The 492024-nt window shown below is 49.0% G+C and overlaps 146 protein-coding genes and 7 non-coding genes across 153 annotated transcripts; 69 read left to right on the forward strand and 84 right to left on the reverse strand.

The window, feature by feature from the left end:
• Positions 1-2169: 2169 nt before the first annotated feature.
• On the reverse strand, positions 2170-2904 carry B0T23DRAFT_388323 (uncharacterized protein). Its single transcript, XM_062837744.1, has 4 exons — positions 2805-2904; positions 2673-2759; positions 2411-2640; positions 2170-2351 (listed from the first exon to the last, which is right to left on the reverse strand). Exons 1-4 carry the CDS (start codon positions 2848-2850, stop codon positions 2280-2282), a joined length of 435 nt encoding a protein of 144 aa, XP_062689293.1. The 5' UTR covers positions 2851-2904; the 3' UTR covers positions 2170-2279.
• On the reverse strand, positions 2891-4919 carry B0T23DRAFT_388327 (uncharacterized protein). Its single transcript, XM_062837745.1, has 2 exons — positions 4289-4919; positions 2891-4224 (listed from the first exon to the last, which is right to left on the reverse strand). Exons 1-2 carry the CDS (start codon positions 4716-4718, stop codon positions 3017-3019), a joined length of 1638 nt encoding a protein of 545 aa, XP_062689294.1. The 5' UTR covers positions 4719-4919; the 3' UTR covers positions 2891-3016.
• Positions 4920-7767: 2848 nt separating this feature from the next.
• On the forward strand, positions 7768-8831 carry B0T23DRAFT_388330 (uncharacterized protein). The gene has a single exon (XM_062837746.1). It carries the CDS (start codon positions 8185-8187, stop codon positions 8650-8652), a length of 468 nt encoding a protein of 155 aa, XP_062689295.1. The 5' UTR covers positions 7768-8184; the 3' UTR covers positions 8653-8831.
• A 467-nt stretch (positions 8832-9298) lies between these two features.
• On the reverse strand, positions 9299-9896 carry B0T23DRAFT_388331 (uncharacterized protein). The gene has a single exon (XM_062837747.1). The coding sequence runs from the start codon at positions 9839-9841 to the stop codon at positions 9569-9571; it is 273 nt and encodes a 90-aa protein (XP_062689296.1). The 5' UTR covers positions 9842-9896; the 3' UTR covers positions 9299-9568.
• Positions 9897-9963: 67 nt separating this feature from the next.
• On the reverse strand, positions 9964-11438 carry B0T23DRAFT_399134 (uncharacterized protein; the record flags this gene model as incomplete). The annotated part of the gene is made up of 8 exons (XM_062838398.1): positions 9964-10099; positions 10405-10408; positions 10588-10608; positions 10726-10873; positions 10963-10969; positions 11003-11225; positions 11269-11332; positions 11415-11438. The coding sequence occupies 8 exons, from the start codon at positions 11436-11438 to the stop codon at positions 9964-9966; spliced, it is 627 nt and encodes a 208-aa protein (XP_062689297.1).
• A 997-nt stretch (positions 11439-12435) lies between these two features.
• B0T23DRAFT_324144 (major facilitator superfamily domain-containing protein) lies at positions 12436-15182 on the reverse strand (the record flags this gene model as incomplete). The annotated part of the gene is made up of 5 exons (XM_062835395.1): positions 12436-13397; positions 13722-13983; positions 14494-14521; positions 14581-14882; positions 14952-15182. 5 exons carry the CDS (start codon positions 15180-15182, stop codon positions 12436-12438), a joined length of 1785 nt encoding a protein of 594 aa, XP_062689298.1.
• A 769-nt stretch (positions 15183-15951) lies between these two features.
• On the forward strand, positions 15952-18018 carry B0T23DRAFT_232908 (uncharacterized protein). The gene is made up of 3 exons (XM_062833916.1): positions 15952-16338; positions 16411-17314; positions 17373-18018. Exons 1-3 carry the CDS (start codon positions 16041-16043, stop codon positions 17845-17847), a joined length of 1677 nt encoding a protein of 558 aa, XP_062689299.1. The 5' UTR covers positions 15952-16040; the 3' UTR covers positions 17848-18018.
• On the forward strand, positions 17985-18070 carry B0T23DRAFT_t333. The gene has a single exon. It is a non-coding gene; the product is annotated as a tRNA-His (tRNA).
• A 473-nt stretch (positions 18071-18543) lies between these two features.
• Positions 18544-20160, forward strand: B0T23DRAFT_388338 (uncharacterized protein). The gene is made up of 3 exons (XM_062837748.1): positions 18544-18981; positions 19088-19504; positions 19561-20160. The coding sequence occupies exons 1-3, from the start codon at positions 18823-18825 to the stop codon at positions 19933-19935; spliced, it is 951 nt and encodes a 316-aa protein (XP_062689300.1). The 5' UTR covers positions 18544-18822; the 3' UTR covers positions 19936-20160.
• A 29-nt stretch (positions 20161-20189) lies between these two features.
• On the reverse strand, positions 20190-23893 carry B0T23DRAFT_447891 (Na or K P-type ATPase; the record flags this gene model as incomplete). The annotated part of the gene is made up of 4 exons (XM_062841016.1): positions 20190-21172; positions 21236-23252; positions 23333-23554; positions 23616-23893. The coding sequence occupies 4 exons, from the start codon at positions 23891-23893 to the stop codon at positions 20417-20419; spliced, it is 3273 nt and encodes a 1090-aa protein (XP_062689301.1). The 3' UTR covers positions 20190-20416.
• A 3579-nt stretch (positions 23894-27472) lies between these two features.
• B0T23DRAFT_232941 (Na+ dependent nucleoside transporter C-terminus-domain-containing protein) lies at positions 27473-29964 on the reverse strand. The gene is made up of 3 exons (XM_062833917.1): positions 29436-29964; positions 27997-29353; positions 27473-27932 (listed from the first exon to the last, which is right to left on the reverse strand). The coding sequence occupies exons 1-3, from the start codon at positions 29777-29779 to the stop codon at positions 27765-27767; spliced, it is 1869 nt and encodes a 622-aa protein (XP_062689302.1). The 5' UTR covers positions 29780-29964; the 3' UTR covers positions 27473-27764.
• Positions 29965-31113: 1149 nt separating this feature from the next.
• Positions 31114-31416, reverse strand: B0T23DRAFT_432130 (uncharacterized protein; the record flags this gene model as incomplete). The annotated part of the gene is made up of 1 exon (XM_062840356.1): positions 31114-31416. The coding sequence occupies one exon, from the start codon at positions 31414-31416 to the stop codon at positions 31114-31116; it is 303 nt and encodes a 100-aa protein (XP_062689303.1).
• A 4703-nt stretch (positions 31417-36119) lies between these two features.
• Positions 36120-37389, forward strand: B0T23DRAFT_233140 (uncharacterized protein). The gene has a single exon (XM_062833918.1). It carries the CDS (start codon positions 36243-36245, stop codon positions 37143-37145), a length of 903 nt encoding a protein of 300 aa, XP_062689304.1. The 5' UTR covers positions 36120-36242; the 3' UTR covers positions 37146-37389.
• A 434-nt stretch (positions 37390-37823) lies between these two features.
• On the reverse strand, positions 37824-39686 carry B0T23DRAFT_447899 (PNK3P-domain-containing protein; the record flags this gene model as incomplete). The annotated part of the gene is made up of 5 exons (XM_062841017.1): positions 37824-38111; positions 38215-39088; positions 39171-39271; positions 39332-39525; positions 39599-39686. 5 exons carry the CDS (start codon positions 39684-39686, stop codon positions 37944-37946), a joined length of 1425 nt encoding a protein of 474 aa, XP_062689305.1. The 3' UTR covers positions 37824-37943.
• Positions 39687-43263: 3577 nt separating this feature from the next.
• Positions 43264-45408, forward strand: B0T23DRAFT_447905 (general substrate transporter; the record flags this gene model as incomplete). Its single annotated transcript, XM_062841018.1, has 5 exons — positions 43264-43312; positions 43397-43640; positions 43700-44264; positions 44322-44934; positions 45007-45408. The coding sequence occupies 5 exons, from the start codon at positions 43264-43266 to the stop codon at positions 45147-45149; spliced, it is 1614 nt and encodes a 537-aa protein (XP_062689306.1). The 3' UTR covers positions 45150-45408.
• Positions 45409-45578: 170 nt separating this feature from the next.
• On the forward strand, positions 45579-48678 carry B0T23DRAFT_447908 (PhoD-like phosphatase-domain-containing protein; the record flags this gene model as incomplete). Its single annotated transcript, XM_062841019.1, has 8 exons — positions 45579-45632; positions 45819-45848; positions 46133-46558; positions 46617-46779; positions 46830-46986; positions 47040-47142; positions 47206-47460; positions 47530-48678. The coding sequence occupies 8 exons, from the start codon at positions 45579-45581 to the stop codon at positions 48307-48309; spliced, it is 1968 nt and encodes a 655-aa protein (XP_062689307.1). The 3' UTR covers positions 48310-48678.
• Positions 48679-49017: 339 nt separating this feature from the next.
• On the forward strand, positions 49018-50886 carry B0T23DRAFT_388358 (uncharacterized protein). The gene has a single exon (XM_062837749.1). It carries the CDS (start codon positions 49186-49188, stop codon positions 50560-50562), a length of 1377 nt encoding a protein of 458 aa, XP_062689308.1. The 5' UTR covers positions 49018-49185; the 3' UTR covers positions 50563-50886.
• A 718-nt stretch (positions 50887-51604) lies between these two features.
• Positions 51605-52453, reverse strand: B0T23DRAFT_233184 (uncharacterized protein). Its single transcript, XM_062833919.1, has 2 exons — positions 52006-52453; positions 51605-51943 (listed from the first exon to the last, which is right to left on the reverse strand). The coding sequence occupies exons 1-2, from the start codon at positions 52370-52372 to the stop codon at positions 51783-51785; spliced, it is 528 nt and encodes a 175-aa protein (XP_062689309.1). The 5' UTR covers positions 52373-52453; the 3' UTR covers positions 51605-51782.
• Positions 52454-54987: 2534 nt separating this feature from the next.
• On the reverse strand, positions 54988-56273 carry B0T23DRAFT_324139 (Alpha/Beta hydrolase protein; the record flags this gene model as incomplete). The annotated part of the gene is made up of 3 exons (XM_062835393.1): positions 54988-55116; positions 55177-55954; positions 56116-56273. The coding sequence occupies 3 exons, from the start codon at positions 56271-56273 to the stop codon at positions 54988-54990; spliced, it is 1065 nt and encodes a 354-aa protein (XP_062689310.1).
• Positions 56274-83207: 26934 nt separating this feature from the next.
• Positions 83208-86125, reverse strand: B0T23DRAFT_388366 (uncharacterized protein). Its single transcript, XM_062837750.1, has one exon. It carries the CDS (start codon positions 85899-85901, stop codon positions 83538-83540), a length of 2364 nt encoding a protein of 787 aa, XP_062689311.1. The 5' UTR covers positions 85902-86125; the 3' UTR covers positions 83208-83537.
• A 683-nt stretch (positions 86126-86808) lies between these two features.
• B0T23DRAFT_399148 (uncharacterized protein) lies at positions 86809-87977 on the reverse strand (the record flags this gene model as incomplete). The annotated part of the gene is made up of 4 exons (XM_062838399.1): positions 86809-86883; positions 86914-87006; positions 87048-87224; positions 87564-87977. The coding sequence occupies 4 exons, from the start codon at positions 87975-87977 to the stop codon at positions 86809-86811; spliced, it is 759 nt and encodes a 252-aa protein (XP_062689312.1).
• A 310-nt stretch (positions 87978-88287) lies between these two features.
• B0T23DRAFT_233240 (VPS4-associated protein 1) lies at positions 88288-89561 on the reverse strand. Its single transcript, XM_062833921.1, has 4 exons — positions 88986-89561; positions 88840-88907; positions 88630-88777; positions 88288-88572 (listed from the first exon to the last, which is right to left on the reverse strand). The coding sequence occupies exons 1-3, from the start codon at positions 89379-89381 to the stop codon at positions 88663-88665; spliced, it is 579 nt and encodes a 192-aa protein (XP_062689313.1). The 5' UTR covers positions 89382-89561; the 3' UTR covers positions 88288-88572; positions 88630-88662.
• A 177-nt stretch (positions 89562-89738) lies between these two features.
• Positions 89739-91847, forward strand: B0T23DRAFT_415343 (argininosuccinate lyase). Its single transcript, XM_062839588.1, has 2 exons — positions 89739-90169; positions 90276-91847. The coding sequence occupies exons 1-2, from the start codon at positions 90115-90117 to the stop codon at positions 91619-91621; spliced, it is 1401 nt and encodes a 466-aa protein (XP_062689314.1). The 5' UTR covers positions 89739-90114; the 3' UTR covers positions 91622-91847.
• Positions 91848-91903: 56 nt separating this feature from the next.
• On the forward strand, positions 91904-93955 carry B0T23DRAFT_345516 (uncharacterized protein). The gene is made up of 3 exons (XM_062835957.1): positions 91904-92241; positions 92362-92703; positions 92774-93955. The coding sequence occupies exons 1-3, from the start codon at positions 92157-92159 to the stop codon at positions 93748-93750; spliced, it is 1404 nt and encodes a 467-aa protein (XP_062689315.1). The 5' UTR covers positions 91904-92156; the 3' UTR covers positions 93751-93955.
• Positions 93956-105461: 11506 nt separating this feature from the next.
• Positions 105462-105803, reverse strand: B0T23DRAFT_233342 (uncharacterized protein). The gene has a single exon (XM_062833922.1). It carries the CDS (start codon positions 105676-105678, stop codon positions 105493-105495), a length of 186 nt encoding a protein of 61 aa, XP_062689316.1. The 5' UTR covers positions 105679-105803; the 3' UTR covers positions 105462-105492.
• Positions 105804-105928: 125 nt separating this feature from the next.
• B0T23DRAFT_324982 (uncharacterized protein) lies at positions 105929-108087 on the forward strand (the record flags this gene model as incomplete). Its single annotated transcript, XM_062835474.1, has 3 exons — positions 105929-106353; positions 106431-107579; positions 107643-108087. The coding sequence occupies 3 exons, from the start codon at positions 105929-105931 to the stop codon at positions 108085-108087; spliced, it is 2019 nt and encodes a 672-aa protein (XP_062689317.1).
• A 1123-nt stretch (positions 108088-109210) lies between these two features.
• Positions 109211-111040, forward strand: B0T23DRAFT_233369 (protein-tyrosine phosphatase-like protein). Its single transcript, XM_062833923.1, has 2 exons — positions 109211-109466; positions 109612-111040. The coding sequence occupies exons 1-2, from the start codon at positions 109420-109422 to the stop codon at positions 110888-110890; spliced, it is 1326 nt and encodes a 441-aa protein (XP_062689318.1). The 5' UTR covers positions 109211-109419; the 3' UTR covers positions 110891-111040.
• A 1846-nt stretch (positions 111041-112886) lies between these two features.
• On the reverse strand, positions 112887-114796 carry B0T23DRAFT_324788 (uncharacterized protein; the record flags this gene model as incomplete). Its single annotated transcript, XM_062835459.1, has 3 exons — positions 112887-114440; positions 114515-114569; positions 114657-114796. The coding sequence occupies 3 exons, from the start codon at positions 114794-114796 to the stop codon at positions 112887-112889; spliced, it is 1749 nt and encodes a 582-aa protein (XP_062689319.1).
• A 2168-nt stretch (positions 114797-116964) lies between these two features.
• B0T23DRAFT_324847 (uncharacterized protein) lies at positions 116965-119710 on the forward strand (the record flags this gene model as incomplete). The annotated part of the gene is made up of 3 exons (XM_062835463.1): positions 116965-117699; positions 117770-118426; positions 118541-119710. The coding sequence occupies 3 exons, from the start codon at positions 116965-116967 to the stop codon at positions 119708-119710; spliced, it is 2562 nt and encodes an 853-aa protein (XP_062689320.1).
• A 774-nt stretch (positions 119711-120484) lies between these two features.
• B0T23DRAFT_447921 (uncharacterized protein) lies at positions 120485-122432 on the forward strand (the record flags this gene model as incomplete). The annotated part of the gene is made up of 6 exons (XM_062841020.1): positions 120485-120639; positions 120743-120868; positions 120926-121074; positions 121155-121528; positions 121604-121688; positions 121796-122432. 6 exons carry the CDS (start codon positions 120485-120487, stop codon positions 122065-122067), a joined length of 1161 nt encoding a protein of 386 aa, XP_062689321.1. The 3' UTR covers positions 122068-122432.
• Positions 122433-122936: 504 nt separating this feature from the next.
• On the forward strand, positions 122937-125318 carry B0T23DRAFT_233423 (uncharacterized protein). Its single transcript, XM_062833924.1, has 2 exons — positions 122937-123573; positions 123657-125318. Exons 1-2 carry the CDS (start codon positions 123062-123064, stop codon positions 125269-125271), a joined length of 2127 nt encoding a protein of 708 aa, XP_062689322.1. The 5' UTR covers positions 122937-123061; the 3' UTR covers positions 125272-125318.
• Positions 125319-125441: 123 nt separating this feature from the next.
• B0T23DRAFT_423227 (uncharacterized protein) lies at positions 125442-127562 on the reverse strand (the record flags this gene model as incomplete). The annotated part of the gene is made up of 7 exons (XM_062839822.1): positions 125442-126067; positions 126129-126370; positions 126435-126702; positions 127028-127079; positions 127121-127138; positions 127202-127235; positions 127545-127562. The coding sequence occupies 7 exons, from the start codon at positions 127560-127562 to the stop codon at positions 125608-125610; spliced, it is 1092 nt and encodes a 363-aa protein (XP_062689323.1). The 3' UTR covers positions 125442-125607.
• B0T23DRAFT_233565 (uncharacterized protein) lies at positions 127540-129460 on the reverse strand. Its single transcript, XM_062833925.1, has one exon. It carries the CDS (start codon positions 129325-129327, stop codon positions 127759-127761), a length of 1569 nt encoding a protein of 522 aa, XP_062689324.1. The 5' UTR covers positions 129328-129460; the 3' UTR covers positions 127540-127758.
• A 593-nt stretch (positions 129461-130053) lies between these two features.
• B0T23DRAFT_233578 (uncharacterized protein) lies at positions 130054-131071 on the reverse strand. The gene is made up of 2 exons (XM_062833927.1): positions 130808-131071; positions 130054-130727 (listed from the first exon to the last, which is right to left on the reverse strand). Exons 1-2 carry the CDS (start codon positions 130859-130861, stop codon positions 130155-130157), a joined length of 627 nt encoding a protein of 208 aa, XP_062689325.1. The 5' UTR covers positions 130862-131071; the 3' UTR covers positions 130054-130154.
• Positions 131072-132127: 1056 nt separating this feature from the next.
• B0T23DRAFT_233575 (OPT-domain-containing protein) lies at positions 132128-135521 on the reverse strand. The gene is made up of 5 exons (XM_062833926.1): positions 135263-135521; positions 134607-135190; positions 134340-134533; positions 133564-134288; positions 132128-133505 (listed from the first exon to the last, which is right to left on the reverse strand). Exons 2-5 carry the CDS (start codon positions 135133-135135, stop codon positions 132299-132301), a joined length of 2655 nt encoding a protein of 884 aa, XP_062689326.1. The 5' UTR covers positions 135136-135190; positions 135263-135521; the 3' UTR covers positions 132128-132298.
• Positions 135522-135581: 60 nt separating this feature from the next.
• On the reverse strand, positions 135582-136760 carry B0T23DRAFT_388407 (uncharacterized protein). The gene is made up of 2 exons (XM_062837751.1): positions 136462-136760; positions 135582-136388 (listed from the first exon to the last, which is right to left on the reverse strand). The coding sequence occupies exons 1-2, from the start codon at positions 136585-136587 to the stop codon at positions 136032-136034; spliced, it is 483 nt and encodes a 160-aa protein (XP_062689327.1). The 5' UTR covers positions 136588-136760; the 3' UTR covers positions 135582-136031.
• A 573-nt stretch (positions 136761-137333) lies between these two features.
• Positions 137334-139938, reverse strand: B0T23DRAFT_324175 (uncharacterized protein; the record flags this gene model as incomplete). The annotated part of the gene is made up of 2 exons (XM_062835400.1): positions 137334-138693; positions 139679-139938. 2 exons carry the CDS (start codon positions 139936-139938, stop codon positions 137334-137336), a joined length of 1620 nt encoding a protein of 539 aa, XP_062689328.1.
• Positions 139939-141341: 1403 nt separating this feature from the next.
• On the reverse strand, positions 141342-142956 carry B0T23DRAFT_399163 (acyl-CoA N-acyltransferase; the record flags this gene model as incomplete). The annotated part of the gene is made up of 2 exons (XM_062838400.1): positions 141342-141459; positions 141530-142956. 2 exons carry the CDS (start codon positions 142954-142956, stop codon positions 141342-141344), a joined length of 1545 nt encoding a protein of 514 aa, XP_062689329.1.
• Positions 142957-143813: 857 nt separating this feature from the next.
• On the reverse strand, positions 143814-145867 carry B0T23DRAFT_388413 (uncharacterized protein). Its single transcript, XM_062837752.1, has 2 exons — positions 145170-145867; positions 143814-145101 (listed from the first exon to the last, which is right to left on the reverse strand). Exons 1-2 carry the CDS (start codon positions 145492-145494, stop codon positions 143945-143947), a joined length of 1482 nt encoding a protein of 493 aa, XP_062689330.1. The 5' UTR covers positions 145495-145867; the 3' UTR covers positions 143814-143944.
• A 736-nt stretch (positions 145868-146603) lies between these two features.
• Positions 146604-148727, forward strand: B0T23DRAFT_233766 (uncharacterized protein). The gene is made up of 5 exons (XM_062833928.1): positions 146604-147068; positions 147180-147549; positions 147621-147738; positions 147808-147872; positions 147982-148727. The coding sequence occupies exons 1-5, from the start codon at positions 146709-146711 to the stop codon at positions 148539-148541; spliced, it is 1473 nt and encodes a 490-aa protein (XP_062689331.1). The 5' UTR covers positions 146604-146708; the 3' UTR covers positions 148542-148727.
• Positions 148728-148976: 249 nt separating this feature from the next.
• B0T23DRAFT_324968 (uncharacterized protein) lies at positions 148977-150398 on the reverse strand (the record flags this gene model as incomplete). Its single annotated transcript, XM_062835472.1, has 4 exons — positions 148977-149110; positions 149224-149358; positions 149521-150234; positions 150314-150398. The coding sequence occupies 4 exons, from the start codon at positions 150396-150398 to the stop codon at positions 148977-148979; spliced, it is 1068 nt and encodes a 355-aa protein (XP_062689332.1).
• A 905-nt stretch (positions 150399-151303) lies between these two features.
• On the reverse strand, positions 151304-152716 carry B0T23DRAFT_365636 (kinase-like domain-containing protein; the record flags this gene model as incomplete). Its single annotated transcript, XM_062836371.1, has 2 exons — positions 151304-151708; positions 151775-152716. The coding sequence occupies 2 exons, from the start codon at positions 152714-152716 to the stop codon at positions 151304-151306; spliced, it is 1347 nt and encodes a 448-aa protein (XP_062689333.1).
• Positions 152717-153250: 534 nt separating this feature from the next.
• On the reverse strand, positions 153251-153332 carry B0T23DRAFT_t340. The gene has a single exon. It is a non-coding gene; the product is annotated as a tRNA-Ser (tRNA).
• A 3428-nt stretch (positions 153333-156760) lies between these two features.
• B0T23DRAFT_399168 (uncharacterized protein) lies at positions 156761-158936 on the reverse strand (the record flags this gene model as incomplete). Its single annotated transcript, XM_062838401.1, has 14 exons — positions 156761-156768; positions 156873-156888; positions 156949-156960; positions 157101-157124; positions 157231-157260; positions 157521-157557; positions 157787-157795; positions 157912-157975; positions 158168-158174; positions 158232-158246; positions 158397-158431; positions 158655-158710; positions 158857-158863; positions 158924-158936. The coding sequence occupies 14 exons, from the start codon at positions 158934-158936 to the stop codon at positions 156761-156763; spliced, it is 333 nt and encodes a 110-aa protein (XP_062689334.1).
• Positions 158937-161399: 2463 nt separating this feature from the next.
• Positions 161400-162658, forward strand: B0T23DRAFT_233841 (pectate lyase). The gene is made up of 2 exons (XM_062833930.1): positions 161400-161904; positions 161992-162658. Exons 1-2 carry the CDS (start codon positions 161576-161578, stop codon positions 162419-162421), a joined length of 759 nt encoding a protein of 252 aa, XP_062689335.1. The 5' UTR covers positions 161400-161575; the 3' UTR covers positions 162422-162658.
• Positions 162659-162758: 100 nt separating this feature from the next.
• On the reverse strand, positions 162759-165414 carry B0T23DRAFT_233814 (kinase-like domain-containing protein). Its single transcript, XM_062833929.1, has 3 exons — positions 165241-165414; positions 163714-165161; positions 162759-163653 (listed from the first exon to the last, which is right to left on the reverse strand). Exons 1-3 carry the CDS (start codon positions 165285-165287, stop codon positions 162896-162898), a joined length of 2253 nt encoding a protein of 750 aa, XP_062689336.1. The 5' UTR covers positions 165288-165414; the 3' UTR covers positions 162759-162895.
• Positions 165415-166239: 825 nt separating this feature from the next.
• B0T23DRAFT_399171 (purine nucleoside permease-domain-containing protein) lies at positions 166240-167554 on the reverse strand (the record flags this gene model as incomplete). Its single annotated transcript, XM_062838402.1, has 2 exons — positions 166240-167352; positions 167420-167554. 2 exons carry the CDS (start codon positions 167552-167554, stop codon positions 166240-166242), a joined length of 1248 nt encoding a protein of 415 aa, XP_062689337.1.
• A 940-nt stretch (positions 167555-168494) lies between these two features.
• B0T23DRAFT_233851 (uncharacterized protein) lies at positions 168495-170458 on the reverse strand. The gene is made up of 3 exons (XM_062833931.1): positions 169594-170458; positions 169161-169520; positions 168495-169099 (listed from the first exon to the last, which is right to left on the reverse strand). The coding sequence occupies exons 1-3, from the start codon at positions 170111-170113 to the stop codon at positions 168519-168521; spliced, it is 1461 nt and encodes a 486-aa protein (XP_062689338.1). The 5' UTR covers positions 170114-170458; the 3' UTR covers positions 168495-168518.
• On the reverse strand, positions 170459-171833 carry B0T23DRAFT_447950 (uncharacterized protein; the record flags this gene model as incomplete). The annotated part of the gene is made up of 1 exon (XM_062841021.1): positions 170459-171833. The coding sequence occupies one exon, from the start codon at positions 171831-171833 to the stop codon at positions 170805-170807; it is 1029 nt and encodes a 342-aa protein (XP_062689339.1). The 3' UTR covers positions 170459-170804.
• Positions 171834-174123: 2290 nt separating this feature from the next.
• B0T23DRAFT_447953 (uncharacterized protein) lies at positions 174124-176875 on the reverse strand (the record flags this gene model as incomplete). Its single annotated transcript, XM_062841022.1, has 5 exons — positions 176250-176875; positions 175733-176179; positions 175253-175659; positions 175073-175129; positions 174124-174774 (listed from the first exon to the last, which is right to left on the reverse strand). The coding sequence occupies exons 1-5, from the start codon at positions 176668-176670 to the stop codon at positions 174124-174126; spliced, it is 1983 nt and encodes a 660-aa protein (XP_062689340.1). The 5' UTR covers positions 176671-176875.
• A 1042-nt stretch (positions 176876-177917) lies between these two features.
• Positions 177918-179942, forward strand: B0T23DRAFT_388429 (uncharacterized protein). The gene is made up of 2 exons (XM_062837753.1): positions 177918-178583; positions 178647-179942. Exons 1-2 carry the CDS (start codon positions 178381-178383, stop codon positions 179650-179652), a joined length of 1209 nt encoding a protein of 402 aa, XP_062689341.1. The 5' UTR covers positions 177918-178380; the 3' UTR covers positions 179653-179942.
• Positions 179943-180385: 443 nt separating this feature from the next.
• B0T23DRAFT_325307 (uncharacterized protein) lies at positions 180386-182158 on the forward strand (the record flags this gene model as incomplete). Its single annotated transcript, XM_062835498.1, has 1 exon — positions 180386-182158. The coding sequence occupies one exon, from the start codon at positions 180386-180388 to the stop codon at positions 182156-182158; it is 1773 nt and encodes a 590-aa protein (XP_062689342.1).
• Positions 182159-183576: 1418 nt separating this feature from the next.
• B0T23DRAFT_325119 (uncharacterized protein) lies at positions 183577-185735 on the forward strand (the record flags this gene model as incomplete). Its single annotated transcript, XM_062835482.1, has 4 exons — positions 183577-183772; positions 183851-183929; positions 184036-184114; positions 184998-185735. The coding sequence occupies 4 exons, from the start codon at positions 183577-183579 to the stop codon at positions 185733-185735; spliced, it is 1092 nt and encodes a 363-aa protein (XP_062689343.1).
• A 336-nt stretch (positions 185736-186071) lies between these two features.
• On the forward strand, positions 186072-187517 carry B0T23DRAFT_233984 (S-adenosyl-L-methionine-dependent methyltransferase). Its single transcript, XM_062833933.1, has 4 exons — positions 186072-186537; positions 186603-186709; positions 186774-186951; positions 187039-187517. The coding sequence occupies exons 1-4, from the start codon at positions 186166-186168 to the stop codon at positions 187231-187233; spliced, it is 852 nt and encodes a 283-aa protein (XP_062689344.1). The 5' UTR covers positions 186072-186165; the 3' UTR covers positions 187234-187517.
• On the forward strand, positions 187345-188579 carry B0T23DRAFT_233980 (uncharacterized protein). The gene has a single exon (XM_062833932.1). The coding sequence runs from the start codon at positions 187802-187804 to the stop codon at positions 188465-188467; it is 666 nt and encodes a 221-aa protein (XP_062689345.1). The 5' UTR covers positions 187345-187801; the 3' UTR covers positions 188468-188579.
• B0T23DRAFT_423246 (uncharacterized protein) lies at positions 188462-189752 on the reverse strand (the record flags this gene model as incomplete). Its single annotated transcript, XM_062839823.1, has 1 exon — positions 188462-189752. One exon carries the CDS (start codon positions 189750-189752, stop codon positions 188691-188693), a length of 1062 nt encoding a protein of 353 aa, XP_062689346.1. The 3' UTR covers positions 188462-188690.
• Positions 189753-191257: 1505 nt separating this feature from the next.
• On the reverse strand, positions 191258-192571 carry B0T23DRAFT_388439 (uncharacterized protein). The gene has a single exon (XM_062837754.1). It carries the CDS (start codon positions 192110-192112, stop codon positions 191435-191437), a length of 678 nt encoding a protein of 225 aa, XP_062689347.1. The 5' UTR covers positions 192113-192571; the 3' UTR covers positions 191258-191434.
• A 990-nt stretch (positions 192572-193561) lies between these two features.
• Positions 193562-194334, forward strand: B0T23DRAFT_399181 (uncharacterized protein; the record flags this gene model as incomplete). Its single annotated transcript, XM_062838403.1, has 2 exons — positions 193562-193655; positions 193733-194334. 2 exons carry the CDS (start codon positions 193562-193564, stop codon positions 194332-194334), a joined length of 696 nt encoding a protein of 231 aa, XP_062689348.1.
• Positions 194335-195886: 1552 nt separating this feature from the next.
• Positions 195887-197481, forward strand: B0T23DRAFT_234044 (uncharacterized protein). The gene is made up of 2 exons (XM_062833934.1): positions 195887-196722; positions 196824-197481. The coding sequence occupies exons 1-2, from the start codon at positions 195963-195965 to the stop codon at positions 197405-197407; spliced, it is 1344 nt and encodes a 447-aa protein (XP_062689349.1). The 5' UTR covers positions 195887-195962; the 3' UTR covers positions 197408-197481.
• Positions 197482-197892: 411 nt separating this feature from the next.
• B0T23DRAFT_t334 lies at positions 197893-197964 on the forward strand. The gene has a single exon. It is a non-coding gene; the product is annotated as a tRNA-Glu (tRNA).
• A 550-nt stretch (positions 197965-198514) lies between these two features.
• Positions 198515-199620, reverse strand: B0T23DRAFT_423250 (uncharacterized protein). The gene is made up of 2 exons (XM_062839824.1): positions 199027-199620; positions 198515-198834 (listed from the first exon to the last, which is right to left on the reverse strand). The coding sequence occupies exons 1-2, from the start codon at positions 199509-199511 to the stop codon at positions 198642-198644; spliced, it is 678 nt and encodes a 225-aa protein (XP_062689350.1). The 5' UTR covers positions 199512-199620; the 3' UTR covers positions 198515-198641.
• Positions 199621-200351: 731 nt separating this feature from the next.
• B0T23DRAFT_407698 (ribonuclease H-like domain-containing protein) lies at positions 200352-201404 on the reverse strand (the record flags this gene model as incomplete). The annotated part of the gene is made up of 2 exons (XM_062839211.1): positions 200352-200712; positions 200782-201404. 2 exons carry the CDS (start codon positions 201402-201404, stop codon positions 200352-200354), a joined length of 984 nt encoding a protein of 327 aa, XP_062689351.1.
• Positions 201405-203011: 1607 nt separating this feature from the next.
• Positions 203012-203910, reverse strand: B0T23DRAFT_324786 (SGNH hydrolase-type esterase domain-containing protein; the record flags this gene model as incomplete). The annotated part of the gene is made up of 3 exons (XM_062835458.1): positions 203012-203264; positions 203355-203724; positions 203802-203910. 3 exons carry the CDS (start codon positions 203908-203910, stop codon positions 203012-203014), a joined length of 732 nt encoding a protein of 243 aa, XP_062689352.1.
• A 1019-nt stretch (positions 203911-204929) lies between these two features.
• B0T23DRAFT_234076 (Indoleamine 2,3-dioxygenase) lies at positions 204930-206640 on the reverse strand. Its single transcript, XM_062833935.1, has one exon. It carries the CDS (start codon positions 206547-206549, stop codon positions 205032-205034), a length of 1518 nt encoding a protein of 505 aa, XP_062689353.1. The 5' UTR covers positions 206550-206640; the 3' UTR covers positions 204930-205031.
• A 1354-nt stretch (positions 206641-207994) lies between these two features.
• B0T23DRAFT_234088 (UEV domain-containing protein) lies at positions 207995-210280 on the forward strand. Its single transcript, XM_062833936.1, has 3 exons — positions 207995-208337; positions 208434-208521; positions 208586-210280. The coding sequence occupies exons 1-3, from the start codon at positions 208287-208289 to the stop codon at positions 210184-210186; spliced, it is 1740 nt and encodes a 579-aa protein (XP_062689354.1). The 5' UTR covers positions 207995-208286; the 3' UTR covers positions 210187-210280.
• Positions 210281-210809: 529 nt separating this feature from the next.
• B0T23DRAFT_324732 (uncharacterized protein) lies at positions 210810-214326 on the reverse strand (the record flags this gene model as incomplete). Its single annotated transcript, XM_062835453.1, has 2 exons — positions 210810-213637; positions 213702-214326. 2 exons carry the CDS (start codon positions 214324-214326, stop codon positions 210810-210812), a joined length of 3453 nt encoding a protein of 1150 aa, XP_062689355.1.
• A 760-nt stretch (positions 214327-215086) lies between these two features.
• Positions 215087-215847, reverse strand: B0T23DRAFT_432180 (PPPDE putative peptidase domain-containing protein; the record flags this gene model as incomplete). The annotated part of the gene is made up of 2 exons (XM_062840358.1): positions 215087-215436; positions 215496-215847. 2 exons carry the CDS (start codon positions 215845-215847, stop codon positions 215087-215089), a joined length of 702 nt encoding a protein of 233 aa, XP_062689356.1.
• Positions 215848-216627: 780 nt separating this feature from the next.
• B0T23DRAFT_234094 (uncharacterized protein) lies at positions 216628-218167 on the forward strand. The gene is made up of 2 exons (XM_062833937.1): positions 216628-217018; positions 217078-218167. The coding sequence occupies exons 1-2, from the start codon at positions 216725-216727 to the stop codon at positions 218128-218130; spliced, it is 1347 nt and encodes a 448-aa protein (XP_062689357.1). The 5' UTR covers positions 216628-216724; the 3' UTR covers positions 218131-218167.
• Positions 218168-218205: 38 nt separating this feature from the next.
• On the forward strand, positions 218206-218277 carry B0T23DRAFT_t335. Its single transcript has one exon. It is a non-coding gene; the product is annotated as a tRNA-Arg (tRNA).
• Positions 218278-218714: 437 nt separating this feature from the next.
• B0T23DRAFT_325079 (carbon-nitrogen hydrolase) lies at positions 218715-219743 on the forward strand (the record flags this gene model as incomplete). The annotated part of the gene is made up of 3 exons (XM_062835479.1): positions 218715-218822; positions 218911-219282; positions 219405-219743. 3 exons carry the CDS (start codon positions 218715-218717, stop codon positions 219741-219743), a joined length of 819 nt encoding a protein of 272 aa, XP_062689358.1.
• A 1667-nt stretch (positions 219744-221410) lies between these two features.
• On the forward strand, positions 221411-223369 carry B0T23DRAFT_234156 (pheromone receptor 2). Its single transcript, XM_062833938.1, has 2 exons — positions 221411-221454; positions 221513-223369. Exon 2 carries the CDS (start codon positions 221583-221585, stop codon positions 223299-223301), a length of 1719 nt encoding a protein of 572 aa, XP_062689359.1. The 5' UTR covers positions 221411-221454; positions 221513-221582; the 3' UTR covers positions 223302-223369.
• Positions 223370-224684: 1315 nt separating this feature from the next.
• On the forward strand, positions 224685-225569 carry B0T23DRAFT_447997 (uncharacterized protein; the record flags this gene model as incomplete). The annotated part of the gene is made up of 2 exons (XM_062841024.1): positions 224685-224757; positions 224818-225569. The coding sequence occupies 2 exons, from the start codon at positions 224685-224687 to the stop codon at positions 225489-225491; spliced, it is 747 nt and encodes a 248-aa protein (XP_062689360.1). The 3' UTR covers positions 225492-225569.
• Positions 225570-226262: 693 nt separating this feature from the next.
• B0T23DRAFT_399193 (uncharacterized protein) lies at positions 226263-226982 on the reverse strand (the record flags this gene model as incomplete). The annotated part of the gene is made up of 1 exon (XM_062838404.1): positions 226263-226982. The coding sequence occupies one exon, from the start codon at positions 226980-226982 to the stop codon at positions 226263-226265; it is 720 nt and encodes a 239-aa protein (XP_062689361.1).
• A 1506-nt stretch (positions 226983-228488) lies between these two features.
• On the reverse strand, positions 228489-229496 carry B0T23DRAFT_324506 (uncharacterized protein; the record flags this gene model as incomplete). The annotated part of the gene is made up of 4 exons (XM_062835433.1): positions 228489-228882; positions 228961-229057; positions 229122-229295; positions 229397-229496. 4 exons carry the CDS (start codon positions 229494-229496, stop codon positions 228489-228491), a joined length of 765 nt encoding a protein of 254 aa, XP_062689362.1.
• Positions 229497-230173: 677 nt separating this feature from the next.
• Positions 230174-231637, reverse strand: B0T23DRAFT_432185 (uncharacterized protein; the record flags this gene model as incomplete). Its single annotated transcript, XM_062840359.1, has 5 exons — positions 230174-230403; positions 230485-230870; positions 230960-231062; positions 231122-231456; positions 231543-231637. The coding sequence occupies 5 exons, from the start codon at positions 231635-231637 to the stop codon at positions 230174-230176; spliced, it is 1149 nt and encodes a 382-aa protein (XP_062689363.1).
• Positions 231638-233007: 1370 nt separating this feature from the next.
• On the reverse strand, positions 233008-234169 carry B0T23DRAFT_448009 (uncharacterized protein; the record flags this gene model as incomplete). The annotated part of the gene is made up of 4 exons (XM_062841025.1): positions 233008-233337; positions 233431-233546; positions 233641-233748; positions 233812-234169. 4 exons carry the CDS (start codon positions 234167-234169, stop codon positions 233008-233010), a joined length of 912 nt encoding a protein of 303 aa, XP_062689364.1.
• Positions 234170-234667: 498 nt separating this feature from the next.
• B0T23DRAFT_365690 (uncharacterized protein) lies at positions 234668-235832 on the reverse strand (the record flags this gene model as incomplete). The annotated part of the gene is made up of 2 exons (XM_062836372.1): positions 234894-235832; positions 234668-234848 (listed from the first exon to the last, which is right to left on the reverse strand). Exons 1-2 carry the CDS (start codon positions 235694-235696, stop codon positions 234668-234670), a joined length of 984 nt encoding a protein of 327 aa, XP_062689365.1. The 5' UTR covers positions 235697-235832.
• A 545-nt stretch (positions 235833-236377) lies between these two features.
• B0T23DRAFT_448013 (uncharacterized protein) lies at positions 236378-237314 on the forward strand (the record flags this gene model as incomplete). Its single annotated transcript, XM_062841026.1, has 2 exons — positions 236378-237107; positions 237184-237314. 2 exons carry the CDS (start codon positions 236378-236380, stop codon positions 237312-237314), a joined length of 861 nt encoding a protein of 286 aa, XP_062689366.1.
• Positions 237315-237480: 166 nt separating this feature from the next.
• B0T23DRAFT_415382 (OPT oligopeptide transporter protein-domain-containing protein) lies at positions 237481-244207 on the reverse strand (the record flags this gene model as incomplete). The annotated part of the gene is made up of 11 exons (XM_062839589.1): positions 237481-239602; positions 239665-239965; positions 240227-240314; positions 240821-240909; positions 241063-241143; positions 241828-242377; positions 242448-242549; positions 242603-242724; positions 242758-243828; positions 243883-244026; positions 244087-244207. 11 exons carry the CDS (start codon positions 244205-244207, stop codon positions 237481-237483), a joined length of 4791 nt encoding a protein of 1596 aa, XP_062689367.1.
• Positions 244208-244471: 264 nt separating this feature from the next.
• B0T23DRAFT_388463 (uncharacterized protein) lies at positions 244472-246137 on the forward strand. The gene is made up of 3 exons (XM_062837755.1): positions 244472-245328; positions 245427-245551; positions 245604-246137. Exons 1-3 carry the CDS (start codon positions 244902-244904, stop codon positions 245856-245858), a joined length of 807 nt encoding a protein of 268 aa, XP_062689368.1. The 5' UTR covers positions 244472-244901; the 3' UTR covers positions 245859-246137.
• Positions 246138-249466: 3329 nt separating this feature from the next.
• Positions 249467-251880, forward strand: B0T23DRAFT_365699 (fungal-specific transcription factor domain-containing protein). The gene is made up of 2 exons (XM_062836373.1): positions 249467-250735; positions 250808-251880. Exons 1-2 carry the CDS (start codon positions 249737-249739, stop codon positions 251789-251791), a joined length of 1983 nt encoding a protein of 660 aa, XP_062689369.1. The 5' UTR covers positions 249467-249736; the 3' UTR covers positions 251792-251880.
• A 1326-nt stretch (positions 251881-253206) lies between these two features.
• On the forward strand, positions 253207-254071 carry B0T23DRAFT_325300 (uncharacterized protein; the record flags this gene model as incomplete). Its single annotated transcript, XM_062835495.1, has 3 exons — positions 253207-253275; positions 253343-253762; positions 253838-254071. The coding sequence occupies 3 exons, from the start codon at positions 253207-253209 to the stop codon at positions 254069-254071; spliced, it is 723 nt and encodes a 240-aa protein (XP_062689370.1).
• Positions 254072-255155: 1084 nt separating this feature from the next.
• On the reverse strand, positions 255156-256106 carry B0T23DRAFT_325231 (uncharacterized protein; the record flags this gene model as incomplete). Its single annotated transcript, XM_062835490.1, has 1 exon — positions 255156-256106. A coding segment is annotated over one exon (951 nt), but the record flags the coding sequence as incomplete, so codon positions are not given.
• Positions 256107-256148: 42 nt separating this feature from the next.
• Positions 256149-256922, reverse strand: B0T23DRAFT_432196 (uncharacterized protein; the record flags this gene model as incomplete). Its single annotated transcript, XM_062840360.1, has 1 exon — positions 256149-256922. The coding sequence occupies one exon, from the start codon at positions 256920-256922 to the stop codon at positions 256149-256151; it is 774 nt and encodes a 257-aa protein (XP_062689372.1).
• A 1717-nt stretch (positions 256923-258639) lies between these two features.
• B0T23DRAFT_388466 (peroxidase/catalase 2) lies at positions 258640-261516 on the reverse strand. Its single transcript, XM_062837756.1, has one exon. It carries the CDS (start codon positions 261254-261256, stop codon positions 258995-258997), a length of 2262 nt encoding a protein of 753 aa, XP_062689373.1. The 5' UTR covers positions 261257-261516; the 3' UTR covers positions 258640-258994.
• Positions 261517-263804: 2288 nt separating this feature from the next.
• B0T23DRAFT_407719 (uncharacterized protein) lies at positions 263805-264739 on the reverse strand (the record flags this gene model as incomplete). The annotated part of the gene is made up of 2 exons (XM_062839212.1): positions 263805-264334; positions 264394-264739. The coding sequence occupies 2 exons, from the start codon at positions 264737-264739 to the stop codon at positions 263805-263807; spliced, it is 876 nt and encodes a 291-aa protein (XP_062689374.1).
• Positions 264740-265221: 482 nt separating this feature from the next.
• B0T23DRAFT_432199 (uncharacterized protein) lies at positions 265222-265743 on the forward strand (the record flags this gene model as incomplete). Its single annotated transcript, XM_062840361.1, has 3 exons — positions 265222-265350; positions 265471-265521; positions 265597-265743. The coding sequence occupies 3 exons, from the start codon at positions 265222-265224 to the stop codon at positions 265741-265743; spliced, it is 327 nt and encodes a 108-aa protein (XP_062689375.1).
• A 249-nt stretch (positions 265744-265992) lies between these two features.
• Positions 265993-267970, forward strand: B0T23DRAFT_448037 (uncharacterized protein). The gene has a single exon (XM_062841027.1). The coding sequence runs from the start codon at positions 266422-266424 to the stop codon at positions 267535-267537; it is 1116 nt and encodes a 371-aa protein (XP_062689376.1). The 5' UTR covers positions 265993-266421; the 3' UTR covers positions 267538-267970.
• A 912-nt stretch (positions 267971-268882) lies between these two features.
• On the forward strand, positions 268883-271373 carry B0T23DRAFT_388471 (uncharacterized protein). The gene is made up of 2 exons (XM_062837757.1): positions 268883-271061; positions 271167-271373. Exon 1 carries the CDS (start codon positions 270741-270743, stop codon positions 271002-271004), a length of 264 nt encoding a protein of 87 aa, XP_062689377.1. The 5' UTR covers positions 268883-270740; the 3' UTR covers positions 271005-271061; positions 271167-271373.
• Positions 271374-271401: 28 nt separating this feature from the next.
• B0T23DRAFT_388472 (S-adenosyl-L-methionine-dependent methyltransferase) lies at positions 271402-273759 on the forward strand. Its single transcript, XM_062837758.1, has 6 exons — positions 271402-271995; positions 272077-272219; positions 272294-272430; positions 272575-272587; positions 272649-273081; positions 273250-273759. The coding sequence occupies exons 1-6, from the start codon at positions 271780-271782 to the stop codon at positions 273487-273489; spliced, it is 1182 nt and encodes a 393-aa protein (XP_062689378.1). The 5' UTR covers positions 271402-271779; the 3' UTR covers positions 273490-273759.
• A 575-nt stretch (positions 273760-274334) lies between these two features.
• Positions 274335-276041, forward strand: B0T23DRAFT_234364 (S-adenosyl-L-methionine-dependent methyltransferase). Its single transcript, XM_062833940.1, has 4 exons — positions 274335-274692; positions 274792-274937; positions 275008-275144; positions 275266-276041. Exons 1-4 carry the CDS (start codon positions 274540-274542, stop codon positions 275949-275951), a joined length of 1122 nt encoding a protein of 373 aa, XP_062689379.1. The 5' UTR covers positions 274335-274539; the 3' UTR covers positions 275952-276041.
• Positions 276042-278548: 2507 nt separating this feature from the next.
• B0T23DRAFT_234378 (general amino-acid permease GAP1) lies at positions 278549-281155 on the reverse strand. The gene is made up of 3 exons (XM_062833941.1): positions 280294-281155; positions 280005-280214; positions 278549-279909 (listed from the first exon to the last, which is right to left on the reverse strand). The coding sequence occupies exons 1-3, from the start codon at positions 280989-280991 to the stop codon at positions 278838-278840; spliced, it is 1980 nt and encodes a 659-aa protein (XP_062689380.1). The 5' UTR covers positions 280992-281155; the 3' UTR covers positions 278549-278837.
• A 3480-nt stretch (positions 281156-284635) lies between these two features.
• Positions 284636-287003, reverse strand: B0T23DRAFT_345639 (uncharacterized protein). The gene is made up of 2 exons (XM_062835958.1): positions 286217-287003; positions 284636-286132 (listed from the first exon to the last, which is right to left on the reverse strand). The coding sequence occupies exons 1-2, from the start codon at positions 286558-286560 to the stop codon at positions 284815-284817; spliced, it is 1662 nt and encodes a 553-aa protein (XP_062689381.1). The 5' UTR covers positions 286561-287003; the 3' UTR covers positions 284636-284814.
• A 2605-nt stretch (positions 287004-289608) lies between these two features.
• B0T23DRAFT_t339 lies at positions 289609-289682 on the reverse strand. The gene has a single exon. It is a non-coding gene; the product is annotated as a tRNA-Val (tRNA).
• A 46-nt stretch (positions 289683-289728) lies between these two features.
• Positions 289729-293210, reverse strand: B0T23DRAFT_388485 (uncharacterized protein; the record flags this gene model as incomplete). Its single annotated transcript, XM_062837759.1, has 2 exons — positions 291748-293210; positions 289729-291687 (listed from the first exon to the last, which is right to left on the reverse strand). Coding segments are annotated over exons 1-2 (2870 nt in total), but the record flags the coding sequence as incomplete, so codon positions are not given.
• Positions 293211-294387: 1177 nt separating this feature from the next.
• B0T23DRAFT_234417 (uncharacterized protein) lies at positions 294388-295236 on the forward strand. Its single transcript, XM_062833942.1, has 2 exons — positions 294388-294787; positions 294856-295236. The coding sequence occupies exons 1-2, from the start codon at positions 294501-294503 to the stop codon at positions 295040-295042; spliced, it is 474 nt and encodes a 157-aa protein (XP_062689383.1). The 5' UTR covers positions 294388-294500; the 3' UTR covers positions 295043-295236.
• A 605-nt stretch (positions 295237-295841) lies between these two features.
• Positions 295842-296738, reverse strand: B0T23DRAFT_234432 (uncharacterized protein). The gene has a single exon (XM_062833943.1). The coding sequence runs from the start codon at positions 296587-296589 to the stop codon at positions 296164-296166; it is 426 nt and encodes a 141-aa protein (XP_062689384.1). The 5' UTR covers positions 296590-296738; the 3' UTR covers positions 295842-296163.
• Positions 296739-296942: 204 nt separating this feature from the next.
• B0T23DRAFT_325304 (uncharacterized protein) lies at positions 296943-298785 on the forward strand (the record flags this gene model as incomplete). The annotated part of the gene is made up of 2 exons (XM_062835497.1): positions 296943-298008; positions 298070-298785. The coding sequence occupies 2 exons, from the start codon at positions 296943-296945 to the stop codon at positions 298783-298785; spliced, it is 1782 nt and encodes a 593-aa protein (XP_062689385.1).
• A 148-nt stretch (positions 298786-298933) lies between these two features.
• B0T23DRAFT_399216 (uncharacterized protein) lies at positions 298934-300516 on the reverse strand (the record flags this gene model as incomplete). The annotated part of the gene is made up of 6 exons (XM_062838405.1): positions 298934-299001; positions 299095-299154; position 299332; positions 299460-299655; positions 299690-299815; positions 300107-300516. 6 exons carry the CDS (start codon positions 300514-300516, stop codon positions 298934-298936), a joined length of 861 nt encoding a protein of 286 aa, XP_062689386.1.
• A 2129-nt stretch (positions 300517-302645) lies between these two features.
• Positions 302646-305411, forward strand: B0T23DRAFT_234470 (HET-domain-containing protein). The gene is made up of 2 exons (XM_062833944.1): positions 302646-303289; positions 303361-305411. Exons 1-2 carry the CDS (start codon positions 302743-302745, stop codon positions 305220-305222), a joined length of 2409 nt encoding a protein of 802 aa, XP_062689387.1. The 5' UTR covers positions 302646-302742; the 3' UTR covers positions 305223-305411.
• Positions 305270-306757, forward strand: B0T23DRAFT_234479 (uncharacterized protein). Its single transcript, XM_062833945.1, has 5 exons — positions 305270-305741; positions 305816-305878; positions 305946-306002; positions 306070-306102; positions 306183-306757. Exons 1-5 carry the CDS (start codon positions 305600-305602, stop codon positions 306662-306664), a joined length of 777 nt encoding a protein of 258 aa, XP_062689388.1. The 5' UTR covers positions 305270-305599; the 3' UTR covers positions 306665-306757.
• A 2194-nt stretch (positions 306758-308951) lies between these two features.
• On the forward strand, positions 308952-310082 carry B0T23DRAFT_432209 (uncharacterized protein; the record flags this gene model as incomplete). Its single annotated transcript, XM_062840362.1, has 1 exon — positions 308952-310082. The coding sequence occupies one exon, from the start codon at positions 308952-308954 to the stop codon at positions 310080-310082; it is 1131 nt and encodes a 376-aa protein (XP_062689389.1).
• A 609-nt stretch (positions 310083-310691) lies between these two features.
• On the reverse strand, positions 310692-312230 carry B0T23DRAFT_324454 (Alpha/Beta hydrolase protein; the record flags this gene model as incomplete). Its single annotated transcript, XM_062835426.1, has 3 exons — positions 310692-311688; positions 311817-312022; positions 312102-312230. 3 exons carry the CDS (start codon positions 312228-312230, stop codon positions 310692-310694), a joined length of 1332 nt encoding a protein of 443 aa, XP_062689390.1.
• Positions 312231-314447: 2217 nt separating this feature from the next.
• Positions 314448-316156, forward strand: B0T23DRAFT_234498 (uncharacterized protein). The gene is made up of 2 exons (XM_062833946.1): positions 314448-315179; positions 315244-316156. Exons 1-2 carry the CDS (start codon positions 314546-314548, stop codon positions 316047-316049), a joined length of 1440 nt encoding a protein of 479 aa, XP_062689391.1. The 5' UTR covers positions 314448-314545; the 3' UTR covers positions 316050-316156.
• Positions 316157-316320: 164 nt separating this feature from the next.
• On the reverse strand, positions 316321-318276 carry B0T23DRAFT_234506 (uncharacterized protein). Its single transcript, XM_062833947.1, has one exon. The coding sequence runs from the start codon at positions 318135-318137 to the stop codon at positions 316452-316454; it is 1686 nt and encodes a 561-aa protein (XP_062689392.1). The 5' UTR covers positions 318138-318276; the 3' UTR covers positions 316321-316451.
• Positions 318277-318933: 657 nt separating this feature from the next.
• On the reverse strand, positions 318934-320862 carry B0T23DRAFT_448055 (HAD-like domain-containing protein; the record flags this gene model as incomplete). The annotated part of the gene is made up of 2 exons (XM_062841028.1): positions 320082-320862; positions 318934-320011 (listed from the first exon to the last, which is right to left on the reverse strand). Exons 1-2 carry the CDS (start codon positions 320489-320491, stop codon positions 318934-318936), a joined length of 1488 nt encoding a protein of 495 aa, XP_062689393.1. The 5' UTR covers positions 320492-320862.
• A 1971-nt stretch (positions 320863-322833) lies between these two features.
• On the reverse strand, positions 322834-324398 carry B0T23DRAFT_448061 (uncharacterized protein). The gene is made up of 2 exons (XM_062841029.1): positions 324121-324398; positions 322834-323790 (listed from the first exon to the last, which is right to left on the reverse strand). The coding sequence occupies exons 1-2, from the start codon at positions 324193-324195 to the stop codon at positions 322960-322962; spliced, it is 906 nt and encodes a 301-aa protein (XP_062689394.1). The 5' UTR covers positions 324196-324398; the 3' UTR covers positions 322834-322959.
• B0T23DRAFT_234561 (uncharacterized protein) lies at positions 324110-324964 on the forward strand. The gene is made up of 2 exons (XM_062833948.1): positions 324110-324524; positions 324632-324964. The coding sequence occupies exons 1-2, from the start codon at positions 324301-324303 to the stop codon at positions 324855-324857; spliced, it is 450 nt and encodes a 149-aa protein (XP_062689395.1). The 5' UTR covers positions 324110-324300; the 3' UTR covers positions 324858-324964.
• Positions 324965-325244: 280 nt separating this feature from the next.
• Positions 325245-325987, reverse strand: B0T23DRAFT_432215 (uncharacterized protein; the record flags this gene model as incomplete). Its single annotated transcript, XM_062840363.1, has 4 exons — positions 325245-325332; positions 325456-325486; positions 325767-325809; positions 325910-325987. 4 exons carry the CDS (start codon positions 325985-325987, stop codon positions 325245-325247), a joined length of 240 nt encoding a protein of 79 aa, XP_062689396.1.
• A 3850-nt stretch (positions 325988-329837) lies between these two features.
• On the forward strand, positions 329838-331426 carry B0T23DRAFT_234645 (uncharacterized protein). Its single transcript, XM_062833950.1, has 4 exons — positions 329838-330186; positions 330322-330523; positions 330594-330778; positions 330833-331426. The coding sequence occupies exons 1-4, from the start codon at positions 330103-330105 to the stop codon at positions 331283-331285; spliced, it is 924 nt and encodes a 307-aa protein (XP_062689397.1). The 5' UTR covers positions 329838-330102; the 3' UTR covers positions 331286-331426.
• Positions 331427-332399: 973 nt separating this feature from the next.
• On the reverse strand, positions 332400-333742 carry B0T23DRAFT_324986 (ribosomal protein L22/L17; the record flags this gene model as incomplete). The annotated part of the gene is made up of 3 exons (XM_062835475.1): positions 332400-332539; positions 332632-333546; positions 333703-333742. The coding sequence occupies 3 exons, from the start codon at positions 333740-333742 to the stop codon at positions 332400-332402; spliced, it is 1095 nt and encodes a 364-aa protein (XP_062689398.1).
• Positions 333743-335368: 1626 nt separating this feature from the next.
• B0T23DRAFT_234723 (uncharacterized protein) lies at positions 335369-336771 on the forward strand. The gene is made up of 3 exons (XM_062833951.1): positions 335369-336439; positions 336503-336581; positions 336770-336771. Exons 1-2 carry the CDS (start codon positions 335560-335562, stop codon positions 336505-336507), a joined length of 885 nt encoding a protein of 294 aa, XP_062689399.1. The 5' UTR covers positions 335369-335559; the 3' UTR covers positions 336508-336581; positions 336770-336771.
• A 1284-nt stretch (positions 336772-338055) lies between these two features.
• Positions 338056-338639, forward strand: B0T23DRAFT_448080 (uncharacterized protein; the record flags this gene model as incomplete). Its single annotated transcript, XM_062841030.1, has 2 exons — positions 338056-338061; positions 338220-338639. The coding sequence occupies 2 exons, from the start codon at positions 338056-338058 to the stop codon at positions 338637-338639; spliced, it is 426 nt and encodes a 141-aa protein (XP_062689400.1).
• A 429-nt stretch (positions 338640-339068) lies between these two features.
• Positions 339069-341234, reverse strand: B0T23DRAFT_365738 (WD40 repeat-like protein). Its single transcript, XM_062836374.1, has 5 exons — positions 341084-341234; positions 340746-340783; positions 340547-340673; positions 340152-340469; positions 339069-339940 (listed from the first exon to the last, which is right to left on the reverse strand). The coding sequence occupies exons 1-5, from the start codon at positions 341123-341125 to the stop codon at positions 339515-339517; spliced, it is 951 nt and encodes a 316-aa protein (XP_062689401.1). The 5' UTR covers positions 341126-341234; the 3' UTR covers positions 339069-339514.
• Positions 341235-341626: 392 nt separating this feature from the next.
• On the reverse strand, positions 341627-343458 carry B0T23DRAFT_423284 (Bromodomain associated-domain-containing protein). The gene is made up of 2 exons (XM_062839825.1): positions 342975-343458; positions 341627-342909 (listed from the first exon to the last, which is right to left on the reverse strand). Exons 1-2 carry the CDS (start codon positions 343237-343239, stop codon positions 342041-342043), a joined length of 1134 nt encoding a protein of 377 aa, XP_062689402.1. The 5' UTR covers positions 343240-343458; the 3' UTR covers positions 341627-342040.
• A 401-nt stretch (positions 343459-343859) lies between these two features.
• B0T23DRAFT_234782 (outer arm dynein light chain 1) lies at positions 343860-345790 on the forward strand. Its single transcript, XM_062833952.1, has 2 exons — positions 343860-345626; positions 345726-345790. Exon 1 carries the CDS (start codon positions 344014-344016, stop codon positions 345553-345555), a length of 1542 nt encoding a protein of 513 aa, XP_062689403.1. The 5' UTR covers positions 343860-344013; the 3' UTR covers positions 345556-345626; positions 345726-345790.
• On the forward strand, positions 345604-346637 carry B0T23DRAFT_388515 (uncharacterized protein). Its single transcript, XM_062837760.1, has 2 exons — positions 345604-345626; positions 345890-346637. Exon 2 carries the CDS (start codon positions 345926-345928, stop codon positions 346178-346180), a length of 255 nt encoding a protein of 84 aa, XP_062689404.1. The 5' UTR covers positions 345604-345626; positions 345890-345925; the 3' UTR covers positions 346181-346637.
• Positions 346638-347847: 1210 nt separating this feature from the next.
• B0T23DRAFT_324483 (uncharacterized protein) lies at positions 347848-351390 on the forward strand (the record flags this gene model as incomplete). The annotated part of the gene is made up of 1 exon (XM_062835430.1): positions 347848-351390. The coding sequence occupies one exon, from the start codon at positions 347848-347850 to the stop codon at positions 351388-351390; it is 3543 nt and encodes a 1180-aa protein (XP_062689405.1).
• A 1412-nt stretch (positions 351391-352802) lies between these two features.
• On the reverse strand, positions 352803-355299 carry B0T23DRAFT_234846 (serine hydroxymethyltransferase-domain-containing protein). Its single transcript, XM_062833954.1, has 5 exons — positions 354838-355299; positions 354707-354763; positions 354545-354638; positions 354350-354487; positions 352803-354284 (listed from the first exon to the last, which is right to left on the reverse strand). Exons 1-5 carry the CDS (start codon positions 355039-355041, stop codon positions 353137-353139), a joined length of 1641 nt encoding a protein of 546 aa, XP_062689406.1. The 5' UTR covers positions 355042-355299; the 3' UTR covers positions 352803-353136.
• A 2095-nt stretch (positions 355300-357394) lies between these two features.
• On the reverse strand, positions 357395-358337 carry B0T23DRAFT_432224 (60S ribosomal protein L19; the record flags this gene model as incomplete). The annotated part of the gene is made up of 4 exons (XM_062840364.1): positions 357395-357550; positions 357622-357772; positions 358006-358256; positions 358320-358337. The coding sequence occupies 4 exons, from the start codon at positions 358335-358337 to the stop codon at positions 357395-357397; spliced, it is 576 nt and encodes a 191-aa protein (XP_062689407.1).
• Positions 358338-360733: 2396 nt separating this feature from the next.
• B0T23DRAFT_456603 (armadillo-type protein) lies at positions 360734-369792 on the reverse strand. The gene is made up of 3 exons (XM_062841265.1): positions 369215-369792; positions 361747-369110; positions 360734-361653 (listed from the first exon to the last, which is right to left on the reverse strand). Exons 1-3 carry the CDS (start codon positions 369369-369371, stop codon positions 361099-361101), a joined length of 8076 nt encoding a protein of 2691 aa, XP_062689408.1. The 5' UTR covers positions 369372-369792; the 3' UTR covers positions 360734-361098.
• A 1111-nt stretch (positions 369793-370903) lies between these two features.
• Positions 370904-375500, forward strand: B0T23DRAFT_324440 (P-loop containing nucleoside triphosphate hydrolase protein; the record flags this gene model as incomplete). The annotated part of the gene is made up of 3 exons (XM_062835423.1): positions 370904-371648; positions 371715-375102; positions 375167-375500. The coding sequence occupies 3 exons, from the start codon at positions 370904-370906 to the stop codon at positions 375498-375500; spliced, it is 4467 nt and encodes a 1488-aa protein (XP_062689409.1).
• Positions 375501-378285: 2785 nt separating this feature from the next.
• B0T23DRAFT_407743 (uncharacterized protein) lies at positions 378286-380787 on the forward strand (the record flags this gene model as incomplete). The annotated part of the gene is made up of 2 exons (XM_062839213.1): positions 378286-380389; positions 380774-380787. 2 exons carry the CDS (start codon positions 378286-378288, stop codon positions 380785-380787), a joined length of 2118 nt encoding a protein of 705 aa, XP_062689410.1.
• A 1473-nt stretch (positions 380788-382260) lies between these two features.
• Positions 382261-382347, forward strand: B0T23DRAFT_t336. Its single transcript has one exon. It is a non-coding gene; the product is annotated as a tRNA-Thr (tRNA).
• Positions 382348-383433: 1086 nt separating this feature from the next.
• Positions 383434-384423, forward strand: B0T23DRAFT_235243 (uncharacterized protein). Its single transcript, XM_062833957.1, has one exon. The coding sequence runs from the start codon at positions 383569-383571 to the stop codon at positions 384208-384210; it is 642 nt and encodes a 213-aa protein (XP_062689411.1). The 5' UTR covers positions 383434-383568; the 3' UTR covers positions 384211-384423.
• A 482-nt stretch (positions 384424-384905) lies between these two features.
• On the forward strand, positions 384906-385427 carry B0T23DRAFT_399239 (uncharacterized protein; the record flags this gene model as incomplete). Its single annotated transcript, XM_062838406.1, has 3 exons — positions 384906-384959; positions 385113-385134; positions 385177-385427. 3 exons carry the CDS (start codon positions 384906-384908, stop codon positions 385425-385427), a joined length of 327 nt encoding a protein of 108 aa, XP_062689412.1.
• A 2820-nt stretch (positions 385428-388247) lies between these two features.
• B0T23DRAFT_324761 (uncharacterized protein) lies at positions 388248-390373 on the reverse strand (the record flags this gene model as incomplete). The annotated part of the gene is made up of 3 exons (XM_062835456.1): positions 388248-388505; positions 388574-388899; positions 388966-390373. The coding sequence occupies 3 exons, from the start codon at positions 390371-390373 to the stop codon at positions 388248-388250; spliced, it is 1992 nt and encodes a 663-aa protein (XP_062689413.1).
• Positions 390374-393082: 2709 nt separating this feature from the next.
• On the reverse strand, positions 393083-394269 carry B0T23DRAFT_432230 (WD40-repeat-containing domain protein; the record flags this gene model as incomplete). Its single annotated transcript, XM_062840365.1, has 3 exons — positions 393083-393132; positions 393184-393939; positions 394011-394269. 3 exons carry the CDS (start codon positions 394267-394269, stop codon positions 393083-393085), a joined length of 1065 nt encoding a protein of 354 aa, XP_062689414.1.
• A 355-nt stretch (positions 394270-394624) lies between these two features.
• B0T23DRAFT_235348 (NO signaling/Golgi transport ligand-binding domain-containing protein) lies at positions 394625-395861 on the forward strand. Its single transcript, XM_062833959.1, has 4 exons — positions 394625-394956; positions 395026-395034; positions 395095-395317; positions 395375-395861. The coding sequence occupies exons 1-4, from the start codon at positions 394919-394921 to the stop codon at positions 395684-395686; spliced, it is 582 nt and encodes a 193-aa protein (XP_062689415.1). The 5' UTR covers positions 394625-394918; the 3' UTR covers positions 395687-395861.
• A 1281-nt stretch (positions 395862-397142) lies between these two features.
• On the forward strand, positions 397143-398289 carry B0T23DRAFT_324169 (uncharacterized protein; the record flags this gene model as incomplete). Its single annotated transcript, XM_062835399.1, has 3 exons — positions 397143-397187; positions 397254-397712; positions 398200-398289. 3 exons carry the CDS (start codon positions 397143-397145, stop codon positions 398287-398289), a joined length of 594 nt encoding a protein of 197 aa, XP_062689416.1.
• A 470-nt stretch (positions 398290-398759) lies between these two features.
• Positions 398760-399257, forward strand: B0T23DRAFT_456610 (uncharacterized protein; the record flags this gene model as incomplete). Its single annotated transcript, XM_062841266.1, has 2 exons — positions 398760-398810; positions 398889-399257. The coding sequence occupies 2 exons, from the start codon at positions 398760-398762 to the stop codon at positions 399255-399257; spliced, it is 420 nt and encodes a 139-aa protein (XP_062689417.1).
• Positions 399258-400225: 968 nt separating this feature from the next.
• B0T23DRAFT_388545 (uncharacterized protein) lies at positions 400226-401814 on the forward strand. The gene is made up of 2 exons (XM_062837761.1): positions 400226-401052; positions 401283-401814. The coding sequence occupies exons 1-2, from the start codon at positions 400691-400693 to the stop codon at positions 401392-401394; spliced, it is 474 nt and encodes a 157-aa protein (XP_062689418.1). The 5' UTR covers positions 400226-400690; the 3' UTR covers positions 401395-401814.
• Positions 401815-402534: 720 nt separating this feature from the next.
• B0T23DRAFT_399244 (uncharacterized protein) lies at positions 402535-403130 on the reverse strand (the record flags this gene model as incomplete). Its single annotated transcript, XM_062838407.1, has 3 exons — positions 402535-402741; positions 402808-402832; positions 402940-403130. 3 exons carry the CDS (start codon positions 403128-403130, stop codon positions 402535-402537), a joined length of 423 nt encoding a protein of 140 aa, XP_062689419.1.
• Positions 403131-405546: 2416 nt separating this feature from the next.
• B0T23DRAFT_448121 (uncharacterized protein) lies at positions 405547-408729 on the forward strand (the record flags this gene model as incomplete). The annotated part of the gene is made up of 5 exons (XM_062841031.1): positions 405547-406500; positions 406557-406720; positions 406783-408181; positions 408250-408513; positions 408544-408729. Exons 1-5 carry the CDS (start codon positions 405967-405969, stop codon positions 408727-408729), a joined length of 2547 nt encoding a protein of 848 aa, XP_062689420.1. The 5' UTR covers positions 405547-405966.
• Positions 408730-411281: 2552 nt separating this feature from the next.
• B0T23DRAFT_235441 (phytochrome-2) lies at positions 411282-415657 on the forward strand. The gene is made up of 6 exons (XM_062833960.1): positions 411282-411691; positions 411765-412451; positions 412512-413750; positions 413807-413929; positions 413987-415053; positions 415118-415657. The coding sequence occupies exons 1-6, from the start codon at positions 411604-411606 to the stop codon at positions 415418-415420; spliced, it is 3507 nt and encodes a 1168-aa protein (XP_062689421.1). The 5' UTR covers positions 411282-411603; the 3' UTR covers positions 415421-415657.
• A 110-nt stretch (positions 415658-415767) lies between these two features.
• On the forward strand, positions 415768-415849 carry B0T23DRAFT_t337. The gene has a single exon. It is a non-coding gene; the product is annotated as a tRNA-Ser (tRNA).
• Positions 415850-416956: 1107 nt separating this feature from the next.
• B0T23DRAFT_388567 (concanavalin A-like lectin/glucanase domain-containing protein) lies at positions 416957-418564 on the reverse strand. The gene is made up of 2 exons (XM_062837762.1): positions 418030-418564; positions 416957-417965 (listed from the first exon to the last, which is right to left on the reverse strand). The coding sequence occupies exons 1-2, from the start codon at positions 418194-418196 to the stop codon at positions 417263-417265; spliced, it is 870 nt and encodes a 289-aa protein (XP_062689422.1). The 5' UTR covers positions 418197-418564; the 3' UTR covers positions 416957-417262.
• A 1106-nt stretch (positions 418565-419670) lies between these two features.
• On the reverse strand, positions 419671-420924 carry B0T23DRAFT_388569 (uncharacterized protein). Its single transcript, XM_062837763.1, has 3 exons — positions 420477-420924; positions 420210-420341; positions 419671-420043 (listed from the first exon to the last, which is right to left on the reverse strand). The coding sequence occupies exons 1-3, from the start codon at positions 420592-420594 to the stop codon at positions 419955-419957; spliced, it is 339 nt and encodes a 112-aa protein (XP_062689423.1). The 5' UTR covers positions 420595-420924; the 3' UTR covers positions 419671-419954.
• A 220-nt stretch (positions 420925-421144) lies between these two features.
• On the reverse strand, positions 421145-421934 carry B0T23DRAFT_407752 (uncharacterized protein; the record flags this gene model as incomplete). Its single annotated transcript, XM_062839214.1, has 3 exons — positions 421145-421215; positions 421256-421376; positions 421704-421934. The coding sequence occupies 3 exons, from the start codon at positions 421932-421934 to the stop codon at positions 421145-421147; spliced, it is 423 nt and encodes a 140-aa protein (XP_062689424.1).
• Positions 421935-422578: 644 nt separating this feature from the next.
• On the reverse strand, positions 422579-424036 carry B0T23DRAFT_399249 (uncharacterized protein; the record flags this gene model as incomplete). The annotated part of the gene is made up of 5 exons (XM_062838408.1): positions 422579-423048; positions 423091-423186; positions 423549-423621; positions 423838-423956; positions 424009-424036. 5 exons carry the CDS (start codon positions 424034-424036, stop codon positions 422579-422581), a joined length of 786 nt encoding a protein of 261 aa, XP_062689425.1.
• Positions 424037-428332: 4296 nt separating this feature from the next.
• B0T23DRAFT_235739 (uncharacterized protein) lies at positions 428333-429186 on the reverse strand. Its single transcript, XM_062833961.1, has 2 exons — positions 428851-429186; positions 428333-428625 (listed from the first exon to the last, which is right to left on the reverse strand). The coding sequence occupies exons 1-2, from the start codon at positions 428938-428940 to the stop codon at positions 428431-428433; spliced, it is 285 nt and encodes a 94-aa protein (XP_062689426.1). The 5' UTR covers positions 428941-429186; the 3' UTR covers positions 428333-428430.
• A 1323-nt stretch (positions 429187-430509) lies between these two features.
• Positions 430510-433405, reverse strand: B0T23DRAFT_235759 (uncharacterized protein). The gene is made up of 4 exons (XM_062833962.1): positions 432573-433405; positions 431814-432512; positions 430701-431757; positions 430510-430643 (listed from the first exon to the last, which is right to left on the reverse strand). Exons 1-4 carry the CDS (start codon positions 433078-433080, stop codon positions 430601-430603), a joined length of 2307 nt encoding a protein of 768 aa, XP_062689427.1. The 5' UTR covers positions 433081-433405; the 3' UTR covers positions 430510-430600.
• Positions 433406-433744: 339 nt separating this feature from the next.
• B0T23DRAFT_407754 (uncharacterized protein) lies at positions 433745-434582 on the forward strand (the record flags this gene model as incomplete). Its single annotated transcript, XM_062839215.1, has 4 exons — positions 433745-433782; positions 433820-433894; positions 434174-434481; positions 434518-434582. The coding sequence occupies 4 exons, from the start codon at positions 433745-433747 to the stop codon at positions 434580-434582; spliced, it is 486 nt and encodes a 161-aa protein (XP_062689428.1).
• A 1330-nt stretch (positions 434583-435912) lies between these two features.
• Positions 435913-436618, reverse strand: B0T23DRAFT_235775 (uncharacterized protein). Its single transcript, XM_062833963.1, has one exon. It carries the CDS (start codon positions 436449-436451, stop codon positions 436074-436076), a length of 378 nt encoding a protein of 125 aa, XP_062689429.1. The 5' UTR covers positions 436452-436618; the 3' UTR covers positions 435913-436073.
• A 2227-nt stretch (positions 436619-438845) lies between these two features.
• On the forward strand, positions 438846-441321 carry B0T23DRAFT_235786 (Rft protein-domain-containing protein). Its single transcript, XM_062833964.1, has 2 exons — positions 438846-440937; positions 441066-441321. Exons 1-2 carry the CDS (start codon positions 438992-438994, stop codon positions 441139-441141), a joined length of 2022 nt encoding a protein of 673 aa, XP_062689430.1. The 5' UTR covers positions 438846-438991; the 3' UTR covers positions 441142-441321.
• B0T23DRAFT_388589 (P-loop containing nucleoside triphosphate hydrolase protein) lies at positions 441008-443591 on the reverse strand. The gene is made up of 3 exons (XM_062837764.1): positions 441687-443591; positions 441514-441626; positions 441008-441446 (listed from the first exon to the last, which is right to left on the reverse strand). Exons 1-3 carry the CDS (start codon positions 443259-443261, stop codon positions 441293-441295), a joined length of 1842 nt encoding a protein of 613 aa, XP_062689431.1. The 5' UTR covers positions 443262-443591; the 3' UTR covers positions 441008-441292.
• An 828-nt stretch (positions 443592-444419) lies between these two features.
• B0T23DRAFT_324404 (mitotic spindle checkpoint component MAD2) lies at positions 444420-445349 on the reverse strand (the record flags this gene model as incomplete). The annotated part of the gene is made up of 4 exons (XM_062835421.1): positions 444420-444818; positions 444879-445092; positions 445157-445182; positions 445254-445349. 4 exons carry the CDS (start codon positions 445347-445349, stop codon positions 444420-444422), a joined length of 735 nt encoding a protein of 244 aa, XP_062689432.1.
• A 490-nt stretch (positions 445350-445839) lies between these two features.
• B0T23DRAFT_235797 (glutathione S-transferase) lies at positions 445840-447139 on the reverse strand. The gene has a single exon (XM_062833965.1). The coding sequence runs from the start codon at positions 446819-446821 to the stop codon at positions 446111-446113; it is 711 nt and encodes a 236-aa protein (XP_062689433.1). The 5' UTR covers positions 446822-447139; the 3' UTR covers positions 445840-446110.
• Positions 447140-447726: 587 nt separating this feature from the next.
• On the reverse strand, positions 447727-449715 carry B0T23DRAFT_448141 (uncharacterized protein). The gene has a single exon (XM_062841032.1). The coding sequence runs from the start codon at positions 449389-449391 to the stop codon at positions 448192-448194; it is 1200 nt and encodes a 399-aa protein (XP_062689434.1). The 5' UTR covers positions 449392-449715; the 3' UTR covers positions 447727-448191.
• Positions 449716-451423, reverse strand: B0T23DRAFT_235858 (iron sulfur cluster assembly protein 1, mitochondrial precursor). The gene is made up of 4 exons (XM_062833966.1): positions 451098-451423; positions 450825-450999; positions 450281-450371; positions 449716-450199 (listed from the first exon to the last, which is right to left on the reverse strand). Exons 1-4 carry the CDS (start codon positions 451237-451239, stop codon positions 450050-450052), a joined length of 558 nt encoding a protein of 185 aa, XP_062689435.1. The 5' UTR covers positions 451240-451423; the 3' UTR covers positions 449716-450049.
• Positions 451424-452292: 869 nt separating this feature from the next.
• B0T23DRAFT_388596 (uncharacterized protein) lies at positions 452293-455244 on the forward strand. The gene is made up of 4 exons (XM_062837765.1): positions 452293-452504; positions 452621-452688; positions 452776-454904; positions 454961-455244. The coding sequence occupies exons 1-4, from the start codon at positions 452477-452479 to the stop codon at positions 455100-455102; spliced, it is 2367 nt and encodes a 788-aa protein (XP_062689436.1). The 5' UTR covers positions 452293-452476; the 3' UTR covers positions 455103-455244.
• Positions 455245-457377: 2133 nt separating this feature from the next.
• On the forward strand, positions 457378-460037 carry B0T23DRAFT_365798 (amino acid/polyamine transporter I). The gene is made up of 3 exons (XM_062836375.1): positions 457378-458423; positions 458480-459257; positions 459325-460037. Exons 1-3 carry the CDS (start codon positions 457788-457790, stop codon positions 459594-459596), a joined length of 1686 nt encoding a protein of 561 aa, XP_062689437.1. The 5' UTR covers positions 457378-457787; the 3' UTR covers positions 459597-460037.
• A 2507-nt stretch (positions 460038-462544) lies between these two features.
• On the reverse strand, positions 462545-464418 carry B0T23DRAFT_407762 (transmembrane amino acid transporter protein-domain-containing protein; the record flags this gene model as incomplete). Its single annotated transcript, XM_062839216.1, has 2 exons — positions 462545-462562; positions 462604-464418. 2 exons carry the CDS (start codon positions 464416-464418, stop codon positions 462545-462547), a joined length of 1833 nt encoding a protein of 610 aa, XP_062689438.1.
• Between the last annotated feature and the right edge of the window lie 27606 nt (positions 464419-492024).

Consider the following 492024-nt stretch of genomic DNA (forward strand, 5'->3'; position numbering starts at 1 on the left):
TCGCCAGCAAGCTCAAGTGTCATGCCAATGACCTTATACAAGTCCGCAATAAGATATTTTGAGTAGCTTGAAGCTACCAACATGCGCTTAGTCCGTAGCACCACCTCTATATCTACCTACCTTTCTCTCCTTATCGTTTCTAGCATCTGATGCCGTCCAATGTGCACCAAACCTACTCGTGTATCATGTGTCAGTAGAAGCACTGCAGGCTAAGCTCGAACATCTCTACCAGTCACCTCACTTGGTAGAAGATAGTTGGAGTAGCTATAGTGACATGTAGGGTAGCCAAGGATAAGTAACACCAGACCAACCCTGATCGACACTGTCAAGTTATTATCGTGATGTGCCCGCTTTCATGCCTGGGACATTCGTACATTCCACCTACCTACTCTATTCTCTCAAGTCCCCTACCTACCTACTTACTTAGTTTCCTTTCATCCTACCGTACGTAAGCTTCCGGGTTACTCCCACACCTACCTACCGAATAGAATATATTTGTGTAATGACTGCGACAAACCACAACAGACACACAGTTTCTTGCTTTTTCTTCTTTTATCTTTCTTTGACACACATGAGAGATGACTCGACTCGACTCGACTCAAGGTGCCATCGATACCACCTTATACCGTACACATCCACCTACCCACCTACCCACCTCTTGGAGGACTGGACCCGTATTACACAATTTTGATGATGATGATGATGATGGTGATGATCATGCCTTACACGGAACACGATTCCCACTCTACACTAATTGATCTCGATTGAGCATGGGGTAGTAGTCTAGTTCTCTGATCCATATGTAGAGGTAGTCTCAATTTATCACATGGGTAGGTAGTCGTAGACTCCATTGCGTCCAGTCAATGAACCCAAGTTACTTGTGCCTGCCTGCCTGCCTGCCTAGCTGCCCATCCATCCATCCGTCCATCCGTCCATCCAGACAACCTACCACTACCTGCTACCCTTGTGAACCTACCTGTCTCCGGCTGTACCCCCTCTGCCCCTCCCCCCTCCCCTCCAGAAGCATCGATGGGTTGTGTTCCCTCATGTCTGTGCCCCACGGGAACGTGCCTCAATGGTGCTTGCCGTTCCCGCATCGGTACTACACTACCGCTGGTGTTACTCTGCTAGGGGTATGTAGGTAGGTATGTAGGTAGGTAGTACTACCTTACCTGTACCTACCTTACTTCAGTTACTACTGACCACAACCAAAACCACAACCACAACTCCCGACCGGGTGAGGATAACATCCATTCCGTTGACAGTGCTTTGAAGCCTAGGCTAGGCTACCTGTACAATATAGATATCCTACCGGTTCCTAGGTTAGTAGAAAGTATGAAAGCTTGAATGCCGAGGACTACGCCAAAATACTCAAAAAAAAAATGAATAAAGAAAAAAAACTGCGAGAATCCCAAGCATGTACCATACGTAAAGTAAGGTAGTTGCCCCAAACGAAACCATGATCCAATCCCAATCCAATCCCAATCCCAATCCCGATCCCGTCCCCCGATCCCGATTCCGATGCCGCCAACCCATCCCGATTCCGACAGCCCCGATCCCGATCCTGACCCTTAAGGGAGGGTCGGCATTGGACTTGACCTGTTCACTATGTAGCACCCTTCAAGGTTCATGACCCATCCTCCAGCTCTCCACTCATAATGTTTTTAAAATAGTAGTTCTAGTACTGCGTGGACGAATTGATAAGCAGGATAGGATAAAATAGGATAGGACGGATTAGGTGCAAGCTTATCGACTTCTCTCGTGATGACCAAAGTACTCTTCTCTTTCTACTTACATTCAGCTTAGATATATCCTTCTAAACAACAACCATCGTGGCCTACCTACACTACCTTAGGTACGTATGATCCGTTGTGGACTGACCACCTACCTAACTTGAGTGTCCGTCCATCCAGCACTGTAGCAACACACATAGGTAACGAACCCCGCTTCCTCCCTTCCCTCGAGGTCACTTCCCACACCCTTGTGTCTGTCTGTCTGTCTTTAGTGTACTTGGTGCGAGTGTTGAACGACCAATGATCTAACCATAGGGCAGGCAGGCAGGTAGAGAGACATGGTTTTCGCTTTGAACTAACTAGACTAGACTTCGACTGCTCTCTCCCCGCGTTCGTGCGATTGTACATAGTAACATGTACCACGACATTTTCACATCGGACGGACCGTTCCGAGCAGTCGATTAACTCACAGTATCTTTTCTCAAAGTCCCCACCACCATCACCACCACCACCACCACCACCTGATGCATCAAGTCACGTTCGTATTTAGAATGGTTTGTGGCAATCAAGAAGCAAGTGGAGAAGAGCAAGTTGAGGGTATATGTACAGTATTGTCATCTTTTTTGTCTTTCCTCTAACTATCTCTAGACTAATAGCCTGTTATCCAGAAAGAAGACAAAGTAGTTGTCTAGATACAACATTTTCTTTGGCTTAAAGGTGTGTGTGTGTAGTACCTGAGACGAGAGTGTAGAGATGTGTAACCGTGATACACATGTGTATGCGTGTGTGTGGCCTGGTGTATGTGAAACCTGCCACTTCATAGCATTGAGAGATGCGATGGGGGAGAGACAGTAGGAAAAAGCGAGGGACGGACAGGCAGGTTGAAAGAGTGTATGTATTACCCGGCCTGATAGGAAAAAAAAAAAAAAAAGGAATTACAAGGGTAATGTAGATCCCGGATATGTGTGTATGAACAACTCTTGGTTGAAAAAAAAAAGACAAAACGTCGTAAAGCTAATGGGGTATCTTTTTGACAGCAGATTAGAAGAAAACAGACAAAAATATGGGGACTGGCTGGTATGCAAGAAATGAGACCAGCCCCAAAGAGATCTAGCATGGTGTCGTGGCACGTATCATCAAGTCGTCAACAGCGTTAGAAAAAAAAAAAAAAAAAAAAAAAAAACAACGAGGGGGTAGTATCCAACGACTTTCTTAAAAAGTGATTCGGTACTCTGCCTCCCTATTCAGCGTGGGCGGCACATGATGCTTTTCTTTCCTTCGCTTCACTTCCGGCGCCCCACTTTGTCCACAATGTTTTTGAGCCAAAGGGAGGCGCTGTTCTTCTTATCATCGTGTCCGGCCATGACCGCATCGCGGACCATTGGCCCAACAATGTCCACATCGCCGCGGTCCGGAAACTTGCCCTCGTCCGTCAACATTTCGGGAACGGCAGCTGGGAGCACGTCTTCAGTAGCTCGACGGAGCAGTGTTGTAGTCGCCCTGGTTAACTGCGGTTCCAGTCGTTGAATAAGATCCTCCTCAGCCCGGCTCCATTCCTGCTCCAACTCTGCCCATTTTTCTTGGGTATAACCGTACGTGATTGACGTCAGGCCGTAGTGTTCTCCAGTCCGGACAAGGTGTTTGGTAAAGTTGATCCTGGCTTGGTTCCAATCAGCACGGAAGGCTTCGTAAGTCGCCAAATCCGCCGTGTCTGGTACATAAGGCCTGGGCTCAATCGTAAAGTTGGCGTGCCCTAGACGATCTGACCAAGCATCCTGGTCCTCAAGAAAGGGAAGCGGCGAAGGTAGTTCACTGATGGTACTCGCAGTTGCGCGGCGGAATGATGCTACTGATGCCTTGGAACTCAGCGGTGGCGTAGGGTAGTATTGGGGGTTAGGTGATGTTTGAAGCGACTGCGCGTTTCCTTGGGTTGCTGGACTTTCGGTGAATAGAGGAGGCAGGAGAGGAGTGGCAGCCAAGGCACGCTCCCGTTCCAGGCTTTTTCCAGCGGCTACCTGCGCATCCTGAAGCGGGGAAGCAGGAGAAACAGTTTCGTCGGCGCTGCCATAGAAAGAGAGCGCAGGGGTGGTGGGAAGAGGTGATTCGGTGAAATGCGGTGGTTGTTGTTGCTGTGGCTGTTGCAGTTGCTCAGAAGGGCGTCGCATCGAAGGGGATATCGACGATGACCTGCTCGAGGCAGCACGGGAAAAGGTTCGGGAAATGCTGGGACGCTGGACAAGCGACGAGACGGAGGCGGGTGCAGAAGCAAACTGGTTTCGCCTCGACGTGGATCCCCACCCTGGAAAGCTCGGGAGCTTTGACCCTATTCTCGAACTCCAAGACGACATTCCGGCATCTGATCCATGCCTCGTCTTTTTTGACCCTAAACTATCGCTGAAATCCACTTCGCTCAAAAAGCTGAGGTCGCAGTCGAACTCTGAAGTCATGGAAGGACGGGCCACATCGTTGTGGTGGTCGCATGCTTCGTCGCCTAGTCATGGTCGTGTTAGCTACGCTAAGTTTAGGACGGACAATATCTTGTTGTTGGGACCTACACAGGCAATCGTAAAGACCCCCCAGGCTGGCCTCGTCTGCACCGGAGTAAAGGTCGTACTCGTCCTCGCCCTCACAGATGTCGACCGAATTTCTCTCCAATGGGGACTCTTGCACGTCGGGGAGCTGGGTCTTGTTGGTATGCGTTTGTTGTTGTAATGGCGAGATGGGGCACTCGGAGGAGGCATTCGGAGACATGATGTTCTCGAGCGAAGAGGTCGAACCAGAGCAACGCGAGTGCGAAAAGGTTGGCGTGATGGGCAGTGGTGAGGCGATGTCGGACGAGGAAGAGCTGGAGGTGTGGGTGTAGTAGATGGAAGAGTGATCGGCGTCATTGTTGTAGTAGTAGTTTTGCTGTAGGAGCTCCAGCATCCGAGCCTTTTCTCTTTCCACCTTTTGAGGGAGTTGCAATGGTAGAAGTCGGGTTGGCATGGTGAGTGACGGACGGTGTTTGTGATGGGTGAGAGGTGGCCGGGTGCAGGCTATCGAAGCTTGACCTATTTTACAGAAGTTGTGGAGGTAGGTAGAGGTAGGTGACGATGGTGGCAGTTCGCTTGTGTGTAGAATATAAATTGCCCAGCTTTACCGACTCGGAGGACGGGACGGGACTGGACTGGGCTCTTTTTGCAAGCCTTCAAGTTCCAGTTTGACGGGACGGGAGGGAGCGCGGGGTAGGTAGTTGACTTATGTGTTGCTTTGGGTTCACTTCAGGTCTCTACCTAGGTACATACATGCCCGTCGTCGGATAGAGGTCGGTCGGTCACAAGAGCTGGGGGGCCAGTTGACGACAGTCACGACACTTTGCCCGTCGCTGCCACTACATACACTAGACCATGGCCGCGGGCGGAGAGACACAAGCCGGGCATGGAGACACACGGGCCACATTCAGCCAGCGCCTGCCAGTGACGGGACTGCATTTGGAGTGGGGGGGGGGGGGGGATGAAATTTGGGTCCCAGCCTCTCCGCCGCCAGTTGGTAAAACTCTGTTTTTTTTCTCGTTTTTTTGTTAGTGCATTTCCCCGAGAAAAAAAAAAAAAAAAAAAAAAAAAAAAAAAAAAAAAAAAAAAAAAAAACGGTGTCATGGTTCAACTCCAGCTTCGTTTTTTTGCTGCTACCTACTCACACCGCACCCCCCTTGCTGCGTCCATAGAGTGTAACTGATACTTGCAGGGATCTGATCATTTTTTTGTGTTTCCGCGATCGCATCCCATGTGTGTGTCCACTTTGGTCTCCAGCCAGACTAGGCCCACCCGTTGGTCTGGACAACCAAAGATGGAGCCCGAAGTTGACGAGAGACGAACGGTGGAGGAGGATTCAAAAAAGTGCATTTCGGAAACACAAACGGACAAATTGCTAGTGCAGAGCCCCGGAGATCGCTTTGCGCCAAAAGTCAAGGTTCTGACTGTTCTTCAAGACTGGACGGCGGCTCCGGGGCGGTTAGCACATTCATCAGTGGGTACACTGAAGAGTGACGGCGATGACGTGACGTGCGAGAGACGAGACGCTGGCGTTGTGGTCTTGCTCGTTTCTCACGACCGACGACGGGCAGCTCTGGGGTTTGAAAGCTTGGCGGCGGGAAACGTTGCTGCCGATCCTTTCATCCATCATCTACGCAATCAAAACACCACCATTCGTTTCATTCATTCTTTCTATCGTGGGCAGCCAACAAGATGTTTGCGAGAATCACCCGCCATCTCTTTAGCAACTTGTCTTATGGTTCCAAGTTCTTGCCGTCCCTTTACCAGCCTTCTTTGTATAGTCCTCTTTGACGTCGATATTCCCCCGCGGCAGCTCCAGTATCAAGGAAACACCACCCCCGGTCCTGTTCCCCTCTTCCCCTCCTCCTCCTTCCGTCAATTCGGTCGTGTAACGCACCATCAAAAGCACAGTTGCTTCCGTGTGTCTTGGGTACTTTGGTGTTGCAGGCAAGGGCCTCTGCTCGAGTCCTCCCAATGCCGTGATCACAAGCCACAACCGATTTCTCCAAGGCTTCTGGCGACTGGCGCGCGCCTGGATGGTTTCGTTGAATGGCAACACTCACCTTTTCCACGATCCATCTATCTAGTCCCTAGTGGGAGCGAAAGTGGTACCAGGGTTTATCAATGGAGGATCAATGTGACTTGGTGCAGGACTGGTACCACGTGTAATCAGGTGCTCCAGACCGAGTGCTTGTTAGGCCCTGGCTGACTGGGCTTCCAGACTTCCTCCCCAGACGGGTGGGCTGTATCTTTTGGCCCGTTGAGCTTGAATCACACCCTGGTCAACAAGAGACAGATTCCGGATTACCAATTGATGGGTTAGGACTTGTCCATGTTGGCCCGACCATGAGGGGTGAAGCAAGAAAAGAAAGAAAGAAGAATGACAAGGCTCACGACGACGGACGGCTTGATCCTTTGAAGCTGCCACGGTGACCAACGACGCCGGCAATCACAATCAGGCGCCAAACGAACTATAGTCCGTCTCTTGCAGCCAACCAAACGGATCACAAGTTAACAGACTAACGCAGAGAGGGCAGGGCAATGACAACGGCCAAAAGAGGGCAATTTGGGCGACCGATAAAGAAAGTGGAGGGGATTATGGTAGTCCAAGTTATGCAAGTTATGTATCAGAAAACGCGACGAGGATTCTCACCAGAGGTTGATCTTGAGGTTGATTCAGTCCCCGGCGTGGGACGATTGACAGCCGCGAGGCGTTCTTGCGCCATGTTTCCCTTGGTGGATGAGGGCATCCCAACTGAAATTCAACCTCACAGAAATTTCACCCCACACACCCCAACAACCAAAGCAGCATTCTGATCAACGGTCATTGTCAAGGACTGGGGCGTACGGCGGTGATGGCGGGGAAGAATAGCGTCCGCCCGCGGTGCAACGCTAATGTTACGTTGTCACTTCAGACGGAATTCGTCCAGACTCTCTTCACATTGCATATGTAGATGGTCGCATTGGAGTATTCTCATTGCAACCCATCCCAACTCGCACCTCATCCTCGGCTGTGACTCGACTCAATTCCGATCTGTTTCTGGTCGGCCATTGTCAGTGGTTGGATCTAGAACTCGGGCCCACAAACGAAGGTCAAGGTCTTATTAGACTTTGATATAAGTATCGGCCGGCCTGGAAATGGTGGATTGCAAAACTCCGACACCGAGAGAGAGAGAGACTACAACATGGAAATTTGAAAGTGTTATAGAGAAGCATCCGAGGCATCGTGGGTCATGTCGTCCACCCCATGCTCGTCATTGCGGTGAAGCCTGAGCTAGCTGGGATTTTGCGGTGGTATGCAGTGGTGCGCATTGCTTAGCAGGTCAGCTGCGCATAGTGCGTATTTGCTGCTAGTGTACATGACTGAGCAGGCTAGAAAGTCTTAGCAGAGGGAACGAATCGCTTACACGACGGTGATAATGGGGTCAACAGGGTCTGCAAGCATCCAATGATGCAACTGCATCACAACGCTAACAAAAGGAGAAAAAAAAAAAAAAAAAAAAAAAAAAAAAAAAAAAAAAAAAAAGAGGACGAGAAAAAGAAACGAGAATTAACATAGCGGGCTTATTCCCGATAGTATCGATTAGAGGTATGAAAGCGTGCCCTGAAAACTCAGATTTAGTCACGACTCAGAGGGTCGGGGGAACGGGTCACACCTTGCCTGACCCGCGGACAGCTTCGTTTCCTACCACTCAGCCGCCGGTGCTTCCAAGAAACCAAACTTCCTACACTACTCCTGGAGGTATCTTAGCTTCAGCTCACTCATGCTCAAAGACTCCGGATACGGGCTCTCCCTAATTCCGAACTATTGCCGTAGTACCTAGTGAGCGGCAGGCAAACCTCTCTTGACGTTGGCGTGGTTAGGTAATCTTGAGCCATCGCTTCTACTCTCGCGTCTACAACATTAACGCGTCCACTATATGTATCCGATGGCGGAGGACGAGGAGCGAAAAGACTCGGGCATTTCCAAACTTGATTCCGCATGTATTCGGAGCATTGGCGGATTGCAGTGCGGAAACCACCTTGAGTCCATCCGTGATTCGTCCATTCAGCCGTTTAAGTACGTTTGTACATCAAGCCTCTCCACCAAGGATCAACTACCCGATGAGGAGATGAGCTCCGACGATGCCGCTCTCGCGATCGTCAATCGAAGCATCTTCAGCAGAACCAGAATGTTCCTGGAAGCATGTACCTGGTCGTCTACACTGCACTATGCTAGTGACAAGAGTCTGGCCTTTCCTCGCTTGCGCCCAAGCTCTCGCTCGAGGGCCAAGGCCCAAGGGTCCCTCTGCTCTGCCTCTCCTCTCCCTCGCTCGATCGGTCCTTCCTGCTCCGTCACCGTTACATACCTTGATGGTGTACACTACATTGCGGCAGTACCTGCATGAAAGGTGCATGGGCTCCAGGGCCGGAGAGATGACTTTGAAGAATCGAAAAGACAACACCAACCACCATACATACTTTGCTATGACACCATCCCAACTCTGTGAATTATAATTAGCTTCACGAGTTTGTCTGATGCTTGGGGAGTCGATCTCAAGTAAAAGAATTTTGCCTTCGACGTAGAAAGCAAAGAAAGAAAGAAAAAAAATCCGATAAATGACCCGAAAAAAAATTATTCCCCAAGAATGGTGGTTGTTCCGTCCCTGCTCGCCATCAGATAATATGGCTGACCAAGATAGGTAATCCGACTGTGTGGGGTCAGCTACCTGCTGAACTGCCAGATCGCCAATATCTAAGACACCAAGCTTGGCATATGCTGTCTTTAATCTCTGCTACAATCATCAAGTACCTGGTACCACATACCATTGCCCAAATCCGCATTCAAACATTGAAATAACAACAACCACATAAACACTTCTTCGTAACGCAAAAGAACCATTCTTGCGGGGGGGGGGGAGGGGACCTCTCACCAGCCCCCAGCCCCCTGCATCCCATGAAACTGACCCTAACACCCGTCACCTCAGTGATGCCAATTAGCGCTATTTAACCCTAACCCTCAGTATCCGGGCGGCCCGGTACAGACAAAAGAAACTCCGTCATTGGCTAAAAGGCTCCCCACACAGTTGAATTGGGATTGAGGAACACAGTCGGAATATCTGAATCGGTCATGTCATAACTGCTGCGCGCAGATCTGATTAATCCAGCTCGGTACCTGTTTTTGCATCGATCGATGGGATGATCCAGCCGACGATCTTCTTCTTCTTCTTCTTCCAAGTCCCTCATTACTCAACACCATGATGGAACTGAAGTCGAGGGGACTCAGAGACGGGGACAGAAAGGACGCCGGGGCAATCTACACTACTACCATACATGTATCGTAACCTTGCTTTCATCCTGCGTCGTGCCTCGTATCTTATAAATACCTTTCCGAAGCTCGGCCGGCATCGGTGCAGGTCCATGCTCGGTCATCACGACGCCTCCTCGGCTTCCTTGCCGGCAATTGTTGCTTGGGCTTTTACATTTCACACCATCAGATTCGGGCGGACATGTGAATACCGAACCCATAGTAGCCAGCCAAACACCAAACTGGCACTCCCAACTCAATTTAGTGTAGTGTAATAGCCATCTCGCCATCTTGCCAGCCACCGAACCACACCACACCACACCACACCACACCTCGTCAATCTCTCAATGACGGACTATGTCTAATTTGCCATGTGGGAAATTCCCCCCTGCTTGTCTCTCGGAATCCCTTTTCATTGGCAGTGGGCAATTGGGGTTGGGGTGAAGATTTTCCGGAAGATCTCGCCGAGGGCGATCTCACTTCCGTCGTCCGCTGCTTCTTGCTTCTTGCTGAGTGCTTGCTGCTGCTGCTCACCATGCTGCCCGTACCTAGTGTACCTAGTGTAGTGTACCTGCTGCCCCTTGCATTAGCACCATGGCTCAACCCGTATGTATGTACTTAGGTAGTGTATGGGGGGGCTGAACCAGAACCGGGCAGAACCAGAACCAGACTCAACGGCGCACGCCGATTCGTTGAGTGAGGCCCGCCGCGCCCAGTTCCTGTTCCTGTTCCTGTTCCTGGCTGCTTTTGAACTACAACTACACTACATACACTAAAACTTGCACGTGAAACTCTTTCCCCCCTCCAGGAGGTCCTCATTAACCTATGTCTTCTCCCCAAAACTGGACCTTACCTTGCTAGGTTATTACGTCTAGGTTTTAGGTTTTAGCGTAGGTAGGTGTTGGTGGCGCGAGTTTTGTCAGCCTCACTCTGGCAACTCAAACTCAACTCAATTCAAGCTTTACAAGGTTCATTCGAACGACGTCTCTTGTCTGAGTCGTCTTTTCAGCTGTAATGGGGATTGCTCTACACTTACCTATGACATAATTCCATCTATCTAGAGGTAGGTAGTGTATTCATCGACATTATCTGCCATGTGCTGCTTTTGCATCCTGACTTAGCTGGGATGGGGAAGGAAATAGGCAGAGCCCGTGCGGATCATCCATTTGCTTACCCTCTATAGCAGAGGTATGTAGTGTAGGAGGATTTGGGTCGCAGGTATATTGCTTCCTCAAGATTGGCAGAGGCTTTTTGCGACTGTGACCCCGCGTTGTAACTTGCAGCTGTGAGAGTAGGTTTGTTCTCTTGTCTGCTGGACTGGACTGGTCAGTCAGTCAAGGTTAGCATATGTTAGCTTCTGTTCTTCCCAACGCGGTGTCTAGGTGCTGTGTTTCGAGACATGAGAAAGTACCTTCGTCCTTCAACACGTTCACAGGTACTCAAGCACATACCTACCTATAATAGACCCCGAGATCAACAAAGGGCCCCGTACCGCAATCAATAACGGTGATATCGACGTAGTTGAAGGAAACCACAAGGGATCAGGACCTCTCGGTTCTGAAGCAGAAGGATAGGAGAGCCGCCCAAGGGATTGGACAAACACCAAGTAATAGGTATTCACAAACATCGAGTATACCAATTGCTCGTATCTTCGTCTTGCCAACAAAACATTGACTAAACCAAAAAAAGTTTTAGCAAAAGGTGACTGCCGTCATACCAGCTCTCCTCAGTCGTGACATAACTGCCTGTGCTAGAAGACCGAACCGGTCACGGCCAACTCCCTAGAAGTAGGTACCTCTACCGACATGGAAAGAGCCCGCAACGCATAACACCAAGTCGACCTTCCGAATTACCTCACTTTACCCCCTTTTCCCTCCCCCTCGTCATTGCGAACCAGCAGCCGTTAGAAACTCCAGTCAAAAAAAAAAAAAAAAAAAAAAAAAACCGCCCCTTACCTACTCCGCCTGATTCACCTCCCGCATATATAACCCTCTACAACCCCCCTTTTCCCTCTCTCTTCTGCCTGTTCCCTTCCCCACCTTCCCCCCTTTTTTTTTTCTTCTATTTGTTTTCCCCTTGTATCTGCATCCCTCCCTTCCTCCCGGATCCTCTCCCTCTTCCGCCTCTTCATCTGGACGTGAGCTTTTGGCGAAGGCCGACCCCGCTGTTAGGGACTTAGGGTCGATGGGGGGTTGAGAGGTCGTACCTACGTACTCTAGTCTTTCTTGTTCGAGTTGACTGCTGGTGAGGTTCGGGGTATGTTGGGAATGGCTTTCTGTTATTGTAGTTGGTGATGCTGCTGCTGCTGCTGAGGCCTCGGAGGGTTCGGTCACGATGGAATTCGCGGTCATTCTGAGAAGTGAAGACCGTGCCGCAATGGGAAAAACTCTGTATGACGAAGAAGGGAAAGACATGTTCAAGATTTGAGGAATTGACTCGAAGAATGACTTTAGGATAGATTCCTTTGCTCGGGGATGAACAATGTGGTGTTTAGTTCGGTAGTATGCGGGACATCGTAGCGTCTCTCGTCAATCAGTAAGGCATTGTGGTAGCTTCAATGGTCAGGTCACTCTCCTGAAGCTTCCACCGGATATATGTTAGGTACCTTTTGCTCTATTAGTTTGGCTTTCCAGATTCCGACCGAAGTGATAGCACGGTAGTTATCACGAGGGAGAAACCGAGGATCACTCAAGGGTGATGATATCCGTAGAGAATGAAGAGGGGATTTCGATGCGGTATCTTCAAGGTGAGGAGTAATCATTGTTGATGTTAGCTTTCTATTTGTTTTCGACGTGTGACTTCTTTCAAGTGAATGTCCAATATTAACAAGTTTGATCCAAAACGTATACAGCAATGAAAAGTTCAAGGTATACTACAATACCTACTACTTCTCACACGGACTGATAGCATACGCACTCCTCTTCCTCAACTTTGGCCCCATCTTCCAAAACACAAACGGCGCCGGAGCAAGAACAACTGCCACACATCCCAGAATCGTCATGGTCCATTTCACCCCAAAACCCAGCACCGTAAACAACGGTCTCGTCCCCAAAGCCATGCCACCAGCAATGATATACCTCAGCATCGTGATAGCAGAAAGAGCGCTTCCAGCATGCACTCCATAACTATCCACAATGTACCCGTAACTGCTGGTATAGAGGGCCATCAAGACCAGACCGAAAAGGAAGCATGCCCCCAGTACAGACCACATGGGTATCATCTCCACGTCCGTCCAGCCCAGCCAAAACAAGGCGGCCGGAAGCAGCGGGCCGGCCACAAAGCCGGGAAACAGCCGGAACTCGGGCTCGAGCGTGGCATTCGCATCCTGCGTACTACTTGCGAGACGCGCTTCGCGGCGGCAGGCCCAGAGATAGAGACCCGGTACTGTGAGCATGAAGGAGGTGGCACCGGCTGCAAGGGCGCCGAAACAAGCGCCGGTCTGGCCCTCGTCGAGGTCATGAGCTTGGCGGAAGATTTGGTCGAAGCCTGACAGGAAGGTGAAGAGGAGGGTGTAGAGCAGGATGAGATAGACCCCCAGGACTGTGATGACGGACTCGGTGTGAATGAACTTGAGCGGAAGCGAGAGGCGAGTTCTCAAGCGTTGGGCAAAGGATTTCTGTCGCAGGTTTTGAGCATGCGCGGACACATAACGCTGGTCATTGGTAAGGCGGCGGAGGTGTTCGGCTTTCCAGTCGAGAAGTTTGGGCAGATAAGTCTCGGGTAGGAAGAGAAAGGAGACCAAAAAAGCGGTGCCGGAGATGACGAGCGTTACCCATTCTGTCCAGTGCCAGCCTAGGTATGGGTCCGCGATGATAAATCCGCCTGCAATTGGTGCAATGACCGGAGCTGTTGTTATGTTAGCCAAGTGAGTTACAATTGGATAGCGGACAAAGAGAGGCTTGCCTGCAACGTTTGCCCAAGCGATCACAGGAAAAGCAAATGTCCTCCCAACAAAACGGAACTGATCCTGTACACTCGATCCGTTGCTGCCCAGAGTTCCGCTCGCAAACAAGCCAACAAAGTACCGACATGCAACATGTCCACCAAATGTCGGCCTCAGGGCGGAACCAAGGACAAAAAAGATGTAACAGAGAGTAGAGGTCAGGTAGACCGGGCTTCGACCAAAGGTTTCGGATAGCGGTCCTGCAAAGAGAGCACCGGACCCCATACCGAACAAGTACATGGCCGTGGAGAGCGCTTCGAGGGCCGAGTCCACGCCGTATTCTTTGGCAATGTCGGCGTTAGCCATTGATTCGGCGCCGGCTGAGTATCCCTGGGCGAAGATGAGGAAGAACAGGATGGCGATGTTCTTGCATCGGGCTGCGAGTGGCCAGTTTCTGGGGTCGATGGGATCATTATCGCCGATTGTCGAAACAATAATAAGTTCTTCTTTGTTGTTGCGCGGTTGAGTGTCTTCAGTATTCGTGTCTTCCTAGTCTCCGGGTGCTTCGACGTCATGTGCTCCAGATTTCAGGTACAAGCCTGGTAGACGGCCTGATTCGACTTCAGCCTCTACTTGTTTTGCGATACGTCGGTATTGGACTACCGACCACATTGTCGGAAGAGGAATTGGATATTTCGCTAATAGATTGATTGTATGCGGGCAGTTGATAATGGTAAGAATGGTTACTGTAGCTAAGCTGTCGTGAACCTGTGAAAAAGTTTGTGCTGTGGTTTATTCAAAGACATGGCCAGTTTTCTCGTCTGGCCCATGGATGGGAAACTGACGCGAAGCAATCAGGAGGCAGGGCGCCATCGAAGTTTCCAGTTATCCTTGTACTTTGTTTGAGCGGGCAGTAGTAGTCTATGACAAATCCTTCTGGTGTAGTACAAGTCAGGAATTCTGTCATTATCGAGTTCGGAGATGGGAAAGAATAAACAAGACCAAAGAAGGCGAGGTTGGAGTGGCATCGTGATTGCCAAGAACACCAATTACTTACACATGAAGAGAAAATGCATCACTGAGAAGTCTAGACACAAAGCTTACGCTTGCCGCAAACGAAAATCAGGACCCTTTGATACCCATCACTCTGTCAACCCAAGCTTAACAATCAGGTCCTGTCTGGGCATCTCCAGAATGGCTGTCAAGATCCTCGAATCCGGTGCTCCGTCCTTGCCGTATGGCTTCTGCAACATGTCCTTGATCCTGTTGTACTTGTTGCTGAGCTCGGTCGATTCGGTCTCTGATATGTTGTCCTCCAGCCGATGGAGATCACTGCGCTCCTCTTCGAGGACATGTGGTTGTAGGTCCACCCAGATGGCGTGTAGGGACGAATTGAAGCTTTCTTGGGCGGGATCGAAGCGTTGCATGTGTCGTAGCTTGGAGTTTATCTGTATTGTCAGAGATAGCAGTCAGAATCTCCAGTCAAGCAATTTGGACTTCTCTTTCGATAGACTCACACTCTCAAAATCATCAGACAGTCTTTGACGTCGTTGGTGGCCGTGACTTGCCAGATGCTGCTCCAATGCCGGAGTTAAGACGAGGTCTTCAACGCGCAGGTAGCGATCAAGTGCCCAGATGAACTTGTTTCTCAGCGAGTGACGATCCTGTGGTTCGGCACTGCTGATGGCGTGGTACGCCTCGGTGATGAGCGCATGGTCGGCTTTGACGGCGTCTGAGATTCTGGACATTTTTTCGTTTCTTCTTTCTTTCTTTTCTTTCTGAAGTGATGATATGTCACTAGAGAAGGTTCAGTTTTCTTTGGGAAATGGGTTCGGTAGTGGTAGTCACCCAATGTGTTGACGACCGAGTTGGAGATCATTTGTGTTGTATGTCGGATGTCGACAACGACGGACGGAGCTTTGGTTATGACGTCACTCCATTGTAAGGTAAGATAGGGATCACTGCGTACTGAACCTCAACGGCAGTATGGGTCTTTGTTACTTTACAGCATCTCGTCAATCGAAGGCATTTGGACCTTGTATTGGATGATACACCTTTACAAGAATAAGACAAGGCGATAAGGTACCGTATGCCGATAAGCCACATTGAAGTCCCCCGTCCGTTTCCCCCCACCCAAGCGTCTTCCTCGTTGTCTTTATTCTCGTTTTCCTTTTCGCAGCAAATGTATGCTTCATCTGTCAACAGACCACCCCCAGAACACCTTTGCCTCCAATTGACTCCCTCGATTCGACAATGGAATGGGAATCGATAGCATACATATGAATCTGTCACCCTCGGCCCCGCTACGTGACGTCTCGTCTTGGCGCCATGTCGCCAAATACGGTGTTGATTTCGTTGATCGACAATCGCCCGCCATTGGAGGTTCCCCCTCGCGGAGTCCAAATCAATTACCGAGCGCAATCGCATGCAACACCCAACACATCAAGATGGCCGCTCGTGTCTCAGAAATCGGGACGAATCGCCGGCCGTGTTAGCCGTTGATTCTTGGTTTACTTGTGCATTGTTTCTGCTTTCGGAGAGCTGCTGACACGCCTCCAACACACTATCCGTATCGTACTATTTCAATACCAACAAAAACGGCGATAATGGCTAGCCTTCCGCTGGCATCGCGACACACAGCGCCGGCACTTCTTGTTGCTCGCCAATGGGCTGTATCAACCTCTATCGCCACCAGACCTTCGTCAAGGCTCTCGCTGCGGATTAGGATCCAAACAGGACATGGCGTCCGGAGTCTGTCCTACTCAAAACATTGGCGCTCTCAATCTCTCCCGACAGTAACCCGTGGCGATTCCAAGTTGTATGCCAGCGCCGACGATGCTGTGGCGGATATCAGGAGCGCATCTGTTGTCTTGAGTTCTGGCTTTGGCTTGTGTGGTGTGCCAGGTGAGTAAACGGCCATGTGTCAGTGCACTCAAACTCCATGACTAGAAATACTAATTTAGGTTGCGATCACAGAAACCCTCATCGAGGCAATTCGAAAAAGAGGCCCAGAATCTCTCCACTCCCTAACGGCAGTATCCAACAATGCGGGCGCCGAAGGTCGCGGAGGCCTGGCTCTCCTTATCGAGTCAGGCCAGATCGATCGCATGATCATGTCCCACCTAGGATCCAACAAGATTCTCGAAAAGAAGTATCTCACTGGCAAAATCGCCGTCGAGCTTTGCCCGCAGGGAACAATAGCCGAGAGGATACGAGCTGCTGGCAGTGGCATTCCGGCCTTCTTTACACCTACTGGCGGGCGTACGTTCATCCAACAAGGCGAGATTCCCGTTCGCCATGACGCCGACGGAAATGTGGTCGAGTACGGCAAGCCCAGAGAAACGAGGATCTTCAACGGTCGACCGTTCCTGATGGAAACCGCTCTACCGGGCGACGTAGCTATCCTGCGCGCATGGAAGGTTGATAAAGCTGGAAACTGCGTCTTCCGCTACACGGCCAAGGGCTTTGCGCCGTTGATGGCCAAGGCCGCAAAGGTGGCCATCGTCGAGGCGGAGAACATTGTTGAGGTTGGTGAGATTGACCCCAACGATGTGGACCTTCCTGGAATTTTCATCGACCGCATTGTGCCGGCTACGAAACCATCCCAGGTCGAGGTTCTCAAGACGCGGTCGCGAGACGATGGCAGTGATGGAAACCAGGCGAAGGCGGCCAAGCCAGGGGGCTCGGATGCGCAACAACGGAGGAACAGGATTGCCAGGCGTGCGGCGAAGGAGCTAAAACATGGATTTTATGTCAATCTCGGGGTCGGTATCCCAACCTTGGCTCCGGAGTTCTTGCCGCCTGGACATCAAGTTTGGATCCAGTCTGAGAACGGTATTCTGGGAATGGGTCCGTACCCCTTGCCCGACGAAGTTGATCCGTGAGTACTCATCCCCCCTCATCAGATTATTATATAGCGTACTAACCGTCATTCCCAGCGATATCGTCAACGCCGGCAAAGAAAGCGTCACCCTCGTCCCCGGCGCCGCCACCTTTGACAGTTCTGAATCCTTCTCCATGATCCGAGGCGGCCACGTCGACGTTTCCATCCTCGGAGCGCTACAGGTCAGCGCGGCCGGCGACCTTGCAAACTACATGATCCCCGGAAAGATGTTCAAGGGAATGGGCGGTGCTATGGACCTGGTGTCTAATCCGGACAACACCAAGATCGTGGTGGTTACCGAGCATGTTGCCAAGGACGGGTCATCCAAGGTGGTGCAGAGCTGCAGCTTGCCGCTGACGGGTGCAAGGGTTGTCAGCACCATCATCACTGATCTGTGCGTTTTTGAGGTTGACCGGAAGAAGGGTACGCTTACCTTGACGGAGATTGCGCCGGGGGTAGATGTTGAGGAAGTGAGGAGCAAGACGGATGCAGTGTTTTCAGTGGCAGATGACTTGAAGACGATGGAATAGAGCATTCAAAGCAGTCTATGCATAGACCCAGATATAGGTTCATTCAGCATGCAGAGCGCCATCTTCAAGTTCGCATGTTTTGTGTACCCTAAATGTCAAGGGTTTCCGCAAACACCAAACATACCATCTCGATATCGGGGATTGTAGTATAGTGGTCAGTACTTCTCGTTGTGGTTTCTCACAGCGATCCGAGAGGACCCAGGTTCGATTCCTGGCAATCCCACATTTTTGCCGCACTTCATGCCCTTGGGGAGGTAGAAGTAGACGTTAGATGCATCATCAACAATAATAACCATCTTCATTACGTCACCGATAATGTTGACTAGCGAGAGGAGCTTAGAATGGGACGATTTTGTCAAATTGATTTCCTGAGTCGATGTCAAATCATGATCATGATAGCACTTGAGAACCAGGCAGGCCTGAATAAACTCAACTGTCGCTCAATGTCAAACGATGCTCTAATCAAGCGTTTGCATTATTTCAAGAAAATAACCCATCGCAACAAAAGAGATCTTCCGATTCTAGTAGGGGAGCTTTGTGGTGGTGTATTTATCTGCAGGGATCATGTTGGTGTCTTTCAGGGGCATTGTAGATAACACCCACAGCTTCGGCATCTTTTCTAGGTGCCGAAACGGAGGGGATGAAACTCCACTGCCTCGGTCACCTATCAACCTACTGTGAACATTTCCGATTTCCGGGGTAACTATCCCCGTTTCAACACATCAAAACAAACGAACGATATAAACGCGGGGGAGGTGCCAAGAAGTAGCCTTCCTTCATCACCTCATCTGCCTTAGTTCTCACGTAACAAAAGTTGGAAAACCTACCTACCTACCTTGTACCTCCCTGCCTTACCTCAACTTCCACTTGCCGCCACGTCGACGTCCAGCTCTTCCGGGCATCGCATCTTGAAAAGATACTATAAGACTAAAACCGCCTGCCTGAGAAATAGTGACATTCGCAGCAAGAAGGAAGATGTCCAAGCTTTCCCCCTCTCTCAAGGGCCTCATCAACGCGCCCTTTGCCCGTCCTGGTCCGACGCCGGCGCCGCGCAACATTGAGGCCGTCTACACCAAGATCGCAGATGAGGCTCGCGAGAGGAAATATGGCGAAAAGCCATGGCTTGCGCTTTCTGTATGTTCTTTTTTTTTTATTTCCTTTTCTCAAGACCATCCCTATACCCTTTTTTTTTGTTTTACTCATGAATTTACTGAAATCCAAAAAAAAAAAAAAAAAACAGGCAGCAGCAACTTTCACCCTCAACTCGCCCTCCTCCTTAGGACCCCTCCTCACACTCGCCTCCTCCCGATGGCCTTCTTCTTCCTCATCTTCCTCCTCCCCTTCCCCTTCCTCTTCCTCTTCCCCTCCCTCTTCAGCACTCCTTGAACCCGCCGAATTCATCCGCGAAATCGGCCTCAAATGCATCTCCTTCAACGGCATCCCCCGCACAATCAACACCCTCAACTTCTTCCGCGCCCACCTCTCCTCCGCCCACCCCCAGCTTTCATCCCACCTATCCACCACCCCGACCCGCCAAACCACGCCCTCAAACATTTCCTCCGTGCACGCCCGCGGTCGTCAACTCTGGGAATCCATCTACACCCCCCTAGACGCCAAACTGGAAGCCAAGCTCGCCGAAGCCCACCCCGATTTACCTGTGCATATCCTCGGTAGCCATTACGGACCGCTACTCAGTGATCCCCCTCCGAAAAGAATGGGTTGGACAGTAAAGTGGGCAGGAGTCTGACGAGCGTGGTGGCCATTGCGTGTTTACGTGCGCAAACGGGCGTGGGGCCGCAGGTGTTGTCGCATGTGTTTGGACTTCGGAAGGCGGTCGAGCAGGGGGCGCATTTGCACGAGTTTGCTGCTGCTGGTCAGTCTGGTGAGGGGAGTGAAAAAGGGGAAAAGGAAAGGATAAGTGAGGAGGCGGAGGGGATTGAAAGATTGGCTAGTGATGAGGGGTGTGAGTGGATCTTGAGGAGCGTGGATGCGATTAGTGAGGCGATGGCGGCGGCGGCGGCGCAGGATGGGAACATGTACGAGGGAGGGTTTGCTACGCCGATGAGGAAGAGGGAGAGTAAGCTGTGAGATATCCATGCTGACTTGATGTTATTTCGACTGATGATTTGATTCTGAACTTCCGTCCGGTATATAAACCCTTTCCCAAGTCCTAACCCTCAACACCGAGATACGCAGCACTGGCGGTCCAATGGATGAGTGCTGTAACGGGAGCACACTACAAACTCCAGGCGCCAACCCTTGGCCGGGTGGCAGTGACAACCTGAAGGGCAAGATCCTCACAATTAGTTGCCGCCGGAAACAAGCTGTTGTCATGGCATAGCTTACTTTATTTCAATTTAGAGGTAGCTACACGGCTTTAGAAAACGAAACCCCGACAAGGACTCATAATGACAATCTGTTGTCCTCTCTCTCGACCCTGCGCGACACACATCATTCATAACCGTTACACATAACCATCGCTGACGTGCCACACCTAGGAGACTTCTTCACCAAGCCCCCGACAGCATGCCAAACGTCTTTCCTGTTCACCATCAATCACTCAAGGGCCTTACACCCCCTCCATACCAACCCCAGTCACCATCTTCGCCTTCAAAGTTCGCCTCTTGAGAGCCTTCCAACCCTCGATGATGGCCACATAAACAACCACACAAGCCATGACAACACCCCACTCCCACGTAATGGCATTATGTTTGAACACCACGTGGTTAATAACAGGGATGTAGATGACAGGAAAGCAGATCACGAATCCAGCCGACACCGCGCCAAACAGAAACTTGTTCTGCCACACCGTCTTTAAGACGGATAGTGGGCCCGAGTACTTTTCGGGATGCATGTTGAACAGCGACCGGGTGAAGTGCTTCGCCTCCCATGCCGTGACCAGCAACAGAAAAGTCAGCGTAGCGAAAGTCGTCGCTCGCGCCCTGAATGCCACGCCACACTCAGACGTCCAGTCCTCATTGCAACCCTCGCCGAGTCCGTCGGCACCCGACATGCCGTATGCCACGCTGGTGAAGGCCGCCAGACAGAGACCGCCCATGGCTGTGCCGTAGACGAATTTGTCGACAATCAGCTCGCGCGTGAAAATGCCAACTTGCAGGTCGTGCGGAGGGCGTTGCATCACGTCCGGTTGCGCATCTTCAAGACCGAGGCCGAGGGCGAGGAAGGAAGAGGTGACGAGATTGGCCCAGAGGATTTCGAGGGGCGAAAGGGGGAAGACGGACATACCATCATTGTCCTTGAAGGAGAGACCGATGAGGAGGAGGATGACCTGGGCGATGTTGGAGATCAGGAGGTGGAGCAGGAACTAGGGTTACTCTTGTTAGCCATGGCGTTTTCATGCCGTCCGCTTGCTCGATCAGGTACGTACCTTCTGAATGTTATCAAACAGCCTTCTTCCCTCTTCAATGGCGGTAACGATGGAAGCAAAGTTGTCGTCAGTGAGAACCATATCTGCCGCCTCTTTGGCAACATCACTGCCGCTCAGTCCCATGGCGATGCCCACGTCCGATTTCTTCAGGGCGGGCGAGTCGTTGACGCCGTCGCCAGTCATGACGCAAAAGGCCTTTCTCCTATGCATGGCTTCCACCATTCGGACCTTGGTCGTTGGGCTGCATCTCGCAAGCACCAAGGGCAGACTTTCCAAGGCATCAATTTCGGCATCCGAGAGACTGTCGAAAGCGCTGGCCACCATCACCTCGGTCCCATTCTGTAATCTGTCTGAGCGGAGAATGCCAATCTCGCAGGCAATGGCGGTTGCAGTCTTGACGTGGTCACCTGTTACCATATGAACCGTGATGCCAGCTGCTTGACACTTCTGAACCGCTGCAGCGGATTCGAGACGGGGAGGGTCATAGATACCAGCCAAACCAAGGAAGGTCAAATGCATTTCAATGCTTGATCTTTCGGGAAAAATCGACGCCGAAGCTTTCTCCTTTTCGGGAGTAGCAGAGACGTCATTCCCAGCCTGGAAGAGGGCTCCATTGACGGATCGCTTAGCAACACAAAGCACACGCAGACCTTGGGCAGCTAGGGCTTCCGCCTTTGCTACGATCTCAACCTTCTGCTCGTTGGAAGCGTCAAGTAAAGGCAACAGAGCTTCGAGCGCGCCTTTTGTGTACGCACAAGCAATACCAGCGCCGCCGCTTTCTGTGCTTGTGTAAACGACCGTCATTCTCTTGCAGGATGAATCGAAAGGGTACTCGGCGAGCAGCTGCTGTTGTGACTGTCCATCAACAACAGCCAACACACTCGACTTTCCCATACCAAACCGCATTGCAAAGGTCTGCAACGCAATCTCGGTTGGCTCACCGATAGCCGAATAAGTGCCTGCTTCCTCGGCCTTGGTGACAACCGCGTTGTTGCAAAGAGCAATGCTCTCCAGAAACTCCTTGAGATTCTCCCCCTTTGCGCCAATGGCCTCTTCAGGATCTTTCATGCCATGATCAGCGAGGCTAAAGACTTCCCCCCCAATACTGACCGACCCGCTGGTAGGATCAAAAGGATGCGTCGTCCCTAGGACTTCGACCTCAGTGCCATTCGCAAGCCAGACCTTCTTGGTCACCATCTTGCCCTGCGTCAGCGTCCCCGTTTTGTCTGAGCAAATATTTGTCACCCCGCCGACCGCCTCGAGTGCGGCCAGCTTGCGGATTACAACGTTTCCACGGGCCATGGCGCGGGTGCCAAGCGCAGTAGCGATAGTCAACACGGCGATAAGTGACTCTGGGATGACGGCCACGGCGACGCAGATGCCATAGATGAGCACCTCATCAGTGACGTCGAACTTGCTAACAGAGAAGACAATAATGGCCAACAAGATGGCCAGAGCAAACAATAGCAAAGCAAACTTGCTCAGCGTGACCTGCAACGGCGTACCGTCGAGGCCTAGGAGGACGCGCATGCCATTTCGGGCGCGGACGACCAGCGAGCGGAGGGTTCCCATTTCCTCTTTATTGACGCGCGTCTTGTTGCGCCCGCCGTTGCTGTCGCGCAGCAGGCCCGCAATCTTACCTACCTCGGTACCCATGCCCGTCGAGACGACGATGCCCGTGGCGCGTCCGCGAGTGATGGTGCTGGCTGAGTAAACCATGTTGGAACGGTCGCCGAGAGGGACATCACGGTCCCGGGCCATGACTACCTCAGCATGCTTGCTGACGGGAAGGGATTCGCCAGTTAGCAGGGCCTCATCGGTGGAGAGGTTGATGCTGGTGGCGAGACGGAGGTCTGCGGGGACCACATCGCCGACGCCGAGGCGGACGATGTCGCCGGGCACGAGTGTCTCGGCTTTGATGGTAGAAGTGACGCCTGACCGGATGACTTTGCAAGTGGGCGCCGAGAGGGCGTACAAAGCCTGGATGGTTTGCTCGGCGCGATAGTCCTGGAGGAAGCTAACGGGTGAGGCTGTGGTTAGCATCTCGACTAACAAGGGGGCAACAAGGATATAAAGTGAAGCTTGGTCCAGTCTTACCCGACTATGATGTTGAGAAGAATGACCGCAGCAATGACACCGCCTTCGATGTGATCACTGATGGCAAAGGACAGTACCATGGTAATAACGAGGACAAGAGTCAAGCTGTTGGAGACCTGTCTTAGGAGAATCGTCCAAAGGGATAAACCCTTGGCACCCTCAACCTTGTTGGGGCCATGGTGCTGCAGACGACGGGCAGCTTCATCGTCGTCGATTCCATTTCTACAAGACTAAATAAGTGACCAAACTTTTGAGTGTAGTGCAGGCATCAAAGGGGAATTACTCAGGGTCGGTTCTGAGAAAAGCACAGACGTCCGGCACCGAAAGGGTGTGGGCCGCTTCAGGAGTGAAAGACGGGAGACCGCCGGGTCCGGTTCCGGTAGTAGTAGTGGTGGCGTCGTCGTCGGCCCGGTATTCACATTCTTCTCCGATGATGGTCCCGGTGTTGAGCGTAGTCAAGGTCGGGGACCGTGTGGTTGCTTTAGACGTTGTTGGACTCTTGAAGCCACATATAGGAGGCTCCGTCTGGCCCTCGACGTCAAGTTCGATCTCTGTCCCCATTCAATATCCTGTCACGGTGTATGTACTCGCCGGTTGAACTTCAGCGAAGTTTAATGATGTCCGTAGTGGAAAGCAAAAAGGGAGGGGGGAAAGATGAGGAAGAGGGAAACCGAGAACCGCCGCCTCTTGTGTGACGGGTTATGCGGGGGGCTTTTATCAACAATGAGGAAGTGACCGCCCACCCAAAGAAGCAAACAGAGGAAGGTACCTCACAACGCCGAGAAGGAGCTTCACTCGCTGCAGTGTTGATCAGCCTATCCGCGTCCATACACGGAAGGTAGGTATAGCGGGAGGTATCAAACGGTATCATCCACATCTGATCTCCTCTCCTCTCTCTGTCACTTCCCTTGTTTGGCTGAACGGCCTCCTTAGTCTCTCTCCGCGCCATATGCGGCCCGCCACGCTGCTTCAACACAACACAACATGGCTGCTGTTGTGGTCTGAACATATCAAGCGCGCCACAGCCCGACAACGAAAGAGTACCATACCATCTCAACACATTCCCCTCTCTTGTCTTCCATGGTATATCAGCCAAGAGTCCACCAAGCTATCCAAGCCCTTGGAAATACGCATGCAGTTCCTGGCCAGTATGGTCAGTTGAGGGGGCGGGTTGAAATATTGTGACCTATCATGGCCTATCGGGGTTGCGTGGCCAGTAAAGTGCCATTGTCGACTACGCCGAGCTTCCTGCCCAGAGAAGCTGGCATGCGGGCAAGGGCGGGGGCGCTGTGGCTATGCCTCTTCCAGAATCCTTGGCAGCATACGTTAGCAGAATGTCCCCGGGGAAAGAGCTATCCCTGCTACCACTGACAAAGTCATGTCACCTGGTCTTTTCTCTCGACACTGATACGTACAATTCGCTGATGGATGGAGGTCCAGATGGCTTACCGGTCGGTGTCGGACTCGGATCTCGGACCTCCGACTTTAGGTCGTGATCGGTCCCTCAGACTCCACAGATCAGTTCCGGTCCGGTACTGTCAACGGAAGCTGGACGCCATGCCCGGCCGGCCGGTGTGAGTGATCAGGAGTACATCAGTGTGGTAACTCCGGAATAGCACGGCCGCTCCGCTCGGAACTTTCGTATCTTCGTTCGGGTCGAAGCAGTTATATCCCCCTCCATCATACAACACAATCTGCTTTCCACATGCTGTCGGTTCACTGAAACGCAGACAGCTGACAGACATCCAGTTATCAATCTTCCCAAAACCCCCCCTTCCCCCCATTCCTCTCTCCGACCGATGCAACCATCGATGCAGACGAGTTCCCAGTCAAAGAGGAAACATCCCCGCATTGCGATAACGTCCCTAACCCTCCCACCAATCTCTCACTCTGGCATCAAGGTCGGTATAACGATGCCGAGATCCTCAGAAAAACACCAAACACGACGCGGTTGGTTGCGAAAGAGAAACCAGCCCCTCGTTCCCCAACGCATGAAGCCGATGTAGGTGCCCGTTGACATTTGCAAATGTTGAGTGTTTGGACATGGCCAGCATTTCTCAACGACCGGAAGAAACGGGCAAGAAACAAAACAAAAAAGTGTCTAGAAGACTTTTCGACAACAGAAGACGGTTGAGATCGATTTACTTTCACTCAGTGTGCCGTGTAGTGTAACTTTTCCACGTTCGGCCCACGCCAAAACGGTGGAGTCATCTCATCTCTAGCTCGGTCGTCCCGCCCTCGTTCAGGGGTAGAGAAACACAAAACCAAACAACAACACCTTCGAGTGGAACCGCTATATGATACGAGGTTACCACGACAACCACAATTGCGCGAGTCACCGTCGGTATGAGTCAAGACCTCAAGAAGACAGTCTCCAGATTCTTTTGAATTCCATGTCTCTTCTGGCGTCTAAAACCATTAGCAATTGTAAAATACCAAACCTCCTACCCTCGCTCACTTGTACCTGTCCTTTACTCTCTATCCTCTCAATCTGCGTCTCCGCCCCATCAAGTTCCCAGTGATTGTTATGATCCGTCGGAAGCTCTTCCGGGGCGACCGACGCAGACCTCCACTGGCTTCTCAACGGCAACGGGTTCCTTATTTTCTGGAGAGAACACAGTACGCTCTACTTTTTCCACGCCAATCTCATAATGAGTTCTGAGGTCTTGTATTTCCTCGATTTTCCCCAAGAAACGAAATAGCAATACCCCGAGCATCACTAGGCCGACGACGCCGGCAGTTGCACCGATGTTGTTAGATCTCTGGCCACCGATCTGTGTGTCCCCAGACCCAGAAGATGGCGAACAAATGCTGCTTCTCGATGTGGTTGGGTTGTTTGAATTATCGGTGGGAGAAGGGTTGAGGAACATGCATGGTCCTGACTGTTGGAGGACCAAGAGATGACCCCCATGTTTCTGTCGGTCTTGATCTTTTTTTTCTTCTTCTATATCCTCTATATCTTCTTCTTTTTTGTCTTTTTCCTTCTTTCTTCTTGCGAGTAAGAACCAAAATAAGAACTGACGCTGCACATAGACTAGAAAAGACAGCTCTCAACCTGCCTTGCCTTGCTGTATCAGTCCTTTGCCCTACGATACCAGGCGACCCGTAATCGTTCTGATCCGCAGCATAGCTGCCATTCTTTGGCCACTCATGTCAAAGCAGTCATGGCCAAGATTCCGAGAGAAAAAAAATTTCCGCACTCGCCCAGTTCGCACTCTTGTCTCCTTCTCATCGATACTCAACATCTGCCGTTTTCCTTTGCCCACCACAAAACAGGCGGGATGGACCCAACACTCTTGGAACTGAAGTAAGCGATCGTCGGCTCGTTAAAACCTGACGAAGCCGGGAAGGCTCACGACATGTTCCTCTGTTTTTTTTTTTGTTTTTTTGACACGGGAATCGGCCCCGCCGTACATGGATAAAACTGTCCACCAGACGTTAGCTAACAATACCCCAACCCCCCACGGGCTTGCTTGCTGCATGCTGCGACATCTTGGCGTGCCGCGATTCTAACGAGTATCTACCTAGTACCAGAGAGGCGTTCCAGAATATGGAGAGGTTAACTGACAAGGTGTCGTTGTTGCCGCTTGAACGGTAGACAAGGAGCAACCGACGTACGATTACCACCTACTTCTTCGAATGGAGTCACGGTACTAGGATCTTGTGATTATCACCAAGATTTGAGATTGACTAATTCAGTCCGAGCCCCCCCCCCCCCCCCCCCCCCCGAGCCTCGCCCAGGAATCCAACAGTACGGCGATTTCAGAGCACAGTTCCAGTTGCTGTTTAAAGTCATACAAACAGTTGGAGTGGTTACCCTCAGGATTTACTGCATCCTATATCAATGAGGTATTCCCTGTGCCGCGCTTCGCTTAGTGCGCCTAACCATCGACAATTCAGTTTCAAGAGTCCAAGAGGACAAGAGCTGAACTGGAGGGCTGATGGTGAAACGCTACAATAGAGCTTCGAAGGAACGGAATGCGGTTGGATTTCCACTCCATGATAAGGACAGTTGTACGACGGTTGTTAAACAAGTAGCTGATTGTTAGCCAGACAGAATTTCCAGCACCATGCAAGGCGTCGGGAAGGTCGGTCACCAGTCCCGATATCTTGATCAGATAGTATCAGCAAGTCCGATATCCTCGCGCACAGAATCCAAGGGACGAGATGACACAATTATCTCGTCATAATGAGAACAACGAGGCGCGGAAAATGTAGAGTCTTTCGACATTTTGTTCATTAGATTTGAGTCGAAGACGCGTCGCACCAGTTTTTCTAGCCGACGTTCATTCACGACCTCAGGCATTATTAATCTTTTAATCTGCATCAAGGGTATCATGGTCCCAAACTCGCACAACTGGCTTTCTCGTCTCTTCTTACACATTACTCATGTACATCAACCTTCCCTCATAAGCACATCAAGACCAGCTCTTTATCGTTCGGTGTAAAGCATACCAGCGACGCTGGCAGAGGTCAAGGTGGATAGGACACCGGAGAAAAGAGCCGACATTGCGACCTTGGAGACATCACCGGCACGCCCAGGAGCGAGCTGAGAAAGCACACCAATCTGGGTGCCAAGGGATCCAATGTTGCCGAAGCCCTAATATATATTCAACGTTAGTACTGCACCGAAACCAAGCAAAGATCTGCAGAGAAAAACTTACGCAAACGGCATAGGTGGCAATAAGCTTGGAACGAGGGCTCATGCTCTTGTAGGGCTCATCGTTCGTGAGCGAGGAGAAGGCGACGAACTCGTTGATGATGACCTTGATGCCAATCAACTCGCCAACAGGACGAAGATCCTGCTTAGGGACGCCGAGCAGCCAAGCGACAGGATACATAATATATCCGAGAATAAGCTCTAGTGAGAGCATAGGATGTTTGGCGTCCTGACCCATTAAGCCCCAGTACTTGCCCCACCAGCCGAGCAGGCCGTTGATAAAAGCAACAATGGCAATGATACAGAGGAGAGTGGCAACGATCATGCCAGCAATCTTGATACCGAGCCAGGCACCGTTGGCAAAAGCGTGAAGAGCATTGGAGGCCTTGTGCTCTTCATCCTCAGGGATAACAACATTGCCAGAGGTGAGAGTTTCATCCGTCTCGGGGAAACGCATCTTGGAAACGGCCAAAGAAGCTGGGATGGACATAATGCAGCTAGACACAAGGGCCTGCGCATCAAGACCAAGACCGATATAGGCAACCAGGACGGAGCCGGCAATGGTGGCAAAGCCGCAAGTCATAATCTGGTGAATTTCGGCAAGCGTCAAGTGCGGGACGAAAGGACGAATCAGCATAGCCGACTCGCCCTGGCCGATGAAGGGGGTGGCAGCAGCAACGACGGCTTCGGCGCCCGAGACGCGTAGAGTCCAGAAGAAGAAGACAGCGAACTTGCCAATGAACCACTGGATAAATCCCAAGTAGTAGCAGAGCTGGACAAGGGCGACGAAGAAGATGATGGGAGGAACAACACCCGTCAAGAACCAGCCTTTGGCGGTGACCGTGTCGTCAGTCAAGAACTCAACACCATCATTGGCGAAACCGAGCAAAGTGCGGGCCATTTCGGAAATGAAGCTGAAGATGTCGTAACCAGCCTTGGTCTTGAGGACAAAAACGGCAATGACGAATTGGGTAAGCATGCCACCAATGACTGTGTGCCAGGGAATCTTCCTCCAGTCGCGAGAGGTGACAGTGAGAAGGAAGATCATGACGATGAGTCCAAAAATGGAGATGGCGCGGTTCGCGCGAGTGTTGTCGCCGGTCTCTTCCGGAATCATACTGCCGAGGAGGAAAACACCGAGGGTACCAAGGGCAGCAAGAGGCTGATGAAGCTTCTGGGGAATCATAGAATAACCCCTGTGAACCGTGTGCATCCAGATGATCCTGGCAGGACGCATGACGATGCTGGTAGGGACATAGCAGAAGATGATGCGCGCGCAGATGGCGAGATAGACGAGGGTGGGTTTCAGCCATCCAAGATGGTCATGACGGTGATGGATCAGAGCGCCGTAAATCCACCATCTAGAGAGAACCGAAACACCTCGTCAGTGATCATTTCCAGGCATCCCCAGGGGAACACACTCGAAAAGCAGGAAATACGAACGCAGTGAAAAGCGCCCAAATGGCAGCGTGGATATAAGGCCTGAAGTTGAAGTAAAACCAGGCCCAAGTGTAGCGCTTAGCGGGTTGCTGCTCCGCGTGATCAACAGAACCGACCTGGTGCTGGCTCTCGGCGTCGACATATTGACCGGCCGGGATGGTGGTTTTGAGATCGGAGTCGGTGCTCGAGATCACGGGCTTCTCGTGGGCGTGGGAGCCCAGGATCTCCGTGTTGTTGGCGTCGCCGTGGGCAGACATGGCGTCGATTGTGGGACTGCGCGTAACGTCGTGGTACTGAGGCTGAATCGTGTCCAGGTCGGCGTGCCCTCTGTTATCGGCCGATGACATGTGGGAATGTCGGGGGTCGATGGAGTGGTGGAGATCCGGCTAGGGCTCCAAGACGACCTCTAGAGACCCAAAGGGAGGAGCTCAGCTTGTCGAGACGTTGAGTCTGGCTTTTGGTCTAAGGAAGAGAGGTAGAAGAAGGTGGGTGCAAAGAGGGGGGCAGTCTGGGGTGGTGCAAACTTTAATACCCTCTCCTCGAGCTTCGGGTATCTGTGGTATCAGGCCAGGGTCTCGATCCTAGCTCTAAGAGAGAGATAGTAGCCGGAGGAGGGTATCTCAGTGCGGTGAAGGTACCGGCTGAGGTGGTTATCAAAAGAGTAGTGCGTCCCAAAAAAAACTGGATGGAGGGGTGGGGTTAGCCCAGGGGCGCACGATGGAGGGGGACGAGGGGTGGCAGCCAGGGTTCATGAGAGGTACACTCGTTAGGTCTGGTAGGTGTGGTGTAGAGAGGTGCCAGTGTGTACTTCGCTTAAGCTTGGATCATGCTGGGATGGAGGCAGGGGGGAAAAAGGCACAATTGCCCACAAGACCGATAAAAACAAAATTGGACAAATGATAGAAAAAAAACCGACGAACCGTTCTGAGCGTTGCGTTGTCCCAGATCTGTTACGACAACAAAGGTCGAGATGGAAGTCACCAACGGAAGAGGAAGCTCGGCGTCGCCGCTAGACAGCCACCTGTGTAATCCACCTCCCTACTACGTAAGGAGTGTAGTGTCTGGCTTGGGTACGACCTGTGTGAGACTTTGTTGGCGAATGGATCTGGATAGCAGGTCGTGCTGACTTGCCGCCGCCGTTATCTTTCTTGCTCGTGTGTGTCTTTGCCCAAACCGGGCAGAAGATGATCCTCTTTGCAGAAGAATGCAAAAAAGAAAGTTCTTTTTCGTCTGGGCCCACCCAAGCCTCCTCTCGGCTTCAATTATTTCTTTGCCATGAGCGTCCACTCCCGTTGGTGGCCACTCCACCTGCCATGTCCCGACCTCCGAGCCAGTCCACCAGCGAGTGGGAAGTTAGGCCTTGGCTAGTTTATCGGGCCAATTGTTGGCCAATTGACCAATCACAGGCCGCAAATCCGCTCCAAGAGGCAAAAAGAAGCTGGGACCAGCCTGTCGACGTCTTGAGGAAGGAGCCCGAGGGAGCACACCAAAAGTCAACCAAAAGCCGTACAAGTCGCAATTGAAGGCTCTTCGTTTCTCGCATACTCGGAACCTTGGCGGATCTGCCCCTCCACTTCCTCTTCTCGACACTCGCCCCCATTCGAAAAATGCGGATAGCAAAGGCCGGGACGGAGACTGAGTGGTTGGATGCCGGCTGCACTATTGGGGCTCCGTCGCAACGCTATTCCACTCTCATGTCCACCCTCCGGCGACGGGCCAAGACCTTGCGCACCGTGGCACCCTGCTGGCCTGCTTTCATTTCACCTTCTTCTTTGGGATTTTTGTCCACGCTCATGCGAGCATATCTGAGGTTCTGGCCCGGAAGAGGGGGAGCAGGCGAAGGCTCGCAGGTCATCAGGTTCGAGGCCAACAAGCAAAAGGGAATCTTCCCCGAAACCCGATGATTGCGATCCAAGCTCATTCTAATTTCGATGACCTGCTTTCCCCGGGTTGGAGTGACATATCGCTGTGGAGGTGGCGGCATCGTGGTTTTGGCGACCCCAGAGTGTAGAAATTAGAATGGAAACCGTCAAAATGCGGGGTTGGTGAACGGTTGGTGATTGTTTTACACTAGTGTTGAGGCACTTGACCAGAGGGCGGCCAAAAACCCAAACATTCATCGACATCACTGCGGCTTGCCTTATTCGCCTCTACACTACCTGCATGGCATGCACCTCGCCAGACCTCCCGTCCCTCGCCCACGCAGTTTGGTATCAACGACGTCTTATCTCCCGCGCCATGAAGCCTATCATGGATGTCTCGCATGCTCACCAACGAGGTAGTCGTACCGCGTCCCCGGGTATCTATGTATAGCAGGCATCTTATCAGATAGGTACCTTCTCGGGGCGGCGCAGAATGCTTGCCATCCACGGGCATGCCACCTCTCACACCGTCAGCAACGCCCAATCTTTTAGATTGATGAAAGGTGACGGCGGGAGTGATGATCGATGCATACGAGAGGAGGGCCGCGTAATTTGATTCCCTTCAGGGCTGCATCCTGATAACGTTGCAGTACATGACGTCTGTCTGGCTCCCAACAGCTTGGATAAGGATCGTCTAATTTTTTTTTCTCCAGCTGAGCTGTCGCTGTCGCTGTTGCTGTGATTGTCACCGTCGCCATCATTCTGGAAAATAAGGAGGATCTGGATCATTGGTGTTACCGACAACAGCGTACGTCTCCAAAAAGAGCTTGATAGTACATAAACATCGGAAAACTTCATCATGCACGTGTCACGCTCCATGATGGGAATGGCATGCACAGCGCTTGGCCGCGGCAGAAAGATACCCAGCAAGGCAAGGGTTTTCTCGACAATTGGCTCATTCCCCACTGCTTTTACCTTCCTGATTTGTCATTTGGCGATGTGTAGATATCCGAGACGGAGGCGATTTTACTGGTCCAGCAGCTAAATACCCCAGAATCAAAGCTGTGATCCACTCAGTTTTAGAGCCGTCCGAACTCCCGTATCAACACAGGCGCGTGGACCCCGAACCTAATGATTATCCACACGGCGGTTTTCGACGACCAGGACGGCCGCGGCATTACAATACCCGATGAATGCTGCAACCTTGTCCTTTGGTTGCTTGTATGTAGTGTAGAAGAAGGTGATCAACCCAAACCAAATCACACATTCCCTGATCTTTCTTCTCCTGACCCTCCATCTGTGAGCGCATACCGCGGCGACCCTCAGACATGTGGTGGACAACCTGCATGCCGCATCAACCCGACACGTGTTGCCGTCCGGGGAGTTCCATTCTAGACCGGCTGCCAAGACCGGGGACCCATCCTGCTGGGAGGTGGGGTCGGAGAGGGTCTTTTCAGGAGACCATTCAGTTAGATTGCTATGATTAGCAGTAAGAAAGAGTAGAGGTATGCCCTTCATCTACACCACATATGGGACCAATACGCATATGATGTAGTGTAGCAGAGGAAGAAAGGGGGGAGAAGTTGTGTGCTGGACTCTCGCACATGCCTGAACTGCGGTGTGGGATATACCCGCGGTTCCTACAATGTCTTACCTGCCCCTGTGTACCAACCTCTCGTCACATCCATCAAAAGCAACTCCAACAGATGCTAAGAGTTGGGTTGAGCGCCAGAGTTGGCCAATCAGATGCTCTCAGCACCTTGCATCTCGCAAATCTGATTCCAAACTTGTGGGACTGTCGCGACGAGAGATGTGTAGACACTGACCAAGTTGGGATGTGGAAGAGCACCAAAACAACGCATGGGGGGGCCCAGGGCACGGCACCCTTTTTTGGCATCTTACTTTTGCTACCATCACCAGTGGTACCTCGCCGGCGAGATGTCAGCCGCCCATCGTGTACTTCTTTTCATTGGGAGCTTCCGTCTGTCGACGAAGCGTCCGTAAACTGATTGTGATGTCACCTCAGATTGATGTCCTGATTTTGGTCACATGAAGCGAAGCATGGCGCCAGGACCGGCGATGGGGGCAGTAGGCTTGTGCTGGCGTTTTGGACGGGATCCGTTGTACACTCATTCACATGGAGTCCAAGCTCGATGTGAGACGGTTTGGCAAGTACTGTTCTGGTTCAATTCGTTAGCCGAAGTCGGTTCAGAATAGTCTCGCGGCGACCCTTCTCACCTCCCCGCACGGCATCAGGCGGTAATGGTGCGCGCGGGTGTCTCGCAGGCTGCACGATCCTTCCTTACGAGCCTGGACTGGCACGTCTAGCGTAAACGAGCTGCTTCATTCACATCGCAGATGCTCATGATGAAAGAGAATGAAGGTTCGAAGACAATCTGGAAAGGAGTGGGATAGCCGCCGTGGGAAGGGGCTTGTGGGGAGGTGGTCGGATGACGAACAAAAAAAATCGAGATGCGATTGCCGTGGAATGGAACGCCGTGCGGGACTCGATGCCCCTGTTTAGCTGGTTAGGTACCTTTCTTAGTGCTCCAGTCACTCAGGCCTCAAGCCGTGACGTTAACACAGTACAAGTAGGGTGGATCTCGACTCGGTAGCTCCTGGCGTGCCTGCGCTGGCTCTCCTGGGAGCAGCCGCACTGCAGTGCTAGCATCGCAGGATCCGCTGGCTCCTGCTGCTGCGATACATTACTACACAGTATGGGCTATACGTCGCGCATTGCGCACCTCAAAAGACGGACTGCTCGATTTTGCTGATTTCGGCATTGTAGAGGAGGATAACTCGACTGCGTCTTATTGATATTCCACCTGTCTAGCCTCTACGGGCTTCCCCAAAGGTTAGGGTCAGTGAGTGTTGGGATTAGGTCCGGAGTGCAAGGGGGCGGTGAGAGGTCCCCGCGTGTGGAGGGAAAACAATAGCTTTCGAAACGATATGAATCCGAGTTCTCGTTGTCGTGGTTTGAGATGATGACTTTGGGAGATAGTCGCTGCGCGCGAAAGACATGCCCAGCTCGTCGGGTGGGGTTAAAGCCAGCGATTTTGTAGTGTAAACCCCACACAGTCAGTTTATCCTAGTCCGAGTCGTCGGCATTGCACCTCGATCTCGCCTCGCATCTTCATCTTTACAACTCAACTTGAACAACATGTTGTACTGTGTATTTCGCAACCACAGACGAAGAAAGCTTTCAAGATATCCCTGACAGAGACAAATATATACCCTGGCATCTCTGACTACACATTTCCACAGTTCAATTCACTTTCCTCTTAGTATCCCTGGGTTACTCCCCGAACTCGACTTCGGTTGTGTGGACGACAGGAGCTGAACACAAAACGCGAGTCAAGCGAGCCTTTGGCTAGGCGAATCCAAAATCCATTTCCACCCGTTTCCACCATTCCGCCGTGTATTCAATCCTTCATTTCACTGGCGGCAATCCGTCGCCCCGCACGTAACAGGTCTGCCGGAGAAAGCACCGATGAGCTGATAACTGAGCCCGCCGATGCGACGCCAAGTGCCATTGTCTTCCATCTGTCATCCATCCCAAGTCCCATTTGGTATGGAGTGGGAAATCCTGCCACGCCTTTACCGCCTGCTGGGCACAAGTTGAGAGAATCAAACTTCAACGTCGCATGGTCACACAGCAGCACACGCGACGGACGAGCCGGAACAGAGCCAGAGCATCACCTTGGGCTGAGGGAATAGTTGGGCGCTCACACCGTCGCTCCGGGTCGCGTGCTACTGGCGCTTTTAGGTGTCGGTTTGGCTGGCTGAAGGCTGGAGTTTACGACCTGGGAATGCGAGTGCATACATACCTACATACCTAGGGGTCACGGCGTTGCCCTGGCTGAAACGGCGCAGGAGCCCGCCCAGGGACGGCGTTTAAGGCAATTTTCAGGTATGATATTCAGGAGGGGGGGGACGGGATGCCACCGACGCACGCTACAGGCCAAGCAACCAAGTGGTAAGAAAAGTTGACCAGGGCACGGCCGGACAAACTTGGACGAGTCGCGGATAGGAGCACGACATGGCATCTGATTCCATGGCTTTCCCACTGGCTGGGTTTGATCATCTTCCTGTCACCTCCCTCCATTGCACTATTGATGTTGGATGCGTGGCTGCGTTGTGACTGTGTCACTCCGACAAATGCACCCGTGCTGTTTGGTAAATGTTAGCCATATGCACTTACTTACGCCAGTGGCACAGCACTACAAGTGAAGCGTACTAACTGCCACTAACAAGCATGTTCCATGTCCGTTGAGCTGCGCTGGACCGTCCATCGTCCCGCCGACTCCAGTCGAGCTGGCGCGAGCTGGCGCTTCACAAACACAGCTGCCGTCATCCTGCACTTCAGCTCGCAACAGGAATTTTCCTCCCTTGCACCCAGTTTCAGAATAATCTCATCGTTCATTCATCCTCAAAAGCCATTCCAGAACTCAAGACCACCTCAGCCTAGTAACAATACACTACGTCTGCAGGACTCACAGAGCAATATTCATCATACTTTTCCTTTGGCGCTGGCGCAACGATCCCTTACTTTCTACAATTCACAGCGAGTAGCACTCACCACTCACTGCTCATCAGGCCGCTGGTTCTGGTTCTCAACCTTCCAACATCTCCACGTCATTCAATCGCCCATCAATTCCCGTAACCAATCGATATTGCACCGCACCAGCACCCGCTGGCTGTGAAGATCCAGTCTTGGCTTAACACGATTCCATTTGCAACAACATTTTAAACGTCGCAGCCTGGTCCTTTTCTTCGACGAAAACCGACGACGTCCAGGCAACAATCCACTTTCCCCTCATTTATCCGGCGCCAAATCAAGTATCGTCTCGGCACCTTATCAAATTTGACAAACTTGACGACAACAACCATCTCGCACGCGACTTCTAGGCCAAATCATCAATCACCTACCTTCCGAGAAACCTTCAAAATGTCCAAACTTCTCAACGGTCTGCTTAGGGAGCAACACCACCAGAACCAGCATGGCCTCGGGCCCGGCTTCGGCCATGGTCATGGTCATCCGCACTCTTCCGAATTCCACGGTCCCAACCGGGACCACATGATAAGCGCGAAGGCAGCGACTCTGATTCTCCGTGGTGTGATTGCGACCGGACCCGACCCATCTTCGGCTTTCCGGACTTCTTCACCTACATCTGGCCCCAGCCCCACATCCCGGCCCAACACTAGTTCCGGCCACAACCCGACCAGCTCACAGCTATTCACCCTTTCTTCCCAACAGCAGCGTCAAGACCAATACCGAGTCCATACCCAGGGCCAACAACACGGTGCGGCCGAGTACGAGTACGACGACGACGACGATCATTATGAAGATGATCAATATGACGACGACGAAGCGCCCACTTCTGCTGCTAGCAGCTTCAGCAGCACTCACGGCAGCGTCGTAGTCGGCGGCGGCAGTTTCTGTAGCAGGGATTGGTTCGATGCTCGGCAACCTTCTGCTGCTGCGGTGGCGGCGGCGACTGCCTCGTTTGGGTCTTCGACCACGAGACCGGCGTCGTCGTCGTTATCGTTGCCGCACAACCAGTCTGTTCCGAGCGGGGTCCCCAGATCGATGGTTGCTGCAGGCGTCGGAGGCATCGGCATTGGCGCCGGCAGAGAAAGTGTTTGCGGAGTCATGCAGCACCCCCACCACCAACACTCCAAGTCTGTACCGGTTCTAATGTCAATGAAGGATCAGTACAGTCGGATGGCCATGATGCAGAACGCTCGCAATGGGAGCCGAGGGTATTTGGATGTGGATGATGAGGAGGAGGGAGGTGAAGATGAACGGGGATTCGTAATGCCAAACAGCAAGAGGGCTCGGCGAGGCTGAATTTGCAGCTTGAAAAAACAAACTGGGGAGGAAAGGAGGGGGGGGAAGTTCGCAGCTAAAGAGGGATTCGAAATGAAAAGCAGGCAGATTTGCTGCAGGTGGATGCGGGTGCGCTGCGCCTGATGCCACCAAGCCAAGGGCTGCGAACCAGGACACGGGGCAAGGAAATGAACGAATGTGCAAACGACCGAACGACTTTTACGACTCAAAAGCATTTAATGTAACACGAAAGGGAGAAAGAGGGAACAAAGGGACATGACAAGCGGGGTATGACATGATATCAAAAAAAAAGAGGAAAGACATCCGGGCGTGGACGCATGCATTATATGATGGGACGAGGGAAACAAGAAGAAGGGGGGCCAAAGCGAGGTGTCTGGGGCAAGGAAGCGGTGGTACATGGTATTCCGTCAAGGGGGTCAGGTTTGGCTTTTATTTTCTTCTCACACAGACATGGCGGCAAGAGACGTGCAGACTTTTCCTTTTCCTTCTTACCACGACGGCAGATAAAGCAAGGAATATATGAACGATAAGGAAAGACGAATAAAAAAAAAAAAATCATGATAAACTAGGCTAGGCCAAGGGTAGGTAGGTAGCCACGTCACCACTTCAAATTCCAGAGACGTGTCTTGGCATGATGAGAAAGAAGAGACTTTGCTTAGCAGACCGAAGCTCAAGAGGTTGTCTACATGGTGGGTTATCAAGCAATAACAAGGCTGAGATTGAAACTGGAAGGGCAAAGACTTGCAACATCGGGTATTTGCTAACATGCGCAACATCAAGACCTATCATGACTAAGCCCTAAATCCAGTATTTCCCCCATATTTCATATTCCTCTTTGGTTCCTCTGAACTTGAAGTCCACCTCGGTAACGTCCTGGAAGCCTTCTTTGACCTTGGGCTCCTTGAACCGGGCGTTGAAGCTGTTGAAGGCAAGCTTCGGGAGTGATGTTCGGGATTCGGGATTAAGCTGTTGGTCAAGGGAAAGAGAGAGAGAGAGAAAGAGAGGTTAGCGACTACCAGCTAGCTAAAGGAAGGGAGAGGGAAAAGAAAGAGCAAAAAACATAACTCACTGGTTTATTCAACGCTCTCACGGCATCATTGTGCTCACAAACAACCAACGGCGTCCGAAACCACACACACCGAACCGGCACCCCCTGTTTCTTCGCGAGCTCAACCCACTGCTTGCGGGTATCCGGATCGGGATTGGTGTTGTCCACCACCACCGAGTCGCCTTCCTTCAAATACTCGGTCGCTGCCTTGAGGCACTTGTCTTTGGATTTCAGCACGTCCTGGTTGACCCGCTCGTAACCAAGCGGTTTCAGGTGCCGCCAGTAAAAGGTCGACTTGCCGGCGCCAGGGGGGCCGACGAAGAGGACTAGTTCCTGGGGGGAGATTTTGGTGAAGAGGATTTCTTTTTTCGAGGAGTCTGTATCGGTAGTGGTAGGTGAGGAGGGATAAGGGTATTTGACAAGGTCGAAATCCCTGGTGAAATTCCTCGGCTCCTCCCCCAAAAAGAACTCCTCGGGCGTTTGGTACTTGATGCCCACGTTGTGCGCTAGGTTGCGGTCTGAGCAGCTAAAGTCTTTGGGAGTTGCGGTCGCTTTACGCCCATTACTATTTGGTGGAAGCTCCGACTGGCGACCGCCGGCGTCGCCGACGAAGATGCTGTTCTCGAGGTCGATGTCGTCGTCGTTGACCAAGTTGTAGTCGGCCTTCATCTCTAGCCACATCCCGGGGCGTGGCTTGCGGTAGATGTCCTTGCTTGTCGCGGCGTAGAGCGTCGTGGGGATGTCGAGCTGGGAGAGCACGGCGGAGCATTTTTGCTTGAATTGGGGGACGCGGTCGAGTTGGGCTTTGGGGGTCTTGGGTTTGGAGGAGGTGGTGGAGGATGGAGAGGCGTGGAGGGTTAGGCCGCCTTGGTTGGTGAAGATTATGACTTGGTATCTGATAGTTTCCGCAAAGGTTAGCTATCTGATCTAGATGTTGGGTTGGGGTTATTATGAGGACGCGCCCTTCTTCATTGTACAGCTTTCGCAAGCGACCAGGGACCGAGTGGTGCCACCATTTCCAGTCGGCTGCGTCGTGGGAGTGTTTCTTGCCAGAGGCCGATGTAATCAGGGTCGAGTCCTGTTAACACGAATTAGAATGATTGAAGGCCGGGTTGCTGGGCACAATCTAGGCTCCTACAAGATCGAAGGCTGCAATCTTCCTCCTCTTGACTGTTGTATTCACTGATTCATCGTTCGTCGGCGATCCTTCCGGGACGTACTTGGCTACAAGAAGGGTGGCAGGCGAGTCGGCATCGGGGCTTTTCTCTGTCCAGGTGGTTCGGTCCTTTGGTTTCTGGGATACGGGGGTAAAGAAGCTTGCGACCGCACTCTCTGTATGTTGCGCAGGAAGTGTTAGCGCATGCGCTCACTGCATAACAGAGGAATGACGGGCAATGGAGCGAACTTGAGATGGCGGTTTGGGCTTTGCGCTTCAAGGGCGGAGGAGAAATCGAGCGATCGCCTTCAGCTGCAGGACGTTTTGTAGGTGCCATGACTTTTCGGGTTATAGAGAATGATCGTCCAAAACGATGTGGTGTGGGTAAACGAGGGGAAGTGGTCGGACATAGGCAGACGCGTCGAATTATCGTGAGTTGTCCCATGGGTGATGCAGAGACGCGCCTGTCGAAGCTCGAGCAGGGGATCCCTAGGAGCGAAACCATGTGACGAGCTGCGGTAGCGCGTACATAGAAGGGTCTACAAGAAACACAGACATGGCTCGCTTGGGTGCGCAATAAATGTGGACTATTATGTAGGAGTCCACCAGTTAAAACACCACCTCCTGCCCTTGTAGAGGCCCGTATACAATTTGGACATCAACACCACACTGCACTCAGATTTCCGCATCCCAGTCACTGACATTACAGTCCAGTACTGGTTTGTTTGTTAGCTCGAGACCTCGTGTCAACTTTCCTATGCGTTTTCATGGCTAACTAATGTATAATCTTACCTTGGGTACGCCATCTCTAACATTCAAAATGCTAGATTAAATACAACTAATACCTTTTGATTTATCTATATAACCTTTAGGACTATTCGAGATAGAACTTGTCTAGTATACTATGTTTATTGTGCAGTAGGAGTGCCTGGTGTACCAAGCTAACAATCAAACCAGCATTGGACTGTAATCGCCATCACCAGGCACCTTGCCAGCTCCTGCAAATTCTGGCCACCGGCTTTTGTTACACACAGCTATTCTAGCTTTTAGAATTGGTTGAGATTATGTCTCCCATAACAGCGCGCGGTCGCAGTCAGATCAACGCTGGAAACCCAGAGAGATGAAGCGTGCTGAACACTTCAAGTTGTTACGGTAGAAGGATTATGGAAGAACAACCTTCTACAGATTCATATGCTCACCAGTGCGACTGAGCACCATCCTCACCTTGTCCGCCGTCGGTTGTAGGGCCCTATGCACCGCCTGATTCCCGTAAGCTAACCCCCCATCCTGAGCCTCAAGACTTGATCCCCCAAGAGTGCTTTGTTGAACAAACGTGTTCGAAACGAGTCGCACTTCGTAAGGCAGCAAATCGGTGCCGTTTCGAAGAAAACACGCGCGCGGGTACAAGCATAAACTTTTATATGCAGAGATCATGGGGTACAACGGTGCACAGTGTTCGGGCTAGAAGAGAGGATGAACAGGACCAACCAATCCGAGTAATAAACGTCGTGAAACTTGTCTCGGTGCAAGCCCAGACGAGTGAGAAGGGGATAGCAGCGCACCGCCTCCTCGTCAGCCATGTTACCTTTGGGCGACATGGAATATCGACAGTCTTCTCTGGTTTGGATCACAGCTCGACGTGCCGGAAACCCGGGGTTGGTGGATCGCTCATTGTCTTGACGTTACCTCTACCGAGCCTGCGAATCAACGAAACTCGAGCCCACCGTCCTCGCATCTCTTCCTCAAAGGATCGAGGACTGTAACGTGTCCTGTGCCATACCAGTCTTTCGGTTTGGATGGTTTAGCTATGCTACCGATCTCATCAGCAGAGCAGCAAGCCTTGTTCAAGCGCTCAAGTTGTGTGCCATTGGGATCACTAACTACAGTGCCGTCAGAATTCACCATGCACAACACCCAGAAACGGCCATATGCTGTGCTTGTTTACGCAACAGCTTTGTGGTGGCGCAAACTGTTGGTTGTCTGATTCGGCCCTTTCGTTTTCAGCTCACTCATTCAGACGGCGAGTCTCGGTTCATGGTCTCTCTCGCTGATGGATGTGCAACCCGCGATAACTAGACTAAAAGAAGTTCGGAGAGGACGAGACAGCATCTTCTTGGCGAGGCTATGACGTCACAAATAGGACCCCTACTCTTTGTTAAGCTTTCTCGGCATCTACATTGTTTCGCGCACAACGGTTGAGCACTTGCTTCCGTCAAGAACCATGGCCAAGAATGTGGTACCTCTATTTTGACCGGAATCCCCAAGGCAGACATCAGAATCAAGAACCCTCGGGCACCGAAGGGCCAGAACTGAGGAGCTTGCCATCACTGATTGTCTGTCCTGACCTCCAGCGTATAACCCCCCAAAGATACTGCCTCAACGCAAGAACATCAGGGATCTGATCAGGTGGTCCAAGTGAAATAAGCCATATCCGGCCACTAGGAAAAGGTGCTTTTGTCTCCTGCATCAGTTCAACCGACCAAAGCTTGAGTCAGCACAAATATTCGATCTGGTGGGTGAGAAACCCCATGGGGATGACAGGGGACGGCTCGGATGGCTTGAGCCGCTCTGGGGAACCTAGTAGCCTCCATACCAGCATGACGAATGTAAGGTCACGAATAGTTGCGCCGCAGAGTTTCAAAACAACCTTCCCCTTGCAAGAAGAGCTGCCTTTTCCAATGTGGAAGACTACCAGGCACAGGCGTGAGCTGTCGAGGTTTCACTTGTTCCTGGAATAGGTATGGAACGAAAGAGGAATGAGGGAAAGGTGGACAGTCAGCAACATAGGGTTTGAGACAAGTTCATCCCAAGTGGAAGATTGCCGCCAGACTCGAAGCCGGTCTGCTGGGCAACCCGAGGCTGGAGAGTAGTCGGTAGGATCCAGTGATTTTCCTGGACATCGATGTCCCTTCCCATCCGAGGTCATGGGGTTATTGCATGTACGATCCCTACTACTTTTAATTTATGTGAACGGTTGTGCCTCCCCCAACTTCCTTCTTCGGTCACGATCGGCTGCAGTGCAGCACCCGGCAGCGAGGTGGTCAAAGCCGTCACGTTGGTTCGATGTCCGAGACTGGCTACCATGAGCTGCTGCAGAATGGCAGAGCTCCGAATGTCGAGGAAGTCCTTACCATCCAACTCACCAAATAGAAATGAGCAGGGCAGCCGTGGTCTTGGGTACTTATGGGAGAGAGCAACCGGTGTTGTTGAACAATTGCACATGCACCGCTTTTATTCTTCCCTACCTCTACCTTCATGCCCGTTGTACAGCTGCATCGAGTCCGAGTCTCCGGGTTGCTGTACCTCTGCTGGACACTGTCGGCCTTGTCATTATCAGCCCGGCTGACATCTCAGCTCGCAGCCTCGCTCCTTCCCTATTGCAGTGCCGCTTCCTCCCAGGAGACCTTGAGCAACACGTACACCAAACCCACCAGATGAGTGCAGTGATTGCCCGAGAGAGCAGATTCAATCTGCCTGATTTCTTCCAGGTTTGAAGCAAGTGAAATCCGCTCTCACGCTTCCTCCTGCCCGGGCCTTCACTTGGTTGCCCCTTCACTTTGTCCGAACTCCGTACGTACAGAGCCCCAGGGTCCAGGCTTCACTTGCTGCCGTACTTCGTCTGCTTTAAAGCTCCTTTGCTTTTCCCCCTCTTCCTCTTCCACCTTTTTCTTCTTCTTTTTCCTACCGCAAGTCAATCCTTGGCTTTCACTTCCTACCTTCACCTCTGTTTTTGAGACACTCCTCTTTTGGTTGCCGAAACACCTCCTACAAAATCGCCCACAAAGTATCGCTACTATCAGCTTTCCTCCGACCTTGATAACCGCCTACCTCCTCGACCCTCGTGGTATATGCCTCCATAGCACCCGAATCCTATATACGATTTTGGACCTTGCCTTGGGCAAACCCACGACACGATGTACAAAATCGGCAACATCTACTTCATCGCCGCCGTCGCCGTCATCGGTGAGTCCATCTCCGTCACCACTGCTATGAGTCCATCTCTGCTCTAGCCCGCTGCTTTTCAAGCTAACCACTAGGGGACAAAAGGCGGCGCGCTATTTGGCTTCGATATTTCTTCCATGTCAGCTATTATCTCGACTCAGCCGTACCTCTGCCAGTTCAACCAGCTCGGCCACAACGAAAAGGGCTTGTGCCTCGGTCCTACCAACGATGTTCAGGGTGGTATCACAGCCGCCATGCCTGGTGGTTCGTGGCTCGGCGCTCTCTGCTCTGGTTTTGTCTCCGATACTTTCGGCCGCAAACGCTCCATTCAGATAGGTTCTGTGATTTGGTACGTGGTCTCCGCCTCAACTACCTCTCGAGAACCAAGGACCTAACCATTTCTTGCAGGATTATTGGTTCCATCATCGTCTGCGCGTCTGTCAACATTCCCATGTTGGTTGTCGGCCGCATCATCAACGGATTTTCGGTCGGAATATGCTCTGCCCAAGTCCCTGTCTACATTTCCGAGATCGCCCTTCCTTCAAAGCGCGGTCGCCTTGTTGGTTTCCAGCAATGGGCTATCACCTGGGGCATTCTGATCATGTTCTTTATCTGCTATGGCTGCTCGTTTATGAAGGGAACGGCCGCCTTCAGAGTTCCTTGGGGTCTTCAGGCCATCCCTGCCGCCCTCCTCTTTCTCGGCCTTGTCTTCCTCCCCGAGTCGCCCCGCTGGCTTTGCAAGAAGGACAGATGGGACGAGGCAAAGGATGTGCTTACCTTGGTTCACGGAAAAGGAAACCCCAACTCCCCGTGGGTGCACCGTGAGATGCAAGAGATTCGCGAGATGGTCGAGTTCGAGCGCGCCAATGCTGATGTCAGCTACTTCGAACTGTTCAAGCCCAACATGATCAACCGGACCTCGATTGGCGTTTTTACTCAGATATGGTCTCAGTTGACCGGTATGAATGTGATGGTATGTCTTCCTATCCTTGCTCCATGTTTCACCAAAGTCATCGCTGACCGCCAACAGATGTACTACATAACCTACGTCTTCACAATGGCCGGTCTTGCCGATGGAAGCGAGAATGCCGTCCTTCTCCCTAGCGGTATCCAGTTCGTCATTAACGTCGTCATGACGATACCGGCTCTTCTTTGGATGGATCGCTGGGGCCGTCGTCCGACCCTGCTGGTTGGTGCATTCTTCATGTGCCTCTGGCTCTGTGTCAATGCCGGCTTGTTTGCTGTCTATTCACGACCTGCCCGCCCTGGCGAGTTCACTTCCCCGGCCGAATCCATGGCTATTACTGGCGCTCCAGCCAAAGCCGTCATTGCTTCAACTTATCTCTTCGTCGCATCTTTCGCGCCCACTTGGGGTCCTGTTTCGTGGACCTATCCCCCGGAGCTTTACCCGCTTCGTCTCCGCGGAAAAGCCGTTGCCCTCTGCACTTCCGCCAACTGGGCTTTCAACTTTGCCCTTGCTTACTTTGTTCCTCCTGCTTTTGCTAACATTACCTGGAGAACCTACGTCATCTTCGCTACGTTCTGCGCGGCCATGTTCATCCACGTCTTTTTCATGTTCCCCGAGACCGCCAACAAGCCCCTTGAGGAAGTCGAGGAGATCTTTGACGATACCAAGCCTGGAGGTAAGTTATCACTCCATCATATGAGACGCCCTGTTCTTTTGGTCAAACGTTAATCTGAAACCATTTGTACAGCCATCAAGTACATCGGCACCCCCGCTTGGAAGACAAGAAACACTCGCAATCTTACGCTCAAGCAGGAGCACAACGATACTCTCTCGTCGGAGGAGAAGATTGGCTTTGAGGAGCACGCTCACAAGGAAACCACCGGCAGATGAAACACGATAACAATGCTCACTGCAAGCCTTCAAGGAGCAACCGATAACTGCTCCGAAATATCCGCCTTTGTGGTACGAAAGATGGGGGGCAATCTAGCTCGTGTATTGGTCTTCGAAGTATAAGACATCATCTGAAAGGTATGCTGGATGAAGGAGAAGATTCACAAATAACGCCGTCATTGCGGTGGTTCGACGGATGTATGCTTAGGGAATATCAACTACGGGAAGTAGTTTTTTCCATTAGCCCTCAATATATGCATCATCTCAAAAAAAAAAAGAAAAAAAAAAAAAAAAAAAGGGGGTCAAGGCTCGCTTACTCTTGCCAATGAATTGGAAAACATTTGACGGGATTATTGCTCTTGTGGTTTCCCCGCAAGGTTATCTGCTGCTCACTCAATCCCCGGACTGTGCATAGCCGCACCCGTCAAAATGGCCCTGTCAACGACTTTCGAGATGCCTTTAATTCGTTACCAATGCAGGCAGGTAAGCGACTCTTTCTGTTTTGTGACGAGGCTCGTCCCTATGCGATGTACCCTTGGCCAAGGAATATAACCCCAATTGATCAATATGGTACGTAATCCAGCCACTCGAGTTGCCTGCAACAGTACCGATTTTACTTGCTCAAACCGGTTTTTCCTAAAGCGGAAGCTGAACTTTGCGCGATCCCAGTTCTACCTGCATGCCATCTCGCAAACTATGGTAAGTAGTGGTTGAGCCCTATGACAAAGCCTCTCCTGGGCCTAGAAATAACGGGTTTGGATGAGTAAAAGTGGTAAATCATGCATAGAAGCTTGCTAATCTGTTGCGAGTCTTTGCCGAGGCATTAGCACCAACACGATCGAAGCTCGTGAGAGAAGATGGAGAAGAATATGTATAAACAGGATGCTCCATGCTGTCATCATGGGATGTAACTGTTCTACTTCCGAGCCAGCCAAGTGGGAACGTCGCTTCAAACTCTTTCTCTAGCAATGACGATGAAGCAGAAAACAGGCTTTCTTTTGTTCGCTGCGGGAGCTTCGGCTTTCTACGCGGGCAATATCAACTACTTCTCGCCATCCCTCCGTCACCCATCCCTGGGTATTTCGATTCCCAAGGTTGCGGCAAGGACGTATGAAAGCTTACCATGGAAGCCTGAGCAGCTCAACTTTACACACGGAGTTGCTTCAGGAGACCCGTACGATGACAGCGTCATTCTTTGGACACGTGCGGCACCAACTATGGACAATGACCACTCCAATACCACGGTCAGCGAAACCACTGGGCTGTTCAGCCATGAAACTGAAGAATTTGTGTTCTTCAGCAAGTCCAAAGTGTGTGTTGACTGGAAGATTGCCACGGATGAAAAGTTTGAGAAAGTAGCCGATGAAGGGCGTGTGTGGACAAGTTCGGACATTGACTTTACTGTCAAGGTGAGAAGAGCAGCGTTGAGATGGTACGCCATAGTCGAGAGGCTAACTATTTCAACAGGTCGAGGCGAAGAGGCTCTTCCCGTTCACTACGTACTACTATCAGTTCAACATTTGTGATTCCTACAACAACTCGCCGGTCGGTCGGACCAAGACACTCCCGGCAAAGGGCAATAAAGTTCCTTCTGATATCAAACTTGCCGTGTACTCGTGCAGCAACTATCGTAGGTCTATTGGCTGGCGCATCTGGTAATTCATCTAACCGTTTGGTCAGCCCAGGGCTTCTTCAACATGTTTGGAAACACGGTGAGGAAGGATTCGGTGGACTTTATTGTCTTTTTGGGTGACTACATCTACGAATTCCAGAACGGACAGTATGGTTGGGGTGATGCTCTTGGTCGCATCCCGCAGCCAGACCGGGTAACATATACGTATGTTGGCGCTTTGTCTATTAGTTATTTTTCCGTTATTGACATGTGTCTAGCTTGTATGACTACCGAAGGAGAATTGCGACGTACCGTACCGACTTGGACCTGGTTGCCAACCACATGAAGTTTCCTTGGATTCAGGTGTGGGATGATCACGAGGTATGTAAAAGTTATTGTTGTCCTCGGAGCACACAGCCTGCTAACCACAACTGTGAATCGCAGGTGGCGGACAATACGTGGCGTGATGGAAGCTCTTTTCTGCAGAACAACGAGGACTCTTTTATCAGTGACGGCGGTGTGTCGACAGATAGCCGCAAGGCAAACGCCGTTCGAGCTTATTTCGAATGGATGCCCATCCGTCAGGTAGACATGGATGATGGCCTGCGCATTTGGAGAAATTTCGAATTCGGCGACCTTTTCGACCTCATCATGTTGGACACGCGGCAATATGACCGGTCCATCACCAACATATACACTGTAAGCCACTATTGTCCGCCCCGAGTCCGCATTATCAACTGTACTGACATCCTTCATTTTGCGCTCTAGAACACAGGATACATCAAAGACATCTCCAACGACACCTCCCGCTCTCTCATGGGTCCCCGGCAAGAAGCCTGGTTCTACCGCACGCTCAAGGAATCCTCCAAGCGCGGCACCAAGTGGCGGCTCATCGGCAACCAGATCATCTTCAGCCAGCTGATCGTCAGCAAGGACATGAACCTGCCGTACGACTACGACGCCTGGGACGGCTACGTGGCCAACCGCAACCGCACCTTTGCTACGCTCTACGAGAACAGCATCACCAACAACATCATGCTAGCAGGCGACTCGCACGCGTCGTGGGCGTCTGACCTCGTCTGGCTCGACAAGCCAATCGAACTAGGGGAATACGACCCCATCACGGGCCGCGGGGCAATCGGCGTCGAGTTCGCCGTCAGCGCGGTCTCGAGCCCTAGTCCGCTGGGACAGAATGTCACGATGGAGGAGACGGAGACGGACACGACTCTGTTGACGGGCTTTAATAAGGAGCTGCAGTGGACGGATCTGTATTATAGGGGGTACACTGAGTTGTGTATTGGGTATGAAGGGGTGACCGCTCGGTTTTACGGGTCGCCGGATATTAGGACGAGGAACGGGTTTGAGGTGTCTTTGGCGAACTTTACGGTCAAGGATGGGGAGAATAGACTGCAGAGATATGGAGAGGAGATGGTGGCGAGCGTGGATGGGAAGGTGGAGTTTGGAAGTTTGCAGAGGGGGAAGACGGTGACGACTAATTTGACGTATGATACGGAGGAGAAGAGGTGGTTTGTGTTTGGGGAGCAGTGAGGAGGTTGGTAGGGATGTTTACGAGCGGAGGGGATGAACGGACAGATGGTGAGTGGGCAAGGAGGGGGGTTTGATCGAGAGCTTTCCCCCTTAGCTTTCTTGTCCTCGTTTTTACACAATCGTGAATTCGAATAATGCCGGAGTTCTGATGTCTGAAGAGACATGTCTCGGGTTCGGACCGGGACTCTGGCATGAGAATACCGGCGAATCAACGGACCTTTGGCTACCAGTTGCTGCCCTCGCTTGCGGCGAGCATGACTGAAGCTTGAACGAAAAAGAATATGGAGGATTGAACCACAGTCACATTACCGATGGCGGAGTCTTCTCCTCTTGCCCCATTGTATATGGAAGTCTGTGCGTGGCAGAGAGCCGGTGACGTTATGAGAGGAGTTGTAGTCCATGCGTCATCTTCTAGTCACCGCGCGTTCATCACCAAGCTTATAAAACACGGAATACTCTTATGGTCGACGTTGGTCTCTAACTCGATTGTTTTGAGAGCACTACGAATACAACAGCTCATAATCGATATTCGTCAACTTGCCGAACTCTGGTTAGTTTGATCAACCACCCGATTACTCTGGTGATCAAACTTGGAAACCGAAATCCCAAACGGCCGAGCGTTTTCCGTGAGACACACACGTCCGCCGCATCACGAAGCTACCATTCGTATTGACTCCAGGACTCATCTGTATTGCTGCTTGCCAGTAAATCTATTTCTCGTCGAAAATCAGAACTTGGAGGCCAGGGCCTCATCACATGACAGCAAGGAATCGTCAGCGTATTCCATGAATACCATTGCCCGAACGTGTATACCGAGCTGAAACTCGATCATCAAAGAACCGCCGAACGGAAGCGTATCCTACACACACACACACCATGGCCAGTCACCAAAAGGCCAAAGGCATCTCCGCCACCCTCTCTCCTCCATCAACAAAACCCGCCGATCCAGGTGCCGGTGTGGTTCCCGACAACCTCTACCACACGACCCTGACTGTAATCGACCACCACGCCACCACCTGCGGCGCCACCACCTGCCTGCAGGTCCTCGGCACGCACACCACTCTCAAGGACGCCAAGGCTTTTGCCTACCACGACGCTCTCCGATCGCTTAACTACCAACCCTACGACTTTGCCATCTACGCCACCCGCGAGAACTTTGGCGTGCCTCCTCCTCCTCAGAAAAAAGGGCAAGTACCAACAGCAGAAGCAGTAGCCGCAGCGGTAGCAGCAGCAACAAAGACACCCAAACCCACCACAGCCGCAGCGAAACTGGCGGCGGAGGAGTTGGAAAACGAAAGTGGTTACTCGACAAGCACAGGCACCTCGGACACGGAGAACGATGGGGAGCCTCCCGAGGTCTGGCCCTACGGCGACGAAGTGCTCGTGTACGCCAAGGCGCGTGCCGGCGGTCAGGAATTCCTCATTGGCGTCGTCGAGAAGCCCAACACGGAGCATCTGGCTTCGGCGGGTTCCATGTACGGGAACGTTCCCTTACTGCCGTCGCACAAGACTCCCTACTCCAAGTTCAAATCTAAAGCAAGGCAGCCACTTGGTGCTGGCTTAGAAGCCGAAGCCGAAGCCGAATCAGACGAGACAGAAGAACTCTCATACGTAATCCAAACCAAAACCGACTACAACCAAGCCCTAGCACCAGGCCAACCCGACGAGCCCGAGTCCGAGCCCGAGGAGCCCGAGCCCACCACCACCACCGGCGCCGCCCACCGCCGGCATCATCATCATCCACCCCCCCGCCGCCGTCGCTCCTCATCCATCACCCGTCTCTTCCAAGCCTGTGAAATCGAAGGTTGTTTCCCTTGCAAGCGCGACGCAGTCGATTTTGCTCGACGGTGGCTCGACGCCCAAAAGGAATCAGGCATGTTTGTCCAGTATGATGAGCGCGAACAGTTGCCAAGGTCTTTTCTCCTCCCGACAAAAGAAAAAGAAAAAGAAGAAGAAGAGGAAGATAAACAGCAATGGCCATTTGGAGAAGACGTGCTTGTGCATGCGGTTGCGTCAACGGGGGAGAATTATTGTGTGGCTGTTAGGACGACAAAAGGGGCGAAGGAAAGGTTTGGGAATAAGAAGGTGCCGAGACGGGGCGGGAGGGAGATGGATGCTATGGAAATGGAGATGGATATGGAGGTGCCGAGGGTGTTGGTTAGGGAGGAAGGGATGGAGGAGACGATGAAGGGGCGGGAGGAAAAGTGGAGGATGAGTTATTATGAGGATATTCCCACCAAGATTGGAACTTGAGTGGGTTGCTTGAGTTGGGTTGAGGACTGGAATTGGGGGTGGTGGGTTGTGTTCGGGGATAAATAGTTGTAATGGGGTTGTGAATGGTGGTTTGGTGATTCACGGTGAGAAGAGGGGGAAAATATGGCCAAAGGATAAAATGGCAAAGGTAAACGGGAGGAATGAATGGGGGCTGAGAAGGGTGGTTGGAGGTGTTAAGTTCGGAGACTGACTGCCCTGGGGTGGAAGGGGGAAAAATAATGGAAATGGAGCATAACAAACAAAGGAGGTTCTTCAGATGGGTTGTTTACTGTGCATGCTATCTGATCGATCCTGGGGTTTGAACTATGGGTCTTGTTTTTCTTTTTTCAGGGGGGGGTTTTACTGCCGGGGTCGGGTAAGGCAGGGGCCAGGGGGGGTCATGGATCGGTTCATTACGAATCGGGGAGAGCCGAGAATGGCACAAACACACGACCGTTGGGTTTGACGACAATGCGAAACAGACTTTTGTTTTAGTTGGTTGCATTATAGGACGTTTTCCACAAGTCGTTGTTTATGCTGGAGCTCGGAATCAAATCGAGGTGTTGGGAGATTGGAGACGAAAGGCTCCATGACTCGAGTTGGTCGAAAAGAAAGAACAATACGACGTACATTGCGGGAAAGACGTCTGTTTGGCTTGGCTTCACCAACACTGTCGATCGCTTTTACGAATTGCTGCTTCTGGGATTATTGGGTGCCCAAATACCTCGTGTTCAGGCAATTGTTATCGTCGCTGTCAGAGCTATCAAACGCCACAAGAATTGAGATAACAGCTGTAAACCTGATATCAACCACAATTCGCCGGGTGCCTCATTCGTGGTTTGCTTCTTTTGGAGATTGGAAATAGTGAAATAAAAACACCCATTCAACAAAAGTGGGTGCAACTTTGGTGTTGTACTTGTCGATCCTCCAACCAAATTCCTCATCTAATGCTTCTGTAAACTATCTTTGACAAACCTTCCCGTAAACTTCCGGACCAACGTGCCAATCTCGAACATGACGCGTCCGAGGAAAAGAAAGCCACCGTTTTGCGCCATTCCCGTGCATCCCGCGTATCTCTAAAAGGGGTATATATCATGAAAGGAGGAAAAAGAAAAGCCCGACCGAGCAACCAAGCGACCCAGTCATTCTCAACAAAGGGATGAACAACAGACCCCAAAACAATCTTGGGTCCAGCCCTAGTTGGTTCCACCGAATGATAATCAAGCATGCAAAAGATGCCTCCAACTCCACTTCCTCCTGCTGCAAGATGACGATGACCTAGAGACGTCTTCGCATGCGAGGAAGTCTTCGATTCGCTGCTTGATATCGTTGGGAAGTGTATCAATGCTATCATTCAGCAAATCCAGACATACTCGTGACGCTAAAAAAACAGTGTTAGACCATCATTTCATGAACTAGGGCTTTTCACCAGTGTATACGTACGGACAGAAGCGTTCTGCTCGCCAATCTCAATGGCAATGTTCATGCGTGTCGAGTTGTAGCAGCCAAAGGTGCGTTGAATGGCAAGCATGCGCCGCCAGAGGAGCTGGGTGTCGATGTCGTTGTAGTCCCTCATGTCTTCGATGCTGGAGCGCAGGGATCTCGTGCTTCGCAGTGAGCTGGAGGAGGATGATCTGGAAAGCGACGTGTGCTCCTCGTCGTCGTGAGATGATTCGACCGGGCACGGAGTTATGGCGTCCTCGTTGTAATTTTGTGGTGAGGATGCACGGCTGTAGAAACTTGGTCGAGCGCAGATGGTTCGGAGGAAAGACCTTTGGCGAGTTCCAAGGGAGCTGGGTAGGTTTGACATGACTTGAGATGATGGAACCTCGTGTGTTCGAGGTGAAGCTGATGATAAGGTGTGTTGAGATTGTGGACAATAATCCCTGATGGATGTAGAACCTGGATCGGTCTATGTCGACGATACAGTTGGTTTATTCGTGCGGCTAGAGCCGTGTGTTGGTGGGTGAGATTATTTTTGGAAGGTGATCTGTTTTGGCGAGTGCGTATATGGCTTGGGTGCAGAAAACTGGTGACAAAGAGAGAAAATGGCAAGACGAAATAACAGGGCCGAAGAGGAGGGTCGTAGAGCTTTTTTATGGACCAGACACGGAGATAAAGAAACTGAGAAAAAGAAAAAGTTTGTCATGAGAGTTTGCATGAAGTCCGAGACTGCCTGACATGGGGGTTGCCTACTCGAACTGAGCTGTCACCCTGTTCACTGGGACCGGATCGGCAGCAGGGGTCTTGAAAAGAAAAGGCGAACGAGAGCTTAATCTCCAATGGGGGGCCCTAAGGCGGCGTTTGCTAGCTACATAGCTTTGCTCATGCCGCCTCGGTGATTCCATCACCCTCGAGCAAGGAGCGGAGGGGGGTGGGTGGGTTGGTCCGGATGGTCCAGCCGTCAAGGTGAAGCTGCATGAATGTTTGTGTGGAGCACCTTATTGCTTAGTTCGTCTGTGACTGTGCCATGTAAATGGAATGAATACCTAATCATGGACCCAACCCAACTGTGCCGAGCACAGCCGGCGCGTTTTGCTGACTGACACTGACAGTGACAGAGTGTTGACGAAGATGTATGGAAAAGGCCATCATCCTCTGATGGCGTAGATCTTTTCTCATCGATTTGCTCTTCTTGAAGGTTAAGCTGACAGTAATCAAACCGCAAAGCATATGCTTGCTTAGGTCACAAAGAGGGAGGGGGCAATCAAACAATCATTCAATAGCTGCCATTGGTTGCGGCATTCATCGATCAATCACCACCACCACACACCTCGACAACAACTTCCTCGCTCTATTCGCTTTCACTCGCCTTATCATCACTTGCTAACAGCAGCAGGGGTGTAGAGCACATCACGCCGTCTTGGGCTGCCGTTATCACATTTTCACCATTGCAAAAGCCGATCATCTGCCCGGACGAGTGCCGACCCGCGAGCGGTAAATGGCGACGGTGACGTTGACTTGTGCAACTCTGATGGCGTGTTGCTCCCATGACGCGGTTTAGTGTCATGACACCGCCCATCCTCTTCATCCTGAAGGGAAAAAAAGAGGGTATCGCATGATGATATCTGGTCTGGTACATGCATCATCACCTTGGTCTGGATGCGCTGATGGATGCGTCGACGTTGACGACCAGAAACGACCAGTCTGAACCACGGCAGGGATGGCGGAGCGGGGCATTCATCCATGTCTACGTTCGGACCAAGGACCAAGGACCATGGCATTGATGGCGGCATCGATCCATCTCTGTCGTTCGGTTTCGTTTCCGGCCGGGGTGGTTTCTCTGGTTTTTTTTTCTGTGTGTGTCAGGGTGCGCAGATCTCGACCTGAAAGAGTTCAAGCTTTGCAATTCTTGCATTCCGGGAAGCTGCGGAACTTTCATCGGTGAAGACTCACAACCGCCCCTCCCGGGAAGGAAAAAAAAAAAAAAAAAAAAAAAAAAAAAAAAAAAAAAAAAAAAAAAAAAAAAAAGAAAAAAAGGAATTTTCATTTAGTCGCTTGCGTCCTTGAGCAGGAAGTGGCGGGACTCTCCGCTGAAAGTCCTCCACAAACATCCAAACACTCAAAGGGTTTGCTCAAAGAAAGATCGACGGGAGTCAACAACCATACTACAAAGAGTCATCACGGAGAAGCGAGAGAGGTTTGTGAATCTTGTCTCACTCAGATCGCTCGGCACTTGGGGCGGGTCAGGGCAGATTTAGGGCTGCAACAGTACACTGTATTTCACGGCATCATGTGCCCCCTCCATTATGGTAGGTACCTGAACCTGGAAGCCGTCGATCAATCACTGCAATCGATGACTCCAATTCAGAGCTCGGTATGTAGTGTAGTGTACAAAAATTGTTAAACACCAAACACCAGAGCCAGAAAACACTTGCTCAATATCCAAGCGTAGGTCGTCGGGCTTTGCGCCATCATCAGAAGCGACAAGTCAAATCATACGTATTTTAGTTTACACATGTAGCCTATCTAGACCCAGTCATACCGGGAAAAGCGGTTTTTACCGGGCCAGAGCTGTCGTGTATTTTTCTGTAGCCCACTTAGACATCCAATCTCCTCCTCCACATCAAGCATGTGGATAATCTGAGAGCGGGGGGCATTCAACCCATCATGCCGGATTCCGGAACCATGATTTGCAGGGCGGATCAAAAAGTGGCGGAGTATTTCAAACTCCGTTTCAAGGCAACCGTGAGTGGACATTTCATCGACTACATCAAGCTCCAATAGTCGAATGCTCGCCTCGCTCAAAACTGGGAATGCCCTCACGTACACACGCGCGCGCCTTAGAAGCTAGTGAGTGTGATTTGATGAATTTCCACTTTCCCGCCTGTCTCGCACCACCACCATCACCACCTCTCTCATCAACGCTCGCCCAATTTCCCCCATCTTCAAATCTCTTTCAACCTGACCTCATCAACCTCCAAATCACAACCCAAACCTCTCCAAAAACCTCACCACCCTCTCCCCAACCACATCATACGCCTCCTCCGGCAGGAAATGTCCCCTCCCGTCTTCAACACCCACCACCTCCAATTCCACCCCATCCCCCACCCACTGATCCCCCTTCTTCTTCTTCTTTTCTTCCCCCTCACCACTCTCCCTACAATTAACAACCCCCCTCCAAACCCCCTCAACATCCACCCCCCCACCCCTCCCCAATTTCTCCCAACTGTACATCACCAACGTATCCACCTCCACCCTCCTCCCCTTTCTCAAATCCTCCACCTGCTCATCCACCTCTTTTTGTGCACCAGCCTTATAATCCTCGCACGTCCACCTCACCGTCTCCCCACTCTCAAACAACTTTACATGCACTTCCACCGCATCATCACGCATAATCCGCTCCTTACTATCGCTTGCCGACCCAACTAGTCGTAAATGCCCGCCGCGCACCCACTCATCTACCCCAAACGCTGTGATCATCGGCACGGCGAGCTCGACGTTGGCTAGTAGCGGCCAGTGGAAGTAGTTCTGGGAGAGAGAAGGACAAGAGAAAAAGTCCCATTGGGATTTGGTGGGGAGGATGTCGAGCATGATTAGGCCGGTTATGGTCAAGTTGTGGTGGGAGAAGAAGGACTTAGTTTCGTCGGGAAGGGAAGGAGAGGAAGTGGCGTCGACGGCGAGGCGGTGGCAGATGCGGGCGCCGCGGTCGTGCCCTGCGAGGATTACTTGTCGGGGTGATGATGATGATGATGGTGATGAAGAAGAAGAAGAAGAGGAAGAGTTGTTGGTACTGAAGACCTGGGCGAGAGCATCGAGCAGGGCGTGGCCGACGGCGCGCTTCGTGTGGTCGCCTGTACTAGCGGAGATGGGGGTGCTAATGCCGTACCCGGGCAGTTCGGGGATAAAGAGGGAGACTTTAGGGAGGAGGAGGGGGACGAGGTAGCGCCAACTGTAAGTAAAGAGAATTGTTTAATTAAGTTACCTGGGGAAATGGGCGGTGTGGACCAGGACCAGGACCCAAGGAAAGTGTTGTAAAGTGAATTGGTGAGGTAGGTCATGGCATGTCATGTCAGGACAGGACAGGTGATCAAGAGCTAAGTATTTACATACATGAATGCAGATTGAGGATATCCGTGAATGAGAGTCAGGATGGGACCGCCGTCGCCCAGGTCAGAGGTGTAGCTCACGACTTCTGAGCCGGAAGCAGTGGGCGTTACGTTCCGTTGCAGAGCGGGATAAAAATTGTAGGTTTCGACAGGCTCGGTCATTATGGGCGGTTGAATACTAGTTGGTGATGATGCTATGATTCAAGTTGATGGTTCTTGTATGGGGGTGGTGAAACGGCTTCTTATATGGGAGTAACCTAGCGTGAGCCGTCAACGTGGTGGGAAGTCGAGAGTGGAACCTCGGCTCACCGTGATCTCACCACCAAACTGGTAGTCTACTGTGTCGATCCTGAATAACAAGTAGCTAAGAATTGGTGTGATAGCAACTTCCATACCCCCCTGAATAGTTGTTTATTATTATTTTGGGGGATGGTAATAATGCTTCGTTAAGTGTAATTCTCTTATATTCCTACTATATGTTAACGATTTGCCCAAATCACTTCAGTCAACTTAATTTGCCCCTGTCAAGTTCGTTAGTTTGGTACTTGTGGAGGGCCATTAACTATCTTAGGTGTCGATTATTACGCTTAGAACCCACTCACACCTGCAGGGGCAAATACCCTTACTAGTTAGCTTTTCTGTCTTTATCTTTGTGGCGGACTGTGGCTTGTGCTGTGTATATATAATTTGAAATGGTTAAGGTTTATACGTTTATTCTTTCCTTTTCTTAGTAGTATTTTAGACGCGAAGTTCGTATTCGTATTGTAAAAAAAAATTGGGGTAGGTAAGATAAGATATAGATAAGGATATTAATAAGATAAGAGTGGTAATAAATAATAAGGATAAAATTCTAAGAAGATAAGAGGTGGAGAGAGTTTGGTGAAGATAGTGAAAGAAGGGAGGTATATAGATAAAATAAGTGATGAAACTTTTTAATAGTTGTAGTATAGTGGTTAATATGCTGGTTATTTGGTGTTGAGGTTATGGGTTCGATTTACGTTATGGTTTTGTTTTTTATTCTTTTTTTTAAAATATATTTAGATTTTTATTATTTTAGAGTTATATATAAGTATATTATAATTATATTCCTTTTTTATATACTTTATCTTTTACTAAATTATATAAAATACTAAAAAAAAAGTTATATAAGTTTGTAATGTGAATTCTTTTAATAATAATAAAAAATAATTTAAAAAGTTTTAATAAATAAACTTTCTTTCTTATTTTTATATACTTCTAATTTATATTACTTACTTTTATATAAAAGTACTTAAGGAAGTTTATAATATTTTATATATTTATATAGCTATAAAAAAGCTCGCTAACTTAGTTGAGAGAAAGTGCCTTACCTACCCTATATTCAAATTAACTACTATACTACTTATATATATAAAAAAGCTCGCCAACTTAGTTGAGAGAAAGTGCCTTACCTACCCTATATTTAAATTAACTACTATACTACTTATATATATAAAGAAAGCTGGCCAACTTGGCCGAGAGAAAGTGCCTTACCTACCCTATATTTAAATTAACTACTATACTACTTATATATATAAAAAAAGCTAGCTAACTTAGCCGAGAGAAAGTACCTTACTTACCCTATATTCCCTACCCTATATTCCCTATCCTATATTCCCTACCCTATATTCCCTACCTTATATTTAAATAAACTACTATACTACTTATATATATAAGAAAAGCTAGCCAACTTAGTTAAGAGAAAGTGCCTTACCTACCCTATATTCCCTACCCTATATTTAAATAAACTACTATACTACTTATATATATAAAAAAAGCTAGCCAACTTAGCCGAGAGAAAGTGCCTTACCTACCCTGCATTCCCTACCCTGCATTCAAATTAACTACTATACTATTTATATATATAAAAAAAGCTAGCCAACTTGGCTAAGAGAAAGTACTTTACCTACCCTATATTTGAAATTAGTACTTTATTTATTAGTAAAAGTAGTTAATATAGTTAAAGAAATAGTTTTTTACTTACCCGGCACTTATTTTAAGAAGGTTCTATAGTAGGGTTAAGTTTGGTAGTTGTAAATCGATTTTTAAAATTTCCTATATTAAATAATTTTATAGGAATTAAAAAGTCGTAATTTAGCTCGTCTACCTATACCTTCCTTAAACCCGAGGTTACAAAGTATATAAGAGAAGGTAAGAGCGACCGGCTAAAGTAAGAGCGACTAATTAAGGTAAGAATAATTAGTTAAAGTAGGCGCGACCGTATATAGGGTCGCTTAGTAGGATTCTTATAGAGGGTTATATGCCTGTAGTTGGGTCTACGACCGTATATAGGGTTGCTTAGTAGGATTCTTATAGAGGGTTATACGCTTGTAGCCGTTTATAACCGTATATAGGGGGGTTCTTATAAAGGGTTATATACCTATAGCTAAGTATATAGTTATATATAGAGCTAAAGTACTATTATAAAAGAGCTATTTAGGTTTTCTTAGGTACTTTTTTATAGAGTTTAAGTTGAATTTAAATAATATTAGGCTTATATACTAATAAATTTAAATTAATTCTATATTCTACTAGGGGGCTACTAAGGCTTTTAGGCTTAGGCACCCCTAAGTAAAATATTATCTTCGGTTTTAAATTTTAGGTATAGTAATATATAAATTATTAAAACTTTAATTAGTACCCTATAATATACTAAACGTAGGAGGAACGTTTATTTTAATATAAAAATTAATTTATACCGTTGAATAGTAATAATACTACGACTTCCTCTATTATTTTTAAATAATAGAGCGTTCCTATTAAATATTCTAATTTAATAGTAGTAGGTTAGTTTATATAAGAGTGCTATAATTTAATTTATTAATTAACCTATATAGGAATTTTTGGGGTTGGCTTGTTTAATACTATTCTTAATTGTAATTTAAGGATATTTGGGGGTATAAATATTTAATAAGTAAAGGTGAAAATCTAATTTATTAGAAACTAACTATTATAAAAGTATCTGCTAAAAATATTTTTATTAATTAAAAATAGTAAACTATTATAAAAATATTTATTTAAAATATATTTATTAATGATTAGAGTAACGGGAAATAGTCCAATAGGGAATATAAAGAGTATCCTGTAAAGGAAACTTAGTCTCATTTTTTAGAGTAATTTAATGCGTAGTTACCCTACGGTCTACTAGGGTATTAACGCTTTATATACTCAAACCCCCTTAATTTTAATTAGATTTTATTTAATTAATAATTTAAAAAGAATCGTTTTATACTAAGGAATACCCTATAAATATTAATAGTTAACTTATCGATTTAGAGTATAATTAATAATTAAATTAGACCGCTATTAGAGACCGTCGTAGTTGGCCTATTAATTTAGAATATAATTAATAACTATATTAAACCGTTATTAGATTTTTTAGGTAGGATAAAAACCATTATTAGATAAAATAAATAGTTATTTTAGAGTTTATAGTTCTAGTCTTATTAACGAATAGACTAGAATTGTAAAATTTAATTTAATTAGGGATTAACTTTTTAAAATTTAAATCTATCGATAGGTAGTAAAGGGTTTAAAAAAATTAATCCCTTAATTTAACCTATTTCTACTTTATTACTTTGGGGGTACTTATATCCCTAGAATAAATTTCTAACTATTATTTTTATATATTTTACGCTATTAGGTTTTTATCCTACTAGGGGTTTTCTCTAGTAAGGTTTTTTCCTAAATATAATTAACCTATTTTTACCTTATTACTTTAGGAGTACTTATATCCCTAAAATGAACTTCTAACTATTATTTTTATATATTTTATACTATTAGGCTTTTATTCTATTAGGGGTTCTTTCTAGTAGGGTTTTTTTTTAAATATAGGTAGTTTTTTAATAAAAAGCGTATCATAATTACTACATTAGTATATTAAGAAATTTCGAACCTAGAAGGAACAGGAGGGTAGTTCCTTTATACTATTAAAATATCAATTTACAAATTGTTATTTAACAGCGCGGGGGGTTACTAATACCCTTGTAAAAAGTTAAATATTTATATTTATATAAGTTATTTTATCTTTATCTTATTATTATTTCTTTATAATTATACTTTTTATTTAAATTTTTTTTATTATTATATTTTCTTACTATAATTATTTCTTTTTATTATCGCTTCTTTATTATTATTTATTTTTATTTATAAATCTTTATTATTTCTTTATTATTATTTTCTTAATACTCTTTTATATTAAAATTTTTTTTAAATTGTATTTTCTTTTCTTTATTATTATTATTCTTACTTTCTTTTATTTAAAAGATTTCAATACTAACGTTTAATATCTATAAATAATAAAAATACTACGTAAGATTTTACTTTAAATTGGGTAGGCGGGACTGGAAGTTTGGAGTTAGGGTCGGCCGGGTAGTAAATAACGGAGCTATAGTTAGCCGGATAGTAGGTCGCTGGTTCGAATTTAGTACGGGTCTTTCTTTTCTATATTTTTTTTATTACTATCTTCTAATAATAGTTTTATACCTTTTGGAAACGGCTTAATATCTTCTAAAAATAGTAAAGAAGACGAGATTAAAAAATTTAAAAAAAAACTCAATAAATTTAAAAACTAAAAAGCGAAAGTATTGTAGCAGATTACGGAGAAATTATAAATAGTATAATAATAATTTTATTAATAGTAATAGTAATAACGATAGTAACGAATATAATTCGGATTCTAAAATGTCCGACTTAATGATGGGGTAATACCACGATGCTTATTGCAATCTGTAATATTAAAAAAAAAGATAATAGAAAAAGAAAGGCGTAGCCGAAGGCTGCCCTACGCGGGAATCCCTTTATAGGAATTCCCTTATCTTATCGCTAAGTCGCAAGCCGACCTGCAAATCCAGCGACTAGGCAAGCCGGGCACGTGCTAAAGCACGTGCCTAGGCACGCCAATACCTAAACACGCTAATACCTCCATCGGGGTAGGTATGGCTGTAAACTATACCTAATCCACTCAAATCAATCAAATCTACATACATAGATACATCCCGCATTAAGTCCCAACGCCACAAAGAGAGCACTATTATCCTCAATAAGAATAACCTTATTATTTACCCCGTTTAAATAATCTCCTCCTTTAATCTCCTACATCCTTACAATCCTTCTCATTAATAAACCGTACTCTATATTAACTATTAACATAGGAATATAAAACTCCCGGCTTACGCTCATTGGGATAATACTTCCAATAATCCTCTACTACCTCTCTAATGTATTTTAATTACTCTATAATTATCTAATCATTAAATTAATAACTATACCCCTTCCATTTAATATAATACTCAATTTCGTTATTTACCTACTTATAATTAATTATTTTCTCGATTTCGTACTAAGGGCTATTGTCTAAATCCGAATTTAAATTACTTTAGGAATCCTCTACCGGTCTAAAAGGTAGCGTAGAATAATCGAAAGGGTCCTTATTATTCGGAGCGGGCGTAAATTGAATAACGGAAATCACTAAATATATCTTTATACGTAGGGGGAATTTTAATTTATAAACTAATTTTCTAATCTTTTAAATTATTTTAAAGGGTCTAATATATTATTAAAAGGTTTTACGTAAAGGTCGTCCTAATAAATAATAACTATAATAAAGTTTTAGAAAGACTTTATTATTAATTTAGAATTTGAATTGTTAGTAGCTAGTATTATATCGAAGTTTAGTGTTAGTAATTGCGAAATCTATAGTGAATTATACTTTCTAATAAATATATTCTCTAATAGCTAGGTTATTAATAAATAAATAAGATAATTATTAGGTATTAATAGTAATATCTAAAAGTCCTAAAAATTTATAATTAAAAAGATATTCGTACGGGGAGACTTTAATTAATTTAATAAATATACTATTTAAACTCTATTAGAAGGATAGGAAAATTAAAATCCAATTATATTCCAATTCGTAATAAAAGGTATAAAATTTAATAGCAATCTTAATAATTTAATTTTTACATTTAGTTACTCTATTCCCTAAAGGGTAATACATAGTAATTATTAAGAGTTTAATACCTATTATTATTTATATTCCTTATTAATAAACTAATATAAATTTATAATTTCGATCGGATATAATACTAATAGGGAATTCTTAATTAATTATTAATAATATACGTACAATAATAGTCCCCTATTCTATAATAATATAAATCTCGTAACCAGGAATAAGGAATATCCTTTTAGAAATTTTATTAATAATAGGTATAAGGGCGTTATACGTACTATAACCAGGCATTTATTAAGGGGTATTTATAAATAATACTTTAAGAAGTCCTATAATAAAATTAATAGAAATAATATATATAAATAAAGTTTCGTTTAATTTAATTAAATAATAATTACTAATAGGTAGTTATTAATTGGTTTAATTAAATTAATAAACCGGGCAATATTCGATATATTGCTTTACTAAGCGAACTTTATTAATAAAAAACAATCCTTTCAAATCGTACATCATTCGATTACGCTCGAAGTAGTATTTTTCATCGTAAACAGTTTTTAGGACTTCCTTTATATATTTATAAAAAATATACAAATTATTTATAGAAATTCCTCCCGGTTCGATTTACTAATTATAAATAAGACTATTTTTTATAAAAAAGGGGTAACCCGCTTTAGAAAAAATAATAGTTCCATCTTTAGAAGTCTTTTTAAATTCTTTTAAATATTTTATAATCTTCGTAAATTTTTTATCGGCGGCGTACGTAGCTATATAGGCTTTATAGGTCTTCTAATCCATTTATACTTTAGAGAAGGCATATTATATTTTATTATTAATATATTATACTAAATTTTCCTATACGTTATTTAAAACAATAGTCCTATCCGGGTTGCTATTGTCCCTAATAGTTTTTAGGCGGCTAAGCACATCTAAGACAAAGTTTAATTTGCCGGGGATATAGAAAATCCTCAATTTATACCTAAATAAGTAAATTAATATATTAATTAATCGGTAATTAACTCGGTCCGTAGAGGTAGTATAAAGGGAGGTCTACTTAATAATACCTTTTATTATTAAATAATCTATAAATACGAATATAAGTAAATTATATAAGTATAACTAGGTTCATAATTTCTTCACAGCCTATACTAAATATACTACTTCAAACTCTAATAACCTATAACAAATTTCTACTTTAGTTAATACCTTACTTAAAAATATAATTAGTAGGACTTAAACTATAGGGATACGAGAAGTATCAATATCTTTCTAAACGTAGCCTAATTTTAAATAAAAGAATATAACGTTAAAACTACGTTCGAGGGAACCGTTAACCTATAAGAAAATTTAAAATTTAGGATCTAAATAGTATAAAATAGAGGGGTCGTTGTATATCGCGTATTGTAAGGCATTAAAAAATGCCTTCTCTATTAGGGTTGGTATATAGAAAGCTTTTGCGTAGTATATTATACGTTTAGCCGGTTTTCCTAATTCTACTTTTTTTAATTTCCGTCCCTCAATTAAAAGTACTACTTTACAATTTTATAATAACTCTACTAATTAGGCGTAGTAGGGTATTAAATACCGTAAAAAGCCGGTACTTCTAATATATTACTCTAAGGCTTTTAAAATATTTAGAAAAACGAACTTTCTAAAGGCCTTAATACGTTCCTTTATTATAGATATACTAAATCTATTTATATAGAAACCGAGGAGTTCGACGTTTAAGTAGCCGAAATACGACTTTTTAGACGAAAGGATAATATTCTTTAATATAAATAGAGTAAAGATTGTATCTAAATACTTTAAATAATTATCTACCGAATTGGATATAATAATTATATTGTTAATATATACCTAGTAATAGTCCTAATACTCTCTTAATAGTATATTTATAAAATACTAAATATAAATTAGAATATTTTTAAAACTTATTTATATAATTATCGGTTATTCGAATCCTTAATAAATTATTAGGGTAAATTAATTCTAATAATGTTACTAAACGTTAAATTAATAAAAAAGAATATTATATTAATAATTATAATAATAATTTTACTTCGTATAAATACAATAATCTCGCTTTATAGGGGAAGTAAGTAATTATCTAATATCGTTAGGCTATTTAAAATACGGAAATTAATTACTGGACGGCCTTTGGGGCCTATCTTCATTTCGTACTAAACTATAAAGACAGGGTAAACGAAGGGTATCGTATACTTTACCCAATCTATCTTTCTCTAGTAATATAAAATATCGAAAACTTTATTAATAACTATTTAATTTTTTTTACTTACCGGATATATCCGTACTGCAATTTTATAATTTTATTAACCTTCTACTAACAATACTTTCATTATATCCTCTTCTAATATATCTACCAATCCTCCCTCCTTTTAAAGCTTCGGAAAACGGAAAACTAATTTCTTTAAAATAGTAACTACCCGCCTACTCCCTACGAATATATATACACTTTCGTCCATTACTACCTCCGAGGCTTTCTCATTTATATAAATACTAAGGGTTAATTACTTTTTAAGGATATAAGGAGTCTTATAACTAGCCGGAGAGGGTAAATTAGGTTCTTTATTTTATATTTTAAGTACTTCTTTAGCCGTAGTACGTACAATATCGATATCGAAGTCGACATTCGCTAGCACAGTATATACTTCACAGGCGGTCTCGACAATTTAGTCCATCGGGAAATTATTATTATTTATAAAGTTCAATACTTATCTAATTATAGTAATTGTACAGACTTTAGATTAAGAACTAGCGAAGTAGCTTTTAGTACAATACTCAATTATCTAACCAATCTTCTATTTATATAGAATAACTATTTCCCTATTAGAAGTGTTCTTTATAATTGCGACTATAGAGGAACGTATATCAAGAATTATATTTATAATAACGGAGTAGGAGGAGTCGAATAAGAAGCTTCTATCTTTAAGGAAGGCTACGTAATAAATAAGAACTATACGTTCTTTTCTAGGTCGTAGTACCACCTTTCTTATAATAACGACCTTCTTTATATATTAATTAGAAGGCTTTAATATTTCAAATACTATACTAAAATTATTTTATAAAAAGCGAACTTTAGTTAATTAATAATCGATATACGTATAGTAAAGGTAGAAGAAAAAATTAGCAAAAAGTAAATTAGGGTTTAAATTATCTATTACCCATCCGACGACGGTTATTTTTAGTAGGGTAAATTTACTATTATTATTATACCCTAGTAGGTATATAATAAAGGTTACCTACTCTATTAACCGGGTCGGTTATCCGTCTACTCTTTTAATTCTTATCGAATACTCCTTCGAAATAAAATAATTTAGAATTTAAAGGAAGGATCGCCCAATAATTATTTTAGAAACGCCCAAATCTATATAAATTTTAATATTATTAATATCTAGCAATACTCTAACTAGGACTTAGAAATAAGTAAAGCTTAATAAAGGGCCTAGCACCGACTATTCGTTTATTTAAAATACCACTTCCTTAATTCTAAAAGGGATATGTATAAAAGTATTACTTTATTTAGGTACCTCCCTTAGTACGCTATAATATTTATAACGGTTTAAATATTTAAATAGGTTATTTCGAAAGGTAAAGATTTATTTATAGTCCCTATATTTATAAAAGTCGGCATCCGATCTAATAGCCGAAATTTTATTTATTAAAGTAGGTTTACTAATATATTTCTAAATATAATTTAATTTCCTCTTTATATTATTGAATTCTATTAAGTACTTAAAATAAATCAATTTACTACTATATACGTAATAAACTAAATTATCTAAAACATATCCATCCGAATCATTACCTACAAAATTAATATAATTATTTCCCTTCTCCTCCGTACCCTCCTTAATATAATAGGCGCAATCTACGCTGTAAATATAATCGCGGTTTTAATTGCAATCGGGGGTTCTATTTCGGTTATAATTATAATTATAATTAGGGGTACAATTCTAATCGCAATTATAATCGGGGGTATAATTATAATTACAGTCGGGGGTTCGATTACAGTCGCGGTTATTAGGACGGCTAGACTTAGAACTACAATTACAATTTCGGTCGCAATTATTATAATAGCGGCCGGTATTAGGGTTATAATTATAATATTTATCCCTATTGTAATTAGAATTATAACCGTAGGAATAAAATTAATTGCCGGTAAATAAATATTTATCTCTAACTATAGTAAAGAATATAGTATAAATCTTTTTAATTTCCTTAAAATAAACTTCGGCATTACTATATAAAAGCGGCGGGCAAATAATAATCTTTATATTTATATTAAAACTATTCTAAATTTAAATTATAATGCTATATTAATTTATACTATCTTTAATTAAAATACCTATAGTTCGCGCTAAATATAATTATTTAAAAATATAAATAATAATAGTATTCTCATCCTTATATATATTATATAGGGAAATCCTTCTAATATTGAACTTTCGGGTAGCTATAGCCGTATTGGGGGTAAATTTCTTTATTAAGGCGGAAGTAAATTCTTCTACTGTAATAAGAACGTAACGTTTATCTAGAATCATTTAATTATACTACTATATATAAACGGCGCCTTATAAGAAGAGAAACTACATACGGACAAACTATTTATAAATAGAATTATTAAGGTTATCCTTAAGGAGGGCGACTAATTAATCTTTAAATATAGTAATATCCGTATAAATAAAGTCGCTACTTAACTCTATTATTCCTATATTCTTAGGGTCGTTGGTAAAAGGATTGAAAATACTAATATCGTCTCGTTTAAATTTAGTTTTATCTTTATTAAAATTAATTACTTTAAAGAAAGTAGGCTTATAATTAGTAAAACGACCGGTATTCCTAATAGAACGAAGGTTATTATTATCCTTATTATTATCCGTATTATCGCTATTATTGGAATTTCTAAGGGCGGCTACGATTAAGTAAATATTAAGAGGAATAGGAGGGGCACCTCCTCTAACCTTACTAGTAATTTCGGCACTTAATTTAAATAAAGGAAAAGCATTTTTAGCTTTACTAGTAATATTAGTATAAATAAGATAAATAAGGGTAGCGGGGACTCCCTTAACGCGAATAGTACGTTCAACGGCTACCTTACTAAATTCATTATAAAATAAATTAAAATATACAATTAAATAGATTCGCTTAGCGTATAAATCCTTAATCTATTAAAGATATCTCTTATATATATCGGCCTATTTCTTTAATAATTTATAAAATTCTAAATTGCAATTCTTTATTCTATTAATAAATTCTATAAAATTATCCTTAATAAGATTGGCGTTATTATAAAATATTTCAGTAAAATAAGGATTATAATAAATTTAATTAATAGGGGTAGTACCGGTTAGAGTAACCTATATATAGGCGTAGGTGCGGGGTAACGGACTTCTATCGCGGACGGTTAGTATAACGGACCGGAGGGGAACTAGATTATTAAAAGCGGGTATAATTTTACGAATATAAGTATTATATCGCAAATTATATAGAATATCAATATAAGTATCTCTATTAAAATCTTCGACAGTAGGTTACTAATAAGTAGAAGGACCCTTACTATTATTAAAATTAAGGTCGATTAAGTCCGGCTTACTATAATAAATAGTAATAACGTTAAATTTATTAAATAAATTATTAAAGAAACCTCCAAACATTTCTTTATTAATTACCTTCTCTTTACTTTTAAAAGATTTTAATTGTAAAGCGAGGGCGGCTAGTAATTCTTAATAATTAGTTAATATATTAATTTCGAAATTATTAATTTAGGTAACGAAATTATTAATACAAACTTCCCTAGTATCGACTGCGGCGGAATTCTTTTAAAATTATTTATAAATCTCGTTCTTCATCTAGTACAAATTTACATCCAAATATTTAATTATAGCGTTTATATAGTTTAAATATTTCTAAACCTTCCGGTTATTAATTCGCTTAGAGACTTCGTTATTATTATCTAAATCTAAATCGTTACTATAACTAATAATAGTAATATCCCAATTATTATAGGGCGAAGGACGCTTTTATAATAAGGTTTTAGGGGGTACAAAATTCTTAGATAAATTAGTAATAAAGAGTTAATGAAATTTTAAAAGTAATAAAATATTAGCGACCGAAGAAATAAAATTACTTATAATACCGGTTTTATTCTACGTTTAAACTTAGCTAGCAATATATTACTAATTATAAATTTGGGTAATATTATAGATCGGAGGATTATTAGGGCGGTATTAAAATAGAATAAACTAATTATTTAAATATTCGAAATTATAGGTCGAAGGTATTAATAATTTACGAGGCAATCTTCGTATAGTCAATTAGTCGGGGGGGTCTTCGCCAATTATAATAAATAATAATAGGAAAATATTATTACCGACCGAACTATTAATATAAATTTATTTTGCCTACAATTAAGGTATAATTAAATAATAAAATTAGGGTAATAGTAAGGAAAATAAATAAAGATTAGGGTCTATTACTAAGGGTATTCTATATAAATAATTGATAATTCTAAAGAAGGGAGGAAGCGATGGTTATTTAAAAGATAAACGAATCGTAGGTAACCTATCGTATTGAAGTTTAATAAAGAAGCTCGGATTGGGGTAGTACGGAGGATTTAATATACTCGTTCGATACGAATTGATGTAAATACAATAATATAAAGTAATAAAATAGGGGGTAATTGTTATAATATTATTTATATAATACGCGATTAATAAACTATGTAATTATAGAATTAACGTTACTATCCGCAATAGAGGATCTTTTAATTAGATTGGTTAGGATTGCGAAATAGATAATCGGTAACTTATTGTAGAATATAAAGGTAATTATAGGATTAACGTACTATATACGATAGAAGATCGTTCGATCGGACTAGTAAGTTCGTAAAATAAATAATTAACGAACTTACTAAAAAAAGAGTACAAAGAGTATACTATTCGCAATAGTCACTACAACCTTTTAATTATAACTACTATTTAATAAAGTAATATTATAATACTTATTACAATTTATAATATTAAAGAAAAAAATAATAAAGGAAGAAAAACGTAGTCGAAGGTTACCTTATATGGGAATCCCTTTATAGGAATTCCCTTATTTTATCATTAAGTCGCAAGCTAACTTGCAAGTCTAGCGATTGGGCAAGCCGGGCACGTGCTAAGGCACGTGCCTGGGCACGCTAATGCTTAGGCACGCTAGTACCTCTATTGGAGTGGGTATGGTTGTAAGTTATGCCTAGTCTACTTAAATTAATCAAATCTACATATATGGATGCGTCCCGCATCACTTAAGTAATAAGGAAAATTTTGACCCTAAAGCTAATAAAGAGAAAAAGCTATTAATAGTACTAACTATCGATAGAAAGGTATATTTTTTAATACTTCGGATCTTCGAAATTTTAATATAGAACTTATTAAACTTATTCATACGCTATTAAGTACTATTTGGGAGCGAACCTTCTAACGCTATCTTCCTACGGTAATATTCTAATAAATTTCGTTAAATCTATTAAACTATTATTCGAAACCTTCTATAGAGAGGTAATAATTCGAATTTAATAACGTATAAATAATTACTATAGGATTAATATATTATATTAGTAATTCTAAACCTATTATTAAAAAGTCTTTAAATTATTCAATATATTAAATACTATTATTTAAGAATAATAAAATACTAATAATAATATAATTAATTTAACTAAAACTTAAATTTAAATTTTATTAGGGTTTAACCCCCTTAAATTCTAATAGTAATTAGGGGAGAATTTAATTAGAAATACACTAAACCTATTAGCACGGGTTTATATACTAATAATACTAATATATAAAAGAAATTCGTTAGAGAATGTTTATAAATTCTTAAAGCTATTAGTGCGTTAAAAATAAATAGGAAGGATATTTAAATCCTAGTTAATGAATTTCTATAGAAAAGGGAATTTATTTTTACTATTTAGATAATTAAGGTTTAGTAAGATATTTACCGAGAATATTTAGAAATTATATAATAGAATAAGGGAAATAACCTTTATTATACCGTTTGTACTTGGGTTCGGCGTATTTTTAATTAAACTCTCTTATACTATTTACATTATATAGAGCTTTTACGGACTAAAAAGTTCTAGTTTATAATAGAGTAATATTGAGAACTAAATAAGTAAATAGTTTAAATTTTAATTTAATTAAATTTAGAAAGTTTTAAACGGATTACCTTACTTATAATTAAAACCCTCCCTTATTAACTTAAGGTACTAAATATTAACCTTCTTTATACGTATTAAATTAGTATTATATAATTGAATAACCTATTATTAAAATTCGTAGAAGCGGTTCAATTCTATTTCTATAATTTTATAAGTTATTTATTTAATATTTCGTATAAATTGTAATTCTTCGGGAATAATTAATATCCTTTACCTCTCCCTTATTTCGTATATTTCGAAATTAGCTAATTACTATTTATTTAATTATTATACTAACCGGCCTATTAATAAGGTTCGACTATTATTAAAAAAATAGTAGTACTAGAGGTATTTATAAGGTAGCTACTACCGATGGTAGAACTTATACTTATATTCGGCTTCCTCTTAATTATATATTTATATATTATTTAGTAGTTGGATAATAATAATTTTAAATAGATTAAGAAGGCTATAAATTAAATACTCCCCTATAACGTATAACCGTTTACTATTACGAACTTCAAATAATAATAGTTTTTATACCGGCTTAGGGAAGCGGTTAAGGTTTAGAAAATTAGTAATAGTACGGATAGAACAATAAAAATCATTCTTTATTTTAATTATTTTATTAAAATACCGGCTATTAATTATTATTATATATTTAATAATACTAAATAGTAAAAATCATTGTAAAATAGGTTTATTTTAGTACTTTAAAGTAGAATAGTAGCTTTTAAGAGGGTTGGTTATTATTATTTATTATTTGAAAGAAGTTAGTAAAAATATATATTAAAAGAGGTATTTAAAAGTTAATATTACCTATAATAAGAAAGGTGAATGTTTATAAGCGTAGTTCGCCTATTACTTCTTATATAATACTTAATACTTATTAATATACCTTTGTATAGTATTAATTGTAAGTAAATTAGTAAGAGTGGTATTTATCGATTTATTATAAATGTTAGGAGGCTAAGAGCCCGTACATAGAAGCACCTTAGCGGCTGCTACTCCCCTTCGTTAATTGAAGTGTAGGATCATTTATAATAATGCCTATATTAGGTCGGGTTCGTAGGAAGGATAATCCGGTACCGCGCCGAGGCGCTAGACTAGTATGAGGCTCTATAATGTTCGTTAGCGGATGAATAAAGTTTGTACAAGTATAAAAGAGATTCAATAGAGTATATCTTATTATAGTCGGTAACTATTAATATATTTTTAAATTGATTCCTAATTTACTATCCCTTACGTATAACTACGACCGTAGTTACCTCAGCCTACCTTTCGCCTATATTCCTAATAAATTAATAGTTCTTCCTCTAGGAATTAAATCGATACTATTAAGATATATATACGTAGTAGCCGGTCTATCTCTTATACCGCCGAAGTTATTCCTTATTCCTTTCGTACTACTACCTCCGTAATTATTATAATTAAAACGACCTAACCTCCTCCGCCCTTATTATAATAATATTAATTTACTATAGAATTTATTGAAAAAAATAGTAATAAAGACTATTCTTTTATACCGCCCTGGGCTCTTTATTCGTATTCCTAAGCTTTGGAAGCCGATAAATTCGTATATAAATAATAATTATTCGAATTTCGGTTCGTTATAATTAAATTCCTCCTTAATTACTTCCCTTCGTATATATTTTAATAAAAATAATTTATATTCGTAGGTTTTACCGAATAAAATTTAGTAGGAAATTACCCCTCTATCCCTACTAGGTTCTATTATTAGGACTACCTTTTTTATAATTAAATTCATATTTTTATTATATTTCCCCTTACTACCCCTTCGTCGGTAATTATCGTTATAACTACTCCTTTATTAACCGCGGTTATATTAATCCGTATTAAATATTATCCTAAATATAATATTATTAAATTTATTAGCGAAAGTTTCTTATAATTATAGAATTATTTCTACGACGTCGATATATATTTTTAAGAATACTCTTATATTTCCCTCTCGTTCGCTATTAATTATATTAAAGGTAATCCTAAGAATATATAAATTAAATATATATTAGTTCTTTATAGTAAGCCCGGGTATAATACTATTTGTAATACGTTTACGTAGAACGACCTCCGTACTTTTTTGGAAATTAAATATAATAGTAATATTTAGGTTATTAAACGATTTATTTTTAATAAATTCGAATATATATAATAAAGTACTTCGGAAATTGTTTGTAATTTTTATAATTACTATTATATTGAAGAATTCAATTTATTGTATAATTAATTAAAATATATTCGGATTATTACTTAAATTAATTGGTTATACCCCCTTTTTAAATAAAGTGTCCTCTTAACGGTTAGTATTAATATAATAAATAAAATAATAATATATATGGAATGGTTGGAAGGTTTGGAGAATATTGAACTATTTGTATTGTATTATTAATATTAGGTATTTTTAAAGTATAATCCATTATTTTTTTCGTTTTTATACCTTCTTACCTCCTTTTTAAATATTCCTTTTTAATTATTTTATAGTAATAACCCCTCCGATTTTCCCTATTACCCCTTATTGTTTTTTAAATAAATTCTAATCTTATTTATTCTTTTTATTATTAAAAAGGCTATACGTATAGCCAATATACCTAATTGAAGTTACTGAATATTTACTATAAGTATAGTATAACGGGCTATTTTATAGTAGTATACCTGAATTAAACCTATTATAATTATAATTAAATCGGTTATTTAATATAGAATTACTTTATCCCTATAAGTACCCCTTTATATAAAGCGAACGTTGAATTAATTGCGGTTAGAATAATAGTTGTAATTATTTAGGATAATATAGGTAAATTGTAAATATATTTAGAAATAAAGTTGTTAATAAGGATTTATAGAGATTAATGGAGTATATAAGGATTAATAAATTTAAGTATGGAGTTAAATTTAATTAGTAGGTATTTATTTTTATTGAATGTGAAAATTAATTTAGTATTCTATTGTTTTATTAATTTCTCCCTTTAATTTATTCCTATATATAGTATAATTATTTATTTTATTAGAATAAATAATTCCTATAGTATTAAGCGGACGAAGTAAATTACTTTTATTATAGTTAAATCCCTGGTTGTAGAAATTATCCTTAATTACTCTTAGTTTTATAAATAAAATTCTAATATTAATTAATAGCGATGGTCGTTTCGATTTTGTATTGAAATTAGTAATTTCGTATTAAATATAGTATTAGTAAAGGAAATATATAACGTTGCAACCGTTTTAGCGGGGTTATAGTAAAATTTAATTCTATTATTAGACTTTTGGGAAATAGTAAGAATAGAGGAGGGTTTCTGCCCTCCCGTATATATGAATATTTTGTTCGAAATCCCCTTTTCTTTAGTGTCGGAGTTTGTAACCCTATCCGGTGTAGTAGAATTGGCCGAATCGCCTCTAATCCTTACCCCCCCGGTAAAAGTTTTTCGAGTAGTATTTAATAGTATTTACTTTATTTTAGTACTCCCTATGGAATTAACGCTATTATAATCCTTAAAATTACTAGAGGAAATAGAAAGCGAATTTGTTATCCTTAAACCGATTATTTTATTAGAGTACGAAGAATTCCGGTTAGTATTTAAAATTTTAGCTATACCCCTATTCTAATATAATTAGTTAGAGTATTATATTAATTTAATTGAAAGGGAATTAGCGCTTTAAAGATTGATTTATATATTAAATATTAAGGAATTAAAAGTATTATGCGAATAATTAGCGGAAGTACTCTAAAAGGGGTGGATTCGTCCATCTATTAATTTAACGGATATTCCTATTATTTTTGTTCTAAAGAAGGGTAGAAAGTTAAAGTTCTACGTTAATTTTAGGGTATTAAATAAAGTTATAAAGAAAAATCGGATAGTATTACCCTTTATTTAAAAAATTTTAAATTGGTTATTATCGGTTAAGGTTTTTATAAAATTAGATTTAAAGGACGTATATTATAGGATTCGGATTTGAAAGGGAAATAAAGAGAAGATGGTGTTTCGTACGAAGTACGGGTATTATAAATTTTTAATTATATTAATAGGATTAGTAAATATATTAGTAATATTTTAAGTATATATTAATAATATATTAGCGGGGCTAATAAATATTATATATATTATTTATTTTAATAATATTCTAATTTATAATAAAAATAAAAAAGATTATATTAATTATATTAAAGAAATCCTTTAATAGTTATAAAATTGTAATTTTTATATAAATTTAAGTAAGTACGAATTTTATATAAAGTGAGTATTATTCTTAGGATATATTATTTCTCCGGAAAGTATAATAATAGATTTAAAGAGGGTAGTAGTAATAGTGGAATAGGAGGTTTTAGTAAATATTTATAATATTTAAATTTTTTTAGGGTTTATAGGATTTTATTAATATTTTATAATATTATATTCTAAAGTAATTATATTCCTAATAAAATTATTAAAGGGGGATAAATAGAGGTTATTCGAATTTATAAAGGAAGTGGAAGAAATATTCGTAGAATTTAAAAAATAGTTTTAAAAAGTTCCTATATTGTATTACTTTAACCTAATATTATAAATCCGAATAGAAATAAATATATTGGATTTTATAATTAGGGTGGTTTTTATATAATTATATAGTAATAAATAGTATTTAATAGTTTTCTTTTCGAAGAAAAAATCGTTGGAGGAAATTAAATATAAAATTAGGGATAGAAAGTTATTAGTAGTTGTAGGAGTGTTAAAGGCGTAGAGGTAATATTTATTATATACGGATAAACTATTCTTAGTAATTATAGATTATTTGAATTTATAATATTTTTGAAAAAAAAAGCGGACTAGTATAAAGTAAAATCGGTAGGTATTAGAATTAGCGGTATATAACTTTAAAATTAAATATTATTTAAAAAAATCAAATTTAGTAGATAGGTTATTAAGGAAGTTGTAATTATAAAGAGAAAAATAGAAGGTAGGGGGTGATTATTTATTAATAAAGATTATTAAAGGGGGTAAAGAGAAAGGTTGGGTAATAAAAGAAAATTGAATAGTAAGGGTGCTAGTAAAATGGGTAATTTTAATTAGAAAGGAGATTTAGAGGATAGCGGTAGAAGAGAGGGAATAGTAATAGAATATAAGTGAAATAGAAGAAAGTTAGGTATTAGAGGACGAAGGGGTTGAATTGTAAGAAGAAAAGTAAAGTTCGTAGGGGGAGGGTGAATTAGGTAGGGAGGAAAGGAAGTGAAAGAGAATTGAAAATAATAATAAAAAGGATAAAATAGTAAGGAAAAAGGTGAAGTTTGCGGATAAAGCCGTTATTAAATTAGGGAGGGAAGATGAAAGTATTATTATAGGAAATATAGGCGGGTATATAGTAGTAGCGAGGGTATAGAAGGATAAAGAGTAATTACTATTATTAGAATAATAATTATTAGAGGTATAGAAGGAGGATTTATTTATTATTAAGAAAATATAGAAGAATAGCGAAGGGAGGAGACGGGCGAAGAATTAAAAGATAGGGGAAAATAGAATTCTATAGTATTGATACTAAATTTACGTTCTAGAACGGATATAGGCCGAATTACTCTATACTTACTATAATATAATAATAATAGGATACCCGGGTTAGAAGAAAATATTAAAGCGTATTAATTAATTCTATTATTAACCTACTATTATAATTAATATTGAATTATATATCCGTAAATATCTAGTATATTAGAAGGCTAAACTTTGTAATTACCGATTATATAGGTTATTAGGGTTGTTATTTATCCCTACTATCCCTTAGTAAAATATTTTATATAATTTTATTATTAAAATACTAAAATTATTCGACTCTATATCTAATCGGACCTATAATATAATTTTTATTATTATCGACCACTTTATTAAATACGTTTTATATATCCTTATATAGAAAATAATTAATATTTAATAATTTATATTCCTTTTTTAGCGAAATGTTTTCTAATAATTTAGCCTCCTAAATTTAATTATATTGGATAGAGGTAGTCTTTTTATAAGCTAATTTTAGAAGATTTACTATAAATTCCTAAATATTCGTAAACGCCTCAATATAATTTAATACCCCTAAACGGACGGATAAATAGAAAAGTAAAATTAGAATTTAGAATTATACTTCCGAATCTTCTATAATATAAAATAGGTCGACTAGGCTGAAAAAATTATATTAGTATAATAAACATATAATAATTATTTTTATACTATTATTAGAAAATCCCCTTTAAAATTACTCTTTAGGTATTATTTTTAAGGATTAATAAACCTGGAGCGAGGGCGGAGGATAGTCCTTTTAATAGTAATTACTAATCGGATTAATAAATTATTTTGTAGACGGTTAAAAATTGTAGTAATTTTGGAGGTTATTAATTAAGGGTATATGAAATAGTATAATAAAGTTCGGAAGCTAAAGGAATTTAATATTGGAAATTAGGTTTTATTTAATACGAAGTATATTAAATAATATTATTTAAACGTTAAATTAATAAATAAATTTTTAGGACCCTTCTAAATTATTAAGGTTGTCGGGGAAAAGAAAATAGTATATTAATTTATATTCCCTATATATTACTAGATCTACCTAATATTCCCTATTATTTTATTAGAACTATACTATAGGGATCCTACTATAGTGGCGCTACGAGGGGAAATTGTAAATATTAAGGAGAATAATATTTAGTATAAAGTTAAGGCGATTATAAAGTATTATAAATCCGGTTATTAATATTAATTCTAGGTTAAATAGAAGGGGTATTCGGATAATAAGAATTCGTAGGTTTTATAAGAGGATATAAATTGCCCGGACCTTCTTAAGGAATATAAGGTTAGGGAGATGTAATAATAGTGTACTAGCGGCGGGCCGATTATTAAGTTAATAAGGGTTAGTTAAATAGTGGGAGGAAAATGGTAATTGTTTGGAGATCTAGAGTAGAAATGTAAGATGTAAATATAAAATATAAAATATAAATGTAAAACGTAAGATGTAAATGTAAAATATAAATGTAAAATATAAATATAAAATATAAGATGTAAATGTAAGATGTAAGACGTAGATGTAAGACGTAGATGTAAAACGTAAGATGTAAATGTAAAATACAAATATAAAATATAAATGTAAAATGTAAGACGTAAATATAAAATATAAATATAAGATGTAAATGTAAAATGTAAGATATAAATGTAAAACGCAGATATAAGACGTAAAATGTAGATGTAAGACGTAGATATAAAACGTAGATGTAAAATGTAAGACGTAAATATAAGACGTAGATGTAAGACGTAAAATGTAAATATAAGACGTAAATATAAGACGTAGATGTGAAATGTAAGACGTAGACGTAAGATGTAGATGTAAGATGTAAAATGTAAATGTAAAACGCAGACGTGAGATATAGATGTAAGGCGCAAAGTAGGGATGTGAAAATAGAGATATAAGGCAGAGATATAAAATAGAAATATTAAAGGGAATAAGAAATAGGAAGGGAAGGTAATTTAATTTAATATAGGATATTAATAAAGTATTAAATAGAGTATAATTTATATTTTCTATTATTGTCCTAAATGAAAAAATCTTTAATAGTATCCGCTATTATTAATATAGAATTAGAATTTATAATTTTAAAAGGAATATTCCCGCGTACTATTACACCTATTAATAATATTTATAAATACTATTTTATACTATTTACTTATAATCTTCCCTTACGAATTTTAATAATTTATTTAATTTCCTATTTATAAATATTAACTTCCTATTAATTATTTAATATTAGGGACCTTAATTGTAATTAAGGGAGGGGGTAATATAAGTAGGAGAGTTTAGTACAGAAATATTTATAAGAGAATTATTATTATTAATAATAGGACTATTAATAGGGGCTACCGGATTAATATTAATATTAATATCGTTAATATTATAGTAATTAAATTTTAAATAACCCTTACAATCGAAATTCCTAGTTTGGAGTATATTAAGTAATATTGTAGGGAGATTATTATTAATAAAATATATTTATATTATAATTTAAAACGCTATTATAAACTAATATAATTACTATAGGAGGGGGGTAAGTAGGGGGCTATTAATATTAATAAGGCGTACAATTTCGGCCGCTATATTCTATATATTGTTCCGGAGGTTATAAATATTATAAGGGACTTTAAGTATGTAGCGGCGCAGCGACAGCGAATACTGCGATCTCTCGTTGAATTCTGGAAGGAGAAGACGTTAGTAAAAAAAAAAAAAAAAAAAAAAAAAAAAAAAAAAAAAAAAAAAAAAAAAAAAAAAAAAAAAATAGGGGAGATAATGAGGGGAAGATAGCGTACCTTTGGTCTGGCAGGTGTGCGTACTAATTAGATAGAATGCTTTGCGTAGGTTTAGAATTAGGGCGTTAATAAATGCCTAGGTTAAAGTAACGCTATATCTTAAATAAATAAAGGGGTGGATATTATTAAAAGATAAAAAAGGAATAGTTAATTAGAGGTTAGTTATAAGTACGAGGCGAAAGGAAGGAGAGAATAGGGTCAAAAGGAAGAAAATAGGGAAGAAAAGTAAATATATTAATTAGGTTTATAAAGGAAATAGGGATTAGTATATAGGTATATAATAGAAATATATATATTTATAGTAGGGGGTAATTTAAGCGAAGGGGTAAGTGAAGTAGCTACGGAATTAGGGGAAGGGGTAATAAATATAATTATAAAAGTAAGGATAGGAGGAAGAAGAGAGGAGAAGTAAAAAGGGTAAGTAAAAGGGATATTATATAAATAAGGGAGGAGGTTCCTATACGAATATAAATTGAAGTAAATAAATATAATTTAAAGTGGGCGAATATAAAATAATATAAGGTAAATAGAATATTAAATAATTATATAAATAGTAGGAGAGGGTAAATAGAAAGATAAAATAAAGGTAATAATTAGAAGGGGAAGGATAGAATAAATAAATAATAACGGCGGTTATAAGAAGGTAGGAAGGAAAAGCGGAAAATAGGAAAATATATATTTTAAATTATAATAGAGAAAACGGGGAAAATAGTTAGAAATTATATTATTAGAAAAGAGGGAATAATATAAAGAATAAAGCGAGGGTAATAGGAAGGTAATAAAGAAGGAATAATATAGGTAAAAGAAATTTATAAAAGAAATAATATATAAAATTATAGAAGGTAGGGAATAGAAATAAAAGTCCTAAGGATAGAACCTATAGAAAGGGGAATTGTATTTAGGTATTGCAATAGGTTATAGTAAATACGAATAATAAAAAATAATTTACGAAAGGAGCTTCGGGTTTTAATTATATAAGTATTTTAAAATAAGTATAGATAACGGAAGGTACCCTACGAGAATATTAAACTACGTTATGAATACGGATAATAGAAAGTGTCCGGAGAGAGGAATTACGGAGTATAATTATATTAATATCCTAAGGTATTTATTAATATTTTTAAATTCGGAATAGCACTCCTCATTAGGTAAAACGAAGTTTATTACCTTGTACGCCTACGGAATAACAGTCTTAGTAATAGTTAGGAATTCTATTAGTATTTTAAATTTAATACTAGTTTCGTATCTGTATTAGAATTTATAAGAATAAATATTACAATACTAATATTCTAGCAGGTAATATACTAACGCTTTAAATCTAATACCGGTTTTATATCCGTATTAGAATTTATAAAAATAAATATTATAATATTAATATTCTAGCGGGCAGTATACTAATACTTTAAATCTAATACCAGTTTCGTATTCGTATTAGGGTTTATAAGAATAAATATTATAATACCAATATTCTAGCGGACGGCACACTAACGCTTTAAATCTAATGCCGGTTTCGTATCCGTATTAGAATTTATAAGAATAGATATTATAATACTGATATTCTAACGGGCGGAACGCCAACTCTTTAGATCTAATGCCGGCTTCGGGGCTATATTAGAATTTATAAGAATAGATATTATAATACCGATATTCTAGTAGGCGGCTCGCCGGTAGCGGAGCAGCTATAATCCGGAATACAGTATCGATAATTATAATAAGTAACGTCCGATAATACTACGGTACCCAGTGTTTATTATAGAAGTTCTAAAGACGGAACCTATAAGGGGGGGGTTATATTAAGAGGCTAAGAGCCCGTATATAGAAGTACCTTAACGGCTACTACTCCCCTTTATTAATTAAAGCGTAGGATTATTTATAATAACGCTTATATCGGGTCGGGCTCGTAGGAAGGATAATCCAGCACTACGTTAAAGCGCTAGACTAGTATAAGGTTCTATAATATTCGTTAGCGGATAAATAGAATTTGTATAGGTATAAAAGAGGTTCAATAGAGCGTATTTTATTATAGTCGGTAATTATTAATACATTTTTAAATTGACCCCTAACTTACCGTCCCCTACGTATAGCCACGACCGTAGTTACCTCAGCCTACCTTTCGCCTACGTTCCTGATAATAAATCGCTTTAGATTACCGATATTTGATAGTTTTAAATATATATTATAAATAGGTTTTATACTTATTACTAGCTAATTTACACCTTAATATCCGTTCTATATAAATATAATATAAAAGGTAATCGATTTCTAAATTAAGAAAGGCTATTTTAATAGCCTTTTATTTAATAGTAGAATTATTAGTAAGAAAATAATAAAGTAGTTATAGGCGATCCTTTCCGTAGTATTTAATTATTTATTTACGTAGTATAGATAATATAATAACTATAATATTACTATTAGACTTCGTTATTAAAAAGTGGCTATAAGGAAGCTAATAATCGTATTCGTTTCTTATAAGGATTGTATATAAAAACTACCTAAATTAGTTGGTATAGTGTGTAGTATTTATAAATATAAAGTAGCAGCGCTAATAAAGCGTTTTAAATTAGCCTAAGGAGGTAAAAACGAAACTACGGGATGTAATTTAATTAACCTTATAATTAACTTTAATTGCCCTATAGAATTAAAAGACGTTTTATTCCTTATTTACTATAGTTATAATCCTTTAAATTAAATATTTTAAAATTTTATTAATTTAATAGTTAAGTAAAAAAACAGTACCAACTCTCTGCGGATTAGGGTACTACTACTAGTATATTTTACCGGCGTTAATTATATTTTATCGAATAAATTAATAACCGCTAGTAATACGTACGTTTCTCCTTATATTAATATTATAGTTATTATTACTATAAAAGAATTATAGAATTATTACTAGAGGGTAACCTCGTATAGTTTTGTTAATAATTAATTATATTAGTACTTTAGGCTTCTTTATTTGGTTATAAATATTAAGACTATAAGAATAACGACGTTTAGGGTTTATAAATTTAAAAATAATAGTACTATTAGGGTATTAAATATGTTTTACTATAACCGGGTAATTATAATACTTATATATTAATTTTATATGTATATTCTTAGATTTGTACTTTTATTTCTATAATTTTAAAGGTTATAACCGATAGTGTAAATATTAATAAGAACCCCTATTTAATTGCTTAGTAAAAGGGTTGTAATAGTGATATATAATGCTATTGGAAGTATAAATATTACTAAAGAAGTTGTTATAGCGAGACTATAGATAAGTCTCGTTGAATATTATAATAATAGTAGTATTGAAAAAGAGGCGACGTTTTTTAATTAAATTTATTAGTATTAAAAAGAGGGTAAGCGCTAGTTTTTATATATAGGGCTTAATAGTAATAGGTTTAATAATAACGGGCTTAGTAGTAATAAGTTCAATAGTAATAGATTTAATAGTATTAGGTTTAACGGTACTGGGCTTAGTAGTAATAGGTTTAGTAATAATGGGCTTAGCGGTACCGGACTTAGTAGTACTGGGTTTAGCGGTACTGGGTTTAATAGTAACGGGTTCGGCGGCAACGAGCTTTATAGTAATAAAAATCTATTAAAATTAGTAAATTCGGAAAATAAGAGTCTATACTATATTTAAATCTTAAAGCTTTTATAAATTCCTAAATATCTTTAATAATTATATTAAATATATTTTTATTATTAATTTGTACTTCGCTAAGAAACGTATTACCTCTTCCTAATTTATATTCGAATAGGAATTTGTTGAAAAAATTGTTATCGAAGCTATCCTTCTAATTTAGTAGTACGAATTCAAGAAGCCGGTTATAGTTATTATTAGTAATATTATTAGTAATATCGATAGCGAAATAACTATTATTAATAAGAATGTTATTAATGTAATTAATAATAAAATTTTAATCTTCTTATATAGGATCTATTGTAAATTAAAACGATACTAATACTAATAAGGATTGTTATAGTTTGTATTAGTATAATAGAACGCGTTTTTGTATTATAGTTAATAAATTAGAGATAAAGTTAAATATATTTCTTATATTATAGTAGAAATTGGTTGAATATATAGTATCCGTATTTATTAATTTAAATAATTGTTTTTTTAATATAAGTACGCTATTACTATTATTAGATTGACTTGTATAGTATATATTTAATAAAAATAAACGTTAGAATTTATAATATTTATAATTATACTAAACCTAAAGTAATTTAATTGTATTCAATGTTAATTATATAGTTTAAGTATCTTCTATTCGCAATTAAATTTATATTAATTTCTATAGTAGAATGGTAGTGCTATTATATTATATTTCTGGTAGCCGCAATGTTCTGGTAGTACATTGCATTTTGGTGCGCGTCGCTAACACAGCGCATATTATTTAATATTTTTTCGATTTTTTTCTTTCCCCTAGTCTAAGAGCCCCCTTGTCGGAACCTATGCGAGTGTGAGTGGGTTCTAAGCGTAATAAGCGATTCCCTATCTTAGGCTGGTTAGTTGGCATTCCTGGCCTGAAAAGCACCGGCTTCGTTGTTGATCGCTGTGAATGGAGTCAAGTTTTGGTACATGAGGGTGGGACACCTGGTGGGACATAATCAACAGTTGTTCTTAGTCTAGTTTTGGCGTGGTGTGGACTAATAGTAGCGTTCCGAATTTTTTCCCTTGTCTAAAGACGTTGCAAGTCTCGCGTTAACAAACCGTTAAGTATTGATATGTAGATCTTCTGTCCTCCTCTTGACGGCCGAAACCAATGAAATGATGCCTGGGCGGGACAATATACCCTGCGTCTTTCCAACCCCTACAACGCTTTAAAGGATATCCAGTGTAAAGATCCATGCTCCCTATGAGCCAAACGTGGAGATGACGAATATCAGCATAGCGCCCATCTCGCGGTAAACCCTGTATCAAATAAGAACTAATACTCATCCTCTTCGTCCTCCTCATCCGCCATATCTATGATAAGCCCGCCTTCGTCATCTTCATCCTCGTCATCATCCTCACCCGATATCTCATTCCCCTCTTCGTCATCCTGGAAATCCGCATAGTTGCGCCCATCGTAATCATCCCCGCTAACACTGCCGTCGTCGTCGTCGTCGTCATTGTCGTTATCATCGTCTGAGTCCGGGATAGGGTTATTTCGGCGATGGAGTTCCAGCTTTTCTGCGAGAGTCAAAGGCCTGGCGGGGGGGTCTTCTTCGTCCGAGGAGTCGTCCGAGTCCGAGTCATCACTATCGCTCATGGATGATTTGTTTTCTTCGTCCTCGTCATCTGTATCGGAAACCGGGGGCCGTAATTGGCGACGGGACCTATTTTTCTTAGGCATCGTTACCTCCTCCTCATCTTCCTCCTCGTCGTCCTCCTCGTCTGACACGACTTTGTATCGATGCCTAGCTTTCCGCTTGCGTCGCCGCCTCACCATCTCTTCTTCTTCGTCTTCATCGTCATCCGAGATGACCACGTGGTCTTTGGGTCTTTCACCAGCCTTACTGCCCTCAGGACTTTGCTTTTTCTCCGTGGTCGACTCGTAGCCCATCTGCTCATCCTCATCCTCATCATCCGAAAGCACAACCGTGGCGCGGGCACGGCGTCGAGTCTCATTGCTGATACGCGCTGCTTTCCTGGGTGGTCCATCGTGTTTCTCTTCCTGTTCCGATTCCGATTCCAGAACCCGTTTCCTGCCGGAGCCCTTGGAGCAAGAGGGTCCAGCTCGGGGTGGTGGAGATGACTCATGATCCATCGTCGAGGAATCTGACGGCTCCATGCTGGAGAAGCGAGCACTGTCGCTTGGACCGAGATAAGCATGTTGATGGGCGTTGTGTCCAGAATGTGACGCATCGTCGGAGTCATCAATAATTTCAATCGGGCCATTGTCAAAACCAGCTAAACGTGCTGCATGGAATGGCCCCTGTTCTTCTTCATCGCTCGAAGCTTCCTCCTCCTCTTGGTCGCTATCATCTGTCACGACGACAAGATCATCTCCACTTTCGGACCCCGTGCCCCCGTCCTCGCTGATTTCTGAATCATCGATCCCTGAGCTCTCATATTCATCGGGCTCCTCATTCACAGACTCGTCGTCCAAATCATTGTCAGAGAAACTCCAGTCGGTGTTATCGTTTTGTTTCTTGACGATCTTCTCAAAGCGCCGGAGGCCGGTTTCATAAGAGAAGCGTATGAGAGGTTGAAATATATTTTCCTTGTCGTTCCCTTCAGTCTGTGTGTAATCCAGTGATCGAAAAACGAAATCGCCTAGACTTCCAGGAATGCTGTCGTCGACAGCGAACTCGCGGGTCTTGGAGGGGTTGCGCCAGCAATACATGTACTCAGCATCCTCTCCAACGCCTGGCTCCTCTTCTTGGGTCCGCACAAAATAATGGCGATTCTCTCTGTTTGCGCACCAGCGCAAAAGCCTTGCCGGGCAATCGGCATCGTCAATAACGCAGAACACCCTGCTCAACTGAGGGCAAAATTCCTTGAAGTATTGTTCGTATTCAGGCCGCTCCGACTCCGGTATCAGATGGATATCAAGGAAGCGGCCAAGCTCGACGTCGAGCGCCAGGTTCCGAATTTGATCTGAAAAGCCTGGTATTGGCCAAAAGGGAGGGGGGGCTTTGCCGCCTAAAATCACGACGTCATTCTTGCAATCCCAACGGATCGTGTTTCGGCCATTGCGGAGGGTGAGGACGTCGGGAAATTTCTTGAGCACATGCTCGCGGCTTTCTCGGTGAACAGCCGACATGACACGGGCGGGGGCCGTTTGCTGCTCAAGTATATGACTCTCCCAAACCTCCAACGGATTGTTGGGCAGGTTAGCTAGTTGGAAGACCATGCGGAACTCATAAACGCGTGACTTTGCCGTCAGGTCGGGGCAGAACATCTCCCAGATGCGCTGGCGGAGTTCATAAGGCAAGAGGGCAAACTTTGGGAAAGACTGGTGATGGTTGCGCCTGGCTTGGCGAGAGTTGGGGTATTCGTAGGTGTGTTCGGCAAGGTCGTCGTCGTCGTCGTCGTCGTCGTCGTCTTCATCCTCGCTTGGGTGGGACTCACTTGCTTCGAGGTCGAGCATCGACGCCAGAAGCTGGATACCCCTACTGTTACGTGTCAAGACTTCTGAGGAAGAGACCTCATCGCTGGAGTCGTCCGAGTCCGCAGAGGCTTCCGAATTGGATGCCGAGTCAGAGCCAGAGTCGGACCCGGACTCGCTGTCATTGCTCGCGTCCGAATTGTGGTCCAGGTGATGATCTTGATGGTCGGACTCATCTGACGAGGAGTCGGTGGCCATTTTGAATAGCCCAGCCGGTTACACGTATTGTGTGTTGTCTTTGTTCTTCGCGTGGATGTCCTGGATGTTCTGGATGTTGTTGTTGTGGAATGTGAAGACTGAAGCTGAGGAGTGTGTGCTTCCATGTGAATATGTAGAGGTAACCTCAAGGTATGGAAACGCGTGCAGCAGGTACTCGTAAAGGTGGGGCTCCCTTCACATCTGCCGGAAAGCTTAAAATCCCAGGGAACGGAGCCGGGCTGCCGAGCCCGAGATTGGTGTAGGGGTCACTACAGTAAAATACAGTGAATGTATGGACGGGAGTTCTGCCGGGAGGTGCACGGTTACACTCGGCCGCCGAGGACAGTGCGTCTACACGACTGCGACTGCCCTGGAGAAGGTGCTACAGTACTGGAGCTCCAGCAATGTCAGCAACGACCCGAGTTCATGGGAACCTTGATGGCAGGCACTTCAAGTTCCCAAGGTATTCTTGCCTGCCAAACCGCCAAAGTCGAAACCAATCGATACAAGACGACCAAGAAACGATCACATTATCCTGGGAGTAAGTCTACCATAGCGCGCGGAGGGGGTTCCAAGAAGTGATCAGCAGGATAGGTAGTTTTCCTCGTACGAAATGGTCCAGAAAATGATGTTCATTACAAAATCATCGTGGGACCATTTTCCACAGATTTTACACTTACCAGGATGATCTTAGGTACGGTCTCGGGTTGAAATAATCTTGAGAGCTACAAATCTACTTGTTTTAAGATAATTGTAGATACGACCTCTTTCATAAGTCAACTCGTGAAAATTTATCATCTTCAGGATTATTTTCCAAGAAGTACTCATCCTTAGGTAGCCATATATCGGTTGCAATATCATCCTACAATTATTTTGTAGACGAATTGTAAAATCTGTACTGGATCTTTTACAGTTGCAACTTGAAAGTAGCCTGGAGATCATTTCCTGGAACCCCCTCCGCGCGCCATGGTAGTAGTACTTCCTACAGTATGTAGTAGGTCGTTAGACTCACCCCTCGTCTTTTCCTGAGAAACGGCTTCCGTCCGTTTTCCACCTCGACTCCAGCTTCCATCCCGGCTTCCAGTGCGGCCACTTCGGTGATGACCTGAGCACTTTGTGGTCGCAAGTGAGTGCAATTTTACATACATCAGTCCGCTCTCCATGAATACACAATGTTCTGAGAACACAAGTTGCACCGTAGAGTTTGCCCTCGACAGGAATACACCAACATGTCAATAAGCAAGGGACCCCTTGATACACCCGTTGTTGGTTGTACATATGACTGTCCGCCTTGTTTGTATGTACCCGGGACCATGTGTTATCCTATCCATCAGCCAGCCTTATAACGAGAATGTAAGCACTAGTTCTGCAACCATGAAGACGGCCGTGAAACTATGCGATTTGAAGCTGCCGCTGGCCGAAACTAGACGCCTAAGCGACTGTATCAATGGTTGACGGATGTGGTGGCGCTCCCAGCTTACCATCCTCTTGCTTCCTGATGATCTCATTGTTTATCGGCCGTCAAAATGGTGGTCTTCGAGAAAAGTTTGAGTGGTCGTCTGTCCACATCTTCGAATGGCGTAGTACGGTGCGAGAAGGGGCCTACATACACGAATCAGTGGCAGACAGTCAGAACGTTTAGTATGCAGAATATCGCCCAACCTCTGGATCTTTTGGCTTCCAATATTCCTGCCACTGCTCTCGTACTGGAAATGGTTGGCTCACTGGCTTATCGGCTCCCTCGCTTCCCCTTCCCAGTCGAAGTTCCAGCTTGCTCCTGAACTGTACCCAAACATAAGCTGACGGACTCGACACCTTGCTTCCCGACTCGGTGCCGGTCCAATACCACCCGTGACCCTCCAGCCGATGTTCGGACGGGAAAGGATCTTCCCATTCCGTATATAAGGACACTTCATGTCTGTCAGCAACTGCAACAGAGTGGCGCAGTGGAATCCCGAACGAACCATAGACATGTTGAACGGCAATGAGATGAGAGCCAAGGGTTGCTTCCATGCCTGACAGAGGCACAGCGAAGCACAGTCCACCGGAGAACAACAAATCATGGGCATAGGGCATGTAGACGAAAAGTGTTCTTTATCTGTACCCGTCTGTCCTGTTACTGCAAGCGGGGGATCGGTAGCTCGAGGAGGGAGACCATGGTTGCAAGGCACAGTGGTGAGAATGGAGTCGAAACTGACTGGTTGTATTGAACCGTGGTTGTTTTCTTTGGCCTTTGGTAGGTGCGCCAGGGTTGTCGTGCGTTGGGGAGAAAAGATTTCCGAGTATGGGGTTTTTGAATCGTCCTACCACCCATTACAAACACCGCTGGGTCACTGACTATAATATGCCGTCATCCATCGCAGGGCTGATTCCACTAGCTTTAGCGAGGTCACCCTTGAGAGACAGTCTGGTGTAATGGAATGGGCGTGGTGAACTTGAATTTCACTGTGCGTTGAACGGCGGTGCAAGATGCAGATTGACTTTGTTGCTCATCGTCCTCAAAACGGACTGTTTCGGCTCGTTGTAACGTATTGTAATCTCTCTGTATGATTCATTGTGTTGCGACACCCAGGTTCGTAAGTTTGGTGTTTATGCAGCTTTATTGACGCTTCACATAGAGAGTAATTCAATGACAAAGGCTAAAGGGTATCAACAAAGGATGTCTGTCCGTCTGAGCAGCCAATGTCAACAGGATGGTCCTCGATTAAGTGATTTAGAGGCTAAATACCTAATGTATATCTGGTAGCGCGAGAGGAAGTGATCATGGAAGATTCTTGGGAACCGAGGGAAAGAAGGTTGGATCTTGCAGTCTTTCACGGTTGCGCTTTGCAATCTCGGCCTGCCTCTTCTTTAACAGGCGTTGTTGATAGAAAGTACTGTGATAAACGGATTAGTCAGATATACTGAGCATTTTCGGACGAAGGAGAAGACAACGAACGGCTTGAGTTCAAATATCCTTGGCTCTTCTTCCACGGGAGGCGATTTGGTCCCTTCTCTACTTGTGCTCTGCGTTCATGTCACCCAGTAAGTATGAGACGGTGAAAACACATTGGCTGCCGATAGGAGGCTGTATGGTGCACAAACCCTAGAGCCCTTGGAATTTTCCTGATCTTTCTCATCCTTCTTCTCGTCTTTATCTTTGCTCTTGGCATCGTCTTTCTTATCCTTTTCCTTCTCCTTGTCCGCTTCCTTCCCCTTCTCCTCTTCCTTCTTCTTCTTTTTCTCCTCGTACTCCTTCTTCACTCTCTCAATCTCTTCTTCTAGCTCCTTCTTCTTCCGGGCCTCAATAGCTTCGGTGTCAATTTTTGGGGTGCAGAACGACGGCTCCTTAAGATGGCTTGGGCAGATGTAAAAGAAATCCTTGTTGTCTGGGGTGATGAGGACGCTGGTGCTGAGCCGGTAGCAGATGTCGCATGACTTTGCCTTTGTCTCGGCCACCTTGCGGTGTGTATAAAGGTTTGGAAATGACATGCTCGACATGCTCGCTTGCTACTAACAGATAATGATGAGGGCGGTTGTCTCTTTTGTTGGATGGACTTGGGAGGCAGTTGACATGGACGGCTGACAGGGACGCGGGGTTCAGCTGCCAGCCAAGGAATCATCTCAAGCCGAGCCGTTGTCACTTGCCAACAACATTCACAGACCTTGGGCTTGTCGGGGGTTAGGGTTAAACACGTACTCATCGGAGTCATAATATGGAGCTCCCAACCTAATCCCCGCGCCTCCACTGTGACTGTACCTGAGTGGAGTCGTCCACAGCTCTCCCGCTCAGGTCCATAGGTCGCGGGGAAGCTTGTTGTTATCAGTTTTCAATTGCGCTAAGCCGTTGCCGTGGTCCCTGAGCCTCCCGTCGTAGGGCTGATACTGGGAGCTTCAGTGAGCGTTATCGCTGTCGGAAGGTGCCGGTCCAGTAAAAGAGCTCCCCTCCACCTTGGAGTGCCGACGCAATTGAGTCATCCAGCGATGATCGGCGGGTACAAACCCGACGTACCTCACCTTGCGTCCGCTGTTGACTAACTTTTTTTGATTATTTATTTCTTGTTGTGTTTGTTGCTCTGCCTTTTCTCTCCAGTCTTCTTCTGCATCTATCTAAATCACATCTCCTTTTTCAATTGCATACCGTTCCGCAGCTCGAACTTCAAGCGACGGCAAGCTCGTACCCACCGACCTCATCCCAATTGACAGCCACAATTCGGTCCAAAGTCACGCAATCATGAGTGGACAGGCCAAGCCCACCGAGAACATGCTCTGGGGAGGTCGCTTTACCGGTATGCTTTGAGCGCTCTCTTCTCTTCTCTATTACTTCTAGGATGCTGTATAGCAGTGCTTCATAACACAATGGGGGAGTTCATAAGCTAACATGGACGCTCGCAGGCGGCCTCGACCCCCTCATGGTCCAGTACAACGAGTCCATCCACTTCGACCGTGCCCTCTTCGCCCAGGACATCACCGGCAGCATTGCCTTTGCGCGCGCCAACGCCAAGGCCGGCATCATCACCCAGGACGAGTTCAACAAGCTAGAGCAGGGTCTCCTGGCTGTCAAGAAGGAGTGGGAGGACGGTACCTTCAAGATTGTCCCCGGTGTCGACGAGGATATCCACACTGCCAATGAGCGTCGTCTCGGCGAGATCATCGGAAAGGATGTTGCTGGCAAGCTTCACACCGGTCGCTCTCGTAACGAGCAAGTTGCTACCGATATGCGCATGTGGCTCCGCGACGAGCTTCGCAAGATCGAGAAGCACCTTCAGGACTTCCTCAATGTCACTGCTGCCCGCGCCGAGCAGGAGATCAATGTCATCATGCCCGGATACACCCACTTGCAGCGCGCTCAGCCCGTCCGCTGGAGTCACTGGATGCTCTCCTACGGCTTCGCTTTTGCTAGCGACCTCGAGCGTCTGCGCGAGGTTATCAAGCGCGTCAACCGCAGTGCTCTTGGTTGCGGTGCGCTCGCCGGTAACCCCTTCGGCATTGATCGTGAGATGATGTCCAAGGAGCTTGGCTTCGATGGCCTCCTTTGGAACTCCATGGGCGCTGTCGCCGACCGTGACTTTGTTGCCGAAACCCTCCAGTGGGGCTCCATGTTGATGCAGCACATCTCTCGCTGGTCCGAGGATCTCATCATCTACTCTACTAGCGAATTCGGCTTCGTCAGGCTGGCGGATGCCTACTCCACCGGCAGCTCACTCATGCCCCAGAAGAAGAACCCCGACAGTCTCGAGCTGCTCAGGGGTAAGGCCGGAAGGGCTTTCGGTCACATGGCTGGCTTCATGATGACCCAGAAGGGCATTCCCAGCACTTACAACAAGGATCTCCAGGAGAGCTGGGAGCCCATGCTCGACCACGTCAAGACGGTTTCTGACAGCATCCAGATTGCCAACGGTGTCCTGGCTACCCTCAGCATCCAGCCCGAGAAGATGAAGGAGTCCCTTGACCCCTTCATGCTCGCCACCGACCTTGCCGACTACCTGGTCCGCAAGGGTGTTCCTTTCCGCGAGACTCACCACATCTCTGGCCGCTGCGTTGCCCTCTCGGAGCAGACCGGTATTCCCATGGACAAGCTTTCATATGAGCAGCTCAAGGGTATCGATGCCCGCTTCGAGGAGGATATCTCCAAGGTGTTCGACTATGAGAAGAGCGTTGAGATGCGCTCTGCCAAGGGTGGCACCAGCAAGGCTTGCGTCCAGGAGCAAATCCAGGTTCTCAAGTCCATGATTGCCTAGATGATGAGTCTGGACAGTCCGTGTTTCTTATGTATGAGGGATCTAATGGAGTTTTGCACGGAGCCGGACAAAATGCTGCGATTTTACGATGTACAATAGCTATGAACTGGGACATGATGAAGCGTTATGGGTGTAAAAGGATCTTGACATACTTGTAGCATGGGATTTATGATGCGCTATAGTGTTGGACATGGAGCTTTGTTTATATAATTCAAAACCATGACTTACTTTGGCTTTCCAAACCCCTGATTGCTCCCAAATCTGTCCGATTGAGGCCTGTACCCTAACCCTTGTAGCTGCCAAAGTAACACTCGCCCGAATACAGGGAACAGAGCAAGTCATTTACGCGTCAAAAGCTGACGTAACGAACGCCAATTCAAACTCCAGAACACGCATACATCTTTCACGTAGACATCGCCATCGCATCGCCAATTCTACAGATCTTCGCCTAGTCAAGTCATTGAACGTCACCATTGCCTTTTGCGATACCCTCAATCAGCTGTTCCACAGTCAAGCTACTTCCATAATCGCTGCCATGGCAGCCAAGCTCGATTCCCAGCTGCTGGGACTCGTGTTCCAAAGCCGACCCGACATTTTGAAGGGCATTCAAGAAGCTGCTGGTGTGTTTCTTTTTCTTAGGACAGACCAATTTTAACTTGTAGCCGGCAGTCCGCGACCCGTCTCACAATCGCTTTGTCTGTACCTGTTGGCTAATTTGGATGGCACCTTGTCTGATGTAGACTCTCCCGCGCGCATCGATCTTTTCAACAATATCGCATCTTTTGTGTACGAGAGGATAGCAGACAACACATCCGAAGAACCAGCCACCAAGAGGAGGCGTGTCGAAGCACCAACAAGCGGTTCCAATGGCGCTGCTCACCCGATTGCGGGCTCACAAGCAGCAGTGCTCGGTGCAGACGCCGCCGCCGCCGAGCCAGTACTCCTAGAGATCAAGGACATTTCCGTTTCTGTGCCCCAGCGCAAGAAGTACGACTTGTGCTTTACCAAGAACTTTCTCTATGCTCGCGCTTCAGGCTCTCCGGTGCCTGTTCAAGGCATTGTGTACCCATGGAAAGACATTGGTTCGTATTTCCATCTTTCTCAACATGAAAGATGACGGTTTTGCTGAAAGATTTCTTATAAACAAAACAGAACACGCCTTCTACCTTCCCGTACCCGACAAATCTCAAGTCCAACACAACTACGTGCTCCTCCCGCGCAACAGCTACCTACCGACAACCAAGTCCCAACAATCCACCGACCAGCAGACTCAACAACAAACCACTGCGCCGCTCGAGCCACTCGTGTTTACCATCCCCTCCACTGCGCCCAAGCCAGGCACCATCACTGGTCCGTCCGCCGCCGCCGCTGCCCCCGTCTCCGACAGCTACGCGACACTCTTCCACTGGGCTCTGACAACGTCTTTGCACGCGGCGGGCAACCACGCGTGCGAGCTCGTGTCGTCCGACCCCAAGGTGTTCCACTCGGTGGCGCGCCAGGCGTACCGCCCACAGGAGAAGGCGGTGCACGTCAAGGCGTTCCGCGGCAGCAAGGACGGGTTTCTGTTCTTTTTGCCGACGGGCATCCTGTGGGGGTTCAAGAAGCCGTTGCTCTTTTTGCCGCTGGACAAGATTGTGGCGGTTAGTTATACGAGCGTGTTGCAAAGGACGTTTAACATAGTGGTGGAGCTGGAAGGAGGAGAAGGGAGTGAAGAAGGGGGGCAGGAGATTGAGTTTAGCATGCTCGACCAGGAGGATTATGCAGGGATTGATCAGAGTTATGTGAGGAGACACGGGCTGGCGGATCGTAGCATGGCGGAACAGAGGAAGGCGAAGAAGCAGCTGGCGGAGAATGCGAAGAAGGCTGCGGCCAATGGCGAAGAAGGCGAGGGTGTTGAGGGCGGTGAGGCTGATGATGGACTGACGGAGCTGGAGAGGGCGCAGAAGGAAGAGGAGCAGAGGTTACAGGATGAGGAAGATGAGGAGGAGGAGGATTATGATCCGGGTAGTGAAGGGGAGAGTGAAGGCTCAGGGTCGAGTTCCGAGGAGGAGGAGGAGGAGGATGGCGAAGGAGAGGGTGATGAGGATGACGATGAGGATATGGGTGAGGGACTGGAGGGTGAAGAATAACCACCTTGAAGTGTCGAGCGTTTTCAGTCATGTTTCCTGGGAAGGTCCATCAAGATGTTATACCATTATGAGGCCAATATATTATTTTTCCCATTTCAAATGCTACCCAATTGGCCTTTCCTTGGAAACAGAAAGTCTGGTATTTTTTCAGAATCCGAAAACATACATGACTTTCAACAAGCAAATGATTGGCTTGTAGAACTTCGGCGCGTGAATCGGTATCATCCAGACAAATCTCGTTAGAAAAGAATGAGACCAAAAACAAAAAAAAAAAAAAAAAAGAAAGTGACATCGCAACATCTCCCCCAATCTGGCAACCCGTTCGCCGATGCAGTCAGTATGTACCTACCTATCTTAATAAGCGAGTCTTACAACCGTTTGCAGTACTACTTCAACGTCTTCACCGTTACTGTTCCGGAGAGTACTTCAATACTGTAGACACCTAGCACCGTTTGACTGAGGAAGGATATTAGTATCACGCCATCCCCTGGGTCCTCCTAACCCTCCGACTCTCCTTTTGCCTGAGCTGCGGAGGCCGCCGACATGGAACATTCCGCTTTCTTTCTTTTTTCCTTTCTTCGTTCCGAATGTCGCATTGCCTCTACCATAGAAGCCTACCTCTACATACTTACATTGGATGCTGCCTTGGCCCGAACAGTCATTTAGTCTACATTCTAATTTACATACCCCCGTCAGCCAGATGGTAGTTACCTAGGTATCTTTGCTAAACCTATCAAGACGTGTGTGTCTATGTACATATGGGCGTCCATATCGTTCGTTTGTATGTATGGGGGGTCACGATCTCGGATGAGTACGTAGACTAGAACGAAAGGGATACGAAGGAATTGGGTTTCTTTTTTTCTGGTCTTACATTATCTTCATGCATGGTCATGCAGTGTGTCAAGCGAGCGTCGATCTGGATTGCGGGGAAGGGAAAGGGGAAGGGCAGAAAGGGGAAGGTAGGTAAGTTAGTAGTGTATGTGGTGCAGTCCCTGATTTTTGCTATCTATCGTTGTGGGAATCAAAATCTGAACAAGGTATGGAGATCGTTCACCGTCGTTGTCGTCGTTTGGTTGACGTTTCGCGCGCCGATTGCTGCTTCTTTCCCTCTATTTGTCATTGATTGTCTCTATCTCATCCGTTTTATAGACACGTTTCTGTGTTGGTTGCCCATGTAACCCGGGCATAGATACCTAGTAGTGTAGACTAGAGAGAAAGAGGATGGATACCTAAGTAGAACTAGAACTAGTCACAAAGTTGCTGCCTTCAACAGATATCTAGGCGGATGTGGAAGACTGGAAGATACTTATCTGATCAATAGACGATAGAAGAAGGGTTATTGACCTTCGCTTGCAGGATCAACCAACCGCTTGGCTGCCGATGGAAAGTTCTGTCCTTTCCTTGTAAGGCTGACCCAACAATGACAAAGATGACGGCGCTGACATAAGTTTTGCATCGGATATCGGGTATCATGTTTCTTGCCCTTACCCATCCATGCTTCTATCCAGTCTCCAGTCTATCCAGTCTGGTCAACCAAAACGGTCTGGATGCTAATCATCCCGGCCTTTCCTCAGAGATACTTATCTTGGAAGGAATCCTTTCGGTCTGCTGACCGTTTTGTTTCTTCGACCGTGATGGATGCCAATACGGTGCTGTTAGTTCATGCTTACTGTCAAGTCCTCTTCCCCCCTCTGGTAACTTCAAAGTCATGACTGGACTACTGCCAATATGCCCATGTTCACGCTTGCAACCTTGGCATCAAGTCCGGGTCCGGAATCGGTGTGTTAAGTTGTTGTTCTTCATCACCGCCGGCGTCGTCGTCGTGGCAATCGGTGGAGCAGATATGTAGCCATCTTGAACTAGCGCCTGGTCCAAGGCGTCGATGTAACAACATGGACCACGATGCCTTGTTCCGGGTTTGGGTGGTGGTGCTGAGTAAGGGGGGGTCCGTCGGAGCACTTCCGCACCGTCCAAGTAGTACTGTCGGTACTTTACGCGTAATACACACCGCTGAAAATTTCACCATCTTCTTCCTGCCAACACTCAGTCATCCGGGTTCCATGTACTTACAGCGTGGTGCAGTATCAATGCAAGAATGCTGATTTATGGGAGCATGGGGTTCCTCCAATCGAAAAAAATCTCCACAACCGCTCACCGCCAACACCACTCCCGTCAGGGCAGATAACGGAACAGAACCTTCATGTGAACCAGCCCTACGAGGGAGGCAGGTATAAGGCCAGCCAATGGAAAGAAAGCAATAGCCCTGAAGTGGATTCGGTGCTTGCGACAGTCCAATCGCGAGGTACCGTGGTCTGCGTGGATTTCAACGGGTATCCGAGGGTCGGCCGAAAAACACGCAGTTTGTACCGTATCAATGCTGCGTGGAACGTTTCGTGAGTCTTTTACGATACCAAACGGACAGCCTATGTACCGTTATTACACGAAAACGTACAGCGACTTCGTGTGTAACTTTCACCGTTACCCCCCCCCCCCCCCCCTGCCAGCCGAAATACATGTAGTAGAAGAAGCAATAAATTTCGACTTCCATGGAAAGGAAGCTGTCCAGACGACACACTACTTTTAGGGACAACAAGGCAGTGCGTGGAAAAACTTACGACACCATCTCCTCCTACGGAAGAACACTTAACACTTGGCTTTCGTTAGAGTGAGAGGGTAGGTAGGTGCCCTGGAAGATATTTCTACCCGTTGTTCCCCTATCACGGGCTTGCCTAGGCTTGAAACCTCGATCTTCATCAGAGTGGACTGGTCCGGTGTTTCACCTCAGTCCCTCGTCCATTGTCATCGGCATCATCATCATCACAAACCGGGCAGGATGTTGAAGCCATACAGATACTGGTGCTATTTGGGCCGAGGAGGACGGAATTGATGTTCTGTGATCACTTTACCCAAATGACGAACATGCGAGTATCTCTGGTTATGGTATCATTAAGCTTTCTTCAGCTCCCTCAGAGCTTCCCCTTTTCTCTCACGATGCCAAGGCAGATATGGGATTGCCGATGCGTCCGTACCGCTGGAGGGAAAAGAAGGAAGGGGGCACTAGAGACCGGTGAAACAGGAATCAGGAAGATGAGATGAGACGAAGCCGACGGATGGTGTGGGAGAAGATGGCCAGATGGATGGATGGATGGCATGGCTCCCTCGTGGGCTGCCCGGCTGTTCCATGAATCCATCTCGATACAACTAAAGTGAAATAACCGTTGGGACCTTAACGCCCCCCCAACCCCCCGGCTTCACAACCTACCCGCGGAAGGAACTCCCGACCGAGGGGCTAACCCAAGTGGAGCTGGTGCTTGCGGCTCTATCCATAGTGTACACGTGTAGGCTCGGGAGTCAGCAGAAAGAAAGAAAGAAACATGGCGTTTCTTCGGTCTCTCTTTCAACCTCCTTTTCTACACTACAGCGCAAAAGAAGAGCTAACGAACGAATCATTCCGGGGGTCCATCCACGTGCACGACACGAGGGGATTTTCCATGTTCGCTGCTTGTGAGCAGCACATGAACTGCAACTGGGCTGATTTTGGGGGAGTCGTCGCCAGTCAGGGGTACTGTAGTATAGAATGATGGATGGCGCTGGGGTGTTGAAAGGCTAACGGACCATACAATTTCCCAGTTCCAACCTAAGCAGGCACTCAAGACATGGTTTTGTAACACCAACTGTTTGCACCAACTAACTAACCACCATGCAACCGTCTCCTACATCCATCCACATACCCAGGTATGTAGGTATGTTATCCCGCCGGTAACATCTGCATCACGGCCGGGCAGCCGCCTTGTTAGGCACTTTGTTTGAAGCACCATCCTCATCATCCAACCACCAACCAGCTCATTCACAGCCTACCAAGGTCTGATACCACTACACTACACTACCGGTCCGATTGCCACCCTGCCTGCCTACCTACCTACCTACCACTCTATATCTCGGCTTTCTGCTGCCTTGGCCTGACGACGGCGAGAGCCGCCCTCCCCTGCCCTGCCCTGCCATGCTGAACACAGCCACACTTGACGACCTGAACGTTCTGACGACGACAATGATGATCTTCTCGGCTATCAGTTTGCAGGCAGACCAAAACGGTACTGTAGCATTGCAGCAAGATGGTGGGGGGGGGGGGGGCTATGTATGAAGCTTACGAAGCGCATACGAGATTTTTCCCTGGATACCTACCTACCTATCTTTTCCCACTCGTATCAAGAATTTATTACTGAGTGGTAACGAATAATTTGCGGCCTCCGCAGTACAGTAAAGGTAGGTAGGTAGCATTTCTTTCTGACTTGGTGGACTTGCCCGGCCGGTTGTTGGCGCAGAAGAGAGAGAGAGACCAACAAGAGAGAGTTAGTTAGGTAGTTACATGGGGAGGGAGGGCTCCCATGCATGGGAGGGAGTTGTTGCATGGTGATGTTACAATGCTGAATTAGACATGATAGGCTAAGCAAAAGAAGGTGCTGACAGAGGCGGCTGGCAGCGTGCGATCGGCAGTCGGATCGTGCGAGCAAGTGATCTCTCTTTTCTATGAGGATCCTTGTTTGGCTGGAAAGTGCTTCGGGGTCTGTTTCCATGTTCTTATCCTGGAGGGCTCGAGGGGGTTTTTACACTACACTCATACCTAGGTAGGTAATTTTCAACATGTGGTCTATTCATTGGCTTCAGGTGGTTGGGGTTCCTTGGGTCGCAGCGATGGCGAGCAGCTAATGAGCCAAGCAATTACACAACTCGCTGGCGAGTGCATGGGAAATGGACAGCTCGGACGAGATGAATCTTGTGTGTGTGGAAGACGAGGTCAACGCAAAGTAAAGAATTGCCCTCACAGTTCTTTTGAATAGATGGGCACCGGGAAGGGTTGCACCGGGTTCTTGAGCAATGCAGTGGTAAGGAGGAGATGAAAGACACGATCCTGCTTTTCAGCCTCATCTTCCAAGTTGATTGATGCACGGCATCGTTCCCGCCATCACAAGCAATCCCAAATTCGCACATCTCGCCCTGGAAGGAAGATATTTGTCAGGGCTGAAAAAGACGAAAAGGGTTTCATGCATCGACTGCTGTTGCTGCCACTGCCGCTGGATGGGAAGGAACGAAGGGAAGCGTCGAGATGTTTCTCGGCTCATGGGGAAATGAATCAATCCCCTCTCGGGGGAAGGGGGCCGAAGAGGCGGTCTGTAAGAAATTACCTAGAGCTGGTACGCCACCATCTTTCTTTCGGCTTTTGAACCAAGGTCAATCAAGTCACGCGACGCACCCCTATAGGGTCACCAAGAGTTGCTAATGCCCATTGAGAGCCCCGGGCCAATTCCCGAGAGATAAGATCGTCCTTGTCGATCTAGCTTTTGTCGAACGCGAGATCCAGCCGACGCACGATAGTGTCCTGTAGGCGACCTCCTAGGGCGCTCGCTCGGTGACCTGTTCCTTTTTGACGGGACCCCGAATGATGCCCGGCTTTGCTTTGGGACCCCGTGGCAGTTCGTAGTGTTCCGAGTTCCGATGGCGCGGACGGTGCTCCGCTGGCTGACAACCACCAATGAGCATGGCACTTCTAGTGTAGATTATGTATGCGTCGCAACAACCAATGCTGTAATCCGCATATGTATACACAGTATCGTGTAGAGATATAGGTACCTAGGTACGTAGTATTTACAAGTTCATCTCATCTTGCGACGAACACGTCGGTGTACATAACACTGGGATGAGAGCCGCATTCAGTTCCGCTCTCATTCCGCAGCAGGACATCATTTCCCGGGATTGAACCTTCCGTTCCCTGTCCATAGCCCTATGATCCTTATCAAATTCCTTACGTACCGCTAACTGTAAGGCTGATGTCTGGTGGGTGACTGGAAATGAGAGTGACGCTTACTTAGCGGGTATTACACCGTTTGTTCGAAGCGTACGGCCCCCTGTACTCGCCAACGATACGCTTGTATGTATCAGCCTGTATGGATTAACGGTCTGTTAGCTTCGTGCGAATACCTCTATTCAATTACGACCCACAGGGGCGGGCTGGTATTTCCCGCTTGTCTGGAATGCATGCTCTCTCCCACTGGTCATATTGTATGTATCCCTCTGTAATCGTCCAGTAAGGCAAAGGGGAAATGCAAGAGGTAGGAACCACTCTTCACAGAGCCATGTTTTGGCCCTTTTCATTTCCATCAAGACAAAGGAGGACAGCATCGGATAGCGGGACGGGGTTGGGAGTTCCGTCAAGCCGTCTCTCTCACAGTGCAGCATCCATTGTTTCTGTCTCTGTGGATTCCCCGTCGTATGGTAGAAGTGCCCGGGCCCGACGGCGGCGGCGGCGGCGGTCAGAGACACGGAGCTACGTCCGAAGTCGCCTGGAACCTTATTGCTAGTGTATAACCTTGACGGTCCACGCTAGGCAAGAATCTGTAATATATTATCAATAGATTCATCAAGCTCATGTTAGCACTACCCAGTCTTAGCCGAAGGGTACCTAGCTGTTCTTTTTTGCGCAGACTATATTTCCCACCCCACACTGCTAGCGCAACAGCGCTGACGAACACAACATCAAGGTCGCCGACTTAAACCAGGAACATCCCGGTGTGCAATGCACCTTGGAGATGGCGGCATATCATATCGTGGAGAAAGGAAAGGATCATGGAATCACATACCCCCTCTCTCACAAGTCACTGCACTACCTCCTCGCGTGACTGTAGGGAGCAATGGAGATCCATGTAAACAATAAGAGGAAGGGCGTATTCAATATCCTTCAAGCTGCTAGACGCCGTGAGGAAAAAGTGTGAAAAGATGGGAACGAATGTCATACACGACCTCCATGTTGATTGGTTGGCCACACATACTGTAGTTCGGCATTTCATGCGCCACATACCGCAAGAGCCGGTACCTGAGTGAGAACTTCGGGGTATGATCCCAGCGAGGGGTGACAACAAGGCAAGGAAGAAATGCTTCGACGCTTACCGACTACACACTATTCCATCTCGCATGACCACCTCTACATAGGAAGGTGACACAGCATTCAACTGCCACCGCCTTGATGGCAACCGCTCGGGGTGTTTCATTTTGTGTCAGACGAAATCAAAGCAGCGCATATCGAGGTGGTTATTAACAGCGGTTAACTAGCGTCATTGGCTCAGCAGGTTAGCGGCGGTACGTAGAGCGCGCTTGTTGGGCTGGAATGATTTGACACGGCGGCGACAACATACATGAAGAACTTTATGGTAAGGGACACAACGCTCCAGAGGCTGATGATAGTCGGGGTTCTAAGGTCCGATGTCGAGATTGCGTGCATGGCACATACCATATGCACAAATTGTCAAGCAAGTGGGCACTGCATTCTGGCCCATGTCAAAAATTGGTCGTGTCGAGAGTGTCGAGGTTGGCCAGAACTGCAGCAACCTTGAAGAAAAAGAAAAATGTAAAGTGCCTGGCGATGGATTGAATAGGTACCGCCGCCATCCGCTGCGAGTCACCCGCATGTTGGAACTTGCTACCCAGTCGTCTTAAAGTGGTCTCTCGCTAAAAAAGTCTGTCATAGTGGCGCTTCAGCATGCAGGTCCTTTCCCCGATCTACTAGACCGTACATGATAGATCCAGTTTGGAAATGAGATTCAACGGCGCCATACGCCCTATACACAGTAAATGATGACAAGATATAGTAATGAGCGAAAGTAGAAACAAAGAGAGTGGTTCAAAAAAAAAAAAAACACATCTCAACTCTAGTAGCAAGGACGTCTGCCAACATGTAACATCATGCGCTGGAGGTGACACATTGGGTCTCATCCATCAGTGTCTCTGCAGAGGACTTTGCTGCCGTTTCCGGCAACTTCGAAGTACGTTGTTTTGTGCTCATCGCGGACTTTTGGACGTTACCAGACATCTTGATCACTTCCATGCTTTCTTCGCCTTGTGGTCGCATCAAGTCCTTGAATAATGTCCAAGGCATGCAACAATGACAACTTCTTGAAAGTAGCATGCCCATGGTGACTAGGTTATTTGTTGCATGACATTGACCACCTCATATAGAGGGTGTGAACTGTGAAGTGTTCCTGGTTGGACATATGCGAATGGAACTTTGTGTGGTACCACAGCCGCTGGAAAAGGTCAAGTAGCGGATTTTCCAACGGCGAACCCCGCGTTCCTCGGAGAAAGCCTTCGCTTCAGTGTCCATGTGTGCCCAGGCCTGACAGGGCCCGCCTTACGCCTTTTCAGGCTCTCGGGAATAAGTATGGAAATGGGACCACGGAACAAGTTGTTGGACATCCAGGCTTCCAGTGTAAGCGGTAAGTATCTACCTAGAATAGTTTATGCCGTGACCAGCAGCACCAACGGCCGAGGTTGAGATGGATGGCACACCTTATAGGGCTGAGACTCGAAAGTCAGCATATGTAATCTATAGCTGGGATCCGAGTACAGAAAGCGTCATGGACTAATCACACAAGAACTAGGCTCAGAAACTTGTTAGGTAGGTATTGTGTGCATCATGCCTTGAAGATGCACACACGATCGACGTTCATTAACGTCAAGGAAACGTGTTGATTCAAGAGGCCTCCCATCCCACATCAGAGTGTTCCTGGTGGTTAGGTAGGGCGGACGAAAACAGTTATAAGTGTACGGTTATAAGATCGGCTGGTAGTGGGGAGAAGCCATCGGCCTTTATGCAATTTGCTTGGTTGGCGAACCCTCCGAAGTCTTGGAAAGATTTTCTTTTTTTCTCTTTTCTTTTCTTTTCTTTTCTTGTTTAGGAACCGCATTGCAACACAAGCCCTGCAAAACCTGCAACTGGCCGACCGTCATCTGCCTTACAGGGGCATAATTTCGACCGTGACGTTGACGGGAAAGGCTGCGCCCCAAAACGCCTGAAAAGGGGTCCAACGGCAACCTAAGCCAAACAGGTAGCCAGCCCGGTAAGGCTGGACGTTGTGGTATCAAACTTGACTCCCGTCATTTCCACCTTTGACCATGTCGGGATTCTTCATGCAAAGCGCCTCCAGTGCCGATCTACATGCCTTTACCGTGTAGTGTATAAATCTTGATTTCAATGATACCATCGTGTTTAGTGTGTAAACACCGGGAATAAGGACACGCCATAACTGCGCGTTGGCGGGTACCGACGATCCCGAGTGATCCGCTTTACGCCCGAGAGCCGGTCGAGTCGGGCCACCGGTTACATACGGACACGGAGAAGGACGGTACGATGAAGCGTTGGTCAGCATGTCATGTACACAGGCAGACAGGCCGTTGCTTCCGTATATGAACGGGGAGCCATCAAGCGTCCACGGCTCATTGCGGAGGCGCGGGAGCCTTTTTAAGGTGTCCAATTTCAGTCTGCCAAGGCCAGCCCTGCCAGTACCGGCCCTCCTCAAGATCGGCCGGCTATGTCGGTGAACCGAACGAGGACCAGACAGCTGTGAAACCCTTTGCCCTTTGGCATCCAGCGAGCGACTGAATTGCGCTGTTGGCGTTTCATTTCTCCGGCGCTTGTATGTCGATCAGCTTTAGTCTCGTCCTCATGTGACTGTAGACCATGAGACACAGAATGTGGGTTGTGGACTCGATGCTTGGCTTTCGACCGGCGAGGCTGGAGTCGATGGCGGTGGCAGAAGCGATCTTGACCAAGATCTGGGGGTTAGAAAATTCAATTGGGAAAGCTGTTCGTCGGCCATACTCCAGTTGCAAGTTGCAGAGGGTAAGTAATGCACATTAATCAGCAGATATTAAGAGACAGCAGCGGAGAACTCCGTGGATAAAACGGTTGAGGCTGCCATCGAGATAGGCCGCCCGGTTCTCTTACGTTACCACAGACGTAGTGTAAAAAAAGTATTCCCTTACACGTACAGTACGCATATACCGTTCCAGTGGAAGGAAATCAAACCATAAGTAACCGTAGTACTGCCAACTCTCGGCCAAGCGACAACGCTGAATCAACAAGACAAAGATGATTGGATCAACGACAGCCCTAACAGCAACAATCATTCCATCTTTTCTCTTCAGACCGCCGATCGCTGAGGCTGTACACTATGTAGTGCAAAAAGATGGACATGAAAAAGGGACCGGAAACTTTTCCGTTCGCCCAAGTTTCTGTTCCCCTACCAGATCAGATAACAGAATAAATGGTTTTACAGAATAGTACGGCTAATGGTAAACGTATCAGGGGGTAAAGAGAACCACCCAGTAGGGCAAGCGGTACTTTGCACGTAAAATGTGTATTCCGTACACTTGGCGGGGGTAAGTATCACTGTGCGAGCCTCTTAGGGCGTGCGGGATCCATTTTCCTGTGGAACCAATGCCGTAGCGAGTGCAAAGTGGAGCAGGTGCGACCAGCGAACCGAAGGAAAATGGCGCGGAAAAGGGAGTGCTTGGATGTTACGCTGGGAAAGCGCTAACAGCTGAGATGGAAACCCTGTAATGTTACGTTGGACACTCCTGTCCAGGGCTGAAAGCTGCAGACAGAGCCAACCGGGGTTTGGACTTCAGTTTGCGGCAGAAACCAAAGCGTGGGAATGCCCGCGTCAAGGGTGCGCAGATACGCCTCTGCACTCATCAGTCTGCATCTCTCTCTCCGTGCGGGGGGGATGGATACATGAATGGTGAGGATGATTCAAGGTTCAGAGACAGTAGTCCCCTCCTACCTACTACCTACCCCCTTCCTTTCCCCTCGTTTCGGCCTCTGATTCTGGCCAAGGTATCATGTCCATGCTTGACTACGACAAAGGAATCCTGACCTTGAATTGAGTCCTTGACATATCTACCTATTCGATCGTTATTGTACAGATATATGTACAACTTGGCAATTGCTTCACCGTCCCAAGCAGTCGGGTAACGCGGCCATATCGTCAGACAACTAACTACACTAGAGGTAAGTAAACGAACAGGTCATTGTCCTTTTGGCTCTACGTACCATGCCATGTCCCCAGAATCCACACCTGAACTTGCCGATTCCGCTACCATCTCTGTCCAAAGGCATTACACGTGAATACCTGCCTTACGCTAATGCATTCCGGATAATACCGCGTAATACACGCTGTATCGACCCTTAGCTCCCCTGGCAGGCCAGCTGGAACGGTCCCAGGGGCAAGGACGACTAGCCAACCAGAAGCAGCTGCCCGCAACGGCGACTGGAGCCGTCCCCAGAGGTATCCACAGCCTCTCCGTAATCCGACTTCCTTCCTCTTTATGGCCTCGGGCCTCTTCCACCGGAAACTCGTCTCCGCCAAATCTTTTTCTATGGCCCAAGTCCCCCCCTCCAGCCCAATTGAATCCTCCCGTCGCCAGTCGTCCTCCCGCTCCAGTAGCCAGCAGTCCAGAATTCAGTCGTCCATCGCTTCAGCCAGACCACCACCACGGCACCGCTTTCGTTGTGTCTCCAGCCGCCTGAGGTGCAGAATAAGTCAAGCGCGCAATAAACCTGCAGTGTCAACTATAACTGCCTGTACCGACCGTACCTTGCGCAGTCTGTTGCTGAGTGCTGTCTTGGCCGCCGCCGCCAACCTGGAACCCTACAGTCACGCTCTACCGACATATTCATACAAGGTCCAGGACCTCAGGGCGTCCACCATTCAGAGGCACGCAACCCCAAACGAGGTACCTGTCGTGCTTGGCATTACGGAGCCGACGACGACGGTCCCCAGGGCCTGCCAGGCCGCCCACCACCCGGACTATAACCACCTATATATGTATCACCAAGCACCCTGTTAGCTACACCCACCGGCTGTCTCGACGAGGTGGAGTTGGTTTTTCTGGTCTGTTTTGTCATCATCCTCAATCCAGTCCTGTCTTCCACACCAAAAGGCGATCCGATTCTTCTTGCTTTCTACCGCACCAACTGAAGGGTATTTGTCGGGAAAGCCAATCGCCCGCTACATCACGCATTCCGTTCACCACCAGCTGCATCGGCAACACCGATCCAATTCCAACAACGCCTCTTTCTTGGCCAACACTTGTCATTGTACCGCGCGCCTGTCTGGTCCAGGGCTGAGACCTTCGATTCGCGAAACGTCACATTGGATTTATACGGCTTGTTTTCCGCATTACAGCCGCATCTGCAGTTGCCTTGCATTCTCTTGCCTTGCCTTGGCTCGAGCTGGTTCGTATTTAACGGTGGCAACCACGCGGCTACATCGCCTCGTACTTCAGCTTCCCGGTTGTGGCATTAGCACTCCCTGTGCATAGTTGTGCCTATCCTCTGCCATTTGCCATGGCAGCACGGGCAGTACCAATGCAGACGCAGCCCCGTTATACCAGCGCCGCGAGGGATTTTGACGATGGGCCCCTTCCCTCTATATCAAGCCGCGATGGTGGCTTTCGGGAGCACTTTGCGAGTCGTCCCTTTGGCATCCCACTAAACGATAATCTCTCACCTTCGACCGCTTCGACCCCTATGGCGATTCACGGCTCAGAAGGGAACGGGATCAATGCGCCTCCTCCGCTACCTCCTCCACGACTTGCCCCTGTCGATGGCCCCGTCGATCCGAATGTACAACACTACAGAGACTCCGAATTCATGCGCAATGACGGTCCCAATAGCCTTGAGAGCGAATCATTCAAATTTGAACGGCGAGCGCTTCCGAGCAAACACGAAAACCCCCATGACGAGGGCTATCAGAGTTTTGATAGTGTCAGGTACTGCGATTCCTTTGCTTTTCCATGATCGTCGTTTGCCATTGCCTCGAAACTAACTTGTCTGTGACTCTTCCTAGATCATCGCAGTTATCGTCGCCCTTCGGCCTCCACGCCATGAAAGGGTTTCGTCCCAGTACCGCAGCGATCGACCAGACAATGTTGAACAGGTTAAACAAAAGCGGCGGACTCAGTAATTCCCTGAACGACGCACATAGCTCTCGTCCAAGCCACGCCAGTCTGCCACAACTTTCCCTCCCACACCGGTCAAAGCCAGGGCTTTTCACAGCGGGGTTTGCCTCGTCGCCCACTACGGCATCTTCGCTTCCCAGCCCGTTTCCCCAAACAGGTCAACCAAGCCCAGCTATTGTCGGGTTTCGCCCTACTGACGGGTTTGACAACAGCGGTTTCAACCGTGCTCCGCCACTGAGAGCGCGCAGGACAAAGAGCTCGTTGATGCTGGATGACGGCTTTCTGAATGCCGAAGACGACGAGGACAATGACTTTCCAATGGAGGAGACAACACGCATGCGGACTCTGAAGATCGAAGATTCGTGGAGGGAAAGGCACCGGGAAAACGAGAGAGAAACGGAAAGCGGGTCTTGGCAGCGAGGACACAAGACTGGGTCATCACACTATTCGCCATCGCAGCTGTACCATGCGGGGAGAGACATGGGCGGAGAAAGAAGCTACTATCAATCCGGTCAAAAGCGGCCGGCCTCGCCCACGCCGATTGATAGATGTAGTGATACGTCAGGCCTGAACAGGGGATCGCCTACCCCAAGGCTGACTGTCGTTTCACAAGGGTCTGTCTCTAGCTTGTCGGCTGCTAGTCGCAGCGGAAGTTATATTGGCAATCTGACTGCTAGCAGCATAGCAAGTAACAGTTCGCTTGGCCGTTTGTCTCCCAACGGTGTATCCCCTGGCGGGGTGTCGCCGACAGACGTGATGGGTAATGGGAGCCCGTATGCCACACCCATCAGCCTCACCGCTTCACCAAGATCGTCGATCAGCCGGACAGGTGCGGCACAGTCGCCGCATCCTAGGATTTCGGGTGACTATACGCAAAGATCGGTTGAGCAGTCCAATAGGACGCTGGGGATTTCCAGGAAACTTGCCGAGATTCCGAAAAATGCTAGCAATATCGTAGCGGCTAAGCTCAAGGGCCCATACATGTGCGAATGCTGCCCGAAAAAACCCAAGAAGTTCGACACGGAAGAGGACTTGAAGTAGGTTTTGCATCATTTCCGTCCAGCGACGCACGTTACTAACCCAGACACTTTTCCCACCAGGCTACACGAAGCAGAGAAACAGTACGGATGCTCGTTTTGCGGGAACCGGTTCAAGAACAAGAACGAGGCGGAACGCCATCAGAATTCCCTGCACGTCCGTCGTCATAGCTGGTCATGCTCAGCGCTTCAGACATACGATCGTGCCTTCCACGACAGTAGCACGAGGCCAGGCGAGGCTGATACGTGTGGTTATTGTGGTGAGGAATTCGCCCGTACCGGACGCAATGCTGCAGGCATCTTTGCTAGTGAGCAAGATTGGGAGGACCGCATCCGGCATCTACAGGACGTGCACAAGTTCCGCGAGTGCAATGCCAGCAAGAAGTTCTTCCGAGCAGACCACTTCCGGCAACACCTCAAACACAGTCATGCCGGTACGAGTGGGAAATGGACCAATATGCTTGAAAACGCTTGCATGATGGACGAAGGACCAGCAGTCCCTCGTTGAAGAAGCGGAAAAGCAATATGTTGTGATTTTGGATACAAGCAACTGGGCCTTGCTATTTGGAGGGGCAACGGTTGGGGGTGATGGATGGTATCATTTATGGCTGTGACATGTTGGTCAGGTCAGATATCGCCATGCAGAGCGGTATTAGTTTTCAGATCATGCGGCACAAGGGGCCGTGGAGGGAAAGGACGTCATCTAATTGGAGCATTTACGGGATTGAGGATTCTTATCGGAGTTTGGGTGTGAAGTTTTCAGCTGTAGGGTTGCGGCGTTGCGTGCGGGACATATCTCTGAAGGCGCAGGCAAAAGTTGACACATCGTCTTTGGTGTGGTCATGGTCAGGAGCAGCAATCGATGTACTTTTATGGGAGACTTGACAGCGGCAGCGGCTGAAGAGTAGCGGATGAATAGTAGCAGTCAGAGAGCAGACTTGTAGTGGCGAAATGTGATTATGTCAACATGACTGATTTGAAGGAAGAATGGACTATGGTACAGTCTGGAATGACTATTTTGCTATGGATGCTCTTTCAGGCGGCGGTTGGGTACCTCTACATTGTCTGTTTGTTGTGGGCGGAATGTGAGACAACTTGCATGTCTCTTCAGCCCTACAAGGAAGCGGGCGCCGTCAGGTTACCCCACTGCCACAGCCCTACCAAAAATGTCTGTGATGGATTTTGAAAATTGGGGGGTTGGTTGGTTGCTTGATTCGTGCAGGGCAGTCGGTCGCTTTTGTTTGTCCTTTGCCCTGGGCCATCCTCTCTGTTATCCGTCGTCCTCTGACACCCAGGGTTTCTGTTTGTCACATTTTGTGTCAGCACACAGAATCCAACGTACCCGCATGATGGAACTGGGGGGTACAACTGCCCATGAGGCCTGTATCGGACGTGGATTGAACGACCAAGGTTCGCGATAGGTAAACAATCGTACGGTACTGGATGCATGAAACGGTCATAGTGTGTTTGCCCGTTCATGCCGAGTCAAGGGTAGTGGTGTACAATACCGTGTGATGGTAAGATACGCACAGCCAATACATACTTTCGCCCAGCAGGAATCATGTATTTCAATACGGTCACTGTACGGTACACTGTTCTAGCTCTCCATGTAATGGTACATGGTTCGTATCCACGGTAACCAACCCATATCGGGAATCCCGCAGCGATGAGGGGCAACAAATGATCGAGAAATTTACTGATACGCGACAGAAGCTGGACGAGCAACTCGCCTTGCGATTGCTTCACAAACTTGACATCTGGATTCTTTGGTAGCGCCAAATCGAACAGAACCCCAAAGTCAGTCGGAAAATACCAAAAGTGACCCGAAAGACCGGTCGCAATGGCGCTCAATCGCATCAATGGGCGCGAAGATCTCTTCGTAGGAGGGTAAGTAAGTCGCACGCGACAATCTCCGTCCGGACTCTCTGTCCAGCCATCCCATCCTCCTGTCGCAAGAAAGCTTACCTTGCTTCTTTGTTTTACTCGCGAGAAGGGAAACGAACTAACATGGCCTTTTTGTCTTCCGCAACAGCATCTTCGGTGTCAACCGCGCCCGCTTAATCGAAGAAAACAAGATCACGCACATCCTATCCGTCATCAACTACACCCTCCCCGCCGATCCCGCGTTTCGCAATGTCCAACATCTTAGCATCGACATCGACGACGTGGAGGAGGCCGATATTTTGGTTCATTTCCCCAAGATGGTCCGCTTCATCGAGCGCGGGTTGTACGGTGACGAAGCAGCTTCAATAGCACTCGGGGGGGATAATGCGCCACTGGCTACTACGCCCGCGAGCGCGAGCGCAAAGATCGATGGCGACGACGAGGCAGCGCAGGACGCCGAGGCCATAACCGCCGCGCCACCCACCAGCGCCACCGTAACATCACAACAACAACAACAACAAACAAAACCCGGCGCTGTCCTAGTCCACTGCGCCATGGGCAAATCCCGCTCCGTCTCCGCCATCGTCGCCTACCTCCTTTGGAAACACCCGCACCGCTTCGGCCGGTCCGACCCGTCCACGCCCGCGCGCCGCGCCGTCACGCAGGCCATCAACTGGGTGCGACAGACACGACCTATCGCTGAGCCCAACGACGGGTTCATGGAGCAGCTAGAGCTATGGTGGACCATGGGCTGTCCTCTCGAATCAGGCGACGACGCGGTCGAGAACCACCCTGCCTACCAGCGGTGGTTGTACAAGCGCGAGGTGGAGGACGCAACGAGGATTGGCCGGGTGCCAGATTGGATCCGGTTCGAAGACGAGGAGGCTGCTAAGCTTGCTTCTGAGAACAACAGCTCCAAAGAGGCGGAGGCGGATGGTGGTGGCGCGGCGTCGCTTAGTCTGCGATGCAAAAAGTGTCGACGAACACTGGCGACGAAGCCGTTTATTGTCTCGCACCACCAGGGGAAAGGAAATAAAGAAAGGGACTGCGGACATTACTTTGTCGAAGCCCTGTCGTGGATGCGCCCGACGCTGGAGCAGGGTGAGCTGGAGGGCAGATTAACGTGTCCGAACCCAAAATGTTTGGCGTCCGTGGGGAGGTACACGTGGCAGGGGTTTAGATGTAGCTGTGGCGACTGGATCGCGCCGGCGTTCTCGCTGCAGAAGAGCAAAGTGGACGAGGCGACGTCGGCGCCGCATCCAGGTGGTGCCGGTATAGGGCCTGGCGGCGGCGGCGGCGGTGGGGCAGCTGCCGTGGCGGCGAGGATGGCGGCGTTGGGGATTAGGATGCCGCCTGGTGGTCTGGCTGGACAACGAGCAGCTGGGGAGGGCGCGGGGACGGCGGGTGGACCTAAGGAGAACCTATGAACGGGTTTTGTTCTTTGGGTGGGTAGAAGTCCATGGCTATCTTGCCGTAGACTGATCATCCCATCGATTCTTGCCTCCCAAGCAGAACGGCGGTAGGACCCAGAAGGACGTCCAAGAGGAGTTATTATACCTTGCCTGACGGCCTCGCAGGTCGTCAACCAACATTCGGAGCATTTCCCACGTCAAGGTGTAAACACCCATGAGTATACCCTAGTGCGGTCCACAGCAAGTTCTGTCGTGAAGGGGAAAAAAAAAAAAAAAAAAGATATCTCCCCGGGACATCTAGAATAAGTGGTGGATCATGAGCACTGCGTTACGCCTACATAAGCATAGTGATTATGTTGTGCGTATAGCTCTGTACTAGGCCTCCGGATTGCTTCAGAAGACGTGTGACCTCGGGTGCGGCAACACGACACAAGCCCTCGGCCGGGCAAGGAAAGTGAAGTGATATAGAAGATTCTGAGGATGGAGGACTCTCCCATGGAAGGCTGGCTTATGGTGACAGAAAGATCAGCAAAAGGAGCATCGGATCGGATGCCACCTTGTGCTGAGTACCTAGGCGCTTTGATGCTACACGGCAGTTTCTCCCCAAGGATAAATACACTTGTATCTGGGAATACAAGTAGCCCATACATACATATCCCTTGCTTGGGTTGGCGGAGGGGTGTAGATTTCCAGTCCTTCTAACACGGGAACTGTCCAAAGATGGCTTGCCGCTTAGATATGTAGTAACCTGAAGTCCGTATTCGTACAACAGGCATGTCTGTTTCCAGATCTGACACCCGGGTCATGAAGGCAAGAAAGACACTGTATAAATACGTCCATATATGCCAGCATGTATAGGTTATCCTTAAAAATAGCGATACCGGTTCTTAGGTCAGCGATGTGGACTAATGCCGCCGGCACGCCGCCACCTGCACACACACACACACACATCAACATTCCACTCGCCTCTACCGCATTGTTGAATCAGGGATGACGGTCCCTATGCTCGAATGTCCCTGCCGAATACTAGTTATAAAGAATAAATTGAATACGTTTTAGTTAGTATATTTAACACCTTGGGTACACCCTTATACCATACATCCAAGCGTAGGTATTTGGAATACTTTTGAGTTTGATTTTCAAGGCCAACTTGGAACGGAAGAAAAAAACCCACCCACCCAAAAGGCCTCTACCCAAGGGTGTATTCGAAAGGTAGGTACGTAGTTATCTCTACTACCTGTCTCCTAATGGTGTTTCCTAACGAACCGACGCGCGCTGTTTTGGACTGTCTATCTACTTCATGGATATTCGGTTTACTATTTTCACAATCACTGCGTCTGCTTGACTGCCCGTGGTTGGAATGGTAGGACCGTGCCGGCACCTCCACTGTTACTGACAACGAATCTGCAGCGCTAGGGCATTTTAGGGCAGGTGCTGTGTGTACTGTACCTGGACTGGTGGACCTGGGGTGGTTTTCCCGTCATCTCGGGCTGTTTTCTGTATTGGTAACGTTTCGGCGACGACGTTCCGGGTCTCTCCCTTGATTGATTCTTCACTCCTAGATAAGGTACGTGGTAAAAAGCTCTATGGATCATATGAACAAAGGTACTCAGGCGGTGCCCATCAAGGTACTTACCCTCGCGTCCATCTTCGAGGTGTACACCACTGCACTAACCGTCACTCCTGCAACATTATTGCGCCCGTTACGTAAGCCTGAAGCCGTCCCCACCCTTCCCGATCCTTACAGAAGTTTGGTGCAGGATCGACCTTCTCCGACTCTCCGACAAACCACCGAACAACAACATCAGCAACGACATATAAATAGGTAGGTCCAAGGTAACCATGTCTTCATTACAACCTAAGCCAAGTCCCAACTCCTCAAAACTCCTCCGCTCTTTCCATAAAAAAAGGAAAACACAACACAAAGAACAAAGAAAGAAATTATTTCTGCTCCAGAGCCACCCATCAACCAGCCAAAGGACGGAGCGGGGGAGGAACATGAAAGAAGCCGTCAGCAAGGGACCAGGTAAGGCACCATCCTATCCTGCGTCCTAACCGACCTCTTCGCAAACGCCAGGTGTTTTTCCGCCGACACCAACGCCCACCAGCCAGTCTGCAACGGGCTACTCTCCCTCGCCAACCTCAGCTGCTCCTCCAGCACATCGATCGCTTTGGGGTCTCCCTGCTGTCTCAACAGCTCGCCCTTGGCCCTCAAATAGCACATCCGCACCCGCCAATCGGTCGCGCCCGGCAGACCGTCGATCGTGCGCTCAACAATCTTGAGGTTCTCCAGCGCCGATGTAATGTCGTTCATGCCCAGCTCGCAATGAATGACTTTGAACAACAAGTCCAGCCGGCCGTGAATGTCTTGCGGGTGAAACTTCTCCTCCAGCTCGACGGCCGCAACCATGTACCGCTTCGCCGAAACCATGTCTCCCTGCGCGTAATAGGCCGAGTACAGTCCGCGCGCCGCCGCCAGCGTCTGCGGGTGTTCTTCGCCTAGCCGTTCCGCCAGCCCGTTGACCGCCCAACGCAGGCCGGTGACGACCAGGTCCGAGAGCACCTCGGGGCTGCGCAACAGGGAGCCGCAGATGACGTACAGCGGATGGGACTTGCCGTGGATCTGGCCGACCTCATGCCGGATGTAGCTCAGGAGGTAGTGCAGCGCCTGCGCCTTGCCGTCCTGCCAGAAGCGGCAGCAGATTTGGAAGATGCACGTCAGCAGCAACGGGTTCGGGTCGGGCGTGATGATGGGCCGGATCTGGTCGAGCGTGTCGTTGTAGAGCGTCACGATGCTGTCGCGCTGGTCGTTCCATTGAGGCAGGGAGAGCTGCGCAGACACGGAAAGGGCGAGTTCGTAGAACCGCCGCAGGTTCCAGTGCGGCGGCTGCTTGACCACGTCCGATGCGTCTACCTGCGAGTGCACGAAACGGACGTAAAAGTTCCGCGTGCCTGTTACCACCGTCTGAACCGAGAGGAGGTGTCCTGGTGGTGTGAGTGGGTGTAAATCGGTGAGTTTGCGCTTACGGCGCCAGTTGTCGGGACTGCTCTCGGGCGACTCCTCCTCCGTCTTCACATTTGGTGGTTTCCGCCGCTGTTGCTGTCGTAGAAGGAGAATTTCGGGAGGTGATTCAGGTCGTGATTTGATTGGTTTGACACTCGCAGGGCTGACCAGCTCTGTTCTGGGTGGTGATATCAGCGCTGCTGGGGGTGTCGCGATATAGACAGGCGTGTCAATAGGTGTCCCGGCAGACTGGTTAGGCACAACGGCGGGATCCCGGTAGATCGCCTCGGGCGGCTGTGGGGGGTCCAGACTGGGCGGAGTTGGAGAGCTTGGACGACTGCTCACAGGCGTGTAGCACTCGATTTCTTCCGGCATGGAGGACAGGTCAATGTCTTCTCCGATCCCTGCAGAGGAACCTTTTTGATGGCCATGATGCTTGCGATGCCAGTATCGGTCGAGCTCAGCTTGTGATATGTCTCTGCCCCTGACGCGAAAGGCCGACTTTTTGCCCTGAGCAGCTCTCTCAGCGGCCTTGGCCGACATGTATCTCATGTCACTCTCCTAGGAAACGAAACGTCCGCGTGAGCAAAGCTGGGCCATGATTACCCGTACCAGCCGGAACTTGCTTGTCTTACCTTGTTGTTCTTCTCGAGGCCCCATTGCTGGAGTCTGATCTTGTACTGGTGTATGCTACATTGGTAACTGCAAGTCAGACTCCGCCAGCCATTGCATACCGTGGTGGTTCGGGTGTGTGTAAAACTTGGGATCTCCACTCACGTCGCGCGAAACCCATGTTTCTGTACCATGATCTCCCTCACATCTCGGAGCTTTCTCTTCTCGGACAGGTACAGATGTGTAATTGTTTTCTTCCACGTCTCCCATTCCTCCTTGGAATGGATGGCTCCCGAGCTAACCATGGCGCAGGCCGGATCCGGTAACCGACGGGCCAGGTCTGACGAACTTGAAGCGGGCCAGGGCATGAATCAGCAGTCGAAGGGCACCAATCTCTAGGTTGAAACAAAAGTTGTCTGCTTCCCGCGGGCTTCCAGAAAGTCGGAGGCGTGCAATAGTACGGTTTGCGAGTACTTGGTAAGAGGATTGAAGGCTCCTTTGAGACGTTTGGCAAAAGCCACTTGCTTGATTCGGAATGGGGCCCGGGGCGGAACGAATGGAAGATGAGTTGTACCAGCCTTTAAGCCTTCTCTAGGCCACCGGATGCTGACTCGTACGTATGTAGCGCCGGATCCGTAGGTGACGAAAAGGGCTGGCCGTGGTGTGTAGACGATACAGAAAACGAGAAGACTGGTGGAGGTGGGGTTTGAGGATTCGACGCGCCTTATGTCTAATGCAGACCACTTTTGTCTAACCAATAAGACAGAGCGGCGATATTCCCTGAATGTCCATGTGCGGCACAAGGCCTGTACCGGGGGGTGATGTACCTACAATACTGATCACCAAGGTGTAGTGTACGTGTAGTGTAACTGCTCTGTCGATAGGAGAGACTACTGTATGTACATCGTGGATCGATGTGGGGATGGTGGTGTATCTAGCTGTGTTTGGTAATTGCCATCCACGCCTCGGAGTTCCTGGATATGTATTCCTGTATTTCCAATGTTTATGAGTTCAAGAACTTGACCTCCCTCGGTCTGGTACTATCGTCGAGCTGTTGGTTTTTCGGTGGGGGTAGGACATGGAGGTATGTAGTGGGGGTCCACCCCCACGGATGCTTGCCCAGGAAGACTAGTGTGGGTAGGCTACCGTAATCGGCGAGACGAAGAAGCAAGAATCTGCGATGGAATTGGACTGTTGACTTTGAGATCGTCGGTCGGTCTACCCGTTGGTTTGCGGCTGATTGCCATGACTCAAAGGTCGCAATGAGATTGACGAGTCATTGGTGGTCGACAGCCTAGCGCCGGCTGAGAAGTGGAAGCCATCACAGGTCGACATTCGATGGGGTGTGAGCATGGGATGGGGGAGGGGCATCAGGGCGCCATCAGGGGTCCAGGGACTGCTTCCGGGGCATTTGAATGGATAGCTGAGTGACTCAAACGAACCCTAACCCTCATTCGGTAACTGCCGGCAGACCGAGTACGACCTCGTGAGATCGGGATTCGCTTCCATCATGAGGACGACGGTCGGCGGCATGTTACAACGTGGTGCAAATTTGCCAGGTCCGGTCTGTTCATCCGCGGACGGAACAGAAAGGGTCGGCTTCTCACGGTCTTTTCAAAGAGCGGAAAGGCGGGATCGTAACCGTGAACAGCCCGGGGTTCGTTCCGTCGATCCCACCAGTGGATGAAGACAATTGGCTGCCCTGGTTCAATGCTTAGTTGCCTCGGGGGGTCAAGTCCGCCAGTGCATCGCTCAGTTTGTTGGGACCCTTGTATTGGTCTTGAAGACGGCCGATAACGGCGACGTGGGGTTAAATGGACTGCCATTACTATCACCAACTGTTATTTGAAGGCAATTGAGAGTTGATATTGCAACCGCAACGACGAGAGGAAGTGACATTGGAAGGAACAGTTCAGTTGGAATGAGCAGGAATTGACCAATGCAAGAGGCTGGCTGTTATGTGGAGAACTGCAATGAATGGTCGGCTTGTTCCGGTCAAGTCACGTGGCATTCACTCCTGATTGAATTGCTGACCTAATTGGTTGGCTAAATGCCTCTACAGGATAGTGGTGATAATTCACAGAGTACGTCATCACTAATACATGGATTCGAGGTACATCGTTTTGATATTTTTACTTCTCTTTTCCTGAAAACAGATAGGTTTATAGCAGCCTTGTGTACTTTGGATATGAGAAGTAGCACCACTCTGTCGATATCCAGTCCAAGGTAGTCCTGTGACCGTTCGCTTGGCGCGCCCGCCAAGACCACGGTCAAATGCCCGTCTCTTCAATTTTGGCATGGACGACCTAGCAGGGCCTATCATCCGCTGTTCTTATGAGTGAGAGCTCTTGTGGAGCCCTTTCACCTTTCCACACATCGACGCAATTCATTCACGACGCATTTTAGTGTATCGAATGTACCAGTCCGTCACAAGCCAGGTCTCCGTTGGCAGGTCCCGTTCCCCTCGTCCAGAATGTCGATAACACAACCTCCACTCTCCCCATTGACAACATCTCCATCCGCTACCACGGACATAAATGCCACGACTGCTACCACCGCTGGCAATGCGACAGCAGCAAGGCTATCAAACATAGTAACTGGCCACTCGACTGGTCACTATTCTGATCACCAGCAGGCAACAGAATCAAGACCACCCAACTCGACATCCACCTCGACGGCTGCCGGTAGTGCTACAGCTACAAGCGCTGTCTCCACAGAGCACCACGGCGGGCACTTGCACCCCCCAACCCATCAACAACACCAATCGACTGACCATCAACTACCTCCTCCTCCTCCTCCTCCTCCAACACAACCACAACCACAATCACAACCACAACAAGAATCCTCGACAATATCTTTGCCGCCATTCAATGTCGATGCTCACCCCACCGTCCTTGCAGCAGCTGCCACTGCCGCTGCCGCCCATCATCATGCCTCTGCCAACCATGATGACCACCACGCCCTTCAATCTGCCGTTGTAGTTGCTCCCGACGCCATTGGTCAAGCACCACCACAACCATCCATAGAGCCAGGCAACGTTGCAAACCCTCAACCATATCCGCCTGAACCGGTGGCCAGCATGTATACACAGGCACTTCCAATGGCCTCTCAGACACCTTCTCCAGCCTCCGCTACCACGCCAAAACCCCAGTCCAAGACCACCCGCCTGCGGAGGGCCTGTGACCTGTGCAGTTCAAGGAAAGTCAAGGTAAAGCCGGGCTATCTAGGGCTCTTACGTGCCTATATCATAGAGCTGACCTTTTGCTCTCATGTTGTAGTGTGATGAGACTCATCCTTGTCGACCATGTCGCGATCTTCAGGTCGACTGTACCTTTAACCGGGAAATGAGGCGTCGAGGCCCTCCCAATAGGCACGCAGAGGCTGCCAGAGCAGCGAAGCGTCCGCGACTCGAACCTGCCCTGCCGAACAACATGGGCCATCATGCGCAGCCTCACAACGCCGCCCAGACTTTGATTTCCATCGCTGGCAACCCGCGAGGCGGCCACCACGCAGAGGCGCATGGGCAAACTCAGACTATGCTGGATGCCGAATCGATAGCCCCATGGTCCGTCTTGGTTCTCCTCGTTGACGACTTCTTCACCTACATCCACCCCTTGACGCCCTTCCCCCACGAGCCTACCTTCCGTCAGCAACTGGCCAACCGCGAGGACCAAAAGAGCCGCGAGTTTCTGGCCCTACTCGCAAGCATGGTTGGCTGCCTGGTTGCCTCCTTTCCCAGGACCGCGAGGTTGCATTTCAAGTCACAGCATGGCCTGGATCTGTTCCCCAAGGCCATTTATCTCGTCGACCGATGCCGCCAGGTGGCCATGGAAGCCCGTGGTTCTCACTTTTATAACCGAGAAGACATGACGGTTTACGACGCTGTCACCAGCTATCTCCTCGGCTTGGCTGCTGCTTACACTCTGCAATGGAAGGTGTGTCGCCGCTTCATGTCAGAAACTTGCAACATCATTAGAGAACTGGGGTATCATAAACAGCGTGACTTTTTCGCAGTCACCTACCGGGGCCCTGCCTTCGATCATGTCCAGGACCAGATCGGCAAGCGTGTCTTCTGGGTCCTGTTTCTGGGCGTCCGCTCAATGATGCAGCTCGGCGGGCCCAGTGGCGATGTAGTGTTCCCCCCACCGACACCTGCCGAGCCGTATCCCGATTTCCCCGTTGAGGTGGACGACGAGTTCATTCTGCCCTCCCAAATCCTGGTGCAGCCCCCTTCTATCGTGTCACGTCTGACTGGCTTCGTTCAGGCCATAAAGATTTATATGACCATGAACCCGTTGGTCAGCATCGAGTTATCATACGGCCTGTCGACACTACCCTTCCAGGATCAAAAGGTCATGTTACAAGATTGCGTACAAGCTGTGAAGCAGGTCATGGAAGGCATGCCCCCAGAACTCACTCTAGACTTGGACAGCAATCCCGCCGACGGTGTGCCAACAAGCCTCAGTGAGCTATCTCGAATTCCGGCGTCGCGTAGCGCTCTTAGCGACAGTGGATTCCAGTACTGCGCACCGGCCTATCCTGCACATCAGCCGGCCTCAGACATCCGGCATATTGTCAATAACGATCATGGTCGTCGTCTACTTCAGTATGAGATCCAAAAGGCAAATATCTATGCGTCGCAGGTTGCGACACGCTCATACTTTGTCGAACGCTACTTGAACCTTCGCGATGCCCATCGCGAACATACCCGTAATCAAGCAGCACAAGCATATGATGCCGTCACGGCCGTGGAAAATGGCGTCAACGGCAGCAATGGAGTTTCCCATGATAGTAATAAGAGCGTTGCGGCTGCTGCCCTACACGCTGCTGCAGAGGAGTTATCTGATCCTATTGACGAAAACATGACGGCTGAGCGTGAGCTGATCGTCCAGAATCTCCTTGTCGTGCTTGCTTCCATCTCTCAACGCAACATGGAGCCCAATGGCGCATCCTTCATCAATAAGGTTCGTCAGGTGGCTTCCACTCTCGTCCACGATGCTCCTGGACGAAAGGGACCCATGGCCACCAAGGCCCAAGAACCTCTCACCCGCTTTCTAGACATTCTCATGAGGCTGGAGAAGACTGGACCAGGGAACACGGACCGGGGTGACGGGACTATGACTCCGCAGGATGAAGAGATGGAACTCAGGAGCTGGGCGGACCTGCGAGAGCACCAGATGCGATTCTACCAAAGTGGGGGATTCATGGGTCAACTCTAGCCTGAAGATGTTATCTACAAGGCGGGCGGTCGTTACACGAAGCGATGATATCAGTGCCTTATGCCGAGTTCTTATAGCTCGTCCCTTCCCTTGTTTTTCATCATGGGTGTTCCTGTTCAATCGACGGCAATTAGACGGTGTTGGGGAAACCAAAAAATGTCAAGGTTTCTTGTTTTCTTTTTTTCTTTCCAAATATGCGTGAGCATAATGCCGGTCAAAACAACCTTGATCGGACGCTGTTCGGATGACTTCCTACTGGGGGATCTTCCCGCCGCTCATGTTATGTTTACCACTTTGTTCCTTTTTTCCTTTTTTTTTTTCCCCCTTCTTTGGTAAAATATCAAATCTGGTACTACCTTTCGGTCTTGTATGGGTAGCGACGTGGCTATTTCAGTACAGGTAAACTATGGTAAGGAGTTTGGACAGCAAGGGTATCCATCGGTGTTAAATGGTTACACCGTCGGTGAGGGGCAGTTCGGATACAGGCACACACGGTTACAAGCGATATGATGCTACTGCAGCAAGCCAACGATCCCAACAAATGTTGCACGATCCTACTGGAGGGCGCTGTGCGTATGGATCGCCGGTGGATTCGAAGGAGGGGTAGGTATCCGGGAAGCCGAGGTGGATCGATATGAGTTCGGAGCTGGATTCCATACATAGAAAGCGCCGGGCTGGGCCAGACACGGATTCTCATCACGCTCAGCATCACCCTTTCTCAACCCGTGTTCTCATTCTCACCGTTCTTTGCAAGCACAAACAGTTCCTTACACCATGAACAACGAGTTGCACGTCTTGATCATCGGTGCCGGCCTTGGTGGTTTAACACTTGCCCAAGGTCTTCGCAAGCAGGGCATCAGCTTCCAGATTTTTGAGCGTGACGCCAGCGCTGAATCAAGAGGCCAAGGATACGCCGTTGGACTTCACGAGTAATACATGCCCCCCCTGCGCCAACTTCCAATGGTCATGCTATACCTTTTTTCTTTTCTTTAAGTAACCACTGACATGCATATACCTACGGTACACCGGCAGTCCAGAAAAGCTCTTTGGTGGTTCACTTCCTGACGAAGTCTTCTCATCCGTCCGATCCTCATGCCACCTCCTTCCTCTCCAGCTGCCATCATGTCTAGCCATGTTCTTTCCGGATGGGCGGGCAGGGTACGTGACAGATAGCCCGGAGACGCCTTGCTTGCGAGCCCACAGGTTACGTCTGAGGCAGGCTTTGGCTCGCGATTTGGATATCCAGTGGGGGAAACGGGCGCAGAGGATCGAGGAGGGGGAGGATAAGGTGACGGTTTGGTTTGAGGATGGGACTCACGCGGAGGGGACTATTCTCGTGGGAGCTGATGGGACTTTTAGCGCTGGTTTGTGCCTACCTGCCATCTTCCCATGACTATGGTGATGAAATGGATGTGGATGATGAAATGGCTGACTATCAACATAGTCCGCCCACACGTCCTCCAGAAACCAAACTCGGAGGTCCTGGAGGTCTCGACCTCTTCGACACTTACCATGGGCGAGTGTCGGCTTAATCGTGCTGATATGGAAAGTCAGCTCCAACTGGCTTATTCGTGCTACGTCGCCTATGGCCCGGACTTTGTCCTCTTCAGCGGTCTCAACCGCGTCAGCGACGATGGAACCTATGGAGATTACTACTGGATGATGGTGGAAAGTCGAGAAGTAGGCGATGATCACTGGGTCAAGACGGGCACGGCGGAAGAGAGGCTGCGGAAGTCGAAGGAGAGGATACAGGCGCTGGATCCCAAGTTCAGAGTCACGGTGGAAAAAACGGAGGTGGAGGGCTTGAAGAAGGTGGTGGTATGTCGAACTGTGATGGACCATTTTGCAAACCGAGGGAATTTTTTCAGGTTCACTGACACTGGTGTCCTCCAGGCTTGGTATGATGCCCTGATTGAGGATATACCGCCAGTCAATAGGGTGATTTTGATTGGGGATGCTGCTCATCCGATGACGCCGGGTAAGTCCCCTCTCTGCTCAAATCTTCTACTACAACCACTTGCAAGTTCATACCACCGAGAGGGAGAGCTAACCACGTTTTCTTGTCTTCTTCTTTGTTGTGGACAGCTCGCGGGGAAGGTGCAAATCACGCAATCAAAGACGCCGTCGGCCTATCCAAGCTTCTTGCCGAAAACAAAGATCAGCCGATCGATATCCTCCGGCAAAAGATGGATGAGCTCCAGCGAAGCCTGGTAAGCGAAGGCAATCAGGCGATTTTGCTGGCGCGCCAGGTGATGGCCAAGGCCCGTCAGAGAGAAAGGGTAGAAAAGCCCATGGTTTGGGGCCATGAGGTGAAGATTGTGGATGAGGCGGTGCCGTTGCCTCTTGAGCTTAAGTAGGGGGTTCGGGGGAGTCATCCTCTAGCACGTTTAGCGATCGTGTCATTCGTGCTTGAGAAACAAATAGCCAAGCTTCCGATCCTTTCTACCATCGTCAAATCAAGCAGGAACTCAGCCTTTGGTATCCGCGATATTCAGTGAGTGGAGGGCGATGAGTCGGATGGGCGCTAGGTTGACAATGACCCCATTTCTTCTTGATATGTTCTTTCATTTTCTTGACAACTTTAGTTGCCTCACTCCTGTCAGTTTCCAGCATACAACTTGCAAGTCGCGGGGTCATCAAGAAAGGAAACAGCAATCATGAGTGGTACCGTGGGTGCCTCTCTTGAAACAGAAGACGGCGCTGCAAGTTCATTGCAGTCCATGTAGAGGTGAGTATCCAATTTTCCTTCCACCACCATTCTGTCACCATTTTCATTCGAATCTCATATCGGCCACATCCAAATGCTGATGAAACCTTCAAGCCGAGTACGCCATTATATCCATCAAGACTACAATATCAAGGGAACGTCAGTAGGACCCGCGTTGCCATCTTCTTTCCATCATATATCGGTGTCGTGGCCTATCATTGCTGACATCTGGATCTTGCCAAAATACAAACCATATTGGACCTCGCGAGTCCTTGGAATTGTCCAACACCCCCGACATTTGGTGTGTGATACAAGGCGATCAATACTCTCAGCCAGCAAGCCCATCACATTCCTTCCTCGTGGAACACGAATAGTGTGGCGATGCAAGTCCATTTCAAGGCTCGTTCACTTGTAACACAACAATTGCCAATCTCATTCGCTGTGGCTGGAATTGTGGTTACAATTTGGGCGATTGCGGCTTCCGACGTTGCACAAGGGTTCATATCAAGCAGGGTGCGCATAGCCTGCTGGGCATGTTCAATTTAACGTGTCTTCGTCAGTGAATTTGTATTTGAACGCTCCCGCCCATCCGCACTTTCCATCCCAAGTCGCTTCCAAATTCTCTTGCAAATACCACCAGAGGCATGAATTCACACACTTCGACGACATACGAACCATCTGACTCAACTCCGCTGTCCCCAGAATCCTCTACCCAGGACTGTCTCCCACTTGGCCAATATGAAGCGCACCAGGACTGCATCATACCGCAAAAAGTCATTCCTCGGAGAATCCTGCCAAGTAACACGCAGCTGTCCCAGTACAGCCCGTGGCAACGATGGGGATCCTCCTGGTTCTGGGAGATAGCAGCAATGACACTCAGCTGTTTCTCCCTGGCCTTGACACTGGGTATTCTTTACTTCTTCGACGGCAAGCCCTTGAAATCGTGGCCCCTCTACCTGTCACTGGGCACAATTATATCGACCCTGGCACAGGTTTCTCGCACCTCTCTTGCCTTCGCCATCACGCCCTGTCTGGGGCAGGCAAAGTGGAATTGGTTTTCTCAAAGAGAAGACGACGTTCTGGTCTTCAGAACCTTCGATGAAGCAAGTCGAGGGCCTTTGGGAAGCTTACAGCTGCTCTGGAAGCTCAAGTACCGGTAGGTTTCTGTCACTTGCGAGGGTTGAGGGCCATCCAGTCGAATCACCTGTCCTCCAGCAGCTAACAAAAATGATCTGATAGACATCTTGCCTCGCTCGGCGCTCTAGTAACGGTTGTGATGTTCGGATACGACCCCTTCGTCCAAGCCATAGTTGACACCTCTGGAAATGAGGTTTTACTCACAGGAAGCTCAAGGGCCAAGATCAGGGCATCAAACAGGATCTGTGTAGGTGAAGAACAAACAACAGGTGCACAGATTACTTTGACGAACAAAAATGGCTCAATGGGACCCGACACAGTGGTCCTTCAGGAAAGTGCGCTGATAGCGGACTTTGGCTTGACGCTTGCCGTCTACGATGGATTCGTCAACAAGTCCTCGGCCTTAACAGATCCTTACCAGTCATCCTTCTCTTGCGAGACCGGCAACTGCACCTTCCAAGTTTTCGACTCATTGGCAGTTTGCAGCCGTTGCTTCAATGTGTCAGATCATATTCGAAGAGAGCGAGTTCCCAAGGGAGGAACTACATATACACAATACATACTACCATATGGCTTGGAAATTCTCAATTGGGACGGCGCAAAGCCACCGGAGAATGCATATCCAGTTCCCACAGAAAGTCCAATACACAGGCGGCTATATGGAGATACTAATCAACCATCGGCCGCTACAAGCTTATCACCAAACCAGACCGTAGTCAAGGTCATAGCCAACCGGTCCGAGTCCATATCCTTTGCCAACTTCACTACCACCTTTGTTGTTTTCAGAATCATTCAATCTACCCCAGAATTTGTCAACAACCTTTCGCCTTGGAATACGACGTTTCCACTCGCCATGGAATGCGGATTATCCTTCTGCGTCAACCGATATAATTCCAGCGTCAGTAAGGGCACACTCCATGAATCCGTTCTTGACTCGTGGGACAAGTGGTTACATCCGTCGCTGCTGCCTCAAGAAAATCTGGAAAGCAACATCACCACAAAAAAACAGCGTGAAGAATGGATGCATCCCTTCAACCACACACTAGGCAGTCCAGCCGGCTCAGATCTACATGGAAAGCTATGGGATTTTCCGCGATCTGATTTACTCCTGGCTACATCCCCGAGTCTCGACCCCGGGCACCATGACGACCCTGGTGCTACCACGGTTTCCAACCGCCTCCCCTACTTCAACATCACCCAAGTTACCCTAGCCTCCACAATCGACTGGTTCACCCACTTTCTTGCCCCCAAGCCACTGATTTATCCAGCCACAGCCGATATCGGTTACGGTAACCCCGTCGCCGGAGCCATTGCCAAATCTACCAATCTCGACATGACTTTCAACAACGTCGCCCGTAGCATGACAGCCTGGATCCGCGAGAACCAAGGGATATGGCTAATGGAGAGCTCCACGAAGAAATGGGAGTTCCGTTTCTGCATCCGTTGGCCATTCGTCACCGTTCCTGTGGCGGTCATGGTGGCGAGCGCGCTCTACCTTGGGCTTACAATTTGGCAGACCCGCATGTACGGCGTGGACCCTTGGAAAGAGGACGCTTTGGCAGCGATAGCACATGGGCTTGATCAGGAGAGCAAGGCGAAGATTTGTCAGGCAGAAAGGGTAGGGTTGAGGAACGAAGCTGCGATGGGGATGAAGGTTACGCTGCGGCAGGGGATGTATGGGGAGGTCGAGTTGAGGGATGTGGGTAAGGAGGGATAATGCGCTTAATATATGTGACTTTGATAGGCAAGCAAAGAAGAGATGACGGAAGATGACGACTTATCTCAAACACATACACATGAGCAATATGCTTTTATGAACACGGATTTAGAGGTATGTATCAATGTCCCATGGAAGCAAAAAAAAAAAAAAAAAAAAAAAAAAAAAAAAAAAAAAAAAAAAAAAACGCTCAACTCTCCCTCCTCGTTTTCTTAACGCAACCGCCAGCCGACCTCCCACATCCATCTCCAGCTATGCCTCACAGGGCGGCCGACTACTGTCTCTTAACTCCTTATCGGACCCTGTCCAACTGTTCTCGGACGCCTGCGGACCCAACTAAAAGCTGACACTGTTGACAGGCGAGTTGATGATATACCTCACGCCCTCGGCCTCCGTCACGGTATACAGACGCCTGCCATTCCTCTTGTCGTAGCTCAGATCTTCGGGACTTCTGGGGTAAAAGCCGGCATTCTTCTTCGCCGCGGCGCCGGGAACCCAGACCCAGAGATCGCCCTTGGATGCTCCGTTGCTTCGCAAGAGGTAGAACTTGCCGTTCGCCGACACGGCGCCCTGCATGCGCTCAATGTTGACGCAGTAGGCCCAGACGGCCTTGGAAACGCCGCTGCTGTCGGTCTTGAGCCGGCGAGTGGTGTAGTCGAGCTCATACCGCACCAGACGGATAGGGTCCGAGGTCGAGGTCTGGTACTCGCCGACGATGAGACTGTCGGGGGTGGTGGTGCGGTCCAGGGCCATGTAGGAGTGGCGGAACTTGAAGGAGGAGGACCACTTGTACCATCTGCATAATTTGATATCAGTGCGGGAGCGATATATATAGAAAACGCCACGGGATGACTGACCTAATCTGTGGAATCACATATTTGTAACCAGCGGCCGAGTAAACACCGCTGAAGACCTTGCCAACATCATCGCCAGATCCAACTTGCCAGATATTGGTCAAGTCAAAGACCCTGATACCGTTGTACGTGTCCAAAACCCACAAGGTGTTTCCATACCACATGATTCCGCCTGCATGCACCGGCACCTCTCTAAAGTTGTCGGACGCATGCGGGTACACGAGCAGTGCATGGCGGTAAGTATCCTGGTGGGCTCGATTCACAAAAAGTGACGCGAACGCTTTTGTTATCATCGCGGTGCCAGCTCACGATCCAGCCGTTGATGGCCTCGTATGTGCCCGCGTCAAGCGCATCGGCCGTCGAGGTAATTCCCTGCGGCACCCACTTGGTCGTGTCCTCGTCGTTGAAGTCCGCGGTGTGCTCCCAGAGCTTGCGCCCGGGGGAGGAGTCGGAGTCGGTGGTCATCTGGCGGTGGTTGCCATCGTTGAAGACGTCGGCGACCGAAACAACTTTCTTGCCGGCCGCGAAAAAGATCTTGGAGAGAGAGAGAGAGGCGACGTTGGTACGCACTCTTTTCCTTGGAGGTGGTGGTTGAGCAGTCGTTGGGGTCGTTAACGGAAGCAAGTGAAAGAGTGGCTGCTGCTGCTGCTGCCAGGGATAGGGCTAGGGCTAGGATTGATGATGTGAACCACCTCATCATGCTTTATGTTGTCGTGGTTTGTCAGCTTAGAGGGGTAAAGGAAGTTGAAGCATCGAGACATGAAAAGCGGGATCTGGATGGTTTATTTGGCATGGTGACTGCTCGTCTTTATAGGTATTATGTTCTGAAAGGAAGTTCATCAAGGGTTGTCTCACACATTGTTTACTGGCCTTGCACTTCAGACCTGTACCACCTCACCCACCGTTCAAGACCTTGCCACTCAGGGTGATTAATCCGCACGCAATAGAGCTTGGCTGTGGGGTTGGTATGTAGCAACTTATGACGAGATACTTACTCTTTTTCAGCTTCCTATCTATTGTTTTGATTTAGTAAAAGCTCAAGCTGGGCTAAAACGTCGTCGTCCAAGCCGACTTACAAAGGTGGGATGCATCTCGGGCCTCCACATGGTGCTGTTGTGACACGATAGTTAAGGTAGCATCAGATGGTTGGTCTATAGCATCTGTTCCTGTGTCTCATTCAGTTGCGCCTTTTTCTGCCGTAAGAAGGGTGGTATTTTTTTTTTTTTTTTGGCGAGGTGACACCAGGGAAGAGTTGATCTTCAGATGGGTGGTCCGTAAGAGCGGGAGGTCAAATTCCCCGAACCCATCCTTGTCACAATAAATACCATAGCGGGTTCGGTCAGTCTGGAACGGTGGCAGGGGATTTGTTGTAACTAAATTGACCAGAGAAAAGACAAGGCTTAATTGGTTATCAGGTACCTTGATTGGGCAGGCCATGGAGAGATAAATGTTTGCCCTGCGTTCCTCTTACTTTTTATTCTAGTGTAGTCGGTGGTTCCTTGCCTTTTCCGTTCTGAGATCTTTCTTATTCTTGGTTCTGGCTCTAACCGCAGTCTCTCCTTTCCCAAACCCCCATGTTGTTAAGCTCAATCCATTACCTCATTCCGTCCTCTCTTAAATTCCTCTTCTCTCATTATCTCCTTTCCTTCCACCGACTCAATCTTTGCGTAACGCTGAAAGCGCTCCTCGCTGTCAAGTGGTGTTCAGCATCTTCTTCAGAACCTTCTGCTGTGTATGTATCTCCTCCTGCAAAGCCACCAATTGGCTCTTCCATCTTGCAGGCTTCACCTTTTCCCTCTACCCTTCCGCTCTTTACTCCTGCGGCTGGTCCCGAATCCCATGTCCCACCTCCTTCGTCCTCCTCTTCAAATAAAAACTCGAAGCCCTCAATGTCCGTGTCCGTGAACATCAACGACTCGACCGGTGATAACTGGCCTTGCTCCCCCTCCATCACCTTCTCCAAACCTTCCTCCCCTCCTGCATTTTCCCCAGTCCCGTCGTCAACAGTCGGTGTATGCCCCCCAGCTCCCGCAAGACTGATTCTCAGCCGACGTAAACTGCTCAAGTCCACGGGGATCTTCATCTCCAGAAACCTCTTGATTGGCTTCTCCAAGTCCTCGTCATCATTGTCTCCATGCTCGTCCTCGCCCTGATCTGCTTCTTCCTCTTTCTCATCCCCTCCCTGGTATTCCTGGTCTTCTTCCTGCTCGACCAACTCTCTCCATGCGCTGTCGCCGTCACCAATAGCAGCAGCAGTATCAGCCCACATACTAGACGTAGTCCTCTGCGCAACAACAACAACCCCCGTGGTGCAAGCCGGATACCTAGGTAAAGGCTTCCACTTTCTCCACACGGACATTCTTCTTTTTGTCTTTGTTTTCTTCTTTCCTCTTTCCCTTTCCCTTTCCCTTTCCCTTCCTTCTATCGCCTTTTGTGGTCTTCCACTCTTTAGCCCCACCTTCTTCTTCCATTCTTCGTTCACTCCATCATATTCTCCTTTTTCCTTCCCTTTTTCTTTTTCATTTTTGTTTGTTGACTCCCACACCCTCCACACCCTCCTCTTCTCCTCTGCTGCTATCGGGCCACCACCAACCATAAAAAAGCTATCCCCCTTATATCCCAAAAAGTGTCCCTCCACAAGCGGGTGCCCAAACACACGTCTGGCCCTGAAGGGACGGGAAACTTCGAGAACGGAGCCGTAGCCAGACAGGGAAGTGTCCCAAGGCGGCGGGGTGTGCGGTCTTTCTGTTTCTGGTGAAAAGTCTGAGTCTGAGACATCCTCATTATCGTCCTCTTGGTTGGTGTTTTCGGAAGGGGCATTGACGGCTTGGATGGCTTCAGTGGCTGGAAGTTCGCTAGAGGAATTGGGTTGCGCCTGTTGATTAGGTGGTAATTGAGCCGCACGGGCAATCGCCTGAAGAGGTAACTTTGGTAACGGTTTTTCGGTGGTAAACGAGATAGGGAGGCGATCTGAGAAGGGAGACTTGTCTTCGCCCTCGGCGCTACTATCGTAGAGCTTCGACTCGCGGGATTCTTGATGGTCATGGCGGCCTGGGTTGGGCAAGGGAGCGTGGATTTCTGGAAAGGTTCTTTTCTTTTTCCATCGGATTGGAAGGCGAAACAGGTATCTGGGGCGTTTGGACTTGCTTTTGATGCTCCTTGGGAGCATAGGGGTGTATGGCTGTGAGAGTGCGGCGCCCATTGTTATGAGCCGTCGGGAGTTGCTGCTTAGGATGTATATATTGTGTTCTACGAACGCTGTCGCTGATATCAGTTATTGAATTGTTTCTGTCCTTCGTTGTATTCGGTGAGATTATTGAGTGTGAAAGGCAAGGTTGGTGGTACAGTACATAGTAGCGAAGGGTTCCAGTCTTCTCCTTTTATAAAGAACCGAGGTTGATGATGGCCTACTTCTATTACCGTGGGCGTGCATCAGCCAAAACTTACAGTGGCACTCGGGTGTGATCCGTGACTCGGCTTAGGTTCTCACTCTCTATCTTGACAAGAACCAAAGTCAACACTGAACGTAAACACCAACCCCGGAAAAAGAATCAGATCTTTCGATCTTACCTTTTGAATAAGAAAGCCCTTTTTCCTGACGCGCGAGTGTGTCACGCCACCCAACCCAAGGGGTCAGTGGGTGCAAAAAGCGTTGGCCATTGGCCGTTTATTCTATATAAGGAGAAGCTTATCTGCCTGCCGTACGTGATTCCTCTTCTCATCAGCATCATCGTCATCAAGTTATGTACATGGCAATCATTACAGTCATAAAAATCCAGGTTCGCAGAGGAGCGCAGCTCTCTTTGACCTTCCTTCCGTATCTCCATCCATCATCATCATCATCTTTTTCCTGAAGAAACATGTGCATTATCCAACCCTTCAACAATGTCATTGGCCACCGCCGGTAACTTGTCGTAAGTTTCCCGCAGGTGGTAATCGTCGTTCTCGCTGTCCTCCTTCCTCCAACGGCACCTGCCAATACTCCTCCCGTACATACTCCCAAACCTCACAAACAATGTCCCATCTCTCCTAAACATACGACCTCGAATGCGACCTTGACCTCCTGCTCCGACTATGGCTCCCACTATGACTCCTCCTCCCATGTCCACCGTGATGATGATGGTGATGAGTCGTCGTCTTCCTCGTGTAAACCCTCTCGCCCCGTGCCGTATGTCCACCATGAATCCACGCCAACAGACTGGTAATGAAAAAGAAAATGCAATTCATGATACCAAAAGCGAAGCACGCTTTCAACATGGCGCACGTCTTGTTGATATTGATGCGGAACGTGTTAAAGTTGGCGGACCCCACGGCGCCCAAGTCGAGGAAGTAAGGGTTGCCCCGGTCGACCGAGGTGCAGTTCACGTTGCCGATCCAGCGCAGGTAAAAGACGGCGGCGATGAAGGCGCCGACGAAAGCGAGGTCGACAAAGGAGACGAATTGCGCGTTGGTGGAGGAGCGGTGGTAAGAGAATAACGTGGCGATGCACCAGGCCAGCGCGAGGACGGAGACAATGAAGAGGATGAGGATGTAGGTGGGCGTGAGCTGGTTGGCTTTGACGTAGCCGTCGACGAAGTAGGCGAGCATGCCCATTGTTGGTATCTGATAGAGAAACAAGGGTTAGTAGACTAGATCGTTGTTGGGGTTTGTGATTTTGGGGGACGGGAATGAAAGATGCTTACCAGGGTGATTATTTCGAGGAATCGCCAAAAGGCGAACATCATTGCGAAGAGCATCTTTTGGTTTTGAGCAGTGGATTTGGTCGAAGACGGGCGTAGAGAGAGTTGGCGATTCAGTCGTTACGAGGAGATGCGACGGGGTTTATATTTGGTTCCTTGTGAACGGCGCGAATAGAAAGTCGAAAGTCGCAAACAGTCAGTCGCAAGAGGGTTGGCCGGGAATTCAGAAGTGGTTTGGGGCGCGTAAAAGGTTATAAGCCCGTATGTGTCTGGTCTGGTGACTGACGGCGGTCGCTCTGCCAATCGGGACTGACAAACTGCTTGAGCCTTGTTGGCTGTCTGTCGCTCACGTTGCTGCTGGGTGGCTTCGCGTTTGTGTCGCCCTTCTTTTTTTTCTTTTGCTTATTTTTTAGAGGTTGCCTCGTCTGGGTCTGGCGGTCAACAACAGGTCCCTCGCGTCAGCTCTCAAGGACCCTGATGACTGCTATGACGTCGATGCGCAGATGGTTCCTGGTTTCGAAGCTCTGTCGCTGCAACCCAACCACGAGATGGGCGAGAGAAGACCGATCCAAGTCTTTTCCAACACCGATGCTTCTCGTTGCCTCGTGTTCCTCGATTCGTCGAAACAAAAAGAAACTTGAAAAAGGTGAAGGCTGAACAGTACGCGCTGGGGAGGATGCGCAAAAGGTGGGTGGGGTCGACTGGTTCGTCCGAAGTGAAATGTGGATACGCAGATCCAACCAACGTTCAGCAACCTAAGCTGCGGTGCCTGGGCCGGGTTTCAGTTACCTTTCCGCGAGTGTTGCGTCAGGTCTCTTCTTCTCTTATAATACCTAGATCAATAAAGGATTCAAAATGGTCTTCTCTACAAAGTCGGGCAAACCAAAGGGAACCAAACAAGATATAGAAAACTTCTCTGCGTCTTTTCTTCACCGTACTTATGTAAGGCACGCCTCGAAGCATCGACTTACATGCACCTTCAGCCCCAAAATCCAGGGGGTTGGCCCAATCACAGCACCGCAAAGCTGTAGAGAACAGACTGTGCCCCACTGGCGAACAGCTCAGCCCAGAGACGGGGGCCGGATGACGGGCCTCGTAACCAACCTCGTCAGGATCTCTTTTCTTTCGAGGAGATTCCAGTTTTGCCAGTAGTCAACAAGTCGGTCCCTGCAGAAAACCGATCCAGAGAAAACCAAAGCCATCCGAAGAAGGGGCCATGTCCTGGAAATCCGGCTCACCGCCCGAAATCTTCAACTCCAATATGGGCCCAGCTGACGTACATTGTGCAGCCATGAAACAGGCCGAATACACGCCTAGAACTGTCGATCTGTTTCTTCTTTAAATAAGGTCAAAACTTGAAACTGGACCCTTTCCCAGCACCATTCCGGTCGCCGTGGTTCGCCACTGTGGACCGTAACCCTTGATCAAAGATACTAACCACGCCCAACCCCCCATAATGACTGACTTTCACTCGCATCATGAAAGTTCTTTCGTCTAAGGAAACGTCCCCTTCTCCGGCCCAAAATACCCTCTATCCTTCGGAATCTCCAAGATGCCCGTCCCTCTCCCATCCACCCCCGCCCCACTCACCGTGTTCCCCCACCACTCCAGCTTCTTCGGATTATACCCGACTGCAAAGAAGATGATCAGCCCGCTGACGGCTACCCCAGCCGTCAAGGCCGCCGACAAGACGTAATTGTACTTTTCCCACCACGCCAACCGGTGCTTCGGCATCCAGTACATAAACACATACGACAGAATGAACCCGGGCGTCTTGTAACTCATGTTACTCGGCGCCCAGTGCTGCACGCCCTGGATGACGAGGATAGGGTTCAGCCAGAGAAGAGACGCCACAAAAGGGAACAATGTGCGGTCCAGCAGGGAAAACATCCGCCGAGAAAGACGCTGGCGGAGCCGGTCTTTGACGCCGGGGAGATAGCGGGGGCCGTATGTTTGTCCAAGAAGGAAAACTAGGGCGATGCAAGTCCCGATGAGAAAGCACCACTTGAACAGCGGGTAGAGCGAGTTGAACATGCGGTCCGACCCGAGAAGGCCCCACATCAGAGAGCTGGCGTAGAGGGGATTCCCGTCGTTGGCGCAGGTAAAGCGGGAAGGCTGGTTGGGGGTGCAAAGCCCCTTGACGTTGGTCATGATAAAGTCTTGGGTCCCGACGGCAACAAAGACGGTAATGATGATGGTCCCGATTTGACTTCGAAACACGGCTCGGGGCGGAATTCGCACATAATGACCCATCTTTAGGTCTTGGACCATGTTGTCGCCGTACCCCGCGAGAGCCCAGGACCCTAGTGTCTGCGCAAACAGAAAGGCGTTGGTATTCCCAGGTAGCAGAAATCCTGTAATCACCTGGATCAAGGCGCCCAGCCCGAGGTTGGTGCCGGTGGTTGCCGAGAGGAACGACAACGGCACGGCAAAGACAAGGTTGATCCCAATTACAAGGAACACAAGCCAGATCGGGGTATCCAGTGGATAGATCTTGAGAAAGATGACGGATACGACAATGGCGCCCACCAGGATGATGAGGAACCACCAATCCGGAACCTCGGGGTACTGAGCCATCAGTCTGCTGTGAATATCCATTGCGTTCTCATAGTTGCCCTTTCCGTAACGCAACCCATGGTAAAAATCAACATAGGCTTGGCCAATAGTCTTCCATTGGTTGACCATGATGTAGAAAAAGTAGCTAGAGTGAACCATAATCAGATCAAGACAATGGGCTATCTGAAAAAGGATTGACTTACACTGGGTAGAAGCAAAAGTTTGCCCCTACAGTCAGGATATATCCAGCCGAGTAAAACGGTGGTGAATAGTTCTGGTACTTGGTTTGATCCAGTCGGTTGTTGACCACCACCTTCTGAACCTGATATGGCGTCCCATCGTTGGCAAAGGCTGAGCTGGAGTTGATGGGTAGAAAGGCTGTATAGTTCATGTTCTTATAGTATATGCCCAGAATAATGAGACCGCCGAGAATGCCGCCAAAGTACATGGTACAAGTGGCGAAGAAAGGCTGGGATAGTGCGGCGTAGGAGCTTGTGGCAACGTTCCAGTCAAACGTAGTGATGGGGTTGAACAATCCCAAACCTGTGATTGAGCCGGTCAAAAGGGAGAGGACAACGGAATCTGGGGCTATCCAAGTCATCCAGTTGAATGTTGAAAGAGCAGTGAAGAGATAGCCTGGAAACCAGTAATATATAGCCATGGTCAGAGTACATGTATAGAAGAAGCGGTAACGGGAAATGGTCCATCCGTAGATGTTTTCTTTCGGTTCGGGTCTTGTCAGAGCTCGGTTCATGGCGATTGTGGGAAGAATTGTCGGCCATAGCGCCTTGACCGGGTAAACACTGAATCTCCGTAGATATCCGGCAAATCCCATGCCCATGAGCTGGACAAAAAGCGTTAACATGAGTTGGTATCCGAAGTTGACAAATTTTAGCCCGTAGTAGACGTCCAGCCTTTGCACCAAAATCTGTCCAACAAGTCAGCCTACATCATCCCAATCACCATACCGAAAACGTACCATTCCATATGAGTTGGTGGTGTAGATGGCAATATTGTAGCAAATTGTGGAAAACATCTGCTCCTTGAACGTCCACGGCCCTGGGTTGAGCGAGTGACGAACACCCCAGACCGTTATGCCCCAATCGGGGAGCACCCATTCGAGGAACTTGGCACATGGAAACAACAAAATCTGGATAACCGACCCACTAAGCCCTGCCAAAAACAATCAGTCCCAGTATCCAAATGTTGGAGGAAGAGTGAGTCCTCGGTACAGCATCCAACATACCGATAGACGGAAATCTGCTGTTAAAAAAGGTCGACATAAAAGTTCCAATGACGGCCCACGCCACGCCCAAAAAGTATGCCCTGATCGTCTCAATCGGCACAGTCGGATCATCTTTCAACTCTTGGACCGCGCGAACCCCGGGATAAGGTGACGAATAGCGCATCAGAGTGGCATCGATTCGCAGGTCCCGGTCGTAAAACTCTCCATAAGCTTTGGGGCCTTGGAGCAGGCGCTTCATACGCTCTCGCATTTCCGAGGGGAAGTTCCAGTCGTCGGCATGGAACCTGACGGATTCCTGAACGATGGCGACGGCCTCCTCCTCGGTCATGTTGTCGACCTTTTCGCAGATGTAGTCGCCCTCCCCGTTGGGAGCCAGTTCTTCGAGCATCTCATGTGGGATCTGTTCGCTGAACTTGTGGGTTGTGCCGGCGCTCGACTGGATCTTTTCTGGGTCATGACTCGACACGCGTCGCTTGGTGCCGCCGTCGACATCCTCGGCGATCTCAACGGTTGGGCTTGGGGGTTGCATGGTGTTTGCAGCAGCAGCTCATTAGAGTTCGCCGACTTTGTTGACCCCAACTTGACTGTCGCAGGCAAAGGCATTAGTCGAATCAAAAGTTGGGATGAGGGGATCGTCGAGTGACGATTGAACTCACATTTGTCTGCTGGGCCTGTATGTTGGATGGGCAAGCCACATGAGCAGCGTGATGTGCACACGGATACTTGAGAAGTGCGCAAGGGATAAGAATGCGGGGGTGCCAAAGAGAGACATCCTCAATCTTGATGAAAATGGAGGGAAGCTCCGAATCTCGAACACAGTCTAGAATGTGTCCTACGTTACATGCATTCGAATTAGGGTCTGGAACGGAGAGATACCAAGTGATCAGAAACTGCCTGGATGTGGTGGTGGAAGGCATATCTGGTAAAGTGCGGGGAAGCAACGGCGGGATTGGGAAGGAGCTGAACACCACCTATGGTACCTTATCGTGATTTCATTTCCATGATACTAGTGTACATGCTGGTCATCAAGCATTCCCAGAATTTGAGAACCTTACCACCGCTGTGGTCATTGAAGGCGTTTGCCGACGAAACCTGAGTGTTGGCCTTCACATGTGATGCACATAAAGAGCCAGTGCTTCCATGGTACTGTACCCGAAATCCTCAACCTCGAGTGCAATGATGCCAATCAAGAAACGCTCATGTTGGCAAGAGAGGGGCGGGATTCGTACACTCACACAAATGTGAGGAAGGAGCTAGAGACCTAATCTCTTGCGTAAAGTTTCATCATCATCAACTCTCCTCCTCCTCTTAACACTCGCCACGGCCACACTTCCCGTCAGCTCTTTAAGTACCTTATCTTGGTATTTTCCCAACACATCACACTGTAGATGGTTGTTCACTTCATTTCCACTCCCCCTCCCCCACTCACTTCCCAGCAGGCCCAACAGACCCAACACCCTTCAGCGGCTTCGTAAAAACCACATCCTCCACCGTCTCAATATACTTGTCCTCATCCAACAACTTCCTAATAATCGGCTGCCGATTATGCGCCTCAAACGCTTCCCTTCCCGTGTACTGCTCAAAAAAGTAAAAGACCCTTGACCTCTTCTTCTCCCCTCCTCCTCCTCCTTCTCCTCTTCCCGCGTCGTCAGTGGTGGTGTCTTCTGCTTCTGGTTCCTGAGAAATAGAGTAATAAATCATGCCTGGCTCGGAAGCAGCGAGACGGGTGGTTTCTTCGTAGACGCGGGCAAGGGCGGAGGCGTGTTGGGGGCGGGCGTAGACCTGTGTGCATGGGATCAATTAGGGTTAGAGTTAGCCGATGGAAGAAGGAAACTAAGGGACTGAATTTACTTACTTTTCCGAAAACGCAAAACTCGCCCTCTGGGATAGCGTAAGACGGTGATGGTGATGACTTGGCTGTTTGTGTTTCTGGCTCTGGGGGAGCTTGGTCGTTGTCGGGAATGGGAATCTCGTCGGGCATTGTTCTTGGGTTGGTTGGTTGGCTGGCTGTAAGAGCCGACCTGGGATAAAGCTGAATGAGGAGCGTGGAGAGTGTGTGTGTGTTGTTTAAGCGTGATGGTTGGGGGATGAAGGTCAAGAGATTCTAGCGCTTGGGTCAACCTTTGTATAAAAACATCGATGCGAGAGGTTACATTGTAGGTCTCAAGCGCTACCTGAGTGAGCTAGGCTAGAAGCGTGTACATATAACAAGAAAGGTAAGCTTACAATCATGATAAGCCCTAGAGGTAAACCAATCACGTGTTGTTTATCAAGCAGACAATGTCATAAGCTTGCTTAGTTGAGATAGTCCAGGAATATGTTGATATCCTCTTTTGCGTCGAAATAAGTCGTTGACCCGGAAAACATACACATTAAACACTACAAGTAAAACACACACTGAGAAACAAGAAAGTAAACAAAGGAAACGTATGAATGGGCCCGTACATAGAGCTCTGCTTCTGATAACCAGTCCCAACCGTAACTGGGTTCCATCATATAGTTTATAACCCATGTCCACCGAGGAAGAAGGGGAGAGCCAACAACCGACGCTGGGCAATGAGACCAGACCGCCTTTAGCACTTTACGATCCACTTCATCCTTTTTCGCTCTCTCATTCCTCTCTACCCTCAACTCCTCCATTGCCTGCCCAAGCCTCCTCCTTCCCGTCACCGTAATCTCTCGCAGTCGAACTTTCCACTTCTTCGAGGCCCAAACGCGAGTAGTGTACTACTCATCCCCCAGCAAAGCCTTCGGATCTGGCCCATGATTATGCATCGCCGGCTGCTGATCCGGCCCCACCATGGTCCACCTCACCTCAAACGTCGAGCTATGCTTGGCCGTCTCCCTCAGCACGAACCTAAACGGGCAATTACACTTATCCGTCCCGATCCTCCGTTGGTACGGCTTCCTCTGCCCATTGCGTCTCGCCTCCTCAATCTGCTCCTGCGTCGGGCCCGGCACAGGCCGATACTTGTTTCCGCTGAGCGCGCATGACATGGTCAGGTGGTACCGGTCATTCTTGATCTTGGACCGACGAGTAATAACGCGGTATCCGTGCTGGCGCGTCCAGTTGTTCACCACGACTGAGGCGCCATTGGGACCCCCGCCGACGTAGTTCTTACCCCCCGCCGAGGTGGACAGTTGGATGTGGAAGATGTGGCCTTGAGGTGGGTAGGCCATGTCGAACCCTGCTCCTGCTGCGCCTGGTCCGGAACCGCCGTTGTTGTTGTTGTTGTTGTTGTTGTTGTTGTTGTCCCCAACCCCCCAGGAGACGGAGGGGAGGGATTGGTCGCCTACTAGGTTTGCCGAGAGGAGCTGGAGCTGGCGAGATTCTTCGTCGTCGTCATCATCGTCCACGTCGTGGTCCATGCCGCCGACGTTGGCGGAGTTGTCATCGTGATGATGACCATGGTCGCCGTTGACGAGGCCGCTTACGCTACTTTCACCACCACCGACAACACCACCGCCGCCGCCGCCGCCGCCGCCGCCATCGTGGGATTGACCGGCTGTGAGAAGAGCATTAAAGTTGATGTTGTTGGTTGCCGCGTTTGCAGATGTGGCCACTAGGGTGGAAGTCGCAGCAGCCGAGACTGGGGCGTGCTGTTGCGGAAGAAGAAGGGGTGCATGATGTCCGCCAGGCAGGGATGGGACGCCGTAGGCATCGAGACGATGGATGATACCTTGGACAAGCTGGTGAAGTTGACCAACCTCGGCTTGAAGTTGAGCAAACCGTTGGGCGTCAATTGAAACCAGAGGTTGCTGCTGAGCGGCCACCTGTTGTTGTTGTTGTTGTTGTTGTTGTTGTTGGACCTGCTGCTGTTGTTGTTGTTGCTGTTGTTGCTGTTGCTGTTGAGCTTGTTTTCTTGGCTGGCGGGGCTTGCGTGGCTGCTTCTGCCGCGCTTGACTTTGCTGAGGCTGGGCAGCTTGTTGTTGTTGTTGTTGCTGTTGTGAAATGCCAGGGTGTTGAGGTTGTGATTGCTGGAATTGCGGATGCCCGGGCTCGGGGGGTGCGGAAGTTGGCTCGAAGAGTGAGGACATGTAGGGGGGGTTGGGAGCCATCGTGGTGGAACTGGCGCTCCTACCTGGGCTGCTGTCGCATTCAGAGATAATCCCAAGGGGTCTAGAGAAATGCCAGCCAATGTAATCCAGAACGTAATCGGGCTCCGAAAGCGAATCCTCGTCCAAAGTTCTACTTGTTGAAATGGCCGAATGACGCCTTTGGGGGGTTGGGGAATTTGCACACTCCCAGCTAGAGCTCTCGCACGTGATCGCATGAGCAAGTACCTTGGGCCTGGACGGGGTTAGGGTTACATATGAACCCTCGAACAAAGAGGATGGCAGATAGGAAAGATCTTTTGCTCGAAACCACGGCGCATACCACGACCCCAAATGTATCTGCGAACCTCACATCCAAAGGCCTCCCGACCATCAATCTCCCTCGTATACAATGACTCCTGTCTCCATAAGCACATCTAGCCACATCCTCAAGCCATCGCCTTCACCCTCTTCACCCCCTTTTAAGTATCAGATTCGATTCTAGTTCCAATCTCTCACCCCCGCCCTGTCCTGATTTGCCAGGTAATCGATAAGACACATCCTCAGTATTTCCCGATGCGCCAAAGCATTTGAAGATGCCGTTTTCGTATCTCAATTGCTCATCTGGTTACAGTAGTGAAAGGACTTGAGTCAGCTTCAGTTTGACACAGTAAGAAGTTTTCCTATGAACATCCCTCGTGTTGAACCAACAGATACTTTATTTGTATCGAGGTCGTCAGAACAAAGGAAGTAGTTGTTGAAGAAAAGACTCACTGAGGTTAACGCTTGATATCTTCTTGTTGCCTCGGTTGTCGGGACATTGACACTCAATCACAAAAGGGGCGTTCCTCTTGCTTCTGCATTCGCAGTTACTGATTCCGTTTCCACTAATTAATTGGAACGGAGTTAGTGACTGGTCCATTTAGGTCTTTTTCTTTCTTCTTTGTTCATGTCCCAAGGTGTGCTGTGATATAATCTTCGAAGATGCGCAGTGAATAAATAGAGAAATTAGCGACAAAACAAGGAGAAAAACTTACTTCTCCTTCCACTTAATCTGCCCATTCATGTTTTCCAAACATTGGTTGAGGTCAATGTCGGTAGAAACTTCGTAACCTTTCAAACCACAATATCCGTGAAAGACGTTCTTCAAAGCGTTGTTACCCAGGCGGTCTTGACCTGGGTAAAGAAAAGCTGCCGTGCACCATATTGATGGACGTAAATCGTCATTTGAGGTGGCCTCAATTACTGCTGCTTGTGTGCTCAGAATAGCAATTAGATAGAGGACATTCGGCCTCATTGTAGGAGTTCAGGGGTATGAACACACGTCCCAGCAAGAACTAGACGTATGGAGGAGTTGGTGAAACAGGCCTGCATGTAGCTGATTGAACTCCCAAGTATGACAGTGTAGCACTGGAGATGGGTAAGAACTGTACTTTGGAAACTGGCAGGGCTGGCTTCCAGAATAGGTGCAACCTTATATATCTGTACTGCGGTGCCGCTCAACTCGGACAGACATTGCCAGTTTAACAAAGAAAAGTCGAAAAGCAAGTGACAAAATACAGCAAGGAGGGCTGACAGCCACACACGGTCTGGGCCTTTCATTGCCTTGAACAGCGGACCTTGCACGGAAGAGCAATGACGGGAAGAAGCCACTCGCGTGGAACATCGGCCAAAGACTTCAGCTTAGCTGTGCCTATCCGAGCTTGTATCCCCCCGTCGAGCGGAACGAATATCACTCAAAGAGAGCCAAATGAGTTTGGTGAAACATATTGCCTGGCTTGTGTAAGAATTGTGGGTTGGACAACGGTCGAGAGATTTATCAACTGGTGCCGGGTTCGGGGGCAAGGGCAAGCCGCAAGGCTGAGTAAACAGGAAAATCGATCACGAAAAGGAAATGCCGAAGACGTGCAAGTAACAAACATGCTCTTTTTGCACATAGGGTTCAGAGAAAAGTCATTGCAGACCTCGGATCTTCAATAGAACCTCCCGTTTCTGGTGGCAGACTGATAAAGTCGTCTCGAAAAACACAATGTTATAGTCGAAAGAACCGAGTGCAATTGCATTTCTCGCTCATGGCCGTTGTATTTTCCATATTCACGGGTAGAATGCGGGTATCCGGTGTTGTTAAGGCTTTGGTGCTTTCACGGGTCCTTCCCTGTAACAGAACCCTCATCAGCAAACAAACAGTCAAGCTCGGCTGGAATATGTTTGCGGTTTTTCTTTGTGAAGCCCAGCACTGGCCTTCCCCAATGTCCAATGGCATGAAGCAGTAATGAAGGGATTGCACTTGCGAACCTTTGCACTTACCTAGTTGTGCAACATATCACACATTGCTCTGTGCCAGCTTGAAGTTGATAGTAGTCATTGCGTACATGTTAGCCATGTTCTGCGTAGGGGGGCCTGCCAAATCTGGAAGGAAGATGAACGAGGTCCAAGGCAAGGCTTCCTGTCCCAGGCAGGCTTGGCAGGTCAGGATCTAGGCACGAACGGCTGTAGCCAGCCGTATAGTGGTCGCTGAAACCGGTAGTCCGTTGCTGTGGCGTGAAGTGGTGGACAGGCACATGAAAGGCCGAGTAGGTGAAGCGTCTGTGGGAGCATTGCCCACGCATTGACAGCCCTCGTTGTGTTCTAGGAGCGTGTTACTGGTAAAAAGGGACCTGCCGTCCGATGTGATTGTGGTATACTGCGTGGAAACTGAAATCAAAGTGCAGGCCCTTCCCAACATTCCCTCCTCAACCGGCCAAACCATGCTTGTTTGTGCGGAAACGTCACCTCCTTTTCTTTGGTAAACCCGGCGTATTCAAGATGTTGGATGAACCTAGGATGGGCGATTAGCATCCATGATCTGTCGAAAGCAGCGAAGATTTTCTGACACGATATCGACTTACCTGGTGTTGTCTACCCTGGGTTCGACACACATGCTCATGGTCCTATAGTCTGCCATGAACGCATAGTGCACCAAACCGCTAAGCCAAGTTTGTACTCTCCCACGCGCCCACTCCTCTCCTATCAGGACATGAACGCCACGGTCCCAGTCATTCGCTGCCTCCCCTCCAATGTAGCGACCCAACAAATCCTCCTTGACCCAGTAGAGTTCGAAGTAACCAAAGGGCACACCATCCCACATGCCAATGACAGGGAAGCTGTGTCGACTCTTGAGAGCATTAGTCAAGAAGTTGACCGAGTACTCACCCCAAAATGCAGAGACGCGTGGGCTTTGATGCCAGGCTTCTATTAGTGCCAAATCCGTCATCTGGGTAAGATGGTTTTGTCCTTGAGGTGGGTTCGGACCAACGGGGCCGAAATAAGGTACTGGTTGCGGAGATAGAGACGCCACGCGGAAGGCGAGATACTGGCCAACGGAAGGCACAAAGCGTGTGTAAAAGACCTCTCCCATGCGAGGAGGCTTTGGTCGGACGGGGTGACGCACATGGTTGGTGATTGTGTACTGCAGGGGCGCAGGAGGATAATATGTCGGGAGATAGGAGGCGCTGAAGAAAGGACCGATGGGATAGGACGGCATGGAACAAGGAGGCAAGGAGCCGTGGGATTCGGATACGTCCGTGATCTGGGATTGCTGAGGCTGGGTGCCGTGCTGGGCGGCTGGGGACCCAGGCCGACTGACAGCTGGAGAGCCAGGGTGGGACTTGAGGTTATTCGAGTTTGGCTGGAGGGAAAAGAGGAAGAGACGGCCGGGTATCTGCCAGAACATCTTGCGCGAGACAAACATGTTGGCCCACGGCTCGTCCGAATCATCCAAGGCGGTGCCGACAGAGGAGTCGGCGCTGGCTATAAGACCCATGCGTTCGAGCTTTGCTATGAGATTCCTCCCGCGCAGGACACCATCCCTCTTGATGCGAATCTTCCACTCACCACGCGGGCGGCCAGCGGTGGGCGTGGCCTTGGAAGCCTCGGTTCGTAGGATGGGCGAAGGGGCGGGCTGGTGGAAGTACCAATACAGGGTAACCCACAGCATCATGGCGATCAGTCGCGTGGGGCTGGCGGCGGGCTTGAACTCGCTGCTAGCAGGCATCGAAACCGAGGAAATGAACAGGCTGTCATTCTGGAGCGTGGGCTTGGTGTACGTGTGTATGGCTGGTTTCGACTCGGCGCCGTGTTCGTCGCCCTCTTTGGCGTCGTGGCTGGAAGAATCGCCGGGCTTGTGATCATCTTCGGTGTGTATGACGATGCTCCAGCCAGCGGGGATAGCGTGCTGGGGAGTACTGAGCTCGTGGGATTTGAAGAAGAGGCCAGCGAACACGGGAGTGACGCTGATGAGCTGCCCGTCGGGCAATCGAATGACTTGGGGTCCCATCGGACCGAAATCGTCTGTCCGTCTCTGGATCGAAGGGCCAAGTAAGGATGTCAGTGTCTCGCAAGACTCGGAGATGGAACGAAGGCTGTCGTGAAGATTGTAGAGGTAGTCAAGTGAAGCCGGCGAGGTTGAAACTGAAGGCAGGGCGGCAAACGGGCAGGGCAGCAGGGACAGCTCCGGTTGAAATAGCTAGTGTGGGGTAACCGGCGGGATAGGTAGCATGGAGAATGGAGACCATGGCACAGATCGTGACGCCGATCCGGCAATGGGAGCCTGGACACGATCACGCGCCTTGTATAACCGGGTATTAATAATTACATACGGTGATCTGGTAGGGTACATAGGTAATAAGCCAACGTAGGAAGAAATGTTCTGGAAGAAGGATCGGTATCACTCCATGTCGGCTTGGACTAGGACGACATGGCGAGATGGCACGAGATATGTGGGATCATGGCTTGGTCATCTGGAGCTGTTTGGTTCATGATATCTGACCAAGGCCACGGCTAATGTCAAGTTCAGAACCTCTACAGGCTCATTCTCTCCAAAGGTATCCCATTGTGCCGTTTCTAGGTGTGAAAGGCAAGAGCAGCGGAAACAAGGACGGGAGCGACAGCTCGAAGTGGAAGAGGCAAGAGGGGCAACGACGGGAAGTTGTAAAGCTCCATCCTGGTCATAACACATGGGTATCCACCTCAACCCCGCTGTTAACACAATACGTCCGAAAAGGTAAGAAGATAGGGCTGGACCTCGGCAAGTCACTAACTGAGTGACCGGAACATGGTCAGACCACATCACACAATGCACCCGACTACGCAGTACATCGCCGAAGAACGTATTTGGTGGAACATTTTGTCTGCCTTATTCGAAGAATTTTGCGCCCGGCATCCAGCCATCATATCGTATTAGATTATTTCGGACAACTAACATCAACATCCCGTCCAATCCGATCGTGTGTGTTTGCTCGTTTCTAGGTATAGGTACACCGGGTTCATGAATCTCCCGACTCCTCCTTGGACCCCTTCTCCTTCTTGCGTTTTCTCTTTTCATCCTCGGTGAATTTCTCGTCCTTCTCCTTCTCAATCGACCGGTGCTCGTCGTCTCTCCTTGACCTCTCTTCGTCGAGGACATCCTTTACGTCTTCACCCACGTCGCGCGTCTCATCCCAGTCAACGTCGTATTCAACCGCAATCACTCGGATCTCCCTCCTCAGTGCGTTTGCGTCCTGCACCAACTGCTCCCACCGCTCAATGTCGAAGCCCTTCATCTCGTACAAGGCATGCTGCCTTCTCGAAACCGTCACATTCATGGCGGCCTTGTAGCTAAGGTCCTTGTTGATATAGAGGAACCACAGATAACCGCCCATGATGGTCGTCAGTCCCGCCAGGTACGTCACCGGCTCGACCAGATCCCAGCCAAACTCGGTATGGAACGTCACATAGTACACCACTCCCCACCACCCAGCAAGCAGGCCAAACCCGCCCTTGGCGAGGCGATGTGCGCTCCGGTGTGCCAACAGATCGCACTCGTGCTTGATCTTGGCCAAACCGTCGATCTCGGAGCTCATTTTACGCAGACGCTGGCGCATGTAATAGGTCCGGTCCCCGAACGAGGGAACACTCACGCGCATCTCAATGTTATAGCCTTCGATTTCAATGGCAAACTCTCGGCCGCGCGCTGCGTCCCGAATAAAGTCGCCCATCTCGGTACTACTGCTCCACCGCACCCATCTCTTATCTTGGGAACTCCGCTTGGGGCCTCGGTGGCCAAGTCCGGAATACGAGGCCACGTGTGACAGGTTGGTATTGTACTCGCTAGGCTCCCCGTCATTGTCCTTGGATCTCGCTTCGGAGCGGCTCGTGGGTTTCTGGTCGCCTTGTTCGGAATCTTCGGCTCGGAAGTAAACGTTTGGGATTTTTTCCTGGCCATTTTCGACCACAGGCGGAAGCTCGGCTTGGACCAGGCGTTCGACGTAGGAAAGTGGCTGTTGTGGGTGTATAAGTAGAGCGAGTGGCTGGATGTCGCTGTTGAGTGATATCGAACGGCCGTACTCATTGTTACGGCCATTGTTCTTTTGGTCTTTTTCGACACGAAGGGGTAGCGGAAGTATCAGTTTGAGGAGACGAGTCGGCGTTGTCAGGAGCTTGCCTAGCGAGGAAGATGGTCAGTGATGGGTTCTGAGTCACGCATGCTCCATGTCTGCGGCTGCTTATTACCTTTTGCTATGGGTTCGGTATTGCCTTGGACCGGAGGCTTGTCGGCACCTTCGCGATGCCATGGGCGTCTTACTTGTTGCTCGCGCGCCCTGACCTCCTCTTCGTGTTCATCAAGCCGTTTCTGGTCCAATTTCTTGGCTTTTGCCTCGGCTTCTGTTTCCCTGGTCTTGGGCGACACCGAGGTAGAGGCTTGTCTCAGTGCGCCAATGGATATCCTAGGACGGTGAAGGGTGAGATTCTTCTGGGGTGATTCAGGGCACCAGCGGGCCAGAGTATTGGAAGACGGCATCAAGCGGCATTGCAGCCGCATGCGTACGCAGTTCATAGTTGCAGCTGGTCTGTAGAGATATGTATGTGCAAGCAAGGGTCGTTATATGTTGGATTGCATAGGGGAGTACAGGCGACTATTTGAGGGTACCGTCAGCAACGGCAATCAACAAAACGAGCCGTGGTAATGATGGTAATGAGGTAAGTAATGTAGTAAGAAAGTCCCAAGCGAGAGGGAAAGTGGGAGAGGTGGGGAGATGGGACGAACACCGACAGACGGGAACATTGTTAAAACCAGGTAAAAAGACAGCTCCAGATCCAAACAAACCTGTTCAAGCAAGGACCTTGGACGGGATTTGACATTAGACGGAGGTAACCAACACAACGGTCGTCCTCGCAGCCCGGGCTTGAAAAGCTGGCTGTGACCCAGGAATACACAGGAGAATAGATGCAGTGACGTCATTGGATGTTTGTAGTACCTACCCTACCTCGAGGTACCCCTGCTAAGCCCGCTGTAGTGCAGTGTAGGTACTTGTGCACTACATAGTACATACAAGTAAGTCATGTTCCAGACTCTGCCCCCATCACAGCGTATCTCCAATCACGCTAAACGACGACGTGCTGCTTCATCTCGTCACGGGATTTTCCTTCTTTCTTTCTTCTTTCCACTCGCCAAGGGAACTCACCACTTTCTTCTCAACATCTACACTACTGTACACCCCAGACTCCGTCTCTTGGTGGACGCGATTGTTGCCTGGTAATCACAATGTCGCAAGTGTCAACTCCCATTCCTTCAAACTGGTGTGATGCCAAACAATCCGGAATGGTCTGCTTGTGTCCCCGAAACCTGACTCCGGCAAGTGAAGGTGGTCAACGACCTGCTTCGAGTCGAGAAGGACGACATAAATGGCCAAACACTTGACACTTTGGTATACTAATCTCAACCCAACAGCAAACAGTCTGATGTCCTCCTCGTATCATCATGAGCACATTGTCAGACTCCCACGGAGTATTATTTGCCTGAAAGACAACCCCTTGGCCAATTTGGATATCAGTAGCCATGCTTGCCAAGCAGTGCTCATACTAGGTATCAAGGGACTATGCTTCAAACGAAAAGCAAGCAAACTTCCACCATCAGTCCAGATGGAGGCTAAGTAGTCCTTCGCACATTCGTGATGCCATAGCTCAGCATCTCTCCTCCTGGCCACTAGCATTGTGTGCGAGATTGCTCGTGAGACACAGATTATCCTCAATACCTAGGGCCCCGTGCCAATGAGCTATGCCTGGTTTATCACTCGACATTCAACACTTGGTCAAGTCACTGGGCAAGGCATCAGTACCGACTCGGCACACTTCCCAAAGCGCTCTCTTAGGCCTTCGTTTAAATGTCCCATTTTGGCACTCCCAACTACCTCTCACCACACGATGCCTATCTTTGAGAGGCAGAATTTCCGATTCGGCCGGTCAGAGAGCAATGCCGGCTCTGCCACGGTATCTGTAGGGCCCGAAATCATCATTGCCGACTGGTTGCTGGTCTGCGTGTCGGCCTTGTTCTTCGGCCTCCGCATTTACAGCAAGGTTCTGCGGAAAACATCTCTGTGGTGGGACGATCATGTTCTCGTTACCGCTTGGGTAAGCCAGCTACGCGCCCCTACGCTTGTACCCCCAATGCCTGGAACACTTCTTGTAGATCTTTTTGTTGTCAACCACTTACCTCTCTAACCTCCTTTCCATGATGCGTAGCTTTGCCTCATACTCGATGCCATCGTCAACACCATCAACATTCGTCTTGGTTTTGGAAAACACAGGGATACCATAAAGGCCGACCACCTCAAGCATATCAACACTCTTACGCACCTCTCCACCACGGTAATGATGCTAGGTGCCGTCTGGAGCAAGACTTCCTTTGGCCTGACCGTTTTACGCCTTATACGGGACCGACCAAAAATTAAAGCACTGGTCCTGGTCATCATTGCAACAATGAACTCGTTCATAATCTTCAACGTGATAGCGGTATGGATACAATGCCGAGTTGACGAGCATGGAAATGAAGACGACGAACCGAACTGCCTGAGCATTAAATTCACGGCTTCTTCCATGATATTCGCTGGAAGTGAGTATCAAGCCCCCTGACAAGGGGTGGCTGAGTGTGTTCAATTCCGTCATGCTAATCCATTTCTGCAGTATACTCGGGTCTGATGGACATCGTGCTTGCCATCTTGCCCTGGTGTCTGATATGGGACCTTCACATGCAACGAAAAGAAAAGATTGGGATCGGTGTTGCCATGAGCATGGGTCTCTTGTAAGAGAGCTCACAACCCCCTCCCCCGATGCCAGTTCCAAACCTAACCGCAGGTGTCTCTCCCGGCAGTGCAGCATGCACAGCGTTCGTCAAATGCTCCATGGTTCCGGAAATTATACACGGTGACTTCTCTTGTTAGTGGCTCTTTGCTTAAAATCCCACAGTACCCGTCAAATGCCTTTCTCTGTTGCTCCTACCACAGCCTTGCATTTGATACTCACATACTTCTCTCAAACATTCTAGACCACGGGTACAGACTCATCATATGGGGCGCTGCCGAAGTAGCCACAACCATCTGCGCGGCCTCCATTCCACAACTCCGCGTGTTAGCCCGCGAGGTCGTCATCATCACGCATCGGAGGCACGAAGAAAGCACCCACGGGCATCAGCTGCAAGAGCAGCATCATCACATGGTCGAAGCAAAACACACTGAAACAAGCCAAGATTCTGGTTCTGGTTCTGGTTCTGGTACTGGTTCTGGCTCTGGCACTGGTGCAATTGATACACCAGCGGCAGTACCACTTCAGCCACACCCATCAATGACAACCGGTCAAGTGGCCTCCTCCAGGTTCGCACCCACATTCGCGGCGGCCACGATTAATCCTCCATCGAACTCGAGCGTTAGCAGCTATACCGGGCTGCTTAGGGGTACCTCTGATGCTGGGGTTGGGGTTGAACGGATCCAAAACAAGAGCAGAAAGCAGGAGCGGGAGCGGGGTAAGGACGGACATGTACATGGACGTCCACAAACAAATAATGTTCCTCGGGGGATGATGGGGGGTTTTTCGGATGCAGGAGGTTAAGGTTCAGGTACATGATATGGTGGGAGACCCACACGACCTCGATCTGGGGCAGACATTGTAATGAAAAGTAAAACAAGGCAAGCTAGGAAAATCAAAACTTGAGGGGTGGGAAGGAAAGAATGGGTCGTCGAGTTGGAGGGGAAGGAAATAACATGGTATATATATCACCGGGAAACGTCTTAGGATCTAGGTAGGTCAGAAACTGACTGTCTTGCTTTCATTCACATTCCGGTCATTGACTTCCTTAGCCTTTTGAGCATTTCCGAGTGTAAAACTGTCACGAACCAACTCTACTCGACATTCTGAGGTATCTTGGGATGTAGTTTACTTCCTCATCCTCGGATATACTTCGCGGCGCCATATCAGTCAGCTAGAGGCCGTTCACTAGGTACCTAGCCCGAGGTTCACAGTCTCACCCACAGACCAACCAGCTACCTAATCTTCCAAAGTAAACTTCTCCCCAACAATATCCTCACTAAGCTTCCAAAGTCTTTCCGCGGCCACTACATCTTTGGCATGCGGGTGTGGATCCGAGATCTGACAGTCCACCAGATATAATCCTTTGGTTTCTGTGTCAACCATGTGGTTAATAAAGGAACATTGACACTTGACTGGATACTCCCAGGAAATCCACACAGCTGGGCAACAAAAAGAAAAAGAAAAGAAAAAAAAAAAGACGTACCATCCAAAGCCGGATCCAACGCCGCAACCATCGTCGTCGCACACCCCTCATCCTGCGACTTCCAATACATCTCCAACTTGTGAAACTCTTCCTTGACTTCGGGGTCCTGATCCCTTCCCAGTTCCGTCTCGATAGCTGTTCACACACACACACACACAAAATGTCAGTCCATGCACATCTCACTCAATTATCAGTTATTAACAAATAATCTTTCGTATCCGGCGGGAGGAGCCCCCACAATGGACACAAGAAAAAAAAAAAAAAAGAAAAAAAAAAAAAAAAAAAAAAAGGACATACTCCCAGGATGCAATGTAAAAGCCCCAATTCCCTTCCCCTTCAAACGTCTCTGCAAATACAACGTAAACAGAATATTCGCCGTCTTGGATTGTCCATACGTCACCATCCCGTTATATCCATCCGCCGTACACTTTGCAAAGGCACCAGGTAGGGGGTGCATGTGATCTTCCCCCGCTGGGACTTCTCTATTAGGGTCAGAAAAGTTGTAGTCGCTGAAGCGCATAGGGGAGAGACGATGGCCGGCGCTGGAGACGGTGATGATGCGTGCCGGTGGTGGTGATAGTAAGTTGTTGCGTAGGAGCAAGTTCGTAAACAAAAAAGTGCCAATGTGGTTGGTGCCGAATGTCAACTCGAGGCCGTCGGGTGTGGTCTGCCGGGTGGTGGTGTTGATGGCGGCGTTGTTGATTAGTATGTCGAGTTTCCTGTTGTTGTTGTTGTTGTTGTTGTTGTTGTTGTTGTTGTTGTTGGTTACAAGGCTGGTGATTTCTGTGACTGCTTGACGGATGGATTGCTGGGAGCTGAGGTCGAGGGAAACTAGCTCTATTTTCGGGTTGGTAGTATGATGGGGAAACTTGGTGGTGCGGATTTGGTCTGCGACTGCTTCGAGTTTGGATTTGGTGCGTGAGGCGAGGATTAGCAGCTCGGGCGCTTGCGAGGCAAAGGCAAGGGCGGTGGCTGCCCCGATTCCTTTGGGACTGACGCCTGTGATGAGGACTGGCGGCGAGTGGTGGTCAGTTTTCAACGACATCTACCTACAACCACGAGAGAGTCAGGAGTCGGGATTTTTCTTTACTTGTTTTTCCGCGAATTTGGTCGGCAAACGCGCTGGCGACCTCGGTGCCTGTTGTCCGCTCGTTGAATTCCGGGTGGGAAGTCATTTTGAGCTGATGATGATGACTGATGTCTTTGATGGTAGTGTAGTTGTAGAGTTGCTGCTTAGAGGCTGTCAAGTCATGGAGAAGTTTCACTTCAACTGGGGCGGAGGGGTTGACACAATGTAACATTCAATGGAAGCAGGCACCGGATGAAGTCGTCAACCCCTCACTACTACCGGCTAATTTTCGAGCCGGGCGTGAGAGCTTCCTGCTTTCTTTGCCCATTTTGTTTTGGCGGTCAATTGAGATGTTTCAATCGAATATAATTCCTCATCGCGATGGACAGTGCTGGAGTGGAGTTTGATGTTTGTATGCGCGTTGTGGAAGTTTTTGATGTCGAGAAAGCTTGTGGGTTAACGTCAACTTTAAGTGCCTCTCGTCTGTCAGCGAGCTGTGCCGCTCTTGCGTGTCAAGAACAGCTCTTTCCGCCGAGGCTCATTTTCATGGAGAAGTCGTCCCTCGCCGATAGTTGTCGTCATTCGGGGATTCAGTGGAGAAGGACTGCCAGACCTCTTCCAGTTCAGTTCCTTAGCTTGTTGAGAACAACCGTTCCATCAAATTCACCACATCAACTCGTCGTGGACCAGACTCGACGTCTTCAGATTTCAACTCGATAGGTCAGTTGAATTTCCGACACGGATCCACGTCACCATGGCTTCAATGGAGATCTTTGTCGGTCGCAACCTCGAAGGATAGGTACAGTACAGGTGAAAACTCTCACGAAGAGCGCCTACCGATGTGAATCTGTTGGATCTGGACTGACATCCGACGACGAACTCAGAAATTCACGGCCGCTTCTGTCTCTAAATCATTCCTCTGTTTCGATGCCATGCCAAGGACCGTTCTGATGGTGCAGTCAATCCCATCTATAGGTAGGTACAGCCATAACAGTTACATCCTCCCGAGACTCACTCTGAGCTCGTACCATTCACTTGCAAGAAAGGATGCCTCAAGATGTCCTCAAGGGACATCCTCTGGTCAGGAAACCACCGAAAAACCCCCCGCAAGAGATCCAGAAACATATCCGCCTTCTCTTTTGGCAGTTCGCTCTGCATCACCACCAGATGAAGCGGGCTCTTTGCTCTCTTATGCCTCTTCCTCCACTTCTTGAGCGCACTATACCTAAGAAATCCAACATGCGCCGGATTGGACGGAAACACGGTCTTCTTCCCCTCATCCCGCTCCTTCCATGCATTTCGATACGTTGTGGGGATGGGACCGAGAAAGTATTCCATCTCGGCCAGCACGTCGGTTTCGAGGCACCCGTCAACCGATTCCCGGCTGTCTGGGAAGGCAATATGCCCCGCGCAGATCTTGACCATGGAGCAACCTAGCGCCCATATGTCACTTTCTACGCTCATGTGCCCGTGACGACGTACAATGCACTCTGGCGCTTCATAATGGACGGGAATCAGCGAGTGACGCGGCTCCCATGAGTGATGCCAGGCTGAGCCCATGTCGATCACGGCCGCGCGAGGGACCTGTCCTATAAAGCCTAGGTCCAAGTTTTTGCGAGCCAGGATTTCTTTGAGGGCGTAGACGTCGCATTTGGCAGGGAAAACAAGGTGATCTGGTTCTTTAAAGGGCTCGGGATTTTCAAGTTCGACTGCCTCCGGCTGGCCATACACCTGCATGATCTCGTCTTGACTCAGCTTATCCAGGTGAGGTAGGTAATACAGGATATTGGCCGGCCTGAAATCCCCGTGGGCGATGCCCATGTTATGCAGCTTCTGAAGAGCCAGCGCAATCTGTCGACAGGCAAACAGGCTGCTGGCCTGACCGTTCCCGTCGTCCCGAGTGGAGCACGAACCCTCCTCGTCGTTCGAAAGACGAAGAACTTGTCTATTATCCACCCTTGGCCCAAGCAGAGGGAGCACCGAGCAAGTATAGGTCGTCTTGCCACCGGGCCCCCCTCTGATGGGGAACTGTTCGTACGGAATGGCGACCTGATACTCGGTGAGCGCTTTTTCGGGGCTGATACCGGCACGCTTGAACTCCTTGGACACTTGCAGGTCGGTGTCGGCAGTGCCTTGACGGTGCATCTTGATGGCTTTCCATCGTGACGGAGCATTGGCGGGGGGCTGGGTGTCTTCAACGAGCCAGACGGTGCCGTAGGTTCCGTGCCCGAGCTTGTTGATGACATGAAAGATGCGGTCGGCTTTCTTGGCTCCGATTTCCGTGTTGATTTCTACGGGAAACAGTTGTCCGGATGAGTATAAGTCACGGTCCTCTGTGCGGCGTCCACGAGCTTCGTCTTTGGTAAGCAAAACCACCGGGATATTATGAAAGGGGCTTCCTTCGCCTTCGCGAGCAGTGGACATTGCAACATGTGCAACGAGGTCTGGTGCTGGCAGAGTAGTAGTTTTACTGTAATCCAGCCGACGATACGCAGAACAGGATGCTAATAGGAGTACATGACAGGCCTTCTTAATTATGGTAGGCTCAGAGTGCCTTTTAAGTCAAACCCATGGCTTTCTCCCCCCTAAGGTGTTCGCGATACTGCACGGCCTGGTGGCCTCTCATAGCAGCGATGTCAGTCCAGCACATAGTGAATCCTTCTACGTCTCGCCTGAGGCCTCGTCTGTCGCCTTCTCTCAGGATTTTCTTTCGATGAAATGCAGTACAGGTAGCACAAAAGTGCTGTTGCCTTGGTTGGACCTGTGATCATTCATTCACTCACGCAAGCATCACAGGTTTTGGTGATAATTCCCCTTTTGTCTCGTGACTCCCTTTGTCACAGCAACAATAGACACGAAAAAATGAAGGAAAACAAATAAAAAAAATGGAACATGCACAGTCGCAATAGATTGGTAAGAGGAGTGAAAGAGGAAAAAAAGTTTTGGGTGATCATCGTGCGACGTGGGCCTGATTCGAACAGACGCTCCCGAAGGAACAAGATTTCTAGTCTTGCGCATTAGACCACTCTGCCACCACGCCATGGGTTGTTGTTAACAATTTTTAGCGACAGTACATTTATAGAACCGAGATAGTTGGCGCTATTCTTAATCTGGTCTTGCGAAAAGAAGACGGTCATGACGGAACGGCTCGAAAGTCAATTAATATGGCTGGAAACTCAACAACATCGTGAAGATGTCAAATCTTATTTCCATAATGGTGATCAAGAAGTCCGTCCGTCGGTCGAGGAACATGCGCTTGTGGGTGGGTTGCGCAAGGAAGAATCAATCCACCAGGCAAAACCTATGCTCTCTTTTCCCTCCAACTCTTTTCCTCCCTTTCTATCTTCCCATTCAATCTTTCTAATCTTCAATCCAGCTTCCATTTTCCTTCGAATACGCGGATAACAGTGAATGCGAGTACGAACCGAACTTTCTCCGCCGTTTTCATCTCGTTTATAGTTTCAGTTACTTTCTGCCCAAAGTTCCAGAGGTTCCAGAACCACGTAACCCCGAACCTTGGAAAAACGCGTGGCATTGTATGTAACCGTGAGCAGCGGTGAGATAGATCTTGGTTAGCCATGTACCCTCTTTTGTCGCCCTAGTATAGTTCCCGGGCTCCTTCAACATACCGAACGTATCGTAACCTTTGGACATACTTCCGACCTTTCCCCATCATTCTACACTACAAAACCCATGAATCCATGTTCGATATTGTCTGAGCTCCAAGACAAAGGGGTTGGTTGCTCCAGAGTTTCACCACAAAATCCCACCAACCCGGTGCGGAGGGCTCTATTGGTGGGTCTCTAGCATTCACAGAACACAACATTCACTAGGCCCAAACCCCACTCTATGCCCTACCCAGACCGCACTATATCTAGCCTTCCAAACTTTACTAATCTCCCTCTTTCTCCTCCATAGCACACACTCAATCAATCGCATTCAACCGCTTAATCTTATTAATAATCTTATAAATTATAAGCCCTCTCTCTAACCTTTCCTATAATCGTATTTAACAAACGCATCATTAAGTATATTGCTAACCTTAATTTCAATAAAACGCCGCAATACCGGATCAAAAGAAGCAACCGCAACCTTCGTCTTTAACAACTCGCCCGCTCACCCACAAGCCAGCCTCGCCACATAAAGATTCTCGCCAATATTTATTATTCAACGACCCCTCCATCGAATTAATTATTAATTTATTTATTAAACTAATTATCGGTTTATTTATTATCGAATTAAACAATTTATTCAAATTAATTAACAATTAATCTAGTGACTACTAACTTCCTTCTTTTCAATATATCGAACCCTCCTATACCAACTACAATTACTAACTTATTGCTAATTCCCCTATTTAATAATTAGAATATTGCTAATTAATATTAGGGATTTATAACCGAACTTAATTACTTTTAATTTACTAAATATATCTTCAAAATAATCTTAGAACCTAATAAAGCAATAAATCCCGAAAAGTATAATACTTAGTAGATTAAACGTACTAATATTAATAAAATTCTCTTTTCTATTCTTAAAACCCCCGCTATTATTATAATTTTAATTATTAATAGATAGAATAAAATTAATAGAGACCCTAAGGTTATATATAATCTCATTCAATCTTATATTGCCCGTATTACTAACGAAGTTCGTAACGAAATCTTCGCCAAATATTTAACTATTAAACGTATTAACTTTAATATTATAACTTCTTTCCTTACCCGTTACACCTTACTCCGCAAACGTATTAAAAATACTAAATTCAAAATTAATAAGGACTTTAAAGTTACCTTTCTTTATAATACTATGAAAATTATTTACCCTATCGATACTAAATATTAGGTAGCCGCTTTAAAAGCCAATAAACTAGACATTAGTACCTTCTTAGCTAAACTCGGTAATATTAACAATATCGAATCCCGTACTAATATTAATATTAATATTTAAAAGTTAATTAATAATAATATTAATAAGAATAATAATAATAGTAGCTTAGTTAATAAGAAGAAGAATAATAGTAAGTAAATCGATTATACTAATTATAATAAAAAGATTTACCCTACTTAGAAGTATATCTCTTATAGTTATTATATTAATAAGAAGGTTAATATCTATTAGGTTTACTTCCTTAAGAAGGCGCTTAATATTTAAAAGTTTAAAAAGGATATAATAGCTAAAAAGGCAACTAACGCTAGCATTAGTACCCTCGCTAATAATACTTCTATTAATCTTACCACTCCCGCCACCACTACTAATTCTACCTTATTATATAGAGGTAGAATATTTATAGGCTTAATTAGCTTAGGTGGTAATAATATAGATTTTTATTAGAGCCCCTAGCTAACGCTATTAAACGTATTGACTGTACTTAGAATAATTAATTAATCGATTCTTTTTAATATTAACTTCAATTCTAATATACCTATAGTAATTTAGTTAAAGTCCAATAGGCTTTAAGGTAATATTAATTTCAATAATTAGACAATATTCGAAATCTAATTATTTACAACTCTAATTATACAAACAATATTTTTAATTACCTTAAATAATTTATAAATATATAATTATTACTATATCCAACTATTTATACAGTCGGCAATAGAACCTTGATTTACGTTTACTATATTAGTACTATTAAATTAACTATAGCTACCCTAAATAATATTATTATTAAAATTAGAATTAAAAATTACATTTATAGTCCCTCTACCCCAATAAATCTATTAACCACTAAAGGTCTTTTTGATAATAATATAGTCTAGAATATAAAATCTAATTAAATATCAACGTACGGCAAAATTACAATACAATACAAATAGATTAATAACCTTCCAATCCTCCTAATATTTACCTAGCCAAACTTCCCCTAAAACATTTATTATACTATAATAGCCTTAATTAACTACTCAATAATACACCACCGCCTTATATACGCAAGTAAAGACCAAGTTCTAAAAATTTATAAAACGGCCGGTATTAAACTAAGCAATACCTAAAATCACTTTTGCAAAGCTTATATTAAGGTAAAGGCATACAATGTAATCCCTAAAATCGCTAATAAAATAACAATTTAATTATTAATTTATATTTACATCAACATTATTTCCTATACTTTACTTAATTACAAAGAATATAAATACATAATCTACTTTATTAATCAAATTACCAGATTCTATTAAGCAAAGTTTATAATTAATAAAAGCAATACCTTCGTACAAATCAAAAAATTCAAAAAATAGGCTAAATTTCAAAGTAATAGGCTCAAAATCAGGGCATTTAATTTTAATAGCAATCTAAAGTTTAGCTTTAATACTAAGGAATTTCAACATAGTAAAATCGTCGAATAAGCATATATAAAAAACGTAGAATTATTAAAATTAATACCCTATACTCTATAGATATAAGGTAAGATCGAGAGAGCTAGTACTATTATTATACAATATACTAGAATTTTAATAATAGACCTCAATATTCTAGAATATTTATAACTATTTATAATAAACTATATTATTAAAATACTCAACCTTCTACCTTCTAAAGTAAATATTAAAAGCAAGAGCCTATAGGAATTACTTACTAAAGTAACCAACTTCCTAAATAAAATTAAGAAGCTATATTTTAAATATTTAAAGTTTTACTTCTATATAACTTACTATTTTATTAAACTAGAAAAGCAACTATAAAGCGATAAATTTCGCGCTAGAGCTCAGAAGGGTTATTTTATCGGCTTTAACAATATCTATAATCGTATTATATTTATTTAGAATCCCTATACTAGCAAAATTATTAGAACTAGCGTAGTAACCTTCTTTAAAAAAGACCCGGTCAACTATAAAAATCTAGTACGTAGCAGTAACAGTAATATTATTGAATATTATATTATCTTTTTAAACTAAATAATTAATAAAATTAATAAAATAATAGATAGCGGTTACTAAATTTAGGTCAAAGTAGATAATACAATTCTATAGTTATATTTATAGAAAGTAATTGAATTACTCTAATAAAAAAAAGTTAAAAAAATATAAGAAATAATAATTATACTACCTTTATTATTAGAAGTTATACTAATACCCTTAATCGTAACGGCTACTATAATTATTCTAATTAACCTAATTACCCTAATTAATTCGACTACTCTAATCGCTTCGACGACTCTAATAACCACAGCACCTCCGCCGAATATGCTAATTAATATAGCGCCGCTAATATTACTATTACCAACCCCGACTCCAACACTAAACTCTCCAACGCCGTTATTACTAGATTTATTATAATACTAACCGTCGGATTCTACGATTAGAGATACTATAGAGTATAACAATAATCTTCTTAATTTTAAAAATCTTAATAAAAAAGACCCTATACCCCGCAATTAATGCGACCGATGTAATTCTAATAAGTTAACTATATATACTACTCCAAGCACCCTACTACCTAATAATTTTCAATAATCAACTTCAAAAGCGAGATTGCCACTAATAAACATACCAAACCCTACTAAAACGCGATAATATACCCTATTATTAACATCACGAATTAATAAGATACGGCTTCAATTAAAGAACTAAGAGTAATAAGCCTCGAATTCGTAATAAGCTATTCCGAATTCGGACCTTCCAAACCCGAATTCGGACCCTCCAATCTCAAATTCAAACCCTATAACAATTCCGCCAAACCCTACAAATTAATAATCTATATAAATATAATTAGGATAGGGAAGCTAGCCTTCTAAATTTAATTTATAACTAAATATAGAGGTAAATAAAGGTAAACCTCGTTGCATTACAATTAAACTAATAGATTTCAAATATAATATTCAAAGGGTAAAAGATAATAATAGTAATATTATTCGAAATTCGATAGACTTACTTAATAACTTTTACAATACAATAGAGGGACGTCTTATTAAACGTACACCTATTTATTATCTTACTACCGTCAAAATTAACTACAATATAATAATTATCGTTACCGGTAAAGTTTAACGGTTTATATTAAAGAATTATCAAATCGCGCGTAAATAAGATAATTTTGAATTATACTAATTACCGGCTATAAAAAAGTAAATTAAAATATTCGAAAATAAGGGAATCTATACTTTAATCCCTAGATCTCTAGACATAAAAGTTCTACCTAATAAATAAATATATAATAAAAAGTACAATATTAATACTAAAAACTAGAAAGCTAGAACTAAATAGGTAATCTACAATAATTTCAAATAAAATAATTAGGCAATACAAGACATCTATATAATAATAGCCCACTCAGTCAATATTAAACTACTCTTAACAATTATAATTATAAATAACTATAAGTACTACTAATTCAATTTCAATACTACTTTCTTAAATACCTCTATTCCCAACAATACCTAATACTACGTTAAATAGCCGACAGCGCTTAAAAAGGCTATACCCGGTTATTATAAAGAAAATATAATATACTAATTTACTAAAGTACTCTATAATTTTAAACATTCCCCACTTTACTAATTTAATACTTTAGTACTAATATTTAAAGAAACTAAATTTCTACCAATCTCTATAAATTCTTACTTATTTACTAATAGAATATTAAAAGTACTATTAATACTATATATTAATAACCTCCTCGTCACCGCACCAACCGTAGCCATCGTTAATTAAATTAAAAACTAATTAGCCAACTATTTCAAACTCAAAGAATTAGGGCAAATATATATATTTCTAGGCTATAATATTATAAGGGACCGCCAAACTCACACAATCTTTATCTCCCAACAGCAATATACTAAATCGATCATCGCTAAATTCAACAATAGCAAGACCAAACTCTACAATATTAAAATACTATAGCTACCGGATTATAAGGTCTATAAGAGTATCGATATATCTATAAACAAAGCCAAATCTTACCCCAAAAAGACTAATTCATTAAATTAGATCTCAATAAACACCCGGCCAAACATCGCATTTACCGTCAATAAACTATTAAAGAGTATTAAGAAGCCTATTAACTGCTACCTTATTATTATAAAATATTTATAGAAATATCTATCCGAATACCCCAATTTAAACATTAAACTAGGCGGTATACTCTCGCTATCAATAGCCCCATCCTTTCACACATATACAGACGCCTCCTTTACCAATAACATTCCTTCAAAGAAGAATATAACAGGCTACATTATATTCTTTATTTATAGTCCCGTCCTTTAAAAGTCAAAACGGCAGGATCTTATTATAATTAATATAATAGAAGTAAAATTTACTAATTTAATACTTACGGCCAAAGCTCTTAATTAGGTTAATAGTATACTAAATAATTTGAATATAAATCTAAGACTTTATAAAATTAATAGGATTTTATATATAAATAGTAGTAACGCTAAAGACCGGATTTTCAACCCTAATTTACCCGCTAGAAATAAATATATCGATATATAATATAAATAATTAATTCAAAAGGTAGATAGGAAGGTATTCACAATTAAATACTTACCAAGTAACGAAATGCCGGCTAACGGTCTAATAAAATTATTAAAACTAAATAAACATGCCAAATTTATTAAATTAATAGGTATAGTCTAGAAGAAGGTTCCCTAAGTTTAAAATATCGTTAATACTATAAAAGATATTATAATATAAATAGTATATAAAGGTTTAGACACTCTTTAGCAGTCTTCTAGTCTATAAGGGTATATTAGTAGGTCTCTGGCATTCACGGAGCACAGCATTCACTAGGCCCAGACCCCACTCTGTACCCTGCCCAGACCGCACCATATCTAGCCTTCCAGACTTTGCCAGTCTCCCTCTTTCTCCTCCATAGCACACACTCAATCAATCGCATTCAACCGCTTAATCTCGTTGGTGATCTCACAGGCTCGCTGCCAAGACGTTGCAATTGCTGCGTTCTCCTTTTTCGACGTCAATGCGGCTTGACCCCAGAACCACCCCAAGCGAACTGCAAACCGCGAAAGGAAAGGTGCAGTCGGCGCAGGACAACTGCCGATACCCCATGACAGCATCAGATCATATCAAGATCCTAATCATCAGATAAGACATATACATTTAGGGTCTACAGAGGGGGACATATCCGAACTCCACTTTTCCTGGGATCAGGTTCTATGGGGTTGATTGTGGAGGATTGTCGGGCCAGCTATGTACATAGCTACCACCGCCTCGTGAATATTTTGATCCCTTCAAGCGGTTCCCTAATCGTCGAGCGACGCACACGGTGTTTTTGGTGATTTGCGCGCGGTGTTGAGTTGAGCCTCTCGGCTGTTGACCAAACGATGGAGAAGGGTGAAAAGTCCAAGGGGAACGAAAGCCAAGCCATCCGGAAACACCGTAAAATAAAGCCAAGACAAGACTACGTACACCACAACTTGGTGTAAACTTGCAGAAAAGGCAAATGAAGGGAATCTGGGGTGCATGCATGCATACGCAAGCTCCTAACCGTGTTTAGACTTTTGGCCCTTTGCTCTTTTGGGATGGTTCGCACCTTGTCATTCCGTGGTGTCCTTATACAGAAAGCAAAATGTGGATCAGTGAATTGCATGTTTCGTTCCTCCCTCATGGCTGACATGCTATGTATCTTTTGTTTCTACATCTAGACTTACTCGTTGGTTAGGTGGATTCACTTCCCCAGCCAGCTAACTGACTCTCCTCGTCCTTTTAGGGAAGCGAGTTCATCTAACCGACGTGTAGAGCGATCAATTTAGACCTTTGTGTTTTGAATGGAGTAAAAACTGAAGTACTGGACTTGGCGTGATCATTTTCCCTTTCTACATATGTAGTACCTTCTGTTGCCAGGGACCAGGTACCATCAGGTGGTTGCAGATACCCAGCTTACGACTCCAAACCCCAGACAGAGTCAAGTTTCGAAACAACCCAGATCAGGACCTTTTCTGGGATTGGTGGAAGGGCGTGAAACCGCCGAGTAGTGTAATCGAACGGACGAACGTGTGGATCAACGGGGGGGCCTACATACTTCGGGAACGCATCGGAAGACGGACAGACAACATGGAGTATGCATACCCCAGCGATTACATACGACGTCAAACATACCGACACTTGGACAAAATCGAAAAGGGATCCTCGACATGGGGTGGGTAAGGGATGCGAATACGCAGTTGAATGTTGATATTTGGACCAGACCAGACAAGTATATAAAGGATAGGACATATCATCTTCCATCGACGATATCAAACCAGTCAAGCTCAACCTCATCTCACCATCTTGACAACCAACCGGCCACCAACACCATCCCATCCAACATTTTTCACACCACACAATGTCTCTCAACATGAAGTCCCTCTCCCTCCTCGCCGTGGCCTCCCTCGTCTCCGCAGGCGTCACCAACACCAACCTGCAAACCACCTTCCCCACCCCCTCCGGCACCACCGCCCTCCCCGCCGTCAAGACCATCGCGGCCGGCGGCAGCTTCGACGGCGGTATGTACCAATGGGACCGCTCGCCGTCGACCTGCAACCAACAGTCCGAGGGTGGCGACAAGGACGCCGTGTTCATTCTGGAGGACGGCGCCACGCTGAGCAACGTGGTGATTGGTCCCAACAACGGCGAGGGCGTGCATTGTAAGGGGAGGTGTACTTTGAACAACATGTAAGTTTTTGATCCTCTTCCATTCCTTCTTTCCACCCATCATACCACATACCACATCATACTAACACTTGTACCCAAAAAAACCAGCTGGTGGACAGACGTCTGCGAAGACGCCGCCACATTCAAGCAATCCTCTGGCACCTCCTACGTCAACGGCGGCGGCGCGCGTCACGCGAGCGACAAGGTCCTGCAGCACAACGGCGGCGGCACCGTGGCCGTCAAGAATTTCTATGCTACCGACATTGGCAAGCTGTACCGCTCGTGCGGCAACTGCAAGACGCAGCACCAGCGGTCGTCGACTTTTACCAATGTCCATGTCGAGGGCGCCAAGGTGGTCGCCGGCGTGAATGCCAACTATGGCGATAAGACCACCATCAAGAACTCGTGCATCAAGGACTCGAGCGTCTGCTGGCTGTATGAGGGTACCAGCAACAACAGCAAGGAGCCCAAGAAGATTGGTAGCGGACCGAGCGGAACTGCTTGTGCTGTTGCGGCGCTCAAGACTTCTGGGTGCTAAGAGGGGGGTGTCGAGGGCTGAATGGAGCTGGATGTTTGGTATGAGGTAATGCCGTTAACAAGGAACGGAAGTTGTATATGTGGGACGGATGTTGGTGGCAGGATGATTCTCTTCTTTTTGGAGAGACCAGTAGGTCTCGGTCTTCAAAACGCTGTACACATGTCAAATCGTTTTGCGATGGAGACGGACAGCACCTTGTAAATAATTCATTCGTACTGAGTACATACCATTTTGAAAAGCAAGAATGCATGCATAAATACTTGCTGGGCCACCATACTTTGACTTGACTGGTCGAACTCCCTCTGCTGCTTGAGCATCCGAACTCAAGCAAACTGTCTATTTTCCTGTTGCAGTATGACCCCAACCCATCCGTGGGACCTTTTCCCCTAACGCCGGATTCTTTCTTACCATGCTGTGACACAAAATTCTCCATAATAGCAAGCCGATAGATAACCCCAGAAGTGGTTGTGGCCATCAAACAATCTCATCGTGTGGCAAATCAGGAGGTGGCCAGTGGGACCATCTACCCACAGCACAGAGCAAGCCCATGTGATTTGTGACCCAGAGAATGGCGAAATGTAACAACAACAGGGAAACACTTGTTTTCCAACCTACCACCGTTCCCGCTCTCCTGTACTGTTCGTTGTCGTAGGTAGGAGTAATGTCAGGACTGGCCCTAACCATGTGCCCGTTATGGTCATGCAACTGGCTATTCTGGTTGTTCGCTTGCTCGTAGCTGCTTCCTCGCCTACTCCCGGGAGGAGGTACCCCAAGCATGACATTGCTTCCTCTTCGTGGCTCCGGCCTCCCGACTGGGTGCAGCAGGTCCAGAATCGCCAGAGCAAAAACCGATGTCAGGATGCTGATATTGGAAGCATACGGCCAGCAGATCCATGACAGCGAGAAGATTTTGATGGCCAAAAACGCAAGCCTAAGCAGCACTCCAAGGGAAAGACCATTTGCGTCCAGCCACATCCCAGCGTGATATCGTGTTAGCACTGCGCAGTGCTTCATCTGTTCAAGCCGGGTGCTAGGCGGTGGCATAAGCAACGGGGTTGTGATGGCTGGTGGAGATGGGTGCGGGGCGACGACGCTGCCGTTCCTAGAAACCGGGCCAAGTTCAAGCATATCGGATGCGCCCTTTTGGCGGGTATCGGATACTGGCGGGTAACCATCAACTGACGAGGGAAGATCCTCGTCTGGAGATGAAGACACTTTGGCATGTCTGTGGTCTGTTTGCTCAGAAACGGTCAGCGAAGGCGCATCCGAGGAGGACGCGGCGGGTGACTGACCTGGCATAGGCGTGCTGGGAGGCATGGGAGAATCTAGGTCCTGTATCCTCCGCCCGGCTAGGCCAATCGATGGGACAGAACCCGTAGAATTCCCTCCCAACCCGTCTAAGCTTGACTCGTTCTTCATGGCACTCAAAACCTCATTTGCACTCGGACGCTCGGCTGGGTTGATAGCAAGAAGCCGCTTAAGCAGCTGGTATAACTTTGCGGGAAGGTCGGGGCGCTCGCGTCGTTCATCTTCAAAACCCTTCCAGTCCGTGATCTCACTACGCAGTAAATCAATGTCCTCCAGCTCCTCGTGGAGCGAATTAGCATTGGCATATGGCAACCTCCCGAAACACATAAAGTAGAGAATCATTCCAAGCGAGAAGATATCCGACTTTGTCGTGAAGTTACCGTACTTGCCGCTTGCGTCCTTGATCAGCACCTCGGGAGCACAGTAAGAAATGGTGCCAGTCGACCCGGTTGACACGCGGACGGCATTTTCGGGCTGAACCTCGCCGAAATCACTGATGAGACAGCTAGTACGACCACCCTCGCGATGCAAAAGACAGTTGCTGGGTTTGAGATCCCGGTGGATGTAGTTGGCGGTGTGGAGGTAAGCAAGACCCGAAGTGATGTCCTTGAACAGCGAGAAGATCTCCTTGAAGGGCAACTGGCGCTGTGTGACGCTAGGCCGTTCGATGAAACCCTTGGATCGGCGGCGTCTTTGGGCCTTGATCTGCTCTATGGTCGGCTCCTTGAGCAGGTCGCCAATGACATATTGCTGCAGATCGCCGCCGTTACAGTACTGCTGGAGAATGAAGGCACATGCGACTTTGGGGCCGAACTTGTTGATCTTGACATCCTCGACCCACGAGAAGCGGTACGAAACCAGGTTTGGATGCGACAGTTTGGCGAGCAACTCGACTTCAACGAGCACCTTGCCCAGCCAGGCGTGGTCATCGCCCACGGGCACGCGCTTGCATGCAAAGTGACCCAGGTTGCAGCCGTCGATCTCGTGGCGCACAAGCATAACGACGCCCTTGCCACCGCGGCCGAGGGTACGCTCCTCGTGGAAAAAGGTTTCGAAATAGTTTGGGGCAAAAGCCTCCTTCTTGATACGGGTGGTCTCGGAGGGCACAGGCTCGCTGCTGACGAATTCGGCATTCTGTACGCCCACTTCGTTTCCACGATCGTCTATGGCAGGGACCGGACGGACCAAGCGGCGGATGGGGCTCGAGGGAGGGCGTGGGTTGGACGGAGCCTGGCCGTTGTGGCCGTCGCGCAACATACGGAAGTAGTCGGGGTCGACGTAGGACTCGCGACGGTCCGAATCATCGTCGACATGACTCTCGGGGGACGTTCGCAGGGGCTGGTGACAGGTGGGGCATTCGTGAAGCTGGAGGCCGCGGATCTCGAGGCGCTGCGTGAGGGGATCGCGGACAACAATGGCATTGCGATGGCGGCTGTTGAGGGACAGAGGCCCAAACATGTCAGCGTCATTGTTGAAATCGAGTAGGTGAGGAGTGGGATGGCACGGCGTACAGCACAATCTCTCGCCCTTCGCGGGGGTGGTATGGGATGAGTGACATGACGACTGCTGCTGACTTTGGGTGGTGGTGGTGATGCTGTCCTCAGGACTTGGAGCTGGAGATGGAGTGGACGCCCATTCTGTTTGATGGGCTTAAATCGCCGTGTTCAGACGGTCAAGTTGAGCGTCTGTTCTGCTTCGTCTTCTTCTTTTGTGTTCTTTGTCGCTGTTGCCGTATCGGGGCTGTCGAAGGCTCCCGTGTTTGCTCGAAGCTGTGAATGGCGGGGATGGAAATTGGGAACCTTGATAGTGGGAGATGCAGGTCGGTGGAGGTGTCAGAGAAGTGGAAAGTTCCGAGAGCGGCGGGGGGACGGTTCAGTTATTCAATCACTACCAGGTTGGTCTGCTGGGGAAGCTTGACCGTTTGCAACTAGGTGGGTTTGTAGCGAATATAGAAGCTAATATAACCTACCTACCTACCTAACTTTAGCAGCTGCATTGCAGGTCATCATCCTTCCTTGGTTAAGGTAGGTAGACTAGCCAAGTGGCCAAGGTAGTGCGTCCAGCTAAGAAAAAGGCGGGAGCACGGCAGCCGGGGCCACCTTCAGCTCTGTGACAAAGCCTTTGAGAACTGACTGTGTCTTAACAATTTCTGTTTTCTTCGATGACTTCACCCCGTGACATTCATTGTCTCCCCAAAACAGAAAGTCAACACCGACACGACACAGACCCAAATCTCAACCTCCTTCTTCCCACCATGTCAGCTATAACCAATTAATCGCCTCTCCACTCTCCTCTACATATTTAACCACTATAATATATGTGTACGCCACGTACTGCACTGCCGGCAAATGGCCCCGACCATCTCTTGGCTCTGCAGGTGCAATATCTACCTCCGGTCCCTTCACCTCCATCTGGTTCCGATGCGGATAAAGTCATGATCTGGCTCGGCTAGGTGTCCTGAGGACCGTCTTGTCCAGTGGCACCACGACCTCCGACAACGAACCAGATCCTCAAATGCGACGTCGCACAACAGAAGGGCCACGATATCCCCTTGCCCTCAGTTGCGCCCTCGCCTGTTTGGGTGCGGCCGCATAGCCGGTGCCATTGGTCTGGCTTCCCGGTCCAAAGTTGGGCTGTCCTCCCAAGCTGCCAAAGATATCGCCGATATAGTTGGTGGGCTTGATGCCCTTCCGGAACGTATGCTCCCAACCTTGCAGAATGCCGCGAACAATCTCAACGCCCGCCCTGCCCAGGTTGGTCGTGGCAATCTCGAAGCCGTTCTGGTCTGTCATCAGGTGCTGGTAGGATGTGACGTTCGGCGGAGGCCTGTCAAAGTCGGATCCCGTTCGCATGACAATGACACGGCCAAAGTCGACAAGGCCCTGGATGGCTCCGCGGACGAGCACCTCGAGCACGGCGTTGTCTTCCTGCGCCGACATGCAGTAATCGCCGGTGCCGTTCGTCCACACCCGCGTCACCGTCTCAAAGGCTTCGCTGAGCAGAGTGCCCGAGTAGTACACATCGCTGGTGGCCGTGTCGCACTTGACAACACTCGGCCCTTCGGTGGCGGCAACGTACGCAGCCCCGGCCTCCTTGTACTTGGCCCGGTACTCGGCCCCGGCTGCCGAATCAGCCAACTTTGCCTTTTGCGCAAACTTATACGCTACGTCGCGTAGCGCTTCGTTGACTTCAAACACCTCAGTGCCATAGATGGTGCTAGGGTACTGGTTCGGTCCCTTGGTGCCGTACGCAAAGTATCCCGTGCTGAAGTTATCCGGCTTCTCACGCGCATCCAGCTCGTACTGCAGAGCGACCTGGATGACATAGCGAGAGAGCGCAACACCGCCAAGGGTCGAGTACTTAGGGTTGACACCTGCGATGCCGCCAACCACAAAGTATGTCTGGCGGAGATCAAACTTGTGAGAGAGCACCAGCGCCATGATACTCGCTGCCGCGTTGATCTCGCTCTCTCCGGCCGTCAACTGGCATACAGACTTGTCCGCCGTGCATGCCACCTGAGGATACAGCATGGACAGCCCGGGCACGTCGATCTTGATGTCGGTCAAGTTCCCGGTGCCCGATTCCACCATGCTTGTCATCCAGCCGTCAGTTTCGGGCTCAAACTAGAGTGGGCCCAAATTAGCACGTCATCCAACGTATTCCACCATTGCTCTACTTCCTGTCACTCACCATGCTGATGATGAAAGCCTTGGGGGCTATTCTTCCCGTGTGATTCCCATGGTGATGGACGGCCGCAGCGGTAGCCGGGCCTAGATGGTGAACCAACTGCAGGGCAGCAGCTACCCAACACGAGAAGGACCGCATGATGATGGATAATGGCCAAAAGATGAACAAAGGAATGCCTTCAGAGAAGACAGCTACGTCTTCTTATGTCCAACGGGAAGGACCGAATGTGAAGGAATGCATGGCTGCGTTCCCCAGTCCGCCTTATCTTGCCATGCTACCGGACTGCCACGTTCGGCCAAGCCTTATGGATCTCGACGATCATAATAATACGGTGACGGCTGGGCTTATCAATGCATGGTCCACGAAAAACAAGAATGCAATGCGTTTTTACAAAGCCGTCCAAAACTTGGGGATTGCTGATTATTTGCTGGAGACGTGCCCAGAGTTACGCTGAGTCTGTTTCTGCATGATGGTCGTATCTTTCCCAGCAGCCACGTACATAGTCATCTGTACATTGGCTCCATTATAGCTCGTCGTTGTTTTCCCTGTTTCTGGCCTCAACCACGATCCCAAAACTGCCACCTAGATGTGGTCTGACCCAGCTAAACCGTACAACCAAGCGGTGAGGACGACACAGGGCATGTGGTGCAATCGCGGGAACTACCCTAGCTTGCTACTAGCCATGCAGAAAATTCGGCCAAAATTTTTTCGGGAAAAAGACCCGCTCACCCCGGTAGCGCGGGAATCGCTAATCGATCGGCGAGAAAACTGGGATGATGCCTACCTTTTATCAAGGGAGCCTCCGAAGTTGCCGATGAACACACGACACCAAGTGAACTCGACGACAAGCCATTTTGATTTTGGATATTGTCGGTCCGCATTGAAGACTTTATCTTGTTCGAATATCTCACGGTTCTCTTACAGTTTTCCATATCGCGTTCACGATGGTTGGATAAGCGCCCTCATCCATCACCCTCATCGACCAGACCGTTCAACAACACCAATCTTCACGATCCTCAAGTGCCTATCCAATCACGATATCTGTGATTTTTGACCTTCGGTTCTTCGCCTTATTCGGTTACCGGTCGATCCAGCTCCGCATTCACTGCAGGTACACCAAAAGTGCTTCGGTTGCCTTGACCGAAAAGGTAGCCTGGCCACCAGAAACGGGTGTGGTCTCGAACGTCTCGGTCCCGCTCATGGCACAAGATCCATTGTCAAACTGCTGGCCCCCGAACGACGGAGGACTTCCTTGATCCACTCTGGACGTCGCGCTTGCTGCCGTCAGCCTCTTCGCTCTGACCGTTGACGAGGTCAAGCCGGTCAGGGTAAAGGACTGAGTAGTCCTTGTCCCGCTACCGGCGAAATAATCCGAGTTGTACAAGATCACTCGCAGGGGAAGCCCCCTCGAATCGAACGTGGCATAGGCCGCATAGTTGGTCGAACCGCTATCCAAAGCTGTCAGGTGGCTCGCGCCGGCCATCAAGGCTACCGCTGCGTATGCCCCGTAGTACGGAGCCCCCATGCTGTATCGGCCCCAGAAGCAGTATTGGCAGTTGCCAACGGTCCCATGATGGAAGTATGTCCTCGAAATGTTGCTGTAAGTGGCGCGGAGAGCGTAGTCCATGGTCCATAGACCTGCCCCAAACGTCGGGGAGACTCCAGCTGCTCCGCCGCCGGATACTGGAATAGGAAATCAGTTCAAGAAAGCTTCTTCTAGGGAAAAGGGGTACGCGGTACATACCCGAGTTTGTCTCGCCAAAGACGTACTGCTTCCCGATCGCTCGAGCTGCAGCTATGTCGGCGTCAAAAGTGTGGATGTTCTTCGAGATGGCCGAATGGCTCATGAGACTCTGAATGCTTCCACCGGGGTAGTTGTGGTGGGCGTAGTGTCGAACATAGGATTTCACCGTCTTGTTCTCGGCCGTTATCAGCTGCGCAGCTCCCCATTTGGGCGGCGCCTCATTCCAATTCCCAGCCTGAATGATGTTGGTTATGCCAACCGCGCTACCCACTCGTACGTTCCAGTCATTTTGCGATGCGGCATCTGTGGCCGGAGTCCAATTGACATCGGATGTGATCGGTTGCCCATCCTTGACCCAGTCTTTTGTTGTTTGTACAGAATATCCATCGTCAGCACAGCCCATCAGCTTCAAGGTTGCTTGCTTGCATCTCACATTCAGGTTCATTCCCCAGTTCAATCGCCAGCAGATTTTTGACTTTGGAAACGGCCACCTTGGCCGCAGCAATCGTATTCTCAATCTCATTCTTGCCCCTGTTCAGCCCAACCACCACACCCCCCTCATACGTCCCCGCCAGCGTCATGAATTTGGACCCAAACGTCAAAGCAGACGGGGCGTCCTTTGCGTCGGCCACCGAGTACACGACATACGCTGACGTGTTGGAGTCATACTGCGCCCTGTCCTGCGTCGTTCCGCCGATGCGAATGGGCGGCCAGACACCGGTTAGTGCCTTCCAGTTTGCTAGGCATTGCTGCGTGGCGGTGACGTTGGTGAAGTAAGACGGGAAGGCGAAGAACTCGAATGAGATAGCGATGGGCGCGGGGTCGAGAGGGGCGTAGAAGTAGCCTCCTGTTCCGACTTTGTTGGGGACGGTGAAGGTGAGTGCGCTGGAGAAGGGATGGGCTGCTAGTAGGCAGAGGGCTGTGGTTATTGCTGTTTTGAAGTGTTTGGCCATGGTCGGAAAACAGGTAAGGATTAGGATATCGTCCTACAATGACTTTGAGGCGGGTCATCTCTAAATACTGGAGAGGACATTTCGATGTTTAATGATCGGACTCGGACACCTCCCGACAGGCCGAGGAATGATGTTGGGGCTTTAACCGGCCGATGCGACGCCATGCGACCATGCATTTCTGGGAAGTAATTTTTCCGTCTGTCACGATCAGATACCAGGATGATCATACCCTGTGATGGTACCCGTTGGGAGGGGGTTCGTTGCCCTACCTCTGCTCCAGACTTCCTTCCCCAACCGGTACAACAAGCGGGATGACACCTTCTCGCTCGCTTGGCGCTGACTGGACGCGCACCATGTTCCTTCTTACCTACCTACTAGGTACCTCTACCTACTGGTGGGTGGTAGACTTAGTGTACCATAACTCTGGTCGTTAGACACTCCGAACGCAGCTTCTTGTGTAAGGTAGTTCCCGGTCCGTTACTCTGCCCATTTTCTTCGACGACAATGCTTACTTTGCCCGTCAAGTACCTACATGTAGTCACATCACAGTCCATTGTTTGCACATTGTTACTCAGTTCATCTATTTTGCTTCGCCAGCTTATGTCAACTACCTATCCCCTCCCTACTTCTATCAATATAGATACTCACCTCCTCCCCACTTCTATCAATATACTCACCTCCCTCTACACTACTAAACCCCCAGCATGCTCTCCACACCCTCCAACACCCTCACCACCTCCCCCACCACCTCCCTCCCTCTTCTGACCGGTTCCTCACACACCTCCCGTATATTCGCAACCGACAACTCCCTTAGATCCCGTCTCGCTTTGCTGATAGTATACGCACTATCAGTACCCTCCTTGTTCTCGACAGCCACAAGCAAATCAGACATACTCTTACGTCTCTGCAGAAAGACCTTGAACAACTCACGGATTTTTACCTCGGCTTGGTTGATTGCCTGACATAGCTCGCTTGCGCGCTGGAGTGGTACCTCCGACTCCAACTGCATAAACAGAGCGCGGGTTTGCGCCCGTTGGAGTAGGGGCGTCGTCGGTTGAGTAGTGTGAGTAGTATGAACAGCAGCAAGCTTTTGGAACAAAGGTGTCAAAAGTGAACATGTTTCGAGGATGTGGGTGTTTAGTACCACTGTTTGTTGGTGGATTTCGTCTGCGGTGGATAAGAGGGTGGTTTTTGCTTGTGAGAGGGTGGTGGTGGTGGTGGTGGTGGTGGTGTCACTGGTTTGGAAGCGGTGGATGGGTCCTGGGATGATTGAGTTGGACTCGGTGTTGTTGTTGTCAGCAAGAAGTAAACTCAGGGGGTGATATTCGTTTGTTAGTTGCAGGTTTGGACAGGTTGATAGTACGTTTATGCCACCTTCGCCTTCCTCGGAATCAGCGTTAGCATTGGCATTGACTTCCGCGGCAGCAGCAGAAGAAGAAGAATGGAACCTTTGCAAGAGACACGGCATCGTCTGCTTGTATACTACGCAGTGATTGTTGGTGTGGGTCGGGCAGGGGACGAAGTGGTGTTGAGGCAGGCGTTGGAGGGACATGAGTTCCTCCTGTTCGGTTAGTCTAGTAGGGTTGGAAAGGTGGTAGTTGTTGCATGTGGTGGAGATGGAGAAGGAAGAGGAGGAGGAGGAGGAGTTAGTGTTGGGTGTTTGGACGGGAGGGGAGAAGTCGTGGTGGTGGGAGAAGTGGATGATGTTGATAAGGCACATTTTGGGCGTGTGTGTTTTGGACCGGCACAGATTATGGAGATTGAGATGGTTACCTCTAGTGTTTGCTTTCGAGTACCTATGTAGTCAACTTGACGTTTTAATACTGATCATGTGAAACCTGTTGATTCGGTTTGGTAATGGTTTGGTGATGGTCATTTCAAGTCAGACAACGTCGGGGGTCCGACGGACATTTAAATAAATTCATAATTCCGTGTCCTGACATCTGTTCAGTATTATCTTCACTTATTGTGATTTTCTCGATCAAAATTGCAGTTCACCATATAGCACGTTTTGTTGTTGTTGTTGTTCCTGTTGTTCATGTTGTTGTTTCACTCCTGTCATTTTCATATCTGTTTCTCTCTCCCGGGAGTCTTCCGATCCAATCAAGGTACTCCTCCCCTGGATTTCTTTGTTCACCTTTCTGCTTCTCCCGAAGACCGGGAAAGACACCCGAATCCAATCCAATTCAATCCACTTGAGCACAATTCCATTCTTTCGGAGCTCCCTTTTGAAGACTTCCACTTCTTTGTCAAGGTTCCTGACTTCCGAGCTCCCCGTCCATTGTTCCCGTCATCAGCACGGCCGCCCCGTCCTGGATGGATGGATGGATCACTTACTAGGTAGGCAGGTTTGGGCAGGTTAGGTAGGTAGCGCCGGTCATGATGGATGGATCGATTGCTTAGGCATTTAGGTTTAAACAAGTACCTCTAGGTACCTCTAGGTAGGTAGCTGAGCTGGATGGCTTTTAAGATAGCCTAGCCTCCTCCAGTCCTCCTCCGGGGAAGACATCCGAATTCAAGCCACTTGTGCACAACAATCCCATTCTTTTGGTTGGGAGCTCTCTTTTGAAGCCTTCACTTCTTTGTCTCAAGGCCTGACTTCCGAGTTCCCGGTCCATTATTATTCGTCACTTGCACGGCCGCCCGTCTTGGATGGTGTCAAGGTTTCTTCTGACTTCCGAGTTCCGGTCCATTGTTCGTCCCGTCCTGGACGGATAAATGGATTGATTGTTTAAGTACGTACGTAGGTAGGCTTAATTGGAGAGATCGACAGAGCGAAGCTGTACTAGCTTCTAAAAAAACTTAGCCTCCTTCCGGGAAGATAGATGTCCGACTGTCCAACTCCCTACCTAGCCAATGAATGGAGGACTTAACAATCCCCATTGTTCGGAACCTCTTTCTTTCGAGACAGGTCGCTGTTCAATTCGGGACTCGCTCGGTTGACGAGTTCCGGCTTCCGGCTTCCGAGTTCCGACCACCTATTGTTCATTGTCCACCCAGCTTGGATTTGATAGCTAGGTCAGTTTCTGGCACGGCAGAGAGACTGACTGGGCTGCGGCTTGACGACCTCTCTTCTCTGTTTCTATCTCTTTTTTCGGAACAGTTTCAGCAGTTTCCTTCCGGTCAAGAGAAGATAATATATCTTGTTTTCTTACCAGCCTTAGAGTTCCCGCTATTGATTCGGAATACCTAGGCGGTCGGCTGGCTGGTTGACACTAACAGAAATCGACATAAGTTTGCGTGGACTGTGTTAGTCACGTCATACACAATTCGGCACTGGAGTTGTGCGCTTTACGCCCTCACGTATGGAACTCATGCCCCGGTTTGGATGGACGTAGAAAGTAAGATTGCTACACATATACTGGCATTCAGATGCTACCGCGTCGAGAAGAACCTCCGTGTGGTCTAAGCTACCTCTACTTTTCTTCCAACTCGTGATCCATTTGCTAACAAGGTAATCTAGGTCCTCAATAAGGTAGCAACGTTGAAAAAGAGATTTATTTTTCCAAAGCGAGACATACCACTAAAATGAATTGAAATCCACCTCTCTTGACCATTAACAAGAATGAGAAGTCCTCGACATCCCTTCCCACCATAAGAAGTAAACTAACGTTAAGCACCGCTCTCGTGTGTCCCGGTCGATGCAGCATTCTACACAATTCTCTTATCTGGGCCAATTCTCTTTTGAAACCCACGTATTACAGCTACATCTCATAACCAGCGATGAATCCTTATAATCGAAGCCATTGCCCAGTTCTTGAACCAATGGCTATGCTTTCTCCTCATCCCATGCCTCACCACCTGCGAGTCCTCGAAACCACTTCCCCGGACACGGAAGATCAAACAGATTAGTCGCTTCAAATCTGCCTTCCGACGTCCGATATCAAGGCACTCCCACTAAGCCGTCGCGGTGCTTTTCCACACCGGCACTAGATCGTGCTGGGGCTTTGCCACCTCACTGATGAAATGTATAGCAAGAGCGTGGGAAGTCATTCTGTCGCCGCGGACATTCAACGCCCGAAGCTTCTTCGCGCTGGGTGGGATGGACTAGTTCCTCCTTCGTTGGGAGTCGTGCCCAGGGATGGGGCAGACTTGTTGGAAGCAAGAGAGGAAGACGGAAGATTCGACAGCGCAGTTTGTGCGGACAAGGGAGAATGGGAATTCCAGGCCGGGTTTTGCGTAGCAGGGTGGGTGAAAGCTGCTGCAGGACGAAGGACAGCGTCTTGTAGCGCCTTCAGGACATTGTCACTTTCAGGAGGAGGAGGCCCAATCATGGGAGCTGTAGTAGGATTAGGAAGGGCAGGAACAGCCTCGCGCTCAGCTCTCTCCGCGGTCTCAGCTACTGGAGCAGCCTCGGCCTGAGCAGGACTTCCACCAGTAGCCTTGTGGTATGTGATCTCCGTGAGAGGGGTTTCTCGGAAATGGACGCTCGGCCGCCACTTGCTGCTGTCCTTAGCCTTGAGACCTGGCGTCTGGTACATTTCGTCGATCTCCTCTAGAGATAGACCCTTTGTCTCATAGATGTAAAAGTAGACAAAGCCGACGCAGAGCATGCAGGCTGTACCCCAGACGAAGAAGATTTTTGACTGGAGGTTTGCGTACCCGGGACCATAGTTGACGAGGTAAGGAGTCGAGTAGGCGATGGCCCAGTTTACTAACCACTGTTGTTGGGTCAGAAGGTCAGCGATTTGAATCCGAAAACACACATATCCTTAATATACAAATATTCATCCGGAGCAGTGCATTGTTTCAGGTCATCAGCTTGTTTGGAGTGACACTAAAATCACAACACATAACGGTACGCTGACAAGCCAACGGCAGACGCCATAGCCTCAGATAATCAGGGCTTTGCAAAGGGTGTGGAAATGTCCCAAAGCACGGATTGCTCTACTCATCGACAGAGAGGAACAAAGGTAGAGGGTAAAGGCTTGAAAAGTTCTCTTCTATCCTCCACCTTACCTCCAGAATGTCATGGCAGTAGACAGAATCCGGAGTTGAAAATGAAGGAACATTAAACTGATGTGTGGTTAAGAGAAAAGGAGAAAAGAAGAAAAGTTACTTGGGGTTCTGAGGAGGGCTTCTAAATCACACGCGAGCCACTCTGATATCGAAATGACGACATTGGGAGGAACAACTCACGTTTGTAGCTGTGCTAATGCTCAACATTTGCGACCGGTGCTTCAGTGGGTACAACTCAGCAGTTACCACCCACGCCAAGGGACCCCATGTTGCTGCGAAGAAGGCAATGAACAAGCACACAAAAGTAATTGATGCTTTTTGAGCAGCAACGTTGAGCACGATAATTACCCCGGAGGCAGTCTGACTCGTTGTCGATGTACCGAGTGTAGCGACGATAAAGTGGCATATGTGCATTGCTACACCACCCCACAAGAGTAAAGGGCGGCGACCAAACTTGTCGAACATGAAGACAGCGGGGACCGTCGAGAGAACGTTGACTGTGGCTAGGATCATACTAATCAAGAAGGAATTCGAGATGCCGGAGTTCTCGAAGAATTGAGTACCGTAGTAGAAAATGAAGTTGACGCCTGTATAGTTCTTGAAGTTAGAAAACGGTCATGGTGGAACAGCAAGGAAAACAGGGGAGATGAAAAGACGAACCGGTAAGTTGCTGCAGGATTTGAAGTACCATGCCTGTGAGCATCCTCTTCAACATGCCCATGCGGAAGCAGTCCAGGTAGCTGCTGTTACCGAGTGACAATTCGTATTGGTAGTTTGCACGGATCTCTTCCATCTCCGCAAGGATGGCGGGATCATTGGGCGACAGGCAGCGGATTCTGGCCAGGGCCCGCGTGGCACGGGTCATGTCGCCTCGCTTGATGCAGTACCTGGGAGTCTCAGGCAGGAAGTGCATGCCAATGATGAGAGTGAGCGAGAAGAGCCACTGGAGAGCAATGGGAATTCTGTATGAGCCGGTGTCCTCCCGTTTATGAGTGCCATTATTGACAATGGCAGCAAAAAGGATGCCGATGGTAATTGCAAGTTGATATACGCCCACGACCATTCCACGAATCCATTTGGGAGCGGTCTCGGATTGATAGAGCGGGACTATGAAGGAATCGGAGTTAGCACACCACGGCCATGACTTTTTGGAAAGGAAAAAAGATGCATCACTCACCAAGAGCCGAAAGCAAGCCAACTCCAAGGCCGGCAAAGAATCTCCCGGCCACAAACAGAGGAATGGCGACAGAAATTACTTGCATGGACACGCCAAAGTTGAAGACCCAAGAGGATATGATGATACCCCATCGCCGACCAATCTTATCCGCCAGCAAGGGAGAAGCCAAAGCACCGAAAAAGGTACCAGCCGAAAGAATAGAGACAATAAGGGAAGATTGCGACGGGCTAATGGCCGGCTTCCCATCAGCATCGATGTAGCCAGTGGAGAAACGCTCGTTCCAGTATTTCATGGCAATGACGCCGCTGATGGTGCCGGTGTCATAGCCAAAAAGAAGACCGCCGAAGGCCACGAAGACGCCGATCAGAACCGAGAACCAAACGGATCCCTTCTCATCGGGAGGGCGCTTGAAGAGAACCATGGTGTCCAAAAGGGGGCATGTGTATCTGTTGGACAAGAGAGAGAGTAAGTTGTGTTCAGGGGAGGAAGAGATAAGGACTGAAGGTCCTGAAAACCACCTTTTATGTATGGGACGCGTGTTTGTTGTCCATATCCAACTCTGGGGCTTTTAACGCATGGCATAGCATGATTACTGTTGTTTACCTTGGCCAAGGTGTGGACAGTACCTATATCCTGCATAATGAATGATGTCCACAAGGTGGCTTAGGTACCATCGTGCCATAGAGATACACCTGACTGACTGGAAGCATCACAGTCGTTCAATAACACTGCCCGTTGGTGAGCCCCTCAAGACGGGGAGTATGGCCCGAGAAACCCAAAAGCAATGGCCACGGGCACCAGATTGAGTGCGATCTCGAGGTGGTCAAGGCCGAGTTTACCATCGAAACGAAGGCGGGACAGTTCGAGCGGGAGTGGTGTATATCGTTGTATGGACCAGGTACTCGGGGCCGGCGCCATTCCGAGCCGTTGTGGGACCGACCGGGAGACTTGGACCATGGCGGATGCGGTGCTGCCGTGCTGCTGCGTGCCATCCGGCGTATCGGGTTGGCATTTCCCCATGGTAGGTACTAGGATACTGTGCTAACGGAACCGCGGGCATTTCTGTGGGGAATCAGTTAGCGCTCCATCTAAGTTGCTGTTACACCCAAGAATCCAAAACCAGGATGAAAGTCACAATGTGCGTTACTTTACCTGCATTTCACTTTCACGCATTCTGCACCAAAATCCGGGTCTTCGGTTTACGACGCGGAAGCCAAAATCATCTCCTGACTTGATGCCAGGTGCCAGCTAGCTGACGGCAGGCATTCGGAAACTGGTCCGAGAGCGAAGCCACCTATCAATACGAGGAAAACGAGACGCAACAAAGTGCTGGACATGTGACGGAAGAACAGGCAAAAACAAAAGCGAAGAAAAACTTGCTTGGACAACTTGAAGTGGACTGCAGTGGCAGAAGCGAGGAAGCATTTCAAAATGGTGGGAGACGATGTTGCCTTGGAAGAAGAGGAAGATGAAGGTGGTATTGGCCGGGTTGTCACACTGTTTTGACTGGACACTCGCTACCCATAGATCCAGGTCCAGACCATTCGGAGACCTTTTCATGTTACATGAGCTGGGATAAAGTTATCAACCGCAGCGTTCCAATCACAATGTTCTTCATGGTGATACAATTACTACACAATATAAGCATACGTTGATGAAGCTGACATCGTTTCCATTGCTACCATTCCCATCGAAAGTTGGTCCTGGTAGCGACGCCGGCAATCTGGAAACCGGCTCAAGACAGCCCAAGTGCTGGGTTGCAATCCAATTAGGTATCAGGCCAATGAGCCGGACATCTATCGCTGCAAAGTTCTTGCCGTTAACTATAACTACGTGCCGAAGGCCTATGTGTGGGTATATCCCATGTTTACATCACTTACAAGGTTGCAAGTCGCTTAATGAAGTTGTCATTATTTACTTTCCATTTGTTGTCAAAGGCCCTTTTTGATTTGTGTACACTGTACGTGATGTGCATCGTATTGTCTCGGCACCCTGGAGTATCGTCGTACCAGGTGGTTGGACCCAGAGGATTGGATTGACTGTTATATATATCAGCTGTTCTCCCAGGATCTTCTTTGCAGATGATCGATACACCAGTTTCTTTCTTTGTCCATACTTGTGAGCTTGCAAGATGAGGCTCTCAACCCTATCGCTCCTGGTTCTCCAGGCCGCTAGCACATGCATAGGACTCCCGAGTTCGAGTACGCGAGACCCAGTCATTGCGAAAGCAAAAGCAGAGCTAGAAGTTCTCGCCCTCTCCGCTCTCCAAAAGACCCGAAAAGCGGCCAAGGGAGGGCAGTGCACACCAGAAAAGATCAAGATCAGAAAAGAATGGTAAGCCCCACGAGCACCTACAGAGCTGTAACTCAGAATGTCCCATCGCTAACATCAGTCCAGGGGAGCACTCACCAAAGTAGAGAGGCTCGAGTACATCCAAGCCGTCCAGTGTCTGCAGGCCAAACCCTCTCGATATCCCGCGTCACTAGCCCCTGGCGCCAGGTCGCGCTTCGATGACTTTGTCGTCACCCACATCAACCAGACCCAAACCGCCCACTACACCGGCAACTTCCTCGGCCTGCACCGTTACTTCATCTCGCTGTACGAGCAAGCCCTGCGCGAAGAATGTGGGTATCGCGGCACCCAGCCCTACTGGGACTGGGCCAAGACCGCCGAAACTGGCCTCTCCGCCTCTCCCATCTTCGACGGCAGCGCGACCTCCATGTCCGGCAACGGTGTCTACATTCCAAGCCAGGGAGACATTGTCCTAGGCGGCATCGAGGGTAGCGAACTGCCGCCTGTCTACCTCCCCGCCGGCACCGGTGGCGGCTGTGTCACCTCGGGCCCCTTCGCCAACATGAGCGTGAACCTTGGCCCCATTGCCCTCGACGTCCCTGGCGGAGGACCGCAGCAATCGAATCCGGCTGGCCCATTCGCCTATAACCCACGGTGTCTGCGCCGCGACTTATCGGATGCTGTGAACCAGCGCTTCGCCAACGCTTCTTCCATCCGACATGTCCTTTCCCAAGAGACGGTCGCCAACTTCCAGATGATCATGCAAGGCATCCCAGGGTCAGGCGACATCGGCGTGCACGGCGGAGGACATTACTCGCTGGGAGGAGACCCGGGTCGTGATGTGAGCACGTCCCCGGGCGATCCGGCCTTTTATCTGCACCATGCCATGATTGATCGGGTGTGGTGGATGTGGCAGATGGTGGATGCGAAAAAGAGGGTGTATGGCGAGAAGACGGCGGTTGCGGGGACGAGGACGTTTTTGAATATTCCCGAGAGCGGCAAGACAACGTTGGATGATGTGGTGGATTTTGGGTATGCGGCGGGGCCAGGGAGGAAGTTGAATGAGTTGATGAGTGTGGTGGAAGGGCCGTTCTGTTATGTGTATGTGTGATGACGCCGTCCTGTAACGAACTGGTTCCCGGATTGTGTCGAATCAGGTCTCAGAGATTGCCGGATGCAGCTGGTGAAGACTGCTGACAGTTGGTATTGCGGCAGGCAGAGTTGTCCAGATAGGTAAGATAAGTAAGGTAACGTAATTGGCACCTCAACAACTAGCTCATGCGGCAGGAACATTTGAGACGAAGTGAGAGCAAATGGGGGGAAAGGGGTGATGCACCTTCCACCCAACGGGAGCACATATTGATTGATGCCTGACAGAAAACTTCATGCACCCCGCTTCATACATCCTGCAGTGATCTTCCTCTTGGAGCCTTTGCTCTTCACTCTTCACAGACTTTTCCCTGACCTCCATCTTTTGCTATCTGCCCTCCGCTTGCCACCAACATCATCTTTCGCGCTGTGATTACTACCTCTAGGTTGTCTCGTACATCATGCGCCTGCTTTCCACTCGAGAGTTTACGTTCCACGAATTCCCCCAAGATGCTTTTCCTCCATACGCCATTCTATCACATACCTGGGACGGCAACGAGGTCACCTTCCAGAATATGCAACAGCCACGTGCGAGGATGATTCTACAGAACAGAAGTCTTCCAGACACATCTCCTTGGAAGAAAATCCAAGGCGCCTGCGAGATGGCCAGTAGTAAAGGCTACTTCTACGTTTGGATTGACAGCTGCTGTATTGACAAGACCAACAGCGCAGAGCTGCAAGAAGCCATCAACTCCATGTTTCGATGGTACCGCAACTCGAGCCTGTGCTTAGCCCTCCTGTCTGATGTGGACAAGTCCGACTTCGTGTCCAATGCAGAGCTGCAGAGGCGCGTCCCATCATCCTGCCGATGGTTCACCCGAGGTTGGACCCTGCAGGAGCTCCTGGCCCCCGATAATTTGGTCTTCTTTGATGTCAACTGGAAGGAGCTTGGCCGGCGTTCTACGTGGGCGTACTACATTTTCAAAGCTACTGGTATTCATCCCAAGTTTCTTTCAGGCATCAAGCGGAATTCTTTCAAAAGTTGGGATCTTGAGGCCGTCCTTAGAGACACCAGCGTTGCAACCAAGATGTCGTGGGCCGCCGGCAGGCAGACAACAAGAGTCGAGGATCAAGCATACTGCTTGCTCGGCTTGTTCGATATCCATATGCCAATGCTGTACGGCGAGGGAAAAAAGGCGTTTGCTCGGCTACAACAAGAGATCATGAAGTCTACCGACGACTGCACTCTGCTAGCCTGGGGCTACAACGAGCCACTGCTTGGAGCCCCAGTCTCAGAGATCCCCTTTCTTTGTCGCTGTTGCCGCTGTGACCAGCACAAGTCGAATGAGAGGCAGAATATCATCTCATCCTCCTTTGAATCCCGCACACCGCTTCCCCCTTATCGTCACCTTCCAAGCTGTGCTTATGCTGGTGTAACCACTGATTCCCAAGATGGAGTGCTGGTTGAAGCCCAACCTCTCAAATATCTTAGCGGCCACAATGCTGGTGGCCGGCCAAGACCCCTCTTTGCAACCTCACCCCAGGACTTCAGGTTAGCCGGAGGCCTTGAGCCTTGCGGTATACCGGGACACAAGCGGCCAGCGTTTTCCATGAGCCAGCGTGGACTCGAGATCAGTCTGCCCATAGTCAAAGACGAGTCGCATCAGCACATCGTCTATGGTCTACTAGCCTGCAGCCCCAAGGTGAAAACGGAAGAATCCTACCTAGTCACAGTCCCATTGATCCGCTCATCTGTCATAGATGCGGCGTCAGCAGGCCACGATGACGAGTACGTGCAAAGCCCATTCTGTCTTCCCTGCAAAGTTCCCGTTTCCTTCTCCGCGAAAGCAGAGAGGATGAGTATTTGCATCCGCGACCAAGATCGCTATCGTCGCTTATGGGATTCCGTTGGCTACTTGGAGAGGCCCTTGATATTCGACTTCGGACATTCGCTGGCAACTAAGAAGGAGGGAAGCACTTTGCGCCTGGAGCTGATGTATCCCTCCCAACCACTGTGTAGCATGTATTTCACGCTTCTGCGTAACAGCTGTCCATATAATTCGAAATCTTGTGCACCATCCTACATGTGGCCCGGGGGAGCAAGCTTGAATAGCCCAGGTTGGTGGTCGTACCACCTCGCTCGGCCTCCCCCCGGGTCTTGCGTCTTGCCAGACGTTGGCCATCCCTGGGACAAGAATATCCAAAAGAAAGTCCAATACGCTCCAGACACCACCATTGCAGCTGCCGTCCTAAACTTTGATCCATTTTCTCTGAATCCTATTAGGCCGTATCAAACAAGAATCCTTCTGGTGGTGTCTTTCGAATTTTCTTGCCGATTGAAAAAGTTGGGGCCCGACGAGGTAGTCACCTTGCAAACTCTCATGACTGTTGCCACAAAGCCAGAGCTGGCGGGCCCAAAGCTGGAGTTCAAGCGCAGAGAAGTTGAGGATCACGGAGGGTGGAAAGAGGGACGTCATGTCTACGAAATGCCTGATGGCATAGAGCTGTGTCTGCGGACGTGGTTTTGAAGAAAGTAACATACGATACTGGAACCATTCACCGCGGGAGACTGAAGATGGTATGTGACGATGCGAGCTTATCACCCTATATTGAGCGAAGCGCGGAATGAAGCCAGATCTGTTAGAAGTCGGGTTGAAGCATTTTCTCTTGCTCGTGAAAATGCTTGGTAACTGTCTGCAATCCCTCTGTCTTGCCTTGCCGAAAGGCATTCATCTTCGTGTTAAGCTTCAATCTTTGCACAAAGACCAAATCGTTACATTCCGCATACTCTGTCCCCGCCTTGGTGATGCTGGTCAGCTCGAGAATCTGGTCTACGACCCAGGCAGTAGCGGGGCTGGCTGTAGATTGTACATCGAGGATGCTCAGCCTGGCCATCGTGTCTTTTCGGCGGACAACACGAAACAGGCCATGCACCACGCCTGGTCTTGGGAGTTGCAAGAATATACACTATCCAGTGCTGACGCGTTTTGATGCGTCACAGTCCAACCTGATTCTTGTAAAGACTCGGTGGAAGGGGACGACTGGGGTGTTTGAAGCCGACGACGGTGAGGCTTCGCGGGAGATCGGTGTCATCTCCACATTCCCCTTTAATTGTTGGCGGGATACCGATCGTTCTTGTCCTGTCATGGCTCATCCATTATGTTTGATGCATAATGTTTCAGGATTCCGGCAAGATCAAGGGACATTGAACAGCTTCCGTCTTGTGAAACGGGTCATCAAGCCGCAGGCGGTCGATATGACGGTGACGGGCGAGGCAGGCAAGATCGCTGAATGATTGTGAGGAAATACATGGGACATAAGCCACGGTTCATTCGGAAAGAAGGACGTTTGAGATTTCTTCATAAATTTGATTGTTTACGTTTCTTGCGCTGCCACCCGGTATTTACGGGAGTTTCCAGGTCTATCAACGCTGGCGATCTTGTGTCAGTTTGTGCAACTCGTGGAATTCCTTTTCTTATGCCTAGCGTGCCATGAGGCCTGTTTTCCGGTCTAGAACTCTTACAACTTACAATACCCCTTGATTATCTCATCTGAAGATGATGACAATTTATAGGTCAACCGGCCCAAAACCTAACCGTACAACGGGCGATAGTCTTTGTACAGTGAAACGGCCTGAAGCATCGTTTGTTTGCAGCTCGGCCGTTCCCTAATGTCTTTCGCAGAACGGAAACAAACGCCACTCAGTCTTCTTTGACACAGAACCCAACAACGAGGCAGACGGCGGTTGAATTAATTATTTACGCAACCAAAGTGATGATCATCCAAGGCCATTGGCGAAATGTTCTATAAGAATGGCACAATATCGAGTTGAATCGTCTCTCGTTCCCTCCAGCTCACCCATCTTCAGCACTAGAAACGCAACAAGACCTCACTTTCACACATCAACAGCACAGCCACAACTCGTCCACATCACCAGCTATTCATCATGCAGCTCATCTCTGTCTTCACTACCTTTGCCGCTTTCAAGGTCGCCGCCGCGCTTCCCTCGGCCGTCAAGGGCGCCAACGACCTCGTGACCCGCGACGGTTTATTGGGTTCCAAGCTTTGCACCGACGTCAACTTCACTGGGAACTGCGAGACCATTACCAACGTGGCCAATGGCCTGAAGCCCAACCAATGCAGTGCGTCCAATTTCTATCCTTCCATCATTAGGCAAGTCAATCACTAACATGAACAAACACCCTTTTGTACGTACCTAGTTCTTGTCGACTCTTATCTCGCACGCAAGGGGATCTCCTCGATTCAACCCCTGGAGAGGTCGTGGTGCACTTACTACCTGTATGTTTTTCTTTTGGTCTCTTCTCCATTCTTTCCTTCTTGTCATCAGGATTTAGAAGGTTAGGTGTGAGCGTTTGGTTGACAGACATTCTCGGAAATCACCTAGGACCGCCAACTGCCAGGATCTCAGCTTGGACAACTGCGGACACTACGACGCCACTTCCCCTATTGACGATTTGACGACGGTGAGCCCGACTAATTCGAATCACCAATGCGAGGGGAACATGGATAAGAAGATTGCCAGTTTTATGTGCCGTCCTTTCTAAGAAGCGCGCCCGAGATCCAGTGACTCGGTACCTATTTTCAGGGAAAGGGAAAGGGAAGATGGGGTTCCTCAAATGAGGTATTATGCACGCAAACAATTTCAGACTGTTTCACAGACTGGGCGGCTGATTGCTGGGATAAGCTCTCGCATCATACCGCATTTTCTGTGCCGGGAAGCAAGCAGGAGCGAGCACGTATGTACGATGCACCGCTAATGTCACTTATGCTTCCAGCAGTTTTTGCAAGACTTATACAGCCCTCAACATCTTTCTGCCAACGTCCAACTAACGCGCTCATCAATACACTCGTGGCAGTATTTTGCGTCAACATACTAGTAGTTCTCTCTATAATGTGATTCGTTGTGTCCAAGTTCCAATGACATTACTCCAACTAGATCTCTATATCGTTTCCTTGAATGAAGGGAAGTTATCCAAGGACACATCCAAGAAGACGGTTGACGGGTCCGATATCCAGAAGCCATGTGCAGAGGTCGGGTAGACATGGGGCGTAAATTGATGACGGTATTCTGGCGCCTTTGTTTACTTCGAACAGATTCACGTAAGAATCGAGCGAAAACAAAAATCGCGAAAGCGGTAAGCACGGTTGAGCGTAAAGGCAGGCAGAAGTATCCTTCTCATAAAACTGGCAAGTGTTCACCTAGTCTCGTGCTGGACGACTTCCAACCACCTTCAGACTTGAGAGTTCACCAAGTACCTACCTCACCCCTCCTTGTCGGGTACAAACCCCGTCCAGCTAGCTGCCTCTCGCACCATCAATCTTAGTTCCTCACATAGTGGACCATAGGTACCTCTACTTTCATGTAAAACCAACAGCATCCGCTTCAACAATTCCATCTCTATCTTCATCATGCACTCTACATCACTGACGCAATCCGCTCATCTCATCGCCCTCACCTCCTCCATATCAGCAGCCATCATCTCCCATGTTCCCGTCTTGTCCCGCGACACCACCTCCAACGATACTTCCATTGACGACTCAACCAACTCCTCCTCCTCCTCCTCCGATATGGCACTCACCCACCCCCTAAACTTCACCTCCCTCACCTCCACCTCTTTTACCTCCCTCGACGTCGCCCAACCCTCTTTCTGCCCCTACGACTCCCTCAACCAACCCCACCCTGTACTCTCTTACGACCTCTCCACCGCCCCCCTCGCCGCGGACTGCGCGCACATTCTCGATATCATCAACGACACCCAGCCCCGCGGATACTGGACGTTTGATATGTCTGATCTCGAAAAGGGGATTACGCTGATCCAGTACGGGAGTTGTGCGTTTGAGATGATCAAGGATGGGGAGGTTAGCGAGGGTGGTGATGGGAAGAATAACAGCAGAAAGACAGAACAGGTCAAGTGGGGGGTGGAGGAGCTCAAGTTTTATTTGGGGACGTGGTTGCAGAAGCAGAGGCATGGGAGGCTGGGGGCTGTGGGAGAGGTGGATTGTTGGGTGGAGGGGGAGCAGAAGAAGGAGGAAGGCGGGGTGAGGGTTAGGTGGATGGTTGTGCGGCGGCAGCAGGAGAAGTAGGTAGGCTGAGGACGGACGTGGAGGAGGGAAGGGGGCAGGGCGATGGGTTGTGGTGGGTTATTGAAGGTGGTGGTGATGTGTTTGATGTATAATTTGGAGGAGAAGCGTGGTTGTTTCAATTGTCTTGTTTTCAGGGATTAGACAGTAGTACCTTAACCTTGTAGGTACTAGTCTTGAGTATCACATATCTGCCTGGACTTTGGTGCCTTCCTCTTCCGGTAATTTAGTGCAGCCATGGCAGTGTGCCAAGAAGTGTCATTGCCTCGGTGTGTGAGTCAGCTCGCCGAGGTTGAGCTGGGGGTTGGAGACGACAACTTCGTGTAAATAAAACGCCGAGGTATGTGCAGCAAGCCTTCGGTGTGTGCGAACCGGAATCTTTCACGCCTTTCGGTCCTCGAACGCGTAGTCAGAACACTCTCTCAAACTCACCATGGCCTCGGTAAAGCAGTTGAACGACGTGCCTCTCGACACTTGGGAAGCCATTGCGAGCTACTGGGACAAGTCCATTGGAAAAGATGGCAACATCTACTGGAAGAAGCTGCAAGAGCCGTCACTCCGTCGATTGCTCGGGGATCATCTTGGACAAGAGTCCTGCCGTGCGCTTGACCTTGCGACAGGGAACGGAATTTGCGCTCGATGGTTGGCGAAGCACGGAGCGAGAGTGACCGCCACTGACGGAAGCGAGAACATGGTCCAGATAGCCAAGAACTGGATGAAGGGAGAAGAGCGGAGTGACAGTGCTGTCTTCACCAAGTTGGATGTCACACAGACAGAGGATTTTGACGCTTTCATCGCTGCCACTGTATGTTTCCAATCTCGGGAAGCTTCCACGGCTGATCGCTGATACCACTCCTGGGCGGCCAACAGGGCGAGAACATGTTCGATATCGTCCTCATGAACATGGCCATCATGGATGTTTCCACGCTTGAGCCACTCGTCCAGGCACTTCCGAAGCTCTTGAAGCGGAATGGAGTGTATGTCGACCTTATTTCGGGAGACTGAAACCGGTGGCATTGACTGATAATTTTTCCCATCCAGCTTCGTCGCAACCCTTCTCCATCCCGTGTTCATGACCTCCGGAGCATCTCGCAATGTCGATCTCCGGTATGACGGTGAGACCGGTGACCTCGAAGTCGTCAGGACCAAAGTCATCAAGAACTACCTCCACATTCCACCTTATAAGGGCATTGCCATTCCTGGACAATCGAAGCGACAGGTGAGTTCCGTTGTTGTTGACTTGCCCAAACCGTTTGATGGGACCGAGATGAGACCGGAGTATCGCCAGCGAGCTAACCAAACACAGCTCTACTTTCACCGTCCAATGGAGGAGCTCTTCACCACCTTCTTCCAGGCCGGTCTCGTCATGGATGCCATGGAGGAGCCGGCATTCTCGGAAGAGGACAGGGAAGAGGGCAGGGTCGAGTCAAGCCGAAATTACACGCAACTCCCGGCAATTCTCAGCTTCCGCATGCGGTTGCCGTACAAAAACGGCGCGTGAGTCGCGATGATCTCGATGAATTTGCGACGTATATCGATGGGTACGGTGCTATAGAGTTGTGGTTAGCCAGTGATGGGAGAGAGAGAGACGCAAGATGAATGTCACCCGCGGAGTTTGAAATGAGACAATTGCTATGAGGACGGGGGCTAGAGCTTATAAGTCCAAGAAACTATTGACAGATTGCTGGACAATCAGCTGATTTCAGGCACCATTCCGACGTCATGCAATATCCGGCAAACGGATTTAGAGGGAAAAGTGTGTATTGATCGTCGCTCTCAGCAGGGATTAAAAACGGAAACCGACATTCGGGACGGCACGCTCACCGGCTCCCCGGGGAACAGGGGGGGGGGGAAGAAAAGTTCATGATATCGGCCAGAGGTCCCCCACGGAGGTTTTTTCCCCCACGATCTACCAGCTCGTGATGGATATCTCATGTGGAGGCTTGAGTTATTTCAGAGAGAAATGTCAGGGCAGGATGAGAAAAAAGGAAATATGAAAAGAGCCTCACCTCCCGGCAGAATGAAGCACGCTAGTTCATGGACACATCAGCTTCATACCCAACCCAAAGATGGACCCTGACTCACACGCAACCAAACGACGTCGTGTCGCCGAAGACACCGGATCTTACTCCGCGGAGTATCAACACCAAAGCCAGCATCACTACATCAATGCCAAGACAGCCAAGACCGACCCTGTACCTCCTCCATTTACCAGTGGCATCTCCAGCGGAGACTTTCAGTTCACCGCTTTCCAGAACCCCTCGACCATAACAGGATTGTCGCCAATCAGGTTCGAAGACTTTCTGAACGAGCCAACTGGCGAAACACCGCGCCCGGAAGAGCCGGAGGAGCCTGGGCCTAACAAAAAGGAACATAAAGCTGAGGAAGACGTCAGTGTCAGAGAGCGTCACAACAGCATTGGAAAACGATATCGAAACAAACTCAACGAGCAGTTTGAGAATCTGGAGGCGCTCTTGTCACAGCAGAACCCCGAGGAAGACTACAATGAGAGCCACAGAAACACCGCCCGGGACTCCAGCTTTTCACCAACCCAAGTCAGGAAACGCCAAAGGGGACGGAGTGTCAACAAGGCCAGTTTGCTGGAGATGGCCAAAGTGCGCATCAAAGCCCTCACTGAGCAACGAGAGATGTTGATAGCCGAGGTAGAACAGCTGGAGAAGGAGTTAGCGGAGGAGGCAACAAAGCAAGCGAGTGGAAGCCGACACCATGGGTGAGACTTGGTGATGTAATTAATCCCAGACAGATAGAGCCTTTTAGTTCTTTTCCCCCAAAGCAACAATAACGAATAACCACTTCCAACAGGCACGCAGGCTATGAATCCCAGCAGCATCAAATGGTCCAACTGAATCTTTCCAGTCCCAAATCGGCCTCTCATTAAGAACCTCCCCGTTCCAGCCATGACATAAAACCAACACCAACCCTCTTCCCCGTCCCCTTTCAAAACTTTTGACTCTTCCTAACCTTTAACCTCGGCGGTTCCGGATGCGGCGGCTGAATCGCGACGGGTATCATTGATCTCCTCTCCACATCCTTGAAGCCTCCGTTGCTATCCCGCGGCGTCTGTATGGCGACCGGTATCATTGACCTTCTCTCCACCTGCCTCACACCCTTCATTTCCACATCTCTTTCCCTATCTCTTTCCCTTTCCCGTTCCCTTTCTCTTTCTCGTTCCCTATCCCTTTCCCTCAGTTCTCTATCCCTCAGTTCTCTGTCCCTCAGTTCTCTGTCCCTCAGGTCCCGTTCTCTGTCCCTCTCCCTCAAATCCCTCTCCCTCTCCTTCAGATCCCTTTCCCTATCCCTCAGTTCCCGATCTCTCAAATCCCTCTCCCTCAGCTCCCTCTCCCTCTCCCTTTCCCTCTCCCTCAGCTCCCTCTCTCTTAGGTCCCTCTCTCTCAGTTCCCTCTCTTTCAATTCCCTTTCCCTGTCCCTCTCCCTATCCCTCACATCTCTCAAATCCCTATCCCCCACCCTCTCCCTCTCCATACACCTCTCCCACATCTGACTCCGATGATGCACCCTCTTCGGCACCGTCACCACCCACCCCCTCCACCCCCCCGGCCCTTCATCTTTTTCCACCGGCGGTCCCACCGCCAACCCAATCACATCCGCCACCCGCTCCGCATCAAACACATACTCAAAATGCAGCTCGTAACTCGTGTCCGTCTCGCCCGTCATCTTGTTGACCATGCGCACCACCAGGATGTCCTCGATAGGGAACCCGCGCAGCTCGACGGTGCCGTCGTCCCAGGTTTCCAAGCCGAGGCCCTGATGATAGTCTCCCCTTGTTAGTGAGGAAGTAGAGGGGGAGGGGGAGGACATCATGTGTGCTGCTGGGAAAAGGCGGGATTGCATGGCTGAGATGTGTTGGCGGCGAAGAGAGGCGAGGTTGATGCGTTCGCGGTCGCCGGCGGAGGAGGGGACGAGGTAGTTGATGCCGAGGTGGCGGCGGCCTGGGGACTGGAGGTTGATTTTGAAGAGGTCTAGGATTAGGGTCGGCATTTTTTTTTTTTTTTTTGTTTTTTTTTTTCGTTTTTTATGGTGGTAGTGGTAGTGATGACAGGTGAGCTTCAGTCGTCAAGTGGCTGCGCACGGCGCGCGAGTGAACTGGGTTGGACCGCGTGGCTGATGATGGTGATGGCGTGGACGAGTAGTGTAGCGGGTGCAATGGCGGTCGAAGTGGCTGGATAAGGTAGGTATGACGCTAGGAAGCAGCCGAGAAGAGAGAGAGGCGCGATACCGGGCGAAAGAGTCTGAGACTTGAGTGAATCGAGTTAGCATATGATGTAGCGTGCGCGGGAACACACGTTTTGCTTTGGCTAGTCGGGATGTTTGATCAAGGCACACAGCCTAATCAAGATGGCAGACGCAGCCGGGCAGGTCAAGGTGCGTGGCGCCGGGCGGTGTGGAGAGCGGGACAGTGGCCGGTGACGGACATCAGATACTCACCGTGGACACTCGCTGAGAACTCTGGAAACAATGGGAATGAGGGCTTGAGTTTGATCAAGAAGGGAAGTCAAGACGTCGCCGCCACAGCTTTCTGCGTCAAGGTTTTTCCGGTCAAAGTTAAGGAGCAGAACATCGTTTGTAAAGTCAAAGGAACAATCATGCCATCATCATCGTGGACGTTAGGCGTTGTTTGGGTCTCAGTGCCCAATGAAGCGCTCCAATCCCCGCCAAGTAGCGCTGTCCACAACCAACGCTACCGTCCAACCCGCTAACCAATCGGCTTGCGACCGGAGCGGCGGCGATCTGCAGGGTCGTGGTACCCGCCCCAGTCCCGTCTCCATCAATGTCTCGACGGGCTGGAGACCTACGGGTGGTCTTTCACATTGGCTTGATGCTGAAGAAACAACGTTCTTACTTCATTGTTACTCTACCTACCTACCTAGTCCCTGAATCCGACGATTCTACGGTACATCATTCGTCGATGAAGCGGGTACCATCATACGACCTCCTCCAAAGCTTCACATCCCGTCCTTTTGGTTGTAGTAGGTACTACATGTATGCAATCACTCTATGCTGCGGCGGTGAGCAGCAACTCATACAAGTAGTAATAGACACTCCAATCAGTGAAAGACCACAAGTACATGGCAATATATGCTGACACCACTGATGAACTTGTCATCGCCACCAGCCCAGATTTTCCTTGTGTCCTTGGGAACGTCAAGAGACCTACAAGCCAGCCCACGCACAAGAACCAGGGCGTGGAAGCGAGTACACTGGATACGTATGAATTGGTCCTACGTTGATTGGGGGTCAAGTGCCTTGCTCATCGCTTTCGCTATGCCCTGCACAAGAACTTGTTCGTCCATCTGGAGAATGTCAACCTCACGATGGGGTGTATATGGAGGGATCTATCTGTGCCTCGCTCCCACCTTTTTTTTTTGGACTCGCCAGACCTGGCCGCAAATTACAGGTAATCTGCCATAAGGGAAAAATCTGTTTAGTAGAAAGGCTTTCAGACGAGGGCCGTTTCTGAATCGTCAAATTTAGGTATTTACTCTCTAAAACTAATGCTAATTAATAACAATTCAGAACCCGAGAACGGGCACGGGCGGTCATCAGGCGGCATGCTATAGTAATCATTCCATCAGGGCCGCATGACCAACAAAAATGGTGGTTTTTTGCTATCGCATCCTCAACAAGCCGTGTCTAACTACTGAAAATCTAGATATCATGCTTTACTGTATCCTCTTCCTTGTCCACCATAGCCTCCACCATGACTTCCACCGTCGCCACCATGATCTCGTGTATTCTGGGGTTGTCCCCTGGGATTGCATAGGATTAGGTATGAAGGACCTGGTCCCGCTCAACACTGGGTTTGCCTCCTTGGGCATTACCGGTGGAATACATTCCAGGACACAATCCAGTACAACCCCGCAGCCGATGAATTTCCGAAGCGTTTCCGCATCTTCTGGCTTGGTCGTTGTGACCCGAAATCCATCCACCAAGTTGTGAACACTTCGTATCGGAACACCGTTGAGCTTGACAGCGATCTGATCTCGTTTGCTGTCTCTGTGCTCGGCAATGTAGACTTTCTTGAGCTTATCCGACTGTCCAGACATTACTTCTATTTGCCCCTCCATATACCTCATATGTATCCTCCGCGTCCCTTGAATGGGATATCGGATGACCAGAATCCCCGTGTCCGGAGTACTCGGCCGGTCTTGTTGTTTGGGAGGCTTCCTCCCCAATACCCTGTTCCACATAGTCCACAGACGCTTTGTGCGCTTCGTGGTCATGTTCTGATTGGGATATGTACCGGCCGGCTGCTCTGGCTTCTCCATTGAGAAAACCAGTCGTACTGTGCCAACGGAATTGGTGTCAGGGGACGGAATGTCCTGAGGTATTGTGGACATGGTAGGTAGATTATAGGTAAACTAGAGGTAGGTACATTGTTTCATCAGCTTTGCTTGCATCTCGTTGTGATTTTCGTGAGGAGATATATGCCTGCTTGTATCACAAGACCTGATATTAGAGATGGAAGAGCAGATTTTGTGAGCAATATCGCTATGACGAATAAATAAAGATTTGGCGTCTGGAGGTGCTGGCAGATGAGGAAACAGGAACCGAACCAAAATTCATAAGTAATGGCGAGGAGCTTGCATTCTATAGCCGAAGGATACACATATTTTTGTTAGCTACCTACCTAGGTACCTGACTATTCCATGACCTGCTTCTTCAATACATACTTCTAGGAACCTCTAGAAGTAGGTAGAGGTAAGTAGCTAGTAGAATGAAAGGGGGCGGAGCGCGGCACTGCCTCACCCTAAAAGATAGCTGCATGCTAGGCATGTTACAAGTACACCTCCTCCGGCGTTTGAGACGTTCGCGTGGTGATTTGAGGCGGTGGTGATGAGTTTATGTTCCATACAAAAGATACCTTCTTTCTCACATCCAATGCACTGGATACACGTATTGTAAGGTGGCGGTACCACGCCAGCAAGCTATATGCTAGAAGAGGTGCAGCCAATTCCTTTAGGTTGCCAATCCATTGGCTACAAACATGTAAGCTCGACGTTCGCTCTGACCAATAAGCATGAACTACGTAGCAGTTATTGTAAGGTTGATTCTGCCTTGCCCCCTTCAGGTATCAGTGATGGATTAGAAGCAAGTAAAAAGCCAGACAATCTGTGACGGTAGAGAACCAAAAGGTACTTTTGGCCAATAGCTCAGGGAATCCATAGATGTTGAGGATCTCTAGGGGCAGGACTGGTAAGCGGTACTGGAAAGACATACTGGTAGATTAGGTACCCAATATTGATTGTGAGGCTGGGCAGAACAAAAGACTTCTGGATAGGTACTAAGGGAAGAGATGGAAGATAAGAGAGAGGAATTTTGGACTCTGTGAAAGAATTCGCAAGGGATTGAATTCCGTCTGTCCGGTCGCTCTTCGACAAAGCATCAATACACGAGTTCGGAATAGAGCAGAGTTCGATCGCTCGATAATACGTCAACCTGGTACCAATACCTCTACAATTGCAGGCGACCTACCTCTAGCCATGGATGACCAACATACGAACGGGCGATCAACGGACCAGATGCACAATGTTCCAGCACCAACGGCAACCGGAGGAAACGATGATGTTCTAATTTCGAGGATCTTGAGAGATACATACCACGAAGGGTTCATCAGAATCATTTCAAAACAAAAATCAGGAGTATTGGGTCTAATACACACTTTACTTTCTGGCTTCCGAGCCGATCATCACCGGCGACCTCTCTCAGAAACTTACTTTGGCTTCTTGATCCATTTTGGCGATGTCCAGCGATTGTATATAAGGTCTCTCCACGCCAAGCTGATTAGTATGGCTGTTAGGGTGCGGAAGAAAGGCCTTTCAAGCAACTCAGAGGGCGTAGTGGAAGGATTGGATCAATTTGGCGCTGTGCTCAGGAAATATGGTAAGCTCCCGTCCTCCATCAATGTGCCCTGCCTTCTGTCTGGACGATCCCATCCACTAACTAAACTCAAACGATAGTTCGTGCCGTGCAAGATCACGAGTACATGGCCAAATTTGCTCTAGAGCGTAATGATCCGTTCATCGCTACGAGCGGAAAGCACAATGACCGCATCTTTTTCGAGGCAGCACTATTCAACGAGGGGCTAGACCTGGAGGATTTTCTTCCCGCTGACCTATCTCGGGCGTCCAAACAAGGGAAGAACACCCAGCCCTCATCGGCGCCTCTGGACGGTGAACCAGAAGGCGAGCGGCGTCACAGAGAATGGATAGAGCGCCTGCTCAAAGCCTCCGTCCCCACTGGGCCGTGGGAAACATGCAAGTCTGCATCTGCCCTTGTCAACACCCGGACTGCATCTGCCAAGAAGGCCTTCTGGGAAAGAGTCGGTGCTGCAGTAATTGGTGGCGCATTTCTCCTTGGGCCTATGTGGATTTTGGCCTTGAAGAGGAACCTGCTCGTCCATCTCGGGGTGGCTACGGCGTGCGTGACTGCGTTTGGATTTTCGTGTTCGTTTTACTTGAAGACGGTGGACGGAGTCTTTGCTGCTACTTTGGCGTATGCGGCGGTCATTATGGTCTTTGTGGGCGTGGTGCTTGAGGAGGCAGGTGGTAAAGGGGCATGATGTCAATAGAATATCCCGCATTTCTCTGAAAAAAAAAATGAAAGGGAACTGGAATATTGAATTGGATATAGAAGTTAAGATATTAAAAACAGAGAGAAAACAGAGAGAAAAAAAAAAAAGCCACAAAAAAATCGGAGTACTTCCGGAAATTTTCCTGTTCCAGGGGCGGTCATCACCCTTGTTTGCGTCCCTTCTCGCACCTTCCGTCTCTCCCTTCCTCTCTTGCTCTTTCCCTCATCTTCTCCCCGTCTTTCCTTCTTTCCATATTCATTGTGTCTTACTAAGTGGAAGTTTGAGGCCATGATTTAGGGCCTTGCACCGGCCCGATGGTTTGGCGTCCTGTCGCGGCAGCCGTTAGAAACTCCCGACACTTGGATATATCAGCCGTTGGCACCATTTTGAGACTGTCTCTATTGAGGTACATTACCCGCAAAACGCTCCCTTGGATTCCCAGTCAATCGCACTCAAGTGGTATGCTCCGTGAGTTCTGCGGTTTTCTGTCTGGGTTAATACATCTTCCATTCCCCGGCGTGGGGTTACTTCCAAATCCAACCACCTTGGCAAGCCTCCCTGCATCCTCAGAGGATCTGACAATAAAGCTTGTACGACACAATTTGTGGCGCTCCTGAGTACTTGGCCCGTTTCACAATCGTAGTGAGGCTTGTGACACGTGCGCGTTTTATCACAAGGCTGCCACTTTCCCATTCTTCGATCTTGAGAGGCCCCTTGCTGGAGATCCGGTCACGAAGACATTGCTTGTGAAGACGGTGGACCGCAGCCATTCTCCTCGCTTCCTCGTCGGTCTGATGTTCTTGCATGCGATACCCAGATCGTAGGTTCCGTGACGGGATTTCGTAGGAAAGAGCTCCCCATCTTAGGGTCGTCACAGTGATGAGAGGAAAGAGGGCCCGTAATGTCCGATGCTGCCCGCCCTTTGGTCCGTAACTGCCGGGGTGATCTGCATCAAGCGGCAGTTATCACTTGCTACGCGTGGGCAGTCTTCGGGGCTGTCTAGAGGTAGCTGTAGAGGAAGCCCGGGCAGTTTGGGTGGCTATATGGTGCAGTCTTACAACTACACTTTTTCGTATTCGCCTGGATCTGAGTTAGAATCTGCTCGGTTGCCTCTTTTCCCGCCCCAGTCCGACCTCTAGAATCAGGGTGCAACCCCAAAGCTTTACGTATTTGTGTCACGTCGTGTAGGGCGCAGTCCGATAACGTTGTCATTGGATTCTCAGCCCCATGGCGCATGTTGGCATCAATGTAAGTGTCATTGTGATGATGCAGAGAAAGGGCTGAAGCGTGGAATTTGATAATTCCAAATGATTAGATGGTTTTATCTGTACTACCTACGCAGCCTTTTCAAGATTGCTACCTAGATGAATTGTGATTCTGCCCTATGCAGGGCGTCATTCACAGCCGAACTCCTGTGCTACCTGCCCGCTAAAAACACTTCCGTTGATTTTAAGCCCTGGAGCTCGAAAGCTACTTATATCTCCCCGTCCCCACCTTATAACTTGACAGATATTTCAAAGTCATATTCATGGATTGAAGTGTTTGGTTTGTCTGCAGTTGCCGTCGCTCCTGCCTTCGCTTTCATTCAACCTACCGCAACACTCGCAGCTGGTTACATGTACGACTACCACAAGCTTCCAGCTCTCGAAACCATGACGCCGTACAGGAGTCCGCTAGGAGGAAATCAACCCACCGCAGTCTCTGTCTCAATGTCTGGTGGGAGCAGAAATCCTGTCCAGGTTGTGCCCGCAAATAACACGACACTGCCGCGTAGCACCTCGCCCGGAAGCCTGGTAGAAGAGGAAGAGGTTCCTGTTCGCACGCGACCTACTGCTTTTGGCTCTCCTCGACACGAAGAGCATCTGCCCCTCCTATCTGTCGATCAGTTCTTAGGTAGCCAGACACAACACCGACTATCTCCAACGCAAACTGACGATCGGACCAAGGGTGCTTCAGACAATATCGAGGGCACATCAACCTCAAAATCGGGGTTGGATGATGCTTGCAATAAGACCCAACACGTGGCCTCTCCAGCAATTGGAATCGACAAGTGGGACACAAAAGATGATTTGCATATATGGCAAAATATGCGGGCAATGCTACACCAGAAGAACCTTGTTGAGCTCATATCACCACAACGGCCTGGGCCACTTGGTTACCTTTACAGGGTGTTTGCATCGGTGACAAACAAACAGGGCAATCTGACCGATGCCGCCGACTTCGGTTACCGTATTCATTTTGCCGACTTGCAAAGGATACATATGCAGTACCTACACAGCAAACTGGTAGATCTGGCAGTCTCCGTGCACTTCAATGGAGATGACTGGAGCCCAGGAGGGAAAGCAGAAGAGATCGGCAAGGTTCTCAAGGAATATAGTAGGTTTCTCTTGATAACTTGAAGACAAAGAGGAAAAGAGAAAAAGAAAGAAAGAAAAGCTCTAGCCAGAAAGCTTACAAAGTCTTTGTCACACCCCCAGTCCAAGCAGTAAGAGACCACGAGTACATGGGCAAATATGCCAGGCCCTCCAACAACCCCTTCATCGCCACTAGCCAACGGCTCTGCGACAAGAAATTCCTCGAAGCAGCCATGAACAAGAACGGCTGCAAGATGCCCGAGGATTTCCTACCCCCACTACCACCATCATCTCAACAGAAGCACGAACAACAACTCCCGCAGTACAAGACACCCACTCCACTCATCGAGCACCTCAAAAAACACTCGGTCCCCACCGGCCCCTGGGAGCGCGACAACACCGACAAGCCAGCCCGTACACTAATCAGCACCCGAACCAAGGCATGGAAGCAAGCCTACTGGATTAGACTCCGCGCTGCCTTAATCGGTAGTGCCTTCCTCATCGCTCCCATGTGGATTATGCCCATGTTAGAGGTATATGAATATACCTTTCTTGTTTCCTGGGGTATTGCGACGGTGTGTATCGTGTGTTTTTGCGTTATGGTCTCCTCCCGCTTAGAGACCGTCGATGGGGTGTTTGCGGCGACACTGGCGTATGCGGCGGTCATCTTGGTGTTTGTGGGTAGTGTGACCGATAACTTCAAGTGACCAACCCCAGAGTGCGTGATGTCAGATGAAGGAAGGAGAGCAATGGAGTTGGGGAATTGTTCGATCAAATTGGCGGCTTATTGAATTGAAGGGAAAACGCAGCCGTTCCAGCTCCCTGCTATATATAGGTAGGTTTCCTGCAGATGAAGACCTTGGGTGAAGCGCATGGACCTTCCTATTGTCACGAATGTCATCAAACATGGAATACTTTCAGGGGATTATAGCGGCAGGTACAGGGGGTAGGACACTGAGCGATTGCGTCGGACATTGAGGCTGCGTCAAGTCCAATTTCACGTGCATACAACTGACTGTCCCCGTAAAGTAATATACGGGACTTTATGGTTTAATTCTGGTCAAGATCATTATGATATTTCGCGTTTTTCCAAAAAGGATTTCGACACAATGGTCGAGGTTGCGATCATCTTTCGTTACCACAATGCAAGTGGGGTGCATAGAGCTAGCTTTTATCCACTCTTTCAACAACATCCGGTATAGTGTAACGGTTAACATATCGCGTTTTCACCGCGAAGCTCGGGGTTCGATTCCCCGTACCGGAGTTTCTTTTTATCTTTTTTCTTTTTCAAATTTCTAATCCCGATGTAGTCTTCCCACCATCTTGTCACTTTATAAACCTTTCCTTTTTTAAATTTTTTTTTATTTAATTTTTTTTTTTTTTTGGTTTTGTTACGATTCTCATTTGAGATTTCTTCTTTTATTCTGGTTTCGGCATTTCCTGGTGCATGAGAAATACATACCTGTTGTGTCAATTCAAGCCTTGTCACGATCATCAGAAAGATCAGACAAATCCTGCTGCATCAAGGCAAATAGTCAACACCAAAACGTTCAATTTACATCCATCCATCCGAGCCCAGCCACTAATCTATACAGTCGTCGTGCAGTCATACACACATCGTACAACCGACACACCTAATATTCCACTACACATCATCGTAACAATTTCCATCCAACGGTTTGCCGCCCATCAGAAAAAACCGTTCCTCCCAAGACCATCAGAAACATAACACCAGATCCCCGATACAAGCTTTCTTTATCCGAGTTCCATTCCACCAATCCATCCATCCCCAATCCCACATTCATATCCCCCCTCCCCATCTCCTTCACTCCCCGCACTTCCACACTCCCACACCTCACCAAAGCTCAAAATGATCCATCAACCACCCCTGCCAATCATCTTCTTCCTCGTCATCATCATCTCCATCTCGCGCGCCTTCTTCTAGGTTCGGCGGACTGATGGTGGTGGTGAACCTCCTTGCTGCATCTGAGTAGAAGGAGGCTGGGAGGAGCTGCTTTTCGCGTCAACGCGCGGCTCAACAACACCACTGCTTCCTGTGGAAGCCGACGGGTGTGGGTTGGGCTTAAGTACGAGGTAAGCGCCAGTTAGACCAAGGAATCCCATTGCCAGGTAGCTATAATTTTTCATATTTTTTTCCCCAGAAACCCGCTCCCCTTGGTCCCCGGACCCCCCCCCCCTCGGGGTGGGGGGGAAAGGGAAAAAGGGGAGGGGGAAGAGGGTGGTTTGGTTGTTAGTTATCCGGTTTCTTTATCATACTGAGGGAAGGGAAGAAGGGAAAAAGGTGAAAAGAAGGGAACAGACTTACAACAAGGTATTATCCGCCTTCCCCACCAACGTCTCATGCTTAGTTCCACTCGCCGTCGTCGTTTTCCCAGACGTCGTCGACTGCTGTTGCTGCTCACTTGCACCCGCACCCGCACTCGCCGCCGACGCCATCTTCGCAGCCGCAGACTTTCCAGCCGGAGTATCAGACCACGAAGTAGTGCTGTACTGCTCATCCATCGCAGCAATCGGGTAATCGAGTTCCGCATCAATGTCAGCAGCGAGGATCTCGGGCTCGGTCTTTTCGGTACCACCACCGCTACCTGAAGAGCGAGAGCCACGGCTGCTGCTGCTTCCACTGCCGCGTTTGGAAGTGTCGCCTGAGGTGGCGGCGAACCGCTGTTGGATAGACTGCGGTGACGAGCGCATGTGTTGGAGGGGGATCACGGTGGCGGCGGCGGCGCGGATGCCGGTGGGCCGGAGGACCGTTCTGTGAACGACACGAGCGAGTGTAGTAGAGGTCGGCATCGTGACGGGTGTTTCTCGGTGGGAAATTTCTTGCCTGTTGGGTTTGTTTCTTGCTCTTGTTGTTGTGGTTGTTTGGCTACGAGGTTCCGGAGTGTTTTCGAAAGGTAACAAGTCGTAAAACGTAATAAGAAACTGAGATCGTGGGGAACTATCAAAGGTATGTGAGGATTATTAGGAGACCCAACAGTTTTCCTTATACCTCTTTCTCATGCCCTTTATTTGGCAGACTGGCGTATGCGCAAAGGGTTGTTGGCATATGACGTATCGGTGACGGCCATTGCGTGGTGTGCTGAGGAGGTGAAGAACACCGAGCGCTTCCCGGAGATGGACTCCATGGGCGACTGGAGTCTTCGAGAGCCTGTCAATATGGTACAACATCCGGCTGGTCACGGACCTACATAACTACCCGTTAACAAGTCTGCTTTGTACCCAGGGATGAGACGGAGGGAAGGTAGTCGACCATGGGAACTGAAGCTTATTAAACCTCGACGGGCCAACCATGTCGCCATCGAACGGTCGCGAACCTCATCCTTTGCGCATCACGTTCCGACTTTGTGGACGGAAGGGAACCGACGTTGTCATGAACCGAGACTTGAATTGTAAGTCCATGGCTGCTCCAGCCAACATCATAGCACCATATCAACACATCGCAGATTATCAAAAATACCATAGACTGTACATAAGCCGTCAGCCGCCCTTCCAAGGAACATCGCTTCAATATGTATACCACGACCTTGCTAACGAACCCGCATTCCAGCTACCCATGGCGCCAGGCAAGTAAGGATAAGTAGAGATCAAGTGCAAACAAATCAACAAACCGAAAGTAAGAAATGGGTATCATCAGAACATCATTGTCGCGCCTTTGACCGCCAGCATATCCGCAGCGATGTTGCCTTCGTCCGTCCCGTGCCCCTTAACCCAGACGAACTTGGTCTCGGCGGCCTTCCTATCGCGCGTGTCGATCTTCTTGCGGATGGCCACAATCAGATCCTGGTTGGAGACCTCCTCCCCCTTGGTGTTCCTCCACTCGTTCTTCATCCACTTTTTGTACCACGACGTCACGCAGTTGATTGTGTATTGACTGTCGGTGCGGAGCTCGCAATTTTGCGTGTCCGGAATGGCTTCCAGTGCTCGTAGGACAGCGGTCAACTCGGCGCGTTGGTTCGTTTGGACGGGGCCTTGGAGTCTTTCGGAGATGTTTCTGTTCGGGGAAAACGGGTTAGAAAAACAAACCACCATGCTGTTCTTGGGCGTGAGACTGCAGACTTACTCCCTGAAACCACCGCAGAAATAGACACCCACCCCCGCCATGGCGCCAACCTTGCCATTGCCTCTGGCACTGCCGTCCGTGTAGATGATGACGGGCTTGCTAGCATCATCAAGGGCTTCCTGAGCCTGGTGAGCAGACTGCGTGGCCCCGGTTTTCCTAGCTTTCCTGGAGCTCTTCGCTGGCCCTTCCAGAGCAATGACTTGCAGGTCATCTGTCTCGTCCACTTGTGGTACCTTGACGGCTTGGGAGGACGGCTTGCCACTCCATTGGCGCACGAATTCCTCGGCCTCGGCGCGCGTCTCGAACTTTTTGTATTTGGGGTTTTTCCAGCCCACCACCTCCTGCTGGGCAATGGACCAGTCTGTGTAGACACCGGGCGTGCGACCGACTGCGACGCCGTAGAACTTGGAAGGTGATGAAGTCGAGGTGGCAGAGGCGACGGGCCGGCCAGCGGCGAATGCGGAAGCGTCCTCGTAGCTCGTGAACGACTTGAACTGGGCGCCCTTGAAGCCGGTGATTTGCTGCTGGCAAAGGGCCCAGCTGGTGTAAACGCCGGGCTTGTAGCCAGCACGCACGGCGTAGTATTTGGTCTCGGGTTCCATCTTTCTCTTTGGCGCAGGCATCGTGACGGGTGATTTGAAATTAACGGCTATGTTGAGGCTGAGGAGCTTGTTGCCGACGAGTTCGAGAATCTTTTCGTGGCGAGATCGTCCTAGTGGTTGTTTTGTTTGTAAACGGGATGTCTTGGGCTTGCGACGACGAGATTGAAGCGCCGGACGCTGGGCTTTAAAGTGTCGATAAGCGTCGGTCAAGATCCTGAGCCGGCGACTGCGAAAGAAGTCGTCCAAGAAACCTGCCGGGGGATGTATCGATAACTCTTTGTTTGTCTCTTTTTGCGCTGTCTCACTTTTCGTCTTGTTTTTCTTTCTGCGCTTCGTCGACAGGCAGCGCAATCCCGGTGAACCAACCCTGGCGTCGTGGGCGTTCAAAGAAGCCGGCAAGGACAGCGAAGGCAGGCGATTCAGAGGAGACAGCAGGCGGACCAGGCGGGGCGGAGAGGGAAAGAGGAATGAGAGGAGGAAGGGGGACTGCCACTGGACGCGATGCAGATTGGAGGAACGAGAGGGGAACAACATCCAATGCGCCGGCGTGGAAAGGTGGGATGGTGGGATGTGGAGGGGATGGAGGGGAGGGGATCAGATGCTGCTTCCTTCCTGCGAGGGGATGTGAAGCGGGCGTTGGGTTTGCGCCTGCAACAGACGCACACAGGAAGGCAAGGTACTAGGAACCATTCACTGAATGGACAAACAGTCGCAGCACAGCGCTCCTGTTCCTTTCCCTTGCGCTGCAGTGGGCTGGTCAATTCCCCCGCCTCTTCCAGGCCCGTCAGGTACGGCGCCGGTAAGCTTCCAATCATTGATAAGATAACCCAAAATTCAGGAACACACAGTCAACCCTAACCCAGACACATCTTGTAACATTCTGGTCAGTTTGAACAAGTGGAAGTTGAACAGCTCGATGTGCTTTGTTACTATCATTGCATACCTATCGCATATGATACTTTTTCCTCCTTTGAGCAGCAAGTAGCCGTGTTCCAAAATATACCAGTTGTGATCTTTGTTTTGCATGTGAGGAAGGTAGGTTGTAACTTGTTACATACTTGTAATCCGTAACGTGACAGCCCCACCTCAGACAATGGGTTTCTTACATCGTGAACCTCCCTTTCACCCACAACCACGGTGACATGCTGCTAGTTCTTTGAGCGTTTTCCAAAAATCATTTAAATTACCCACCAATTGTTGATCTATTCCATTCAGATTCTGGGAGTATCATAACACTCGTCATGTTGGAGAGATGGTGAACTTGACAGGAGACAGACGAAAGGCGTGGACGCACAATACCGCCTGCATAAGGTTACAGAACATGACCAGGATTCCATTGCACATTCTTTCCTTCTTATCCCCGTTTCAAAAGACATTTTTCTTTCTTGTTCTTCGATCCTTGAATTCAGACTTGAATACACATACGAGCTCTCTCTTGATGTATTCCTAAAATCAGTTCGTCGCATAGTTATCATCGTTGTACCATCTTCAAACAACCCGTCCTTTCCACTTTCATTCATCCATACACTCCATCCATTCAATTCATTCCTACACACCTACCATGGGATGTGAATAAATCTTCTTCCACACCCTATCCTCTTCCCCTTCCAAGAATATCTTCATCTCAATTACTTCCCCAAGCTCTGCCTCACATAATCCAACAACAACGGTCCCACCCTGCTCGCAATGATCTTATCCCCATTCGCATTCGGATGCACTCCATCTCTCAGATCCGACGTCTTGAACCCCGTATAACAATCCGCCACCACAATCGGCGACTCGGTCGTATTCAACTTGGCTGCCCACGCGGGGATCTGGGCGTTGATGGCCTGGACGGCGGCGTTGGAGTAGGAGAGGGGGATCATTTGGTCGATCTTTTTTCTTTTGTTAGTTTTCATCATCATAAATCCCTTTGTTTTTTTTTTTTTTTTTTTTTTTTTTTTTTTCCCTTTCTTATCTGCCGGGCCAAACAAACTCACAATAATCTTCATCCTTGGATTCGCCCCCCTCATAATCCCCACCATCTTGGTATACGCATCCATCACCTCCTGCGTGCTCTTCCCCCGTGTCACATCATTTGTCCCCAGCATGAACATGACAATGTCCGCGGGGGTCTTCTTCAGCCACCCTTCCAAATAGTTATTGGCAATGTCGACGGCCAGCCACCCCGAGTGGCCCTCGTGGTGTTGGTCCCAGTTGGCCGTCGACGGTCGGCAGTTTTGCGGGTTGGAGTTTTGGGAGCCGACGTATTGCACCGACGACGCAAGGTTGGCGGCGGCGAGTTGGTCCCAGACTAGGGCGCGCCAGCAGGTGATTTCGGTTATGGAGTCGCCTAGGGGCACTGCGGAGGGGAAGAAAAGTTAGTTGGTTGGGAGGAGATGGAGGATAAAGGCGAAGAAAAAGAGAAATGTGATGTACTAATGCGAAGCTTCTGCGGCGTAGTCTGCCGCTCAGCGAGCTCGATTGGGCTGGCGAGGACTGCCGATGTCAGGGCGAGAGAGTTGAGGATGAGATTAGGGAAAAACATCTTGATGGGTTGGTTGGCTACCTAGCCAAACGTGAATGGTGACTGTAGTGGTGGTGGTGATAGTTCCGAGTGTGAGTGTTTATCATCCCTCTAACTAGATCCTAGTATCTGAACGGACGGCGGAGCGAGCAGCTTCTATATATGTCCATCCATCCACAGTAGTTACCACGAACAAGACGTTGCACTCAATCGATCCGGTCTCTCTCTCCTACTATGTATATTCTTTCTCATTCAGTTTATGGTACCTAATCAGGGTAATCAGGTAATAAACCTGATATTGATCCGTAAAAACTCTGGATATTTATCCAACCGACCAACCATCCCAAATATTCCAAGCCAAGCATTTCCACATATGTACCCGTGACCGTCCTGGCATTTATACACCCGGAATCCCATCTCCATCTGCACTAGACCGAGGTCAAACACACATAATGCAAGGCAACGAGTGTCTGACTGCTAAACCATTGGCCACGTAAGTTTGACTTCATCCGGGGTGGTAGATAGATCTGGCTGCACCGGATCGGGAAACGTCAAAAGAAAAAAGCAACGTCTAACAGTGGAAGATATATCCGGCACTTTTTTTGCAAAGGAAACCAATCTGTACCAGTTGGGATCGGTAGGGTTTCTTCCGATTGGGACGCTTCGACGGTTAAGAATACTTGTACGAGACAGGTAGAATGCCAAGCGGGAGGTGGGAAGCGGGCCAAGCGGCTCAATGCGCATCTGTTTGGCACATCTCGGGGGAAAAAGGCATGATGTCGGTGCGAGATGGATCCGTTCGGGAACCGGCCCCGACGTCGCGAATGATATTGGTGGATGGGTGTTACTTACCCAAATCAAACCAAGGGAATTCACTGGAGCAAAAATGGAATTGTTGTATTGGAATGCGCCTTGGTGATCATATGTGATCAAAGCCATGTAACGCTGATACACAGAGGTTCAATGCAACTTCAAGTGACACAAGCAGATAAGGGGGCTGTTGAGTCGCGAGATCATTGGGGGTATAATAAACTGGATGCGCTAAAGGTAGGTAGGCAGGTAATTTTCGAATCCCATCGACAATACCCTTTCCTCCGGATTACCCGGATAACCCGCAATTCGTTTGTCCAAACGATCAACGTTCAGTAGTAGCAAATGCCACCAACATCGTCATCCACGGTCCACGAAGCGGCCAAACCGGGGATCACAGCCTCCTCAGCCTGGGACGCGACCTGCAAGCCAGCGCCCTCCTCAGGCTTTCCAGCAAAGAAATCGCCCTGACCCTCGGTGCGGATCACGCGACTCATAAACCGGTGAGCCCACGCCTCCACGGCCGGCTCTCCCGTCTCGTCGCGGGCCTGCTTCAGGAACGAAATGAGCGCCGTTCCACCGGTACCCTTGAGGCTGTCCTTCTTTCCATCACCCCTGGTGTCCAAGGCAATTCCGGGAGGTTGCTGGCGCGACGCGGTCGCCAAATTGACCTTGCGGCGGACAGCCTCGGGACTGCGACTGCGGCTGCGAGTGCGCACTTCCTTGCTGGGCAGAACAATGTAGCGAGTCACAATGGCAATGTGCTTGTCGCGGAGAGCACGCAACATGGCCAAGCAGGCGTCGTAGGCGATGCACAGCGGGCGGTCGTCACGGTGCTCCTCGACAAACTCCCGGATGTTGGCCGCGGACTGCACATGGTTGAGGAAGCGGGCATGGGGACCGGGCATGTACTTGCGCATCTCCAACAAAAAGTTGTGCTTGGGGGCCGGGGCATGGCCCTCGCCTTGCTCCTGGGACCGGCCACGCTTTTCGCCCGTGGGGCGGTGTTCGATACCCAAGACGATATCGAAGAATTGGATCAAACTGCTCTGGGCATTGCTGCCTCCAGAGTACTGACGGTACTCCTCCTTTCCGGACCCGTCCTCATAAATGACGCCATGGGGCAATCCAGCATCGGCCATGTTCTTGGAACCGGCAAGGAAAGGGCGAATGCGGTCATAGAAAATCTTGGGATCGCAACTCTCGTGCATGCGCTGCAACAGAGTAGTGAGATCGTCAAGACGTTCGGCAAACGTGTGCAGACAGCGAGTGACGGTAGCGGCATCATCCTCGCGAGCTGCGGCAATGGCAGTCAGCATGAGCGGGATGATGGGCGCACCACGGGCCTCCATGGCAACCGAGACCAGGTAGAACCATGACTCGTCAATGGCGCCGGTGAAGGTGCTGAGGGTGGCGAGGTTCTCGAGGTTGTCGATGTCCTCGTCCATGAAAAGAGGCTTGAAGTTCCAAAGACAGACGGCTGCATAGGTAGCGACGGGCGGCACCTCAAGATGTTCCGAGATCTTGAGCAGAGGGACTGCGATGGAAGGCGGCAGACGGTCACTGGGGCTATCACCGCTCCAGATGTAGCCGTGGGCCATGAAGGACAGCAGCGAGTAGGCCCTGCGCCATTCTGCGTCGTGTTCCAGACCGATGGTGTCGAGCACAGGGAGACGATCAACGACTCCGCGAAGTCGCTTGCTGAGGATGAGAGCCTGCAGGTTGGCGGCAATGGCCTCCCACTTGTTATAGTAGGGATCCGGGAGTCTCGTCAACGGCAGGACATCGGGGAGGAAGCCATGGGTTGGAGAGATTCCATAGTCGGCCAGGACGGGGATGGGAGGAAGCATGACTTGGTTTGTTTTGTTTGGGTGGTGATGGTTGGTAAACAAAGGAGTCCGATGCTTGGGTGAGTGATCCTCTAGCGATAAAGCCTAGGTGAAGATGGGAATTCAGTGGTGATGATGGTTCTTTTGAAGGAACTAAAAAGACCTGACGCAAGGAGTATACAGAATGTTCTCTGTAATACTCCTCAGCCGTGCGATATTCTGTGTAGCGTGTCGCATGTACCTCGATGGTGGTGAAGATGGTGGTGAGAGGAAGAAAAGAGACAGAAAGTTGGATAAAATAAAAAAGAGGAAGCTTTGTTCTTTTTGTTTTTTTTCCAGATGAGTTGGTTGGGAAGAGGAACAGTGAGGATAAGTAAGTACCTTTTTGGCGTGTAACATGTACAAAAGATACTTGTTCCTAGTCGCAAATACCCAAAAGAGAGAAAGAAAAATTCGCCCCCTCTTCTTACGCCAAGCCAGTGACTAAGAAAATGACTTTTTGAGTTTCGAGACTCTTCCCAGCCGACCATCGCTTGGAAATCCCGATCGGGGGCTTTGATCAGAGGGTGGAGCCGGGGGTTGGGCGGTGGGATGACCTGATGCCCTGGTTCATGAGACCAAAGAGATGGGCAAGACCTAACTGGGGGATGGACAGGGAATATTGAAAATGTCTTGCGCGACTCTGGCACTGAGAGTGGTATCATGAACTCCGACTGCGGAAGGATGGGAAGATGCTGAGTAGGAAACGGGCATGAACAATGTCAGATATTCGGCTATGCACGGAGGAGGATTGGTAATGATGCCAACGCCGAGTTCCGTCCTTGGGTCAATGTTCGTCCGTGAACAACCTTGAGCTTTACATAATTAGCGAACAGACGTTTGTTTCGACTGATCTTGTTTCCGTTTCAGAGGTCATGGCGTTGACACGATGCCCTGAACCCCGAGGTCCGGGGTGGTTATGACAACATGAGAGAGGTTGAGAAGTCAAAAAGGCACAAGACCCACGCAGGACAAAAGAATCATGGGTGTGCCATCAACCACTGGTAAGGCAACCAATTGATGAAGGAATTGGATGGCACACGATATGCCGTCGTACGGCGGTATGTAGCGTACAGTACCTGGAAGGCTTTGCCGTGTGTCGTCAACAGACAGTGGTGTATTGGAGGAAACCGTCAGAGATGATTTGAAAGAAATGGAAGCAGCCAAAAAGACATCAATGGCCAGACAGCCATAAAACAGTGGCGGTTAAATTGGGTTGTCACTTCCCTTGTCATGTTACTGATGTCGACGATGAACGCGGGGCAAAAAAAATAAAGTGGACGAGCGAGTCTTCAAGGTCCCCAATTGATCAATCCAACGGGCGGGATCGGCGGGGCAGGCAGGCACTGATAACTGAATTCTATCTCCACGTGCGGGAGTACATACGCAATTGACCCCGCGGCCGAGGATTTTTGGCGGGGAGTCTTCTTGGAGTCAGTCAGGTGGTCCAAGCTCCCTCCATGAGCCGCAGCGATGTTGGTCGCACTCAGGCGCAGCAGTTCGTCATGCCGCCAATAAACATCGAGTGCGGGAACGTTGGAGCTTGGCCAACAACCACCACAGGGCACCTCAACCACCAAGAAGACACTGGCGATCCTCGGATCCCATTCCTGCCACGTCCTCCCGTCACTCATACAGACACACTTTTCAGTTCGAGATGCGACGATAGCGACACCAACACAACCCCAAGGTTTGGTCACTTTGAATAACTTGGACAAGATGGTTGTCCAACAACATATCCTGAACTGGCTCTATAGCGTGCTGACCAGTGTATGATATGCCCATGGGATGTCCACAACCATCTCGTCCTCCTAGAAGCCAACCTACTGACTGACTGACTGACTGACTGACTTGCTTCGCCTCCAGGAATATCACGATGTCAACCGCACATACAACGATGTAGCCCAAGTGCTCTCCCACTACCCATCGCTCTCTCCACGAACCGATGTCCACAGTACGCTGCCCTTTATCAATGCCACTATCCCGACCGTTATCTGACCGATGTGCTCCTATCACAGCCTTCCCCAACGGCGCATCCGCCCTCCTCGTCCACCTCTCGGGAACACTGCCCGTCGTCTTTCGCGGCACCACGTACCGATTCCCAATCTCAGTATGGGTTCCCCACGCCTATCCCCGCGAGGCCCCCTTGGTCTACGTGACCCCGACCGAGCACATCATGGTACGGCCAGGCCAGCACGTCGACCCTCAGGGTCAGGTGTACCATCCCTACCTTGCCGGCTGGTCGACGTATTGGGATAAGTCCACCATTCTCGACTTTTTGGCCATATTGCGCGATGTCTTTGCCAAAGAGCCTCCCGTCATTGCTCGTCCACCTCCTCAAGGGCAGGTCCGGTCCCCTCCGCCCCAGCAGCAGCAACAACCACAGCCACCACAAGCTCCTGGGGTACCTACACCACCACCAGTGCCACCACTTCCCCAAGAACTAGCCGCGAGGTCACCGGTTCCAGTACCTTTACCGGCCCAACAAGACGGGGCAAGGCCTCCACCTCCACCACCGAAGCCGGGCGCCCCTGCTGCTGCTCCCATACTGCAACACCAACCCTCTCCGGCACCATCCTACGCCGCCGCTCCTCCGGTGCCTCCCCATCCTCCACATCCCGGCAGACCTACGAGCCAACACGGCGGTCCTGGAGCTTCGACAACACAGTCCCCCAGACCAGGTCCCTCTCGCTACGATGCTCCTCCACCTCTACCTCCACACCCGACAGCACAACAACAACAGCAGCAGCCTCCTCAACCGCCCCATGGCGCGCCATACCAATCACCTCCTCCAGTGCCCGCTGCCCTTCCTCACAACCAGGCACCACCACAACCCCCCTTCTCCCCAATGGACCCACGAAGAATGTCAACCCTCCAACAACACCCTCCTCAACACTACGCATCACCACCCAACTGGCAGCAGCAACAACAGTACCCACCTCAAGCTTTACCGCCACCACACCAACAACACCAATTCCCACCACAACCGCAGCCTAAGCCCCCTCCGCCCCCAGACCTCCTAGACGACGACACCCCCGCCTCCCCTCCCTCCTCCACCCCCGGCGCCAACGCCAACGCCACAACAACCAATACCTCTCCCGACGCTCCTCCTCCCCCACCTCCCAACCCCGAAAAAGATGCCCTCCTCCGACAGCTAGCCTCCACCCTCCACTCCCACCGCCAGCACGCCCGCGCCCAAAACGACTCCTCCCTTGCCGGCCTCCAAGCCCAGCGAGCAGCAATGAACCAAGCAGCCACCACTCTCCAAGCCGAGTACGCCCAGCTTTCTCAGCTCTCGGCTCTCTTAACTTCCAACACGGCCATTCTGCAGGAAAGTTTGAGGAAAGCCGACGCCGTGATTGAGAACTCCAAAACACTCAAGGAGCCGGATATCGATGAGTTGCTGGTTGCCCCGACGGTGGTGGGCAACCAGCTTTATGAGCTGGTGGCGGAGGAGAGGGCCTTGGCCGATGCCATATTCATGCTGGGACGGGCGGTGGAGAGAGGGAGGATTGCGCCCGGGACGCATGCTAAGATGGTGAGAGGGTTGGCGAGGGAGTGGTACTTGAAGAAGGCTCTGGTGAAGAAGATTGGGGACGGTATGGGACTCAGTCAGTAACAGTTATGCTGACGGGACTGGAAGACAAGGTAGAGTAATAATGCGATGTAGATGAATGGATGATCATGACCAACAAAACCTCCCTTGGGTCTCGTTTTACTTCATGGGTGCTTACTTGCTGTGCAACAGATCTGACGCATTGAGACGGAAAAAAGCTGAATCAACTATTCTTTTCCGAACAATTATCACCATCAACCATCACATTAACCCCCCTCTTTATGGCCTAACATAACATCTGAAGGCCAAACGAAAACCACAAAAGGGCCCAATAACTATGATCCAACTACAACAACAACAAACCAGAAACGTCTGCCCGCTGCTCTAACAATGCCTACCATAGGCAACTACTCTATACCTGATTTGACTTGACTGATCGCCCTTCACAACTTGGCATGAAGAACACTCCTCAAACTTCCAGCTTTTCCAGCTTTTCCAGCCCCAGCGACCGCCATCGATTCCGGACCATCACATGATAATCCTAGCACCCTCTCCTTCGCCACTTCCTCAAGCCGAAATTTACCTTTACCTTCCACATTACTAAAGCTCTCGATCCTCCTCAAGTTCAGCACCCGCGCCGGCCTCGGATGCTGCAGCCCACCTTTGGGCGTCGCCACCACAACATCCTACTCGTCGTGACGCAGCGACTCGGTGGTTATAGTTCTATTGGGAATGGGAAGAGTAGCCGCAGCAGTGGTGACAGTAGGGACAGCGACGTCACTGTGGGTATTACTGTTCCCGGCGGAAGCGGTACCAGCACCAGAACCAGTCTCGACACCACCCTTGCCCAACAATGACGACGACCGACCGCTTCCCTTGCGTTCCTTCAATCTCTGGCCGATCCCAAACGCAGCGGCGGCTGCTCTCTGCCCCCAAGAAATGCTCCATTGCCGACGCGACTGCACTTGATCGATGAAGGAGGGTGGGAACGATGTTGTTCTTGCTTCCTTTCCTTTCTGCTTGGTCAACTTGTTACCGTTTGGTTTTCGGTCACCATCTGGGCTACAGTCATCATTGCTGCTGTTTCCGCTCGAGAGACGAGGCAGCACAGCCATGGTGAAGCTCTTCCTCAGGGAAGTTGAGGGAACACGTGCAGCTTCGACAACATCTCCATGAGATCTCCTGGTGGGGATAAAGCCTTGCTTGCGGCTCATGATGCTGCCGACGTCAGTTGGTGCCGTTGCGCTCTTCGTGATCTTGCTGCTGCTGCCTCTGACAACTTCAGGTGGTTGGGTCGGCTGAAGAAAGGGATCATCATCTTCTTGGTCTCGAAACCATTCCGGGGCTACACTGTCTTCCCCAAGCGGCAGTGATCCGTGGCGTTTAGGGTCATGGTGGTGTGGTATCGTTCGATTGACCTTGTCCAGGTGCGGCCATTGCTGCAAGACAGGGTGCCGAACAATAGCCCCCGCCGACCGAGACGATCCAGATCCAGACCCAGAGGCAGACGCCCTCGTGCTCGGGAAGGATGTGGTAGTAGTTTCTGTGGTTGACTCACCACGCTTGCGCTTCTGTCCTTCCGGACTGCTTTGGCCGTCTGCCACTGCACCATTCAGGTCAAGATCCCCGTACGAGCCCGATACCTTCCACAACACGCCTTTTACGAAAAACGTCGACTCGCCCGTCTCCTTGTTTGTCGAACTCATGACGAGTGGCTGCGTCTTGGATCCGTCACTGCTTTTATATTTGCCCTTCCCTTTCCCCTCGCCACCGCTCGCGCCTGCGCCCCCGCTATCCTTCCTTTTGGACATCGACATCGACATCGACACGGCATTACTGATCTTCCGCCCCGCAGCCCGAAGTGCCTTACCATTTCTGCTGCCGCGGTTGCCGTTGTCCCGATTCCCGCTCGTGCCAAACGACAGCACTTTCATCACCCTGCTCCCAGAAGATGAACTCCCACGGCCCTTCCGGCTAAAGGCAGCCAAATGTGTATCTTGAGATGAACCATCATTGAGGGATTGAGAAGAACTATCGGTCTCCGATGACTTCCGCTTGCTGTGCATTGATAGTGGCAGGCTTACTATGCTACCACATCCGCTCCGACCGTTTTTCGAGTGACCGTGGGTGGGGCCGCCGCTGCGGCCGCCGAGCTGCTCGAAGAGACTAATACGCTCCTTGACGGGTGAATCTTCTTCAATCGCGTTTCTCTTCATGTCCTGCTTCTGCTGCTTCTTGATCTTCCTACGCTGGAAGTAGCTGTTGAGGCCAGTACCAGCAGCTGGGCCCGAGGTCTTACGCCGGTACCCACCGAGTGACGACGGTAGAGTCTTGCTTCGCTTGCGTGTGCGTACCACGCTCGAAGCAGTTGAGCTGGCAGTTTCGGGAATCACGTCTGAGCTCTGTTGCTGCTGCTGCTGTTGTTGTTGCTGATACGAGCGACGGGATGCCTTTCGAGTTGTCACAGCCACGGTGGTCGATACCATAATAGGTGCACTAGGGTTGGCCTTCATGGGAACCCCGAGGGTCAATGTCTGCGCCCTGCGCTTTTGGATGAAGGGCAGGAATGGTGCTGAGCCTGGGCCCGCGGGGTTGTTGTCAAACACCTTTTGCAGATCCTTGACTCTGTTCGCAGGGGCGAGTGGTGCTGATGTCGAAGTTTCACTGGAACTGCCTGACTTGGGCTTGCTCTGGTCGAAATGGCCGTCGCTGTGGGAGGTGGTGAGGGGCAGGGGCCCTGAGGCCGAGTGACTCGCCCACGGTTGTTGAAGGGTTACTGTGGTTTGGGGACCGGTAGTAACCTTAACGGAGAGGGTGCGTGAAAGGAGCAAGTGATGCTGGGAGCTGGGACGGCGTGTGGACGTATACGCTGATGTCCTGGTTGGGGTGTCGCTGTTCTTTCGGTTGACGGGCCTCCGCGAGTCCACCACAGCATCAGAAACGTTGCCATCATGCGACCCGACAAGGCGAGAGGCTGTGCTGTGAAGCTGTGTCTGCTTTAGGCTCGATGAGGCATTGTTGTCGACTCTATGGATTGGTTGGTTTGCCGTCTGTCCTGGGCGAGGATACGTCTGAGCAAAGACCTCTGAAGAACGAAGGTTTCTGACCCTAGTCGGTGTAATGGGATCCTTTGACTCTCGCCTGGGTGTTATCGGTGTTGGGACTTCTGTGGCTGTTGATAGGCCTTGGGTAAGAGCACGGCGGAACCGCCACTGGGTAGAGCTGGGCGTTTCTGGTCGAAGATCGAGAAGAGATGAGCACTCAAAAGACATGCGAAGGGCAGCGACACTCTTTCTTCTTTCTCTCTCGGGTTTCACGCCGTCTGTTGCCGACTGTTGGGAGGATAGAACAGGAGCCGAGATTTTGGCAGCAACGGGTCGCCGCGCCGACACCGTGCAGGGCTGATCAAGATTGACGATCTCGGATTCCCGCCTCTGTTCACCCTGAGAAGGGACACGTGCAACTGTACGGGTGACGACCGGGGTGGCAATTGGGCTATCAAAAGGCCGAGGCACTACAACCGTCAGCTTTGATTCCGATCAAGGACTTATGCAACAGTTGATGGGACAGTAACATACCAGTGCTTCCTGACTCAAAGAGCTTTCGCCTCGCTGCAACATTACTCGGATCCCAATGTTTAGGACCATTGGTAATGGCGACTTTGGCATCAGAAGCCACTTCCTTGGAACGAGCTCCTCGATGGGCCTGAGACGACCTGGGTAGGGAGATATTGACGTGTTTCTGGCTTGACTGTTTTTCGATCAGATTATGGCCTTGACGCCGTGTAGCATGTTGTAACACTGCGTCATCTGGTGTTGGCGTTGGGACTGCGGGTGGCCTTTGGCCTTTGTCTGGAGATGGAAGCTGCAAGGCTCTGGCGTCAGAAGTACCCATAACATCCAGTATCTCAAACTTGGACACCAGAGAGGCGAGCTTGGGGGATGTTTGGTTAGGAGCCGTTCGGTATGTGGATGGGGTTGCAGCTCTGTGCATGATGGTGTTGAGGCTTTCCCCGTTGTTTCGATTGGTACTGCTGGGGGTTCTGCCCGAGATGGCCGATGAGTTGCCTCGGGATAGGCTATTATCACTCTGGCCGCCGCTCGAGTTACTCTTCCTTGTCAGGCGGAGAGGAGCCGGCTTGAGTTGTGCGTCGGTGAAGTCGGTCTGGGCCGGTGAGCCTGGCTCTTCCCCACCGGCGACCATGGTGGGAGATTGGTCTGGACTTGAGTTGGGCATTGAAGGGACAGGGGAAGAAAAATCTCTGGAAGGGAATGTTGGAGTTGGAGGACCAAATACCACCAGTACAGTCGTATACTGCAGACTCGAGCTGTCACCGATAAGGGGACCTGGATGACAGACTCGCCTCAGTGGAGGGGACCTCGAGTGATGAGGTGGATGAGATGGATGAGAAATGGATCATGATTGGATCCAGATTATTACTATTGAGGTGATGGTCCTTTCCTTTCACTTGGTTGCGTTTGACTTCTCAACGCTGTCGGGGAAAGTGCTTTTCTCCGCTCATCAAGTCCATTAGTTGGGTCTACCAACCGTCATAGGCGGCACCCTCCTCCTTTGACACCTTCACTTCCGAAAAACTTGAGTTTTCGGAAGGAAAGAACAAGAAGGCCCCTGGCAGATGACTTGACGCGCTTTTTATGCCCCTTTTTGCTTCTTTCCAGTTCATCATGATCAGTTTGAGCGACAAGGTAATCATGATGCCTTTTGTCACCCACCTCGCCAACTCCACGCTTTAAATTTTCTCCATTGGAGGAAGCCAACACTCTGTCTACCTGCGACTTTGATCGCTTCTTAACTTGCACGGGCACTGGAAACCACCGCATGGGGTCTCGGTCCCGATCTGAAAACTGTCACTTTGATTCATTCATTATTACCTAGGTAACTACCCACTGTACCAATCATTCTGTCCTATTCCGGGTGATTTTTACCCATTCGCTCTTCCTCATTACTCTTTGTTCTCGGCGTCCTTCTCCTTTTCAATCTCCTTGACCGTTTCATCCTCGGCGAGCGTTGGCGTCTTCTCGTCCATGAGCTCAAAGGCCCTGTCCAAGAGCTCGATGTGTGCCACACCGTCCTCAACAAAGGCCACCTCAACCTCAACCTTCTCTTCCGGTTTACTCTCATCAAGCAGCTCGCCAGGGATGAAGCCGGCCTTGAGCTTGTGACGAGAGTAGCTGGTGTACACCTTCTTACGGCCATCGGCGCAGATGAGGTCGAGGAGCTTGAGCGTGAACTTTTGGCAATTGTTGTCAACCAGCTTGTAGACCTCGTCCATGTCCTGGATGGCTTCGATGCCTGATAGCGGCCACAGTTAGCATTCGGTGGAGAAGACGCTCATATGGGAGTACACGTACCAGCCGAAGCAATGGCATTGTCGTTGAACCTGGTCTCGCCAACCTCATACAGCTCCCACTTGTCGGTCCAGTCCTTGACGTTGTTGTCGTACCAGTTCCAGTGCTTGCCATCCTGCTTGGTGGCTTGAAGCTGATGGTAGTAGTCACCAACCAGCACGCACCAGTGGTAGTTGGGGCTGGGCATCGAACCAAGATAGTGGCCGCTGCTGATGATGTCGGCAATGAGTCCCAGAGTCCAAGCACCGAGCTTGCCGCCGACGAAGCGGGAGGCGATGTAAACCTTGCGAGGCGCATCGTTGATGTTGGGCTCACCGGCTGGAACACGGTTGACGTTGGGGAAATGGCGGCCCATGGTGACTGAAGGATGGGAAAAGAGTTGGCTGGTGGGATGTGCTTGAGGTTTCTTTGAGGGCTGTGATGAGCTTGATGTCTTGATGCCAGAGACTGACTGGGACATGACAGTCTTTATACCCATCCAGAGACTATCATTCATCCATCATCTACATCGTGGGCTGCCTCGACCTGGGCACATAATCCGCCCCGCGTGTCTTGGACTCCTCTATGGTTCGATTCGCATGCTCAGCTTCGGCTTTGATGTTGGCTTTTCCTCATCCGTCCTTCAGCTATCGCCAAAGAAAGCTCAGCCCAGCAAAGCATCGATAGTCTGTCAATGAAGAAGCAAGAGTCCAATGCATTTCCCAATCAGCTTGGCAAGCGAAGGCCATAGCAACCGCCGTTGAGGTTGCAGTAGGCTTTGCATCTGGCCATCGAACCCGGAGATAGCGCCGGGAGCTGAAGTGCCTGGCGGTCCAGACCGTTGACTGTCTGCACGTGGCTGGCATTTGCATGCTAGCTTGGTGCGTGGTTCCCCAGATTGGCACGCATACCCTTGCATTGGTGGTCTTTCAGCTGGGCACTAGGACAGTACAGCCTACCAACTAGCGCCATTCCCATCAATAGTCTGGATATCACATGCGGCCTCAGTTCTTCGGTCTTTATTGGAGTAATGTCTCGAGGGTCCGAGAGCATGAACATTATTTTATTTGCAGTCAAAGACGGTTCTCGCCGTTCGACTCTGGCGCTTCACTGTATGGCATGTCAAGAGATGTTGAAGAAGACGCCAGTCCCCCTCCCCCCTCCCCATTCGCAACACATTTTCTGTTCACTTTTGACGAATCCTCCAAGACATATAGTCTCTCGCAAGTCATTGAGCATCATCTGTCGCTGAAATGGCCCAACCGCTATGCTTCTTCATACCAGATCATATCTTCACACCCACCACAAACAGCAATACCGTTGCGAACAAGGTAGAAGAGCCAAAGAAGAGCAAGTTGCAGGCCAATGCAAGCTACAGAGTAGCCAACTCTTGGCGCAAGGAGGCCTCCAAAGACGAGGACTTGAGACTCTTTGCGGTGTCGAACGCGCTTGTCATGGAAAGTTTCGATGAGATTCGAGCACAAAAAGTACAAGAGCCTGTTGAGGAGGCCTATACTCCCACCAAGGCGGTCAGAGATGGTTATGAGGTACGTCTTCCTTTTGTGTCCTGTAAACAGCATCAAAAATGGGACTAACACTCCGTCAGAACACGCTCAGCGAGACGATCCGCATCCCACGAGATGACCTCAAGTTCCCTGCCTCGGTACCAATCGAGCAATCCCGTTGCGTCTTTGACCTCCAATTCAGCAAGCACCCCTGGAGCTTCCCAGGAGTCTTGATGCGATCCGAAGGTGAACCCGCCCTCGAGCGCCAAGGTGACCCAGCAGTCAACCAATGCTACGACCACATGGGCATAGTCCGCGACTTTTACCGCGAAGTGTTTGGCAACCATGCCATCCTGGGCGAGGGTATTCCCCTCGTCGGCATAGTCCACTACGACTTCTACTTTCCCAATGCCTGGTGGCATGAGCGCGACGAGAAGGACGATGGCTCTGTCCCTGGCCTCATCTTTGGCGACGGATGGGACACGGATCCTTGGAAGAACAACCAGCCGACCAAGTGGTATGGAGGCTGCTTCGGCAACTTTGTCGGCAGCTTGGAGATTGTAGCGCACGAGATGACGCATGGCATGGTGCACTCGCTCTTGAAGCTGGAAACGACGGAGGAGAGCGGATCGCTGCATGAGCACCTTGCTGATGTGTTTGGGATGATGTGCGAGCAGTGGCATAAGAATCAGACTGTTGACGATGCGGACTGGCTGGTTGGCGAGGACCTTATCGCGGAACAATTCAAAGATCTGCAAGGGTTTGCGCTGAGGTCGGTCAGGGCGCCGGGGACGGCGTATGATATTGAGGATCTAGGGATTAAGGATGCCCAAGTAGATCATATGAGCAGTATGATGAAGGACAAGAGAGATGTGAAGAGCATCTATGTCAATATGGGCATCATGAACAAAGCTTTCTACCTGGTTGCAAAGGCGATGCGGAAAGATTCCAAATCTTGGGAGAAACCGGGCAAGATCTGGTATACTGCGCTGCAGAAACTGCGCGGGCTGGGAAGATCGAAGTGCGAAATCACTGGCTGGGCTACTATCACAGTTATAGCTGCCAAGAATTTGTTGAAGGACAAAACTATTGGGCAGGACGACGTTCAGGCGGTCATAGATGCGTGGAAGGAGGTTGGTGTGGTCTTACAGTAGATAGTGACTTGCGGAATGCTGTGTGAAGATATACGCCAATATCAGTATTATTTTCCTAACCACAAACATCACCAAGGTCCGCTGGCTCAATGGCAGAGCGTCTGACTACGAATCAGGAGGTTCCAGGTTCGACCCCTGGGTGGATCGAGTTCTTATCATTTCGATGTTTCTTTTCCCTTTTTCAAATTTTTTTCTCATTTTGGTGGCGAGTTTGGATATTCTCGGCGTGGTTGTTGACTCAGGGTTAGGGTCGAAATTGTTAGTGCAGTTGCCATCCACCACTGCACTGGAACACGCCATCGATTACTTGGCGCCCAGAACCCCCCAAGTACTATAGTCGCGATAGCGTCAAATAAACCCCGCAGCAACAACAACAATCAGTCAAGAGACTCATTGACGACACTCCTCTTTATCTGCCTGCGCAACCATCCAAGTCCCTTCATTTCTCTTGAAATCCAGCTAAAACTGCATTGAGATCATCACCATGGCTCTTGTCGTATGTTTTCGTCACTCCTATCACCTTTTGTTTCGCACCATGGTCACGACGATAATGTGCCGATAACCAGCCCGGGTTCTATGCTGACATGGTAAGAAATCAGGCGGTTGGTCAGTTGACGTCAACGGCCAGCATGGCCAACAACCTTCGCCAATGTCAGATTCTTGTCAAGAAAGCAGTCCAAGCTGGTGCAAAGGTCAGTCAGCCATCTTTTTGTCTGATGAAGCTGGAGAATTGTCCGGCACCATGTATCCATAATATCCTGACCACAACAGCACCGCTAGGCCCTCTTCCTCCCCGAGGCAACAGACTACATCTCCTCCTCCGCCGAAGAGAGTCTAAGCCTGGTCAAGCCCGTGCAAGACAGTGAGTTCGTCCTAGGTCTCCAAGAGGAAGCCCGCCGATTCAAGCTGCCGATCCACGTCGGCGTCCACGAACCCAGCAGCCAGACCTCTTCGCAGCGCATCAAGAACACAGTCCTCTGGATCAACGAGCAAGGCGAAATTGCCCACCGGTACCAGAAGATCCACCTCTTTGACGTGGACATCCAGGGCGGTCCTGTCCTCAAGGAGAGCCAGAGCGTAGAGCCCGGGATGAAGATTGAGCCGCCGTTCGAGACGGCCTTTGGCAAGGTGGCGTCGACTATCTGTTTTGATGTCAGTTCTCTCATCCTCTCCTCCTCGTCCTCTTCTTCTATCTCTCACTTGTCAGGTCTCAACTTCACCCTACTTTGCAGAATGTAGTATGTGGCTGACTGGACTTGTCTACTACACTTCAGCTACGTTTCCCGGAAATTGGTATCTCTCTCCGAAGGCAGGGAGCCGAGATCATTACCTACCCTTCAGCATTCACTGTTCCCACTGGGCAGGCGCACTGGGAGGTTCTGTTGAGGGCTCGGGCGATTGAGACGCAGTCGTATGTCATTGCTGCGGCACAAGTTGGTAGACATAACGAGAAGCGAGTCAGCTATGGCCATAGCATGATCATTGATCCTTGGGGGAGGATTGTTGCCAGTGTGGGAGAAAAGGCGGATGAGCCTGAGATTGCGACGGCTACCATTGATCTTGAACTGGTGAAGAAGGTTAGGGCGGAGGTACCGTTGAGGAGAAGGACGTAAGTGTCTCGTTGCCCCAGTCCCATTGCTGATGCTCATCAGCAAGTCGAAGAAGGAAGTAGCTTGGAGATGATGCTGACTGACTCTTGTGGTAGGGATGTGTACCCGGAAGTGTAGCCGAGGGAGGCTAGCTACCTCTAGGCATAGCGTGGGTTTGACATGGTCCTGGAGGGATTCTCCCTTGGTCGTATCACATCTGGGTTCATCATCACAGAGCCCGGATTGACTGTGTTTCGACCCGATTCGTCGATAATGCATTGAAGGACAACCTCGGTGCCGGCGGGTCTTCCCCCGAAGGCTAGAAGGTATATTTAGGGATACCGTGACGCAATAGCTTGCAGCCCCGGGCCAGTTCTCCCCCATCGTTCCTTTATTCGGCCACGAACCGTCGCCCCAGGAACCGGTCCATGTCCGAACCCTTTGAGTCAATCACCACCTACAACACAGTGGAAGCTTCATCACTGATGGCAAGTCAACGATAACTAAGGACAGCAAAAAGGAGTTTCCAAGTATCGAAAGCGGTGTCATTTACCAACATCGGCTTCAGCAATATTTAGGTGTTGAAATCGGCAAACCGACCGACCCATGATGGCCAAGACTGCTGCGGATATTTCATCTCAACTTTTTTTTTTTTTTCTCCCCAAACACATACATCCGCATACCTGCCTTCATATTATACCACCTTCTCCCAGAATCTTCAATCTCACCTCGCACTGCATCACACACCCTTTTGACCTGTCACCACGTGCGATCCCGGGGATTCTCTTGCATGGCATAATGTTGTTTGGGGCAATCAGAAAAGAAAAGAAAAGAAAAGTGGGTCGCGCGCACGCAGATGTGTTTGGACAACAATACTAAGCTCTCGGAAGCGAACAATGCTAAGACGCCTCCTGGCCTCCCTCATATTCCCAACTTGAGCTTCCTCAAGTGAAACCACCACCCCCCGCCGTTTACACCCACCTGCAATGGGGAGGATTTCCACCCCAACTGGGAGAAAGGACAATAAGAGACAGATACAACTACATCCCGTTTCTTTATATTATCATCTTAACATCTCACATTCCCACAATTAGCCAGCCAGACCCGTCCTACCTATTATCTCCTCCCCTCCCACCAACCACTGCCGTGCACTCACTCCCTCACTCACTCACTTTACTTCTTCCGCCGCCGGGCCCAACAATATGATGTACCTACCGGTTCCTTATTATGATGCCTCCAACCGTTCGTGGCGATGCTAGAGAATAGGAAGTCAAACACTTTGGTCGAGAATGGGCAATCGTGCTACTCCTTCTTCTTCATCTTCTGTTGTAAGAAAGGTACCCGCGACTACAACCAGAAAACCACAACTCGCAAAAAAGGGGAAATTGGACTTCTCCTCCACCAGACCCAGTCCAATATACCGTCGTCGTCGTCGTTATCATAAGCTTGTCTTACTGAACTTTTCTTTTCCCTCATCAACCAAAGTAGTAATCAACTCTAATCTGGCGTCAACGATACGATACTGTGGTGAAAAGATTGTCACTCATTTAACAAACATCGTCGGCACTTTCACTTGAGGATTAACCAACACCTTCTTCTTTTCATTGGGCTTTCTGGTTCTTGATCAGCTTCTTACCTACTCACCTACCCATACAAAGCTCGCTTGACTCGAGCACCGCCAGCAAGGGTCTGTCTGTCCGTCTCCCTCCCCTGGGTCTGTTGGTGTGTAGATACGGTATGTCCAGAGTCAAGGCCGACGATCCAAGTCCCCAAACTGACTGAACCTTTCCCAGCGCTCAATCCCTTCCACACATCAAACCCACAGCACCCACCCATTCATTCATTGGGTCACCCATCAACACCATGGCCTCTTCCTCTTCGTCCCCTCCCGCCGACATCTTCAGCGGCATAACCCAATCCCTCAACTCCACCCACGCCACTCTCACCCTCCCCATCCCCCCGGCCGACCGCGACCACCTCGAGAACCAAGTTCTCTTTTTGTTCGACAACCACGGCAACCTCCTCAACGTCACCACCACCTACATCGACGCCTTCAACGACATGTTGATTTCCACCACCATCAACTACGCCACCCAAATCGGCGCCACCTTCATCATGCTCGCCATCATGCTGCTCATGACGCCCCGCCGCCGCTTCAAGCGCTTACCCACCATCATCAGCCTCCTGGCACTTTGCATGAACCTGATCCGCGTCGTCCTGCTGGCGCTTTTCTTCCCTTCGCACTGGACCGATTTCTACGTCTTGTACTCGGGCGACTGGCAGTTTGTGCCCCCCGGCGACATGCAAATCAGCGTGGCGGCCACGGTGCTCAGCATCCCCGTGACGGCCCTGCTGCTGTCGGCGCTGATGGTGCAAGCGTGGAGCATGATGCAGCTGTGGACACCGCTGTGGCGGGCCCTGGTCGTTTTGGTCTCGGGTCTGCTTTCGCTGGCGACCGTGGCGATGTCCTTTGCCAACTGCATTTTTCAAGCCAAGAATATCTTGTATGCGGACCCGCTCCCTTCGTATTGGGTGCGGAAGCTGTACTTGGCGTTGACGACGGGGTCGATTTCGTGGTTTACGTTCTTGTTCATGATTAGGTTGGTCATGCACATGTGGACCAACAGGAGTATCTTGCCGAGTATGAAGGGACTGAAAGCCATGGATGTCTTGATTATTACAAATTCCATCTTGATGCTGATCCCGGTCTTGTTTGCCGGGCTGGAGTTCTTGGACTCGGCCAGTGGGTTTGAGAGCGGTTCGCTTACCCAGACGAGCGTGGTCATTGTCTTGCCGCTGGGCACGCTTGTTGCGCAACGGATTGCGACGAGGGGATACATGCCTGACTCTTTGGAGGCTTCTGGACCTAATGGAAGTTTGCCGCTTAGCAATTTGAGTTTTGCTGGTGGTGGTGGTGGTGGTGGTGGTGGCAGTGGTGGCCACAAAGACAAGGAAAACGGAGGAGGAATCATCCCTCCCACCAACAACATCACAGCAGCCACCAACTTTTCCTCCTCCATCGCCTGCAGCGGCATCAGCTGCCTCCCCAAGGTAAAACGCATGACGGCCAGCTCGGCATCTTCAAGTCAACGACCCCTTTTGACAATGACCAACTCCACCATAGCCAGCAATGACTCGTCGGGTTTCCCGAGTCCAAGCATCCATAACACCACGACGACGACGCAGTACCAGTACTCTATGGGAATGAACATGCCCAACTTCCCACCTGTTCCTTTTCCTGGTTACCAAAGTCGTAACACGGGCGTTACTTCTCATATTGTCAGCGATGGACACCGCCAAGGCATGAACCGACATCCGAGCGTCGACCACTTTGATCGCGAGCTGGCGAGGATAGATGATGAAGATGATATGGATAAAGACGACGATGGGTACCCCTTTGCGTCATCCGAGAAGGCAGTCATGCATGGTGATGACGATGATGATGTAGAAAGGGGAAGGAGGAGAGCTCTGCCTCCGCCGCTTGGGGGAGTAAGAGTTGAAAGAACGATTGAGACTAGAAGCGAGGAGAGGATGCCGTCGCCTAATCCGCTGGGAGTCACGAAGCCGAGGTCATTTGAGTAGGGCTGGGATCCGGCAGTGCTCATGGCGATGGTGATTGGTGGTGCTGGATTTGGTGAGAGAGTGGGTGGGGGAGGTCAGGAGAGGGAGGGATGAGAAGACAGAGACGGAAGTGGTAATGAAGTTTTAAGCTGAGACTGAGGTGAAGCACGAGAGAAGAGAGATGACGAACAATGGAGTGATACCCTAATATGCAGTGAGCCTCGGAGATGGTGAAATTCTTTTGGTTGTATTACTAGACAAGGCAGGATGGTGGGTGTACATGGGTGATTGTTACCTTACCTAAGGGGGAGCCGTCTGGTCTGGCTTGGTGGCATGGCTTGCAATACCTACCCTTTCTTCGCAACTGGAGCAAAACTCGGTGCTTTCTGATACCAATGCTTCGTTGTTTCGTCAAGGCCAGCCAAAGTGACAAGTAGTCGGTGACTTAGTGCGATGTCGCCAGTTCGAGTTTTGCCCATTGTATACTTATTCAAGCAGTATAGAGGTAGTCGTCGAATAGCTGCCATCGTTCAGGGAGCTAGGTACAAGCATACTTGTAGATGACAGCTGAAGCAGACAGCACGGCGCCGGTCAAGGCATACGTGAGGGTCTTGTCGATGCAGATTTTGGGGCTTCTGCGGCTGGAGACTGAGATGGAGAGCGGGAAGGGGCTGAGTGTGTACGGTCTCGATTCGATGCCGAACTGGCGCAACGAATCCAGCCCAAGGCGGCAACGGTGACGAGAGGTGGATGGGAATGGAAACTTATCAGGAAGCGGAAAGAAGAGCGTGTTGTGGGAAGGAAATGGGAGGCAAGGTACCTCTAGCGATACACACAGACATAAGGTGCGCAGGGCGCCTGTAGCCAGAGGTAGGTAAGTAGAGGTACGTACCCATCTAGAAAGAGGTCATCGCGGCGCTGCCCCTGGCCAGCAAGAATGAGCTCGAGTCTCCATCTGCTTAAGGAATTTCCCCTTGGAAGGAAAGAAGGTGTCGAATTTGGTTGACCCTCCACAGTCCCGTCATCCACCTCAGTTTTGAACCACACAGCCGTTACTGCCGTTGCTACCTGTGCCTGGCTATTTTGCGTCCAACTTCTTCTTCTTCAACTTCCTCTACTTTACATTCTGGATTTCCAACAGTCACCTATAGTCTACACGCCCCGCCCGCACCCAACACGACGCCCAGCATGGCGGCTTCCTTTTGCCCCGGATCCCGACTGTCTCTCCATCCTGCCGACTTCCTGTCACCGGAAATCTACCACCAAGCAAGCAGGCTAAAGAAAGGCAGCAATAATGTCTATCGCCACCTATGAGACTTCGGCATCCAATTCCGAGGAGTCATCAGCTTGCACATCCACAGTCGACTATATCCACGGCTTCATCGTGATACCATCCCGCCCACTATGCCGGCTGTCCTGTCCAGACCAGAAGACGTGAGCCCACTCCATTCGAGGTGCTGGCACCAAGGAGGTACAGGTAAGTTGCAACATACCCCGTATTTTGATGATCATTGTGATATACTGACATTCAACAAAGTCACGGCCAACGGTTGTGTATTACCCATCATCACCTACGATCCAGAAGAGCAATATCGCACTACACATACTGTCATTGTCCTCCATGACCGACCCGGCTACAACGATATCTTTGAACTCTTTGCACGAGAGATTTTCAACAACAATGCCATGTTGACTGCCGTCTCTCGACGCAACAGCCTTCGCCGCCAGTTTCCAACTTTCAGATGGGTCTTTGCGGCTGGAATTTTGGAAGCCCGTACACTACTAGGTCACAGAAAAGAGATGCGACCCCGATGGGCTCGTGATACCCCATTACCTGATGTCATGTTTACCTGTCATCACGTTTTTTCCCTTGTCGAGGCAGAAGAACTTCAATATTCTGCAGCAGAGGTTCCCAATCCCAGGTCGCGCATCTTTTTGGTAGGATTTGGGAAAGGCTTCCACATCGCCGCGGCGTTATTCTTTGGTGAACCATTGTGGGGCCTAGGTGGCCTAATTGGCTTCGCCGGCTTTTTGCCCAATATGCGAGAGCTTATAGCACTGGGTCGTGGGCCCGATTCGGCAGACAATGAAAGATGCCGCCAGTTCCTAAAGGATCTTCAGACTTGTTATTTTGGGAGGCAGTCACCCCCAAGTCAAAATACCGCCAGCACTCAGACAAGCGGTCAAGATGATGCTACTCGTCCGGGCTAGAAGCGCCCCGTGCCCGCAGGCTTCGAGAGCGGGCTCGTAGGGAAATTGAGAGAAACGCCCATCTTTCTGGCACAGGACCCAAAAGTAGGGGCGTTGGAGGATCGCGATATCAAGCACGCCCTACTGACGAGCGCAAGAATCCTTTCTGAGCTCGGCTTCAAACGAGTCCAGTGTCACCACTACTCTCAGGAAACATTGCATTCGGGGGATGCGCTTTGGTCCCAGATGCTCGCTGCTTTGGTGTCTTTTCTTCAAAGCCGCAGTCGTCAAATTTCTCAGCCTGCTCAGGTTTTGGGTAGCGTGGCCGGACGAGAGATCTTGAACTAGTCGGCTGGCTGGTTGTGGCAATTGGGGTGCGAAGCGACAAGAATATGGTGATCTCGCGAGAACCGTATGGATTGGGTATGTTCAAGTTGTCTTACACAAATAGCGACGCAAAAGTATTACATTATCAGAGCAAGAAGCGAATTTGACAGGAACATGGATTTTCATCAACACCCAACGCAATCAGTCCAGAACGCCATGGCCCACAATCATGCCAACGCCTTTTGATACTTTTTTTCCCATTCTACTTGTTCCGGTTTTTTTCTTCCTTGTAAATGCTAGACTTGGCAAGACTTCCCATCACCAACTTTTCCTTCCTGTGTGTTCCCTTCCTGAACTGCCATCATTCGCATCTCATTCGGTTAGCACTCCTATCCACCATGATTTGCAAGAAGGAAGTTCACCACTAACCTCAACCAGTCCCCTTGAGTTCACCAAGCACCCCGCTTAGCGACTGCTGTAATACGACGAACTGCCACCTCCAGAATATCCAGAGCTACCGCCGCCACCACCAGAGTAGCTCGAAGAACCACGTCCCGAAGAAGAACCGCCACCACCAGAGTATCCAGAGCTACCACCACCACCACCACCACCGCCGCCGCCAGACGACGAGTAGTAAGACGGAGGCTCAGAGCCCGAATATCCGGACCGGCCATTAGAAGAGGTGTAGTAGGACCCGCCGCTACCACCAGAGGTCACGGTGTAACTGGGCGTGTCGGGGCCGTAGTTGGCCGTTGGGATGTAGTCGGAGTAACCACCTCCGCCGCCGCCAGACGAAGAACCACCGCCGCCGCTTCCGCCGGAGTAGCGGGAAGAGCCACCTCCCGAAGTAGAGGAGTAGTAAGATGGAGGAGGAGCAGCACTGCCAGACGAGGAGGAGGAGTAATAGGAAGGAGGCTCAGAGCCTGAGTATCCGGATTGGCCATTAGAAGAGGTGTAGTAGGATCCTCCGCTACCGCCGCTGGTGACGGTGTAAGAGGGCGTGTCGACAGCGTAACCCGCGGTCGGGATGTAGTCGGAGTAGCCACTGCCGCCGCCCGAAGAAGAGCCACTGCCGCCGCCGGAAGAGGAGGAATAAGTACCGCCGCCGGAAGAGGAGTAAGTGCCGGAGCGACTGCCGGAGGAGGAGTAGCGGGAGGAGGAGGAGCGTCTGCCTGAGTAGGACATTTTGGTGACGTTCTTGGGGTTTGTGTTAGGCTCTGTGTGTGTTGTTGTTGTTGTTGTTGTTGTTGTTGTTGTTGTTGTTGTTGTTCTGGTCTTTGCTTGACAAGTTGTTTTCCAGTCTCGTTGTTGCGATGGTCTGGAGAGGATAAATGGAGGGGCACTGGAAAGTAATCAGAGGGAGTTCTTTTATGGGTTCCTGCGGGAGGGATGAACAATGAATATATTTATCGTTACAGACAATTCACTGTACGGTCGATCTTCACGGTCAAGGTTCGCCATGGTGGTGAACAGCGATGGTGTTGAGCATACCCGACCTCTTCACTGGGCCTGGGAATCAAGGTTGCGACTGCGGACCAAACGGATCAACTATTCACGATACTCTGACCATGGTGTTGAATGGGATAGTGGTTGGTAGGACCTGTTCACTTGTTCACCGGCGAGTGTAATTGCCAATATAAACTGGCGACAAACGGGAAGAGTCTTAAGGTCCTCCATCATCAAGGTTGACGGTTCGGGGTGAAGGGACCCAAGAGGGTAAAGTGTCACCCGGCAGAAGAAAATCTGACACAATGTCCTCGAAGTTTTGTGTCCGATCGCATGTCGTCGTTCACCGCTCTCTAGCAGAGATTCTCCCATGAAGAACCGGGTTAAAAGTCGGACACAGCCATCCAACACTTCGATGATGAACAAAGTAACGAACACCTACATGTCTTATGGACATAATCCAGGTGAACAGGAGGAGATTCATGACCAGGTTGATGTTGAGTCGGTGATATACTTACCGGCACGGGCCCCATCTTGTCAGGGGAAATGGAGGGATCCATGTCTCATTCATTGGGGCCATAAAGGTCAGCATGTTGCAACAAATTCCAGTTGCTCTTCATCTCTACGATCCGAATGACCGTTCAGCGAAAATTATTGACTGCCTTGTCAGGATACCAAAGAGATTAACCAATGCTTCCGCAACCTTCAGTTTACTTCATCTATTAACATCCTGGGACTCCTCTGCGGAATGCGATGGTGCACCATCGTAAATGCATCGTGGTGAGAATGAGGTTACATGTAAGTACCTATCTCTATGATCTTTCTTTTTCGGGACAGTTCTGGGCTTAGCTGCCTACATAGTAGACTCGACATGACCTTGGTCCCTTACCTCATCGATACCTAGGTAGGTATTTCCTTGAAGCAAATCCAGCTATACTGACAGGGGTAAACAGATAGAAGCTTCTCCAACTTGAAGGAAGCTCGGATGTCAAAAAATTCGGGACGTCACTCTAAAGGTACTTTATCAACAAATCACTATCGAGCAAACAAAGGAGAAGACTCAATTTAGCGTGTCTGGATTGGCGCCGCTTCCACCAAATCAGCGTAATAATGATCCTCAGATACAGATATCACGATGATCCCTCGATGAGTCGATTACTTCAACGAAAAACTACCTACTCAACCATCCAACTAGACCTCCACACACCCACCTATCCCAATAGTTTACATCCCATCGGCGGCAGGTTATACATGCCCATGTCCATGTCCATGCCCATGCCCCATCCCCATACCTCCCCCGCTCGGCCCTCCATTCCTCCACTCATCCTCCACCACCGTTCCAGGAGCCGGCTCAACTTTCAGACTCCCATTAAACCTCTCACTCACCCACTCTCGAATCCTGCCAAAATCACGACAAGTATGCGGGCGATCCGAGTCGATATAGTTCTGTCCCAGCGCCTTATAGTACCGCGACGGGATGGGCGTCAGGTCGGCATTACACAAGACAGTTTGCCGTAGGTGGTCGAGACAGTGGTCCCGGTGGAAGGTGCCGTGGATGTCGCTGTCGATGGGGTAGTGGTCGGGGTAGAAGGCTTTGCGGATGTGGTCCAGGCAGTGAAGGGTGTGCATTACTTCTAGGCTGGTGTGATGGGGGGTTAGTATGGAATGAATGAGGGTTTGTGGGGAGGGAAGAAGGGAAAGAAAAAGGACAACTCACGCAACGACATATCCCCCATGCTTAGGGCTCCAAAACTGCTTGTACTCATCACCCCAAGCGCTTTTGGCTTCTTGTTCCGTCAGGAGAAAGAATCGGCCTTAGCAGCCGGTCAGCAAAGGACAAGCATCAAACGAGCAGCCGAAAGGAAGCATCAAACCCACCCCAATGCAACAAAGCCCAATTATGATCAATCTCCCTCCTCGGCGTGCCGACGTACGCCTCATGATGAGCCTCGCCAACATTTGGGACAGGTACATACTCGGTCCCATCCTCCTTGAACCGAGGACTCCCGCCAAAGTCCACCGTCTTGACTTTTATCAGGTGTTTGGCAGCGTCTTTGTTTCCAAATGAATCATCAGCACCAGTTTAGCTCATGAGACATCTTCTCCTCAATGTTGAAGCACCAAAGAAGAAAGTAGGTAGACAAGAAACTCACCAAGTTCACTCCTAAACCCTTTTGCAAAACTCCCATGTTTCCTTACGGCGTGAAGCTCGGCAGTTAACCAGGTCGTTGTGCAGGCGAAGAAGAGGGACATGAAGATCCAGAAGCTTAGGGTTTTACCGGGCCAGAGGAATCGTTGTTGTTGTTGTTGTTTTTCTTGCTGGGACTGAAGGGATTCGGGTCCATCTTCGGCTTGGGGGAGGCTGAAGTAGGGTTTGGATTTGGAGGGGAAGGAGAAGGAGGGGAAGAAGATGGTTGTCATTGTGTGGATTGTCCCCGCTGTTGCTCCAGTCCGCGCTGTTGGTTGCTTCAGTGTGTTGGTGATGGAAATGGATAATGAAGGGGAAAGGGGAGGGATTTGCTTGGGGACGACGGTAGGGAGCAGCTGATTGTGCGGATGGTTCGATGCTGGACGAACAGTTTGAGAGGTTCCTCTCGTTCTCACATTGCCCGTTTGGTATAACAGTCCTTGGGCTTGCACTTGCCCATTGATGTCCCGACCGACCCAGATTGTTGCGTATTGGCTTCATTTGGCGTTTGCGTGCGTTACGATTAGATGAAGCGTCTACTCGACCCTGACGCGGCGGCCGGCTAATGTGCGCCTCGACATTTGGCGCCGGCGCCTACCTCTACGCATCGCGGACACTCGCCAACCAGCACCACCACCACCACACATTCTCACATTGCAACAGCTTCCTGTTTCCAATCTCGCAGTATCCTACGTCTGATGCATCAAATGTATTCTGTAGACTAGGTATGCAAAGTCACATCCTACTGATACCGATAACACAACTCCCCACTCTCCGTACTCATCGCCCTCTCCACCAATACGTCCTCGGTAAACCCTCCATACAGTAACACATCCCTGACACTCGCCTCTCCCGGCGTCGAGTTAAACATGTGTTTGCCGCTGTATTCTCGCAGTCTGACCTCGGGGTTTTCCCATTGCCAGCGCCACCACATTCTGTCGAGGGAGGCGTGGTGGACGTAGAATAGGGGGTCTGTGTTTGGTCGTGTCATTGTCCCGTTACCTAGTAACTGAGAAAAAAAAAAGAAAAAGAGAAAACGGAAAACAAACATACCATTAGCAGCAGTCATGGCCCTGAAATCTCCTCCCACACTCTGATGCAACCCATTATGCAACTTTTCCTCCACCTGCTTCCCAAACTCCTCGTACCCCTTGACTCTCAAGATCTCCCCGATTGCTTCGGGCTTATAATGGTCGCCCGGTATCTCGCCCGTGGTAACGTTCCGCTTAGGGTCGTTGAACCCCCGCGACAGACAGTGCGTGACGTAGGTGTGGTTGTAGATGATAGGCCTTAAATCGGCAAAGGGCCCGTCTAGCACGCAACGACCTTGCCCAACGCTAGGGGGAGCAGAAGGCGAACCGTCGGATCCGAAGCCGGTGGTGGGAGAAAAGATGGAGGAAGAGGACAGGGAGAGGTGGTCTAGGGACCAGTCCCAGTAGCTACACATTCACATAGTCGCATTAGACGGAAAGAGTGTCGAGGCATCGAAGTTGATGGGTTAGGTGGGGGAAAAAAGAGAGGGACTTACGGAATGGTACCACCCCTAGGAAACCCACATTTATCCTTGAGGATGTTTTCGAAAATGTGTAAAGTCCATCGATGCCATGGTAGGAAGGACGCCGAGCGGTGGCCTGTTGTTTGTCTCGTTTGTCATCTTCTTCACTTCTAGTATCTCAAGTGAGGTACATACACCAACTCCCAACTCCCCCATGCAAAATCGCAAAGTCATCATAAACAGTCCTGTTATTCTCTCCCCACTCCGACGGCGTTCTCGCCAGACAATGGATGGCGTCCACGAACTCGTTTCTTTCCGTTTCCGTAAGCGAGCGCCATTCGCGTCGGGTGGCAATGTTTTTGCAAGTCCCTAGTTTTTTGTTCGTGTTGCTGCCTTGCCAGAAACTGGCAAATGGTGGCGGTGATAGGGGATCAGGGATAAAGAAGGGCAAAAGAATGAACCGGATTACTAGGCTGATCCAGGCTAGGGTGGTGATGAAGAGGTAGGCTGTTAGGAGGTATTGTTTTAGTCTAATAAATCAAAAGAGGGTTAGCTGGTGGTCTATAGTTGTGCTTGTGATGCAAACCGACGGAAACAAACACATTGGGTGACCTACGTCGTCGTCTCCTCAGCCGGTTTTTGTTCCTCTTCCGGGGATGAGGAGGAGGAGGAGGATAAGGAGGTCTGGCTTTCGCTATCGTCTACTGGCATGTATCGAGGCTCTCGCCGCCATTCTCTGTATGCGATCCGTATTGATTCGAACATTACTGGTGATCGATGGGGGGGAGAGGCTAAAATGGGAATAGCTTCACTTCCGTTGTCATCTGTGAGGTCGAGTGGTCAGAGTGAAGAGAGCGCTGTCAAAGTTCATCCAACTTCCAAACCCGCTAAAAGATTTCGAATAGCGCACTGCAGCGCAATACATCGCTCTGCCCAGCTGAGCTTAGGGCCTGTGCAGTAGGGACAAAAGTGGAGCCCGCGCTCAATTCCGGTGGGTCCCAACGCGCCTCCTTCCCTTTGCGCCAAATTTGTGTTATGCTATTGGCTGTATTGATTGCCCGCTCCCCTGGTAGTAGCGGGGATGCGCCTAACAATTTCCAGTCTGGACGTCAGGAAGGCATCCGAACTTCAGACGAACTGGAAAGCTGCTTTGCCTTCCATGCCTTGCCCAGACCAGGCCGTGAACGTCTCCTCTGCCCTCGCTCCATTGCTCGTGGGCTTGTAACGCACTTTGTCTTTTCGTCTTGCAAATCCAGTAGACTGGTATCGCACGTCGGCCCAAGAGACCAAAAGAAAATGATGAAGAATCTCGCCGCCCTCGTTTCCGCAGTCTTGTTGCTGCCCTTTGCGGCCGCTTTGCCAACGCCCAACCCAGTCCGAGCCGATGTATGTCATTGTCCAGTGTTTGTTGCCGTGGACAAAATGAGGACTAACTGAATCCTGTTTCTTTGTCCAGGGACTTGTTCCCCAGGAGCTGCAAGATAGTGCTGTAAGTCTGTTTGACTGCCTGCCATTTCCCCTTCTGGACTATTTCGAACCGTGATAGCTGATATACTGTTTGTGTGTCGTTGTAGTGTAGGTGATGTCTTTGGACTGCTTAATCTCATGACTAGCTGATGATTTGACGTAGTATGACTGACTGACTTTACCTGGATATCAGAGTAGGTGGTTTTCTTGTTTCAGTTTTCTTGCTCCCAGTAATGAATCATGACGAACATAGCTGATGGAATTCAATCAGCAACCTAGCGGACTTGCACGAGTTTGACAGATGATGAACTGGATAGTATAAGATTGGGAGGTCCTGGACTAGGGACAGTTGGAATCATTGGAGAGAGGGCCTAGAAAAGTTAAGGTAACTACTAGGGAAGTTGGAGGTCAGGGCTGATAACCAGCATAAAGGAACGAATACTGATTCACTATAAGTATTGAAATGACAGAGGACATGTTGATTTCGCCGGTGACGTCCTATAGTAAATCTCCCAAAAAGACGGGCAAGCTCCACCCTCCTCCCTTTCCACCCTCACAACCCCCTTCCCCAACTCCCGCTTCCACCTTGCACCAACCGCATCAACCCCCCCCCCTCAAACCGCCTCTGTAAGCCTCCTCTCCTCCGCCCACCCCTTCAAAGCCCTATAATCCTTACACAAATGCACCGCCCCCGTCCCATCCGTTGCCGACAACTCCGGGTGATTCAGATCCTGTCCTTCCAGCGCCGTGTCGCCGCAGCAGACGACGGACTGGCGGAGGTAGCGGAAGCAGTGGTCTATGTGGTTGTGGTTGGTGTGTCCCTGGGAATGGGAAGGATTGTGATGGCCATTGTCTCTGCGTGTATGTCCTTGGGAAGCGGCAGAAGGGGGGTTGTGGTCATGGTTGGGTTCTGAAAGGGAGTTGTAGGCTTGCATTATAGTGTACTGATAGATGGGGTGGGTGTGTTAGTACGTAGGTGTGTTTTTGTTTGGGAGTGGGGATGAGAGTGGGAGGATGAAAGGGGAGACATGGCTTACAAGGCAGTGAAGTTGATGAAACACACTGATGGAGTAGACGGTTTGGTCTTGGAAGTCAATGGGTTGTGGAAGGGTGTATTGGGATGGGTCGTCGACGGCTATGAAGCCCTGGCCAACTGTGGGTTGTTGAACCGTGTTAGCTATCAGCAGTCTTGGAGAAGAGCATCGCAAGAAGAGCTTGGGAGAGAGAGGACGGGAGACATTGCGTACCAGGTTTATAAGACCGCCAGTTCCCTTCGGTGGCATTTGCCGATGCTTCTGTTTTATGGTCCGAAGTAGCCAGCGGGTCTTTCCCGAAGACGACAGGCTTGACCTCGACTGTGTCATGCAAAAGGTCAGCACATCTACTTCACCACAAATCGAGGTTACAACGAAACTCACACTCAGGCACCAATCCATTCAGTTCACCAGCGAGACTGAACACCTTCTTCCTGGAACCGGTGTTTTGAGATCCCCCATGTCCTGAATCGCGCGTGTAAACAACAATACCGGCAATAGCGACCGCACCAAGGAAGAAAACAGTGAGGGCCAGGACCGGAAGGACGAGAAGTCTGTACCATCGTGACCGACTTGACCTTCCAAGGAGCCTTTGGCTGGCAATATGTTGAAGACGGTTGGAAGTAGCGCTCAGAAGACCGACATCTTCTTCTTCTTCTTCTTCATGTTCTTCTTCGGATTTATATGACGGCAGGGTCGGAGACTTGAAAAAGTCCGAGTTACTGGGGCGAGAGGGTCCCATGATGAGTATACGGGGCAGCACTGGAAATGTCAGGTAGGAAAGATGTTGTGAATGATGGGGTTGTTTGAGGTACACAAAGTCAAGGAGCAAAGGCTGGTAAGGTAATGGGAATTTGTCTTGGAATTTTTGGAATACCCAGGGGCACTCACCCCCCGGCGCCGTAGAATGTGATACGTTCTACCATACTGGGTGAATGGAATGCGGTTCGTTAGCTTGCGCCAATTGCGCCTCACGACCTTCATCCGGCTGATAAGGAAGGTAGAGGTACAATGTAGGGTATCTATCGATAACAGCTTTGTCTGCAGGTAGAACTATCTCCTGATGGACAAAAGATTCGGTAATCACATTCAAACAATTGATATGACCCAGGTATCTATCTAGATATGCAGTGGCTAGGAAAAAAACCTCAAATTTCATTGGCAATACTCAAAACCCAAAATTCACATACATCCCAATATACCTCTACCCAACACCAACAGAAGCTACCTCACAGTACTCCTACTCCAACTCAAACACCGCCCACCAAACATCCATACACCTCACCTTGTCCACGCCACCCCTCTCCATCTCCTCATACGCCCTTTTGACCTCCTTAACCACCCCCAATATCTCCTCCTCTTTCTCCTTCGCAAACCCCTCCTTTTTCACTCTCTCTTCAAACTTCCCTCCCCGCACACACCTCGTCTCAAAGTGTCCCTCCAGATACTCCTCCTTGGGCGTGAACTTGCCTTCCCTAGCTACCTTGAACCCCGCCGCTTGTGCCGCCTTGGTGATGGCCTCGACGTCGGGCGCAGCGCGGACATTCAGCGGCATCTCTTCTTTTTTAGAGGAGGAGGCCTGCTGCTGCTGCTGCTGCTGTTCCTCGTTATTGAGGGGATTATTGCAACGTGAGTCCGCTTCGGACTTGTAAGCGAAATACAAAGCCTGAGCTTTAGCGGCGAGGATGTGTGGCGTTTGGGTGACGGGGAAGGGAGCGTGCTTGCTGTCGTACTCGGCTACGTAGACCTTGCGGATATTGGCAGCTGCCAGTTCTTGAAAGAGCGAGACGACGGAGTCGGAAGAGGGGAAGTAGAAGAGGGAGTGGCAGGCTGTGGCGACGTCGAATTCTTTTGTCTTTTTGTTGTTCAAGCTATCTCCATCACCAGCGGCAGAGCTAGAATTAAAAAAGGTGGCGGCGTCGACTTGGTTGTAAAAGGAGAGACGGTCACCCAGGGCAGATTGCAGGATCTTCTCCTGGGACTCGGAAATGTTCAACGGGGTGCCGTAGTCGGGCGGCGCGCTGTCGATGCCGGTGACGTGGCAGGTCGGACCGAGTTCCAGGGCCAGAACGAGGGAGGAGTCGCCTTGGCCGCAGCCAATGTCGAGGACGCGACTGCCGGGTGGGATGGACCATACTGAGAGAATGGAGAGACGCTGGCGGAAGCGGGGGATTTGAACGAGCGATGTCAGGGACTGGTCGTGGGGGAAGCAGGTGATGAGGGTGGTGATCTTGGACTCTTCCTCGGAGTCCATTTCTGGGATGGCCATTGTGTATGTTGGCCTGGATAGATATGGTTTGGGTTCGGTGTTTGATTGAGAGAAGAGAAGGAGAAGGTCTGCAAGGTGAACTGGTGTTATGAAGCACCTTGTTGTTTTCCCAAGATGTTGTAGGTTGTAATTGTAGCAGGTACAGGAGGGATACGATCTGTCTTTTTCTTGGTGGCGTACGCAGGCGTGTAACGGGAACCGTGCATACTATATAATAGCAGACAATATCCGCTTGAATCATACCCAAAATGCTTATTCAAGAGGCGCCGCTTAAGGGACTGCTTTGTCGTCCGTACAAAACAGTACGATACTGGAGCGGGACGTTGATAGGACGGATCGGATGTCCGTAACGTGTCTGCTAAACTGGCGCCAAATACGAAGCGCTACAGCGGAAGAAGAGATGAGAACCATTCAACTAACGCCAAACAGACCTAGCCTTAGGTTGCCGGCAAAGCGCAGGAACAAGCCAGTGATATTGCAACCAACCGTGCTGGGATATTTTTTTTTTTTTTTTTTTTTTTTTTGAAATGAACTCACCTACAAGGGGGACACGAAAACACCGTAGAGGTAGTGGTTGTAGACCTGTAGAAAGCCAATATTCAACGGGTCAATATATCTCCCAGTAAGCGCTACACCCAAGGCCTGCCGGCAATCACTGACGCCTCCCTTTGGACCCAGACCATGGCAACAGGCGGCATACGACTGTGGTGTAGCAACTTGATGGCAACCTTGAAGATGCCAGAGGTACGGCATGACCCTGGCCGGCTGGACGAAGACAGCGAAGATGATGAACAAGCACAGCTCAGCAAACAGAGCCTCAAGCGGTGCGAATACGAGACTGATGATGAAACGCCCTCGACAAAGCGACGTTTCTGGCTGCGGATATTGCTACTGCTGGTAGGAGTAGTTGTGGGAACAACACTTGTCACTCATGTCTGGACTCGTCACTCCATCTGCCATGTCTCTCCCACAAGACAACACCAGTCCTCCCATTCTCCATCCATACATCATGGACACAACCATGCCGAGGACACCCCACCGAGCCATAAAGGCGAAGTGAAGGAGTGCGGAACTTCACCGGAGGAAGCTCAAGCCAGAGGGTGTGTATTTGAACAACAGTTACCAGCCTGGGTTCCCAGAGCCTGCGCCTTTCCAGAAGTTGTTGAGGAGTACAAGGACAACTTTGGAGACATGATGACGGACTGGACTTGGTATTGGGACAGCAACACCACCATGCAAGTTCCACCGGAGGCAGTGCCGGATTTGCAGGCGGGTAACTTTTCGGTGATTTATACCAAGTACCAGGCTTCGCATGATTTGCATTGCCTCTATTGCTCCCGCAAGATCATCTATGCGCTGAGCAAGGGCATCAAGATGATGGATGCCCGGTGCCATCAGTTCTATCATGGAGGTATGTTAAAAGCAATTCAGTCCAGTCTGAGATATATAGGGCAGATGTGTGCTGACCAGTGTGTGTATCTCTCTAGCGCACTGCATACAACACATTGGAAATTCCTTGATGATGGCTGAGAGGGGAGACCAGAAAAGGATACGGACTTGGGTGTACCCGCTCATGTACCATAACTGTGTGCCACTGACTTCGACCCAAGAATCGTGAGGGCGGCCATGCATGTGTGCTGGAGGAGATACCTACACAGAGGTACCTTTCTGTACTGTGTATGTAAGATTGACACAGGAGGCCCGAGCGTTTTCGCACTCAAGCACGTACTTTCATCAATTCGATTTATTCATTTTTCTTCCTCCTACAACCACCAATTCCACAGTCAAACGGGGTAACACTTGTCCACGGCGACGGCATCATTCCCCCACCAGTGCGGCATGGTCACATTGGGCAAGTCCACCACCAAGATCATGGCCATCTGCACCAGTTGCGCGCCACAGTCCAACCCAGCCCCGAGCAGATAATTGTACTTGCGGAACCACACCGGGTGGTATCTGTACGCGTATCCCATAAACACCACCGCCACCAGCGCCGATGTCGTCAGGTTTGTCGTCGGATAGATGGGAAACAGCGTTGCCCCGTTCAGCATCACCACCGGATTAACCACGCTCGCGACCTTCCCCCACTTGGGCCTCGCCAGTCTGTGTTGTACAAGCCACAGCAGCATCACGGCCAGCGGTCCCACGACAAACCCCCAGTACACCCACCGATACGGCGACTCGCCCCCAAAGAACACCTGCGGACCCAGCACGCCCCAAATCACCGACAGCGAAAAGAAGTTCTTGGTCTTCAAAGCGTTCCACGTCGTCCCCGACATCACCTCGCGCATCAGCTTCGGCCCCTGCGTATCGATGATCAGCCGCATACAAGCCCAGTTGACAAACGGGCCCAGCAACGTCCCATATACCTGCGCCACAAACAGCTCGCGCTCAGGGATCTTCATGTAGAAGCCAAACTTGATGTCGCTGACCAGGTTGAGGCACTGCTCGAGGATCTGCCGGCCGTACACAGTGCACGTGAGCACGGCGATGGGCTTGCCGGGGAACAGGAACCCGGCCAGCAGCTCGGAGAGGTAGTCCATGCCGATTTGTACGTTGGTGAACCCAAAGAGGATGCCACTGGGGAACGTGAAGAGGGCCGAGATGGCCGTGATGAGGAGGAGGCCCCACCAGGGGAGTTGCATGTCGCCGCCCGAGAGCTGGGCAATGGCAATCACCAAGCAAAAAAGGAGGAGGGCGAGATACCACCAGTGCGGCACGCGGGGGAGGTGGGCGGTAAGCTTGAGGTAGGGGTCGTCAAACTCGGCCCGGTGTTGAACATTCTTCTTCTTTTGCTTGTGATCCTTCTTTGCAAAGGGATTGCTGATGGTTTGCAGCGAGCTTCGAAGGGTCTCCCAAGATTGACGCCCATGAAACATGACAGCATACGTCAACACGGCCGTCGACGCGGCGAACCCCCAAAAGAAGTGCATCGCGTAGCTGAACGACCAATACGGCGGAGAATACTCCTCCAGCGCGGTCCGGTTCAGCTGATACGTCGGCGTCAAGATGCGCGAGATATTGTACCGATTCCCTTCGGCATCCCACGTCCCCGAGCTCATCGGCGCAAACTGCTGAGCCCCATTGACATTCAAGAAATAAGCCAAGGGATACACCACCCAAATCACCACGGCCGCTCCCACAAACCGATTCACCGTCGCCCACAGCGGCGTATAAAGCGGGGTCAAAAACGAAGCATAGTTCCAATCCAGCGAAAAGTCCAACAATCCAAACCCATACGTTCCGCTCCCTAACACAAAAGCCGCCTTCTTTCCCAATCCCACCCAACAAACCACCGGCAGCGAAGCCAACAAAGGCATCACAAACCCCGGCAGCCACTGGTACACAAACGCCGCGGCCGCCACCACCCCGAAAAACCCCAGCGACTTTTTCGTCACGGACGGGTGTCGATGCATGGCGTTGAACAGCGTCACGTTCGGGAGCACGCCAGGGTAATACATGCCCGGCGGCCGCACCAAGACGTCCCGGTATAAGCCCGCAAAGCCGTACCCCATCAGTTGCGTGGTCATGAGAAACAAGACGGCCCACGACCTGCTCATGCGCTTGTGGTAGTAGAGCTCCATGGCGGAGAGCGGGCCGAGGCCGTAGGCGGTGTAGGTGCTGCCCCAGTAGGCGACGATGACGAGGGCGTGTTCTTTGGGGTTCCAGGGGCCGGGGTTGAGGTTGAATGCAATTTCTTTCTGAAGAATAGGTAATGTGAGGGTGAACTGTTTCTGTGGGAAGTGACGCGCCATGAGGGCGCCCATCCCCCACGAGAGTAGTTGCACGACGTAGCCAGAGAGACGAACAGAGTAGGGCTTGAAGTAGTAGACGGAAGAGACGGAGCAGCCGATGATGACCCAGAGGGTGGAGAGGATCCAGAAGCGGATGGTTAGGAGGGGTTCGCTGAGGTGGTTTGTTAGTGTTTGGTTTGGTTGCGAGATGAGGACTGGTGGGAGATAACTTACGTTTCATCGTTGTGTAGGTCGACTGTCTTGGCTACGAGGGGAATGGGATAGTTCCTGAGTCGAGGATCGATCACCTCGTCATCTTCGGTTGGAAGATGTCCAACCTCGGCGTCTTCTCGATCATGGTTTGTCCCTACGTCTAGAGGGGAAGTAGGAGAGGATGACCTTCGGTTATTTTCTTTGATGAAGGCATCGGACTCTGATCCAAGTTCGGATGGATGGATGACCAAGTCAGCCTCCTCCTCCTCATCAAGATCCTCTGCAATCAACGAGCTGCTGCCAACGTCTCGATCATCCATGGCTTGAGTTTGAAGTTGTTGTCAGGCTCGGCGCGAGAAGGGGATAATCAGGGTTAGGGCAAGTGCTCGGGCAGGTTTCAGGATGCCATAACCTGCTGTGTCATATTTCTTGCTGCAATTTTCTGCTTGTAAACGATATTCCTCGAATGAAGTTCCGCATGAGGACCTTCAAGACCCAGCTTTGGAGACAAGGTATCGAATGCGTGCGCTGAGTGCCAAGTGCAAGGTCTGAGTGGCTTGCTGGTGCGAAGCGCATGTTCTACCAAAGGGGAAATTTGGCGCAACGACCACGCCGCCAGCGCTAGATACATACGATTGTCCACCAACAGGTGGCAGTCTTCGATAGTCGGTCTTCAATATTACCATTCCATTTTGCCTATGATAGCAAGCCAGCCTATCAATAGCACGATAAATTGATTGCAAGCAACCTCGCCCTACATCACCCACCTTTTCGGCTTTCCCTTCTTCAGCTTCAGTTTCGGTAAACAAATACTGCAGAGATGAACATCTTCAAAAAGTCTTTTACGGTAAACAGGGACCATGAGGAGGTGAAGTATGACCCTATCGACGAATCCGAAAACGGCACGCCAACCCGATCCAACTCCCCAAGCTCCCTCTGGTCAGTGGGTTTTCCAAAACGACACCGTTCAATATTATCACATCCGACTGTTGTCATCTCCCAAGCAGTAATCATCACACTTCTCGCCATATACGCAATTGTGGTTTCACGGAAACTTCCAACCGACTTGGCGTGTGCGAGACAGTTGGCACCATATTGTAAGCACATACCTACTTTGTTCCTTCTCCCATACAACAAGGATGCTAACACCCAACCAGCACCCTACCTAGAAACCGACGACCTGCGATATGTAGAGTTTACAGACCAGAACCATCTCATGCAACCCTCTCCTTACCGGGGCCACCCCACGCCGGAAGTAGAGGAGGCCTGGCTGAAGTTGTGGCGTAGTGAGTTTCCTCCACCTCAACCTGATTTGCACTAACAGAAAGAAATGCTAACAACGAACAACAAAAAGTGCCAACGATCCACTTTCCCGAATCCAAACTCGCCCTCCTCAACAAAACCCCTCTTAGCGCCTACGTCCACGTCTCCCCCAAATACCTATCTTCTTCCTCTTCTTCCTCCTCCTCTTCCTCAGATACCGGCGAAGTACTAGGCTTCCTAGATGTCTTCCACCAACTACACTGCCTCAATCTCGTCCGGCAATACACGTACCGCGACGCCTACGACTACAGCAACGTGACCGCCTTTCGGGCTCCTGAAGAAGTGGTAAGGGGACACATTGATCACTGCATTGAGACGATTCGCAAGGCGATTATGTGCACGGCGGATGTGACGCCCGTGGTGTTTCTGAAAGATGAAAGCAGAAAGGGTGGGAGTAAGAGTGATTTCAATATTAGAAAGAAGTGTAAGGATTTTGAACGGATTAGGGAGTGGATGGGGGGACATATGGGGTTTGCTACGTGAGTGTACCTAGTGGGATCAATGGGAGGGGGGCTTGGGATGGGAGAGGGGAGGAAAGAAGGGACAAACCTAAGAAGGGAAAGTAGGAAATACAAAGTGTCCATTCAAGCAATCTGCAATTCTTTATCAATTTCATGTAGGTACCTGAAGTCGTGATCAAGATCTCAGCTACTATGATATTGACTTGACTATACCCACCCAAGCCCAGATAGATAGACACAGATAGATAAAATCAGATATGAAAGCGACGGGAAAAGCGAAAAGACAAGAAGCTAGATCATTTACATCCATACAGGGCACTAGAGATACCTACCTACCTACGTGGACTCTTCCCCACCCCTCCATCCCTAGAGCTAGTTTCCGAACCTTTAACACACTCACCACTCCCAAACATGACCTCCCTCGCCACCTCCCACATCTTGGCCGGCCTAAACATCATTTCCACCGTGAAAAACCGCCTACACTCCGCTGGCTCATAGATGAACTGCGCCGGAACCGTCCCTGTACTCATCCACTTCCCCTTTTCCACCCCACTCACTTCATCATCATCTCCATCTTCAAGGTAATACAGATCCCTAAAATTCACCCCTCCCTCTCCTTTCCAGCCCATCCTCAGCGGGAACCCACCGGTGCCCACAGCAGCTCTGGGATCAGGATCAGCAGGCGCCAACTCCTTCAGTCTTTGCAACTCCTCTTCAGTCAGGATAGTAGTAGAGGTAGAGGTACCCTTAGACATAGCCAACTCCACAGCCCGCGAAACATGGCGGTAAATGGTTGTTAGAGACCAATACTGCCCTCCCTTGACGCCTCCGACGGCTTGCATGGGTGCATGTCGGGGACGGCCGCCAAAGACGAGGGTGCGGACTTTGCCTTGGCGACGGAGGAGGGAGATGAGGAGGGCGCAGGTGGATGCGCATTCGCCGTTTGTCATCTTTCCGGTCCGTCAGTTACCTACCTACTAATCCCACATAAATAGGGGAAAGAAGAAAAGGAAGACTTACAACAACGATATCCTCCGCTTTAAACGGCCTCTTTCTTCCCCCTTTACTCACCCCCTTGAACGCCCCATACCCAAACACCGGATCCGTCTCCGTCGAAGCCAGCTCAAAATCAAAATGCGCAAGTAATCTCGACATGTTCCCCCCCATTGTGTCACTTCCGGCCCAAAAACCTCTTCCCACCCCCCCGTAAACCTACCCTTCTGATCCGGTCTGACCACCACGCTCGCCACAAAAGGGGGATCAATTGGCACCTCCTCTTCCTCCTCCTCTTTTAGTCCTGCATCTTTTAGTTCAGCATCTTTTAGTCCACCATCTTTTGTACTATAAACCTCACTATACACCTTGCCCACAAGCTTCACCAACTCGGTCGCCCGAAACCGCGTAGCCGTGCGGATTTTGAGGTCGGGAAACAAGATACTAAAGATATTGAGGCCGGGAATCACGTCCCCTCCGGGATTGCCGCTTAGATCTAAAATCAACTTGGTTTTGCCGTCTTGCTCCGCGGCGCGCGTGAGGAAGTCTTGTGCTGTTTGCGAAAAGTTGATGCCGGCTGTGTGTTGGAACGTGGGGATTTGTAAGACTGCGGTGTCGTTGTGGTTTGTGGTGTTGAGGTAGTACCCCCTTAACGAGTTCTGATGGGTGCGGATGATGGGCGTGGGGTAGATTCCCTCTGTGCTTGGAGGGGGACCATTGTCGTTACTGTGAAGTTGTTGTTGAGGGGGTGCGATGGGTGAGTGGGAGAAGCTTGAAAGAGAGGGAGCGTAGTCTGGTAGACAAGCGGCTTTGAATAGCGTTTGTCCGTCGGTGTAATTCATGGGTCCGTTGGTGGCGGGCCAGGTGACGGTTGTGTTAACCTGCATTGTCGTGCCATTGTGGAATTTGAGGAGGTAGTGGGCAGCTCCTGGCCAGAGACCTTGGTAGCTTTGCCAGCCGCCTCCGGTAAAAAGACCGGTGTATTGGTTGACGGGTGAGGGGAAGAGGTGGTTGTAGCGGGCGTCGGGGTCGTGGTATTGGAAAGTCCGGGCGAGGTGGGCTTGGAGGAAGTAAGCGGTGGAGATGGAGTTGATTTCGACCAGGTGAGATACTTGTGTGTTTGGGAATCCGGAAATCAACAACTTTGCGTCGTTCCATGTGTAGATTTTGGGTAACTCGAGGCCGTCTGATGAGATGGATACCAGAGGCGGGCTGCGTTGGAAGTGGAAGATTTGTTGGGAGCAGAGATTGATTTCTAGGTGGCCTTCGTTTGCTCGATGGATAAGGGACTTGATGTCGTTGTCGAATTCGTATTGGCTTTTGTAGATACTTTTCTCGGCTTTTTGTCGAATCTTGTCGAAACCTTTGAGAAGATCTATGGAGGGTGTCTTGTAGCCGGATGGCGGATCTATGAACATGTCATTTATTTCATTCAACACTCGCTTCTCATAGAGTCACTCACGTTTGAGACTATCTAGAGTCGACTGAAACTGGAGATATTTCAGGTACTCATCCAAAAACTTGACTGCCCGCTCAAAGTCAACGGGCATGGACATGAGACAGTCATATGCCGTTTGTCCTGGGATGTTGGAGAAGTCTCCATGGCCTAGGCAACAAAGGGTGAGCTTCATGAACAAAGCAATGGGCATGATGTGCTTCCACGTACCGCCACTCTTGGTCCAAATGTCATATGAACGGGCTATCTGTAAGCATGCGTCATCGGCAACGACCTCATTATGTGCTGCTATGATTGATGCCAGGGTCAACAGCACGGAGAAAAACATCATGAAGGCTGTCGTCGAGCCATGCGTGTTCGACCTTCCTGGAGGTGCTGAATTGGACACCCAGAAAGCTGACAGTTCACAATAATGCAACCTGTTGCTGAGTCTGTTAGTGACAAGACCCCTGTACACCATTGTTCTAGGGGCATGGACTAACGCTTACAGCGACTTGGAGCATTCGAAAAGTGGGGCCCCGGCGTACCTGTGTCTGATTGCGGGTCCCGTTCTTGCTTCTGCCCGCTTCAGTTCTTTTGCTTGCGGAGGCAGACACGACACCCAATACCTCAATAGCGGTACATTAATCTCAATGGCGGTAATCCCCAAAGTCGAGAGAACACAAGTGGCCGGGACGGAACCTCGCCGCGGATTTGGCGCGAAGGTCGGAGGTGGCGCCAAGACGAGACGCGAGCGCTGAATGCGCCAAAGATGGGGATCGATGCCCGGCCTTGAACGCGGACCGTCGGGCGGGCGACGGCGGCGGCAGACTGGGCGCCAGACGGGCCTCAATACCACGGTCATCGGTTGCCGCTGGAATTGCTTCGAGGGATGGAGGCCGCAGGGGCCTTAACCACCAAGCCATTGCTGACTTTCATGGTTACCTAGGCGATTTCCACTGAACTTTCTCCCGACTTTCTAGGATACGAGCTGACCTAGGAGGTCCAACAGACATAACGACGACTACCACGCTTCAGACAACATCATGGACCACTACAGAGACGACCAAAGCAGCACCACCGTCCGGTCTTCCGCTTCCGGATCCCGCATGGTCGACGACGACATGGAAGAAAAGGAAAACCTGCTCGAATCCAACCCTCCACGCACTCTAGGGCAGCGAGCGACTACGGGACGAGGCAAATTCGCGATCCTGAGTCTTCCTTGTACCACCTTTTTCCTTGCCTTGTCCAACGTCCTATTGCTAGCAACCTTGGTGGCCGTTACTTTACGGCCCATGACAACAACAGTGCCGGTATCTCCAACAACCGCAGAACAACCACCACGCCAATACCCCGAACATCCACCCTGGGAGCCCCAAGTGGATTTCCGAACTGAGATCTTTCGTTTCCAGACGATTTATGGAGCGGAACCCAGTGAGGAGGTGGATCAGGCTTGGACTGCCATGATTCCTAGTATGTCATCATCCTCATCTCTCTCAGTCTCCTATTCTGAAACGTCCTCGTCCGAATAACGTTGTATAACTAACAAGCGAATAACACCAAACAAACAGAAGGCAAAGGCTTCATCCTCCTCCCCAACGAGACATCCGAAGCATTACCAGACCTCCCGCGGCTAAATAAAACCAACAAGCAACAACACGCCATGATCTCCGTTTTCCATCAACTACACTGTCTCGTGAGCTTTTCTGTCCTCCCTATCCTCCCAACAACTACTGACTCACAAAAAGTACATGACCCGCGCAGGCTACTTTGCCGCCAAATCCGGCAACTTGGACGAAGTCAACACCCCTCATCTGACACACTGCTGGGACTACCTCCGGCAGGGCATCATGTGCAATGCCGACACCACTCTCGAATGGATCACGTACCCCGACGAGAGCGGGAGCACGGGGTGGGGATATCAGCATACGTGCAAAGACTTTGGGGCCGTGTTTGAGTGGGCTGAGCGTCATCGGTTTAGGGAGTGGAAGGTTATTCATTAGTTTGGTTCACCAGAAGATAGGGGTGGAAATGGATTGATAGAGGTGTCGATGGGAGCAAAGGTAGAGTAGTAGGGTCGAGGTTGGGTTCAGGTGGGTTGGTACCTGCCAAGACGGTTGAGGTTGGAATGGAATAATGGTGGGGTTGCGATGAGGGATACACCTACACCACATGGGTTGGCTGGCCTGGTGGGTAGTACGATCGATCGTATATGAGGTGTTAAGTTAGTTGCGGGAGGGAACATGCAGCGGGGTTTGTCTCTTCCCTTGGGTACCTCTAGCTATGTTTCGAAAGAAAATGAATACAAAGTAAGTAGGATACTATTCTAATAGCTTACCTCCACCTCTCCTTCTTCTAGTCCCAAGGTGGGGTCTGACCAAGCTATAGTACTGTCAGTCCAGATTACTAGTCGAATCCACCAAAACCTCCGTCCTTCTAACTTCACTTCTCTCCCTTGCCTCACCTCACCTCACCTCCCGAGCTCCCATCCTCTTCTCTCCGCAAAAGTAACGTGGGACTACCACCTCTAGCACCCCCACACACTTCCCGCCAAGTGGTGATACCAATCTCAAACAATCTCAGATTTTACCTACCTACATACCTCAACCTACCTCGCCAACCGAGACATACCTCGTCATCACCTAGTTCTCATTCTAGGTATGTATCCCGCATGCCGTGCCCACCAAAAAGAAACATGACGTACCTACCTATTCTTCTTCGACATTAGCTAGCTAGGCTCTAGGTAGGTATGTAGGTATGTAGGTAGTGTACATGCATTTTCACCGCTACTTAGACTACCTAGTTTTCTTTTCTTCCCGTCCGTCCGTCCGTCCGTCCCTTCACGTGGACCTTTTCGAGCCCCGTCACTCGACGAAAAGGTCCCTCGCCGGTCTCGATATATCGATCGAAGGAGCAGCAGCGGTTCTTCTTGGCTGTAAGTACAGTAGTGTACAATGGGTGGTAGTGGGTGCTCTTTAACTAGGTGTGACGTCTTCCCCCCCTATAGGTAACCCCGGGCCCCTTCCCGCAAGTGTGTGTGTGGAACGGGCTCGGGGTGGGGAACCTCAAGGGAGGGAGGGGACCCCGCTTTCCCGCATATCAAGATCGGGGAGTAGGAACCCCCCCCCCCCGGCACTCGCCCCGTTCGGTTCCGGCTGGGCATCGCAGTAGGTAGGTAACCTGGGGCTCAGGTAACCTTGTTTGGCGATACCTTACCTTATTCCTTTCCGCGGCCCGCACCGCAACTGCACAAAATGAGGGAGGACGCACTGTAATCTTCCGAACGGGCATCCTCATCCATTCCTCCATTCATTCAGTTCAATCCCATCACGTAAAACCACCGACGCACAACATATAAAAAAATGAGGGGTCCAGCAACTACAACTGCAACTCTTGGTACATACAAGTTAGTACATCACCACCACCGTAGCGAAACCAAAAATACAATTCTGTTTTTTTTTTTTTTTTTTTTTTTTTTCTGGTTTCCGTCATTGGAATTATCGTGATACTTGGCGGCGTCAAAGCGAAGATGGAGAACGGGTAAACCCATGAGCCACGCCACTGATGTACCTTCCTACCTTCATATAACCAACAATGTAGGTAGGTATATGTATGTTTATAGTCAAACAACCTGAAATCAAGAGCTGGAACTACCCTTGAACGAGAGAAACTCGTATGTGATGCCGATGCTGTGAAACACGAACTGCTGGAGGAAGGGGGGGGGGGAAGGCAGGGCGAAACGGAATTCGGTCACCGCTTTTACCGAGACACGCAAGGAATGTTTTGTCGTGTGGGGTTGAACAAGTGGTGTTTTGTTTCGACGACAAAGATGAGGGGGTGCAAGAGGGGGACACGACAGGCGGATATGAGATGTGATATTGGTTAGTGTTCTCCTGCTTCTAGATTGTAGAACCAGAGATTCTCGTAATTCGGGAATTTCCACACTTGAAGTAAGTGACCTTTTCGTACATTCACCTTGTTTAGGTACGTACCTCGGTCGGCGAGCCTAGGTATCCCATCACCACATCGAAGAGTGGTGATCCAGATCTTCAGCCTGCTGAAACTCGTCGTGATAATTGTATAATCACTCGCATATCCCCTCTGGAAAAGGATAACGATGGCGTAAATGTGCATCTGGAGTTTCAATAGTCTGGAAAGTCGCACGTCAGCCGTGACTACAAGTGTAGACAATACATACAACTAACCAATGGGTTGCTTGGAGTTGTTGTCTCAGAGCCTCCTCCACTTATGTAATCCATCACCGGGCTTTGGCCCGCCCCTATCCCCATGCCGGGACCTGGATGTACACTGCCAGATCGGCTCGGCATCTAGCCGTCCCGGACTGGGTCTCGGCCAATGAGACAAGAAGGTCACCCGCCCGGATCTACAGATGTGCGCTTGCGGTCTCAGTGGTTTCCAAACATGTATCGGGACCTCAGCGGGCGAGAGGGCTAGACTGACTGCAAAGGTTAGAGGACGACGTCCTGGTTCTTTTCCAGAAGGGGTTCGATACTTGGGGACCTCCCGTCTTGACTGCCCATCTGGCGAGACCTTTCTCTTCCTCCCCCTCGAATGGTTCGGGATTCCAGGCCAATAGCCATATGCACGAGGATTGTCTTGTCGGGGTCCCTCAAAAACTTCCGGTAACTAGATAATACGAACAGCCTTGAGCATTCGGTGTTTGAAAGGGACGCGTAACGAGTACACCACACATTCTCAACTCGATCCTTACAGCCTGGGGCGGGAAGTGGCCATGATCCTGCAGGTCGCCGAACTGTGAAAGCTTGGTGGTTACCTGTTAGCGTCACCCAACAGCCATCTCCGAAGACCTGCATGGTGAAACAGCCCCAGAGCACTTACATACAACACAAAATAACTGGTTAACCATCGATCTCGCCCCTTTGATCATGGACTAGTGTATGCATGACGTGAGTCCCATTGTTAAGGATCCTCCAGTGTTTTTCTCTTCTGCTGGCCATCCACCCACCCGCCCGCAAAACCCAAACCGAACCTCTTCGAGTTTTCCCGATCAAGGATCCCTTGCCTTTCGAGAATCCCATCGGGAACTCTCTGCAGTCCCCTGTTGGGGGGTTAACCTCTCTTTACAGACGCTCAATCTTAGGTAGTCAACCCCCATCCACTCCCCGTGAGGGTCCAAATTGTGTGACATTATAATTGGTGAGTGTGGGGTTAATGTCACACTGAATGACTTGGACCGGCAGGGACCAGAAACGAAGGGCCATCGTAGGTGGGGGGTAGCTAGTACCATTCCGGACGGTCTCAGGGTATTCCCAGCTTTCAGCTATGCGGCAATGTCGATCATTAGACTGCTGAGAGATCTGATCTAGGCGGCTAGCGGGGACTTGGATTCTCATCTGGGTGCTTGGTTGATGCTCTCCATTGCTGCTGCTACTGCTGCTGCTGTAATTCGCATCTCCCTGCTTGTATGTCATGTCAACAACAAATCAGTGTTCCGATGTTGACCGTAGCTTCTCTCACTGTGCTTCTAGGGCCCTCCATGTTGAAACAGGAAAGAGGCGTCGAAATGAGACTGAAAAAAGGGCATGAGACTGCCTTCGCTTTTCTCCCCCCCCCCCCCCCCCCCCCCATCGTGAGAGTGACACTTGGGACAATTTGTCAATGCCGTTCACTCATCTTATTCAGCCAGCTTCTCCGTCTCACCCTACCCATCAATATCCCCGTCCTCAAACCTGTCTTGGTCTCAAAGTGGTAGCTCCGTTACACCAGGTTGAAGCCCCTTCCCATCCACTTTTGCAAGCCGTCACTCGTCAACCGCCACCATTAGCAACATCTCAACAACAAGCTGACGGGCTAATTCACGCTTGCGGTTTCTCAAATTGCCCTTCTTCCTCCTTCTCCAATGCCGTCGGGACAACGAAGTAAAAGTGGATGTTGGACTTGTCGTCTACGCCGCAAAAAGTGTCTCGAAGGAGGACCACCCTGCTCAAACTGCGAATCTCGAGGCATCTTTTGCCATGGTTACGGTCCCAAACCCAACTGGAAAGATAGAGGAGACAGGGAAAGGGAAGAGGCGAACAGGCTTCAACTCCAGACACGAAGACGTCGAAGATCAACGGCCACACAAAGCCATGCCTCTAACCCATCCGTATCCGAATCATCGACATCTTCCAGGGGCACTATCGACATCGGTAGCCCTCCCATCCCGGCCGCCGAGTCACCTTCGCTGTCGCCGTTCTTGTCGTCCGACTTCTCGTTCGCCTTGTCCCCTTCCTCTGGGCATGAACGAAACACAGCGATAGAGTTCGAATTTCTTGATGCCTTAACAATAGCCCCCGACTCTCTTACTGCCTCGTACAACAATGATATCTGGGCGAGTCATGGCCAAACGGATGCAGCGCTGGTCGAGATTTCACACTTGGACCCCACAACAGCCCTACAGCGTCTTCCTGAAGTTTCGGAACACTCCAAGCAGCCATTAGAAGTGCCAACACCGCTCAGTCTCTCTTGTTTGGGCTCTGACAGTGACACTGGTTCGGGCATGCATGGTCCCCCAACTTCAGAGAATGATATCGAGTTGGTCATGCACTTCATCGGCGAGACGTGTCCATTACAACATGGTTCCTATCGTTCGTCATCAGCAACACAGAGGAGTTGGGCACTCTTCCTGCTGATGAGGTCTCCGACATTTTATCATGCTTCCCTCAGCATGAGCGCCTATCACATGTCACTGACTCTTGCCGGACATAGTGATGCTCGCGCTAGAGCAATCCATGACTACCAATCGCACAGGATGCAAGCTTTGGACAGCTTTTGTGAGCTTATGGACTCTAAACGGCAACGTTCTGGGGGAGTGTTTGGCGAAAGCTTGATATGCTCGGTACAGCTTGCCCTGTTGGAGGTGAGTAAGATCAGCCGCTGACCCAATGCAAGGTTTTCAGGTGGTTGTTGTTGTTGTTGACTTTTACCCTAGGCTTTAGGCAAAAACATGCAAAGCTGCCACTCGTACCTCTCTTCGGCAGTCCAAATCCTCCTTGACGACCTGCGCCAGGCCTCCTCGACGACTGATAGCGGGATGAACACATCTTCTATAGCTCCATCCCAGCAACAGCAACTTCCTCTAAGTCTCCCATTAGGCACCAGTAGCCCAGTACCGCCTGGTCCGTCTCCCATGGAACAAACAGCTCTCTCTTTCTTTCGTGCCATTCTGATCTGGAATGACATCCTCTCGTCCTCTTCTCTCAAGAAGGTTCCTTCTGCGGCCGCCTCCTACCGGGACCTCCTCGCCTCTTCGCCCTCTTTCTGTGTTTCTTTCCAGTCCACCACGGGCTGTGAACCATGGATCCTTGTAGCGATAATGGACGCCACTGCCCTCGAAGTTTGGAAGAGAGACCAGGAGAACCAAGGCAACCTCAGTATAAGAGAGCTGGTCAACCGCGCCTCCAAACTGGAGAATAGACTTGAAGAAGGAATCCAGCGCTTGGAAGGTAGCGCTAGCAACAACGGGCCCCAAAGCTTGGTTTTCTCTTACGCCTTGCTTACACACTTGCACTCAATCGTGTCAGGGCCACTGGCCAGTGTGCCTGAGATAAGCGAGAGTATTGAGCGTTCCCTTGCGGTCTGGAAGAGGATCCCCGAATCTATAAGCCCCAGGAGCTTGGCCTGGCCATATTGCGTCTGCGCGAGTCTGGCAACAGGGGAACAAAGGGAAGTATTCAGAGAATTCTTGGTCCCTGACCGCTTGTCAGGTGTTGACTCGACGCTGGGAAGTTTAAGGGAGTTGAAAGCTGTTGTTGAAGAATGCTGGAGGCTAGTTGATGGGGTCAAAAGGAGATCAAGTTTCATGTCTGAGGAGTGTAATGGCGGTGGAAGAGATAGGTTGCTTTCAATCTCGTCGGTGAAGGTCGATTGGAGGGAAGTTATGCAGCGATCGAATCTGGGGCTGTTGTTTACTTAAACTTCTGTAAGATTGGTCCCAGAGACTATTAGGTCAGTTGTCTGAGGCCTTTGTGGAAAGTAAGAAGACATCCCAGTGAGCAGTCGGACATGAAAGCATTGTTGAAATATTGCAACAGAGTGCGAAACAATCTCTCCGGATGCGCTGGGCGCTGGAGATTCGGTCCCCTGAGGTGAACTTGATCTTTTATGCTCAAGGACCAGAGACTTCCCAGAGCAATCTCCATAGCAGGACGATTACTGGCGGCGAGTCGCTGACCGCTGCAGCTGGTTGGTGAGCAAACCCGTGGAGTGAATTTTGGTAGTAAGGAAACCAACAGAAAGGCGGACAATTTGCTCCGGTTCTGCGTCTCCTGGTCTATGGCCCTAGTTGACGGGAATACCCTAATCACACCGAAAACATCTGCTCCCACACTTTCCAGATGATTCATTATGCGCTTGCGAAGACTCAGGATGCCATATTTTGAATGCCTTGGTGCACTGTTTCACTCCCAGCAAATTTTCAACGAGGGTAGCGCTCGACAGATTGGAAGGGCAGTGCCGTTCTTGACTCGTAAAGGAGCCTTTACGGAGGGTATGATGAACAGGGCGCTACTGACACCCTTAAGTGGAAAGGAACAGGGAAATTGGACGGTAACACCCTCCGGCTCGACGGGGTGGTGAAACCAACCTGACCCCAGGTTCCTCTCTGTAACGGTTTCGTAATTCGAGTGCCTTTCTTGCGCAGCTGTTTCTCAAAGCGAGGCGCTGGCCTACTGAGGCTTGATCGTAAGAATTCATAGAAGCGCGGCGCTTGAGCTGCGCCAATGTGGAAGAAAGGGGGCAAGCGAAAAGATGTAACAAATGTACGAAACGGAAGTCGCGACCCTGTCACAAGGAATTCCTACTAGAATACACGTTGGATTGTCAACAGGGGAATATGGAAGGCATCAGATATGTGATGCCGCAGGTAAGTGTGTAGTGAAAGTAATGCCCGCAAAGATGAACTGCGTTGAACACCGGTGTGAGTGCCCGAACTTTCCGGCGCCGTTCAATTGCCTGCTTACAACATGCGCCTTAAAGCTTGACGGACACAGCTTTGGTAATTCATCACCGAACCGGATATGGCGAGCGATGCGTTTGTGTGGCGCTTGTCGTTGGGTTCGGCTCGCTGAATCGACAACGTGCTGCCCAAACGCTATGGGGCGAGGAGCATCTTGGAGCAGGGTGAGGTAACTCGGAGGCGCCACGATTGTAGTCGGCAAAGATCGAAGTAGACTTTTTGGGTATAAGTGATCAGGGAATCTTCTTGATATTCCAGTCGTCAGTTATCACTCAGTCACACGTCTTATCACCAGACTAAAGGCAGACACCTACACCTTACTACGCCATTGAAAATTTCCCCACTTAATCTCGAGTCGACACGCAACCGTCACCATGAAGTACTCGAGTTCCATTCTGATCGCAGCTTTCTGCGTTAGCGTCCTTGCCGCTCCTGCTGCTAAGGTCAGTCTCTCACAGTAAGAGCACCGTGATTTGACGTCCCATGTTGCTAATCAGAGAGGGCGAATAGCGTTCATCCGTTGAGGATTACGTGATCGAGGTCGACAAGCGTTCTTCTGTTGAAGACTATGTCATCCCCATCGACAAGAGGTCTTCGGTTGAGGATTACGTGATTTCCGTCGACAACAAGCGCAGCTCGGTTGAAGACTACGTAATCCCGATCGACAAGCGTAGTGCCGTAGAGGACTACGTTATCCCTATTGATAAGAGGTCGTCGGTCGAAGACTATGTCATTCCCATCGACAAGCGCCACGGCGGTGTGGAGGATTATGTTATCCCCATCGACAAGAGGTCTTCGGTTGAGGACTATGTCATCCCCATCGACAAGCGTAGTGCCGTCGAGGACTATGTGATTGAGGTCGACAAGCGCCACAACTCTGTCGAGGACTACGCCATCGGGGTCGATAAGCGTGGTGCTGTCGAGGACTACGTGATCCCGATTGACAAGCGCCACGGCGCCGTCGAGGACTATGTCATCCCCATCGACAAGAGGTCTTCGGTTGAGGACTATGTCATCCCCATCGACAAGCGTTCATCCGTCGAGGATTACGTGATCGAGGTCGACAAGCGCCACAACTCTGTTGAGGACTACGTCATCGGGGTCGATAAACGTGGTGCTGTCGAGGACTACGTGATCCCGATCGACAAGCGTCACGGTGGTGTTGAGGACTACGTGATCGAGGTCGACAAGCGCCACAACTCTGTCGAGGACTACGTGATCGAAGTCGACAAGGCTTAAATGACCGCCTGGGACAGGTCAGCACAATGAGATATGGCGCGGGATCAGGCTGGGGACGGGGGACCAACATGGAATACTTGGAAGACTGGGACTTGGATTCTCTCTGGTGATTGCTTTCGGTTTGGGAAATGGTGGAAAGGGCACTGACGGCAAACGTGTTACGACTTGTGATGACGATTTTTGGCTTAGGAATGTTCTGGACTTATGATGTGGCGTTTTGACATACCTTCACTCTTTTAGCTAGGAAAGTGAGCACAGTGATGTTGTATCCTTCTCGTTCGTCTGATTGATGTGCTTGCTTTTGTGCTTTTGAGATGCTGACTTGGCGATATTTCCATGTGGATTGTCTCCTTTGAGACCAGGACGGGAAAAAGAGAGCTCACTTTACGGATAACAAAGACCAAAGTAGTACCTTGCGTTGAAAAGGAGACAGCAATACTTGTTGGAGAGGGGTCCAGGTTCCTGTCGGGTCTCCAACTTTCGAGGAAACCATTGCCGACGCGGGCATCGATGGCTGCAGTGGCTGAATTGAATCGACGGATGTGCAAAGGAGACGGCGGGAACGAAAGGGACAGGAACTCGATAGTTCCGTCCCTTGACAAGCCGGGCACTGCAGCTTTGACTGATAAGAAAGCATCGGCAGGTGGGATGTCCAAACGCCACAATCGCGCGTACCTGCAGCTACACTTCCTTACATCGGCACCACATCCGTTGCATTTACATACATACACGACACAGGAAGGCACGGCAGACAGCATTGTTAGGACACTGCGAAATGAAATTACAAAAACCTCATTGCTACGGTATGGAGGGAACGAAGACAACAACCCCGCTCTTGAAAATTCCATCTCTACCTGTGCTAATCCACCCGTCGGCAGAATGGACTTCCCCTCTGAGACTTCAACAACCTGACCGCTTCCGTGTCTTGTGCTTCCTGCTCTCGCAATCTCCACAGTTCCCTTTTCCTGGTCTCTGGAATAGGTTTCGCCCATTTCTCTGCCTCCTCTTTTCTTTTCTTCCTCTCCATCCATCTGTTTCTGTCCTCTTCAGTCCAGCGCGGCGGGAAATAATCGTCCAATCCGTTCTAGGGATGGCGACGATGTCCATGAGACGATGTTGCCGTTGGTAGCTCGTCACTGAAACCCCGGCGACGAGGGCGACGCATGTTGGCGGTGGGACCAGAGACATGCTGTGGCAGATAAGGATCGGCAGTTGGGTGCACGCGGTAGGAGGGAACTCGATATACGCGATGGGTCGGATCCTCGTTTTTCGGCTCTTGCTGATAGTCACTGCTAGTATCCGACCCAGAAACGGTCACGGCGGTTGGAGGAGGGGGGTAGGATTGAGGATATGAAGCCTGGGGGCGGGCGGCGACTGGTACAGCAGAAGGCGAGGCATATTCGACCCCTGAAGGACGTTCGTTCCTCCAAGAACGTCTCTCTAGGTACGCCTGACGAGAGGGGCTTGGACATGCGTTGAGTTCTCCAATGAGCTCGGCCGTGTTCTTCTTCGAATATCTTCTCTTCGGTAAAGTCCGTCCGCGATTCGAACCTCTGGATGAACGAGAGGAGCTGGAAGGGGGTGGAGTTGGAGGACTGAAACTGTTCCCAAGGTTCAGTCCCAAAAATGATTTCCATAAGGGCGCTGGTGCTACCTCGCTCTTCATCTCCATGCCCTCCTCTGCGTTCTTCACCTTTTGCGTAGACCGTTGGTTATCGGTAGCAGGGTTGCTCCCCAGCTGCATGCTATCCATGAAGTCTTCCAACCGCCGGAGTATTTGCGACATCCGGCCTCGATCATCACCAGCAGTATTCTCAGTGATAATACAGGCAGAAGGCGGCCTAGATGACTCTTTGGGTGAGCACATATCCCGCGGTTCCTGTTTCACGTACCGTTCTCCATTGATGAATATCTCTTTCTTCCTTTCCTCTTCATTTCCATCTCCCTGAATCCCCTCTTCTTTCCTTTTCCTTCTAAACCTATCCCAACTCTCCCTCTCCCTCCTCGCCTGCCCCTCCAACTCCGTCTCCTTAATCGTCTTGTGATGTACATTACTCTGACTCTGAGTGGATCCCGCCTAAGGATCCTCATGCAAGGAGCGCATGTAACGTTCATAGACGGTCTCGCGCTCATCGTTGTTCCATTCCCGTTTTTCAACACCATACTTCCGCCGCCGATAATTCGGCTTGAGCATTTCATCATGCCTTGCTTCCTCCTCCTCCCTCATATCCTCAAGGACGTGATGCGGTAGCTTCAACAGCTCCTCCATTTTGGCGTCCAATCGCTCGTCCTCATTACGATAGCCATCATCATCATCATCATCATCATCATCATCATTGCCTCTGCTCTGGCCACTGTGATGACCATGACCGTGACCGTACTTCTCCTCCTCCAGGTACTCCTTCTTGCCTATGTGCTCTCGATCATTGCCATTGCCATTGCCATTGCCATTGCCATTGCCCTTGCCCTTGCCCTTGCCCTTGCCCTTGTCCTCACCAGAGGAGGCTCCAGAGCCACCGCGCTTCTCCACGCTGTACTTGTGCTTCTTGCGGTCCTCCCTGCTGATTGCGGCACCGGCGACCCATAACAACCACTCCGGATAATCAGGCTTGGGAGTGTACTCGCCTTCCTTGACGAGCTTGCGGACCAAGACCTTCTTTTCTTCTTTTTCCTCTTCTTCTTCTTTGCCGCGCATGACCTTGCCCTTGCCCTTGCCTTTGTCAGCCTTATCTCGAGGCGGCGATCTGCGAGGGGACCTGGACCGGTCGTGGTGGGGACGGTGACGGTAGTCGTCGATGTCGGGGTAAGGGTTGTCCCGCTCTCTCTTGATATGGGTGCGGTTGCTGGGCATCTTGTCTTGTGCCTTGTTGATCTTTAAGTACTTGCTGAGAGATGGAAAAACTTCTTTGTTTTAGAGAACTGGGTTTGGAGGAAGAGTGAGAACGAAATCGCAGGTCGGGAAAGAGAGCTGATCATCAATCCTTTATACAACTTTGTGTCGAGTGGAATATTATTTCCACCATCTTGAATGTAATTCTTTGTCCATAACCTCCCTACGCTATTATGAAATGAATCATGGGTTCGGGATTGAAGCTGGTCAATACCTAGGCAAGTCAGCATTGGCAGAGAGAACAAAGACAAGGTCCGGTCCACCGCGATGATGGTGAAGGTCTGAAATCGGTACAAAGCAACTTTGAGCACACCGGCGACATAATAACAAAGTCTAAATGTTAATATGAAACATGTCATCAGACTTGTGCAAAAATAGGTCTCAGATGATGAGATGACGATTTTACTCACTGGTCAAGGTTAATAGTGTCAAAGCAGCTAGATACCTAGACCTAACTTGAAAACTCGAACCACCCGCTCCTAAATAATTTCTTCGTGTCGGCTGGAGCTAAATAAACCCCCCCCCCCCCCCCCCCCCAAAAAAAAAAAAAAGAAAAAAAAAAAAAAAAGAAACGCTCGCGCGGACGAACGGGTCCCAAAACCAAATTGCAAGAGTCAATATAGTCAACATCATGCGACAGATGAAAGGATTTCAGAAGGTCTCAGAGGTCTCAGTAAGTCAGCTGGTCCGATGAAGGTCGAAGGAACGACGGAACGACGTCAGTAAATGAATGAATGAATGAATGAATGAACGAATGAATGAATGAACGAAACGAATTGATAACACACCCTTACCATATCATATATTTGTCTGATTTTGACCATGCAGAATGAATAAACCGTTCTATATTTCATCTCATCTCATCCCGTCCTTATCCTGGACAAATTCCATCCCATCCTGGAAAAAGAGAAAAAGGAAAAAAAAAAAAAACCATTTTATCACGACAACGACAACGACCGTCACCAACAACAATAAACCGCCGCTCCATCCATCCCATCTTATCCCGTCCCATCCTGAAAGAGAAAAAAAAAATCTGATCCCATCCTGACAATAACTACAGCTATATTGACCATGACCGTCAGCTACAAACAACTAACAATGAACCATCCATCACCTATGAACCTCCCTACCTACCTACCTACCTACCTACCTACACTGACTCGTCCGCCCGCCCACCTGCTCACCCGCTTACCTTGGTGATACCCACCTACTTAAACATTCAAGTCGCTTGATCATAGTCAACTGGTTCAAGACAAGTCCCAGGACCCTCCATGCCCCAATCCTCCCCATCCATCAGCCGCCGCCTTCTTCGGTACTGAACACAGTCCAAGACCTATCTCTATTGATCGTGGCTGCTAGAGACTCAACGTAAAACATCAACCATGTTGCATGAGTTATGCGTGCTTGGATAAGAAGTTTGCGAATAGGTACTTTGAGAGAGTAGGTAATAAAGGTGTGGCCGTAAAAAGAGTAAGCGCACAACAGGTCGGGATGGGTGGAGATTGAATGAGATGCGTTCTTATCATATTCTTATCATATTCCATGCAGGATGAGCAGTATAGGAGTTAGTGCAATAACAGCCGTCCTCTTCACGCACTAGCCAAGAACCAACATCCGAGTTCAGGAAATGCCAACACAACAAGTTAACTGAGCAGAGGACAGGACAACGGCACAAGGATTTGCTAAGGCGATGCTCATTCATATTTAATCTCTCAATTACACTATTTATCTGAATCAACCGATTGCTAACTTTGCTCGTACCAGTATCATCCCAATTCGTCTCAATACTTGCCAATCCGGTATTGACTTATCACGTCTTTCAGTACTCTTTCTGTATTTTCTGGACGCGGTAGCGCACCCAATCCGGAGTCTCTCCACTTCTCAACTTCGTCCAGTGCTCTTTTGAACCAGCGCAAGGCCTTCTTGTAGTGATGTCTTTGAACCCAATCATCCCAATGATCCGCTCGACTAGCCTCCATCCAAGCAATCCGCCAACGCAGCTCTCTGCTGTACAGCAGTACCTGATCAGCCTCCTAAAGCTTGGGGGCATTCTGGCCCCGTCCCTTCTGCTTGAGATCGAACCGATCAAGGTTCATGACCTTGTGCCAAGCCGCCACAAAGTCGCGCTTGAACTTCTCCTCGCCATCCACCGCGGCATACACCTCCGCAAGCGCGCGAAGCTCAGCATGCGCTCCGAAGATGAGATCGGCCCTTGTCGCAGTCCACTTTTTATCGTGTGTCTTGCGGTCATAGCCAATGAAGACCTCGCCCTCATTATCCGCCGCCTTCCATGCCGTGTTGGTGTCCAACAGGTTGACAAAGAAGTCGTTGGTAAGCTTGCCGGGTGTTTTGGTCAACACACCGTAGGATGAGCCATCATAGTTGGCCTCTAGCACACGGAGACCGCCAATGAGGGCAGTAAGCTCGGGCGCCGAGAGAGTGAGCAGCGAGGCACGGTCAATGAGAAACTGCTCGGTGCGTACGCGCTTGGTACCCTTACCATAGCTGCGGAAGCCGTCGGCGTGGGGCTCGAGGTGAGTGAAAGAATGCACATCGGTCTGCTCCTGAGTGGCGTCGTTGCGGCCTGGGGTGAAAGGGACTACCAAGCCAGAAGCCTGCTCAAGGGCGGCGACACCACCAAGGACGATGAGGTCAGCCAAGGAGACCTTCTTGCCACTCGAACTGTTGTTGAACTTTTGCTGCACAGACTCAAGAGCAGCAAGGACCTCGCGGAGCGTAGAAGGGTCGTTGACCGTCCACTCGTTTTGAGGAGCGAGACGGATACGGGCACCATTGGCACCACCGCGCTTGTCAGAGCCACGGAAAGAGGAAGCCGAGGACCAGGCAACGAAGATCAGCTTCTTTGGAGCGACACCGGTGGCCAGAATCTCCTTCTTCAAGGCCGCGATGTCGTTATCGTCAATAATCTGGTAGTCTACGGGAGGAATGTAGTCTTCCCAAGGTAGGATCTCAGATGGGACCTCGGGACCGATCCAGCGAGTACGCGGGCCCATGTCACGATGAAGAAGCTTGAACCAAGCGCGGGCAAAGGCATCGGCGAACTTGTCTGGGTTCGCAAGGTAATCGCGGCAGATCTTGTCATAGGCGGGATCCATGCGCAGGGCAATATCGGTCGTCAACATGGTCGGGAGCTTCTTCTTGTTGGGGTCGTAGGCATCTGGGATGGTGGGCTCGGCGTTCTTGGCCACCCACTGGTTGGCACCAGCAGGGCTCTTTGTCGGCTCCCAGTCAAACTTGTAGAGGTACTCCAGGTAGCCCATGCCCCACTTGGTAGGAGTTGGTGTCCAAGTGACTTCAAGACCACTGGTGATGGTGTCGGGACCCTTGCCCTGGCCAAAGCTGTTCGCCCAGCCGAGACCTTGGTGCTCGATGGGAGCAGCCTCGGGCTCCTTGCCGACGTGGTGAGTGGGACCGGCACCGTGAGTCTTGCCAAAGGAGTGACCACCCGCAATCAGAGCGACAGTCTCCTCGTCGTTCATAGCCATACGGCCAAAGGTGACACGGATATCCTTGGCTGAGGCAACGGGGTCGGGAATGCCGTCAGGACCTTCGGGGTTGACGTAGATAAGGCCCATATGAGAGGAGGCAAGGGGGCTTTGCAGATCACGGTTGTGGATGTCCGTGTGCTGTTTCTTGGACTCGTCACCTTGGACAACACCATGTCCTTCGTGGCCTTCCCGACCCTCCGAGTAGCGGTCCTCGTTGCCCAGCCATGTGGTCTCGGCACCCCAGTATACAGACTCGTCAGCCTCCCAGGTGTCGGGACGGCCACCGGCAAAGCCAAAGGTCTTGAAGCCCATGGACTCGAGAGCAACGTTGCCGGTCAGAAGGAGCAAGTCGGACCATGAGATCTTGTTGCCGTACTTTTGCTTGATGGGCCACAGGAGACGACGGGCCTTGTCGAGAGAGACGTTGTCGGGCCAGCTGTTGAGGGGAGCAAAACGCTGCTGACCCTCACCACCGCCTCCACGGCCATCCGTGACACGGTAGGTGCCGGCGCTGTGCCATGCCATGCGGATGAAGAGACCGCCATAGTGGCCGAAATCAGCAGGCCACCAGTCTTGCGAGTCGGTCATGAGTTTAGTGAGGTCCTTCTTGAGGCCTTCGTAGTCGAGGCTCTTGAAAGCAGCGGCATAGTCGAAGTCTTTGTCGAGGGGGTTGGAGACGGGGGTATGTTGGCGGAGGATGTTGAGCCTAAGCTGGGCGGGCCACCAGTCGTGGTTCCTGGTGCCACCACCGCCGACGTTGGACTTGCGGACGGGGCACTCGGACATGTTGGTCGATGTTGTGTGGTTTATTGATCTTTCGAGACGAGATACTGATTCCAAGTTGAAGCTCTATTTGTTGATATGGGAGCTGTACAGGCGAAGAGAATAGTATGCACGTTGATGAGAAAAACGAAGAAATAGAAGACAGAAGACAGATGATATCAGAGAGCGGAAGCACCGGTATTAGTAACCTAGGAGAGGGGTTTGGTAGTGGAGGGTGTGGGTGGGAAGGCGAGTTGATATGAAATGGCCGAGAAGGAGGAATACAAAGGAATCATTGTACGTACCCCGCTTGGTTGTCACCCGGCATGGAGGCCGGGTGGTACGGTACAGGTCACCGCCCGCTCCTGTCTCTCTTGTGAGTGTGAGCTTCCTCGAATCATAATTGCTCGATCCATCCCGGCTTCCACGCATCGCGGTGAACCCCTAGGGATGGGAGTAGTTACCTCGTACTGTAATTACGTAAGGTAACGTACCTGCTTACAACAAACTTGGATCTACACAGTATCTCGTCCTTGGCTCCGGTTGATGTCATCCAAGTTGTTGCTCATTGTTTTTTTTTTTTTTTTTTTTTTTTTTTTTTTTGTGATTATTCCAGAAGACGGTCATATCTGGAGGGTTTTAGCATCTTCAACGCCTTTAAAATCCCTTCTCTTGCTTGGCCGCTTGATCCATCCCGACTGAACATCTCATGATGCTTGGAAGTGTACTGTACTTGTACGTAACGCAGTATCCATGTATTGACAACTCGATAATGGAAGCAAGTGCCGCCCGTGATCTCTCCCGTTGCTCGACCCCGCACAGTAAACACAGGAGGGGATCGATGGCAACTGCAACTCTCTGAGGGTGCAACTGCCCCTGCAAGCAGGATGGATAGAAACGGGTAGAAAAGGTGGTACAGGTGCATGAACGCAGGCTGCAACTGAATGATTCTTGTTGCCCTTTCTCTGATTGGCAGGTGGGGAATGTGACTCGCACCTCGGAGACTTCTGCCCTTTTCTGGTTCACACTGGAAGCTTGACGGACCTCACCTCACGACCCTCTCCAGTCATCCACGGCAACGAGAACCTTGAGGGCTTCCAATCTGAACGGGAATTGAGTACAAAGGCCTGGCTGGATTTCCATATGGCTAGTGGAGAAGGAAGTCATGTGAAGTCGCGTTAGCTAGTACATGGAAATCGCCGTGCTATCGGTATCAATACTACCTTACAAAACTGGAACGCGTCACCTCGGAAATGCCAAGAGGGGCGGGAGAAACATATCGAATCGGGGGAGGCAACCCTTCATTGTGCTCTCTTGCCATCCAATTACTAATACTGTATGGCGTGCTGGAACCAGTTTCACCACTCTCATCGGCCTTTTACTTTCGTGAATATTTACCGCCGGCTGTTCTTGGTTCCCCATGTTCATTGTCACTGTTATGTTGTGGTGGTGTCTGCTACCTCGATAGAGTCGCACACGTAACCCCGTCCCTCCATCATCTCTACCCAGAACTCGTATGATTGCCTGGAGGCCAGTTCATCTTGCCCCCTTCGGTTGTTGCCATGTTTATTCTTGACTTCCCGTATCCATCAGAGTGTCCGGGCTTGCTTGCCACTCCGCCTCACACGTGGGGAGAGGACCGGGAAGAAGTCGAGATCGATCTCGGCCACTTCTCCCGCCGTGGAGCTTTCCCCCGCTGGCGGCTAATCCCTTTACGGGGCCAGTCATGCACGCCTGACAGCTAATTGTCGAGCTAGGGATCTTGGCCGGCTCATTGCTGACCAGCGGGGTTTGTGAATTGATATCATTTCAGATTGTCGCATTCAACAACAAAAACCAACATACTATGGATTTTCGGTCCAAATAGTCTGTTTAATGACCTTTTCTTTATAGAAACAAAGAACAAAGCCTGTGAGGATGGAATGTCTGTTATTTCGAATCGTCAGTGGGTCTAGATCCAGTCGCATCCAAGTGAGAACCTCTTTGGACACCTCGACCAGCGCTCAGATAGACTAATGTAGAGTAATTAAAACATTCAAACCAACGGCTTTCCGAAAATCAGACAGCAGCCGCGACCTTCTACATGTGGCGCAAGAGAGAGCTGGAGAGCTCGGGTTAACAACAACCCAAACTGCCAGGCGAGGCATAAAGATTGCTTACCGATTTGATTTGGGTCTCTGAAACCATCAACACGGTTTATAACAATCTCCGGCGAGCATCGTAGCGGCACTCAATCTCCCGTCCGCTGGAGAGGTGGCAACTACCGACCTCTATCTTCCGCCTTGGTCTTTTAGGCAGCAGTCCAGTAATCTGGTATCTGCACTTATCCCTTCTTGGTGCGCGCGGGCTCAGCAAAGAGCTCCCTTGCCCGGGATAGAAAAGCTGAGAGCCGTGCCAGGCTTGAGGCCGGTTGAATGCCTGAAAAGGGGGTTTCAGCTTTTCTGTCCCGGGCGAGCCTCCTTAAGATCCTTTGATAGCCCGGGGCAAAAAGATGCGGTTGATGACAGTGGCGCCTCTCCATTTGGAAGGACCCAAGTAATATATGTGGTTGTACGTATGGCCGCAGGTCAGATCAGTCCACAGACATGGGCATCGTCGTTACACCACCTCCATCTCCCAGGATTTCTCCCAACTTGACAAGTGTGTTCTCATACACCTGAGCGACGTTCATGTGTAACAGCTCGTCTTCGTCGTCGTCGTCACCATCATCGAAATCGCTCATCTCGGGCAGACGATCAGACTCAGCTTCGGCCTCGGTATCGTTGTCCGGCTTCGGGGTCTGGATACCCTGGCCCCCAGTATCGCCATCTGGATCCTCGTCGGCTGGCTCTTTCGCCATGACCTCGACTACCAATACACGAGTGCGCTCAATTACGCTTTTACAGCGGACCATGTCGGTGCGGGACAGGCCGGCTCGAAGGCCGTTCTCGAAGCCTGGTAGTGTTTCTTTGGTGTCGATGTCGTAACCGAAGAGTAGACTGGCGAAGCAGTGGTCGAGTTTTCGTAGTAGCGCGAATGTGGCTGCGGGCGAGGGAGGGAAGCCCTCGAGCCAGGTGGTGAACTCGCTCGCAATGTTGAGCAGGTAGGGGATTTGTAGGCTGGCTAAAGGGATATTAGTGTTAATAATGACGGGTAAGAACTCGAAACCGTGTGGCACTTACGAGTACCGGATAGCCAGATGATATTGATAACGTCGTCCACGTCTTTACATAGTTCGGCCATGGACTTGTAGCCCGTGATTTCGTCGTCGGGATGGGGAATGGCAAAGTGCTTGACGTATCGGCGACTGATGTGTAGCATTTTGTCGGATACATAGTTGCGGACTTTATCCTCCTTGATGGACCCGGGGCGAAGGGAAGTTCGGCGAGGATGTGGGAGATTGGATACAGCCGCCGCTGATGCTGAGCTGGGCGCTGGAGATGGTAACGAGTTTGAAGAGATCGCGGGAGGCACAAAGCCGCCTGGGGCTGGCGCGGTCGGGGGATTGGGGGTTTCGTTTTCCGCCATCGGTGTATGAGGTATCGCGGCAATGATGGGTGAGTGTTGATTGAAGCCAGGCAATTGGCGATGTGACGAACTTGTAGGCTCTGGAAGGACAATGTGAGATGTGATGTTTTGTTTGCGACAGAAGAATTGCGATGGTTTCTAGAAGGTGACAGTGAGAGTTCAGTGACAGACGCCGGCACATGACAATGGATGACATGGAAAATGGCGGGGCAGTGGGTCTCTACTGAAGCCCCACTCCTGGTACGCCGTGGTGTAAGTGATAACAGCCAATGACGGTGCCAAGCACCCTTTGATAACAACCTCAAAGGCCCGTGGCCCGTGCAGTCCCTGTCTCTCTGTCCCTCTCTTTGCCTGCCAGAAAGTCCAAAATTTCCATTCGACGTTCCAGTCTGCGATTGCGAGTCTCGTCACGGCGTCACAGTTCCCAGCTTCATCAACCGATAGCCCCGTTATCGCGACCACTCTCAAGACACTCCATCACCATGCCTTCCGCCAAGTACATCGAGCGCCCCGGTGGCAGCCGCAAGTCCAAGGGCTTCATCCGCTCCACTTACGATTCCCTCACCTCTTCCGAGAACGCTTCCGTTGTCCGCAGCATCGCCTTCTTCGGCGTAAGTGTCCTCCGCAACCCGGCCTTCGACGTCCGAACCCCGGCCCCGTCCGGTCCTGTCCGGTCCATTCCTACCTAGTCTTCTACAATCTGATTGTACTAACACACGCCCTCACCACAGGCTGCCGTCGCCTTCCTCTCCAGCTCTTGGGGCGAGATGCTCGTTGTGTTCGTATACCCCTACCTTCACATCACAGTCCTGTCGGGCTCTAGTGTTTCCTAACCTAACCGTCGACGGATCATACAGGCAATAAATGCACACTTTATCGCCTCTCCTCCACGCGACACCGACTTAGACTCCGACTCCGAGCTCGATCCGCTGTACTACTCTAATACCCACGAACCCGGATCCCAGATGGCGGAAGCGAATGCGGGCACAACGACTCTTGTATGATATCAGATGGGATAGACGAAAATCACAAATGAACAGATGTGTTTGGTTGCGCCCGACGAGCCATGTCTGAAACAGCGACGCCACAGGGAAATATGTTATAATCATTAGGGACAAGGACAAACAAGGGCGTTGACGGGCGACGGCTTCACCTCTTCAAACTCAATCCCACTTGCGATCAAGCGATGCGATGCGACTGTCTCTTTTTACTCGACTGTCGGCCTGTTGGTCAATCAATGTCTGTGAAAAAAGGAACATGGGTCAGAGGAATAGATGAATTCTGTCTTCGAATCTTAGTCATGACTGGACCGGATTGTCGCCTGTTGGTCTCCGCGGATAACTGCCGTGTGGTCCAACGACAAACAGCTTTTAATTTGCACAAACACCAAGGCTACCAACATTCACCAACGGTCAAGCCACAGCGTTTCAAAGTGTTGGAGGTGTCTAACCGTGATGCATTCTGTTCCTCTCGTTGTTTCAATGTCTCATATCTACGGGTGTTAGGTTCAGCTCAAGGCTCATATGTCTCCCTGCTCACAACGACAGACCTTGTCTCAACCTCTAGCCGAGTTTACTTAACACCCACACTCTTTCTTCTTCCCTCGCCACGGAACCATCTCCCTAGACACTCACTCACATCCGCTCGTTACATCGCCCAGTCCAGCAGTCCAACAGTCCAAGATGATCCTGACCAGCCTCGTCGTTTGGCTAACATGCCTCTTCGCTGCCACATTCGCCCAACAACCCACTACCTGCATCAAGCCCCAACCCACCTCCCAAGCTTTCTTCGTCATGGGCTGCGGCAAGCCCATCACCGTCGACCGTCTCGACCCCATTGTCTCTCCCGGCCGCCCTTCTCAGCACCTCCACACAGTGATGGGCGGTTCTGCCTTCGACTTCGACTTGGACTACAACAAAACCCAGACTTCCAACCGAACGACCTGCGCCGTATCCAAGGACTTATCCAACTACTGGGTGCCCATCGTCTACTTCCACCATGCGAACGGCTCCTTTGAAGCCGTGGAGCAAGTAGGCGGCATCAACGTCTACTACCAAGAACGCATGGATTGGACCGATTACTGCGCCGGTCGCGAGTTACTCGCTTTCCCTCCCGGGTTCCGGATGATGGCAGGCGACACCACCCGCCGCGACTTCAACTCCTCCAAGGTCGAAGATCGCGCAATCGAGTTCATCTGCTTGTTGACGGACGGTCAGGAGGGTCTCCCTCCCTTTCACGATTTTCCCAACCGTACCTGCGACGGCGGCCTACAAATCCGCATCCGTTTCCCTTCGTGCTGGGACGGTGTTGGACTCGGCACTTTTTCTTCTTCCTCCAACTCCTCCGTCCCCGGTTATAACTCAACAGCAAGCGCCTACAACTCCTCCCACGTAACTTACCCATCCCGCCTCGACACCGGCGTCTGCCCCCCTACTCACTCCCACCGCATCCCCGCCCTGCTCTACGAAATGACATGGAACGTAGCTGCCTTTAACTCTTTCAGATCCATGGGAGAAAACCAACAGCCGTTTGTCTTCTCCAACGGCGACAAGACGGGGTACGGATACCATGCGGATTTCTTCAATGGGTGGGATGTGAATCTCTTGCAAAGGGCGTTGAGAGATCCGAGTTGTGGAAATGCAACGGGCGGAAGGATTGAACAATGTGGGACGTTCAAGGAGTATTTGCAGAGTAATGAGGTGCAGAATGAGATTGTGGGATTGGAGCAGAAAGTAAAAGGGGAGTGGAGGGGGGTGTTGGAGGGTGGGGAGTTGCCGGGGGGTGTGAGGGTTGAGTGAGTGGTGAGTGATGAACAGTGAGTGGTGGGTTGGTGAGGTGAAAGGGAGTTGAAGTGTTTAGTGCTGTCGTGATTTTGGCGAGGGATGTGGTGGGTGGGGGCGGCATTGACTGTTCGCTTGATATGAGTAAAGGATAGAAAGGAATGTCTAGATGATTGTGAGGATCAAAAGAAGGAATAAAAGGATGAATGAGCAGCGCATCGATCACTTTGTGCCGTCATGTCCTCTCCGTTTTGTCTCCTCTTTGAACGACGGAACCTGGGAATCAACGGCGGTGAAACGGTATTGGTTTGATGGGTGGCCGGGAGGATTTAAGAATATTGGGTGCTCCGTGGTCTCAGTTTTGAAAGTCGGTCATGAGGTACCTTCTGGGTTTAAAAGAACATAAATGTAAATGGGATCTAAGACTATCCTCAGGCATAAATGATTTACCGTGGTTTCTATCAGTTACATATTAAGACTTTTAGATACTATGTTCCCAACGGCATGAGCATCTGGAGCACTCTGAACAAGACTGGCGAGCCACCGAGCAAGAGATGTCCAGAGATTACAAGTCGTGGTCAACAACAGAAGGAGGAGAAAAACAAAACTACTGCATTGACTGTTGCATCGAGATCAAGTGGAACCCGCCACACTGCGAGCAGGTGACAGTCTCAACATAAGACGACAGGTATAGCAAACCAGGAGATTATAGCTCACTAGGTAGGTACCTATCTAGGTAATCAATTCCCAATTCCTTCATCGACCCAAAACGATGTCAAGAGGTAGCCAGACCTGCTGACCCTATTATTTCGCCATTCAAATGGAATTCCGGTCCGTTTCCACTAGAAAATTTGCCATACTCTCAAAAGTGACAGCGCAAGGAGGAATAAAGAGACCATGTGAAGTGAGTAATGAGTGATGAGAACGGATGAGGAAGTGACGAAGTGACTATCCTGGTCGAGAAAATGGGAAGCATGCACAAGCCTCGATTGGTGGAACCGAATGAGATGGTTACTTATCAGATATCCCGCAGGATTTGGCTCATGGGTGTTAGTGCGATAACACCCTGCACCTTTCGCACCGAGACTGACAAGTGGAAAGGCAACATTAGAATGCAAGAAACACCAACACAAAAACATAAGAGTACCAGGAATGTACCTCTATGTATGCAGAGGAGACGGGAAAAATGGATTATTCTCAAAAAGTGACGAAAGAAGACGCTCAATCAAGCCACCCAGTTTGAATCAAGCCATATTACAGACAAAGGAAAGAGTGCCGATAACTCCAACCCCGGCCGATAAAACCGATCCTCCGAAAGACCGAAATCCCGTTGTTTGCTTTTCCAACCAACATAATTAGGCAACCCTCCTTCCACTTCATCTCATCACAACTTGACCCCACCATCCCGCCCGTTAGGTTAGGTTGTCCGTGCCTCATCCTCTCCCACGCATTCAACTACTACCACAAGCCGACCTTCAAGTCCCGTCACCTACTCCTCCTCCCCCTCTTCCTCTTGCCTCCCTCGGTTCCTCAGACCTTAGCCTCAACCTCTAAGTCCCGAGAGAAAGAGCGCGGGCATACGGATAGGAAGGAGCAAACCGGCAGCACCAATGTCCACTTAGATTACCCCGCAGGAACTTTCCTCCACAGCCTCGAGCACGAGACAGACGCTGTTTCCCAACTGAAGCAGAATGATGGCAAGTGCAAGAAGTCTCCCCAAACTCACAACCGCTCATCCATCTCCATCCACAAGCAAGACCAGTACACCCCCGACAACTGGTTCCCATGATGTCCCGACCTCATCCGTACCGGCGAAAAGCACCCCATGGATGTCATTGATCTCCCCCGAAGACAACTTAAGGGCTACTACCACACTTGGGACAACATGCCGAAGCCCTCCTTCGTCACCGAGAAAGATAGCAGGTTTGCGGAGACTCTGTTCCACAATGATAGCACCGTCTGTCATGAAAACAACGTGACCTCAATTCGGTCTTCGCCAAGCCAGCCCAGGGCAAGACCATAGCTTTGACCGACGCTGAGCCGTATCGCGGGATTCACATACAATGGCGGTGATCGGGAGGTCCAGAGAGTCAAAGTCTCCCTCGACGGAGGTGACACCTGGCTCTACGCCACTCGCGAGTTCCCCGATTCACCCTTTCGACATGGAAACAGGTTCTTGGCTTGGATCCACTGGCACCTCGACGTCGACATTTCGCAGCTCCTCCGAGCCAAGAGCATCACAGTCCGCGCCTTGAATGCGTCCAAAATGACTTAGCCAGAGAAGCCAACATGGACTCTCCTGAGCATGATGAATGATTCCTGGTATATTGTTAAGCCCGAGATCGTTACGTCTAGAGGTCACGGGCCCGTCATATCCTCCCGTCATCCTACCGAGGCTGGCTTTGTCAACATCCACGATGACTTTCCTGGAAAAAGCTACATGGCATGTCGTTGTTCTTTGTCACCTGCATCCTCGAACTGATATTTTGTTAGTAGTACGGACTGACCGTCGTTGTGACTCGCAGAATGCATCCTCGGCCGCATTACCTGCAAGACCGCCAAATTTATCAGAGAGCCCAGAAGCAGCAGCGAAGGAGGAAGCAGAGCAATCCCGATTCCAGAATAATCTTGCCCTCCAGAAACGACGCTGAGTTCCCGTTAAGCTCATCAACAGACGCCAAGTCTCCCCTGATACAAACACATATACCTTCCAGCTTCCTGGAGGAAAGACTGTTCTCGGCCTAAAAACCTGCTAGCACCTCCAGATAGGCTTCCATCTCCGTGACCAGATGCTTATCCGGCAATAGACTCCCACACGACCACTCCTGTCAGCCCAAAGCATTCAGGGTCATGGTGACAAATCTTCGGGAAAACACAACCACAAGCCCCCCGAACATCATGTAGACACCGGTGCCCATCACCACCAAGACAAGCAGCATGCTTCTCGGCAATTCAAGGCCACGGGAGACTGAAGCAACCACTGTCCTTTGATGGACTGCCAGTCTGAAACAATTGACTTGACTGTGAAGACCTATTTCCCATCTCCTTTGCAGCCAGGCGGCGCACTATCCAGTATCCTTGACTGCCTTCCCCTGAGGTCTGAAGTGAAGATCCGTGAGCCAACAGGTGACATTATTTACCACGGATATGATCACTTCTCTATTGAGGGGCGCGAATGATACTTTGCTCGAGTGTCTCTCCTGCTGGGTGGGAGCGGTATTATGCCTGGCTACGCATTGGTGGCCAGAATTCTTATGACACCGGATGACCGGACAGAGCTCAGGGTTGTTGACGCAAACACAACAGAGCAGGACATCCTACTGAAACAGGAACTGGATGGCCTCGAGAAGAACAACGGCGGCAAGATGAAGATTTGCCATGTCTTAGGCCAGTATGGGGAAGGCTGGAAGAGCAAGAGGGGAAAGATGATGCAGGGGTTCTCGAGCGGAGCCTGTTCAAACTGCATGCAGCGCATAACAACGTAACACTGCTGTGTGGGCCGCCGGGGTCAATCCAGGGTGTTGTGCTGCCGGCGTTGATAGGTATGTCCCCGAGACCATTCACAGTGATTGGAAATTCTTTGTGGCTCGGTGATCCTTCATGTCCTTTATTGCGGCCCCGTTGAGCTTTTCGCTGACTACTTGAAGATGGGGGCTATTGAAGACCCAAAAAAAAGTTCGGGTTTTGAGCAATCACTGACCGGCCGCGAACAGTCCTCTTTGTGTGACTTTCGTCCCATCTGATCATGTCCGCTCAACACGGGTTGCATCTGGCTTTGGCCGATGACACGTCGCAGAAACTGTCTGTATTCTAGCCTGTCTGTGTGTGAATCCGCGCAGACTCTAACGTTTTCCCACTTGCTTGTTCACTGTGTGCGTTTGGGTTTCAGCCAGTTGTAATTCATACAATCCAAACACCTTGTTCGTGTATCTCAAGCTACTTCGCGCGACTAACAAGAAGACCATACTGTGACTGCTTGAATTCAAGTAGCCACCGTTAGCCCGAAAGCAACCGAAGCGACGAATCCCATCGAGAAGCTCAATGACCCCGGCGGCAACCCATGAAAAGGATCGATGCTACCCTCAAAGTTTGACCGCTCCAAGAAAGGAATGTAGGAGGGCAGAGGGCGAGAGGGGTAATTGGCGTCGAAATATCATGTTTACCTGACCGCTGCCACTTGAACACAGAATCTATCGAACCCAACCTCCTTCCTCTGTTGCCTATGCCGACTGAGCTCAAAAGCCAACGCAATTTCCGATCATGAGTTCCGCACTGAAGAGGAAGGCACAGTCACCTGTACCTGAGGCGAAGTCGCCAACCGTACAGTCGCCCAAAGGACAAGCTAAGTCGCCCACACCCGGTCCGGCATCGCCCACGCCTGGTCCGGCATCGACCACGCCCGGTCCCGTATCGCCGCCGCCGGCCCAATCTGACGAGCCGACCGAACTGTTGCCTGGCGCACATTGGGGCGAGCTGGTATGTAACTCCTATAGAAACACGAAGGCTCATGGATATTGTTCTCGATGTCCTTTGCTGACCTTATTTTTTACCGTACAGGATGTCCCTGACGACAACGATTCCACTCTAGGTGATAGTGATGTTGAGAGCTCAACGGCGTCGATCTCTTCTACTATTTTGCAATACCGTACGATCAAAGGCAGGACATATCACAACGATGCTGTGTCAGATAATGAGTATTGGTATGTCAGTTTTGGAAATAGTTTGGCCGGGAATCTCGCGGGGCATCAAAGCTAATCGCAGCCCTTTGATCTAGGGGCCCAAACGATGCGAAGGCGATGGAGGTCATGGATATTTACCATCACGCCATGACCCTGATACTTGATGAGAAGCTATACACAGCCCCGCTCTCCAAGGACATCAAGAACGCCCTGGATGTCGGCACCGGCACCGGTAAGGCTCACCCACCTCCTCGCCAGGGCTCACATCGCATTCTTCCCTTTTACGTACCACTCCTCCCTAACGAGTAAACTGCACGGATTGTGTAAGACGATACCTGTTGTACGTAACGGTTCGCTAATGGGGAACTTCACATAGGGCTCTGGGCAATGTAAGACCAAATTCAGGACTCATGATTTGTTGCCTGAGATGACTAACAGTGGCACCTGTAGCGATTTTGCGGATGAATTTCCCAACTGTACCGTGATTGGTACCGATATTTCGCCTATTCAGCCGAGCTGGGTTCCTCCTAACCTCCAGTTCAACATCGACGACGCGACTAGGGAATGGACATATCAACCCGACTTCTTCGATTACATCCATATCCGGTGGCTTTGCGGCACAATCAAGGATTGGACATCCTTGTACAAGGAAGCGTACAGGTGTCTTAAGCCGGGCGGCTGGATTGAGCATATGGATGGCGAAGTGAATATGAGATGCTTTGACGGAACTATGCCCAAGGAATCCGCTACCTATCAATGGGGACAGCTTTGGGGCGAAATTCAGCGGAAGACCGGAGTTATATTCCACATGGTCGAGTCCGGCTGCATGGAGAATGGAATTAAGGAAGCGGGCTTCACCAACATCCAAATCGAAGATTTCATGGTGAGTTGCATACAAATCTGCTGAAGCCATAAGGTGGCGATGAATCGAAGGAGGTGGTCAGTCAAAGGTGGAGATGCTTGGTACAGAGGACCTACACCTACCGACCAGACTGCAGTGTCAACACATTTTCTTGCTCGAAACCCACGAAGACTAACTTCTAGTCTCTAGACTCCGACTACCCCTTGGCCTACGGACGAAAAGGCAAGACAGATCGGTCTCTACCAAAGTGTAGCTTTGATGTCAGACGTTGAGGGCTTCCTCACCTACTTTTTTGGCCAGGTTATGGGGTGGGCTGACAACGAGATGGCAAATTTTGCCGCTAGTCTTCGCCGGGAGTACAAGGAGTGCAAGATCCATGCGCACCTCGTTTGGCGCGTAGTTCGTGCCCAGAAGCCGTTGGACGCCTGAAATCACAAGTGTAGACAACGGTGGTAGGGCAGGTGGACGCGTGTTGCGCATGATGAAAGTGGCAGGGAACATGGGGATGGGGAATGCACGTATCTGCTTCTTTGTGCGAGGTCTTCAATAGTGTGTATCACTGTCTTTATCACGATCGTCGTCAAGCGTCATGGGTCCCTTTTTGTGGTTTGTCCGGAGTTTGGTCCGGTTCAAATGTTTGATGAACAAGGTTGACTGCTGTTTCCTTCAGCCTTACCCGTGCCAAACTTCCGATACCCGACATCATTGTCGATGTTGCGCCCCATCAAAGCGTAAGCATACTCACTACTTTTTTGCCCTTGTGGTTTGTGGAGTCATGTGGCATGGCCGGACAGGTGTTAATGGCTGAAAAGAGGGGTTGACAGCCACTGCCGGCCGAAGAAAGCAATGGTTTGGACAAAGCGCCACGCGACCACAGATTGGACCGATGGTACAGTACCCCCTCCTGCCCCTGCCGTATGTGAATCAGCTCACAGAGCTTTATGGGCTTGAATTTTCTCGGACTTCTTCCTCTTCGCTTGCATCTTCAATCGGCAACCCACGTCTCCAGTCCCTCGCTTTGCCTGACAATTGTTTTCAATATTGTACAAGCCACATACCCCAGGGGTAGCTGCCATTGGCTGTACCGCATTCCACTTGCCCTGACCTAGAAGCGTTTGCCAAGGTCTGCCGGGGTTACATGTAGTCCCGCAGCATGACTTGTCGATGAGGTGGCATGGGATGTTGGTAGCCAATTGTGAATTGCCTGTTGTGGAACACCCCGTATATTTCTTCGACAGCCCCCGCGACGATATTCTGTCTGTGGCTCAGGCCATCTAGAGGATTGAGGTTACCTTCACGCTTGTTGACCGCTCCTCGAAGTCGGACACAGAAGGGACTGGGGCCACCATGGACTCAGCGATGGGGCAACCGTTTGTATATCTACCGGATCGTCGTCACTGGAAGGACGAATAACGACGCACAATCGAGTTTCCTCCATTGCTCGAACTTTGAACATCGAACCAAATACAGTCTCTAGCCATGAGTTCTCCTACCAACAAGGCGCAATCACCTGAATCGGAAGCGATATTGCCAAGCGGAAAGGAAAGGTCGCCTACTCCTGGTCCCGCGGATGAACCCTCAGAGCCCTCAGAACCCGTTGGCCTCTTGGCTGGCTCACATTGGGCGGAACAGGTTCGTGGATTCCACACAAGTTTTCGTCTGGTATCCACCAGAGTTTGAGGCCGCTTGATAGGCACCTAAGTACTAACAAGAATTGTCTCCCTCGTACAGGAACACCCGGTTGATGATGATGCCGACTCAGCGCTGGGTAGCGATGTCGCGAGTTCAACAGCCTCACTCAGCTCCAGCATCCTAAAATATCGTACGATTCAGGGCCGTACGTACCACAGCGATGCTGTAACTGATCAAGAATATTGGTTTGTTTGATCCAAAAGCAGTAAAAGTATGAGATAACATGTGAGGCTAATGATTGTTTCGCAACAACAGGGGTCCAAATGATGAGATCGCCAATGAGATGCTGGATATCTTCCACCATTTCATGACTCTGTTCTTGGACGGAAAGCTGTATACGGCTCCCCTCAAGGATAACATTCAGAATGCACTTGATGTCTGCACTGGTACCGGTAAGTTCATGAAACACAAACATGGAATGGACGGAACATGCACCCTTGTGCCCACCTGCAAGTCGACATTGCAGTCAGGCGAAAAGGGTTCCAAACTAATCACCACATTTATCCTTTTTAGGACTTTGGGCAATTGACTTTGCCGATGAACATCCCAATTGTAATGTATACGGCACCGACATTTCACCAATTCAACCCAACTGGGTACCTCCCAACCTCCGGTTCGACATCGAGGACGTAACCAAACCCTGGACCTACCAGGAGAATTTCTTCGATTACGTCCACATTCGCTGGCTTACCGCCGTAGTCAAGGACTGGCCCGCTCTATATAGAGAAGTATATAAGTGTATGAAACCAGGTGGCTGGCTCGAACACATCGACGCCGAGGTCAACCTGGTCTGTCTGGATGACACGATGCCTCCCGATACCGCCATGTACCAATGGGGCCAAATTTGGTCTGAGATTGGTAGAAAGACGGGCCTGGTCGTGAACATGGTGGATTCGGGCTGTATGGATGCTGGGATTAGGGAAGCTGGCTTTACTAACATTGAGGTGGAGGACCTGCTTGCCCCTGTCTCGCCGTGGCCCGCGGATAAAAGGCAAAAGGAAATCGGCCTTTTCAACTGCGCGTTCCTAACGCAGGATATTGAGGGCTTTCTGACGTACTTTTGCCCGACGGTGTTGGGCTGGACGGAGAAAGAGACGTTGATCTATGCTGCGATTCTGCGGAGGGAGTACAAGGAGTGTAGAGTCCACGCAAACTTCAAATGGCGCTTAGTTCGGGCCCAGAAGCCGCTGGATGGTTGAAGGGTACTGACAGTTTGTAAGGGGTATATTCAGTGGATCGTCGTAGACCATGTGGTTAAGAGATCCTCATATACACTTCCATGTCTATTGTCTCCGGGGAAAGCGTCCAGACGGACGTGAAGACGCGGATGTTTTCCTTTTTTTGAACAGGATCTGCATTAACGTCAACGGTCCCTGAATCTCACCCCTCCCCCCCCTCCCTTTCGCTTGATGAACGAGGTCCACCATTCATTGCTTCTTCAGCCTTACCCGCTGTGCCACTTACACGGCACACGTGTAGATTACGTACATACTACCTTCGGTACCGTATTCTAGAATACCTCTACCCAATTGACATCCACTCAGAAGTCAGAACCGTGCCGTGCCGCTCGGCAAAGCTCAACCACCGCAACTCCTTTACGTCGCCCCGCTTCCACTTTCGTCACATATCATTTTTTTTTTTTTTTTTTGAAATACTTCTAAGTACCTCTACGATCTCATTCGCGACCTGACGGAGCTAGACAGAGTTCCTTACGGGTCCACTTACTGAATTACATACATACCTGTCGTTTGCTGGGACAAGAGGCTATGTTTTCTAAAGGTTAAACTTGGTATGTCATGCATTGATAATTTCCCGTTTCTGATAGTATGTATGTGCATTATATAATAATGCCCTCCAACTACTAACTACCCCAACCCACGTTGTCTCTCGCTTGCATGTATCTTGGGAGGCATCGATGTGAAACACTTCCAATCCCGTGCCTCAAGGTACATAGGAGAGAGGGCGATTGGTAGCTAATAGGTAGGTACCTCTAGGTAGGTAGGGAGGTAGGTTAGTGAGAGAAACGCACCATCTTCATCAACTCCACGGCGGGTACACGTAGGTGGGTATCAAACGTTCGGAGCATTCAAGTTGGCTAAGCGGACGATAGGTAGGGTGGTAACAGTCACCGCGAACGCACCCAAATGACCTTGGCAGAGGGGCTAGGTAAGTTGTTGTTTGTGAAGCCATCGATAAGATGACAGACAGGTGCCTCCCGAGCTTTGTCCACCAAACGTGCACCTCGGCAATTACTTTCGGTATGCAAAGAACCACCTGCAAGTTGATGTACCATGTACGTTCACCGCTCTTGCCGTTCGTCATCCGAACTGTCGTGAAGGCAGAAAATGCGTGTCGTCATGAAGGCGGCTGATGAGGTCGGCGAGGGACGAGTGGAACAGAATTAGTTCGTTCTTTTAAGTCGGCCAGAAAATGATACACCTATCAGTCAATTTGGACGGCCCGTTTATATTCGAAAGCATGAGGGCATTCACACTTGGACCCGAACAGTACATCCAAGCATTTGACGATCGACAATCTTACTCGCTTCTTTGCCAATGAAGTTTTGGTTATTGGGCTCGAACGTCGTCTCATGGAGGCTGGACTGGTCTAGATCAGAAACCCGCTACGTACGACCACTCCACTCCTCTTCAAGCACGCCAGCACCCAACAACCACTCACTTTTGTTAGAGCTGCGCGGGAGCTGAACCAGACCGAGTTGCGAGCACGTACGTGGTGAGCAGACTAGGTTGCCTTCGCAGGCTAGCCGAAAAGACTGCAGGACTTCCCCAGCCAGTGACTTCTATCTACCTACCTATCTTATCGGCGCATGGCATGGAGCTCCAGCACCCTCAGAGTTCAATGCCGAAATCAATGCCTGCATTCGGTACCGGACTTCCAGGCTCCAGCTCAAACTCGGATGATCAGTTACCTCTCTCTACCTAAAGTACGTATAGGTATTTACCGTCTGTCGCCAGTCGAGGGAACACATTTTTTTTTTTTTTTTTTTCCAAAATTCGCAAGAGCGGAGGCAGGCACAGCACGCGACGCCCTGGATGGCATCGACTTGAGTCTCAATGTCATCGCCGACTTGACTACTCCGTCTCATGCTTTTACACCGGGAAAGTAAAATTTCGACGACGGAGCTGCCAATGACATGACGTCTGGTTTTGGAAAGGTTTTCCGGACATTTGCGTCTCCATGTCCCCCTGATCAAAGAGACGTGGAAGACTTTACTCTCCAGTCTCCTGAGCGAGACCGGCTTGGTTGAGTTTCAAAAGGAAGCTGAGAAGAACCAGCGGGATGAACGGGCTTGCGAAGGATGTCGCGTCACACAGTTCCGCAGACTTGGAGAGTAACTCCACGAAATTGTAGGCAATCCATGGAACCCGGAATGATTTTTCGCATATTTCTTTTTCCTCATTCTCTCCCGCTACATACACTGGTCGGATATGGTTTTTCTTGCTCGGGCTATCGCGGTACTTATCCTTCTCTGCCCTCTGAAGCATGTTATTCATGGTACTCTCGTCCTTCCCCATTTCCAGGTATTTTCCGAGTCCTCCCAAGCCATCAGGTGTCTGTTCGGGAAGGCTTTAGGTTTCAGATGTCCACCATGTATATGTGTGTACATGGTTGTTGTCCGAGGCAGAGGGTACTTGAATGATTTTGTGCACCTAGACTTTGATGTTCGGCAGGAAGGACGTCGAGAATTGTGCCTTGCACTCTCGGACGTTAACGTCAAAATGCAGCTGGCGCAATGTTTGCACAACAGAACTCAAACACCGTATCATCACCACAATCAATTAAAAATGGTTCTTTTGCTTGTTCATCATCACATGTGATTACTATTACATCTATATGCTTGCATCTTCCATCGTTGATATCAAAGCATCCTGTTCATTCCCATCCAATCCGATATCCAGATCAACCGACCTTCCTCCATAAGTTCCTCTCCAAATCCTGTCCAGGACATCACCGGTGGGTATCTTGCCCTCCAGCCTACCGGGCATCCGGGCCTGCCTTCCCTCTACTCCACACTCCTACACACAATGGGTCCAGCAGCCACTGCACTGCACTGCACTGCAAAATCAGCACATAAACCGATAAACCCGCTTCCACCTAGGCCACCCCATCCTCTCCTCCTTCTCCTGGGCCTTGATGATGCCCAACCTCCCGAAATCTCTCCTTCCCGTGTCCACATCCATATCCTCAATCCTCACCCACCTCGTCTTATAATACCACTTATGCACAATTGTACAAATCAACACCACCGGAATCGCCAAGCAGCTCACAAAGAAACTGCGCACCCGCTCTTTGGTCGTCAACGGTGTGTCGCCCTGATGGAGCGGGTCGATCGACACCCATATCTGCGTCACCAACACCAGAACGTTAAGAATGAACCCAATCCACGAACCAATCACGCCGCCCTGTGCTTTGAAGGCAATGTCTTGCACCGAGCGGTGGTTGTACGCCCACGCTTTGCGAAGGCGGATGTGCGCGAGACAGGTGGATGCCCAGGTCAAAATGGAGGACAGGCCCGAGATGGCCAGAAGCCAGTCAAATATGTTTTTCTGCGAGGGGACGTCGCCCAGGTACGCGAGCAGGCCGACGGCCATGGTAACGAGGATGGCGACGATGGGACGGCCGCGGCGGTCGACGTAGGCGAGGATGGCGGGGGCTTGGCCTAGTTCGGCCAGGGCAGCCAACGTGCGGGAGGAGCCGTAGACGGCGGAGTTACCGACGGAAATAACCGAGATGAGAATAACGCCGTTCATAACGGAGGGGAGGACTGTAGCGCCGGCGGATTCGATGGCGATGACAAAGGGCGAGGCGGAAGCGTCGGCGATGTTTTGGGCGTTGAGGAGACGAGGTTCGTTGTAGGGGACGAGCAGACCGACGAGCGTCATACTAACGATATAGAAGAGCGAAATACGCCAGAAAACCTGCTTGATGGCGGTAGGTAGCGATTTGCGCGGGTTGGCGGTCTCGGCGGCTGCCAGGCCAACGAGCTCGGTGCCAGCGAAGGCGAAGGCGGCGGTGACGAAGACGGAGCAGAGACCTTTGAAGCCGTTGTGGAAGGCACCGGGGTCCTCCCAGTATTTGCCGCCGATGTAGCCTTCGGTGGGGGTGCCGCCTATGTTGATGACGATACCTAGAAGGCTTTTGGAGGGGGTGGGTGTTAGGTTGATGTGGGTGTCTGGGGTGAAGGGAGTGGAACTGGTGTGTTCTGGTGGAAAAAGGGGATGAAAACTCACATGAATCCTACCACCGCGGTAACTTTGATGATGGCAAAGATGAACTCTGCCTCGCCGTATCCTTTTGCGCCAAAGAGATTGATGATGAAGATGATGACCAGGAAAATGGTCACAAAGATGGCTTTGTTGATTTCCTTATTCCAGTACCCTATCGTCATGGCGCCGGCTAATACCTCGAGTGGTAGTACCCCGATCCACTGCAGAGCGTAGCTGCAAAGGAAGAAAGTGTCTGTCAGTATTTTCTGTTTGTCTCCTTTACACGACGAACTTGAATGATGGCTCGACTTACTTCCACCCCATAGCAAATCCCCAACTTGGATCCAAGAACCTCGTCGAAAAGGCCGAGAAAGATCCGGCTACGGGAAAAATGACGGCCAACTCGCCCAAAGCCTGTATTGTGCAAAACAACATGACGCCAATGATGAGATAGGCAATCAACACACTCGCTGGTCCGCCGTCGCTCAATGTCTTGCCAGAGGCAACGAACAAACCCGTCCCAATGGACCCTCCAATGGCAATCATCTGCAGATGCCGGCCCTTGAGCTCTCTAGCCAGCAGCGAGCTGGGCGTGTTTATTTTGCCAGTTCCCGGGCGCAAGTCATAGTATCTCGTGCCGCCATGGCCGCGCGAGATGCTGTGGGAAGAGTAGCCGTGTGAGCTGGTATTGTTGTCGTCGTCGAAGTCGAGATTTTTGTTGATGGTGCCGTCGCCGCGGCGGAAGGAGTCCACGAAGCGGCTCATCGTACCGTGGAAGCCTCCACCGGCGCCGTCACTAGCAGCAGCAATGGATTTCGAGCGGCCATGACTGCCGCCAGGTGAGACATCGGCAAAGGACTTGGTCCGGGGAGAAGGGGAGGCGCCGCCGAGGGTGAAGCTGCTTGCCTCGGCTATGCTGCGCTGTCGACCACTGCGACCATTACCACTGATTCCAAGTCCGTGAGAGTGTGAGTAAGCACTGAGCTCGATATCCTGATCGAATCCAGCCATGTTTGGGGATAAAAAAGGAGGGTGATCGGTTCGCTGGTTACATTGACACTGATGACGTGAGGGTATCCTTCATAAGGAGTATGTTATGAGTGATGGTGTCTGTGGTGAGAAAAGAACAGACCAGTCAATATCAAAGGAGTGAGATATCGCTTGGCCTGACACACAGACTATGGTACACTGTACGTGAACCACAGCTGTCCACGGCAGGCAAGAAGCTGATGAATGGGCAGGGTTATAGGTAGTATAGGAAGGGGTTCAAGGTGCCTATGACACGCCTCGAAGGGCCCTGGTTCCGGTCTCCGGGGTGGGACCGAACTGACGGGATCGGATGGAGGAAGTTTTTTCTTGTGTGAGTTACCCAGTGCGAAGTGGGATCGGGTGGTATCGTAATGGGGGTTCCGGATCGACGCTGGATGTAAATGTAGTATATGTAGAGTGCTTGTTTGAGCAGGTAGGAAGCAATGCTACCTCTTTTTTTCCTCCAAGTGTTGATGTGATGACAAAGGGCTGATGGACCGCGGATGTGTGTCCGCTTCAGTAGTCTCTCTGGAAGACAACAAGAAGCTTCTCTCGAAATGGTGTTTGCCCCGCAGAAGGTGTCTTCGGTTGCGTGTAGTGGTGTAGTGTATCTGTGTGTGGGAGAAATCGAGTCGACCCTGGTCTTATCTTGAACTCCGAGTGTCTGGGAGCCTTCTAGGTTCCCCTCCTTCCCGAGAGTGAACTTGTCCGCCCCCTGCTGTGCGTCAATGGGGACAGTAGTGTAGAGCTAGTGGCCAGTCTACCATAGTAGTCTGGCTTGGACTGGGACGATTTCTGCATGTGTTAATTAGTAGCCTGGTCTGGTTTTTATCGCAGCCACGCGGTTGGCTGGACCTCTTGACACTCTTCCACGGGAGCTTCCACAATGATGCCCAGAGGATGATGGTGATGAAGAAGCGAGCTGCGAGTCCTCTCACTCGTTCACACCCCTCCTCCTATCCGGTGTTCCGTGTCAGATGTCTATAGCCCCTGAATATAGGGCTTGGGTGTGTGTGTGTGTGTGTGTATGTGTGTCTTTATTGGAAGATGGCTTTCTTTTGCGGCACGGCAGGATTACGGGCCGTGGATTGCTGCAGTGTCCAGTCAGTTTGACAGTCAGTCAATCTCTGATTCTCCTTGGAAATTGAAGAAGAAGAATGGCGACACGGCAAGCCGATGGACGCGGACGGACGGGCGAATTGGCAAAACTGAAAGTGCAATCAATCAATCAATCAGTCACTCTTGCCGAATTCCAAAAATGAAATGCCAGTGGAAAGTTTCCCCACACCAACTGAATCCAGCAACTGAATTCACAGTTTGCAAAGTCGGGAAAAAGTGTGAAGGAGCATCCCGCCCCCCTTCCCTTCCCTTCCCTTGTCCCAAGTTGATCAATTGTCCCAACATCAGTCATCCCCGACCTCGGCCAAAGCTCGCGCTGTCAACGCCCACCTCGCCCCTCGGGTCCTCTTGGCGCCAAGAGCAAGTGACAAGAAGTCTCCACTCACAACCCACAATGTCACATTGTCGCACAATGGCTCGTGATTTGCTCGAGTTGACGCTTTGAAAGAAGTCTGTCACAAGGGACCTTTCCTTTTCGAGTTTCATCCTTCTTTTGGGGGACCGACCGTGATCAAGGGTCCCCCAGAGCAGGCCTCCAACTGCCAACCTTATCTCTTAACCGGTTCTTGCGCCATTCCTCTCCCGCCAGGGGGTTTGTGGCCAATGAGGTTGTTGAACCACCAAGATGTGATCTTCTAATGACTTCAAGATACTTCTTTGGTATCTGCACAGCGCGCTACAAGCCTATCAGCTAGGCGACTGACTGTTGAGCCTCAAGGTCATGAAATGTTCTTATGGGCCGGGGAGATAAATGGCGCAAGAAACTAGTTACAGAGATGGCTACGTTTGCGAGAGTCGTCGGTTAAACAGACTGTGTTCTGTATGATTGATCGTCCATTCATTGTGCGTGGTTTTTTTTTTGGTTTTCCTCGTTTTTTTTTTTTCTTTTTCACATGATTTACACTACCAAGTGCTGAAGAATCGGCAAGTTGGACCGACGCCATGCTCCCTCCCGTCACTACAAGAAAGAAGGAACGTTCTGCCGCACGGGAATGGCGCACCTTTTTGCGATTGATTTACATACAAACATCGATCGCATGTCTTCATCGCCCTTGTCAAACGCCACCAAGCCACTCAAATCGTCCTTTTTTATTTTTATTTTTTATTTTTTTTTCTCGGTGACTTCCATGGATCCCCAATGGCTCAAACCCCTTTTTACCACCCTTCCTTCATGCCCATCTATCACCCAGCAAGAAACCAACTGCTTTCCCTCAAACCCAGGTATACCTCTCGTCCTGAATCGTGTGGAATGGCGATCTGTACTTTTAGTGATGGGTGGATTTCGTCATGAGGAGTCCTGGGAATCGCTGTGGTCCATTTGCGCTGTGCTTAGGAAAATCAGTGGGGGTGATGGGTCCCCCCTCGACCCCTCGAACCCGGGGTTTGCCCATTTTTTAACCCTGTCGACGTCCAGGGGTGAGCCCAGGGGTCGGGGCTCTTTATCAACGCCCATTCGATGAAAGCACAGGCGCTATGTATGTACATACCTAACGCATCGTCAGCATATCAGCGTCGTCACTTTTGTTAGCGTCATATTCTCTTGTTCATGCCTCTTTCTGGGATCCGGGGTTGAGAGAGGGCTTGTTTCTCTGCCCCTTTCGCTTCCGGTTCCTCCTCTTCGGACTCGGACCCATTCGTTCCCCTTCCTTGCCACGAGGGAAAGCTGCCGATAACGGGAAGCTACACTACCTCTCATTCGTCGCTGGAGCTACGGAAATCCGGTGTGCGCTCTAATTCCGTTGATGAGGCCTGGATAACCACGTTTTTGTGAAGATGTGATGGATGGCCTGCCTGGTCCGGGGTCGGGACCGCGACGACCTCAAATCCAAGCAAAGGTCGCCCCCAAGTCACAGTATGTACACTAGTGTAGTGTACATAGTGGTATGTCCAGAATAGCTTTTCATCTGGCCTAGTCCTTGTACCCAATCACCCCCAAGCCAACAAGTAGGTAGCTATACACCAAGACCGCCGATATCTAACGTCTACATAGTAGAACCAAGGTAATCACCTCTCCATTAGTTCTACCTACTAGTCGAGTGCATCAACGAAGCGAAGAAAGCCACAGAAGGTCCGAGCAAGCAACCATCAATCACATCAGATAGTGTAGATCCGGCAAGTAGACTAGGTAGTCGGCCTCGAACCCGGCGAACGGCTGAGGACCAGTGCCGACAACGGTAACCACTTCGTTGTTTTCCAGGGAAGGGCATTCATCCGGTATTACCATAAATACACTAGATATGCAAGCCAAGTGGAAGCTACGCCAAGACGCCGGAATAATTACCGTCGGCAATGCCTTCCTTCTCTTCCGATTGGGAGTTTGTTCGTCCAAGTCTTAGTAGGTGGTCCTCGTGTGGTTCACGCATTTGACAGTTTGTTATGTGATTGCGGATGGCAGACAACTGAACCAAGTCTAGACTCGTGGCGATCATTCAACACCGAGTATGTACCATGGCTGGCACTGCACTAATTGGGAGTGAGAAAAACACACATACACACTTGATGATTTTGAACTGCATGGCCGCTTGTATTTTGTAAATGCTACCGCCGTATGGTAGGTAACCAAGTAAGAATATACAAAGACAAAGGAAAATACCTAGGTATCCAATTAAATCTCCAAACATCATCATCATCGTCATGTCCCATATACCTCATCCAGCACCATAGATACCTAGTTCCAACTTCCTCGTCAAACCTCTTCCCCCTCCTCGTGCTCCTTGCCCGGCAACGACTTTAACAACTTGGTCGTCCCCCTCGCCACACCCCTCTCCCCCGCCGTCATTACCCTCGGCGCCTCCCTGATCTGCTCATGATGATGATAATCATGATGATGATGATGATGATGATGATTCTCGTAAAGCGGACTCTGCGGGACTCTCCCCCCATCATGCTGCGCCCGAAGATCCTCCTCGTTGGCCTGCGTGACCGTGACGCTGATTTCCGTCGTCTTCATGACCGTACCAAAGTACGACATGGCCTGCCCGATGTGACCACCACCACTATATTCTGTGCCGCTGCCACCGCCGCCGCTGCCAGGCTTGGGGATCAAGGACTCCTGGGAATCCCGTTCTCGCGGTTTATTTTCATGTGGTGGTGGGAGGGTGCTCGAAGCCACACTATCGCGGGCTTCCAACGACAACGACAGGTCTCCACCATGAACATGTTCGTCGTTGCTGTGGCCGCTGCTGGCAATACTACTCCCAGCAGTATCCGTGCGGATGACGATACCCGCCTTGTTATCGCTCCCTGCCTCGGCGCTGACGCCGTACTGCGGGTAGCTTATACTCCCCCTCTTATCATTCATTGTTCTCTCAGCAAACGAATTCATCGTCGCTGTTGTTGTGCTTCCAAAACCAGGCTTCATTGAAGAAACAGTCTTCCTATCCCTGCTAGAGCTCCCATACGTATTGTTGTATGCAGTCTCCGCCCGCGAGAAATTGCCATATCCATGCTGCTGCTGCAGCTCATGCTGATGCTGCGGCTTGAACTTTTTCTTTTTTGGTCCCGTGTCGCGCACAAACGTGCCCAGCGCAATTGCGTTGTTGACGAACGTAGCCACGAGAATCTCCGTGCTGGCCCACATGGTCCGCGTGCCCTGGTATCCCCTCTCTGACAGGATGTTGGGCACCCGGTACAGCGTGATGCAGACGGTGCACAGCCCTAAACAGAAGAGGGAGACCAGCAGGATTTTGCGCTTGAGCTTGATGCGCGATTGGATCAGGATCGGGATGGGGAAGACGACCAGCAAAAGATCGGTCAGGACGCTGCTGGCTGCTACGACGAGGAGATGCGCGTAGGACTGGCGGCATTGGCCGCCCGGGTCGGGCATGACTTGCCAGTAGTGCGTCACGGGGAAGCATTCGGAGAGGTTGCTGATGAAGCAGGCGACAAAGGTGCAGCCGATGGTGATTTGGAGGAAGCGCAGCGTGAGGTTGTACTTGGTTCGACCGGCGGTGCCGACGAGGCGGTTGAAGAAGAGGAGGGTGATGGATTTGAGAGTCCATAGTCTGTGTCGTGACTTGTTAGTCTTTCTTGTTTTTTTCACCAACAACACTTGAAGAAGTAGGGAATAAAAATTGGGTTGGACCTACGTAGTAAAGTAAAAGAAACGAGTAGCCAAAACAAGCTTGCTTCCGACTACACGCCTAGCGATGGCCTGCTCAGACAGGTGCAGCCCTTCTTTGTTCACGAGCTCGACGTTGTTGGTGCCGTATAAGAGAAGCACATGCACACATGCGACTCGAAGGTACATGGGGATCAGGGCGAGAGCGGCGATCTTGTCCTCGAGAAACAGCTTTTCCATGCGCACATAGCGCCCAACCACACGGAGAATGATGACGACGGTGCAGAAGAGGGTGAGCCACCAGCTCACGAGCAGGATGGGCTTGTCGTCGCTGAACGGCCGCAAGGCCGGTGGGTCCGTGTAGATAGACATGTCTGTTGGTTTTGTGTAGTTGTCTTTTATAAAGTGTGGTTATGGCATAGTTATTAGAAATGATCGTCGGTTGTGTGAGTGGCTGTCAGATATGTATGGTGGTGGTGATAGTGTGAGGGAGTGTCGAGCCGTTGGTGGGTAAGGTAGGTAAGGAAAGAAAAGACCAAGTTTGGTTTGTCCGTATGTGATAGTGAGGGCGTGTATCAGGCTGTGTAAGTCCAGTCGTCAAGTCCACGCTCACAGACAGTGAGCCAGAAGAGGCCTAGTAAATTGAAGATGACAGACGACCATGGCTGTTTGACCGGCTGAAGTGTTGAGGAGTGTCGGAAGGGAACTCTTCGCTTCCGAAGCGAGTTGCATTTGTCGATGGTGGTCAGGTTCGAGAAGCCCGAGTACACTGGAGATTTCCTCCAGACCCAAGAGCCAAGTATGTAATCACCAGCGCTAGAACCATTCAAATAGAGTCACATTCTGCATGCAATGCTCATCCAGAAAGGGTTGTCTAAGCCGGGTTACCAAAGACGGCTTGGTTTGCACGAGTCGAGTCCTTCTCTTGCATCGGGCCTGTGACTGGCTGGACCCATCCTAACCCGATGTTCCCTAGCTATTTCCCTTTTGGCCTATCTTTGCAGTTGAAAGGCCTCCTAGCATCGAGCCGGCGCCAAGCCCCCGGTCATGGTGACTGGAGTCCAGCCCACACCCCCATGCTGCCATCTGAATGGTCGCCGCAACTCCATGATGTGCGTCGAGGTGGTAGTGGACATGAACATCGTGACGATTTGCGTTCCACAGGATCTTCATGTTTTGCGGGAATTATGGCTTTTTTTTTTTGTTCGTTCCGTTCTTCTCGTTCTTTGTGGTTTGGGTTCCTGACATGAACTAAACTCTTCAAGTCCCTGTCTTTGCATCATGCATTCCCGTGTTGCTTGACTCGATGCAGTGTGGCTGCATTGATGATTTTCCAGAGTGGTTCCGGGTCTCACCCAGGAGCATCGGGGTAACAATACTACCTGCCCCTGCGTTTTAGATGACCTCTCTACTGTGTACCACACATAGAAAGTGTCTGGATTTTTGGTGGTGGTGGTGTTGGTGGTTCGGGTCCGGTCGGAACGCCTCCCGTCGTCGTCGTTGTTGGCTCTGCTTTGATAGTAGTCATATATGGCAGCGGAGATTCGACCAATACCGTACCGTGCCTGATTGACTGTCCTGAGAGATGTCCAAGCCTCTACACTAGAATACCGTCCGTCCGGATGCGAATAAAACGACCGATGTTACGCCTGGCGTGGTTTTTCTTTTTTCTTTTTTTGGATTCCGTTCCGAGAACAGTGTTGATTGAGGCCGTGATGCAGTTGCAGTTTGAAGGCGCTCTAGGCCCCTTCAGAGGTTAGCATTCCGAGTACCGGAAGGCAGCAGCACATCACATTGTTCTGCCGAGTGCCGGATCGTCATTTCGTCGGCGGAAGGGAGTCAATCAACACGCAGTTCCAAGCGCACGGTTCAGTTTTGGTGCCACAAGAAGGCCCGACGACTGCACGTCTAGTAGTGTACTGTATGCCACTATTGAGAGAGGAAGATAAGGGACATTAAGTGGCAATTGAAGCGAAGCGGAAGCAACGAAGGAAGCGAGCTGTCTGCTCGTCATCGGGCTGAAACACCAAACGTGGAAAAGACGCAAAAGTGAAAATGGAAAGACGCCATCAGGGCGCAGCAGGGGCACCTAACCCCACGAAATGCCCACCCGCCCCCCCGACACTGGAAAGGACTCCACGCGGCCCGGGGCACCGGGGGAAGGTTCACAGCTGACAGCGCCGGTAGCCCCAGCACTGCCAGCGGTCAAAGCACTACCTACCTAGTGTACACCTCACTAATAAACCTCAGGTCCGCTACCTATGAATATAGCAGGGGCCAAGGACAGTCCACACTCCCCGCGTTCAGCATGGCTCAGGGCAGCTCCGTATCAGACCCGACATGGAAGCGCCGCCGGGCAAACAAACAGGGGACGGGGACGGGATGTGTCAAGCAACACACTAACACAAAACACACAAATGTTATCGCTAACACGCGATTCTTATCGCTCGTAATCTCGCAACACAGGAACCGAACAAATCTCGGCCGCCCAGCTTTTGCAGTACACTAGTATAGTGGCTTCCTCTCTACATGTGGACGCGGGCCGATGCAATATCAACGAACCACCACAGCCTCATCAATAGCGTCGGTGTCAACGAGGGTCGAGATCAGATTGGAGTTGAGGTACCTAATATGCCCGTATGTAGGTACATGAACCTGATCGTCAGGGTCTGGTCCATGAGGATGAGGATGAGGATGATGGTCGCAGGCATTCCCCAGGATTTGGAAATTGAAAAATCAAATGTTTTTTGTTTCTTCGCCTAGAGGAACGGAAAAGAAGACATTGGGCGGGCGAGATGAAGCAGTCGAGTTCGAGTGCATGTCCTGACCTGGCCTGGCCTGGCCTGGCCTTCAATGATGTTGAAAGGTAAGTGCTGCTGACAGATTGACTTGACAGGAGTGCCGCATCGTGTGCCATTTGTCCATGCCATACCTATCATCATGGAAAGGAACACACAGTCAACGATGATACATAGGTACATTGATACTATGGGGAGTTCAGATGGAGCGAAGGAGTGCGATGACCACCTCATGGATATTCAAACATTGCTTTCAAGTCGACTCAAAGACCATATAACCACCCGCTGGAAAGTCAAACCATCCACCCCGACAATTCTAGCCCTCGGGGGTTTGATATACGAAGTTTTTCGTGTGACTGAGCGGGCAAGAAACAAAGAAATGGAACGATAGAGGAAAACGTTTAGAAGCGATCACCAACCATTCAATCATATTTCAAAAAGAAATCCGGACCTACAAGCAAAATAGTCATACTTTATAACAAAACACGCTCCCATCTTGTCCATAATTTTGGAAGACGGGAAGAAAATTGGACAGAGGAAGAAAGGCGTTGGAAAAGGAGGGAAAAAATTGAGACTTGTTATTAACAAGATATAAAGGAGAATAAAAAAAGTTAAACAGATTTGATCCGACCCAGGCTCGATCTGGGGACCTTCAGTGTGTTAGACTGACGTGATAACCAACTACACCATCGGACCTGTTGCTGTTGAATTTTAAAGCACGAACCTCTTGCTCATGTAGTCATGACTCGTGGGGAACGGTATCCCAGCTACAAAGTCGCCACTGCATCGAGGACCACGGCTCGGGGATCAATCATCAGGTGCGCGAGCGAACGAGGAGATCTGCTGTCGTGATGCGCCGGAGGTATTTGCAAAAGCATAGCATCATGTTCATTCCTTCGTATATACCTTGTCATCCATCATCGTCTTGTACCCAAATGTCAGATCTCTCATCATATCCCTCATATCCCACATGTCCAAACCCGTATCATTTCCAAAAACCCTCATCAGTCATCATGTCTCACTCAAGTCACTCAAAAACACTAACAGCCCCCAACCCCCCGGAAACCGCCTTCACCCTGCTCTGAATCCTCAGCGGACTCCCTTCAAACACCACAAAGTGGCCCTCCTCGACCTTGGGCTCCTTAGCCCCCAGAATCTTATACACATTCCCACTCACCAACTCCAGTGCGCTCTTCTTGCTCAACTTTCCACCGCCATTCGCATACGCAATACCCGCCAACAATCCCAAGTCCCTAACCAGCCAATCCTCCTCCAATCCGATCGCCGTGGTAACACCAGCATCGAGAAGCACGTCGATAGCCGTGCCGTTGGTCAGCGGAGCGCCCGAAAGCGCGCGGCGCTGGTCCCACGAGGTGGCGAACGATTGGAGAGGGGCAAGAACGACGCCGACTTGCGCGGCGGCGAGCTCCTCGGCGACAAGGTGCGATTCGGCGCCGCCAAAGATAGCGAGGTGGATCTTACTGGAGGTGAGAGACTCGACGTCCTTCTTGACGCGCAGGGCTGCCGCGATGATGTCGGCGTTGTGGATGGTCAGGACGAGCGGGAGAGAGCCGTTGACCACCTTTTGCAGGAAGGTGGACTCGGAGTACAGGTCGGCCGGCTCGATGGTCTCGTTCTTCTTGAGCTTGGTGGCGGCTTGGAGAAGTTTGCGGCGGAGGGCGCCGACGGCCGCGGACAGAGAGGGCGTGCCCTCGGCTTCTTTGGCGTCGGGGTTCAGGCTATAGTGGACGGCGACGTCGCTGGCAAAGATGGTGCCATTGGCAAGGGGGTTAGTGGCACCTGTGAGGAAGCCGACGCTCGTGCCGTGGTGGGTCTGGCCGCCGTTGAACTTGGGTGCCGTGATGGCCTTGGTGACGCCGTACTTGTAGGCCGCGTGCAGCTTCTTGGTGTCGAGGGTGAGACCGTCTTCGGCACGGGTAAAGACATTGACGTTGTCGCCGTTGTCGGTGGAGTCTTCGGCGTCGATGGCGTTTAGGCCGATCTGGGAGCCAAAGGCCGTGAAAGAACCGGTAAAGTGACCGTCCTTGAGCTCAATGACAGGGATCTTGGAGGTAGATGCCATGCGCACCTCCTCGGCACAGGCACCGACGCAAGTGACCTTGCCGTTGCGAATGACGGCGCTGTAGGATTTTGCGTCCTTGCTTCCGCCCTGGACCTCAACGTCACCAAGAACATTGGTGATGCCAGTGAAGACAACCGAGTCCATGTCAACGGGTTCCTCGACAATGGCAGAGGTGCTCTCCTCCGAAAGGATCAACTTGGGCACGGTCTTGTTCAGCACGATAGGGTGCTCGTACTGGGCAGTCCCGTCGATCCACACCTGCACAGGAGTGGCGCCCACCTCGAGAGGATCACTGTCCCAGACAACGACGTCGGCGTCAAATCCAGGCTTGATCTTGCCGAGTCTGTTGCCAAAGCCGAGACGCTCAGCCGGAGCGGTGGTTACGGAGGCGAGAGCAGCGTGGTAGGGCAAGCCATACTTGTGGCCCTTGGCGGCCTCGAACAGGACGTGCTGGGCGTTGAGAACCGGGTTGTCGCTGACATAGATGGGGGTCAAGTCGTTGTCCCAGAGGTACTTTCCAGCAAACTCGGAACCGACGTAGGACTCGGCCTTGTAGTACATGTTATCGGCAAAGATGGCAGAGGCAGGAGGGTCACCACCGTAGGCGCGCTTGAGGATCTGTCGTCCGTTTCGTCAGCAACAGAATAGCCTGATAGTCTTGTTGGCTCTATGACTTACCTCGGGAACCAGATAGGTCTGATGGGCATGGTGGAAGGCCCGGACCTTGAACTTGAACTCGTTGGTGTGATCGACAAAAGCCTCGAGATCGGGGATGGTGTAGCAGTGAGTGTTGAGGTGAATTTGTCCGCGCAACAATGCGCCAAGCGACTCCCACTTCAATTCCTGGGGGAGATATCCCTTCATGTTCTGCACACCGACTGCGGTGGCGGCATCACACCAGTCATCCTGATCGCGCACCAACTTGGATGCTTGCTCAAAGGCGTGACGGAACTCCCAGCTCTCGCCCATACGGCTGGTAGGGCCTTGCTCTCCGACCCGCCCGTAGACACGCTTAGCGTTCTCACCGCAGGCCATCTTCATGAACCTCCAGTTGCGTTCGGGATCAGCCAGCATGTCGGCGGCACTGGTCTCGTTACGACCGTCAGGCTTACCAACAGCCAGCTTGATGGCGTATGCCTCACCACCCATGTTGTTGCCCGAGCCAGGCAGGACCAAGCTGGTGGTGACACCGCCAGACTTGATGACCTGGATCTGGTGGTCGTTGGGCTGGATGCCATCGATGGAGCGGACAAAGGGGGTGATGTCCGCCGAGAGCTCGTTGGTGTCTTCGTTGCCGTCAAGACTAGGCAACGAGTCTACGCCGGCATGGCTGTGCATATCAATGATGCCAGCGGTAAGGGGACGGCCCTTGGCGTCAAAGACGTGGGTGCCCTTGGGCAGACTGGAGGCGGCGATGTCAGACTCGACCTTCTTGATGAGGCCATACTCGAGGTAGACGTCGGCCTTGATCCAGCTGTAGCCCTTGCCCTTGCGCGCATCGGCAGCAGAGGTGCCCTTGGCCGGCTCTCCAACCCAGACAGTCGCGTTCTTGATGAGGGTGGGGGCATGGCCATCGATGTAGCGGGCGTTCTTCTCGCGGCCCTCGCCGAGGGGGTCTTGGGGTTTCTGGCGCAGCTTGGAGCAGGTGGTGAGGTCGTCGTGCAAGCGTTGCACCGACAGGCCGTGGACCGTAACGTTGCCGTTGACGGGCTCAGAGCGCGAGGGCAGCTGTCTCCACTGGGCGTAGGCGATGAAGCCCATGCAGGCGACGGCGAGGAACTTGAGGCCTCTGGACCGGCGCATCTTCTTCCTCTTCCATGCCGGAGGGGGAGGTGCTACGGCGGTGTACGGGGGCAGCCCGCCGCCCTTCTCGTCCATTGTTGTGGTCTTGAGGTGTCTTGTTTTTGTTGATGGGTGAAACCTTTCCGGCCGTTGTCTCCCCACGTCGTGACTGTTACAGAGTGGTGGACAAGGAGGAGGAGGTTGGAAATTGGAGGAGGAGATTGAATGGAGTTCCGACTCGTGGGAAAAAGGCCCAACTTGTAGCACGTGAGGGGCGCTACAGCTACCTGCAGATCCTGAGGCCGTGATGATGCGACACGCGGACAGCTCACCTTGGAGGTCCAAACAAAACAACAAAAGAAGGAGCTCAACTGTGACGGAGGAGTACACAAAGCGGGGGAGGGAGCTCACCGAGTTGGCGCAACGCCATTGGCCAATCCCAAAACCAGGTACCCGCTCGTCCCATCCTGGCCGATTCGTCATCCAATGGCTGACTGCGAACAGGACCCAATTCGGAAGGTGCGCGGGTCTCGGCATTGATAATGCTTATGCCAGCGATTATCGTGAGCTAACAGTTTCAGTGACAGTAAAGGTGAGAAGACGTTAGTAGAAGATGGGCTTTTCAGTAAGGCACCTTATGCCTGGGCACAACTTTTGTAAAGTTTGCGATAACCTCACTTCATCCATCTCCAGTCGCATTTCAATTTGTCACCAGTCAGACTGGAATTTCTCGATATGTAAGTATGTTCACCACACCACGGCAGTCCGACTTGTACTTTGACCTTCCGAAAGAAATCAAGCAGTGCTTACGACTCTGACTCAGCTACCTTATCATGGATGACGACTGCCAGGCACGGCGTCTCGCGGTGCAGCCAAATGATGTTTACCTTGCGGCGGTGTGACGACGACAATGTTGAAGTCTTACGGCGCACCACATATCTACTAGTCTACGTCTCTCCCTACCACGGAGATGCGGCCCGGCAAATTCAAACCTCTCCCGTGACTCAGCTCCCCGTCGATGAACGAACTACACTGTGATCAAGATCCAGAGCCAATCGCCACCCAGTGCCCTCGAGACGCTAACTCTGTTCGAGGCTCTTTCTATCTGCTGGGTTGATTTCCTAAATACGGCCCGGCAAATTAAATCATTGGCCAAAGACAATGGCGACAGACGTCCACGATACAGGCGCACTTCGTCTCACCGTCTGCCTCAGGAAGCGCCCCTTGTGTGCGTTGGTAGTACCTCTGGCTCCGATACTCTTCCTGGTCCTCATGACAACGGACGGTGAACTGCTCGTCTTACATAGTTCAAACATTGTGCTATCCTCGGTTTCCCCCTTTCACAACTCAGCGGCAATTCCTTTGAGGAAACACAGTGAGACTCGAGCTCAAAACAGATGGATGGGTACTCGCCGTCTGTGAACCCCCATCAACAAGCTCTCATTCTCATACGGTTGTACGAATGGATAGACGAGTGTTTATCTGGCCTACATACCGTCAGCTGCTATCTCAACTTCTTCGCGGCTGTGGTCACAAAGCTTCAGTCAAGGAAAAGAGAAGGGAGAGAAGCTTTTACCACCCTTTCTGCTCAGCTGGATCCCATCCAACACTTGCTCATCAAAATAACCCAATGAGATACGACAACAAAAATGTCCTCACTTATCACCACCCAAATCCTCCTTGCCAGCTGTTTGTGGTGCAGCTTGACCTTGGCCTTGGCCCCACCGAAACGTTCTCCTCAAACAGACATCTTGAGCACAAGGTCCAAACCACCCGCGCTTCAATCATCATGGAACATTATGGGCGCTCTCTTTCCCTGCGTTTTGATCATCATTGCCGTCTACTTCCTTGCCGAACGCTGCTACGTACGGGTAAATCGTGGCTTTGACCAGGTCGAAGCTCCCCAATGGACCTCGGCAAACTTGGGTGAAGACGGGTATGTCCGAACAAAGATCTTTGGTTTTCTGAGCGTTTCACCCACTGACCTAGCGTCACTATTCCCAGCCCTGACTACCAAGTCATGTGGTTATCAAATTTCCTGGGTGTGATGGTGACCCGTGATAGGGAGATTGTCGGTATGGCTCGTCGGCAACCCCCCGAAGAACAAAGTTCGTTAGGGATAAGCGTCACCTCCACCTCGTCAGCTTCATCAAATGCGGTACCAGTACCCCCGACGGTGTATGCCTGGTGATGGCGAGCTTCAGCCGGAGTCGAACCGAGGTGGAGAGAGCAAGGGGGTGATACCCGATATTATTCATAGTGTGGATGGCAGGCCAACAACGTCATCTGCACTATGACGGAAGCATTGGGTTCTTCGCCTGTTACAGTCTACCAGATACGCGAAGTTGGTCAATTCCACAATCTGGGGCCAACAGCAACTCTTCAACAACAGCACTTGTCCCAACCACGGCATCGACCTCACCCCAACCCGATAAGATGTCTATTCCAACCTCGTCAAAAACCACAAAGTGACTGACTTCGGCCTCAACGTGAGACTTGGCGGCAGCACGGACCAGGAAAGACGAACAAGCCAATGTGATGTTCAGTGTACCTTCAAGCAAGTGTAAAAGTGGGGGTCCCTAAGCGTCCCAATCGACTCCGAAAAAACGCCATGCAGGGCCATGCAGGGCCATGCAAGCGAGGAACCTTGTCCATCTATCTGAGCGGGCTCCGCGTCGACGAAGAGACGACGACAAGATAATTTTGGTGGCCCACGCATCAACACAGTTTAAAGGGAAACCGAGCTTGAAGACTGTGCTGCATGTGGTGTACATATGGCAAGGCCAGTAATTGCTCGAAGCGACTTGCAACGTGCAAACCTGACAATAGACACGGTCTGTCTCGTCCAACCTCTTTTTGTTCCACCTCGTATCTTCACTCTTTTGGGCTCCTGCCTTAGCCTTATCCGTCAAAGATCAGCGTGTGCCACACAGAGACGGAAATGAGCGTGGGTGACGAGGTGCTCTGCGCCGACCCTTTCCCCGTTGAGACTGCGTGATCGGCCTTGGATCACTGATGGGATCAGCTTCGGATCTGCCATGACCTGTGCGCTTCCCGCCCAATGCTGTTCGCCCTACCCTTCGTCGTGTCTTTCGGACAAGTCCCACAAGCCCTCACAGAATGCGACCAGGACACGCGACGCAGCTTAATGCCATCCCAGTCGAAACACTGTTTGAAGTGCACCGCCAAGTTGCAAACAGGAGCCGAAAAGACCGGATAAAGTGTCCTTGTCCCTTTTGTTATCTAGCGCGCGGAGCTTGTTGGCGTACACTAGACTCGAGGCCCCCGGAAATTGTCTCTTCATCAGCCAAGTCAGCCCGCTGCAACGCCGGGCTTTCTGTTCTGCACAGTCTCGCCGACCAGATATCGTCTTTTTAAACCGCGGAGAGTCCGCCCTGCTGCCGCCGTGGCTATGATCAAGAACTTGGATGTGATACTGGGGTCCAGGGTAGCATCGTCGTCGTCGAGCTCGGGGTGCCTCATGGCCAGTGTGGCCCCTGAATTATCGGTGCCAAGCGGGAGCTCGGGGAAGTTGAAATTGGGGGCAGATTGCGCTATCCCGCCCTGGGTATAGCGCCAGGTACAGACCTCCATTCGACAAGGGCCGTTCCGTCGATCTTTACCGAACCTAGGGATACCAGTGACAGGGCTCAACTGCTCAGCAACAGAGGGCCAATGTGCAGTCCATGCATCAAAGACTGTACTGCCGTTGCTTTTCCCCCGGCCCACGACTTCCATGATTCGTCGACGTTGAGCTCGGGAGGTAACGGATGTGACTCCTGGTGAAAGATCCGGGTTCTATACAGGACCTGATTTCATTACTTCTGAGCTAGTATAACTCTTGCTAGTGTCCATGATCTCCGATCCACGCTACCAAATGCGTCTCGTCTGTTCTTTTTCTCTCTTCTCTGTTCCCTAACTTCATCCCACTCTGCAACAGATCCCTCCACTCGTTTGGGATGTCACTCGTTTGACACCAGCAAAACATTCGCTATCAGCATATCCAATGACCAGCGGACAACTTCGACGAGATATCAATGTCCACATATCACACTCTTTGTGATCTGAACGGCACCGAGACCAGCCAGACGATGGACAATCAAGATGGGTTCGAACATGGCTTGAAAAAGCGGATAATCCAGGAAGTCTTTGACAAGCTTCTGAGCCCATTGTGCAAGGCCTTTCCCAAGGCACCAGGTTGTCCTACGCCAGAAGAGCCAGTGGAGGCGCCGCCGCAGTCAACAACGCCGACAACAACGCCGACGACAACACCGGCACCGGCCGCAACTTCACCTCCCGCAGTTATAGCACCACTTCCAGCCGCAACAAAGACTCAGCCCGCGAGTCCTCCCGTTGTGACACAGCCACCGGTAGTGGTAGCACCGCCAGCCACTACTGCTCCCGCAGTCGTGAAGCCCTCGTCAACCAGCATCACGCCGCAGCCAACGAAGGGAGCTGAACAAGGGTCAGGATCGAATCATGGAACTAAATCGGGTGAAGGATCTGGACAAGGTAACGAATCAGGAAGTGGCTCTGGTTTGAATGGTGCGGATAAGGGTAATGCCGGAAATGCAGGGACTGATGGATCCAACTCTGGCAAGGGAGCCACGGGACCTGTCGGATCTGATAACGACAACAACACCACCGTTCCACCATCGAGCATGACTTCGGATACGACTGCAGTACAGCCCACGGCTACCTCAGCCAGCTTTGATGGGAATGCATTTTTTCCTGGGAACGTTGTTCTCGCCGCCCCAATGGCAGTCCCAAGTCAGTCATCCGAGTCGGGCGAAGATACGGTTGGGGATGGTACCTCGGGGGATGGGGATAATTGGGCGCAGGGTTCTCAGCCTTCGGCCACATCCTATAACTCAGCAATTCAACATAACGGCCAAGCCATTTCTACAACGCTCTCCACTGCATGGATCGCCGCAGGCACTCCAACAAGCATCCCATCAGTAGAAAGCACCATCCCTGGGCAAGCATCTGGATCTGATGACCCTTCACGGGGCAACCCAGACCTTTATCCTACCCCCGGCTCAACTCACACGCCAGCGGGTGGAGGCTCAACCACAGGAAATAGCGACAGTCCCGCTGGGGACTCGCCTAATACCAGCAGCACGGGTCTTGTATCTGGTATTGCCGGTGGTGTCATCAGTAAGTCGGACCATCAGCCATTACTCCCCAAGAACTTATCACTAACATTCATCTCCCCCAGCCATTGTGGTCCTCTTCTTTGTTCTGTTCCTTCTCCTCTACAAATACCGCCGCAACGCCCGCGTCCAGAACTTCCTCATCAAGTACACCCCCCTGAAAGTAGCCGCCTACACGAAGCGTGACAAGAAGCGATCCTCGATGGGCAAAGGCCTGCTCCTCGAGGACGAGGAGCCATCATCACCCACCATGACCGAGAAAGGGAAGAACGTCAACTACGGCACCATCCTGCCCGCCCCCGTCACGCAACCCAACCCCACCGCCAGCCGCGCCCCTACCAAAGCCATCCCACCGCCCGGCCTCGACACAGCTCACGGCCTCAGGTCCCCGACGCCCAATGAAAACCGTCACAGCATGTTCGAACGCGTGTCCACCAGCATGTCCGATTACTTCCCGCAACCCCCCTCGCCGACGCACTCCCAACACTCGCGCGGCAACAGCGTCGAATCGCTCGGCGGCGTCAGTATTGCTAGCAGCGGCATCTTTTCCGCCTCCATGCTGCCGCCTTCTACTGCCTGCAGCAACAGTACCGCGTCCTGGGCGTTGCCGCCGAGCACGTCGCATAGTCAGGCGATGCAGTTTCAGCCGTTGCAGCCGATGCCGATGCCGATGAGACAGTCGGGGTTGTCGACGCAGATGTCGTCGTCGATGGCGGCACCGAGGGAAGGGCAGGCGGGTCCGTCAAATTGGCGGGATAGACCGGATTCGTGGGGGTTCTGATCTGATTTTCTCTTTTTCTTTCCTTTTGTTCAGCTGGGAGGGAGAAAAAAAGAACAGGAACGGATGATGGGCACGACTCGAAGCGAGACTTAGGAGGGGAGTGATGCATGAGTACAGGAAATTATCTTTTGTCTTGGGCAATGACAAATCATCCATTTGCAAGTACACGGATTGACGTTGCAGTCTTGCTGACGAGAATCAAATGCTTGAAAGACACTGAAAGAGGAGGAGGATGAGGGGCAGGGAATTAATCAGCTTCGGGTTCTCGCGCCTCGTGCACACGACTTCAAAAGACTTTGTTTTACACACCTGTTCTACTAGTACTTTGTCGGTCAATGTATCCCTCCGACAAGTTACGTAGTTGGGTACCTGTTAATGATATTGTGTAATGAAGTTAGATACTATTGGTCGTCCAAGCGCACATTTACGCTGTACAATACATGCTTGCTTTGAACTGCTTTTGCCATCGCTTCAAACATTGTTCCTTCTTCAAGCATCATAGAGGGATATGACCCTTTCAAGCCATCCTTAACCACCACTACCTACCCTACAAGAAGCATCAGCTCATGATATTCCCACCTCTACATAACCAAACACCCCGACTCCTTCTTTGTTTTCTTCTTCTTCCACTCTATCCTCTCCTCAACCCTCACCACCACAGCCGGCTCACATACAGGCCAGGGTAGTAAACACGCACAATTTGGAACCACCAACGGCATGTGCACTCTCGTAGTCAAGTTCACCCCAGTGCCTCCGCAGACACAATTTGGATTCCCGCCATAACCCACCAAATACCCCTGTCCTCCTCCGGTGAAGATGTCCCGAATGGCCTGCTGCATCTTCCAGCGGGTGTGGTACCTGCTACTGCCACTGCAGTTCATGTATGCATTCGTAGTAAAAATACCTTCTAAACATGAATTCAATCCGTCGTCGCATGCAGGGCGACAGAGGAAGTACTGAACTACGTCGCTGTAGGGCGGTCCGGTTTTGATGGGCGGGCGGGAGGTGAAGGGGAAGGGTTCCGTTGGGACTGTTTTTTTTTTTTTTTTTTTTTTTTTTCTCGTTCTGGTCAGGTTATCATGTCATGTTATGTCAAAAACAATCACCTCCATATCATCGCATTGAGCCTGTCAAGTTAAAGCAATGATCCTTGTGCAGTAAATGCGATGGGGGAAGGAGGAGGAGGAGGAGGACGGAGGACTGTGTGAACAAACCCGAACTGGGGGGGGGGAGGGGGGCGACTTGAAGAAGAAAAAAAAGAAAAAAAAAAAAAGAAAAAGAAAACGAACCATAAACCCTCCACAACAACCAATCAACCAACCAACAAAAATAATCGACGCTCATGTACACCAACTCTGCATCATGAACGATATTGCTCCAAATCGCCCAGAGAACTACGCTCGTGGCGTCGCTTATGAGTTGGCTGTAGCCGTGACGATGGAGAAGCGAAGGATCGAGCTGTTCGCAGCGGGAGAGAACGAAACGGTGGCGTTGGAAAGCTTCGGGGCTGGGTGTTACGTAGTAGTATGAGAAGGGGCGGATGCAGCAGGCGCAATTTTGTTGCTGCTGCTGTTGTTGTTGTTGTTGTTGTTGTTGTTGTAGGTCGTAGTGATTAGATGATGTTATTGAGGTTGATGTTGAGGTTGCTGTTGCTTCTGGTTGCCAATCTGCTGGCCAGATGTAGGTGGCGTACCGGATTCGGTCTGGGGGGTAGCGGCGGGTTCCTGGCATGTTTGTGTTCTGGTCGTTGAGCTTTGAAAAGAATCAAAAGTTGGTGAATGATGTTATCGAGTTGATGTTATTGCAAGTGGAGGATGGATGAATTCCCGAGCTGGATACACCAAGCTCAGATACTGGGGTGGCATCTTGAACCAAGATCAGGGTAGGAATACGATGATCAGCTGTGGTCCGGTTCTTCAGGCGACTGTTATACTTCCACCGACGGTCGCCTTCAATGATTTATCCCGAGTTCAATACTACCACGGCATGTCAAACACTGTAATGCCATACCTACCTAAGCCACAGATATGAGTTGGGGAAGTAACCTCATGTGCGACGAGGAGTCACGACGGGGACAGAGATGCTTGGCTATTCAGTGGAAGTGTTGAAACCATGCGGCTCAACCTTAAATAGGCACAAAGGCGAGGCATACTCCAGTCACACAGAGGTCACAGAGTGCACAGAAATCGAGAGAAAGACAGCTTGTGAAATAAAAAAAAATAAAAAACATACAACACCAGGGATTCGCTGGTCGTCACCGACCCAACTACTAGTCTGGCCCTCACTGGCTTATCTATGGGAGAGCGGACGGGATCCCGAGTTTTCCAGTGGGTATGGTCGTATGTGCTTGCTAGTAATCCAAATTTGGTTTATGATTCGAGGTACGTGCAAATGAGGGAGGGAATGTTGAGGTGTGTTCTTACAACAACTCCCCTTTCCAAGATTGTGACGAACAGCAGAGCCCCCCCGAGAGCCGGACACTATTGCGAAACCAAGCAGCATTCCGTTACCGCTTCCGTGCTACCTTGGCACCAAACATGTTCTTCACATGTGGTTCCTTCGACAAATGCTGCGGTGGGCTCACTTGTGAAGCAGTGTGTGTCCTCTCGCTTGAGAGACCATGATCAATGTCGCCTAGTAGAGGAACTTAACCCTCTAGCCGGATTGTTCGTACATGTGTCACTCTTCAAGATGTTGGCAAACCGGTGAGGTAGATGCCATGTGGTGCTTGAGAGTGACACTGTCAGCGGTGTGTCATGTCCGTGTTGTTGGTCTGGAATTGTGTTGATACACTCGCCGTTATTGTTGAGTGTAGTCTGGTCTGGTCCTTCTAGTGACACATCGTTGCCGAAGTGTTTGCTGGCACTGATGTTGCCCTGTCAAGCAGTCTTCCAGAAAAGGCCGATAGCAGGGCTGCCAGGGCAGCAGAGCCATGCGGCTCGTCGCAGGCTCGATGTTGTACGGCGATGGCATAATGGCACAAACGAGACACTTGTGAATAACAAACATGAACGGATGCCTGGGTGACTGTTTTAGTGGCACCATTGCGCCACGTCTCCGTCTTGGTCACAGGGCAGCACATTCCAATACGGTTTGGTTTGATCCTCTGTCATGTTTCGATATCGGGTATTGTTGGAAGTCCGTGCCCTGGGCCGCCATTCACTGGCCTTGCCCATTCACTGGCACTCCCTCCAGGTATTTTAGGCTGCCCTGCTTTCCGTTTCTCCTCTTCCGTTAGACAACTCCAATACATCCATCTTTTCGTTGTCGCTTCCTTTCCCCCCCCCGATAGGTATGCATGAGTCAGGTACCTCATATTAATGGCGACTGAAAGCCTGGCACGATTTCGGCTCTTGGAGGCTGGCTGCATGGGTTCAAGAGGCTCGGTCTGTGGGATCCCGTTCTTGGACATACATTCGACTTCTTACCTTTCCCATATTCGAGGCGCACTCATGGTGCACAACAACCTGGATTGCGATTCAGCCGTCTGGTTGAAAGGGCGTACTTGGGAGATGGTGATGGAGACGGTGACTTACAGGTAGAATTGGGTCCATCAACCAGCGCAAATTGCATGAAGCCCGTGAGTCCTTTTGCTGCTGCCTGCAGAAATCGAATTTCAATAGCTCTTTCCCGAAATGTTTGAGGTAGTGTGATTCCAGCCCGTTTTGTCATGATGAACAGCAGCCACGATCCAGTCATTCGGCGGTCTCCAAGGCGGTCTCCAACCTTAAACACACATACATATGCAATTAATAGTTAAGCATGTATCTATGTGTTCTATAATTGGCTGTTAGTAGCATATATGTAATGGAGATCGTACATCCGCTCGTTGCTATCTCAGCCTCAACTTGCCGTTACCCCGCCTTCATAGAGCAACCAAGGTCTCATCTCATCAGCACACAACATCCGAACAGCGCCATTGATTCTTCAGGACCTGAACACTCTCCGGGAGTCAAGATGCCTCCGACTTATACGACACCGTCGGGCGAGTTACACCTTTCAGAGAAGGCATTCAATCGTCTTTGCGAAAGATGCGACGGCATTTTCGAGAGTACCGCGTTTGCACATAAACGTGCCAGGAGGGCCCGTACCGATTATCTCACAGATGATGTGCCCTTTGGCACCTTGAAAGAATTATTGAACTCGGCGTCGAAGGGTGCCTGCCATTTTTGTTGTTCTTTGGCTGCTCGAGTTCTAGTGTCAGAAAGCGCCCACCTTCTCACAAGCCGAGAGATGAAGCCCGATAAGCAAGTTCACCCATCTCTACAACCTGTCGTGTCGCAAGGGGTGTTTTCAGGGATGGAAATAGAACCCGCCATCGACACATTAACTGCCGGGGGCGATAAAACTTTGTGGCTTTCTTGGACTATTTGGCCCAGCGAATACATGACTGCCGGTGAGGAGGCTGTTGATTTACGTCTCAATATTGTGGGTGAAGATGGTAAGCCCATCCCGCTTACCAGCTGGAAACAACATCAATTGCTTCTCCCTCAGGAAGAGGATGGTAAGCCGTTTTCCATATCTAGTGGGCATCCCTTAAGGTAGCTAACCTTACTAATGGTCTTCTTTCTTCAGTTTATCCATGTCGGGTTGATGGTTTCCCAAACAGTCTTTACACGGGGAGCGAAGCAAGCTTGAATCAAGCGCTCCAGTGGGTTGAGAACTGTGTGTCCAACCATCCATCATGCAATAAGGCTGTCCATGAGAACTTACAGCGGAGACACCCCGCCCGATTTCTTGATGTAGGATGTACGGGCAGCTGTACGGTTAAGCTGACCGAAACTACCGGAATGGACTTTCAGAAGCAAAGATACATGACACTAAGTCATTGCTGGGGCGACTCAGTACCGGCTCGTCTTCTAGTGGACAACTATGACTCCCGATTGAAGGGGTTTGCGCTCGATGAGTTACCAAAGACATTTCAGGAGGCAATTCGGCTAACTCAGAGGCTGGACGTACAATTCTTGTGGATTGATTGCCTGTGTATCATTCAGGACTCACTTGACGATTGGGAAGCAGAATCCGCCAAGATGCGTTCTGTTTACCAAAACACGTACCTCAATCTAGCCGCCGGTGCGTCGCCACACTCCAGCGGGGGCTTTTTTTTCCCAAGGCACCCTCTATCATTCGTGCCCTGGTCCATAAGGCTAGCTACGCACAGCACCTTAGTACAAAGCTATGATATTAACGATACTCCTATTCTATATACAAGAGGCTGGGTTCTCCAGGAGCAAATCTTGCCGCGCCGTACCCTTATCTCTGGGCGACAGGAGCTTTACTGGGAATGCTCCATGGTGAGGGCAAGCGAATGCTTTCCAGATTCAGTCCCCCAGGATCTTTCAAAGAGCGGGGTGTTTACTCCTCCTCCGATGAAGTTGTTTCAATGTGAGCGACTTCTTGACGCCAAACGACTGGAGGCCTGGGCATGTTTGGCCAGTGACTACTCCGGTAGGAAACTTACCAAGCAGTCAGACAAACTTGTGGCCATTTCGGGTCTCGCAGAGCATTTGAGCAATGAATGGGATGGCGTTACCTACCTTGCCGGCCTATGGTCATACCGTCTTCGAGAGAACCTTTTGTGGAAATGCCTGGATGTTGGACAGAGCAAAGGACGAAATGATGATATAGCCCCTTCCTGGTCTTGGGCATCATTGAGCGCTAAATGTGAATTACCTTCACCAAGGACCTACCAGAGGATGGACATCCTTGCTGAAGTCTTAGAGGCTATGGTCTCTCCAGTCACGCCAACACACTTATTCGGCCAAATACAGAAGGGCGGAATGGTCAGGATTAGAGGCCCATTGTTACGAGCTAGTTGTACCGCGAGAAGCACGACTTTGCAACCAGAGTGGAGATACGATCTGAGTGAGGAAAGGGATGGTATGTGGACTTCACTACCAGATCTGAAACTATCGTGGGATGAACAAGAATCCCACGGCTCAGCGATCATTTACCTTGCGCCCCTCCAAGTTAATTTCCTAGGTTCCCTCCATTTCCACCTTGAGGGACTATTCTTAAGACCCGCGTTGACATCTCCGGCACGGAAAGGAACATTCGAAAGACTGGGAGTGTTCGAAATGGTCCAAGAGATTTGTTATCTCCCAAACCAGTACCTCTCTGGTCCATTTCTCGATAGCACCCTGTACAAGGCATTGATGTTCGACAGCCCCGGTCGACATTTTCATCCACTGACTGGTGTTTCCGAGGAAGAGAGGATGAACTTACTGAAATCTGATCCGTATCTGAACGGCCCACTGAATACAACCAAGCTGAAACACCGTTACTCTCCTGAGCTTGAGCCTGAGCAGTACCCCAACCTTGCAAAGTTCCTCGACTGCTTGGAAATAGCAGCACAATACAATCGGGAGAGCGACAGCCCGGACGAGAACTTGGGACAGGATGAAGGCAATGGGTTCTACATATACGAGATAGTGTAAGGCTACCTCTAACTAGACTGACATCCAGTTGGAGTGGAGGAGAGAGAGAAAGGATGAAGTCTGTTACGGGGCAACCAGACCGGGCAGGCCGCACAGAAATGAGAGGAAACGTCACTCTGCCTTCTCCCTATTTCCGCTCCTTCCAACTTCATGGATTTCTGTCCTCCTGGTACCTGTACTGTTGCCTTCGAGGTCTTGTCTCGGTCCGTGCCCCCCACAATATTCTATCGGTTCATAAATCCTTCCTCAACTTTCCCCTCGTCCTTCTCTCAAAATTTCTTCTCTCAAACGACTACCTTCTCTCCTCAGCAATAACTGGGGTCGTTTCGTGCTTGGCTCTGCAAACATAACTCGAAGAAGAACGCAGCGGTACCAAAATGAACGCCAACCACCACCACCACCACCACCACCACCACCACAACAACCGCAACCACAACCACAACCGCCTCCGTGACCGCAGGCGCAATCGTGGTCGCGTTGCGAGCCCCGCGAGCGTGGAGGACCGCGCTCCTCCCCTTGGTAAGTACCTGAGCAATCCATCCATCTCACTCAACGACAACAAGAACTACCTCTGACTCATCTTTCTTCCACAGCTGCCGGTCATCACATTGAGAGCTGGGGTCTCGTGGACCAGGAAAACCGCGCTCCTGCTCCGGGTAAGTAGTGGAAGATCAATTTTCCTCAATCATCGAGAAGAAGAGCTAACTCAGCTTGCCTTCACAGCTGACATCCGCCACGTTGAGGGCTGGGGTCAAGTCGACTTCGGAAACCGCGTTCTTGGTAAGCAATAAACGATTCATCCTTCTCACCCATAGTGAATGAGAACTAACTAAATTTGTCTCCAAAGCTGAAGCTCGCCCCGTGCCCGAAGACGATTACGGTATGCAAACCACAAACATGAGCCATCTCCTCAACGTCATTCCCGCAGCAGAACAACTAACTCAGGTCTTTCTACCATAGACGCTGCCACATTCAACCAGTCCATCAATGCGGAAGGTGAAGCGGACATCATCCGCCCGCTCATCACCTTGGCCGTCAGGCAGATGGGTCCCTCGTGCTTGTTTTGGGTCAGCGCCGGCCCGATGCAGGCAGCCGACGACCCAACCTGGATCGCCGACCACCACGTCAAGGCCCATGGCGACCAGGCCCTGGCGAGGATGACGGTCGCCCTGGCCGTCCACAAATGGGGCCGGGGTGCCCAGATTTCGCTCACGGCTCGCCCTCCTTCTCCTCCTCCTCCGCCGGACGTCATCCCGCCCCCGCCGGCCCCGCAGCATCACTACGCGGCTCCCCCCGTGGCTCCTGGCGTGGCTCCTCATCAAGGGGAGTACTATTACCCGCCTCCTCGAGAAGAGTACTATCCGCCTCCTCAAGAGGAGTATTACCCGCCTCCTCACCACTACCCGGCGGATCCTTACGCGCCTGCGCCTTACCAGCCGTAAGCGGCGGGCCAGGCTGCTCGCCCTGCTGCACTCCCGAGTCCCGGATGGACACCCCTTTTGCAACGCTTGGGGCTTGTTCTTGAAGCTCCATGTGTGCCGTGAGACCACTTAGTTTGAAGAGAACAAGTCACAAGCGTTGCGGAGGGGTTTGTCAACCTTCGAAGATCGAACAATTGGGGTAGCGTCTACGAGAACAAGCGTGTTGTCTGGGTACAGGGGCATTTTCGTGTACATATTCGGGTGTTTTGGGAATAGCAGTGGGTCTTCGTGGGATATGGCCAGGGGTGGATCGACCGGTCGGTTTGGGATAAGACGAAATGTCTGTCCGGCACGCGTTGTTGAGATACTGTCAGCGGGCTGAAAAAATGGTTTTGGAGGATGGTCGGAGCAGCGGGTGCTGCGTCGTCATGTAAAGCGAAGCTGGGATTGCGAAAAGCTACGACATCAGTGCGGCGACAAAAAGGGAAGGACAGACTGAGGTGGAGATCACTGGTCATCAGACACATCACTCGGCGTTCTAACAGCGATTCCTTCGAATTTTCTATATTTTTGTCTCATTATTGTCAATGTCTAGAGAGAGATAACTCAAGATTCACGTCACCTGGGAATAACACTTGATGATCACCCTAGAGGTAGTGCCGTCTCGTAATAGTTATCATTGAACTTGCCCTCAACTTTGAAGTTTTGACACCATTCCCTACGTCACCGACTGTCCCCTTATGTGACTTCACACCCCAAATGCTCTTTTACAGTTCCGGCCGCGTCTTCTGTATAAGTACCTGTAGGTAGGTGACGAGGACAAATGGCGCAGATTCTCGTTTGCTTGGCCCAAATGACTGAACTGGAGGAAGGTACCATAACTTCGTAATATCTACAGCGTCGGTTCCGGGAAGGAAACATCGTGGACCTTGTCCTTGCAATGCGGTCATGGAACCTTGAAGAATTTCAGGAAGCAGAAGGAATGATTTCGCCAACCTGCCTGGTGTGGTTTGAGAACACCTCTTCTCAGCTTTCAACTTCAGCAATGTCGGTATTCTAGATTCTTTGACTCCCTCTGGCCTCTGCTAGTTACCTCACTTCATTCAATTACCAGGTAGAGGCCTGTCCCTTCCTCGATTTTCCTCGATTGTAATCTAAGGCCCATCATGGCGTGATTGGACAAGATAGAGGCGTACCTTATCTAGAGGTAGGTACCTCCACAGGGGCATGGTCGGTGGAAATTATGAGAAGTCAAATGCAAGGGAGAGATCACAGCCACGAGGTGGAAGGAAGGCTCGATTCCAACGCGGGCGCGCTAGACCGAGATGGGAATATCGGGCAAACATGAGGGGGGTTGCCTCATGACTGGTTCTAAACATTGTTACTAGCTCAGGGGAATCTGAATAAGATCGCGTCTCTCCCTCCCACTTGTCCATATAATCGTCGCGTTCATGACTCCTTCACACATAATTGTCACTTCTCAATCAAACGTATCCCCAAACATCATCCTGCCCCAGTCTTGACGGGTGTCTACGAGGCATACCTCAGTTCGGTTCATCTTCTTTCAGGGTAAAGACCTTGGGTATACCCAGACATCTGCCTGTCGCCGTCTTAGTTTGGTTTGTGCTCACGTCTTTGCTTGCTCTACAACTTGGCTGGCTAACTCGAGGATATGGAGTGATCACAGACACCACCCAACAAAACTTCGGCTCTTATCTGATTCAACTCCCTCTTGCCGATACTGAAGTGAGACTCAGAAAAACTTTGTTGGTAACCCGGAGCCGATAGAGCATGCGTACATGTTTGACTTCTCGTCAACCTCACTAACCCCGTCCACAGGCCAAGTTCCCCTATTTCCGCGTGTCCTTTTATCCTGTTCGACGTGTTACCCGTCGAGATTCGCTTATCGACACGTTGAGATTAAAACCCGATCAAGGAGCGGACCGGCTTGTGCACAAACAGACTCGTGGCGCTTGTCAAGATTCCCTCGGAAGGGTTCTCGGCAGTAAGAAACTGGGATACCCGCCAGACATACGAATCTCGAGATTGCATCAAACGGCGATCTATATATAGTCTACGCATTTCTCAATCAGCCTCTTCGCCTCACTTTCTTCTCATTCATCGTCTGCGTGGTAGGCCATCTTTCAGCCGCACAAAAACGTCCTCTTTCGTCTTCAGCAAGCCGTGACAGCTTTGACAACAGGCGGAAGTCAACAAACCTCAACCTTGTCTCACCCATCAGGCCATTGAACCAGACACAAACATTTCGTCAAGGGTCTAGACTACATCACCAGGAACTCCTTCCAAAATGAATTCGCCAGCCGAGAACACCAGCGGCACAGACGCCGTTCATTCTGCTTCCAAACCACTACCTCTTCGCCCCACGGCGGCAACAGCAACCGCCGTAACCATCCCCGATAACAGCACCACCCACACCTCAGCTCCCCAGATCAACACCAAGTCGGGCGCCAGTATTTACAGCAAGCCCCTCATGCTGACCGCGTACGACAAGTATGTCCTCGGATTCAGCATGACCCATCTCTGGCGTTGTCCCTCGAAAACCATTCTCATTCCCCTTTTTCGACAGAACTTCCGTGCCGAGAAACACGTCGACATTGGCGTGGGCACGGGTTTTTTCATCGGTGACGCTTTGGCCGAGAGACTTGCTAAGGACGAGGATCTCATGCCACTGGAGAGGGACCAGGATAGTAAACTGGCCCAGCCCAAGATCGAGATTACCTTGATGGATCTGAATGCAGTGGCGCTCGAAAAAGCAAAGGGGAGGATCATGGGGGTTGTTAACAAGCACAAGGCGAGAGCAGCAGGTGGCCACGGCAACGTCCTCGGCAGCGGCAAGCAATCGGGACATGGACATGGCGCAAACGTGGCATCTACTAGTCAAACTGTCAACGTAACCACCATCCAAGCCGACGTTTTGGATGAGTCACTCGTCCTCCTGCCCAAAGGCAGTAAGCTTTCCGGACTCTCGAAACAGTTCAAGTCGGTCAGCATGTTCAATTTGCTGCACTGTCTACCCGCTGCTCCCGAGGCGCAAGGGGGACAGGAAATCAAAAACCGCGCCTTCAAACTTGCCGCCGCGTGTCTAGCGGATGATGGTGTCCTGGTTGGTTGCACGATTCTGGGACGGAAGTACATTGCAAATCCGTCTCGTCCGAGTTCGTCCGGCGGCACGGGATCGGGATCGGGAGTGGTGAAGAAGGGCGTGGGACGTACAAGTAAGAAACCTTCTATCTTGAAGAGGGGCATGACGTGGACGGTAATGAAGTGGTACAATGCAACGGGAGTGTTTGGCAACTGGGCGGATGAGAGGGAGGGGTTCGAGAAGGGACTGCGGGAGAATTTCGAGGTGGTGGAGACGCATGTGGAGGGTTGTATGCTGCTTTTCAATGCGGCGAGGCCGAAGAGGAGTGAGCTGTGAACTTCATCGATGTTTGGGGGTTCAAAAGATACGACTTGATGCGTGGAAGGGACTGTACACCATGATGGTAACTGGAGCACATAAAATGCTCTGTGTACGTGGAAGTGTCCTGGCGTTTGCCTCTACGAGGTCCCGGTCAGTACACAGTTGGCCAAAAGTCAGGGGTCAGTTGAATGGATGCTTTCACAGTCCTGAGGAAACTTCGATGGATTTTTGCTTCTTATTGCTTCTTCAAGACACGTTGCTTCAAAAAGGAGCCAGGAGTGTACAAGCTGGTAACACAATGTCAAAGCGACAAAGACTCGAGTTATTCGGAAACAGGCGTCAAGGATCACGTACTGCGAAATTTGAGAAACCCGTATTGGTTTGGAGGAAGGGTTTGCCATAGAGGTAGCTTGGTTCAGCATACCTCTACAGATACCGAGAGGAAGTCACCACTAATGAATCATGTTTGAGATCTCTTGCCAGTCCTTGACTGTGTTCTATTCTATCTCGAAGCTCATGGATGTACTGAAAACAAACGTGATAGTTCAACACCTTTGACCCTGCAACCGCCATTCCAAATAACTACCTAACTTGATTCGAGTCCTTTCAGCCAGGCATTTACCTCTACTTCGCCTTAGCCCCCAACAACTTCAAATGATGCATATAATCCCAATCCAGCCCCAACAGCTCATGAATCCACCTGAGAATAACCACAAAACTCTCCGGCTCGCCCATATGCCACTCCTCCCTCACGATCCTCGCCTCCTTGGGCCTTCCCCATTTCAGCGCCAGCGCCAGATCCTCCACGGGGAAGATGCGATCCCACTCGCCATTCACCACCAAACACCTACAGCACTGCCCCATAAGCGTGCCATCCAGCAAAAGCGAGAATTTCAATTGTCCTTCTTTTTTGAACTGTTCCACTCCATCACTGCCATACCCAAATTTATACGCCAATGTATCCGCCAAATCAAAGGGATACTCCAAATTATTCACTTTCTCCAACCACGCTTCATCAAACATGTGATGACACCCGCCTCCCAGACTGATGCTCCCCAGTAGTCGATCATGGTGCGTATGCGCCGCGCGCAAGGCGTAGTATCCCCCTGTGGAAAAGCCCCAGACTATAATCTTGGTGCTATCGATTTCCTCATGCTTCTCCTTTGCAACAAAGTCGAGAACAGACGACCACTGTCTATCAGCACTCTCCGGATCACTAGCCAAAGCAGGCGAGTCGCCCGTCCCTGGGATTTCGACGACCAGCGTGGCGACCCCTTTATCAAGGAAGCCGCGTTGCCAGACGGCCAGCTCGGTGCGGTAGCCGTCTAGGCCTGTCATTATGATCACCAGGGGGTAGCCAGAGAAAGAGGAGGAAGAAGAGGAGGAAGAGGAAGAAGGGGAGGCAGAGGAAGGGGGGATGAGTAAGTTAACGGGGATGAAGGAGTTTTGTTCGCTGGAGCTTGCCAAGGCGTGCGTGTGCGGGATGAGGACTTCGTGGATGGGGTGTTCCATTAGCTTGGCTCCGGCGTAGAACATTTCTTTACCCTTTTTCCAGGCTTGGTGCTGCAGAGGGGAGCGAGGGGCGGGGAAGCGGGCGATGCGGTAGACTGCTGATGCTCGGCTAGAGGGGTTCTATCATGTTACTTTATGTTTTCTTTTTGTTTCGATGTGCACCATGTGATGAGAGGGCCTGGGAGGGAGCTTGTCCTGGGATGATAGGTGAAGGTAGAGGTGGAGGGAGGTACTGACAGGTAATACTCTCGAGCTTTGTCCGTGTCTCCTTCCTGCTGAGCAACAGCTGCGGTCTGGCCGAGCTTCTCAGCGGTTCCGAAGAAACAACTGGCGTACTCGTCCCAGTTGTAGGGCTCTTTGAGGCCTTTGGCAATGATGTGCTCGGCGATGGGCTGGAAGTCTTCGAGGGAGCCGAACATGAAGGGGTAGATGCCCTTGGAGCACTTTTTGGGTATCTGTCAGTAATCTACTGCGCAGTAGATAGAGGTACCTGAGACGAAATTTCGAAAAGATGGAATTTACCGGATCCTTCCACTTGGTCTCCCACAGCTGCTCAAACGAGTCATGATGGGGCATCCTGTCGTTCATATGCCACCCGTTGGGGTACCGGGGGTCATTGGGGCTTTTGCCCATGTTGGATGCGTGTGGCATGGTTTTCGAACGACCGAAAATTGGATTGCCATGAAATGAGTTGGATGAGGAGAACATTGTGTGCAGGTTTTGGCCGTTCTGTTGGTGTTCAAATACCGCGGACCGGCGTTGGGGAAAGTCCGAAAGTCAAGTCAAAGTGGCTTCCAAGTTCTTTAGTTGCATTAGAATCCTCTCATGAACATGCGGGCTGCAATGGATGCTTCTTTCTTTGGCTTCTACATATCTCCAGCTGCCGAGAAACCGGTAGTAGGGTAACCGCATCAAGGTTGGACGACCTACAGGCAGGAAGGCCCATTGTACCTGCCTCTAGAAAAGGCAACCCCCGGTCACAGGAAAGAGGCCATCAACAGTCAGAGCAGGAAGCCATCTAGCGTGAAGGAAATAGGCCAGTGATAGCGAGAGACGGAAGGTATGCCATCCTTTCCTCTCCAGAACCAACTAAGCATTCCACTCCAATGATTTCGCGATCACAGAGGGTTGACCAGACGTCAAAGCTTCCGACTTCCACAACAGGAATCCCGTGACTGGAATTCTTCGTGGTCGAGAGTAGGTAAACGAGATTGGGGATCCGGGGGAGATTAAGGACTACCTCTGTGTTGGTGTCGTATGTTTTGTAGATACCGGCATCATCCGCATCGATCGGGTACAGAGGCATTTCCAGGCCTTGGTTCGAACGGTTCAAATCATTCTGGAAAACAGGGCAAAGAACGGATCTACATCAATCCTACGTTATCTCCCAGGGATCAAATGAGTGTTGTAGATATAGACATGGATTGATTAAGCGTCACCAAGTCATGTGCTAACAACATGTGGGATTTTGGCCCTGGTCAGGCAGGGGCGCAGCGAAGCCCCTTTTAGTGTACACTAACTACACTACAACACTACTTACTACCTTGACAGAGCAGGGTGCCGCCTTGTGTCAAGAGATTGACTTTAGACACTGTAGGAGTATGAAAAGACGGTCTCGCGATTCGGCTTCAAGCCCGAATAAAAATTATATAAAAAAAGGGAAATGTCTCAAAGTAATGGCACCTGCATTTCGTAAGCCTCAACCGTCTTTTCATCTCCAGACATATCGAACCACATAGGGTTTGGCGTTGGCGATCATGATCACCGCTGAACAAGTATCTTCCTTACCTTCCATATTCTTAGCACCTACTTAACATTCCGGGTGAGATGCGCTAAAATCGGTCCCTTTAGTGTACACTAACTAACTTTGCTCTTTTGCGGATGGACCCCACTGAAGGTCTGGTTAGCGCCAATGCCCATGATCCCACCGACTGCCGTAAGAAGCTGACGACAGCATTCTGCCCATTTCTTCATTGCAGTCGTGTAACCTAAGTAAGTAACGGATAGTGATTACCTCGTGCCAACAGAATGAGCGGCACAGAGACGGAAGACATATGAAGATCTGCAGTGGAGAGAGCCAGCCATACTACATGGAATCCAACGGCTGAGGAAGGCGACTTGAAGGAACTATCAAAGTACTTCAGTTGGGGCTTACAATGATGAGATGACGGAGGATACCGAAGAACAAGTCGAAAGAAAAGAACAGAACAAGAGAGATTTCCCTTGATATCGGAAGACAAGTCCGGGTCATTTGTAGAGGGAAAAGCAGAGACCAACACGTCAACCACAGGGCTTGAAACGAAATAACCATCGGACTTTTTTTTGGGGTCGCACAGGGGTCGGGTCCCTTCCCCGCAGGTGTCAGTTGGCAGCCTGTGCCAGGTCCCTGTACCTTGCAGGACTAGTGTGCTAGGGATGATAAACAGTCCGGCAGGCAGGTGCCAAAAGCATAGAGAGACCTAGGTAGTGTCACCACCCAGAGTGTCACCTCACCTTTCCTATTCCCCATCCTTCCGTAGTGTAGACGGCAGGGCAGATCTTGTCCATTTCCACCATCCGGAACAAACATGCGCCAAACCTGACGATGGACGGCTTCCCACCAGGATGAGGGGGACACCAAGGGAGCATCCCCGACCCCGGCCCCGGTCCATCAAACTTCTCTTTCCTTTCTTCTTTCGCCGAACACTCATGTCGTACTCCTCCTACCCTTGCTGCCTTCAAATGTTGTTTGCTCCCCTGGCTTTTCCAAGAAGCTTCTATCCCTTCCATTTAACCTTTTGTCTTTTTTCTCTCCTTCATATTACACAAAGACGCTGTGTTATCGACTTGGATTATTCGACTGTTTGGACTACGTCATTTGAACTCGGCTACTTCGACAAAGACGAATCGAATTGACACGGATGGACGGGAAATAAGACATATTTCACCAACACACGCATATCGAATCAACGCCGGCTAAAAGGCAAATGGGAGCAAAGAGCCATGAAGGAAGAACCTGGCCCTTTGGTCATGGAGGTCACGGGAATCAGAATCCGAGGTTGAATCCACGAAACGGAGCATCAGACGGTGGTTGGGAGGGAGACAATGGAGGAAATCAGGATCACAACGGCGGCAACACCTGGACAACAGCCACAAACAGACCAGCACCGACTGCTCAGCAGACTGCGAATCCCACTGCAAACGGTCCCAACACAACACAAAGACAACAGACGAACTATCCGACACAAGCACCAATACCAGGGCAACCAACATATGCTCAAGGGGACAATGGCGGACAAAGAACACAACCGACTCAGCCTGACCGAGGGCAACCAGCTCATACGACTGTCTCGGATTCAACTCGTTCCATGACAGTCGTTCTTGGCGAGACGACGTTTGCAACCAGGTACACCGACTACGACACATTGGCAATCGACACGCATGCCCCCACTTTCTCATCGGGCCCTCTGCCGACATCAGGCGCCGGAAGTTACAACAACAACAACAACTTGAACTCGGCCTCAAATAACCAACAAGGCGGAAGCGCAAATGGGACGACCAATTACCAAAGTGCAGATCTGGATGGTGGGCTTGGAGGTGGTACTATAGCCGGTATCATCGGTAGGTTCTCTTCCCGTTTTCCATTTTACCATGCCAAGCTGTAGCTAACCCGTAATTTCCCCAGTCGGCGTTGTCCTTGTGCTCGTCATCTCCCTCGTAGCCCTCTTCTTCCATCGAAAACGCAAGCTCGCGCGCCGCGGCAACAACTCTCCTTACGGGAAACACCACCCAGAAGAAGCCAGCAGCTCTCTGCTCGATAATGGACTAGCCGCCACCGTTGGCGCCGGTGCTGCCGCTGTAGAAGCCAGGTCTGGTGGAGGACATGGACATGAACAAGCTGGAGATGCATCCTCCACGGTCCGCAACACACCTTCTGCTTCACAACAACAACCACCGTCAATGCAGCAGACAAACAACAACTCCCAATATCTCGTCCCAGCATCCTCCTCCTCCTCCTCCAGAACAGCACCTTACACTGCTCCTCGCCCTGCGCCTCCTCCACCGCCGTCCTCGTCCCATTCCAGCAACTTCAGCTTATCCATGATCACCCCTCCACCCACGCACATCAGCTCAGCTTTTGCTCCTGGCGCCGTCTCGCCTATTTCTACCGTCTCGCCAGCGGTAATGGGACCACCATCACCTTTGTTGTCAGATGAGGAAAAGGAGATCGGTACCCTCGGTCGTCGGCCTAGCGTCGAAAGCATCAGCACCTTCAGCGTGCACAGCGCCATGATGACGGCGTCGCAGATCAATTGGCCTATGCCCCCGAGCGTGGCGAGCACGAGTAGTCCGAGTGTGCCGCTGACCAAGACGCCGAGCAGGCCGGTGCCAGTGCCGGCGCCGCATTATGTCGATTTTGAGGAGCAGGGGAGGACGGTGGTGAGGATTAATCGGGAGAGTTTGACGGGGGGGATTGGAAAGGCGAGATGAATATGAAGGCAAACGGGGCAGTACTCGTCAGGTCTCACACGAAATCGACTGGACCGTGACTTGGTGGACTTGTAGTTGGTATGGGTAGTGAGTGAGTGAGTGAGTGAGTGAGTGGGAGGTAGTGCCTGACGACCTGTCATGATCTTTAATGTATATCACGCCTTCTTTTGTTTACACTTATGCGTGCACTCACTGATGTCTCAAGGAAAACTGTATGGTACTGTACATAGTAGGAGACTTTTTTTGGTCAAGATACACGAGCGTCGAGCACTGTCTTGTACATTGTATGTTTGGAATATACGTTGTAATTTCTTTTTTTGCTTCTTGGTCTATCAGACTCGTAGAACTAGGGGTGAATAGATTTGTCTGAAGACATCATATACCTAAAAACATGCAATATAGTTACTGATACCCCCTCCTCAAAACCCTCCCTTTATTCCGTCGCACCAAATCCCACACCATCTGCCCAAACAGCCCATTCGCCCACGAAAACCACTCCCTCGTCCATTTTCGGCCATCAAAACTATTCACGCTCTCATGAATCAGCCCCAACCCATCCGTGCTCCCCACCAACTCTTTGAGAACCGCATAGATCTCCTCGTCGTCCGAGCTCGTCATGATCCGCACGATACTTGCCATCGGCCACGCCATGCCCGGTCCTGCGTGCGGTCCGCCAACGGCGTTGATGACTGGCCCATGCATCATGTAGGGGTTGGTGTTGGTTCCTAGGATGTGAGTGCGGGTTCGTTGGTAGACCGGATCGGAGGAGGAATTGGAAGAGGAAGAAGAAGAAGAAGAAGAAAAAAAGTAGTCGAAGAGAGGGGCGGAGAGGAGCGAGGGGAGGTTGGCGTCGTCCATTAGAGAAAAAGAGCCGTAGCCGTCTATTTCGTAGGCGTAGATTTTTTCTTCTGTTTCAGTTGAGTTGAGGGTAGTAGGAAGAGAAATAATGGCGTGTTTCGAAATGGCCTCTCGGAGGGAGGTCGACAAAGAGGAGAGGGAGGTGGATAGATTTGCGGGGGGTACTTTCAGCCCGGAGGCAGGTTCAGAGGAAAAGGAACTAAGTGAGGAGACAATGGGAGCGACATCCCCAGCGTACTTGGCAAACATCATATTACTCGGTATCAAAAACTGAAAAATCGTCGAATCGTCACTGGGCCGGAACGCACTTCTTATCAGTCCGATATCCCTCGCGACAGGATTTCCCAGCCCGTCGTTGGCTAGTGTTTCAGTCGTGCGCGTCGTCATCCGCGTAAACGTATACGGACTCTGCAGTACCTGGCCCTCGGGTCCATAAGTAGGCGTCATCATTGCCTTGGCCGTATCCAGCACCGTCTGAACGGCCTCCAGCCACTGGAACCTGCCAAAGAAAGCCGTATCGTTCGTCGCGGCGTGGTATTGAGCGGAAATCTGCAAAAAGGAAGCCAGACTGTCCAGTTCGTATTTACACTCGAATACCTTTTCCGGGTCATAGGGCGGGTAGACGGTATCTGACGAAGCAGCAGAGTTCGTGGCAGGCGGGATCCCGGACTCGGAAGGAGGCTGGAACGAGTTACAGAAGGGTGAAGTGAGCAGGTAGCGCGCTTGGAGGTTGATGACGCCTCGGTAAAGCGAGGCAAGCGAGTCGCGCGAGGAAGAGGGTGCTAAGAAGGGGAGGTAGGAAGCGAGCTGGTTGGCGCTGTCGCGCAGCCACATGGCGTTGATGTCGCCTGTGATGATAAAGGTGAGCTCCTCGGCCGAGTTGTTGGCGGCGCTGCCGTGCCATTTAATGGCGGTGTCGAGGGTGTTGGGGTATGTGTTTTCGAATAAGCGGTAGAGGTCCGGGTCGGTGATGATGGTGGACATGTTGCTGATGAAGGACTCGATCACGGAGGAGTTGAAGGTTCGGCATGGGGGAGCAGGGCGTTGGTAGGGGAGGGCATGGCGGCCGGTGGAAAAGGGTTCATGGCGCGTTTTGGCGTAGGAGGAGTAGTCGGGGCAGTACGAGGGTGGTTGGATCTGGGCTTGAACTTGGGTTTGTGGTTGCGGTGAGGATTGGCGGGTTGGAACAAAGCCCAGAATTTGGGTGATGAGGTTTGATAGGCCCTTCATCTTGGTGGTGGTGGTGGTGAATTGGGAGTGAAGCTATTCGGGGCCCGAGTTCGTCTTAGTTCCCAGCACATCCGCTCCTCTTCGGGCTGGCGAAGGGAGATTCTGTTCGAAGAAGACGGGCCTGGGTGGTTGTACACCTCATCCATACCAGATGGCATGTTCAGTTGTAAGCTCCCTTCCTTGGAATCCCATGCAAGCAATCTAACCACGGGAGCCTCGCAGCCGGCCGATGACGATCGCATGTCTTGCGGAGCAATAAGAAACTCCGTATCCAAGACATGCCGATCCAAGTGGTCAAGCTATGCGGGGAAACCACCACATTCCAATGTTGCACGGCCATTTTCCCGGCCCAGTGTCACCGTACGCACGTTGCGGGGAGACGACTGAAAGTGAGGGATGTTGAGTGTCGTTTGGTGATTTTGGGCAAGCTAGGTAACGTCAAGTGCAAGAAACGATGGATGGCAGTATCGCGACATGTTGAACGGTCGTGGTGGGCTGGAAAGTGGTGGGGTTCACGACTTAGATGGAATGAGATAAGAAGTACGTGCGCTAGTATTCGCTTTGTTAGTGCAACGCCCATTTGATGGCAGAGCTACTAACAAAAGAGCTGAGCCACCACCTGCGACCTAACCAGTCAAAACATGCTGCAGATGTTGATTCCGAAGTGCAAGATGACAATGGAATTCACTGCTCATCTATTCCGCGTCTCGTGAAGAAGACATCACTTGAACCCCTCTTTGAATGGCTACACAGCCATATCCAGGAGCATCACCAGAACGGAAAATCGCATCACCACTCACTCCGCAGAAAACAGCCCAACCCTCCCCACAATCCCCGGCATCCTCCCTTCCCCCACCTTCTTGAACACATCCTCATCCAACGACAACAACCTCCCTTCCGTAGCCGTCTTCTTCCTCGCCATCTCCCTCCTAATCCCATGATGAACCGCATCCAGCACATTTCCCACCAACTTCTTCGGCCTATATCTCGGCTCCGTGCCCTCCTGATACACCCCCGTCTTGACCAAAATCGAATACCACTCCGTCCCCTCCCTCCCGCTCTTTTCATCCATGGCATTCGTCCCCTTGATATCACTCTCCGGCGTATCCCCAACAAAATACACCGTCTTCGGGCCTTGGGATCGCCCGTGTAAAGTCCCAAGCCCAAGCCCATGCTTCTCCGCCCGCCACTGCCTCAACAAGCGCTCAGCAAACTCAAACGTGCCCACCTGCGGCTTCCCAAACGCGTGCGTAACCAACTTCTTCCCGCCCGTCGTCTCCTCAAACACCGTCTCCACCATCTTGCGCAGCGCACCCATTCCCAACCGCACGTGTTCGTGCGCCGCCGACCACACCACATCGCTATGCGAGAAATAGATCGGCGGGCCCTCATCAAACGTCTCTGACCGCGTCTCCAGCCTGCCGCCGCGCGACTGCGCAATGTCCAAAATGATCTGTAAATCCGACGCCCAATCACGACTATCGGCAAAGACAAAGACAGCAGAGATGACGATGTCGCTTAATTTTCTTACTTCCGGGCGGCAGTGGCGGCGGCTGAACAAAAGGTCCCGCGAGGCAGCGTGTTCGGCGGGCGTGAGCCGGCGAAAGGGAGCGGTGCTGGCGTTGACTTTGAGGATGTCGCCGGGCGTGATGACGTCGTGGAACCCGTAGGATTCAGCGACCAATCGGCACGTTTCGCCTTCGCCGCCTACGACGAGGACGGAGCAATCGCGGTAGCGAGACGAGAGCTCGCGCATTGGCGTGTGGCCGCAGATGAATTGGCCTTCGGAGACGGTCATGTCGAGTTGGCGCGAGAGGTCGGCGCACCGCTCGGATTCGAATTTGCCGCCGCCGTTGGTGAGGAAGATGTAGGGTCTGGTGTGTGTTATGGATTAGTTACGTGCCGCTAGAATACCTAAGCAGGGGGTGTTGGAAACTTTCGTACACTTTGATACCGTACTCGTTCTCACCATTGAGAACCTTCATCGCCTCAATAGCTTCCGGGATCGGCTTCCCGCCCCGCACCAAAACGCCGTCAATGTCGAAGGCGAAGGCAAAGTTGCCTGCCACATTGTCGCAATCCGGGTCCACCATGGGGGTGAAGGGGGTGGCATCATCATCCCCGTCCTCGCTCCCGAGAGGAGATGGCTCCTCGGAAGTGAGAGAGTCGCTTGAGGACAAAGAGGGCGAGGCCATGGGGCTTCCGTCCTCGTGTTCTTGATCATGCTTTTGCTCTTGCTCAAAGTCTAGCTCCGTGAGCCGGTTTCGAGCAGCGTCAAACTCTTCAGCGAAGCTGCTGGCGGAGATCTGACGGGCGGGCATACCCGGTCTCTGAGGTGCGAGTGACGAAGACATGACGAGCTGGGCTCTTTTCAAATTGTGTATGGATGGTAGCGGATAAAGAAGAGAGGGATGGAACCGATGTCTTGCATGAAGCTGTTCTCGGAAGAAGATTAGAGTCGAACAAGACAGGTATTGATTTCCACCACCAACTAGTGAAAGTGGTGAGTGTAAAAGACAGGAAGGACAATGGTGATGGAGAGGTGAGCTGGTCGACTACATCAGATCCGACAAATCGATAGTTGTGTAGGCCGTCCCCTTATATACGCCTTCCGGGCCCTACATCAGCTGCTGTCAGCAGTTAACCAGCCGTCTTCCCAAGAAGCAAAGGAGGGAGGTAAGAGGTCAAAAGTGCGGTATTCTCCATTGTTTCCATGCATGAAACAGCTTCAATAACACATGGTTTTGGTGGATACACGGTAGGTCTGGGGAAAATGGAGAAACTGCATGAGGCGACAGTAGGGCTCAGGGAATCGAGCAAATAGAAACAAAGAGTGATGCTGCTTGCCCCGTTGTTCCTGGCTCCATAGTCGTCAAAATCTTCCCCAGTACGCTTCACCACTATCTGTTCGCTATCATGGAGGAATGTTGAGAATCCCCATTGATTTCCCCAGGGACCGAATCCGTAACCATGTGGCTGTGTCAAGGTACTGTCCGCCGGCCGTAGCCTGTGCCCCGGTGTAAGACTCGAATATCAATCCCACTGAATCAGTCTTGCATAGCGGATAGATAAGGTCCCCAGTCTAGGCAACTAGTATCAAACTAGTAATACTCTGTCGACTTGAACAAGTTTTGTTTCTTGGAACCTCAAAAACAGCTTATTTTGGGCTTGAATGTCGGAGGCGATTTCCCGTTCAAGCTGTGTGAGAGATTGTTGATGCCAGAGAACAAAAAGGAAGGGGAAAAAATGTTGCTGATCAACACAACGCCAACGAATCGGGCACTTGTGCGTGTTGATAACTGTCGGATCCCAGATTGTGATCGGGTCCCAACGGTTATCGAGCGTACTAAGAAAGGCCGCCGCTTGGCCAGCAATGTTGGTGATTGCTTGTGGTTTGACGACGGTGAACATATCTGACCGATTTGAGATGAAAGACTGAATGTGGAAGACGATTAGTATGCGCATAATGTGTGATAAGTCAGTGATAAGTCAGCCAAATACAGGAAGAGGCTGACACAAGAAAATGGATGTGAGGGGCGATCGGTTGCACAGAGAATCGGATGTATCCTAGATATCAAAACCCATTGGATGAAGACGGATGGCCTTATCCGTGTTGCTGGCCTGGTGGCTCTTAGGGGTCCAGAGAATAAGTCATGAAATGTATTCCGGGCAGTCGCATATTCGCCATGAAGTTTGACGTGCTCGTTCCTGGTTTCCCACATGCCTTGCCATCCTATCCTTTATCCTTTGACCATGCTTACACACCTCCTCCTCCTCGAACGACGGACGCAACGCCGATCCCAATGACGTCAACATTGGACCAACAGCTGAATTCATATAATCTGGAGGGTATACCAGAATTCGGTCGAAGTGTCAGAGCTCTGAATAGGGTCGAGTGACAACCACGGCAGGAACAATCACACAAAAGGAGGCGAAAAATAAAAGGAACAGATAGACCATATCAAACACAGGGACCCGCTTCGCCGGACCAAAGACTTCGGAGAACAGTCACACCCGGTCGATGATCTTGGTCGCCTTGGGACGGCATGTCCGTGACCGGCCACACTCCCTATACAATCCAATCCGGTTCCCGTCCGTCAGGTCCGTTAGTCACACTTCGGTCTCGGCGCCGGCTGCACGACTCGGAGCCTTTGATAACATGCGCACCCGGAGGCGGTCACGGCCTTGATATTGGAGGCTCACTCACCCGGCCAATGCAGTTATCAACGCCACAGGGTCCTGCTTGGCTGAAAGCTGAACTAGTGTGAATCTGATTTGTAAACAAGATGTGAAATGCATCTGGGTTACTTCTGATAAGTATCATGACAAGCAACACCATCGGATGTTATCAGGCCATTCATCGCCAGTGGTTCGGGCAACTCGACCAGAACTCCTAGTGTACGTATCCAGGTAATGGACCGGTCGACTGGACCCCAAAGGACTTGATTGGAATATCCCCCAAATACCACCTGTTCGGTGCCCGTCCATGGATTCATTGCATTGTAGTCAACAAAGGATTTGGATAAGTCTTGGCCGGGGACATTGTTACCTTGACCTGGCTTGCCTGTCATGCAGGCAGCAAACATGCGTAATATATAGGTCGCTCTTATGCACATCCGTTTGAGGGAGACCGAGATGTCCTCGCCATTTCGGGGTGCGGCGGCATAGTTGGTTCCATTATGAAGGAAGGAAGGAAAGGAAGACAAGACTTGGGTGAAATCCAAATAACCGCTGCCGGTCCGGCGATCTCACCGTTCAAACAAGTCTGTCATCGAGTCATCCATCTTCTTGCCCTCCCACGCACCGCACCACATCAGCGGATTCAGCCACTCCCCGACCCAAACACAAAAGTCCCCCAAGCCGAACTAGCAACCCACCCGCCCTCTTCCACCGCCCTCTCCCTCTCCTCTCTCTCCGCCCTCGCCTCTTCCGCACTCTTGTTCCAGAAAGTCCAAGAAGCTCCTGCTCCCGTCGTCGTCACCTCAACCCTATCCACGCGCAACCAGCCCTGCCGGCCTGCTGTTACCGCAACCTGGGCTGCCGCGGGGTGGTTGTTACTGCTGGTAGTACTAGCAGTAGTAGTGTTGCCAGTACTACCTCCAATAACTATAGTCCCCCACCATTCGCGTTCCCGACTTTTATGCGGGGCGTAGAGCATGCACTCCTCCATTCCGACTAAATACGTATGCAGAGGGGTAACGGGAGTATTATTGGAGCGGCGAGGAGGAGGACGGAGGATGTGGACGTGGTCTAGGTCGGACGGGTCGAGGCGATGGGTACTAGAGGTACCAGTAGGGGGAGAGCAGAACGGAGTGGTCGTCACAAGTAGTCGTAACGGATCGAATCGACCGTCAAAATCAAGGATAGCGACAGTCTTGCGGTGCGGAGGGGCGATCAAGGTCGCGACTAAGAGGTAGAGCAGTTCATGATGGCGGCCGGAGATGGAGAGGGTGGCGGTGGATGTGGCGCGGAAATGGCGCTGGACTAGCTCGTTGAGGAAGGGGATGGGGAAGTGTCTCGGTTCTGGTTTGGTGGTTGTGGTTGTGGGCGCGATCACCAGCTTTTGCGAGGAGTTGTGGTTGGTGTCGGTGTCCTCATCTTTGAAGTCGGAGTTGGCGAGTGTTGTAAAGTTTGTGCGAAGCGATGTTAGGAGCTGTCATGTTGATGCGACAAGGATCGTTAGCCATGATGACTCGGTTATCGACGAAAGAGAAAAAGAAGTGGAAGTTGGGAAGAATGGAAACCGTGTCGTCCGGACAGCCGCGCGCGGGCTACTTTAACCATGTATCAGCGATAAGGACCAAAAAGGTGGAAGACGGGAATTTTACGTGATGGCATCTCTCCTCCATGGAGTTCTCTCCAACAACCCGAACAACGAAAACCATTGACACCACAGTGAGCCCCGCGCGCAAACAGGTGAACAAAAGCGTAGAATCCAGGAATACGACGATCGATCATCAATCAGCTAGAGCATACTCCTTACCTCTTCGAGACTCCCCTCCTCAATCTCGTTCAACATCCGCGCCCCAACAACCGAAGCGACAGCAGCCCTCTGCATTGCGGATTCGCGGGTTCTCTTCCTCAACAATTGTTTTCCGAGTCGCGCCGCATCGTCCAAACCTTAGTACCCCTCCTTCCACGACACCACAGCCAGACAGACAGAATGACGCCGCCGTGTCAAAGCTTCAAAGCAAAGGCTTTGCCCACCCACGTACAAGTCGGTCCCGATCAGCGTGTTCGCAAGACGGAAGACGGTGGTCGACGACGAATTGATCTACTTCGGGATTGCGAGCTCTTTGGTCTGTTGCAGTATGACTGCCAGGTGCGCGACCCGGAGTTGAGGGAGAGCCAGATTGAGTGTTGGCCGGTGCAGCGCTTGTTTCGCAGGTATGTTTTTTGAGGGGAAATTCCCTTTGTCGCATTTTGAGAAGAAAAGGAAAAGGAAAAAAAGAAACGTTGACATTGATGTGGGGGGGGGGGACCAAAACATCTAGATGCCAGGACAAAAATGGGCCTTTTACGGTCGAGACAACGGCTTGGGAGGGCACCGCGGCTGCGGCTGCGGCAGAAACGACATCGTCATCGTTAGCATCAGCAACCAAAGCGACATCGCCCAGCAACAAAAGCTCATTGGCCGAGCAGGAGCAGCAGCAGCAGATCGATCATCGCACATGGGGCAGGGAGGACGACAAGGAGGATAGATGGTGGAACAGAAAGTGATGTCTTATTCTGATACCCATTCTTTTACAATTTCTAGTCTTGTGTCCAACAAGGAGGATCCCGTTCTTGATCTCCAGTTGCTTTGCATTGAATCATCCCGTCGTGTCCCGTCTAATAAACTAACCGGCCACCATCTTGCCAATATGAATCGGTCTATCACCAGGCAGAAGAGAAAGTAAGAAATACGTATCGGTCGGGCTGACTCGATTGCCGATGTTTGTCTATCCGTCTTCATCTGTAGATATACAACATGCAATTCTTCCTTCTTCCTTCTTCTTCTTCCTCCTCCTCAGGTATCGCTCCAAGTATTGCGTTACTTCTTCATCTCCGCGATCGATCGAGGTCGTCTCCGTTCTTCATCATCGGTCGCCCAGTCCGTAGATTGATTTAGGCGCCCATGCGGGCAGCGCGCTCCTCCTCGAGCTTCTTGTAGTAGTTGTCACGAGCGTTGGTGCGGGGCATGTGGTAGCCGTACCTGCGGGTGATGGAAGGGGTTAGATATCGCGGAGTCAAGGCACGGGAGATTTGTTCGCGAGTTCGTCTTCGGTTCGGGTCGCGTGCAAACTAAGTTCAAGTATTCATCGAGGAAATGTCGTACCAGTATGCGTTGGCCATAACGAAGCCGGCACCTGGATAAAGTAGAAAACAAAGGGTCAGCTTAACGGGAACTTATGATGAATAAAGGTGAAGAACAACGAAGGAGGTAGCTTCCGGGAAGTCGGTATGGCGGGGTGACAGCACGAGAGACCGTGGGCAATCCTAGGTAACTGGCGCGCGTAGCCAATTCACGGCCCACCGGCCGGCCGAAGCTCGACCTAGCTCTTGTGCTCTTCACGTCGCCGTGTTCCGCCTCCCGTCCTCGCCCTTCTCAGAAGCCACCTCTTTGTCATTCAGGAATTCCAAACTCACCGAGGGCAATGCCAATGTCGAGGATGAGGCCCCGGCGGAGCATCTGCAAACCCAACAGTCAGCCCCTAGTCCTCCTGTATTCCAGCCCAGCTTGTCCCGATCGCTGGTGGCATTGCGCAATTCCGTCATCCATCGTCGCGAACAGCCATCGAATCGTCCTCCTTGCGCGGGCTTCGGAAATCACGTACACCGGTGATGGGTCTGACAGCGGTGGCGGCCATTTTGACGAGAAGGGTTGGTTTCGGTTGGGTGGTTGCGAAAAAAAGGGCGGATCGTAGCGAAGGGTGCGCGGTTTGACGGCTTGGAACTCTCTTCTCTCAAAATGGAGCTTCAAGATTGTCCCGAATGGATGACCTGAGGTTTCGCTGCACGGGAGCTGCAAGCTTCATATCACGTGATGACGCAGCTGCTGAACGGAAGCTTGCGAGCGCCGGCAACTGCGGGTTTTCGGCAACTGAAATCTTGGATCACGGACCGTTCCCAGGTCCCTTCGTAGTGGGCTTACGTAAGGCTGGGGAGCGGCAGCACTGCTTTGAGCTTATCGATAAGGTGGCAGCCTTTCCAGTCACGATGACGTCCATGTTTCTCTACAGATCCGGACGGCAAGATGCACCATGTTGAATGCTGTCATGTCTTTCTAGTATTATACGCTCTCTTCAGGTCTCAGCATCTTTTTGTTAAGAAGCTTCGACCACAAAGCATCCTTCAGAATTGGTGTTCCTGCGCACCATTACCTTCCGAGTCCGCTATGGATGATCTTCGACTATGTAGATGCCTGCTCATTTTGAGAGTTGGAGGTCGCTAGTATGGCCAATCATGAACGGAAAACGCATTCCGAAATAGAGTCACCCTGTGTCGGTGTTCATATCCAGATCCTTCCAGCTTTCAAAGTCCGTTTTCTTTCATCTGTTGTAAATAGAGGCTGAACTGGTGAAACACCTGTGCTCTTACAATTGTAAAATGGCGGTGTTGCTCAGAAACCGATTTTTGTCGTCGATGGGATCGAAGGAATTCGAACCAGAGATCGAGGTGATCAAACGAAGCGGGCACCTACATGGACAGTCCGTTGGTAAACAAGACCGATAAATAAAATTTTGGCGGACTGCGAGACACTCCAAAGCTGTATCGTCGTCAGGACGGTGGCGGCTTCGTAGTTGTTGTTTGGAGTCACTTGGTGAAACAGTCGTTGTAAACGTTGTCAGTCAAATTTGCAAATTCTCTTTGGTGATATTGTCTCGGGCAGGTGCTTCGAGACTCAAGTGACAGAATGTGAAGGATGGCAGAGCCTGGAAACTCGTAATCCGTCACCGTCAGCTCGGGTATCTATCGTATTGTGGTGGACTTGGAACTTTTCCAAGCTCGCCATTTTCTTCATGTTCTGTTTAATCATCAGTCCGATTGCGTGGCCGGTTCGCCTGATGTTGAGAGGTGCTTCAGTTGTTAAGACTTATAAAGAGAACTGCAGGATGTTACACTAGTTGTGGTCAGTGCATCACCCCGCAACAGTTTCCGGGTCTCTGATTTCTTGCAAGTTCATCCCTTTCCTTTCTCTATTTCTTCGTACTCTCAGAATTCAAAAATGACAACGACTCACAAAACTCATCGCTTTCCATGGAACCCAAAGTCGACCACCGATTTGATCTGCGAGGGCATTGATCAAGATGGGGCAAACTGCTTCTCCTGTTTCTTTCTGTAACAGTTAATGTCTTGCCAGGTGCAAGCAGCCCCGTCAGTCACCAAAAGAAGCAAACACGTCAATGCACTCGATTAGGGCTCCGGGGGTAGAAGCGCCGTTGAAGACTTTGTGGCGTCGAATGTTCAAAAGCCATGGTCTTCTTGCGTACATCTTGTTCTGACCGTACAATTGAGGTTAAAATCATGGTCGTCGGGGCGTTGTTCTCCTTCGGGGCTCTCGGGGGCACACGGTGCCTACGCGGCACGGAAGGGAAAGGGTTCGTCCCGGGGCAGCGCAGACCGACCTGAACCCTGGGCGTTACAGGCGTGTGATGACGGGCGCTCATGAGAAGTTGAGAACTGTGGGGGGCGGGGATGAGGCTTTCCCCGCAACGGTCAAGCGCTGGTGTTAATCATGAAACATGGCCAAGGTACAGAAGAGCGCCCGGCCCCGCCGTTACATGTAGCGCTCTCCCGCTCTTGCCGCTCTCTGAAGCGCTGGGCTTGTGGACTCTGTGAGGAAAATTGGCGTCGGACGGTGAACTACGGGACGGGAAAGCTTCTCGACGATCGCCAAGCTCAGGGAAGCAATTCGTCGCTTGGAGCCGCCAGTAATATCTTGTGCTGGGGGTCTTTTTGTAGCTCACTGCAGAACGCATCGTCACATACACTACAACGACTGTTGGATAGTAAAGAATAGCCGCAAAGCCATTGACAGACAACCAGGGATTGTGTTGTTGACGGTCAGATGATGTTGCAAAACTCATCCTTGCGTGGATCGTCTGGTACACATGTGATGAAGGGAGGACGCTATCGGCATGAGTCGGAGAGGTATTAAATTGAAGAACGTTCAGTTCGGACTGTATTGACGATGACACCAGACACCATGATGCGCATCCTGCACGACACTATTATTCCCATCGTGGAGTATGCGGAGCGACTGACGATCTGAATGGTTAGAGTACCACTTTCCGATCACTCCCATTCTCAGTTTCTCATCCCTGCAAAGTAATAAATAAACCGGTGGTCTGATACATTTCACATATGTAGTACTGTACGGAACAGCCCTTCAGCCGCTTGAGATATGGCCAAAACCCGGTCTATAGCACGCGTCTAAAAGTGGTACAGTACTACAGGTCAGCCTTAGATGAGCCATCAATTCAAAGATAGATCTCTGTTACCACTCTGTGATGTAATGGCTGCTATTCCCGCTACAACATGTTAATATGTCAGCGGCACCGTCAATTCCAGGGACTTGAGATGAACTCCATCCGCAAAATAATCAATTCGTCGGCCGTGGTTCAAAGCGTCGCCAACATCCGCGTACCCACTTTCAAAGTCTTGGCAGGGGTTTGCTACAGAAGTGCAGGGATATCCTGCCCTTGGACCCGCACTTTTGTGTGGAGAGGGGCTGAGAAAGATTGAGAGGAATGACAAACCGCCCGTCTTCTCTCCCGCTTCAACATCCTCTCTGTTCATTCTGCAAAAGTAAAGTTCTGTATGGCGCCCTTCCGTCCCCTTCACTTAGTTGTTGTCACTGCACATACCATGACTGCTGCTGCCTTCTTCCGTTGTAATCTGCAAGGCATCTGGCTTCCCATCCCTGATCGGCACACATGAGCGGGAACATTCCAAGGTCTGTCCAGATGTGACATTCAGATTAGTATGTGCGCCTTCCTTGGGCATACCGCTTGGAACATACAGTAGCGGTACCTTACTTAGAGGTATTTTGTGCATCACCTAAGGTAGGTACATTACTTGTACGGGGAACTGAAATGTTTGGATCGGACCCGAGCAAGAGGCTTTAGTTGCCGTGATATCCCAGAAATGGCAGGAGTGGCCAGGGTGGATATGAACCAGGCGTGTACACGTCAGGTAGCCCTGTCAGTCGACGAAGTGAACTCCCGCGAATTCGAGACGGAAGCCACGAGGAGAAGGGCCCCATCCTTCCTTACCTAAAGTAGGTCCAGTATTTCATTTTCCCTTGTCGATATTGTTGAGCTTGGCTCTCTCTTATTATTTGCGCCTTCCCCTCCCTCTCCATACCAAATTGTCATTCCTCTTTTTTTTTTTTTGTTCGTGATGGCAATCTGACCGAGTGAGCGATTGCATCCGTCTCTGGTGACTTACATACCTAGTATCGGCACCGACAACGTCCGAGAGTTTCCGTCTTTTTCTTTTCACGAAGTACGCTCGGCAATCTCACAAGCTACACCTTCCATTCCTTCATTCAGTCATTCATTCATTCAGCCTTCTCTTCGTAGTCGCTCTCTACAATACCTGATCTCCGATACTGCCGGTGGTGTTCGGACGGGTCCTCCCTCTTCAATAGCTCACGATCCGTTTCTTCAAAGATTGTACATTCCTTCACGACTCACGTCATTTCATCTATATCTTTCGTCGCGTTTCTCTCCAATTAAGCCCTGATTTACGTTTCAGCTTGAAGGCATCAACAAGGAATTTCGAGGGTCTTGGCTCAGACAACGTCGTCACCGAGTTCACCTCAGACCGTCTTAGGAGAGACACGCTACAATAGCACGGTCGCCACCACCGCGTGTTGCGCCCATCTTCATCAGGACTTCATAACGTCTTGCGCCAAACCGTTTCCAACTTACACCACTTTCACTTTTCCCTTCGACTTCAACCACATCGATAGATAGCCATGTTGGTCATCAAGTCTCTGGCGCTGCTCGCCGCAGCTGTTCTGGTGACTGGACAGTCCATCGACAGTCTGCCCACATGTGCTGTAAGTGCTCTCACCCTTGGCTCACCCTATCACCTAATATTCAAGAGACGCGATATCCATGTATAAACATGACAGCGCGACTGTCATCACTTTCTGCTTTCCAGTGTCTGAAGCCTGACTGACCGTTTTATATAGCAAAACTGTTATTACTCTTCTCGTGATGGATTCGCGCAGTGTACTGGTGCTGATCAGGGTAACATGGCGTGCCTTTGCCCCAAGACCGAATTCTTCAGCGCCATTCATGACTGTGCGAGTCAGGCTTGCCAGGCTGAGTACGGCGCGGACGCCAATGGGTACGCTGATTCTGCTGTAACCGCAGCCCAGGCTGTGTGTGCAAGTGAGTTGAAACAGAACCTGGAATCGTAAAGGAAACAGCTTGAATAGATGCAACTGACATGGTTCAATAGCTGCGACGGCTTCTGCTGGCGCACCACCCGCAACATCAGTGGCTCCCGCAAACTCCGATGCTGCGGCACCGCCGGCGAGTACTACGGTACCCGGATCTAGTGCTGCTGCCTCTGCGGTGCCTTCTGCAGCGCCTACTTCTGTCCCGACGGATGCCGGGGCCACAAGTGCGACGGCCCCATCAACAGTAAGCTAGTAGACGACCTTTCACATCAACAAGAAATACTAACCTTCAAACCAGGGTGCCGCTTCCACTACTGAGGGCTCCGCATCAGCAACATCAACTGGTGCCGGCGCGATCGCGCCCGTGCCTACTGAGGGCTCCGGCACCACTTCCGTTTCTTCCCCGGCGCCAACCTCTGATGACAAGGGCGAGGATGATCATGCCGCTGGTGGACTCTCGTCAGGTGCTAAAGCCGGCATTGGTGCAGGCATCGGAGTGGGAGCCCTGGTCTTGCTTATCGCCGTCGCCCTTGTGCTTTTCCGCAAGCGCAGCACGACGAAGGATCACATCAAGATCGCCGATCCTGTGGCGGGTGGAGGCAATTTTGGAAGCGATCCGTACAACCACAACAATTTCTCGAAAGTCACAAGCCACGGCGGCATGACCATGATGAGCGAGAACGAGTTGGAGTTGAAGACTCATAGGTACGAGGACATGGTGCCTAGAGCGCAGCCAAGGAACATGGTGTAAACTTGCACTGGTAGTGCTCAAGTGATGTATGGGAAGAGAAATGATGAACAAAATAAGGAAAGACTGGAAGCAGAATCAAAAAGAACACAAGACCACAGCGAGCGCAGGCGACCAAAGAATAGGGGCATATGTAGCTGGACTTTGTATGACCAAAGTCTTGGGCGATTTGTAGACGGGTGTCGACACATCGATGGACATGTTGCTTGGGTTCTAGCTTGAGATTTCTCTGTATATATTTGGCGGACTCGCTGCAATGAACATGGTTATCCTGATACTGGAGGGTCATCTTGCAGTTGGTCGCAAGCAAGCTATTGAAAAGTGGACATGGTTGAAGTAACAGAGTAAGACCATTAAGAACCAATAGATATCAGCGCCACTGGCAGTCACAGTCGGGACACGAAGGACAGTCTCCAACGTCGAGTTCGTGGTAGGGCGTGAGAGTGGCTTGCGTGGTCTACCTGGGTAGCCATCAGGTGAATACCAGGTTCCGTCGTGACGCATGGGTTGGTGCAGTCGAGTGGCTTTCTTGGTATATTGCAATCTATTTTACAAAATGACAGGGTACCGTAAACGAAAAGAACGACGGGAAGAAGGGCTGGCTGGAGGCCTCCGCTCTCTTCTTCTTCTTTCGTTCGCTTAAGCATTGCCTGTCTGCCTGCCTGTCTGTCTGTTATTCGTACACATTTACACACAACACATCGCTGCTTCTTCCCACCATCACCATCATGTGATTGTATCCCCTCCCCTCCCATCCCATCAGCCACACCTTCTTCATTCCGTCTTTTTCCTTGACATGATGGAGACATCGATGGGTGGGAAATGGGCCACTGCATTTAGCGAGAGTGAGTGGATGGAATGCAGAAGGAGAAGTATTGTCTGTAATCGATGCATGGATTTCTTGTTCTTCTGCTACCCATTGCATTGCACTGCAACAGCACTGTACTGCAACTGCAACTACCAAAAGGCAGCAGCAGCAGCCGCCACCGACACATACATAAGGTACTCAGTCCCGAGCTGTGAGGTGGGAGTGGGGTGTGTGTGTACACTTGGATGGGACGGCACAGGACGGACGGGATGGGACGGGGACTGGACGGAGCCACTGCAGGCTTCAGTTTTACCAAGAGTAAAACTGGCGCTGGGAAGTGACGGGGCGGTCGGGAAGGTGAACCCAGGGACCTTGGCGGAGCTTCTTGGCGACGCGTTCTTGGTGTTCGCGGATGCGCGTCTTTTCTTCCTTGAGGACGACGGTCATGGCTAGAGGTGGGGAGGTGTTAGTTGTCTGTTACTAAGGGGGAGGGAGGGGGAGGGAAAAGTTAATGGAAGGAGGGGGAAAAGGCCGAACTCACTAGTAGTGGGCTTGTTCATCTTAAACACCCTGCCTCTGGCGCGATAATCGAGCTCAACACCTCTGGTGAAACCCTTGTTGACAAAGGTCTCGGCAACGTAGATGCGCGTCGGGTCGCGGATCTCCAGGTGCTTGCCGTCCTTGGTCTGGATCTTGACGGGCTCCGCGCCAGTCTCCTTCTGAGCGGCGGCGGCGGCGGCCTTGCCCAAGCCCATACCGCGCGTGACAATGGCTTTGGCCTCGGCCCTAAGCAGCTCCGTCTTGACCTCCTTGGCCATCTTCTTCTTGCTGAACTGCATCTGCACCAGGGCCTCCGACACCGTCTTGCCGCGGATCTGGCGCGACAGGTGCACCAGCTTCTTGACCGATGTTGGCAAGTAGCCCGTCTTGTACACCAGCTTGCGCTCGGTGCGGGCGATGCGCTCCGCCTTGGGCTCGACGCTCCACGGGTCCGTGCCGCGCTGCAGCTTGCGGATCACCATCTTGCGCTCCCACCGCACGCGCGAGCGCGGGTCCGGGTCGACGACGCGCACCAGGTGGTCCTTCTTCAGCGAGATGCCCGTCGGCGTCTGGTCCTTGGCGTGCGCGGCGGCAAGCTTCTTCTCGGCGCTGGCGGTCGCCCAGTCCTTGTGCTTGTCCTGCTCGGCGGCCAGTTCGGATGAAGGGGTGGTGTCGGCGAAGATGGAGTCGCCTTCGAGACGGCCGCGGACGCGCTCAAAGATCTCTTCCTGCGTGGGCTTCCGGGTGCGGGCGAGCTCGCTCTGCTTGAGCTCCTCCTTGACCTTGTTACGCTCTTCCACCTTTTGCTTGCCCCAGCCGAAGAGACTCCATTGTTGGGAGGGGGTGGTGTGGATGGATCGGGTGTTGATGGAGAGGGACTGGAGGGCCGGGACGAGGGCGTTGGCGGAGGAGGGGGCTGTAGATGTTGCGCGGCGGCAAGCCGGAATGTTAGTCTTTCTGAATTTACTTTGGATTTTTTGGGACTCGGCGGCGACGACGCCGATGATGACGACAACGACAATATTATAAAAGGAAATGCGATGATGGGGGAGGAGGGGTGGTGGTGGCTAACCGCTCTTCAGGAGCCGCCTGGACGGCACATTGAGACTCATGGTGCCGGTGTGGATGGCATTGGCAATCGGGGCCTCTCTCTCTCTCTCTCTAAACAGAAAGACTGGACGGAGCTCGGATCGGGGGACGCGACGAACGACGGACGGGCTGGACGGTCGGTAGTGGTCGGCCGGACTGGGACTCGCTGCAGCGAGAAAGTGGGACAAAATTCTCGACGGCAAGTTCCGCTTTCCGCGTTTCTGCGGCCAAGCAACGACGGGAGCGGCCTCTGCCCGAAGAACGGCAAACAGCGCTTGCAGGGCAGGGCCACAGTGAAGGGGAAGCCCCACTAATAAGGCCCCCCAGATGGTCCAACCCCAAGTCTTGGCAATTGTGTTGTTGAACTTCAACTCGACAGCTTCCAACTTCCACTTTGATGGGACTTGGTGTCTGCCCCAAACCTCTCATCAATGAACCTTCCCTACATATCACCATATGGACCATAATTTCTTTTCACCATAGAAATCACAGTACCTCCTCCAATGCTTTTCTTCTTTTCCGCAAGAGATGTCAGAAAACGTCATGGTCTAGCGCAAGCTGTTCTTCCTCGAGATGCATTGTCCTGATCACAGCTATCCTGGGACACTCTACCGTCAACCATTGAAGAGGTAGTTTTGTAACATCACCAGGTCATGGAGCTTGATTCAATCTCACTACTTTCTGTCATTGTAATCTCTCAGGAAGTTGCTCCTCTTCACAAGTCTGACTTCTCTTTCCCTTGAGCACAAGCAGTTCCTCCATCTTCATGGTCTTATTGTTTCATGCTACTCTTCTCAAGGAAACATGGGATACCCACGGGAAAGTGCCCGGTCTTCTCTACTCATATCCAGGGACAGGACGGGCAGTTGTCAAAAGCAATGTGTATGCATTGCTCTTTACAGCCTCAACAGGATCATGTGGAAAACAGCATCTGGCAGTCGCTCCTGTAAGTGATGTGTTGCCGCGCAAATCCTTCCTCACGTCCTCAAGTTTATTTATTCAACAATTGCTCTTTTTGTTATCCCGTTTCCTCGCCTTCTCGTAATTTTCAGTCAGTTCTTTAGATCCGGCGTGGACTTTGAAAGTGTCACATTTACATTCTTTTCTTCCCCATCCCCATCTCCGTTTATCGTTTGGAGCCCATCCATACTTATTCGATTCGCCATCACTATCAGCCTTCTTGGCCACTTTAACACATCCAACATGGCTCCGACGTCCACAGACGAATGGCGAATGGAAACACGGGCGGTAAGGGATCTCTTCCTTCGAACAGACCTCCAAATTACACGCTGTCAACACAGATGCTAATAATAATCGTGATCAGGCAAGCTCCCCCGCGCCGCCATATCTCCCTCCGTACGCCCCGGTCGGTGGAATACCCACTATGGATGCTCGCGATATTATCCCCTGCAGTCTCTTTTTTATACTCTTCGGTATGGGTGCCGCTATACACATGACCGTGTTCCAACGCAACAAACGCCGCGACCACAAGTTCATTTTTAACATGCCACTCTTTGTCCTTTGTACGGCCCGGGTCATCGCAATCTCGATGCGTATTGCCTGGGCATCACAGCCGGATAACCCTCACCTTGAGATTGCTGCCACTGTGTTTCTCCTTCTGGGCGGCGTGATTATCATCATTGTGAATCTCTTCTTCGCACAACGCCTCCTCCGCGCGATCGAGCCACGCTTGGGCTAGAACCCACATGTGAGCAAGGCCCACAAGATCATCATCGGAAGCATTGTCACTTCCCTGATTATCATCATCGCCACAACGGTGCATTACTTCTATACCCTTAACGCCGACATACGCCAGGGTGAGCGTATCTTGCTGCTCATTATGAGCACTTGGCTAACCATCTTGGCCTTTCTCCCAATTTTCATCATTGGATACCTCCTGTGGTGCGTTGTCAGGCCGGTTTTTTTCCCCGCCGTTGAAGCATATCGGGTTCCGTTTGAGGATTTTGGAGAAGGACCGCTGTCAACCAAGACCTTTCTGTTGCTGTTCACTTCGTGCCTGAATGCTCTGGGCGCCGGCTTCAAACTTGGAACAAACTTTGATGCACGTCCAATCGACCACCCAACTTGGTACCACAGCCGCGCCGCCTTCTACATCTTCAACTTCACCATCGAAACTATCATCGTGTACGCTTACTTCCTTTTCCGAATTGACAAGATCTTTTGGGTACCAAACGGGGCCAAGGGGCCAGGCGAGTATGACCCAAGGCCGAATGCGCCAAGGCCGAACCCGGCGAGGCCAAGGAATGAAGAGAACCCAGAACCCGCAGGCGAAAGGATAGAATTGCAAAATCGTGGAGAGCAAGAAGGTGGCCGCGCGCCTGTGCGTGCAGCGGACCGTGATGCGGAGCGTGAAGCCGAAGACCAACCAGCTGTACCAGCACCCGATGCTCCTGGTACTCCCAAGCCACCCGAGCACGTTCTATCTTCTACTTTCCTCGGGGGATCATCCACTTCGGTGCCTCAGTCCTCCACGTCTGAGGGCGGGGCGCAGGCTTCATCCTCTGGGATCAGACCACCGCCACCTTCTTTTACATATTCGGGAGCCAATAGTACTTCTGGACTTTTATCCAGACCAGCGCAGCCGTCTTCTTCGTTTGTGAATGAGAGAGGTACGGGTGCTGCGACCGCCGGGACGGTTGGTAATACTGGCAACAACTATGCAACCAGTGGATGGACAGGACCGTCGCATCTTCGAGAAGGTGAGTTCAGCCCATCCCGTGGCCTGACAGTGAGGCAAGCTGATGAGGAAGCTAATAAAGTAGAATGAAGAACCCAGCGCCGTAATAGAAGGTGAAGGAGATGGCAGAAGTGATTCTTCGACCCAGCCGAGTGTTAGACCAGGTGAGTTGAGCTTGTCACTCTTCTCTTCTGTTGTTCCCCAGGCGTCTCTGTTTGGTTTCACACACTACACACATCCGTTCCAGCGTGGTATCTATCTCGGCGTTTCCCTCTCTGTTTTCCCCGCTTCGCCAGTTACAACCTCTCTTGTGGTTTCAAGCGGCTTATCTGTTTCCTCTTTTATTTTCCAGGAAGTGTTTTCAGTCGACATGCATATGCTGAAGATGCCGTTCAGCCAGCAGCGTATACTCCACTGACAACCGAAACTCTACCGATGCCGAACGTCTAATATCACCGGAGCAGCCACCCTGGCTCGGAGACTTTCTGAGGGAGTCACTTGCACGTTTGGACGAACCGGGCGGCGACGAACAGCGGGACAGACACGTACAAGATCAGGGCAACAGGGAACGTGATACACCCACAGGAACGGAGGAAAGGCCACGAGAGGAATAAGTGTTGGAGAAACGGGACTGAAACAAACGGAATGTAGAAGGGGGTTGGTGGTATCAGTATTGTTTTGTCTTTTAGTAATCATCAGCGGTTTTTAGTTTTGTTTTTTTCTATGGAATGGCATAATAGGAGACAGGCATAGACAGAACAGCGTTTGGAATTACTTGACAGAACTTTAATGAGAAGAATTGGTAATTGACTTGCCCTTTGCTTACGAAGACAACCTTTCATTACGTGATTGGAATCTTCCAACATGTTTCCTGAAGATTTATTTTGTGGCTCACGAAACACCATGACCCCTCGTTGGCATCTCAAGTTACTGTAGTAGTCGGCCCACATATACTCCCTATTGTGAACTTACTAGATGGGCAGTACTTGAGCCGAAAAGATGGTTACTACGAACTTTGGGGCTGCCAACATGAACACAACATCGGATGTCGCCCTACGCCAAAAGACACCATTGGTGACACATCCGGAAGCAAACACAACGGTGTCACTGTACATGGCCTGGAGGAACCAACTTGACGTCTCTCTCTTTCTGGCTCATTCTACACAGGACGGCTAATACAGGTGAGTGATTGAATTTCCACACGCGGATGAAATAGTTTCCCGAGTTGGGGTTGTTTCGGTCGTGGAGAACTGCCTTTCTTTCTTTCGGTTTTCTCATCTGTCTTTTTTTTTCCCATTCGAACTGAGTTTTTTCGACATTGCGTTATTCAGTCTTCTGAACTCAAATTCTGGGATCCGACTGTCCTTGGGATGATTGTTACCTCCTTTATTATTCGGTCTTCCTCGATCGCGGGAACTACGTTATCCACAGGTCTTTCACACTCCATGGACTCGTTTTCTCTGGGTCACTTGCGCACTACAAGGCCTCGTTCGTCTCTGGATCTTTTGGATCATTCCCGGCTCAGTTGGCTGGTTGTTTCTGCGCCTGGGAATATACGCGGGAGCTCGGATAGATAGGTAGATTACCCTCGAAGAAGGGGATAAAGAAGGGGAGGAAGAAGAAGAAGATGTAATCATGATGCAGGTTAGTCAATCAATCATTCGTCTCAATTCCCGACGGATCAAACTACCTACCTACCTTCAAGCCCAACCAACGCTCAACAAAACCTACCTACCTATATTCCACTTTGCTAGGTGGGTAGTTAGATACTAACTTGATTAAATCTTTTCGCTTGAACTCAGGCACACCAACTCACAAACACTACCTTTACTTTCTTTGCTCCTCCTCCTCCTCCTCCTTCTTCTTCTTCTTCTTCTTCTTCTTCCTCGTCTTTTACCTCCGCTTCGCCCGCTTCGCCCACTTCCACCCTCAAACCCATCTCCCCCATTGAACAACCAGACACTCAACAACAACAACAACAACCCTCGCAATCCCTTCCCACCACAGAGAATGACCCCGACGCCAACCCCCTCTTCTCCCCAACCGAAGGTCCAACACTAACAGCCATAATCGACACCGTCCTCGTTCTTGTCTTGATTACCTTTATTACCGTGTGTATTCTACAGTGGTGGCGAGATCGACGACGCCGAGAACGCTTCGAACGCGGAGAACAACGGGAGGAGGAGGAACGAGACAAGTCTATCCGCTGGAGGATTTCTTGAAGAGGTAATTCCGGGGATTCGAGGGATTCGAGAGTAAATGAGTGTGAGAAGTTGAGGCCGGGAATGGAAGAGGCAGAAAGAAACGGGGATGGGGACGGGAAAGATGGAGTTGGGGATATGAATGGGGTTTAGTAGGGAGAAGGGGTGAGAAGGGAGAAGGGGTGAGACGGGATGATTAAGGGATGGGCATGGGAAGGGAAATGGAAATGCAAAAGGAAATGGAAATACAAAAGGAAATAGAAATGGAAATGGACATGGAAATGGAAATGGGCCTTGATATGTGAAGGGAGAGTTAGTCTAGGTAGGGTTGGGGAGGTGGAGGAGAGAGGTCAAGGAGAATTTCAAGTTGGTTGAGTAGCTGAGAATGTCGACGAGGACGACGTAAGTAAAATGAAGATCAGGATGCTTACAACTCGAGGGGGGCGCTGAGGGGGTCAACGTTGGTCCCAGTCCACAACATCAAATAATAACATCATTCATAATACATCGTACATCACCGCAAACGGACACATCAAATGGTTCATCTTGGCCTTCATTATCATTCATTGCCATGTGGTGGACCAAAAATACGCTGCACGTAGAGGCTCTTTCGCAGTGACATTAGAATGCAACTTATTCCCATAGCTCCCAGTTGTCCTTTCATTTTGGTATGTCCTAAAATGAAAGAAAGCAAAGACGATACAAAGCAGTTCCGAGAATACGCCTTTACCATGGAATCCTTCGAAATTGCCCTGATGCAGCAGCAGCGGCGGCAGCAGCCGCACGACGCTTGGTGCGGCGTCGTCCTTCACGGACAACTACCGACAACCTGCGCGCAGCCAGCCTCCCGTCCACAACGTCCCCTAGCCAACCAGTCCCGGCTCCGACGTCTCCGCTTAAGCGCGGGACATGACACCCCAGGCACGGATGATGTTGTCGGTGTAACCGGCGAAGAGGGTCTGGCCATCGGCGGACCAGGCGAGGGAGACACACTCGGGCTCGCGGGACTTCTTGCCGATGTTCTGGAACTCGGGCTTGAGCTCGTCGACCTTGCTCTTCTTCTCGAGGTCGAAGATGATGATGCTGCTGGAGGTGGCAGCGCAGAGCCAGTAGCGGTTGGGGGAGAAGACAAGGGCGTGGATCTCGTCGTTGGCGTTGAGAGAGTAGAGGTGCTTGCTCTCGTTGAGGTCCCAGAGCATGGTGGTACCGTCCTTGCCACCGGAGGCGCAGAGAGAGCCATCGGGGGAGATGGTGACGGCGTTGATGTAGCCGGTGTGACCGATGTGGTCAGTCTGGAGCTTGCAGGACGAGAGCTCCCAAACCTGATTGAGTTGAAACTGTTAGTCGCAAATCTTCTTGAAATCTCATGCAGTTTGTGACAAGAAGTTCAAGATTTCCGAGAAAATCAGTGCGTGTGAAGTTGGTCTCATGGCCCGAGGGCTCTGAAGTAGCAAATACTATTTTGAGAAAAATATGCATGCATCATGGTGTCGGGATTCTTTGGGGGGAGTAAAGCAGGTTTATACAACATACCTTGACGAGCTTGTCCCAGCCGGAGGAGACAATGACGGGGTTCTGGGGGTTGGGGCTGAAGCGGACGCAGGAAACCCACTCGGTGTGGCCCTTCTCGGTGATGGTGAACTTGCAGTCACCGAGGGTGTTCCACAGCTTGATGGAGCGATCGCGGGAACCGGAGACGATCTGGCGGTTGTCGGCGGAGAAAGAGACGGAGAGAACGTCGTTGGTGTGGCCGACGAAACGGCGGGTGGTGGTGCCGGTGGAAAGCTCCCAGAGACGGAGGGTCTTGTCCCACGAGGCAGAGAGGGCGTAGGCACCGTCGGAAGAGATCACCTGCCGCGCCAATCAGTCAAACTGCCCGCGATTCCAAAATATCCACACAATCCTCCAATGTCGAGTATTTAACGTACACAGTCGGAGACGATGTGAGAGTGGCCATGGAGACGGCGCTTGGGGTAGCCGTACGAGGTCTCATCGCGGGTGAGGTTCCAGATGATGAGGGACTTGTCTCTGCTACCAGAAAGGAGCATGTTGGGGCTAATTGCGAGAGCATTTGTAAGTTCATGATCTTCGCGCGAGTATCTTGCGGTTCATTCGGTGGTTTCGTACTTCTCCAAAGAGGTGGCCAAGCTGGTGACCCAGCCATTCTGTCCAAGATAATGTGGTCAGTTTTCTGCATTTCGCTCTGTTTGCTTTTCCACCACATCTCTCTCGGATCGCTGTGCTTGCTGTCTGCTCTCTGCTGCCATGTCCCCATCATCGTCGCCGTCCAACTTGTTTCTCGTCGTTCGCAGTACCCTTTTCAGTTTGCGCCCATCGCGCTTCTTCTTAGCCCACCCACCAGCGCAAACGTCGACAATAACAACAACATGGCAGCAACAGCAGAAGCAGCAGCAACATCAGCGAAACGGGGGCGAACGGAAACTGGCAAGAAATAGAAAACTTACGTGGCCCTCCAGGGTGCCCTTGAGGATGAGTTGCTCAGCCATCTTGCAGTTCCTTTCTGGTTGATCAGGGGAGGATCAATGGGAGAATGGGGGAGCTTTTTCACGGTGCCTCTGCGCGGGTCAGAAATCGTCAAAGGCACAATGCGGAGACAGGCGACGAGATCGAGGAATTCCGGAAATTTTTGTGCGGCGGAAAATAGGGTCGGCCGACACAGCCAACTGCGGTCGCTGGGCGGTGGGGTCGGCTGCCGTCTTGGCGCTGTCGCCTCGAAATGGCGGGCTCACACTGTCCTTCCCTCGCTCCATTTTGGGGGCACCGACTGCAGCCCAGGCCTGCCCGGAACTGTGGTGTCGTCACTTCAAGTGCACTGTGCCATTGCCGGCCCGGCAAAGGCTGGCAGCGTTCAAGTATTGAAGTACGTACCTGCTTGAGAACCTTCACTTGTACCCGTCCCCGGTCGATGACAAACAGATTCACCAAGGTTCAGATATGGCTTCACTCGAAATTTGTGAATGGTGTAGAGTAATGCGCAGATCTCTGTATCGAAGTTCTGTTGGTGGAAGAACAGTACATCAAGTTCTACACAGTACACAATGATGTATTATGGGAACCACTCAACATCCGCTGTATAGACCACTGTCCGTCTATCTTTATATCTGTATGGGTATCTTGTATAAACTCGAGAATGACGACAAATGCTAATGCTCCGAATAATGCGCTAACCCCATAACTCCCCATGCCTATTTGATCAAGCAATAATAGCTGTATGCCATCTTCATAGCCATAGAACCATGAGCATGACACAGGTTGTGACCGCTTACTTCGCCTTTCTTTCCACATGCCATTCTTTCCAGCCTCCATGTGCATTCTTCTCGCAAAACCAGGGCCATTATCAAAGCCGACCTTGATCTCTGCGACTTCCTTCATCCTTGATCTGCCGAGAGAGATCACACGCCTTACTTGCCCGCCAACTCCCCTGCCAGCTTCCTCACCCCCGGCCTAGCCACCTCCTTCCGATAATACCCCTTCTCCGCATTCACAATCATGCTGTGGTCCGCAATTTCCACCCGGCCCTGCTGACTATGCATAGACGCGGGCGCCACCTCCCTGCCTTTCGCCTTGGTGTCGTCCTCCACCAGCTCGCGCATCGCCGCCTCCCACAGCGCGTACCGCTCCCTGCGAGATGGGTCCCGCTGCGCCGTGGCTGACACGTCCTTTTGCTTCGCGATCTTGCTGGCGCGCATGAGACGGCGCAGCGCCTGCTCTCCGGCCTTGGCTTCCTTAGCGGCGGCTTCGCGGATCTTCTTAGGATCGCCGCGGGGGATCTCGTCGGGTGCCAGTGGTCGTTGGGGAATCTTGGTGGGTAATTGAGATTGCTGGGCTGCTACTGCTGCTGTTGCTGCTGCTGCCTGGGACTCGACCATCGTTTGGGTCTGGGTCATGGTGACGGTGGCTTGTGTGTCGGTCATGATGCTGTGCTGTGCGGTGGTGGCGGCTTCAACGCTTTCGGGCGTGTACTTGTAGGTGTGCACGCTGGGGAAGGAAGGGAATGAGCTGGGGATGTAGTTCTTGGCTGCCTTGTCTGCGGCGCCGTCGAGTTCGGGATCGAGGACGGGAAGGTCGGTGGGGATGGCGGCGTCTAGAGGGAGATCCTCCCATACTGGCTGTCGCTGCTTCTTCGGTATCGGGGGTTTTCTGTGCGAGTAGAGAGCTGTGGGTGTGAGGTTGAAACGCTTCAACGTGTTTTCGAAGTCCTTGGGTATCGGGTAGGAGCGGCGCGCGGCGTTTGCAAAGACCTTGACTTCTTCGGTTAACGAATGGAGGTCTGGCCAAGGTGAGGTTAGCATAAGGGCAAGGTGACGCGGGGCAGCCTCAGCGCAGGCGGCATACACGTCTCCGTCATTACGGTAAAGCTCTCTATTGCTTCGGGCGTGGCACCGTCGAAGCCAACCGTCTCCAGCGCCAGCGCGATGCTCCGCCTCAGACCATTCTTGGCCAGCCCGTCGGGAGTGGGTGCTGTCGTTGCCTTTGATGAATTTCCGATCGCGTCAACTGCGAGAATTGTTCGTATTGATGTGTTGGTCTTTGGTCGTTTGGGTTGTGACGGTTGCGCTCCCTCTGCATCCACAGGTCTCTTGCGCGAGTCGGTCGCCATGGCTGATGGCTTGTTGTTCGCGGGAGCGATATGATACGTTTTGTCAATGGTATTGATATCGGTCGCTATCCCGTGTTGACAAAAGATGGTGACGCGGCCGTGTGGAGGGTGATGAAGTGGAAAGTTGATTTGGCGGTTGAAGATGGTTGGAAAGTCGCGAACTGAGAGCTTCTTGACGAATCGATGAGACCTGGCGCGGGTGCACCTTCAACTTGCATGAGAGCTGAATTGGGAAATGCATTCAACGGTCGGGGATCACCCACGCACAGGCCAAGCTGATGTCAAACCAGCCTTGCAGCTTGAGCCAGGCGCTAGTGCGATTTGGGTCTTGCCTGCCGGGAGCATCAGTTTACCACTGAGACAAGGAGAAGTTGGAGAACAGACGGTTCCTTCGTTGGTATGGACAGAGACAAAAAGACGAGATCATCAAGAGCATCACTGCACTAAGCAACAATGGAACTTTTGACTTCGTCTATAGGTATTGTTCAATAACGCTTCCGTTCTGATCTACGCCGTCCACTGTGGACCTCTCCTTATCGTTATCGCATCTTTTTCTGGGGCACGATGGATCCGCCAAGATGGAAAACGCGTTCCACCAAGCGGACACCACCATGCATCACACTCACATTAACAATTTGACTTTGTGAATGCCTTCACTTCACTCATTTGTATTTTAAACATTCACCACCACAACCATCGCACTACCTACTTACCCAAGTCAATCCTTTCGTTTCCACCCAGGTCACTACCACCACCACCACCACCACCAGATTAATGCACGACCTCGAAACCCTCAACACCGGCGGCTACGCCTCCACCACTCACCTAAAACTCACCTGCCCGCTCCCCTCGGGCCTGCCCCCCGCCATCCTCACCCTCGGCGCCACTCTCACGCACCTCGACCTTTCCGGAACCGGCCTCTCCTCCCTCCCCTCCGAATTCAGCACCTCCCTACCCAACCTGCGCATCCTCTTTCTCTCTTCCAACAACTTTTCCACTTTTCCCTCCGTCTTGGCACAATGCCCTTCCCTGGAGATGATCGCCTTTCGCTCCAACAGAATGACTTCCATCCCGGAAGGTTCCTTGCCGACCAAAACACTCAGGTGGTTAATCTTGACAGATAACCAGATCTCCACCCTACCCGAGGACTTGGGCAAGTGCGAGAGATTGGAAAAGTGCATGTTGGCTGGAAACCAGCTATCGAGCTTGCCAGAGTCTATGGCCACGGGATGCAAGAACCTGGCGCTACTAAGGTTGAGCGCGAATCGGTTCGAGACGCTTCCAGAGTGGTTGTTTGACTTGCCCAAGCTGGCGTTCTTGTCGTTTGCAGGGAACCCTTGTGTCGAGAAGCAAACGGCCGCAGCGACGGCCAAGGCGGGGACGAGGTTTGATCTGGAGAAGATCCAGTGGAAGAACTTGGAAGTGCAGGAGACGCTGGGCGAGGGGGCGTCGGGGGTGATTTCAAAGGGATTGTGGAAGCAGAGCGCCGAGTATGCCGAGGAGGTGGCGATCAAGGTGTTCAAGGGCGGCGTGACGAGCGATGGGACGCCCAGGGATGAGATGGCTGCAGTATTGGCGGCGGGGTTTCATGAGGGGTTGATTACGGTTTTGGGGAAGGTGGTTGGGCATCCTGATGAGGTTGTTGAGGGTGCTGTTGCTGCTGAAGAGAAAAAAGAGAAAAGGTTCCAGGGAGGGATCGTGATGCAGTTGATTCCAGAGTACTACGCGGCTCTGGGGCTGCCGCCTTCTTTCGATACGTGCAGCCGCGACTGCTTCCCCGAGGATGCCTCGCTGAGCGCGGCCGAGGCGTTGGGCATGTTGACGGGCATTGCTGGAGCGGCTGCTCATCTCCACCAGAGGGGAATTGCTCATGGAGATTTATATGCGCACAACATTCTGGCGAGCAAGGCGGACAGACATGCCTTGCTGGGAGACTTTGGTGCTGCTACAATCTATGGCACGGACGAGGAGGTCTACGCTGGCATGGAGAAGTTAGACGTTTTGGCTTTTGCGCATCTGTTGGAGGATGTGCTTGGTTTGATCAGGAGGGAGACGGAGAAGAAGTCGACGAAGACCCCAGAGGCGGAGACTGCCATTGTTGTCGCTGCCGATGCGGCTCCTCCTCCCTTTAGAGACAGCAGCGAACTCACGGAAGAGGAAGAGGAGGCCATTGTTCAAGGGTTGGAGAGACTGCAGAAGCAGTGCGCTGACCCTCAAGTCAACTCGCGCCCGTCGTTTGAGGACATTGCGGTGGAGTTGGAGGACTTGGTTGGCTTCCGAGGTATGATGCGTATTCCGATTCCCAACCTCAGCTAAGCGCGGTGTTTGTGGGTTTTGCAAACATGTATCTTCCTTATCTCTTGATCTTGTCCGCTGGTTACGCTTCGGTGAGTTTTGTTTTTGCTATTGTCACGATTTACACCGCTTCAGTCCTGCCAGTGACAGCGTCACATCTACCCTTGCTATGAGCTCACCGGTCCGAATAGCCTCTTCTATGTGTAACAACAAGCGAGCAAGCAATGGAAACCCACATCAAGCAAGGGAATTATGGCCATGTGGGTGAATGTTGATTTCCTTGCATGAAGCCATTGGACAATATTGTTCTTGTCATTGTCACGTCAGCATGATCGACGTTCACTGACTGCTCAAGTGTGCGTGAATGTGACGCGGAAACAGGGAGTCAACCATGAGAGTACATATGGTAATATTGGCTCCATGCTTGCCAAGTGGTTGCATTGGTCGTGGCTATCACGATGGATGTGTGACGGAACAAGCAACCGAATGGTGGATGATAAAAGCCAAAGGTCGACCGGGAGGAATCGATGAGAGTACGTTCATGAGTGTCCGCCAGGCTTCTCATAGAGCCATTAGGCGCTTGATGTCATTAAGGTGTAAAGGCTCAGGGGGGAAGAGTTGGCATGAATGTATATCGATGTCCTAGTCAAGAGAACAAGAGTGATTGGTCCTCGGCCAGACACATGCCCTTCTCGAAGATTTGCCGGCACCCTTGCTGAAGCGATTGGAGAATATAGCCGCGCTTCTGAGAGTCGTTTCATATCTGAATAATTAGTGAGAGGAGTAACCACAAGCTCCCTAGGTGATCACTGGCAGATAGCCTTTTGACCTCAACTATGTAGCCGTATCCGACAACCTCTTTTTCCTGCCCATGTGTAAGCCGCCAACCGAGGGTCGGATATATATGTAGGCACCGATATCGTCGAGCTATCTTGTGCATGTGGTGGCAACGAACGGAAGTTGCCGATGGAGTTAGGTTGTCCGGTTGATGGATTGCTCCGTTGGTTTGCTTGTGCTTGCGGAACTGACGACAAAACGTCAGAGGAAAGCTCACTAGGAGGGAAGAGGCAGAGCAATGGAACAAAGAAAAAAAAAAGGAAAAAAATAAAGATCAAGATGGCAGAATGGAAGGAGTGGATTGGTCGACGGAGGTTGCTCCTTTACCTTGTTCCATGCCCCCACCAAACCGTCCAATCCGCCTTGACGGCAGCCCTGCAGAGAGCTTTGAGACTGCAACCAAAAGCCTCCATCCTGGTCCGGGAAGCGCTCCCCGACCCCTGCAAGGCATCGAGGTGCCAGGGCCCCGCATCGCCGTCCTCTCTATCTCTCTCTTCCGTCTTCGAAGTGGAAAGAAGTCACACTCTTCACTCCTCCCATCTCCTGTACTACGCCAGCTTCATCACGCGTTGCGCATTCTTGGCGCGAGGGACTTGAGAAAAAAAAAGAGTCGAGTTCATCCATCTTCAGTTCTGCCGGTAACTTTTGTCTCGTTCACACCCACCAACCAATATCTCCAGGCGCAACCAGTGTTGGGCAACCCACGGCATTTCCATTGATGAACCACGGTCCCTATCAGACGTGAAGTTGCCAATTGTGTATATTCCAAGGTCTCCTTGATCTCCATGGATGGTCCAGAGACTAGTATCAACCTAAACTTGTCAACGTCTATTTTCTACACTAGTGGCCTTGCTATCCTCCACAGCTCTACCTCTACTCTACCGGTCCTCCCCCGGCCGGCCATGTGGTCGGTCGTATGTCGGTGGTGACGGCCCGGATATGGATAACCGGCCATCAACGATAGTCTCCTATCTCTACCCTCTTCAATAACTCAATCACCTAGTCATCTATGCTCTTCCGACACTCCTAGCTTCTTCTATTTATTTAGGTAATCAACACTCGACATTCTTTACTCGGCCGAGTCCAACCATCAACATTCAGCACCACTTATGTGGTGTAACAACAACAACCGCCATCTTCCATTCAGTCAGTTGTCAGCCAACATTCTACCTTTGCAGATTTACCAACAGCAACAAGCGGGCTCGACCGGAATGCTGGTCGGCACTCATTATATCTTTGTCAGCCCATAGGGATTGCTAGATCCCGAGACATGATGGTAATGACTATTCCTCCTCTCGCTGGCATCATACCATTCCGTGCCGCCCCCCCGTCACGGCATCCACGCTGACCCCATGAGCCCGGTGTTGTGCTGACATGTCCCGAAGATTTAGTCAATTATCAACTACCCATCATCCAATATCCTCTTTACATCAATCATCGTCCAACATATATTACTAGCTTTCACTTACTGCCGCCATGTTTCCCATCAACGTGGCAGCGATGCCTGCCCTTCCAACCAGAAAAGCACTGATAGTGGTCGACCTCCAAAACGACTTTGTGTCTCCTGACGGTGCCTTGCCCGTGACCAAACCAGATGGCTTTGTCGATCGCATTCTGGGACTGGTCAAGGTCTTCCGTGATTCCGGTGCCGGCGATGTCGTATGGGTTCGAAGCGAGTTCGAACAACATCGCGCCCTAGATACCGAGGGAGACACCATTATAGCATCCGATATACCAATGCGCCCTTCACCCACAAGAAGGCGTGCCAACTCCAAAGATCACGACGAAAAACTCATGGGAGCTGATGAGGAGGCGTTCTTGACCGTTGTTGGCAGCCTTGACAGACCGGCATGCGTCCGGAAGGGCACACCAGGCGCCAATTTTCCGCCCAACATTGAGGCTTCCATCATGCGTGGTCGCGACATTATAACCACCAAATCGCACTACAGCGCATTCCCTCCAGGCCAATCGCAACTGGTGCAACAGCTGAGAATGCGATTTGTGACGGATATGTACGTGTGTGGTTCCCTTACCAATGTGGGCGTCTTTGCGACCGCCCTGGAAGCTGGAAAACATGCCTACGACATCACTATCGTGGAGGATTGCTGCGGCTATCGGTCATATGCGCGACACGTCAATGCCATCCAACAACTAGAGAAACTCACGGGTTGCGATCTCCTGGACTCACCAGCCCTCATCGACAAGTTACAGCTCACTCAGCCCGGAAATTCGGCGAAACACGGCCATAGGACAAAGCCGTCGAGCGGAAGCAGGGATGTCAAGAAGCCTGGAAAGGCAGAAGAGAGCAAACAGGACCGAGACCGAGTCTCCTCCGCCCCTCCTAAGGCTTCAACAAGTCACTCGACGGGACTTTCACCAACAATGGCCAGGGTGTCAATAAACCTCAGTGATATTTCTCCGATCGAACCACTTGCTCCATCACGGAGAACCACAAATTCAGGCAGCTCTACCACGCCACAACCACGCCAAGCCACCAGTAACGCTAATCTACCTCTTACACAGCCCATGGTAACCCATGGAGATCTATCAATTCCTTTGGCCGACAGTCTTGCGCCCTTGGAAGCTGCTTCCGAGGATGACGTGGACAACATTGAGTCAGAGGTCTTGTCTATCAAGCGTCGGAACGTGGAACGAATTAGTCAATCGCTATCTGGCTCTCCGGGCGTACTCGGCGCGAAACTAGTTGATGGTGCTGATCCCTCCACATCATCACAGACTACAAGAGTAGCCGTTAAGCCACGACTTCGACGCGACAAAACCTCAACGAGCTCATCATCAAGTTCGCCGTCCCACTTCCAGGAAAATAACAAAGACCGGAACTCGGCCGAAGCGCTGGAACAAATCAAGGATACCCCTTCAACACCAGCAACATCAAATCAGCCAGATCCAAGCACCCCGCAGTCGTCTACCGATTCTCCAGAAACCCATACAAAGACGTCATCAACAACCACTATGGAACATCATCAGAAATCGACCGTCTCTGAACCACTCTGTGAGGGAGATACTACTGTTATCACCAATGCCCTCTCGCCTGATCTCGCCGCTCATGCCTTTGAGCGCCTTTTGGAAGAAGTCAGCTGGGCCGGCATGTCTCACTTGGGTGGTGAAGTTCCACGACGCATAGCCGTTCAGGGTGCCGTCGACGACGAAGGAAACATGCCAGTTTACCGCCATCCAGCAGACGAGTTACCACCACTTCTTCCCTTCTCTCCTACCGTCCTTAAAATCAGGAACGAGATCGAGAAGCACCTCGGCCATCCACTCAACCACGTCCTTATCCAGCACTACCGTAACAGCAGCGACTACATAAGCGAGCACAGCGACAAAACCCTGGACATTGCCCGCGGTAGTCACATTGCCAATGTCAGTCTCGGCGCTGAACGAACCATGGTCCTCCGCACCAAGCGACCACCCAAGGACAAGGACAAGAAGGATACGCCGGCAGCAGCAGCAGCAGCAGTAGGGATTTCTGAGAGTCCATCAGCAGCAGAAAAAGCCAAACGCCAAATCCAACGCGCCCCTCTCCCACACAACTCCCTGCTCCGTATGGGCCTCCAAACCAACATGCGCTGGCTACATGCCATCCGTCCCGACAAGCGCTCCGACCGTGACAAGTCTTCTTCCGAGCTGGTCTACTCCGGCGCACGCATCAGCCTGACCTTTCGACAGATCGGCACCTTCCTCAACGCTTCCCAAACCAAAATCTGGGGCCAGGGCGCCGTCGGGAAAACCAAAGAGGAAGCCCAACCGGTGGTAAACGGCCAAACTGACGAGGCGGTTAGGATGCTGCAAGCTTTTGGGCACGAGAACCATGTCTCCGAGTTTGATTGGGAGAAGAACTATGGAGCGGGGTTTAATGTTTTGCATATGGGCAGCCCGAAGAGGTTTTTTGCGGGTAGTGTCCAGGGGAGGGCGTGCACGGTGGAGAATACGAGGGTGGCGCTGGCGTTGGCGGATTTGGGGATTGGAGTGGCTAGGGGGGCTATTGACGCTTCTGGTGGTTTGGGTGAGGACGAGGAGGAGCAGTCTGAAAGAAGAGGAAGAAAGGTCAAGGTCGGAGTCAAGTTTGTGGATAACGATCCGGCGCGGACGGAGGTGGTTGGGGATGTCAGTATCCTGAGGTATTTGGATGCAGTGTACGGAGCGGGCAGGAGGTACGATCAGATGACACCCGCCCAAGTGGCAAAGAGGTTTGCGAGGCTGGAGGAGGCGGACGAGTTGTGGACGGCTTGGAGTTGGCTGCTTAAGAGGTCGGATAGGACAAAAACGGAAGAGAGTGGTGATGACAAGGTCAGCAGCACTTCTAGGGCGGAGAAGGTGAAGCAAGCAATGAGGGAGAAGAAGGCCTTGTTGAAGCAGTGGGAGGAATATGCACAAGAGGCTCATACTGCCGCGGCCAAAGCAGTTACTATGCCAACAGCATCTGAAGCAGAGACAAAAACCCAGCCAAAAGAACCAGCAGCGAAGGATCAGGACAAGCGTCACTTGACCCCTTTCTACATTTGCGGCGGCGAGGCTCCATCCCCAGCGGACTACGCCCTCTGGCCCGTTCTGCATGAGCTCGTCACCTACGTAGACGGTGACGAAGAAGTACTCTGTATCGGGGAGGGTTGCCTAGCCAAGTACTACATGGCTTTCAAGCAAAGGAGTGCTGTTGCCAAGGTGGTGCTTAGCGGTGGCAATACTCCTGCCTCTGCTAATGGTGGGGAACAAAAAAGGGATTTTGCTGCTGATGCTGAGGAGAAGGAGAAGGATACCGCCCCTAGTGCTGCTGCTCCTGCTGCTCCTGCTGCTCCTGCTGCTCCTGCTGCTCCTGCTGCTCCTGCTGCCCCTGGTGCTGCTGTTGCTGCAGAGGCAAGAAAGACAGTTGATACCGTGGTGGATGCCAATGCTGGCCTCAAGCAAACAGCAGCTTCGGCTGGCGAAGAGGTGGAAGTCAACAAGACAAGTGGAAGTCTCTCTGTTGTCGAGAAGGTCGAAGAAAATACAAGTGTGTGATAAGGAGAAGCACGAGGAGGAAGAAGAGACGGTTAGCGATGGAGAGGGTTAGTAAGTAGTAGACAAGGCGGTGTTACAACTAGAGTACTTGTTCTCCTACTGTTGTTGAGGAAGAAAGAATGGAAATGATACCAGAAATGCAGGACAAGGACAAGGACAAGGATAAGGACGGGAGGCAAAGGGGTTTTACTTGAACAAAAAGGAATGGAAAAAAGGTAACAGTAAGGATTGGAGGAGAAGTGAAGTGTCTAAGGTAGCTGAAAAGGAGAGAGGAGGTAAAGCATGTAAGTATACATGAAGGATGGGGATAGCAGGGAGTTGAGATCTCTAGTATATACGATATACCATCTTGACAATTGTATATATTCAAGAAGGTTATATGCCCCATCCAGTTTCCCTAGCTGTCACCGGTGTCTGCCCCCCTGTTAAGTATATCCCCGTCCCGGCCCGTTATAGTTACCAAGATACTTACCTACCTACACTAGGTAGGTAGGTAGGTAGTCTCGTGCCCCTCGTGTGTAGGTATTGTACAAGAGGGTGTGTGTGTGGTAGTGGCGGTAGTAGTAGTTGTAGTGATAAGCGGAAACCGAATAAACGCGTGGTTGAAATATTTTCTTTTTTTTTTTCTTCACAATAAGTATACCTAGGTACCTACCTACCTACTTACAGGTAATTAACGGATATAGGTACAGGGTGAGTAGAGAGAATGTAGTATAGTGGGAAAGATAAAAAAAAAAAAAAAAAAAAAAAAAAAAAAAAAGGTTGAGCTGGTTAGACTTGGTATTGCGCTCCAAAATTGGTCTTGCGTGAACATAGATAGGTCTTGTAGAATTGAAGTACGTTAATGTCGATTTTCATGATTATTTCGTTATTTACTGTTATGTTTCTATCTGTCTTGTAGTTTGTTTTCTGTGTAAGAAGACTGAATTCGCCGTTCACTTTATCTTGAGTAGGTAGGTATCTTTCTTTTTCTGCTTTCGTTAGCTCTGCTCGTTTCTCTCTCCACGTGTGTTCACCCTTTTTTTTTTTCCTCTCTTTTTCTTTCTTTTTTCTATCCCCTACCTCTACTTGACCAATTCGCAGTTTATCTGATGAAATGAAACACATGGGAATAATACACTGGCAATATTTTCGACTTGTTCCAAGGAAACATGTCATATCCATTCGGAAAGGGTTGAGTTGTGTGAGTGTGTGAAATCATGAAACTTTACCACCTATTTTGATATATAAAACAAAAACTGACTGACGCCGTACCCGTAATGTTAAAGTGAAAGGCCGCGCGCAGCTAACAACAGAAAAACACAAAAGGTATGCAGATACATGAACTCATCTCTGTCCATCCCACTCCATCCCATGGAGTCCCATATAGCCAGCCAGTTAGTAGATCGAAAAAACAAAAAAAAAAAAAAAAAAAAAAAAGAAATTGAAAACAGAAATTACAAAACGGGCAAGGGAAGTGACTGTTAAACTCACTCCTCCGCTTTTTTCCCTCCCTAGTAGCCTTCGCTCTTTTTATGCTCGTCTCTCGCCTTCGCCTTCCTTGGTCGAAGCTGGCGTAGATGTAGACATAGACGTAGACGGGGTAGACGTAGACGCAGTAGAAGAACCAGGACCGTCAACACCCGTGGTTCCCATCAACTCAATCAACGTCGGCCCTCTAGCCCTTACCGCATTCCCATTCCCATTACTTCCTTCATTCAACCTCGCCACCATCATCGTCACCACCTCCCCCGGTCCGTCAACCCCCTAAGACGACTGATCCCAAGGGCAAGGGTACGTGCCCACCCAACTCTCCACCTCGCTCCTGAGCTGGACAATCTCCGGGTCCGTCTCGCCATTGCCCAAGTAATCCATAAACGTCTTGACGCGGTTCGCCGCCTTCTCATTGCCCTTCTTCACGGCATCCTCCTTGGCCGCCTTGTTGATGCGCACGGCAATAGTCACGGCGCGATCGATGATGTCAGCCACGCGCGCAAAGTCCTCTTCCGTGAACCCGCGCGTGGTCATGGCGGGCGTGCCGATGCGCAGACCGCCGGGCGTCAGCGCCGACTTGTCGCCGGGGACGGTATTCTTGTTGGCAGCGACGCCGACGAGTTCCAGCACGCGCTCGACGCGGCTGCCGTCGATGCCCTGCGGCTTGAGGTCGATCAGGACGAGATGGTTGTCGGTGCCGCCGCTGACAATGGTGTAGCCCAGCCCGTTCTTGTCCTTGGGCTCGCCGAGGCGGGCGGCGAGCGCCTTGGCGTTGGCGAGAACCTGGCTCTGGTAGGCGCGGAACTCGGGCGTCTGGGCCTGCTTGAGAACGACGGCGAGGGCGGCGATGGTGTGGTTGTGGGGCCCGCCCTGGTGGCCGGGGAAGACGGAGGCGTTGATGGGGGTCTCGAGGTTGTACAGCTCCTCGTCGCCCTTCTTGTTGGTGCGGCGGACGCCGCGGCGGAAGAAGATCATGGCGCCGCGGGGGCCGCGGAGGGACTTGTGGCTGGTGGTGGTGACGATGTCGGCGTGGGTGAAGGGGCCGGGCAGGACCTTGGCGGCCACGAGACCGGAGATGTGGGCCATGTCAGCCATGAGGTAGGCGTTGACCTTGTCGCAGATCTCGCGGAGGCGGGCGTAGTCGATCAGGCGGCTGTAAGCGGAGGCGCCGGCGACGATGATCTTGGGGCGGTAGGTGATGGCCAGCTCCTCGAGCTTGTTGTAGTCGATGTAGCCCGTCTTCTCATCGAGACGGTAGGGAAGGGTCTCGAAGTACTTGGAGATGAAGGAGATCTTTTTGGTGGGAGTCTGGTAGCCGTGCGAAAGATGGCCGCCGTGGGGGAGATCGAGGCCCATCAAGCGGTCGTGGGTGTCCATGAGGGCCGAGTAGACGTAAAGGTTCGCAGGAGCACCGGAGAGCGCTGGAGAGGCCAATGTTAGCCCGGCGTATTCTTTGAGAAGAGAAGCTGTAGAGCGAGAAGCTCACCTTGCACGTTGACACCCCATTCCTTGGGATCCAAGCCAAAGGTCTCGAGGGCTCGGTCCTGGCATAACCTTTCGGAAGCATCAATGAACTCGTTGCCGCCGTAATAACGCGCTCCCGGGTAGCCTTCAGAGTACTTGTCTTTATCCAAATGTCAGCCCTTGTTTCCCCATGTTCTCTGTCTCCATCCTAACGTACTCTGCATGGGGCTTCCTAGGGCATCGAGGACGGCCTGGGATGTAAAGTTCTCGGAAGGAATTAGGTTGATGAACTGCTTTTGTCTTTGCTTCTCCTACATGGCCAAAACAAGATGATGTTAGTCGGTCATGCGACAGACCATTGCTTCACCGGGGAAATTACCTTTTCGATGATATCGTACATGACGGGATCGGCCGTCTGCAAGTGGGAGGCGAGCATCTGCGTAACCTGGTTAGCGACAGCATCACAACCACTAACACCACCAATTCCGTTGGGAAGAGAAGGCGGCGCACCTTTTGCTGATTGTCATTGGCAATCGAAGACGAGGAAAACCTCGTCCAGCTCTTGGGTACCAGCCCTGCGCTCCTCTGTCCCTGCAATTGTATCCGGGATGCGGCGGCGCGACATGTCGTCGAAGCCAGAGTCGCGGCGGACGTGGTAGAAGCCGCGCGGCGGGCGCAGGCGCGCACAGCAGCTGTGCTCTGGAAGCTCGACATGACCTTTTGTCTTTGCTGTTGTTGTTGACTGAATAGTAGATAAGAAAAGGAAAAGGTCAGTCAATGTTACCAAATGTAGTGTGGATGGCTAGATACGGATATAATATGGGACGAGGCAACGGGATCGGAAACGACAAGAAAAATGACGGGATGGGAATTGAAAGTTACGCTTCACTGCACGGCCAATCCCATTCAATCCACAGTGACAGACACTTTCTTTCTGCTCTTTTAGACCCGAGCGCGAGGATAAAACGGATTCGCTTGGATGTTGGATCTTCTTTTTTCTTTTTCGAAATGACTCCCATGGGAAGAAAGAGTTATGTAATTAGTCCTCGGTGTTAGTCAACTTACCCGGGTAATGGTGGTGGTGATGGTCGATGATGCTATGCTGCCCTTGTCAATTTACTTATCGCTACCACCTATCTTTGTCGTTGTCGATAGTACTACAGTCATGATATATCTCACCACCACACTCTATTCATGAAAACCTTCTTGATTCCGTATCACACGTCTCCTCTCATTGTCTCCGTCTCTCTCTTTCTCTTTCTTTAAAAGTATACAACTCGACGGAGGTTGGAAACATGGAGTCACCCGAACCTAACCGACCGGCTATCTTTACCCCACCAAAAACATGACGAAGGCTCCCAACTTTTAAGCCCGGCTTGTTCCCCGAGCTCTTGCCAAATCCACCCCAATAGCCCAGCACTTTTCCCAATGATACCACTCTAACAAACTCCCTCATCTTCCGCACCCAAACCCGCTACCACACCATCCTCCCCACTCCCCATCCTCCGATCTAGTCCGACCTTCCCTCATTCACAGCAGTGACGGGACCAGCAAACCCTTGCCCCAACTTTTGCTCCCCCCCTGTCCCCACAAATCCATTCGTCCCCCTCCGCACTGCTCTCCGTTCCGTTCCCTTGCTGCCCGTCCCGTCCATCGCTTCAAAAACCCCTCCTCCCCTCCTCCTCAATCTTGATCTTCTTCTTTTCTCTTTTTTTTTTTTTTCTTCTTCAATCAACTAAACTGGGTATGATGAGCCCGCCAAGAACACCAGCGCTTTTGCTCCTCCAGGATCTTTTTCGAAAGAAAGGATCTTCTTAGGGGGACGACTCATTTCGCTGATATGCCCTGGCGCAAAACTCACCACTCTGAAAGGGGACAATTTGAGGAAATCTCTGACCCAACTTTTCTTTCTTTCTCTCTTTCTGTTGTTGAAGAACGACGGAAAAGAAAAAAAAAAAAAAAAAAGAAGGAAAGAAAGGGGTTTGGTTGATGCACGATTTTCGCTGTAGGCGGTCGTTTCATAGCAAGGCCTGGTGTCTTGTCTTCTTCTTCTTCTTTTTGAATATATACTCTAGGTAGTTGGTGTTGAAGGGGATTGTGTGGAAACATTGGTGTTGATGAAGATGAGAAGGCGGCGAGGTGGATAACTGGCTGGTCTGGTCTGGACTGGTTCAAGGACCTGATTTGATGATTGTTGATGGCTCTTGATATCTGTCAATTGCTATCGTGGACTTGCTGTTGAAGCTTGTCTACGTGCGCGCTTGACTGTGTGCTCGGATCACGATATGCTGAGCGCGATTTTGTGGTGGTTTAGCTAAGCTACCCATGCTTGGCCATGCTCCTCATGCTCCCCATGCTTTTCGCTTCGTAGATCACAACCGAGGGTGAGACAGTTCTCGTGACATTGCAAGTTCAAATGACCATGTCATCCATCCATCCATCATGGAAGTGATGTGTCCTGCGAAGGGGGGTTCCTTGGCGTCGGACTTCTACCCAGACACCACAAAATTACATCACCGGCGGCATGCAAGCTCTTTAACATCACGGGTCAAGGTTCCATGGAGAAGGCGTGAACTGGGAAATGGTATCATACAAATGGAGTCAAGCACGCACTGCGGTACATGAAAGCAATCTGAAAAGAACAGCAGCTTGTGCTCAACAACGACGTAATCGCATTGTCTCCTTGCATCCCGTTCCCTTTCGGCCTCTTGTCCCCGATACGCCAGTGTGTTTCCCATGAGCGTGCGGCGATCAAGAGCCTGATGAATATCTCTGCTCGGAAACGCAGCTACATCTTGGTCATTCCTTGTCGCCATGTCAGACGACATGCAAAACGCCCACAACACCATCCATTGCTGTCGCCCGTGTGGTATCACCAACAATACCTCCCACAGAAGTGAAAGCACCATCAACTAGGGAAAACCGGACGACCAGAAGCGGATTTCCACGCGTAGATTTTGGAGATGTAGAGAGAATTGCGACCAGAAAAAGAAGCCCAACCGATTACTCCGAATGCAAGGCCGCCAATATGTCCGTCTTCTTCCATTCACGTCATCATCCCAGTAATCTACTTGGACTCCTCCTCCTCGCCGGCGAGAGCGTTGCGCTTGGCAGCCTGGCGCTCGAGCTTGCGCTCGCGAGCGGCCTTGGTGCGGGCACGCTTGGCGTCCATCTCCTCCTTGATGGCCTTCTCGCGAGCCTTCTCGGCCTTGGCACGGTGAATCTGCAGTAACAAACGTCAATATCCGTCCTCCAAATGCCTTCCTCCGCTCGGGTTGTGGTGGGTGTACGTACGTGCTCAACGAGGGCACGCTTGTGCTTGAAGGTGTTACCCTTGGCGAGGTGGTAAAGCTCGTGGTAGAGGTGCTTGTCGATCTTGCCGGAAGCACGGTACTTGACGAGCAGACGACGGAGGACCCGTTGGCGGCGCATCCACAGAACCTGCCTGTAATCGTGGAAATCCCTCCGTCAGCAAAAGATATTCCTCAAGAAAAGTTTGTTGGTCCAAGACATTTGCCACCCTCCATTATCTCCATCTCTCAATCATGTCCTCCACCAGGCCCAAGCGTAGCCTCCCATAAATCGTCCCATGCGATGATAATGATAATGATCCTCCTCTTGCCAAATGTCTTGGTCGTAATGATGGTTTTTTTTTTGGTGTGTTCGGTTTGTACGTACTCGGGCATACGGGCATCGGCGGTACCCTTGCGCTTACCGAAACCGCGGTGACGGCCAATGCGGCGGGCAAGGTTGAGCTCACGCGCGCGGGAGCGCGAGTGCATGGTGACGGGCTTCTTGATGATGAGGCCATCGGCAACGAGCTTGCGGATCGTCTGGCGAGAGTTGGCGTTGCTGATCTCGGAGACCTCATTGGGGTCGAGCCAGATCTTGCGCTGGCCGACGCCCAAGACGGAGGACGCGAGCCGCTTCTGGGTCCTCAGGTTAACCCTGAAAGGCGCGGAAAAAAGTCAGCCAACTGCATCTTGGGAAACTGTCCGAATTGCGGTCATGGTGTCGCTTTTGTCGGTTTTGATGGCGCAGCGTGGTGGTGGTGGTGATTGATGGATGGATGGATGGATGGTGATGAGCATCATGGACTGCACTGCCGGGGACAACCAGTTTTGGCGATTCTGACGCAAACGACAAAGGAACCCTCGTTTGTGTTCATTTGTTGGAAAGGCTTCATTCCTCCCTCAGAATCGCCAAAATGCTCGTCCCGGCAGCCAATTTTTCTCATTTCGCGAACGAACGGGACGGCATGACGATGCTACTCACATCTTGACGGATTTCTGCGTGGATGGTCGGGTCTGGTTGACGATGGATTGAAATTTCCACGGGCTGAGGGGGAAGGTCGGAATCTTAGAATTTCTCACACCACCAGTTTGTGGGTTTCGCCGGGTGGGGACCCAGCGATGCCTGCCATTGGCGAGGGTTAGTGAGGGCTGTCACGGGGAGGGTCACGTGCACTGAACGGACTCTAGCAGCAGCAGCGGAAACTGCAGTGACTGTAATTGCCATTCACTCATCAAACACCAAACATCATTCCACGCCTCCCGGTGCCTTCACTTTGTCCGTGTATTGCCTCGTACTTTCCGCTTCCATTCAAAACCTGACAGCAGTGTCGGCGTGACGGTAATTTTGCCGGTCCACACCATGTGGCGAGATTCAATAGCGTTGTGCAGACCGTTAGCAAGTGTCGCAGCACTTCTCAGCACTTGTTGTTAGCGGATTGCATGCGACTCCTGTCACTTATACGGCCTCACGGGACCAACTGGAAGCGATTGGACCAGCAGCACATTTGTCTCATGATGATTCATTATGATTGTGTTTGATATAGCAGTCCACCGGCCTTACCGAAAAAGAGAAAAAAGAGCTCGCCCAGCAGCAGTACATCCGATGTCAGTGGCGCGACTGGCCATCAGAGTTGCTGGTTTTCATGTTGGCTTTAACGGAAGACAACATTCTTCAAGAACGCACCCGCTAGATGAGCTGGCTTTGCCCCTTGAACCAAGACCGAAAGAAGACAGGAAAAACAATGCAGGCCATACTGACGAACTATATAGAGCCTATGTATGGTCCACCGGTGATATTTCGTAAGAGGATCATAACTACGACCATATGTATTAAAGCGGTAGGATGGATAGATAACTTCCATTACCCAAGTGTTGCCAGTACGATGTACGTCGCTCTGTCAACTGAAGGACATCTCGTAAACACCATCAACGCCTTTCCCGTACCATAAACGACGAAGCGTGTGGGAATCAAGCGAAAAGACCACACACAACACCATCATATTTAGGTAAGCACATTGGGCGCGTTGATCTACCACCACTTACGAGTTACTAGTTAGTTAGTTGCCCGCCAGTCACCTTCACAGATACTTGTACTACGCTATGCTATGGTGTGGTGTACCGTAGAAACTTAGCAATAGGAACCCGTCAAACTGACAAAAAGCTGATGCCTGGAAAAAATATGGAGATCAGGCAGGGTGCTGGCAAATCTGTAACAACGCTTGGGTCTGAGCCTATTTATGCTCTGAAACGCAGGCAGGCAAAGATAGCGTTGGGGCGGTATTGTAGAGCCTTCACTAACTGAGCGGACATATGTCCAGGAGTAGAGGTATACTGCTCCTTGTGCTTACTGTCGGGTGCTCAAAGAGGGATAACTTTTTGCCAGTCTGGCGAGTCTCTACGGTACTCTAATTGTTCCCTTATATCAACGTTCGACGAACGGACGAACGAACGCTGCGAACGCTGCGAAGATGCGCAAGACTACCTAGTCCAGGATACCTAAGATAAGTAGGCAGGACTACTTACGGGGGAAAAAAAGCAGTTTGGAAATAAAGAGACTCAAGAAACTCAAGAGCTTCAAGAAACTCAGAGACACGAGTAAGTAATGATCTACTGCATACTACATAGTAGAGAAGGAAGTTTGTGTATCGTAGCGATTGTTTACTGTGGAGGTACGTGGGTAGGTAAGCATGGAGCAACAAGCTTGGATAAATATGAGGAAGAAAAAGGGTAACGTGGTGAATACAAAAGCAATGATGGAATTGAAAATGCAACTAATGATAGAAAATAACCCTGAAACAAAAGAAGAAAAAAACCGACGACGTGATTCTGATAGAGTTTACAGGCATGTCTGTCTGTCTGTCTGTCTGTCTGTCTTGATAATGTTCATACATACATACCCCTTGGGATGCCTTATTACATATGGAGGCGATTTTTGGCCTCGTTCATTCATCGTTAGCACGCATTCATAGGTACCTCCCTAGCTACGTAATAACACCAACCACATAACCACAACAGCACAACATCCAAATCATCACACATTTATTCGATAAGTGTAGAACACACAAGGTAGTGTACATACGTACTTCTATCTACCTGAGCTTGAACTAGCGATTCTTTGATTCAACTGCATGTTTCACGCTGCTTGCTGATCATCAGACCGACAAGCGTCCGCCATTTCGCATTTCGCTTCACTCAGGGGCAATGGCATCCCCCACCGCCTCCTCCTGAACAAGATCATCCAACCAACCAAAACACCTCGCAGGCATCATCATCATCAACCGAAGTACACGCTAGACGACATAACATTACTTTTCATACCGCTTATTTCACAACAATTCTATCTAATGTACAACAGAGAGATATAAAGAAAACACTTTTTACCCATCCGGCTTTCTTTTCGCTTTCCTTTTTTGTTCCTCCTTCACCTCTTTTCCCTTCCACCATTCTTCTTCTACTTCATCTCCTTCTCTTTCCAAACCTAATCAAACATCTCCCCCCCACCCGCCACATCCACCCGTCCAACACTCATCAACTCCTTCTCATCCTCCACCTCATCATTGCTCAATCCCAATCCACCCGTTCCACCCTCGGCCTCTCTGCGCTCGCGCACCTGCGCACCCAAACGAAGTGCCACACGCTTAAAGTAATCTTGCATGCTCCTCTTGACATTCGGCGCCATATTTCCTTCTTGAGATTCCAAGTACTTTTCAAACACCTTGCTTTCCTCATCGGCCACCGCGAAAAGCTGGACGAAAGCGGCTTCGGCGGCCAACTTGACGGGGATGACCATGTCGCGCACCGAGGCAAAGACGGGCGGGGCGAGTAAAGCCAGATGGGGACGGACGAGGTCGGGGTTGGTGCGCGCTAAAGTACGAACAAGGACGAGGGCGAGACGGCGCGAGTCGGTCGGCTGGCCCGGTGGAAGGAGGGTGGAGATGGTGGTGAAGAGGGGTTTGGTTGCTTCGAAGGATTTGGGCACGGGGGACAGGAGGTATTTGCCGGTGGCGAGAATGAAGTTCTCGGTAATGAAGGTCTAGAGATGAATTAGTGAGGGTCCTTGCTTGCATGGGGAGGGAGATGGAAGAGGAGATGGAAGGGGAGGTGGGAAGGAAAAACAAAGACTCACGTTCTTGCTTGCCATGCCCTGGCACAAAAGCTCAGGCAAGTCATCCACCAACGAAGACTCCAAGAGGGTCTCGGGGCTCTCCAGCAAGACGGCGTTCAAAGCCAGAACGCTCGAGTTGCTAAAGTCCCTGGTCAGGACTCTGTTCTTGAGAAGCTGGGCAGCCACCTCGTCCGAGACGTTCTTGACAAGGGCACCAAACAGCTTGGCGTAGGTGATGGTCATGGTGTCGTCGCGCTCGTCCGCCTCGGTATCGATAAGACCGAGGACGGCGGTGCGAGAGCCCTCGCCCATGTTGGCGCCGGCCTTGCTGATGACCTCGTACAAGGCCTTGAGCATGGCCGTCTTGACGCCGGCGTCGGAAGTCTTGGAGCCCGTCACCAGCTCGGCAATCAAAGGATCCACGCGGGGAGTAAACTTGATAAGAGTACCCAGAGCCTTGGCGGCACGACTGCGGAGAACGTCGCTGGAGGTGTCGGCGAGCGACTTGGCGAAAGTACGCTGCAGCTGCGGCAGGAAGGGCTTGAGCGCCGTAGGCATCTTCTCGAGCAAGTTGTTGAGGGTAAGCAAAATGGCGGACTTGACCTCGGTAGAACGTTCGGAAACGACACGAATGAGCGGACCGGTAATCTGCGTGACAAACGGCTTGAGCGAGGCCTCGCTGGTCCTGTCGACAATGTCCGAGATGGCAAGGGCCGAAGCCACTCTCTGATCTGCGGAGCCGTTCATAAGACCCTGCAGGAAAATCGGGAGAATGGCGTTGATGCCCTTGGGCAGCTCGAAGCCGCGCAGGTTGACGCCGGCAACGCCGACCTGGAGGAGGGTCTGGCGCGTAGAGATGACCAGGTTCTCCATGTCTTCCTTCCTAAGTTTCTTGGTGAACTCGCTAAGCGCGCTCCAGGCAGACTTGACCACGTCCATGTCCCTATCATCGAACGAGAGCAGGAGAGAGCGGATGATGTCCTGGTTGTAGCGCGAGTAGTCCACATCGGCCGAAGCAAAGAACTTGGACAGGTGGAACGCGGTAGACGCCCTTCTGCGGTGATCGTCGTGCTTGAGAAGCTGCAGCAAGGTCTGCATAACCATATTGAGACCGTCGTACTCGTCAATGGACAGGATGACAGTGTCGAACGACTCATCAAGCTCCTCACGGAGGGTATCGTCAGTGCAGTTGATAATGTTATCCATAAGCGAGTTGATGATGCTGGGCAGGCGACGGTTCATAGCCGCGCCGGCAACCTTGGACAACGAAGCCAGCGCCTTGGCGTTGAAGGAAGAAATAGGAGGCTTGATAAGGCTGGGAATGAGGTTGGGCAGAATCATGTTGGAGCGAGTAGTCTCGGTGAGCAAGGTGAGCAGAGCCGCAAGAGCATTCTCAGCCTCCTCCTCATTGGCGAGAAGGGTGAGAAGGAAGGGCATAACCTCTTCGACAGCACGCTTGCCGAGAATCTGCTGCAAGGAATCGAAGGCCTCGGCGGCGGCTTCTCTGACATCTTCGTCGCGGTCGGTAAGCGCGGTACGCACAACCGAGATGAGCGTCTTCTCGTGATCCTCGAGGGCCTCGGGAGAGGCAGAAGCGATGAGCTCCTTGAGGGCAAGGCAGATACCCTGTCTGGCATCGACATCGCTCGAGGTCTGGAGACCTTCCTCGAGAGTGGGCAAGAGTGTCGCCAGAACGCCATCACCAGCCTTCCTTATCAGCTCGCCCAAAGCATTGCTGGCAATAATCTTGTGCTCCATGTTGGAGCTGCCGAGACGGCGGATAATGAGCTGAGTGAGAGTGGGCACAAGCTCCTTAAGAATGCGAGGACTGTGGACAAGAGCCTTCCACACACTGACAGCAGCGGAGCGGACGGCACCCGAGGTATCGCAACGGCAGATGTAGAGCGAGGACAGGACCTTGTTGCGCTTCTCCTCTCCGAGGATCTCACGGAGAGAAGCACCGGCTTCCTTGACAGTTTCGATATCCTCTTCTTCATCTTCACCATCGGTGACCTTGACACCGGTAAGGTTGAACAACAGATCACCAACGAGCTCGACAGAGCTGAGACGGATACGGTAGCTATCATCAGCGAGACCACGCTCAAGCTCGGGCAACAAGAGATCGACAGCTCTAACGGCAAAGTTCTTAACCAAGAGACGACCAGCGCGGAGGGCAGTGTCTCTGATACTCTCGACATCATCAGCAAGACCAGACAAGATAGGAGGAATGATCTTGGCCAAGTAGTTGGCGAAGCTGTTTCCGAAGCAGACGGGCAAGAAGATGAAGAGCGACATGAAACCCTCGCGAACAGCAGGCTTGGAGGATTCGACGTTCTGCAGGATGGTAGGCAGAGTCTCCTCGAGTCTGGAAGTACCCAGACCAGCGAGGACCTCGGAAAGGGCCTGTGCGGAACCAAGTCTGTCTCCGGCGCCAGTGTCGGACTTGAGGGTCTGCATAAGACCCGGAATGAGGTCCGGCAAAGCATCTTCGCCCAACTTCTCGACCAAAGATCCGAGGGCTCTAGAGGCAGTAGCGCGAGTAGTCGGCACGGGGTCGACGATAGCAATCTTAAGACCGGCAACGAGAACAGGCAAGTGAGCGACGAGATCCTTGCGCTCCGTGAGATGGGCAAGACTGCCAATGACCTGCGCAGCCTTGCGCTTGGTGTTGGAACGATCGCCAAGACCGCGCTGCAGGATACGGCTGACAAGAGCCAGCGAGGGGGCATCGAGGTAATGGACGAACTGAACCTTAATGAGGGCGTCCAAGGCTTCGTCAGTGTACTTGGTAGGGTCACTGAGAGCCTTGAGCAGGATGTCGACAAGGCTGTGAATTTCGGGGTTCTCGATAACCTCGCCGAATCTCTTCAAGCTCTTGTTGGCGGCAAGTCTAACCTCCTTGTGACTGTCGTTCAGAACGGCGGTAAGGGGAGGAATGATCTCTGGCAGACTTTGAGCCAGCTGCTGGGGATCAAGGTAGGCCATGGCACCGAGCAAGTCGCAAGCACCCTTCTTGGATCTCCACTGGTCCTCGTCAAGACCATCGAGAAGGGTAGGGAGAATCTTCTTGACACCGAAGGAGCTGAGCTTGGCAAAGCAAGACTTGGCAGCATGCAACGCGGCTTCACGGACATTCGGGTTGCTATCACCGAAGCCAGCAAGCAGTTGCGGAACGATCTGGATGACGTAGGGCTCAAAGAGTCTGCCCAGAATAGTGGACAGGAGCTCCAAAGCAATCATGGCAGACTCGCGCTGGTTGACCTCCTTCTTGTTCTCGAGGGCACTTCTGAGGGTGATCAAGATACGGTGCTCCTTGAGCGAGTTAACACCACGGCCAAGGATAAGACCAGCAAGACCGTAGGCGGCACCACGCTGGACAGCGTAATCCTTGGAAGTCATCAAAGTCTCAATGACCTGCTCAATGTACTTGTTGGACTTGTCTCCGCAGGTGCGGACAAGAGGTGGGAGACACTCGGCGATAGCATACTGGACAGTCTCAGAGGGGGTGCTCAGGGTGGCAATCAACCTGTCAATAACCACAGGGATCTTGGCATCGCCGTGCTTCAGATGGCGGGCCAGCGCACCGTACATAATGATGACAGCCTCGTTGACACGATCCGCGAAAGCAGTGCCCTTGTCGGGAGCCTCAAGGGTCTTCTCGAAAGTCTTCATGAGTTTATCGAGGATGGACTTGCCGTGAATCTCGATGGCAGTGTTGGCAGCCTCCAACATCTGGGCTCTTACGTTACCGTTCTGGTCACCCAAGGGGCCGTTGTCAATGAGGAAGGCAAAGAAAGGCTCGAGCTGGTTCTTCTGGAGCAATGGTGCAATACCCTGGAAGGCAAGGGCAAGGCCTTGTCTCGCTTCCCAGGGGTCAGAAAGGTCCTTCTTCTTGGGCATGCCAAACTCATCAAGCTCGGGAAGACGAGGCTTGGCGAGCTCAGTGTAGGACTCCCTCAGCTTCTCAAGGATGGGGTTGACGGCAGAGAGGTTTTGCCCGAGCGCCTCAGCAAGGCCCTTAGCAGCGGCACGGCGAAGCTGGCCATCCTTGCTTTCCAAGTAGGGCAGCATCTTGAAGGCAAGTTCCTCGGTGACCTGGAATTCGCTCTCCTCCCAGATATCACGACCAAGGTCAGCGTTCTCCGGGACATCGTCGTGGCAAGCAAGCCAAATCTCTTCCGAGGTGGAGAGATCACTCATGTCAACATCGGAACTGATGGCTTGCAGAGCCGCAGTGCGAACAGCGACCTGAGGCACAATGGCACCGCGGGAAAGGACGGCAATCTCCTCAGCAGAAATGTTGGGAGCGATGCAGCGGACCATGTCGGAGAAGCAGTCCTTGATGATCTTGTAGTGCTGGTTGTAGTTTTGCATCGAGGTGATCAACGTGGAAAGAATCTCAGCGCGTGGGGTGGCCTCGTCAGCATAGACATCGGTGTGGAAGGAAAGGAACTCGATGGCCAGAACGAGCGTGGCATCCTTATCATCGGCATTGGAACCGAAGCCACCCTTCTCGAGGACGAGGAGGATGAGTGGGAGCATGTAGATGAGTGAGATGACATCGAACGGGCGCTGTTCACCGGCGAACCTGAGACGATAGAGAGCACGAGTGATAAGATCGTCAAAAGGTTCCTCGGTAAGGTTCTCCGGGAGCGCGGAAACATTATGCGCCCTGAGGGTAGCGACACCAATGAAGGGGCGGATAGGGCCAACACGAGACGTGACGCACTCTGAGCAGGAGATGAAAGCCAGAGGACCGGTCTCACCGGTGATGAGAGTTGCACCAGCATCGATGACACTAAGGGTAGCCTTGACCGCGGGACCCATCCAGCGGCTGGCATCAGTGGGAGGACCAGTAGCGAGAGCCTTGACAATGCCAAAGCCACGCAAGAGGTTGGCCGCGACGTGCCTAACGCTCTCGCGGATCTCCGCTTCCTTCTTGAGCTGAGCATTGACTTTGGCGTTTTCTTCCGCTGTGAGCTTCTTTTGCACTCCCTTCTTCTGAGCAATCTGCTCACGAAGCTCCTCCTCCCACTTGAGGGTATGGTAGTTGGGATCATTCTTGTTGGGAACGACGTTCTGTTTCTTGGCCAGCACATCGACGAAGGCGGTTCCTTCAGGCGTACGGAAGATGGCCGCCTCGAGAGGGCCAACGGACTGAACCTCAGAGACCTTGAGGTTTTGTTGGATGAGGTCAACAATGCGAGGAGTCATGGTCTCAGGGGCGACGAAGACAAGCTCAGCAGCAGCATTGTATGCCGCCAGCCTGACAGCCTCGGACTTTTGCTCGTAGAGTGTCCTGTTGACGATCTCATCAAGCAAACGCTGCTCGTACTTCCTGGCAAGCTCACCAGGATCGGTCTCCACCTTCAAGCAGAGATCAATCCAGCTCGCTCTGGGGATGAGCTGCGACTTGGCGAGAACAAGCAGAGAGCACATTTGGGATTCGAGCTTGGTCTTGTCAGGCTCCGCACCAGCACGCTTCTGGTACTCTTCGGGCTTCAAGCAGATAGCCTTGAGGACGAGGTGAAGGTTGGAGGTTCCAGTCTTGGCCAAAGCCGCCGCACTTTCCTTGTCAGCTGCCTCGGTCGCCTCAATCCAGTGCCAAAGACCTTCGACAATGGTTTCGGTGAGGAGAGCTGATGGCCCCTCGGCCTTGGCGGAGGACTGAGCATAGAGGGTGGAAAGAGCGTCAATGGCGTCGCGGCGGACATCGGGGCCAGTGGCAGCCGAGCTGACCACGTAGATGAAAGCCTGAGCCCAGGCAACTCTCTCCGGGAGACCGACACCGTTGAGGAAAGGTGCAACAGCAGTCAAGGCGCTGGTCAGCCACTTGAGATCCTCATCGGCAAACTTGCCGTATATCCTGGGGTTGAACAGGTAGGATGGCTTGGGGTTAACGGCCAAGCTGTTCTTTTGGATGTTGGCCTTCTTGTAAACGGCCTCGAAGGTAGAGCTCTCCGCCCTCCGAATCAGCGACTCGACAGCGCAAAGAACAAGAGCGCCGGTAACAGTACCGTTCTGAGCAGCGGTCGCAGGGTTCGCGACAACCTCAGCAAAAGTAGTTCCCAGGGGAGTAACGATAGCCTCGGCAAACTTGATGAAGTTGGCTGGCAGCGTTTCTTGGCTCTCCTTGTTAAAGGCATACAGAATATCACCAGCGCGAAGGATCCAAGTGCGTCTGACAGGCAGCTTCTTTTCGCCTAGCCCCTTGACGTAGGCATCAGCAAGAGGCTTTGGTACCTCCTCGCCGGCATTCAAAAGATAGAATGCGCTGGCGTTGAGAGCAACAGTCTCGGCGCTCAAGGCTGCCTCGTTACCTTCCTTTCCTGTTACCAGAGGGAGGCCGTTGGCAATCTTGTTGGCAATACCCGTAGACACCACCAAGGCAACAAGCATCTCAGAGTGAAGCACTCTGTGGTCAGCAGATGCGAGCTTTCCGGTCTTTAGTGGGTTGAGAATCTCATCAGCCACCTTTTCAAGCAGGGCAACGTCCTTGCTCCGGGCAGCGAGGCCCTTGAAAACGGTGACAGCGCCGCTGCGAATGACGGCATTGGAAGATTTGACGTTGTTGAGCAGGGGCTTTACAAACCTTCCGTGCAGGGCAGCGGAAAGATCAAAGTCTTGTGGCAGGGCGCCGACAAGAGGAGTGATGAGGTCGTTGAGCACCACCTCAGGGGCTCTGAGCAGACCCTTCTCCAACGACGGGAAGACCTCCTTGTCGAGATCCTCCAGAGTGACGAAGCTCGAGAAGAAATCGGACAAAGCAGCAGCCTGGTGTGGGGGGACCTGTGTCCTGGAACCAACAATTTCGCGGGTATAAAAGGTAAAGTACTGGCTCTTGAGCTTCTCGATAATGGGGGCGGCTTCCTGTTTCCTGGAGCAGACACCAGCAATGACACCGAGCAGGACGGCATACTTGGCCGTAGGCTGGGTTCCCTTGGCAGCAAGGGCCTTGACAGCCTCCTCAATGACCGTTTCCCTGTCATCTCCAGCCGCCAGTTTCCTCAAGCCGCGGCGGGTAATGACAAGGGCGGACTTGCTGACGGTTCCCCTGGAAGTAGGCTGGCAGCACTTTTCCAGCACCTCCGCAAGGGACAGAGTAAGATCCTTTCCAAACTTGTCCCACAGGGGGGTACCGGCCAAGTTCTGAACCAACAGGCTGCACCATTCGACCAAGGTAAAGGCGCTGCCAGGCGCAATGGCACCCTTTTTGATTTCCTGACCGATGGCGGCGACCAGAGGCGTAAGAATTTCGGGCTCTCCGTTCTGGGCGAGCGCTACCAAGCATTTCTGGACGGCGGTACGGGAAGGGCGATCGTGGTAAAAGTCGTGGGTCCAGAAGAGAACCTTGAGGACGGCGAGAGTTGTTGGTCGGTCGAGGGCTGGCGGGAGAGAGGGCGCAAGAGCAGAGAGTTAGCCTGTTGATCTTTCACGTCTCAAGGTAGCTGGAAAGTATCTAGCTGCCAAAGGTGTAGTTCTCTCTCACCTTTTTGGGACAGCTTCTCCTCGATGGAGCGTAACTGGGAAATCCGCGCCGAGGTGGACGAGGAGGTCAGAGCAGCCTTTGCGGCTACGATATCAAAGTCGGCGGGCGCATTGCTGGGGGTGCTCGCGGCGGCGGGCGAGGCGGCGTCTTCAGACATGATGTCGGGTGGGTAGAGGTAAGTATTATTTGTCGAAGTCTCTATCGAGGCTTAACGGAACATGGTCGGGCAGCTCGGACTCGGGAGGGTAGATGAGTAGTAGCTCGTCGTCGAGGGTTGGCGCAGCGTAAACCTCTGTCTCGTCGTTTCCCTTGTGGTCGACACACACGACACAATGACCGGACCGGAGTTATGAACGAGTGTCGCTCCTCTTCTTTTGCTGGCCCGGTGTTGAAGTGGGTAGTCGGTACCTGACCAAAGAATGTAGAGGTAGGTGTGAGAAGGTGTGGTGGTGGTGATGGTAGAGGTAGGTAGGTAGAGGTCTGGAAGAGGCAGTTGGCAGAGCTCCAGTCTACAACCCACGACGTAGCGTAGAACTGAATGTTTTCCGTTGGTGGTGAGGCGGCTCCACGGGCAGTCCACCAAACAGTCTGCGATGCGATTGGGGATTCCACTTTTGCAGGTGGCCTGCCCCAGACAATATCGACCCCACTTCCACTTTGGCCATGGATTTGGTCTCAGCGGCAGAGTCCCCTGTCGTCCTTCCTTTTCAGCGAAGAGCTTTACTGAGTGCTAGAGCATTCCGTCCCGTCGCTTATTGCCACTATGCGACCTTCCTCTTTTGCCATCTTGTCTGTGCACCAAGACAACCAAACTGAACCAAGTCAACTGAACTTTCTTGTCAAACACACGCCGAGGTACTTGGACGGCACTGTCAGATTATCTCACTCCAACAAGTCGCGCTGTCTGAATGACGGACATAGCGGGGTCAGCTCTCTAAAAACTGCAGGCGGTCGATGTCTTTCTGCCCAGCCACTGTCAGTAACTGAAGCTCCCACAGTGGGCTGACGACAGCGGGACTGGGGAACAACCACTGAATGGGTTCAGGTTGTGGACAGTGACTGACTGTCATTCGTCGCTGTCACTTTTTCAATCAAGCACAGTCGGTACTTTGTGTCAAGTATCACAACAACCCAAGACGACAGCTTCAACGTCAGGTTGGGCTCACCACCTGAATACCACCCAATTACCAGATCACCACAGATTCGGGTTCAAGACTGAAGACTACATATATCAACAACCTCAGTTTCCCGAGTCACTCCAATACACCCCTCGCAAAAGCCAGGCCCTTGCGCAGAGCATCCATCGTCAAGGTAGAATAGAGAGAGGTACCTCATCCCGAACCAAGGCTGGGGCGACTCCGAGTCCCCAAAGCCGAAACAGCAAAGAACTAAAAGGAAACCTCCACTTGCCCAACTTGCCCCCCAGGGCTCCAGTTCTTCTCATGCCGTTGTCCTTCGGGCTCTCGCGCTACCTGACCCTTTCTCTCCTTGCATGGTAAAACCAACTACTATTTGGGCCATCTCTACGACTGTTGCATCTTTTACTATCGACCGGGTCCCTTCGGCTTACCACCACCGCCGCCTTTGATATCCAACTGAACTACCTCTACACAAACGCCTTTCCGTACCTACACCTGCCTACACCTTACAAGGAGACCCGAAAGAGACCATACCGAGTACGGCAGCATCATGGCTGGCAAGAAAAAGTCCAAGAAGCCCGCGGCCAACCCAGCCCGTGGTTTTGCTACCACGTCCCTTCCTTCCAAGCCGAGAGAGGCCGCCGAAGACGTTGCGCCACCAAAACCCAACAACAACAGCAACAACGATACCACCAAGAACAATGTCCAAGCATCCAAAGATGCCCCCGCGACCAACGGAACGACCGCTCCCACAGAGGCCGCCAAGGCTGCGCCAGAAAAGACCTTGAGCCCAGAAGAGTTCGAGCGCCAGCTGGAAGAGTCCGAGTTACAGTTGTTGGTCGAGAAATATGCGCCCAAGGTGCGCCGAGATGCGCTGCGCCAAAAGACCCGTCTCGAGACCGACAGACGTCTGCTACGAGGCCAGGCCGATTCCGTCAATGCGAAAAAGTGGCTGCCTCAAGACTTGATGGACCATGTCCTGGACCTGATCCAGGCCGAAAGTCGCTTTGCTGCTTCCAGTCTTACCTCCGAGGGCGCAACTAGCAGATTGCCCCCAGAGGAAGACCTCATCATCAAGCTATGGACCCTCCAACAGACCCTCGAGGGCGCCGATTTTCCACAAGAAAAGATCCAGCCCGCACTACAGTTTGCCTTGGACATTGCTCCCAATATTTCCTCCACAGTTAAGAGCGATTCCGTCTGGGGTCTCGACGAAGTGCTGGATTGGCTAGCCAGAGAATGTTCCAAGGAGGAGCTCCCTGATTACAGTGGTCGCGCAAAGAAGTCCCAGATAGGTACGTGGACACCAACACATCCGCATCCTCTCTCCTGTAATAGATCTAACAAACTTCCTGCTGCAGACACCCCCTCGGAAACACCTCTCCCGTCCGGCGCAGTCACCCCTCAACTTCCCGAGCTAGGCCCGCGCGGCAAGAAGGCCAAGAACAATCAAACCTCCCGGTCATCCCGAGCCCCTTCTCCGAAACGATCAAAGGTGGTTTTTGACGAGTACATTGAGCCCGATCAATTGCTCCCCTTTTACCTGGAAACCAAGACCAAACTGTTCGAAATCCAACGCCCCCGCCTGGACACCGCAAAGGGCAAGAAGGGCAAGGCCGAGGCAAACCCGAGTGATCCAGAAGAGGCCCTTCTGCTGGCCAAGATCGAGCGAGTCGAAAAGGATATCCTGTTTGACAAGTATGTTGCCGAGCAACAATGGAGAGACAAGAAGATCGATTTGGAAAAGGACTATGCGGCCAACAAGAAAAAGCAAGTGGAGGAGGAACAAGAGGAAACGCCTGCGTCAACCGAGGTGGACGATATTGCTGCTGAAGCGGAGCGCATGGCCGCAGAACTTCTTGCCGAGAACCCCGAGGATGATGACGAGGCTCTTGCCGGTCTGTTTGCCAGCCTTCCCGTAAATGAGGTTGATCCCACCACCGGAAAGACAAACACGGTCATGAATAATGCCGATGGTTCCAGGATTCAGATCAGGGACTTTGGAAAGTGGACTGGCGTGAGCCCCATGCGTGCGCTAGAGGAGGCTTGTCGGTCTAGGGACAATGCTGTCAAGATCTCGTATCATGTTTTGTCGGACGTTTCCTTTGCCAGCAGACATGCCGTCAAGATTCTCTGGTCCAAACCCCAGGAGATCCCCGCTCCTCCGGACTCGGACGATATCGAGGTCTTCACGGCGCCCACCCAGTTTGTGTTCAAGATGGTGTCCATCGCCACGCCAGATGCGAAGCAGTCCGAGGCATACATTGCTACTATCGCCTTGTTCCTCATCTTTAGCTCTTCAGCCAAGGAAGAAAAGGTGGCCATGAGGCTGCCTGTGGCCTGGAAGGATCTTTGGTCAGAAATGGCCGAAGCCCGGAAGAGCAAGGCTGACGAGGCAGACCGCGCGGTCGTGAAACACTTGCGCGATCTGGTTCGGAAGCGGATGGACCAGGAATTGGAGGATGGTGTCATCATTCAGGGTGCTTTCAAGGGTCGTGGCCAATCCCGGACTCAGACAGATTCGGAATCGGACCAGGAGCGGGCAAAGCGCAACGCCCAGGACCCCGAGTATTACCAGAGGATCTGGCTGCAAAAGGCCAGCACGCCTAGGTTCCAGCAAATGCTGGCGTCTCGCATGCAGCTTCCCATGTGGCAGTTCCGGCAACAGGTTGTCGACACTGTCGAGAGAGAACAGGTGGTGATCATTTGCGGAGAGACTGGTTGCGGAAAGAGTACACAGGTCCCCTCTTTCTTGCTGGAGGATCAGCTCATGAAGGGCAGAAACTGCAAGATTTACTGCACGGAACCTCGTCGTATTTCGGCCCTCTCTTTGGCCAAGAGAGTCAGCGAGGAAATTGGTGAGGGTAGAGGTGACCTGGGTACACCTCGGTCTCTGGTGGGTTATTCGATCCGTCTCGAGGCAAACACTTCGAGAGAAACTCGCCTTGTTTACGCTACCACGGGTATCGTCATGCGTATGTTGGAGGGATCTAATGACCTCAACGAGATCACCCATTTGGTTCTCGATGAAGTTCATGAACGTTCCATTGACAGTGATTTCCTCTTGATCGTTCTCAAGAAGTTGCTCGCTCGGAGAAAGGATCTCAAGGTGGTTCTCATGTCAGCCACGGTGGATGCCGAGCGCTTCTCCAACTACCTTGGCGGAGCGCCAGTTCTGAATGTTCCCGGCCGAACGTTCCCCGTCAAGGTGGCCTATCTGGAAGATGCCGTTGAATTGACGGGTTATACCCTCGATCAGCGGAATCCCGTCGCATCAAAGCTTACTGAGCTTGACGACGAGGCGGATGCCGAGGTTGATACGTCTTCCAAACCTGAGCTGATCCAGTCGCTCAGGAACTACTCTGCCAGAACTCGCAATACTCTGGCGCAAATGGACGAGTATCAGATCGACTTTGACCTGATTGTCCAGCTGATTTCTACGATTGCCACCCATCCGGATTATGTCGATTTCAGCAAAGCCATTCTGGTCTTCTTGCCCGGTATCGCTGAGATCCGGACACTCAACGACATGCTGCTCGGCGACAAAGCCTTTGCTGATCACTGGCTGGTCTACCCGTTGCATTCTACCATTGCTACTGAGGACCAGGAAGCCGCCTTCCTCGTTCCTCCTCCCGGTTTGAGGAAGATTGTCTTGGCTACCAACATTGCCGAGACGGGTATTACCATTCCCGATGTCACCTGTGTCATTGACACTGGCAAACATCGTGAGATGAGATTCGACGAACGGAGGCAACTGTCCCGACTTATTGATACCTTCATTTCGCGTGCCAACGCCAAGCAGCGTCGTGGTCGTGCCGGTCGTGTGCAGGAGGGTCTTTGCTTCCACATGTTCACCAAGCACCGCCATGACAACATCATGAGCGACCAGCAAACTCCCGAAATGCTGCGTCTTTCCCTGCAGGATCTTGCTATTCGCGTCAAGATTTGCAAGATTGGTGGTATTGAAGAGACTCTGGGCGAGGCGCTCGATCCACCTTCGGCAAAGAACATTCGTCGTGCCATTGATGCCCTTGTCGATGTTCGTGCCCTTACCGCCTCATCGGAGGAGCTCACGCCGCTCGGCATTCAGCTGGCCCGCTTACCGCTCGACGTGTTCCTGGGCAAGCTCATCCTTCTGGGCGCCATCTTCAAGTGTCTTGACATGGCCATTACCGTGGCCGCTATTCTTTCGTCCAAGTCCCCCTTCGTTGCGCCGTTTGGACAGCGTCAACAAGCCAACACCGTCCGCATGGGATTCCGCAAGGGTGACTCGGACCTTCTGACCGTTTACAACGCATACCAGTCTTGGAAGCGTGTGTGTCAGTCGTCGACCAGCGGTGGCGCCGAGTTCCAGTACTGCCGGAAGAACTTCCTCTCGCCCCAGACGCTGGCGAACATTGAGGATCTCAAGGGCCAACTTCTCGTGTCGGTTGCCGACTCTGGCTTCCTGCAGCTAACGACTCAAGAGAGACAGGTGCTTAACAGGCTTCGGTTTGGTGGAAAACGTCGGTACCAAGCCTTCTATGAGGTTCCTCAGCGGGTCAATATCAACAGCGACAATGAGTTGATTGCTCAGTCGGTAATCGCGTGGAGTTTCTACCCCAAGCTCCTGGTGAGGGATGTGCCCGGCAGCAAGGGCCTGCGCAACGTGGGCAACAACCAGAACATTAGCTTGCATCCTAGCAGTGTGAACAAGGGTCATAACGAGCTGCGGTGGTTGAGTTATTATAATATCATGCAAACCAAAGGGTACGTTGTATCCTTCTTTTTTCCTCTAGCCATCCTTATCAGATGCTAACTTATTGGACAACAGAAGCGTCTACAATGCCCACGAGACCACCGCCGTGGATCCATTCGCGGTTGCCCTCCTCTGCGGTGACGTCCGCGCCGACATGTACTCGGGCGTGCTTGTGCTCGACGGCAACCGCGCCCGCTTTGCCGTGTCCGACTGGAAGACGATGCTGGTGGTCAAGATGCTGAGGACCCGACTCAAGGAGGTGATGGCGCGCAGCTTCAAGAACCCCGGCAAGCTGCCGACGGCGCAGCATGAGCGCTGGCTGGAGGTTTGGCAGCGCGTCTTTACCATGGCTATGGAGCAGAGGGAGAAGGCGGCGGCTACGGCTTCGAGTGTTTCGGTTGCTGCTTAGACACAAGCCGCCAGCCAGGCTTGAGAGTGAGGGTTGAACGACCAGAAGCAGGGGAATCATGTTGCTGTCTTTTTGCTATCAGCTTGATTTGTCACACCAATTTTGGCAAAAGTATCTCGGATACCTACAAGTAGATGGGGTGGTCATACTAGAGCTCCGTTCCATATCATATGGTCATATGATGGTTGTTACTGTAAAGGTTACCCATAGAGGGAGATATGGGCCAAAAAGTCCAAGGCGCTTAAGGGGAAAAGTTGACTGGGATACTTTGATGGTTTCATACGGCTATATCTTGAGATGAGGAAAGCCTCGCTGGCTGAACCTGTCATGATGCAGGCAACGACGCTATAGAGCTATATCAAACCCAACTGAGCTATTAAGCTATACCTGATCCAAATGGGTTCTTGAGTTATATCAAATCAAATCAAACGAGGGAACCCCTCAAAGTTGTCATCGGCATGGAAGTACCCCTAGGGGTTAACATACGTTAACGAAGTGGCTACCCACGCACCTACCTCCACGCAACAAGCATACCAGGTGAACCAGACAGAGAAAAGTAACGCATTGCTCGAAATGATGAACCATTTTACTGATCGACGCACTCGTTACATATCTCCTCCTTTGACACTTTGTCTTGCTCTTGGGTATCGGTATCAACAAAGTCAGCCTCAATGATTGACATTGTGCAACCCTCCCTCCCTTCGTCCCTCCGTCCGTCCAGCTTGAGCTTCGAATTCCAGTCCGGTCGTACCTATCAAATCGGTATACATGGATAGGTCTTGCAAGTTGTCTATAAATAGCTCTCCATACTAGAGGTGGTCGGTAGAGGTATGTACACTATGTATCCGGCCCTCTTCTCCGTTTTTTTTTTTTTTTTTTTGAAAGGGGTGTCCGTCCAATCAGGGGTTTACTCGGTCTTGTTAACAACTACATGGCTTTGTGTGGTGTGATGTGGTGTATGATGATGATCTGTTGGGATGGTTATATGAAGTTGAGGACCTGAGGCCCGGTCCGGTTTTGTAGCTTGCAACAGAAGCAGGCAGTCTTTTTCTTTTTTCTTTTTCTTTTTCTTTTGTCGCAGCTGGGTGTGGTGCTGATGCTCGTGATGGTCATTCAGCTCGAGCTCGGATTTCAATTCTCAGAAGTGAAGCGAGGATAAAAGGAAAAGGATTCCATCAGTCACAGCCAGCCAGCCTTACGTACAACTACGAACAACACAGGTTCCAGTTCGCCACAAATATCCTAACGTAACTTTTACAGCAGGTCAAGGTATCCAAAGAAGCAGAGACATTGTGTAACCTCTCACCACGTAGATGGACACATATTCCAGTTGCACAGCAGCACATCAGAGAGAGGCGAAAAAGAGCCGACCGATGGGGGGACATGTTCGGTAGGTAGAGGTAGAGGTAGTACGATGATGTCGTCAGCCCAAGGGTTTTACGGCCTTGGTCTGGACCAGACGAGAGGCTTCAGAGCTGTGAGTGGCTGGCCTCATGGCCGAATCGATGGTGTTGATGATGGTGATGGTTAGATTGTTGTAGGATGGGGTAGGACGATGGGGTTGATCGGTTATTGTACCAGGCTGGGTGTGGTTGGTGGCCTTGTTCTTTCGACAATCATCAAGTCGGTCATTCGAGATCACCGAGATGATATTATAGTAGAGGCGGAGATTTGCCCATTTCATATGACGGCATGTTTTATTTGGATGTTTATCGGTATCGTTTCACAACAACAACAACATCATGAAGAAATTTGCCGCTTTTTCTCAGCCCCGGACTTGGCGCGCCTGTTCTAAATCTGCCGTTTGGGCGATCGAATCACGATTGAAGAAAAGGAAGCGAGCGAAGCCATTCATCCTTGACTGAACTGCCTTCGTTCTTCGTGCGACGGCAGCCGCGATGCAGCAGCCCAGATGCACCTGCGGGGCGCAGTTTCCCGGCAGTCCGCACAAATGGTAGGACGGAGTGAGCCGAGCCGTTCGTAGGTCGTCAGGCCGCCGCCGGGCCTCCAATTCGTTTTTCGAGTCTCACCAACCAGCCAGGTATCCAAATTCCTGGTTTTTCTCAGTTGCTTGCTGACCTTGACATATGTGTTTTCTCACCACACCCTCCCTCACTTTTGGCCACCGAGCTCCAGCTCCTCTAGGCCACCACATCGCTCGCACTACCGACCTAACTTCCAGTCTTACGTGCTGGAGGGCTGGACGGGTTTATGGTACGAACCAAGAACCGGGAAGCTAGAGGTGTCGTTTGGTCTATCGGGCACACCATCTTTTTTGTCATTTCAATCGAGAGACCGGTGGGATATGTACCACTGGATACCACTCTGTTGCGGGGGTCAAGCGGGATATCAACGGCCTTTTCTTCCAAATGGGGGGGCATCATGAAAAAAAAAAGATTGACAACGTCCCTTCGAGTCCTTCGAGTGGTAGTCCAGAAGTGGCGGGTGGGTGACAGCCAAGGACGAAAAGAGTGAAGCCATATCGACAATGGCTTGCTTGGGTTACAAGATGCTACTTGCCAAGATGCAGGATTGATGGTGTGCCTCTTCACCCCAATTGGGGGCACAGTGGATGATGGGATACAAAAACCATGGTCTGGTCTGCCGTCCTCCCCTCCCCGTTTTCTGAGAAGATGTTTCTTTTTCTTCCTCTTCTTCTTCTGTTACACACACCCGTATTTAATAGGAACGATTGTTTACGGTTGGGTTTGCTGTCCCACGAGAGGTTGCCAAGTTCCATCCTCTTCAACTCTTCCCCTCTTCTAACAACAACACTCCGAAGAAAATGGCGTATCAACCAGTTCGCCATCAGCGCGTAATAAGCGCAGACAGCCTGACTCCTCTCACAGCGGCCATAGAGCCTCAAGCAGGGGATGATAACCACAACAATCACCAGTCTATCCCATATGTCAACATCAACGACCTGCAAGCTGCTAATACCGGCGCCGTTCCTCAACAACCAGACCAGATACACCCGGTTCAACAGCCTCTATACGCCGACCAGCAGCAATTTTATGACTACCAATACAACAATGGCAACTACCAAAGCCCTCCGGTCCAACAAGTGCCCTTCGAAGGCCAATATCTCACCCAAGATGGCTTTTCTCCAAACAAACAACCAGCAACCTTCGCCGTCTCTCCCATGTCCGCTTCCCCAGCCTCCTGGGAGAAGGAACGAAAGCACACCAACCGACAGTCCAACGTGAGCACTTCCTCCTCCAAGTCCGACAGTAAGCTCTCAGCCATCTTTTCCAAAAACGGCACCTGGACCTACGAAACCATCAGCATGCTGGTCGCCCTGGGCGCTGTCGCCTCCATCATCGCCGTCCTAGCCACCTACGACGGCCAACCCCTTCCTTCTTGGCCTCACTGGATCACTCTCAACGCCGTCATTGCCATTCTAGCCACCGTCGCCACAGCCAGCATGAGTGTCCCGCTATCAAGCGGGCTGGGACAGCTGAAATGGATTCGCTTCAAGCAAGGCCGGGCTCCGCTAAGCGATATGGAGATCTACGACGACGCGAGCCGCGGCGCCCTCGGAGCCGTGAACATGCTCGTCCGCGCGCGGGGCGGATTCGCGGGTAGTTTTGGTGCCGTGGTGATGATCGTTGCGCTGTTTCTCAGCCCTTTTGCTCAGCAGATCGCTACTTTTCCCACACGGATGGTCGAGAACCCGTCCGGGGCAGTCAACTACCGCACCGAAACGTACGGCCTGGCCCTTCACGGCAAGGGAGAGCTCGGCCAGGCTTTTGTGCCCATCCTGCCCATCAAGGCGGCCGTGTATAAAGGTCTCTTCGCCGAGGACGGTAGGCCATGGATGGGTTTGCCCTTTCAATGTTCAACAGGCAACTGCACGTTCCCGCCTATCGAGACCTTAGGTGTATGCCACAAGTGCGTCGACATGTCCGAGTACATGACGCGGTACTGCCCTCCTGGTATTTCTAATCAAGACGACTGCGGCTGGCAATTACCCTCGGGCGCCGCCAAACTCAACTCCTCAGACCACGTCTTCGGAATGACCTCTCTTTTTCCCGGCTCTGCCACAGGCGACGCTACTTACAGCACCATCATGAAACTCATCTTTATGGGCACCGAAACCAACGCCACCGGCCCTGGCGTTCTCTCCCCCTGGGCAACACAATGTTCCCTAACCGTCTGCCTCCAAACTTTGACCTCCAACATCACCAACGGCTTCCTCCACGAATCCCATCTCGACGAGCCCATCACCAACGACACAGTCCCCTCTTTGTCCTCCCTCTCCAGCAGCATCAACGCCCTCGAGCCCTTGACCATCCAATCCCCCACCAACTCTTCCCTCACCTACTCCATGTCCATGCAATCCATCTTGGCCATGCAATCCTGGTTTTCCCGCTTATTCGCCAACGGCACTGCCAGCCGTAATCCCAACTACATCAACCAGACCATCTCCAAATTACCTTCTTTAAACTCCTCCCCCAACGTCGTGGTAAACCTAACGGTCGGCATCTCCTCGGGCGAAACCTTCTTCGACACGGACATCGTCCAGGCCTTTTACTGGAACTACTACGAATACCCCTCCCCTTCGTCCCCGCCCAAGGGTCTAGAAATGCTCATGTCCGACCTCGCCGTCGCTCTCACCTCTACTTTTCGAACCCTGACTGCCGTACCTATCAACGGCACCTCGCTTAGCTACGAAACCTTTGTGTCCGTGCGGTGGGGCTTCGTGGCGTTACCTGTCACGGCGGTGATTCTCGCGGCGGTGTTCTTGGGGTTGGCGGCCTGGGAGACCAAGAGAAGCGGGGCGAGCTTGTGGAAGACGAGCGCGCTGGCCATGTTGTTCCATGGCTTGGATGAGGATGCGAGGGAGCGGTTTGAGGATTTGAGGAGTTTGGAGGCCAAGAAGAGGGAGAGTAGGTATGTGAAGGTTAGGTTGAGTGCGGAGGAGGGGAGTTTGGATGGGAAGGGGGGCACGTTGAAGATTGAGAGGGGTGTTGAGTAGGGGTGGATGTGTTGGTCTGTGGGATGCTTTTGAGGTTTGATGAGGGAATTGAGCTTAAATATCGGGTGCTAATGGCATACATGATATGTGATTTTGAGTACTTCAGTACGGTGCTGGATTGTCTGCTTACAAGTTCCTTCCTATCCTCTGAAATACAGGAGGGTTAGTGGCATCTAAGTACCCCTGGTCACACTCACACCATGATCAGACCTATCTACACCTAGGGAACACATATCACATACCAAATATTCATCAAATACACTACTGCTTACTATACTTTGGTATCAAATAAGAGTGAATGAAGCATAGATTTTTCACAACCTCGAGATTTTCGCAAAACCATAAAGAAGAAGCACGAGACGAGTGCAAAATATGACCCCTTGTGCGAGACAATGACATCAATAAGAGAGACAAGCAGGAATAAACTTCCCCATTAGCATCTACTTTACCTTACCCTACCTTACCTGTGTTTTCGCCATCTGTCTGTTCCTGGTCTGGATGGAACTTGCCTTCCTACATCTGTAAAGTACCTACCTAGGTCCAAATCATCCATCCTATGAACATTTTCTTTTTGGAAACACAGTAATGCAAAACTGCACAGCGTCCAGCTATCCGCCTACGCATTCTTCGACAGAGACATTGTTGGTTGCCAGGTAAATGTATTGTATCAAATGTCCCGGGAAGTGGTAAAAGAAGTGCAAGGGGATTGGATATAGATATAGTGGTAGGTAGGTACCTCTACCTACGTAGGTATCATCGACAGAAAGGAGAAACCACGGAGCCGCACGAGCGCCGCTCGCAGTGTTCAATGCTCTCCCTCCCTCCCGCCCGTCTTTACCTACCTAAAGGCATCCTCCCCTCTCGGGATGATTTGTTGTCAAGTATTTTGTTTTGTTTTGCTTCGAAGCCAAAAAAAAAAAAAAAAGAGGTTGTCATCACTTACATACATACAGTATCTATCTATTCCAGATCCGTCCGTCACTTGGTTGTCATTGAGCCTCTCTTTTCTTCTTTCTTTTTTTTTTTCCTTTTAATCCCCCTTCAGTTCTCTGGGAGATCAAAAATACTTGATGGGAATTTATTAACCTAGAAGCACCTTACGTAGGTAGTTGATCCGTTTGGAACCCATCCGCCCGAGTTCGAGTTTATCAGCCAAGTTATTCCAGGCACTATACTACACTCGTCTGATACCTGTGCTATCCAGACGCTGTTCGTTCATCATGTCAATCAGCTCAGCTGTTGGGGTTCCCTCCCACGTCGGGCGGGTACGTGGCAGGCTATATGTATGCTATAACTGATAATTTTTTTCTGTCGCATTTCCGTAGTACTACGCAGGTACTGATGTCTAAGTAGGTAGTAGGTAAGTTGCGCTCTATAATAGGCGCGCCACTGTCACCTTTATATCAAGGTACCTAATCGACGAACAGCGGATTTGATAGACACCTACCTCTAGATGTATGCTCTAGCTAGACTGCTGTCGACGAGAATGATGTCTAATCCCAAACGCGTCCGGTAATGCATACCTCTTTCACCAAAAACTCATTTTCGTTAATAGAAACGGATGGATATTTATACTAAAACGCAACGACGATAAACATAGTCGATAAGAAATTTAGTAGTTGTTTATAAAAGGGAGGACCAAAAGGTTGATGTTGACGGACGATGTTGCGTTATTCGAGTCCATTGCCTGCCGGGTGCACAACCATACGTTGTGTTGTAACCGAAAACAGGCAACTTGCCTTGAGTACTTGGTACTGAGCTTTAGCTAATGTAAATAACGAAGCCCGTATAGCTCAGTGGTAGAGCGCATCACTCGTATTCCACATTTGCGATATGATGAGGTCCGCGGTTCAATCCCGCGTGGGGGCATTCAACAAACAACATCTTTTTTCCTCAAGTTTTGCTTCACGATGTTGATTGATGAACTCTCTTCTTTTTTCTTTTTTCTTTTTTCCACAGTTCATTCCCCAATATTTCTTTTGCTGCAATGTTCAGTCAGGTTTATGGAAGAAACAAGAGCTACCTACCTACGGTTAGTGCTGCCACGATAGACAACGGACACCATAAAGCTACGAATTCCAAAATTGTTCTGGTGGTAGATGTATAGCTTTGTCTTTCTATCTTGCCATCGTCCTCGTCCCGCGTGGTTGCAACATGCTGGAGGACCGAGGTTTATAAATAGCGATATCTTCGACCGCAAGTTAATTGTCTTTGGACTCAAGAACCATTCATTCTCTGGTGTTACCGACGACGTACTTCAACCCATATTTTCTTGTCTCTAGCTGCACAACACCTCCGGCAACCAACCGCACCTCGAAAGATACGGGCCTTCGTTGTGAATGACAGATCGAACGCGATTCAAACCCGAAATCCTCTTGTGCTTCGCTAATGCGCGGATTCTCATGTATAACCGTTTGCGGCTCAGAAACTTTTAGCGAACGCTTCGACATTGCGTACCCTTATCATCTCTCTTCACCACACACAACACACACAACACACATAACGTCAGCGGGAGGTAGTTTGATACGTCTGGATTTGACATCTCTTCGCCTAAGCCCATGGGTAACCCAAGATAACACACACACATCGGGCTTTTGCTTTAAAACCTGCTGCCTTCCATCCTCAAGCTCTGCTCTCTCTTTTTTTTGATTTTCTCCGAGCTGGCCGTTTCCACCAACAGGACCTCCAACGAGCCAGCCCTCGCCCCTCCAAACATGGGCCACCTTCCAACAACCTACTGACGACGAGATCATCCTCCGCAGTGGCCTGATCTTGTCGACCCACACCGCTTCGTCAATTTCGGGGTATCATGAAGTTGTGTCCAAGTGAGAGGTAAAACCGTGCCGTGAAGTGCCTACGTGAGCTGACATAAAAGTGGAGGAAACCTTCCAATTCCGAAAGTTTTGTTTTCCGTGCCGTCGCGTCTCTGTGCTGAAAGAGCATGAAGCCGATGGTGTATATATCGAGAACCGTGGACGCCGAGATTTTGACCGCTGCATTCGTTCGTAAAGGCATACATAAGCGTATTAAGAAGGGAATATAACAAGTTGGTAATGATGATGGCTAGTGCGAGAACCCGTTCACTGCAACATGGCCGTCACCGTTGATGTAAGCAACGTCATCACCGCTGATGTAAGTAACGACATCACCGTTGTTGTAAGCACCGCCATCAACGTTGATGTAAGCACCACTGTCACCGTTGGTCTGTTTGGCTTCCTAAGCAACAGGGGCAACGGGGGCAACGGGGGCAGCAGCGAGACCCTGACCGGGGTGGCCAGCGTTCAGGTCGTCCTGCTTAATCTCGCCGTTGGTGTGGGGCTTGTTGGGGCAGTCACGCGAGATGTGGCCGGTCTCGCTGCACTGGTAGCAGGTCTTGCCGGCAGTGTTGAGGGGACCGCCGTTGGGAGCGGTGCAATCGCGGGAGATGTGACCGAGCTTGCCGCAGGCATAGCACTTCATGGCCTGAGCCTGGCAGTCGCGGGCAAAGTGGTTGGGGCCACCGCACTTGTAGCAGGTAGCGGGGCGAGCACCGCCAGCAAAGCCACCACGTCCGAAACCGCCGAAGCCACCACGGCCAACGGGAGCACCGCGGGGGAGGCCAGTGGGAGGGTTAGGGCAGGCGCGCTGTGGGAAGAAAACATGGTCAGAGGGCCATACGAAGGATCACCAGAAATCAAGAGCTTCGTACCATGTAGTGACCGGGCTGGCCGCAGTTGTAGCAGCGGCTGGTAGAACCGGCACCGCTAATGCGGAGGGTAGGGCAGTCAGCCTGGACGTGGCCGAGACCCTGGCAGTGGTAGCACTGCTTGGCCTCGGTGCTACGAGGAAGAGGGCATTCGCTGGACTCGTGGTCTGCCGGTGGGAGGTTAGAGAATCGCGATATAAGGCCACCAATCAGGGACGGAGAAATGACGTACTGGGCTGCTTGCCTGTGTCACAGTGTTAGCTCAAGTCCGGAAGGCGGGACGGGAGGAGGGGTCGGGCTGTTTAACTTACAGTTGTAGCAGAGTCTGTGGGGGGAGGAGCAGGCCTCGGCGTGGTGGCCGAGCTCACCACACTTGTAGCACGCGCGACGAGAGAGGGAAGACATGGTGATGGTTGATGTATATATAGAGGATCTGCGAAGTTGTCATGTTAGAGAAGATCCGGCTGCCGTTAAAATAGTGCTGTGGCGGCATCTTGACAGGTCGCCTTTTGGTCGAGTTTCTGTGCCCCGCGCCCAGCCCTCATCATTGTACATAATAAGTCTCGCCGGAAGAAGGGTTCAAGTCCGAGCCGGCGCTGAACAGTGCACGCAGATGGTCGTGCCCAGTGTAGGTCGCACCACTGCCCGTCACGGTTCAGTTGCCGATTCGACGCCTGAACGGTTGGATGCGCTGAATTAATGCCGCCAACAGCCGAGGTAACCATAGCAGCTGCTCGAGACAATGCGAAGCAGGGAGCGCCAGCATTTCCCGGATCGCGAGGGCATCAAGCCTTGGGTAAGTAGCTCCAGTGACCTAGGCTTGCGCAACGCAATTCCCCTTGTCCGACTGTGGTTGTGGTGGCGTATAAAAGGCAGAAGTTCAAGCCTCAAGGTGCAGTCATGCTCGAATAAAAGGTGCTAGCCGATGATGCGATAATGCGCGGTAAAGTGGGGGTTGGACCGTTGTTTTGGTAAGCAGATGGTGCTCGCATGATTTGCGACAACAACCAGAGGGAGCGAGGGCAAAGCTGATTATGTGCGCATGTTTGTCGGCCAGTTTTCGTCTCTGATATGTCTTGTCGATGTTGTTGTTGTTGTTGTTGTCGTTGTCGTTGTCGTCGTCGTCGTCAACGTGCTTGACGAGCAGTACCACAAGGGAGGGCCGGGGGAAAACGGGGGACCTGAGACAGGGCAACCAGACTCCATGGCGGCAAGACTTGAGGACCAACTTGAAGGCACCACAACACACCGTGACGCCGTGTGATGGGATAGAAAAGAAAAGCAGCCTGAACTGACCTTTGATAAAAGAAGACAGATACCCAAACAAGAACTCGGAGACTCTCTCTGACAACCTGCAACAAAACTTCTTTTCAACTTCAACTTCTTCTTCAACCGGCTCACCAACTTCAACACCAAGAGAGAGAAACCCAAGAGAAAACCGGGAGCGAGCGTACCCTGTGCTGGTGATTATGGATCAAGGAGCGATGCTGGACGGAGGAAGGGAAAAGAAAGAGAAAGAGGGGGCGGAAAGCACGGAACACACAAGTATTGGAACGAGTAGGAGACGACGACTGGGCCACCCACGGCTGCCCGCTGCGTGCCCGGCTGGATCACCTCAGAAGACTGGATGGAGCCTCTCCAGCGCGTGCCTCATGCGCTCAGGATTCTTGGCCAGCCAGCAGCAGCAGTTGACGCCAGACAGGCACAGCAGACAGGGAACCTCACTCGAGACCTTTCCCAACTGAAAGAGACTTGAAAGGAACCTCTGCTTCTCCCCCCGCCCCCTCCTCCCAAGTCCCAACGTTACCTTGTGCGCGGGTTTAAGCAGAGCATGGGTCTCGTACCAGGCTAATGATGAATAGAGGCAAAGTATAGACGAGGTACCCAGATGCCCCCTGCCTCGAGTGGTGATTCGGTTTTGGGAAGGCGCCTCTCTCTCTCTGCCACAGGTTTCCCCGTATCTCCCCTCATGCTGACTATCTAAATTAACTGTCCAGGTTGGGGAAGCTGTGACGACTTGGTCCTCTCCTTCCTCTTCAGCGGGCGGCCGATGATTCGGAGAGATGAGTGGGCCCGAGTCTCGATTGATTAGGTTGTTCCGTTCGTCTTTCAGCTTGGTCCTCTGCAATTTCCCTTCTCTTTGTTGGTTGCCCGTCTCTTCCTCGAAAACTCAAGTATCGAATCCCCGTCGTCGTCTGAGGGGGATCAAGGAAACCTACAGCCATGAGTGGTCTATGACTGCAAAGCATGGACGCTCCCAAGCTCTTCCAGCACCGTACCCAAGTCATGGATCACGTCCACGGATGATAACCTAATCATGTTCCTTCGCTTCCTTTTAGAACAACAGTCACTGATAAACCACACGCTAAAGAAAAAACTCTACGAGTTTCTTGGCAGGCTCCACTTCTGCCTCTTTTCCCTTCGCTGCCCTGCTGCAGTGGTGGCCTCTCCAGTGACAGTGACTCGCTGCTGCTGCTGCTGCTCCGCGCGCACTGGCAGTTGGAGGTCCGGACCACTGCAGTCCTTGAAGGGAACTCGGAATCTGAGAGCTCCACTCGCCCGACATTCAGTCGCAGGAACATCCATGCCAAGCCCCATCCCATCACTTCGTCTCCAATTCCACTTCCTGTCGTCGCGTCGCATGGCACCGACGATGCCCTGCCCGGCCGGCGCCTGGAAGGTCTTTCCACCAGTCTAGCCACAGACAGCCAAGGGCGGGCATGAATCATACGCGCCCATTGCACGTAGGCTTCCATTTTCCCCGCCAGAGCCCATCCCACGTCTTTTTGTCGTGTTTGCTCGGATGGAGGGCTGCCATTGCCTGCGACTGGATGGCATGGACGGATGTCCCAAGAAAAGGAATCCAGCAGCACGTTGCTGATCACTTTCTTTCTTACGGATCATCTGGGCCTCGAGGCATGTCGACGACGGCAACAGCCCGATAGGAAACAACGGCTGGCGGCGGCAGGCAGTTTGCATGATCGCATCTTCTAGAACGGAAAAAGAGCTGATCCACTCATCTTCGAAAGGGAAATATCGATCTAACAGACATGTCGAGAGCAGCAAATCAGCAGTGAGCCCTTTCGAGTTTCAACAGATAGTACAGCACTGGCATCATACCCACGGCAATGTCATTTTTCCAAGTCGACTGATGATTCAAGACATTCACATGTTTTCGGAGCTTCAAGTGGAAAGTGGACGTGTTGGTGGTGTTGGGCTGGACTGACTCGAATGGAGACCAGTTTGCGACAACGACCGGCAACCATTCTCTCCCGTACGACCACCCACTCAACCCCGCTGCAGGTCCTTGGACAGCTGGGGAAACCATCCCTGCCAGTCTTGTCTGTGATACACTACCAAGCTCAGCTGTGTGGTGTAACCGACATGCAGGGCACTGCGGTCACAGGTCGATTGGTAATGAACTCTGTTTGGGAAGACACAAGCAAGGGAAACCCCACGGAAACTGTCCCCAGAGTGCGGCGATAGCACGGGATTCGAGGATCTGCTCATCAAGGCACAAAGAGTCTACATTACCAAGTGGGAAATGACTTTCAAAACATCGTCTCTTTGATTTCTCATCAACGCATCGGTTGCCACGTGAAAGAGTGGCTTCAAGCTTCGGCATCAGCTTCCGAGCTCTCGCCAGTTTCCCCGCGTTTTGGTACTTTGCCTGGTACGTACGCGCCGATTAACCTTGACGCGGAGGCCTTTGCCGGCGCGAGACTTGTATCACCGGAGGTGTTCCACGGAAGCATTACCATCAGAACATGGAACCTCAAACAAGATCCGAAGCTGCTCGAGAAGCAATCATCACCTTGGGTGCATGGCTATTGCGGTGATTCGGGACATTGTGTAGTGTACGGCCAGCTTACATAACTTGACTGGCCAATCGGCATCAACCAATCACAGACCAAGGGTATCCGATTAGTATCGTGAGCTCGTCTGTACTCTACCAACTCAAGACTCCAACAACATCGACATGAAAGATTATGTACACCTTGAAGCGAATTAATCGTTTCTCATGTTCGGTTTCAGCACCATCATACATCCAACTCTAACCTGAATCTGTCGTTTTACACCTTTCTCATGCCAACCGCCTACCAGCCCTGCCGCCGGTCGGTACATCAGTGGCCGGCGCGATGGACCGCGGTTGAGCCTCAACCACATAACTAACACCGTCATCAGAGCTGTACGACGGAGGCCGGCGGAGAGTTCCCGGATTCGGACCGTCTCTGCTGCCAGCCCTGGACCGAGCACCCTCGGAACTGGCCTCCTCGTCCGGAAGCGCGGGAGTAACAGCCCCTTCGTTGCGCATCCAGTAGATGCGGTTGGGATCGACTCGCTAGAATGACCATGTCAGCAATCTTGTTCGTGCATCTGTCTGAAAGGGGAGAGGTATGTCACACTTACCACAGACTCCCGCCACTGTCCATACTCGGGCGGTTTCGACACGGCCGTAGCACTCGGAAGGCCAGCAGCCTCCTCATCACGCGCCAGAACAACACGGATCGGCGTAGGCGGAATGGCGTATGGCCCTGAGGGGGCATGGATATCTCGTTCAGGATGGGCCAGACCGCTTTCCAAGTCTCTGCGCTTGCTGCGTCCGCCTTTGAATGCCAGCATCACGAGGCGGACGGCACTGTGCAAGAAAACAATGGCTCCCAAGACGACGACCAGGATCATGGCGATGGTAAATCCGCTGCCCTGGACCTTATGGGTGACGGAAAGGGCGAGATCTGGAAATTGTTAGTATGGTTGGACCCAAACAAAACATGATAAGGGAGAGGGGGGAGGAAACTTACAGACGATGAGCAGACAAGCCAGAATCATCCCCGAAACAATAGACCGCAGAATCAGTCTCCTTTTCGTCCGCGACCTCACCCACGGGAAACAAAACAGGAAGTGTTTCGGCGGTGGTGCTCTTCTTTTCCTGCGCCCCGAGTGTCCTCCTCCGGCAGCCGTCGTCCTCGCCGACCTCGAGTGCGATCCCGACCCGGAACCTTCATGCCTTCTCGAGCTGCTACTCTTCTTTTTCCTCCTCCTCCTTCTCCTCTCTTCATCACGCGCATGTCTATGTCTCCCCGTCGTCGTTGACCTGCCATGATCTCTCCTCGAGCGATGACCCCGACTTCGATCACCAGAGGCGGCATGTCCAGCTCCCGACCTCGACCTGCCACCACCTCCTTCTCTACGGCGCTCACTACGCTCTCCATCCCTCTCACTCCGATGCCGTCTCGCAGCTGTCCTTCTGGGTTCCGTCACTCGCACCGTCCTCCCATCTCGACTCGCCCCTCGATTCCCGCCCAGTAACCCAAACCCATACCTCGAAGCTCCCCTCGTCGCCTCTCCTCCTCCGCCTCTTCCTCCATGAGAAGAAGACCCATCCCTCGTAGGCGGCCCATTACTCCCCCTACTCCAAGTCCTCTCCACCCCAGGGACATGCAGCCTCGTACTCGGCAACTCTTGTTCCCCGATTCGAAAAGCCGGTGACTTGGGCGACACCGGGAAATTCACCTCGGTAGCGGGCGGCAAGCCATCGCCTGAATAATGACTTGATGCCGGGCGAGGTCTACCACCTCCGCCCAAAAAGCGAAAGGACATTCTAGGAAGAAAGAAGCGCGAGGAAGACCGGCGTTCGACTTCTGCCATTTCTTCTTGTTGGGGGATGGGTGGTGGAGCAGGGAAGTTCGCCGGGACGTTCCCGGGCCCCGGCGGGACGCGAAGGGCAGGGTGGATGCCTAGTTGGGCTTCGAGGTCACAGTAGAGATCATCCTGAACGTTGGTGGCCATGTTGTTGTTATTGTGGTGGGAGCGTCGGTTCAGAGTGCTACTGCTAGATGGGTATTGAGCTCGTTGCTGTCGATGTCTGGGAGAAAGCGGAGCAGTGTCGGAGTCGCGAGAAGATTGAGAAGAAACGGAGCGGACTTCTTCGTCTTCGTAGAGGTCGTCGTCGTCGTCGTCGTCTTCATATTCGTCGTCAGAAGACAAAGAGGAGACGGATTCGGGGTAGTTGTATGGTCTTTGAGTGCGGTTCTGGTTTTGGTTTTGGTGGTAGACTGCTGGGAGGGGGGCGGGTTGTCCGGTGTTGGTGTGATCGGCGGCTGTGCCGGTTGTGGCTGTGGTTGTGGTTGCGGCGGCGTTGGCGGCAGCAGGGGGAGGAGCAGGGCTGTTCCGCCGAAGACCTTGAGGGAGGAAGTTGAAGCGGTCCATGTTTTTTGAGTCCGTGGATTGGGTAAGTTGTGTGGTTGTGTCTGGCGCTGTGAAATTTGTTGCGACGGTGAATGAACTGAATTGTTTGACCTATCGTTTGGCTTGGGGAACAGTAAACATGAGTGGTGTAAGTAGGTAGGGATCGTCGCGCCGTTTAGGCTTGGTTGTTCATGATGTGATCGGTTCGTTATCGTTGTTGTAAATATGTCTTACTTCCTCGGTTTTGTTTTTCGACAAGCCTTTTCCCGCACTTGTCTCTGTCTCTGTCTCTTTCTCTCTCTCTCTCTCTCTCTCTCTGGGTATCACTGAGGTAACCAAATGTCCGGCTCCAGGCTCGAACTTTTTGTATTGCTATTCGTTGTTATCGTAGTCTTCTTCGTCGTCGTCTTCGTCGTCGTTCCGTGTTTCTTTTCCGAATTCCAGATCCGATAAAGTTGAAGGGAAGGAATGGAGGAAGATAAGAGCAAAATGGGTAAAGCGAACTGTTTCCGAAAAAAAAAAAAAAAAAGGGTCGATGTTCGGTGTCTGGCCACGAAGAATAAGGGAACGTGTTGAATGTGAATGTGGATGTGAACAGAACAACTGCGCCAGCGGAGGTGCAGAGTGTGCGACGTGAAGAGGAAGAAGAGAATGGAGAAGGAGGGAGAGAAGAAGAAGAAGAGAGGAAGAGAGAAGATGAAACGAGCAAAGGAAGAAGAAGAAGCGACCCGTGAGGAGCAGTGACTGCAGGAATCCGGGGTAGGTATAGATGGACTAAAATTGATGAACCTGAGTGACAGCTGTGAAAAACTCCTATCCTATCCTATCCTATCCTAGCCAGCTAGTGTAGGTACATAGGTTGACAGCTTGTGTGTGACCAGCTCGATGACTGACTGGATTTGCCGGTGTCGGTGGGTTGGTTACACAACGTCAAGGAAGTGTGTGCAGTGACTCGAAGAAGAGAGAAAAAAAAAAAAAAAAAAAAAAAATTCACCGAGGAAGTAGTGTAAGTGTAAGTGAGTGTGTAGGATGCCGTGGATGGTGGATGTCGACAACCAGACAACCAGACAGACAATTGACGTGGTAAACACACTAACACTAAAAATCAATCCCCTTTCCAATTTCAAACCTCGACAGCGAATGATGTGCTTTGTTTCAGGAGGGATAGAAACAACGACAACACTTCTTTTGGGTACCTATGGAGTCTCCATGTGGGCGACGGACTAGAGGGAACCGATGGATGGATATGGATGGGTTATGTATGTATGTATGTACTATGTATGGACACTAGTACAAGGCTGTGTGTGTGCTTGACATCCTATGGATGACGGGCGTTTGGGTATGACGAAACGGACGGGCCAGTCGGCCAGCCAGCCAGGGGTGGTCGATAGGGACATTACCATGCAGCAGGGATACCTACCTAAGGAATAGTATGTAAATCTTCACTCGAGGAGAGGACGCGCTGATCGAATCCATTGAATTAGGTGTTTGGGTCGAAAGCTTTTGGGGGAAAAAAGTGTGGAAGCGAATGTGACGCCTTCCACTTTCCTTGCATGGTGGCTATCATTCTCAGGGCCTCAACGACTGACAGCCCAGACGGATGGACGAGAGGGGTCAAGGGACCATAATAAAGTTTGTAGTCTATACATATCAGTTTCCGAGTCCCTGAGTTGGACCACAAGTGTTGGCTTGGGTTGCACGACAAGGTCGTAGCTGAACAAGACATATGAACCAACCAAGTATTCGGGATGGGCGTTGAGGACGGTCATTGGGCTTGCTGCTACCACTCAGAAAAAAAAAACAAAAAACCGTGATAAAATGCTGCTGCATGTACATACATCCATTACCTTGAACAATCACAGCAACACAATGAAGCAGGAACAACAGTAACACTAAAAAGCTGTACCTTACAGACAGCCTGCATCTATACGACTCACACCCACCCACCAGTTTGACATGCCTCCCCTCTTCCTAAAATGATTTGTTTCGACAGTACCAGGGGCGTATAAGCCAAGACTGCGACCGGACCAATATGGACCCCTGGAAGCGTCAGAAAGGGGTAAGTCGAGCGGCAAATGATTGGCTGGGAGCTCTTGTCCAAGTCTTTAGGGCCAAACTTCGACGGCCACTGGGCGACCGATAGTCAGGGCTGTGAGGCGTTTCAGGCGCACATTGGGGAGTGCCAAAGCTCGTTTCAGATTGGTTGATGGGCAGACTGAGGGAGCCTTGGGATACATAATTGGGTTCATAGCCTATGTATTTCGGTTGGCATCGGCGCGGGTGAACCGAGGCAGATAGATTGTCGAGCCACACGGATTGCAGTTGCAGAATGTCATGCACCCAGAGCTCGCCGCCCTCGGGTTGATAAAGGTCGACGTTGCCAGTGGACACAAATGTATCCAGTCCCTTATTGTCTGCCACGATCAAAGCCGCTCAGTTGAGCCATGTTTCCTTGCTTTTTCCAGTTCCATTCAGGCTGGGTATCTAGTTGTGTGTAAATGAATGCAACTTGTAAATAACTCCTTACGCCATGCGTCCGTCGACCTGTTCCTTTTGTGACATTATCGGGGTGCGCTGAACCACCAGCGTTGTACCCTTATCCAATTCCAGACTCTTTCTTCCCAATTCACCGGCCTCCAGCCCATGACGTCTTGCTAGCAGCAAGCTTGGAGCCGGCAATATTTTGCACGCAGCTGTACGGCTAATGAGATTCCCCGGGCCTATCGTTCCTCACTTCAGCTCGCCTAGCAGCATGGTCCTATCGGACGACGCAGAGAGAACTACAACATGGTTAGCTACTGCAGATAACAGCCAAAACGCAATGAACTTACTAAGAGGATCAGTGCCGGGAGAGAACTCGGCTACGTTGACCGTTCCCTTGTGACCCGGAAGCTTGTACAAAAGCTTGCCAGTGTCACTGCCCCAGATAACCACGGTGCCATCACCCGCGCCCACGGCAATCTTCTTGCCATCTTTGTCCCAGCTTCCCTTGATGAGGTTCTGCTCCATGCCAAGCGGCGCGCCATCAAACGTACGAATGTGCCTATCCGCAGGAGCAAACGGCCTGATATCCCATGTCCTCGCTGTCGAATCCATGGCGTACGAGAGCAGCTGTTGCGAATCTGGCGACACCCGCAATGTGGTGACAGTATCCTGATGTCCGATCATCGAGTATACGACTGCCTTCTTCCGCACATCCCAAACTTTGATGTCGTTGTCAATTCCTCCCGAGTAGATCTCGTTGCCGGCCTCCGACATGGCCACGGCGGTTATGGGGAAGTCGGTCTCGATGTAATCGGCGGCGTTCTTGGTTCGCGGATCCCAGATGCCAATCGTCCCGTCGTCGCTACCACTGATGAGCAGGTCCTCGCCGCGTCTCGAGATGTCAAGTGAGTTGACGATTTCTTCGTGTCCGACGTAGCGCCGTATCCTTGTGCCTAATGTAAGGTCCCAGCTGGCAAGGTGCATGTCGGCGGAGGCGGAAAAGAGGATCTCGGAGTCGCGCGACCATTGGAGGTCGAGGACGGCACCCTTGTGACCGTTGAGGACACCGTAGTTTTCGCAGTCGCCATAGGTTCTCCAGAGCACTGTAATAGCCAGTTGTTAGTAGCTGCCTCCAACTGTCAATGCCGACAGCTGATGTAAAGTTGGAACGTACTGATGGTACGGTCCATGGAACCAGAAGCTATAAGGTTGCCGGTAGGGTCGAACTTGGCCGCAAAGATCTCGCCCGAGTGGCCGGACAGCTCCATCACCGGAGCCTGGAGGCTGCTCGTACGGGGAGCTGTCTGGATAAGGTCACCGCTGCTGCCAGTCGCGCTGGTCCTCGTGAGGGCGCGACTCGAGCCCAGGTTGGGTCTCTTGACGAGCTGACCCCCGCTGGGGTCATCGGAAGCAGGTCTCTTTTCGGCGGACATGGTGGGTAATTTGAGATTTTGGTATTCGGGGTGATTGTAGCAGTAATCGGGATGGTAGACGACAGGCGGGTTGATGTCAGAGCAAAGCAATCGCAGTTGGCGATACCTTTACGTCAAGTGGATTTTTGATTGCCCGCTCTCCGTCGCGACGGAACTTGGCGATTTTGACTTCACGTCGGGCAATTCCCTGCTGCAACACTTGAAGCCGCTGTGAGGCTAAGCCTGATCAGGCTAGAAGGCAGAGCCAGTGGATCCACAAGGGAATGTGCGGGTGGGGCCCCAGCTCCCGCTGTCGAACCCTTGCGGTTCCCTTTGGTGCCCAGACCTAGCTCCCGTCGGCAGTGCCCTGTGGTGCCTGCCCCGGGGCAGACACATCGCTGAAGGCAATCGCCCGCGGCTTCCACTCCAGCTTCACGCAGTTCCATCGAGGTCCCCAACTCCAGTTCCATCCCGTCTTCTGTCTCGCGGTCCAATCCCACCGCCTTGTAACGACAAAAACAATCATCGCTCATCATTCTGTCTTGTCGCTACCATCGTGTCTGAAGCGCTGGCCCGCGCTCCGATTACATCCACCCTTGACCCCATTGTTTTATGAGAACGGCATAAATCATACAGAGGCTCCCCGAGCTTCTGATTCCCAGAATTCGCAATGTCGTCAGCAAGCAAAGCATCCCGTCTGGGGGAAGAGTAAGTCGGGTCCCAACCAATACCGGGCAGTGTGTTCTTGTTTGCTAACGGCCGGTTGTTACTCTACAGGATCTGGAAGTAGGATCGCCCCTGACCCCTCGGTAACAAGATGCCCTCGCAGTGCTAACTGCCAGGCAGGACGAGGATTGAAAAAGTTAACGCCGAACTAGTCGTCCTCACCTACGGAACCATAGTGGCGCAGATATGCAAGGACTTTGAGAGCGACTATGCCGAAGTCAACAAGCAGCTGGATAGAATGGGGTACAACATTGGTCTCCGTCTGATCGAGGACTACCTGGCCAAGTCCAACACAATGCGCCGGTGCTCCAACTTTCGCGAAACCGCAGAGATGATCGCCAAGGCAAGACTTCCTCGGTGCCAACATCACATTGCCTCTTGCTAACACTACCTGTCGCAGGTGGGCTTCAAGATCTTCCTCAACGTCACCCCGACAATTACAAACTGGACAGGCGACAACAAGCAGTTCTCCCTTGTTTTCGACGAGAACCCCCTTGCCGATTTTGTCGAACTGCCCGATGACGGCCGGGCTCAAGACCAGCTCTGGTTCTCAAATATCCTATGTGGTGTGCTACGCGGTGCTCTCGAGATGGTACAAATGCAAGTCGAGACCCACTTCATCAGCGACGTGCTCAGGGGCCACGATACGACCGAGATGCGCGTCACGCTCGTACGCTACATCGACGATGAACTTCCTCCCGAGGACGACTAGGAGAGCGTACAATCGAATGACCATTAGGAGTTGGTCCATGAGGATGCGAGCACCGAAGTAGCCGACACTCGCCAAGTCTCGCCCGAAAGCGTTGACACGGCCACGCCAGACGAGGTGACGGCAGAGGCTCTTTTGGCTTTCCTGACAGACATCAGCGCCAAAAAAGGCGACGGGATAGTCGAGCAGCAGGAACCAACTGGAATGACCGACGCTCAAATCCTGCCCCCACGAGAGGAGGTCTTTGAGGATGTGGAACTCGGACCACAGGAGTCTCCCATTCGGTTCCACAAATCAACCATCAAGTTGCGGCTCGGGGCTTGGAAGAGGAAAATTGAGGAATATATTCACCAATGATGGTGAGAAAAGGGTGTGTGATGATTAATAAACGAGCATATCAAGCTCTGGAAGGATGGAGTTGGGGCGTCCGTTCAGTCGCAAATCCCGAGCGAAATCAGGCAATGGCTTATAATGTTTTAGAAATGATAGCGATACATGCACCTCTTCTTCCAGGCCCAGCTCGTATCATCCATGAACAAGAGCTACAGGTACCATATCAAGCGACGCAACAATACCCAGACTAATAGTTTATAGTAAGAGCATCGTTGGCTAAATCTACGTGTTGGAACTACCGTACCATGTACAGGTGGATAACAAGGGAAAAGGGGTACGCAGAAAATGAACCACCAACCACCAACAATCAATAACCCGCCAGCTGGTTTGGAAAGTTCCATCATTGTCCTTTATTATTTCAAAGACAGTAAAGGCGTCGGTGACTGATCTTACTTCATAGCTTCGGCGTGTATCATGTCAACCATCACGTATGCAAACTCTCCGAATCTCGGTCAACGGCAGCCCCCTACGCCAGCTCTTTATCTGATAGATCTTGGCTCCTGTTCTCGGTAGTTCATTTAGGTGCGGCTCAAGTGACCGCTATGTGATGAAGAAAACCTGGTGCCGCTTCCAATTGTCGTCCAAATCACCAAGCCGGGCGCTTACTTGAAGAGGGTTCTTTTGTTTTCCTTTGGTGTATCCTCGTCACCTCCCCCCTTCCTACCACCCGCTGTTGTCTTTCGCCAGCGCCATGTCATATGACACCCTCAGGGGGAAAAGAGAGAAAAGAGAGAGAGACATCGTTAGCGCCTTGGTCTGTCACGATCACCAACATGATCAACACGATGATGGCCACACCACGTCCCCCTTTCAGTGTTGAAACACCGAGATTACCAACAAGACCATCGTCATGACAAGACACAAAACCGCTAAACAATGGAGTCAGAGTCGGTGTGCGTTCTAGCGCGCAGCTTACCAGTTTATAATGGGCTCACGCTCTTTTACTGGGCTTCTTCGGAGAAGTCAGGCTACCACGTTCGACGACCAGCTTCAACTCAAGATTGCTGCAAGACACAACGGGAGAAGGCGTACCTTGATTTGCTACCGCTACTCTATAGAAGCTACCATGGGCTGTGGAATGTCAACTGAATATCGAGAAGACGAAAAAGATGTGAGTGTTTTCTGTGCGAACGCCCCGGTCACCAGCGCGGTTTCCTCTGACTGACCTGAACCATAGCCCCTGATCTTCCGCGGCCCTCAATACGGATCCACGTGGCAGCACCAGTCCATGTACCAGCCCATATATAAGCCAGAATCCCAGCCCATCATCCCCATCCAAGAAACAGACAGCACATACAAAGTGACGCTATCTACCTACTGTAGTGCCTGTCGCCTCAAGGCTCAAGGAACCAAATGCTCCGACCAATCCAAAAAAGCATGGATGCTTGAACGGCTAGTTTCCGTATCGCCGACTGCCCTACAGCAAGCGGTAGATATCCAAGTATATGGGATGAAGGAGTTGCAGAAATACCTTAAGTACAATTCGAACAACAATCCGCGTGTTCAGCTACGAGGTGATTTCTGCGCTTACTCTGGAGATCCACAAGGACATTCAGGGCCGGAGAAGTACGTTGAAGCCGTAGTGCAAGAGGCCTTGGAAGATGAGGAAGATCGGTCGTTGAGTCCGTGCCGGTTGGTCAGAGATATGATGAGGTATGGGATTAAGTGTTTTCAGACGTGGGAGAACGAAGACGGCAGAGGCAAGGTTTTTTTTATCCAACCTAGATTGTAGTGGAGATGGACGGGTGCTTCGAATTCCAATCTATCAGTGTAGCTCTGCGTTGGACGGGAGACCAGGTAGATACGTAGGGTAGTTGAGCTGATATTTTATCCATTTTTTTTCTGGGTAGGCATGGTAACGAACTTGAAGCATATGATTTAGATGTATGATAGCAGCGGCAGAAATGAAGGCGCAGGGCCTATATTACTCTCAGGGCTTCCTGCTCACCTCGTAGCTGAGGGGTTCAGTTCCGTAGAGGTAGGTATCTTGATGGGTTTGAGAAGCACAAGAATCCCACAAGCCGTAGGGCTAATACCTCCCTGAAGGCAAGTCGCTCCCACATACCCAACTCCTGTCAACCCAATCCCCTTTTAAATACATGTGTTGACCTGATAATCTCAAGCCTAGGGTAGCTTCAAAACCGACCCCCGACTACCGGATGTCAAAGAAACCCATGTGCCGCTTCCAGTCGGAATCAAGTCGGAGCGGTTGATCTTTGTACGTACCGAAAAGTATTGCACCATGATTTCTTTGTTCTTCTCACGATAATGATCTAGCCCATCACTGAACCACAAGAAAACACAGAAACAAGACGAAGTACACGATGCAGTTGGTGCCTCCCAGCTTTTCAATCACCAACACGATACTCTAGTCACTCGCCCAGCTTTCAATATCCGTAGAAATACATATGCGCCAACACAACCAACGAAGATTTCTGACGCGGAACAGCAAAAAAGGGAACATGGGTACCTATGGCGCGCAACGTGCCCACTGGTAGAGAGCAGTCCGCTTGCTACAGATAGTTATAATGACGGGGGGTTTGGTTCGTCCTCACCAGGTTCACTCCGACGATAAAACTACAGACCTCTAGCACATCGACTACTTGTACTATTCAGTTTTGGAACTTACGGAAGCGAGAGGCTTGATGACTAGAGGTAGAGAGTTCTATAGCACAGCATCACAATGGGTAGCTGTTTCAGCACACAAGAATTTTCCCGGAAAAACTCCAAGAAGGTAGGTACGCTGCACACTTGCCTTAACTACTAAATGATGGTGGTACCAACAATCAGCTAACAGATCCTACACACCTAGGAACACGCCTTCATCAAACTACGACTCATATGCGATTTTTGTAGCATCGAGAATCCCTGCTACTGGCCCAGAATTTTTGGAGACCGGTGGATGTCCGTCGACGAGGAATACATGCGCGCGAACCCGCAAATCTTTCCTACTGTCTCCCAAAAGCAAGGAATAGTGATTGGCTTGCTCGAGCTGCATGGCTCATTCTGTCTGTGGAATGATGAGGGAACGAAGACTCTGGTAAAGTACTTGGAACTGGCGGATTTAGTACAAGTATGGGATAGACCGTCGGATAAGACTTGCGTAGGAGAGTTACGAGGGCTCATGGAAAAGCTTGCAGAGGCTAATGTCGAAGTCAAGCTCTCGCCCCCGGGGATATGAGATCCATGGTATAGAAATGCATAGTTAGGTGCCCTGTACAGACGTTTTCTTCCACAAAGAGGGTAGGTCTTGTTCAGCTGACATATACCGAGTTTCCACTCGACCAACATTCGATTAAGAGGAGATAGAGCCGGTGGACAGGATCAAATGAGGGTTCCTCGTTACACCCAACAACCCGCGAGTCAGCGCTTAAACACTAGAGATACAGTAGGTACCTAGAACATTCAAGCAAAATACCTCTACAGAGAGAAATAACCCTGGAAGTAGAAAAACGCAGATGGCGTTCCTGCAAACATCCAATCTCCAACGTCGTAGCTACAATTCGCCCGTCTTTCATCCAACATCTGTATGCGCCCAAAAACATCTGTATGCGCCCAAACTACCAACCAAGACGTTAATTCAGTGTAGGGATACAATGATCAGCAACAGTCCGTTGGCAGGTTCACTTATAATGACCTGCTGGGCTCCCCACCCGTCTACTTGAGGATACTGCGAGTCCAGCACACCTCACTCGTGGACGACTATTTCCGGCTTCGAATCCGTGCGGCGAAACACTTTGAAAGCAATCTCGTCTCGACAATCACACTACTGCCAAAGCCACAATGGGTTGTGGTACGTCAAAGCCTGTGATGAACGAGGTAGGTTAATCCCTCCCTTCCTTTTATTGTTACCTATTTAGACCCCTGTTAACATTGACTAGGCACCTCCACAGCCTGACTATTCAACGGCCGGAGAATTGACGGAGGCAAGTCCCTTCCCTCACATCATTAAGGTACCTATCTATCATCTATACATACCTGTGTAATAACATTGAGCATAGACTGCCCCTGGGGATCGTCCCTCGACCGGTTTCCCCCCTCCCCATACCCAAGCTGTTCAACTTAAATTTTCAGATGAATTGACGGAGGCAAGTCCCTTAGCTCACATCATTTTATCATTTGTACCTAGGTACACTAACATTGAGCATAGGGTGGTGCCCCTTGGAATCGTCACCCGGCCAATGTTCTACCTCCCCATCCCAACCAAGCTCTTCAGCCTAGTTTTTCAAAGAATATGACGGATGATTTATGCCTATCTGCTTAAATTTGAGCATAGAGTGCCCCCGGGGATCATCATCAACGGGAGGAATTGGCGGTAGCTCATAAAAGTAGTCAGGAGAGCAGATACTAGTCCGAGATGGAGGATACTTGATATCTGGTTGAATTTCGGCGTCCCGGGACATGTTGGTGGCGTGCAAAATTTCCATTGATGTTTGGTCATCACGGTTGGTTGTGACTAGTTGTTGGTGGTACCTGCCCTGCTCTGTTCGACATGCTGTGCCAAAGAGGGAAAGAACGCTGCGCAGACACTCGGCAATACCTTCGCCTTGTGAAGTTTCATGTGAGTGGAAGTAATACCAAGCCTGATTTCTTGAGTGAGAAACTATAGAAATAATGATTCACTCCCACATTCCCACTCAATCATGTTTTGTCGTTCTTGTCTTGCCGACAACCTCATGGTCACCAATTCAGGGGGATAATCATCAAAGGAACCCTAACCCTCTCAACCTCACCCATGCATGCCATGCGACCCCTGTTCGCCGGCTGATGAACCCTTCGGAATCATGCCGGGGCATTCAGGGTATGGGTTTAGAAATCAGCAACGATGGCGGGGTGTTTTGTCTCTCGTTTAATTCCAGTTGTGTTGACGAATGTCTCGAACCTTTGTTGCAGACTTTCGAGGTTGAAATGTCTTGGAAAAAGGCTGTCGATCTGCGGCCCTCGTCTTTTTGCTTCGGGGAAATTGTCGAAATTGACTAGGAGCGGTAAAAGTCAGTGTGTCGGGATGTGACGCGGGGTTTGGAAAATATATGACATGAAGGAGGATGTCAAGATGCGGCCGCGCCGTCGGCGGTGGTTGGTCGGCATCTCTGAGATCAATAAAAAAGAAATGAAATGCTGAACTTGATGCAATTGAAAGTGTGTCGGTCGATGGCGAGGAGTCAATCTTTTGGGAGGCATCGATTAAATCTGTAAAAGTACGTACACTTACAGAAGCCGATGTGGCCCGTGCCCCTCCCTTTGCCACGGCAGCGTCAATTGATGATCCCGTCCTTCCCGCTCTGCCGCGTCTAACGGCGTCAAGCCAGCTGCCATAGTACCCATTCCCTTCCATCTTGCCATTTCATGAACAGATTCCAACTGTGTGGATTGCGGGCTTGCGTGTTGTCGCTGGCCCGCTGGCTGGGCTGAATGAGACTGGGGCGGGAGAGGAGAACCGTTTGCTGCATGGCGCCGTAGATCATGTCATGGCGGCCATGGTAGGCTCGTCTGGTGGCTCGGCAGGGCAGTTCATCATGATAGGTGCCAGCAGTTTCACGCTTCCATGCCATTGTGGCATTGCTTGCCCCTCCAATTCTTCAAGCCTTTTGGGTAATAGGTAGGTAATCTTCCATCCCCTGAAGGCGACATGACTTGGCGTCATTTTCTGTGTATTTCATTTCAAGACATTGGGCAGGATTTCATCAAAGGGTGAAAGTGAATTTTCATACACTACTGCCAAGTCGAGGTTTTGTCGCTCCTTGGAGAAGCGATTGTAGAATTGGTTACCTTCAGTCTAGGTAGGAACGAACGCAGGGGCCGCAACGAGGCTTCCTGCGAACCGCAAGCCGCACGCAAGATCCCCAGCGCGATCCACGAAGCAAATCCACGACAACAACACACCCCCGGCTGCCCGTAGCGCGTATTGCCGTACCTACGTAGCTAATGCAAGGGACGCTGCATTTATCTGACTTGTGGCGCACCAAGACCTATGTCACTTCTGCCTGGGTAGTAAATGAAACTATGAAGAAAACGAGGCAGGATGATGATTGACAGGTGCAGCAGGTACGTGATCCGGCCGGTGTATGCTGTGTTTTGTGGGTTTGTTATTTCATCCCCAGACGGGACGGAGCAACGGTAAGGTAGCAGCATATCGGTGCTGCAACCCTGACCAGCAGATCCAGTCTGACAGCAACAACCCTGAGACCTTGGGCAACTCCCGAAGCTGTGGTCCCACCGACCAGGAAGCCGTGACAGCCCAGGGGCAGCACTAACCACTAACGGGACCCTTGGAGATTACCTGCGGCAGCGGCGCATCACGACATAGGTGACAGATTCATTGAGGGCGGCAACCTCGACGATACCTATGTACGTCTGGTACCACTTTGTTTCGATTGCACAGCTTTTGGCTACTCTGTTACGTATACTGGACTGCACGTGAGTTTCATGATGTCCTCAAAACTCGATATTGTGTTCTATTACTTTGTATGAGGTTGTACTGACGGGTTAGGGTCTGTTGAGGGTTGCTGACGGGAGGGTTGGCGCCCGTTGTTGGCGTTGCCCTGGCGTTGGATCTGCCACCCGGCAGATCGTGTTGTTAGTGGCTTAGCGCGGCGCCCAAGACCCTGTGGAGATTTGGAGCCCACAAGGCCAATGCTTATCGCGATGTCGTCTTGCAGTCCAACCTAGGGTAGGTCATATGGGTTTGCTATGTAATCAGGTACAGCTGAGCTCGGAGAAATAGTACATACACACGAAATGAATCTCGATGACCATCTGATGATCTCGAGTAATCAATGATCCATCTGACCAGTGAGTCCTTCAAGCCATTGCCTAGGAGAGGACGCAGTAGTCGGGTTCCAGTGAAGGTTCTGGCATACTACCTAGGTATGTAGTGTGTTTCTTGAATCGTCATGACTGAGGTGTTCAGCACAAAGAAACCCAGGAGACGGAAGTCGGAGATGCCCAACATCATCTCTTTGCCAACCATATTGCGCCGGATCCCTGCCAAACGTGGCATCAAAGTCTTGACGACCTTGTCCAACGCCATGGACTCTTTCACGTCGTATGCCATGTGGATGGCGACATGCTAGTCATCTCACTTGCGCATGTCAGTGCCTATTTAACTGAATACTGGTAACCATTCACCTGCTGCTCATCCTAAGCTGTTGCACAATCGCCAAAGGCCTGCCACGCGGGAGGGTATGGGTTGAGATTATGGCTGGGAGCCACACGAGAAGTCTGGGGACTCCCGGAGCTTTCGGCAAGGTATACCTGTTGGATACGAGTTGGCCTGCACCAAGTGTGTTCTGTTGGTTTGAAAACACACGACCAACGACAGCGTGACGCCCAACGTACAGACACGAAAGGGGCGAAGAATATCCGGTCGATAAAGAATGGAAAAAGAGAAGTTGACAGATTTGATCCAACTAGACATCCAACGTGAATGTCTGAGGCTCTCGGAGAGGCTCTCCTCGCTCAGATCACCGATTTGTCGCGTGGACAGATGGTTTTTCATAAAAAGTGACAGAACGACCAATTCATACCGCTATTGATTTGCCCAAAAGAATGAGTTGAAGTGAGGCTGCAACAAAAGCAATTCGCCAAGTAAAGAGTTGGCAGCTGTTAAGCCATCTTGGTGATGACTGTCATTGCAGAACGGTGGAACAAGCCAAATATCCTGAAGTAGGCAAATTGGTGGCAGATACAGGGGCGCCAAGCCGTCATTTGCTGCATAGGTGCATATTTGAGCTGCAAGAGTGCCTGAAATGCCTGATTAACGAGGCAACACCTGAGACGGTCTGAGATGTACACATGCCAAGATGGCGGATGGTGCGATTGCGTGCTCCAGACTGCGCAGGCTTGTGAAGCTCGGTCTCCCATCTCGCGGTTCCTCCATCGCCCATCACCCCCCAGGCCCGGCTCCTGGCTGCTTCCACTTCCCCCCCCCCCCCCCCCCCAAATTCCAATACGATTTGGCGTGAGCACCAAGCAAAAGAAGGCAGCGCAGTCGGCCAAAAAAAGTCCCCAAACCCCAACCCCCGTCCCCCCATCTTCCTCCCGTCCTTCCTCTCTTCTGCGTCCTACGACCGTTGAGTTTCGTGTCGGGAATCCTCCTCTTTTGCGGCACGCCACTTTGACGTCCCAATCGCCCTTGTCCCGTCCCGACCACCAGCGAGATTGAGCGGATTGGCCCACAAGAGATCCCACGGTCGCCGGCCCCGAGACCACCACCAGCGAGAGCCAGCCTGCCGCCGCCTGCGCCTGAAGAGGACCACCACGGTAGCTAGAACCACACACTGTGACTTGCCCGGACCCCCGTTCCCCATCTCCTCCTCCCATCCCTACGACTACTTTAGCATTGCACGCTTTCCTGTTGCGACGTGGACCGGATCATCATTCCCACCACCTCTCCAACTACCTACTTGCCTGGACCACCAACACCACCTTGCCTCACTCTAACCTCGACGTCCACTCCTCGCACCCAGGCGGCGACCACCTACGAACCACGACAACACACTCTTCGGACTCTACACCACGACACGACACCACATATACCGCCACATAATCTCTGGTGGGACGATTTGGCACATAATCGACCATCAACCTACCTCTACACGACCAAGGCTGTTGGATTCTCGGAAAGCGGGACGGGAGTGCACCCGCGCGCAACTAAAGCCTTGCCGTTCCCGTGAACTCAGCAGCAGCAGCAGTAGCAGCACCATCGCCACCTACCATCGCCGCCGTCGCGATATCTTTTTGAGATCCAGCCTTGCCGGGCAGAGATCTGGCTGCCTGCCTCGACCTTGCATCTCGCCTTTGACACCGAGCACCGGCCTGCGACGGGACATCGGGGATATCGCTTGTCAAACGCGCTTTCAAAAGGTACCATACATACCTACCTACGCACGCTATTGCTCAAACCTCCCCCCGGGCCGTTCTCCCATCTGGCGTGCTCGAGTGCCAGTGCGCCGGTACATCTACGGACCTGAGGCTTGCGGTAGAAGTCTACGTGCACCGAAATCCGAGCCCGTTTCGCGGCCTTGCCTCGCTTCCTTTATTTCTCTACAAAACACCCACGCCCATATTTTTAAACTCTTCAGATTCACCCAACGCCTCCTCGTCTCTGTGACCTTTTTCTCACCACGCACGCAGACACTCACCAAGAAAGGGGATCGTGCAACAGAGACCTTTCATCGCTGCACCCACGTGCATCTCCGGCCACACACACACTAATCTTCATCCCCGGAATATCTCACCGCGGTCGCCCAGCCCCCGATTCGGTCGCTGCAATTTCTCCCAGCTGCACCTCACCCGCCTTTCAGCTAGAACATACTTCTAGACTGTTTCGCTCTTCTGGCTGCCGTACTTCCTCCACGCTCTGCACAACATCCGTCTAATCGGTACCGACACGCTACTTGCTGCGCCAACAGCCCAGGCTCCCCCGCCTGTATCGAGGTACTTGACATCTCTCTTACCAGCCTGCCCCTGTCTGCCTGTCTGTCTATCTATCTATCTTCTGCCCCCCAACGCGTGCCGTGCCGTCGCTTGTCGGCGTCTCAGAGTATTTTCCTGCTGCCACCGCATCACCTTTTCGACGCCATTGACATGTTATCCGGCAATCACCTCGCCATCACTTTACCCCGATCTCAATGCACGTCCGCCGCCTGCCGGGTATAAGCGCATCGCGCAGTCGTGGCACTTGTACGCACCTGGTTGGCAAGCTGTGCCCTCCTGCGCCGAACCCTCTCCCGAATTTCCATCACAATACATGAACCTAGACACACTAACCCTTCTTCATGCTTTCAGGCTCCCGTCGTCATACACACGACCCAACTCCATTGCTTTCAACTCTTGCGAATCCCGCTTCTCGCCCGGCAGACTTGTCTGTCTGCCCGTAATAATCAGCCATGAACATGAACAACATGGGTAACATGGCGCAGATGAACGCCATGGGCGGTCCCGTCGGCGGCGCCCCTATGCCAATGATGAATAATGGCGCAATGCCCGTCCGTCCTCAGCAGCCTCCACAACCCCAACCGCAACAGCAACAACAGCAGCAGCAGCAGCAAATGCAGTTCGGGGCTGGAGCTATCGATGGCGGCCGTTCGTTGCTCGAGACCTACATTTACGACTACTTCATCCGCCAAGGCATGTACGACGTTGCCCGCACAATGCTACAAAATAACCCTCAGATCAAGACGGACAAATCTGCGAGCCCTGGTCAGAACTTGAATGGCCTGGGTGACGATCCCATGGATACCGACTCAAAGGACAACCTGGACCAAAAGCGTCCCGACGACCTACCCCCAGCTGCGATTCCGAATTCCTCGACAAGCAACAACCCCTTTCTGCTCGACTGGTTCTCACTGTTCTGGGATATGTTCAACAGCCAAAAGAGCAAGGGCCCTGCTCTTGTGAACCAATACGTGCAACACAACCAGGTAAGAACTGTCTTCTCTGATGTGGCAGCTTGTTCCCTAGCTAACAGCGACGCTAGAACCAGTCCCGCATGCGTCAGGAACAGATGCTGCGGCAAATGCGTCCTGACTATAACGCCCACGTCCAATATCAGCAGCAAATGATGAGGAACATGAATGGTATGGGCGGCATGATGAAGCCCGGCAACCAGCTGCAACGGGCAGCCATGGCGAACAGCCAAAAGTAAGTCCCGTATCCACTTTACCATGTGGTTTGTTCAAAGCTGACCCTTGTACACTTCTTAGTCCCCAAGCCATGCACATGCTTCAGGCACAGAAAGCTGCTCAAATGCAGCGAGATCCCTCGGATATGGACGGAAACCGAGTGAGGGCGGCGTCGCCAGGATCGGCAGACAACGCGCCATCCCCATCCAAGCGGCCACGTCTCGAGGGGGCCCCCTTCAACCCCAACGCGGGTGTCATGGTGCCCAATGGCAGACAGATGCAAGGCATGCCAGGCCAGCAGCAGGTAGGAGGTGGCCCCAATTCAGCACAAGCATTTTTCATCAACCAAATCCGCCCAAACTCATTAATTCCTGACCAACTCCAGGCCTTAATCAATGCCAATCCCAATCAGCTCAAAGCGTACGCCGCTAACCTCCAGCAGCACCACGGTAAACAGATGCCCACCAACCCGATGGCGAATGCTGGCGGTCCGCAAAACCAGGGCTCTCCTATGCTGCCGCAGGGACCCGATGGCCAGAACATCAACCAGTTTTACAACCAGGAAATGGGCGCCGGAAACATGCGAGCTGGACCTGGTAACGGTCAGAATGGGTCAAGTAACCACGCCCTCCAGGACTACCAGATGCAGCTGATGCTCCTGGAGCAACAAAACAAGAAGCGTCTGATGATGGCTCGACAGGAGCAGGATGGGATGCCACGACCTGAAGGCCCCAACGGTCCAGGCGGACCTGGCGGCCCGGGAGGACCTCAGGGACCGAATCCTCAAGGCTTCCAAGGCAACTCGCCACCTGGGCAGCGCAATGGAGCATCACCTAACCCTTCGGAGCAGATGAAGCGTGCCAATCAGCAAATGAACAACCCCCAGAACATGGGTTCCCCCCTTCCGGATGGCGCCCAGAACCGCAGTTCACCGAATCCCACAATCTTTATGGGCGGCAACATGGATCCCAACGGAGGACAGCCCCATTACGGCATGAACATGAACATGGGCAACCAGATGGGAGGCGGTATGCGTCCACCGAACGCACACCCAGGACAGCCCTTCAATGGCCAGATGAACCCACAGATGATGGCTGCCCAACAGCAGCGTCAAGCACAAATGCAACAGCAGGCTCAGCAGCAGGCGCAACAACAACAGCAACAAGCCCAACAAGCGCAGCAGCAACAAGCGGCTCAACAGCAGCAAAATCAAGGGGGCCCTAATATGCAATGGCAGCAGCCTGGACCCAATGGCCAGATGGTTGGTCAGCCTCCTCAAGCTCAGCAGGCTCAGGGTCCAGCGCAGCAGAGAGCTATGCCGCCACCTTCTGCTCCCCCAACGGCAGCGGCGATGACCAACGCTGCCAACTCGAGGAACGCGACGTCATCTCCTCAAGTCACCAACGCTGCTCCTCCGACCCCCAACCAGGGCAACAAGCCGGCACCCAAGAAGAAGGAGACCAAGAATGCTAAGAACAAGGTATGGAATCCCCCCCTTTTCAACTAATCTCTCATCCCCTGTTGAGTTGCGATTCTGATCCGGTTTAGGCTGCTACGCAGAAGAAATCCAATCAGAACCTCAACGCAGGTGCTACACCTGCTGCAGACGCCGACCAGCCGCAAGAGCCTCCGGCGCCGGCCACTCCAATCACCCCAGTCAACCCAGCTAGCTTCAACAAGAACCAAGTAGGCAACCAGGTTGTACAGAATGGACAGCCGGCCGCCCCGGTCCCGCCGCCATCTGTGCCTCAGGTCGCCGCCCCGCCACACCCGGACCCGACCCAGAACAACAATTTCGCCGAACCAATGATGGTAAGTCCGGAACCTTTGTTCACTACCCAGCGGGGGGTGCTAACTAGCAAGCTGCAGAACTTCGATGTTGAGTTTGCCAACCCACTCACGTCAAACGATGTTCTGAACGACTTTGATTTCGACTCCTTCTTGCACGATAATGACAACGGCGGAGAGACTTTCGACTTCAATGCCGGCGTGTTTCTGGATGGCAACGAGATCGGAACGACGGAGTAGAATTCCGTCTTACCTTCTGGTTCTCCCTGATCCGTGCGGGCCGGGGTTTCTGGCATCGACAGGCGCATTATTTCATTATGGACACATGCATTGAGGCGTTCATGGAGACGATGAGTCGCGGCTTTGGAGCTGGTTTGGCTTCTTGCTTCTGGGTATTACTTGGTATTTTCTTCTCTTGAATTGCGTCTGGTCTTATACGCTCTTCTGAATAACTTACCGCTTTTTCTCTAATTTCGCTCGTCGGCGATGAATCTGATGGAAGCGACGTGTTCGCACAGAAAACGACGGAGGAGGAAGGAAGACTATGATGGATTCGTTGTTTCTCGAATGATTCAACGCTCACGCAAGGTCAGCATGATTAGTTGGCATTCTTGTGTGGTCATCTCTCTTCAAGGCTTCTCTGGACATTTTAGAGGTTTTATCTTATGGGGACAGGATATGGCGGATTGGAACCGGGGTCGATATTTATACCACCACCCATTTTGCCAGTCATATTGAGGGACTCATAGATGGGGATTGAGGAACATTTTGGTACCCTCTTGTCTTTTTGTTACTCCACAAACCTCTTGCTTTACAATTTCTCTTCGTTGTCCCCTTCCATGTTTGACTCATTCGCTCGCACGCGTGCTGCTCTCTCTATATTAGGCCTAATTACCACTACTTACTACCTTCTTTGGCGGATTTTGTTGTTCGTCAGCTTGTGTTCTTTTTCTTGTGTAACTTAAAACTTTTATTCACGCCATTGCGAATTTTCCTTTTACATTCAGTTTTCTCCGCACTGCAGCAAAACTTATCTTAGGTATCACCAGGTCGTCGTATGAGACGGGAGCATCATCAAATCGATTGGTTCTTACGCGCGCAAATGCAATGCAGATGGGCACCAATGTTTCTCCTTCCTTGAGGTTGAGCGAGGTATTTGGCTGGCTGGCTGGCTGGCATTCAAAGTTACTTTATGTCTTGTGCATCGATGTTTCCACTTGGTTTGGCTGGGCATTTGGTGGTGGTATGGTTGGGTGGTGGTGGTGGTGGTGGTGGTTATACTTGAGGAGTTCATATACACAACAGTTGATGGACGCCGCTTGTATTTTTGTTGGATGTCATTTCCTGGATGTCCCTTGGATGGTTGTACGATGAATACGCTCAGTACAGCCAAGTACACGCATTACAAAAAAAAATAACGAGGACAAGAAGATAGCTATCACGCATTAAACATGCTTTTCTGTCACGACTCTTTCTAAATTCCCCGTGCCCTTCCTGTATTTGATCTCGCTATTTGGGTCGATCGGTTTACCACAGCCAGTAGTCATGTCCGTACTCTCCTCCGTTCTCATGCTTACGCGACCTCGTGCAGTCCTTCCAGACGACAAAACGTGTGTGAGTTAAAGGCTGAATATCATAGTCTTCTCAAGTTGTTTCTCTGTGGAATTAGCAACAGGTGCCGAGGGTGTTGGGAGTAGGAGGTGTCATTGGTGCTTATTGAGGAGCATCGAGACATCTTTGGCGTTGGCGGTTGACTCTGTTCCCATTCCATACTTGATGGTGAATTGATGGACATTCTCAATTGGAGATCTGCGAAGCTGAATGACTACTTATTTTAGAGATATGATGACCCGGCCGGAGCCTGCCGGTGACCAGGCGTGTGACGCGTCTAACTGTGCCTTCCTCGTCTAGAAATGACTGAACCTCAAAGCTGGACAACGACAAAGGGACCGCAAATGTGGAAAGAGTGGCCGATCAATGTGAATTTACTCAAGATGCCAGTCCTGGATGCAACCGAGGAGGACTGAAGTTTTCTGCGCGCGGTTTTTGAATCCACAACTTCAAACCGGTCAACTTATACCAATTTGTTCGAGCACCGTCGAGCCGATGAAGCGAATACCATCCAAAAGTCGACGGCATTACATTCTGGAACTTGAGGCCATCTTCGATTCAATTTTCTTTGAAGAATGTCACAGGGAGTCGATCGTCACCAACTCGTCACCACCGATTCACGTTGACAGCATCGACCATTCATTTGATCTCCTCAGCGCCCCTGCTCGAGACGCAGTCCAACACGTGCAGTCATACAACTGTACCACTCGGCGGGTTCATTCCGCACATACTTTCCCCTCTTCATTATCATGCCGTGCTTCTGGGGCTCGATGTGGAGGATGGTCGGGTGTCTCAGAGTCGGTTGAACACTGCAGCGATGGAAGTCTAGACCCTACTACCACGACCCTTGATGTCTAAGGACCGACAATACCCCAGTCCGGTCTTTACTGTGTATGCCTTTACGCACCAACTGAACACACCATGTCCCAGGATAACCCAACCTCATTGCGGCCGTCGAGTTTCCCGGACACTCGGCAACCACCAAGCCCGACCCATAACTAGCAGTCGGGCACAGCAGAAGACAGACAACGAGCTCAATACGGCAGTGTTTGGGAATCGTCAATCCATTCCTTCACTTTTCCTCTCACAGACTTGCCACCGCTTGTACCAGCTTGAAGTCACTAGCCCTATCACCACTCCTTTCGTCTCGCCAAGACCCAACCTCGGACTATCATGTGTCATCTGGGGGTCTTGGTGTTATGTTTCTTCTCTGTGCATTGGTTTTCGATCGCGAATCCCCATGTCCTAAATGTCTCGCGATCGGACATGTTTTCTTCCTTTCTCCGCCCTTCTGCCACCCGGCTTGATCCTTGATCACTCCCGCGGGACGCTGGCTTGTTCCATTCTATCTAAAACCGCGAACAGTCCTTCGATTCACTTGTCTGGGCACACAACATATCGGATTACATTGGACCCTTCGTCCCTTGACCTTTCTTATCATCCCTTCTTCTCCCCTTTTGGCCGTTTACACAACTGATCTGTTCAGTCCAAAAGTTTCATGTCATGGACCCAATGTCACAGCCCATAGAACGAGTGTTTCCCATACGCCTATCCATTCTTGAAAATTCCCCCTTTCTTCGGAACGTATCCGGTACGTAAGGTCCATCACACCATGTGTTTTCATCTCTTTCCATACAAGCAAGTTGGATGCTAACATGCCCAAGCAGACGCAGATAGTATACTTTCCGTCGTTTCTGTTACTCAGCGGCTTTCCAATCAACATCTATCTCCGCCATCGCCCGATGAATCTCGTTGTGACACGGCACCTTCAACAACTGACCGACAAACCAATCATCAAAGCAGTTCAGCAGCTGCATCTTCTCATAATTCTACATGCCCATCGTCGTTCAACAAAGGCAATGGCGGAGATGACTCGCTACTCTCCGAAACCTTCGAGTATGCGATCTTGGCCGACGGATCTCATGGCGTCATCCAGAAAGCCCGCCGCGCATTTACTACTTGCGATGAGGAACCGATCCACATACCTGGCGCTATTCAGTCTTATGGTATGCTTGTTGCATTGAAGCTTGTCGATGAACGAGTTGCTGGACCTTCTAGATACCTACCCAGAATTTGCAGCGAAAACAGCGGTTTCGTCTGCCATTACCAGCCGTCCGAGCTTCTTTCTCTCGACAGCTTCTACCAGGTTATGCCCATCTTTCAGCGTTACTTGTTCGATGTCCATCTACGCCACATCCGTCAAGGATTTGACAGCACCAAGAAAGAACAAGAGCCTGTCGTCTTTGCTTTCTCGTTTTCCGATCCAGATGGCCGATTGATTCCGTGTTGGTGTGCCGCGCACTATCTAGGGGGAGACACTGATCTGTTCATATGCGAATTCGAGTTGCAAGGTGCGTAATAAGGGAGCAGGAAATCATCTCATAAGACAGACCCCTCTAATGAAAAGGCAGATTACTCGATGCATCCGTTGGCAACTCCAGCAATGTCTGATCCTGAGAACCCTATCGACACTCTCGGTAGCGACCACTTGGATTTCGCGACAGCCTGCAGTATACAATCCAAGGTCCAACCGGCATTCCCAAATCCAGAGCTCTTCTCCAAGGGCTTCGACCCAAGCACGTCCTCAGTTGAGGTTATTGGCATGGCCACAAAGATACAAACGCAATTCTCCGAGGCAGCAACCGTGCCTGATCTCCTTGAGACCATTGTCTCGATAGTCAAGGAGATCACCCGTTTCCACCGTGTGATGGTCTATCAGTTTGACCGGGATTATAACGGCACCGTCGTCGCTGAGCTCATGGATCCGAAAGCAAGCAATGATGTCTACAGGGGATTGCACTTTCCCGCAAGTGACATTCCGCCGCAAGCCCGGAAGCTTTACATGATCAACAAGGTTCGCGTGTTGTTCGATAGAAGCCAGAGGACCTCGAGGCTCATTGGCAGAGAAATCAGTGATATGGAGGTTCCACTTGATTTAACTCATGCTTACTTACGCGCAATGTCACCTGTGCATCTCAAGTATCTGTCCAATATGGGGGTACAATCGTCCATGTCCATGTCTCTCGAGTCCGACGGCAAGCTTTGGGGGCTCATCGTCTGCCACTCGTACGGACCGACTGCAACTCGAGTGCCTTTCTCGATCCGAGGGTTATCATTCTTTGTCGGATTGGCGGCATCTACGTGCCTCCAAAAGCTGCTCAACTCCGAAAGGCTGCAGGCGCATCGAATTATTGAAACACTAAGAGGGAGGGGCAGTCCTGACGAGTGTATCACTTCTTCGTCTCACGAGCTACTTAACCTCTTCGATTGCGACTGTGGCTTTTTGGTCATCGAGGGAGAGGCAAGGACTATTGGACGGCTATCTTCCTATATCGAAGCCATAACGCTTCTCAAATATCTTTTCTTCAGGGGATCGCGCACGATACTGTTTTCACACAACATTAAAGATGACTTTGAAGATCTCCATTTCCCCTCCGGGTTCAAGGCCATCGCAGGCGTCCTCTACATACCTTTGTCAAGCACTACAAATGACTGTGTGGTATTTTACCGCAAGAACCAGATCCGAGAAGTACATTGGGCAGGGAGGCCTTCGTTGGCGGGTAAGATAGGCAGATTGGAGCCTCGAAACAGCTTCAAGAAATGGACAGAGGTGGTGGACGGCACGAGCAAGGCCTGGTCAATAGAACATAGTACGATGTCACTTCTTCAACCGAGTCTCTACCAATACCGCTAACACCAGCTCCAGCCAATCTGGCAGCAATGGCTCAGCTGCTCTACGGCAGCTTCATACAGGTTTGGAGGGAGAAGGAGGCAGCCATCAACGATACCCGACTTAAGCGACTACTCTTGCACGATGCATCACATCAAGGTAGCAACAATGTATGCATATGTTCCAGGTCAACCAGCTGACGCGTTCCTTTTCCAGTACGAAATCCTTTGAATGCTGTCATAAACTGTCTTGAGATAGCCTTGGAAAAGCACCTGGACGATGGCACAAAGCAGGTTCTGACAACTTCATACACTGCCTCAAAATCTCTGATCTATGTCATTGATGATCTTCTGAGCCTGACCGGTAGCATAACAGGATCCATCTCATTGCTGGACGAACCATTCCATCTTGCGCATTGTTTGGAAGAGGCGCTGTGTCCCCTAAGGCGGCTTGGTCAAGAAAAGCGTACGGAACTTATCATGATCCCATCTAATGGGCCAACGAAGTATGTTCGTGGGGATCCAACAAGTCTACAACGCAGCTTATCCATTCTTGTCGCCAACGCGATCCAGCATACTACAAACGGCCAGGTCGTTGTAAAATGGCATGAGACGCTTATGAACCCGGAGAACACCGTGATACACATCTCCATCACGGACACGGGGCCCGGTTTCTCGGAGCGTGAGCTGGACGATATGTTTCAGGAGTTTGAGCAGGTTCCCGATGAAGATTTCGACGAGGCAACTTCCAAAACGCATGCTGCCAGGGATAACGTGCTTCGCGTTGGCGTCGGATTGGTCTTCATTGCTCGTTTTGTGAAGCAGCGGAATGGACAACTTAAAGTGAAGTCAACTAAGGGACGCGGATCGACCTTCACCCTCGAGATTCCATTTGTGGTATCATCTCACTGCTCATCGATAGCCTCACGTCGGGATGCCTTTCCGTTGCCGGTGCTGACAATGCCTGGACCTTTGACGTTCGGAGACGGCAGCAGCGTTCCATCCGACCGTACATTTGGGACCTCGAGGGACTCGAAACCGTCTCCCCCGATTATACGCCCGGGGTCGAGCACAGCTGATACATCGCCAAGGGACTTTCAGACGCCGAGCCCTCATCACTACACTGTCATTGTGGCCGACGACAATATCATAAATGTGCAGATTTTGGAAAGACGTCTTACCAAGCTGGGCCATCGTGTTTTGGTCAGCCGCGATGGTCAAGAATGCTTCAACCTGTTTGCCTCGAATCGCTCGACTGTGGACTTTGTCCTCATGGACATAAACGTAAGTCTCTTTTCTGCCCCCGTTTGGGACCAAGAACTCTGACTAACCCGCCATGTGCTCACAGATGCCAGTAGTAGACGGCTTCGCCTCTATTCGCATGATTCGAGATCACGAGTACAGCCACCCCACGCCGTCGCGCGTCGTCCAGTGTTGCGGGAGGACTCCCATCTTTGCAGTGTCGGGCATGCTCCGTCGCGGTCAAGAGCAGCAATGCAAAGAAGCTGGGTTCGACGGCTGGATGCCTAAACCGGTGGACATGAAGCGGTTGGTTCGGTGTCTAGCTGGATGGCTGAATCCAGATGCGAGGAGGACGTGTGTGTATGATGAGAAGAGGTTTGAGCTTGGTGGGTGGTTTGATGCTGATTGAAAGGCTCGCTTATGGGAGTAGTGTCTGATAAAAGATGACGGGCAACGGATGTTGTTTATGATTTTCGGAGTTGGCAATGGGCATCTTGAGGATGATGGACAACGGTCGTCTTAGCGGCATGAGTGCACAGGGTGCACGGGAGTTTCAATGACCCGATTCTGCATGTCAAATACTAGCTATACACAACTTTAGATAGAAGAAAAGACAAAAGCACTGGCTTTTCAAGTGTCGTTCGGCTTTAGATTCAGAGTATGGCGGTGCGATGCAAAAGCCAAGAGGTACCCACAAGCTAAAGATGCCCCCCTAATGAGTGCTGGAACTATGCTAGCTATCAATAACAATCACTCGGCGTGGTGGCAGAGTGGTCTAATGCGCAAGACTAGAAATCTTGTTCCTTCGGGAGCGTCTGTTCGAATCAGGCCCACGTCGCACGAATGACCATCTGATTATAATTTTCCTTTTTTCCAAGCTTTTTGTTCCTGTTCATTCATCTGCTGTTCTTTTTCCTTTTTTCCTTTTCCTCTAGCATTTCTGATTGGTATTTGGATATCATTTGTATTTCTTTTCTTTTTTACCATCTGTTCGCCTCCCTTGTACTCGTAGCAAATGCTGCCTGACGCTGCCCAACTCGTCGAAAAATAAATTGGACGCATTCACCTGCCTGGTTCCGGTCCTCCAGTCACCGCGATCCGTCGTATGTTGGAGAAATCAATCAATTCAATTCTCCAATCTCTACCTACTCATCATCATCATCTCACCGCCGGGATGGACGGATGTGGACGGTGGATGGCTACCTATTCATTCAATTCAATTCAATTGCCGATTGCTGCTTTTCATGTTCCATTAAAGTGCACTTACAAGTAAGTCTGCATGCAGCAGTGCATATCGCGCGCGACCACAAGACAATTGATATTGATTGTTACTACACAAGCTTTGCAACGTGCGTTGACGGCCTGACACTTGAACGTTTCCCTTTGCAATGGAAGTTTTTTTTTTGATATATTCGGATCTTATATATACCTACCTTGAGGGTTTGTTTGACATGTGTCTCCTCATCTGCAGACTGCAAAGATCAATCTCCATTTGGATGATATTTCCGTGTTTTTGAGTGAAGACGAAGGAAGAAAGGAAGAAAGGAAGGAAGGAAGGAAAGAAAAAAGGGATCATTCAATAATCACGTGGCAAGAGAGTAAGTCACCATCATACGCATTAGAAGCCTCGTGTGAGTAATGGAACACAACTGAAGTCGCGGTCGTCACGAAGTAAAGACTGGCATTCAATGCTTGGTTGGAATTTGAAAGTGAAGAAAAAAAGGCAAGTACGGCCGGTTACTTGAACAAACTCATGGCAACAAAGCGTTATCTTGACATTGCACGTGAATGTGAATATCCAAAAAGGTAGTGTTGATTGTGCGTGACAAGAGGTATCATGGCTAGGTAAGTACATGTGAGATATAATATATGTTGGGTGCAAAAACGCATCCAAACGAGCAGACTTCCACCCGTCATTTTTCTTCATCCATCCATCCATCCATCCATCCATCCATCCAATCTCTGCGTTTCTAGCAGTGAGGGGAAAAGAGTGTGTGATGTGAAACCCAAAAACTCCAAAGCGCCAGCGACCGATTTTCCCCTCCTTCCTCATTTCTTCTTCATGTTCTTCTTCTTCTTCTTCTTCTTCGATGCTGGGTGAACCTGGCCAACAACTCGCCAATCTCGTTGGTCGATGTCATCCGCACCAGCAGTCTGCTTTCCTACAGGAAGCAGTATGATTCCAGCTCCGCCCACCATTCCACGATGCCAAAGTCGAGTTCTGCGGTCCATTATGGTCCAATAAAGCCTTCTAAGCCTCCATAACAGCCACATACTCCACCTCCATCATATTCCCATAGCCATCCGCCGTGTTCGCATCCGGCTGGCCCGGCCAATCACCCCCAACCGCCAAGTTCAAAATGATAAACAGCGGACTCCGCGCCAGTGTCGCCCACACGCCCTCATCATTGATCTCCGCGCCCGTCAGGGTTCCAAACACCTGGCCGTCCAGCATCCAACTGATCTTCTCCGCCCGCCAATCGCCGCCGGGGTTGGTGCGATCAATCGACAAGCTCCACGTGTGCCATCCGTAATCCAGCAGCAGCGCGGTATGCGGGATGCCCACGGGCTCGTTGCATGGCCCACCCAGGGCTACGTCGCCGCCGCAGTGGACGGTGCCGTAGCCCGTCATCAGGCCGTTGACGGTCTCCATGATGTCGAGCTCGCCGCAGTGGGGCCACGGGGTGCCGTGGTGGATGGCGTCGCCGAGCATCCAGAAGGCGGGCCAAAGACCGCGCTTTTGGAAGATGGAGGCGTCGCCGAAGCGGATGGCGGCTTCGACGAGGGTGGTGCGGTTGGGCGACGGGGTGAAGGTGGCTTGGGATTCGAGACGGCCCGAGGTCCATTTGCCGGAGGCGTCCTTCCGGGGGACGAACTGGACGGTGTTGCCGCCGGAGAGTTGGACGTTTTGGTTGGAGGTGGTGTAGGCTTGGAGTTCGTTGTTGGTGTTGGTGCTGTGGGGGGTGTTTTGTTAGTTTTTGATGGACAAGAGTAAAGATGGGGAGGAAAGAGGCTTACTCAAGGGCGTAGTTCCACTTGGAGCGGCTTGGGGTAGCGCCGGCATCACCAGTGAACTCGTCGGACCAGATGACTTTGTAGCCTGGGTAGGCGGGAACGGCACCAGCCGAGGCAAGGGAGAAGAAGGCGAAGAGAGAGGCGGTGGCGGTAGCAGCGGAGAAGTACATTTTGAGTGATGTTATGTAGTTGTCGTTCTTCAAGATATGATTCGTTATGGTATTTGGAAAGTTGGTGATGACCAGAAGGTATAATGGAGTGGTTCGATGTCGTGAAGGAGTCGTAGTGGTTAAAAGTGAAAAAGATCCGATTCGATAGGCTTGCTATGAAGGAGTGTCGAAAGTATCGTGATGTTGTATTTATATGGCACAACAACGTCAAGCAGTGTAGAGAAGGTAATGGTTCACTAGGAACACTGTTGAAAGGAATGTATAATAGCAAGTTTGAAAAGGAAACAAATACCAGACCGGGCAGGTTAGAGAGAGTGGAAAAGTCCCAAAAGGGGATATGCGTAAGAAGAGAACGGCAACGAAATATCTTGAGGATGATGGAAAGGCACAGCCAGCGGTTGGGAAGGCATGAAGAGATATATAGATTCTGCAGACTGTATCGAGTTGGCCACCCCCTGGGATACTACATACCTACATACCCTGGCGATGCCTCTACATGGGGATGGACCAGAATAGGAATCCATTGGTGACTACAATAGGATATGGTTGGTACCTGATTTGGCCCGGGTGGGATGGCAGATAGCGGAGCATGAATGAATGGTGGCAGTGGGTGACAACAATAGGGTCGTCCTAAGCGAGGAGCGAGACTCAGCCATTGATTGGGGAGAGTAACAAGGATGAAACACCAAGCAACAAGGTAGCATTGGCGCAACAGGGCGCCCATGTCCAGTCGATGGCTTGGAAGTGGTGGTGGTGTTTGAGAAGTCTAGAATCTTTCCGGGGCTCGCGTGGATGTGCGATGTGCCGGGCAGTCAGGGGAGGGGGGATCACTGAGGGGTGCGGATCAAACCTGGTGTTGAGGTGGACTTCTTTTTTTTCTGGTGAGTGGAGAAGTATTGGAATCCGCTCTCGCGGCAAAAGCTGGTGGTGTGTAATGGTCTTCTCGGCAGTCACCGGTTTGCTGGTGTTTTGTAAAACAAGCGCGAGCCAAGGAGCACGTCGCCGGGGGGTTAGAATAGTGTTGCTACGCCATGTGTGGCGGCGGCGGCAACACAAGCGCCAGGTGTGTACTTGACCGATTCACCGTCACTAGGGAGGTGAGCTAACGCTAACCGCGGTGACTGAGGTGAGCGCTTCATGGTGTTTCTTTTGCGTGTTGACCTTTCTACACGTGTAGTTGCATGTGAAGAGGCAACCTACAAGTCAAGGAGGAGAAAAAGCCAGCGCTGGGCTGCGGATGGAGCGGTAGGCTCAAGGGGTCCCGTCACGCCCCACTCACCCACTAACACTAAGCAGCGCACGGACATCTGAAAATGCATCACTGAAGCTTCCTTTCCAACCAATGAAGCCCCGCCGGAGCTCCATTCCACAATCGCCCGGTACCTGCCAAGCCTCCCACCCACCACCTCACGCCATCTGAAACAGCCTAGAGCAACTCTAGCTTTCAATTTGGATTTATGCGTCCTTTTTCTTTCTTTGTTGATTGCTTCTTCCATCTTCTCAGTCGTTGATATGTCAAGGCACGAATGCATCATCATCACGACAGCAACCCAACGAAGCTCGGCAGTCATGGCAGTTGACAGCCTCTCTCTCGCCTTGCACAACACCGGCATTGCATCACAGCAGTCTCTTGAGCCCCGCCTCTTGGAACGACACACCTCACAGCCAGCCTAGCCACCCCAAACCATCGGTTCATCCATCCCCAACGATATCGCGGAAGTGATGGGTGGTGACAAACAAGGATGAACGCTGTTGCCATCACATCTTTTCAACGCTGCTGTCGAACCAATCCATAGCCCCGGATGTCTTCCGCGGTTGAGGAGCAATAACAAGCACAAGATGGTTTACTAATAGTCTAGTTTCATCAATACTCCTCCAGCATACAAGATACACGATCAATCTCAAATTACAACCTGTCCGTTTCCGATCAATATCCGATACAACCCCTCCATTTCACGAGCAGCGACTAGCAATGATCACTCTTCCCATTCCCACCATCCACACACCCATTACCACAAAAGGCCTGAAAGGTAATCTCGCCATTCGGTCCCCCGGTACAATAGAACAAGCCATTGTGAATGTGCGCATCGTTGGTCGACTGCCCACTGGCTTTCAGGGCCCCCTCGATTTGGTCGTAATAGTTGCCTGGTCCCAAGTGTCAGCTTATGTCCATTTGGTTGTGTTATCAAGTTAGGTTCCATGGATGAGAGGGCACGTATAGCAAAGCAGATTCTCTTGGCAGTTATTGAAAACATGTACGGTCGGGCAAACAGGACATACCTTTACGCAAAAGGGTTGTTCCGCAGTAAAACAGACGAGGCTTGCAGTTGTCTGCGCTCACGAGGGCACTGAAACTGGCGACCATGCCGAAGAGGACTGCGCGAAAGATGGCGACCATGGTGGCTGTTGTAGGTATATAAGAGACTTTGATGTGCGGTTTGCCAAGTAGTGAGTGATTGTGGAAGATGTACAAGATGTGAGGATGATGGTGTTCGTTGCAGTCAAGGTTGGAATTCGACGTCTATTATATACTCCTCAAGAAAGGGGGCATCGACAAACTCACAATTTCTTCGCGGCATCGAGACAAGAAGTATAGGATCTCGGTCAAGCATATTCGCAGTCATGTTCACGATCCTTCGGTCAATCGGATATTGAATGCTTCCATTTCCAATCATCTCACCGCCGGGATCTGGTTATGCTCGAGGTTGACTGTAAGCTTACATTGCAGGTATGTAACCTTCCATTTACAGTCTCTCATCGTAACACAAAGGGTTTCCCATCATGAAGATGCTGAATGGGGCAAAGTTCAATCTCATCTCACGTTCCACCTTCCAATCCTGCTGTACCACAGAACCAGCAATTGACATCCCCATTCTCTCCCATTCCGTCAATCTTCCAGGCTCAAGCCAGCACTCAGCCCAGTCTCGATACGTCCAGTCGCCACGCATTCACGACATGTTGTGTGACTTTTTGATCGAACCACACAAAATGCTTGAAATCATTGAGAAGAGCACCAAATCTATTCATTTGCAAGTACTTTGTAAAGAAACAATAGATACAAAGTGCCGTTGTGTCACGCAGATCGCGCAAAGTTGCCCGGCTGGGCTGCCAGAAAATCTTGAGCGTAGGCGTAGTCGCGGAGTTGCTTAGAGAATCTCGGAATCGCCCCCAATTCCACGCCTCGAGCCGGACCCAGTTTCGTCACGGAGGTTGGCAACATTCTGGCCGCCCTTGCCAATGATCACACCAGCTTCCTTGGAAGACACGATAGCTCTCAAAGTAAGGGTAGTCTGGGCGTATTCTTCGTCGGTTCTGGGGGCAGGCTCGCCATCGGGACCGAGGCGAGGCTCATTGTCATCGATCTTGAGGTGATCGAGGTTCTCCTCGATGCTGCCACCGTTGGCCGGGATGGAGTCTTGGCTGGCAGACATGATGTATGTCCGAGAAGGTAGGAACAGAAGATCTATGCTACCCCAACCCCAATTGCGTACGATGCTTTGCAAAAACCACCAACTCACGAGGTTGGGCAAGAACCCCACATTTTCGGCAGGCCATTAACTCGAGCTCTTCGAAGCTCTCGGGTCTGGGAATTCTAAAGATCCTGGTATCACGGTACGGCCTATGAAGGCATACCGAGATAAACCCCGTCTGCAATGGCGTCCGGCGGCTGGCTGCGGAACTCCCATAACTCCCGAGGGCGTACAGCGGAAGGCCGTGGGTGTTTGCGTTGTCCGACATCTTTAGGGGCAGATGATCGTCAGGTCGTCGAGGTTGACTCGATGATGACCGACAACAATACATCACAAAAAAGCATCGCTAGAATTGTTCTGTACCCAGAACACCACTCATCCCGTCGTCATCCCTCATAGACCTAGTCCCAACCATACCGATATCCCAGAAATATAATCCCTGGCAGAGGTACAGGACTTGATATACTCCACCCTCTTTGCATGGTCGAGAATCTGTCGGCTAGATGAACGACTGGGTGAAGTGGGTAGACCAGAGACGTTGGGGGAGAAGAAGTCCTGAGTCCAGCACCAAGTTAGATACCAAAAGCCTCTGCCGTCCCCCACCCTTGAATCCAAGGCAGAGACCAACGACAACTTCATCTCCTCCTCGTCCTCGTCCATCGGCACATCAAACCAATTTCCGTACCGAGACATGCACGCCGCGCACATTCCGCCTCCCCTGGGATGATGCGTCTCCATCGCTTCCCGAAAAAAGTGGCGTTTGGAATGCTGCTGCTGAACTTCCCAACAACCGTTATGGTGACACGATCCGAGAGACCGTGCTTGTCCATCTGCTGGGCAAGGCGCTTGACTTCATCCGTCTACTCGCTCTTGGTAGCGGGCTTATCCTGAACGACGGGCTTGCCGAAAGTATCAAGCTCGCGTCGTCGTTGATGGCGGGGAAGGCAGGGTCGGTCGGTTCTGTGCCTGGGCCTGGGTTGTCGATACCGACATCAACATCGCCATAAACACCAATAGGTCGATGGGATTGTTGTCAGGGACCACAGGGGCCACAGGGGCGGGCACAGAGGCCGGCTCGCGGGCAGAGAAAGCAGGAGGAGATGTTGGGGCAAGAGTTGGGGTACGAGCAAGGGGACCCGGAGTGTTGATGTGAGCCGGCACGGGAACAGGATCGATGGGCAGGAACAAACCCAAGGAGACGGGCCGGACTCGGATCAGGCGACGGAGTCGGGGACAGGTGGCGAGAGGAGACCTGAGCCGCGAGTGGGTAGTGGAGAACCTTTTTTGTTCCCATCTTTGTCGTCCTGGTCGGAGGATGAGTCGGGAGGCGGTGGGTGACGAGGGTCGCGAGTCGAGGATTTCGGGATCCTCTGCTGGAAAGACTTGACGGGTTCAGCAAGCAGCCTTGTAAGTCGATGTGCTACCTCTAGGCTTTGGCACCTCGACATGTTCTCGGAGCCTGAGGTTTTCGACCATGGCGTTCATCCTGCGCCTTCGCTCAGGTGATGGCATGTTTCCTTCTTTATTATGATGGTCAGCTCTGATCCAGCCACATTACACTCCATTGACCACACCAGCACACACAAAAAATATCGGCATGGACCGAAGGGGAGGACGACAGCAACAAAGATATTGGAGAGGATGACGGAAGACGATGGTCGGCCGTGTTAAGTGGGTGATGGACGATGATAATGGGCAATGATAGAAATGATGATGATGGATGATGACAAGCTGGATCATGACAAAATGGACAAATAGGGAGAACCACAACGAACAAGAAGACAACGAAGGAAACGAATGAGTTCTGTCGCCGATGCTGGCGCTGCCAAAGCGGCCGTCATGAAACTGGCAGTTGCGATAGACTCAAATAAACGGGACATACCTTCTCGAGATGGACCTGCAATTCCCGTCTCGACTTGGAGTTTGCTGAGTTCAGACTTTGGGATTGGGCCTGACTTTGACGCTTTGTGTTATATTTTGTTCGCCTTTTGGACGTGCTCGCTCTTGGTTGGAATTTCGACCTCGCTGACAGCAGGTTTGTTGCCAAAGCCCGAACTTCGTCTAATCGAAGGGATAAGGTCAGGGGCCGTGGCTTGGATTGATGTTGACGATGCAAAAGCGGCAGTCTTCAAAAGGGCAGTTGCAATAGAAATCAAATAGACGGAACATACCTTATCCAAAGAGCACCTCCTTGTCGTACTTCTTCCCCTGAGATCTCTCCAGTCTCCGAGACTTTCGGGGCCTAAGAGGAGCTTGCTCTCCTGCCATTCGCTTGTGATGATCTGAAGGTCTGAAATCATCTTTGTCCCGATGGACGACTCTCTTAGCCGGTGCCGACTGACCCTCGGGCTTGGGACGGGAATGAGCCATTTTGGATCATTCGGGTTTGAATGAGGCCGGGGACGTCCCAGTGTTGTTGGTGTTGGAAGATTGCTGACACATGGCTTGTGTAAAGATGGTGTGTAAGATAAAGGTAGGTAGCTTTGGATCTTGAAGAGATGGTAGTAAGTGCTGATTCAGGATAAGATGATGATGGTGATGATGATGGGAGGAAGAAGAAGAAAAGAGAGTCAGGATTAGGGGCAGAGAGATGGATTATATAGAAAATGGATTGTGTTTTGGCACAGGCTAGCTATGACTGATCGGAACATGCGAAGCTCACGAAATGACGAGCATATCTATTGCTCCTTACAGGATTCGAAATGTGCAGCAGTCGGTGCCTCCTGTTGCTGTGTTTTTCCATTATACTTTCCGTCTGCGGCACTCTAAGGAGATTACTCGTAACAGCACGCTGCTCTTCCCTGGTTTAGACCATGGCATGCCTTGCTAGATGCATGGAGGGGGATCGAACGTAAAGAACGACGGCATGAGGGAGACTGATGATCAAGCCCGCGGAGATAGTGGAGGCGCGACGGGCAGGATCATTGGCAATAACGCCCTTATCCAGGCCGACGGACGTATGATGGGCAGCAAGCACTGTTGTGACCACCGGAGAACAGGAGCGCGCAACTCGGCAACGAGCCATCGCCGGTCGGCGGCGTCATTGCTGCAAGACCTTTCCAATCTCAGCCACAAACACAATGTGCCAAAGTGGAAGCTTGAAAGGTCCTGCTACGACTACCACAGCCCCACTGACGAGCAGCTGGGGCAACTGCGAGCAGGTGTCCGACCGGCAGACTTAGCAAGCCCTTGGCAACCCGTGTGCTACTGCCTTTGGAGAGTATAGTCGCTCAGTTCTGCATCCGTGGCTAGGGTCCTCGTCATCGGTCGTCCGTTGTAGAAGCGAGCAGTGTCGGCTCTCAGCCCGGCGATCCGTCGAGCGTAACCCCCAGCCATACCTGGCGACCGACGAAAAGGCAGGAGGAGGCGGGGCCGCATCTCATGTCGGGCGGTAGGCGGCGGGCATACATGGCATGACGGTGTCTCCGAGAGTCGACTCATAAACGGGAAAGACCTCCTGGCCCTAAGAGCGTGGCCAAGGAAGCCAATGTTGCGCAGAGGAAGAGGGCGCGGGTGTCGAGATACGACACCGCAGGCAGGCACATTCCTGACAGCGTCCCGTGTTGCAGTCTTGCACTGGCAAAACAGAGAATTGGGAAGTCACAACCACACAAGGCCGCTCTTTCTTCATCAAAGATCACCAGAGGCGGCACGATGGAAGGTGGCAGACCGGAACGAGCACCTGAACAATGTAACTGAAGCCCAAATCAGCACAAAAACTTACACCAGCACCGCTGCAGCGTCAACACCACCTCTAACCGTGCGAAATGAAAGAAACGACTTCGGCCCCGCTGAGGCAACAATGACGACCACCAGCACCATCCCCCAAACCATGACGATCAGCAGTGTCGAGAATCCGGACTTGCTTGCTTCTGGACTGGTTTTGAGGCTGTTTCGATCAAGTATGGTAAGTCGATTGGTGTTACTAAGAATATCCATAGAATCCCGTAACAGACAAATAATTCGTCACTTTGGTAAATCTGCTTCAGAAAGCAATGGGTGGCTGGCCTTCAGTCACCAAATGCGGGGATATGACTGAAACCACACTCTCTTCTGAGGTGGCCCTTGAGGCCGAAGTGCCATGGCTCAATCTTGGAACTGTCTAAGGATCATCGTGGGATGAGAATTTTGAGCTCCCTTCTCCAAGACTGATGCGCAGATGTGGCCCATCCTGACATGGTTCGGGAACGTCCTTCGAGACTTGTCAGTCTGGCAGAAGATGTTGATTCAACTTCTTGTGATCCCACAAACAAATTCCCTTGGATCTCGGGGCGTGCTTTGTTGCATGGTCATGTCAGGAGGGGATATCGAAGACAGGGAGGACACTCTCATCTTTTGACCGGCCCGCATGCGCAGGTAGCAATCCGATTCGGTTGTGGTAAAGAACAGTACATCTCCGCCCTGATACCTCAAGACACGGAGGATTGTGTCACAAAGATTGGAAGCCCAGTGTTAATCTCTGAATCACAACCCCTCCGTCAATGACCAACACTTCTTCCGTCTCAAGAGATTCGTATGCAGAAGGACTACCCGATTGTGGAGGCTTCAACACACAAGAATGGCATCTGATCCTGCGTATAGGCATGTAATTAGCAGACATTGCTCATCAAACGGTATTTTTGTGGTCCATGACTCGGGAAAGCAACAAGTTGTGAACAGAGGACCAGTTGTCAGATCTCAGATCGAAGCTTCATTCGCGGATATTTGTTCCACGTATCAGGTAATAGAATAGGAAAACATTTGCACATCATTTCAGGTCTCTGTTTGCTGGGTCAAAAGAAGACGAGGAGGTATAGACAGTGTCGACGTACAACTTGAGCGAACAGCGCGCGATTTTGGCGTTGCCAGTCGCAGAACTTGTCCTCCCGCCAGCCTCGAGATGACCGACAAACTCGATCCATCTCTGGAAAAGATGTCCATTCCACATGGATCCATCTCTGTGTTTCTTCCAGTCGTCCAAACCCCTAACCGTTTGTGTTTTTTTTCTCTCCTTGTTGTCGGACCGTTGCATTATTTTTGCCGTTGCTCTTCCTGGTACCATCGCCAGCTAGCAGTTCCACGGTATCATCGTATCAGCCACTGTGTCGTTACCATGCTGTACTCTGAAGACGGATACTTGTGGGGATAGCACCAGGGTTGGCGGAGAAAAAAACAAAGAAAAGCAAAAAAAAAAAAAAAAAAAAAAAGAAAAAAGGGAGATGTTGAAATCGTCGCCAGGACGAAATGAATGTAAATGGTCTGCAGCAACGTGGCCGAGGAATATAACCCCAAGTTTTCGGTTCGGCGACGCGGTCGGTAGGCAGCTGGCTGGAAGTACAGAAGGAAACGATCATGGAGCATGGATAGTGTTTTCCATAACCAACGTCGTCGTCGTCATCGTAATTGTCTTTGTCCTCGTTCTCATCAACCCTTTCGACATTTTCCTCCTTCAAATTCGCTCGTTCGATACTTCATTCTTCGTGGTAGTTCTCGTAATGTGTCATCAGGATGTGAAAAATTATTGTAGGAGACGAAGTACCTACATCCCCATGGTCGATTTTCGTGCAGTGACGCAAATATTTGTTGGACTTTTTGGGGAAAATCGAGTGGAAGGGGACGGACCGTCATGCTGCGAGTGTGCCAGGACCTGTTTAGGTGCGGGGCTGCATCTTCTTTTCTTGCTGTGAGCAACTGTACAAGAACAAAAAGATCTAGGTTTTTACAATGACAGGATTCTTATAATAACTTCGGATTTTAATTGGGTTTTTTTTTTTTTTTTTTTTTTTCTTAAAGTGAAGTTGCTTTTCTCAGACCTGGAGCTTCATAGTACTGGTTCATTTACCAGCCCAGAACCCTGTATCGCACTGACAACTGTTGTAAGTCCAGCCGATGACCTCATCTTTGGGATTCCGCAGCTGTCATAAGCACATTCAACATCAAAGACTGCTTGAATCTCCTCACGAAAACAAGAAAACTTGAATGGAATCAAGCCTACAAATACCCAAAATGCATTTCGTAAACGCCGTTGGTTGCAGCCCACTTGTCTTAGTCACATATTGAAGACGAGTCGGCCGTACTCACCGGTAGACGTTCTCGAGACCACCATTTCCTCAACCAAACACAAATGTTTACAAATCTCAATACCTTTCAACCGCAGCTCAGTCTGGAGGCCTTACTTATCAAATATCAAGATCAAAACTGAGATCAAAACATTCTCCAATTCGTCATTCATCAAATTCCCAAGGTATATCAACTCCCGTCATCCTACCATCCAGAAAGCACCGCATAAAAGTTGGAAAAGACAGCCACCCATCGCGTAACAGCGCCACTAAGGAACGTATCCATCGTCATCATCAAAAGCCTTTCCTTCGTTGTCGCGATCCGGTCCTCCTGTTCATCGTCGCATTCGGTTTGTTCGTCCATGTCATGTCACTGCATAAAGCCCCAACGCGCGGCGCGGGCATGTGTTGTTCCGCTTCAGATCACCTTCACCCTTCCTTGTCCCTTCACCCTATTCCTTTTCCTTTTTTTCCCTTCTTGCAATTCCATCCCCACCCCATCCGGAATCTATCATCATAGCCCTCGATGATCGTACCGTTGTCGTCGTCGTCGGCTCAAATCAACCCACCCCCATCCCTACCCCCAGCAGTAGTAAACACCCCACCCGCCATCGGCATCGCACACATCCTCGCATCCCACTTCCACTCTCCCTTCCAATAATCCCCCCTTTCACACCCTTCGTCACAACAGCAGCAACAACAACAAGAGGAACAACGAAGGTCTCTCTAAAAAGTCTTGCTGAACCCGCAGTTGAGTCCACAGCAATTAAAGTGTTTACCGATGGTCATCCAGCCGCCTCTGAGTCCTACCGCAGCTTGTTCGTTGTCGTCGTAGTTTCCGTCCTGGACGTCGAGGGTGTTGCTGGGTGGTTGGGCGGTGTAGGTGTTTGTGGTAGGGAGGGGGAGCATGGTGTTTGGTTTCTAAGGAATGTACCCGTTAGCATGTATTCATGCATTCATGATTCAATTACGATTGCACAAGTGCGCTGTCTGCCTGTCTGTCTGTCCGCGACGATATTGCGCGCCGATGGGAGGGGTGTGGTGTGGTGTGGTGTGGTGAGGGGATGGCGATAGTAATACTGATGGTAATACTGATGATGATTTCTAAAAAGCAGTCGGAAGATGGGAGGGAGGGGATAAACTCACAGGTTGCTCAGAGATAACAGCGGCTGCGGGCGCTGTTGGGAGGTTCACCTGGGAGGCGGACTCCATTGACGAGCTGGTGGTAGCGACCATTTTGTTCTTTCTTTCTTTCTTCTTCCCTCTCTTCGTTTCTTTCTCTCTCTCGCGATGATATCAATTTGAATGTCGTTCGACGCGACGCAAGTTGATAGTGTACTAATGGCAGATCGCAGGTTGAGGTTTGTAGAAATCAATAAATTCGGTTCGATGAGAGAGCTTCCAGAGAAAGGTTTCGTAGGTGGTAGGTAGGTGGTGACGATTCAGCAATCTGGTAGTTTCGTCTCGTTTATCAAGGTGGCTGGTAAGAGGTTGGTTTGTTTGAGGTCGTAGGGAAGGTCGGGAAGTAGGTAGGTTGTAAGTAAGATCAAGGACAGCGAAAAAAGGTGACGACGGTATCGGCAGTTGAAATAAAGTTTAAGTGGAAGCCAGCAAGCTCGATGTCTGAGGACTCCCGTCCAGGGCAGCGACCAGTCCACTTCCCCGGGGAATACCTACGCTACTCCATTCAGTCACCTCAGTAAGGTATCCAAAACAGGTACCCGCGTGCTACACTACAATAAGAAGTGGCGTAGACGCGCGCTTTCGTCGTCGCAACACTTGCAAGACAACAGATGGCAAGGGCAAGGATAAGGGCAAACAGCAGCCCAGCAAGCGGAGCGGTCTGGACCTACCTACAGGTTTATCGTCATCAGTCCGGGGGATCGTCACATTCGTCACTTGCTGCTGCTGCCCTGCTGCCCTGGCCAAGGAACGAAATGGACCTCGTTGGACCCTTGGTTTCCATTCACGGATAACGAACCATTCACCAGTGGCCAGCAGAGAAGGAAGGGGACCTAGCACTGCCCCAATGCCCGCCCCTGTATAGTACCTGAAAGAAAGCTCCAGGTCCCGTCGGGTTTCTTGCGACAGCGCCAAAGTGGGGTATCTCGACCTTCTCTTCAGCTGATGTACACTAGGTCTTGGTTTTTGATCGTTTATAGGTAACCACAGCGAATCATATTCGATCTTGGAACATAGGTACCATAGGAACTGGAATCACACACCACACTCAGCAGGTGAGCGGGTTAATAAAGCAGTTCGATAAGAGAGTTTGCCCCTATATGTCTGCATAGAGGCATGTTTGCGAGTTCTTAGTGTACACCACGACCACATTTCACGAACCTCAACTTACAAACCTACTGGAGATATTGTGACGCTGTTCAATCCGTACCTCTGTCTATTCTCATATCTGTTCTGTATAAGAAAAACCTACGAATGAGGGTTTCGCTCTACCTCTTGAGACCCCAACCTCAATTGAATGAGTGGACTTTATCTCCACCCACCCATTTCCCGCCGCCATCGCCAAAAATAAAAGATCCCATGTCGGCATCTACTTACATTGTATCCCGGAGCATGCCCATGGTACCAATATATCAAAGCAAAGCAATCCCACTCTTTACCACCATAAACCCGACAATAGTGTGTGTTACAGATGATAATTCAAGAAGGGTAAGATGCGCGCGCGTGTGCGTGTGTGTGTGCTCGAGACCGTAACGCAACAATTAGCTCATAGCATGGCTAGACATTACGATACCGTCATTATAAAAGAATGTACAAGAAAAAAGAGTTGGTGGGGGAATATGGTTAAGGTAGCCAAGATAATTGGGTATAGATTCCGGGGGCCTCGTGCACAAGGTTTTGGGGGTGTTTCCTTCCGTCGCAAGTGTTTATCCTTCTAGTTGTTGGTTGGTTCATATCCGGCACCACGTTGCCAAGGACTGTCGTAAGTTAGCTGATTGAACATAGCACATAACCCAGTTCCCCATCAAACATACCTCGCTGTGTTGTGCGGTTTCTTTTCTGAAACCATCGAATGAGTCGATGCTTGCCCTCCTGGCAGACTCGAGGCCGAATCCGTCATTGGACTCGGCGTCTGGATGCTTCCGCTCGGTCTATGTCGCACAAACGGCTCATCCCTCATGAGGGACGGGTCGTTGCTCCAACGCCCAGAATGCCTGTTGGAGTGGAAATGAGGGTTGCCAGCGTTGGAATCGGCCGTTTCTGGACGGTTCAGCGGGTTGCTTGGGCTCGAAAGGGCCGAATCGTCATCCTCGAAGCTCAAGGGAGACTTGGTGTAAAGCTTGCTCTCGCCACGCGCCGTGACACCCAGAGCTTCGAGTTCCGACTGAGTGTGCAACTGCGGGTTGGACTTCATGAAGGAGGTGCGGTCGTCGTTCATGGACTGGTAGCGGGTATCCGGGTTGTTGTGGAGCAGCGTCATCGAGGTGGTGATGATAAGCATGAGAAGGAGGATCAAGCAAACGATGGCGTTGGCGATCCAGAGAACCACGCCCACCACACCGATAACCAAGGGCGGGAAGTCGAAAACGTCCGTCAAGAGGAAAAGGAGGATAGCGTTGAGGAAGTTCATGGCGCAAATGGCGATATTGAACGTGTTGGTGCTCTTGTCCATCCAAGGGCGCATGACGGAAGCAGTAATGAGCGCCGCAGCTTCAATGATCAGAAGCGCGATAGCCTGAAGGGTGCCATTGGCCTGAGCAAAGGCAATGAACATGCCCTTGATGACGATGTAGAAGAGGATAGGCACAATAAAGTAGTAACCTGAAGCGCGGAACGGCACATACAGGAAACCCCACTTGTTCAAGGCCTGAGGGTCCGAGAACAGGATGTAGGCGGGATTCCTGTGAAGGGAGATTGAGCGGCGGGCAATCCGAATAACCCTCCAAGCCGCCCAAAGAAGGGTAGCCAAGAGACCAAAGAAGAAGAAGACGGCGAGAGCCATTTCCGCAGGAGAGTCATTTTGGGTAAACTCCCACATGCACATGACCGTGACCTGAGGGAACCCAACAAGGCCAACTCTGTAAAGGATACCTAACGGAATTGTCAGTACGAAACGGAAATCAACCTTGATGATCAAGGCAACTCACCCTTGAGAACAGTAATCCAACCCGCGCGGAACTCGGAGAAGGCGTCGCCTTTGACCCAACCCAATTTGGCAAAGAGCTCTAGTCCAAGTTTGAACAAAATGACCAGGATGGCAGTGAATACCACAAAAATGTAGAAGAAAGTCAAACTGGTCATGAACAAGTTGGTTGACTCGATCTTACCGCGAAATGCAACTCGCTGGATACCATAGACAATGTAACTGCCGAAAGAGGTCTGGACGTTGGCTCGCTTGGCAATTCTGCTGCCGACATGAGCTGCGGCACGAGGCAACATGGCGGTCGCCCGCTTGAAAAGGTTGATAGCGGGATCGACGTATTCGGCCGGTAGCGCACGCTTTACCTTCTCGACCTGGACGGACACGGTCTCGAGCGAGTTGAGCACGGTGGACGCGGTACCACCAGTAGCACGCTGATACCATGTGAGGATATCCTGAATGAACTGGACTCTGATAATACCCATACTCCATACGAAATCCTGGGTCCAAGCTCGCACAGCCGGAGGAAGATGGACACCACAGAGACCAATCATGGCCTGGGCCTGGAAGTAGCCATAGAGCGACAGCGTGTTGGAAGCCACATGGGAGGCAGCGTTAGCGTATCCGAGACCAGAAAGCAGGGCAGAGGACAGGATGCCCAAGAAGACAACAGCCCAGGTGGCCCATTTGACACCAACAAGATCGACTAGACAAGGCCGAGTCAGCACTTTTCCTGCATATTATTGGGGGCAACCCCTAAACCTACCAGTCATGCCGTTGGAGACATTGGCCTCGATGCAGGCAACGGTTTCTCCCGCCAATTCTCCGTCCGTCATGTTGACATAGACCTTGACTGTGGCATCCAAGTCGGGAAAGGTGTAGGCAATTCCTGGAATTCTATCCTTAACCTCCGGGCCAAGCTCCAATCTGAAGGGATTACCCATCTTGCCAGCGTTCATGGGGCACAAACCGCCCAGGCCAACGCCGATATTGCACGGGTCAAGAACCTCGTGCATAATTTGATAGCCGTAGGCCAAGATACGGATGTCGAAAAAAACGTAGCCTTGAATGGACGAGGTGGCAAGCATGTTGATATTGACTGTTCCATTGTCGGGGAAGAAGATGACATCGAAGAGACTGGCCGTGAAGCCTGAGTTTTCCTGGCAGGCGGCGAGCGAGTTGGAATGTAGCTCCCTATCGCGAGCTAAAGAGGGGGCGACCAGTGTCGCGAGCGATGCGAGGACCGCAAGCGGTCGTGCTGACCAAAGCTTCATGTCGTTGGCGGTTTTGTGATTTTTGTCCTACTCTGCTCCGTCCAAAGTTTCCCACTTTCCCAGCTCAAAAAAATAGGGTTGATGGTCGATCAATGCCCGAATAGTCGTTTTCCTTGTTTCGTGTTTTTTTTTTCACAAATCCAACATTATCGTACTGAACCACCCAACTCTTGTGACCGGAATTCGGAGATTCGCAACGCCTAGGTAATCGAGGATGCACAAACGACAGCGGTATCGTATCAAGCGGATGTGGAAATCGTAACGTATCGGTATTCGAATCGTGTCTGGCAATTGAGAGCGACGTCCGAGATGGGATTTGTCGTCGAGAGTTGCGTAGTGGTGAGAGGACTCTCGGAGAGTGAGTGGGTTGTTGGTGGTTATGCGGAGCGACAGGAGGAGGCGAGCGAGTGACGAGATACGAGAAACTCGGACGAGTTGGCGGAGAGGCAGGAAACCAAGTTTTGTTGATAGTAGCGAGTGAAATCTGCCAACAAATCGTAGGTTTGGAAAAGGCACGGTGTTTGGTGCTGTTGACCCCTTTCGACGACGAGATACTTGTCGATGGTGTGGCTTTCCGATATTGTGTGGTGTTTCCGGCAAAGGGAGCAAGACGCGCGTTGAGATGGTGGAACGAAGCGAAGGTGCTCACGATGGATGGATGCGAATGTGGATTCCCGAAGTTGATGAAATGGAAACGACGGGGTGGGACAGCCAGACTGGATGGACACCTGCAAGGCAGGGCAGTGGACAGCGCAGTGAGCAGCAGTAGATGGATCACCGGCGTTGGAGTGGGCAGGATGGCCGATGGGCAAATGTACAAGTCAATTGGCAGTGTGGATGTGCGGTGGAGAGAACTGGGAAGCTGGATGGATGCTGCACTACACTAAGGTATGCCCGGGATCCCAGTGCGACCCGGTGCGGTCCTCCTTAGCGGTGCAGTGGGGAAAGGACAGGCCAATTTCACGCCAAGAAGTCCAGAGGAATCCATTCTTGCCCGGGAGAGAGGTTGGCGGGCTGGCCGGATGCGTGACAATCTTCAAATGTGAATGGCAGCTGAGAAATGCTGCCAAGTGCCAATATTTCTTTGAGCCAGTTTCTCACTCCACTTGGCACCCGGCCTGAGGTGGTTTTTTGCTCTATTTCATCACGGTCATTGCACAGTTCACTTGCTACCTATACGAACGAGGTTACTCGGCTTGGAATGCTTGGACATGCCCAAAAGCGTCGCACTATCGGTCACGTACACACAACACAACACATCACAACACAGCACATTGATACGGGATCCGGCAACATGGAAAATGTGGCTGTGTTGTGGTGAGCATCAAAAGCGGAAAAACCCTGAAATGAAAGATATTGGCAGCTTGGCATTGGAAATCCGCAAGTGGATGAGATCACTCTGTGGGTTCAGGGCCTCTGTGGATCCCGACAATCCAGTCAATCGACGCAGCAAGACGCGGGGAGCACAGACAGATCTGCCTGAAAGGGGGAAAGCGTGCTGAGGGCGATCCCGATGACGAACTCAGGGGGGCGCCATTTCACTCCGGAAGCCCATCTGTTTGATCGCGTCGCCGCTGGACCACTTTGTTTCGTTTTCTTTTGAGATTTTAGTTCTTGCCACGAGCAGGTGCAGACAGTTGAAACAGATTTTCTCTGCGTTGCAAGCAGATCGATCGTCTGCTACGATACCTTGTCACCGGTATCGGTATTGTCAAGACAAACTCAAACCTCATCTACACTAGTGGTAGGTACTATCGCCGAACAACACTACATGTGAAGCCGGTTCTTTTCACGATACGGAAAGGATCCGGAGCCTTTTAACCGAATCCTGTATGTATGTCACGGTTGCCTACTGCGATGTGACAACCAACACGAGGTCCTGCTTACCTTACATGCTCAGCAGAAAATGTTGGAGCGTCTGCAGGTACAAAGTCCAATTGCATTGGAGACCGCCGACGGAGAACATGGAGGATTCAACCAAGAGATTGAATTTACTAGTAGTTGAACATCAAAATACCATCGAATATGCTACTCTCACATTTCTATCCTTTTTATATACCATTCATTCGCGTCTTTCCCAAAGCCGGAGCGCTGTTGCAAGATTCTATTCCCCATCCTCCTTCATCCTCCGGTCACCGTCCTTGCCACCCGCCCATCTTACACATGCACCACCGGTGGTTTTCTTAGCGTCGCGAACAGTCGCATCGGCGTTGCTGATGCAACACTGGCTGACAGGCACCAACAGCCCTATAATCCACCCCACCCCCACTATTCACCACTTCCATCCGTTCCGGGCATCTCATTCATCATGATCCATCACATTCGTCCTCCCCTTCGTCTATCCCATTGATACCCTTATCTTAAACGTCTCCTGCCCTTCATATCCCGGCGCGATGACTGGAATCTACCCTTCTCAAAGTTTCCAGGTTGGTCTGGGTATTCCATCAAAGGCGCAGCTCCCACCCACGGGCAGCCCGCCCGCCCGCCCGCCGCAGCCAGCTTACCCGTGTAAGCCGTGCTACCTCGGAAGGCAGAGAGACAGATGGGCCAAGCATCCCGTCAGCGTGACAGCTGCGTGTCTCATCGGTGTGTGTCGCACTCCGTTCTTCGCAAATCGCAGTGATGTACTCGTGGGACTGGTGCGACGGACGGAGACGATGGCTGACACTTGATTCCGGGTTCCTCCTCTTTTTCTTCTTCCTTCTCTTGCAGAACGGTCAGGGCGCGGCATGAATGGTATGGTAACCCAGCTGGTCTCCTTCCAGTTCATTTCCGTTATTTGTGTTGTCGTCTGAAATGGATTCCTGTCCCGTCTCTTTACAGGTAGAGGTAGGGTCCCCGCTTTTGTCCACCGCAGTAGAACCCCAGGCCTCCAATGAGGCTTGGTAAAATTCGTAGTGATAGGTAGGTAGGTAGGTAGCTAGTCGACTACCTACCATCAACAGCAGTCGCATATCCGTTTGTCATCGCCATCACTTGGTCCATCCTCATCCTCAGCCCTGGCCAACAGTAGCATCCTGTCTCCTCAGAGTAGGGATCGAAGACATGATGCTGCGTCTTGAAGACGACGATGCCGCCGAGCCCATGGAACGCTGGGATTCGGTCATCATGCTCGACTGAGAGGTGGTCGCGTACTCCTCGTTAGGCGGGGTCAGGAGCCGATGGTAGGAGGGAGGATAGGGCATCCTGTGGCGGGGGGGATGGGCGTAGCGGCGACTGTTGGGAAGACTGAAATTGGCGTCGTCGCTTGCTTGGCTGTAGGTGGGTTGACTTTGGCCTTGGCTTTGACTTTGACTTTGGCTGCCCTCCTGATTTTGATCTTCTTGATGTTGCATGTTGATGTTGATATTGGTGAGATCGCGGTATAGCATATTTTTGTGTATTTATAGTGTATTGTATTGATAATTGATGTGTGTTTTGTTTACAAACTGATGTGTGGAGATGATAATAACGCCCGGGCTCGACTCTGTTCAACAAAAGGTCACGGAACTTTCAAACGCAAAAAAGCAAAATCCTTTATGCGACCGCCCCATCTCTTATACATACCAGCCGGAGTTTCATTTTGCGCGTACAGTAGGTAACAATGGGGAAAAAAAAAAGGCATGCCCAAAAGTGGCGATCCATCCATGACGCCCTCACTCCAGGCGGCGGCGGTTGGTTGTGGTACCCCTACACTAGGTACACCACCGAACTGAGACCACACCCATAATTGTGATTTGTGCCCAGACAGAGACCCATTAGGCCCCAGGCCGCCAACGCCCATCCATCCCCGGTACGGCACCAAAGCACAGCAGCTGATTTGATAGGTAGGTACGGCGGTACATACTTCTACGCTAGGCGGTATTCTAGGCGGTAGGCGGAGCGGTGAAACTCCCATTTGACGGACACACCTCGCTCAGCACGCAACTGACTCCATGGCTTTGTTACAGACATTCCGAATTCAGAACTAACACAACCAATTGTTTGATAGGGCGAGAGTACCCGAAAGGGTTGAGTGGCAAACTTGGGGGCTTGTACGGGACTCGCGGGGCTCACCACGCTATTCTACGGGATCGGGTTCATGGACGGAACAAAGAGACCCTGGGACATGTGGACATTTGGATCTGAATGGGATTCTTTTTCTTTGTAGGAAGGGTTTGTGCCGAATGAACGAACGTTCGTTATGCGCTGGCACCTCATACTCACCTGAGCTCATACTTAGCTCTACTTACCAGTCATGATCACAAGGCGGATTCAAAAGATCGGCGGTATGGGGTTGTGAGTTCAGAGACATCCATCCATTTCGGATAAACCGTTCGTTGCCAACTGCCCACTGAGCCACTGCTCTCCCATCCCAAGAGAGACAAGGCCACTTCGAGAACATTTAAATCCTGTTCATATGGTTTTCATTCTGTTTCACGATGGCCATCGTCGGGCTTCGGCTTCGGCTTGTAACAAACTGTTGGCAAACCAGACGTGCCAGACTACTGCGTTTTGTCTCGTTGTGAAGGCGATATCTGCCACGCTAAAAAATCAGAGGTCTTGAACCAGGTGATTGGTGGAGATTGCAGCCTAAAGATGTACCGGGATGATGAGACATTGATGTAGTAGTGTATGTCCATGTGGAAATGTGGAAATATGTATGTCAGGCTTCTTCTACGACTACGTAGCCAAGCCTCGTTTTCTGGTACCTGACATTAGAAGCAGTATTGCGGTAAGACTGAATGAAGATGTGATTCATGGCCTGGCTTGACTCGGTTGATCGGGTAACCAAGTGAATCATTGACAGATACGTTGAAGACAAGGTGACCCGAGGTGTGAATCAGAAATGATACCCAACCCATCCTTTACGGCCCGGCTAGACCAGGCAAGCAAGCAGGGCTGTGCCACAGGCTGCCTAGGCTGAGGTCAGTTGGATGTATGGCGTGGCTTTCATCTGGAATCATGGTGACAAGGAATGTCCAGGGTTGGGCATCGGAGAAGCACCATCGCGATTTTGAATGCTACTTCAGTTTGTTTGGGCCGTTGAGCCGAGTCAAAATCTCTGTATCGAATGTGTTGAGGAGATGGAAATCCTCGGGATTTGAGATATTGTTGTACAACTGGGGCTTGGTTAGAGAAAAAGAATTGGAAAGAAAATCAGCCAAGTGACTCAACAACAGTCACCTCTACAGAGACGAGTAGAATCTGGGAATTCGTTGGCTCGATCTCGATGTAGGGAGAGCGGGATTAGATTCGGCGATTCCATTTCCATTGTTCGCCTCAACCCCGGGCTGCTTCCATCTACTGCGTGTTGAGATGGATGCTGCCTCAGTTGATGGATTGAGCTCATACTCAGCGGGAGGATAGACATGAATCCCTTTTTGCTTTGGCTTCCATGTAACAGAGCTGTGTCCCATCCGTGTTCCCGCCAGCAGCTCTTGCCCTGGGGCCGGAGATAATGCCGAACAGCCTCTCGAAACCTGACCAGATCCCAAGTCTTGGAGCCGCACTACCGAACATGCCTGACAAAGTCGTTTTGAGAAGAGCCGTCACTTGCGGGCATTGCCCGATGCACCAGTGAGGCTCTGTCTTCTTCAAAGTGATTATCTCCTATTTCATGACATGGAACGGACGGGAAAAAGGGTGATGAACAGGCAGAAATAGGGGACCACCAACCCCTGGAAATTGCCTCTAATCTCTCCGATTACAGTGGGTTCAGCGAACACTCCACAGCGATGCAGGGCTGCCACGTGGCGGGCGGGACGGGTTGGTGGAGTCTCTTGGACAACCACAACGGAAGCTGTCAAATCGTCATTTCCTCAAACTGAAGCCAGATTTGGGGATTTTGTTGCCCATGGGATCTCTTTCAGTTTCAGCTTCGTGATGCCCCGGACTTGAGGCTCTTCAACATCTCACTCATCAACAAATTCTACAACACCCGAACGGCAACATGGCCGATCTCAAAGAGCCACCCGGACCAACGTCACCACCATCACCACCACCACCGACAGCAACAACCACCACGCGTGCCCTTCGCGGCGCCTCCCTCCTCATCCTCCTGCAAATCCTCTCCCGCGCCCTGACCTTCATCGCCAACCAAATCCTACTACGCTTCCTAACCGCCTCTTTGCTAGGCGTCTCCACCCAGCTAGAAGTATACTACCTCTCCGTCATCTTCTTCGCTCGGGAATCTCTCAGGGTAGCCATCCAGCGACAAGACACCACCACTTTATCCGCCTCTCTTCCATCCTCCTCCTCCTCCACCTCCACCTCATCTGAATCCGCCAAAGATAGGAAAGATGGCAAATCCGAAGATGGAAAAGATGCTGCAGCAGCTGCCACACAAGCAGTAATCAACCTCTCCCACCTCTCCCTTCTCCTCTCTTTACCCCTGTCCTTCCTTTTCGGCCGTGTCTACCTCTCCTCCCTCTCTCTTTCCACCCTCCAATCCACTCCCTATCTGGTACCCAGTCTGTATCTGTACGGTCTCGCCGCCATTTTAGAGTTGCTATCGGAGCCCTGCTTCGCGGTGATGCAGATCCGCTTCCAGTTCGGCGTGCGCGCGGCGGCCGAAAGCGTCGCTACCTTTTTGCGATGCGCCGTCACGTTGGGGATAGCGGTCTGGGGGGCGCGAACGGGACGGGAGATGGGGACGTTGCCGTTTGCTGTTGGGCAGTGTGTCTACGCAGTGGGGTTGTTGGCGGTTTATTTGTGGAAGGGGTGGAAACTTTCGGGAAGGGAAGGGTTCTCGCTGTGGCCGAGGCGGTTGTTATTGTCTGGTGATGAGAAGCAGCAGCGGGAGGAGCTGGAGAAGGACAAGTCAAAGGTAGGAGGAGGAAAGAAACAGGACTTGTTCGTCCTAGGATACTTCTACCGCCCCACCCTCGACCTAGCCTCCAGCTTGATGGCCCAAAGCGTCGTCAAGCACATCCTCACTCAAGGCGACACTTTTCTCGTCAGCATCTTGTCTACCCCCACGGCGCAGGGGGTCTACGCTTTGGCGAATAATTATGGTGGGTTGTTAGCCAGACTGGTATTCCAGCCGGTCGAAGAGAGCAGTAGGAGTTACTTTAGTCGATTGTTGGCCGATTCTACCACCTCCCCTTCTCCCTCGTCCCCTTCTTCCACCTCCCCCTCCTCTCCGTCCCCTTCCTCCCCGTCCTCCAAACCCTCATCAACAGCCCTCCACCAAGCCTCCACATCCCTCACCACCCTCCTAAAATCCTACCTCCTCCTCTCCCTCCCCCTTCTAGTCTTTGGCCCCCCCGCCTCTTCCCCCCTTTTGACCCTCATCGCCGGCCGCCGCTGGACCTCTTCTTCCTCCTCCGCCACCACAGTCCCAGTCGACAGCGCCCCCGCCACCCTATCCCTCTACATGTACTACATCCCCCTGCTTGCCTTGAACGGCATTCTCGAAGCTTTTGTTTCGTCCGTGGCGTCCGAAGCACAAGTCCATCAACAATCGCTGTTCATGACGGCTTTTTCGCTTGTCTTTGCGGGTACGGGGTACTTGACGCTCAAGGTGTGGGGGATGGGCGCGAGGGGCCTGGTGGTGGCGAATGCGGTGAATATGGCGTGTCGGATTGGCTGGTGTTGGGGGTTTGTTGGGCGGTGGTTTGCTGAGCGGACTGGAGCGGGGAAGACGGGAGAGAAAGGGGGGAAGGAAGAGGAGGAGGAAAGGGAGAAAAACGATGGAGAGGGGGGAAAAGAAAAAGTGAGGTTCGGAGTGTTGGACGTCTTGCCTAAGCCCGGAGCGGTGGCGGCTGCGGTTGTTGCTAGGAGTGTTGTTGGACGGGTTGTGGGAGCTGGTCAGCAGGAGGTGGTGATGGGTGCCAAAGAGGCGGTTTGGGAGTTGTTCAAGATTGCGGGAGTGGCGGTGCCTTTTGTTGTTGCTGTGTGAGTATTCCCTTTTCTTTTCCGTTTCCTTTTAGTTTCGTGAAAGTTCACATGCTTTAGTTCGATTCGATCATTTGTCAGTCATCTATTTTGAATATATATAAAGCTAACACAACGATAAACGACAGGGCCATCGCCGAAAGAGAGTTCTTGTTGAGCGGGTATCGCGCCCTTCAGGGTAAGAGACAACAACAAAAGTCCTGAGAAAACACTACATAGGGAGATGGACCAGACAGAGATCGAAAAAAAGACGCCCAATGTAATTTTTGTTCCGAAAGAATAACAGAAATGGCTCCAATGTTTACACAACATATAGCACGGTGGTGGTATCTACATCATCTTCATCCTCTCTCCTTTAATCGAACGTGATCTTGGTCGCCTTCTTGTTCGGGTCAATGTCCTTGTAGAAAGAGCCATAAGCGTCGTGGGCCTTCTTCTTGACGGTGGTACCGAACTTGAGGAGCTCCTCGGGCACGGGCTGCTTTGCGGCTCTGAGGATGTTGACAAGGCTGGAAGAGAGAGATTGTGGTTAGCATGGGGAAAAAATAAAGGCAGAGAAGAAGATGGGAAACTCACGATCCGGAGTGGGCCTTGTCGTGCTCGGTAAAGAGAGTAATGGCCTTGCCCTGCTTACCGGCACGGCCAGTACGACCGATACGGTGGACGTAGTCCTCGATGGTCAAGGGGAACTGAAAATCTGTTAGCACTTGGCCATTGACGTTAAGTAAGATGTGCACGGTTCGACTCACAGTAACGTTGATGACGAGCTTGACCTCGGGGATATCCAGACCACGGGCAGCAACATCAGTAGCGACCAAGACGGTAGTAGTACCAGACTTGAACGCCTCCAAACTGCGCGTGCGCTGATCCTGCCTCAAGTCACCGTGAATGCTAGCCACCTTGATGCCCTTACGAGACAGGAACTGCTCAACGCGAACGGCCTCCTTCTTGTAGAGGCAGAAAACCAATATCCTGTCGTCCTTCTGGCTGCCCTTCTGAGCCTCCTTGAGGAGCTCGTACAGTCTGAACTCCTTGCTGCGGGGGTCGACAACCTCAACCTTCTGCTCGATACGGCTGTTGGCCTGCAGCTCAATGTTGCCGTTACCCTCGCCATCGCCACCGGCACGTGTCCTGTGGCCGATGGTGACCTGGGCGGGGTTGATCATGTAGCTTTCGGCGAGCTTCTGGATGTCCAGGGGCCAGGTGGCCGTGAACATGAGCGTCTGGCGCTGTTCCTTGGGCGGGCAGCCGCTCAGAATGAGCTTGATGTCCTCGGAGAAACCGCGGTCGAGCATGCGGTCGGCCTCGTCGAGCACGGCAAAGCTAACGTTGGCCAGCGAGATGGAGCCCTCGGACAAAAAGTCCTTGAGACGACCGGGGGTGGCGGTGATGATGTCGACACCGTTGTTCTTGTAGAGGAGGTTGCGCTGCTCGTTCTTGTCGGAGCCACCGAAGATGCACACGGCCGACAGACCAACCAGGGAGGCGAGGCCGGAGAGGGCGGCGTGGGTCTGCATGGCGAGTTCGCGAGTGGGCGAGACGATGACGGCGCGGGGGTGGGCGGTGCGGTCGCGGCTGTTGAACTTGGGCTTGGGGCGCGAGGCCAGCGACTCGACGCAGGGAAGGGAGAAGGCCATGGTTTTTCCGGAACCGGTCTCGGCGATACCAATGACATCGCGGCCGGAGAGCGAGAAGGGCCAGGAAGCGGCCTGGATGGGGGTCGGGTTCGTGTAGGCTGCGAAGGGGTTCTTGGAGATGAGGTTGGACTGAGGGAGCTGGGAGAAGTTAATGATGGGGCGGAGGTTGCTGGAGGAAGGATCCTTGATGACAATCTCCTTCTCCTTGAGGAAGGTCTCAATCTCGGACTCGGGGAGAGCGCTGAGGGCGTCGGCCTGCTTGTAGGTGTAGGCGCCATTGGTAGAGGCGGCGGGAGTGGTGGTGCCGTTGGTGGTGGCCTTGGAAGCGCTGGTTGACTCCTCGGTCGTAGACTCGTCAGACTTCTTGGCCTTCTTCTCCTTCTTCTCCTTTTTCTCCTTCTTGTCCTTCTTTTCCTTTTTCTCCTTCTTGTCGGCTACGGGCTCGGCGGCGGCATCGGGCATGGAGACATCCTCGGTAGACTCGGTGGCTGGTGATTGGTCCTGGTCCTTCTTTTCCTTCTTGGACTTCTTATCCTTCTTCTCCTTCTTGTCTTTCTTTTCCTTCTTGTCCTTCTTCTCCTTCTTCACCTCGCCGTCGACGGGGGTCTCGTCGGTCTTGACCTTCTTGGCGAGACGGGCATCCTTCTCCTCGCCCTCGCTCCGGGAGTGCTTCTTGGTGGAAGACATGGTGGTAGAATTGGAATCGCACTCGCACAGAAAGCGATTGGCGAAAGGTGATGGATGGGCGACTGTCGGAAACACAACACTCGCTAAAGAGAGAAGGGTTCAAGGGAAGGGAAGGGTCGCAAAGGAGGCCAAAAGGGTGCCGCTCTGTTATCGCCAGACCTGCGCCGGCTGGGAAAATTTCCTTATCGATAAGCCCTGTCACTGACCCCGGCCCCGTCTGATCCCCGCGGGTCCACTTTTCCCATCGGGGTCCCTTGTGAGAGATTCAGGAACAGCAGGACATGATGCAAGAAGCATTGTTTCTTTCTCCTGGTTATCCAAGAATATGAGATACCGCCGTGCTTGCTTATGTGCATCGAGTTCAGGAGTCCTAATCGGTCAGGGTTTCTCTGGGCGTTGCGTGCTGGTAGTGTATTGAAGATTCAAAGTGGGTCTGGGTAATTTCATGGTTTATTGTCGGCCCCAATTCGTAATTACCATGCGATACAGGGGGTTAGGGTTGGATACGAACATGTCTGAGGTCCAAGATACCTCTACTGTGGTAAGCACCGAGGCACTCATTTCGAGATGCCCTTAGCACTGCGCGAACCCTTTCCCTCTGGATCATCACGAGGCCCAGGTCCAGGTATCAGTCTTTTTACCGCTCATCCCCAGCCGTCCCATCCCATTGCGAAACAAAAATGCAAACCCTCTTGTCCTTACTGCTGTTGCCCAGCTTCAAACAACAAGACTGAATTGGTGTTGAAGAAAGAGTTTTAGGGCCGGCGGACTGACAATATCTAGGTAATTACTTGATAAATGAGTAATGGTAGAGATAATGTGAAATAGACTAACGCTGAACTTACCATTATGATTGCTTGATCTTATGTACCGAGAGTGTGAGGACTTGGTGTACATCTCACGACCTTCAATAACCCTTAGCAGACACCAAAGGGTATCGAAAAAGAAGAAGTGAACAACAGTAAATTAATCCCTGATATTGGACCCTGCTTCCCTCCAACGCCGTTCCGCAAAAACTCCCACGCCAGCAAAATGCCAATCCATATGTAAAAGCCATATGTGCAAATACCTACCCATCCATCCATATCCCACCTCAAGTTCAAACCGCCAAAATACACATTATTCGTTACGGTCCCTAATCAGCCACTCAAACTCGCTTCAATCCGCCAGGCGATAGCTAACCAGCGTGTCAACCCGGTGGTTCGTCGTGCTAAACCCCCTTAGCTGTACGCGCTCGCCATTGACAATTTCCTTGGCATCGCTGTCGCCCCACTCGACTGGCACGTCGCTGTCGGCGTCGGCGTAGACCAGGACGTTGAAGGTGCAGTCGCCGCTGAGCTGGGGCAGGAAGGTGACGGAGGCGGTGATCTGGCGGAAGATGGCGGCGATCTCGGCTTGGATCTCGGCTTCGGTCTTGTCGAGTGGAGGTGCGGGAGTTGAGGCAGTGGTGGAGGCGGCTGTGTTTTCGTTGGGAGATTGATTTTGGTTGTCGTCAGTGGTAGCGGAAGCGGGTTGGGATTTGGTCTTGGATTGGGCGGCTTTGGAGAATATTTGGACCTGTAGACCACAGGTTAGCGGGAGGGTAGCGTGAGAGAGGGGAACAGGGAGATTACTGACGTCAAACTGCCACCTCTCGACGTGCTCGCCCGTGTCCTTGTCGGTGATGACGATGACCAGCTTGGAGATCTTGCCGCCCACCATCCACTTGTCGAGCTGGGACATGATCTTCTTGATGTATGCGCGGACCTGGTCATCGGCGGAGACGAGCATGTTTAGACCATACTTCTTGACGGTGGTGAAGTCTTCAGCGGGGTAGACGCCTCGTTGGAAACTGGTTGCGACGGGTTAGTCGACAGCGCTTGGAGGCCTGATCGGGAACGGCATGACTGGCATACAGAATGGTATGGATGGAGTATTGAAACTGTCAATGTTGGGCCATTGTTAGTTTGCGATTGCATTGACAGACGAGTCAGGGACCTGCGGAGAACTTACAAACTCGGCAACGAGCTTTGCGCTTCCCTTCAGCGACAGCCGGTGCACCTTGGACTTGGACTTGTCCTTTTCCTTTTCGGGAGCCTTGGAAGACATTGCGACGCTTGCTTGTTCTAGTTCGTATGTGAATTGGGGACGAGGAGTAATTGGTCCTGACAGTTGGGGCGGCCGTGACTGTGTCGAAGATTGACGGGTTGGCAATTGAAATCTGGAGTTGGTGATGACAGGAAGATGGACCGGGAATGGCTGGTGGGATTGTTTACTTTGGGGCGTTTGCTCGTTGTCAGGGAGCTCCAGAATCCAAACAGTGGACATGGCGTGGACTTTAGGTTTGGAGGGGCAGTGCCAAGGCCCAAGCTTCTACCACTACAAGAGGGTCCCGGCAGGCAACTTACAGTAGGCTAGCTCAGCTAGGTAGGTACCTAGTCTTGGTGCGGTGGTGTAGAGGTAAATGTTGTCATCAACACCAAAAGTTGCAACATCACCACCTCTCTCTTCATCAACTCTCCATATTGAGATTCAAAGTCACTTGGTCGGATGCTAAAACCTTGATACCATAAAGTCTTGCCTACTCGAACCGACATGTATCATGCGACAGGATCCCCGAGCGCGGCTTGGTTGGACAAGATCTCATGCATGAAGCTTGACCCCACTACAACTGACCACAATAGAACAAGGAAGTCATCTTTGGTGCTCGGATTTATTTGACATCACCCATCCAGCAGTTATTCAATGTTGAAACGACTCATACCATTTTGACCCAACAGTCTAGACTATACTATCCAGCCGGCTTCGCTCAGACACACTTGTAAAATTACATTATCCTCTCTAGCTATTCGTCGAGTACAAGCCCTTCCTTACTCGTTCTGCTTAGGAGGAGCGCCACCAGCAGGAATCATGTTATCCAAAGCCTCCTTGATGGGCTTCCTCGCCCTCAGCCTCTCCAACCAGGCGTGGATCAACGGGTACTTGTCCTCATCATACTCCTCCTTGGTCAACATCACACCGACAATGTGCTGCCACGGCGCAAACGCAATGTCGACGTAGCTGAACTTGTTGCCCACAAACCACGGCTCCTCGGTGCCGTACTTCTCCTTCTGCGTCTGCAAGTGGCCCTCCATCACGCTCGACACGCGGTTCAGCTCCTTGACATATCTCTCAACGGCGCTGGGCACCGGCTCCGGGTGGTATCTCTTGAACCACGCAACCTGGCCGTAGTAGGGGCCCTGGCCCGTGGTCTGGAAGTAGAGCCACTGGCGGGCAAGGTAGAAGTCGTTGGTGCCGGGGGTGAAGCTGAGCTTGAGCTCCTTGTCGTACTTCTCGGTCAGGTACTCGAGGATCGCACCGGACTCCCAGAGGGTGAGGTCCGTGTTGGGGTCCTGGATGGCGGGCAGGCGGCCGTTGGGGTTGACGTTCTTGACGAACTCGGGGCTCTTGGCCTGGGAGATTTGGATGTTGTCCAGGTCATAGGGAATGCCGAGCTCGGCAAGGACCATGATCACCTTGGGCGGGTTGGGGCCGGTGTGGCCGTAGACCTTGATGGGCTTGAGGGAAGAGGAGTCCGCCATTGTGATGAATGTGATGGTAGGTGTCTGTTTTGATGCTTTGAGATGAAGATGAGTGGAAGATGTCTACGGAAACAAATCAAGCAATGCACAACGAGGATGGTCTTTGGACTTTATACCCAATGAGTTTCGGTGTTTGAGGTACTGGATGCATCTCGATACCTGTCCTCTCTGCATAACCATACCGAGGTAGCTTCTGCAGCACTCGAAACTGCCCCTGGAAACACCGACTCGGTGATAGGAGGTACATGGTGTACTCCCTCCCAGCTTGTACCCCCCCACGCAGCGTATAAGCTTACATAATGGGCTATGGAGCCTCCTTTCGCTAGCTGACAAATGTTGAAGGTGGAAATAAGCTTTGGGCCGTTATAGCGTTGAAGATTGTGGAGAAATGGTAAGGCCGCCCCCTAGTTTAACGCGGTGTTCGGGACATCACAGACGCCGATTGTTACTTTCGGCGTTTTGAACCGACGACAACCTCGTACAATAGCTATTGAGAGGTTGGACTCTTTTCGATTCATCAGAATCTCACAGAACGACACGTGGTCATCAGACCTTGATATGTTCACCAAACACATTCCAAAGTCTTCTAGGATGTTGTCATCTCGTTACCTCTAACCTTTTGTTGCCAAGTGCCGACTAACAGCCACCGAGCGATGTCACACAAGACATTAAATGGCATTGGTCTCTAGATTTTTGGCTACATTCCATATGTTTCCTTTCTTTTTTTCTGATCCGAATTCCGTCGGGTATTCCAACTTTGACATCCCGCACTTGCTTGCCTGCTGAGCCTGCAGATCGGTTTTCTGGTTTGTGAACCACTGCCCCTCTACACAGGTGTGCCCTAAGACACTTTGTGATTATAAGCTACAAGAAATAAACGGAACTTTGTTTGGCAGGTAACATATGTTCTATTGTGAAACATTTCGAAAATCTGTCATATGGTGCTGCAAACGGTCAATTGCCTGCGACATCTTCCTTTACTCGGCCTTCCTGACCCATGAGGGAGTCCTGGAGGCATCATCCGTTCGTATATCTGTTGCCAGTGTTCTTTTCAAACTATGTTCCTTACTCTACCAGCTGCCCTCGTGCTTATCGCTTTCCCTATCTTCCTCATAAATAGAAGCATCAGTTTTGACGGTTTCTTTCGAAACGGTCTCCTCCGTCTGTCACCCTGATTCCTGACCTAGCCTCTCTTCTTGACTTCCTCTCCTTCGACAGCCTTATCGTCCAACACCTCATCAATTTCGGGCAGCCCAAAATTGAGCTTATGCTCCATGCCTGTTCTTTCCACCTCATTACTGTTGACAAGAGTCATCTGCAATGTCAATCCGGGACGTTACCCATCACCAGGGTCATCTCCAGATCAATGGTTAGCCGAATTTGTCAGGAGGTGATCGTCTGGCGGCGAAGGTAGGTTTCCGTTGTAGTTGTTCATTATCATCGTTATCGTCATCGTCATCATCGTCGTCGTGCTCTTCAGTATCTTCATCGTCCTCACTGTCCTCCTCACTGTCCTCCTCCTCTTCATCTTCATCATCTGTATCATCTCCCCCATAAGTAATCGTCTCCCCAACCCATTCGTTCCAACTCATCCAATTCTCCAACTTCTCGATGCTCTTGTGTACATCCCTCTCCAGCTTCTCGACCCTCTCATTCATGTCGTTCTCCAACGTCTCGACTCTCCTGTTCATATCGCCGTTATACATCTCCAACCTTTTGTTTATGTCCTCCTCATACCTCTTGAACTGTTGCTCCAGAATCACAACATTGACTTGCAAGTCCTTTCGAAGGTTGACTTTTGCCTCATTGTCAGGCAATTCTTCGTGTTCAATCACGTCTCGCTCCACCTCTTCTTGATTCACACCAACCTCATCCCCCTCAATGCTCTTCATCACCATTCCCGATCCCGATCCCGATCCAGACCCAGGTCCAGATCCAGATTCAGGACTAACAGTCCTAACCCTCTTCACCTCTCTCTTGTCCATGTGGGTTTTCTTCTTGTTCCCTTGCTGTTGTTGTTGATGACTCGTACTGCCTCCTCCTCCTCCTCCTCCTCCTCCTCCTCCTCCCCCACCTCCAGTGGCAACTTCAGCCATATCCTCTTCCTCCAAACTGTTTCTACTGCCCTCTTCTGACTGCAGCTGCGGCAAGATCCTCGCTACTGCATCGAGTGTAGCTTCCGACACGTCTATAGGAGGAGAAGAACTGTTCGAACTCCTTCTACTTCTTGTAGTCGAAGGATCTTCTGTTTCACTGGAATCTTTTCGTTTCCGTTTTTTGTCGTCATCGCCTTCTTCATCTCCACCTTCTTCCCCATCCTTTTCCATCGACTCTCGCACCCTCGTCAAACCCGCCTTCTGATCAACTTTAGACCACGCCTTACTTAGGGCAGTATAGCTCGTAACTAACTTGTCGATGACAATGTCGACCGCATCGAGCTCTCTTCTCAACTCTTTGATTTTGGACCGAGAAGAGCGAAGGGTGGACTCAATGTCGAGCTGGTCGTCTGCCATGTCGCTTGAGAGCTGGGAGCGAAGGGCGGAAAGGTCGGAGTCGGGGTCTGTTTCCATGATTCTTGTTGGAATGGTGAATACGTGCTGGTTGTGTGAATTATCGGAGTAGTAGTAGAGTGACTTGTGCTGAAGAAGGACTGGGCAGAGAAGTGCCTTATATCGTTGACGAACGAGACACCGGGATGAGCTAGTAGCCGATGGAGACTTCGATCAAACTAAAGAAGAAATAGTAACTACAATGGTTTCAAAAGCACATAACAATCTCAGTCGTGTGGGTGCATTGTATGTTGTCATTATACCATATGCATAAGTCGTCGTGATGAACATACAAATGGGGACAATGAGGTTGCGGCATAACAGGATGAAAGATTGAGAAAGGAGAACGAGCTTGCTTTTCTCTGTTATGACAAGGCAACCAACAACAAACCAGCCCAAAAAAGTGGTTGTGGTGTTGAACAAACGACAACAACGACAACAAGAATGAAGAACTACCCACCAAAATCAATCCAAAACTCCGAGACTCCGCTAATGGATGATATGATAACCCCTTCAAGAACCCCCGCCATGAGAAACAAGAGACAACAAACCCCACGACGCATGCATGGCCGACCTTTTCAAGGTTTGCGGCTCTTTGTGCAAAATCCACTTTTAGCTTTCTTCAACATACACGCCCCATTATGATCCTCCCAAGCTGGCATGTCAGTAGATGACCAATTTAGGCGGCCTGGGCAGTCTCGAACTTGGCGCCGGTGCCAGCGAGGTTGGTGGGCATGGCGTGGGGGTTCTTGGTGCGGTAGTCCTTGATGGCGGCCTTGATGGCATCCTCGGCAAGCATGCTGCAGTGCAACTTGACAGGGGGGAGGCACTGTGGGTGTTCGGTGACACGGTTAGTTCATAGTGCACGGGAGGCATAGGAGCATGGTACAGAGAACAGGTCTAGACTTACGAGTTCCTTGGCAATCTCGGTGTTCTTAACCTTGGAGGCTTGCTCGAGGGTCATGCCGCGGACGAGCTCGGTGACGTAGCTGGAAGAGGCACTGGAGGGAATTAGTAAGCTGAGCTTAGAACGTTGTGGTGACACTGAAGCCTTGGGAAGCCAATGGTCGAGCTGTTGTCTTTTTGTGGAATCGTAGGTAGTGGATCTGAGTAGCTCTTGATATCGCTCTCCATTTGTCGAAGGTGTTGAAAAAATATATATATATATCGCTTATTCGTACGGACATCCAGGCAGCGCTGAAACCTGGGGTGTAACGGCTTGGAGGTTTCAACTTTCCGATGTCGCATCTCTCTGCTTATCCTCCCTGCTTATGCTGAACCGAAGTGTCGTGGTTGCAATTATATATCGATGAAACTATTTTGTGGTCGCTCGCGTTCCATTGGGTCGTTGCGTGGTATCGGTTTCGTATTGCCGGTGGCTTCGGACACTTTTTCTTGGTTCCCATGGCTTCCCGAGGCATCCGTGTCTATCAGTGAAAAGAGACAGTACTCACATGGCAGAGCCGCAGCCGAAGGTCTTGAACTTGACGTCGCTGATGACTCCAGTCTCGGGGTCGACCTTGATGTGAAGACGCATGACATCACCGCAGGCGGGGGCGCCGACGAGGCCTTCGCCGACCGACTGGTCCTTCTTGTCGAGGGTACCGACGTTGCGAGGGCGCGAGTAGTCTGATATCGAGACATGTTAGCATCTGTATATGTTTGCCGATACGCCATATCCAAGGTGGAATAGGGCGCGAATGCGTGGCCGCGATGGGAATACTCACGGTCAAGGACCTTCTCGTGGTAGGACCTCTTGGCGACGACGGCAACGGCGGGCGCAATCTGGCGCGCAGCCGGCATGACGGTAGGGCGGACGGCGTTGGCGAGAACGCGGCCGGAAACAGCGCGAACAGATCTGGAAAACATGGTTGCGGATGTGGTGATTGTGATGTTTTGTTTTGTCTTGATTTGTTTGGTTGTTTCTGTAGGATAGGTATCGGAGATGCAAGAGACGAGTTCTGGTGATGAGTGGATGGCAAAAAGTCAAAGTGGCCGAGATAAAGAGGTTGGCGGCGGACGGGACTTGGGGTTAAAAGTTGCTGGAATTTGCGGGCTTGCGGCACTTGGTCGCCAAAAGTCGATGATGACCCAAGGGGGCGACTTGCTGCACTCGGGACTGGGATAGGTACGAAAAAGAGGGGTTGGTCAGAGCTTTCTCTAACAAAAGCGGGGCAAACACAAGAGCTAAATAAGCCAGGCTTCTGTTAGGCCAGGGACAAGACGCGCTCACTGTTACATACTAGGTACTGACATGGGGGCGTCATCCCCGACGTCGGCTTGGTCGGTTGGACAAGAGAAGGCCAAGACAGTCCTGAGCTCCACTTGGCGCGGAGATAAGATGATCAGATTACGGAACACCGAATGTATGTCTCGCGACTTGGTCGCCGTTGACTTGGAATTCTGGACGATCACTTCCCTTGGGCTTCTTTTTTCCACCCGATGACAGATGAAAATACTAATCACGGGCTTCTACACTTTAATGGTACATAGTCAGGTCCTTGTTCTCTTTTCTTACCTCGTCGAATGGGCATTTCTGTCGCCGTCAAATGTAGCAAAGGTCTGCCTCTTGATTGCAAACTGAAAAAGGACACTTTCTTAACAAACCCTATCTGCCTTGTCACTGTGTAACGTGCTACAATGTTAAGAGCTGCATAACAGACCGTCTACCACCACCAATACCTAAGCAAGCGCCAATCCCTGCTCAGTTGTCCCCAGACTGCAGCACATCATCCCTGTCCGCTGTCACAATCCATGAAACGGCAGCGGGGTTCGAACAAATGGAAGGCGGCAGGGCGAACGCCATGAAGCGCGGTTACCTGGAACATGGGGATTGGGGAGTGGTTGCTGTCCAGTGCCTGCCGCGTCAGCTATAGTTACCCCACAAGGGAACATCATACCTCAGCTCACTCACTGCCTGCAGCTACGGCAAGCTTCCATTTTCCTTGACGCTTCTTCCATCTTCTCTTCCTCTGCAATACAACTTAACTTGGCGGTAGACATCATCCAACAATTCGATGACTTTCTAGTTGTACACATCACGCAGAGAATACAGACAACATAGCTTGGTTGATTTTATTCACACATCATCGCGAATCCGCCCAACATGTCGTGCCCCCACGTCGGGTCCGCAAGTAAGTCTTGCTTATTGTTGGCATGCTTCTTGGAGCCCAGCCCAGCCAGCTTCCATCATGTGTGGCGCGCCTTTAACTCAGGACTGGACGTATTTCTGACACACCAATTTTGACAGACCTCGCGAAGCCGTCGCCTACCGACAATGTCTACCGCGAGGATTGTACCCAATGCTTCGATTCCATTGTCCGTACTCTATCCTGGCCTTTCCTCTCTTCTTCTAGCTGCATCTACCATGTCCAGCCTAGCAACTAACCACCTCTCTGTATATAGGACGACCCAGCTGGTCTGGATGTCTGCTTAAAGTGCTTTAACGGCGGCTGCGCTGGCGACCGGAATCACGCAAAGCTCCATGCCACCTCGCGAAACCACCCGCTCGTCCTCAACATTCGCCGAACCCGCAAGATCATCGAGCGCAATGAGCCGCCTCTTAAGATGTCCAAGCTCGCCATCGCGGCCGAGACCGAAAGCGATCGCTACGATACAACACTTACAGTCAAGTGCTTGGACTGCGGAATCGGCAATTTGAGCAAGGAAGATGCCACCATTGCCCCCGTCATCGACGCCGTCATGAAGGCCAACACGTTCTCGCGCAAGGAGGAGGTCAAGGCTTGGGAACAAGAGCTCACTACCTGCGAGCACATCTTGACCATGCAGCAAGGAGAGCCTCGCAAGATCGAGTCTCAGGATCTGGGTCATTGCTCCAAGTGCGACCTGAACGAAAACCTCTGGCTGTGTTTGGAATGCGGAAACCTTGGCTGTGGCCGCGCCCAATTCGGTGGTGTCAGCGGAAACTCTCACGGTTTGGCTCACGCGACCGAGACCAAGCACGGCGTCGCTGTCAAGCTCGGTTCCATCACCCCCGAGGGAACAGCCGATGTATACTGCTACAACTGCGACGAAGAGCGCATCGATGACAACCTGGGCGCCCACTTGGCCAACTGGGGTATTATCCTTGCTGAGCGCGAAAAGACGGAGAAGAGCTTGACGGAGATGCAGATCGAGCAGAACCTGAAATGGGAGTTTTCCATGACTACTGAGGACGGCAAGGAGTTGACACCTGTTTTTGGCCCTGGCCTGACTGGCCTCAAAAACCTTGGAAACAGCTGCTACCTTGCCAGTATCCTACAGTGTCTCTACGACTTGCCCTCTTTCCAACACCGTTATTACGGCGACAAGCTTGGCCCTCTCCCCAGCGTGCCAGATCCTGCCGAGGACCTCGAAACACAGCTTCGCAAGCTTGGTGATGGCCTTCTTTCCGGACGGTACTCCAAGTCAGATACCGATGTCTTTGCTTCTGAGCACACTCCCAACGTTCCTTACCAGAAGGGCCTCCAGCCTTCCATGTTCAAGCATCTCATGGGTCGCGGCCATGAGGAGTTCTCGACCATGCGGCAGCAAGACGCCTTTGAGCTCTTGCAGCATCTGATCAAGCTCATCACTCGATCCAAGCATCCAGCAGAGCTTGGTGATCCCACCCAGCCCATGCGCTTCGTCATGGAGCAACGTCTGCAGTGCCTCAACTGCAAGAAGGTCCGCTACAGTAGCAATGAGCAGGACAGCGTCTTCATTGACGTGCCCATGGAGAAGCTCCCACCCGAGGAGGAGGGTCAAGAGCCCAAGTACAAGCCTGTTACGCTCAAGCAGTGTCTTGATAGCCTGACTGCCTCCGAGGTCGTTGAGTTGACCTGTGCGGGCTGCGGGAGCAAGGATGGGTTTACCAAGCGTCAAGCCTTCAAGACCTTCCCCGATGTCCTCGTTGTCAATGCTCGCAAGATGGCTGTTGTCAACTGGGTCCCCGTCAAGATTGATGTTCCCGTCATTGTTGATGACGAGCCCTTTAACCTTGACGAATACCTGTCCAAGGGTCAGCAGCCTGACGAGGAAGCCCTGCCCGAGGATGAGTCGGCCAAGAGCAACTCTCCTGCATTTGTGCCTAACGCAGAGGCGCTTGCCATGCTCGAGGCCATGGGATTCCCACGAGTCCGTGGTGAGAAGGCGCTGCATGCCACGGGCAACTCGGATGCCAACGCTGCCATGGAGTGGCTGTTTGCTCACATGGACGACCCCGATATTGATGTACCTTTGGACCTCAGTGCCAGCAGTGGTGGTGCGGCTTCAGGAGGTGCTGGCGCGGCTGACCCGGAGAAGTTGGCCATGCTTGAGTCGATGGGATTGTCTGGACCGAGGGCTGTGAAGGCACTGAAGGAGACCGGTGGTGATGTGGAAAGAGCCATCGAGTGGCTATTCAGTCATCCTGATGATGATGGTGCGGACGCTGTTGAAGAGGAGGCACCAGCTGGCAATGAGGGGCCGAAGAAGGAGGCGGGCAGCAGTGAGTTGCCAGCCAAGTTTCAGTTGCAGTCGATTGTGTGCCACAAGGGAACGAGTATTCACGCTGGGTAAGTTTGCTTCAACAAATCCAATTATCGAATCACGTGCTAATCATGGCAAATAGACACTATGTTGCCTTCATCCGAAAGAAGCTCAGCGAGGACGAGACCTCCTGGGTCCTTTTCAACGATGAGAAGGTGGTCAAGGTGGTGGATGTTGAGGAGATGAAGAAGACTGCTTATGTCTACTTCTTCAAGCGGGTGTAAATCATAGCAGGGCTTACATCCAGTTATTCAGTAGCGGGACGGGCGAGGAGTTGGTATCAGTTGTATCGGAGTTGAGCGGGAATAAAGAGATGTATACATGCTTACATTAACGAAGATACGAATTCAACGCATATAATATTTACCCTTGGCCTATTACCCTGCGTAATACGTATAGCACGTCGTATCGGGTCTTTAGCTCCTTCCTATCCACTGACGGAACTCCTTTTTTGTTAAAGGGTTCAACCAAGCCCCCCTGCATTGGACGTGCGTACACCACAAGTTCGGATTGACGGAGGGACGGGACGGGAACGGGAAGAACCGCAGCACGCGTCAAGCAAGTTGCACGTGCTTAAAGACCTCGTTCATTTGCTTATTTCAAGGCTCCTGTCACTTCCTTTGTCTGTCGTCGTTCTTCAACTCTTCTCAAACCCCTCACATTTTGCCCTCAACCCACAGAAGGTCGAAAATACTTGATCGCCATCTTACCAGGCACAAGCACAACTGAAACTTGGTTCCTCCAAGAAGAGCGTGGTGGTCGAGGAGTTGAAGGTCAAGGTATGGCGTCGACCGTCCTGGGACAACAAAATACCGTCATGACAACTGCCGCAGAAATTTATAATTGAACGTGGCCTTTGGTTATCATCACTCTCGGCTCGACGCGCTTCACTCACATCCGGTGAACCGGGCGGGCGGCAATGATACAAGGAACGAACCCGATCAAACACAGCCCCAATCCTCAACGGACATCAGACTTTTTGTTGAGTTTTTCATCTCCAGGCAGCAGCACCATTCGCAGGTTTTCTCAACGACTATCACATGTCAAAAGAAGTCTCGCTTGTAATGGTGTGGTTTTTGGGATCTCGAGTCTAGTCGCGGTTTGTGTGGCTCCACTAAACTTTCTGCAAAGTTCCATGGAAAGTGGATAGAAAAGCGGGTTAAAGAAGTCGGGGAAGGGCGGGCGGGCGGGCGGGCTGGGAAAAAGGTGGAGGCCCGGGCTATGGGTGCTTGTCCTTGAGGTTTTCCAGTTCTCCGCGACCCCGAGGTTGTGGACAAATTACCCTTACGTAGGTACCTAGGAGGAACTTTTGAGTTTGGTGGAAGACTGGAACTCGAGTCGAGCAGATTCGCAAGAAAGAGAGACGGGATGAGGAAGACGGCATGGGACGGATTTCAGGGGGTTGAAACGCAAAAGACAGATGAGATTCTAGATAATTCTTTTCTTTCGAGTCGGTTCTGTTGTATGGACCCTGTGGATGGACTCTATCAAGGGACTCTGCATTGACAGTTAAAGGTACACCTACAGCGGTTATATGCCAAAAGAGGCGGTCTCGGCCGAGACAAAAGATTTCAAATCAAGACAAGTTCAAAGACAACTTTAAGACAAGGAACGGACAACCGACACTGACTGATCGACTGGTTGATCCGAAACAGATAAGCCATGAAAATGAAAAGCCGTTCAGAGTTCACAAATGTCCAAACAGTGGTCCGCACAAAAAAAAAAAGGAATATTGAAAGAGAAAGTATCGGAAACTCGCGAAATGGAGGCAAACTCTGAGGATGAGCGCACGAATTACTGGAAGTAGCAGTAAGCACAAAGTTATTGTATTTGACGGAGCTTTTCGTTCTTGGCAATCAGCCCTGTTATCTCTCTTGTTAGGCCCCATGCGGAATAGTACATATCACATGTGTGAGTTGCCTGGTGCTAGCGATGTTTGTGATTGCTGGTGCTTGCAATACTGGCAATGTTGGGGCACTGGAGGCCATGGGGAGAAGTCAGAATGGAGTTTAGACAACAGCATTACCATTGCCATTGCCATTGTCATTCTCATTATCGTTAGGTAACTAAGAGCTTCCCTCCTTCTCTCTACCAGGTGTAGGTACCTGTGCGTACAGTATGGGGGCAAGAGAGGCAAATGGTTTACCTAAGTTACATAGTACGCTACAAAAACAAAACTGGTTCCTCTCGTAGAGCTTACCAGGGGTCACTGCAGTCACATCCTATTGTATGGCAACCAACCTCGTGGGGGAGTGGACTTGGTTGGGATAATTGCACCAAAAGGGTGAAGCAACAGTGGGGGAAAGAATGGATAAGAGACGGATAACGGAATTACGGAAAGAGGGAACTGAAGAGCTTGTAAGCAGGGGTCCCCGCTGCAGGGCGCACGCGAGGGTAGTAGCTTCAGGCCTGCTTGGCCTGCAAGGTCCCAACCCAAGCTGCTAGGTGCTGCACCGTCCGTACCGCAACCAACTGAACCCGATAGCTCGGGCAAATAAATGTTTGGAAGGCCCATCATCTAAAGTTCTGAAATACGTACATTATTCCACTTTTGGCCCATCACTCATCCCATCTCACATCGTCCGACTTTTACAACGTCTGGACCACCCACCTACCCACCCATTGGCACTCGAATCCAGCCTCTCTGGGAGACATTGACGGTGACAAAGTCGCACTGCCAATCGACGACAACGAGAACGATAACAACCGGTCACCCATCACTGGTCTCTCCTACATTCGCTCGGCTTGACGGGAATCCAGTGTTGTCCGACTCAGTGCCACCTGCCGCGACCTGCAACACCACCGGCCACCAACGCACGGAGCCCGCCTAGACGAATATCTGCATTGACGTCACAGGAAGCATCACATCCAGCCCCGTCCCGCCGTTGCAGCTCCTCCTCCTCCGTGCCATGAGTACAACGGCCGCCAAGGCGAGCGGCAGCTATGCCGCCGGGCCGCCCGACATTCTTCGCCCGCGCAGCCACGACCTCGGTGGTGAGGTGGCCTCGGCCAGTGACGGCGATGACCTCCTCAACGCCCTCGGCTACAAGGCCGAACTAGCGCGCACCCGCTCGACGTGGCACGTCGCCTTCATGTCCTTCGTCCTCGCCTCGATTCCTTACGGTCTGGCCACCACCCTGTACTACCCGCTGCAAAACGGCGGTCCCGTCGTTGTCATCTGGGGCTGGGTCATCATCAGTGCCATCATTCTCTGCGTTGCGGCTTCTCTTGGTGAAATCACGTCGGTTTATCCTACGGCTGGCGGTGTCTACTACCAGACTTTCATGATCGCGCCCGCCAAGTATCGGAGAGTGTCAGCCTATATTTGCGGATGGGCCTATGTCGTTGGCAATATCACGATTACCTTGGCTGTGAACTTTGGTACTGCTCTGTTTTTTGTCGCTTGTGTCAATGTCTTCCAAAATGAGGACGGCAGCGATATCTGGCAGGCGGAGACGTACCAGATCTTCCTGGTGTTTTTGGCCATCACTTTGCTGTGTAACGCCATCTCGGCGCTGGGCAACAAGATCCTGCCTCTTTTGGATGTAAGTTTCCGTCCTTCACATGGAATCGGCACTTTCGCATCTAACATCGTGTGCAGACCTTCGCCATCGTCTGGACCTTCGTCGGCCTCATTTGCATCCTCGTCACCATCCTCGTCGTAGCCAAGGAAGGCCGCCACTCCGGCGCTTACGCCTTCGGCCATTTCGAGCCCACCTCCGGCTGGCCCAAGGGTTGGGCCTTCTGCGTCGGTCTCCTGCACGCCGGCTACGCCACCTCTTCGACTGGCATGATCATCTCCATGTGCGAGGAAGTCCAGCGCCCCGCCACCCAGGTGCCCAAGGCCATGGTCATCACCATCGTCATCAACGCTATCGGCGGCCTGGTCTTCATGATTCCCCTCATGTTCGTCCTCCCCGACATTGCCATGCTGGTCGCCTTGCCGTCCGGTCAGCCCGTCCCCACCATCCTCAAGTCCGCTGTCGGCTCCTCTGTTGGAGCTATCTGCTTGCTTATTCCCCTGATGGTCTTGGGTATCCTCTGCGGCACTGCTTGCACCACCGCCGCCTCTCGCTGCACTTGGGCGTTTGCTCGCGACGGTGCCATTCCCGGAGCCAGATGGTGGAAGGAGGTGCACACCGGTTTGGATCTGCCCCTGAACGCCATGATGTTGTCCATGGTTATCCAGATCTTGCTGGGCGTCATTTACTTTGGTTCGTCGGCGGCTTTCAATGCCTTCAGTGGTGTTGGTGTCATTTGCTTGACCATTTCGTACGCGGTGCCGATTGCCGTGTCGATGATTGAGAAGCGGAAGCATGTCATTGGTGCCAAGTTCCCGTTGGGCAAGCTGGGGTGGTTTTGCAACATTATTGCTTTGGGTATGTTTTCCTCTCCGTTTCCTGAACCCCAGTTGCTCTAGGCAGTTACTAATTCGAGAAAAAACAGCCTGGTCCTTCTTCGCAGTCCCCCTCTTCTGCATGCCCGCCTACATCCCCGTTAGCGCCGGCACCGTCAACTACGCCCCTGTTGTCTTCGTCGGCTTCACCTCCGTTTCTCTGGCGTGGTACATCACCTGGGGCCACAAGAACTACGCCGGCCCGCCTACAGAGCAAGTTGGCGAGGATGTCGCGACCATGACTACAGGTGCCGCCTCGGCGATCCCTGGCGACATTAAGAAGCCGGTACCGGTTGAGGGATCCTTGGGGAAGAAGGACTGAAAGGTGGCCAGGTGCTGCTGGCTGCCGTTGCCCTCTCAACTAGGGTGGAAGAGAAAAAAAAAAGAACAGAGCGATGAACTGTTTCATGAATAAATAGATTATATGATTCTTGGATATGAAAGTGAGATGGTAATGTTAATGACTTGAATATACTTTCCGGAGAGTATTATTATGGTGCATGAGAATACAGTGGGGGGTGGTGAACGGAAAATAGATGGTGCGGCATGAGATGCTGGTGTCGGAAGCCGCTAGATAACAAAAACATCATTGAAACGTACGAACATCCAGAAATGGATGGCTAGACAGGGATGGGATGGCGAGATGGTGTGGCAGATAGGGGTAGACGTGGAAAAAGAATTGAGGAGGTAGAGCTAGAAAAAAATAGGTACATAGATACCCCATTTAGAAATGACAATGTGAATGAGCATATGGTTGAAGCTGTTTGGTTCTGGGTTCCCTCGTTAACTTGTGATCATGCCCATCGATCGCCGCAGCCCTTTGTACAAACTCCAGGTTAACTTGTGGTCTGCCATATTTCTCACAGAATTACCTCTACACACCATAGCAAAGTAATGAAATACTTGGATACGGTACCAGGCCAGAGTGAAACAAAAGAAACATGATGTAAAAGTAGATCGACCATCACCAAAACCAAGCTGTGGCTCTCGACTAGCCCGAAAGCGATAGCACCACGAAATCATGAACGTTACATGCATGTCAACGACGCCACGATGAATAACAATATATATCGACTGGATTTAAGTTTCCTTGAGCTCTCATTGCGCAGAAATTCTACAGTGTCTCAGGGGAGTGTGCGTGCGATCGCGAGTTGGAATACAAGGGTGGACGATGTTAGTGCGCTAACAGACCACCGTGGTGCTTCCATGCACTAGCGATAGTAACAGATCTCAACCGCCACTGCACCAGAAGTAGTTTCCAGGCCACAGAGTTCACGTCCGGACGAAGGGACCTGAGTTCATCACCACTCTCAATTAACTAAAGAGAGGCGAAGCTACCTAGAGATACCACCATGAAGTCCTTCAACCGAAGTATAGGCGACGGCATCTGTCTCCTTTCAGGCCATCTCAGACGTTGCTCGTCAATTAACCGCAACTGCCCCGTTGGTTGCTCGGATATCGTGCGAAATGCAATTGAGATTGATTCCATGTTGTTCGCCGGCGGTCAGTCGCTGACTCTCAGCAAGTAAGCGAGCAATGCTGTAGGTCGAAATGATTTCTTATGCTAGGAACCATGTTGTACGTGTCGTGAGCCCGGCTTGTTGGGAGAGACTGCCGTCGGTTGACAAGGACAAACGGAAGTCTATCATAAATACACATGGATGAGGGCCACTATCGCCCGTTTGCTAGATCGCTCGGGTCCAGATGAATACATAGTAGCCTGCTGGAGGCCCGTAATGTATCGCATGAGTAACTTTGAGATATTGTTCGTAAATATACGTACCGCTATGCATATACATCTATAAAAGTTTCGATTCACATAGATAGATCCAGTCGCCAGTTATGCTGTTGCTTCACATCTTGCTTCCACCATATATATATTTTTTTTCTCTCGCCAATTGACACAGCTTCACCCTAATCAACAAAGCGCAGGTCAACAAAGCGCAGGTCAACAAAACCACAATCATGTCTCTTTCGAAGCCCCGCCAAGCAAGGGCATTCGCGGGTTAAGCCATAATGATCTCCAAGTGTAAGGAAAGCCACATCCATTATCACCAGAATTCCTGCTTGCTTGCTTGCTTGCATAAAAAGCTGATACTAGTTGTTGCTAACCAACAACCCGTTTTCTTCCCCGTCTCAAGCATCTTTTCTCACCGTGTTGTTACCTTCCAAATCGGCCCCTCCAAGAAGGAGTACCGCGTCAGCAAGCCGCTCTTCGTCAATCTATCCCCCAAGTTTCATCAACGGTTTCCCCAGTGGAACGTACGGATATAACAACGCCGAGTCGGGTTGATTGGAGCAACGTCATCGACGAAGACGTTTTCAACTTGCTCGTCCAATTCGCCTACACGGGCGGATACGACCTGCCCAGGCGAAACGAGCTCTTGGGCCCGACAAACGATGCCCGCACGCGCCCATTACTGGATCTACCAGGGCAATCCACTCGTCGCGAACCCATGCCCTGCATCAACGGCTCGTCAACACGCACAGATTTGGGGCCTTTGCGATGATGTATGACATTACAACACTCGCTGAGGTTGGCTGCCGTTCAACTTCGCGCCTCTTTGGTTGATATGACGCAGCACGTGGTTCACTGTGCCGATATGGCAGAGGACAAAGTCCGTGAGGTGGTGGACGTGATTGGGTATATCTACCACCATGGAAGCCGGTTTTGGCGCAATGAGGTCAAGACGGACGCGCCTTTGCATGGGATGAGGTTGACGACAGCGTGGCTCGCGCGCAAATATCTTTGCGGTTTTGGCAATGAGCCGAGCGACGGGTGACAGCAACAAGATCGGAAGGTGCGAAACTTGAAGATGTGGACGGACTTGCTCGAGAGGGAGCCGCGAATCGCGGTTGACATTGTGTGTCATGACCCGAAATCTGTGACATGGTGAACCCCTTGAGGTATTTCACTGGACTCTGAACTGGTGTCGTCACTGTTGTTTACAGCTGGGCAGAGTTGTGGATCGATACGCACCGGAATATGGGAGATAATCTTTAGCTTGCTTACGGCTCAGTTTTCAGAGGAAGAAAGAATAAATGGCAAATATCGTGCTACGATTGCTTCCTTGAGACATCAGTACTTTATTTCTCTTCCACTTTTAACAGCATGATAAACATGAACCCTCGTTATACTCACCGAGTGAACCGCCGAAAAGTCAAAGATCAAATTCCCCCGTGTTTTCCGATTCCTCCCAAACTCCAAAACCCGTCCGTCCATGTCCCCACACAAGAACGCCCTAAAAGCCAAGCCAAACCCCAACATCATCACCACCTCACATGAAACTGTAATAAATCGTCACGGCCGTCGTATAAACCATGCAAACCACCCCCAAAACCATCATGGCCACATCCCCCACCTTGGCCCACCTCGCCGTCGCCACGCCCTTGTAGTGCAAATACGCCGGATACACGTACACCAGCGGCACACACGCCGTGCTCCCGATCAAGGCGACAAACTTGTCCAAATTACCCGTTCCCAACACTGCCACCACTGCACAAAGCACCAAAAGTCCCAGCCGGAACATGTTCTTGATCCACTTGGTCCTCTGACTCCTCTTGCCCGACCGATGCCCAAAGACTTTGCTCTCGATGATCCTCAACGCCGGGAACAGCTGCACGGGCGTGCCTACCAGGACAGCGACCGAGTAGAGGAATTGTACCGTATTGACCAGCTTGCTATCCTGCGGGAAGTTGTTGATGATTTCAATTTGCGTTTCCGTGCCAAAGGTGGCATAAGACAGGGCGCCGACGGAGGTGAAGACTAGAGTGATGATGACCATCACCACAGCCAACAACCACTCGAAGCGCTGCGGCTGGGCCATGGAGCTCTGGATCGGTAGGATCAAACCGATTCCCTCAAAGGTAAAAATGGCGGAGCCGATCATCAGGGTGTACCGCTCGGGATTGAAGAGGACTACGGACTTGTGGATCCCGTTTGCTGCTAGAGCGCGAATGTCGAATTGGTAAATGTATGATACACCAATGAGGATGCAGGCGTCTGCTAAGAGTGCGGCGGGACCGAGCTTGGAGATGTTGCGGATCCACGCGAGGGGGACGAGCAAAACTACTTGGATGGCGATGAGTGCTACGGAGGATAATGGCGCTTGGGAGCCGGGCGTGACGGCTGTTAAGAAACTGGTCAAGTTCTCGGCGACGAAGACGATGCCGGCGCAAACGAAACCGAGTTGGGAAATGGTGATGGAGGCGAGGATCAAGGTGCGCATGCGCTCGCCGGCGATGGCGGCGCCGATCTCGCCGTAGCCGCCGCCGTGGTGGTGGGTGCATTGTAGCAGCAGGTGGAAGGCGATCATGGTCACTGCTGAGACGATGACCATGGCGAGCGAGGAGAATAGGAGGCCGCCGTTGGCAAAGGCCTTGGGGAGGAACATGATGCCGGTGCCGACGAAGGCTTTGATCAGAGTGAAGAAGGTCTTGGTGGTGCCGGCCGTGTGGGGACGGGCTTTGGGGACGCGGATCGAAGGGCGCCGGTGGCGGAGGAGAGCCGTGGTTTCGCCAATGCGGGCTTCTTCCTCCTCTTCTTCCTCTTCGACGGCTTCTTCGTCTGAGTCGGCGAGGTCTTCGCCGGCGAAGCGGCCGTAGAGGTCCAGGAACTCGACAAAGTTGCGGGTGATGGGCATGCGGGCGGCTAGGAAGTCGTTACCGCCGCCGCCGCCGTGTTTCCGGTGTAAGAAGGCGCGGCGGGCGCCGCCGGGGGCGAGCTGGTCGGATACGGTCATGGGCACATCGGAGTTTTGCTCGAACTCTCGCGGGGTGTGGAAAGTGTTGGCTCGTCGGTGCAGCTGTTGTAGTTTGGCCGAGGCGTCGATCTTGAAGATGTTGCGGTGGATGTCACCTCCTTGAAGTTTGAGGGAGGAGGCGGCGCCGCCGCCCTCTACTTCATTTGGTGTTGGTGTTGTCGAGCGCGTCCGTGTAGAGGAGGACCCCTCGGCGCTGCCGGCTGAGACCGTCTTGTTGGCCTGTGAGTGTGTGGTCGCTTCGGAGCCATGTTGGGTGGTTATGCTGTTGTGTTCGGGGTCGAATTCGGCCGTGTAGCCGGCGGGAAGATGTTCGGCGACAACCTGTGCCTCGGCTTCGCGGCGGTCTTGGGAGGTCAACGAGGTGATGGATTTGTCTGACATGGTGGTTGAGTCAAGATTAAGATGTGTGCTGATGGGGTGGGATAAGACCTGCCCGCAGGTCAATCACTTGGATACCACCGAGACGGAAAGATGGAAGATGGAATGGATGGTGGGAAAAAGTCGTGAAAGGTTGAAAAAGCCGGTGTGTTTCCCCCAAAAGAGCGGGAAGTCTAATGGGGGTGTTGACCCAAATGGCATCCAACCAAAGACGGGACCGAACGGGGGTCAGTCGATCGTGGGGTGACATGTACACGGTTAATGCCCGGCGGGATGATGTCATTGGCGTTTGGATGACTTTAAGGTGTACCCCCCTTTCCATCCAAATTTCAGCCTGTCGGAGGGAAGCATCCTTCTACACAGTCAATGGGACATGAATTCCAACAGCTGCAAGATCTCGATCTGATTAATAAAGACAAGCACGGCCTCGTCGATTCATGAGCACGGCCGGTTGTTGGCGGCGGAGGTCACTGATCCCGGTTTCGGCCAGCGAATTCCAGTGAATAACAGTAACTAAGAGAGCACAGGCGCATGCAGTCTACCAGAAGTATTTCTTTGCGCGCATCTGCGTATAAAAGTACTTTAACCAGAGGTTCACTGTACTGAGAATTGTTAGTCAAAGTTGAGAATGACCACGGCCATTGTTTGACCAGTTCCTCGGCATGCACGTTTCTCCATTTGCATTCGCCATGTCCCTTCCTTCCTCTTCCCACTTCAAACATACCACCTCCAGCAACAATGCATATTTACTAACTCCACATGCCTTCACGCCCAGACCCAAAGGACGGAACAGATAAACCAGAGCCCTTTCGAGATGGATCGATCAGTGGCACCAACTAGGCCGTAACCATCGCCATATTAACACAAAGACGAGACACCAGACACTTTGACTAGCATGGGAACGCTTAGACGACAGAGGAAAGGGCAATTTTAGTTAAGAGTCAAAGAGAGAACCTGCCACACAAGGTAGAGCGAAAGTGAAATGTTAATGGGCCATTCAAACCATAGCATAGTTCATGGTTTTACCGAGTGTTTGTAAGGACATGCGGTAACGAGGTTTTTCCACTCGGGCGGGCTGGCTAAAGTCCAAGATATACCCAAACTCCAAATTGAATGAGGCTAGAATACCCTCAAGTTCCTTCTCATTAGCGGGATTCATGCTATCGAAGGCCATCTTACAAGAACTCCCATCGTCAGTGCTCGCAATGAGGCAAATAACAAATAACAAGTAACAATCTGAGGCAAGCAAATAAGGCAAATCGAGTCGTAACGGAAATAATCGAATTGAAATCGCTTTACTTAATTGCCTCATTTCAATTATACCATGGCTCGTAATATTTGAAGGGGTAGATTTTGGCTAGGAATCCAGCTCTTTACTATGTTTGGTACCTAGTACCGTATCCGCTCTTCCTCCTGTAAAAAGTTTGCTCCCGTTGGTTATTCGTTTAAAGGCGTTAGGGGGCGCGTATTGGCCTCCCTAACTCGCTCGAGCTTATTTAAAAGTGGTGATATCGATATAGTATTAAGGGGGGGTTAAGTTATTTTTATTTATATTTCTACCTATACGTACTAGGCTCCCTTATTTCTTATTACCCCCTTTATTATTCTTCTTTATTATTTTCTATTATTAGTATAACTAATAGTACTTCTACTTCTAATTCCTTTCTAACCGCCGCTGTTAATTCCCTTATTAATTTTATTGTTAGTGAAGTTAATACTTTTATTATTCTATAGAGATTTACTGCCTAAAATAATTAAATTAATATTTTTTAATATATTAAAGAATTAGTTATTAAATTGAAGGATTAAGTATATTACTCCTTTAATTCTTTATTTTAATTAGAAATATTAAGATTTAATTAAAATTGATTATTAGTATAAATATTACTATAAATAAATAAATTCCCCTACGTTAAATATAAAGGGAAAGATTTTATATTTAATAATTAATTAGATTGTGTATATTTTTATACTTCGCCTATTAAATTCTATAATATTTAATTCGTTAAAATTAAAGAGGAGGTAAAAGATAGTAGGGTTGTTATTAAAACCGTCGGGTAAGTGTAGTTTTGCGGTAAATATAATTAGATCTATATTAGTATTGCTACGAATTTTACGATTAGTTACTTTAAATAGGTCTATTAAATTAATAATTTTAATAAGATAAAGTAGTCCGTTAAATATTAAAAGATTATTTATAATGTATTTTAATAAATTATTAAAACCTATAGATCCGGGCGGGTCTCTATATTAAAGTTTATTACTAATACCTTTAAGGAATTATTATTTAATTGGATTATTAATTATAATATACCCTTTAATAACATTATTAACCCGAAGTTCCGCTAACTATTATCGTTCCTTAACCCGGAATTAATAATTATTTTATAGCCCGAAGCTGGTAATATAATTAAATTATAGGTTAATTGTAATTATATAAAAGAATCTTACTATATTAAAGAATTTATATTAATAAACCTATTTCGTAAATATATTTCTTTCGATTTCTAGATTTCTAATAATGGCTATTCCTTAATAGGACTTTATTTTTATTTTATTAATAATAATAGAATTTTATATAATCTTCCTATAGGTTTTAAATATATAAAGGGGGGGTATAGCGGTATTAATATTAGTGCGGTAAATATTGAAATTCTTAATGGGTAGGGTCTATTAGATACGGAAGAGGATTAATTTAATTACTTTTAGTATAATAATATAAATTTTAATAATATTTATATTATTTATATAGTTAATAAGATTTATTCTAACGATTACCTCCCTATTTTTAAATACCGATTTAAAGAATATTGAAATCGATTATATATACGCTACTTTAATTATATTATTAACCTTACGGCGAGAGCCTTTGTTAGGAGGCTAAGAGCTCGTACATAGAGGCACCTCAGCGGCTGCTACTCCCCTTCGTTAACGGAAGCGTAGGATTATTTATAATAACGCCTATATCGGGTCGGACTCGCAGGAAGAATAATCCGGTACCGCGCCGAAGCGCCAAACTAGTTTAAAGTTCTATAATACTCGTTAGCGGAGGAACAGAATTTATATAAGTATAAAAGAGGTTTAATAGAGTATATCTTATTATAGTCGGTAATTATTAATATATTTTTAGATTAACCCCTAATTTACCGTCCCTAACGTGTGGCTACGACTATAATTACCTTAACCTACCTTTTACCTATATTCTTAATAAATTAATAATTCTTCCTCTAGAAATTGAGCCGATACTATTAAAATATATATACGTAGCGGCCGGTCTATTTTTCGCACCACCGAAATTATTCTTCGTCCCTTTTATACTATTATTCCCGTAGTTATTATAATTGAAACGATTTAACCCCCTCCGCCTTTATTATAATAATACTAACCTATTATAGAATTTATTAAAGAAGATAATAATAAAAACTATTCTTTTATATTATTCCGGACTCTCTATTTATACCCTTAAACTTCGGAAATTAATAAATTCGTACGTAAATAGTAATTATTCGAATTTCAATTCGCCGTAATTAAATTCCTCCTTAATTACCTCCCTTTATATATATTTTAATAAGAATAATTCGTATTTATAGGCCTTATTAAATAAAATTTAATAGAAAATTACCCTCCTATCCTTACCGGGTTTGATTATTAAAATTACCTCTTCTATAATTAAATTTATATTTTTACTATATTTCCCTTTATTACCCCTTCGTCGGTGGCCGTTATTATAATTACCCTTTTATTAACCGTAGTTATATTAGCCCGTATTAAATATTATTCTAAATATAATATTACTAAATTTACTAGCGAAAATTTCTTATAATTATAGAATTACCTCTATAATATTAATATATATTTTTAGGAATACCCCTATATTTCCCTTTTGTTTATTATTAATTATATTAAAGGTTATTCTAAGAATATATAAATTAAATATATATTAGTTTTTTATAGTAAGCCTAGGTATAATACTATTTGTAATGTGCCTATATAGAGCAACCTCCGTACTTTCTTAGAGACTGAATATAATAATAATATTTAAACTATTAAACGATCCGCTCTTAATAAATTTAAATATATATAGTAAAGTACTTTAGAAATTATTTATACTTTTTATAACCGTTATTATATTGAAGAATTCAATCTATTATACAATTAATTAAAATATATTTAAATTATTACTTAAATTAACCGGTTATATCCCTTCTTTAAATAAGGCGTCTTTTCGATGGTTGGTATTAATATAATAAATAAAGTAATAGCGTATATAGAATAGTTAGAAGGTTTTAAGAGTATCGAACTATTTATATCGCATTACTAATATTAAATATCTTTAGGGTATAATTTATTATCTTTTTTATTTTTATACCCTCTTACTTCCTCTTCGAATATTCCTTTTTAATTATTTTATAGTAATAACCCCTCCTATTTTCCCCGTCGCCCCCCTATTATTTTTTAAATAAATCCTAATTTTATTTATTCCTTTTATTATTAAAAAGGTTATATATATAGCCGGTATATTTAGTTAAAACTACTAAATATTTACTACGAATATAGTATAACGGGCTATTTCGTAGCGGTATACCCGAATTAAACCTATTATAATTATAATTAAGTTGGTTATTTAATATAGAATTATTTTATCCTTATAAATACCCCCTTATATAGAACGAATATTAAACTAATTACAATTAGAATAGTAATTATAATTATTTAGAATAATACGAGTAAATTATAAATATATTTAGAAATAAAGTTATTAATAAAGATTTATAGAGATTAGTAAAATATACGAAGGTTAATACATTCGGGCGCGGAATTAAACCTAATTAATAAGTATTTATTCTTATCGAATATAAAAATTAATTTAGTATTCTATTATTTTATTAATTTCTCCCTCCGGCCTATTCCTATATATAATACAATTATTTATTTTATTAGAATATATAATTCCTATAGTACTAAATAAATAAAGTAAATTATTTTTACTATAATTAAATCCCTAATTATAGAAATTATTTTTAATTATTCCTAACTTTATAAGTAGAACCTTAATATTAATTAGTAGCGATAGTTATTTTAATTTTGTATTAAAGCCGGCGATTTCGTATTAAGTATAATATTAGCGAAGGAAGTATATAATATTATAACTATTCTAGCGGAGCTATAGTAGGATTTAATTCCGCTATTAGACCTTTAGGAAATAATAAGGGTAAAAGAGGGTTTTTACCCTCCCGCATATACGAATATCCCGTTCGAAATCCCCTCTTCCTTAGTATTAGAATTCGTAATTTTATTTATTATAATAGAATCGGCCGAATCGCCTCCGGTCCTTACCCCTCCGGTAAAGGTTTTTCGAATAATATTTAATAGTATTTACTTTACCCTAATACCTTTTGCGGAGCTAGCGTTATTATAATTCTTAGAATTATTAGAAAAAATAGAAAATAAATCCGCTATCCCCGAATTAATTATTCCGCCGGAATATAAAGAATTCTAATTAGTATTCGAAGTTTTAGCTATACTTCTACTCTAATATAATTAATTAGAATATTATATTAATTTAATTGAAAGGGAATTAGCGTTTTAAGGATTAATTTATATGTTAAATATTAAGGAGCTAGAAGTATTATATAAATAATTAACGGAAGTATTTTAAAAGGGATAAATTCGTCCCTTTATTAATTTAATAGGCGTTTTTATTATTTTTATTTTAAAGAAGGGTAAAAAATTAAAGTTCTATATCGATTTTAAAGCGTTAAATAAAGTTACGAAGAAGAATTAAATAATATTACCCTTTATTTAGGAAATTCTAGATCGGTTATTATTAATTAAGGTTTTTATAAAATTAAATTTAAAGGATATATATTATAAAATTTGGATTCGAGAGGGAGATGAAGAGAAGATAGTATTTCGTACGAAGTACGGGTATTATAAATTTTTAATTATATTAATAGGATTGGCGAATGTATTAGCGATATTTTAAACGTATATTAATAATATATTAGGAGGGTTAATAAATATAATATATATTATTTATTTTAATAATATTCTAATTTATAATAAAAATAAAAAAAATTATATTAATTATATTAAAGAAGTCTTTTAACGGTTGTAAGATTGTAACCTTTATATAAACCTAAGTAAATACGAATTTTATATAAAATAGGTATTATTCCTAAGATATATTATTTCCCTGGAAAGTATAGTAATAGATTTAGAGAGGGTTATAGTAATTGTAGAATAGGAGGTTCCGGCGAGCGTTTATAATATTTAGGTCTTCCTAGGATTTATAGGATTTTATTAATACTTTATAATATTATATTCTAAAGTAATTATACCCTTAATAGAATTATTAAAAGGGGATAAATAAAGGTTATTCGAATTTATAAAGGAAGTAAAAGAAATATTTATAGAATTTAAAAAATTATTTTAAAAAGTTCTTATATTATATTATTTTAACCCAGCATTATAAATCCGAATAGAAACGGACGTATTAGACTTTGTAATTAGGACGGTTCTTATATAATTATATAGTAATAAGTAGTATTTAATAATTTTCTTTTTAAGGAAGAAATTACTAGAGGAAATTAGGTATAAGGTTGGAAATAGAGAGTTATTAATAATTATAGGAGTATTAAAGGCGTAGAAGTAATATTTATTATATATAAATAAATTATTCCTAATAATTATAAATTATTTAAATTTATAATATTTTTAAGAGAAGGAACGGGCTAGTACAAAATAGAATCGGTAAGTATTAGAATTAACAGTATATAATTTTAGGATTGAATATTATCTAAGGAAATTAAATTTAGTAAATAAGCTATTAAAGAAATTATAATTGTAAGGGGAGGAATAGGAAGTAGGGGGCGACTATTTATTAATAAAAATTATTAAAGGGGGCGAGGAAAAGGGTTGAGTAATAAAAGAAAATTAAATAGCGAGGGTATTAATAAAATAAATAGTTTTAATTAGAAAGGAAATTTAAAGGATAACGGTAGAAGAAAGGGAATAGCAATAAAATATAAGCGAAATAGAAAAGGGTTAGGTATTAAAAAACGAAGGAGTTAAATTGTAGGAAGAAAGGTAGAATTCGGGGGGGGAGGGCGAATTAAATAAGGAGGAAAGAAAATAAAAGGAAATTAAAAGCGATAGTAGAGAGGTTAAAGTAGTAAGGAAGAAGGTAAAATTTATAAGTAAAATTATTATTAAATTAGGGAGGGAGGATAAAAGTATTATTATAGGAAATATAAGCGGGTATATAGTAGTAGCGAAAATATAAAAAGATAAAGAGTAATTACTATTATTAGAATAATAATTATTAGAAGTATAGAAGGAAGATTTATTTATTATTAAAGAAATATAGAAGAATAGCGAAGGGAGGAGACGGGTAAAGAATTAGAAAATAGAGGAAAACGGAACTCTATAGTATTAATATTAAATTTACATCCTAGAATAGATATAGGCCGAACTATTCTATATTTACTATAATATAATAATAGTAAAATACTTAAATTAGAGGAAGACGTTGAAGTATATTAATGAATTTTATTATTAACCTACTATTATAACCAATATCGAATTATATATCCGTAAATATCTAGTATACTAGAAGGTTAAATTTTATAATTATTAATTATATAGGCTATTAAAGTCGATATTTATCCCTACTATCCTTTAATAAAATATTTTATACGATTTTATTACCGGAATACCAAAATTATTTGACCCTATATTTAATTAGACTTATAATATAGTCCTTATTATTATTAATTATTTTACTAAATATATTTTATATATTCCTATAAAAAAAACGATTAATATCTAACAATTTATATTCCTCTTTTAGTAAAATGTCTTTTAGCAATTTAACCTTCCGGATTTAATTATATTAAATAGAAGTAGTCTTTTTATAAATTAATTTTAAAAAATTTACTATAAATTCCTAAATATTCGTAGACGCTTTAATACAGCTTAATACCCCCAAACGGACGGATAAATAGAGAAGTAAAATTAGAATTTAGAATTATACCTTCGAATTTTCTACGATATAGAGTAGGTCGATTAGGCCGAAAAAATTATATTAATATAATAAACGTATAATAATTATTTCTATACCGCTATTAAAAAATCCCCCTTAGAATTATTCTTCGGGTATTATTTTTAGGGATTAATGGATTTAGAACGAGGGCGGAGGACGGTCCTTCCAATAATAGTTACCGATCGGATCGATAAATTATTTCGTAGGCAATTAGAAATTGTAATAGCTTTAGAAGTTATTAATTAGGGGTATATGAAATAATATAATAAAATTCGAAAGTTAAAGGAATTCGATATTGGAAGTTGGGTTCTATTTAATACGAAGTATATTAAATAACGTTGCCTAAATATTAAATTAATAAATAAATTTTTAAGACTTTTCTAAATTATTAAAATTATTAGGGAGAAGAAGATAATATACCGATTTATACTCCCTATATATTACTAAATTTATTTAATATTCCCTATTATTTTATTAGAACCGTACTATAGGGATCCTATTATAGCAACGCTATAAGGGGAAATTATAAATATTAAGGAAAATAATATTTAGTATAAAATTAAAGCGATTATAAAGTATTATAGATCTAGTTATTAATATTAGTTTTGGGTTAAATAGAAGGGGTATTTGGACAATAAGAATTTATAGGTTTTATAAAAGGATATAAATTACCCGGACTTTTTTAAGGAATATAAGGTTAGGGAAATATAGTAGTAGCGTACTAGTAGTAGGCCGACTATTAAGTTAATAAGGGTTAATTAAGTAGTAGGAGGAGAATAGTAATTATTTAAAAATATAAAATAAAGATGTAAAATATAAATATAAACTATAAAATAGAAATATAAAATATAGACGTAAAATGTAAAATGTAAATATAAAATGTAAATATAAAATATAAAATATAAATATAAAATATAGATGTAAGATATAAATGTGAAATATAAAATGTAAATATAAGATATAAATATAAAATATAAGATGTAGATGTAAAATATAGATATAAGACGTAGATATAAGATGTAAATATAAAATGTAGATATAAAATATAGAATAGAAATATAAAATATATGTCACGGGGCGCGAGCAAGTACTAAGGTAAGACTTTGATTGTTGTGCGAGGAACAGGAAGAGAATCCTATGCGCGCACGAGAACTATGTAGGGCACGCTATAGATCTAAGTACACGGTCCACAGCACGTATACACGTAATAACTGCACGTGACCGCTATATTACACTCAAGCAACTATATAACTGACTGTACTAATATAGTATAGTATACTCTATTTATATATAGGAATATAGTAGTAATGCTTGTAATACTACCCCCCCTCAAAACGAAGCCCCCTTCGAGAAATCTATTATTATCGACAAAGTGGGCCTTTCTAACCTTCCCGAGGCTACGTCCAATCAAGTACCGGCAAAAAATCTTACTAAAATAGGAAGCTGCTTAGTACCCGCTAGTACCTTAACTCCCGCTTAGGGGCAGATTACTAACTAAAATATCGCTAAATCCGACCTTTTCGCCGTAAGAGCTATTATTACCCTCAACAATCTATCTACACGCCGGAAACTAGCCCAATCAATATATATAGAGGACCTCAACAACTCTTACTATTACTAACCCCACCGGAGGTACTATAGGGACGCCTATAGTATAACGGTTTACGTAGGACGCCCATAGCTACTATTAATATAAATTTAGAGAGTTCGCGTATTTAACTCCCTATTTATAATTTATTTTTCTCTTTAACACTTAATTATTATATAGCTAACCTCTCTTAAATACTTCTTATTTTCCAATTTTAATATTAACTACGTATAGGCTACTCTAGGGAATAAGAGACGTAAAACCGCCGTAAAACGTACTATCTCTTTAATACGGGATGCATCGCATGTATAATTAATTCAATTTAACTAGAGTAGACTAGGCCATGCCCACCTCCGATAGAGGTACTAGTGTGCCCGGCCACGTGCCAAGGCACGTGCCGGCTCACCCGGTCGCAGGACCTGCAGGTCCAGCGATAAGATAAGGGAATTCCTATAAAGGGATTCCCGTGCGGGCTGGCCTTCGGCTAAGCCTTTCTTCCTCCATTATCTTCTTTTTTTACTTCTAATATTATATATTATACTTATTATATTATAGTATCTGGAAGCACCCAGGTTACCCTATTAAATAGTAACTATAATTATACGAATAGTAATTAAACTATTCTTTTAATTGCGCCCCCGGCTTCACAACTAGGTGTCGTCGATTGACCTAGTAAGTTCGTTTACGAATTTACGTTTTCTCGATTGTAAAATCCTATATCGCAACGATATCGACCCCGCGATCCTTCTTATCTTTAATTAGTAAAATCTCGATTATTCGTCGCAAAATAGTATTATATTCTATCCCCTACCTACTTCTTAATATTATATTATTATATTCGTGTCGGTCCGATTCGAATAAGTATATTGAAGTTTTAGTACCCCCCCGATCTGGGCGTTATTTATTTAATATTCGACGCGAAGGGTAACCCTAGCGATTATACTCGTTGTAAAAATAATTCTCGCTATTTCTCTCCCCTTCCTTCTAAATTTATTAATTATTTATTATAAAAATAATATTAATAAAAGTAGTAATCCTATTTATCCCCCCTACTATCACCCTAATTTTATACTTTAAAATATTATAATTACGGATAAATGAATTTATATTAATACCTTCTTTTAACCTTCTATTAATTTAATTATTATAGTAGGCAAAGACCCCCCTAATTAATAGACCATTATATGTCGATCTCTACGCAAATTATTAGCGCCCGTTATTTATAATATTAACCGGTTAAGTAATTAATCTACTTAATAATTTTAAATTCGAAGGTCTATTTAAATTTAAACGTCCGTAAATTCTAGCCCCAATGCCCCCGCTTCTAAATCAGGTATTATAAGTAATATTATTTTAATAATTATAAATTTATTTTTACCTTTTAAATTTCAATAATTATTTGTTATTAACCCCCCGGAGAATTTTACCCCCCTATAAGGCTCCATATAAAAGTATAGTTCCCTTTATAATAACTATAATATAGTTACCTTCGGTTATGATAATTTTAAATTTAATAAGGATAATAAAGGTCTTAAGCGCGTTTTTAATAAAAAAATCTGGAAGTGTCTCTAAACTATAAATACTTTTATTAGAGGAATTAATTATAATATATATTAGTTTAAGGATAAGATGTACGAATAGTTCACTATATATATTAGGGATACTTATATTTAGGAGGATTATATTAATTAGTTTAATATTTCGGTTATTAATTTCAAAGTTAATATTTATTATATTTATAACGAGGTAATAGATGTTTTAAAGGTTTTAAAACCTAAAACCGATAGAAGTAAAAAGACCGCGGATATGTTTAGTCGATTCTTAAGTAATAGATTTGACTAATTTAATATTACTACTATTCGTTATATTTCGAACAATAATAATAATAGCGAAGGCCCCTCGTACAGATTTACCGTCGAGTACTACGACTTAGAGGAGGACGTCATTTATATTAAAGTGCCGCCTTATATATATAAGAATCCTAAAAGGTACGAATACATCCTAATCCTATATAACCCAATTAACTACAATATTCTATATATTTTAATTGACTATAATAGTAATCTATTTCCCTACCCCCGTATTCGTCCTAGTAATTATATTACCGATCCCTATATTATTAATATTATTAATAAGAATAAGTTTAATAAGGATAATTTTATAGATTAGATTGATAAATTTAAGGCCTACGATAATAACCTCCGCTTGATAATAGAGAAATAGGCCCGTATATATAAGAAATATTTTGAATAAATTCGTAAATTTTATATTAGAAATATCTATACCGATATTTATCCCAAATTATCCTACAATAAGGCTAGTAAAGTTACTGCTAAGGCCCGTAAAAATATTATTAATTAAGCGGATAAGTCGTTTATTAATAAAATTACGAACCCTAATTATATTAATTAGAATAGATCGGTTACTAATAAGGCTATAAACCCCACCTATATTATTAAACCCGGACCGTCTATTAGTAAGGTTGGAGGTGGCAACCCCCTTAAACCCCCTAACTACGCTATTTAAGCCGGCCCTAATAATCCTAGTAATAGTAATAATAATATTAACGATAATAATAACGATTTCGACCCGGACGATTTTAGTTTTAATTATAACTATTTCGAATTTTATAATTTATATTATTTATATAAATATTACAACCCCGCTCCTCCCCCGCCCCCCCTTCCCGTCTTTTTTTATATTAGAGATACTAGATACAACGAGGGTAATAAGGATTTTAAATTTAAAAAGGAGGATATTAGTATCTTTAACCTTTTTATTAATAATTTTAATAATATAAGTATAATTAACGAAGGTACTTCAATTGTTTATACGAATGCTATTATATTTATTAACCGTATTAATACTATTCTAGAAGACCCCGTTACCTTCCTGGTTGTATATAGGTTTATTGTACGTTTATAGCCTTTTCTATTATAAGACGTTACCCTAATGTAGTAGTATAACTAGATAACCCCTAAGCGTCGTTGCTAGTTGCGTACTTTAGTTAAAGCTCTTACTAAGGCTTTAATTAAAAAGTTTATTCCCGATTCTACTATAGCGACTCACAAGTTCAACAAAGGCAAGTTTCAACTTTACTATATTTATAAAGACCCTAACGTTATTACTTTGTACGTTCTTAAGTAGTTTCGTTATACCCGCGCTATAGGAATTATATTTAAACGCTATAATAATTAATATAGAATAATAGTGTAAATTTAGAATAGGATAAATCTTAGTATTAAAATTACCCTTCGTACCCCCCTATCGTTTAGCGATATTAAGGATTATTTCGAGGAGATTAAGAAAACTAAGGCTATTCTAATCGCTCTAGCCAAAAGTAAGTATTCTTTTGCGAATAACTCATCCCGTTAATAAAATACTAATTGTAATTATAACCTTCAGGGCTAGGGATACTATAATTATAATAGCTGCGATACTAATTTCGTAGCCGGTTGTAGTTGTAAGCGTAATCGCAGCCGGGATTATAATTATATACATAGTAACGACCGCAACCGCGGCAACGACTATAACTACGGTAACGACCGAGAGCGTAGCCGCGACCGCTATTGTAATAATAGCCGTCCTAACGACGGCAATTGTAGCTGCAATTACAATTGAGATTGCAACCGCGATTATAATTATAATTGTAATAATAACCGTGTTTATTATATTTAGGAGGATTCTACTATTATAGATTTAAATTATGTTAATTTTGTTAATAATTCGGAGGGAGTTTATAAATTGGATAATTCGGTTTATTATATATATATTAATTAATTAATTTATTATAAGTACCTAAAGGAATTCAATTTAATAAAATTAAAATAGCGCTATATAAAAGGATGTAACTTTAGGTTTAGATAGTTTAAGGACGCCGTTCCTATAGTTTCTCCCTTTAATTCTAAATTCCGAAAATGCGATTATTATAAGGAAGTATTTCTATTACGAAATTAAATATTTATTTATTTAAGTACCTACGATTAAAAGAAAGTAACAAGGTGTCACGGCACCATATAATATGGTCCCGCCCCTCTCGGCGTTCCGCCACCGCAACCCAACCGTCCTTTAGTCAACTCTATCGAATCTCCACTTAGTTTATATATATAGTCTAGGAGCAGAATTTTCGCTACTCTCTTCTAATCTTCTCCTCTTCGTATAATATTACATCTTCTCCAAATCCTTCCTAATCGGCATTATAATAATATATTGTACCTTTTCTATTAAATTAATAGCCCGACGACCTTTTTATTATTTCGCTTCAATTTATTTTAGAATTAGTGCCGACTTCTCCTAATCCCTTAGTCCTAATCTTATTACGCTATATATACAACCTAATTATATTTCGTTAAAACTCCCCCTTAAAAAACATTCTAAACCGATAATTTTACTTTTACTACTACATTCTATTACTATTACGCTATATACCCCAACTACCTACGATACCTTGCCTCCTTTTCCTTATATAACGTACTATTAACATTCCATTACCGAAATCCCCGCATTAAATTATAAGTAATTTTATGAATTCGTTAGGCGCGCTTACCCCCGGCTTTAGCGCTATACCTACTTACGAAATTACTATTTAGACTCTCTTCCGCCCGGATACCCTCCCTTTTATTTATAAAGTAGTTAAAGGCCTATAAGAAGACCTCTCTAATTTTGCTTCCACTTTAAAAGTAAACCCTAATATCCTTATTTAATTTTAATTCTATTTTACTACTATTAAAAACTATTTCGGCCGGGTTTATAACGAATTTTACGCCGCCCGACGGGAGGCTCTAAACACTTAGTAAACAATTAATCAAACCTAATAGATTATTACTTAGAACTTTACTATAATTTCCTAAACATAGTAAAACCTCGCTAAGGTTACGGCCGAGGCCGCCGCTATAATTATATAAATTTAATAAGTATAGTAATAATTCGCCGTAACCGAAGATTAGACTTAGTAATAGAATATTAATATAATAGTAATATTAATTATAACCGCCCTAGCTACTAACACTACCCGCCTATACAGCGCCGAACCCCCTATATTTAACAGCGTTGAAATATCCTTATTTAAACGTTAGGAAAAGTATATTAATTAATAATCCTAATTAATTACTAAATTAGCATTCGACTTCGCTATATACTTAACTCTAGCCGACTATATCCTTTATATTTCTTAATACCTTTCTAATAATATTTATATACGTATTCGGGCTAAAATCGATGTTATTACCCTTAACTTTTATAATACTTCAGCCTAATTAATTAGGCTTTCTAATTTTTAAAATATCCTTATTTACTTCAACCCTTATTATATTACTTTAAATATTTATACTAAAATAATATAGGAAATAGACTATTTTAAATAAAGTAATACCTCCTTCGCTAATTTTATTACTACTTTTATTAAATTAATCGACTAATATAAATTTAATAGACAGTACTATATTAATGCCCTTAAATCTAAAATTAGTAGCGCTTTCTAAAACGCTTTAATTAGTATTACTATATAATTAGCGGCTAATAATTTTAATATATAAATTAAATTCCTCCAGGTTTTAATTAATAATATTAGCGACTACCGTTATTAGAATAATAATTCTTCGGCCCTATCCCGCCTACTACCCTTAATTAGTGACGTTAGCGACCCTATAATTCTTAATAAAGTTAATACCCTTTAAAAGAAATTAATTTTTTAAATTGAAAAGGACCGCCGCCGGAAGTTCAATTTATATATATATTACAACGCCCTTAGCTACTACGTAATAATTTATATAGCGAAGGCTAAATTAAAACCCGCTAGTTTCGCCGTTATTTTAATACCTTCTTAGGACGTAAGAAAAGTCTAACCTTTAATATAAATTATTATTAGAAGTGAAATTCGAGGAAATTAGAGGATTTATATCTATATTCTATAGGACCTAATACTAATTTCTCTTTTTCAAACTCCTTTTATTTCAATACTAATTCGTTAGTCCTTTATTTTACTATAATCAACTCCGGCTACTCCCTAATAGGTTTTATTAATTCCTCATTCGCGTACTACTATAACATCCCTACTATACTATTCCCTCGGCTACGTACCCTTTATTTAATTAATAATTGGAAGGGTAATAAAATTTTATATATTTATATTCTATCCTACTCTTTAAATTCGTTTATAAATTATTTAACCCTATTTATATAGCTACTCAGCAACCCGAATATAATCCTCGGCCTCCTTTAATTATAAAAGTATAACTTAAAGATTAATTAGTTTAATAATTTTATAGAACTTTCGGGTTTTACCGCTATTAAAGTCCCAACCCCTACTAAACCCGACTAATAAATACCTAAAAATATTCCCCTTAATTCTAATCTAGCCGGAACTAACCCCCCAACTATTGCGCCGGCTATTAAACCCGCCCCCCAGAATAGGTTTAAACCTATTACAAAACCTAAAACGTCTTACTACCATTCTACAGTAATAGGGAAATTATAATTATTAGCAAATACGCGCCCGAACGGCTATATTTAGCCCTAAGACACCTCTATCTAAATACTATCTATCCCTAATTTTATTTTTACGTATAAGGAACCTAACGTTAAAATTTACAAATATACGCCGGATCAATTTTACTACTTTACTAAACCTTCAACATTAAAACCCCCTAATATTATAAATAACGCCTAAATACCCAACGACCTAACTAACTCTAACTAATTTTTTTATAACCTTAATAATATTACACTTCGAATAATCCTCTAAAGTTAACCTACCGAATAACCCCTCTCTCAACCAATCGTTAATTATAGGGATTAAGTAATAGAAAGGCTATAATTTAGGGCCGTCTCAACGGAGAATATTTAGAAATATATTAATAGCAAACTACTACCAACCTAATAAAAAATCCTTAATACCCTCCCAAACTATCTTCGGCCAAAATAGAAGGCCTTCGACCCTAATACTATTAAAATAATATTACCCTACCGCCCTTTCAATTATAAAATTAATTTAATCCCCAACTAGAACCCCCCTTACTATTACTTACAACCTATATCCTAAAAAGAACTCTACACTATCTATAAATATTTAAATAACTACTTCACTACCGGCTTTATTTACCCGAATTCCTTACTAATAGCCGCCCTAATCCTACTTACTAAGAAACCTAGCGGGGACGTTTATATTTATATTAATTATAAGGGTTTAAATAATATTATTATTAAGAATAAGTACCCTATCCCCTTTATTAAGGAGACTATTAACGCCCTCTAGAAAATAAAATAGTTTAATAAATTTAATATTATAGCGGCCTTTAACCAGCTACAGATTATTCCCAGGGACGAATAAAAAACTATATTTATTATTAAGTTCGGCCTCTTTAAATACCTTATAATAAACTTCAGTATAACGGACATACCCGCTTCCTTTTAGCACTATATTAACTATATTTTATTTAACATCCTTAATAAATATACTATAACTTACCTTAATAATATATTTATTTATAGTAAAATTAAGACAAAATATAAATATTACTTTAAGAATATTATTTCGCAGTTTTATAAAGCGGGCCTTATAATTAATATCCGAAAGTACGAGTTCTATAGGTACGAAATTAAATATTTAAGCTTAATTATCTCCTAGGACAGCCTCTATATAAACCTGGAAAAAGTTAATACTATATTAAACTAGGGCGCCCCCGAAATATTAAAGGACCTCCAACATTTTATTAACTTTATAAATTTCTACCACTACTTTATTAAAGGTTTCTCAAAAATCGTTTAACCCTTAATTATACTAATATTTAAAGATAAATAAACCTTGTTTATACCCTTAATTACCGTAATTATATTTAAATAATTAAAAGTCGCTTTTACTTTAATACTAGTCCTCACTTACTATAACCCTAATTAAAAAACTATTATTAAAATAGACATATCGGACTAAGCCTTTAAGGGTATTTTATTATAAATTAACAAGGAAGGGAAATACTACCCTATTACCTTCTTTTTATTAAAGTACTCCCCGGTAGAATATAATTATAAAATTTATAATAAAGAATTATTCGTTATTATTAAAACCTTTAAGGAATAGCGCCCCGAGTTCTAAAGTATAAAGGAACTAGTTAAAATTATTATAAATTATAAAAGCTTATAATACTTCACCTCCACGAAACTCCTCAATTAGCAGTAAGTACAGTAATTTAAATTCCTTAATAACTTCCGCTTCTAAATCGTCTACCGTCCAAATACCTACACTATAATCCTAGATATACTATCCTACCTCCCTAATAACGCTCTAACTAATAAATAGGATACTAGCGATAACCGAGTCGTTAACTATATACGTACGCTCTTATTTAAAGAGAATTAGATTAAAGAGTTAGATTCTAATAAAGCTAAAATAATATTAGCGAAGCTATTTATCTTTAATACTAAATCCCCTATTAATAATTATATTAATATAATTTATCTCGCCTCCTTAAAGGCCCTAGCAGCCCTCGTAGCGCTTTAAAACCCCAATTATAAAGCCTTCCCGAGACAGCTGCGAAAAATTATTAATATAGTTATAATTAACTATATAACGGCTAATAATAGAATTTTAATTAATAATAAGATTTTTATTCCCCCCTACTCCGAAATTAAACTCCAAATCCTATAATATACCTATAGCTCAACCCCGGACGGCTACCCCAAATAATTCAAAATTTATAATCTTATTCGGCGGACCTATATTTAACCAAACCTCTCCTATAATATAACTATTTTCATTTAGGGCTATTACCTCTACACTAAGGTTAAAAATTCCCGCCTCGTACTATTTAGCCTCCTCGAATTACTACCAGTCCCCTTTTATAATTAGTTTAATATCTCTATCAATTTTATCAGCCCCTTCCCAAAAATAAAATTAGGTAGCCGTACTTATATTTATATTATAATTATTATTAATAAATTAACAAAAATATACTACTATATTACCGTTTATAACTTATTAATTAAAAAGACCGTAGCCGCTTTCCTTTATAAAATCTACCGCTTTTATAGTACGCCGAATTCTATTATCTCCGACCGCAATACCTAATTTATTATTACTTTCTAATAGAAATTCTATTACTTATTTAATATTAAATAAAAGTTATCCTCCTCCGTCCACCCTAAAATAGACAGCTAAATAGAAATTATTAATACTTATATCGAACAATACCTTTATACCTTCTACTCCTATTATTAGGACGATTAACTATAATAATTCCCCTTTATTAAATTTGCAATTAATAATTATATTTCCGAAATTACTAACTTCTTATTATTTTTCATTAATTATAAATAATACCCGAAAATAAGTACCGAACTTCTCAATTACTAGACCAGCCCTATATCGGCGGTGCAATACTAGGAACTCCTCAATATACACAATATTAAAGAATAAGTTAATAAAATCACTTCTAAAGTTCGGCTATTTATAGAGGAGGCCTAGGAATGTTATTATTATTATACCGATTTGTACCGGTCCAATGCCCCCCGCTATACTATAAGTAATAAGGTTTAAGTAAATATACAGTACTAAAATTAGGGCCGCCCGACCCCCAAACTTTCTAATAAATAAATAAGCCCTTTTACTATCGAAAAAATATATTACTAGGTTATTACTATTACTATAAATCCCTTATATAAAATCTTCCCAATTTTCTATATTTCTTTCGTCTGCCCCTATTAAAAAGGTTTCTTAAGCTAGACTGTATTTAACGAAGCCTTAAATTAATAGGCCCGTAATATTATTACTTTACTAATTAACTTTAAGAAGGAAGAATAATATTTTAAGCGTATTCTAAATTCGTAATAGGATAAGGATAGTAATTTCGAATACCGAATTAAATAACCGAAGTTCTATTACTCTAATTAATAACCTATTAAAAACTTTTAAGCAAATATTAGCAATATTAAAGATTTTTATATTAAGAACCTAGGGAAGCCCAGCCCCTAACTATATAAGGGTAATACCGAAATACCTACTTATTATAAAAGTGTTAAATTAGTAACTAATATACTACTAGAGTAATTATTATTATAAATTACCCCTTTCCGCTCCTAACCGAATTAAATAATTAAAATAATTATACTTAGTTCTAAGTATCTAGTAAAATCTCTACAATTTTTTTCTTTATAATTATTCTATAACAGTTTTATAATTTTTATAATTTTAAAGATATAAAACTACTTTATTTAATACACTTAATAGCGAGTCGCTACGGCTATACCGCCTTTCTAATTATATTATTTAAATATTCTACTATAATCACCCCAGCTAATTACACTCCTAAAATACTAATAAAGAACCTAATCTCTAATTTTAATAATATAGTACCCTCGACGTAGGGATATTAATACATTACAAATAAAGCGGTTACTTTATATTTCGGTCCAATTTAGATAATTAAATATAATCTAATTAATAAACTCCTTAATACTCTTAAAAGTCGCATCCTCAACGCCGGCAATTACGCAAAATACTTTAATTTTAACGCCGGAATAAAATTAAAACTTTACTAGAGTCTATTATATATAACTAGTATCTCTATTTATAAAATAGGGTTTAATATTTTTAGTTTAAATATAGTGCTCGATTATAAGTATATTAAAAGCGGGGTAAGGACCGCCGGTAATTACGAATATATTATAATGCAAATTAATAATAGTATAAACGTCGGTATATTAATATAACGTTAGTAATTCGTTTAAATACCCCTATTAGTACCCCGCCGGCACAATATTACTTACAACTTTCTTAATAGCCTTTTTAATACCGATAAATCCCTAATCGCTACGAACATTCTCTTTAATTATTATAAAGTTTTTAAGAAGCTTCTACGTCTTAATAACAATATTTATATAAATAGCCTCATTCTAAATAAATTCACTATTCTCCTTCTTTTAGAAAAAGGCAGCCCAAATAGTTAGGGTAGTAATATTAGAAATATTTCTAATTATTAGCGGAACGGCCTTATTTTATTAACAAAATTTTAGACCTAAGATTTTTAGGAATACTTATAGGATTATAATTATCTTTAAATGTACGGCAATAGTAATATTTCTTTTTCTTCTCTATAGGAAAAAAGTAAGGGATCTTTAACGGGGTAGTACCATTAATCTTAATATTTAAATTATAATAATAAAAGTAGGGTATATAGCCGAATTTAGGCACGAGGGTCGATATTGCAGCCTTATAGCCGGCAGTACGTCCCTTAACTATTTTAATAATATAGTATATACTTCCTTTTAAAATTTTCTTTACTTATAGTAATAGCGGGAAAGTGATAGTAAAATAAGAACGGGGTACAAATATTTTGTTAGCGATACATTATTATAGAAGGAAGTAATAATATATTATTATTAAAAAAAGAAAGGAAGGAGTAAAAGTAGAAGGAAGGAGCGAGAGAAAAAGTAAGGGAAATACGCGACGTACGGTACTCGTACTACTAAAACCGAATCAGGATTAGCGTAGCACTATTTCTATTACCGAGGGCAACAGCCTTTCGGCAGGCAACGTACGGCCGGCAATGCGTCTTGGCGAGCGTAAGTGTATAACGATACTATTATAGTAGGGGAACGGGGAATTTATAGTGCTTTTATTTTATCTATAATTGAAGTCAATTATGTTTTAAGGCTGGGGGTACTATTATAGTACTATATAATATAGTCCCGCCCCTCTCGGCGTTCCGCTACTGTAACCCAACCGTCCTTTAATTAGCTCTGTCGAATCTCCACTTAGTTCATGTATATAGTCTAGGAGCAGAGTTTTCGCTGCTCTCTTCTAATCTTCTCCTCTTCGTACAATATTACATCTTCTCCAAGTCCTTCCTGGTCGGCATCGTGATACAAGGTTATTGTACGGCCTTATAATATTAGCCGAATAAACCTATACCGCTACTAATAATCCCCCGCGATTATAAGATTCGAAGCCTTAGACCAATAGCTTTTCGGATAATAGCCTATTATTAGGTTTTATTTACCTACGAATTTTAGTTATAGCTAGCCTAAAGGCTTAGCTAATTGAAATTTATATCGACCCGGGAATTAGTAAATTAATTATCGACCGTACCTTCCTAAGAACCTTACAATATAATATTTCAAAGGATTACTCCATTTATATAAAAGGAATAAATAGTAAAATTACTAAATTAATTAAATAGGTAATATTTATAATTTATCTCCTTAATAAAAATATAAGTAATAACCCTACCTTATTAAAGACTATAGCCTTAAGATAAGTAATCGATAAGTTAAAACCCAACTTCCTCCTAATAAACTCCTTCTTCTACCTATATTAAATATATATCAATTACCGCATATTTGAAGTATACCTACCCTAGGATAATTTTAGTATACCCTTTAAAATTTTAAAACTTCCTAACCGCTATATTAAGAAGGTAGTAACTACTAAGAAGGTTACCCTTCGCCCCGGGGAGGAGCGTATAGTCCTAATCTTTTATATTAGCCTTCTAAAAAATACGTTTAGAAATTTCCTCTTTAATTCAAACTACCCTATTATTATTAATACTATTATTAATATACGTTCTCTAAAGGTCGCCCTAATAAAAAATACGTCCGATTATATTTTTACTATTCCGTGGAAATAGAAGATTAGTTGGATTTTAGAGTGCAATGTAGATAGATATTTTGTTTCTTTATAGATAAGTATTTACAAAACCGCAATAGCCGCCCAAACTTTAAATATCCTAAATAGTAATTTATCCATTTCGGTAGAGAAAGCCGTTGAAACTATATACTACGCTTACTTAATACTAACTAATATCGATTTTAATATTAGCCTCGTTTCTCCTATAAGTAATTTAATTAAAGAGGTTCTTTAATTTAGTACTTCGATTAATATAACCCTTAAGGGACTAATTCTTTACCCCGAACCGACGCTATACCTTAATACGCTTTTATACCTTAAGATTTTAAAAAAGCATTTTACTTTAGGTATCTAAATAGATAAAAAAGCCCCCGAAATTATTATAAATAAAAGAGTCTATATCTTTGCCGGTAGTAAACGCGTAGTTCGAACACTCTAAAAACTCGTCGCCCGCTTTCCTAAATTATAGAAGGAAGAAGGACTAGTCGATATACCCGAAGATAATATAATGAAAGTACTACTCGTAGAGGGTTAGTAGAATTATAAAATAATAGCGTATATATACCCTATAAATAAAAAAGTGTTAGGAGGCTTAGAGTTTGTACACGGAAGCACCTTAGCGGCTACTGCTCCCCTTCGTTAACCGACGCGTAGGATTACTAATAATAACGCTTATATTAGGTCGGATTCGCGGGAAGGATAATCTAGTACTGTACCGAAGCGCTAGACTAGTATAGGGCTCTATAATACTCGTTAGCGGATAAATAGAATTTATATAAGTATAAAAGAGGTTCAACGGAATATAATTTATTATAATCGGTAACTATTAATATATTTTTAAATTAACCCCTAATTTACCGTCCCCTACGTATAGCTACAACCGTAGTTACTTTAGCCTACCTTTCGCCTACGTTCCTAATAAATTAATAATTCTTCTTCCGGGAATTGAATTAATACTATTAAAATATATATATATAATAGTTAATTTATTTTTCGCATTACCGAGGCTACTCCTCGTCCCTTTTGTATTACTACCCCTATAGTTACTATAATTGAAACGACCTAACTTTTTCCGCCTTTATTATAAGAATACTAACCTATTATAAAATTTATTAAAGAAGATAGTAACGAAGATTACCCCTCTACGCCGCCCCAGGCTCCCTATTTATATCTTTAAACTTCGGAAATTAATAAGTTTGTACGTAAGTAGTAATTATTCGAATTTCGGTTTACTATAATTAAGCTCCTCCTTAATTACCTCCCTTCGTATATATTTTAATAGGAGTAATTCGCGTTTATAGGCCTCGCTAAATAAAATTTAATAGGAAATTACCCTCCTATCCCTACCGGGTTCTATTATTAAAATTACCTCTTCTATAATTAAATTTATATTTTTATTATATTTCCCCTTACTACCCCTTTATTAATAACCGTCGTTGTAACTACCCCTTTACTAATTATAATTATATTAGCCTATATTAAATATTATTTTAAATATAATATTATTAAATTTACTAACGAAAGTTTTTTATAATTATAGAACTATTTCTATAATATTAATATATATTTTTAAAAATACCCCTATATTTCCCTCTTATTTACTATTAATTATATCGAAAGTAATTCTAAGAATGTATAAATTAAATATATATTGGCTCTCTATAGTAAATCCGGGTATAATACTATTCGTAATACGCCTATATAGAGCGACCTCCGTACTTTTTTAGAAATTGAATATAATAATAATACTTAAATTATTAAACGATCTATTCTTAATAAGTTTGAATATATATAGTAAAACGCTTTGAAGATTATTTATACCTTCTATAACTGTTATTATATTAAAGAATTTAATTTATTATACAATTAACCGGAATATATTTAGATTATTATTTAAATTAATTAATTATATCCCTTTTTTAAATAAGGCGTCCTTTTAACAGTTAATATTAATATAATAAATAAAGTAATAACGTACATAAAACAATTAAAAGGTTTAAAAAATATTAAACTATCCGTATTATATTACTAATATTAAATATCTCTAAAATATAATCTATTATCTTCTTCATTTTCGTACCCTCCTACCTCCTTTTCGAATATCCCTTTTTAATCGTCCTATAGTAATAATCCCTTCGATTTTCCCCGTCGCCCCCCTACTACTTTTTAAATAAATCTTAATTTTATTTATTCCCTTTATTATTAAAAAGGCTATACGTATAACCGGTATATTTAACCGAAGTTATTAAATACTTATTATAAATATAATATAATAAACTATTTCGTAATAATATACCCGAACTAAATTTATTATAATTACAATTAGGTCGGTTATTTAATATAAAATTGCCCTATCCCCGTAGGTACCTCCTTATATAGAGCGAACGCCGAACCAATTACAATTAGAACAGTAACCGCAACCACTTAGGATAATATAGGTAAATTATAAATATACTTAAAGATAAAGTTATTAGTAAGGATTTATAGAAATTAATAGAATATGCGAGGGTTAATAAATTTAGATACGGAATTAAATTTAATTAATAGGTATTTATTTCTATCGAATACGAAAATTTATTTAATACCCTATTATTTTATTAATTTCTTCTTTTAGTTTATTCCTATATATAATACGATTATTTATTTTATTAGAATATATAATTCCTATAGTATTAAGCGGACAAAGCAAATTATTTTTACTATAATTAAATCCCTAATTATAGAAATTATCTTTAGTTATTCTTAATTTTATAAATAGAATTCCAATATTAATTAATAGTAATAATTATTTTAGTTTTATATTAAGGCTAATAATCTCGTATTGAATATAGTACCGGTAAAGGAAGTATACAACGTTATAACCATTTTAGTAGAACTATAGTAGGATTTAATTCTACTATTAGACCTTTAGGAAATAATAAAAGTAAAGGAGAGTTTTTACCCTCCTATATATATAAATATCCTATTCAAAATCCCCCCTTCCTTAGTATTAGAATTTATAACCCTACCTATTGTAATAGAATTAACCGAATTACTTCCGGCCCTTACCCCTCCGATTAAAATTTTTTAAATAGTATTTAATAATATTTACCCTATTTTAATACCCCTTGTAGAATTAGTACTATTATAACCCTTAAAATTATTAGAGGAAATAGAAAGCGAATCCATTATCCTTAAACTAATTATTCTACTAGAATATAAAGAATTCTAATCGGTATTCGAAATTTTAATTATACCCCTACCCTAATATAATTGGCTAGAGTATTATATTAATTTAATTAAAAGGGAATTAGCGCCTTAGGGACCGATTTATATATTAAATATTAAAAAGCTAGAAATATTATACGAATAGCTAATGGAAATACTTTAGAAGGGGTAGATTTATCCTTTTATTAATTTAGTAAGCGTTCTTATTATTTTTATATTAAAGAAGGGTGGAAAATTAAAGTTCTATATCGATTTTAGGGCGTTGAATAAGGTTACAAAGAAAAATCGGATAGCGTTACCCTTTATTTAGAAAATTCTAAATCGGTTATTATTAATTAAAGTCTTTATAAAATTGGATTTAAAGGATATATATTATAAAATTTGAATTTAAGAGGGAGATAAAGAGAAGACGGCATTTTATACAAAGTATAAGTACTATAAATTTTTAGTTATACTAATAGAATTAGCGAATATATTAGCGATATTTTAAGTATATATTAATAATACGTTAGTAGGGTTAATAAATACTATATATATTACTTATTTTAATAATATTTTAATTTATAGTAAAAACGAAAAAGATTATATTAATTATATTAAGGAAGTCCTTTAATAATTATAAGATTGTAACCTTTATATAAACCTAAGTAAGTATAAGTTTTATATAAAGTGAGTATTATTTTTAGGATATATTATTTCCTTAAAAAGCGTAGTAATAGATTTAGAAAGAGTGGTAATAATTGCGGAATAGGAGGTTCTAGCGAGCGTTTATAATATTTAAGTCTTTTTAGAGTTTATAAAATTCTATTAATATTTTATAATATTATATTCTAAAGTAATTACACCCTTAATAGAATTATTAAAAGGGGATAAATAGAAATTATTCGAATTTATAAAGGAAATAGAAGAAGTATTTGCGGAATTTAAAAAGCTATTTTAGGAGGCTCCTATATTATACTACTTCGATTTAATATTATAAATCCAAATAGAGACGGATATATTAAATTTTATAATTAGGACGGTTCTTATATAATTGTATAGTAATAAATAGTATTTAATAATTTTCTTTTCGAAGAAGAAATTACCGGAGGAAATTAAATATAAAATTAAGAATAGAGAGTTATTAACAATCGTAGGAGTATTGAAGGTGTAGAGGTAATATTTATTATATATAGATAAACTGTTTTTAGTAATTATAAATTATTTAAATTTATAATATTTTTAAAAAAAGGAGCGGGCTAACATAAGGTAGAATTAGTAAATATTAAAATTAGTAGTATATAATTTTGGGATTAAATATTATTTAAGAAAATTAAATCCGGTAAATAGACTATTAAAAAAATTATAATTATAAGGAGAAGAATAGGAAGTAGGGGGCAATTACTTATTAATAAAAATTATTAAAGGGGGCGAAGAGAAGGGTCGGATAATAAAGGAAAATTAAATAGCGAAGGTGCTAATAAAATAGATAATTTTAATTAAAAAAGAGATTTAAAGAATGGCGGTAGAAGAAAAGGAATAATAATAAGATATAAATAAAATAGAAGAAGGTTAGGCGTTAGAGGACGAAGGGGTTAAATTATAGGAGGAAAGGTAGAGTTTATAGGAGGAAAGTAAATTAAATAGGGAAGGGAAGAAATAAAAGGAAGTTGAGAGTAATAGTAGAGAGGATAGGATAATAAAAAAGAGGGTAAAATTCATAGGCGAAATTATTATTAAATTAGGGAGGGAGGACGAAGGTATTATTATAGGAAATATAAATAGGTATATAATAGTAACGAAGGTATAAAAGGACAAAGAGTAATTATTATTATTAGAATAATAATTATTAGAAGTATAGAAGGAGGATCTATTTATTATTAAGGAAGTATAGAAGAACAGTAAAGGAAGGAGACAGACGAAGAATTAGAAGATAAGGGAAAATAGAATTTTATAGTATTAATATTAAGTCTATATCTTAGAACGGATACAGGCCGAACTATTTTATATTTATTATAATATAGTAATAGTTAAATACCCGGGTTAAAGGAAGATATTAAAGTATATTAATTAATTCTATTACTAATTTACTATTACGGCCGATATTGAATTATATATCCGCGAATATTTAATATACTAGAAGGTTAAATTTTATAATTACTAATTATATAGGTT

Source organism: Neurospora hispaniola, assembly GCF_033458365.1.
Source record: "Neurospora hispaniola strain FGSC 10403 chromosome Unknown B0T23scaffold_8, whole genome shotgun sequence".
Taxonomy (NCBI): domain Eukaryota; kingdom Fungi; phylum Ascomycota; class Sordariomycetes; order Sordariales; family Sordariaceae; genus Neurospora; species Neurospora hispaniola.

What these genes read in the sequence shown, in the direction of transcription:
- B0T23DRAFT_388330 (XM_062837746.1), top strand. Translation starts at nt 8,185, where the DNA reads ATGTATCCGATGGCGGAGGACGAGGAGCGAAAAGACTCGGGCATTTCC.
- B0T23DRAFT_233980 (XM_062833932.1), top strand. Translation starts at nt 187,802, where the DNA reads ATGGACCCTGACTCACACGCAACCAAACGACGTCGTGTCGCCGAAGAC.
- B0T23DRAFT_233184 (XM_062833919.1), bottom strand. Translation starts at nt 52,372, where the DNA reads ATGTCAAACCTACCCAGCTCCCTTGGAACTCGCCAAAGGTCTTTCCTC. An exon ending in CGAGCAGAACGCTTCTGTCC is followed by an intron (nt 51,944 to 52,005) that starts GTACGTATACAC and finishes CTGTTTTTTTAG; the next exon opens with CGTCACGAGTATGTCTGGAT.
- B0T23DRAFT_388323 (XM_062837744.1), bottom strand. Translation starts at nt 2,850, where the DNA reads ATGCTAGATCTCTTTGGGGCTGGTCTCATTTCTTGCATACCAGCCA. An exon ending in CCGGGATCTACATTACCCTT is followed by an intron (nt 2,641 to 2,672) that starts GTAATTCCTTTT and finishes TTTTCCTATCAG; the next exon opens with GCCGGGTAATACATACACTC. An exon ending in TGTATCTAGACAACTACTTT is followed by an intron (nt 2,352 to 2,410) that starts GTCTTCTTTCTG and finishes AAGACAAAAAAG; the next exon opens with ATGACAATACTGTACATATA.
- B0T23DRAFT_388569 (XM_062837763.1), bottom strand. Translation starts at nt 420,594, where the DNA reads ATGGTCGCCATCTTTCGCGCAGTCCTCTTCGGCATGGTCGCCAGTTTC. An exon ending in AACAACCCTTTTGCGTAAAG is followed by an intron (nt 420,342 to 420,476) that starts GTATGTCCTGTT and finishes ACTTGGGACCAG; the next exon opens with GCAACTATTACGACCAAATC. An exon ending in TACCTTTCAGGCCTTTTGTG is followed by an intron (nt 420,044 to 420,209) that starts GTAATGGGTGTG and finishes CTAGACTATTAG; the next exon opens with TAAACCATCTTGTGCTTGTT.
- B0T23DRAFT_234782 (XM_062833952.1), top strand. Translation starts at nt 344,014, where the DNA reads ATGCACGACCTCGAAACCCTCAACACCGGCGGCTACGCCTCCACCACT.
- B0T23DRAFT_415343 (XM_062839588.1), top strand. Translation starts at nt 90,115, where the DNA reads ATGAGTGGACAGGCCAAGCCCACCGAGAACATGCTCTGGGGAGGTCGC. An exon ending in CTGGGGAGGTCGCTTTACCG is followed by an intron (nt 90,170 to 90,275) that starts GTATGCTTTGAG and finishes GGACGCTCGCAG; the next exon opens with GCGGCCTCGACCCCCTCATG.
- B0T23DRAFT_235348 (XM_062833959.1), top strand. Translation starts at nt 394,919, where the DNA reads ATGTCGTCAGCAAGCAAAGCATCCCGTCTGGGGGAAGA. An exon ending in CCGCAGAGATGATCGCCAAG is followed by an intron (nt 395,318 to 395,374) that starts GCAAGACTTCCT and finishes TACCTGTCGCAG; the next exon opens with GTGGGCTTCAAGATCTTCCT.
- B0T23DRAFT_234846 (XM_062833954.1), bottom strand. Translation starts at nt 355,041, where the DNA reads ATGTCGAGCTTCCAGAGCACAGCTGCTGTGCGCGCCTGCGCCCGCCGC. An exon ending in CCTAGGAAGCCCCATGCAGA is followed by an intron (nt 354,488 to 354,544) that starts GTACGTTAGGAT and finishes ATTTGGATAAAG; the next exon opens with ACAAGTACTCTGAAGGCTAC. An exon ending in ATGGGGTGTCAACGTGCAAG is followed by an intron (nt 354,285 to 354,349) that starts GTGAGCTTCTCG and finishes TGGCCTCTCCAG; the next exon opens with CGCTCTCCGGTGCTCCTGCG.
- B0T23DRAFT_233851 (XM_062833931.1), bottom strand. Translation starts at nt 170,113, where the DNA reads ATGGCCAAACACTTCAAAACAGCAATAACCACAGCCCTCTGCCTACTA. An exon ending in ACTGGGGAATGAACCTGAAT is followed by an intron (nt 169,521 to 169,593) that starts GTGAGATGCAAG and finishes AAACAACAAAAG; the next exon opens with ACTGGGTCAAGGATGGGCAA. An exon ending in CTTTGGCGAGACAAACTCGG is followed by an intron (nt 169,100 to 169,160) that starts GTATGTACCGCG and finishes TTCCTATTCCAG; the next exon opens with TATCCGGCGGCGGAGCAGCT.
- B0T23DRAFT_365699 (XM_062836373.1), top strand. Translation starts at nt 249,737, where the DNA reads ATGCCGTCGGGACAACGAAGTAAAAGTGGATGTTGGACTTGTCGTCTA. An exon ending in TACAGCTTGCCCTGTTGGAG is followed by an intron (nt 250,736 to 250,807) that starts GTGAGTAAGATC and finishes CTTTTACCCTAG; the next exon opens with GCTTTAGGCAAAAACATGCA.
- B0T23DRAFT_233342 (XM_062833922.1), bottom strand. Translation starts at nt 105,678, where the DNA reads ATGACAAGTGTTGGCCAAGAAAGAGGCGTTGTTGGAATTGGATCGGTG.
- B0T23DRAFT_423250 (XM_062839824.1), bottom strand. Translation starts at nt 199,511, where the DNA reads ATGCCGACCTCTACTACACTCGCTCGTGTCGTTCACAGAACGGTCCTC. An exon ending in AAGGCGGATAATACCTTGTT is followed by an intron (nt 198,835 to 199,026) that starts GTAAGTCTGTTC and finishes GAAAAATTATAG; the next exon opens with CTACCTGGCAATGGGATTCC.
- B0T23DRAFT_234498 (XM_062833946.1), top strand. Translation starts at nt 314,546, where the DNA reads ATGGGAGCAAAGAGCCATGAAGGAAGAACCTGGCCCTTTGGTCATGGA. An exon ending in TACTATAGCCGGTATCATCG is followed by an intron (nt 315,180 to 315,243) that starts GTAGGTTCTCTT and finishes TAATTTCCCCAG; the next exon opens with TCGGCGTTGTCCTTGTGCTC.
- B0T23DRAFT_388471 (XM_062837757.1), top strand. Translation starts at nt 270,741, where the DNA reads ATGCCTGGCTACGCATTGGTGGCCAGAATTCTTATGACACCGGATGAC.
- B0T23DRAFT_234506 (XM_062833947.1), bottom strand. Translation starts at nt 318,137, where the DNA reads ATGAAGGGCCTATCAAACCTCATCACCCAAATTCTGGGCTTTGTTCCA.
- B0T23DRAFT_423284 (XM_062839825.1), bottom strand. Translation starts at nt 343,239, where the DNA reads ATGGCGACCGACTCGCGCAAGAGACCTGTGGATGCAGAGGGAGCGCAA. An exon ending in TACCGTAATGACGGAGACGT is followed by an intron (nt 342,910 to 342,974) that starts GTATGCCGCCTG and finishes CACCTTGGCCAG; the next exon opens with ACCTCCATTCGTTAACCGAA.
- B0T23DRAFT_235775 (XM_062833963.1), bottom strand. Translation starts at nt 436,451, where the DNA reads ATGCTATACCGCGATCTCACCAATATCAACATCAACATGCAACATCAA.
- B0T23DRAFT_235243 (XM_062833957.1), top strand. Translation starts at nt 383,569, where the DNA reads ATGGCCGTCACCGTTGATGTAAGCAACGTCATCACCGCTGATGTAAGT.
- B0T23DRAFT_235441 (XM_062833960.1), top strand. Translation starts at nt 411,604, where the DNA reads ATGGACCCAATGTCACAGCCCATAGAACGAGTGTTTCCCATACGCCTA. An exon ending in CTTTCTTCGGAACGTATCCG is followed by an intron (nt 411,692 to 411,764) that starts GTACGTAAGGTC and finishes AACATGCCCAAG; the next exon opens with CAGACGCAGATAGTATACTT. An exon ending in ATGCGAATTCGAGTTGCAAG is followed by an intron (nt 412,452 to 412,511) that starts GTGCGTAATAAG and finishes ATGAAAAGGCAG; the next exon opens with ATTACTCGATGCATCCGTTG.
- B0T23DRAFT_234088 (XM_062833936.1), top strand. Translation starts at nt 208,287, where the DNA reads ATGGTTGTCCAACAACATATCCTGAACTGGCTCTATAGCGTGCTGACC. An exon ending in TCTATAGCGTGCTGACCAGT is followed by an intron (nt 208,338 to 208,433) that starts GTATGATATGCC and finishes CTTCGCCTCCAG; the next exon opens with GAATATCACGATGTCAACCG. An exon ending in TCCACGAACCGATGTCCACA is followed by an intron (nt 208,522 to 208,585) that starts GTACGCTGCCCT and finishes CTCCTATCACAG; the next exon opens with CCTTCCCCAACGGCGCATCC.
- B0T23DRAFT_388589 (XM_062837764.1), bottom strand. Translation starts at nt 443,261, where the DNA reads ATGTCTTCCACCAAGAAGCACTCCCGGAGCGAGGGCGAGGAGAAGGAT. An exon ending in AGCTCGTCATCAACGTTACT is followed by an intron (nt 441,627 to 441,686) that starts GTGAGTCGAACC and finishes ACAGATTTTCAG; the next exon opens with TTCCCCTTGACCATCGAGGA. An exon ending in GACAAGGCCCACTCCGGATC is followed by an intron (nt 441,447 to 441,513) that starts GTGAGTTTCCCA and finishes TCTCTCTTCCAG; the next exon opens with CCTTGTCAACATCCTCAGAG.
- B0T23DRAFT_345639 (XM_062835958.1), bottom strand. Translation starts at nt 286,560, where the DNA reads ATGTCTATCTACACGGACCCACCGGCCTTGCGGCCGTTCAGCGACGAC. An exon ending in CGTTTCTTTTACTTTACTAC is followed by an intron (nt 286,133 to 286,216) that starts GTAGGTCCAACC and finishes GTCACGACACAG; the next exon opens with ACTATGGACTCTCAAATCCA.
- B0T23DRAFT_345516 (XM_062835957.1), top strand. Translation starts at nt 92,157, where the DNA reads ATGGCAGCCAAGCTCGATTCCCAGCTGCTGGGACTCGTGTTCCAAAGC. An exon ending in GGGCATTCAAGAAGCTGCTG is followed by an intron (nt 92,242 to 92,361) that starts GTGTGTTTCTTT and finishes TGTCTGATGTAG; the next exon opens with ACTCTCCCGCGCGCATCGAT. An exon ending in GTACCCATGGAAAGACATTG is followed by an intron (nt 92,704 to 92,773) that starts GTTCGTATTTCC and finishes TAAACAAAACAG; the next exon opens with AACACGCCTTCTACCTTCCC.
- B0T23DRAFT_388545 (XM_062837761.1), top strand. Translation starts at nt 400,691, where the DNA reads ATGATTCACTCCCACATTCCCACTCAATCATGTTTTGTCGTTCTTGTC. An exon ending in GGGGAAATTGTCGAAATTGA is followed by an intron (nt 401,053 to 401,282) that starts CTAGGAGCGGTA and finishes AAAAGTACGTAC; the next exon opens with ACTTACAGAAGCCGATGTGG.
- B0T23DRAFT_233984 (XM_062833933.1), top strand. Translation starts at nt 186,166, where the DNA reads ATGGCCTCGGTAAAGCAGTTGAACGACGTGCCTCTCGACACTTGGGAA. An exon ending in ACGCTTTCATCGCTGCCACT is followed by an intron (nt 186,538 to 186,602) that starts GTATGTTTCCAA and finishes GGCGGCCAACAG; the next exon opens with GGCGAGAACATGTTCGATAT. An exon ending in CTCTTGAAGCGGAATGGAGT is followed by an intron (nt 186,710 to 186,773) that starts GTATGTCGACCT and finishes TTTCCCATCCAG; the next exon opens with CTTCGTCGCAACCCTTCTCC.
- B0T23DRAFT_233240 (XM_062833921.1), bottom strand. Translation starts at nt 89,381, where the DNA reads ATGTCGAGCATGTCATTTCCAAACCTTTATACACACCGCAAGGTGGCC. An exon ending in AAAATTCCAAGGGCTCTAGG is followed by an intron (nt 88,908 to 88,985) that starts GTTTGTGCACCA and finishes ACATGAACGCAG; the next exon opens with AGCACAAGTAGAGAAGGGAC. An exon ending in AGGATATTTGAACTCAAGCC is followed by an intron (nt 88,778 to 88,839) that starts GTTCGTTGTCTT and finishes CGTTTATCACAG; the next exon opens with TACTTTCTATCAACAACGCC.
- B0T23DRAFT_233575 (XM_062833926.1), bottom strand. Translation starts at nt 135,135, where the DNA reads ATGCAACCCCCAAGCCCAACCGTTGAGATCGCCGAGGATGTCGACGGC. An exon ending in CCACCAACTCATATGGAATG is followed by an intron (nt 134,289 to 134,339) that starts GTACGTTTTCGG and finishes CTTGTTGGACAG; the next exon opens with ATTTTGGTGCAAAGGCTGGA. An exon ending in AACTTTTGCTTCTACCCAGT is followed by an intron (nt 133,506 to 133,563) that starts GTAAGTCAATCC and finishes GGTTCACTCTAG; the next exon opens with CTACTTTTTCTACATCATGG.
- B0T23DRAFT_233565 (XM_062833925.1), bottom strand. Translation starts at nt 129,327, where the DNA reads ATGGGCGCCGCACTCTCACAGCCATACACCCCTATGCTCCCAAGGAGC.
- B0T23DRAFT_235797 (XM_062833965.1), bottom strand. Translation starts at nt 446,821, where the DNA reads ATGGCGGACTCCTCTTCCCTCAAGCCCATCAAGGTCTACGGCCACACC.
- B0T23DRAFT_234470 (XM_062833944.1), top strand. Translation starts at nt 302,743, where the DNA reads ATGCCTCCGACTTATACGACACCGTCGGGCGAGTTACACCTTTCAGAG. An exon ending in TCTCCCTCAGGAAGAGGATG is followed by an intron (nt 303,290 to 303,360) that starts GTAAGCCGTTTT and finishes TTCTTTCTTCAG; the next exon opens with TTTATCCATGTCGGGTTGAT.
- B0T23DRAFT_234479 (XM_062833945.1), top strand. Translation starts at nt 305,600, where the DNA reads ATGAACGCCAACCACCACCACCACCACCACCACCACCACCACAACAAC. An exon ending in GGACCGCGCTCCTCCCCTTG is followed by an intron (nt 305,742 to 305,815) that starts GTAAGTACCTGA and finishes TTTCTTCCACAG; the next exon opens with CTGCCGGTCATCACATTGAG. An exon ending in CTTCGGAAACCGCGTTCTTG is followed by an intron (nt 306,003 to 306,069) that starts GTAAGCAATAAA and finishes TTGTCTCCAAAG; the next exon opens with CTGAAGCTCGCCCCGTGCCC.
- B0T23DRAFT_235858 (XM_062833966.1), bottom strand. Translation starts at nt 451,239, where the DNA reads ATGTTTTCCAGATCTGTTCGCGCTGTTTCCGGCCGCGTTCTCGCCAAC. An exon ending in CCACGAGAAGGTCCTTGACC is followed by an intron (nt 451,000 to 451,097) that starts GTGAGTATTCCC and finishes TCTCGATATCAG; the next exon opens with ACTACTCGCGCCCTCGCAAC. An exon ending in CCGAGATTGCCAAGGAACTC is followed by an intron (nt 450,200 to 450,280) that starts GTAAGTCTAGAC and finishes GAACACCCACAG; the next exon opens with TGCCTCCCCCCTGTCAAGTT.
- B0T23DRAFT_234417 (XM_062833942.1), top strand. Translation starts at nt 294,501, where the DNA reads ATGTCCTCACTTATCACCACCCAAATCCTCCTTGCCAGCTGTTTGTGG. An exon ending in GCAAACTTGGGTGAAGACGG is followed by an intron (nt 294,788 to 294,855) that starts GTATGTCCGAAC and finishes CACTATTCCCAG; the next exon opens with CCCTGACTACCAAGTCATGT.
- B0T23DRAFT_388358 (XM_062837749.1), top strand. Translation starts at nt 49,186, where the DNA reads ATGGCCAGTCACCAAAAGGCCAAAGGCATCTCCGCCACCCTCTCTCCT.
- B0T23DRAFT_233140 (XM_062833918.1), top strand. Translation starts at nt 36,243, where the DNA reads ATGTCCAAACTTCTCAACGGTCTGCTTAGGGAGCAACACCACCAGAAC.
- B0T23DRAFT_388567 (XM_062837762.1), bottom strand. Translation starts at nt 418,196, where the DNA reads ATGTACTTCTCCGCTGCTACCGCCACCGCCTCTCTCTTCGCCTTCTTC. An exon ending in AAGTGGAACTACGCCCTTGA is followed by an intron (nt 417,966 to 418,029) that starts GTAAGCCTCTTT and finishes CACCCCCCACAG; the next exon opens with CACCAACACCAACAACGAAC.
- B0T23DRAFT_388407 (XM_062837751.1), bottom strand. Translation starts at nt 136,587, where the DNA reads ATGCCCGACGAGATTCCCATTCCCGACAACGACCAAGCTCCCCCAGAG. An exon ending in AGTTTTGCGTTTTCGGAAAA is followed by an intron (nt 136,389 to 136,461) that starts GTAAGTAAATTC and finishes CCATGCACACAG; the next exon opens with GTCTACGCCCGCCCCCAACA.
- B0T23DRAFT_388338 (XM_062837748.1), top strand. Translation starts at nt 18,823, where the DNA reads ATGTCCAAGCTTTCCCCCTCTCTCAAGGGCCTCATCAACGCGCCCTTT. An exon ending in AGCCATGGCTTGCGCTTTCT is followed by an intron (nt 18,982 to 19,087) that starts GTATGTTCTTTT and finishes AAAAAAAAACAG; the next exon opens with GCAGCAGCAACTTTCACCCT. An exon ending in AAGCCCACCCCGATTTACCT is followed by an intron (nt 19,505 to 19,560) that starts GTGCATATCCTC and finishes CCCTCCGAAAAG; the next exon opens with AATGGGTTGGACAGTAAAGT.
- B0T23DRAFT_388439 (XM_062837754.1), bottom strand. Translation starts at nt 192,112, where the DNA reads ATGTCCACAATACCTCAGGACATTCCGTCCCCTGACACCAATTCCGTT.
- B0T23DRAFT_232908 (XM_062833916.1), top strand. Translation starts at nt 16,041, where the DNA reads ATGGCTAGCCTTCCGCTGGCATCGCGACACACAGCGCCGGCACTTCTT. An exon ending in TGGCTTGTGTGGTGTGCCAG is followed by an intron (nt 16,339 to 16,410) that starts GTGAGTAAACGG and finishes TTGCGATCACAG; the next exon opens with AAACCCTCATCGAGGCAATT. An exon ending in TTGCCCGACGAAGTTGATCC is followed by an intron (nt 17,315 to 17,372) that starts GTGAGTACTCAT and finishes CGTCATTCCCAG; the next exon opens with CGATATCGTCAACGCCGGCA.
- B0T23DRAFT_234094 (XM_062833937.1), top strand. Translation starts at nt 216,725, where the DNA reads ATGGCCCAACCGCTATGCTTCTTCATACCAGATCATATCTTCACACCC. An exon ending in CGGTCAGAGATGGTTATGAG is followed by an intron (nt 217,019 to 217,077) that starts GTACGTCTTCCT and finishes ACACTCCGTCAG; the next exon opens with AACACGCTCAGCGAGACGAT.
- B0T23DRAFT_388466 (XM_062837756.1), bottom strand. Translation starts at nt 261,256, where the DNA reads ATGTCCGAGTGCCCCGTCCGCAAGTCCAACGTCGGCGGTGGTGGCACC.
- B0T23DRAFT_233578 (XM_062833927.1), bottom strand. Translation starts at nt 130,861, where the DNA reads ATGCTCTTCGCAATGATGTTCGCCTTTTGGCGATTCCTCGAAATAATC. An exon ending in TCCTCGAAATAATCACCCTG is followed by an intron (nt 130,728 to 130,807) that starts GTAAGCATCTTT and finishes TTTCTCTATCAG; the next exon opens with ATACCAACAATGGGCATGCT.
- B0T23DRAFT_388327 (XM_062837745.1), bottom strand. Translation starts at nt 4,718, where the DNA reads ATGCCAACCCGACTTCTACCATTGCAACTCCCTCAAAAGGTGGAAAGA. An exon ending in GGGTCTTTACGATTGCCTGT is followed by an intron (nt 4,225 to 4,288) that starts GTAGGTCCCAAC and finishes GACCATGACTAG; the next exon opens with GCGACGAAGCATGCGACCAC.
- B0T23DRAFT_233369 (XM_062833923.1), top strand. Translation starts at nt 109,420, where the DNA reads ATGGCGCTCAATCGCATCAATGGGCGCGAAGATCTCTTCGTAGGAGG. An exon ending in GAAGATCTCTTCGTAGGAGG is followed by an intron (nt 109,467 to 109,611) that starts GTAAGTAAGTCG and finishes CTTCCGCAACAG; the next exon opens with CATCTTCGGTGTCAACCGCG.
- B0T23DRAFT_234645 (XM_062833950.1), top strand. Translation starts at nt 330,103, where the DNA reads ATGTTGGTCATCAAGTCTCTGGCGCTGCTCGCCGCAGCTGTTCTGGTG. An exon ending in AGCCCAGGCTGTGTGTGCAA is followed by an intron (nt 330,524 to 330,593) that starts GTGAGTTGAAAC and finishes ATGGTTCAATAG; the next exon opens with CTGCGACGGCTTCTGCTGGC. An exon ending in GTGCGACGGCCCCATCAACA is followed by an intron (nt 330,779 to 330,832) that starts GTAAGCTAGTAG and finishes CCTTCAAACCAG; the next exon opens with GGTGCCGCTTCCACTACTGA.
- B0T23DRAFT_234561 (XM_062833948.1), top strand. Translation starts at nt 324,301, where the DNA reads ATGACGCCGCCGTGTCAAAGCTTCAAAGCAAAGGCTTTGCCCACCCAC. An exon ending in GTGCAGCGCTTGTTTCGCAG is followed by an intron (nt 324,525 to 324,631) that starts GTATGTTTTTTG and finishes CAAAACATCTAG; the next exon opens with ATGCCAGGACAAAAATGGGC.
- B0T23DRAFT_233423 (XM_062833924.1), top strand. Translation starts at nt 123,062, where the DNA reads ATGAATTCACACACTTCGACGACATACGAACCATCTGACTCAACTCCG. An exon ending in CTCTGGAAGCTCAAGTACCG is followed by an intron (nt 123,574 to 123,656) that starts GTAGGTTTCTGT and finishes ATGATCTGATAG; the next exon opens with ACATCTTGCCTCGCTCGGCG.
- B0T23DRAFT_234364 (XM_062833940.1), top strand. Translation starts at nt 274,540, where the DNA reads ATGAGTTCTCCTACCAACAAGGCGCAATCACCTGAATCGGAAGCGATA. An exon ending in GCTCACATTGGGCGGAACAG is followed by an intron (nt 274,693 to 274,791) that starts GTTCGTGGATTC and finishes TCCCTCGTACAG; the next exon opens with GAACACCCGGTTGATGATGA. An exon ending in TGATGTCTGCACTGGTACCG is followed by an intron (nt 275,145 to 275,265) that starts GTAAGTTCATGA and finishes TATCCTTTTTAG; the next exon opens with GACTTTGGGCAATTGACTTT.
- B0T23DRAFT_232941 (XM_062833917.1), bottom strand. Translation starts at nt 29,779, where the DNA reads ATGTCATCGGCCGATAACAGAGGGCACGCCGACCTGGACACGATTCAG. An exon ending in ATTTGGGCGCTTTTCACTGC is followed by an intron (nt 29,354 to 29,435) that starts GTTCGTATTTCC and finishes GGTTCTCTCTAG; the next exon opens with ATGGTGGATTTACGGCGCTC. An exon ending in TTGCCACCTATGCCGTTTGC is followed by an intron (nt 27,933 to 27,996) that starts GTAAGTTTTTCT and finishes AATATATATTAG; the next exon opens with GGCTTCGGCAACATTGGATC.
- B0T23DRAFT_235739 (XM_062833961.1), bottom strand. Translation starts at nt 428,940, where the DNA reads ATGGTCGCTACCACCAGCTCGTCAATGGAGTCCGCCTCCCAGGTGAAC. An exon ending in CTGTTATCTCTGAGCAACCT is followed by an intron (nt 428,626 to 428,850) that starts GTGAGTTTATCC and finishes TACATTCCTTAG; the next exon opens with AAACCAAACACCATGCTCCC.
- B0T23DRAFT_388463 (XM_062837755.1), top strand. Translation starts at nt 244,902, where the DNA reads ATGGACCACTACAGAGACGACCAAAGCAGCACCACCGTCCGGTCTTCC. An exon ending in TTGGACTGCCATGATTCCTA is followed by an intron (nt 245,329 to 245,426) that starts GTATGTCATCAT and finishes CCAAACAAACAG; the next exon opens with AAGGCAAAGGCTTCATCCTC. An exon ending in TCCATCAACTACACTGTCTC is followed by an intron (nt 245,552 to 245,603) that starts GTGAGCTTTTCT and finishes ACTCACAAAAAG; the next exon opens with TACATGACCCGCGCAGGCTA.
- B0T23DRAFT_448037 (XM_062841027.1), top strand. Translation starts at nt 266,422, where the DNA reads ATGATCCTGACCAGCCTCGTCGTTTGGCTAACATGCCTCTTCGCTGCC.
- B0T23DRAFT_234723 (XM_062833951.1), top strand. Translation starts at nt 335,560, where the DNA reads ATGAGCACTTGGCTAACCATCTTGGCCTTTCTCCCAATTTTCATCATT.
- B0T23DRAFT_388366 (XM_062837750.1), bottom strand. Translation starts at nt 85,901, where the DNA reads ATGGCCACCGACTCCTCGTCAGATGAGTCCGACCATCAAGATCATCAC.
- B0T23DRAFT_456603 (XM_062841265.1), bottom strand. Translation starts at nt 369,371, where the DNA reads ATGTCTGAAGACGCCGCCTCGCCCGCCGCCGCGAGCACCCCCAGCAAT. An exon ending in GGAGAAGCTGTCCCAAAAAG is followed by an intron (nt 369,111 to 369,214) that starts GTGAGAGAGAAC and finishes CTCTCCCGCCAG; the next exon opens with CCCTCGACCGACCAACAACT. An exon ending in AGGGCATGGCAAGCAAGAAC is followed by an intron (nt 361,654 to 361,746) that starts GTGAGTCTTTGT and finishes ATTCATCTCTAG; the next exon opens with ACCTTCATTACCGAGAACTT.
- B0T23DRAFT_365738 (XM_062836374.1), bottom strand. Translation starts at nt 341,125, where the DNA reads ATGGCTGAGCAACTCATCCTCAAGGGCACCCTGGAGGGCCAC. An exon ending in AGGGCACCCTGGAGGGCCAC is followed by an intron (nt 340,784 to 341,083) that starts GTAAGTTTTCTA and finishes TATCTTGGACAG; the next exon opens with AATGGCTGGGTCACCAGCTT. An exon ending in GCTGGGACAAGCTCGTCAAG is followed by an intron (nt 339,941 to 340,151) that starts GTATGTTGTATA and finishes CAACTCAATCAG; the next exon opens with GTTTGGGAGCTCTCGTCCTG.
- B0T23DRAFT_234044 (XM_062833934.1), top strand. Translation starts at nt 195,963, where the DNA reads ATGTACGACTACCACAAGCTTCCAGCTCTCGAAACCATGACGCCGTAC. An exon ending in CAAGGTTCTCAAGGAATATA is followed by an intron (nt 196,723 to 196,823) that starts GTAGGTTTCTCT and finishes TCACACCCCCAG; the next exon opens with TCCAAGCAGTAAGAGACCAC.
- B0T23DRAFT_234076 (XM_062833935.1), bottom strand. Translation starts at nt 206,549, where the DNA reads ATGCTTCCTCCCATCCCCGTCCTGGCCGACTATGGAATCTCTCCAACC.
- B0T23DRAFT_388331 (XM_062837747.1), bottom strand. Translation starts at nt 9,841, where the DNA reads ATGGCGAGATGGCTATTACACTACACTAAATTGAGTTGGGAGTGCCAG.
- B0T23DRAFT_448141 (XM_062841032.1), bottom strand. Translation starts at nt 449,391, where the DNA reads ATGGAAACAGACCCCGACTCCGACCTTTCCGCCCTTCGCTCCCAGCTC.
- B0T23DRAFT_388472 (XM_062837758.1), top strand. Translation starts at nt 271,780, where the DNA reads ATGAGTTCCGCACTGAAGAGGAAGGCACAGTCACCTGTACCTGAGGCG. An exon ending in GCGCACATTGGGGCGAGCTG is followed by an intron (nt 271,996 to 272,076) that starts GTATGTAACTCC and finishes TTTACCGTACAG; the next exon opens with GATGTCCCTGACGACAACGA. An exon ending in TCCAAATCGAAGATTTCATG is followed by an intron (nt 273,082 to 273,249) that starts GTGAGTTGCATA and finishes TCTAGTCTCTAG; the next exon opens with ACTCCGACTACCCCTTGGCC.
- B0T23DRAFT_234156 (XM_062833938.1), top strand. Translation starts at nt 221,583, where the DNA reads ATGGCCTCTTCCTCTTCGTCCCCTCCCGCCGACATCTTCAGCGGCATA.
- B0T23DRAFT_388596 (XM_062837765.1), top strand. Translation starts at nt 452,477, where the DNA reads ATGTCGTGCCCCCACGTCGGGTCCGCAA. An exon ending in CCCCCACGTCGGGTCCGCAA is followed by an intron (nt 452,505 to 452,620) that starts GTAAGTCTTGCT and finishes CAATTTTGACAG; the next exon opens with ACCTCGCGAAGCCGTCGCCT. An exon ending in GGAACGAGTATTCACGCTGG is followed by an intron (nt 454,905 to 454,960) that starts GTAAGTTTGCTT and finishes CATGGCAAATAG; the next exon opens with ACACTATGTTGCCTTCATCC.
- B0T23DRAFT_234378 (XM_062833941.1), bottom strand. Translation starts at nt 280,991, where the DNA reads ATGGCTGGATTCGATCAGGATATCGAGCTCAGTGCTTACTCACACTCT. An exon ending in GGATTTGCTATGGGGTGGAA is followed by an intron (nt 280,215 to 280,293) that starts GTAAGTCGAGCC and finishes CTTCCTTTGCAG; the next exon opens with CTACGCTCTGCAGTGGATCG. An exon ending in ACCGCGGTGGTAGGATTCAT is followed by an intron (nt 279,910 to 280,004) that starts GTGAGTTTTCAT and finishes CCCCTCCAAAAG; the next exon opens with CCTTCTAGGTATCGTCATCA.
- B0T23DRAFT_233841 (XM_062833930.1), top strand. Translation starts at nt 161,576, where the DNA reads ATGTCTCTCAACATGAAGTCCCTCTCCCTCCTCGCCGTGGCCTCCCTC. An exon ending in AGGTGTACTTTGAACAACAT is followed by an intron (nt 161,905 to 161,991) that starts GTAAGTTTTTGA and finishes CAAAAAAACCAG; the next exon opens with CTGGTGGACAGACGTCTGCG.
- B0T23DRAFT_235759 (XM_062833962.1), bottom strand. Translation starts at nt 433,080, where the DNA reads ATGAAGCTTTGGTCAGCACGACCGCTTGCGGTCCTCGCATCGCTCGCG. An exon ending in TTGGATTACTGTTCTCAAGG is followed by an intron (nt 431,758 to 431,813) that starts GTGAGTTGCCTT and finishes CAATTCCGTTAG; the next exon opens with GTATCCTTTACAGAGTTGGC. An exon ending in AAACCGCACAACACAGCGAG is followed by an intron (nt 430,644 to 430,700) that starts GTATGTTTGATG and finishes AACTTACGACAG; the next exon opens with TCCTTGGCAACGTGGTGCCG.
- B0T23DRAFT_234432 (XM_062833943.1), bottom strand. Translation starts at nt 296,589, where the DNA reads ATGGAAGTCGTGGGCCGGGGGAAAAGCAACGGCAGTACAGTCTTTGAT.
- B0T23DRAFT_233814 (XM_062833929.1), bottom strand. Translation starts at nt 165,287, where the DNA reads ATGTCACTCATCCCATACCACCCCCGCGAAGGGCGAGAGATTGTGCT. An exon ending in GAAGGGCGAGAGATTGTGCT is followed by an intron (nt 165,162 to 165,240) that starts GTACGCCGTGCC and finishes GTCCCTCAACAG; the next exon opens with CCGCCATCGCAATGCCATTG. An exon ending in TCCCAGCACGCCTATGCCAG is followed by an intron (nt 163,654 to 163,713) that starts GTCAGTCACCCG and finishes CTGAGCAAACAG; the next exon opens with ACCACAGACATGCCAAAGTG.
- B0T23DRAFT_448061 (XM_062841029.1), bottom strand. Translation starts at nt 324,195, where the DNA reads ATGCAGAGGGCTGCTGTCGCTTCGGTTGTTGGGGCGCGGATGTTGAAC. An exon ending in AGGAGGGGAGTCTCGAAGAG is followed by an intron (nt 323,791 to 324,120) that starts GTAAGGAGTATG and finishes TCAACATGACAG; the next exon opens with CTCCTAACATCGCTTCGCAC.
- B0T23DRAFT_235786 (XM_062833964.1), top strand. Translation starts at nt 438,992, where the DNA reads ATGGCCGATCTCAAAGAGCCACCCGGACCAACGTCACCACCATCACCA. An exon ending in GTGCCTTTTGTTGTTGCTGT is followed by an intron (nt 440,938 to 441,065) that starts GTGAGTATTCCC and finishes GATAAACGACAG; the next exon opens with GGCCATCGCCGAAAGAGAGT.
- B0T23DRAFT_388413 (XM_062837752.1), bottom strand. Translation starts at nt 145,494, where the DNA reads ATGAACTGCGTACGCATGCGGCTGCAATGCCGCTTGATGCCGTCTTCC. An exon ending in TACCGAACCCATAGCAAAAG is followed by an intron (nt 145,102 to 145,169) that starts GTAATAAGCAGC and finishes CTTCCTCGCTAG; the next exon opens with GCAAGCTCCTGACAACGCCG.
- B0T23DRAFT_388515 (XM_062837760.1), top strand. Translation starts at nt 345,926, where the DNA reads ATGAGAGTACATATGGTAATATTGGCTCCATGCTTGCCAAGTGGTTGC.
- B0T23DRAFT_388429 (XM_062837753.1), top strand. Translation starts at nt 178,381, where the DNA reads ATGAGGCTCTCAACCCTATCGCTCCTGGTTCTCCAGGCCGCTAGCACA. An exon ending in ATCAAGATCAGAAAAGAATG is followed by an intron (nt 178,584 to 178,646) that starts GTAAGCCCCACG and finishes ACATCAGTCCAG; the next exon opens with GGGAGCACTCACCAAAGTAG.
- B0T23DRAFT_233766 (XM_062833928.1), top strand. Translation starts at nt 146,709, where the DNA reads ATGAGCTATGCCTGGTTTATCACTCGACATTCAACACTTGGTCAAGTC. An exon ending in TTCCATGATATTCGCTGGAA is followed by an intron (nt 147,550 to 147,620) that starts GTGAGTATCAAG and finishes CCATTTCTGCAG; the next exon opens with TATACTCGGGTCTGATGGAC. An exon ending in GCCATGAGCATGGGTCTCTT is followed by an intron (nt 147,739 to 147,807) that starts GTAAGAGAGCTC and finishes CTCTCCCGGCAG; the next exon opens with TGCAGCATGCACAGCGTTCG.
- B0T23DRAFT_365798 (XM_062836375.1), top strand. Translation starts at nt 457,788, where the DNA reads ATGAGTACAACGGCCGCCAAGGCGAGCGGCAGCTATGCCGCCGGGCCG. An exon ending in AGATCCTGCCTCTTTTGGAT is followed by an intron (nt 458,424 to 458,479) that starts GTAAGTTTCCGT and finishes CATCGTGTGCAG; the next exon opens with ACCTTCGCCATCGTCTGGAC. An exon ending in TTGCAACATTATTGCTTTGG is followed by an intron (nt 459,258 to 459,324) that starts GTATGTTTTCCT and finishes GAGAAAAAACAG; the next exon opens with CCTGGTCCTTCTTCGCAGTC.